We start from the raw sequence: 562,322 nt of genomic DNA on the forward strand, positions 1-562,322 counted from the left end.
GGATTTGTGACATCACAACTAGTTTTGAAGCCAATCCTGGTTCAATATTCAACTTACACAAGTGTGATGTGGAAACTTGAAGCCTTTAGTGCACAAACACTGATAATGGACTTTACACTGAAGTAGGAGAAATCTTGTGTCCCACAGTTAAACTTTTGAAATGAAATATATTTTCATATTTATAGATTCTGGAATTTTGAAATGAGGGAGAAGGATCAGATGTAATTTTAAAGATTTTAACAATTTAACTTTTTGTGGAAATCAATCAAATTAAGTAGATATCTTTCAACATTACAGTCTTTTTGGTGCCAAAGTCCCTCTTTTTGTTACTATTCTTCCACTGCAGCTGAACAGGAAAACACTGTCCATCAAGACACAAAGAGGGAGTTTCTAAAAAGACTAACTGTGGAAGATACTCTCTTTATTTGACTAACTCAGACGGTTGAAGCCTCATATTATCTTCATATAAACATTCAAACAAATTTTTTCTCAAAAGGAATGATTACAGCAAGCAAAACATGTGTCAATGTTCATTTGGATACCTGACTGTTGTTTTAAGACAGACTTGAAAAATAGTGACCCTATCATTTAAGTCTATAAAATGTCACAAAGTCTTCAAACTTGTTTTGTCCAACTTACAGGGAGAGACCCAAAGGCATTCTATTTATAATGATATAGACAGAAAAGCAACTAATTGTCACATTTAAGAGGCTAAAACTAGTGGCCTTTAGCTGGCAGTAATGAGATGACAGGAAATAAGAGAAAGATAGGGAATGACATGCAACTAATCTCAATGTCCAGACTCAAAGCAGGAGCGTTGCAGTTCATAGCCAACTCCTCAACCCTTACACCACCCGAGAACCCCACCACCCCTGGAATTTGTTATTATTATGACAAATCATTCCTAAAGCACACCTGGACACCTGTTTAATGCCATTGACCACAAAACTCTTGAGGGAAATTTACAACAACTTAAGCTTTCAACATGCTGCCTTGACACCCTGCCAACGAGCTTCCTTAAAAATGTTTATAGCTGCTTGGCGACAGACTTACTGCAAATAGTTAAGTCTTATTCGCTCCTATCAGGCATTTTTCCAAAGGCCTTAAAAACTGCAGTTATTAAGCCTCTACTAAAAAAGAGTAGCCTGGATGCTTCTGTAACTAGCAACTACAGACCCATATTAAATCTACCCCTCATGGGTAAAATAATCGAGGAAGTTGTCTACCAACAACTTTATAACCTCAAATAGTATCTTTCCAAATAGTATCAAAATCCAGTCAGGTTTTTCGACCCTGTCACAGCACCGAAACCTGTCTGACATTCACATGAACACTGATTCCAGCAAAATTTCAATTTCACTGGATCTTAGTGCTGCTTTTGATACTGTTGACCATATAATACTACTAGATGGACTTGAAAACTGGGTTGGACTCTCCAGCATGGTCTTAGACTAGTTCAGCTCCTATCTCCAAGATAGGCACTATTTTGTTTCCATTGGCACCTACATATCTAAGTGAACTAGTATGACGTGTGGGGTACCTCAAGGTTCAATTCTGGGACCTCTTTTATTCAACCTCTACATGCTCCCGCTAGGCCTCATTATGGAAAAGAACTAAATCACTTACCATAACTATGCGGACAACGCTCAATTACACAGTACATAGCTCTCTCACCAAGTGACTATATTCCTATAGACTCACTAGGTCTATGCAATGACCAAATCAGTGACTGGATGTGCCAGAATTTCCTACAACTAAAAAAAGAATAATCTGAGATCATTGTCCTTGGTGCAAAAGAAGGAAGGCTGAAAGTTGTGGCTCATCTTGATTCCCTTTCTTTAAAGTCCAAAAATCAAGTCAGAAATCTTGTTGTTATTATTTATTCACATCTAAATTTTAACACCCACATCAAGTCAATAACAAAATCGGCCTATTGTCATCTTTAAAATATAGCAAGAATTAGAGGATACCTGTCCAAACAAGACCTAGAAAAACTAATCCATGCTTTTATTTCTAGTAGGTTAGACTCCTGTAATAGTCTCGTTTCAGGCCTTCCCAAAAAGCACTTGGGCAGTTACAGCTCATTCAGATTGCTGCTGCTAGAGTTCTAACAAAAACTAAGAAACTAAGAGTATATTACACCAGTCCTCAGGTCTCTGCATTGGCTCCCAGTGTGCCATAGAATTGATTTCAAAATACTGTCACTTGTCTATAAATCACTCGGTGGTTTAGGGACAAAATACATCTCTGACTTGCTTTCATCCTATGTACCCAATAGACTTCTTAGGTCATCAGGGACCAGGCTGCTAACTGTTACTAGGATTAAAACAAAACATGGTGAAGCCGCATTCAGCTATTATGCTACACATAGCTGGAATAAACTTAGATCTGCCCCAACTCTAGCTACTTTTAGAAACAGGCCAAAGACATGTGTGTGAATGTTCACCTTTGTCTTTAACTGCTGCTAACAACTGCACTCTGACTCTATGCTCTTTCCTTATTTATCTATTTTATGTAAAGCACTTTGAATTGCCTTTGTGTATGAAATGTACTATACAAATAAACTCGCCTTGCCTCACCTATTATTCAGATGTTTTTATTGAGTTTACAAATATTTACAATTACAAAGCTAGTATCCCAACCACCCCACCCACTGGAGGACTGGCCAACACACAGAAACACACAATCACAAGACATTCAAAACACAAAACGTGACACATGCCTGGAACTTGATTGGCCAACCCAGAAGCCTCCCCAAAATTTCTGGGTGGGTGTTGGCAAGTGGGCTGTCAAGTTGTTCTTACAAACCTCATTATAAAAGTATAGGTAGCAAAATAAAGATGCATTAAAAAAAAAAAAAGAATGCCTTATGCACTCACACCAAAACAGATTGCCACCCTCATTCAACATGAAGCCTCTGTTGGCCTCCTTATTTCAAAAATCCTGCCACAGGTATGTTTTTGACTCAGCAGCTGTCAGATTGATGTCCAGAGCAGCCACACAGTTCATATAGATCAGCGGGAAATGTGAATTGAGCAGATTTGTTTTCTTAGATTAAAATGAAATGCTCATCTTGCAGCAAGGTGTTATTCTGTTCAATTTGTGCAAAAATGCACATTGATGGAAATAATATATTATGGATGAATTTGAATATGAATTGCCTGAATCAGACTTTTTAAGCTTGGCTTGAACTGATTTTTTTTTTTGTCCAATTTCACAAAAAGTCAAACGTGTACATCTTGGACCACTTAAAGACCAGACAGAAAAGACAGCAGGGAAGCAAACCATTTCAACATTATCTCATGAGAAAGAGAAAAAAAACTGAAGCATGAGGAATAACAACATAACATTTTCCAGAAAAAAAGTTTTAATACATGTTTTTGATAAACATAAATTCTAGAAACAATTTTGAGATACACGACATAAATAGCAACATAATTCATATGGTCAGAATGAAACTTTATATTGTAATTTCAAATCCATGTGAAGATCTGCATGTAATATAAATGAAGATGTAAGCATCACATTCAGAGGCTTTGGTCCATTATGAGTCATTTGTGGTGTGTTACTTTGCTCTGTTACACATTGATACACACTATTTTATAAAACGTCTAATTTCAGTCAGTATTAAAATTTGGTGTTTACATTTTCTAAACACAGATGTTTAGCTACCTTAGGTAGAGGGTGTTGTGAGAGAGCAGAGCTAATTTGTTCTTGTAGTTAAGGTGTTGAGTGGCCTGGAGGTTATTTTCTTTACCTGCTTTACCTGAGCAGGTTAGCAAAATGATGATGATGACGATGATGATGATGATGATGATGATGATGGTGGTGGTGGTGGTGGTCTTTGGCCTGCCAGTATGATAAAAAACTGCACTTGGGCTTAAATGTGCTTAACAGTGCATTTTATATTTTTACTAAAATTTTACACGTTATACAGTCATACTTGTGAATGAAATTTTAATGTATTTTTCACATCCTAATAAGTACTGATAGTTTGTGTGTGTAATTTAACAAATGTTATATATAATTGGAGGCTGACTGGAGATAAAATATATTAGTTCATTTTTATATAAAGGTTTTTCATATAAAGGTTTTTTTATGCAAAGGATTAACATGATTGAGAGACAGTATACTGTTCAAATAAGAAGTTCAAAAAATTCTTGCCAAATGTTTTTGCATAAATATATTCGGTGCATTTTGTTGTGTTTATTGAGTGCAAAAATATCAAGTACAAAAGAAGAACAAGAGGCTCTTCAGAAAGCATGATATAATGTAAGAATAACCATATTTAGTTATTATTCTATTGGTAAAAGATATGTATAGCATTTTGGTTGCAGTTTATCCCGGGCTATAAAGCCAGTGTTAGTGCTGGCCAGAAACCAGGGTCAGATGGCAAGATTTGCAAAGCATCCTCCCATCCAAAGGATAGCAGCCGTGGTCATTTGGTTCAGGAGAGAGCTGGATGACGCAGACCTGCAGACAATATGAAAGACTTATTGCATGGAGATGATTAATGTGTATCTTGTGTGTTTGCTTACTTGTCAGTGTGCCTATGTACTGTTTGCATGCTGAACGCCTACCTCACATCTGTAGCAGTTCTCATGGTAGGAGCGTCCCAGGCATTCAACAGTATAGCTGTCAGTACCGTCTTCTTTGGGAATGATTAGCTGGTTGCAGGCGCTACACATTGGAGCATACTTCCTTCATGGACATAGTTTTTGAGGAAATATTAGGCAAAGCAAGGCAACTTTATTAACAACACCTTTCAAACACAGAGGTAATTCAAATTGCTTTACATGAAGCAAAGAAATGCATAAGAGCAACACTTAAAAGCAGGATAAAAAGGAAAATATGGTAAATTCAAACAGGACAGAAAAATGGATAATGCCATCATTTTAAATTTACATACCTGTAGTAGTCCTGGAGGCAGTAAACTTCTCCAACTTCTCCCTGTGCAAAGCTTTGCTCTCCAATTTGCTGTTTACATGTTGCACAGGTGAAACAAGAAAGGTGGTATACTCGCTCAAGTGCGCGGATCACATGATCTTTGATAACCTCACCGCATGCCCAGCAAAGTTCAAGACTGGCCTGAGGGACACAGAAAGAAAACGTGGTCAATACAATAAACTTCTGTATTAACATATGATACCCACATTTTTGACTGTTTAACCCATTTACTACTAACCATTTGTATTTTTTAATTGTGATTTCCCACTTTCCAAGCAGCCATTGACTTCCATTATTTACAGTACAATGTGAAAAACAACTTGAAGAGACTTGAAACTTGGTTAATATGGACAATCCATCACAATTAACATAATTTCTGCATTTATTTTTAGATTACAGTCAAGCTTGTATTCAATCTACAGTTGTAATTGCATCAAAGCACAAAAATAACATACATTTTACTTTAACAGCTGGGATGATGTTAACTATGATGGATGGATTTCAAGCAAGTTTCAAGTCTGTGCAAGGTGATTTTCATAATCTAGTGAAATGAATGGAAATAGCAGCCTGAAGGTAAAAAAAACACACACACACAATTCAAAAATGTAAAACACTACTGTGAAGTTTTGAAAACAGGTAGTAGGTGAAATAAAGTATACACCATTTGAAGATAATAAGTTAAAATATGCAAAAACATTGGTTTGGCCCTTTGAAAAGATTTGCATTTATATTTTCAGTTTTGATAATACCCTATAGTGGAGGCTGTGTTGACGTTGATCTACCTGGTAGCAGTCTTCACAGAGTGGGATTCCCGCCTTGTTGTAGTACTGTTTACCAGCCAGAGGAATGTGACAAGATCTACATTGGAAGCAACCGTCATGGTAATTCCTGTTTAAGGCCTCTATCACAGGTTCAGAAGGAGCCACGGGCTTCCGACAGAAGCCGCACACCTCTGCATTGTACACAAAGATCAAATGTCAAAATAGGTTATAGTAACACATGCATTATCAAAGAAGAACAGTTAAAAGCCGGAGTAGTAAATGTGTCAATAAGAGATCATGTTACCTTTATTCTTCTCACCCATGTCTTGGTCATTTGTGTGGATCCCTCGGGACTGTTCATTTTGTTTTAACCCACTAGATGGTGTGCTTGTTTCCACCTTAAATGTAAAGCACATTGTTGAAAGCTGAACTTTAAACTGAGACAACTGACAATTTCACATTTCAGTTTGGTCTCAAATGGAGGCAAGAGGGCAAAAGGATGAGGAGTGGCTGTGAACGTTACACGCTGGACTCAGGACTGGCATCACTAATTTGTGGACCTCTTAGTATGTGGATCTCCCAGTATGTTGACATTAAAATTTTAAAAATGTTGCCGACTGACAGAGCAGCTATTGTTATTCCAAACATTCCACCATACATACCAACATCCTTCTTTTGCTTTAAATGAAGATCAGGTTTAAAAAGTCATGCAATTTTTTGCTCTAAAACACTCATCATTTGAAGCTCTTCTAAATCTTAGGACTTTTCCAAGGCTGAAGCAGCATCAAATCAGTCTTCAAAGTCTCTGTATTCAACATTTAAATTAAGAATATATATGAAAACGTGACCTAAATCCACCCAGAAGTTGTGACATTTTCTCAAACTGGAAAGAAGTTACAAAATTATTGTAAGCCTGCAATTAATTGTGCAGATAAACATAAGAGGTGCCTCTTAAGGAATTAAATAATTGTAAGATTTAAGGTATACAAGTCATATTTATTAAATCCCTTACATAATATAATGAAAAATACAACAATAAATCTTTAAAACATGGGACGCCTTGTGATAGATGCATAGAAAAAGCTAGGCACATAGACCAAGAAAAGAAAAGTCTGTGCTTTCTACACAGAGATGTGGCTATAATGATGGGAACAAAAGTTTCTTATAAAGATATCAACAGCCTGGAAAGTACTCTGTTTGTGAAGGGAAAATCCATACAGTTCATAAAGTGTTTTTGATCATTTACCAACATCTAAAAGACAGCTGCTTTCCCTTCAATAATGTGTTTTGCAGATGATTCTGCAGATGATCTTTATTACCACTGCACAACACTATACGGTATTTGTAAAAGCTGTGGAAAGTTGTAATCTTTGACTATGGGAAAAAAAATTATATGTCTACTTCAAGAGGAATTTATGCTAAAAATGGGAATCAGCAGTAAAACAGTAAACGACAGTGGTAAAGGTGAGGATATGAGTGATGCTAATGTGTTTTAGCAGCATTGCAAGAAAAGTCTGCATACCTCTCTGTTGTAAACTGGCTGCTGGCCTGGGGTCGGAGGGTGGGAGAGAGGTGTTTGGGCAGAGGGAGGTGGTGGAGGTGCTGAATCTTCAGACAGCAATGGTCCCAGAGATGAAGGCAGTACGACAGGAGGAGGAGGAGGAGGAGGAGGGATGAACTCTGTATGACAGGAAAAGACAGACTTATTTTAAATCACCTTGCAGAAAACATGCTTTTTATAAAAGCTGGGTGGTATAAATCCAATTCAAAATTAATATAAAACACAACCAAAAAAATACAAATAAATAAACATGTACAGTACATATACATACATATGTATGCACATGCATGTTTACACAAATGCACATGCATATACGCATGTATAGAGACCCTCCTCCAAAGACAGAGAAATTATGAAATAGGTAATTTAGGAAAAATAAAGAAATTAAAAAAAAAAAATCATAATAATAAATCAACATATAATAGTAAAATAAGGGGAGAAATTGAAGATGGGGTTATGTCTTTCTGGCTCATGTTTTGCTCTTCATATATAGTCAAACTAAAGTGACAACTGTTCTACTTGTTCCGGAGAAGGAAGACAAATGCGATCAAATTTAGGAAGCAATACAAGAATAACACATTATCTTTTTCAGCCTTACACAGAGAGCATCCTGGGTACATCCTGAATCCAGAGAGCGTTAGAGGAGGGATACAAATTCTTCCAATTATTCAATTCAATACAACTTTATTTATTCTTGTAAGGGCAATTGTATGCAGCAGCTCGCCACCCAGATTAACAGATACACACACAGTTGATAGGAAATAAAGACAAAACAATGTTAAACACAAAGTTAAAAACAATCAATGTTGCAAGCTTAAAAACATATTAAGCTATTGAACAATATTAAACCTCTTGCAAAAAAGTTCAGGAAAGCAACTAAATCTTATTTGTATCTAGGTGGACCCGCTGCCTCAGAGAGGATCCTGAAAGAGCAACAAGTGATTGAGAACACCAGGTTCAAACATATGATAGAGGTCAGCTGGGCCCTGATGGCACTGATACATTTTGGGTCAACTTCTGAATATATTCTTGTAAACTCTAAGTTTATTCCAGTGCACCTTGTGTACTATTTTGCACTGAATCCAAGAAGAAAAGGTTTTTTTATATGCATACCTGCAGCACCCCTGTCGTCTTTGTCCTCTTGCAGCTTTCCTCTGCTGGGTCCAGGTGGGACAGTTTTGGGTCTCTGAGGTTCTGAGGCTCGAGCCGAGTCCCCTGCAAGAGTCCGGCCTTTCTTGTCTACTCTGCTGTAGATCTCAGCAGGCGAGTGGTCCTCTTTTTTTTGTCGGAGGGCGGGGATGCTGTCACTTGGGTTGACTCGTACAGCAGTGTGCTGCTCGTCTCTAGCTGGGGCACTGTGAGCTTGGAGGGTGGGTTGTTGCTGTGTTACAGTGGCTCGGTAGGGAGACGCCAGGGTGATGAAGACCGAGGACACCATCCTTTTTGGTGAAGCTGCTGATGCCATGATTGTCTATAACCCAAATACAGTCTAACAGAAGTACAGAACAATTATTATCTCAACTCAAGAAGGCTTACATTTATTGTTTTATAGTCCTGTTTAAAAGGGTAATCATAAAAACACAGACACACATCACAGACCTCACTTTATCCTTTTAAGCAACAATGAAATATAAGAATAATACATACAAACAGTGAACATGACATTTTATCTCTACCATCTCAATAATGTTTAAGTGTAAACGCCCTCTCAGCCAACTTTGTGGGAGCACTCACTTTCACTTTAGAGAAGTAAATTCACACACTCAACAGCCCTCATTACCCATAATGAAAGGTTTTAGAGGCAGAAAGCACAAATCTGAATCATCTGTTTCCTTTAAAACCCACTCACACTGGCTGTGAGCTGCCATTACACTACATACCTGGGAGAAACAGTGGTTTGAAGTCTTCTCTCCTTTCTCCTTCCCTGCTTTGTATCTTAACACTTCTGGTTTGTTTCTCTGTTTTCCCTCCTGCAAGCTGCCACTGAGAAGAGAGGACTTAAACTCCGGCAAAGAGGGCGACTATCTACAGAAGGCCACTCCTTTTCCTTCTGTACCTCCCTCCCCAACTCTCGTCCGTCGACCCCTCCTCCTGCTCTGGCTGAATGACAATACCACCTCCCTCCCAACCGTAAAAGGTGAACAGTTAATCTCGGGCAAAGTGCAGTAAAAAACATGACACATCCATCCACTATGAAAACTTGGCAGGCACACACACACACACACACACACACACACACACACATACACACACGTACACTGGCATGCATGCACACAGACAGACACACACTCACAAAGAAAAGTCATGCAACAGTTGTGCAATCCAACCAAAAGCACAGTCAGACTTCTTATAAACGCAATATACAGCATCTTAAAGTACCTGATAAGGTTTTCGCCCTTACACAAGACACACAGTCACCTCCCACCTCCTTATCTTTTTGCATGCCAGCAGGATGTGACTGTACCTGCCTTTTCCAGCAAACCTCTATCTCAAACTGTCCTCCTTCTCTCTCCTGTGCAGCTCTGCCTTATTGTTCTGTCAGCTTTATTTTCCCTACCTCCCTCATTGAGTCTGCCTCCTTTTTTCTTCTCCCTCTTTCCTTCTTCCCTTCCCCCACTACATTATATCACTTTAGCCTTGACTCACTATCAGTGTCACATGGCATTGCCTCCGTCTGTGCCTCATTGACATCCAGAGCACCGTTTGGTTATTATTTGTGGTGGACTTCATCAGACCTTCCTGACGAACCTTTTGTGTTGAAAATAAAGGAGCAGCAGCATAACAGTGCAATGAATCAGGGCATTGTGCAAAAGGAGATGTTGGTATATTAGGAGAGGGGGGAACCGTGAGTGATGTCTGTGAGAGCTATGAAAAAGCTGCTTTGTTGTGTTTGCTGCTCTCCACCAGAGTGAGCCTGAGCAATATCAGGTCTGCTGATCAGCAAATATTGTGGTTAGTTTCTGGAGCCAAACCTTGTGAGGTCTACTCCCCTCCAAAGAGTCAAAGGGGAGGAGGATGGAGCGAGAAACCAAATGTTGGATAAAACTTTCCTGCGCAGAGATGAATGTGGGTCAACGTGAAAGAAGAGTGAGGCAGGAATGTGCGAGAGAGAGGGTTAACAGGAGACGGAGATGAGAAAAGTGATGGGGGTCTCTGTTGTTCCAGCTCTGTGGAAAGGAATGCTGCAGTGATGTCACGGCTGCAGGAGGGAGCATGCCTAGTGATGACACAATCCCCAGACCTCTATGCTCCGCCCCCCCAAAAGCCAAAATCCTCATTAAACCCTCTGAACCTCATGCACTGCTTCATGACTTCTCAGTTACGAGTGTCACTATATAGTATAATGTTTACTGAAAATGTCATGGTAATTATTTGGTGGATCTACCAGACGACAATGAAAAGAAAATTAAATGAATGAAGAGAAATTATGGGAAAGGAACAGGAAGAGGAGCAACAATAATTTTGATTCTGACTTCCTAGTTGTAAACATTTTCAGGGTTGGAACAACTACTGGAATGTCCTACTTAAGTAAATACTGTTACTTTACCCAAATATCCCTCAAGTAGCTGAAAATTATGCTAGTAAATGTAAAAGAGAAGCTTTATTTGAAGACTGCTTTGAATAACAGTTAAATACTCCAGCAGTTCAGTATTGCACTGTCATAAAGTTGGAGCAGACAGAATAAAAAGAAAATAGGGAAAAATACCCTGACTTTTTGTCCCTGCTAAGGGTCAAGCTCCAAAAAACACTGGATCCAAATTTCCCATGATGCAACCGAATATTGTCTTTCATTAGATCTCCCCTCTGCCTCCAATATGCCCTCTTCTTTAAAACCACACACTTCCAGTTTGTAACGCAGGCTTTCTGCTAAACATGTGAAGTCTCACACCTAAGCTGATAACCCTGATGACATCACTATGACATCATCAGAGTTCCCTGCAGAGCCACAGAGGACATTGTGTAAAATTGGTGGAGTGCACCTTTAATTAGTGACATACTGTATGGTCACTGTCAGTGGCCCAATGCATGATATTTTATTTTATTTTAAAATGAACAATCCCTCTACAATTCATCGACACCTTTCAAAGTAGCAACTGTTCATACTTCATAAAGAGATCTCAATGAGTAACTAATGAGTTAAATTAAGTTCAAAGTGAATTTGACAGGTATAGTATAATATATAGGTAAAGTATGACTGGACCATAGTAGCAGAATTGTAAGCCACTGTGATTCTCGGCTTTCCAAAAAATATTTGAGTAAAATATCTGATAAAAATTGATTCAAGCCAAAGTAGAATTAATATACAAAGAGTACATCAAAAAGCTTCTCAATTACCGCAATTAGTGCTTGTAATTCATATTTTCTACCTGACCATACGGAAGACTGGTATACATATTTTAAAACATATTTTTGACAAGCCCTCATCCTCTGCTGGTGGAATCTATTTGCACTTTCTAGCTCATCTGTATTCTACTCTATGACGTTTTAAAACTCTTCCAGCTTGAGATGTTGTATTACTAGAGAAAATCAATCATGAATACAAAACATTTAATATGCAGTTTTCCACTCCTTTTTCATTTTTCATGTATTTGTCTTCCATTAAATGAAGCATTACAGTGCACCATTATAAAAAAATAACCTCTCCAATGAATCATAATTGCTGAAGCTCCCAATATTCCAGTTAAAACTGTGAAGAAATCAGCAGTTGCTATATCACATATGAAGAGTTACAAATTTTATTATGTTTAAAACAGCCATGAGACATTAGAAACCATGAGTACAACATTTATACCATCAAGAATAATACTGAATATGAGTATATCTTGGCATTTGAGGTAGTCACTTGTATTGGAGGTAGACTTGAGGTTTACCATCATCTGCCATTAGATGATGTTTTGGTTGTGTGTTCTCTTGTTCTGTGACTGGAGCTTTGTTCACGTTTGCTCAAGGTGGTGTCTTCCTCCTAAAAATGAAGAATGACAATTTGAGTCATGTCATTTTTACATTTGTTAACATGATTGACAAATAAGTTAATAAATACAGCAATAGTTGTGTTGTAGAAGTAACTGCTTGTGCAAAAAAAGGGAAGCATAAAATATGCTGGTAAAATCACAGTTTTTGAGTTTCACACAGACCTTTAACACGACCTGTAGCAGGTCCTGAGAGGGCAGCAGGCAGGCAGCTTCTCCCAGGAAAGTGATGAGGACGTGGAGGACATCAGACCACTGACCCACCGTCAGCATGAGCACCAGCAGGGCTCCCAGCCGCAGCACTACAGTGTGCAACAGTGCCTCTGCACCAGTCCGCCGATGCTGACCCTCTGTGTGAAATATAAAAAAGTTACACTAGAGACAATGGCAAGAGTCCAAAAGGAACTTTTTCATTCCCCCAAAGAGTTGCCCTGATCATCACCTTGAACATAGACTACCAGCATAGTGTAGCACAGTGTGAGTGGAGTCCAAAGCTTGAGAGCATCCTTCTGGGAGAGGAAGTGGTCATAAACCGTAGCGGTGGAGGCCACAGTTGCTAGAGTGAAAGCCAAGACAACCACTCTTTGCAGTGAAGCGAGTATGGTGTGTCCAGAGGTCAGGAGGGTGATGCACTTCCCACAGTAACGCTCTGTGCTATGCAGCGGGTAGAGTCTGGCCACATGGCTCCACAGACTGCTGCAGTAGCCTGCCAGTCCCCAGCTGAGTGCAGCAGCCAGAAACAAGCTGAGGGAACTGTGTGGAGCCCCCTGATGGAGGAAGACCAGAGTACAGGTGAGGCCGCAACCCAGGGAAAACTGGCACTGGATCAGGAGCAGCTCCAGGCCTCTGCCATCAGCATCCTGAATTAAGATAGATTGGGTGGATAAAAGTGGGTCAGTTCAGTATTAGAAAGATCTATACACAATGAACACAAGAACAAACTGAAAGTACGCTCTGATGAAGATGTAAAACAAGCTAAAAGGAACTCACCAGTCCCGCTGATGCCCAGGCAGAAACAGCTCTGAGGGAAAACTCCAGGACTATCAGAGAGGAAACCCGTGAGCCGACCAGAGACAGGAGGACAGTCAGGGACCAGAACTGGACTATGGTTCTCCAGTTCCTTCTCAGTGGACTGCCTGGTGAGGATGACCTCTGTTTGCTTTCAGTTTCATTTTCAGAGTCACTGTTTGGAGAGACATTTAAATAATTTAATAATGCACTCGAAAATGTGTGACATTCTTCCTTTTCTTTTCCAAGAATAAACTCACCTGCATGTTTGACTGAAGTAGTAAACTCTCATCAGATTGCACAGCACTGATACTCCACATGCACCAACAAGACCTTTAAAACATAGATGACAACACAACCAAAAATAAAGTTTGTAAAGAAACTACTTGAATGCAGATGTATTATAAGTGGTCACTCAGTCAGTGGGGACACCAACCAGCTGGGCGGACTTGACATGCTCTAAGAAAGGTTGCCAAATTTTTGCAAATTTTACATTAGTGCCATGAAGGGAGTGTTTAATCTTCTCTAATTTCACAAAGGATAGGGCATCCTTTATCCAATGGATGTGAGAGGGGGGATGACTATTCCAGTGCATCAGAATAACACAACCTGCAAGTAATGTAAGAAAAGCTACAAGTTCAGTGAAGTATGACGGCAGTGGATGGTCAGTGTGTAAAGCACCCAACAGGCCAACTAAGTGTGAGGGGTGGATATTAGCAGATGTGCTGGTAGAGAGTGAGTCAAAGACAGATGGGCAGGTCCAAAACATGTGGGTGAGATTAGCTGGTCCTAGTGACATTTATCACAATTAGGGTCAGTGCCAAGATAAATGCAAGCCAGTTTGCTTTTAGAACAGTGGACTCTATGAACTACTTTACATTGTAAGACTCTATGATGGGCACAAATAGATTACATGTGGACATGTTTCAAAACTGACTGCCAAACCACCCATTTCTTTGGTTTTTTGTAGAATGCTTTTACGATTTTTTTTTTTGTTCCATACAAACTGAGAAATAGAGCTATCAAGTGAATGGAAAGATGTTTTTTGGAATGAAACCAGGCATGCATTGAAAGAGATGCAGAAATTTGGGAAGCACATTCATTTTTACACAATTTATCCTGCTAGCCAGAGATAGAGGTAAAAGATACCAACAGTGAAAGTCTTCAGCCAGTTGGGCAGGCAAAGGCGAGAAATTATATTTAAACAAATCTGAATAGTTCTTGGTTACACAGATGCACAATCTTCCTTCTGTCCAAAAATGTATTTAAACGTTTATCTGAAGCTAATATGAAGCTTTAGCCATCCAATTAGTCAAATCAAATAGATATCTTTCAATGTTACTGTCTTTTCAGTGCCAAAACCCCTCTTTTTTTGCTATACTCCCTGCAGCTCAACAAGGAAACACTGTCTGTCAAGACACAAAGAGGGATTTTGTCACTAAAAAGACTGTACATGTGGAAGATATCTACTTTATTTAACTAACTCAGATGACTGAAGCCTCATATTATCTTCAGATTGACTTTTAAATACATTTTTTGCACAAAATGAGGACCGTAGGTTTATTCCCCCATCACTTACAATGTAAATGCATTTGGATCTTCTAATAGTCAGTATGAACAGGAGGAATGATTATAGCAAGTAAAACCTGTTTCAATGTTCATTTGGGTACCTGACAATTGTTCTAAGACAGGCTTGAAAAATTGTGAACCTATCCTTTAAACTCACCTTGAAAAAAGCAGTCAACTGGATTTGAATCAAATGGCATCCACTCCGAAGTTCCCAGGATCCAGGAGAACGGGAGAAACATTTTTATGTTTTCCTTGTAATATCCCAACAAGGACACTCACAAAAAGAGTGCTATGATCTCTCTCTCATCTGTTTATGTTGAATTCCTGTGAGCCAAAACTAACTTGGTAAAGATTTCAAGTTGCCTTTGTTTCTTCCTGCTGATCAGTTCTGAGTGCGCTACATGGTTAAGTTCCAAAGGTCAAATGTGATTTAACTGTGGTTGTTAGTCTAATCATTTCCTGATGAAAGAGGCTGAAAGTCCTCTAAAAAAAAGATGATTAGCCTTACAATCAGATATCTTTTAACTGGGTCAAAATAAAACCACACTTTGCTTACAATGTCACGTAGATATCACATATTTCAAAAATGAAGCAATACAAAGGATACAAAAGCACATTTATTTATTGCATTTTATACAAAATTGTCTTTATTATTATTATTATTGATTGCTGTCCAAAGGCATGAAATACCCGTAGGATTTCTGTAATACATCAAATGGCCCTGTTCTTGGCATTAGGTACCAGTAGTTCAAATGTCAGTAAATAAAAACATTCCCATCACGTATCTTTCTTCACATATAACAGACAAGGCAACTAGAATTATTAATTTAACTGTGAAACATAACAGCAGCCACACTGGACTATACACATGGAATACAGAGCTTATGTTTTAATAATCTGGACTTGATCTTCATGTCATTAGTACTTCCTTACAAGCCATATACGTTCCACTTCTGTCATTTCACTTCTGCTTCAAGCTGACATACAAAAGCCCAAAAGATTGCTTGTAAATTCATTTGAGGTATTAAGGTAAAACCTGATACTTCTTCAGCAACTTTAATGCATTTGAGAAATTTGATAGGAACTCCTCAAAATATTTCTTGGAGTGTGTGCAATGCATGTTCGTCCTTCATCCATTCATTGGTACATCCTGTCAAGTACTTCAATGTTCATCCATCTTCTGCACTGCAACAAAAATAGTCTGTACTGCTGGAGAGTCTGTCCTTGAGCAAGACTTTCTTCCTGGGATTTGCTTAAAGGAATAGTTCAACATTTTGGGAAATAAGCTTATTTGCTTTCTGGCAGAGTTAGATGAGAAGATCAATGCCACTTTCATCACGGTGAGTGGTATCAATCTTCTCATCTAACTCTTGGCAAGAAAGAAAAAGAGCATTTCCCAAAATGTCAAACCTTAGCATTAAATTCAGTGTTTCATCAATTGATGGACCGCTTAGATAGTTACAACTGAGTCCAGTCAATCCTGTGCAGGCATTTGGAGTGTTTTAGCTCCTTCCCTGGCTCTGGCGGTCCCTCACAGTCTGTTGTCTCATCAGATCCCAGAACAGCATGCTGAGCACTGTGTGTGGGGCCAAGCGCAGAAACACGGGGCCCATGCCTTTATACAACCCCACCAGGCCCTCAGATTGGCACACCTTTAGCATGCAATCTGAAAATCCATGGTACAGGCGTCCCTAAAGGGCAGATAAAGAAAAACAGTAAGTCTCCAGAGCTTTCGTCTTAGCATTGTATGCATTTAGTGGGAAAACTTGATCCCACAACACAATTTTTGTGTCATTATTGAGTGCAAGGACCATTTTATCACTTAAACTCACCCTGCGAAACTCATCCACCGGCTGGTTGTAGAGCCGTGTACTGATGACGTCAAATGGCGTCATGGTGATCGCCACGGCGACTCCGCTGATCATGGCAGCTATCAAAGCCGTGAGCCAGCTGCTTGGAGTAAACCACTGCAAGAACACAAAGACACTGGGGATTAACTCAAGTTTGACGTGTGGCTGATGGCGTGACAGCAGCTGTTCGGTCTCATGTTCTACAAAAATGCAGGCTCTTTATCACATCTACCTGGGAATGTGACACCCAGTCCTTGGCCGAGGTGAAGGTTGCCAGTTGAGCAGCTGATCCTACCATGACTCGAGGCACAGCCCCGTTCACTCCCCTCCAAAGGCCAATTAAACCCTCTCTTCTATAGATGGTAACAAAGGCATCGAACACTCCCTGAAATGGAAGAAAACAATGACATTGGTGTGCTGGAAGTAGCAGATAATAGCATTTAATACTGTTATGTTCCTCTATTATGTGGCAGTAGTAGCATAGAGCAATAGAAATGTGTTTTTCTTATTTCTTAGTAATTTCCTGTTGTATTAAAAGCCTTTTTCATGCATAGAACCACAAGTCATACTAGTGAAAAGTAGTCTGCTTAAAACATAACTTTAATCCTCTTGAATTAATTATAAATGTGTATTGATCAGGCCACATAATCTGCACTTTCTGATTTTGTATTTATCCACTGATTTATTGTGTAAATGAGACACCTACATGGATGATGATGATTGGTCTTACCAGATGGTTGTGCTGGTGGCCTACTGCTATGGCTGCCACAGTTTGAGCCTGCAGATGAGTCTTCACCTATGAAGGAAATGCAGCACAGTTATTGCGCATTCAGTTTTATACACCAGACTTCAGCAGATACACTGTGCCGAAAATTAATCCTATTACAGAGAAAACCAGACTAAATCGGATAATCTCTGAGTCAGATGCCAGGATGAGTTATGTAACAGTTACAGGTAACTCTGTTAATGTTCAACCAGGTATGAATTACTTAACACTTTGTTCTGCCAGAAACTGGTCTGACAAATTCCTCCGCAATTAATTTGCACCATATCTTGACCGTCAAACTGTTGAAACAATTTTATCACGCCTGTCTGCCTGATGTCATGCAGCGTCAATAAAATAACCTTCATACCCTTATTCCTTCATTCACTGACGACAGCACGCAAGGAGGGGCTGCAAGATTCTGTGTATTTTTAGTAGCAGTGGGTAGGTTGAAGCTACGTGCAGGGTATATTTAGTGACCTAGATATAGACAAACATGTCAACACAGAATATTATCTTTCCGTGGTGCAAAAGGTTAGATGGCTTATAAGTATTGGCTGACAGCTGAGGCAGAAAAACAACAACACTACTGTGGTCGTATACGAGGGGACATGCAGAGGACGTTCATAAAAATGTGCAATAAATCAAGGACAGTGGCCCTTGAGGCTAGTGTGGATGTCAAAATGTACAGTACATTGTGAGTGCTTTCAAGGATAGGTTCACAATTTTTCAAGTCTGTCTTAAGACAAGTCAGGTGTCCACATGTATATTGAAACAGCTTTTGCGCGCTGTAATCATTCCTCCTTAATACTGGCCTTTTAAAGATCCTTTCTTAACATGCTTTCAATGTAAGTGATGGGGGACTAAATACACAGCCCTCAGTTTGTGTAAAAAATGTATTTTAAAAAGTTTATCTGAAGCTAATATGAGATTTCAGCAGTGTAAATTATTCAAATCAAGTGGATATTTTTCAAAGTTACTATCTTCTTAGTGCTACTGTTACTGTTCCTCCATAGTAGCTCAACAGGGAACAGCATCCAGGGAAACGAAAAGAGGGAATTTGGCACTAAAAAGACTAACTTTGAAAGATATCCACTTGATTTGATTAACTCAGACTGCTGATGCCTCATATTAGCCTCAGATAAACTTCTGAATACATTTTTTACACAAAAGAGGACTGTGGACTTTGTCCCTCATCACTGACATTTAAACGAGATTAGGAAGTGATCTTTAAACATCCAATATGAACATGATAAATGATCACAGCAAGAAAAACCTCTTTCAGTATTCATATGAGCACCTGACTGTTGTTTTCAGACAGACTTGAAAAATTGTGAACATACCCTTTAAATCTGGCATGGTTTCATGGATGTACATTAAATCTGTATCAATTTTGAAAAACAAAGCAGAATGGGACCTGAATGTGGACAACATTGGGTTCAGGTTCTGACTCAGTTTAAGATCAACACTTCTGTGACTAACCTGAATCTGTCTTCCACACCCTTGAAATGGTACGTTGCCTCGAAAGACCTCACGCTGGATTAAAATAGATTTAGGACATTTAAGACGTCTTTGAAATTGAGCTGATGTGCCTTCATGTCTGTGTTTGTGTCGATTTACAGTACTGCTGTTCAGGACTAATGATGACGGTACTGATCGCTTAATGTTTTGTTAGATTTAAGAGTAACATCTATGCAATGTTAAGTTTGAATTGGAATTTAATTAAAGTGCGACGCTCGTTTATTTCCTTTAGTAGCGCAAAACTTAACTGTTCATGTAGAAATGTCCAACTGTACCACACAAAAGTCCGATAGTGACTAATCTGAATGAACTCTTCTTGCTTTACATTGTTGTACAAACCTTCTGCTGTACTATAACTTTAAGATGCTGTCAGTCACTAATCTGTTTACAAAGGTTGACATCTGTATTATGTTGCTATGCATTACTACTTCAAGGAAGATGACCTAACTGGTTTGTCATCCAGGATAAAGATTAAACAGTGAAAACATCTGTTTCTGGACATACTGTACATGTGTGTACATTATCTATTCAAAAACAGCTCCATTTGCATGAAAATAGTGTTACACTGAAAGCTTTTGCATAATATATCAATGGCTTGCCTCAAAAGACAATTACCCATATCATCTTTCCACAGTAGCTTGTTTTATGTCGATTGTGTGGCTGTCATTATTTGACAGTGTAACCCAATACAGTGTTTTACTCTCAATGGTACATAGGGTTCCAATTACCAATTACATTTACTTTTTGACTTATTGGGCTCACACACAAACACACACACACACACACACACCATCATAACAACATAATGGTTGGCATCTCGTGCAGAATTAGAGGATCATACTCCATTTGACATTATGCCCAAACAGTAACATCTACAGCATATATCCTGGATGCAGTATTAAGTTATGACACAAAACACACAAATCTCATACTTGCGACTGTAATCTTTGAACACAATATGAATAAATGTACCTACATGTGCCTTGCAACACGTACTGATTAAATCAAGAAGACCTATAGAGCAGTGGTTCCCGACCTGCCAGTCAGGAATCCCTCAAAGGACATTTCAAAAAAATGTCAGGAGCCACTGATATAAAGGATGCAATAGCAACTTACTAGGTAGGCAGGAGAGGCAATGAAGGCACCAAGCGCTCCGGCCCCTGCCCCTGACAGAAGACTCCCCCCGTGGAACGAGGTGATACCCAGAGCTTCACAGTAGGAGTAGGAGCCCAGCCTCACACCGTTCATCACACCCTGGTAAATCAGCCCGACTGAGAGCCCCTTCTGCAGGCCCCGAAGCCCGTCTGTGCGGCCCACCACCCACAGGGCCTGGAGGACTCCACGGTAGTGTCTCTGGTAGGAGCCCCGTGCAAGCAGCTCTCCCTGGAGCTGCAGACGGGTCTTCACAACCTCCAAAGGATTGGTGAACACGCAGGCTGCGCAGCAGGCAAGGGCACCCAGGGCGAAGTCCAGAGGAGGCCAGACAGCTGGAGGGGGAGGAGAGGGTCCGAAAACGCTGTGAGGTACAGTGGACACAGTGGACGCCATCCTCTGGGAAGGCTGGGCACCAAATACAGACTCGTTGGGTGAAGTTTTCAGCAGCTGTGTGCTGGTCATCCCTGAGAAGTGATCTTCACAGTTTGTCCCTTTAGTCCTTGTGATAACTTTGTCCCCCTTGTTGTTTGTTAGGGAACAGGAGAGTTTTGTACCTACAGAACGGTTGAGTCAGAGACAAATACTATCAAGTTCTGTGATACGTCATTTAATATCTGCCTTGCATGTGTCTGACAAGACACTGCAGGTCACTGCGTCACTCTGGCGTCCTTCTGTAGTGACTTTCGTTAGCTTCCTTGGCTGTCAGTCTGATCACAAGAGGCACCATCTGTAAGAGAATTTAAGTGAGCACTTTTATCAGGAAGAAAGGTGGTGTGCAGTCCTGTAGAAATGGAAACATTCAGGTTTTATTTCATGACAGGTATATTTTAAAAAACTATCAGAAAACATTTCCTGCTGTTTAACTCTCTAAAGTTGCACCATGTTGACATTCAACAATACTACATCTGAAAATGCAAAAACAGATAAAGAAGGGCTTTTAAAATGACAAACTCATACATTAAGAGATGCTTCTCAATGAGCGATCTCACACACAACATCACCTGATACGGGACAAGTCTCACACACACACACACACACACACACACACACACACACCCCACTCCAGTCAAATTAATTCGAACCAACACACAACTACACAAACAAGAACATTACAGCTACCACAGACAAACACACTCACATAGAGAACTCCCCTCGTGTGTCTTTCACACAGTTGTCTACTTCATTCAGAAACTCACTCACAGTGTTTTGAGATCCTGTTCAGCTCCATTCTTCCTCTCTCCCCCATCATTGTAAACATGTGTCCTCAGCATATTCATTGTCAATGTCTCCTCCCACTGCCTCAGGCCAGAACCAATACAGATCTAGTCCAGTTTGCCACCTCCCCATATCCCTGAGTCTGCGCCAATCAAATGGCTCTGCTCTAAACTGCCCCTGCTTTGGTCCTATAGGATCTCTCTGGGTAAAAGGTTATTGTTGGACAGAGGGGGGTGGAGTGTCTCGGGGAAAAGGGAGGCAAGGATCTGACTGGTATAGGGTCTGAAATCTGCCAAATATAGTATGGATCATCTCACAACCAAAACAAACAAACCTATGCTTTATATCCACTTAGCATTATATATATTAAATAGAAAAAATCTGATAGGAACATTTGTTTCAGAAAACTTTTGAGCATAAAAGTGAATTTTGTTTACAGAAAATAATTAAAATGGTTTATCTTCATCTAAATTCTTAAATGACCAGAAGCATTTGTTCTGAAATGTTTGTGTTATAAATTCAATTTGTAAGTAATTATGTTACTTGCAGTTAAAATGATTCACCTACAATGACGTGTTCATTTCTTCTTGTCATGTGCACAAGAGCCACTAGACGGTGCTCTTCTACAGCAAGTACAACAACTCCAAACACCATCAACTTCAAACGCTCCTGCATGCATAAATTAAATGCCACAAGTTGAGGCTAAAAGTTAATAATGGGACTTGTTCTGTCATCAATCATATTACATGATCTTGTTCTGCCCAGTTATGGAATTGTAGATGTTCATGTGTTTCTTTGTTTCTGAACACTTTAAAGACTTTTGATGGAAGCAAAGGCTTCAACAATTTGAATCTTAAAAGCAACTGTGAAAATTTAATCCTCACTTAAGACTTAATATGTCAATACAACAGTATTTATAGCACTGACATATTTTTTTCTTTGTAAACCAGGCCATTTCTAATTGCAAAATGACTTCTGACTTTGAAACTGATTTTAAGTTTTTGTTTGTTTTCTCAAATTCAGACAGAAAATTTAAGTGTCCAATATTTAAAAATAAATATTCAAGTTGTTGAAGTAGTTTAATTTTTGGATCTCATCATTTAAGTGGAGTAAAAAAAAAAATCAAGGTGCTTAAGTTGGACTGGTTAAATTTAAGACACCGAAATTTGAACATCTACCAATAATAATAAAGCTGTCAGACTTCTTTCCTATTAGTTAATGTTCTGTCAGTCACATGATCCAAGAAGAGTTCAGATGTGTGACTGAAAGTTTTTCACCTTGAATTTTGGTGTCTGAATTTAACTGATCCTACTCGAACTTGGGTTTTTTTTTTTACACTTGTATTTTTAGATGCAAAAAGTTGTAATTTTTTGAGTAATGGACACTTTAATTTTCAACATGAAGTATTGAGTAATGATAAAATACATTTTTTTCAGTGGCTTATAAAATTTAAATTGTTATGGCGCTTCTTTGCTTCCATATCTCTTGTCTACGTTGGCTTACAAGATGGGAAATTTCAATATCTACAATACCATGGCAACTAAGAAAACTCCAATCTGCTGATGAAGATCGTGTGAAACTGCTGAAAGCTCCGGACCTTGTATTGAGATTGTTTTGTGAACAATGTTTGACAGAAAACAAACACGCAAAGCAGAAATTTTAAGACTGTAACAGAGGAGACATGGAGGCCTTTATTGTTTAACTATGTTTATAGTACAGTGCCACATCTCTCACCCACCGTGGCCCCCGACACACATTAGTCAACAACTTTTAACCACCACCGTGCACACACATACACACACACACACACACACACTCACACTGTTTTCACTGCAGGCTTAAAGAGTGATACCAAAAGCAAGTGAAGCATCAACCATTTCTGTGGACAGCATCCGTTGTCAAGAGTTCAGAAGAGGATGACAAAGAAAAACTGAAATGTTACTTTCTGGTTGATCAACTTTTTGGGAACAACAAAACAATGTCCTGTTATCTTGAATCACCGAAGTAAAAAAAAAAAACAAAAAAAACCCACACACACACACACACAGTCAAGACTCTCATTCGACCAAATGCTTTTATCAAAGTGTAGTTAGTGTTTTATTTTGAATTCTTGCAGAAGGGAGAATAGTGAAGTTCTGAAGTGGAACATCAAACAATGATTATGTTCTTTCCCAATAATCCTTCCTATAGGAAAAAGGCCTTGTGTGTCGATTCCCTTGTGTGGTCACAGGGTGGAACGTCTGTCTTCCCTATCCCGCCTAGAGCTGCATTACCTTTTCGCGCGAACAAAGTACAAGGCGTTGGTTTTAGGGTAGTACTTCACATTCTGTTTTTTGTCCATGAGGCCCCCAAAAATGATGAGCTCTCCCCTGCCCTGTACCACGGTGTGAAGGCTGGTCTCCGGTGGCCCCGTGACTGCAGCGGGAGTCCCGTTCCCATAAACTCTCCAGGACACCACGCCAGCGGATTTGGCCCGTGACACATCCAACACGTACATCTGCATGGGCTTGCAGTTGAGCGACTGGTACAGAGGTTTCCCTACGTTCAGGCTCTGAGGGGGGTGATGGCCGAGACGCCGTGCAATAGGAGGGATAGCGTGTCCGTCAGCTCCAACAGCCTGCGGAGGGCTGGAGGACGATGACGGAGGGGTACCAGGAGGACCTACTCCTCCTCCACCACTTCCTCCTCCAGGAGAAGCTCCCTGTGTCTGAAGGGAAGACGATGATGATGAAGACGGTAAAGATGAGGAAGATTTGTTTTTCACTGCCTCCAGACCTCGTCGTAAGGCAGCGGGGGACACTCCTCCTGGGGGAGTGCACGGGGAACCTGCAGGAGGTGTATGCAGGCCATTAGTGCTGGGCACCTCAGGGTGGTGAGCGGCCGTAGAGGGAGACTCCCAGCCATAGTCTGTGGAGGCGGGCGGGTGAGGGCGAGAGGGTGGAGACGCAGCCTGAGCTGGGCTGGTCCGGGGTGAGGGGGAAGATCCATTTAATAACGGGGGCAGTGGAGGAAGAGGAGGGCTGTCAGGGCCTTGTGAAGGAGAGGGCTGTTGGGATGAGGATGGGCTCCCATCTCTGGCACTTCCTCTCGCTGAAGGTCGGGGTCTCAATGTGCCCCATCGACCGTTTACACACGGAGCCTCTTCAACAGCTCCCAGGACAACACCGGCGGCCCCGCTCCGAACAGGAGACTGAGAGCGCAGGGAAGGCGGTTCAGGGCCCAGAGGGGCAGGTGTGGCACTTATTGGGGAGGGACGAGAGTTAAGACTCGGGCTGAGCGGTGCACGGCCAGACGGAGCCTGTGAGAAAACCACCACACACTGGCCCACCTTGAGGGAAAGTTGAACAAGATGATTAATAAAAAAAGACACATTTGTCACTGATTTAATAATTACACACACACACATGTAGATTAAGACCAACAGCTAAGACACAAACTTACTCTACAAGCTGGGTGACACCAAAGCTCTGGAGCTCCATGGTCCTCATTTTCCACCTGCAGCTGCTGCCACCTCCATGGTGGCGCATCCATGTGAAGCAGCCAGGCATCCTTGAGGAGCTTTAAAGGACAAGACAAACAGGATAAATCAAAACTGCAGTCAATTATGGTCACATGACACCTTTGCTACAGGAGGAGATACAGATATATTCTGATACTGGAATAAAGTAAAACAAACTTACTGCATTAGGGCCTCCACAGCCTCCCAAGATGAGCAATGTCTGATCGTCAATCACAATCTATCAGGAAAACATTAAAAGAAAAGGTACCATTTAAAGGTATAACATGTAATTATTCCACATTAAAATGTCTAAAAACAACTAGACCTATGTTATATATTTTGTTGAGTTGTGTACTTAGATTATCCCAAATGTTTCCAACAACTTTCAATAACATGATCTAAGATTGTCAAAAAAAGAGAATGGATTATTCTGTCTAACTTAAATGTTGAAGCATTCTTACTTGTGACTGGCCTCCTCGCGGATGTGGGGATGGTCCAGATATGGGTGGTTTGGACCAGGACCATTGCTCCAGATCCAGAACCCAGACCTCATTACTCCTGATCAGAACCAACAGAGAGAACAACATGATGAGGTGTGAGAGCCAAGCTCATGAATTCACTTAATTAACTGCAGTATGTAGGGCTGGGTGATTAAGTTTTATTTTCAATCATGATTTTGGCTTCCAACGATTATGAAAACAAGATAATCGAAATAAAACTACTATTATTCCGCATTCTGTTTCACAATGATGCTCTTGTTTTGTCTTGTGTTATAAACCCAGTGCAACCCTTTCCTTTAAAGGGGTGCTTTATCACCCCTCCCAGTCCAAATTCACCCTCACTGGGAATCCACATAGTAAGCATGCTCTATCCGTTCAATCCACACCAACTCCAACCTGAGTTCAGTGTTTCTGTCAACAGAAACAGCCGCCTGTTAGCAGCAGCTCCTGGGGAGCTGAGAGGACCCTAGAGGACCCTCTGTCTGTAATGAAACCGGCAGCTCACAGACAGACTGGGAGCCTTGATAAATCAACATAGATAAATTAATAAGTTCAAAACACATATACAGCGGGATATTTGTGTGATTTAAACAGCTGTCTGTGCAGATTACGCTTCACTAAATCCAACAGAAATAGACTGGGAGCTTAAAAAACACCCAAGGGGTCTCTGTGAGATGTGCATTACTCGTGCATCTTGGAGTCTGTGTAGATTGATACATTTCATAAAATTAAAGCGTATCTGTTTTAGTCAATGAGCAATCATGTTAAATAACCTTGATCTCAGTATTGACCAAAAATAATTATGATTTTTGCCATAATCAAGCAACTCTAACAGTATGTAAGACTTACAGCTGAAATCTGTAAGGTTTTTAATTGAATATCATTACATCCATACATTCACATACATTCATTATTGAGAAATGTTGATTGGATTTTGTCAGGTTCCACCTTTCCAGGTGACATGTTGATGTGTTTTAACTTCATCTTCTTAGTAAATGATACACTCGTTATCACCTGACACCTGATAGGTCAATGACATGTTTACTGCCTACTGACGAGGTGAAACACAGCACTATGCTTTGTCATCTTTGCTTCTATAAATGCTGTTCGGTTGTTGTATAACATATAATCAAATACAAGTAAGACATGCATACATTTGACGTGCTCCTAATGATCCCCCAAACACCACCATGGTGTTTCCAATTACAGACGACGAGTGGCCAGCCATAGGTGGAGGTCCATGTGTTGTTACTATACAGTTCCACCTAGGACAACAGAAGAACATATGAATCACACTTAGAGAGAAAAAGCAAATAATAATGAAGAGTTAAACTGTACTAAGTCTCAACTTGTTCATCACTTGTCACTTTAACTCTTGAGGTCTCTCTCACCAGTTCTTTGAAGGAGAGTAGGTGTGGATTTCATCAAAAAACCTTTCTGGTTGGTGCAGTGGATAAGGGCTGGGGCGAGTCCATCCCCCAAACAGCACTAACAGATCTTTGTGCATCACTAGAGTTGCTCCAGCTTTAGGCGATGGATAAGAGCCTGAAAGAGAAGAGAGCAAAGATGTAACTATTTCAAATGCATATATCTATGTTTAAATCTATAACTGAATGTACCCCAAAATATTTTAGTGGAGTAAAATTTTACGAATGATACCAATCAAGACTTTTTTGTCAACTCCTACTTAATTCTTTAAGTGAAAATGGCTAAAAAAGAAATGGAAAACATGACACACATTAATACTAGGCAGTGCTTTTTCAACTTCAGCTCACATATAAGTGATAAAAAATTTTTATTTTAAAAAATGACAGGGACATTAGTTTTATGCCCTAGACCAATCCTATCCCAGTAATGCTCTTTACAGAGGTGACATACAGAGCGTTCTACCACTTAATCCCTGGCGTGCAATTTCATAAAAGGTACAATAAGCTCTAAAGTTTACAGCAATAAAATGCATCAGCCAAATCATTTCACTAAAATCTTGTTTTTTATTGCCACCTCCTTAAATACTGTGTACTGCGCCCTTAAACAGTTCCCCTTACATAATGTGTTGTTACTTTTTTACCCGAGTCACAGATCGTAAAAAGAGCAATGATTCCTCTTTCCCGTTGGCTTTTAAGACTCGTAACATACTCGTACCTGAGGCTAAAGGGCGGATCCACTCCTTGCTGTTGAGGTCAAGTCTCCATAGATCATTGAAGGCAGCATTGCAGCTACTCTGAGTGCAACCCCCAAACACATACATGGACTGGTTTGAGTCATAATAACATGCACCTGAAATCCAAAATAGTAAAATTCAACAATCAATAGGAAGCAAAGACTATTATTACACAGTAGTAGAAACACAGAAACTTGCAGATGTTAAAAATAATAGAGATGAATGAGCTGATGATTATTTATGTATGCAACACAAGGTGCATCAGCTGAAGGGTTCTATTTTTACTTGCTGGCTATGCATCCTTTATTTGAAGACAATAAGCAACTTCATTAGTTTATTGAAGAAAAAGTGGTTTTATTATTGAAGTTATTGAAGTATTGTAAAGCAGCAGCAGATACTGACTGTGTGAAAAGCGCTGAGTGATAGGTGTTCCTGGATATGGGTATGTTCGGCTTTCCCACTGGATATTTCCCTCCTGGACAGCTCTCAAGAAACCGTGGTAGCACTGATAAGCAACACCTAGTTCAGAGAAAATATTCGTAAGCAACAGGAGCACAAAAACTTCAAAGTGAACTACAAGTGCATTTGAATGAATGTGTACTTGTTAAACTTTAATTCTCAGGTATTTTTAAACATTGGTTCACTGCTCTGCTCATGATATAATTCCCACTCACACCCCCGGTTTACCTTATGATTCAGTTTTACGCAAGATTATGCAGATATGAGAGTCATACCTTTAATGAGGCGATACCACTGCTTACATACGAGCGCAGCAGTCTTGTGCTCCTGGTAAGGTGAGAGAAAGGACAGAATGTATTCGAGAACTTCCTCTGGCAACTCCACCATTGTTCTCCCCGCTCCTTTGGCACCGCTGTCCATGTTCCCCTCTTGTCGGCAGGACCCCATTTTTGCCTCCACTTCTTCTGTTATTCCAGCAGGCTCTGCACCATCGTCCTCCGTATCCATGGCAACAAAGCATCCATCGTCATGGTCGGGGGATCGGGACATTATTGTCTGTAAAGACATGGGGAGACATGCTAGTGATGCGTGCACTAATAGTTCATGATGGTCAGCAGTAGGTTTACCATCAGCTACTCTAAATAACTAAAGGTCATACATTCATTATACTAGACTCACACATTTCACACAAACACTTTATGTTCTTTATTGGATTGTTACAACTCAAATTTTAAGAAGGGTGAAGCCTTTTAATAAGACTGTAAGAGATGTGGTCCAACCCAAGAAACCCAATGACACCCACAAAAAAAAAAGCTGTAACCAGCTTAAATTCTGGCGCAGCTTCCTCTGTGGCATTTAGTGCTTTATTGTTACATCCATTGTCTGAAACGGGTGGTGCCCTTTCTTTAGACTGAGCAGCTGGCTCCTCCACACAGCACGTCCCACTCACATCGTTAACTAGCTGTCGTTAGCAATCACATGAAATGAAATATTGGGCTGCTAACGCTCATTATCACCTAAAGCTAAATGTGTAGGGAAAATACCTGAAACCTGAATGTGATATCCTCTTTTTTAAATACAAATCAATATGTCAAGGACTAATTGGCGTTAACAGGTTGATGAATTTAACGTTTGATCCTTAGAAAATATTATGCTAGCACCGGCTAACGCTAGCTAAATTATCATGGGCATCGTAGCTAACGGTAGCTGCAGATTACGCGTTTTCTTTCAAACACACCTGCCTAAATAGACACAGTAAAACACCTACATCTTAACTAGCTTACTGACACGACATTCCTGCGGCAAAACACCCTCAGTTACACCCTTCTAGATAACAAACTAGTTAGCTGATGTCCTCTTCCTTGTCTGATGCTGATAATCTTTGCTAGCGTTAGCAGTAATTAGCTCCTCTGATGTCAAGATACTTTGTCCGTGAAATGTTGTCAATTGCACTCCTTTCACTGTGGCAGCGTTATTAATACCGTTGTTTTAGACGTGGTGTGCAGTAGGCTCTATGTGTGTGGGTCTTTCCTCTCCTCTTCCCCGGTATCAGCTCCGGAGGGTTCTCTGCAGCCGCCAAACAGTCGCCATCTTCCGCTCAGTGAACGGCGTCCTCCGCAGCACAGCGACGCTCCGGCGGCCGCTGCCTGTCTGTGGCAGCAGGGTGGGTCCTCTGCCTCAAACACTGCGCCCCCTGCTGCTGCAGGATGATGCATGTGCGGAGGCTGACAGTTATCAGCTGAAGGGGGGGGCGGGCATGCGCTGCTTGGCATAATTAATTGTGTCTGACGTGTTTTGTCTGCAAATAATGTTCAGTTACCCAGTTAAAAATCCTTAAAATGGCATCTACTGCTTCTCCCTCATTAAAAATACAGAATCAATGAATATGCAAATATGTTTCATTTCAAAAGTTTAACTACTGGACACAAGATGTCTCCTGCTTCACTGGAAAGTTCATTCTCAGTGTTTGTGCACTGGAGGTTTCAAGTTTCCACATCATACTAGTGTAAGTTGTATACAACTATAACTAGTTATGATGTCACAAATCAAGCTTGTACAGACATGCCTTAAACTCAGATTTAAGGTGAGCACAGAGAAACTCTCCTCCTTCAGCAGACGAATGTGAAAACAGTCTTCAAGTGTCAAACTCTGCACAAACATCTTTCTGCATAGGGAAGCTCAAACATCAAACTGAAGGAACAAGAAGAAAAACATATTTTTGAATGGAGGGGGGCTTAAAGATTTCTAGGTACATTCAGGATTTTGAGACATCACAGCTAGTTTGGAGGCCAATCATGGTTCATTCTGCAACTTTAGTGTTTGTGATTGCATCCAGCAGTTAAACATTTGAAATGAAAAATATTTGCATAATCATAGATTGTATTTTTTTAATGAGGGAGAAGAGTCTATTTCCTTCTAGATTGACAACAAAGTCCTGCTACTCACATATAAATCCATCAATGGACATGTGCCTTTCTACCCTTTACCTACAAGAACTGTTCATACCACAAACCTGCACCCCAACCCTCACATCTACCAGTAATTTCCTTCTCAAGGCCCCCAGTACTGAGCTCCACACCATGGGGGATCAGGCCTTCTGCTCCGCTGCACCACACTTGTGGAACAGCTTTCCTAACCATCTAAGGGCAGCACAGACCCTAGACTCCTTTAAAATAGGCCTAAAAACCTTTCTTGTCAAATAAGTTCTTTCATCTTTACTCTTATTGTGTATATTTTCTTTATGTTGTGTGATCTATGTTATTGACACTGCCACGAGGCAATTGAACGTTTTTTGCGGAAAAACCATATCGAGCATACGAGTGATTCTACAAATCACAGTATTTTTTATATATGTTAAGATATGTGGAACTTAAACCACTAGTAAAGCCATAAGATACAACACTTCAACGCCTCCCCTCACCGCAAGGAATCACCCCCCCATTTAGTCACAAACAGAAAAACCCGGCTATATCACTAATGATACACTGGATAACACATTCCTCCATTACATCTCTGCTAAGTTATAACCGTTGTCTGCACATTTTTGGACTTTTTGCAGCACGGATTTTTGCCCCAAAAGACGCTTCAACCAGCCTGAGAACCATAGCAGAAAGGTTTGTCATACAATTTGATTGAAGTCCTAGTTGAGCAAAAGTTGAGTAGAGGTTTGTTGTTCCACTTCATCACTTTCTGCAAAGACAATACTGGTTACCGCAGCTGCACTTCCTGGATGGTATTTCATTGTCTTGTGCCACCACACAGCCCTGGTGCTGTTTTAGCTCTGAATTCAAATGACTCAAGTAAACTCCACTGACAGAAGCAGCTTGATTCAGGCCTACCATAGGTCTATTCATATAATCCAAAAATGACCCATGTATGGTTTGTGCCCTGGTAGCCCAGCGGTTACTGCACAGGCCCCCGGAACGGGAAAGTCGCCGGTTCGATTCCAGCCCGCTGCGTACTCCTGTTGTATGAGATACACAGCTCTCTCCCCTTGTTTCCACCGTCCAGTGGAAGCAAAAGTCTCACTTATTTATTCTCCAAAAACAAATGTTTCAAAAAAGAAACTATTAACGCCACACATGATGACAAGTTTACACACCAGCCATACAATGAATGGAGAAAACCAACAAGGATTTCACCCTGGTGAAAATCAAGCCTCAGAGAATCTGAATGGACATTCAGAAACCACAAACTGCTGTGCCACTTGTTCACCAACCCTAGATTGTTGGTGTAGAGACCCAGTGAAAAGTATCCACTTCTTCAAAGACGGATGGGAACAAACCACAAACTGTCCTGACAAAGTGGAAGTGTATCATCGCATAATGCGACTGAGTCCTCACGGAAGAGAGGAAGATAACGCTGGGTACTCTGACCCAGTATGGGGATCATTCATACAATCCTCAAATACAAAACAACTTGGAAGACACAAGCAATATGCGTTTGCTGTTGTGGTCATGAGAGACAAGAGGAAAATGATACTTCCAGAAGTTTATCCGGATTTTCAAAAGAAGAAGGAGGATCCTGGTGCAGCACACGTCCAGCCAAACCAGACTGGAGTGACGGATAAAAGAGCCATACACAGCGAAGAAAAGTTAATCAAACAACTGGATGACTTGCTACGCTGTGATGGACCAATGGTGCAACATATCAAGATTTACACTTACAATAGCCCGTGTTTGAAAAGGGAAAACAAAACTGAACCTTGTATGTTTCAACTTTTACGCAAAGCCTATGACTGGTATGAAAAATATAAGGTTTTAACTGACGTGGCGTTCACTCAGTTTTGGGGACTAAGCGGTCCGAATTACTGGAAAAATCTCACCTTTTCCACCATCTCATGTCCCAGGAGTGATTTTCATTCACGTATTGAAAAATGCAAGGAGATCCCTTTCAAACTGGACCATAAGTATTTGGGAGACCTGTTTAGGAAGAGTGATATTTACAACACACTATCACAAGTCAAAGGCCCTGATAGAAACACACTCCGGAAGGATATCGCTTCGGCTCGAAAAGCCCTTTCAAGACTGGCAGAAAGTCCGTTTGGTCTGCGGAAGGATCATTTGGACCGTGGAAAACAGAAGATTGATTCTTTCCAATTTCTACCAGAAGTACATGATAAAATTTGTGAAAAATTGCAGAAGGAGTGGAAGGAAATGGTTGACAACAGTTCAATGACACCCATCAGAGAAGATATCACAGAAGAATTCAACAGCGCCGTAGTTCATGTCTTCGGAGAACGGTTCAAGTCATTTCTGGGGAAAAACAGCCCGCTACGGCTTTACCGCCTTCCTCACATGTCATGTGAGAATTTGATGATTTGTGACAATGTAAAATTAGAAAAAAGCATTTGAAAGAAATGTAAGAAATACAGAAAGAAAATGTTTAGTGTTGATACTTTCATTTGAATAAAAAACTTCAATGAGCCAAAAGTAATATTTGTGTCATTGTCTCCTTTGTGTTAGTTTGGACTTTAAAGTGCTACTATTACCCAATAGAAATAAAATACTACATGGATGGGCTCCTTCCCACCTGTTTGATCTCCTACAGCCTTACAGATGCACATATCACATCCATGGCTTTATTCCAGATTAACACAGCAAAGGGTACAGATGGACAATGTGGCCAAAACAACTGACTTTTCTATTGATAGTAATCATTTAGACTCACCGAGTCACATTTTGCCTTCTGTGTTATCAATCCAACAAGTGCACTGAAAATGAAAGGAGCTTTGTCACATAATACTAAATTTCCTTCATTTTTTCTCCACAACCTTTCTATTCATTAAAGCTCTTTCATCTTTACTCTTATTGTGTATATTTTCTTTATGTTGTGTGATCTATGTTATTAACACTGCCACGAGGCAATTGAACGTTTTTTGCGGAAAAACCATATCGAGCATACGAGTGATTCTACAAATCACAGTATTTTTTATATATGTTAAGATATGTGGAACTTAAACCACTAGTAAAGCCATAAGATACAACACTTCAACGCCTCCCCTCACCGCAAGGAATCACCCCCCCATTTAGTCACAAACAGAAAAACCGGCTATATCACTAACGATACACTGGATAACACATTCCTCCATTACATCTCTGCTAAGTTATAACCGTTGTCTGCACATTTTTGGACTTTTTGCAGCACAGATTTTTGCCCCAAAAGACGCTTCAACCAGCCTGAGAACCATAGCAGAAAGGTTTGTCATACAATTTGATTGAAGTCATAGTTGAGCAAAAGTTGAGTAGAGGTTTGTTGTTCCACTTCATCACTTTCTGCAAAGACAATACTGGTTACCGCAGCTGCACTTCCTGGATGGTATTTCATTGTCTTGTGCCACCACACAGCCCTGGTGCTGTTTTAGCTCTGAATTCAAATGACTCAAGTAAACTCCACTGACAGAAGCAGCTTGATTCAGGCCTACCATAGGTCTATTCATATAATCCAAAAATGACCCATGTATGGTTTGTGCCCTGGTAGCCCAGCGGTTACTGCACAGGCCCCCGGAACGGGAAAGTCGCCGGTTCGATTCCAGCCCGCTGCGTACTCCTGTTGTATGAGATACACAGCTCTCTCCCCTTGTTTCCACCGTCCAGTGGAAGCAAAAGTCTCACTTATTTATTCTCCAAAAACAAATGTTTCAAAAAAGAAACTATTAACGCCACACATGATGAGAAGTTTACACACCAGCCATACAATGAATGGAGAAAACCAACAAGGATTTCACCCTGGTGAAAATCAAGCCTCAGAGAATCTGAATGGACATTCAGAAACCACAAACTGCTGTGCCACTTGTTCACCAACCCTAGATTGTTGGTGTAGAGACCCAGTGAAAAGTATCCACTTCTTCAAAGACGGATGGGAACAAACCACAAACTGTCCTGACAAAGTGGAAGTGTATAATCGCATAATGCGACTGAGTCCTCATGGAAGAGAGGAAGATAACGCTGGGTACTCTGACCCAGTATGGGGATCATTCATACAATCCTCAAATACAAAACAACTTGGAAGACACAAGCAATATGCGTTTGCTGTTGTGGTCATGAGAGACAAGAGGAAAATGATACTTCCAGAAGTTTATCCGGATTTTCAAAAGAAGAAGGAGGATCCTGGTGCAGCACACGTCCAGCCAAACCAGACTGGAGTGACGGATAAAAGAGCCATACACAGCGAAGAAAAGTTAATCAAACAACTGGATGACTTGCTACGCTGTGATGGACCAATGGTGCAACATATCAAGATTTACACTTACAATAGCCCGTGTTTGAAAAGGGAAAACAAAACTGAACCTTGTATGTTTCAACTTTTACGCAAAGCCTATGACTGGTATGAAAAATATAAGGTTTTAACTGACGTGGCGTTCACTCAGTTTTGGGGACTAAGCGGTCCGAATTACTGGAAAAATCTCACCTTTTCCACCATCTCATGTCCCAGGAGTGATTTTCATTCACGTATTGAAAAATGCAAGGAGATCCCTTTCAAACTGGACCATAAGTATTTGGGAGACCTGTTTAGGAAGAGTGATATTTACAACACACTATCACAAGTCAAAGGCCCTGATAGAAACACACTCCGGAAGGATATCGCTTCGGCTCGAAAAGCCCTTTCAAGACTGGCAGAAAGTCCGTTTGGTCTGCGGAAGGATCATTTGGACCGTGGAAAACAGAAGATTGATTCTTTCCAATTTCTACCAGAAGTACATGATAAAATTTGTGAAAAATTGCAGAAGGAGTGGAAGGAAATGGTTGACAACAGTTCAATGACACCCATCAGAGAAGATATCACAGAAGAATTCAACAGCGCCGTAGTTCATGTCTTTGGAGAACGGTTCAAGTCATTTCTGGGGAAAAACAGCCCGCTACGGCTTTACCGCCTTCCTCACATGTCATGTGAGAATTTGATGATTTGTGACAATGTAAAATTAGAAAAAAGCATTTGAAAGAAATGTAAGAAATACAGAAAGAAAATGTTTAGTGTTGATACTTTCATTTGAATAAAAAACTTCAATGAGCCAAAAGTAATATTTGTGTCATTGTCTCCTTTGTGTTAGTTTGGACTTTAAAGTGCTACTATTACCCAATAGAAATAAAATACTACATGGATGGGCTCCTTCCCACCTGTTTGATCTCCTACAGCCTTACAGATGCACATATCACATCCATGGCTTTATTCCAGATTAACACAGCAAAGGGTACAGATGGACAATGTGGCCAAAACAACTGACTTTTCTATTGATAGTAATCATTTAGACTCACCGAGTCACATTTTGCCTTCTGTGTTATCAATCCAACAAGTGCACTGAAAATGAAAGGAGCTTTGTCACATAATACTAAATTTCCTTCATTTTTTCTCCACAACCTTTCTATTCATTAAAGCTCTTTCATCTTTACTCTTATTGTGTATATTTTCTTTATGTTGTGTGATCTATGTTATTAACACTGCGACGAGGCAATTGAACGTTTTTTGCGGAAAAACCATATCGAGCATACGAGTGATTCTACAAATCACAGTACTTTTTATATATGTTAAGATGTGTGGAACTTAAACCACTAGTAAAGCCATAAGATACAACACTTCAACGCCTCCCCTCACCGCAAGGAATCACCCCCCCATTTAGTCACAAACAGAAAAACCGGCTATATCACTAACGATACACTGGATAACACATTCCTCCATTACATCTCTGCTAAGTTATAACCGTTGTCTGCACATTTTTGGACTTTTTGCAGCACGGATTTTTGCCCCGAAAGACGCTTCAACCAGCCTGAGAACCATAGCAGAAAGGTTTGTCATACAATTTGATTGAAGTCCTAGTTGAGCAAAAGTTGAGTAGAGGTTTGTTGTTCCACTTCATCAGTTTCTGCAAAGACAATACTGGTTACCGCAGCTGCACTTCCTGGATGGTATTTCATTGTCTTGTGCCACCACACAGCCCTGGTGCTGTTTTAGCTCTGAATTCAAATGACTCAAGTAAACTCCACTGACAGAAGCAGCTTGATTCAGGCCTACCATAAGTCTATTCATATAATCCAAAAATGACCCATGTATGGTTTGTGCCCTGGTAGCCCAGCGGTTACTGCACAGGCCCCCGGAACGGGAAAGTCGCCGGTTCGATTCCAGCCCGCTGCGTACTCCTGTTGTATGAGATACACAGCTCTCTCCCCTTGTTTCCACCGTCCAGTGGAAGCAAAAGTCTCACTCATTTATTCTCCAAAAAGAAACTATTAACACCACACATCATGACAAGTTTACAGACCAGCCATACAATGAATGGAGAAAACCAACAAGGATTTCACCCTGGTGAAAATCAAGCCTCAGAGAATCTGAATGGACATTCAGAAACCACAAACTGCTGTGCCACTTGTTCACCAACCCTAGATTGTTGGTGTAGAGACCCAGTGAAAAGTATCCACTTCTTCAAAGACGGATGGGAACAAACCACAAACTGTCCTGACAAAGTGGAAGTGTATAATCGCATAATGCGACTGAGTCCTCACGGAAGAGAGGAAGATAACGCTGGGTACTCTGACCCAGTATGGGGATCATTCATACAATCCTCAAATACAAAACAACTTGGAAGACACAAGCAATATGCGTTTGCTGTTGTGGTCATGAGAGACAAGAGGAAAATGATACTTCCAGAAGTTTATCCGGATTTTCAAAAGAAGAAGGAGGATCCTGGTGCAGCACACGTCCAGCCAAACCAGACTGGAGTGACGGATAAAAGAGCCATACACAGCGAAGAAAAGTTAATCAAACAACTGGATGACTTGCTACGCTGTGATGGACCAATGGTGCAACATATCAAGATTTACACTTACAATAGCCCGTGTTTGAAAAGGGAAAACAAAACTGAACCTTGTATGTTTCAACTTTTACGCAAAGCCTATGACTGGTATGAAAAATATAAGGTTTTAACTGACGTGGCGTTCACTCAGTTTTGGGGACTAAGCGGTCCGAATTACTGGAAAAATCTCACCTTTTCCACCATCTCATGTCCCAGGAGTGATTTTCATTCACGTATTGAAAAATGCAAGGAGATCCCTTTCAAACTGGACCATAAGTATTTGGGAGACCTGTTTAGGAAGAGTGATATTTACAACACACTATCACAAGTCAAAGGCCCTGATAGAAACACACTCCGGAAGGATATCGCTTGGGCTCGAAAAGCCCTTTCAAGACTGGCAGAAAGTCCGTTTGGTCTGCGGAAGGATCATTTGGACCGTGGAAAACAGAAGATTGATTCTTTCCAATTTCTACCAGAAGTACATGATAAAATTTGTGAAAAATTGCAGAAGGAGTGGAAGGAAATGGTTGACAACAGTTCAATGACACCCATCAGAGAAGATATCACAGAAGAATTCAACAGCGCCGTAGTTCATGTCTTCGGAGAACGGTTCAAGTCATTTCTGGGGAAAAACAGCCCGCTACGGCTTTACCGCCTTCCTCACATGTCATGTGAGAATTTGATGATTTGTGACAATGTAAAATTAGAAAAAAGCATTTGAAAGAAATGTAAGAAATACAGAAAGAAAATGTTTAGTGTTGATACTTTCATTTGAATAAAAAACTTCAATGAGCCAAAAGTAATATTTGTGTCATTGTCTCCTTTGTGTTAGTTTGGACTTTAAAGTGCTACTATTACCCAATAGAAATAAAATACTACATGGATGGGCTCCTTCCCACCTGTTTGATCTCCTACAGCCTTACAGATGCACATATCACATCCATGGCTTTATTCCAGATTAACACAGCAAAGGGTACAGATGGACAACGTGGCCAAAACAACTGACTTTTCTATTGATAGTAATCATTTAGACTCACCGAGTCACATTTTGCCTTCTGTGTTATCAATCCAACAAGTGCATTGAAAATTAAAGGAGCTTTGTCACGTAATACTAAATTTCCTTCATTTTTTCTCCACAACCTTTCTATTCATTAAAGCTCTTTCATCTTTACTCTTATTGTGTATATTTTCTTTATGTTGTGTGATCTATGTTATTAACACTGCCACGAGGCAATTGAACGTTTTTTGCGGAAAAACCATATCGAGCATACGAGTGATTCTACAAATCACAGTATTTTTTATATATGTTAAGATATGTGGAACTTAAACCACTAGTAAAGCCATAAGATACAACACTTCAACGCCTCCCCTCACCGCAAGGAATCACCCCCCCATTTAGTCACAAACAGAAAAACCGGCTATATCACTAACGATACACTGGATAACACATTCCTCCATTACATCTCTGCTAAGTTATAACCGTTGTCTGCACATTTTTGGACTTTTTGCAGCACGGATTTTTGCCCCAAAAGACGCTTCAACCAGCCTGAGAACCATAGCAGAAAGGTTTGTCATACAATTTGATTGAAGTCCTAGTTGAGCAAAAGTTGAGTAGAGGTTTGTTGTTCCAATTCATCAGTTTCTGCAAAGACAATACTGGTTACCGCAGCTGCACTTCCTGGATGGTATTTCATTGTCTTGTGCCACCACACAGCCCTTGTGCTGTTTTAGCTCTGAATTCAAATGACTCAAGTAAACTCCACTGACAGAAGCAGCTTGATTCAGGCCTACCATAGGTCTATTCATATAATCCAAAAATGACCCATGTATGGTTTGTGCCCTGGTAGCCCAGCGGTTACTGCACAGGCCCCCGGAACGGGAAAGTCGCCGGTTCGATTCCAGCCCGCTGCGTACTCCTGTTGTATGAGATACACAGCTCTCTCCCCTTGTTTCCACCGTCCAGTGGAAGCAAAAGTCTCACTTATTTATTCTCCAAAAACAAATGTTTCAAAAAAGAAACTATTAACGCCACACATGATGAGAAGTTTACAGACCAGCCATACAATGAATGGAGAAAACCAACAAGGATTTCACCCTGGTGAAAATCAAGCCTCAGAGAATCTGAATGGACATTCAGAAACCACAAACTGCTGTGCCACTTGTTCACCAACCCTAGATTGTTGGTGTAGAGACCCAGTGAAAAGTATCCACTTCTTCAAAGACGGATGGGAACAAACCACAAACTGTCCTGACAAAGTGGAAGTGTATAATCGCATAATGCGACTGAGTCCTCACGGAAGAGAGGAAGATAACGCTGGGTACTCTGACCCAGTATGGGGATCATTCATACAATCCTCAAATACAAAACAACTTGGAAGACACAAGCAATATGCGTTTGCTGTTGTGGTCATGAGAGACAAGAGGAAAATGATACTTCCAGAAGTTTATCCGGATTTTCAAAAGAAGAAGGAGGATCCTGGTGCAGCACATGTCCAGCCAAACCAGAGTGGAGTGACGGATAAAAGAGCCATACACAGCGAAGAAAAGTTAATCAAACAACTGGATGACTTGCTACGCTGTGATGGACCAATGGTGCAACATATCAAGATTTACACTTACAATAGCCCGTGTTTGAAAAGGGAAAACAAAACTGAACCTTGTATGTTTCAACTTTTACGCAAAGCCTATGACTGGTTTTGGGGACTAAGCGGTCCGAATTACTGGAAAAATCTCACCTTTTCCACCATCTCATGTCCCAGGAGTGATTTTCATTCACGTATTGAAAAATGCAAGGACATCCCTTTCAAACTGGACCATAAGTATTTGGGAGACCTGTTTAGGAAGAGTGATATTTACAACACACTATCACAAGTCAAAGGCCGTGATAGAAACACACTCCGGGAGGATATCGCTTCGGCTCGAAAAGCCCTTTCAAGACTGGCAGAAAGTCCGTTTGGTCTGCGGAAGGATCATTTGGACCGTGGAAAACAGCAGATTGATTCTTTCCAATTTCTACCAGAAGTACATGATAAAATTTGTGAAAAATTGCAGAAGGAGTGGAAGGAAATGGTTGACAACAGTTCAATGACACCTATCAGAGAAGATATCACAGAAGAATTCAACAGCGCCGTAGTTCATGTCTTCGGAGAACGGTTCAAGTCATTTCTGGGGGAAAACAGCCCGCTACGGCTTTACCGCCTTCCTCACATGTCATGTGAGAATTTGATGATTTGTGACAATGTAAAATTAGAAAAAAGCATTTGAAAGAAATGTAAGAAATACAGAAAGAAAATGTTTAGTGTTGATACTTTCATTTGAATAAAAAACTTCAATGAGCTAATAGTAATATTTGTCTCATTGTCTCTTTTGTGTTAGTTTGGATTTTAAAGTGCTACTATTACCCAATAGAAATAAAATACTACATGGATGGGCTCCTTCCCACCTGTTTGATCTCCTACAGCCTTACAGATGCACATATTACATCCATGGCTTTATTCCAGATTAACACAGCAAAGGGTACAGATGGACAATGTGGCCAAAACAACTGACTTTTCTATTGATAGTAATCATTTAGACTCACTGAGTCACATTTTGCCTTCTGTGTTATCAATCCAACAGGTGCACTGAAAATTAAAGGGGACATATTATTCTTTTTGTGATTTTCTGTTATTTATACATTGTTATCTATGTTAAACTATATAAAACTAATCTGTTAAATATATCATGTTCCAAAACCTGAGGTAAAAGGATCTGGATGGCGATTTTTTACATATTTTTCTTATTGTCCACAAATCTCATGTGCAGAGCCAAACTAACAATGAACTCATACTACTTACAAGTAGCCTATTGTGCGTGTATCCAAAGCCTGATATATCATATTCCTCTGTGCCGTAGTGCTCCATTGTCCAAAAATTGTTAAAAACACATCAGTGAGCCACACTGCTGCACTGGGTGACGTGTTCCTTCTTCCCTGAAGAATTTGTTGTTGCTGCTGTAAGTCAAATTCCAGGCTTCAACCTGCTCTGTACACTTTGTTTGTGACAGTTTTTCCTATCTTGCAGACAAGTTGACATCAACTTGTTGCACATGCCCATAAATGGCTGTCTGTTTCACAGCCTTTGTTGCTAAGGTTGTTGCTTAGGTTGTTCCACGTTTGTTTGTGTTGTCCACTTCCATACTCCCGATTGGATTTCGGCTTGAACATGTACAGATTTATTTAAGAAGTTGACATTTTGAGTAAAGAACAAGAAAAAGTAGTGAAATCCTACTCCTATAGTTTTTTTAAATGTTTTTTTGACGTAGTCTCTGGAGCCGGTGGTGTTACATCTGCTCCCGCCATCTCCCCTGACACTCCCTCCACATCTAATTCTGTGTCTTTCTAACTGTCATCTCTCCAGTGGCTCTCTCCCTCTTCTCCCTGCGCATGTGTCTGATTGTCTGAGTGGAGACAGGTATGCCGGAGTCAGAGCAGAGCACCACCAGCGGCACCTCATCCTGCAATCAACCCTGCCTATATATTCTCAGCTCTACCAGATCGTAGCCTCTGCTGGATTCTGTCTGTGCTGCTCTCTGGCCCTTGTCTCCTGGACCTTGCCTCACCTTGTCTGCCCCACTCCCCTAACCTGGACCCACCAGGCTCCATACTTCACCTTTTGGGATCTCCACCTGGCTTTGCTGTGAACCGTTCCCTGGGCCTCATGTGGCTAATTAACAGTGCCGTGCTTAAATAAACACGATTTCATTCCAACCCTGTCTCTGGCCAGTCTGTGTTTGCACCTCAGTGTGTTTGGACCTGCTTAGTTGCCACCTGACAGGTGGATGTCAAGGGACAGTTTCCAAAAACCAATCAATCAGAGCAGAGTGGGCTCACTGGGAGGAGGGCCTTGAAGAGACGGGAGCTAAAACAACCTGTTTCAGACAGAGGCTGAACTGAGGGGCTGCATAAAGGGCCAGTATAAGATAAATAAATATTTTTTTAAATATAAGTAAATTAATATTTAAAAGTATTTTACAGTCATTGTTTTCTTTCTAGGCGGCGTGGTGACGTCACAAGTAGTCGCTTGATTTACCGAGGTGGACGTGACGTCAGATTTAAAGCAACAGGCAGGGGGTTACCCTCAGTGGCGCTTCAAGCTAGCAGGCTAACACGCGGCCAAGGAAAGCTTTGCTAATCTGTTCAATCAGCACTCGCCTGACAAGAAAAAGTCGCAAAATTTAGCTCCCGGCGATCCTGCGTGAACGCTGCCCACCGTCCCATGCCTGTGTCTGCGGGGACGGGAGACAGTTAGCCGGGGGAGCCGAAGAGGAAAGCAGCGAGCAGCGCTGATCAACATGGAGGATGAAGAGGTTGCAGAGAGCTGGGAAGAGGCGGCGGACAGCGGGGTGAGAAACACGAACCTCACATATTGTGTTTACAGAGGCTCTAGTTAACAAGATTTCAGTTTGACAGTCAACCGGTTACTGAGCAAATATCCGTGATAGGTTGGATGTGTCTGGAGCTTGAATATGTGGTTTCGTTTTTGAAATACGGCCAGAGAAACAGTCTGCAGGCCCCGCTGTCCCTCAACGACGTGGGACTGAGCCTGCCGTCATGTTATTTTACTTGTTGAACGAAAATTAGCTTTTTATGTGCGGGGAAAGCCATGTAACATTATGAAATAAATAATTATCCTTAACAAAGTCGAGATTTCCCTATATTATCCTCATTGTGTAGACCCGCCCATTGCGGAAACGACAGGCTGCACTGAAGTAATAACACCACAACAGTGTAGTATGTTCAGGGCTGCTGCGTTTTATTGATCCAGTCTGATGTTACAAAAGCACTGAGAAAGTGCCACAACGGTGACGTTTGTTTCAGTGCATATTATGTCATGTTTTTTGGATTTCAGTGTAATGTAAACTTTTGTATATGATAAATGACATATTGCCAACAAAAGACCAAAGTAGAGGCACACTTGTAAATTTCTGAACAAATGTAATCTGATTAATGTAAGACCCTCTATGTGACTCTACTGAGTGAAGCAAATCTATATTGTCCATTATAGTTACACTATAAGAGCAAATGTATTGATTTATGCATCGAATAGCACCTTTTATGTGATAGCACTACAATCAGCATAATTACCTGTCAAACTTTGATCAGAGATTAAATTGGAATATATTTCTCACCGTAGTGAGAGATTATTGGTTTGTGATAATTGAACTCTGTCGTAATATCTGTCAAAAGTTTGTTTTCTAAAATGCCAGTGACAAATTAGCAACTCAGAAATCCAGATCTTGTGAACATGTTTGCGATACAGGTCAATGAGACATGCGTGAAAGAAGTTGTTGGACAGCAATAAAAATGTATTAAATATTTGTTTCTCCTCAGGAAATAGAGAGAAGACTTGAGGCTAAGCTGAAAATAAATCAGGAGGCAAAGTAAGCAATCAAGAACTTTATTGAAAATGTTTAAAATATGGTAAGAATATATAAATGCAAATAGTTTTATTCCTCTTAACATTTTCTCACCTGTGCAGGAAATCCAGTTTGGGTTCAGGTGGTTCACCTGTGCGAACAGCTATTGTAATCCAGGACGACTCTCTTCCTGCGGCACCGCCACCACAAATTAGAATTTTAAAGCGTCCTTCAAATAACGGTACTGCAGGAAACCTTGCGTCCTCGTCCCGTCCCTCTCAGCAGATGAAGTCTTTGGCGCAGCGGGAGGCGGAGTATGCAGAAGCCCGGAGAAGGATTTTGGGTAGTGCTTCCTCAGATGATACGCCTCAGGACAATCCATGCCAGGACAGGTAAGATTTCTTAAAGCTCTTAAAGCAAAAACAACAAAATACATTTCTACACTTGTTAAAATTGAAAAGAGAATACATGGATGGATAAATTAGAAGTGAAAAAAACAACACTTTTTATGATTCATTCTCATTTCTCCTCATCATCAGGCCAGTTCGTGTGAGTGCGCAGCAACCATCAGAACCAGTTCGTCCTAACAATCACGTGATCCGCCAGCCCACCGGCCCAGACGGCACCTCAGGCTTCCGACTCTGCAGATAAACAGGAGCTGCTGCTGCTGCAAGGGATCAGCTGTCTCCCTGAGAGGGCGTGAAGGGTGGCAGTTACTGGGGTTGTGCGTGGTGTGAAGAGCAGAGTGGTGGGGCAACACAAAATTTGACAGACATTAGAAATATGAAGACGCACCATGGGGATTGAGACGAACTATGCCACCCTCTCTCTACTCTGCTTACTGGCATGGTCTTTGCCTTTCGCCTTGTCTTTTCCCTCTGTGGAACGATGCAAGGGGCTGGCAGAGATCAGCCAAAGATCCGAAACCCCTTCTGTTCCACACTGTGGACAGGCTTTTGCCTCACGTCCCTACACACTGTGATACTTTGATGTACCATGAGGTGCCCTATGATTCTTACTCTCATTGGCCGGCTGAGTGCCAGGGCATCAGGTGTCTGTCCCTTCAGGGAGAGTAAGGAGAGCTCGTCAATCTGCGGGAAGTCCCCGGAGACGTGCAAACGAGTGAGCTGGCCTTTCCACTGAAGGTATCGGTGGGAAGTGGAGTCAGTCATGGCTGTGTGTCCACCGGGAAGCCCGGTTCGGTGGAAATAAAGTGCTTGACAGTGCCGAGAGTTAACTATGGGTTCAGCAGCTTGAGTGTAAGGTGATAGAAAGTCATACTGATATAGATAGATATATTCAGTAAAAGTACACTGTGCTCAGAAGTGTGTTTTAATACTGTAGTTGCATAGCAATGGGAGCAGCCCAGACCAGCATTTTCCACAGTCCAGAGGCCTCTGTTTGGCACTGGTGGCTATAAAAGAAATGTCCGGTGGGCACACAGCCTGTGGCCAAAGATTATAGATCGAAAGGACAGAGTGTCATTAAATCTAAGCTTATTCAAGCAATAATAATGAAATTACTCCCTGGGTTGTTTTGTTTTTTTACATATTGCCTAATTATCTGTGTTGTTTCAAATCTTTTATTTGAAACACTTAACATTGTTTTCTCAAGTTTGTGTTTTTTTTTTCTTTCTTTTTTAGTTTGAGACATGTTTAAGTCAGGAGATCAGTAGTTTATAGGCGACTAGATGATGTAGCCTGCATAGCTAACTTAATTTGGTAGTGTCATATAAAATTTTTATAAAAATAGGAAAAGTCTGACCTATTCATGAATTGAAAATCTGAAGTGCATAGTGATGCATTAATGTCCCTGCTTGTGTTGCCTTGCTTAGCATGGCTAAGTTGGAACTTCTCTTATAGCCAACGACAACGCAGACTGGTTTGTTTTAATATATTGACTGACTGTGTGTTATTGAAATGATGGCTGGTAAATTCTTCAAAAATAACTTTTTGATGGCCAGTGTGGAGGATGACTCCACATGACAACTGCTTCATTTGGAAAACATTCTGTCAGGGGAGTTTGTGCTGAAAACTACAAAAAAAATCATCTTTTAATCGGTGTCCTTAAGTATGAAGCCAAATTCTACTGTCTGGTCTTTCCTGAAGTGTTTTTCACACAACAGGATTTTAGACCATTGTCGCCTCGTTTGCAACTGATTGAAAATAAAAGTTTGCAAACCTTGAAAACCAACAATCTAATCAAATACTGACGAGTTAGCAGTACTGACAGTTACTGACAGGTTCAAAATAAATGATACCTGCAGCAATTTTTGAACTTTTGACCCTTTTTATGCCTTAAGTGATAAATGATACCTGTGGTTACATAAGTATACTGTCCAACAGGAAGAGCTTGTTAATCTAGTGCTGTTTTGTGCACTCGTGATTGGTTCATTATTCCATTGAATAAACTCTACGTAACTGAGGCTCAGTTTATAGCTGAACTAAGCAAGAGTTTTAGGAAGTATAAAACCAGTCAAAGTAAGAGTGCAATAATGCTTTTCTCACAGAAGTGCTCCGTGACTGCTTTCAGCAGAGTTTGTCCAAATAGTTTCAGGTGTCAGTCAAAATCATTGATTGGAAATATTCATAGGACGTGTAGGCTTCACAGAGAGTAATTAATTGAAATGGTAAATTATACACCTTGCGTTTAAACAGTAGTGAGCAAATTCTCCATGACGCAAACTTACAAATAAAGCTGAAAAAAAAAACTGCATTTGTACCACCTGTTTTAACCTCACCAACTGCTAAAAATAAGACATTTAAGTTCGGATTGCATCGTTAACTGATGATTTCTGGGAAATGAAGTTACCTTTACATTGCTCTTCAGTTGTCTATTGCAGTTCCTATATCTCAGTATTTTTATTTTATGAGATAGTATACACTGAGTACTTTTACATGCACATAAGTATCCCAGTTTTGAGTCTTATTCTGGTTTTGATCTTATTTGGGATATGACGTTTAAATGTGTAAATGATAACAGTATTCAGGTTTCTAACAAGTGGGCCTTATCCAGCTCTCTGAAACCAGGATGTGATGTTTACATGTGCAAACAACCTGAATACTCAAAAAAAAAAAACAACCCCAAAACAAATAAACATCATAACCAGCATACTTGTACGCATGTAAACACTCACTGTTAGGAGGAGTGGACCATCTCATCATGAATACATGCCCTTAATACACTGTTCCCAAGGATCAGGTTCAGTTATTGAGATGAAATTGTTCTGTAATCATTTTAAACTGATAATTAAGAGTAAATAACCATCACCGCCACCACCTACAGTAGATAACCATCCTGTACCTGTGTGATCTACCCATGAAGCTTTGTTTCAGTCCTTTACAGCCGCCTGTCTAGTTTGAGGCTGACTTGATGTCATTGTTATTTTGAGACTTGAAAACACAGATGGAAATTGATTACCCTTTAATAAAGACACTTAAAACAAAGAGAACTTGGTATATGTTTGTTTTGTATTATGTGAAACAGCTTAGTCCTTCAGCAGGAGGTTGTTTCAGTATGAGGCATTTATTTTCAATACCACAATGTAAAATTACTTTACATTACCAGTAAAAGTCCTGCATTTAAGATATACTTAAGTAGAAGTACAAAAGTATTATCAGCTAAATTTACATTAAGTATTAAAAGTAAAAGTAGTTTTGCAAAAAATCAGCCGCTGTGACTAATGTCAGCTGGGTATAGGAAAGAAGAAAAAACTTAAGTTCTCTTAAGTTTTCTCTAAACTTTGCTTATTTGTTAAATATTGGGCCTGAACAAGTATTTATTTGGTGAAAGTACAATATTTCCCTCTGAAATGCAGTGGAGTGGAAGTATAAAGTAGCAGAAAATGGAAATACTCAAGTAAAGTACAAAGTACTTAAGAAGGACAGTACTTGATGTACTGAGTTACTTTCCACCACTGTATTGAATTGCAATATTGCACAGATGTTCCTAATAAAATGCTTGGTGAGTGTATATCCACAGAATGTCTCAAAAATGAATGGACATTTGTTGCGAAATATATACAATACAAATGCAACATAACAAAACAAGACTGCACAGATTTTTTTTTCTGAAAACATTCAAAAAACCTTTAAAAAAACATTTAAAGGACCATAGTATAGTTTAAAAGGACATCATTTAAATACCGATTGAAATTGGTATTCAACCAATTTCAAGAGAAGAAAAAAGAAAAATTTAATTTAATTTATTGTCATGCACCTGACTATAATATAGAAATATAATAATGTACGCTGTGAATGTACATCCTCACCGACACATAACTGTCACTGTGGCCGTGGGAGATTTACAGTGTCACATATTTTTGCTCAAACCATCCTCACCGGACGCGGCGCTGTTTGAAGCGAGCACGACGGCTCGTTGTTCAGTTGGTTCAGTTGCTCGGTGTCCATTGAAAACGGTCGTGTCGTAGATGGTAACCCTAGATTTGGAAAAAAAAAAAAAAAAACTCTCGCGAGAGAGTACGCGTTGTTCTTTCATTGTGCGCGTTGTTTGTCATTTCACAAAATAATTATGCTTAATGATGTGACAACGCCGTGGTTAAGGTCTGGTTGGATTTAGTCAGAAAAACAATTGGTTTGGGTTAAGTAAAGATCATGGTTTGGGTTAAAATTAACACTTAATAGAAATCTCGCGAGAGTTATCGCAAATCTAGGGTTACCATCTAGGCACGAACAACGCGTTGAAAGTCGGAAGTTTGCCTTTAGTTAGTGTGACACTTGACAAAATGGCAGAAGATAACAGTTATGAGTCGATGCTCTGTGTGAAGCCCGAGGTTCACGTTTACCGGATCCCACCGCGGGCCACTAACCGTGGATATCGGTAAGATAACCGCAGAAACACGAAACGTTAGCAGCGGTTAACTGACGAGTCTGACTGCCTGCGAGTGTCTGTCAGCTAGCTAATACAATGCACCCATTATCGGACAGTTATTAGGATAGAAGTTTGCTTCTTTGAACTTGTTGTAACTAAATTGTGTCGGATGTTTCCAGCCCAGACAGCCAGATACGACAAACGATGAAGCTAAATGAACAAAACTGGCTAGATGCGCTAAAAAACGCCATTTAGAAACACAATTTTACCGCAGTAGAAGTTAGTTAGCTTAACCTGTGTTTAGATTACGGAACTCGGACCCCGTCATCCAGACTTGATCTTTTTTTTACTTGCGACTTACACCTGTTGTTATAAAAAAAATTGACTTAAGTCGTGGGGGACATTTGAAATGATGACATTAGAGATAACTTCATATCCGGACGTTTTAAAAAAAGATTACTCGACATACATCTGTCCGATAATGGATGCAAGAGCGTAAAGCTAATTCCTAATGCGTTTGTGTGTGTGTGTGTGTGTGTGTGTAGCTGAAAGTGCAAGTATTTACATACAGTTTATGTACATTTTATCGCTGCTCATAAATTGTTTGTCTCTCTACATAAAGAAACTGTCATGCAAAATATTTTGGTCTGAAAAAACAATTTTCAGGATCATGTTCAGTGTTTTACAAACTTCACTGAACAGTAAATCTACATCTTCCCTCCCTCACAGTTTGTTTTTGTGCTTAGGTAACATCATAAACTTACATTCAAACCCAACCAGCAAGGATTTAGGGCCTAATAAGAGCTTTAAAGGATCCACAGATGTCACATATTTTATATTAGTTCATCCTACTGTAAGTCTTGATAAGATGTATTGGAAGGAGCCAATAGATTTGAAGGGATTCACAATTTTAAGACTTGAACAATTTCTAAAGACATGTTGGCTGATCTTTACAGTGTTGCTATTCTTTAGTTGGCAACAAAAGATCACTGTTTCCATGAACATCTCATATTTAGCCTTCTCGAAATTTCTCAATTTCACTTCCTCCTCCTCCTGCTGTGAAAAAGCCACAGCTGCTTGGTGATGAAGTCAGCTGCTTCTGTAAATTAGAATCACAAACTACTTTCATGTTCAGCTTTTGTGTTCATCTGTGTTTCTAGCGCTGCTGACTGGAAGCTGGATGAACCTGCATGGAGCGGCAGGATGAAAATCACAGCTAAAGGCAAGATGGCCTTCATCAAGTTAGAGGACAAAAACACAGGTAGACAATAACATTTCCTTGTGTCAGTGTGCTCATACGTAAATCACCACATTGGATATTTGTGTGTCTTCTTTACAATTCACTGTAACACCTGCCAGCATCTTGTAGTACCCACTGTTTCATCCATCTTTAACACATGACACTTTGGTCACGGTGTGATTAAAGCAGCTGTCAACAAGTTTTGCTACCTTGCGTTGTCCTTTTCAACCACGTTTTTTTTACTTTATTACTCGCAACACAGAAAGTAACAATGAGGCACTGATTGCTGTGTTCTTTGCAGGAGAGCTGTTTGCCCAAGCTCCGGTCGAACAGTATCCAGGCTGTGTAGTTGAAGCAGTAACAGACTCCAGCAGGTACTTTGTGATCCGGATAGAGGACGGCAACGGTAAGCAACTTTCATGTGAACTATATCAATGAAAATATAAAGGTAAACTGGTTTAATTGAGTTATTATACTGGTCCAAATATAAGACGAATCTGATCATAAGACTGAATTAAGTAGAGATTTACTGTACTAAACATCTCTTAAGTGTAATGTCACATTGATGTAGTAGCACTGTATTGATTTAAAAAACAAATCCATTTAAATACAAATGTATAAATTTATTTTAAATTAGACGAAATATGACAAAGCCAACAAGTTCTTATGATTTCCATTTCAAGTGCATCAGCATTCAGATTGGACTATGGACGTGGAATAATCAGCTTTACCCTGAACAATGGAAAGATTTTCTCTTTGTTTTTACATTTTAAAAAGCTTGAAAGCTGTTTGACGGCTCTGCGTTGTTGATCATCATGATCTTTAAAGGTGCCTTCCGAGCTCCTGAAGACTTGGTCAACTTGACTCATCAGTCACTGTAACACTGGAGCTGTCAGTTGATAGTTATTAATTCAAAAAGGATTTTTTTTTACAAACATGCGCTATGTGTTGCTGTTTATGGCATTTACTTAGTCGTTGGATAAATTTCACTTAAATAGTCTTATATTTGGGTTAATATGGTGGAAGCTTGATCCATCGCTAAGTCCCAGTTGTCCTCTGCTCTTCTTTGACTTTTTTTTTATATATATCTTACTGCAGGAATATGTATGTTTTATGTTTTAATGTGTTTTTGTCTTTACAATTGCTTCGAATGCAGGTCGTCATGCTTTTATCGGTCTTGGCTTTGCTGATCGTGGAGACTCATTTGACTTCAACGTAGCTTTACAAGACCATTTTAAGTAAGTTAAACTTCCATTACACTGACTTTTTACCGTCTGGATCCGTATTAACAAAACATCCTAAAAGTTTCTCCTAACAGGCAGAGTTAGGAGAAACTTCTAAAAATAAGCTGTGTGTCATTTCCCAATTTGAGATGCCTACATTTTTGGTGTAAAAGTATTTCACAAAGCATTTTAGCACTAAAACAATCTTATAAGTATGTGAACGAGACCTACTCACAGTCAGTCTGCTGCAACATGCTCATGGTGTATTATGCCAGGATAGAAAAATCCTTGCACTCCTGCATATTGATTTTCTTTCTTAAATTCACACTCAGTGTTACACATTTGTCTTATCATGTAAATGTTTTTGTTAAACTATATCATAACTATTAACTACATATATAGTTGTTAAAGCTATGTCAGCAGTTAACAAAGTGGCCGATACTTTGACGCTCTGTAGAAGCATCATTAAACTGTCTTTCGAAACTAATTTCATTGATAATCATTATGCTTTCATGCTCTTTTTCTAAAGGTGGGTGAAGCAGGAAGGCGAGCTTGCAAAACTGGAAGCCTCTCAGAGCGCTGCACCTAAGCTGGACCTGAGCTTCAAGGAAGGACAGACTATCAAGATCAGCATTGGGGTGAGCATGTAGCCCAGTGAAATAGTCATTTGGAAGTGACTCAGATCTGATTTTTGTTCTCGGAAGTGTGAACAAACCAAATCAGATTTTTTTTTTTTTTTGTAATATCAGATCTGGGCCACTTGCATGTATAGTCCTTGATTTTAGACGACGTTTAGCAAGAAAAGAGTAACTATTTGGAAGATAAAAATGTTTAGAAACTGTCATGATTGTCTGTATCACAGAACATCAAGAAGAAGGAGGCAGGTGGTGCCAAACCGCGGCCCATGGGTGGAGGTCTGCTCCCACCTCCACCAGGAGTGAAGGCTGGAGGTGTCATACCGCCTCCCGGAGGCCAGCAGACGGCCCCAGCTGCACAAACAAACGCTGGTGATCAATGTGCATATATTTTCTTCTTCACATGATGTTTATAAAAAAAAAAAAAAAAAAAGTTCACACTTATCATATTGACACAAGACTATTTTCCCCCTCATCCAGCCACTCTTTTAGACTTCGGGTCCCCCGTCCCTGCAGCTCAGCCCAGCTCTGATATGTGGGGAGATTTCACATCAGCAGGTTCCAAGTAAGTTTCTACAAAGATGGCGTCACATCATCCATCCATCATATGTGTTTTTGTGTTGTTTTTTTTTTTGTGTGTGTGTGTGTGTCCTCACTCCCATCATCACTCTCATGTCCTCATCGCCTCTTCTCCACAGCTCCAGTAAAGATGCTGTCACATCGGGATGGGTGCAGTTTAGTTGAGTGTGGTGAGAAAACGTTTGCACACTCAGGTTCCAAACATTCCACGGACAGGATGATTGTGGCAAAAACAAAAAAAAAGAAACTAAAAGTGGGGAACTGTTAGCAAACTTGACCGTCTCGTTGGCTGCACTCGTGCTGTAAAGAGTTTGTACACGTAAACAGTAGCTCGCCGACCAACAAACTCTGGAGGAACAAACAGTAAAATGTACATATTTTTTTTTTTACAATCATATCCCCTTTTTTCCCCTCATTGCTATGCAGTAGGATTCTTTGATTTTTAGTAGTCAGGTCACCACTACACCTGTCATTGTTGGAGTCTCTGCTCTATTTGAGACAAGCGAGCATATTGAAGGTTGTCGGGTTACACTAAGCAGGTGATAATCTTGCCTTAAATCACACGTTCCCTCATTTTCATTGTTTCTAGTCCTCTCACCGACCTCCTGTCTGCTCATCTGCCCAGAATCAGATCAGATTTGTGTCCCTTTTCTTTACAACATCATGCATTACATTTTCCTGTTTTCCTGTCATACAGTTATCTCATTATGACAGCGTCACTCATCTCAAGGTTGTTTTTGGGAAAGTTGAATAGTTTACCTATTGAAGTATCCATGTTTTGTTTTCACTCTATGCCATGTATGTGTGTTTTGTTTTCGGTTTGTAACTTTGCCATCTTCCTTGGTTTTTTTTGTTTGTTTTTTTTGTTTTAGGCGTTCTTGCAAAGCTGAGATGATTCACGGTGATATTAATATTTGATGATTAGTTTTACATTAAAGCTCTTAAGCCTTCATCAAATATACCAAGATTTGTTTTTAATCAGCGGTGTTGGGAAAAGGATTTGAATGCCGTTTCATGTTTTGTTGTTCACGTTCATCTTGGTATACACCCTTCATTCATCTTTGCCTCATGTGTTTTTGCTTTTTTTTTTTAATTGTGCCTTTTACCAAATTGAAATTTCCTTAATCTTATTGATAATTTGCATCAAGTATTTGATCAAGTGCCTTTCTGGAAAAAAAAGAAACCTAAAATGTAAACCTATGTCTTCTTGTAAATAAACAATATATTTCATTTGCCCTTGTTTTTTATGTTTAATAGGATAATGTAGACGGTCTGTCTGTGTTATTGATATTTTAGCTCTTCACACTTGCATCACATTGTCCTCAATCAGTTTTAAAAGCTTCTGGTTTTACAGGAAGTTGTTGATAACACAGCACATGGAGCCATAGATGAGTACCAGAGTGTCATTAGTAACATAACCTGAGGGATTATAAGTAATATCCAGTCAGTAATTCATTAATTAATGTAAGAAACTTGGCTACAAACTGATTTATTGTTATGAAGTTGAGAATATGTCCATGAACTGAACATGATTTAATGGGCAACTTTTCATCAAAAACAATGAAGAGGAGCAACAAATATTATTTTATGAACAGTCACATTCAAAGATCACTCAGGTTTTATCTTGAGTTATTTGTTGTATTGATCAGTCGGTGCTGTAGGCAATTAGGTTTTTTTCTGATACACTTTGTGACCTATAGTTGCACAATGTTGCTTTTATATTTCAATAATCAAGAGAGAAGGGATTCACTTAAAACACAATTTGTAACATCTAGATGAACATCAAAAATATATTTGATCCCTATTTATTTACCAGAATACAAACTTCTCATGTCAAAAGTAAATTGGTAATAAAAAGAATTTGAAAAACCTACATGTTTCACAATCCTTTTTCCTTTTTTAAAATAAAATGTCCAAATTTCCTGGTTGCAGCTGTGATTTATTTATATCTGGTTCATTGTAATTGGCCATATGTGCTATAAAAGACACTGGACTCTGGGGTATAGCTAGAATTTCCGGACCCCTAAATAATATTGATTGTCCTCTGAGGCTGTTTTCACATTCATCTGCTGAAAGGTTTAAGTTTCTCTGCTACCAACGAGAATGATTTATGACATCACAACTAGTTTTGAGCCAATCACAGTCCAGTATGCATTTTACAGAAGTGTTGTGGGAACTTGGAGCTACCAGTGCACACATACACTAACAATAGACGATTCAATGAAGTAGGAGACATCTTGTGTTTAGTAGTTTAACCTTTAAAACTAGAAATTGCATATTTATAGTCTCTGGATTCTTCAAACAGGGACAAATGGTAGATGTAATTTTAAGAATTTTTGTGGAAAACGCAAAACAGAAACAAATGATGCTGCCAAGCGGATTATTTTATGTTTTAAAACATGTCTGGAGGAGATTATTAACCTTATCGGTTATCAGTAACCTTAATTTAAAATATTCCCTGAGCCTCTTGCTTCACAGAAAATATTTAATATAAGAAAGAAATGACTAATTTACCAAAGATTCGTCATAAAAGTATTAAGATTTGGAGTTTGAGACTTTCTGAGGCGATAGGTTTGAGTACCTTAGAATATATGTTGGGATTATTCTCAGTTATTTGTAGGGAAAACCATATTTACTGATGGATTTCATTAGAAATGTTATGACAGAGATGAGATGCGTGTCGTCGTGTCTGCGGATCTGCGCACAGACTTCAGGCTGCTGAGTGAACTGGAAGTCCCTCCCCGGAAAAAGCGTGGAGGAGATTTCGGAACAAGGCAACACTGCCTGCAAGCAGCTGAGGATATGTTTATAACTTCAGCCGCTGTGGATGAGCTTCATGTTTGGCTATTATCTCAAAAAAAAAAACGCTCAGAGGAATGGAGGGATGGCAGAGTGAAGCTCAACAAACCGAAGACTCGAGGTGAGTATAGAAAAGGGAAGTCACTGCGTACATGCGGCGAGATGTGGATGTTTAAGATGCTTTTCATATTCAGGCTGATTCAACAGCAGCGAGGTTCAGACTTAATTCATCTGCAGTTCAGTTTAGTTACATGCTGCATAGTTTAATAATCAACCACCCCTCTTCTTCCTCCCTCCTCCTCCTCGTCCTCCTCTTGTCACAGACTTTTGAAAACTTGGGCGTGTCTGTTTGGATGAATATCTGTTGTCTCGGGATGTTAGTGATGAATGGAAAACACAGTAGTTCCCTTTTGTGCACCAAAACGACACGTTAAAGGCAAGAACTGGAGAGGAAGCAGTTGAGATCATTGTATGTGTTTATTGTCGTATCACTGGCTGTAAAACATCAAGGCTGTGAAAGTGAAGTTACAGTGAAAAGTCAACAAGTCTGGGTTGTAATCTGGTTCGGTTTGTCTGTGGAGATGAAGGATCAACAGGTGTGTAGTTCAGCAGATACGAGGCTCACATCTCACACACTGAAAACAGTGCCTGACGTTTTTTTTATTGCACCAGTTCGGGGTGCCACAGATGTCTGGCAATTAAAACTGATAAAGTTTGATTGATTTCATGCAGGCGTGTCACTTCACACACACTAACAGCATCAAAGTCCAGTAATCATCATGAAGCAGAAACTTTATTTAGACGTTCAGATACAAAATAAATTAAGAAAAAAAACCCAAAAACACTTAAATGAAAACCCAAGTCAGACAGTAGCTATAAATCATTATTATCAATATGGATTTATATATTATTATTATTATTATATTTACTGACATGTTTAAGTATCTTGAAACCAGATATGTATGGCAGTTTGTATTTAGAGTGATGGTTGTAAGTCACTTTGTGTTACTCTTTAACTTTGTGTGAGCTCTTGTACTTCTATATTTATGGGGACCGTGTGTGTGTTTGTGTGTGTGTGTGTGTGTGTTGTTAAGGCTGTGTTGGGGGTCTTGTACTGACACAATGGTCCTCTTGTTTGTAACTATGACAATCCAAACACCAAGTAGTACAGTGCAGAAATGCTCATGTTTAAATGGTTTTGTCACAGTTTCTTATTCAGACTCTTTTACAGAAACATTATTGTTCTGAGGCTGCAGATACATACGTGTGTTTAACAGAAAACAGACATTTAACCTCAAAAACATTTTATAAAACCAAAGAAGCACGAAGACGTGTCTAAAGATTGACAGATCATCTGTGTAGTTTTTATTATGAGTTTACTATTGTATTGAGAAGTTGAGTAAAGTATCTTATGGTATTAGGTATTAACTTAAGCTGCATTATAAATGTTGCGGTGATGCTTCAGTGGTGGATAACGAGGTCAGCTGTACCACCTTTCCTCCAATCAGACACTTGATGTCACCCTTTACCCCACAACACAATACCGCCACAACACATTTTGTTGATTTTAAAGACATTATTGCATTAAAGGTGCATTTGAGGTGCGATTCAAAATATTTTCATCTCTCTTGTGTTTTGTGCTGCTGCCCACAGATTCAGACACACCAAGTTGTCTGTTTCTCTGTTGACGTTAGCCCCGACCAACCTAAACCAGTAATCTTAAAGTCCTCCTCCACTCAAAAATGTGTTTTTGCTTAATGTTGCTCCAGTTGGACATTTGAGCTTCACTGTGCAGAATGATGTATGTGCAGAGTTTGACACTAGAAGGCTGTCTTCACATGTTTCTACTGAAGGAGGAACCTTTCTCTGAGTTAAAGGTGTGTAGCTGACCTACAAGTGTGATTTGTGACATCACAACTAGTTTTGGAGCCAATCGTGGTCCAATATGCACACAATAAGTGTGATGTGGAAATTTCAAACCGCCAGTGCGCAAACACTGAGAAAGGACTTTTCAGTGAAGCAGGAGACATTTAGCATCTAGCAGTCAAATTGTACAAACAATATTTGTATATTTATAGCTTCTGGATTTTTCAAGAGGGAGACGGAGTCAATGTCATTTTAAGGATTTTAACAAGGTAATTGAACTTTTTTTGAGGAATAACCATATTGCACACAAATTATTATTCAAACAGAGTGTTTTTTTTTAAATATCATGTCTAGAGGAGATCTTTAACCTAAATTAAATGGTCTCTATGCCAACTACAAAGGGCAGCACCACAGGATGGCTGTTGATTCTCAGTGGGATTGGCAGTATAATACTATCACACACAGGCTGGGAGTCATCTGACTCATTGGTGACATCATATTGCTGCTTGCTGTTAAATTTGTGCACATAGAGAAGACCTGCTGTCACGAATAAAAAGTAAATACAAATTGACAAATCAAAAGATAAATATCAGAATTTGATTTTAAAATGAAAAAGTTTCCCTGCAACATTTGTGTTCAAAACACCTTCGGATACATATATTTTTCTTTTATAGAGCGACTGAGGAGGGCTGATAATGTTTTATTTCAATGTATCCATTGTGCAGCTGAATAGCAGAGGTCTGTGGAGGGTTTTAAATGCGAGCAGTGAGAGTGGGGAGGTGGAGGTGGAGGGGAGGGTGTGCATCTTAAAACCTGCTAATCCTGCAGTCTCTGTCTCTAATCTCTGCCTGGCTGCGTGGAGGAGGCGAGCAGGACGGTCACACTCTGCACCTCTCCGACCAATTAACTTTTCTCAGCTCCAACAGAAACTAATAAATAACTCAGCTTCGGGTTTTGATCTTCCTCTTTATTTTTTTTTTTTTATCGCACTCGTTGGAAAGCAAAAGACGATCGTTCATCTTGTGAGGACGTAGATTTATTTATTCGGAGTTAATCCTCTTCGCTGGAGGTGTTTAAATATCTGCGATGAGCACAGCGGAAAACTCGGACACCGACTCCAACAAACTGGAGTCTGTGATACAGGTGAGCTGCGCCTTCATCCATCTCCCATCGCTTATTAATAATACGTGTGAGCGCTGGCAGGTGTGTGATGTGATACATAAAGCTGCTGACTTGTGTTGACTTGTGTTTGTGTTGGAGGATTTTATTGTGTTTTCATTACGCAGCAGTTTTGGACTTGTGTGACTGCTGTGGCCCCACTATTCCTGGTCTTGTGGCACTTTTCAATCACATCACCATACTTTGGTGTATTCATAGTTTTCATTACCTGTAGAGCTGCAACGATTAATCGATTAACAGGTTAATTGCCAACTATTAATTAATTGGCAACTATTTGGATTATCAATTCATCATTTTGAGTCATTTTTTTAACAGGAAAAATTCAAATTCTGAGTTTCCAACTTCTCAAATGTGAATGTTTTATGGTGTTTTTAGTCTTTTATGACAGTAAACTGAATATCTTTGTGTTGTGAACTGTTGGTTGGGACGGTTATCAACATTTTTCACCATTTTCTGACTTTAATAGACTAAAAAAATGAGTCGATTAATCATGAAAATAATCATTAATTGCAGCCTGCATATTGAGTTTTACTCCATATTTGCTGTGATTTTTGTCGGGTGTAAACTGTTTGTCATCGCTGTTTTTCTCTCCATATGTCACAAAATTTAAGTCCAAATGTTTGTGTTTTGCACATCAGAGGTTGGAGGAGAGTGTCTTGTCTGAGGAGAAGAGGCTGACAGTCCGGGGTCCTTCACCAGATGCCCCCCCTACATGTCTACCAGCCCGAGTACGGGAGATTGTCACAAAGAACCTAAACGATAGCCGTAAGTAGCCGGAGTCTGCTCTCAGCCATAGAACACTGTATTTAATGTATATTTTGATCCTTTTTTTTGCCTAATCACTGTCTCTGTCTGCCCTCTTTCTCAGCAGCGGGGGCCATGTCCTCGGTCATGTCCCTCCAGGAGGAGAACCGCGTGCTGCAGGGAGAGCTAGCGAGGCTGGAGGACCTGCTGGCTCACAGCAGAGCGGACCGAGACGAGCTCGCCATCAAGTACGGTGCAATTAGTGAGAGGGTAAGACAAGGCAGCAGGACAACAGCAACAACTGACATTGATGGCAAGATGGGCAGAGCTGCACTAAAACATGAAATAGGAACAGTGAGTTTAGAGGTCTTGTTAGTTTGAAAAAGAAAACTGAGAGAAATGTTAGATATTACTGAGAATAACACGCTGCTCAAGTATCCTGGATTCTTTACGTGATCGACCCACGTCCATCATCTTCACTCTTTGTTTAAAAAGTACGAATGTCAAGGAAACGCTTTGGCACTTTCCCTTTTTCCCATTTCAGTATTTTCTTGGTCTTTGTTTGAGATTTGCTGGTCTCCCAGGTGATGGGGCCTGGAATGAAGTGAAGTGGCATGTTGCCATGGCGTCTGTCACCCTGGGCGACTGTAAACAGGGGCTTCAGTGGAGTGAGATGAGGTCTGGCGGTGGGTGGGCGCCACATTGGGGTTGAACATTACTGAAGGAAGCATGCAGTCTGGGTCCAACAACAAAAGGCAACTCAGATTAAAGAAAATAATCCCCTTACAGAATTATTCAATGAATTTGAACCAACAGTTGAGTTCGGTTGAGGGCTGCTATTCAGACTTGCACCATCTATGACAGATGTCCCAAATCCAACCTGTAGAAGTTTCTCTGCAACCTTTTTCATTAGAAAGTTCTTCAGATCTTGCGACTCTTTTTTTTCTTTTTTCTGATCACCAGATTTATCAGAACATTAACATAAAGCGATTGTCCCAACACTGTGATGCTCCAACTCTTTCTACTGTAGAGACCGATTGAAGCAAAGATTTTCAGAAGTAATCCTTTTTGTTTTAAGGCTCCAGGCTCTCTGACTGCTGTTTATTATACCTGAAGTCATGATCCTAATTAAACTATTTAAATATGCATTGATCTACATGTACGAAACTGTAGTGTTAACATTCATGAACAACAGCATATTTATAAACTGAGTTGACAATCATAAGTTTCAATAGTGATGTTCTTGGACAGCATCTAAACACTTTGTGCCTTTCCACACCACAGTCCATATAGTTTTCTAAGTATTATCACAATAAAGAACCTTTGTTATTAATGCCACCCTATTTGTTATAAGACTTTTTTTTTCATTGGTCCTTATAAACTGGAGAGATTTGATCAGGGGCTTTATGTCCTATAATAAACATAATGTTACATGTATATTCACACATGTTTGGGTATGTGTCAGATATTAGGAAGTTACTGGAGAAACACCTTTTTAAGAAAAATATATTATCATACTGTAAATACTATGTTAGGTAGGTGGAGAGAGAGATGGAAAAAAGGTCCAGGCTACATTTAAACAATGTGGGTCATGGTTGTTGCCCCAAACCCCAAGGCCACCAGGGTGCCCAAATAAAGCATACTTATATTCATAATCTAAAACATAAGTATTTGATTTAATGGAAAACTGCATTAGAGCACCAATTTGCACAGAATAAATGATGAGTTACTACAAGAAAAACCAAAGCTAAGTTGCAAGTTACTCGAAAAACTCGACACTATGTAGGTCTATGATCATCTGTGAAATATCCTTGTATAACATTAAACATCACACCCCCCCAACTCTTACTTTTAATTGAACCCACAGCTGGAGCAGGCGCTACGTTTCGATGCGGGAGATGGGGACCATGATTCACTGGAGTCACGCAGCCTGGCGCAGCAGAACGTGGACTTACGCAGACGGCTGGACGAGGAGCAAGCGTCCTACAAGAGAAAACTCACTGCGTACCAGGAGGGGCAGCAGAGGCAGGCGCAGCTCGTGCAGAAGTTGCAGGCCAAGGTACGAGTATTTTATTCTGTCTTTAGCTGAGATGTAGTTATAGGCAGTAATTATAGGTAGTAATTATTTTCCTGCTACTTCAGGTACTCCAGTACAAAAAGAAGTGTGGAGATCTGGAGCAGATGGTGCAGGAGAAGTCCTCAGAGTTGGAGAAACACAGGAGTGTAAGTGGAGATTCTTGGTATCAGGATTTTTATTCATACCACTACAACGTTCCACAACTAAGACTTTAACTATCAAATCCTCCTATTTAGGGTCACAGTGACACATCAAACGGTCGCCATCAAGACGAATCAGGCAGCAACCTGGAAGATGCTTTGATCCGTCTGGAGGAAGAACAACAGAGGTAATTACACCAAAGATGTAACATGGCATGTTAACTATACACGTCAGAATATCACGTTGTTTTTGTCTGTTTTGCTCTGTCAATATAACATGTTTTTCCTTGTTCTATTTTAAGGAGCAGCAGTTTGTCTGCAGTGAACGCCATGCTGAGAGAGCAGCTGGAGCAGGCGGGTTTGGCCAATGAGGCTCTCAGCCAGGACATTCGCAGGCTCACTGCTGATTGGACCAAAGCCAGAGAGGAACTGGAGCAAAAGGAGTCTGACTGGAGGAGAGAAGAAGAGGTGGGAGAGGGATGCGCACCAAACAGTAAAGCATTTTAAATGTGAAGTCTCAGTTATTTACCTCTTATTTCTGTCTTTCCTTTCAGTCTTTCCACAGTTACTTCAGCAGTGAGCACAGTCGCCTGCTGATGCTGTGGCGGCAAGTGGTCGGATTTCGGAGGCACGTGTGTGAACTGAAGAGCGCCACTGAAAGGTTCAGATAAACAATTTGTAAACTGCGTGTTGATGCTTGAACAGCTTCTGATTTCTGTTCTGTGCTAACATTTTGACACTCCTTTGATCCCTGCCAATCTCTCTCCAATCTCAGGGACTTGTCCGACATGCGTAATGAGCTGGCTCGGGCGTCCCACTCTGCTCAGGTGTCCTGTGCAGGTCTGTCCGCCACACTGCATAGCCGAGAGGGAGGAGCGGCTCTGGCCCTGGAGCGGGAGAAGGCTCTGCGGGATCAGCTGGAGCAGCAGCTGAGAGAACGAGTGGCAGAAATGATGAATCTTCAGACCAGGACGGATGCGGAGAGAAGCGAACTCAACGTCAGGTCAGTCAACACATTGATCTCTCGTACTGTTGTTGTGTATTTAACAACTTTTGTCTAAAAAAAAAAAGGTCTTTTTCATCAGGTTGTCGGATTCAGTGCGAGAGGGGGAGAGACTAAAGGGGCAGATTGAAGAGAAAGACAGAGAAATTGTCTTACTGACGAGGAGGCTTGAGGTGAGAGGCCTTAAAAAGAATTGCCTGAGTATCCAACACCTGATATATCTTACTCCTCTGTTCCATAAACCTCAATAGTTTTTCAAACACAATTAAAAACAATCCAATGAGCCACACTGTGTGCACTGGGTGACAGGTTCTTTCATTGCATGGACACTGTAGTTTATTTTGAGTTGATTACACATATGCTGTCCCCCTGGTCCCATAAATACTCACTTGTGGACCATAAATGTGGCTGAAAATAGTCCCCAACAAATTAACTACTTACTGATGTTTGAGTAACATTTGCTAAAAGCTACAGCACCAAGCTGTGTGAAAAATATGTAGCCTGTTTGAAAAATGAAATTAAAACTATAAAAGTGAACTTTTCATGGGATTTGTAAGAAAAATATAGAAGAATTCCATCTTTATCCTTCAAAGCTGTCACGGTTTCTTAGTGGTCAGTTGAATTAATCTTCCTTCTCCAGATGACTGAGGTGTCTGTGCTTCATATTCCTGTTTTTCCCTTCAGGAGCAGAATGGCAACGATGAGACTGACATGCAGATGATGAGAGCACACAATGAGACACTGTTAGACACACTGCGGGACATCGCTCAGGTAAACAGCTACGTACATTTTCGCATCAGTGAACGCCGCATGAGGATGGGAGGGCATCATCTGCTTCAATCTGCTTTTTTAAAAATTTATTTATTTATTTTTTTAGACGGTTTCGTCAGATGGAGAGTCTTCCTCAGAGGCAGACCAGGACAACTCCGGGGCTCCGCTGCTGGCCTTAATCCGTGGCTCCTCCCCTCACCGTTCCTCCTCTCCCAGGAGGTCGTCCTCTCCCTCTCGGCTCACCTCGCTGTCTCATCTCCCGGAGGCAGCACTGTCAGCTCTACGCTCTGCAGTCACAAACAAGACGCTCCAGCTGCAGGTGACATGCTAATTTTAAAACACTCTGCTCATATAGTTCACCGTTTCGGGTTCACACTGTTTCCATTTATACACACACAGTAAAAGGTTCAAGCAGATAGCAGACTTCATGTGGTCTTGTTTATAGAGATAGCACAGATTAGACCAAGACAAAGGTAGATAAATTAAAATAACATGAAATAATGTTAATTTTCCAAGAACTGTGTGTGAGATCTTTTTGTCATATTAATACTTTCACAATTCATTCTGATAAGCCTCTATTGAATATGAATTGAGCATATTTTTTGAAAGAGATTGACTATGTTTTATTCATTTCCAGCAAAGATTTAATCTTAAATCAGTTTACAGCAGTTCTTAAAGCTTAAAGGATAAGTTCACAATTTTTTAAATCTGTCTTAAAAGTTGAAAGTTTATCTGAAGATAATATGAGGCTTCAACGTCTGAGTTAGTCAAATCAAGTGGATATCTTCCACAGTTACAGTCTTTTTAATAAAGAATTCCCTCCTTGTGTCACGACAGACAGGGTTTTCCTGTTCAGCTGCAGTGGAGGGATAGTAACAAAAAGAGGGAATTTGGCACTAAAAATACATTAAATTCTAAATATATTGACTTGATTTGACTAATACATTTTTTCAAGGATGGAGGGCTGTGGATTTTTTTCCCATTATGAAGGGATCTCTTAATGGCCAGTATGAACAGGAGGAATGATAACAGCAAAAAAAGAAAGTGTCAAAAAATGTGCCATTGTTCATTTGGGCACCTAACTATTGTTTTAAGACAAAATTATGAACCTGTCCTTGAAGGCTCCACAGCCACAGAGTGGAGCTTAAGATACATTTGGAAATGATCTATATTTTTCTTATTGTCAACAAATTCCATGAGAAGAGTCCGTCTCTCAGTACTTCGTGACCTGTCTGTGGTACTGAACCTTGAGTCTGTTGGTTGCTACGAACGACATCAATCTTTAAAAACAGGTCACAAATGTATAGTTTCATGTAAAGCTTCAAAAAGTAAGTAATTAGTCAGTAATTTGCTAAAAGCTAGACTAAAATGTGGATATGTATCGCCAAACTTATCCTTTAAAACTCCTGTTACTCTTACTGTTGCTGTTATTATATACATATGACATGTTTCCTCCTCTACTTTCTTGTCTTTGCAGGATATTCGGGGGCGTCTGCTCTCCTCTCAGTCCTCGTTACAACAGGTACGAAAGCAGCTTGCAGAGAGCGACTCAGCTAAAAGAGAGGCGGAACAGCGAAACCAAGCCCTGCAGAGAGAGAGGGACGCCGCTCAGAGAGAGAGGGAGACCACACAGAGAGAAAAGGACCGCCTGAAGCAGGAGAGAGACACGCTGGCCAGGTTTACTGACAGTTACATCACCTTTCACAATCTGCGTCCAAGCAGTCATTTACTTAATCCTTGAATCCTGTAGTGTATAACTATCTCTACTATACTTTTATGTTCTCCCTATGAACGTTGCAGTGAGAAGGCGAGCTTGGAGAAGACAGCTCAGGCTGTACAGAGCAGCAACCAGATCCTGCAGATGGACTGTGAGAAGCTGCAGTTGGCCGTGACGTCCACGCAGCGAGAGAGAGACCACGAGAGGGAGGAGAAGGAGGCCGTCATTCAGGAGAGAGACCGGGCGAAGGCAGAGACTCAGAGGATGTAAGTAGGCTAATTGATGGTGATTGGGTGAATGCAATGCGGACACTAATCCACAGAGTCTAGTCTAGCCAACGCACAGTGCATATGTTCACAGGAAGCCATTTAATAGATCTGTATTAGATCTTCATTAACAGCTCATGGTAGCTCACTGACCTCCTTCGCCAACAGAAGCCCAAACACGATTCAAACGGTCTTTTCCATTGCCCTGACACATTTACGCCATGAAATTCAAGCCAGTTTACACACTTCCTTTAAGATTTCTGACAAAACTTGTAATTTTTGGACTTTTCAGACACCTGTCGAAGGAGAATTTCAGAGTGAAATACTTAGAAATTGAAATGAAACAGTAAGAAATTAAACATCTGGGTATGTAGATGTCCAACAGCTTCACCGATGCATCAGGTTTCATCTGATAGCACACGCTATATTTCACCCACCCGCTGCACATGTAAATAAGCTTTACACGCTAACAAACACACACACCCTGAGTCAGACTCTCTCAGAAATAGGTCAGCAACTAACGATTATTTACATCATTGATGATTATTATCTCAATTTTGTCACATATGACATAGAAAAGCAGCGAATCCTCACATTTGAGAGACTGAAACCAGAGAATATTTGGCCTTTATGCTTGAAAAATGACAGAAATTATGATTTGTTGATTATCAAAATAATCGCTGATTAATTCGCTGATTAAGTCGACTGTATGTATGTTCTGTTTTTCTACAGACAGATGCAGTGGGATCAGAGTGAGAATCGGGCCTCTGCTCAGCGTGGGGAGCTGTCTGTAGTGAAGGAGACTCACCAGCAGGGGGAGGTTGAGAGGCAGCTGCTGGAGCGAGAGAAGACCCAACTGTCTGAAGCACTGGCTCGGGTAATAAAAAGTCAGAACGTGTGTAAAAATGCTGCTTTGTGTGTTCTCTTGTTGGTTGTGACCTTTATATGACCCTCATCTTCCCTCCAGACTGAGAGCAGTAACGCAGAACTTTCTCTGCTGCTCAACAAGCTCCAGTCTGAGGATGCAGCTCTCAGAGACTCTCTGGCCAAGATGGGCAGCATGAATGAAGGCCTGGCCCAAGATAAAACTGACCTTAATACCTACATCCTCCAGGTAAGGGTGTTTCATGAGTATATCCTGAAATACCCTTATATCACTCATTTTAATGAGTATATTTAATCTCTGAAGGGTCCAAAACACATTTCTTATTCTCCGAGTCTCACTCTGAACTCTGTCTCTTAGCTGGAGGAGGAGAAGGCCCTTCTGCAGGCTCAGAAACGGGAGGCGGAGCAAGAGAAGCTGGCCATCAGAGATGAGCTGGTCCGGTTGGAGCAGGACAGGCTGGAGCTGGACTCGACCCGCATCACGCTGCACCAGTCACTGCAGGACACTGAGCTAAGCCGAGCAGGGATGGAGGCAGAGCTCCAGAGTCTCAGGGTTGAGAGACTTAAGCTGCAGGAGAGAGTCACCCAGGTGCATAACAGATTATATTACATCACCATTTAAAGGATAAGTCCAACCTAAAAACACTTAATTGGTGATGCAACTTGTTTTTATGAGCCCTTGTTAGTTCCCTTATTAGTTGGTGATGTGACCTCATGTAGAGAAACTTCCTTTCCCAGTTACAGAAGATGAATTTGGCTAAAACAACAATGAATTCACTTCTATTTGGCTCTTCCATTGACAGCTTTGTGGCGAGGTGACCTCTCTGGGTTCAGAGTTAAGTCTTGCCAGAGGCGAGAGCCAGCGGAACGAAGTGGCCTTAGAGGAGGCCGGCCGTGGTCGGGCAGAACTGGCCCGAGACAAAGCAGCACTGGTGGTCCAGCTGACGGCGTCTGAGAGAGAGAACACCGTGCTGTCAGAGGAGCTGGCTGCCTTCAGGTGTGTGTTGTTGTTTTGTTTTTTTTTTGTCAGTGACACTGTGTGCAGCACATCCTCACGTGTGTCTGTGTGTTTAACGTGTGTTTGTAATCCCGCAGGTTGGAGCGCGAGTCCCTGGAAACCAGTCTGTTCGAGGTGCAGCAGCAGCTGGTTCAGGTGGAGTCTCGCAGAGAGCAGCTTGAGACGGAGAACCAAAACCTTCGAGTCCGCAGCGAGACTGCAGCAGGTGAGTGGTGAGAAGAGGAGAAGAGGCTGACAGAAATATGTGAGGAAAACATGAAAACAAAGAGAGGAAGATATTTTGATTAGAGGATTGGACGAATAAAGCAGAAGAGATAAACCTTCTTCTTTATGAGCTAAACGGAAGATGTTTGGTACAGTATAATGGGAAAGACAGTTGGTCAGTAATATATCAGAAAAAGAAGCTAATGTTTGAGTTCTGTCTTTGCCTCTCTTGTTTTCCTGGATGGGATTTCCAGCTGAACTGAGGCGTGTTCGCTCAGACGGGGAGAATGCGTTGGCCCAGGCTGAGAGGGAGAAACAGGCTCTGACTCAGACTCTAAATTCTGCACAGCTGGAGGCCCAGCAGGCCTTACGCAAGGCCATCTCTGAACATCAAGAGGAGGTGGAGAGACTCATCTCAGAAAAGGTGAGAAGGTTTGACCATATTTTACTTTTTAGGATTGTGATAAAGAGTAAGTTTGTGACTCTTTAATCTTAATGTTTGTGCTACACAGGAAGTCCTGCGGCACAGCCTGCTGATGGAGCATGAGGGCGCTCTGAGGAAGCTGAGGCAGGAGGTGGAGGATCAGCTGCACAGAGCGCAGAGAGAAAGAGAGGAGCTGCAGGATGAACTGAGGACTCTTCAGCACGACAGAGATCAGAGTCTCCTGCAGGCTGAGACTGAGAAACAACAGGTCTGTTCTGGGTACTGTAGCGAGGAGTTGGGTTCATCATCAGTCAGCATCATTAATTGAATCCTGATATCATGATAAACAATGCAACCCACAATTTTTTATTGAAATGATAACTTACTCTGGTACATCCGCCGTAAGTTCCACCACATTGTTAAACAGATTTTTTTCTTTTCTCTCCAGGCTCTTTCTCTGAAGGAGGCAGAGAAAGCAGTCCTGTCTGACAGGGTGTCCAGCCTGCAGGCTGAGGTGTCAGCTGCAGCCCTGGAGGCCGAGCGGATGGCCAGAGAAGCAGCTCATTGCAAAGAGCAGGAGCAGGTGAAAGAAGAATCCTGACTTCCTGTCTGAATTCTGTTGTTGTTGAATGATCTTTTCTGTCTTATGTTGCATAAACGATTAATTAATCTAACTTTCTGTTTTGTTTTTCAAGATCAGAGTTGGGGCTCTGACCAGCGAGCTGCAGGAGCTTCGCTCTCAGCTGGAGGATGCAGCCTCGCTTCATGAGAGGGAACTTCATAGTCTGCGAGAGACTTGTACGGACCTACAGTCACGCGCTGATGTTGCTCTCAAAGAGGTAGATGATCCTGTACAAGAGAGAACATGAAACTGATAGAGTACAAATCTAGAAAGCTTCCAGAGAGCACATAGTGTACCAACCACCAAAGATGCACAATCCTTTGAATTTGTTATTTTAATATTGTTCAGAATTTTTGTCTGCATCTGTACATTATGAGAAAATAATGCAAACGTAAAAATAGTATCTGGCTGCATGATTAATCAAATAAAATTTCTTGATCGGCACCAAAAAATTATCAATTGTTTCTTGACTAATGGCCTAAATTTCCACCAAACTTAGTTGAAAAATGTTAAAAAATGTTTGAGATAAGCTGCTATCACCTCCTGGGTGGATGTAATTAAATAATTCACCCATTTTCTGTTACATTACATTACACCTTTTAACACACATGACACTTTCGCCCTCCAGCTGGACCAATACAGAGCTTCTCTCTCAGCTAACGAGGAGAGTCGGGATCATCTGAGGCGGGACATGCTGGAGGTGGAGCGTCGTCTCAACCAAACTCAGGACATGGCAGAAAAACACAGGAGAGAAGGGACAGAGCTGCGTCGCAGCCTCGGGGACGTCACCAAGGAGAGAGACACTCTTAGCCAGTCAAACACCCAACTAAGGGAAACTCTGCGAATTGCAGAAACAGAGAGAATCAGGTAAAAACTTGAAAGAAATAAGAGAGATGCAGGTATGTTCAGAGTAAAAAAGTTAAAAATAGTTACTGAGTTTGTGTTTGTTGGGTTTGTCAGTGTGAAACGACAGTGTGAGGAGAAGGAGCAGAGGCTGGCTGTGCTGGAGGAGAATTTGTCATCTACTCAGAAAGAGGTGACGGAGCTGCGTAGCTGCCTGAGGGAAGTTGAGAGGTCACGTCTCGAGGCTCGGCGAGAACTCCAGGAGCTCCGTAGACAGGTCATACATGCTGTCACCTCTCCTTCACACCTGTAAAACATTAAAACAGAAGCTTAGGATCTACTGGCACTCTATAGGCACTTTAAATTAAAAATCCCAAACTTTGGTTTTCAGTCTAGACTAGACTCTGATCTGTGCTTTTTTTCTCCCCAGCTGAAAGTTCTGGATGGAGAAAAGGAGCAGAAAGAGAGGGAGGTGGCAGAGCTGCAGACTCGCCTGTCACTGGAGGAGCAAAGGGAAGAGGAGAAAGGGAAAGAGGCTTTCACTCTCAAACAGAAGTTAACTGAAGCTGAAACTGCTCGAGATTCCCTCAAGAAGGAGGTGAGGATTGAGGACAGTGAAGAGAGATTTCCAGGTTCTTCTCTTAGTTTTGGGCTTAATGGTTTCATGATTTTTCTTCCATTTATTTTTCAATGTAGCTTTCCCTGATTCAAAAGCGCCTGGTGGAGTCGGAGGGGAGCTGGAGGGGCTGCGAGAGAGAACTGACCGCTCAGCTGCAGGAGGCACGAGGCTGTGAGAAGAAGCTGCAGGATGAAGCCAAGAATCTGGCCCTGCGCGCCCAGGCAGCCCAGGACGCCTCTGCCCTGTCCAGCCTGCAGCTGAGCGAGGCTCAAGGCCGTCTAGCTGCCACAGAGGCAGAGCTGTCCCGGGCTGAGGTTGGGAGGAGAGAGCTGGAGTATCGTCTGAGCAGCCTCCAGTCGGCACTGACACGTACACTGGGCATCGGAGCAGGGGGCAGAGGATCCAGGGGGAGGAGCCCGGGGGGGAGCTCCACATCAGCCGGCACCATGTCACGCCACCCCAGCATCTCACCTCTACGCTCCTCACTGTCACCTCCTAAAGGTAATAATTAAATGTGCAGGGATACTTCTACATTTATCATTCAGAGCTTCTTTTTTTAATGTTTTAATGTTATTTGGATCCACAGCTGATTTATCTTTTGGGGAACATGAATGCCTGTACAAAAGTTCACATCAATCCATCAAATAGTTGTTGAGATATTTCAGTTTGGAACAAAGTGGTGGACCAATCAACCAACACTGTCATAGCTAGAGGAGCAAAAGGAAGAATAGATTTATAGCAACTATAATACTATGTACATTATTGGCATCTACCACAAGAAACATTTAAAATATAGGTATTATATACATGATATATACACATTAACAACAGAAATGTATTGAGACACAAATAACATAGTACATAATGTAACATAATAAAACATAACAACATAGTAAATGGATGTATAGGTTGCAATAAATCACAGTGAATGCGGTGTCTACAGACAGCAGCTACAGTTAAATAAATATACAGTTATGCAATCACATCAAAAATATATATGACAGACAAAACATTAAAGGACCAGTGTGTAGGATTTAGTGGCATCCAGTGGTGAGGTTGCAGATTGCAACCAAGTGAATACTCCTCCCCTCATCCACCCCTTCCAAGCATGTAGAAGAATCTACGGTGGCCACGAAACTTGCGAAAAACATGTGAAAGGCCCTCTCTAGAGCCAGTGTTTGGTTTGTCCATTCTGGGCTGCTGTAGAAACATTATGGGGAACATGGTGGCGTCCGTTATAAGAGGACCTGCTCACTGTGTAGATATAAAGGACTCATTCTAAGGTAACAAAAACATGATCCTTATTTTCAGGTGATTATATACTAATTAAAACATACTTATGAATATTAAATTCCATTTCTGCCAATAGATACCCCTAAATCTTACACACTTGTCCTTTAAAGAGAGTAATTGACCAGTAAAACAAACCATAGAAAATCTCATTTGTACTGCAAAAATGGTAAAAAAGTTAAAGAATATTTAAACTATTTATTTGGTGGACTTGTCTCCAAGAGTAACCTGTAGTTGCTTCTTAAAATGTGTAAAGTGTAGTATACTATACCAGCGAGATACTGTATGGTTATGTTACATTTGTCTTTGGTTGGCGTTGCGTAATGTGAGCCCTCCTGCTTGAACATAAAAAACATTTGATTATACACGTTGCTTGCAGCTCTTTTTATTTAATATTTACAGAATTTCGAGTAAGCACCCCTGACAACACTTTAGGCTCAGGAGCTGTGTCTCCTGAGAGAGGGGATACTCCACTGCCTCTCCCTCAGCCAGAGCTGGACCCTGAGACCCTACGAAGTGGTCTGAGAGACTTCCTCCAGGAGCTGCGTGAGGCACAGAAAGAGCGGGTAATAGAGCTGCACGGCATGAAAAAAGCACACAATAAATGTTGTCATAATTTAAGGATATGTTTGTGTTTGCATGGTTCAAGTCTTTGGTTATTGCTGATTTTCAAGGATGATGCCCGATGCCAGCTGGGGGCCCTGCAGCGGGAGGTGGAGGAGCTGAAGGGGGAGCGAGACTTGGCTCAGAGTCGTCTCTCTCAGCTACAAAACACCTTACAGGAATACCAAGAAGGCAAAACATTTTTTTGTTTGAAAGTGAACCAAAAGGCAAAAACAAGCACAAGCATTTCTTGTCAAACTGTGTTTTCACTGTAGGAGATCTTGAATGTGTGTTTAATGTGTGTGATTGTAGCGAAGCGCGGGCTGGACGAGCGTCTGACGGCCACTCAGATTCTGCTGCAGCAGCAGGAGGAGTTAGTGAGGAGAGGAGACAGAGAGAGGAGAGCTCTCACCGACAGGGTGAAGGATTTGGAGCGAGCGCTGCAGGCCTCTGAGACGGATAAGAAACACACGCAGGTACACACACACACACACACACATTTGTGTACTTTGTGTACATGAACACCGTGTGTTTGTATTGTCACTTGCTCAGCAGTGAGCACTGATCTGCCATGATCACCATATGGCTGTACTCAACGGTAGAGGCAATATCTAGAGGCAAAAACTATCAGGGAATGTAATAACAGCAGACGCAGCGCACACACAGTGTTACGCCGCTTGTGGTGTCACATGTCAGCTCTCCTTATGTCTGTTTTTCATGCCAGCACCTTTCAACATAATTCACCTTATGGGCAACAGGAGGAGCAGGGACACAAAGTGAAAGTGAGGCTCTCAGTGGGATTTTGTTTGGGGGAGGGGGGGGGGGGGGGGTGCTACTGAGCTGTGGAGCATCTGTGTGTGCTTTGTGTCTGTCTGGTCTCTTAGAAACCGTGTTTTGGACTAGTCTAAAACTCAAATCTCCATTTCACAACAAAGAAATCTACACCCTAAATGTCCGCCAACTGGTCTTTCATTATGTCTGTGCTCTCTCCATCTCCGCAGGAGCAGTTAAATAAGCAACGTGCGGCTGAAATGCGTCTGGAGGCAGAGAGGAGGCGTCTGCGGGAGGCGCTGGAGGCAGCTGAGGCCCGGGCCACCAGAGTGGAGTTGGGGAGGCGCAGTGTGGAGGGGGAGCTGCAGAGACTCAAACTGAGTCTGGGAGACCGTGAGGCTGAGAGCCAGGCCTCCCATGAACGCCATGACACTCTACTCAAACAGGTACAGCATGGTGGTTTTCATATCTCTGAGTGCTGAATGGGATTATTTTGGCCTTAAATGCACAGTTATGGGCCCTGTTTAATTTGGCAATGCTTTATTTTATGGGAAGTTACTCTAATTTTAGGGAAAATAGAAATATTGTTTAATTGGTACACTTCCAATGAATTCATTCAAATTAATTGTGAGTGTAATCTTTTAGTCAGTGCACAGCAGATCAGCTGAATATGCAACAATGTGAAATTTGTCTACAGGCAAGAATGCAGAATAAAGTTTCCAATAATGAATTAATGATGAGTGAATTTTAACTCTATTCTCTCTACTCTAAACTATTTTCTCTTAAATTAGTACCAAATTTGTTAGTTTTTTGCTGAAAACCTTTTAGAAAATATTTAAGAACATCACAGATCCATAAAATAAAGGGTTGTCTTTAAATCTTACATGACAATAATTTCCCTGATTTGACAAGGAGGCTCTTTGCCGGTTTGCTCACTGACAAGTTCATTTGATGTCCACAAATTGCAGGTAGCAGAAGGAGAAGTCCGTGTGTCGTTGCTTCAGAGAGACGTGGAGAGGCTGAGCCAGGCTCTGCTCAAAGCGCAGGAAGGCGAATCTTTGCTGAAAGAGAGAGTCACTTCCCTCAACCAGAGCCTCCAGGAGGTGGCGGCTGCTCACAGCAGCACAGAGACTCGCCTGGTTGCTCTGCAGAAGTCGCTGAGTGTGGCTGAACAGGACAAAAGGCATCTACAGGTGAGTGAGACAAAGACAAAAACAGGCAGTGGACAATGTAGACAAAAGCTGAATGGTGTTGTGATTATTATTATGTGTCGATCAGGAAAGGATCGATGAATCCCGTGTATCATTAGCCGAATGGAAGAGAAACATGGCCACCCTCACTGAGCGTGTGCAAAGCCTGCAGAGTGAGCTGAACCAGAGCGAGCTGAGACGAGAGGCGCTTGAGTCCGAGCTCACCAACACTCAAGAGGTAACAGAGATATAAATGACTACAATTCAATTTTCAGGGCTGCTGATGTGAAGCTGTATCAGTGCCTCACTCAAGGCAGAAAACTGAAAAAAAAAATGAAATTCCACACAAGGTATCAATAAAGTATAAAACAAAACAGTAACACGCTCAATGTGGCTGCTTTGGCTGGTCATGTCTTTGTGTGAGTGTGTGTGTGATCTCTGTTTTCCCTCTGTTAGGCTCTGCGTCAGCGTTCAGCCAGTCTCGTGGAGGCTCAGCGCAGCGCCCAGGCGGCTCAGACAGAGCGGGCCACTGTAGAGGAGCGGCTGCGTGGGCTGCAGAGAGCGGTCGCCATGCTCGAGACGGAGAAAAAAGATGCTGAGAGACAGGCTGTGAGGCTGGAGAAAGACAAAAACGCACTGAGGAATACACTGGATAAGGTCAGCGCTGTATCTTGTCCATAAATGTGCAGCTTGTTTCCTTCGGTCACTTCTGAACAAAGAGCCTTTTGTGAGTGAAAAAAGTCAGAAGTTCATGGACACATGTAAGGTTTAGTCAGTGGTGTGTAGAGCAAAAACACTGGTAAACCACAGGAGGTACAAAATTTTCATAACTTTCTTAAAACCTTATAAAGTTGATCTGGAAATCTTGTTATTAAACAGCAGCAGACACAAAGGCTTCTGGTTTCAAGTCCAATATTCTCTCCTTCTGGCTTTGTTTTTGTCACTAACTCCTGAGGGAAATATGTGGCTCTTTAGCAGCTAAATCCTCCATTATGTTCACCAGCTGGTCGCTAACTGTGTCTGTCTGCCATTTGGTGCTCGACAGGTAGTGCAAAGCGGGTTCACAATCACAACCACCTACCTATGAATTGGAAGTTTTTTACCTGATGTAAAACTGTGTCCATTTTTGCAAGGGATCTCATGATTTCTACTGGTTATACGCTCATAAATACTGTCATCAGGTTGAACGTCAGAAGCTGAAGACTGAAGAAGGCAGCATGCGTCTGTCTGCAGAGAGAAGCCGCTTGGATCGCTCTCTGAACACCGCTGAACAGGAGCTGCAGGAGGCACAGCAACAGATACTAATGCTGCAGGTGATCCACTGATCCACGTGACACTTACAGATTCATCATAAATCATACTGGCCTTCACTACTTTTATAGTATGTAATAAAAGCAAAAACTCCTCAGAAGTTACACCAAAGTGTTGCTGATCAGCAGACTGACTCTTGGTGACACGACTTCCCACAGAATTTGTTTTCTTAGCTGCTTCACACCTCAGCTTGTGGTCAGGAGGACAACCTCAATTAGCCCATAGTTTGGGCTTTATATGTTTTTGTTTTGTATAAATTATTTTACTTACTATTAAACCACACACCCTCCAGTGAAAAGACATTTACATTGTGTCTTTACTGACTTGAGAAATGAGGCTTTTGTGGTTTCAAGAGAAAAAAAAACATTCTCTCTCATCAGTGTGAGCGCAGGAGGCTTGCTTGTGCCTTGGGAGGTTTGAAAATAGCTCAGAAATCAGTCGGACAAAACATTATTAGTGTATGTATTAATTTTGCAATTTAACCCTCCTAAAGTTTCCGTAGATTACACCTGAAAGTTTGGAGCGTCCCCTAAGTGTGAAGTGAGGTCAGTGTAACCGATGTCTCCAGCTGTGGATACATCTGCTTCCTGTAAGGCATCAAAAATTAGCTGGAAAAATCCTTTTTTATTTTCTCTTCACAACTCATTCTTGTCACTGCTTCACTCCAGAGACTCTTACTGTAACATGAGATTCTTATTGTTACATGAATGACGCCAAAAAACAAAGCAGACCAAAGCATTTAGATGTTTCTGGGTAGGCGTCATTTTTCTGTCATGATCCAAAACAAACATCATAACTTTTGTTTTTTTAAACACAGACATGATATAAACAAGCAAATAAAGAAAGTTACACTGGGTTTTTGAAGAATTTAGAAAGAGTCATTAAAGTTGTTTATCTCAGACCACTGTTCATTTCTCCTCATTTAGTCAAAAATCTTTCCAGGCTGCAGAACTGTTTATCAACTAGAGCAGTGATCCACAACTGCGTTTGCTACCGGGCTGCGAGGAACGCTGCTGTAACTATATAACTTTATAGGCTATTGTTGTAATAAACTTCAATTTTGTACGCTTTGTCTGTGCTGCATCTTTCCTCGTTACTTTATGCCACGCAAAAAAAATACAGATTTTAAACAAAAGTATGTGAAGAAACCAGTCTGTGGTGCAAAAAAAAAGTTGAAAGTAAGTAAAAAAAATAGTTTGAGAATGAACACTTGGTGTCATTTACCTAGAAACAAATCAACATGTTGAAACTCTTTCTGCATGGGGCCATCAACCATTTGTCAGAGGACAAATAAAAACCTCCAGACTAATAAAAATCCCAGCTGTTAATTGTCTCAGAAATGTGAGCGACAGATTTGTGATGTTTGTTTCCTCATCTGTTAATGCTTTGACACAACACCCACAGTAATTACAAAGTGTAAGTGTGGAATGTAATATAGACACTAGCTGTATTCATTTATTCGGACTTTTCCTTTTTAAAATACTTTTTTATTTGATTTTCTGATCTGGAAACAACAAAGTGTGACTGTAGAATAAAACTCAGACATATAGTTAATTTGTTCGGTATCATGTTTCACGTAGATGATCCGCTTTTCCCATTTTCTGCCACAATATTTCTTTTAATTCTCAAAAGACAGATCAACTTTTTCTGTGAATACATTTCCTGAACAATATCTGGAGGATCAGCTTTACACTGAATTCTTGTTTTCTTCTTTTGAGCGCTAAAAGCCAGATTTGTCTTCATCTATATTCCCCTAATGTCTTTTATAGTTGCATTTACATCATCCCAGAAAGGCTTTAATTTACTGCATCTCTAGAAAACATGAGTATGGTTTTCCACTAGGTCACCACAGAGCCTCCAAGAGCCTCGCTGGGTGGTTCGCTGTCTGCTTTTGATCGGTGGTGTTACTAAGAGCCGAGTTAGATTCTTCCAGCTAAACTCTCATCATCGTTTAGACTTTTTCTATATGAGCAGACCGAGCGTTCCTCTCATTCACATCTTGGTCTCTTCCATCTGTGTGTGTGTGTGTGTGTGTGTGTGTGTTTGTGTGTGTGTGTGTTTCACGAGTAGACTCAGCTGGCTGAGATGGAGCAGTCACACAGTCTGTGTGAGAGTATGGTGAGGCAGCGAGACGAGGCCCAGCGGGAGGCGGAGAGACTGAGGAGCAGCTTTAGGGACATAGAGCGAACTCTGGGCACCAGAGAGCGAGCTCATCGGCACAGAGTCAAAGGCCTGGAGGAGCAGGTAGAGACATTGGAGACATTGTGTTGTAATAGGCTACAGGTTATAAAAGTCTTTCTCGGGTTAAACCTTTCATGGTTTTCATTGCCTGCTCCAAACTAGAATACATAATACTATTTGGAAACACCAGTATTAAAGGTACAGGGTAGAGTCACCTGATACATTTTGAGGAGAATACTTAATGTATTTAACACATATGAAGCTAACTTCATGAGGCAGATGGCCTCCACTGCTTTATATACTGGATGGTAGGTTCCAGGATATAAAGATGGATGTTACTTACAACACAGGACTGAATCATAGAGATGTCTGCAACATTTTGAATGAAAATCAGGGAATGGAAGAATTAAAGTGTGGTTTCATAGTGTCTCTCAAGAGAAAAAGACTTGTTCTCACCTCCCTCTGAACAACATTAGTAGGTGTTGTTCAACGATGCACTGGTTAAGCCCTTTGATTATTTTTGCTTTAGCCCATATTAAACAGAATGAAAAATGAACTATGTGAGGCTCCGATGATCCTCTACTCAACACCTAGTGTTATCCTACGTTCAATACACCAAGAAAAAAAGAGTCTCTTCTTTTATGATTGATGTTACTTTGTTTTTTTTTTACTACATCACAACTGTGTCAGTCTGAGTTTATGCAGATGCCAGAAAAGCCAAAATAAGACCACTGAGATCTTTACGTGTCACTGAACTTATTCAAAGTTTTGTTAACAAAGTGTTTACATGTGCACATCCAGAACCAGGCTGAGGATGAGCCAGCTGTCTGGTCTGCTCATCCGTAAACTCTTTGCAGGTGCTGGGTGACAATAATCAGCACAAAAAGATGTACAAACACCTGCACGATGCTGTATTGTCTCCAGTTCTGGTATTCTAAATGTACATGACAGTGTTTCAACCACAAACCTGGCCCTCGTTACTCTGTTATTTGTGGCCAGCTGAGGGAGAGCCTTGTGGCATCAACCTGTAATCTTGTGATTTGTACTACAGATTGAATGTTTATTGCTGTCCTTACTGCAGGTGTCCACCCTGAAGGAGCAGCTGCAGCAGGAGATGAAACGGCGGCAGCCTTCACTTCCATCCTCCTTACTGTCGGCAGGAAACAGAGATGCAGCTTAAAGCACCAGCGCGTCACCATCTAACCCAGGGAAAATCCACTCACCATGAATGTCTGAAAGCAATATTTACCTACAGAAACATTCCTAAAAGTGTTCATACTGTAACTTTAGTGTTTAAAATATGATTAGTTTTACTTCTGACACTGAAATGAACACTACCGTCATTCCAATGGCATTTTGTTGGTATTTTGTACAGTGAAGAACACACTCAGCACGTGAGCACAGGCCAGTGATTTAGCAGCAGCAGCTGTGCTCTAAACGCCAGCAGGCTGCTGATTACTGGCAGCCATCTGTACTTGATCCGTGCTCAACATCTTCCCAAACTTCCTGCTCTTATTCAAGAAGAAGCCCAAAATCACCGCAGGATTCTCCTCCAGACAGAATCTTGATGTAGCGCAGGAACGAAAATCACGCCACTGCCAGGTTCGCAGTTTGGCCTCGATTCCTCTGCATTAATAGTCGAGGACACAAAGAGAAGGAGGGACAGTCTTCACCGTGTGTGTGAGTGCCAGGCAAGCAACGATTTGACTGTAATGAAGGAGCTGCACTGTATTTTCTCTCAGAAACAGGCGCAGATTTTACTGATTATGTGAGTCGGATGAAATATAGACACTGTTTTATAACTGAAAAAGGGATCATAAGCAGCGAAGTGCTGCTGTATGATGATAAACCAACAGTGTGTGTTTTTTATTAGTTATTATGATTAGTTTTATTAGGTATAAGACTTTTTACTTACCGTATAAAGGCTGACAAACTGACATATCAGCTTCAATGATTAATAACTTGTATGGACATTACACATGGATCCCACATGTTTGCAGGAGAATAAACACACTTGTGTGCACCGTAATTCATGTCTATCATAAATACCTTTCAGCACAGTGAGCCACGGCCTCAGATTACGTTACAGCGATGAATCATGTTTGACTCAATCACACACCAAACAGCTGTAGTAAAAAAAAAAAAAAAAAAAAAAAGTTTATTTTTTTTTTCTCAGTCTTTTATAGTGACAGTTTTACAAAGCAGTAGTACCGAGGCCGTTCTCAAAGCACTTGTTGCCACTGGAATATATTTATAAAAGCTTGCTGCTTGGTTGCTAAGCACAGATCCAGGTGGCAGTAGTACAAAAACTGAGGTCACTCACCACCTGCTTGTTCACACGTCTCATGATCTTCAACGATGAGACTGGATATTGATTAGTTTATCTGATGTCAGTGCACGGTGGCCAACATTGATGAGCTGATCATCATGACAATGACTGCTTTTCAACACAAGTACAGTAACATATCAACAAATACAAAGCATGAGATTAATATGGTACAATATGCCAAAAAAAAAACATAGAGAAAAGATGTTTCCGCAGTTATGTGCATCTATAAAAGTTAACTTTTTATAGCACCAGTGTGATGATTTTATAGCACCAGTGATTTTTACAATCATCAATGTTCTTTGGAGTATATTTATCCATACACACAGGATCTACAGGGCAGACATACATGTGAAAAGACAAACGGAAATGGAACGAAAATCAAATGTAGAAGTGCTTTTCGCACAGGTGTAATGTGTCGTACAGGAGGAGTCAGAAGGCAGAAAGTGAGGAGAAACTGAGAGGAAGAAAAAGAACATTGTAAGATGAGTTGGGGATGTGGACAAGTGGTAGAAAAGCGGCAGTATTTGGGCAGGTAGTGTCCCTGATCTCAGTACTCAATCAGCAGCCACCACAGCTCTTTCCGCAGCTTCCTCCTAGTGATGCACACTGACCGCTCAGTGCTGCGACGCCACAGCGGGAGAACTGATCACGGCAGAGGTCCGCTAAACACACACACACACACAGAGGTCAGAGTTAAGGTAACATGTCTCCATATACAAACACATAAACACACACACATAATCACACTGAACTCACCTCTGAGCAGTTCGTCATGTGCACACACAGTCCTCACACACACCTCCTTGTTGATGACGTACACCCGTCGCAAACTGAATGAAAACATATGAGGTGGTCAAGTGAAGCTCAAACAATAAAGGAGTACTTCACCTCAAAATGCAAAGACAGTCAAAACTCTACATAAAGGGTAAGTCTGGTGATATTCTGTATTTGTCTGATAGTCAACAAATCCCACAAATAAAAAACAAAACCAGCAAAGAATTTATCCCACTAACAAATTTTGCCTGATATAGTTTATTGAGCTCTATTAAAAACACATAAATGTTGTTGCGTTGGGTGACGTGTGTGAGTTGACTTCACTTCATGACCATAAACATGAGCACTGCAGTTTATTTTGAATCAATCCCACATTCACCTTCCTGCTGCTGGAAATACTCAAAAGAGCAGCAAATGTATATTAATCCGCATCAGAAAATAGTCCCCAACAAATGCACTTTTTATTTGAGTAGTTGTAATTTTGATTAAAAAAAAAAACAAACAAACTACCCAGCTGTTTTAAGAAATTACCAAGTCTTTCTAGGAAATAAAACTATATATCTGTGACCGAGTTTTAAAGATTTATGTCTTCAGTAGGAGTGAATGTGGCTGCAGTGCCGCAGCCACTGTATACAGACTTACACAACGTTGGTCTTTGTATTTTTATAGGATTTGCTGACAATAAGAAATATCCTTGCTCTTATTTTCTAAGTCCACAAGACGACCAAACAGTGATTTTTAGCCCCTGAACATCCTTGTCAGCCTCCTTTACATCTGCACTGAAGAAACATAAAATCTACATCCAGGTGTAGCCGAGTGTTTCTAGACATATAAACGCACTTTGGTTTCAAAAGTATCAAATTTATATAGAGATTTACCTCAATGATATTTGCCCTAGAATACACCAACATACTTGTATTGTAAGCAACAAATATACCAAAAAGCACTTTAATTAGTGGACTGTTGGGGTCTCTGCTTGCACTCTAACAGATTTGATGGGCAATTTCTGCTGCTTTTGGAGCTGTAAAAGTAGTTTGAATCGTTTTTGGGAGGAGGCTGACATGGAGATACAAACTTCAGATTCAGGTTTTGACTCACAAAAGAGAAAAGAGATGCTGAGATTTGGGGTGACTGGCTCATTTTCGTGTTTTCGGGTGTTTACATACCTGTAGAAGCAGAGGCTGTTCAGGCACTGCTTGCATGGCTTGTGCACAGAGTAGAGTCTGGTGCAGGGATACTGCTCCTCTCTGCAATCTGCAAATCAAACACACAGCGAGATAATTTCTCCACTCAAAAGTAAACAACTGATAATCTGTCCTCTTTTCTCCAGTTTTCTCACCGAGAGGGCCGGGCTCTGTGGGTTCTGTCTCCAACTCTGACTCTTGATATCCACATGAAAGACAGATTTAAAAGTCAGTTGTAGACACAATATAAACATCTTCTAAATATCATAACAGCTTTGTGAGGACACAGAGGAGAGCTCAGCTGATATACCTGATTTTTCTGGACGGACAACCGGCTCGAGTCGAACCTGCTGCTGGTAGGTTCCAGGAAGAGATTCAGGATTTACAGGATCTGGACTCTCTGAACAGAAAGAAGAGAAATCCCTTTTGTCAAATACACTTTTTAATGTTTAAATGTGAAAGTATCGTTTCAACAACGTCAGGGAACTTTTCTATGAACTTAACCATGCTTTACCTGGAAAGTAATCCGGCCCATAGTCCTCTGTGAGGTCATAAAATATGCAGAGAGGGAAAAAAGGTTTCATGAGATCAACATTGTGAAACTAATTACAGTTCGTAACCCTCTCCACACACACATAAAGCACCGCACCATATAAAACAAACCACCTGCACGCCAAAACTGAAGATCAGAGCAGCTTTGTGAGGCGGCAATGCATGACTTCATATGCAAGATGCTTACAAATAATGACATGCAGAGTGGTCAGAGTGCTATTTACACTGTGAAAACAGTTGCTCTCCGGGTGGTAAATAGAAATCGGAGGAGGAGAGAGAACTCCCCGAGGCTAGGTGACACATCAGAGGACAGGAGAAATCAGGAACAGATGTGCAGAGCTCGGATATAAACCGACGCTGAGCTGGAACAATCCGAGCCAATATTCTCTTAATGAACTCACCCAAAAAAGGAAACTGTTCCTGGTACTGGCCCTGAGCGAGCAGCAGAACTGTTGATATTTCAGAAAAACAAAGTCATCACAAAGATGGGCTGATGAGTGAAATGCAGGGGTGGAAAGTATTTACAATCACTCTGAATACTGTAACTAAACAGCTTTATCATGAACTTTTCTAACATCTGTAATCATCCATTCATTTTTCTTTTTTTTTTAAATTTCTAACTTTTTAAGTGTTGAACATTGCTCTCCGCTACTTTTTGTGAGTGCACACTGAGCGAGGAACAGACCACTGTGAGCTTCAGTGCAAGTCCATAAAAATTAAATCACACAGCTCTCCTCCAGTACACTGCGCTCTATTCACCAAATGTTTTCTGCTTTTCTGTCTTAATCAGGGTGGCGTCTGAGGTTGTTTCTGGTTTCCTTATAAACAGTCAAACAATCAGTCATGTGACTAACACATAGACACAAACTATACAACATTATCGTCATCTTTTTACAATAGTTTTCACAAAACTTTGTTTAATGATGCGTTTACTGCATCACTGTTTATAAATTGTTTGTGTTTTGCGCTGTTTTGTATCTATTTTCTTGATGTTAAAGACCCATCTGGGAACGGACATTACAAACTAGCTCAGACTATAAATGCTGTGGTATGTGGCGTTAGTTTATGCTATACTGTATACTTGTCCCTATACAAATAAACATTAAATAATAAATAAATACATAAAACATCTGCTCTTAGCGGATACAGAAACAATTTCGTTCTGCTTTGCATCGCTGATGTTTTGCTGAATGACAATAAAAGGATCTTGATCTTGAGAAAAGAGAAATAAATGATTACATCCTGTCACAGCCAACAGTTGTTGTTTAAGAGACTGTGTAACTGAAGGTGATAATGATAAATGCTAAACGATAATGGAACAGCAGCACATAACAGGTCATAACAGACCAGGTGACGGCTTTAAAGCAGAAAAGTAAATAGATATTCTGTTTGAGTTCGATTTGAATTAGCGCTGAAACGATTAGTCGATCGACCAATGAATTTGCAACTATTTCGATTATCAAAGAATCATTTGAGTAAATTTTTTGTAAAGCAAAAAGTACCAAGAATTTTGCTTCCAGCTTATCAAGTGAGGATTTTGCTGCTTTTTTTTGTTTTATGTGATAGTAAATTAAACATATTTGGGTTTTAGACTTTTAGTCAGACAAAACAAGACACGTGAGGATCTTGGAGTGTAGGAAACTGCGATTCTTTTCCTTTTTTCTTATTGTCAACAACTCCTATGAAAATACATTAGGATTGCTTTATTGTCATTCCTCAGCACTCACATACATTGAAACTGATGCACTGAACCCATCCTACACACTGGGAGCACTGGGCAGCTGCAGTGCAGCGCCCGGGGTCCAAACTCCAGGTCTTTTTGCTAGTGCCAGTGATCAGGAGCACTGACAGGAGTATTAACCCTAACAAACATGTCTTTGATGTATTATAATATTCACCCAATAAAATGTGTCCATTCGTCACAAAAACAATCGGCAGATTAATCAGTAATGAAAATAATAGTTAGTTGCAGCACTAAATTGGATCGTTTAGACCTGTGAGTTTGCAAGTGGGCTAAAAAAATGACCTACATCTTGAAAGAGTCTTTGTGAACTGGAGAGATTAAACAGGTAGGACATGGACATCACATCTCACTTGTATTCACAACAGCTGATTCTTTAAAATTTTGACACAACTACTTGAGAAATATGTAACTTCACAGCAGTTCAATGAGAGTTTTTCATCTTTAGAGGAACATGGTGCAGTTACCTGGCATGCAGATTAGTAGGAGGACTCTCATGGTCACTCTGGGAGGTAGACTGACTTTGACTCTGGTGGGGGGGGAGAAGATGAGGAGAGTATCAACCAACAAAAACAGAGCGACATGAGGGGCATAAAGTGCTTAGTGTTGGATATTCCTTTTGTCTCTTGAAGTCTCCTCTTCCTCCTCCTCCTCCCCCCCGCCCTCTGTCACCTCTCCAGCCCCCCACTGCTCTCCTCTCTCTCTGCCCTCCTTCACCCCTCCTCCCCCCACCCCTCCACTGGCCCCAAACAGCCACAGCAAGAAAAAAAAAGGAGGAGGGGGTGGAGGGGTGGTGGTGGTGGTGGTGGGGGGGGGGGGGGGGGGGGGGGACTCTGACAGCAAGAATGTGGCACGTCTGTCTTCCTAAGAACAATCTCTCTGTTTTCCTACTTTTCCTCGCTGCAGCAGACAGTCTCGAGGCTGCATTCCAGGAAAAGAAACAGAGGACCCCTCAACCCCACCCCTCTCTCTGAGTTTTCTTCATCCCTCCCTCCTTCTCTCCACATCCTTCATTTCCCTTCTGTCGCCCTCACTGGTCATTTCCTCGAACCCTCCTCCCCCCCCCCCCCCCCTTTTTTTTTCTTTCTTCTTCACTCCACCAAGCAAAGAGCCGCTCAGGTTGAGTGAAAATGACATGTGGACATAAAAACACGAACACTGACAGCATCAAGACATCACTGACTAGTAAACCAGATGATTGTTGTTTTTGCTTAAATCGTCCACGAAATTCAGGAAGTCACACTGTAAAAGTGTTACATACAGTAAAATCCATTACCTTCACTTCCTCTGACACTGACTAAACTACTTTTCCACTTTGTGGAAAGTATGAGCACTCCTCCTCCTCCGCTGCAGCTCTGTACTGTAGACGACTTCATTCACACAACATGAAGCAGTTGATTTGTGCTTTGTGACATTTTTAAACGTCATAAAAAGTGGAGTTTTGAACTTTTTCTCTGTGTGTTTTTGCGTGTAGATATTTGTGAGGACACACTGAACAAAAAACCCCCCCAAAAAACATGAGATTGAGACACTGTCTGCACAAAACTCTGCATGTGTATCAATAAATCTGTGTGTGTGTGTGTGTGTATGTATATGTGTGTGTGTGTGTGTGTGTGTGTGTGTTACCAGCATAACACACAGCTCACAAATTCTTTGTGTGCATCACAGTGGCTATCGGAAACCATATGTTTTCACAGCACACATCTGGGAGCGATTAGCCCCCCTCTCCCCATTGAGTCCTTCCCCTCCCATAGACCCCCTCTCCCCCCACCTACACATACACGCGCACACGCACGCACGCGCGCGCGCACACACACACACACACACACACACACACACACACACACACTCATTAGTAAGAGTTTCTGAGGACAGCAGCAGGAGGTGCATTGCTGTCATCTACTTGTGTGTTTTATTTGTAACCCTGACAAATGAATATTTTTTTTTTGAAAAACTCTCTTTTCCTTTGCCCTCATTGACCCCTATTCTCTGAAAGCAACTTTTTTTTTTTTTTTTTGGGGTTTGGTTTTCCCTCTTGGCACCCTCTCTCCATTGTAGTGCCATTGCTGCAGGCTGTGCTGTGAAAGTCCCTCCTCCTCCTCCTTCTTCTCTCCAGTGAAAACACAGGACCACATGTCAGCACCCAACAACCATTAACATACACGCAAATTACACCCGATGGTTCAGTCTAGGCTGCACTAACACAAACGCTTTGGATGCTTTCATGTGCTTGAAACATGGAGTTGGCTGCACGCAATCTGTGCACAATCACCTTCACATCTCCTCATTTCTTCTTTTCTTTTTTTTTTCTGACATGTGGTCCTGTGTTTTCACTGGAGAGAAGAAGGAGGAGGAGGAGGGACTTTCACAGCACAGCCTGCAGCAATGGCACTACAATCCAAGGCAGATGAAATGCAACCTTAAAAAAAAAAAAAAAAAGTTCTTACCTCACTTTGATTCAGTTTGCTCCGACTATCCTCAGCTTTCATGCGTCCTCTGAGTGCAGAGGACCTCGCAGCACTGTACCACCCCGCATCAGTAGTCTCCTCCCCGTCCTGCCTCCACCCCCCCCCCCCCTCCCCGCTCCCCGCACCGACCCGCACCGGCTCCGGTGTTACACCGAGATATGTGACCCGTCAAGTACTGTGACGCTACAGGTGTGAGTGGGAAATGTTTTAATTAATTATTAAATGGTTGTTGATGTTGCGTCACTGGCATCAACACCTATTTTACCAGCTGTGGTAACGACTATTATGTGAATACTGTGTCATCAGATGTAAGAGCTGTCAAAAAAGGGCTATTTCAGGTCAAATATGCAATCAAAATGAAGTTTGTATCCATGGCAACGGCTCCTGATCAGGTGTCAAAGGTCAGTTTTCCTAAGATTTAGGAGTCCTATGGAAAGCTTTCTTCAATTAGGCCTGTAGTTAAAATAACATAGTTTTACACAGCATTTTAAAGAGATTTTAACCTCTTTTAATCTTTTTTTTTATGTCAAACATTTTTGAAAGTGTCAATATAGTTTCACATTACCTCGGCCATGTAGCCCTAGTGTTTATTTCCTCTCTTCCTGCACCTTAATTATCTATTAATTTATGTAATTTTCATTTGATTGATTGGTAAAAGCAGTTCAAATAACTCACAGAATACAGTGACAAACACACCTGATCACACTGCATCCTGTCTGAACCTCGACTTCCTCACATAAGTTAATTCAACGTTATTAACAGGATAAATGTAATCAGATTACAATGGTACCTTTAAATGTCCATATTGGAAATATATCACCAGCTGTTTACCAGTAACTGTATATTGTTTTATGTATGAGGAAACAAAATGTTGAAAATGATGCTACATTTAAATTCAGCTAAACTATAAATGATACAGCCTTAAAAATAAACACATATTCCATCTCAATAAATACTTAATAAGTTCAAATTTAACCCGATACAGCTTTTATATTGGGTGTCAATAGAATATGTATGTGTTGCCTTTATTGTGTCCACCCTCATATAAGCTTCTGATGAGCAGTTATTGACATTTAAGTTCAAGTTAACACACACATAAGGGCCGGTGCAAGAGGACGTAATGCTTTTTACATGAACACCATAAAGCAAAAACCTAAACACACGATGAAAAATGTGTCTCTTAAAGAAATATTAATGCAAATATCTGTGTTTGTCTTCAAGTAAACCCACTGACTCAGTGATGAGGCTGCAGAAGTCATTTGCAGCTCAGGCTCAGCACAACAGTGACATCTAAAGGACGCTCGCCGCTAACCGCTGTGGATGTGTGTTAAAGGAGAGAGCGGATAATCAGGGTGACGCTGTGACAACCGAAACATAATAAACAAAACAGCTGCAGGCATTCTGACTATTTATTTTTCATCAAAACAAAGACTGCATTTGGTATGTTGGAAGATCTGAGGGAACTTATACACTGTATGTATGTGAACCTGTTGCTAACCTAAAAAGCAACAAGCTAAAAAAAAAAAAAAAAAAAAAAGTGTTTAAACAGAAAAGAAAAACGCCTTGTTTTTACTAGAATATGCAGCATCATGTCTCCCGAGTGGACAAACATACAAACAGTTGGGTTGGAGTTAAATACCTCTGTTACGGTACACGCAAGACTCAGACACACACTTTCTCTCCTGCATTCATACTGTACATGTGCGTTTGTGTAACACCGAGTCCTCAAACCACCCCCCCCCACACACACACACACACACACACACACACACACCCACCCGCACCCATTTTCATTACAGTCGACTGCAGTCTTGCAGGGTGTGGTGGTGGTGGTGGTGGTGGTGGTGGTGGTGGCGGAGCTGACAGGTGTACTGGCCCTTCAGACCTCAGTAAGAATCTTTTTTTTTTAAAATCAATATATAATTTAATCGTATAGGGAAAAGCAGTACAGGACAACTGGAGGTTTAAATAGCAGCTGCCTTCTTCTCCTTGTATGTGGCCATCATCTTCTTGATCTCTGCTATCGCTTTTCCCGGGTTCAGGCCCTACGAGGAAGAGGAGACAGATGAGGAGAGAGCATTAAAAATCATTTTGAGGTATATGATGAAGAGGCACGGTGACGCCCTCCTGCAGAACACAAACACAAGTCTGTGTCTGAAGGGCACAAGATAAACAGTATTCCCTGTTCTTTTACTGGATCATACCTCGCTCCCAAACCCTCACCTGATCCAGACTTCATCAAAGTCTCTCATGGACCGACACATCCCTTCATTGAATATTTGTAGTTGATTGGACTCTGCAGCTGATCGCGCTGCTTTGATTTGATTCAGATTTATTATCTCGTTAAAAATTTGTTGGATAATTCACATTTCCTGATCTGTCCTTTCCTTTTTTTAACTTGTATCATAGATAAGATTGTCTTCAGGGGAGGAAGGAGTCTGTTGTATTTGAGCAATAAAAACATTTTAATTGTCTTTCTGTGTCATTTCCATTCAGTCACATGTGATACCTAAAATCTCTTATTACCTGAATAGAAACTATATCTTGATCTTGGATAAATTTACATAATTCCCATTTTCCCTAAAACATTAAGGCTACTTTCTCACTTCTACAAACTATGAGACATTCTAGTCTGAGCCTGGATTATTAAACAATGATTTAACAAACAGAATACCAATAAATGCAGATGCATATGAATACATCAGTGTCTGAGCAGCGAAGCCCATTAAGAAAAATGTGGTTCAACAGATCTGTACACACTGTAAATAAAGAATAAAGTTGTCATGACGTCTGAGAGGGAAGAACGTCTCATTTCATTAAAAACATGTTTCCTCCATTCCTTTTTCTTCACATATTTTCCTTGAATCTTTATTGGGAAATCATGACACACTTTATTTGTCTACCTCAGACTGCTGCCTCACATTATCCTCAGCTGAACTTTTAGTTAGTGTGTTTGCACAGAAAGAAGGCTTTGTATTTTGTCTAGGGCTGCAACTAGCAAATACTTTCATTCCAGATTAATCTACCCATTATTTTCTCAATTGTTCATATGTCATGACAATTCAGATAACAAAGTAAAATGTGAAAAATATCCATTCCAAGATGCCCGTGGTTACTCTTAAAAAATTCCTGTTTCGTCCGTCCTTAGTCCAAAACTCACAGAGAATCTTTTTGTTATCATAGAGGAGTATGAAAACCAGAAAGTAGGCACATTTTGGAAGCTGGAACAAGTGAATTTTAGTCATTTTTTTGCTCAAAAACTTGCTGAAATGATTATCAAAATTGCCAATTATTTATCTGTTGATCAACTAATCGATTAATATCCCCCATCTCTTGCAGTGGAATCATGTCAGGGACTTCAGTATGGACGGGAGGAATCATCACAGCAACCGATAACTCTTTCAACGTACCTATGGGCATGTGAGTACCGTATTACGGATGTGAGCTGACTGGTTACCTTGGGGCAGGTCTTGGTGCAGTTCATGATAGTGTGGCAGCGGTACAGAGAGAAAGGATCCTGCAGCTTGGACAGACGCTCCTCTGTGAAATCATCTCGAGAGTCGATCATCCAACGATACGCCTGAAAAACAACAGTATGCATATTTACTATTTGTTCGCATGTCGTTGCAGAATTTTATCAGTTATCCTTGATGCTTATGTGCTCCTACACACATACCTGCATAAGCACAGCAGGCCCCAGGTATTTGTCTCCGTTCCACCAGTAGCTGGGGCAGCTCGTACTGCAGCAGGCGCACAGGATACACTCGTACAGCCCGTCCTACGCAGGAGAAGAGGAAGAGAGGATATTTAGTGTCATGGGACGTTGAGCGCCTGGAAAACGCATCTGTAAACGTGAAACCAAAATCAAAGCAGTGCTGTACCAGTTTCTGTCTGTCCTCCACAGTCTGCAGGTACTGCTCCTTCCCCTCCTTTGAGTCATCCTTCTTCTTCAGGTAGGGTTCAATCGACTTGTACTGAGCGTAGAAGTTACTCATGTCCTGCAAACACAATGCAATCAGAGATCAAGCCGGCATAAAATTTAAAAAAATGTATCAATAAAACATAAAATACTTCAGATTTGATACTAAAACTGAATAAGGGTCCCAGTACTCCTTACGGATCCCCTCCAGATAAACTTCCTACTGTTCAGGCAGAGTCATAATTCAGGATATTTACTCACAGGCACCAGATCTTTGACCACATACATATGTGGAAGGGGGTAAATTTTGGTTGGTTTGCCAACGTTGGTGTCAATCTTGTTGAGACAGGCCAGTGTGTTTCCTCCATTGATGTTCATTGCGCAGGATCCACAGATACCTGCGTTAACAAGACATTTAAAACAAACAAACAAACAAACAAAAAAACAGCTTTAAATATTATTTCTGAGGCAGAGAAGTCAACAGCTTTTCTATTACATTTCTGGACAGAAGTAGTTATTATTGTGGTGTAAAAGTAATTTAGACTCATATATACACATAGTGCTTTATAGGGAGAAAAGAGTAAAGAGGGAGACTGTGCAGTTTTATTATGTGCACAGCTCTAGTTTTTCATGGTTGAATGACGGGTAGTCGGTATGAATAAATGTTTTAAGAAGTTAAGTGATGTACAGAGCTTCCCACATGCTGATGTATTCCCTGAAATACATGAGCCTGGAGTTTTCTTTAACTTCTCGAGAACAAACAAACACATGACCTTTACTGTATGTTGGCTGCGTCATAACAGAATAATTTGAGACTTTTTTGTGGTTTATTAAACTCTATTAATTGACATGTTCTCAAAATAAGTTATGAAATTGTTGTTTTACATTTTACAAATTCATTTCAGATGATTAGTTTTTCATAATTTAAAGCTGGAATAATTACACAGACCTATTATTTGCCACATTTAATGATTGTTTTATCATTTAGAGGTCAATAATTTGCTGTTGTCTCACTCCAGCCTTCATATCACTGACCTTCTCTGCAGGAGCGGCGGAAAGTCAGAGTGGAGTCCATCTCATTTTTGATCTTGATCAGGGCATCAAGAACCATCGGGCCGCAACTACACAGAGGAGGATTACACACAGTCAGATAAGATAAGACAAGTCAAGAATGTCAAGACTTGAAAGTGTATAACAGGAAATCTTAAGTGTGATTTACTGGACCAAAGAAAACCCTGACAAGTGTCATGGCGGAGTGCATGGTTCTGTTTTGACTGTTTTGGCATGTTGCAGTGTCATGTTCACAGGAGTGAGTAGAGAATGTCCTCAAGCTGATTAAAGGACCAGATGAAGGATGAGGACTAGACAGTGTGCCAAACTGTCAGAGCCATCTGTGTTAAATCCAGCTGAGGGCTGTTCTCAGTTCATTAATAATGCCCTCTGTTTACACGTGCTTGTGTAATGCTTTCAATGCTCTCAGGAACAAGTTTCCATCAGTGCAAGTCAACACAACCAGAACCACATCGCTGTTATTATTAATGATATGAATTCATTGCAGCGCCGTTAACAGTCCAAAGTTAGCAGTATTCAGTCTAACTGATAAGCAGACTTGACAGTTAATACTTAACCTGATAAAGTACTAGTCTTTGCTGCAATAAAAAACAAAAAGGAACCACAGCAAACTGGTCATATAACATATTTCTGACAGGTATTCATAGATTTACAACTAGCCTCTGAGAATTTAACAGATTCACCTCCACCTCAGCCTTTATTTCTGGATATCAGGATCCCTTAATGAAGTATTACAGTAGCTAATGAAAGACAACACAGATTGACACCCTGTAGCACATTCTGGGCTTCTTCAGTCTCCTCACTGCCAAAGTAAAAGCACCTACGTGTTGAGGTCGATCTCGTAGGTCTGCATGCGAGGTTTGTCTCCTGGAGTATCTGGATCCCATCTGTAAATCTGAAACTTCTTTATCCTGGGCTGTGCTGCTGGAGCTGCTGCTGTCTGGGCATACCGCACCGCCTGATAGCAGGGACAAAGGAATTAGAAAAAGATGATGTACTCATTTAAAAATATAACTATTGCACCAGTCTTTATTGAGTTCTTTGGTTCATTGTCTTGTTGACTAGACCAGGCAACAGAATCGTAAGTTTGTCTTACTTTTGTATAATTCTTCTGTTTTTGTTTTGTTTGTTTGAAGGTGTGCCGTGTACGGTCCTGCCTGAATTGGATAAGATAAGACTTTATTGATCGCCAGAGGGCAATTTTGCAATATCTGCCGTCTTACCTCCCTTTACCCCTTAGAGGACTGCAATAGAAAAATGCTTTTAGCTTTACTGTGTTTTTATCCTTGATAATTAATTGTATGTCAGGACTCTGTGACTGCAGTCTTGTATGCACTTTGATTGCTGTCAAATCCATCTATCTATCTATCTATCTATCGATCTATCTATCTATCAGAATGTAAAAGAGTAAAGATACTCCAGTAGAAGACAAAGGCATATTTTCTGTTTCAGGGTTTCATTTTTACCGGCTCATTGGAGAAACTTTACTATTATTCAATCTAAGTATCAGGGATCAGATCTTCAGATTTTGACATCAAATACAGCCTAATATTTAAACTTTTAAACCACTGTCGGCAGCAACATCAATGATTTTTTGTTGGTTAAGCAAACACATATTCCTGATCACAACACATTTATAACATATTGATGTGTATCACGACCCTCAGAAACATTGCAGTGACATGATTTACTCAACATGACTCTACTGTTGCACAGAGTAAAGTTATAAATTCCACAGTTTTGTTTGTTTGGTTTTTTTTTGGACTGAAATTCTTACAGAAAGGTCTCATATTTTTTTTATTATTTATTAACGTTAGCTGAACAATGTTTACATTAACTCGTTTCCTGTCACGTTTATGATTACATAGATTTCTAACGTCTAAGTTATCTTTTAAAGCTAAATAAACACCAACTGATAAACAATAAATTAACAAATTAACAAAGGTTATTGTTAAGTCAGGTGTACGACAGTTGACAGGAGGGCTGGGTAGTTATCTAATAGCTACCTGATGACTGTTCGCTGTACTACGTAACATGCTACTTCAGGGTATAGACGGAGCCCAGCGCTCAGTGTTGTGACGTTATCCTGAGCACAGAAACGGTCCCCGCTGTCAGAAACTGTAACTGACAATACCTGCTGATCAAAACTCCTCTGAACTTTAAATAAATGTTAACATACCACCAGTCCAGCGGGCGAGCGGAAAGCCAAAACACCGCAGCGGCTCAAGGACGTCAGCGCTGCAACCGACATTTTGGAGCTTCTCTGACCTCCACTGCGTGCTGTCCAAGCGTCCGGGATGGCTACGTCATGACGCTGGTGGGAGCGCATGTTTTACGTACCAGCATCTCCCGGTACGGAAGAAATGTAGAGCGTTTTTTTTTCCAGTTTTATTAACAGCACAGTAATATTACAAGACAAACAACAGCACAGGGAGTAATGGGGGTAAAATAAATAAATAAATAAATAAACTGATCACAAAAACACAAGAGGAAATAAAATAAATAAATATATAATATGACTTAAAAAGTGAATAGGAAATATTGCAAACCAACTTAATCATCGGGCTTTCTGAATATGATGTTTGCCCCAAAGACACAGCAATTTTAACTTCACTGTCGATAGACTCTACATTCAAAAATAAGGCCTTACTTTCTGTAATAGGGACCAAGACCTTATGAGATTCTTTCATCTCTTATTTTCTCTCATTCCCAAATTAATAAGGACATTTGAGTCCAAAAGTTACTTGAGTGAGAACAGACATAACTTAAAAGAGAAAAGGGCTCAATCTCCTTTTAACAGATGGGAAAATAAAGGTGGTTGTTTAAATTTTATGGTTCGTTTGATGACATTGTAACTCATTTTTATCAGCATTACGTTATTATCTTGCATATGCTCCTTATCTGGAATGAAGTGGTTCGGCTGTTTTCTGGCTTCGCTCGTTAAGCAAACGCGGGCGGAGCCGAGGAAACGTGTACACCAGATTCCCCGGATTATAAATCAAACAAACCCGTCAGTAGTACAACGGCGTGTGTACAAGTGAACTCTCGTAACAGCTACAACCGAGTCTCATGTGGCGCAGAGTTAAGGTCATATAATCCGGTGTTTTCTCTCTGTTTAAAGGGAGTTTGTGGTGAAGTTGACTGGAGGACAGAAATGGTGTTTCTGACGTTGTCTTGTTGGATCAGAAGTCGTGGACCCGACAGATACTGGAAAGTCCAAGAACTTCTCAAGCATGCACGGGTAAGGTCAAGACTAAATCCTGGAGGAGAGGCTGCTAACCCGGGTTAGAAAGACGCCTCACCATCCTAACCTTATAATATTGAAAGTTAACATCATCCTTCCTGTCGGTTCCTCTAACAGCACTTCAGAGGCAGGAAGAACCGCTGCTACCGCCTGGCTGTGCGGGCGGTCCGGAGGGCTTTCGTCTACGCCACCAAAGCTCGGAGGCTCAAGAAACGCAACATGAGAACGGTGAGACAAAAAATACTGAACCGGCCCCAATTTCTAACACATGACTGATGCACAAGACGGACAAATAGCCTCTAATTGTTGTGTAATTCACACTGCTTGTGGCAGTAAAATAAAAAGTCCTTGAGGATATTTTATCTCATCCAGTAGCGGATACTGTAGATGGGCAGGTGTGACTGTGCACTCTGGGACTATACAGACTGAAATCACACCTGTCTCCACACCCAACAGTGAACTGTGGATTTTTTTTAAATCCCAAAGATGATAGATGATAGTAAAACAATGTGTAGCAGCAGGTACACGAGGAACATTTAACTGTCTTGCTAGATGGTGTCCAACCTGGAGGGGGATACATCTGAAGGTCACAAGATGATTAAAAGGATAGGAAAGAAAAAAAACATGCATTTCTTTCTCCACTTTCTCCCCCTGCACTCAAAAATGTGTTTTTCTTCTTGTTCCTAGAGTTGAATGTTTTAGCTGTGCAGAATGATGTTTGTGCAGAGTTTGACACTAGAAGCCTTTTTCCACATTCACCTGCTGAAAGTGTGAAGTGTCTCCGAGCTCATTGAAAATCTTACTTTAAAGGCCTACGAGCAGGATTTGTGACATCACAACTAGTTTTTGAAGCCAATCCTGGTCCAATATTCAACTTACACAAGTTTGATGTGGAAACTTGAAGCCTCCAGCGCACAAACACTGAGAATGGACTTTACAGTGAAGAAGGAGACGTCTTTTGTCTCGCAGTTAAACTTGTGAAATGGAAAATATTTGCATATTCAAATCAGACACAAATTATTATTCAAAGTAGAGTCTTTTATATAGCTTTTAAAACGTGTCTGGAGGGGATCTTTATGTTTTTTTTCCTGTATAATATAGCCTTTTTTAACTCACACACAATACTTTTACTATACTACTTCTACTACTATACTTTTACCTTTTTCTCGGCCCCAAATCTTTCAAATGAAATAATCAAGAAGGACAAAAGTCATTATTTGGTTGAACTGCTTATCAGTCAGATCCAGACTAAGGCCATAACTTGTGATTAATGATCACAAGTAGAGATTGCTTCATTTTAGGGGGTCCTGAGCCAGAAAAGCTTAGTTTATTAATTGTTAAAGGTAAAATATTATATGATATATATTGAAGTAATGATTTTTGATGTTTTTTCCACAAAAGAAAATCCAATTACCCTCATTAAAAATTCTTAAAATGACATCTACTCCTTCTCCCTAACTGAAAAATCCAGTCTATGAATAAGCGGACTTCAAGTTTCCACATCACACTTGTATACTGGACCATGATTGGCTCCAAACTAGTTGTGAGGTCACAAATGATGCTTGTAGGTACACGTCCTAAACTCAGATTTAACGTGAGCTGAGGGAAACTTTCCTCTTTCAGCAGACGAATGTGAAAACAGCCTTCAAGTGTCAAACTCTGCACATACATCATTCTGCACAGTGAAGCTCAAACATTCAACGGAAGGAACAAGAAGAAAAACATATTTTTGACTGGAAGGGACTTTAACAGCATGGGATTGTTGACTATTTGCACTGAATAATTTTGTATGAATCACATAAACTCATAAATCCTTGTTTGAACCAGGTAATCAGTGTCATATATCATGTTTGTTGTGCTTTTATTTCTTCAGCTCTGGATCACACGCATTGCTGCAGCGTCACGCGAGCACGGCATGAAGTATCCCGTCCTCATGCACAACCTCACAAAGGTTAGTTGTGATGAAAGTTACAGCATCAAACCAGTTCTCTCGGTTCTCTTCATGTGGTTGTTTCATCTTGTCTGTATGTAACACATTTCCTCTCTTCCTCCGTACAGAGCAGCGTTCAGCTCAACCGACGCGTTGTCAGTGACCTGGCCGTCACAGAACCTCGGTCATTCCTCTCCCTCGCGAAGCTGGCGAAGGCTCGGCAACAGGAAGGCTTCTGTGCAGCGTTGGGTGACGGCAAAGAGCCTCCTGGTGTCTTCTCCCGTGTTGTGGTGCTACACTAGCGGACTTGTTACAGTTACAGACTTCCAGTTGCTATGTGGTTTAACGGGGCAGAGCTCTTGGTTTGTGGAGATGTTCATGAAACAACCAGACACACACTCACCTTCTTGCTTTACAGTTTCAAGATTTGTTTTTTAAAGAAAGATTAATGGAGTCAAGTCAGTTTGTGTTTATTTTTGTGATACTCTGTTCTGTAAATGAGACCAGGGTCTAGCCGCCATTGTAATATGGGTCGCTTTGTGGAAAGCTGTCCACTTGGGGAGAGTGATAACTGGCTGACCAGAGTAGACTATTTTTGTGATGCACTGACTGAACTCTGTCTCTTGCCTGCACCATTTATAAATCAGCTGACATGCGTATATTATGGAGTCTCATATGGGTCAGCCCCACTTTAGTCTTTGGTGTAAAAATAAATAAATTTCCTCTGTCACTTGCCCCTTGTCCTTAGGGAGATCTGAAACAGAGTTACTAAAGCTATGTCCCTGAAGTGGATAAGGATATAAAGTCTTGCTCAAGGACACTCCATCAGTAGAGATGATTTTTGTTGCAGTGCCTTGATCCTTGGCCTTGAAGGACAGACGGTTTCTCTACTAATGGTTACCCTGCTGTCAGAAAGCAAAATGCATTTATGAAAAGAGAATTTGACACTGAATTATTCAGACTCTTGATGACAATAGACAACTCTCTAATATTGTTGAAACATCTTTACAGGGGACTAGTGATTGATTCAAGAGTATTTCTGAAATTATGTTTTAAGTCATCATAAGAACATCATCATAATCCAAGACAGAAGCTAACATTAAATAGCATAGCAGCTGTGTGTCCACAGACAGACCTGCTCGATTCACTGATTTTCATCCAACATCTCTATCACGCCTGCCAGAGATTTCCTACCAACAGATGCTCCTCAGCAGCCCTCCTGATTACCTCCAGTATCATGATAGAGAATGTGATTGTCAATAACCACCATCTTCCCCGTGTAAATCATATGCAACCTTTAAGTTATGACTGGATGCGGATGGATTGTGAGTTTTTTTTTGTGAGGAGTGACCTCAGACTTTATCATGTGATGACTTTTGTCTTTGTGTAAATATATATTTTGCCATTTCTTGTGGTATGATTGTCCTCTTAATGTTTAGTTCATTAAACATTTTGATATATACTCGTCATCCTGTCTTCATTCTCTTCAGTGAATGACATTTGCTGAGGCTGATAGCCTTGTAAAGCATGTTTTTGAGAGGTTTTTAGCTTTCGTGTTGGTCACTATATCTACACAAATTGCACTGTATCAAAATATTGGAGAACACAAGGACAAAATTATTTTTATTTGATAAACTGGTGGCATTTGAGCAGCATGAACACCAGATTTGAAGTCCAGTCCAACTTTTATTTCTGGTGATCAAACTCAGTGCTGCTCCTTGTTAGAGAGAGCAGGACACATGACAGCAATGTCACTGACCTGACTTATAAAACCACAATCAGTCTGATGCAACTGGAGAAAACCATGTCCTTACTTCTGATGTGGACACATTTTGACCCTCTGCGGCTGCCGTACCCTTTGGGGGCGGGACTCTATCAATGACCTTTACTGAACACCGCTGCAGGGACAGCCAATGGTAAGAAGACGTACTCGTCACCAGCCAATCGTCGTCGCTGTTATTCACAGAAACCTGCGCTCTCTGCTGCACTTGCGCAAAAGACTGCGGCGTGACACGCGTGTGGAGGAAGTGCAGTGACAGTTGCGGCAGCTGCTACCTCTCGCTCCGCACAGAACCGGCTAAACTCTAATTTATTTATTGCCACCAACATGTCGTGGCTGTTCGGCCTGAACAAGGGGCAGCCTGAAGTGCCTCCCGGCCTCCCGGTGCAGCCTCCGCCGCCTCCGCCACCGGCCGGGGGCTCCGGCGGCGGCGGCGGAGATAAACCCAAGGACAAATGGAGCAACTTCGATCCCACCGGGCTGGAGCGGGCTGCTCAGGCGGCCAAGGAGCTCGACAAGTCCCGTAAGTGTTCGGGAGGTGGCAGGTTAGCTGTGGGTGGGTCACCGGGGTAGAGGTCTTACTTGTCACTGAAAGTCGTGATGCACCAGCATCCAGCTGGGATCTGCTCCTCTCCGGTTCATGCTACTGCAACACCTTCGACAATGAGGCCCAGACTCACAGGCATCATCCGTTTTATTCATTTATACAAATTAAGTTAATGTGAAAATTCATTTGTGCCGTTTTTGCTCGTGAAAATGGCTTTGCTGCACTCACCTTCATTCAAACTAGTGGGGAGGGTTCAAAGGTCATTGCCTTGCAGTTTGGCTTGCAACACACAAATGCCTCTTGTGCCTCACACATGCAAAGGGTCTCCAATTGTTTCTGTCTTTATTTGTATTCATTATTTTACTTTAAGTATAATTAATCGTAGTTTAAATATGAGGAAGATCAGAAAGGTGAAAGAGGGAGAGAGAGAGCGCTGTCAGGATTCAGAGACAGATCCATCATACTGTATATCACTGAGCCACCATCAGGATTTATAATCATACTTTATGAAGCAGTCAGTCAGCTCTGTGTTGTTGTCTGTCCTAAATCCAGGACATGCCAAAGAAGCTCTGGACTTGGCTCGCATGCAGGAGCAGACCACACAGATGGAGCACCAGAGCAAAATGAAGGTACAGCAGACGCTCACATATGTAAAGCGCTGCTTCACTCTTGATTTTCAGCAGGACATCAGTGATTTTTTTTTCCAGAGAATTAAGTTTATTTCTCTAGTTTCAATTTATATCAACTACAGAATATGTTTAAAAAAATCATGTGATATACGGGTGTATAGTGGTGCTGGAAGATGTAGCGACATCATGACACAGTCAGTGGAGAATGAGAGAATAACTATACAGCAGGTTTTACACTGTATATTATGAAAATTAAAAAGTAATTATTGCATATTATTTACTGGGTCTTGATGAAAGCTGCACACATTTTGATTACTTAAGTTAAAGATTACTTGTCATGGCACAGATGAGGAAGTTTGACATTTGGATCAATTGAAGTCTAAATATTAATGTGGATAAGTAGGTTTAAAATCAAGACTCACAGATTTGTTTGCCAAAAATAGAAGTCTTGTTAAACAAAGTGTTAATTTCTATCTCCACTCCAGATCTGTCAAATTGTCTAATACCACTACTTCAAAGCCCCATGAGTTTGTACGTTTGAATATTACTGAGGACTCTAAAGTGACACAACTGAGCTGATGATGGGGTCAAAAACAGATTTAAATATTCACTAGTGTATTGCTTGAGTCTAATAGTTCTGGCATCCTTTTGTAACAGGAGTACGAAGCAGCGGTCGAGCAGCTCAAAGGCGACCAGATGCGAATCCAGGCTGAGGAGAGGAGGAAAACTCTGAATGAAGAGACCAAGCAGCATCAAGCGGTGAGAACAGAACTGCAGGAGGGTCTGCTGATAACAAAATAAGCCAAAATGCTTCAATATGTGTTGAAGCACATTTCCTTTTCTTTTAGTAAATGAAGTAAAGAACAATTAGAAGTATGTTGCAGCAGTGAACCAATTTGAGTTGTATAGTTACACTATGTTGTTTTTTCCCATCAGAGAGCTCAGTACCAAGACAAGCTGGCCAGACAGCGATATGAAGACCAACTAAGGCAACAGGTGAGTTTATCTCCTCCATATTTAGTATAAAGTCCTTATAAACAAGATGAAGTATCAAATTCAAAAATGTCTTTTTTTTTTCTTCTCTTTTCTTCCACCAGCAAGCTCTGAATGAGGAGAACCTTCGCAAACAGGAGGAGTCTGTACAGAAACAGGAGGCCATGAGGAAAGGTATGAACTTCACCACAGTAACACTCATGACAGGATCTTGTGGAAGGTTTTCAAAATGTTGAGCGGAGGTTTATGTACTTTGTGTTGTTGTGGTTTTTATAGCGACGATAGAGCACGAGATGGAACTGAGGCACAAGAACGAGCTTCTGCGTATAGAGGCCGAGACTAAAGCACGAGCCCGCGTTGAAAGAGAGAACGCCGATATCATCCGTGAGCAAATCCGTCTGAAGGCTGCAGAACACAGACAGACGGTCCTGGAGTCCATAAAGTAAGACGTACTGACTTTTCTATGATTTCACGCCATAATATGATCTAATGTTGATGATTAGATGTAGTGTAGTGATGTTCTTGGTGTCCTGAATCATGTAACTACTTGAAACCGAAGATGATAAAGCAAACCAGTTTATAACATACCTGGTCAGTTTTTTTTTTGTATTACAACACACAAAACATTTGCTGACTGTTAATGTCTGTTTGCTTTTAGGACTGCAGGTGCTGTGTTTGGAGAAGGATTCAGGGCTTTTGTGTCAGACTGGGACAAAGTCACAGCCACGGTGAGACGTTTGTTTCCATCCACAATAAGTTTATTGAACGATTGTACAATATTTTAAAAAAAATGGAGTTTAGTTTCACTGATGTGCAACCAAACAAGTTCTCTGAAAGCCTCGACTACAAAAAAATAGATTAGTTTGGTGTAAAATTCCCAACAAATAAATGAGTTTATATACTTTATGTACTAGATGGTTCTAGTTCACATGGTTGGTACTTTTTTGTTTTTAAGAGATGAGGAAAACATACCACACATCTTGATACTCACAAATTTCACACTTAAGAAAAATATAGTTAAATCAGAAGCAGCTGAAGCAATTTGAGTGTTTTCTTTCACTGAATAACTTACATGTGAATAGAAGCATCAGTATTATAATCCTTTTATTACCCATATTTACATTTGCTAGTATCATGCAATTGATGACACAAGAATTTCAGTTTAAATGTTTGGACTGTCGCGGTGGGCGAACCTGAAATGGGGTAGAATTGAGTGACCAATATTTATTATATTATATTTTCCTTCACATCACCAGGTGGCAGGACTGACTCTTTTAGCAGTGGGAGTGTATTCAGCCCGGAACGCAACAGCAGTGGCGGGACGTTACATTGAAGCGAGGCTCGGGAAGCCGTCGCTGGTTCGGGAGACGTCCCGGTTCACTGTGGCAGAGGCCATCAAGCATCCTGTGAAGGTAGCTAATGTGGAAATTGATTCTTGTTCACATTTTGTTAAAATGTGGATTTTTAAAAATATTAATTTTCTTATATTGGACAATCTTTCTGTCCCTTCTTCTTGACTACGTAGACGGTCAAACGTCTGAAGAGCAAACCTCAGGATGCCCTTGAAGGAGTTGTGCTCAGTGTAAGTAGCATTTATATAAAAGCTCTTACACCACATATCGGAAGACTGTAACAAATTTACATTTTAAGTTTTGTAACCACCTGACATTAATGCTTTTTTAAAAAAAAAATTCTTAGCCTACCCTTGAGGAGCGTGTGCGTGATATTGCCATAGCAACAAGAAACACTAGGCAGAACCACGGCCTCTACAGGAACATCCTCATGTACGGGCCACCAGGAACCGGCAAAACTCTCTTTGCCAAGGTACACCTCAGTGACTAAATGATTTAAACTGATGACTGACCGACTTTAAACCATAATATATATGGAAAGTGATACTTTGCCTACATGTGATACATTTCTCTTTCTTTTGAGTAGAAGCTGGCAATGCATTCTGGGATGGACTATGCAATCATGACCGGTGGTGATGTAGCACCCATGGGCCGGGATGGTGTGACTGCCATGCACAAAGTCTTTGACTGGGCTAACACAAATCGACGCGGGTATGCTAAACATATACGCACCTCGATATTATATCAAATGAGGTTAATTTGCATATAAATTATAAACAGCAACACTGTCTACTCCAGATATAATACCAACAGATAAGGTTATCGTGTGTTTTTATGTTACAGACTGCTGCTTTTTGTTGATGAAGCTGATGCGTTCCTTCGCAAGAGATCCACTGTAAGTCTGTGTGCACTTTTTTATTTATTTCCTTGAAACTTTGGACAATAATGTGTTTTTTTTTCTCCCTTTTTATTACCCTTTCCAAAATGACATTTTCCTTGACTTTTAACTAACCTACAATCGTCATTCTTTCTTTTTGCAGGAGAAGATTAGTGAAGACCTGAGAGCCACTTTGAATGCTTTCTTGTATCGCACTGGAGAACAGAGCAACAAGTAAGAATTCATTTTTATTTGGACTGTAACCTAAACCTTCAACCTCCCAGCACATCTCTTAACAGCTTGATTTGTTTATTTTGTCCTGCAGGTTCATGCTGGTTCTGGCCAGTAACCAGCCAGAGCAGTTTGACTGGGCCATAAATGACCGTATAGATGAAATAGTGAATTTTGCTCTGCCAGGCCCTGAGGAGAGGGAGAGGCTGGTGCGGTTGTACTTTGACAGATACGTGCTTGAGCCCGCCACTGGAGGGAGGCAGTGAGTACAATCCCTACACTACAACACAGATGTTACAACAGGCACACTAGGGATGCATACTGAAACAAGTAATTAGATCAGTCTACCATGTCTGCACACTCGCATAGACGTAGATGTATTAATTCTGAGTGATTTTGAGGAGTCTTATTATATTTGTTAAAGTGATATTTGACTAAAAGGGCTGTGCCAGGATAAGATCAGGCTCAGAGACAGCCTGCTGGGTACGTGGAGCCTGGCCAGCCATGTGAGGCTTTAATTACAAAGAGCTCAGATGTGTGATGGAGGCTGATAGATGATGGGGGGGGGCAGCACAGACACAGACCAGCAGGCAATGAACTGAGCTGCAAAAACACAACAAAGTCAGAAAGAAACAGCAGGAAACTCATCATGTTGTTCCCACCTCCCTCAAGATGTCATCCTTGTGTTTCTGTCTCATGTGGTTTTGTGCAGGAGGATGAAGCTGGCACAGTTTGACTACGGTAAAAAGTGCTCTGAGATAGCAAAGAGGACAGAAGGCATGTCCGGCAGAGAGATTTCTAAGCTGGGTGTGGCCTGGCAGGTACGTTCCCTACAGTCTTTTTAAACAATGCTATACATGATAAAAGAAGTAAAAGAATGTGTCAAACGTGTCTTGCTTCATGTGCTCACAGGCAGCAGCATATTCTTCCGAAGACGGCGTCCTGACGGAGGCTATGATTGATGCTCGTGTTGACGACGCTGTCAAGCAGCACCTTCAGAAGATGGACTGGCTGCACGGGGACGAGGAGGCTCAGACCAAGACCCTTACACCTCCACCACTTGGGGCAACAGGCAGTGAAGGAAAAATGGGCTTCACTCTGCCCGTCAGCGAGACACCTCAGGCTCAGGAGGTGATCGCTCCGATCCTAGAGATTAATACGAAGCAAGAAGGTGACAGTATACCACAGGAGATGACACCACCTCTTTCAGACACATCAGCTGAGGGAAAAAGCGCCGTCCCAGCTGGACGGGACTGTGAAGATGCTGTCAAAGCAGAAGCTGCGACAACAGCGGAGAGTTTAGCTCAGCCCGCTGCCCCCGCTGACGGTGAGGGCAAGGCAGAAAAGGAAGACAAGACTGGATCTCCTCCAAAGGATGGAACTCCAGTTTGAGTCTTAGATTTGTTCAGTGGGGCTGCCTGGACTAGAAACATTAGTGTCCTGCCCCTTTAACTAGTCTGTCAGTTTATGTCTAAAAGTCTGCTGGACTGTCTTTATGACAGAAGATGATCAAAACACAAATGACGCCTGAGACTCTTTCATTCTAATATATAATGTAAACATTGTAAAAGTGTACCTGACAGTGTGTCTGTAATATCAGTATATAAATGTCGTGCACAGTTAAGTGTCTCTGTTGAAATGATTAAAATGATCTGTGTTTTTATAAACAGTAAAAGCTCTGAGGTTTCTTACAAATGTTTTGGGATAAAGTTGTTATATGACAATATGCCCTGTAGCTTGGAGTTTTAACACCTCAATGATCGAGAGACAGTGGAGTTAACCTTTCTTTTTGCTACATTTAGAAATCAACAGTCAGAGGTGTGACATCTGTTTTAACCCTGCGAAACCCTCATAAAATGCTGAAGGATGATTTAAAGAGATCAGACCTTGCAGTGACATTGCCAACCATTGTATATGGCTTTGAAAACACATGATAGAGCGACACAATATATAAGAGCAGAGGTGCTAGTAGAGACGAAAGGTTACGATTGGATGAGGCAGTGATCCCGTCCTATAAGAATCCACCTGGGATTTTAATATTTCACAGTAATGGCCCTACCTTCTTATACGAAGCAGTTCAAGGGCATGACGCTGTCCTTGGTTCGGAGCAGACCACATGATAAAACTCCCTGTCAAGACGTTATAGCAGGCCTTCACGCACTATGATGTATGATCACGTCACATAAAGAAACCACAAATCTGGTGATCCTGATTAGGAAAGTGAAAGGTCTCTTATGGTGATGGATGAGCTGTTCAACAGAGAGATAAAACTGAAAAAATATAACCACAAGCACAAAATACTGTGTGGCTTCATTAAAAATACAACAAAAGTTGTGCTAGCATTCACTAGTATTTTCATTCAAAAATAATTGATTGTACAATAGTCCAAAGTTGAAACTGATTTAAAGTGTAAATCTATTTACAATGCAACATTTTTTTTCAATAAAACCAAGTCTCACCTCTTGTGAAAATTATGTTTAGAGTTTATTAGTTAATTTGAGGCTCTTTGCATGGCCTGGCCCCATCTTTCTGATCTCTTAATTGTAATTTGCTGTGGTTTTAATTAATCTTTTTTGATTGTGAAGCACTGGAACTAGTCATTATTCTCCATTAGTTAACATTTTTAGGTAAAGCATCATTTCCATTAAAAACACAACTTCAAGGAATTTACTTATTAGACAGAAAACAGCACACACAGTAATTGTTGGATTTAATTCACATTTTTTATCTTTTCAGTGTCAAATGCTTCCATTAATATTATGTTGCGCATCTCGCCTGACGTGCACCATGTTCCCCCTTGAGTCCTCGAGTTGAGTGTGTTTGGGACGTAGCTGATTGAGCAAGTCCTTTGAGTTACTGAACTTGGGCAGCCGTGACAAGAAACCCACATCTGGAAAGAAAGATAAAACTGGGCTGGTGAACGGCTCTTTTGTTTTTGTTTGTGTGTGTGTGTGTGTGTGTAAGGGGGAGGGAGAAATGACATGAACGTAGTTGAGTCAGATGAGAGAGAGAGGGAAATCAGAGTAGTAAGGAGAGATATTTCATTAAAGAAAGATTGAAATTTTGATGATAATAGGCAGATGAAGCTCAGACTACATATATATATCTGTGTTTGAGGGTTAAATATACATTTACTGTATGTTTGCTAGTGGATGAAAGTGAAAGGAAAGTATCCCATTTAATCTTGAAAAGTTGCAATACTTAAAAAGTTCAACAGGTTGTGAGAGAAATTGCCCTTATTTTGGTAAATTTACCATAAATTTGCATTATGGAAAATACCACCATACCTACTTTCTATTTTCTCTCTGTTTTACATCTGTTATGTTCATTAATTTTAGTGTGGTTAGCTTAAGGTTTTGTTTATGTTTGAGTCTTCTCTGTCCACTCCTTTCCATTCATAGACTCCATTCATAGACTAGATTCAATAGACCAAAAAATATGATCTTTATTTTTGTAGAAACGAGTATGAATTTGCAGTGACATCAGGCTGAAAATCTCTTTACAGCAACACTACAGCTTAAATATATAATGTATAATATATACGTCCATTCAGATCTTTCTTTCTTTTGTATCTTGACCAAAGAGCAGCCCCACTGACTTACTGTTCAGTCGCTTTGCCCTCCAGTATCTGAGCCCCGAGTGCAAAACGCTATCCAGCCAAAGCAAGAACCAGCTGATGCAGAGACCGAGGAGCAGCCCAGCTATCACATCCAATTCTTGCTTGGTCATGATGTCACTGACAAAGTAGTTGATGTTGGAATCCACCACGGACTGAGCCTCATGATATGGAACGATACGATGGATCTGATACCTGCAGAGGACAGAGCAGGAGCCGGTGGGACGTTGGCACACAGAAAAGTCAAGTGACAACAGTGTCAGTGGGGTTATGGGATGATACATTTCATCAGAGTAGAAAGCACTAGAAGATTAAGGAATTTGACAAAAGTTATATTTTGTGAAATATGCACTGTAGATCTTCAAAACATCAATTTATCAGGAACTAAGAAAAACAGTCCTTTGAGTGACAATGCACTTTTATAGGGCTGCAACAAATCTATCATTTATTTTCTTGATTCATTGATAAGTTGTTTGGTCTATAAACAGTCAGAAAAATTCCTCAATTCAGTGAAGAAGCCAGGAAATAATCACAATTGAAAAGCTGGAATCAGAGTATTTGAGAGAAGAGAGAAAAAAAATACCCCAAGCGATTAATCGATTATCAAAATAATTGCTGATTAATCAATTAATCAACTAATAGCTTTACATTTTTTAAAAGCCCAGGGAGTTTAAAATAGGCTTTATGGGCTTCAGAAGTGAGGACATTTTCTGTCTGGCTCTGAAAAGGGAGTAAATACTGAAAACTCATGTTTGGAGCTGAGAGCCAAGAGATGGTTAAATATCCAGGATTCATTCATCAATTTCAATGGAAACGCAGTTGCAGTTTGGAGATTATTGTTGTTTTTGGGGCTTTAAAGCGTCGAGTTGTGTGCAACAGTAAAGCAAAGTGTCTTTCTGTATTTTACCTTCCGCAGGTGCAGGAGCAGACGCGGTCCTCTCCTCTCACTAACGGCAAGACGAAGTTGTGAAAGCGGTCAAGAAACGCGTTCATGTCCTTCAGGGAAAGTCACAGTCTGAAACAAAACAACAGCTGAAGTCAACTCCGCAGCAATGTTATTCCAAAGACATCCAGAAAAAAAACAAGACTTTAGCTAAATTTTGATGGTCCAATCATCTAAATAGCGTTTTGTACCATGACAATATCTTTTACCATCACAACTGAAGATCCTAAAATTAGGAGAACCATGATGCTCTCGTATCCAGACTCGTCAGCAAACGTTGCTTACATGTTTGTGCGGTCCGAGACGAGACAAAAAGGACTCCCGAGTCTCCCGGTAAACTATCCGAGCTTCAACATCCGCACGGTGCCGCTGCCTTCACTCACAGACCTGCTCCTGCTCGGCTAATTATCCACTGACCACCGGAGAACAGTCAGTGATGGACAATTTTACTTTTCCCAGTTACAGATAGTTCAACCAATCACTGTTTTCTGCTTTCAATGAATTACAGAAGTTGCCATGGTTACCTTCATTAATGCAACGTATGTACGTAACTTATTTCTGTTCGAATTCCGTCGAACTTCAGCCGACATTTTGTTTAAGCTAACGGTCGTTTGTCTTTGTCATTTACATTGAACATAATGCAGCCAGTTAGATTGGTTGATTAAAACTAACCTGAGAGCAAAAGTAAGTAACGACATATTGCGGTTATCGATAGGTAGAAAACTATACATAGTCTCTATATTACAAACACATTAAATGTCATCCACCCAGGTTTAAAACTTCATTTAGCACACCTGGATTACTCGACCAGTAATCCAGTGGTTCTCAAAGTTTTTCACATCAAGGATTACACTAAATTGACACAAATTAGACCACAGACCCCCTTTTGATAAGATTTTGTGTCAGGGCCCCCCATCTGATGTGTTGTTACAGAAAGTGTATGATACCCATGACCATAGTCATACAATCTGCCATTGTGTTAGTTATGGATGGAATTATAGTGAAATAAATTATTCCCCTTTTTTGCCTGGGACCATGGACGTATTATAAGAGCTCTTGTAATACATCCATGTCTGGGACCCCCAAGACAACCTCAAAGACCCCAGACCCCACTTTGTGAACCACTGGATTAATCAATTGACAAAAATAAATAAATCAACAGCTATTCTGATAGTAATTTTGAGAAAAAAAAACTAAAAATTAAAATTCTCTTGTTCCAGCTTCTTAAATGTGGATATTAACTGGTTTCTTTAATAATTAAGTGAGTATCTTTGGGTTGTGGACTGTGGGAAGGACAAAGCAAAGACATTTGGGAAATAGTGACAGACATTTTTCACCTCTTTCTTACATTTTACAGACCAAACAACTAAATGATTAATCAAGGAAACAATAAATAGATTATTCGATGATGAAAAGTATCGTTTAGTTGCAGCCCAAAGTTTCTCTGGTTGAACCCCAAGATGGAGGTGAGCAATGACTGTCTAAAGTCAAACTGAGGACATGGTTTAAATCATTTCTGTCTCACCCTCACCTGTTGAAATATTGTAAAATAATCAAACAAGAGGTCTGTACCATGTAAATCAAACATGAAAATAACCTGGCATCTCTATTAGCAGCTTGTGGTGGTAGTAGTTAACATATGAATGCTAAAAGTTTAGCATAACAATTTTACATTAATACTCTTACATGAAACAACCATGAACTAAATGTCACAAAGCAAATAAAGAGTCATGAAATGTTTCTTAGAGATTCTTTTAGTGGATTCATATGTACATACAGAAAAATCAGGCACTCTGAGCTGACAATGCTTCAATTCCTTAACATTTACAAAAGAAAAAAAACAAAACAAAAACTATGCCCTGAAAGATAGCATATCCAAGTTTAAATATGAATCAACACATTATATTGGAAATACATCAGAAGAGAGCCTCAGAGAGGTCTAGGTTTGGTTATTCATTATTAGCCCAGCCACTTTAACTTAATGCTAACTAATCTACAACACATGGTCGCACAAAAGAAACACGCATTCAATTCAACTAATTCTTCTCCCTGTCTGACCCCAATACACACACTTACACTGTCCCAGGTCAGGAATAAAAATCTGACATATATGCTTGAATGAATTACAGTTATATTTCATCTGGAGGAGAAAAAAAATTAAAAAAAAATCAGCATCATAATGCTGTACTCAACAAAATCAGAAGGACTTGGGACAACTGTAGATGTTTGACTGGGGGTTGTGTGTTGTGGGTGTTATGGCTCTCCCTGAGGAGACATGGTTGAGTGATTTCACTGGACTGGGATGGAGGGAGGACCTTGGCCTGACCTTGATCCGGAGGAATAAAGGCAGAGCGAGAGCAGCGAGTCCGTCCTCTGCATAGAGGAAAAACCCATCATCACCAATATGTCCGACAGCAGCCATTTGTTAGGTCCTGACCCAAAGCTGTGTGTGTGTGTATGTCTATGTAGGCACACAATGTGCATGAATTGTGTTGTAGATGAACTGTGTGTGTGTTTGTCTATATACTATTGTTTGATTGCTTGTGATCCGAGTCTGTGTTTATTGCAAATCTCTGTTGAGTATCAGTAGAAGCAGACAGTGTGGAGAAAAGGCCTGTTGCTCTTTTCCTCGAACTCTTGTAGGAGCTCGTCGATTTCATTCTCCATGTCGTCGGTGTGCTGGATCTGCAGGGGCGGAGGAGGAAGCGCGTTAAACACAGCCCGCACACACACACACGCGCACACACACACACACAACTCAGCTGCACCAACAACCTCAAATCAATGTACACCATGCATGAATCTATAGAAATTATACACATCAACAGCATTTCATTAGCCTACCACAGAATCTCTTTTAGAAGCACAATAATTAGCAGATTAAATACACGTACAACTGTTCTAATATTACCCAGATATTTACTGCGTAATGTAATCATTAAACCGCTCAAAGCCTTAAACCTCGCCCTCAGTGTGCCCGTGCAGCAGTGACTCACACATTGACACAGCTCGCAGATAAGGAAGGCGCCCAGCGTGGCTTCCTCGTGGTTATCCTGAATGTCTACGTTGATGACGTGCACGGGCTGCAAAGTCTCCTGCTCTCTTGAATTCAGATCTGGGGAGCAACAACAGATGGGACAGAGAGAGAGAGAGAGAGAGAGAGAGAGAGTGAAAAATTTGGTCTGTATACAAAGTGAGTGTTAGAAAACTTGCCATGAGTCAATGCTGTGATAATGTTCTTGCTGTGAATTAGTAGCTACACCCTTAAACTTTTTTTTTTTTTTTTTTTAAATAAGAAGCCTCACCCTCCAGCACTTGGTCATAGACTCTCTCCTCACAGGTGATGACCAGGTCAAACTTATCCTTGCAGTTCTGAAAGCGCTCCGGCTTCAATTTGATGCGCTTGTTGCGGTCCAGCATGTGCAGGATGCCGTTCTGTGTGTATCTGAAGAGTGGGGAGGTCAAGGAACACAGCAGGAGCGAGAGAAACATTTCAAGGTCACACACAACACACTCAGAAACAATCGGCCGAGCACTGGGAAGTGGCTGCAGTAGCCTGGGACGACTGTGTGGAAACAGGTATTCAGATATGTGATGAGACTGTGTGCTTTGTTTGAATTCGTAGGGTTACGTCTCGGTCATATCACGGGAACAGGTGAATACACACTTCAGTGGTGTCAGTGGTGTTTGCATTAGACGAGCTGCAGCCCCCTCTAGTGGTGTTTGTGAAATCTACACCTATCATTCATTAGTAGTCATTGAGAAAACCCCAGCAGGAGAATAGAAGAATGGCATTTCAGGGCAATAACCGTAAAACTGAAAACTTTTAACTGTGATTAATTCATTATTAATATTCCTTAATATTTCCAAGACACAGCTGAAGTTGTCCATGCGACTCAGTATCACTACATGACCATCTGACCAGGCACTGAGATTAAAAAAAAAAGACCAACCACTATGGTGCATTGTCCACAATAGTGCACTATATTTGAGAACTCCATGCAAGGTCGCAATACTACAAATAGTTGAGTTATATGGGAGGTAGCATGTACATCTTGCATTTATATTACATTACAGTTTCTAACAAGGCACCTTTCATATGCAACAACACAGATTTCACATCTCAACCTACAGTATGATGACAAAACTTACACCTGCAATACAGTAGCATTATTAGCAACAACACTATTGCAAGTAAAAAAAAATAAAATAAATGGTGAGTTTCCCAGAGGAGGGTTAAGCCTTATTGTACAGTGAAGTGGTTTTTTATATCAGGTTAACTAAAACAGGCTTTCTCTCACATGTTTAGATACAGCCCTACATTTAGTAAATAAATCTTACCTATTTTCCGAAGGAAGATTAGTTACTGGAGGACTATAAGAAAGCCTAAATAAACCTGCATTTTAGCTATTTCAATGAAGACCAACAAACAGCAGCAGCCAGATAGGCACTAACCAAGCAGCCTAATAATTTGGATTAAATTATTTTCACAATTTAAGAAAATGCAATAAAGTTAACCATTTCAGTTTTTGCTCCTCTGCCCAATTCCACCAAGTTACAGGCCTTTTAAGGTGCACTCCAGCTTTTTTTGAGCACCTTTGAATCAGTGGCATATGAATATATTTTCATTATTGTTAATTAAGACAAGTGGTTGAAATTAATCTATAATTTTCTCTGGGACACTAATTCTATTAGCACATAATCCAGGTAATATGTGCTTAAGAAAGCACATTCTCAAACCAGGATTAAATAGTCTGCTCCTGGAAACAGAGTTTTTTGCGGTGTTTTTTTTTTTCTGTGAATTTGTCTACTTTTGACCACTGTTCTTCTTTAATGAAGTTCTTCTGTGGTTGCTTTTTTTTGTATGTTCCCCCTTACAAATATTTTACCACTGATGCACAAGCAATTACGAAAGGACACCCGAGTTACATTACAATTAATACTAATTAGCGAAATGTGTCTGCTTTATGAAAGGGTTGACAATTAACATCTTTGTGGGTTATCATAGCAGCATAACCACTCACATAAGACCAAATGTTTTGTAACTGTAGAGCTATGTATAGTAGAGAGGGGAAAGGTACAATATTTTATAAGTGCATTAGCAAGGAAGAATAGTGGTTAATCAAATACTCTCACACTAGATATAAATTACGGTTTTAGACGTGACTTTAGATGTAAATCAAAACCTGTGTCGATGTTCTCAGGAAAAAACTCCATCATGATCTTCACCAAACTGCATTTACGGCTTCACGGCTGTTGTATTGCCAGGTGCCCCCCCACCCCCAATCACCTGTATTTTATAGGTTTAAACAACAAAGCACATTTTAAAATCCCTGCATGACATTTACCCATCGCTGCAGTCCCGTCCGCTGTGCTGCTCCAAGTAATCATACCTTCCTGAACTCCCACAAAGATTAATTTCTAATGAAGACACATGTACATGTGTTTACTTATCTGGCCTCCAGTTCTGTGTTTAAGGTGTGTGTGTGTGTAAAAATGAGTGAGAAGGGGATACAGTTCCTTGTCCTTGCGGACCAAGTCGTTGTACATCTGTTCATATGTCGTTTTGAAGTCATACACATTTGGCTTATCCGGGGCAGGACCGGGTAGCTTCACATGAGACCCTGTCCCGAATGAACGAACATCAAATCCACGTTTACTGCAAAAAGGAAAAAGGACAAGAGAGTAAATAACATTTCTTGCATCAACTTTAGATACAAGAAACCATCACATACAAGCAGAATAAAATAATCGGGGCTTTCAACATCCATAGGAAACCTATGAAATCAGCTTTTCCAATTGTCTCCTCAGAAACAAGATTGAAACTGAGTGTTCAAGTAAGAAAAGTGGCTTTTATGTCACAGGTTGAAATAAGACATCACTGGACACGCCTGTAGGACCATTTACAGCCATAACCTTACTGAATTAAAAAAAAATCATTACCAACTCAGACAAACTGATATAATACAGAAAAGTTCTATAAAAAGATTTTTTTTTTTAAACTTCAGCTGACCACAAGTGACAGTCTACTATTAGGAATCTATTTTAGTCCATAAACATTTTATTCTAGACCGACACACTGGTTTCCAATCCAATCCTGGCACGCAAGTTTCCACTGAGCTCTCCTAGTTGAACATACCCACATCTCTCCAAGAACTACTTAACAATACAAATGTACCAAACGTGTGTGAATGTGGGGACTGATCAGATTTTAAAAGTCATCCAGTGTTGCACAGCTGCAGTTCCTCCCTTCCGGATATTTCTCTACAGGGGGCGCTCTTGTCAGCATATGTATGTGTGAGTGTGTGTGGGGAGGGGGGGAAATAAACTACTAAAACAACTTGGGCCGGTATTTTGACAGCCCTGAATCTGTTTGAAAGCAAAAGCTTTGTGGACCTTTTACTTTAAAAAGGCACCTGTAAACGTGAAACCTAGTTATAAAGCGGCGCTTAAAGTGCGCTGTAGCCCCGGTGTGACACTCAGGGGTGCGGGTCCATTGTTAAACTGCGTTGAGGCCCGACGGACTGCCATCGGGGTCATCATCATTTAGATAACGGCTCGATACCCAACATATTTCGTTCACTTCGCAGTCGTTTCCCGTTTCTTCTCGTCCCGGCGGCTCGTCTTTACCTGAGGATATTGTGCGCTTCCATACTGCGATTCTGGTTGCTCGAGCACACAACCGCTACACGCAGCGGGTGGCTCGGCATCGCGACTCCCGGCTGAAACTAGTCGATACAAGCTGTCGGAAACTAACAGAGAGGTGGTTAGTTTGATCCCTGTAAGAAATAATAACAAGACAGACCCCTATGTTACACTAAATTAGAAAGCGTTTCGAGTACAAATACTGTGCGATGGGCTCGCCCTCTTACCAACCAGGAAGTTAAAATGGCGGAGCTCAGAGAGCAGAATACGGCTTTATGTAGTGATGTCATTGGAGGGCGGGGTTTTCTACGTGTCATGACGTGACGTCAATAGACAAACATGCTGTGGAAAAATAGACTTTCCTTGAAAGTTATACATATATATATATATATATATATATATATATATATATATATATATATATATATATATTGCTACAGTAAAAGTAGCCATGTGAAAACACAGGAGAGTTTCCAAAAATACTAGTGACACAAGTTAATCGTGATACTTCAGTGGTGGAAAGTAACGAAGTACATTTACTCAAACACTGTATTTAGTGACAGTTTTGAGGTTCTTGTACTTTACTTGAGTATTTCCATTTGATGCTACTTTATACTTCCACTCCACTACATTTCAGAGGAAAATATTGTACTTTCTATTCCACTACATTTATTTGACAGCTTTAGTTACTTTGCAGATGGAGATTTGACACAATGGATAATATAACAAACTTTTAAAATACAACACATTATTAAAGATTAAACCATTGGTTTCCAACCTTTTTGGCTTTTGATGTCTTACAAAAAGCAGTGTGCTGTCGGGGTCACATTTCAGATGTCTATGAGTTGTTAACAGCTCCAACAAACAGTGATTTTTCCCTCTAAACTTCTCACATGGTTTCACTTCAATAAATGTTCATATGATTCAATATTTCACTAAAAAACAGATTTGTGTATCAGAACTTTGTTTTTTCTTCTTTCCTCTCCCATTAATCATCTCATGACCCTCAGATTTATCTGGTGACCCTTTGGAGGGGCCCTGTCCCCTAGGTTGGGAACCACTGGACTAAACTAGCTAACTGTATATAAAGTAGTTGAAACTAGCTCCACCTCCAGCAGCTACAACAGTAACATGCTGCTTACACACTGATGCTTCAGTATTAATAATCTAATCATGTCATATATAATAATATAACAAAACGACTACTTTTACTGCAATATTTTAAGTAAATTTTGCTGCTAATACTTTTGGACTTTTACTGAAGTAGGATTTTTCATGCAGGACTTTTACTTGTAATGGAATATTTTTACATTGCTGTATTGGTACTTTTACTTAAGTAAAGGATCTGAGTACTTTGTTCCACCACTGATCAAAACCAACTTGAGTGAAAAACACAAAATACAAAAATTGTCTCAAATTCTTGATTAATATATATAACATACGTAACTTTAGGCCATATTTGATGACATTCTTTTCTCTGTAATTTGTCCTATGAATCCTGCGTTTAATACCAATATTTTGTGTTTACAAAATATGTTATGATCATTTTGCTCTTCCTGTCCATAAATATTACCTCTATATTATTGATAGGATTAGAATAGTATATGTAATATTACCTCTATATTATTGATAGGATTAGAATAGTATATGTAATATTACCTCTATATTATTGATAGGATTAGAATAGTATATGTTTCCCAACATTCATATGGTTGTTACTACATCTTTAAAGTGTATATAATGGCAGTTGCAATATCTTTTGTTTGTTTCTTAAATTATATTGTGCTTCGCAACTAATGGTTATTTTCAATATCAATTAAACTGTTGATTATTTTCTCGATTAATCGATTAGTTGTTTGGTCTATAAAATATCAGAAAATGTTGATTACTGTTTCCCAAATCTAAGATGACATCCTTGAATGTTATCTTCTATCCAAACCAACAGTCCAAAACTCAAAGATATTCAGTTTACCATCATAGAAGACTACAGAAAGAATATTCACATTTGAAAAGCTGGAATCAGAGAATATGGACATTATTTTCTTAAAGAATGACTCCATACGATTAATTGATTATCAAAATAGTGGGTGATTAATTTAAGAGTTGGAAACTAATCAATTAATTGACTAACCATTGCAGCTCTTTTGTGTATTCTCCCCACTGGACTTATCGTTTCATCTGATCATCATCTATATGATGATACTCTTAGACTACATAAATTTGCCAAATTTGACTTTGTCATGCTTTTTATACTGTGGCAGCTCTGCCTTTAATGTCTCTTAGAGTATTTGGCCTGTTTGCTGAACAGGCTTTATGTCATATTTACATATTTATTAAATTTATGTGATGAACTACTTCAAATATTCAGGTAGTTAATTTGCATGATCAGCCAAGAAACAGAAACCCAGCTGGTTACAGATTGCTATAGTGAAATAACATTAGATATATAACATAATGATGAGAACTTTAACCATATCTCCCACTCCTAATTAGATTTTGATACTTTAAGAGTCCTAATTTAAATTTGTTTGCTATTAAAACATCCGAAAACACATAATTTACCTTCAACAACACTAGCTCATCAATAGCATAAAGCTCCATTTTCTCTTTGGTGATTAACAAGCATCACACAGCTTGTGAGCGTTTGTGTTTGTACAATAATTTTAAATTCTTGTCAGTTTTTGATTCTTGTAAAATTGTTTGGGGATGTGAAGGTGAATACATTAACACACTCTCTCTCTCTCTCTCTCTCTCTCACACACACACACACACAGAAAAATAAGGAAAGTTGAAAAGTATTACAAATGACCTCATGGTACTTTATTCACTGACAGCAGGACATAAAGGCATTATAACTCAAGATGTTTGGCACAGTATTTGGAGATTGTACACCAGATTGTATTGCCCTTCACAAAATGGTACAAATACATATGCAGACCTAAAAGCAAAACTAGTCAAGTGGAAAAAAGTAATTCGATAAAGGTTTATTTTCCTGTGCCCCAGCAAGGACACAATCAATATGGACACTTTCACAGGCTGCACATTTAGCAAAAAAAACCCAACTCTGTTTCTGATGTACTTGAAGCATTTCATTAATTGTATTGCTGTATAAATGCTGCCAGCATACAGATTGACAGACTCAATCACAGACAACCCCTAAACAGAAAAATTACACAGTAAACTACTGTTTACTAAATTTAGATTATCAGTACTTTTGGTTCAGTGCATCCTCGCAGAGGTTGACAAGGCATGTTATTTGCGTTTCTTTCACTAGAGCCACACTAGATTGTGCTTCGATTCATATTCACATGACATATTATGTGGCTAATTGAAAAATAATTATTGACAATGACTGACGATGATTGTGAGATTAGATATGGTCATGATGGACGTTAAATGTAGGCCCTTTTATTCATTTAGCAGTGCATCTTTTTTTTTAGTGTAACCTCAGTGGCGGGAGTGAGTGCGGTAGGAGTATGAGTGCTGTGTCGTGGGGCTCATGATGTTTTCTGTGATATATGCCACCAGCAAGCAGATGATGACCAGCATCACGCAAATGGCTCCCCCCACCGTTGTCATGGCGATCACAATGTCCTGCATCCCGGACGGCGGCAGAGTAAACTCTACGCAGTCCTTCTGGTCTGCCCTCTGAGCTGGATCTGAACGGACCAGGGAGCGTAGGCAGATGCGGTACGGGATGTTCTCATGCAGGTCGGTCAGGAGAAAGTCCCTGCAGCCGGATCCGAGATGGACACCGGCACACTCAAACTGAGTATAGCTCCCATTCCACCAGCAGCTCAACTCGTATCCTCCCCGTCTGTGACGGCGACCAACACCGAAAACAGTGTGAGACTTTAGAGTTTCCTCTCTTGTTAAATTTGTCCCAGAGTCCCCGCCGCTCATCTGTCCAACTGCGGTCTTGACGTCCAGCCCTCCGGTCATCGTGGACTCTCCCTCATGGGTCCACTGTAACAGTACACTGCCATTGATAAGAATATTTGCCACAAGGTTCCCCAAAGACACCACAGTTCTGCAGTCTCCCTTGTGACACTTGTACCCAAACAGTGTTTGTCGAAAGCAGAGCTGCCCCCCGATGCCTCCCTCGATCATACGGTAGGCACACAGCGGTGACACCCCTTTCTCTGAGCCCCAGCTTGCTCTGCCAGCCCTTTCAGATATCACAGTAGTAGTGTTGCCTCTGCTGGTGTTGAACGAGAAGCGATTCACATGGCCTGACGCCTCTTTTAGCTTTGGTGATGGCCTACTTTCGTGGCTTTGATTGCCATAGTTGAAACTGATGTTAGTCTGTTTTAGCCAGTTATGGGGCGTCCCCAGATTATCCCTGCCTGTCACCTCTGATGGGGATGTTGCTGATGCTGCTGCTGCTGCTGCTGTTGATGATGATGATGTTGATGATGCTGAGCTGCTCGTGCTGCTGCTGGACACAGCTGCCTGGTGTAACGTGCAGAGCAGGAGCGCAGATAAGGCGAGCAATGATGGTCGTTGTTGGCTTTTCATCTCCCTTCCTCTCGTCGAGTTATTATTTTTCACGCACACTGATTCAGTTTGGTACAAGGCGGGCTGATGATGATGATGATGACTGCCATAAGATCAGCTCTGCTTCAGCAGGATAGCGCGTCCATGGGCGAGAGGAGCGGGTGTGCATCTGCGACAGAAATAACATTTAATCGTGCAGCTCCGAGTGTGACCTTGCATGGGATGAACTGGCTCGCAGAATGAAGGTAATACAACCTAAATGATGATACGAGCAACCAGCGTTCATATTCATTTCTGGAAAAAAAAAATTAAAAATCACCTACTTCTTTCGGTGGGATGCGAGCAACCGGCTATCGTGCCATCAGATTTTTCTTTCCCTCTTCCTGTCTGGCTTGACGTAAAAGGTTTGATGCTTGCTGTGCGAGAGTGCACGTGGACGGAGCGCGCACCGTGAGCGTGCACAAAATAGTAGTCATCAACACTCGGTTCGTGAGTCATCATCCCACACATACACACACACACACACACACACACACACACACACACACACACACACAGTGCTCCAGGTGTCTGTCAATACTGAGCATGGATGGAGGGTTTTAACCAACATCCTGCTGCTCATCTTCACATCTCAGCTTCCAACATCAAATTGCTGTTAATCAAAGCAAGAAACACCGTACCACAGTACACAGTAACACCCATCACAGTCTCCTAAAAAAGAACAGCATCCTTTCTCCTCTATTATTTTAACATTTAAGGTAGAAGAGTATGTTGAATTATTAGTTTCAACTTCTTTTTTTTTTTTTGCATTTTATTCAGCCTGAGGCCTAAAAATCAGTATTAGTGTTGATTCATAAATCATAAATCAACATGTGCAACCTATAAATGATATGTTGGTAACATTTCTGAGTATCAAAAGGTGCTAAAATGTTTGATGTTGGTAGCATTTTATGGTTTAGATTATTCAATAAACTACCTGTAAACTAGATTTGTTTTGGTGCTCCAGAACTCATCATTTAATTCATTTGGTCAGCGGTGAAGTTACACCATGACGCTAAAATAAAACATATATTTATACATTTTCACCTTTCATATCCAATATCTGAATTTTCTGTTTTTTTTGGTTTCTGCACATGTAGAAATATGCAAGAAAAAGGAAAAGAAATACACTTTCACACCCTTTATTCTCACAGCTGGGGCAGTAGCTGCTACTGCAAAACAGAGCTGCTTAAATTTCTTTAGTAAATGTGTTGTTTACATTGAGTCAGAACCTAATTAAAGCAACACCACAATCTGGAGGCAGTCCAATTAAATCAACTGCAACTATACCTCTGTAAGGCTCATAATGTTCACATTTTGTTGAGACCGTGTCAGACTGTGCTCAACTTCATGATAATTTTTAAGACTGTATTTTGTGTTGTTGTGCTGCATGGAAGTGTATTTTAAGACCTTCATGTCACTGTTTCCACCACTTTGATGGTGATGACACAAACTACTAATACGAATCTAGAGTCCAAAGAGTTTGCTCTGAATTATAATAAGACCTCTCTGACACAATCTCAACACTCAAACTCAACATTATAATCTCCACAAATGGAGTCATTGTTGCAGGTGAAAGTCAATCAATCAATCAATCAATTTTTATTTATATAGCGCCATATCACAACAGAAGTCATCTCAAGGCACTTTTCACATAGAGCAGGTCAAGACCATACTCTTTAATTTACAGAGACCCAACAATTCCCCCATGAGCAAGCACTTGGTGACAGCGGTAAGGAAAAACTCCCCTTTAACGGGTAGTAACCTCAAGCAGACCCCGGCTCTTGGTGGGCGGCCATCTGCTTTGACCGGTTGGGTTGAGAGAGAGAGAGAGAGAGGGAAAGGGGGAGGGGGGACAGAAGAAAAACAATCACAACAACAACAACAGGCACAAGCAGCAACAGCCAGGGAAGGATGCCATCAGGACTGTGAAGGACTGCAAAGGTTCGGCCCGGGACCCAGGTTTTCCTGTGAGATGAGAAAGCACAAAAAACTCCGGGGAAGAAGCAAAGTTAGTGACATGCATTGATGTTACATGAATGCATACAGATGGAGAGGAGGAGGAGGAGAGAGGAGCTCAGTGCATCATGGGAAGTCCCCCAGTAGTCTAGGCCTATAGCAGCATAACTAAGGGCTGATCCAAGGCGAGCCTGGTCGGCCCTAACTATAAGCTTTATCAAAAAGGAAAGTTTTAAAAGGAAAGTGCATCCAATTGCATCACACTGTAATGCAGTTGCAAAATGTTGCTTTCATTTTGTCCATCTTCGCTGTACATGCAGCATTTTCACATTTGGCGCATCAGGCGAAAGGGCCCCACCACTAGGAAAACTTTAATGATTGTTGAAATAAGTTACATCATATGTTTTCAATTTAATATCATAATGAAAAAGGAGCAGCTGTCGTGGTCAGTAGGAGTAATACAATTAACCAAGTTTCTGCTGTTTAATATTTTACATTATAGGCTTTTAAATGGATAAAAGCCTCCTGATAATAAATTATCTCAAGCACAATTGAAAAAAATCAAACATTGCCCATCATTGTTCTCTGAGCTTATATCTTCATCATAATTCACAATACATTTAATCAAGTAGTGCTTATATGAGATTATTCTAAGCAATGATTGCCTCATCCCAAGAGAGAAACGTTTCAACCGAGCCGACAATTAGTACCAAGGGGAGTATGAATGGCTGATTAATGAGAGAAAAATGCTGCATCAGTGGGACTGGCTCAGCACCACCTGTCCCTGAAATGTCACATGGGATAACTGGTAAGAAATCGGTGTGATCTGCAGTTTCTGGCATGTCTGATAGTCTGATATCAACCGTTGTTATTTATCTAAGCTGCTGTAGTAACGGGACATTAAGTAGAACTGCTGAAAAAAACTAAGCAGTAAGCAGATCACTGGTCCATCACAAACACGCATTTCCATACCAGAGTCAAGTGATAATTTGTATGCATAATTTAATGGGAACAGGCTGCTGTGAACACAACAAATAACAACGACCCACACCTGCTGATGTGATCGTTCAGGTCAAGAGACAGCGTTGCATTTGCAGTCGGTTGGTGGCGTGGAAATAAAACATGGAAAGTGCTTGCCTCAAAGCATCAACATATTTGACTAAATTGACCCTGAGCCGAGTCAGCGAAGATGAATCCGTGTGATGAATCTGTTTGTTTGTCTGTGTGTGTGTATATAAAACACAAGGAGGAACATTAGCAGCAGTAGTGGAGCATACAAGTACGAAGCCTTGATGTTTCTCTCTGACTCTCATACACATGGATTTCACAAAGAAAAAGCAAACTGTGTTGCCATGCAGCGGATGATGCCATGTCAGAGGTCCTCACTGTCGATGCTATTTTGTTTGGGCTCCTGGTCTTTTCTGGCATCCTAGGAAACATCTTGGTCATCCATGTGGTGAGTTAACATGGAGCATTTTATTCATGAATTGAGCTGAATGCTTCTAGGATGTTTTTAGGATTATTCTCAGTGTTGCTGCCTCTCTCTCCTTCACTCGCAGGTGTTTCAGACAGCCGTTGAGAGTCCGTCTCAGCGACTCCCTCCCTCCGACATTATTTTGGTGCACCTGTCACTGGCAAACCTGCTGACCTCGCTTTTCCGCACGGTGCCCATCTTTGTGTCGGATCTGGGCTTGGATGTGTCTCTGTCTCCGGGCTGGTGTCGTGTCTTCATGCTGCTATGGGTGTGGTGGCGAGCTGTGGGCTGTTGGGTGACTCTGGCGCTTAGCGTCTTCCACTGCACTACCTTAAGGCGGCAGCATGTCACCTTTGGACCTCTCGCACAGCAGCGGGAGAGGCGGCGAGTTTGGATTGTTCTGGGGCTGGTGTGGGGGGCTAATCTGGCCTTCTCTATCCCTGCTCTGGTATATAGCACCCATGTTCACGGTAATGCCACTGTGGAGCTGATGGTGATCAGCTGCACCACCAGGCCTCTGCTAGGCTGTGTCTGGGAGTTCCCCTCCAACGAACAGGGTTCAGCTTTTGCCTCCAGCTCGTTGGCGCTCAATGAGGTGTTGCCACTGGTGCTGATGATTTTCACCAACCTGGCAACCCTGCACGCTCTGGCAAAGCACATCAGAGCTGTTACCTCAGGGGGACACTCTGGAGGAACCCATGGGGAGCTGGACAAACATGTTTCCTCCGAACGTAAAGCAGCTCATGTAATCATGTCGCTGGTGTCACTCTTCGTGGTCTGCTGGGCCCTACAGGTCGCCGCGGTGACATACTACAACCATGATGGAGGACACCATGCTGAGGGGCTGCTGACTGTAGCTCATTTCTCTGCTTCACTGTTTGTAGGATTCAGTCCCATGGTTGTGGCACTTGGACATGGTAAGCTGAGGAAGAAAATCATGGGTATGATACTTAGGTGGTTTAAAATTGTTAAATGTCACAATGCAGACGCTGAAGTGGGGAATGAATCCCCAGAGACTAAAGGAAAGAAGGGAAAACAAACCATTTTTGTTGTTCAAAAAGAGAGGCAGGTCATAAATGTGGAGGAGAAGGTTAAGGCAAACAAATGACAGCACTGATACTCCTTTAAACACTGAAAAATACAAGTTTTCCAAGAATAAGGCTCGGAAAAACAACTTTCCAATAACTCAAACCAAGTCCAATCAGTCTTGAATCTCAAAATAGAAAAACTCAAAAATATAAATAAAACAATCCTCTCTCCACTAAAGTTTGTTACCAGGTCCAAAGCTACAGATTTATCATACGCTGTCCTTTTGTGTTTTACCATCATATTAACCACTTTGGCCCTGTGTTTTATCAATAAACCTACAAACAGATCCAGAGACCCAAACATTTGGAATTCTGGGCCAATATTCTGTCTCACTGTAACATTTGGTTGGTTGGTTTTGCAAAAAGGGAGATAAAAGAATCCATCATGGTAACTAATACCTTTAATAAAACCATGTCTCTCATTAACAACCCTACATGTGATCCAAAGTATCCACTCACACCACTGTGAGAATCACTGTTTCAAACAGTAACAGTAAACCTTTGATTCTGCTTTCAAATCACACCAACTCTACACTTAACCCATAAAGCAAAATGATCAAGACATTGGCAGCATTTGATAATTATTAACTCATGTATCAGTGTAATCTAAATAAATATTTTTGACATTCTTTTTATAAATCCTGATGGAAATGTCCATGATATTTTTGTTCATTTTCTTTTGACCATTTATTTGGACTGTACAAATAAAAATGTGTCACCAACTATCAGCCTTATCTACATAAAGATGCTTTCAGTTGCCTTTCATCCAGTCAATCACGCAGCTCTACAGTCACACACATACATGGAGACTGGCACAGAAAAAGCTCCTTTAAATGTTTTTTTTTTGTTAAAGGATGATGCAGTTTAAGCTTAGCAGTATCATGTGAGTTGCACCTGCAGTGCTTCAGCAGAGTGTACTGTTGCTCGGTCAGTGATCGAGCACAGACTTCATGAAAGAACGCAGCCGCCGGTGGCCAACTGCCAGAACAGCTGGTGACATGGCAATGAAGATAATGTTGGCAAATCGAGCAATGACCAGAAGAAACTCAGCAGACGAGCCGCGGTTGTAGTTGAAATAGTTGACAGAAATAATGCTGGTTCCCCAGGACGCAATGAAGAGCATGATGAGAGCGAGAATCACCTGGAGGAACAAACAATGCAAAGAATTAGGAAATGAAACTCAGACATTGAGACATGATGAAAGATGTTAACCTTAAATCCAAAACAAATGTTGCTAAAACAGTTCAGATGCATGCTCTTTACATTCAAAATGTGTCCAGTCTACTGTGTTATAAACAGTTTAATTTACCCATCTTATCTACATGATGAACATGCCTTCAATGAACTCTTGACAAGCTCTTCCTCCTCACCTTGGCCGCTCGTCTCTCAGCTGGTACTCGCTTTATGACGGGTGCATCTTGTGCTGAGGTGCGCATCCTGCCATGTGTGTAGAGCGTATAAAGGGAGCCCAGGTTGGTAAAGGCCATCAGGATTATGGGAATTGTTTCATGGATCACCATGGATGTGGTGGCATAGGCCAGGCCACTGAAGATGGAGGGAAAGTTCCACACACAACCCAGCAGGGGGCGTGTTGTGCTGCTCACCAGCATCAGGGTCTAGAAAAGAGGAAGGAAGAGAAGGCACAACATGAAGGAAAGAGGGTCACATATACTGAGTTTAGAGAGAAGTACTCTTCTAAATGAGTACTGCAGCCATCATATATAAATATATATAAGTAACAACACCACTGATCGAGGAGGGGATTGATGCTGTTAAAAGCTTGAATCTGCTTGGGATTAACATGAAGCAATCCACCAATCAAACTATTTTTAAACCTACAATTAGTTGAAATTGAGCCCTTAATTTGCAGTGTTGGTGGAACAGCACCAATCCTGTCCTGTGTACTTCACATTTTTGTTGACCATTGTTGAATAAGTGCTATGCAGTTTTAGATTGATGTGTTTTTCGTACCAATCCAGACACCCACTGCTTTTCCATTGATTTTTGTACTAATTGATTAGAAGGCTCCAGAGATGTTCGTCTCTGAAAACATCAAGTCAGCATAATTCTTTGTCAATTTTACATTATCATTGTGTGATAACACAACTGCAGGCAGGATTCTGCTCTGCCAAGTCTGCACTTAATAACCTCATAACGATAATGTGACTTTGACAAACATAGATGTGGATTTGTTGTTCACTGTGATGGGTTACATCACTGTGATGACTGATGGGCAAGCAAGTTTTTAAAGAATGCAAAATGAATGGAAACCAGATTTAAACCTGATTTAAAAACACACAGTAGTATGGTTTACAAAATGTTCTGATGTAAAGTGTACATGAGCAGAAAATGGGCTAAAACAGTAAAAACCACTGGCACTGGCAAGTAAAGCTCCACAGCCACCTGTTGCATCAGGCTCTCTCTCACCTCTGTGCTGTTCATGTTCCCACTAGTGGAAAAGATATGAGCAGGAATGGAGTAAATAAAGTTTAGAAGCCAGATGAGGCCCAGACTGAGCAGTAGGGTCCTGGGAGCGCCCCGAGGCCTTTGAAGGTTCCCAATAGTAGGAGCCACCCGCCTCAAGGTCTGCAGGTGGAAGGCACTGAGAAAGAGCGTTGACCACACATTGACTGATCGCAGCCACACCCAGACACCCATGAGGACCTGACACCACTCTTTGGATGAGTACAGCTGTGGAAAAAAAAGAGAGCGATGGGTGTATATTCACAAATTTGGCACTTTTCCTTATATAATCCTGTACTGACATCCAACTCTTGGAACACTTTGTCAAACACAAACTTCCCAGACAAAAATTTTACAAAGATTCACACTTTGGCATAGTCAGTTGCTATTGTAATTGGTTTTAAAAAAAAAAGTCAAATCTTTTAAACTAACAAAAGTGTGACTGATTGGAAAGCTCCATCCACATATTAGTGATTGCTGTCATCTCTAATTTAATGGCTTACAACCCAAAATATGCTTTCATCTTGCAGACTACATACCTCGAGTCCCATGTCTGAGATGACAAGCAGTGTGTTCCTCATCACAGACACCAGCAGGTTCGACAGTGCCATGTTAATGATAATGATGTCCGAGTTACGTCCACCTCCACGGTCCATGATTACACTCTTACCAATCACCCCAACCACTGTGGCATTACCCAGGATGCCCAGCATCACCAGGATGATGTAAAAGGCAGTTTGTGCAGGGGACACAGAGACACGAAGTCCCATCCCCACAAGCTCTGCATCTCCATTCTCTTCCATGGGCCTGTTCATCGTAGACACTGTTTCAACAACCTTATCGCTGAAGCAGTTTTAACAGCTGATATAAAGCCTTAAAGCATGCTCAATCTTCATTTTTGATGTCTGTCAGGTGAATATCATCCTCCAACCTGCTGCCAACATGGTGGGCACCACAGAAATCACCCTACAGATGTTTTGTGCTTCTGGATGTTTGCAGGTGCAGTCAGTCAACTTCTTTGGGCCAATGGAGGAAGTTGATCCTGTCTGTGTCATCACGCCATCATGTCTTTGTGCTACGTTCCGGTACGATAATCCCTGTTAAGGCTCACAGAAAGCCGTGTTTTATTCTTCAGGGAGCTCAAGCTGCAAGTTAACGAAACACAAGAGATTAATCAGCTTCCCTGAATGAAATGTGCTTCCTTTGCAGCTTGATTCATTACGGCATCATTAGGTGGAAGCCTGTTTGTTCATGTGCATGTATGTACTTGCTTGTGGGTAGGTTTTCAGCAAATGCACAAAAAGTTTGATATAACTCTCTCACTATAATATTGAAACCTAACAAACAAGCTTCTCTCCTTAAAGATGTGAGATTACCTTAATATCACTTTTGTGAAAGTTAATTAAGTGAATATACAATATATTAAACACACAACATGTCTCTCTTCATCCCTACGGTGAGAGGTTTAAGTTTTGTGTGCAGGACAAGAGTACTGAATATGATCAGTGGGTTCATTAAGTGTAAGTTATTGTAACAAATATATTACATCTTCAAACAACCTCCTACTTTTTTGGTTCCATCCATTGCAAATATCAGGGCAGGTTAAACTAGTTAATATCTATTAAACTATTAATATTTTTGATTAGAAGAATGTTTCCTGAATGTTTTTGGGTGTGTTCAAGTAATGAACTATACTATAAAATGACCTCTAATCATCCTAAATAAACAATTTATGTCACATGACAAGATGACATTAAGTTGAATTACTCAGCTTGCAATGTCTGATTACAGCCAACAGTCACTAGATGGCCCCACAAACAACCAAATACCAGAATACCAGAGAGTGCAAAACAATCTTACAGTAATTCATTTTTTATTTAGTTACACTTTTTTAAAAATTCAAATGCACATGGGCACTGTGCAAACACCTTTTTTTAAAAAAAATCCTCTTTCTTCGTATCATTTAATTTGTCCAGAGAAATATTTTACCAGACAAACATGGCCACAGCGTATAAATACAGAACAATGAAATAATAAAACAAAAATATTCACAGTACATATTGACTATCAGATCTGAATGCTTATGAGATGAAATGTACACACATAAAAAGGAAGCTGATCCAGTATGGAATTTATTGCGATCTAAAGAGCCGAGGACAGAACGTACAATAATCATCTTTAAGCTTTACAAGCAACACATCCTCTCTGCTTTTTCATCACTGACGGCGATGCAGAAACACTTCCCTCTATGACTTCAGTGTTTGCTGCCAGCGTATGATACAATGGCTAGATGTCCATCACTGAGTGAAACCAAGAGAAAACGGATAAAACTTGTCTGTCCAGGCAAAAAAAAAACACCCAAAAAACACTTTCTCAATCATGATTGGCTCCACAATCTGAACATTTGAAACTGCTTTGATAAAATGAACGATTCATCCAGTCAACAGCCACTTCAGAGGCCACAGATGAGACATAACAAGCTGAAATTTGGTTGTTAATCAAAATTATTAACTGTTTTTTTTTTGCAGCTCAGTTAGCATCACCATAGTTAGGTTATGTAGGTCGCAACCTCACAATGGATTATTTTGATTGATAAGACTCTGTTTAACACAACTTTGTTATATTCATACACTTTGACAGTTTTCACAAGTTAAAACTGTTTTTATAAGTTTCAAAGGAAAAGGAATGATCAGTATCAGTGAGCGAAAGCGCTTTGCTAATCAAGGAAAAACATTAATTACAGCCATTTGATGAGCATTCAAAGCTTCTTCAGCCATTTATGTTTCCAAATGATTTAACAACATACACGTGAACACAGAAAAAAACATTGTGTATCTTGGATTTTTCTCAGCAATGAAAAATGAACAATGAGGTGGAAACAAATGATAATTCTGTCTGATTATCATGTTGCTGTAGTTCAGTCTCTAATGCCATGATTTATCAGGACACTTGTGTTTTTAACTGTCAAACTTCAGCTCTACCGGGATGTTTCATGGTTTATGGTTCCACACAGATACAAAACATGAAATTTTTATCAAGCTTGTCATGATCCACAGACCTTATTTCAGGTGTTGTAACCAAAACTTCATTCAAACTTTAGTCACTTATCAGCTGAGAAAAGCCTTGTTTCAAAAAAGATATAATTTAACAAGTTTTAGGATTTAAAAGCAGTGACAGACGACGCCAGGGAAACTGACTGGCAGGACAAAATTTTACACTGATAAGAGCAATGAATATACTTTCATGGAGGAGATAACGTTTCCATATAATGTCAAGTAAATACGCCTAGAATTATGTAACAATCCAATTTAAGAGCAGGCTGACAATATAGACTGTCAGTCATAATAATAAATAATTGTTCTGTCTACCTGAATACTCTTTCTTTTTCTTTCTGAAAGACAACAGTTTCTTAAACATTGCTGCTGCATCTCCCTCCTGTCTGTCTGTCTTTGGCAGCAGCTATGTAAGTTGCTGTTCATATGTTTGAATGAATTTGTGGTGCTCTAGCAGACAGTTTTCCCATGAAGTAAAACACCCACTGAAATAAATTATGCTAAGTATTTGCTCAGCCACTGTGAGGACAGAGGCCTGGGGTTATGCGATAAAGCCTGCTGTGTCACTATAATTCATTTCCAGATGAAATTTTCACTTAAGAAATAATATTCAGTCCTGCACATCTTATCTTGTGCATCCAGCACTTGAAATGCTTGATTTCACCTATTTTTTTGCTCCAGCTGCCTGATTGCTGCAGACTCTTGTTGTTAACCCCGCTGGCTGGAATCTATCAGAGAGAGGAGACAGAGAAAGGGGAAATTAAATATCCTCTAATGAACTAAATCTGCTATATATGAACATAAATGCAGGAATTAAGACAAAAAATGAGATAATAATAATCAGCTTGGCCAACCTTTTTGCTTCTCTGTGGTGCAACATATCCCCTCTCCTCTGCCCGAGCTGTAGACAGGAGACACACACACTCGGCTGCTTTGGGCGAGGTGTGTGAGCCGCGTTGAACGAGAGGTAGGGGGCAGGTAGACAGAGGACATGGACGGCTTTGAGGGCTTTGAGGAGCTGTGGGAGTTTTCTCTCTCCCAGCTAAGCCAGTAGCCTTTCAGGCCCTCCTCATTGGCCCGCCATGCTACCTGCACCTCCTGATGCTCCACTGGGGTCAGCTGAAGGTCAGCCAGGACAGGCAGAGCTGCTTCAGGTAATCGTGGAAAATACATAGAAGGAAACAACAGAAAGATGTAAACAGCCTGGTCATGTGAAGCTGATACAACATGGAAAAAAAAGTAGAACTGATTTACAAAGGAAATCTGAACTGGCAGCATCTAAAGGTCAGCTTTCAATAATGTGGAATAAACAGAACAAATGCGACGCTTTCAACCAAAGACAACTGAATTACAAGTGAAGCACAAAGATATAAAAATGTCAAATTGAAAGCGTACCCTTCTGAGTGCATGCTTTCACAGACATGGCTCTTTCCTTTCCATTCACATGCAGAGCGCTGACTGTGACCAGGTACTGAGTGCCTGGCTCCAGGCCAGTCAGTAAGGTGGAATTCTGCTGACTGGATAACGTCACGGTCTTGACCCGACCGCTTGGAATTGCTCCATACTCCACAGTGTATCTCTGGACCCGAGCTGGCTGTAGAGGACTCCAGCTCACACGGATCTGATGAGGGCCGGAGTCTGACACTGAGACCGCTGCCGGTCTTAAAACATCTGAGGGGAGTGCAGGCAGGTGAGATGATGACAAATTTAGGTATTAAGTAGAATCAGAAACCCTATTGTGGCTTTAATTGCAGTACAGTTGTACAAATAAAGAGTTGTATATGTTTGTGCAAACTGTAAATTTGAAGACAGGCAAACTGATGTTGTTGATGGAAAACATGCAGTAAGTGGCTCCCTAATGACATGGTCATCTGCCTAGAAACAAACCTCCTGACATAGACTCAGCCTGTTGAATGACTGGTTCTCCAGTTTTATTATTTATTTCTTTGAAAAAAAAAAACAGAAATTGAAGCATTTGTAGTTTATTGACTCTTGGGCTAAATCCATCTGCTGAGGATGATTGTGAGCAATTATTGAAAACTCTGAATCAGAACAGCTACTGAATGGACCTTGTTATGAGATTGTTTTGCCAACTGTTTCCATCTAGTTCTTCCTTCCGTTTCCCTTTTTGTCATGAATTGTCAGACACAGACATTTAGAGTGAAAATCCAACTTAAATTAAATCCTCTCACCAGGAAGAGTGGTGAAGATAACAGAGAGGGTGTTAAACAGCCTCTCGTTGGACTCCGGGCGGAGGGACGCTGTGTAGGTGGTGTCAGGCTGCAGGTTGGTCAGCTCTATGAAGCTGGAGCCACCTGAGAGATTGTGTCTGGTCTCAGTATTTGTATTCAACATGGAGTTGTACCAGAGTTCATAGAAACCACTGCCTGCGCTTAGAACAGGACGCCACTGCAGCACAGCACTATGGGAAGTCAAGTCAACCACACTCAGCCGTTCTGCACCAATAATTTCTGTAAACAAGACAAGATGGGAGAAAATAGCGAGAGGCAAAGAGAGATCAAGAAAAGTGAGTACATTTGAATGTAAGTGAGCCATTATGTAGTTAAAAAAACACTTCTTCTGTGTAAAAATAATCATTTAACATCTGCTATGAATGGAGTGACAGCTTCTATGCGCTAAACTTCATATTTCAAACACACACATACTGATGATGGCCTCCCTTATGTCCTGTGTGATGATGTCGATGTTATCTATGTCCACAGAGTAGAGGTGGGACTCCAGAGGAGGCGTCACTGCACGTTGTAGCACCCGGTAGTTGCCGTGTACTGTAGACACAGCCAACACAGAAACTCCCTGCGCCTTCAGCTTTGACATCGGCTCATCCACCTCTCCAGGCTGCACACCATCAGTCAGCCACAGCAGAATCTTTGGCACGTCTGTCTTTGTCTCTGTCAGGAGCTGCTCGGCCACCTTGAGTGCCGCCTCAGTGTTGGTGTCTCCCTGCAGCTGCGTGACACTCCACAAAGCTTTCTGTAGACTTTCCTGATTGTTGTGGGCGTCCAGGCCGAACTCCAGGTTAGGCATGGTTCCCACCTGCAGCAGGCTGACTCTCACGTGCCCACGGCCTAGCGAAAAGGGGCGGAACAGCTCGGCAGCGAAGAACAGCAGGCGCGAGAACTCGTAGTTAGCCACGCTTCCTGAGGAGTCCAGCAAAATGACAATATCCCCTTCACAGCAGTTCAACACTGCACAAGAGGAGGAAAAACAGGAAGGTTATTTGAATATGTGGGTGCCTTCTTGTTTTGACTGACAGATTAACTAGTTACCATTTTGCAAATTGATGCCACAATACAACCTTTAAGTCTGCATTAACTGATTTTTTTGGGCACTTGGGGGCAGCGGAAACAACCTGTCGACACTGACATAATATTACTTTGTTAGCAAACAGTTCCCAGCAGATGTGTAAATATGATTATCATTCATTTGGAGGTGTGTTTCTGGCCACCTTAAGAGTGTAAGTGCAGTTTTCAATCTCATTTTAGCTCTGTTTTTGGTCTCCACGAATTCCTGAGAGAAATATCTGGCTCTTTATCTGCTAAATGGTCCACTCGCTAGTTGCTAACTTTGCTTGTCTTCTGTTTGGTACTGGATGAGTAGTGTACAGGGGGTTTCTAGAGCTTTTTTGCTGAAAAAGATGCTGATGAGTGAACCAAAACTGTAACCTTACTAGAACCAAAACGAAAGACGCTGTGACACTCTGCAGAGCTCTAAGTCTACAAAGTCTGTCTCTAAGTCTATAAATAATTCTCAATGTCTAGATGATTCTCCGTGGCTTCATCACAATGAGCCACACCTTTCAAAAAGACATTTGATTCATGCTAATATAAAAAAATCATTATAGCAGTTTTAGAGTAGAGCTTCCCCCCTTTAAGATACTGGATGAGGGCAAAGACAGGCAAGTTTTTAATTAATGGTTAACATGAATTTTTCATCAAATTTGGTGACTTATTAGGTGCCTACACATTCAAAGATACTAGAAAGTGTTGTCAGTGATATATCATCCTATCATAACTACCTAATAATTCAGTCACAGAAAAAAAGGGACACTGATCTGAGGTATCTTAGGCAAGAGGGATCTTATTAATGTCAAAGGCACCATTACCGTCCTTGAGGAAATATTAATATAAAGAATGAGAGACAATAACAGGTATATGAGGTGTCTTGGTTTATGCATGTCACTGAAATCCTCAGAACAATCTGCAGTGTTGCTCACACTGTGTCAAAACATGTCCAGAAATAATTATAACATTGAGAATACTTAAACTGGAGCTGCTGCAGAGGATTTATTATAGCGAGGGAGCAGGGGAATTGGTCACAGGAGTTGATTTATCAAATGAAGCTGAAGTGAGATTTACATTGTAGATAAACCAGTTTAAAAAAAAAAAGGGGGACAACACAGAGAGAAAAAGAGAAAGCACACCACATGCTAGGATCCCTCCCCTTGAATGAACACATACTGGTTTCTCCATCTCACCTCACATCATTTCTCAGAAGCAATTGTGCCCCCGTGTCTTTGTCAAAAAGTCATCTTACTGGAATAATTTTCAATGAAAAGAATCAATTCCGCCTACAAGCACTAGCCTTCACAATCAGATATGTTCCCAATACATGTGAATGACTCACTCGTCTGTTCCTCCTGGAAACCAGCAAGTATTTCCTAATAATCCTGCTCACTGCATGTGTCTGCAATGTGACTTTTGGTACATTTTGTATCTGTATTTCATGAAATATTGGTGAAGTCTCTCATGTAGCTATTACTGTTGTAATAATAATTTGGATTGAGGATCAGATTAAAAGTGTGTGCTACATAAGAACAAACTCAACGCACACACCCCTAATTACTCCTTACACAATGTAAACATCTGCTTATTGCATCACTTCTTCCATATCGTTCACACTTCTCTGTCTTTTCCATTTGTAACTCCTCTGCAGAACACACCCATTATTTTATTGTGGCAATGGTCCATAATCATTAAACTTTAATATGTAGGCAGAAAATAAAGCAGCAGGAAAATAAACAGGCAGAGAGGAAATGAGGGAGAACAGAGCAATCAGACGAAGACGTGTCAGCCAACATCTTTGAAGCACCGATAATTTAAGGAGATTAGAGAGAAAAGAGGAGAGAGGTGCTACGGAGGGGGGAGTGAGACCTCTGTGGAAATATCAGTACATGGCGGCAGAGGGAAGAAGCTGAAGGGGAAAACCAGAGATAGAGAAGACACAAATGAGACAGAGAGATGAGGGCAGATAGTTGGATTAGAGTTGTTGATGGAGATGTAGAGGAACTACTCCGTCTTTACATTCCTCTGAGGAAAAGTGCATGTGTGTGTGTGTGACACAGAGAGAGAGAGGGAGAGGGAGATCGGAGCATGTCGTCTGCCATTTAATTGGTTTCAAGCTGTGCCAAGGCCATATGCCACACTGCAGAGCTGCACAGAAGAAAATATATGAATGTTTCCTATGAAGTTTACTGAGTGCACTATCATCATGTGCCAACATCAGACAGATGGTAGACTGTCCAGTCTTTGTGAGATCAATGCACGTTACTTCTAAACGCTTTGCACATTTACTGTATGTTGCTCTGCTGAATTTTAAACAGATTTCCTGTAGAAAAGCGAAACTACAATTTAATTAAAAATTCCACACATTCCATGCAGGTTTATTGTGGGATCCCTGACTTAGCTAATGAGTCCAAATATTTACTTTTAATAAGCTGTGGCCACCTGTAAGCACCAGACCTTTCTCTGATGTTAAAGTCAGCATGAGGAGCGAAACCATTGTCCCTAAAAAATACAGTAATGCATGAATTAAATATGAGCATAATGTGGAGGATCAAACTTTAACTTTTAAAGCACTGCATGGATCTGCACCAGTTTCATCTCTGATCTCAGCCCCTTTTATACCCTCAGACCTCTCTGATCTGCTAACCAATCCCTATCCTCCATGTCACGCTCCCAGAGTTTGCCCCTCACTCTTAATTGGTTATTAATTGGTTCTCTGTGCAATATGCCTACTGTATTAAGTACTGTAGATGCATTTTTTTGTCCTCTCTACTCAGAAAATCTGTATTTTCTGTTGATTCGACTCATTTATACATCTATACCGTCAAGCCTGTGTAGAAACTTGTTTTCCCACCATTTGTGCACATTGCCCGGTCTAAAATACTGAAAAGATAGGTGCAGATAATGGCACTAGACAGCCTCCCATCAGTAGCATCAAAAGCACAGAGAAGAAAGGAAATGCATCCACTGCTCATTGTCTAAACCCAACAAATTGTTCTGTTTTTAAAGGGGCTCTCCAACAATTTTAAATATAAAGGTCAGTTTACTTGTCACGATGAGGATTCAGCCTTCGAAAAAAAAGAAAAAGTTGCATAATATCTTTCGTGGCTCTGGAAAATAACTCTGATGACATCACAGTGATGCCATCAGAGACATTGTATGTCATTAGATGTCCATGTTTATTTAAACTTGGGCTTTGAGGCTCCAATTTTTACTACAGAAAGCCTGCGTTTCAATCTGAAGACCAGTAGTTTGTAAAATGAGGGCGTTCACCAGACAGGGATTATGGGAAATGTAAGTCAGGACATCTCTTTAAAAAGAGGAAGAGTTCCCCTTTACAAGCCGCTCAGTCACATGCAGCTGAAATGTTTTAGGGCAGACCAGAGCAGTTAGACACACTGTTTACTTGCATATGTTTCTATTAACTGGCTGTGTTTCAGTTTGGCTGTAATTTGTCCAGTTTTGTCATAATTTGGAAGAAATTACTTTTTCCGTAGCTTGTTGCATTTAGTACAGCCTGATATTTTGTTCCATAAGAAGCCACAAAAACAAACTTTTTCCAGTTCAGCCAACTGACTTCTTCTCCAGCTCAAACTTGTGAAAAACATGGATCACCTGAAGTGGTGGAAGAAATATTCAGATCATTTACTTAAGTAAAAGTAGCAACCACAAAATAAAAATACTCCAGTAGAAGTTGAAATCCTGCATTCAAAATCTTATAGTATTAGCGAGTATTAGAGTATTAGAGAAAAATATACCTAAAGTGGTCATAATGCAGAAAAATGCCCCCTGTGAGTGTTGTGTTTCATTATTGGATTATTATTACATTAATGTCGAAGCAGAATCTGAATATTGCAACTAGTTAAGCAATTGTTAACTACTTTATCTACAGCTGAGTAGCTTTATCTATAATACTTGATCATATTTGTTCAGATAAGATGATAAGAGAAATAATAAACTGTAAAGTAGCTTCAGTAATTATAGATAAATGTTAGATAAATGTAGTAAACAATTTTAACTGCTCCTGAAATTTAGTGGATATAGAGCATAAAGTAGCAGAAAATAGAAATGCTCAAGTAAAGAACAAGTACCTCAAAAACTGTAGTGAAGCACAGTACTTGAGTAGATGTACTGTGATCCAATGAAGAGAAATACAATCATCTGTTTGTTGATTTTGACATTTGAATGATTTTTTTCACCCCTTGCAGAGTATTATAATGTTTATATGATTACATCTGTGACCATATAAAATGACATACCTATTACATTTCCTGAATAAAATGTAGTTAAATATTACGTAACACACCAGCACACATTAGCTCACTAGAGCAACACTGTCCGTGTGGTAACTTGTCCAAACCAGACTGCCTGTGGAAATGATCCCGGCCTGCTGCAACATTTCACTTACTGTACTTTTTCTCGTCCTCTCTGTATTTGCATATTAGGATAACGCCCCCCCCCCCCCCCCCCCCCCCCCCCCCAAACTCCCACAACATTTTTCTGAGGAACTCCATTTACAAGAAAAAGTTAAAAAAACAAACAAACAACCCCTAATCTAACACTGGGGACGAATAGGATTACGACGTATAAAGGTCGCATTTGTGTATCAGATCTGATAAGTGTTCATGTTGCATTCGGCTAAATACCTGACTCCCATTTTGTTTCATAAATGTATCATAAAGGTATCACCTCACCTGTGGCAGGTACAGTGATTTGCATGTTGCTCCGCTGCAACATCGCCAAGAGAAAAACGCAGCCGAGTAAAAAGCTCTTCATCCTCTCCGGGCAACATCAAAAACCGTGAATTTGATCAGAAACAGCACAGGCAGGTGGATTAACGACCGTGTCTTCACAGGCTCCCATCGTACGGCTCACTGTCACACAGGAGCAGCTCTGTCGGCTCACAGTTTGGTAACTTTTCAGCAGCAAACACCTGCGTCATGCGTACTATTCACTCACAACTGCGTTTGTTCCGCGGTGTACTCCTTTCCTGTAATATACAGTAGGATTACTTCGTTAAATTGTTTCATGAGTTCACTTTCTAGTACAGATTACTCCTCCTCCTCCTCCTCCTCCTCCTCCTCCTCTTCTTCCTCCACCTCCTCCTCCAACTGCTTCAGCCAGGATATAAAATCAGTTACTTTTTTAATGGACTTTGGTTTTTGATGAGACAGATGCTTTCGAGATGGTTTCTGTTCCCGCTAGTAATAATCTAATGCAGTCCAGAGGTCATCACACTTGTTCATCTAAGCAGGCAGGCATTACACCACAAGTCAACTATTTAATGAGACTGTGTGTCCCAGAGGGGCCAAGAAAATCTCAGCGTTAAGCATTTCTGAATTAAATGTCTGCTGTAGCTGCAAGAGAAATGATCTCATCTGGTATCCCTGTACAATATCTGAGAGTGATCTGAGCTCTGTTTTCTCTGGGGACACCTGAGTGGTGGAAGAAGCATTCAGATCCTTTACTTAAAGGTGCAGTGTGTAGAATTTAGTGGCATCTAGTGGAAAAGACAACAGACTTGGAAGAAATGGAACATAATATTCATAAGTATGTTTTAATTAGTGTGCAATCATCCGAAAATAAGAATTGTGTTTTCGTTTCCTTAGAATGAGCCCTTTGTATTTACATAGGGAGCGAGTCCCATGGATGTATTATAAGAGCTGGATCTGGATAGGGCTCCACCGCTCAGCCTTGCAGACAGTTTTTCCCAGTGGTCACTTGCAGCGAAAAATCCCCCTGCGGCTCAAAAAGCATTTTCCCCATAGATCACTCATCTTGACCTTCAAACAAAGTCAATTATGTCTCTTTCTATTATGAATTTTGATCCATGAAGATTTTATATTCGTAAAACTTTCCTCAAGCCAAGAAAAGCCTGTTGTGATGTCATCGCAATGTAAAGTCTATGGGCCGAGCGGGAACTCGCAGGTGGGGCCAGTGAAGGAAACACGACTGCGCATATTCAGTGGGCCGCACAACACGGAAGCAAACCCTTTTTTTTGGCATATGTGCCAGCTGAGTAATTCTCAGTTAGCTAGTTTAGTCCAGTGGTTTGGACCTAGGGGTCGGGCCCCTCCAAAGGGTCACCAGATAAATCTGAGGGGTCATGAGATGATTAATGGGAGAGGAAAGAAGAAAAAACAAAGTTCTGATACACAAATCTGTTTTTTAGTGAAATATTGAATCATATGAACATTTATTGAAGTGAAACCATGTGAGAAGTTTAGAGAGAAAAATCAGCTGGAGCTGTTAACAACTCATAGACATCTGAAATTTGACCCCAACAACACACTGCTTTTTGTAAGACATCAAAAGCCAAAAAGGTTGGAAACCACTGGTTTAATCTTTAACACTGTGTTGTATTTTAAAAGCTTGTTATATTATCTAATGTGTCAACTCTTCATCTGAAAAGTAACTTAAGCTGTCAGATAAATGTAGTGGAGTAGAAGTATAAAGTTAAAGTGGCATGGAATGGAAATACTCAAGTAAAGTACAAGTACCTCAAAATTGTACTTAATACCGTACATGAGTAAATGTACCACTGGGACACCCTGACAGCCCCTCAGGATGCCCAGAAATTGGACGCGACTTTGGGAACCCCTGAATTGAGACAGAACAGAACAGAACAAGACACCATTTGGATCAAGCAGCAGCAAAGAAAACCATTCAGTCGCTCCATTAGGCAGGATTACAGTAAATACCACAGCTGCCACTTATAAGAAAGATAACTTGGATCAAGTGCAGTCTATTCCCATGCGCTTATTGTAATCGACTACAACAGGACCCAAGTCCACACACTCCTCTATGTGTGTGTTTGCCTGTCACCAGATAAAGATAAAATGGCTTAGTAAGGAGGGCATTGACTGAATGTGCCCTCTTGAGATGAGAGTGCCCCCGCATGTGCCCGCTGCCAAGACTGAGCTTTTCTTACTTGACTGGAAGTAATGCAGATAATCAGAATTTGACTGAATGTGACTGTGTTTTTCATCTTTATTTTTTGACTTTGTGCCAGTGACCCAGCAGACAGGGAGTGGTGCAGGGTGGAGCGGAGGTGGCAGACAGATAATGGAACGATAATGTTTAATGTCTCTTAAAGAGGACATGTTTTGTTGATTCTGCCTTTTGATGCGTGGCAGAAGTTCAGTCTGTTGATGTAGACAAAGAGTCTGTCTGCAGGTTTATTGATCCAGAAGTCTTCCAGAGGTTCATCTAATTTTAGTTGAAGATGAGTTAATCAATATAAAACATCTCCTGATCTCCTAATGGTAACATTTTGTGGTTTACTGTCAAAGCAGGACATGTTGGAATAGATTTTGGGAAATATTATTCACTTTCTTGCCAAGAATTAGATGAAAAGATTGATACTATTGTCATATTTATCTGTTAAACATGAAGCTACAACCAGCAGCTGGAAAGCTTTGCTTAGCACAAAGACTGGAAACAGGGGTAAACAGATAGCCTGGCTCTGTGCAAGGGTTATAAAATCCACATAGTAGCACCTCTAAATTTCACTTATTAAGATGTTATATTTTGTTGTTTAATCCGCACAAAAACCAAAGTGTAAAAATGTGGTTTTACAGAGGGTTGTGTGCCGGAGTATATCTTGGCCTTCATGATGTGTCTGTCCCCGGAAATTGTCCGTAAAACTCTTACATGTAATTTTTACAGACATTTGTACCACCTTTTTTTTTTACAGCTTAAACTAACATAGATATAATGTGTTAATTACTGAGCTTTAGAGGTGCTGGTAGGCAGATTTGTTATCTTTGGACACAGCCAGGCTAGCTGTTTCCTCCTGTTTCCAGTCTTTATGCCAAGCTAAGCTAACTGGACACCAGACATGAGAGTGGTAATCTGACTGTTTTTAAGAAAGCAAGTAAGCATATTTGCCATAAACGTATATTAAGTTCTGTTGTGGCCTTATACAGAACCAGGTAGGGGCCATGGAGAAAAAAATAACCAATTAGTGTTCTTGATTTAATAATTTGTCATGTCATTCTCTCGTCTGACCTCAATATGGATTGCTTGGATTTAATAAGGTTTTATTGTGATCTTGGGCTAAGATATGTGGATATACTTTTTCTCATATGGGATAAAAGACTATTTCACCATAAAAACTTTCATGCTCCAGTGGATGTCATCGAGTTCATAAAAACTCAGCTTCAGGGTTTTGCAGCGCTTCATGGATGTAGCTGGATGCACACGGAACGAGGCGTTTTTGTGAGAAAGGAGGACGTACGGCTAATCATGACAAGAAGTAACTGACTTCTTTATCTCTTTCTTCAAACTTAGAGCTGATTGAATGCCTTTGATGTCCCCTACAAGAACTAGCAAAATAGATAAATGGAGAACTAATTAAGTAATCTGTGTGCACAAATTATTAATTTAAGCACAATTTTTTTTTTCTCCATGGCCCCTCTCAGGCTCTGTAGCTTTGTAATACGTTACTGTTGTTGTTTTTTTAAAATACCTCTGGTTTTCCTCCTCAGACAGTTCCTGATCAATATCTGAGGCCACAGTGTATGAAGCTGTAAATCCAGCCTGACTCACCACTCTTGAACTCACTGGACTCTGTGTAATTAGGCTCAAAAATAACAATAGCACCCACACACACCCACACACACACATAAGTGTGTGTGTGGGTGTGTGTGTAAATCTAATCTAATATGCCATTAGGCACAAATGTTAGAGTTTGATATCCTTGAACAAGTGTGTTGTCATGGATATTTTATATTTAAACATGAGCTTTTCCCTTTGTAAGCATCTTAATGTTGTATATTGGCGAGACTGGTCTTTAGCCTGTGAGTCAGAGAGATAAGCAGGCTTGATTTCAGGTCTTTTCACATTTTTTTCAGCTTTATACTCAGATAAATTAGAAAGACTAAAAAAGTAGAGACAGTCAAGAGGTTTCACCTTTTGCCTCACATTTCGAGTCTCATTAGCGGGAGGCTTGTATGAATGTCAATCTCAGTCCGACAGCTTTGGTCTAGACTGAAATATCTCAACAAGGAGGAATTTTACTTTGGTGATCCCCTGACTTTCCCTCTAGCGCCACCAGCAGGTTGACATTTTGTTCAAAATGATCTCAATTACTGGATGGATTGCTATGAACTTTGGTACATGTTGATGTCCCCTCGGTGTGAATTTAACTTGGTGATCCCTTAACTTTTCATCTATCACCATCATCAAGTCACAATGTCAATTTGTCCAACACGTTGGTTTACGACCAAATACTTAATTGCAAAGCTAATGACATTACTATCAGCCTCAGCTCTTTGTGTTTAGTGCTAATAGCAAACATCAGTTAATATGCTAAACTAAGATGCTGAACATGGTAAAAATTATACCTGCTAAACATCAGAGTGTTAGCATTGTCATTGTGAACATGTTAGCCTGCTGATATTAGCATTTAGCTCAGCCTCACAGAGCTGCTAGCATGGCTGTAGACTCTTCTTGTTATTATAAAGTCTTCAACTAACGACTATCTTCATCAGTTAATCTGTGGATTATTCTCTCGATTGTTTGGTACATAAAATGTCAGAAAATGGTGAAAAATGTCAATCACTGTTTCCCACAGACCAAGGGGACGTCCTTGAGTGTCTTCTTTTGTCTCGACCAACAGTCCACAACCCAAAGACATTCAGTTTACTGTCATAAAAGACTAAATAAACTAGAAAACTTTCACATTTGTAAAGTAGATACAGTCGAGGCCACATTCTGTTTCACATTTTTTCTAAAGTGACGTGTGAATCTTCTTCTCTAACAGCAGCAGCTCGCTGTTGTAACTCTCACTGTGCTACTTTGAAAGCAATGGTTTTTACCTCCAAAACAGATTCATTTTTATTTTAGTATTATACATATATTAAGCAAGACATTAGCTCCTTCTGCAGCACCCCAGTTACATGTGTGTGTCCATGTGTTCAAGCTCAGAACTCAATTAATCTATAAGAAGGCTGTGAGAGCAGTATTATAAATTCCTTCTGTGCATGCACCATGAAGACGTACTTGATTAACAAACTATCAGGGCTTTATTCTCCACAGTGTAAAAAATGCATGGCCTGGTTGTGCACAAAGAAGGAAGATGTGCTATTAAAAAGCCATTTTATTAACACCATGTTTATGAGCTCTGCCACTGCTGAGGAGTCCTGCTGATTAACTTCCAGATGAATGTGCTGTCAGCTCTCCGCTTCTGCTGCACAAATTAACAGGATTTGTTATCACAACAGCACAGTAATACAACAATACTGACCGCACAGGACAGGAATTAAGTGGTAACCTATTTCCCTTTAAGTTTGAAATGCTTTCATTATGAAAAAGCTCTTTAAAAAGTGGAGTGAAGATTTGAGCCGCTGCAGTGTTTTCATGTTGAATGTTGGTGGCAGAGAAAGCCCTCAAGGACAACTTTGAACCAAAAAGTCTCCCTTGTAAAAGCAGGGAAAACACAATATGCACTTACAGATATTGATTAAAGGCATTGACTCAAAGGACAGATTAATAAGGATGGAGCCTGCCCTCCATCACCATACCCATCCGCTGTCTGGTGCTTCTCTGGGCCTGCGGCTTCACAGCCCTCCCTGTAAGATTGAAAACTGGAATTTCCCATGAAGAAGAGTTTGGCAAAAGCAGCTTTCTCTTCCTGTTTGCATGGACAAACATGTACATGAGCACATGTGTTTTTGAGAGTCTGTGCATGTTGGTATGTGTTTTTTTTGACAGTATATACGTTGGTTTGTATATACCTGTAATTCTGTGAGACTTTATGGATTTTCCAAAGTCAGAATGTTTAACAAGCATCCATTTTATGGCATTTCTAATTATAGTTGACAGACACCTTCTTCTTCACCTTCTTGGCATTGTTTTTTTTTTTTTTAAATGGTCTGTAAAGGGAGAAAAGTGACAGTACAATGATGGGACTGTTCAATGCTCGATCCATAGTGAACAAAACATTCATGCGTCAGACCCTACACACAACAGATGGCCTACTCTTGATCTTGTTTATACTCTTAGTTTAAATATTGATCCCATTAATTTTGAGGCTCTTTTTTATTACGGATCATAATTGTGTTTTATTTAATTAGTTTTTCAATCTGGATTCTTTACTTTGTCTTTTTACATTTGCCTACGATTAATTGGGTCTTGCACTCTCTGAACAGTCTTTCTGCTGTAAAGTTTTTTTTTGATGCTTTTCATTTTAGTTCAACTTGTTCCATCTCATGAAGATGTCCTCATTAGCCAACATTTTAGAAAACGTAGCTGCAGTACAGCTCATAGATGCTTAGATGCACATAACGTTCTTGATAAATTTCATTCAGGCTTCAGTAGGCTACACTGGACTTCTCAGAGTCTCAAATGACACACAGTGCTAATACACGATGAAGCAGGAGAATGCTATGTTTTGGCACTGTTGGATCTCGGTGCAGCTTTTGACAACATAGACAACAGTAACCTAAATGAAGCTTTGGTGAAAGTTCAAGAAGGAAGATCTCTTCCCTCATGTTCTGCCTTTATTATACTATGGGTGAATGTCAGCTATTTTACTTTCGCCATACCTGACTAATAATCTTTCTGCCCGCATTCTCAAGCCCCCCAGATGCCGTTCTTGAAATATTGCTGCTATTCTGCCATTCTGTCTTTCAGGTCTAGTATTTCGCAACCCACCTCCTCCCCATCACCACCATGACCTCCATGATATCCAGAGAGACTCGTCCAAAGGTTTTTATCAACCACCTGCCAGCTCTGCTTCACCACCACCAGTGTTTCCTATCTTCATATGGACCTACGCTTTATGAAGATTCTTCACATCGATGGAGTCTAATTGCCAAAAAACAAAAAACAATAAATATAAATATTGTTATACACATCTCCTTATTGAACTGACAGACTAAGGCGGTGTGTGGGTATCTCTGGGTCTATCTCTACCTCTCTGACAGGAGTTTTTCTGTAGCTGTTAGTAACTCTGCCTCCTCATCTGCAACACTTGCGGTGTGCCCCGAGGTTTTGTTCTGGGCCCTATCTTGTTTGCCTTGTTCATGCCTCTCCTTGGGCGCATTAAGAGTTTTGAAGGTATATCTTATTATAATATTCAATTATACATCTCTTTTAACCATCAACATATGACAAAATTGTCTATTTTACATGACTGTCTAAATGCTATTAAAAATTGGATGGCTAATAATTTTCTACAGCTTAATGCTGATAAAAACAGAAGTTGTTATTTGTTCTCGCTCTGGTCTTGGTGCAGGAGAGCCTTGGTTCCTTTTCCTCATCTGTTAAATCCTCAGCTGGAAAACTAGGTGTCACTTCTTACCAGGCACTGACTCTGGACCAGCTCATGAAGAGTTTCATTCATTCTGTTTTTTTCCAGCTGAGTAATATTACTAAACTTAGACCTAATGTGTCTCAGGCTGAGAGGGAGATGATTATTTAAGCTTTTATTTCATCCCATTTTACAACTTCCCTGAATCATTTACAAGTGATCTAGAATTCTGTTGCAAAGAGGTCTCACGTAACTCCAATCCTGATGTCTTAACACTGTCTCCTTATCAAATTCAGAATCCAACTCTTTTGGAGCTCTGCACGCTCAGGCACTTGCCTACATTAAAGATCTACTGCAGCCTTATATTGCCAGTCGGTCTCAAAGATCTTCTGATCAGGGTTTGACGGCTGTTCCTTGCTTCAGTCTCAAAATGAAAGGAGATGTGCCTTTGAAGTCATGGCTCCTAAACTTTGGGACTGTCTCCTGTTGGACTTAAGATCTGTGGAGAGCGTGGGCACCTTTGAAAAGCAGCTCAAGAACAGTTTGCCTTTAATTATTAATATGTGTCTCTATTTAATGTATTATTTGAATATTGTATCTCTATATTCTGTCTTTCTTTTGTCTTTTTTGTGAAGCACTTTTGTGACATCTAGACAGGTTCTATATAAATAATTTTTACTTACTTTTACTCACAAGAGTCGATCATGGAGGGAGAATAAGTGAGGAGGAAGAGACAGAAAAAAAGGAGAGAATGGAAGAATGAATTTTCCCTTTTTTGTTGATTTAAATTGTTTATCAATTTGTGGTTGATATGGACACACAACACTGTACATTGTGAAGGACAAAAGAAAGCCCACATCACACAAACAAAACACTATTTTGCTTCAATTTTAAACGTCCAAAGTGTGAAATAACTTCACTCCTCTGTGTGTGTGTATGGGTATGTGTGTTAGTAGTTGATCTAATCACCAGTTTCAGAGTTCTGTTGTAATAAATAAAACTCTTCAGTGTCATCCTGGAGAGAGCTAACCTTCAGCTGCCTCATAAAACACAGAGACGTAGGTACATGAATGCTGTTTTGTCTGCTTGTGAAGGCTACTGGCATTTTGCCAATTAGTTACCCTGGCAGTGTACTCTGAAAGTATAGTCGAATCTCATTCATCCATTCATCTGGAGGCTGATTTGGTTGACCGGAGTGTAACAGATGATAGCAGGTTTCTGATTCTAACACCATTTAGCTAATGGAGCAGCTGAAGTCGTGTAATTGACTTTAATGTCTGCCAGTCATATTTATAATTCAATAAAAGTGTTCAAACAGTCATTATGAAGAAAGATGCAGAAATTTAAGGAAAGGATGCAGGAAATAGAGGGAGAGCAGGCTTACTGTAACAGAGACAACTGGAGGAGAAAACAGAAACGGAGGTCAAAACTGAAGTGAGGTCAGCACTAAGTAACTCTCCTCTGACGCAAGACCTGGAGAATGAGACTAGGAAAACAAGCAGCAGTGGAGAGCTGCAGAGAGAAATGCATCTGAATGGTGTGTGCGCTACCTGACCTTTGCCATGACCTTTGTTGAAAGCCACAGCGAGAATATGATGATGATAAAATAATGTTAAATATCATTAACAGACTCATTTTGTGGGTGAATCTTGAGGTTTGAAAATCAAGGGCCACATTTTGGTAAATGTCACCCGAACTGTTTTTCATTTGTTTGTTGGAGTAGTGGAAAATGTGCGCTGTGGTTCGGGTGAGAAGAATCGTGTCACCCTGTTATGAAATACTGAAACACACATTCTTTAGTGAAAGGACAAGTGCAGCAATCTGAGCCCAGTTTCCAGCAAAACTCATGTCCACATTTAAATGACACTGACTGTCAGTAGCTGTGAAATTCCAGCTTATAAAGACAAAATGTGATGTTTATTATTTTTTCCAATAAATCTTTTATCTTCACACTTAAAGCCCAGACAAAATAAGCTGCAAATTTATTGGTCCCAATCCATTTCTAAAAATTGACTTATATACAGTGCATAAGGACCTCACTTTCACATACCTTCATGACAAATCGCATATAGTATACTTTATATATATAGTTATTATAACTAAGGTTCAGGAACAAGACCACGCCTCTCTCTCACCCTAATTCAATGATGATGATGAAGCCGAAGCTCATTGAGATGTGCCCCCTCCCTCCGTCTCACTCCCCGGGTTCCACGATGCTTCCAGATGCATCTACGACCCCATTTGACCCCAATCCCTCCCCTCGCCCCTCATCCACCTGTCAAACTAAATAAACTATTTCATGTGTATCGTACAAATGGCCTTTGTTAGGCAATTCAGCATCATGTTTTAGATCAGGGGTGACCAACCTTTGGGTTGGGACCCCAACGAGGGGTTACAAAATTCATTTGTTATTAACATTTTACAACACAAGGTTGTATAACAAAATGTAGTTTGTAGTCCCTTTATGCTACTCACAAAAAACAGAAATTATGTAAATGGATTAATAAATAATAAATCATAAAAATAAAACAATTTTTTATATTGGAGTGCGGAGGATGAATCGAGGAGTCTCACAGCCTGAAGAAAGAAGCTCTTACTTCCGTATCTCTTGCCAGACGGCTGCAGGGTGAACAGGCTGTGGGTGGGTTTTTATCTTTTAGTATCCTTTGGGCCTCACTTCACTGATATCACTGATGATCAGTAGATGGGTACCGATGATGTTCTGGGCGGTTTAAATCACCTGCTGCAGAGCATTCCTGTCTTGCACATCTCCTGCCAATTTGTGATATTTCCAGTCAGGATGCTTTCTATTGCTCCTCCGTAAAAGTTAACAAGAACTTGAGATGGGAATTTTGCCTTCTTAAGTTTCCTTAAGAAATACAGTTGTTTCTGAGCTTTCTTTACAAGGGTGGAGATGTGTAATGTCCATGACAGGAACCTAAAACTGTTCACCTGCTCCACCTCAGCTCCACTGATGTAGACAGAAGTGTGTGTCTTTGCCTCCTTTTCTCTAAAATCAACAATCAGCTCCTTGGTTTTGTTGATGTTGAGCAGCAGGTTATCTGTGCATCATTCTGCAAGATTGTTGATTTCCTCCTGATATGAATTCCCATTGTTGTTTGAAATCCGGCCGATGATGGTGGATTTCTCTCTCCATGTCGGCGGTTGCAGTCATGGGTGTACAGCATGAATAGGAGGGGGCTGAGCACACAACCCTGAGGGGCTCCGGTGTTGAGCACTAGAATGGAGGAGGTATGACCACCAATCTGAAATGTCTGGGGTCTGAGGAAGTCCAATATTCAGTTGCAGAGTGTGGCACTCAAGCTCGGGGTGCCAAGTTTTCCAATCAGTTTCATGGGGGAGATTGTATTAAATGCTGAGCTGAAATCAACAAACAGCATTCTGATGTTGGTGCTGTTATGAAGACTGTGTGGAGGACAGTGGAGATGGCATCCTCTGTGGATCTTTTGGTTCTGTATGCAAACTGGTGAGGGTCCAGGCTGTCTGTGATTGTGTCTTTAATGTGCCTGGGAGCTAGTTTTTCAAAGCACTTCATCAGAATGGGGGCGAGCACCACAGGGCGGTAGTTGTTTAGACTAGACACAGACACAGACTTTTTAGATACAGGGATGATGGTGGCTGTCTTGAAGCAGGTGGGAACATTTTCCTGTCAAAGTAATATATTAAAAATGTCAGTAATAACATCAACTAGCTGGTTGGCACATGTTTTTAGTACACAGCCAGCTGTTATCAGGCCCAGCAGCTTTATTCATATTCACTCTCAGCAGGATTCTTCTCATATCCGCTGTGGATATTGACAGTGGCAGGTCCTCTGGAGGTGGAGTGGACTTTACAGCTGACTCTTTGTTGAGGAAATGAAAGCGAGCATAGAAGGAGTTAAGCTCATCTGGCAACGTGGCCTCACACATTATGGGGGCGCTCTTGCTTTTGTAACCAGTGATGTTCTGGATCACCTGCCACATATCTTTGGTGTTGTTGGTTTTGAGGTCTCTCTCCAGTCTCTGCTGGTGTTTCTGCTTTGCCTCCTTGATGCCAGTTTTAAGTCTTGCTCTGGCTTGTATGTTTCCTTGTCACCTGACCAAAAGGCAGCTTTTTTGGCTCTAGGTATGATTTTATTGTCTTTGTGATCACCACATCAACAACACATTTGCTAATTTATGATGTCAGTGTTGATGTACATTCCTTAAAGATTGATGTGGTTCTCCTGGGTGGCCGCATCTCTGAACATGTGCCAGTCTGGACACTCAAAACAAAACATCAGTAAGCAGCTCGCTTACTGATGTTTTGACCCTTTTTATCAGCTGAGAGTAAATAGGCAGGAGAAGTGGGGAAATATGGTTGGATAGACCAAAATGGGAACGAGGGCTTTGTAGCTGCCAGGAATGTTTGTATAAACATGGTCCAGGGTATTACTTCCCCTTGTGGGAATGTGGACATGCTGGTGGAATTTAGGTAAAACAGTTCTGAGGTCTGTTTGATTAAAATCACCAGACACAATAAAAATACCACCCAGTTGTTTAGTCATGTGAATGCTGATGACCTCATATAATTCCTGTAGTGCATTTCTTGAATTTGCACACACGCACACACACACACACACACACACACACACACACACACACACACACACACACACACCTTATGCTTCTTATTGTTTTAGACTTTCCTCTAATCTTTACTTTTTTTTCTTGTAAATTATTGGCTAATTTTAAGGTTTAAGGTTTTAACTACTGCTTTCCAGGCAGCTGGTTTCCATTAATTTCTGTATTAAATGAAATTCCATTAACAAGGACTGGAAGCTCTCATGAGTTGGACGATCCATCACTGTGAACATCACACTCACTTTTGGCACAGTTGTGATATTGATGGTTGTGTGCACACACAGCTGCACTATCAGGCTGTGAAAATGAGACTTGGACAACAGTAAAAACAGATGATGATAATGACTCAAATCCCTGCCAGTTGATTGTATATTCAGGAAATGAATGTAAACTAAAGGCTGCCTGGATGCTGGAAAAACACATTAAAGGATCAACATTAAAACCCATCTGTATGCTTTTGAAAATGGTGAGCCATAATATAGACTATATATGGTTGGAAATAAGATGAAACCACTATTGATCATTCGTTTAAAAACATATCAACTAAACATCATGGTATCATTAAAGCACTAAATGATGCAATATTTTTCCTTTATGGTATCATAAAGCTTTTAGTCTGCTGAAACTCCACATTTCCCATCAGCTGTTCTGCTGATTGAAGCCCTGCTGCATCAAAAAAAAAGAAGAAGAAAGATTAATGTGCCTTCAGTCGCTTAAAGTGGCCTAAAAGATGGACTGTCTCTTTGCTGGATTTTAGCGTAGGTGTCATTTCATTATGATCTCCAGTAGACTGACCATAGAGGGGAAAACGATCAGCTCCCTGCAGGCGCAGTGCAACAGCACAAATATTTTCATTGCAGTAAGCGTTATAAAAAGCAGCTGCTCACATCAAACAGTTCCACTGGTGACCATATTTGTGTCCTGCGCACATACAGCACATTTCTTCATTGATTTCTGGTGGACTGCAGAGAATGACCACCGATACAACCATGAAAAAGCAGTTAAGTCAATACTGTGGTCACACTGTATATATTACCGTCAGTGCTGAAGCAAACACATGCACTGATTCTTCTTTCTCTGGACGATTGAGCAGGAATTGATGTGAAAGATAGATTTTGTTACAGCTGCAGCATGTGTGACCTGCTTTGACCTGGGACCAATCAATTCTTACTGCCCAGTGCTGATAGCGCTCTCAGGGGTCTCAGGGGTATTCAATCTTGTTTGGTATTTAGCAAGATGTTTCAAAAACTTGACAGATTTGAATGTATTTAGTAGAAAAACAAGCTCCTCACCTATACCAGTTTAACTGACATCTGCCGGCCAATCAGTAACAAGTATGTTCGACGGTATAATAAATGGTAAATAACATGGATTCTCTTGAAGTTCTTCAGCAGTTCTTCAAAGAAAATCACATCCTCCCCTCTCTCTCATTATCCCGCTCTAAAGTAATCTCCTTCCTGCTCAGAACATTTTCAGACCAAACATGTAATTGACGCATATTTTGATCCAACCTACTCATCTCCATCCTGATGTAAACATCAAGGTCCTAAATAGGACAAAAAAAAAGAAGAAAAAGGGACAAAACTGGAAAAAAAAGTGGTTGATAAAATCTAATAATCACTTTGTGGTTGATCATCCTGAGTTAATGTACAGAAATATGATATTTTTACTAAAGGTAGGTATTTTGTTATTATTATTATTAACTTATTTTGTTAAAATAAGTTATACCAGTCACATGAGTCTTGAACAAAAAAGATTCTCTCCAATTTAATAATTAAATGTCAGGCACTGAGAGGAAGAAGGAGACAACTTCAAATACAGTAAAGTTAAGACAACCCTTTTTTTTTTTTAGTGAAAATTCATGTCTTTTTTTTTTTGAAACACCAATATTTGCAGTTTGTAGTTTTTGGGCAAGATGAAACATGACTGAGGTTGTAAAGTGTGCTGTATCGTCTGTCTCATTTGTCATCATTTTATGAGAACATTTTGGACAATTTTGATTGTTCCTTATATGCCCTATAATCTTAAACTCTAGAGAAGAAACAATACTTTCTTATATCTGTGAAATCAAATGTGTCTGAAAAGCTTCATACTGAAAGAAGACATAAAGTCAGGATAGAAATTTAACAGGGAAATTGGGAAATTAAGTGGTAATACAGGGCCTTATTTAAAGAAACCGAAAGAAATGAGCTCGGGATGTATTATACTTACTTATTAAATCAGAAACAATCTTTCATACATCTATATCTACCTTAGAGTAGAATAACTAGAGTCATTTCTCAGTTGCTCTGTGTGTTGACGTGTCTTACAAACGATTTAGACCTGTGACATCATCAGACTAATTGATGCGGCTGAGCACATCTGGTGTTTATTAGCTGTCGATCATTGTCACCTCTACCTGCTCCCGATGGTGGTTTTAAAGTAACTCATAGGCTTGACGCTGCCTCTGTTCTTTTTTTGGAGTAACTCTAATACCTTTTGTCTTTCACATGTTAAATGCAAAAGTGGAGATAGAGTGGAAATAAAAGAAGATGGATCAAATAAAGTGATGAACCCACAGAAAATTATCACCTGACTCTGCAGTTTTAGTGTCTTTCAGCCCATAATTTTATTTTATGGCCCCCAACTTTACTGTTTTGTTTCACTCGCACTGCCCTTGTGGTGTAATTTTTGGCCGCAGCAGGCAGCTGTTTCCAGTAAATAAGCTCTGAAAAACCCCTCGTACGCTACCTGTTCAGCACCAAATGTCAGACAAACAAAGTTAAATATAGATATTTCTTTCAGGAGTTAGTGGAGACGGATAGAAGAGCTAAAAGGAGAGCGAATATTGGACTTACATTCCCCAGGTGGACAGAAACATGACTCCAAATAAATCTTTATTTTGCTCTGTGTCTGCTGGATGTGAAAGTAAGCTACTGTTTACATTCTAGGTATCAGCTTTGGTGAAGTGACAGTATGTCCATGTTGTGCTCACAGCGAGGACAGTGGTGGTGAAACTGATGCCATATTTTAACGGACTAATACTTTAATTACAGTATCAAGGCTGAAACACAGACTGTATATTAAGATGGACGTAGTGAAGTGTGACATCACCTGTTTTTTTGCAGTGGAGCCGGTTTGAAGCCCAGAGTTTCTGCTCCAAAAATCCGACTCAGTGTGAGTCCCGAAATCAGGGAGAGCAGCAGGCGAGCAAATTGTTGATCAGAGCTGTCAATTATCACCCATATGGCAAACATCAAAGCTACTATAAGTCTTCACATCTTATTAATAGAACAATCATTTACAAAATGACCACTAGCACACTTATTAGAGGGCCTGAATTTGGCGATTGAGACCATAATGACTCTGATTTTTCGGAGCCAGCATCTAGCTGCCGTCAGTGTCGTTGCACTTCAAGGTACTTCGACACTGGCCTCAGCCTCGAGCCGTGGTAGTTGCTGCTTCGGCTGAATTGACAGACACTGCTGCATATTATAGCGAAGCAATAACTTCAACTGTAATTTTCCTGTAGATATTTGACATCTTAGCACTTTTCTGTCAGTGTTCTGGCAGGGGTCTATATTAAATACAGCATCGTCTTATTGTTTCAAAATGGCAGCAGACACAGCTCGTTGTCAGTAGTAACAGTAGCTGTGTGTTTGTCAGCAGGTCAGTGAGGATGAGTCATAAAGGTCATCATTCACAGGCTCTTTTACCGCTCTTATCCAGGGTTTCTGTTTCACACAGCTCATCCATTTTTGAAGCTCTGGCGCTGTATTTTAGTCTCAAACATCTGTTCAGTTTGGAATTTATAGCGAGCCTCCAGGGCCCTTCATGCATTCTTCTCATTTACTGTCCTTATTCGAGTGGTGGTTCGGAGGCTTTGCTGACGGGCTCAGTGGGTGGGATCGTTTTCAGGCTGTTCACACAGTCGGCTTGTGTCATTTTATGTTTGTGTTTGTACTGCAGTATTTCCTCCAGATATTGTGTCAGCAACGACCTCAACAACTGGAAAAGAAAATTACATTGATTTATTTTTCAGTTAGTTGTTGTTGGTTGTTTTGATTCACTTTTATTTCACTCTTGGAACCAGATAAAAGAAATGCCTTTCATTAATTACCAGCAATCAGAAAGGTACAGAATAACAGGCTGTGCTCAAGAAAAACCACAGGGTAGTCAAATATGTTTGAAATTAAATGTAGAGGTCTGTGCAGTGTGGTCTTGAGATTTAGGCACTTTTTGTGTCTAAGATGATTCTCAATCATACAGGTCAGAGGTTTTCAAACAGGACTGGATGTTTTTTATCTTTAAGACATTTCTCCAATAATCCAAAAGGCTTCATTACTTCTACTGACTGATGGAGAGTTGCTGGTATTTAAACCTCTGCCTGTCTTTGGTTGGCGTCATACGGCAGTCATGTGAGAGTTGTCAGAGTGATGTGACTCAAGGTGTGAATTGGTGTGAGACCACTTGGGAAGGCAGCTGATTGTTAGTAGATGTCTCCTCCTTCTCTGCTCAGAGATATGTTTGTCACAGAAGCATCCCTCAACCCTTCAAACCGTCACTCTTTTCTATCTAAAATGTGTTTTCTTTCAAGCAAACTGTCTAAACATTAAACTGGGGAGTTGTCCCTTCTGTAGTATGTTGGGTCATCCTCTAATTAAGTAGTTGTTTTGTGTTAATGTTGTGTAGTTTTGCATTTCTTGATGCACTGGACTGCGTATACTACATTGTTCCCTTGCGTCCCAGACTGGTTTGTCTGTGTAAAGTCTTTCTTAAAGGATGATTCCTGTTTATTTCAACCTGGTGTATTTCCCATGAACGTAGTCATTGTGGCTCAATGTGTCATGCTAACTTTGCACCTGCCAGCTCCGTTTTAAAGATTCGGGGGAACAAGGACTTGTTCAAAACAACGTATATCGGGCCAACCTGTGTGAGCCTCCCACAGCTTTCCAAATAAATGTGATTTTTACATGAATAATCTCAAACGCTTGTCTCTGATTCATACCTGTCCGGATCCATCTGTAGCAGCCACATTAAGGCTAACTGACATTGACATTCCTGGCTCGTTCAGGAGGCTGGTTTCTGTGTTTACTTTCGGTCTGACTCAGAGACAAATGATTCCTGTTTATTTGGAAAGCTACAGGATGTACAGTGCTTTGAGTGAGTCCTTGTTTCCACAAATGTGTATAATGGAGCTGGCGAGTGCAAAGTCAGCATGACCCATTGAGTCACAATGGCCACATTTATGGGAAATATGCCAAGTTGAACTCAACAGGAATTAACAATTAACTAACAACTAGATTTGACAAGTTGTACCATTAAAATTTGAAAGAAAAATTTGAAAACTTGAAACTAGAAATGTCTAGTTACACTTTAGTAATGTGTAAATCAGTTGCTAATAAACATCTGTTGCACCGTCCAATAAAATCAACAAAATGTAAACAGGAAGTCACTGTAGTATCACAAACTGTAACTTAACTTCCAAAATTAACAATTTTAGAGGCCAAAAGATCAAATAAACTGAATTGTTCATCCTTTGTGAATGTGGGTAACTTCATTTTATTTCTATCTGCATAACTGGAGACATAGGTGTGTTTTAGAGCTGTTAGTATTCATGCAGTTTACACTGAGAGGGAAATATCTGATAATGCTAAGCCAATCGTCGTTATTTGGTCATTTAGTCCAACATTACTGGCATAAAATTTTGTAATTTGAGGTTTAGTATGTTTTTCCTTTGAAATATTTAGTAACAACTAATCTCTCGGTAAGAACTAGTTTATGTGGTGCAACTGGTTTTAACTCAGTGATGCTTAAATCTCCACCTCTCCCCATACTTCCATTTGCTGCCTGATAATAATTAACATAATGCGTTGTTATCATTCATAAATGAATGAAATAATAACATATCATTTTTAAATTGGAAAAAAAGTTTAGTAATCTGTACAATATAACTGGCTTAACCCCAATCCTGAACCAGCCAATGGGGCCCCGTTCTACGTGAGACAATAGACGTAAGTGTCTGTGTTAGGACATAAGCTAATAGTGAAGCTACCAGTTAGCCTAAATTTAAAAAGCTAGGAAACGGATGCAAACGCTGTCATGGGTATTCAAAAATGGTTAAAAAAACAGAACAGAACAGGCAGAAACTACAAATGTAGACCTGGAGGCTTCCAGTAGACCAGCAACTCCTGCTGGAGTTGCAACAAAAACAGACAGCAGCAGCATATTTTGGGGCTCACTATGTAAATTTAGCAAGTTGCTTCATTAATTTAGATGTTTTGTTTTTGTAAGCTGGTCTCTGCAGACGAGTTGTGTTTAGGAAATCCTATTAAATGCCGAAATGTGCACATAATACTCATTATTGTCTTTTAGGAAAAAAGCTCAAGGACGCCGATACAATTTGAAATTTGGTGAAATGTTACTTAACTCTGCCTTCCTTTTCTTTTTATTACATTTATAGGCCAATATGTCAGATGTTAGGCAACATAGGAGTAGGCCCAGATTTGACACTGCAAATCAAAATACAAGATTTATTGTGCCTGCCCAAATAATCCTGCTGCTGGGTCTGGTTATAACTAGGCTATAAGATTGAACTTACAGCCGGTGGTTTATGGTTACAGGTTATTTATCAGTCAGCTCCTTTGTATCTCAGCGTCTGTTGCTTTTCAATAAATTAATTGTATCTGCCCTGAGGCCGTCTTTTTTAAATCACATAATCCTCTAAAACATAAACCTCATGTGGACCCTTAACTTGAGTTCTTATCCATCTTCAAATTGTCCAAACCTTATTTCTTACTCAGATTTTTTTCACCTTGATGTGATGTATTTCACAGCAGCTTTGGCAAATCATTACACTGTAATAATATATTAGAAACTGTGTACTCATCACATTCCTCATCATTTTGTCTTATTTATTAGGCTTTAAATCAGCTCCTACCTGAATAAATTACTTATGTGTGTGTGTTTGTCTGTCTCTGTCCTACAGTGTGAGAGTAGTCCTCATATGTCTACCTGTCTTATCCTTGTAAACACTCACAAAGACACACACACACACACACACACACACACACACACACACACACACACAGAAGCAGTTGGCACTCTGGTGCTGACTGAAGCAATAAACAGACAGACAGGTGTAGGACTGACGGAGGATGAACAGTGCTTAGCATTATTTCTGCCTCATATTTTTTCCCTGAGGCAGACAACAGAGGAAGTGAAGGAAGTCTACTGTTGGTTTTTGGAGGATTAGAAATAATGTCCAAACTATTAATCCAGACTCCAAATCTGTCATCTTTCAAATCCTGGATGTCATTTACTAGTTAACTGAAATTATGTTTGTGATATTTTCTTGTTCAAACTATTAAAGCCCTTTTCAGTCTTTAAAATACATTAAATACTCAGATCTGCATGTCAGTTTCATAAGTTTGAATGTGTGTAAAAGGAAGTGGCTGTTGTGCCCTGCCGTGTCACGCTTGTACTTGTATACACACATTTTTTTATATAACTTAACTTAAATATATATAACTTAATTTCTAAGGGAACTTTAATGTAAAACATCCTCAGTGATGATAATAAACCTGTGAATAAGGAGGTGAGCATGTTTTAAATGTTTGGTGTACAAACTATTGTGTATGAATAATGATAAACATCAAATATGTTATTGTCTGCTGATAAAGACCATGTGATATAGTTGAAAACTCCCACAAAAGTTAGTAAATGTGGACCTTGAGTTGGGATTGTTCTGTCACACAATTATTTCCAAAGTCAAGAATGAACTTTCACCTCTTAAGACAATCATCAGCTACTGAGCTCACATGTCAACAGATCCGTCTCCATGAAAACTGAGCGAACTCCATCTGTAGATGAAGACCATGTGATATGTTGAGAGCTCTAGAAAAAGCTTTTTTTGTCAAACTATGTATGTTTCTAAAGTGTGAATGAGTCTTACACAAATTCAATAAAAAATGTTCACACAACATAATGTGCATGTTCTGTTTTGTGGCATTTTTAACAACTAAAGGTCACGTTTACACCTGTGTCATGGATTTATAGTCTGGTACTGCAAACCTCGACAATTCCCTGTATTGTTTTTCCCCACATTTCATATATATATTCTGCTGTTTGACCACAATGACTTCCAGAAACATTAGAAGTGAATCTCTGGATTGTTGAGCAGCAAAAGGTTTCTAAAAATCTGAATTTGAAACTCACTATCCTCAGGATTTAGGTTTTCTTGCATCTTCAATTGTAATCTAAAGAGTTTTCTGTCCTTGCGGTAATGTGGACCGATACTGTGGATGATAAGCCTCCTGCTGTAATGTAAGGGTTTCAGTTCTTCTCCTTCATTTAACCTTTCCTCTCGTCTGACCTTTCTCTCCTCTCAGATTCATTCCCAATTTCCACCTCACTGTCCCTGGCGTCCATCAGCTGTTCCGTCTTCATCAGTATTTCTCTTTCATCTGCCCCCTGGGGGCAAACTGAGGAGTCTGGCTCGGCTCTCAGTGCAACACGAGAGGGAAATGGCAGAGAGGGAGCCGTTTTATTTATGAGTGCTCTCTGTCTCGTGCACTGCATTACAGGTTTCTCTGACACTCATATATATCTGTGTGTGTGCACAGCAGTGGAAGGACTCTACAGTCGAGTGTGAGTCGAGTGTAAACTGTGCAGATGAGAATAGATTCAGAATGTTTCTCGATTTTGAAAAGTTCACAGTTTTCAGACATTTTCCACATGGTTTGAAGTGATTGAGTTTTGTGAGGAATTTATGCAATATTTTATATATAATCTACAATTGATTGAAGCTTGGCTTTAGTTATTGGTTAATGTGTTTAAGATTATATTCTATTTTCAGGGCCTTTTTAACATCTGGCCATGAACAACAGATCATAATAAGCCTTTTCCAGATTCTCATTTACATTCTTTTTTCTGTTGATCAATGAGCATCAGATAAACTAATAAAATAAAATAAATACATTAATCTCACTTTAGTTTCATTTGTGTAATTTGGTTACAAAACGTGATTTATAATTAGCCAACAATCCATAATTCCAGATGAGTCCATCACCTTACTTTCTCCAGCAGTTTTTCAACCAAAGAAATTTTAGTTTCTTGTTTTTGTTTTAAGCCTATAAGGTGAATTTCATGTTAAGAGCAAAATCAGATAAGTTAATGCAATAACAGGTTGTATTCAGGTTGCGTGTGGTTGTTCAAAGATGGTATGCTACTGTTACGTTTAATTTTCATTATATAAAAATTGTATATGTGTTAAAAATCTACTTAAAGGGGTACTTGAGCGATTTAATATTGTACTTCCATTAAGTTGGGAGACTTGCAAGACACAAATGTAAAATACACTGGTCAAAATTGATGCAACCAGAGGTCGAGGTATTCTGACTCGATAGCAACTTTCATAGAGTAGTGAAGTGGGCGGGAACGCTATTTCTGGATGGTTGCTGAATTCACTCAAAAGTGACCCAGAAATTAAAACCAAACTGACTCGCTGCAGATTGAAAAATCAGTTTTCTCAACACTGAAATCTTTAGCTTCAGCCTGCTGTTACCGGCGCACATGACCGAATTTTAAACTCTGAGATTGGCTGTTTCTTGCACTGAGTAAAACTGTGGGAGTCGTAGTTCACTTCTACCCAAAATCTTTACGTACTCAGTCTTTAACCTTCGCTTTTTATCAAAGAACCAGATATTTTCTAAGACAGTTGTTGATCTTTTGCAGTGATGGTGTAACCGGGAGAGTTTCATGCCGATCCAGAAGAGCTCAATGATTCACGCAACATTGTCTATGGCAGTGGTGGACTCAGGCTGTCTCGGGGGCAGGAGTGAAAAAATATGGGCACCTGATACATTCAATGGGCCCCCACTTCACAATGTTTTCTCCCATACAGTGTATCCTATAGGGCACCTTTTTTCATTGAGAGGGCACCTAATTCTGCATTTCAGTATGTTAGACTTAGGGGAATCCTAATTTGTACTTTTTTTTTGTTCACTAGAAGGGCAATAACATCATCATGGGGCGCTGTATTACATCCTCTTCATTTTATGAGATGAGATGAGATGAGATGAGATGAGATGAGATGAGATGAGATGAGATGAGATGAGATGAGATGATTAACTTTACTGTCCCAGAGGAAATTTCTTTGAGCAAAAGTGCTATGCACAGCTGCAATCAAGCAATACATGACAATACAATACATGGACAAAAACATACCTCATTGACGAGATTGATAAAATCTTAACAATCGTAAGACACAATACCAAGACTAAAAACTACAGTGTCTCCTACCTTATAGCGCGTCCTTCTGCGCCTCCTTCACTGTGCTTAAAGGGCACATCATGTTTTCTCATTTCTGGGGGTTCATTACAGGGCACTATCACATTTTCTTCCACTGAAAGGGCACTATGAGGGCACTTCATTCCAGATTGTCACATATAGAGGCCCTTTATAGGGCATTTCATCCTGATTTACCCATAACTAGACAGTCATTATAGAACTTTGGTATTTTTTCTCCTTTGTGCTGGCACCTTAGAGGGCATTTTATCACACTGTGGGGGCACCTTAGAGAGCACTTTGGCTGTATTTCTTTGTCCTCAGGGTCCCCTGAGTCCACCAGTGGTCTATGGGACAATCTCATCTTTCACTATGACGCATGTCACGACCAACAGGTTGAGACTCTCTGCACTACGATAAACCTGCTTCCTCCTTCCCTCCTGAACTCCACAGCTTTCAATCTTCCACACGCTGTCTGTCTGTTGAATTCATTGTTATTCTGGTCACAGTGTCCATGAGGAGTACTTGACTACACACAGCGTTCATCGTTCTGCAGCTCTCTTCTGCTACTTAACCCTGAACACGTAAGGCTGTCAGTCCTACAGGAGTCAGAGCTGTGCAGCTTTTCACCGCCACTGCCAGGACTAATGTTACACCTGAGACACCAGCTGACTCTGATCAGCTGTGATTAACTCTGAGTCATTATGGAGCAGCTGACCCACAGTGTTACTCACCAAATTAGGCCAAATGTCAACGGCTTCACTTAAAGATGAATCACGTTTTAATCATCCATTTATAATCAGTTTTTTTACTGTATTTTTACTGACTTTATTTACTAATGTTTCATGTATCAGTTTTGAGCCGTTACGGTTTCTGGGTTGACAAGTTGTGAATATTCTCTTTTTTTATCTGTATCCACTTCCAGCAAGATATTTGCTTATTAATGGTAATAAGTCATTAATAAAGTGTTGTTGTTGTTAATAAATGGTTTTATTAACAACAACAATCTTTCCCTGCAGCTGTTTTCCAGAAGGTACGTACTGGAAATAGCTGGAAAGGTCTTCTAAGCCTGATAATCAGCCTGAAATACTATTTAGTTTTTGTGTGTATTTGAATTCCTGAAAGAAATGGATGTTTGGTCAGCAATTTGGAGTTCAGGGACAAAGGTTTAGGTCTTACTAATGAATTAAAGAGCTAAAAAGACAAAACAGTTGTCTTGTTAAGGGAGGCTAAACACCAGACAAGGATCCTCCACAACCTGGCAACCCAAGCGATCTATAAAGCATCAGTAAATGAATCATTAACCGGTAATAAAGTCATTAAGACTTAGGGTGCCCCGTTAGAAAGTGGTATTACTTTTTAAAATGAGTTTTTAAATTTGCTTCATATCTAAATCTAATTTTGTTAGACTTAATTTCATCCATGCGAGCAGCGTGACTCTGGGGATGTCAGTGTTTACCTGTCGGTCGGTGGGTCGACTTCTTTCATCCAGACTGAAATATCTCAACAACTATTTGATGGATTTAAATGATTTTTTTTTTTAACAGACTTTCATGTCCCTCAGAGGATGACTTACAATAATTTTGGTTATTCCTTAATTTGTCCTCTTATGCCATCATCAGTTCAAAATGTAAATTTTTACTTATATAATTATATTATAACCAAATGAAAGACATTTCCATCAGCCTCAGCTGCCCCTGCATGGCTGCAGGCTATTTACAGACCCATGTTTCTGTAATCTAAGCTTGTATTTACTTTTCTCTTTTCTTCAAATCTCTTCTCTATCTCAGTTTCTTATTGTTTATGTGTGTGTGTTTGTATTGATTTATGGGCGAGTGGGTGTGCACTGATGGCATAGGGGCCATATTTCCCATAAAGGGATGAGCACTTTATGGACACACCCACACACACATTGATGCTACTGACAGAGGCACTGCAGAGGCAAGTAGACTGACGAGAACGATGAAAGATTTTCAGTCATTGGAACTCCTGAAATATCGGCCTGAGGGCGGAAACACACTGAACAGAGCCAAGATGGCTGCTCATGTTTTGTGGTTTTAGCAGAGCTTTTTTCTGTGTGCGTGCCTGTGGGACTACATCAAATCCTTTTTTGGTTCAGGACATGTTTCTGCATGTTAATGTGTTGCTGGTTTTAAATGGATCGTGAAGAGACAGTGATGTGACCTAATTACTTTTAGTTAGGGGCATGGCAAGGAGGCATGTGCCCCCTACCTTCCCCTTATTTTCACATTTTTACAGGTACAGTTTGATTTTCCCCCCAAAATCTCTCTGAACAGTGTTGTCTTACTGTCTAGCTGTTATAATCCAGATGAGAAAAGCTGTGAATTGATTAATATGCTGATATGATCGTCCAGGTTGCCCCCAATTATTACTGTTTACTCATAGAAGAAGCTTTTTTTTGCCCTGGATTTTGCCTCTCAGGGTACATCCACATAAAGACAAGTGAAATCTTAAAAAGTCATCTTTTTCTCTTCATTTCAGGCGTCCATACGCACTAAATCAGCGGTTTTCTCACCCAGAAACAGAGCCAAAATGGTGCGTGGATGAATCTGACAAGGTCCGCTCTGTATTTCAGTGTGTACATATTAATATTTGGACAGCCGTATGTGGTGATTTTATCATCCTGAGGGAGGATAAACAGTTTTATTTGGACAATGTGTGTGTCCCAGACCTCAGAGGACAGCTGACCACACAAAAATGGAAGTCAAAGGATGTTTCATCCACAACCTCCATCAATCTGACGCTGTTCTCCACTTGAAAAAAATGTCTTCCCTCCAAAAAAACAGGGTAGTGGAAATGCTCTGAAAACAGTGTACAACCATGTAATATAAGTTAGGTCCAATTAAATGTGTAAACTATCTACTATGGTCAAATCAAAAGACTTTGTGCTTATGGTCTTGATTACTCTATAATCTATAATTTACTTTAATAATCAAAGGAATGTTTCTTTTTGTAATCAGTTAAGTGCATGTCTGTTACTGTACTCTATTATTCATCATTAGCTCTGCTCGGCTCAGGCTTTAGAGGCTCCAGCCACGAACAGACAGGAAAATGACAAGATCCCCGAGGTACCTAATCTCACAGCAGCAGCTCTGTTCCTCTGTCAGCGCTGGAATGTGCAGACATGTCTCGATGTGAAAATACACAAAGAAACGAGGGCCTCTGAGCCCCGTGATTATCATCCGCTGTCAATCACGGCGTGTCCTGAGAATCTGAATGGAAAAGCTTCACTGACTTGATACGGATGTTTGCTGTTGAACCAGAGATGAAACACTGATGCAGAAGCACCTGCGTGTCTCTCATCATCTTTGAATAAAATGAAAAATCATGTAAATAAATCAGTGAAATCAGTGGAATATTAACGAAGCAGTTTGACAGTTTGGAAAATATACTTCACTGGACTGTTGCGGAGACATAGATGAGAAGATTGATACCACTTTTACATGAGAGTGGTATCAATCTTCTTATCTAAATCTCAGCAAAACAGTAAGATATTAATATTTCTTGTACTGCAATCTGAAGATGAGTAATTACAGTGCTGTTTGAATGTTAGAAAATGAGATGAGACGTCATTAATAGAATTATCAAGCAGGGATCTTCCATCTCATCACAGCAGTTTAGTTGAATTACACCCAAATAGCTCCAGAAGACTCAACAGAGAGTTTCACCATTTTAACATAATTGTCGCTCTGATCAGAACAACTCAATTATAAAACCCATATAAACTGTCTGACTATTCAATCACACAACCTTCTGCACTACTGTCTTACATTATGAGCCACAAATTGTACTCACGGCTACCTGCAGACACAAGACACTTTACCCTCCATCTGATTCCTTTCCCTCAAGTGCATTTTGTTTTTATGTGCAATTTTTGTATTTAATTATTTGTTGCAATTTCCCCATTTGTCACCTATTTTATAATATTATGGGTGTACAATGTTCTTCTGTGCATATAATATTTAGTAACTTTTTTGTCATGTGTCAAATTGAATATAGTAGAGGCTCATGATCTTTATAGTATAGCTTTTTAAGGTTACTTATCTACACTGTGCAAGTGTTCTTGCACTTCCTTTTGCTGCTGTGATACCTCAGTTTCCCTGCAAAGGATCAATAAAATTTATCTTATTTTCTATCTTATTTTAAAAGCAGCAAGTTTACCATTTCTATCTTGAAAATGCAGTTATAGCATGTGTCCAGAATTGTATTCACTATTCTCACTACTTACTATTATAAATGGGGAATTCTATATAGTGTGTTAGACAGCAAAAAGACAAAGACTACTCAGGTCATTAGTCACATTTGAAAGTCGTCTAAATAGACATTTTTTCTGTCTTTGCTTGATTAATGACAATTAATTATACAATTGTTTTTATGTTACATTGTTGGACAATTTCAGTGCACTACATAGGAATAATGTTGTCACTAGACATTCGAACAACACTACAAATTGGCAAACACACCAGCAGAATATGTGGTGAATGGCTCCTTCACGTGTGTTTCGAAGGTTTAACATTTAATCCTAATTAGATGATACAATCATTAAACAAACCATAATCTAATCTTGACACTCTGTACAGCAACACTTGGGTTATTTGTGATATTATTGCGGTTACCTGATCACACCAATAACACAGTATCTCCTCATCGCTGCTGCCATCAATATTAAGGTTCATTAGGTGGGTCTAATTAGAGCAGTTATCTAAATGAACATCATGAGTCTTTACCTCAAGATTGAAAAATCCAGGAAATGACAATTTGCTGGTTCTCCTCACCTCTATCAGTACAAAAAAACATACAAATTGCATTATAAAAGCCTGTCAAAGGGACATTTCTTTGTTTTATTAAAATAATATAAGCTTTTTCTTCTGTTGTTTCACCCTGGTTTATTGCATGCTTGAGGCTCTGATTCAAAATTACTTCACAAATCAAATTGACAGTAAAGCAAATTAGATGTATATCACTGAATTATAATCATCACAAATAATTACTTGTTTATTTCACCAAAGTGAAAATATACTCACTGCAAAGGAGATTATTCACAGCAGCTGTACAATGAATACTCACAAGTCTGCCCATTTTTGGTGACACTGATAGCACAGAGATCATCTCCCACCTCTGTGATGTGTGTGTTATGGTCTGAGTGACCCCAGGAGGTAAAGTGATACCTCCTCCTGACTGCGGCAGGTTTCTTGCAGGGGATGGAATTAGTGTTCATGAAAAGCCTGCGTTGATTCGTCTTTTCATCCCGCAGCCACAGGAGATGGGGAATAAGCTGTAATGAGACAAGAATGTGGCAATGGAAAATGGATTTTAATTTTCTGAAAATAGGAAGGGCGAGAGAGGACAGTGGTGTTCAACAAAGAGCCAAAGTATTAAGCTGTAAACTGAAAGGAGAGTAATGAGAGAAAAGCTGGAGGAGAGGGGAAAGATAATGTGTAATAGTGGGAGCTCTCTTCTTCTCCCAGGTGGGGGGTAATGAGAGACGGAGCGTGGCTGACATGGGGGCAGAGACTATTGTGTTCACGGGTTAATTTGAGGAAAAGAATCAGAGAGATGCACAGTAGCTGTCTGGCAGGCAGCAAACTGAAACCCGAAGGAGTTTAAGTCCAACTGAACATAAATTGCATGTTTTTTTCTGCTGCGGCAAACAATCAGACACCAAAAGGGAGAAATTAATATCATTTGGTTTCATGTTGTGCCTCCTCCTTAATTCATCGGGATTCATGCAGACAGGGGATGGAATTGTATTTTTCCATACAGCCAATCAAACTGCTACATTTTAAACCATATTATATAAAGCAGTGATGTCACTGTTTTGTCATTGGCAGATGATCGCTGACAAACAGCCAGAAGGTGGAAATAACAAATAACGTAGCTGATTTCAATCGCCTTGTTCAGTTCAGTTCAAAGATTCATATTTACTATGTAGTTAATTCACTTTTTTCTAAGCTAAGTAATTGTGTCACCATTCAAACGCACATCAGTATTTACGTCAGTAAGTGAACGTGTCACCACTCATGTCCTGTCGCAATGTTCAGCACTGATTTTGACTGTCTTCGTTTCAGTCTGTCGCTTGCTCAAGCTGTTACGTTCAGTTCAGTACAAAAGTAGATATATACCATAGACTGTATATGAAGATAGACGAGGTGTGACGTCACCTGTTGGTTTGCATTGGAGCCGACTTGAAGCCCAGAGTATGGTCGGTGCCATCTTTTCTGTTTGGAGCCAGGACCTTCTAAAGTGCAAAGTGTTGCCTTTCATGCCCTGGAAATACGCCCCGCTACCTAAAACCAAAGTGAACACTAGCTTACTGGGAACATCGAGCGGTGCACACTTGGGATAACGTTAGCTACTTTAGCTAATTGTGCTAACAGAGCAATTATTGTAATCAAATAACATTTAACTCAGTGAAATATTGTGACAATAGTCCAACTCAGTTCAAGTCCCGGAGCCAGGGAGAGCAGCAGGGGAACCAACTGTCAATCACAGCTGTCAATCATCACCTACATGGCAGACATCAAAGCTACTATATGTCTTCAAAGCTTATTAACAGAGCAATAATTTCCAAAATCACCACCAGCACACTTATTAGAGGACCTGAATTTAGTGATTGAGACCATAATAACTTGTGGAAAAGTGACTAGTTTAAATCAGACACAGACGTTAATACGCCCCTCCAGCCAGCTGGGCAGAAAAGGAGCATTTCTGATATTTCCCAAAAGACTTTTTCCCCTTTCTTTTAATAATACCAAACTATTAACAATACATTTAAAAAAACACACTGACATTATTTTTGTCTGCAAAAAGGGATGACTAAATGTGACTGCAGTTGGACTTAAAAGCAAGAGTCTACAGCCCTGTGAGGTGGTGCTTTGAGCTACAGAGTACAGTCTAGACCTGCTCTATGTGAAAAGTGCCCTGAGATAACTTCTGATGCTCTCAGTATACTAACATTCACAGTGACAATGCAAACATGCAGATGTTTAGCAGATATAATATTTACCATGTTCACCATGCAATCAGAGATGAAAAGTCAGGGAATCACCTGTATCAAATATGGTAATCCATCCAATAGTTTTTGAGATATTTAACTAAAAAACAAAAATGTGAATCTTGTGGTGGTGCAGGAGAAAGGGTCAGGGGATCACCAGAGTCATTAGGGGACCATGAAGCCAAAATATTACAGCAATCCATCCGCTAGTTCTTGAGATATTTCAGCTTGGACCAAAGTGGTGGACCAACCAACAGATCGACATTTGCCATCCCTAGAACATCGCTAACATGGCTAAAAAACCTGCAGATGTTTAAAAAGGAAAGGACAGAGAGGAATTTGGAAAGAGTGAGATTAGTGAGTGAAATAAACAAATCTGCACAGGTGACAACAATCAACATTTCTTCTACTTATGTCCCTTTTCCACAAGTTAACACAGTTTCCTGGGGTCTGAATAAAATGTATCTGACATGCTTTGGTCAAAAGCAACTGCTGTGTCCCCCGGTCCAGCCCCGAGATACGGGCACATTTTTCACCCTTACTTTAGCTTACTATAGCTTAGCCTAGCTTTGCCCCATGTGACGTAAGAAGGGGCATCAAATCTGAATGGCTTGTTGAATCACATGAGTATAGAGCAAGTCAGCCCACACCAAACTGACTGAGTGGTCTTATTTCACAGTTTGTGTGTTAGTAGGCAAATCAGAGACCCAAATACGTACACACAAGCACTGAAAAAGTGGGTTTTTCATAATATGGCCCCTTTAAAGGTACAAGGGGAGATTATGAGGCAGGAAAACACCATATGTGCAGGGCAGGGAGGTATAGGAAGAGATTATAGAAATGGTAGATGGGATGGTAAATACCTGGAGAGCTGTAATTTTCTGTTGCAGGAAAGTGCGAGGAAAGGCTGAGTGTGTGCACTCGTGGATGTGTGTGTGTGTGAGAGAGAGAGAGAGACAGAGATGGGAGGAGTACAAGAGTGGAAAATGGATTGAGAGAGTCTGATGTAAATGGCTCATAGGACAGATTCATTTTTACAAGAGTGCTTCAGAAAGCAGAAAGCAGAGACAAAGAGTGAGAGAGGATAGATGAGAGAAAAATAATCATGTTGGCAGAAAATCACATTTAATTGTGTTTTTTCTGTTATCTTTGATTGTGTTATTCTATGATAGCAGTGATTGAACATGTTAAAGCCTCTGCTGTTTGTAAAAAAAAAAGCTGTCTTTTTGCAGCCAGTTTGAGCTTTACACTGCAGACAGAGCTCCAGAAGGAAACGGCGAGGAATATTACACCAACCGGCGCTGTGAATACTCACTCATGATTGCCTGTGATTGTGAGCACAATTTGTGACAGAGAATACACTGATTTCAAGCACTGAGCATGATTATCTCTGTAACCTAAAAATGGCTCCATCATTATAACCAGCACGAGAAAAACAACTTGTATTCTACTTCTCTCCTCTGAAATCACACAGGATCAGTATCAGACAACCAATCGTCAACAGAAAGTCTGAGAAGATGTAATTGTCTTTGACTTATTCTGTCAGGTTCTGCTGTTATCTGTGGATTTTACTTATCAACCTGCATCACAAGAGTAGTAAACCTACGTCATCACGAATGCAGATCCCAAAAAACAGTAGAAAAAACAACAATAAATGTAAAAGGGGGATATTCTAGAGGGCTATAATTAATACATCTGTTTTGTATACTGGTATAGATCATAGAACAAGACTGCAGCCATACTAGCAGCTCTGTGAGGCCGTACTCGGCACAGTGTGGATGTTTAGCATGTGCGCCATCTTAGTTTAGTGTGTTAACATGCTATCATTTGTAGATAGCATTAAACACAATGTACAGCTGAGTCTGATAGTATATGTCAATAGTTTTGGTTATTTAAAGGATAGATTCACAAAGTTTGTCTTAAAATAACCGTCACTTGTACAAATAAACAGTGAAATAGTTTTTTCTTGCTGTAATCTTTCCTTCTGTTCATCCTGATCATTAGAAAATCTCTTCAAAATGCACTTACAATGTAAGTGATGGGGGACAAAATCCACAGTCCTTGTTTTGAGCAAAAAAAGAGTGTTTATGTGGAGATAATATGAGGCTTCAGCCATCTGAGTTAGTCAAATGAAGTGGATATCTTCCATAGTTACAGTATTTTTGTTAAAAATGTCCCTGTTTGTGTCTCCTCTGACAGTGTTTCCCTGTTGAGTTGCAGTGGACAGATCATAACAGAAAGGGGAAATTTGGAACTAAAGAGACAGTAACTATGAAAAATATTGACTGGATTTGACTCATTTGGACGGCTGAAGCTTCATATTAGCTTCAAATAAACTTTTATTTTGCATGAAAGGAGGCTTGTGGATTTTGTCCTCCATCTCTTACACTGAACTTGCATTATGAAGGGATCCTCTAGTGGTCAGTATGAACAGGAGGAATGATTACAGCAAGAAAAACCTATTTCAATGTTCATTTGAGCATCTAACTCTTGTTTTAGGACATGCTTGAAAATTTGTGAACCTCTCCTTTAAGTCATGAACCAAAGAGCTGGACAAATTGAAATTTAGACGAGATGAGCACAATAACTACAATTCATCCTGAGGGGAGCATGAATGTCTGCACCAAATGTCAAGGTAATCCGTCCAATAATTATTGCAATATTTCACTCAAAACCACAAATGTCACTGGAGGAAAAGTCAGGAGATCTCCAAAGTCATTGGATTTCTCCGCTGGACACCATGGATATCAGTTATAAAACCGTAATATAATTTAATGTAATGTAATATAATTCTGTAATATGATTTATGTGTAGTGAGGTCTGTTTTGTTGTTTCGCTCCGTCTTGGTGTGAGTGTTGTTTGGAACGCGAGTCATGGTTGACAAGAAATATTTTTTATTCAAGCATGTTTGAGGATCTAGAAGTTAGTTTACATGTTAGCTAACATAGTACATACCTTGGTAATCAAAAATTCATTTCTCAAAAAAGAATTTGTACCTCTTGTCCAATTTTGACCTTTTTACATCCCTTTGAAATGTGTCTACAGAACGGACAATATCTGAAATTGTTACTTTTGGCAAGGAAAGTGGTTCACATCCATAGTTGCAGCTAAAGAAGAGCGTAGCGCCGCAACCGGTCCAGAAGTGCCGTTTCCCTACTTCCGGTTCCAGTCACCATATCGTGAAATAGGCCTATTGTTCTGCTTCATTATGTTACATAGCTCACATAGCTGTAACACTGTTGGAAGGACTGCTGCCTGAAACGTCCACACAATGCATGAATAAAGAATTTGAGGGGAGTACTTTCATACATTTTTACCTTTGAAGATTCAGCATCTATCTATACAAACTGGGTTTGAGCGTGTTGTGTCTCTGATCTAAACTAACATCATGGAGGTAACATGATAAAACAAAGTCTGCCTCCTGGCACATTTAAAGCCCACAAGTTAACAGTCTCATATTTGTTTAATCCAAACGAAAAACTTTAGAGGTGCTGGTAGGCAGATTTATTTTTCAAGCTTTGGAGAGTCAGGCTAGCTGTTTCCCTCTGTTTCCAGTCTTTATGCCAAGCTAAGATAACCGTCTCCTGGCTCCAACTTCATATAAGTGGTATCAATCTTTTCATCTCACTCTTGGCTAGAAAGTGAATAAGGATATTTTCCAAAATGTCAAACTATTCCTTTAAACTCCTACATCTAAACACTGAAATACTGCAAAGCTGTGAAAACTAGAACTTGTATTATGTAAATTTCTTTTTACAATTTTTTTTTTTTAAATTGTCTTAATCTTATTATTTGTGTACTAGCAGGAACATACACACCTTGACCCTCTAGGTCCTATTTCTCCTAGAAACCTGGTTATCTACTTGGTGATGCGGCTGGCTGGTCAGTTCAGGTTCGTTGCTGCCGCCTCCAGCTCTTGACACCACCTCCTACTTCTTCTCCAGAGCCTGAGAGGATTTCTATTCCTCCTTCATGGCAACAGCTAATTGGATAAGTTTGTATAAATGAAGCCTATACAGCAAAAGGTTCATTACAATTAAAAGCCTTCACCTCTTCACGCCCCTGCCCCGCCCTGGAAGTGTTGTCTCGTCTGACAGCCTGCTGTAAGTGCCACACCTCGCTGCCTGCCGGTAATTATCCTTCTGTATTCCAGAGCTTTATCACCAGCAGTTGGCCGCCACAGGATGTGCAGAGAAAATGAGGAATCTGAATTTGTTTGCTCGTTTGTGCCGGCGAACATCTGTGTACGAACACAGTGGTTATTGGCTTGGCCACTCGTGCCCATAACAGAGGCACACAGGATGGGTACAGTTCCAACACTTGTAATTGTATTATAGTGCATACACAGCACAAGCACAACAACTTCACACACACACGCACATGCAGCACACTGACACACTCAGCCCGCTATAAACAAGGACACCACTTATTAATTCACATTAAACACAGATACCACAAACACTTGCTGCCATAGAGACAGATTTAATGAAGTGTACAGCTCCAATCTGCACCAACTTGCAATATATTTTAATCTTTAGCCATTTAGTCCAGAAAAAAATTGTTTTTTTATTTTTATTTTAGCCCACTTTAAATAGAGGACATGATAGAATAGAGTCGTGTTTATGCAGAAGGATAATTAAGAAGAAAATTGCAGGACGAGGGGCTGCAAAGAGAAGAGGGTCACAAAGACTTATTCACCCACTGCTGCATTTACCTAAATATATATAATATACTGCTGCTGCCCACACCACCACAGGCAGCCAACCTCATCTTCAGCTAATCCTGTTGCGTGCTGAGTGTTTTTAGGATGAAGCTATAATGTTTAGTCTGTGTGGTTGTTGATGATAAAACAAAATCAGTGTTTAAACTTCCGTAATCCTGCAGATTAATTTGTTGACAGTGTATAATTGCCAGTTTCCCTTTGTTTGTGTTGGACTGAATTCAGAAACCTACTTTTCTTGTTGACATGTTTAGTAATTAAGTGGTCTTGATAAAATGTTCCAAAGGTTTTTCATCTGGTTACGTTAATCTGTGTACTGATACAAAGTGGAGAGTGCAGACAGGATGTATTTGGACAGTGATGTGTTTTTCATTGTTTTCAGTCTGTAATCCAGCACATTGAAATGTAGAAATGATATGTCGCAATCTCTATTAGGGCATAGTCCTGACCCGTAGCATTAAAGAGGAAATATCATACACATTTCCAGGCCTATATTTTTATTTTGGGGCTCTACAGGAATATTTTTGCAAGATTTACACTTCAAAAAACTCCTTATTTATCTTTTACTGGTCCTTTATGTAGCCCCTCAGTTCAGCTTCTGTCTGAAACAGGCCGTTTTTGCTCCTGTCTCTTTAAGGCCCCCCTCTCAATGAGCCCGCTCTGTTCTGATTGGTTAGCTTCCAGAAGCTGCGTCTCAACAGACTTCAGATGGTTCGGGAGGCTACATAAACAGTAGCAGTAAGATTTCACTTCTTTTTCTTGTTCTTTAAACCAAATGGAAACTTCTCAAATACATCCGTACATGTTTGAGCCCAAATCCGATCCGAAATATGAGAGTGGACAACATGAACAACCTAAGCAACAAAGGCTATGGAATGCACAGCCATTTGTGGGTATACGCAAACAACTTGACGTCACCAAGTGGAGGAAGTAGAAGTAACATTACAAATGAAGCGTTCAGAGCAGGTTGAAGCCCTGTTGAATTGCAATGGACAGATCATAACAAAAAGAGGAAATTTGGCACTAAAGAGACATGATTGATGACTAATTTGGACGGCTAAAGCTTCATAGGAGCATTTTTAAATACAATCTTTCCTTAAAGTTTTTCACCATGTTTAACATAAACATCTGACATTATCGTAAGTATAAAAATAATAGAAAATAACAAACTGCATGACATGTCTCTTTTAAAGGAATAGTTCAACATTTTGGGAAATACACTTATTTGCTTTCTTGCCAATAGTTAGATGAGAAGATTGATCACATTTATTTTCACTGTGCAACAAAAAAAGAAAATAATAATAATTAAATCAAACTTCATTTAAGAAACGAAGAAAAACTCAAAAACTAAAGGCATGATCTCATGCTATCCAAATGAACTGTTCATAGAAAGGGGCTAGATTACTGAACTTAAACAATACTTGTTTGTTTTGATTCAACCAGAAAGATGTTGATGTAACTTTAACAAAATATGATGCTAAACACAAACAAACCAGGGATAATATGCGCTGGCAATGCCACAGATAAAGATATCGTACTGGCAAAACAGACAAATGAGCAGCATGGTAGGAAGTGCATGAGGGGCACGTGGGACAAATGCTGTGATACTGTCCAACTGTAATACAAAATGACGTGGGGAACAAAAAGTAACAAATATTAACATTTATATTGTCACATTGTGTTTCAACACATTTATTATGGGCTGAAATTGTTTATAAAAGGTGTTACAGTCTTTCAGCAGGCACTTCACTGCAGCATCTTTATACTAAAAGCCTGCTTCGTCCTGTTAAATAGTTTGACACAAAGAGCACGAACGAGCGCTACACACTCCCAGAGATATAAGTTATAATCAGTATTACCTCTTATATAAATTGGTTGCCATGGAAAAAACCTGAAAAGTCCAAGTCGTCATGGAGACAAATTGTTGCGGATCTGTGTGAAAGTTGCATCAAAATACACATTAAAGTAATAATCATAACCCAGAGGGTGTTACTCACCGTGACTGTGATGACAGCAATAAAATATATTGTGAAAAATGTCCTCACTAGACTTAAAGGTGCTGATGCATGTAGGCTGACTTTCTTCACAGTATAATATTCACTGTGCATTATGGGAGTTATCAGTTTGTAGTCTCTGAGCTCAAATATTCGAGTTACTGTAATATTGATTCCTGATTTTCCAACTAACAGAAAATCATTCCAGTCAGTACTTTACATTCACTCTCCTCACTGACTCGACTGCTTTGAATTATAGTCTGATAGTCTCTCCTCGTACTGTAAAAGTGGCACTCAGGCAGACAGAAACATCCATTACAGAGTCCACTTTAAAACAAAACAGTTAAAAACGCACATATTCAGTGCTCCTGTGAAAATGTGTGGGACTGTTGAGAGCAGTTGGAAGAACCCTCACACTAATGGATTCAACTTTAAAGAGTTGGTGAGTTACTAAAAGAAAACCTTTATGTTTGGAATTTAGACAAGATCAGCTGCTTTTGTTACTCACTTAAAAGTCTCTACACCTCTGGGATGTGATTATATTTAACTATGCTAGTAGTGTGGCTCTAGAGAGGGCAATGTGGGTCGGTTGATCCACCATTTTGGTCCAGACTGTCACTGAAACTATTGGATGGAAGTTTGTACAGACATTAATTTGCTTATCCAGATATTCCATATATATATATATATATATATATATATATATATATATATATTAGATGAATGGCCTTGAAAATTTGGTTTCCTAGAGGATAAACTATGATAAGCTTGGTGATTTTCTGACTTTTCATTTAAACCCATCATCTGGTCATGTTTGTCCAATACGACCAAATATCTGAACTTGTAGTTCAAGTTTTACTTTGTGTTTAGTGCTAATTAGCAAATGTTGGCATGCTAATATACTAAAATGGTGCACATGGTAAACATTATACCTGCTTAACATCAGCATCTTAGCATTTAGCTCAAAAAATGAAACAAGCATGGATGTAAAATATTGTTTATTTGCAAAAATGTTATTTTAGCAGTTCATTTAGTATTACTGGTAGCCGTTATTTTCCTAAATGATAGCAAATCTAGCAATGGCTTGACACACATGGCTTCAATAAGATGCAATATATTTTAAAATTTTGTAGAATCAAATATAATTCAATGATCTTTTTCTTGTTTCAGGCTTTATTTGCTCTTCTCTTTAGACTGAGCTAAGAAAAAACTGCAATGATAACAAATAGAAATATTCCAAGGTTCAAATGCTGAAAATGAGACTTAATGACTAACTGACTTTTTTTGTTTTGTTTTTGTGATGATGATGAACTGGCGACATTAATTAAAAGTGATTTTGGATTTTCAAGTGGTGAAACAGGGATTTTGTGATCTGTAATTATAGTTTAAAGGGGCTTTGTTATAATACAGTTCCAAAGGGCATCCTTATCAATGACCCAGTGCTAACTCTGCCATTGTCTGGTCCACCTATTATAATTTCCTCCCCCATACTCAATATCTACTCTAATTGTCAACCACTTAACAACAGAGAACAGTGCAACAAGTGACTGACCCACATTATAAGACAATTTCCCTTTTTAACTAAAAAATAAAACAGTTTGGTTTTCCTCTCTCTGACTCAGGGGAGCCAAGACAGCCGCTCAGTTCACAGTATACATGCAGAAGATGACTTTAATACATACTTGTATGAGTTACCCAATGAGGAGATACGATAAAGTGATGTTTTGCTGAGCAGTAGCACTTCATGCCTGGATGGTAAAGACTGAGTCGGGTTGGCAGAATTTCTGCTCCAGCTGCTCAGTTTCACTGAGCTGACCTTGTTTGACCTCAGCAGATGTAGTGCTGCTGTGTGTGACGACAAGAGGCTTCAAACCTTGCAGAACTGATGTACATTGTTTCACCTGCGACGTGCCAAAATATCACAAATCATGTTTTCAGGGGATCTCATGTTTATTAAGAGACGCCAAGCTCCCCTTGCCTCCCCCGTAGATTGCATCTTGTTTATAATAACTTTGATGATTGCTTAACTTCTCATCTTGGGCCATTATCAAGTCAAAATTTCAAATTATCCAAACCTTGATTTTAAGACTAACCTGATAAACTAATGGCATTCCCATTAACCTCAACTGTACTTTGTGGTTAATTATCAAATATTAGCATGTTAGCTGATATAAGATGAAGAACATGTTAAACATGTTAGCATGCTGAAATTAGCATTTAGCTCAAAGCACTGCTGTGCCTAATGCCGCATTCATGTCATATGGGATTGATAGTGAAGGAAAGATTTCCATGTTTACAACTTGCAAGTGACGGTTGTATGATCACAGAGTTGGTCGAGTAATGGTTAAAAATACTGTGTGCTGGCAGCATTACACTATATCCCTATTTGCTACACTTTCAACCACTTGTGTATTATGAAACACCAAGTCGGATACATCAGCGACTACAGAAAAGTCTGAATTTCCCAGTTGTAATTATGAGCTGGAAATTGGCGTGAACACGAGGCTATTTACAAGTCAGACAACTCTTACAACTTTTGGTCTTATTTTAACAAACAAAGACAGGCTTCTCACATGTTAAATGTCTAAATACAAGAACTTTGCTTCAATAAAAGTCAAAATTTCAGCACTACAGATCCATTTTTTGTGTGCTCCAAAAGGGCTTAGATTTGATTAAGTTCTAACCTGACGTTTCTGTATATTTGTCAGAGAGACAGATCCACATCCAGTAAGCAGAGCTAACACAGACAACTAAGTAAACACAACCATCCTACTGTGGGCTGATCTGAGGGCTCAGATTTGAAATCGTAATGCACAACACGTGCAGTCACATGTCAACACTGCAGGCTCTCTAAACAGGAGAATGATGATGCAGCTGTCCATTGAACAGTGCTGAATAATTCAAAGGACTACATACATCATCAGGACACACTACATGACCATGTAATCAGTGACAACAATTTCCTTTAATTAGCTAATTTAGTCATTTTTCTACTGCACATGTGTGGATGTATTACTAGTATTGATTATTGTCCAGACTGTAACAGAAGGTAAATGGAGGGTGACAAGGGTGAGGGATTAGGGTTGTGACAGAGACTTTCTCATATTGTTTTGTTCAGACATTGGGGTCATAATGCCCCTTTTAGTGCCCTTTTTCTGTGTGTATTGTGCGTGTGCAAGAGTCAGAATCAATCATTACTCAAAAAACCTTTATAAACAGATCACATCACAAAAGAGACACTCTGGGGGGAAAAGGTTCTCTTTTTATTTATCTGAACATGACAATGTGTGTCTGTTTTGGAAATGAAAAACAAAAATCAGACCTGATTATCCACCGTAATCTTTCCAATAAATTATTCCAGCTGTGATATTTACCAGCACACAACATGGCCAAATAAAAAGATATAGATTTCACCCCTTTTCCTGTACAGTTTGCTACAATACTGGAACCAACAGGGCTTCATTATTGTAAACAAACAATTTACATACAATGGATCAATAACAGCACAGACATGAACAGACACAGACAAGTCACACAAATGAATACGTTTAAATGAAAATCAATATATTTTAATATGATAAGAACCACAAAGGACAAGTAATAACTGCTCCTCATAAAATATGATTCAAGGCTTTCCTCTGAGAAATGAAAGCTCAAATCTGAACACTTAATTAGCGAGCAGGGACACACAGATAAAAAGGATGTGCGGCACATGTGTCACCGATGAATTTAAATGACCAGAAAGCAAAGAGGCAGCAGAACGAGCTCCTATTCTGATGATTCAAACCCCACTTTAACATCTGGATCCCCCTAAACAGCCATTTCTTTGTCGTTCTGTCAACTTCTGTTGTTTTTATAATGGTGTTTTGTTTTTTTTGTTTTTTTTAATGGCACGATGTCATCTAGAAGACCCACTAAAATGAAATATGTTTCCAATACACCCTCGTACAAGACATGACTGCTAATGATGCTACATTTGTCCAAGAAGTACAAACATCATTGTCCTTTTACAGTAATTCCCATCACAGATAATATTAAAGTACTTGTATGCTGCTTTTTTTTACATTTTTCACCCTGTTTTTGAGGGTATTTGAAGGGAATTGAGCCCCAACATACTGGACCAAATTTACTTCTTGCTCAAGTTCTGATGAAACTACAAATAACCTCACAGCAATACATTTCTGAGAAAGTCTCATATGTAACCATGTCAACATAGTTAGCAAACAGGCAATACAAAACCACAAAAATATTCATTTTATACACAAATTAAAACTGAATACTGTCATCATACACCAGTTTGTGATCAAACTACTACCTTGTCAAGATAAAATGAAAGTTCTTTGAGTCGTCGTGAGTTGAAAGTTGTCTGAAAATCCTACATTTCTCCTTTACTCTTCAAAAAGATTAAAATAGTTATGTTCCTCCTGTACGTTCCTCTATGCTGTCCCAAAATGTTTGTTCACTTAAATAAAATGAGTGTAGAATATGTTCTATGTGATCTTTGTATGTGAGGTTAAAGTATAAAGATGCCACTCATTGTATCTCAGAATATCATTAACCTTCTAAAGTGAAGCCGAATAAGACTGAGGTGGAGATTGCTACAATGAAATCAAGCACAATCTTATTTTTTGGACTCAGCAAATCACAAAATGACCTGAAATGTACAAGGGGGGTAGACAAAATAACAGAGACAGCTTCCAATATGCAATCCAATACAAACACATCATAAAACTTGGTCTTGAGTGAAAAGTTTGACATTTTGGGAAATATTTCAATGAGAAGATCAATTGATTGTGGTATCAATCCTCTCAGCTAACTCTCAGCTAGAAAGCAAAGCGTATTTCTCTGTTAAAACCAACCATCTAGTTGAGTCTTGACAAAAACTGATCATAAGCTTCAGAAATAAACGAATTATTGTTGGACTTATTGTATTGAATTGCATATATTACAATGTCCTCCTGATAATGTGTCTACCTCCTGTCTCTCTCTAGTTTAAACTGATTTAACTTTCTGATCCATCCTGACTGTTAACATGTCCGACCCTCAGAGCCTCCCATTTGGTCCTGATCAGACCCAGGCGTGGATGCTGCCCGCCCAGTCCAGCAGCCGCCCTCGGTACCAGGCACGTGTGATGGGCTGAATGAGAAGCAGGAGTCGAAACCTTCGGAGCAGCCCACAGAAGATTGCGGCCGCCACGACCACAAGCGGCGACATCATCACAAAGCCCAGGATGATGAGGGCGGAGCAGCTGTTGTCGTCAAGGTAACGGCAGATGGCAGAACGGGCGTCAAGGACCTATGAGGACAAACACAGGGGGGATCATAACAGTAGACAGAAGGACTCCGGATGACATGATGGACATTTACGAGCAGGAGCTGTTCCTCCTCTGTCACAAAGCACAGAGGTAGGATTTGTCATTCACTAGGTGTGATTAGTGTGTGCACGTGTGTGTTTGCATATGCTCAGGGTGCAGAAGTGAGACCGTGTGGGTAGCGGGGTGTGACAGAGTCTCTCCCAGCCTCCCTCTACAGTTCAGATAAGAACTGGCTCAGAGCTGTCGGTAACCCTCTGAGCTGTCAATCACCTGCGACAGCCAGCGGGAGGGAGAAGATGAAAAAGATGAAAAAGGGCAGAAAGAGGGCAAAAACAATGAACAGATGAGGAGAGAAAAAGCGAGAGGTGAGATCAGGGTGCACATGAGGTCAGCAGCTGAAAGTCACAGCTGCAGAAATGCACACTGGCATCCCTACAAGAGCAAACACCAGGGTTATACACACACACACACACACACACACACACACACACACACACACATACATACATACATACATACATAGAGTACAAGCACATTATCTCCTTTTTTCTGTAAAACTCACAAACACACTCAGACACATACTCAAAATGATTTGATTATGTCTGAAGCCTTTTCGGGTTAAACAATTTCCTATTGTAAGCTTTTTTCAAAAGGAAGTTCGCCTCTTACAGTGTACCCTAGCAACAGTAGTGTTTACCACTCACACACACACACACACACGCACACACACACACACACACACACACATACAAACACACACACACATGTCTGTCAAGTGCACACTGTTTTCACTGAGTGCATTTTCCAAGTGTTGTCAGTGAGTCTGTGCACAGCTGGTGCTGGCATCAAACCAGACAGCCTTGTCTTCTCAGTGGGCCCCTCTCTCCATGTTCAGTCTGTCGTCACAATGAGGAGAATTCTTTGATTGACATTGTCTGTAATTGTTTGCTCTGAACTGACATTTGCTCTGCCCTAATCATGATTATTGTCTCATTGCACGCACACACTTTGCATGTTCTTAATTTGTCTGCTCTGTCATATGCTTCTCTGCCTCCGGAAACCAAATCATTCATAACCGAGACAACCAAGGCCACCGGCAGAAGGACGAATTGTATCAGAGATGGCCTGTCAGAAGGTGGGGTGAGGTGAGCCAAGGAAAGAGCTGTAGATCTTCACAGGATGATTTGGCATGATGCCTCTACTGGTGATCTGTCAGCTCATCGTGTAACACAAAAAATGAGCCGCACCCGTCTCCTCACCTCTTAACCAAAAACACTGTCAGACAGGCTCCAACATCTAAGTTTGGACTTAATGTCCTTTGGATGGACATCTTGTTCACAATAAACAGCAATAAGAACATCATAAAGAATAAGCCTAAATACCTTTGTGGAGAGGATTTTAGGTGTAGGCGTATAACTTATGCTGCCAAGACTTTCCCTTAAGGCTCTGCTTATCTGTTTATTTCCAACAGAGGCTCCAGGCATCCGTGCCACTTTTATTAAGAGATTAACCTGCCATTCTCCACAAATTACATTGCCTAAACTTCCAGTAAAGTTAAAGGAGACGGAGTGGGCAGGAGTAGTGCAATCCCTCCTTGTCAAAGATTGGTAATATACATCATGTTGGAGCAGAGCACTGTCCTCTTAAACCTACATTAGGTCATTTTTTGGCCATTTGGAGGCAACAGAAACAAGTTGTAAACACAACATTGACACAATCATTTTTAAAGCTGATACAGTAAAAATGTTAGCAGATGGTTGCTTATTTCTGGCCACCTTTTGAACGTAAGTCCAATATTCACTCTCCTTTAGCACTGTTTTGTTCTTCCGAAATTCCTGAAGGAAATATGTGGTTCTTTAGCTGCTAAATGCTAGACAATTTTCACCAGCTAATCACTAACTTTGTCTGTCTGCTGTCATGCTTAAAACAGCTTCCTGCTGTGAAGCAAAATGGCGCTGATGAGAGCGGTGAGAGTGAACCATAACAACAAAGTTGAGGGCTGTAAAAGCAAAACAAAGAGCTGAAAAATGAAGCAACACTCCATAGAGCTCAGGGTAACTGCAGAGTTTGGTGATATTCTCTTTGGGTTTGTCACTAAAAGCAACACCTTTCACTTACAAGTAGTTATTTGTTCTACTGTTATTATGAAATATTGATAAAGCTGCTATTGGTATAATTGCTTTAATGGCCCTCAACACAGGCACAAAAGTTTTTCTCGTTTCTTCCATATTCTCATTCCTTAAGACTGACTGTTTTAACTGGATTTCCTCTTTCACTTATTTGTTGCAAATGATGACAACATCTCCAAAACCTTTATATTAACCTGTGGGGTTCCTCAAGGATCAATTTTAGGACCACTTCTTTTTAATCTGTTACCCTTGGGTGAGATGTCACCAGGAGACACAGCATCTCTGTCCATAGTTGTGCCGATGACACACAGCTTTATGTCTCCTGATGACACAGGACTAATTGATTCTTTTTATAGACCTTATTCAGATATGAATGTCTGGATGTCACAAAACTTTTTACAGCTCAACCAGGATAAAACTGAAATTTTAGTCATAGGTTCTAAGGCTCAGAGAGAAAAATTGGTCATAAAATTAAATTCCCTTTGACTTACCCTGAGCAAACAAGCAAGTGACCTTGGTGTGGTCTTTGACTCAGAACTGAATTTTAAGGCTCATGTGGGGTTTGTCACCAAATCTTCTTTTTATCACCTCAAAAATATTGCTAAAGTGCAACCATTTCTCTCTCTGAGTGACACAGAAAGACCAATGGACGCTTTTAAATCGAGTAGGCTGGACTATTGTAATGCTCTCCTATCTGGTCTACACAAAAAAGTTATAAATCAACTACAGCTGATTCAGAACTTTGCAGCCCGAGTGCTGACTGGGACCATAAGAAGACAACACATTACACCTGTTTCAAAGTCCTGACATTGGTTCCCTGTCAGTTTCCATATTGATTTTAATTTTTTTTTAACTTGTTTTTAAAACACATCATGGTCTTGCACCAGCCTGCATGTCTCACATGCTTACAGTGTATGAACCAGTACGGCCCCTCAGGTCCTCGGGCACGAATCTTTTAGTTGTTCCAAAGTGGCTTTTAGCTTTTATACTCCAAGCTGCATGGGGGAATTTACATGGGGGAAGAAAAGTAGGAAAGTTTCCTGCCAGAGACCACTTAGACCACTTTTGATTGGGACGCAGCAGGGACATTGTGTAGCATATGTCTCAGACGACTAGGTCGGGGGGGTGCCCCAATTACATGGTTTTAAGGACACATCCAGCATAGTGATTAGTAGTACAGGGTTGCCATGGGTGACCAAATCAAAATTTGATACTTATAAGGTTATTGGTGGATAAACAGTAGCATTGGTGGAAAGTATTGTGATATTTTGGAGAACAAAATTGTACCGTGATGAGGAAGCCAAGTATCAATATTTTATTATATTTATTTTATTAGCATATTAACATTTTAAAATGCATTGAATCTTGTTCTAAATACATATAGTAGTGTAGTTACCCAAACACTATACTCTGTATGTTTGTTTCCAGTAAATCTGTAATGTTAATAAATGTTTTGTAGTTTGACAAGGTTATTCAATCTTGTCTACTTTTGTTTTTCACATTTGTTACCTTTATTAGACAGTGACAGTAAAGATACATTGAGGAAACATGGGGAGAGAGAGAGGGTTTGACATGCAACTACTTCCTGATCAGAATAAAAGTTTGTGTTTAAATGACATGCCTCTTAACCTCTAGGCCACTGGATGTGCCCACTCCTTTCCATATGACAAACCCATTTGTTGAGAGGCAAGTGAGTGAAAAATCTTTGAGGGCATAATTTGCAGCAAAAAATCTGATAAATTGTAAAACATCACATATCTTTTTGGACAACTCAACTATCAGAAATCATTAAAATCATTTAAAAAAAATCACAATATTTCACAGGTGCTTAATTGAAAGACGCTGTACCATGATTCTTCCCACCAGTAAACAGTATCCTGTAATAGCATAGTCTTGATTCTTTGCTAGTGTCTACATCAGCTCAGTATCTTGCAGCTAAGCATGCAGAGGCAGGATTATCTGAGATGCAGCTATAACTTTACAATCTGCATTTTGGAGACCTATATCCCGTCAACTCTCCTGTCAAGTCTCCTGCTACAAAGACAATAAACAACAGAATAATATCCACAGTATAACCACAGTGCTGCTGACAACTCACCCTGGAGTGGCAGAGGAAACCAACATAGAGCAGCAGCATCGCAGGCAGCAGCACCACGCAGAAGACCACAGCCAGGAGCAGAGCACTGGCTAAGATGACGCATAGGTTCCAGAGAATGAGACCTGCCCCACAGGCCACGCAGCCGCACCTGCCCCTGCGGCTGCCCCATGCGCTGCCTCCGCTGTGGGCCACGGGAGGGGGCAGCATCTTCACTCCTTCCCCGATCCAGAGCTGCTCCTCTTTTTCTTCCTCACCTGAACCCCCGTCATCCAGGTCCACGTCCATACCACACATCTGAGAGACAAAGAGATGCTTTCAGGAAAGGTTTGAAGCTTGAGGGTGACGTCTGGTTACTTAACTGGCACATTCTTGATCTGTAAGCCTCATTACTTTATTGAATGCAAAAGAGATGTGACAACCACAAAATGATAAGATGCTGTGTTGTTTCCTGTGGACTGTGAGCCCATGTTGTTCCCATTTAAGTGGTGTGAGTAGTGAAAAGAACTGATGAAAAACAAGTCTTTAAAATATCTGCATTTGATTTTTCTTAGTTTGTCATCACTCTCATGTTTAATCACACCCCCAAAACACCTTAAGTGTGCCCTTATTCTCCAGACTGGCTGCTGATTGCTTCAGCTGAATCTGATTTTTGCATGCATGTTGAATTTTAAAACCTTAAATAAGAATAGTAACCCCTGTCCGCTCTCTGCCCTCTGATTTTTTCCGATAACTCATTAGACAATGTAAATGAGGAACCTATAGCTTGACTTTACACACACACACACACAGACCCACTTAACTGTCTTCCCATCGCTCCTCTGATCAATCTCATCGATCAGGGCTTTGTCACTAAAGCCCGGACTGTCTGTCAATACGATTGAATCAGTCCAAAACCTGAACAACCTGCTGCTAAGCTGCAGAGACAAACCAGGACAGATGAGCATCATACTGGATTCAAAACATGCTCTGGTCCTCAGTGCAGCTTCAGCAAAGCTTTTTTTTAATCCTTTGCTTTTCGTCAGATACCCAGCTGTTCTTTTATCTTTGATAGTTAGAATAATGTGTATTTTGGGTTCATATTTTATTTTAGACTTTGCTACTCTGCTTTTTCTCTCAAGAAACAGTTAAACCATGAACATTAACTACATGCATATGATGGAGTTGCCCAATGTAAGGATATAACAGAGCGTTAAATCAATAATTATTGCCTACCTTGAAGTGTAAATCCCGTTAATCCCTCGAGCGTTCTTGTTGAAATCGTCTCTCAGAGATCGTCCCGGAGCTCCTAGATTCCGTGCAAAACCAAATAAATACTTATAGTGCCAGGTTCTGTTTTTTGTTTTTGTTTTTTTTTTTGCAGCAGCAGCAGCAGCGGAGAGAAGCACCTGTGAGTTGAACCCTGCGCTGCCGGAGTGATGCTGATGCGAGGACCGAGCGACCCCGGGCCGCGCGCACCACTGCCCCGTGCGCGCTCACGCGGCCGCAGAGCAGTTAAACACACAAAAAAAACAACTATTGTATAAGAAATTAAAATGTATTTTTGTTTTCAGTTTTGTAACAGGACACACGCGGACACATCTCCACACCGCCTCACTGTTGTTGCTCCAATATACCTGCAAAAATTTTAATGACAAAATGATGAGAAAAGATTGAGGAGCACAAAGGGGTGGGGTATCAGACATCCACGTCATTGTTCTACATTTTCTGGCATATATATCTGTTATAGACATGTAGGCCTATATAAATATATAGGCCTACAACTTTGGGTCCCCAGCACCACACTTTTTTGTCCTTTAGATAGATCTTTAATTCATAAATGGGCAGGTGCACCTCTTACCTTCAGGTGATTGGCTGCAGAGAATCAGTTCCAAAATCAGTTTATTAACAACTGTACACTTCATGGAGTGTTGTTAAAAGCATGGTTTATCACAAAATGAGTAACTAAATACCATTTATTAATGGAATACAATACAATAGTATAATAACATTATCATCAAATAGAAATGATAAACAACCAACCAAATGGATTTTCACAGCCTGGCAACCAAAGACTTGTTCTTGTTAATGGCTTTTAGCTGATACATAAACCATTAGCAAATTCCATTAAGTAAGCCATTAGTTACAACTCAAAGGATAGGTTCACAGTTTTTCAAGTCTGTCTTTAAACAACCATCAAGTGCTCATATGAACATTGAAAGTTTAGGCATGAGGCTGCTGCAATCATCCACATGCTTAAACCATCAAGAGCTTTCAATGTAAGTGGTGGGCAACAAAATCCACAAGTCCTCATTTTGAGAAAAAAAAAAATATTTAAAAGTTTATCTAAGGCTAATGTGAGGCTTAAGCCATCCAAATTTCCCTCTTTTTTTGTTACTATCCTTCCACTGCAGCTGAACAGCCCCAAAGAGAGAGCTTGTACCAAACCTGGAAGATATCCAATTGATTTGACTAATTTGGATGGGCCGCAGTTTTACATTAGCTTCATATAAACTTTTAAATACATTTGCATAAAAAGAGAACTGTGGATTTTGTCCCCCATCACTACTACTTTCACTCTTAATTTGGACACCTGCCGACTATTTTAAGACAGATTTGAAAAATTGTGACCATATCCTTTAAAAACCCTTTATAAAGTGTTCCTTATTAGAAAATGGTGCTATTTCTGTAAGCTTAAATATGTATTAAATGGTTGTGAAATTTCATAAAGGGCAAAGTTCTGGATCCAGTGCATACTTTCTAGATAAGCTGGTTGGCAATGGACAGCATGTTAGTTCTTCTAACCTTTAACAGTTCATTCTATAGAGCCAATACAGAACATTTCTTACAACTAAATTAAAATTAAAAGCTGCTCGTAAACTAGACCTGTTCATCTTCTTATCTGTCCGGTCAAGTGATCTCTGGTTTACACAAGTAAATGTACGTCAGTGTTGTCAGATAATCAGATGACAGCCCAAGAAAATGGGATTAAGATGTGCTCATTGCTAGAGGTCACACATTCAGTAAAGAGTAAGCACCGGGTCTCACTCTTTGCACTCTGCTGCACGGAGAGAAATTATGAGTTTATTTTAAACTTGTTGAAAGATGATAATATCCATCGAGGCCGGTCTGTGTGTCTGTAAGTGTTAAAAGGGAAAAAACTACATCAAAGGTTGATAAACAAGTTGATAAATGACAATAAGCCGTGACATGCTCAGAAATGTTCCTCTGAGTTCTCCCCTCTGCAGTCTGCCTCTCACTAACCTCGGAGCATCGTCAGCTGTGTGGCAGTGAGATAAGGAGATGATCGATTTGTTTTGCAGCGCAGACAGACAGTCAACCTTTCGCTGTTCTAATTTAATTACTCAGAACTCAGAAGAGAGAAAAGATGGGAGGATATGTGACACGCAGTTGACGAGAAATGGAAGGAAAGATCTCGTCTGGACGTAGCGAGATGGAGAAGAGTGAATGATTGATGAGGCAGAGGAGGAGGAGAGTCTGGGGGCGGGGTGGTGGCGGTGTTTCCGCTCGATTTACTGTCTGGTTTTTGAGAAGTTGAAAAGTTGGATTGTGTTCAGTAAATATAACCTCTGTGGATTCTACCTGTAACCTCTGCTGACATCTGCTGGACTGTCTGTGAACTTTTTGAACAAAGTGTAGCACACACACACACACGCACACAAACACACACACACAAACACACACACACACACACACACACACACAAACACACACACACAAACACACACACACACACACACACACATTTTTTGGCAGGCACTTGAAACAATGTTCTTCAGTAATGTCCTCCTGCTTTCCATTATTGACTGGTTTTGTTGTGTAAAAGGTTCAGTTGACTTTAACACGACCGCGACCACAAACTGAACATCGTCTTTGTTTCCCTTCAGGACCATCAAGCTCTTTGTGTGAATCTCTGGTTTATCCATTTACTGAACAGCATTCTGCGGGTTGCTATGGTAATTTATTTTACTGCAGTGACTTTTCAGGTCAACAAGTAGCACATAAAAACCAACAGTTTTAGGTGATTATCCATCTATCTATCTATCTATCTATCAGCCTTATCTTTGATACAAACTACTTTTCTCGGTTACAACACTGAGCAATTATGTGATTATATTAATGTTATTTTGTTCACATTATTCTGTGACTTACATCATGTCAGCATCCACAATAACATTATTAGAGCCAATTTTGCAATAATAATGTAATACTAAGACCACGGCGTTTAGCGGTGTGTTAAAAGCAAGATAAACTGGGAATACATGGTAATGCTTCATTTGACGTGTCTGAATCTTTCCAAAATGTTTTCTAGGACATTCAGAATGTTTCTGGAAATGTAATTAGGTACTAATTATAGGGGAAATAGGGGTTTAATTAGGCTATTCACTTATTATTGGAAACATTATTCATATTGTTCAATTGTGCTTGTCTGTGGACAAATTTTCATATTTTTGCATATACAGCTGACCTGCTGTGTTCTGACTAAAAGACTCAAGGTTTGATTAGCTATTAGAAATTAACTAATTATGTACCAATTGAACAGTGTCTCTATGTTCCCTAATATTAGTGGGTCGTAGTAAGAAGGTCAAGAAAACCTTTTAAGTTATTAAGAAATAATTGGACATGAGAGACCAATAAAATAGAGTAAATGTACTGAAATAAGATCATTATTTCATTGTGGGAATTATATTATCGTTGTTTAATAATTTATGTTTAATTCATAACACAAAACTAAAGGAATCTTGCTACTTTTAATGAGTTTTGAAATGACTTCAACTGAAAATTAATATTTTTTATATTATCTTGCTTTAAAAATAACTATACATTGCCCACATTCAACTGAATGTCCATTATTATAAAACAAGGCCCATTTTTGAACCCCAACTAACAGAACTGAATCCCTTAAATTCCTTTGTAGTGTACTTTTTCCTCTCTGACTCTGGGGTTTGACTTCAATTGACAGGTTTACTCTTCTAGCTTAATACTTTTTATGTGTCTATTTTAATACAATGCTCACATGCATCTACTTGTACTTATAAATAATTATTGATTGCTGTAATCACTCTCCCTCTCCACGTTGGCCATGAAGAGAAATCTTCCAAACGTGACTCTAATTTTAGAGTTGGGGGTCAAAATCTAGAGTCCTTGTTGTGTGCAAAAATGCATTCTAGGGACGTGAACCTATCCTTTAAATTCTGTGTTATCTTTAAGTTGACAAATCACAAATAACATTGGTAAACAAGTGAAAGTATTTGGTATAAATTCTCTCTGTGGCATCTCATTACACTTTCTGGCACACCGAGATCAGATTCAGGCCAATAAAGCCCTGAACAACAGGGTCTCTTCACATCATGTAACTCTTCTGTATTCCAGTACGTGACACCAGCATGTATTAAATGTCTGTCCATGACTGGAGTTTTGTTGATCAAAGAAAACACAGACCATTTGACATGACCCAAACTCAAACGGCAGCCACACGATAATACAGCCTCTGCTTCCCTTTTAGAAACACTGAAAGGAAACTGTGAGTACTACGTTGGTTCAACACAAAGAGGCTTTCTCCAACTGTAGTGACAGAAATAGAGAGAGAGGATGTGTATGAATACAACAAAGGGCAGTTATCACAACAATAGAATTTATTGCATTCAAAGCAGATTAAAAGTAACGAGACTACAGCTTATTAACAGACTATAGTCATGTCTGGATACACAAATGCACACATATGCACGTGTTAATCAGCAAACAAAAAGAGTGCATTATAGGCTGGTGTGTTTGTTTACTCTACATACAATAGAGTTTATTTTGATAGCATGACTTTGTGAGTGTGTGTGTGTGTGTGTGTGCCTTTAGAGAAACGTTTAACACAAAGTGAAGTCATATCCTCAAAGTGCCTTTGCAATACTACAGATTGGTACAAAGGATGCAATGTGGAGGAGAGTAAGAGAGGGCGGAAGAGATGAGCAAAGTGACAAAAAAAAAAAAAATAACAAGCAGACAAATGACAGACCTACCCTCCGTCTGATGTGTGTGGTAGTGTGTGATGGTCTGTGTGTGGGTGACCATGCTTAGAGTGTGTATCTGAATGGGGCAGAGGGTGAGACTGAGCCCCGCTGAGGGTGTCAGATAAAGACGGAGCGTCCAGGCCGTTGTCTGCTGGATACAGCTGCATCACCGCCCCCTCCTGGGCACCTTCCTTACTGCAGGACTGGCAGCTGCAGTGGAAGATCCTCTCCACCAGCTTATCCACACGAGGAGACTCTTCATTGCCCGGGCACTCCAGAGTCACCTGTGGGCACACACAGATACATATAAATACATGCGTATATACGCATGAACACATGGGTGAGTGTCTTGGTTTCATATCTAGAAGTTAAACCAGATTGCTGCTGGTTTGTAAAACCACGTGTCCTGTAAGTGGCCTAGCGATGAATCCTAACAGGTGCTTTATTTCCTTCTCAATACAATATAGAAAATAAAACATAAAAAAACAGTAAAGGTGAAAGAACTACATTCTGTCCATGAAAATATTCTGAACAAAAACATATAAAATGAGTGGCTCCGTAACTATGGGGGGACAAGGAAACATCTTGTTTTTGACGGTATCATTTTTACTGTAAATTGTGTGAGAATATAAAATGAGCGCAACTGATACTAAACTACGGTTAACTATATAAGGGGTGTGATTTCTTCCATTATTACTTCTTTTAGCTATTTCTATTTGGTGATTTATATTCTCCTTTACTTACCTTCAGTCAATATCTTATCTTATCTTATCTTAACTGATGTATTGATGTATTTAGTAATTCATTCAATTTTTTTATCTCCTTCCAAAGTTTATGTTTTTGGCTGAATGTGTGTTTTTTTGTCCCACCTGCCTCCAGATTCTTACTCCTTAGTAGTGTGTTTTTGTTTTGTCTGATCACATTATTGTTGTTTGTGCCGTGAATGTATCTGATTGTGTTGACAATTGAATAAAGAAATACTGAGAAAACATAAATATGAAACAAACTGAAAATATACCCAAAAAAACAAAAAAAACCCTGTAAACCACAGCGTTGCACAACCTCAACCGGCTCTCTGGACCTCACACAACTTCCCCTCACTGTTTGCATTATCCACTGAAAATGATCATTCAGCAATTTTATCGAGATCTACCACAAGGGCAGAACCAGCACGGAGAAGTATCCTCTTTCATGGGAGCCAATTTTGGTATTTTTCTAACTATATTTTGTTTAAAGTCCTGCAACAATAACCGTAACCACAGACATAAACATCCATTTCCAGATAATTAAAAGTGAGGTGAGACTGTACATGGACTTTCTTTGGCCTTTCTCACACAACAAAATAGTAAGAAATTTAATTAATCTATCAGGTAACAGCTATACTCTCAAAGTGATACAATATTTTCCACCGAAACATGAGGTGACCTCACCTGTGGTCCCACCCGCCTAGCCTACCTGGCAGCTTTCCAAACTACATACACACCACAAAGCCTTTGTTGTCGCAAGACTGGATTCCTTCTGGCTAAAAGGGACAATGTACTTTAGAGGAATATAAAACACAGTCTAAAGGTTCAGAGTGAACCACAGAAATCTATTGAAAATCCTCCATTTCATTTTTTTCCTCTGCTTTTTGTTCGAGAGTGAACTGAACGGTACATGCTTGCCATCTTTCATGTTGGAAACTTGTGGTTTGTGTGTGAGTTTGACAAGTCCGTGTTGGTGTGTGCTTGCTATGTGAGCTAATGTGCAATAACTCTTACCACTTCCCACTGCGTCTGGGCAGGCATGCAGGAGTCGCAGTGCACCAGAGACTCGGTTGACTGCGGGAATGTGTTGGGGACGCTGTAACTGAAACACTGGCCCAGACAAGCTCTGCGAGGAGGACAGAGTGCGTTATTTCCACGTGCCTACACACACAACGTGCTTCATGGTCAGAGCATTCAGGCCTGTGTAAGCAAGAGCTGCAGGGTAAAAGAAAACAGTCTGAAATCTGAACTGATTCACCAGGTCTGAGGATGCCCCATGCCGATGCCTCTGGCCAAACATATGATTATACATGGAGACTTGTTATTCATAAATGTGAAGTGAATCACCGGTCAGCTTGTGATAATAAATCAAAATAATGATAAGAATTTTGGTTCTTCTAGAAATTGTGTTAGAAATTGGAAGCAATGTGCAGAAGTTGGGCTTCTTGCCACTGTGGGGATTGCAGCTTTCTTTCAACCACATGGTTTATTAATGTTGTAAAACTAAAAAACTGAAGGGAAGAACATACCAATGTTTCCTGAGTGAACTTTACTAGAAAAACAAATGAACTGTAACCCAACTGTACCCTCGCAATTAACTAACTTGAAGGCAGTAAAGAAACTGTTTGCAAGTGCCGCAGTAGTTTATTTGCATGTTTGGTCCATTTACTACAGAACAGGCAAACTTAAATAAGTCTGGTTCTGTTTTATATTTTTCATATTGTCAACAAATCCCATGAAAATACCAAAACAAACAATGAACTGATCCTAATAACAAGTATTGTCTGTGTAGCCAAAGCCTGATATGTCCTACTCCTCTGGTGCCACAGGGCTCCATTGTTGTCCAAAAAAACACATCACTGAGCCACAGCGTTGCACTGAGTGACATGTTTCTTTATTAACATGGACACTGGCACTGTAGTTTGTTTTGATTCAATCCAACAAACACCATCCTGCTGCTGTAAATACTCACTACAGCACCAAATGTGTATTAATCCGTGGTTGAAAATAGTCCCCAACAAACTATTTACTCCTGTTTGAGTAATGTTTGCAAAAAAAAAAACCTACAGTGCCTGGAATTTCTAGGAAATTATTTTGCCTTTTTTAAAAAAAAAAAAAAAATTCAAGTATATATTTATGGCCTGTTTTAAAGATTTACATCTTGAGTTGGAAGCAATGGGCTGAGGGGCTGAGAACAACAGGCAGAGTAGGGAAGTCAGAAGAGATTAACACACTGTTGGTTTTGGTCTTCTTGTGGGATTTGTTGACATTTAGAAAAATATGAACCTCGCTGGCCAAAGAATATCTTTCATTTTGGGATTTTTGAATGTGGTTTTCCAACCATTAATTTCAGGACAGTATGGAAATCAAAACGCAGGGTTGAAATCTGCTCCGCATGTAGGTAATAAGTCATTTATTTATACTTTTTTAAATTTAAGTACACACACATATAGATGTTATAGATGGATTACCTATCTAACACAAGTGTCAAGTCTCAGCAGGTCAATTTTCATATTACATACAACATCCAAAATCACAATACTGTAGTACTTTCTGTCAAGGTTCCTTGATATTTATGCTGCACCAAACACAGCAGTTAGTCAGTGCCAACTCCAGTGTGCCCTACAAGTTGAAAGAGACATGACTCTGAGGATGCAACTTATTGACATCCAGCCTTTTCCGCATTATACACTTTTTTTTTCCTACTGTACTGAGAAACTGTCAGACAGAGGGAGAAAGAGAGACAGAGAGGGCCTTCATCCTGACCTGTTTTGAATAGAGCGAGGCTGACATCCCGTGTGCCCGACTATCTGCGTGATGTTCTTGGCTTCGCACCAGGCGCTCTTGTCAGGGAACAGCGCCAGGCGGTTGATGTGTGCAGGCGGTGCCGCTGAATACAGTGCAAACAGTGCGCAGCAAATCTGAATCCTCTGCCACATGACTGCACCTAAAGGGGCAGAAAACCACAGCATGTTACCGCTCTGTTAACCTTGTTCGGGACAAAAAAAAAAAAAAAAAACCTCAATCAAAAGAGTAGTCACACACTCTCTTGATGTCTTTTGATGTCTACTGGTCAGATAGTTTAACAATTAATATATGAAATGTGAACTTTGCATATCCCTGCTGATGTGGATTGACAACTTCCTGGTGATTAGCAGCTTGGAACCCAGATGTCTCTCTGCTTCGTATCTTGTCCAGTTTGTCCGGGTTTGGATCTTTTTGGATGATTGAAAGAGACAGTCTCCTTAATTGTCAAAATCACCAGCTGCAGAGAGAACATTATACTGGGTTCAAAGGGGGACAAAAAGATGAGAGGGAGAGACAACCGCCTGCCCTATAGGCCCCACCACCTGACTTCAATACCGAGGCTCTCTGCTCTGTTTCACGTTCTTCTTTAAAAATGCCTCAACCAGTCACGTCATTTACAACCTCCAAAATCGTTTTCTCCTGCTGCTTATAAAAAGTGGCTAGTGGTCACCCACGTTGACTACTTTACACACTTTTCTGCACTTTCATGCGCCTCTGACACATGAATGTTTGCTTTATCTACAAGGGGCTGCTGCTGGTGAAGGAGGGGGCTCGGTTTAATAAATATCTATCAGTATTGGAGGTTTTTTTTTTTTTTTTTTTTGGTCTGTTTTAAGTTTTTTGACAGACTTCAAGAGTCCAGGTTTGGATTTTGTCGGTGAACAATTTCATCAGTTAACATTTTTGCTTTACCCTCAGATAACAGACTGAGCACCTCATGGACGTTACTGCTAAAGTGGTAAGTTAACGCGTTACTGTAACGAATAAGTTACTGTTTCAAATACAGTAACGACTACTAAAAGTCGTTATTTCCCCCCAAGGGATAAGAAATATTTAACCAGACTATTAAATCTGAATGTTAGTCGCATTCAACCGCAATCTCTCCATAAACGGATCCAATAACGTAACGTACGTTAACGTCAGTTAGCGCTCAAGTTCCTTTTAACGGCTGATACAAGCTACAGAGTTGTAGCCTAAAAAATATGTTCTTGCTGCCTTTTATTAACCACACTATCCACTCCCATTTATCTAGGGTTATATAATTTAAGCAAAAGTAGTTTCCGTGATTTTTCACCGGCAGGGTCACTCGGTTTTATTCGAGTAACTAAGTTACTTCGGGAAGGTGGAAGAAGCTCCAGTTTTTTAACAATTTGTAGTGTTAGCAAGCTAACAAACGGAGGAAAAGTAACCTCGAGGTTAGTAGGAAAAGTACCAAACATGATGCATAGCAGCTCCTGCTAAAAAAGTTTACTAATGACATTACTTTTCAAACGAGTAATGAAGTACTTTATGAGTAACGAGCTCCAACAGTGGTCGTAGTTGAGACACTTACCACCTCTCGCCGACCTCGGGGGAACACTGCGCAACGTCCCGCTGAGCTCAGCCCCCTCACCGAAACCTACACACGGGCTCCTAAAACCAGGGGATGCGGCTTGCCGTCGGATATTAACCGTGCGCTGATTATTAAAGGAAAATGTGAGCACTTCTTGAGCGGCGAGGATACATCCGAGCTTGGTCTGTCATAAAACAGTTACATCATCCGGAAAGAAAAAGAGCCGTCCGTCCGTCCGCCGGGGAAGGATGGGGAGATGGGGCAGAGCGCTATCTCATCTGAGGATCCATCAGCCCGGACCGTCCCTCCCCTTTGTTCTCTTCCCGTTCAGTCTTAAATTCCCATGTAACTCCGCTGAAAAACACTTTCCAAGTTGTTTGTCTTTTGTTGTAAAACTCTCGAGCAGGGGTGAGGCGCGGTGGAGCCCTCAGACAGGGGTCCTGCTGTGCCGTTTCTGGACGAAAGTAAAACGGGGAGGGAGGGAAAAAACTGCTGGGAAGGTTTTTTAAGTGTTTCCCTAAGTAGGAGCGAGGCGAGACCACAGATCAGATTTACAGGACAAAATATAACAAGATTACACAAATAGGGCTTATTTACAGTCATGAGGCAAATTAGCAGTTACATCTGGGGTTACTTTAGTTTACTGATTACTAACATACGTTTTTAGATTTAAACACTGTAGCCTATTAATACCACTATAGCCTAATAATGCAATACAACTGGAAAACAGATGGACAGACTGTATAGAAATTACATTTAGGAAATTGAAATGATATGAATAGCAGATCACTTCAACTCATGACAACTTGATCTAATTAAGGTCCCTCAGTATGTTTGGATTGAGACCACTGACAGACTCATGAGCACATGTTGCTGAAAGGCATTATGCTCCCTGGGTTTGCTGGCCTGTCAGTCCGCTCCTTTGAAATCCTTTTTTTTTTTTTTTTTTTTTTTTTTAAATGGGAATAGGGGGAATAGGCATGCCAATTGGGATTTGGAATATTATGCCCAAGTCAGTGTGTTTTCTGGTTCAAAACTACTGACATTAGTATTCAGCGCAAACAGAGGACACAACACAGTGCAAAAACTTACTGAAGCCTTCACTTACTGCAAGTAAAAGTCCATAAGTACTAAAGTACATTCAAATAATAGTAAATTGCATTGTTGCAATGTTGTGACTGGTCATTTGAACTACTTTAATGCATGAATTGTTTTTCATATGTTATTGCATGTTTTTCTGCAAAAAAAAAAAAGTAATGACTACAGCTGTAAATGTGCTGTAGTGGAGCAAAGAGTCCTATATTTCCATCTAAAATGTAGTGGATTAGAAGTATGAATTTGCATATAAGGAAAGGGGCACTTCTCGTATCTCAAGTACAGTAGCACAGTATATCAGCTTATCAAACAGCAGCATCAGCAATCACAGCTCCAAGCCAAAGCTATGCACTGGTACACATTGCATGTCTGGTCTAATATTTTAAAGCAGACATTCATTAATACTGACTGAAAATGTTTGAGTCATCAGAAGAACAAATGTGATTAGGTCGCGTTATTAGACTGGTGATTATGATTCATCATGGAGAATGTTTCAGACAGGCACAGACAGATATAGCCTATGGGTACAGGCTACCCTGTTACACCTCAGCTGTGTCACTAGTCCCCCCCCCTCCTCACCCTCACCCTCCCACACATGTTCCTGCACTTCATCCTACCAGTGCACCTTTACTCACAGGTGTCCAGCCTGGCTCGTGTTCATAAGCACCCCTATCTGTTTCACGCTTCACTTGCAAACAAATATTTTAATGGACAGGGGACGAGTGACGCGGCTTAATGTCTGACAGGGTTGCTCTGCGTACACCAGCGTTGGAAGAAACAAGGCCTTTGAACACACTGGAATGAGTTTAATTCTTGTGTGCAGGAATGTATGTGCTTACATTGCTGAGAAAATGTTACTGTGATGGAGAGGGAAAGTCTGTGTGTGTGTGTGTGTGTAATGGAGAGCGTGCATGCGTCAGTGTTTTCTTTGATGTGAAAGTGTACAACACGTGTTATGTTCAGACGTGCAAAGTGCAGAACTCACCTGTTAGTAATAAGACCGAGCTCCAACTCCAGATATGGCATTCCTCTGCATTCCACGGATTCTGCTTCACCAGGGGGCTGGATAAACGTGTGCGCACACTCACACAAATAATCCCTCTTCTCTCCTCGCACGCCCATGCAACCACACACAAGTGATCAATCACACTCAAGACAATCTTGCCCAACAGACACAAAGCCATTGAGTACACGAGACGTTAAGAGATTCCTCCTGATATGGAGACGTGTGCTTTTTCAGCTCCGTACGATGAAAACTATCGCAGGAAACACTCTTGTCGAACTCATGCAACATGCAACAGGACTACAGGCCGTGGCCATTGCTTGGTTTAGTAAGAGTGAACACCAGAATGAGTCACTTTCCCCACTTTGATATCAGAAAGGTTCATGGTATTCAAAGAAACCTAATTCTATAAAAAGGAAAACTGGTTGTTGATAACTTTTATGTGGCAAAGTTCGTCAAAAATGTATGCAAACATAACTTTTTTCAGTCTATTTAAACACAAGCTTCATTCTTCCTCCAACTGCATTCTCTTTATTCCATCATTCTGTGCAACTTTTCATCCTCCCACTCTCTAACAGGGCTGCAGATGCTGAACCTGGCCCTCATTCCAAAACAGCAGGAGTTCGAGTCTCCCAGCTCATTAACACACAGAATTACCTCCCACCCCCAAAACCACATTTCAGTCTTCTCAAAAATGCATGCAGAGAAAAAAGAAGGAGAGGCAGAGAGTTTTCCATAATCTGTTTTATTAAATATACATTGACTGCCCTTCGATAAACACAGCGCGGGCATCGTTGGACATTAGTGCCAGGACAGATATGAGCAGCAAAATAACAAGGATAACACAGAAAACAGATGAGAAACTTCTTTGCAAATCCTCATCATCTTTACTCCTTCACTACTGGTCCTAAAAATAAAACACAGACAAAAAAAAAACTCATGTAGCATAATGTTTAAGTGTGTAATAAACCTCTACATAACACATTTCACCCTCTGTACTCACCTTAACCATGCGGCCATGAATCAGGTATGGTGACCTGAAGTCATGCTGGCAGTTGGCATATCCCATGCCCAGTCCCAAACCTGAACCAAATGAGACGGGCCATGTGCGTCCTGGAGGGGGGGGAAAAAAAACAAAAAAAAAACACCCGTTCATGGCATGATTCCAAAAAAAAAAAAATACTTTTCTCTTTATAATGAGGACTTACGTTTGAAGAAAAGGACGGAGAACACAATGCCAACACCAAGGCCAGTTACTGCAAAGAAGAAGAAAACAAAAAAATATGAGTGACTTCATTCAATTGCACACCCAAATGATTCGACTTGGTAATCGACTTGATCCAGTATAAAAAAAACTGTCTGGCATAGATGTAAATCTGCTGTAATGAGGTCAGCGGGGGGGGGGTCGCTATTAAAGTTTGATGCAAGAGTTGGTAAATAGCACCATTTAGCAAGACATTGCTCATTATGAAAAAAGAGGCAGAGAAAAAGCAGCCAGAGCATAAACTTCCAAGAAAGAAACAAAACACTAAAAGGGGTGCAAGAGAGGGGGAGCTGAGTTAAGAGGAGCGATGACTGTCTGTGAGGACCAAGGCAGGACAGGTTAGAGGTCACGGGGTACACATGCAGATATTTCTTTGTAATAGATGCGGTAGTGTAAGTGTGTGATCAAGAAGAAGGTCGGTCAGTGGCACAGAAGTTGCCGAAGTTGTTAGAAGTACTCCGACCAGAGCGGGGTCTTGAGGAGGAATGTGTTTGTGCGCTTAACTTCACCTCGCTGCAGGCCACACCACACCCAACAGCAGGCCAGCCAGCCAGCACAGAAAACACATAAAAAAACAGCCATTTGGGCCCCTCCGACTCTTAATTGGATTCAGAGAGCTATGCAGCATGACCGATTTGCCTGAACCAGAACCCTCAGACTGTTTTCTATTACACAACTTACAAATGTCAAACAAGACCACAGAAGATCCAGCACATCCTCATTATCAGTGCAAATCAACAATAAATCATTGTCTTCTCTGCATCCATTTCAAGCAAATATTTTGTTCAATTTAAGATTCTCCGTCTGTTACGGCCTCGGTCTTTCTTTGCTCTTCAGCCAGAGCATTTTTTGAAGCCTCTGATTTTCCACTGACAGTAATACAGTAAAAGCATTGGTAAAATATGAGGGCAGAACAACATCTCATTTTGGCTGCCTCTCTCTTTGTCTGGACATCTCAGATGGGGATGGATTATAACGAAAACATTTGTGCTGGAGTGAAATATATAACCCACAGGCCTGAAAAACCTCAGCAGGTTTGTAATGCCAGAAAATCAAGTCCAGAGCTGTTTAATTGTATTGTTATTCATTTGTTTATTATCTCAAGTATTTTCTGCAAATGGCATCAATCAGGGGATTTAGTGAATTTACTTAAAATTACAACTGGAGTCGTATAACTCTGGCAAATGTGTTTTGCTCAATATTGCATTTTTAAATAACTGTGACAAGACTCTCTTTTGTAGAATTAATGATGTTTTCAGTGTGTTTGGATGGAGCTCTATTTAAGATTTACACGGCTTGAATGAAATAAATTATCTTCTGACAGTCATTACTGTGAAGTAATATAATTTGCTTTTTCTACTTACAACTAACTGACTATTCAGGTATACATGGGGATGCAGGACAAGTCAAATCTGTGCAGATCAGATGTGTGTGTGTGTGTGTAGTGTGTGTGTGTGTGTGTGTGTGTGTGTGTCTGTGTGTGTGTGTGTGTAGTGTGTGTCCAACCCTGGACCCTTTAGATGTGATTAATGGTGATGCAATCATGGAAACAGGGTTGCGTAAGGTTAGTGTTTGGTCGGAAAAAAATACCAAGATAGAATTTTTTTCATGATCTTATTTCATAAGAAGGGCTGTAAAAGCAAATAAATGTAAATATGAATGAATATTATTTATAAATCAGCCAAATTCTTAAACTAATTTGCCCTTTTCCAGTTCTTAAAAAGACATGTACACTCTTTCACATGCAGCTATTATAACATCAACAAACCCATGACACCGGTATTAACTGAGATGACTGGCCTGTCTCACCCAGGCATTGTTTACTAGTTCCTCCAATTAAAATACCATGTTTCCAATAAACAGTGTTGTTTCCTATTATGAAGAGGATGTTGCCGACTGTCTCCCTCCCTGGCATCAGTCCACGAGCATTTGGTTTCTCTTTTCTTCTTAGAGAAAAAAAAAAAACCTGTTGGATTTGACTTCTCTCATGATCTTTTATCACTGGCCAGTTGACTAAAAATCTGAGAGCTTTAACTCTTTTCGCAGTATCAGTATAGCCGCCCCCTGCTTGGGTAGTGCAGTGAAGTTCAGTGCATATCCTACATACATTGATAATAACTAAAGTAAAAAGTAGTGTAGATATTTCTCAAAATAAATGATTTAAGTTTAAATATTTAAAGTCATTAAACACACTCACACAATGCGACAAAAAATAGGCTAAACAATATCATCCTGAATGAGCATAATGAGTTCAGACTAACAGAAAAAAGATTTGAAACACCCCCCTCAGCAGAACATATGCTGCAGAGTTTCTCTGGCTACCAGAGACACCTTGGCACAGCTGGCAGTTTGCTACGCTGAGCTCAAAGAGCTGCCACAAATGCAGATGTTTTTCCTCTCAGCAAGAAACACATTTTATTGTGCCAAAGCTGACATCATGTAGTATCTTTTGGGACAGACCAGTCTAAGTATCTGAGTGCTGGACCAACACTGCTCCAAATACCAATGATAAACCCAATCTGAAACAATGCCCTGCAGTAAGACCCCCTGTTGATCTATTCAGCCCTGTAACACAGTTTTTCATCTGGTCTGACTGGTTGAGTCGTGGCCAGAACCACTGGAGGAGACCCAATTTGCATTTCTATTAATTTAAAAACGATGGCCTTAAAGAAAAATTCCCTTTATGTTTTTACTTAAAAGATGGTTTTGGCAGTAAATTCAGATTTCTTTTTTATGAAATGTTCTTTTGCCATCATTCAATATTAAATTGAATTGAAAGTAAATGTTTTTGTCATGTTGCTGTTTTCAGTGTCAGGCAACTGTACAATAAGAAGTGATGTTAAGTAAACAGACTGAAGAGAAACTTGTGAATGGGCCAAATTATATCTATGCAAATTATCTCATATATAATTTTAAATAGACCTAATTTGTTGAACAGGGTTGAAGGGTGATTGTCCACTTCATGCCATTCTAATGTGTCAGCTTACCAGTGACTTAGATTTTTGATTATTTGAGAGTACTGAGAATACATCCACACTAAACTGATGATATAGAATTGATTTATCCCTGGATTAAAGCCCATTAAGGCACTTAAAGTTGCAATACACAACATTCAGCCACTAGATGTCACACTATAGCACCAACATCTCAGACCAAAACAAACGTATGTGCCATTTACTCAATAAAGTTGAAAAAAAAAAAAAAAAAGCCAACCATTCATGAAACTCAGATCAAACTGTCAAACTAGGCAGTGCTGATCAAATATGGATCAAGATTCTGATAGTTCATTGCTTATTTCTCACCTCTAATGCTTTCAGAAACATATTTTAGTGTGCTTTTCAGCTGTAATTTCAGAAAGTTTGTGACATGACCGCCATCTTGGAAACGGACGTGGAGGACACTGAGGGACTCACATGCACTAACATGCACGCGCGGCCGGAGCGGCTACCAAAACAAAGAACAGAGAAGCTCAGATAACAACACACACACAGACAGTGTGACTTCGGTCTCTGCCCAGGTCGCCATTAATCCACTATACCTTTACATAGCAAATAGTTGTTTGCTGACATCCAGTGAGGCTTGATGTCATTTATTGCACCGTTAAGGTTTTATAGGTTGATGTTTTGTTTCCACTTTATAGCTGGTGCCTGAACTGCTGGAGCATCAGTTGCAATGACTGATTTAAAAACTGACAATTCTATGCTACACACAAGATTGCTTTAACCACTGGGAATACTGGTCACAAGTAGACCATCACCAACACTAGCTTAAAGACAACTAACAGTCGCAGGTACAGGTATAGATACAGGTGCTTTACAACACTACAAACTGTGTCAAAAATGACTGAGATTACATCCATATTAAGATGGTGCACAATGCATTTTTCTCTTATTGTTTCAGCCCTTCATCTACACTAAACTGACATTTTTCACACTCAAAAATGGAGCTTTTCAAACACACATACAGTAAAAAATTATATATTAGACTCATTCAGTTAAGAAATACAAAAATATGTAAATGAAATGAAATCGTGACGCAAACTGGCTGTGATGCAAATAACAGTTTTGTTGTTTGCCATCCAAAACAGGACAAAGAGATTTAGTCATTTTAGTAGCTATTAAGTCATTTGAGTGTGGATGTTGGTCTTTGTGACCTGGATGTAGTTTTCACACGTGTTTCCAGATTTAGCTAGTTTGGTGTGTGGATGTAGTCGAAGTTTAATCTGCATCTCTGACAGTGGCAACAAAAATGTAATTTACACACTCCCTTTAGATACATATGCTTACATTTGAAAAGCCCTTTGAGACGGGCTTTATTTTTAAAGATCCCCTCCAGACATCTCTTAAGATGTACATAATTTAAAAAATTTAATTTTAATTTAGAATTACATCTACTCCTTCTTCCTCATTAAAGATTCCAGGGTCTGTAAATATGCAAATATTGTTCATTTAACAAGTTTAACCGTCAGGACACAAGTTGTCTCCTACTTTATCAGTGTATGTGGCCTGCAGGTTTCAAGTTTCCACATCACATATGTGTAAGTTGAATACTGGACCAGGACTGGCTTCAAAACTATTTGTCAAGTCACAAATCATGCTCGTAGGCCCACCACTTAAAATCAGATTTTCAATGAGCACAGAGAAACTTTCCACTTTCAGCAGATGAATGTGAAAAGATCCGTCTAGTGTCAAACTCTGCACATACATCATTCAGCACAGTGAAGCTCAAATATCCAACTATAGGAATAAGAAGAGAAACATTTTGAGTGGACTAGATAAATTATGAAGCTCCCTGTAGTTAATTAAACTGTACACTTAATGATACATAGAGAGAGAGGTTGGGTGGTAAAAAGAGATAAGACTAAGAAACTAAATGATGACTCAGGTTGAAATAAAACAGAATGATCCTTTACTGCTGTGGCACAAATGCTACTCCGCTAATGTCTGTTTATGGTCTGTAAATGAAAACACACACTAACTAACTTGCATCCCAGAGCTATATAGTCTTTGAATTAGACTTTTCCTATCCATTAAACAAAATATATCGTGATATCCACTCCAGTTTCTGTTCATTTGACCTCAGTAAACACTCCCAGCATGGTCACACAAATGTCCCGCAGATAAGGAGCTCGGCTTTAGCCTTGACCTGTGATGCAGCTTCTTTACTTGTTGTACTACACAGCAGAATAAACATATGCAGCGTCTATGTATGAAATGACGAGTATAATATGACAATAACCTGTTTTCACGGCGGTGTCAGCAAGGCAACGATCCCATTTCCGTCCGTGTTCGTCTGCCATGTTTCCAGCTGTCAGGAGGAAGACCCGCCAAATCTCGCGAGAGGAATATAAAGTCACGTGAAAACCTCCCAACCAAGACTATTCTCCTTCATTCACTATTTCCAGAATTAACCTGGTTAATAATTTTGCCCTTAAATTTGTATTTTTGTTTTTTATCAGTCCTGAACATAGTATCTACCTCTAGGAGTGACTGAACATCAGTTTTTAATATCTCATTCACTCAATCAACCAACACGATATGCAACTTAATGTGTTACCAATGGTCTGTACTGCACCTTTCAGCTTTAATCTTGATAGTGATTATTCTTATTGGCACTCCAGTTTATGTTACATCACTTTATTTACTGTGACATATTATATTTAAATTTTGATCCTTTACATATTTAATAACTTTTCTTGCTGACAGTTTAGTAGGCGATTCAATTTATCTGACTGAAGTTCTTTGTATTACAACTTCTCCATAGTTTTCAGTGCTGGTAGATGTGTCCCCTGTCCCACCCACATATATATATATTTATATGCACAGGAAATGATGCATGCATGCACAAAGTGTTGCACAACAGATACAGAATAGGAAAGCTGGAGGTTTCCATGTAATGATACAGACAGTACTAGTAACATCATCTGAGAATATTTTACATTAGAGTAACTCCCTTGCTTAGAGTATGTTTTTAGCTGGAAGATAATCTAGATTTGCCATAATTTGAGTGAGAAAATGACCCTCCCATTCCTTTAATTGAAAATATGTCTAGCTTTTCAAAAACAGTCCATGTATTCCTGGTAACATTGATAGTTTTTGGACTATACACATGAATTTCTCCTTCTGTTATACTTCTCTCTCTTATTTTCCTTCCAGCAGACTAAATGCTGAAAGCCAACATGCTGCTGCCCACGCACAGTCAAAAATGCACAGATGTTTGTGAGGTTATACAAGCAGGTTTCATATTTACAAACATTAGCTACAGGACGCACACTCAGCTTTGGGACAGAATGCACATTTTTACGATGTCACGATAGCTGCGATATAGAGATTTTCAGCATTGGAATGAGAAAAACAATAGATACATCCATTTTTATATGACACATGCTCCTCCCAATAGATAACCCTTGAGAAATGCCAGCTAGTGGCACTAAAAACATTAACCTAGAATACTGGAAGTGGTGAGAAGTTACCATACCCATGCAATATATACACAACAAGAACTTTATTAGGAACACCTGTGCAATCTAATGCAATCCAATACAACAGCTCTGCAATAAATCCAACTTTTATGAAGCTTATACATTTTCAGTTTTTGTTGACATTGTCAGAAAGGTTATACTTCTACTTTACGTTTATTATAGAGGTTGTGGTGGGTAGTGGTGGTGTGTTGGACTACATTATATTGAAAAGTGTTCTTAATATTTTGTCCACCTTAATAACATACATAAGGGGGCAAAATATTAGGAACACTTTTCAATTAACAACTATGACAATTCCACTGATTAAAACTGTCTGCAGGGGAACATTAAAATGTTCTTAACAGTTAAATGTTAAAAACCTTACATCTGGTTGTCATTTTATTCTCTACCAATCAAAAAAGTGATTTTTTTTATCCATTTTTGCAGCTCTAACTTGAATTGTGATTGACACTCAAGTGGAAGATCATCCTGAAGAAGCCTCAGTTGTCAAAACAGGAAATCAAAACAGGAAATCAAAACAGTCAACCGAAGGACAAATGAAAGTTTCAAAACCATTGAGTTGGGTGTTGATTATCACTGTGATCAGCAGTATTAGCACCATTTCACATTACAAGAAGTGTTAACATAAAGCAGTGTTAATTACAAAAAATAGCATTAATGAACCTCCAGTCACCACAGGAATCACCAAATCCACCAAAACACTTTTTACCATGAATGACCATCAATGAACATCAGACTGAAATATCTCAACAGCTATGATATGGATTGCCATGAAATTTGGTACAGATCTCCATTATGCCTAAACACTTTTGGTGGTCCCCACATTTCATGTAGTGCCACCATGAGGTTGACATATATGTATGGTTTTGAGTGTATAATATCTCAACAACTATGATATGGATTGCTATGAAATTTGGTACACATTCATTTCCTCCTCAGGATGAATCATCTCTTTGGTAATCCTCTGACTTTTCCATTACTTTAGTTTATGACTAATTAACACTCAGCGATGGAAGCAGTGATGATAGAAACATTTAATATGACCTGGCATCAGTGGCCTATTTGTGTTTGGGGTGGGGTTTGCAGGGATAGCATGAACCTCAATAGCTATGCGATGGATTGCCATGAGATGTAGTGCAGACATTCATGGTTGTCAGATGATGTATCTTATCAACTTTGGTGATCCCTTGACTTCTCCTCTAGCGCCACCATAAGGTTGACATTTGTGGTTTTGAGTGTGAGTGAAATGTATCAAAAACTATTGGATGGAGGTTATGGTGTTCCCCACAGGAAGAAGTGTAATAACTTTGGCGATCCTTTGACCTTTCATCAAGTGCCATCATCAGGTCAAAGTTTTAACTAGCCTAATACTTTGGTTTAATACCTGCAAAACTAATAACATCAGCCTCATGTGTACTTTGTGTTTTGTGCTAATTGGAAACTTTTTGCTAACACACTAAGCATGGTAACTATTACACCTGCTTACCATTAGCAAATTAGCATTTTCATTTTGAGCATGTTGGCATGATGACATTTGCATTTAGCTCAAAGCACTACATCAGGCACTACAATAGGCTGCTACATGATTAAACCCACTTGTAGTCTTGCATCACTATAATGCAAATATTATAGTATATAATATAGTATATTAAACATTCATATCCCATTCCACTGGACAGACACCAACAAAACTAAATATAACTGATAATAAAGATAAAGCACATGAATTATGGCCATTGCCAGTATTTAAATTAACCATAATAGTGACCTACTGACATTTATTCGAATATACAGTAGCCTATATTACAGCATGACTGACTGAGATTTTCATTTAAACCAAATTGTGATAAAATCATAAACTGTATTAAAGAGTAATAATTGCACTTAAGAAGATATCTATGTATTCAATGTTGTGAACGAAAATAAAGATGGAAAAATAGTAAATACTTAAGATTCAGACAAAAATACAATAAATTATTTAGATTGGCACAATGCCTGATGTGAAAACAGGGGTTATGAAAGCAATAGAAGTCACATTGTGGTCTTGAGGGTGTGTTTCCAGTCATCATTAGAAAAGGAAGAATTTTTTCTAACCCCAGTGGTATAGTTTTTTTGTTTCCTGCCAGGCTTTATTTAACAAGTCATATATTACAAAACAACATACAACTTAAAACAGATCAATAAAAGACAAAAAGAGAAAAGGAGCAAATCAAGAAAACAACATTTCAACACAGATCTTTGAGAAACGTTGTAAATAAAGCACAATTTTCATAGCTTTAACATTTTTTGCAAAACGTAATAGAGTCAGATCAATTTTAAAAACAGGCAGGAGGGACCTAGACTTACTGAAAATACATTTATGTGTGTAAAAGTGATCGAAAAAGAAAATAAGCACCCATTGGCGTATCTGTCTATCTGCTGCCCTCTGTGACTGCATGCTTACTGCACCACTCCTCTCTTTCCATACTTGGCAATGCCTTTCTTGCTCCTCGGCGATTGGCTGCAGCAGAGAAAAGCCCGGAGTGACCCGGACATGCAAAACGGGGCCCTGTTTTCTGACGGCAGCCTCCTTCCTGTAGCCCGGTTTGAGGAAGTACATTTCGCTGACAGGGCTGGGTTCACCGAGGGAGAGGCGAACAAAACATCTTCTGCGGGGGCGACTGAAAAGAACAATAACAAGACAACTAGAGACAAGAGGAGCGCTTAGATAAGCCATACTGAAGCTAAGGTGTACAGTCATCGGTGAAATCGTGCTCCCCTGCCCCGCTGAGACCGCCGCAGACCGCCGCAGACATGGTGAGTGAGGGCCGCGGTGGAGCTGCTGGGAGAGACGGGGACGGAGGAGAGGGTGGTGGGGCTGCTGCTAACTGTGTGCTGCTAAAGCTAGGCTAACGCTAGCTTGGAGGTGTTGGGTGGTAACCCGAGAGGAGCAGCAGGAGCAGGAGCAGCAGCAGCAGGAGGGGATCCAAGTGCCGGCTATAAATCAACGATGCATGTCTAACTTGCGCTGCTAACAGAAACTTCTGCGTACCGGATGAGTTAGCTTCATGGCTAAGCTAGCTGCTGTTTCTTCCCAGCTAGTCGGCTAGCTATTAGCCGAGCTTGATGCCCAGCAGGCATAAAGTTAGCACAGGATGTTTTGGATTTGACACAAGTTTGTGAATAGTGTGAGAGAGGAGTCCTAACACACATACACACACATACACACACACGCGCACATACACACAGGCTAAAATAGTCCAGCGCCGGGTTGCCTGTAGCTAAAATAAGACTGCTTGCTCCTCCTATTCCTAACCATGACAAGCTGTCAACCTCCTTTTTGATAAGTTTTTCCTGCTTTCCGAGTTTGGTCTTGTCTTTGCGAGTTTAATATCAGTTTCTATCTATATTTTTCTGTTGAATATGTGAAGCTTTGACAATCTCTACAAACTATACTAGCAATTATGTTTTACTATTTGCTTGTTTGTGAACTTCTCCTGTGTCATAAGTATATCTGGCAGTGATATCACTGTGACTAGTCATTTATTTATGTTTGACGAAAGCTAATATTTGAGTTGAACTATTCCAGCATAATAGAGCACCACCTTTTGTATTGTTTATAAAAAAAAATGTTCTGCAGCACTTCCAACATGGCCTAAAATGTCTTATGCCTGAAATGGGAAGAGCAGCTGGCTTTTCTCCGTAGTCGCCCACTCTCCTTGCCCTCACCTCATCCATCCTGCTGGCTCAGCTCTCCCCTGACCCCGGGGTTGTTGGTCTGAGCTAGTGTTTACACCGAGACAGGAGCGCTGGTAAACACGGTGTCAAGGAGCGCAGGTGTCTGATGAAGCAGACTGATTCATCAGCTAAGAGAGATTATAAAAGGGGTGAAAAAAGCAACTTGGAGGAGAGGAAATGGCATTGCCTAGAAACATCTGTTAAGTTCAGGGTCACTCTTAAGAAAAATGTTTATGGAAATAGGGCTCTCCTTCTTTATAACATGTCATTGTCCTTTGGCCAGCTAGCAGCTGCATGAGTATACTTTGTTAGGTTTACACACTTAAAAGGAGTTACTTTCTAGATAAACCTTGGTGCAGGGTTTTGTAGACATCTAAAAGATGAGAGAATAAAATAAGTGTAATAAACAAATTATGTGTTAATGCAGAAAACTAAAGCTATTGTGCTGTTGCTGATTTTGATATTGACGCAATTCAAAATGATTTCCAATGCAAATAAGTTCTCTTTTGCTTTGGGATTGGATGAGCAATACTAAACTGCACTTAAGAGGAGTTACTTTCATGGCTGGGCAATATAAAGATATTATATCTATCGTGATATGAGACCAGATATTGTTTTAGATTTTGGGTATTATAATATCATGATATGGCATAAGTGTTGTCTTTTCCTGGTTTTAAAGGCCACATTACAGTGAAGTGATGTCATTTTCTGAACTTACCAGTCATTATATCCATATTATTGATTATTATTTATCAAAAATCTCATTGTGTAAAGATTTTGTGAAAGCATCAGTAGTCATCCCTACAATATTGTTGCAGTATTGATATCGAGGTATTTGGTAAAAATATCATGATATTTGATTTTGTCCAGTTAGTTCATAGATAAGCCTTGGTGCAGGGGTTTGTAAACATCTAAAAGACAAGAGAATAAAACAGGTGTAATAAACAAATAACATGTTAATGCAGAAAACTATTGCTATTGTTCTGTTGCTGATTTCGATATTGACACAATTCAGAATGATTTCCAATGCAAATAAGTCCTCTTTTCCCTTGAGATTTGTTTGAGCAATTCTAAACTGTACGTCAGCCGCCATTCTTCATGAGCACTTTTCAGTATGTTTGTAATGGTAGAAATGAACGCACTTACCATGACAGGGTCATACTAATAGAGTATTTTGTAAGATATATGGTGAAAGTGGTCAGCAAGTTGGTCTAGGTTGGTAACAGCTGTTGTATAACGCTGATGTTAAAGTAAATTCAGGCACTGTAACATTGTGTAATTAAGGCAGTCATGGTGAAATATGTATGACTGGTGTCTAGTAGGACTAGACCAAGGTAAAGTGAATTTGATGGCACTGGCTGATAATGCTTCGATGAAAATGATTGTAGCATAGCCAGTTCCCTGGTAGGGTTAGCTGAAAAACGTGTTTTGTCCCTCTGTTAGTCCTGTTTCACTCTTGCCTTCCTCTCCCCACACATTCCCCAGGGTTTCGTGTCGTGGCTGGTCTGTCCTCCCTTGCTCACTAATATCCTGCTCCTCACTGCATATTTAAGGAAGAGAAACCCCCGGGGGGAAGGCTATGCTATGAGTCCTGTCTGCTCTGTGTCCTCCAAGTTCCTGATGTAGTTTATATTTGACTTGCCTTTTTATTATACATTTTATTATTTTACATTTACATTTTCCTAAAACTGCTGCACAACCAAGAGTCCATCGCAGTGAAAGAGAAAACTTTTACTGTGACTTTTAACTTTTAAGGAATGCTACATGCTAAATACAACAAACAGGAATGTTTATCTACAAGAGTTCAAATACTGCGCCTGCTGCTTCACAAATAGTAGTTTATTGGAAAAGCACGTTATCAGATATGTGTTGAGTGTCCAAGTACATAACAATACAAACTTCAGCAAACAACTCAAACATGTTCCCAAAAAAGGAATTGACTTCACTTAGTCTTAAGTTATATTCAAGTCTTTTAGGGTCATTGGTGTTTTAGACTGATGATGGTGACGTTTTGAATGTTTGTTTTTTGACTATCACAAAAAAAACACATATTTAACAGTATTTCTGACCGTTCTACAAAACCTAAACTCAGTGCCTTCATGGTTTTCATATCTTCCAGGAAGCCGTTTGTTTAGTTCACTTTATTATGCTATGAAAATAAACTTGTGGGTGCCCATAGGTGGTGCAGAGGGCAAACGGCTTGTTCTTGCACTTTAAACACAGTTGACAGTAATTATTGGGTGGGAAGACAGTGAGGGATTGTGTGCTTGTCACCGCAATACTGACACCTGCTGGTTGGTGAGTGTGTGTGTGTGTATGGAAAGGAGGTCGGATCAGAGATTGTAGGGACATCCTCACTGCAGGCGTTATAATGTATTTTACACGTGAAAGTTTCAAACTTGCTACAGTCGTGGCCACACCCCTATCAGTGATGTCACAGCAGGTGTCTGGCCCTTAGGTTTGGGTTTTGGAGCGATGGGTTTCCACACCAATTAAACTGCACACTTTTGCTGACTTGTATTGACAGTTTTGTGCAGCAAGAAAACAAAACAGCGCATGTTCTGAGATTATGGTGAAAAATAATGTCTTGTAAACGTATATCTTTTACAAAGCTTGCCATGGTTTACTCTTACGGAGCTCAGGATGGGCCACAGAGGGAAAACAAGCTAATTAATGCTCTTAATTTATCCATTTTGCCTGTTCTCCTCTTGTAGAGGGCACTGAATGCATTCAGGCAGCTAGAAGTTTGAATAAAGCGACAAAAAAGACATTTTCCCTGTAATGTCAGTTACTTCTTGATGTGCTGACGTGTGGTGAATGAAGGGCGGGTTAAACTTGTTTGATTTACTTCAGGTTTGCTGAAGCTGGGTGTTCATGAACCGGATGATATCCGCAGGGATTAAGGGATCTCATAGATACACAGTGTTGCGCTTACAAGCCAAAACCTGAATTATATCCACATATCTTAGTCCAAGATCGAAATAAAACCTCATTAAATCCAAGCGATCCATAGTGAGAGTGTAGACATGACGACAGAATAGCAAGGGGGTGATTCTGTTAAATTACTAAATCGACAGCACAAATTAATTTTCTTCTCCATCTTCAAAACTTACTGAAGCAATTAAATGTATTAATTGACTAATAGTTTCAGCTCTAACCTACTGCTGTTTGATCATTAGCTGGTATTGATTCAGCATATCTGCTGCCTAACATGCTGTTTGTGCTCATGTCCCCAGATGACACGCGTCTCACAGCCATATACAGTCCATCCTTTAACAGCTGACACACAGTTCTGCACTGACGTCACAGACTTAAGTGTTTTAAAGTTTTCACACACACAGAATAATTCTCTGCACTTTTGTGATTCAAACTTTTGACTATTCGGGGTCCAAATTACAATTTCATCTCTCTAACAGTTGTTTTACTCTGCAAAATGCTCACATGACAAATCATGAGTGCTGTTCAGTCTACTGAGCTGGAAACGTTGCGTCTGTATTCTCACAGTTGCAAGCACAGTTTGCCTGCAAGGTGTGAATATTTCTGCACAGCAACTGGGCTCGCTCCCCTCGTACCCTCATACAGAATGTAGCAGGTCTTTATCATTGCAGAGCTTGATGTAGTCATTTAATACTGAGCATCTGCTAATACTGAGTCCTTATCAAATATCTTAGTATATATTTTCCTACAGCTACACAGTTCACACTTAAAATGGACCTTCTTTAAAACTAGTGGAGTCAATCCACTTTAGTTAACCTGCTGCTCCTAAAACATGTTGAATCTCTATTTTCACTTTTTAAAAATGGATAGTAGAGTCCTGTGAAGTGTGTTGTTGCAGGAAGGTTCAGAGAGGATTTGAACAAACTCTCTTAACCCTCAGCATGAATATAGTAATGAAATACATGTGAACTCTTTCCACCAAAAGTAGAGATGTGGCACATGTAAAAACATGCTAAAGTAAAGATAAAATCAACCAATATTTGTTTTTTTCATCTCAAAGTGGCTCTGCTGGGTTCAGTGAGGATAGCTTCATTTAAACTGTTGGCGAGTTTATCACCGAAAAACAAGACAGAGTTTGATCAGACCAAAAAATACCAATATACCATTAAATTAAAACATGCTCTGATGACAGTCTTACTGCTTGATTTAGGATATTCCTGATTAAATGTTTAATATTGTTGCTACTGAACAGTTTCAATCAAACCCTTAGCCTTGCGTTTCCTCAGGAGTTTCATTCGGTGCAGAAACTTTTCCAGAGCAGTTTGTGTTCTAGTTGTCTGCAAGATGCTGAGTCTGTCCTCACAGAGTTCACTTTTCTTTTTTGTTTTATTTATTTGTAAATCTAAAAATATGTGGATTATCTTCGGTGCTAAAATAACTTTTTTTTTGTTGTTAGAAAAGCATTCTTCAACAATGTTGGCTTTTTTGTTTTTGTCTTTTTGTTTGTTCTGTTTTGGAGACAAAACTGAACATAGCAAATTGAAACATCACACACATTCAGCAGCATAACAGTAAACCTTTCAGATGGTTGCAGCGTCAGGTTTCAGAAACAGTTGTGAGTCCTACAGGACCTTTGCATGCTCATGCGTGTGTCTCAGACAGTTATGGTTTGTTTTGATGAGTGAAACGTGTCAGAATGAGGGAGCAGAAATTGATCTGATGTTGCAAATTTGGTGAAACTGATTCCAGTTCCAAAGTCCCCCAGTTTTGGGAAAGCTGCTGAGTTGTAAAACATTGAAGTGATGTGATAGACAAGTGTGTTAAGTCTTGTCTCTGCTGGTTGTGTGTGTTTCAGAATGACCAGCAGCTGGACTGTGCCCTGGACCTGATGAGGCGTCTGCCTCCTCAGCAGATCGAGAAGAACCTCAGTGACCTCATTGACCTGGTGAGTTACTGTCTCTGGTTATCTTGTCAAACATCCTCATGTGCAACACACACACACACACACACACCCACAAACACAGACTTTGTTCACCTTTAAATACAATGCATATGTGTTGTAGAGACTACATAAGTTAGCAGGCCAGTAGCAACTGGTGAACTTTTGATTTACAACTCAGAGTGAAACTGTTCTGCTCCAAAGTTTTCATTTATTGCTTGAGTCTCAAAATTTACCTAAAAAAACCAAACAACAACACGGTAAAAACAGTAATAACAGTAATGATATTGATGATATTGATGATAATGATTTCACTGTTGAACATTTTTTGGCAACAGACAAATAGTTTGAGTCATTTGTGTGATCAAATTCGGGGTTCATTTTTGCTGCATGCTGGAAAAGATCATAATAAAACCTCCATTCAATTCAGAGCTGCAACAATCAATCGATTAGTCGATCAACAAGAAATTAATCGGCAGCTATTTTGATAATTTATCATTTTTTATAGAAAAAATACTAAAATTCTCTTGTCCCAGCTTCTTAAATGTGAGTATTTTCACATTGTGATAGTGAACTGAATATCTCGGGTTTGTGGACTGCTGTGGGTTTTGGGAAACATTGATCTACATTTTTCACCATTTTCTGACATTTTAAAGACCAAACAACTATTTGATTAATAGAGAAAATAATCATCAGATTAATTGATAATGCAAATTATTGTTAGTTGCAGCACTACTTTAATTGCATATGTGGTAATATATTGTGAAAGCATTTAGTTTGTGTTAAATCACCCTGTAAATAGTTGTGTAAGAGCAGATCTAAAGTATACTAGGTAGCATCAGCAGTAGCTAAAGGATTATTTTAATTGTTGATTAATCTGCAGATTATTTTCTCTGAAAATTGTTTTGCCTATAAAACGTCAGAAAACTTAAAAAAAATACACGTGACAATTTCCTAAAGCCAATGGTGATGTCTTCAAATGTCTTTGAAGTGATGTTAAACAGAGAAAAGCAGCTTTTTTTTCAGCATTTAATATTGTCTTCTTGGTATTTTTTGTTACTTTTTTTATGATTATTATTTTTGGACATAGTGAGGAAGTCACATTTTATTCTAAATTCTCTGTTCTCACCTGGTAACAATTTAAATTCCTGCCTGTAAGATTAATTTTCTCCTTTTTCTTAACAAAAGATTTCATTTGGAAATCATCAGAGCTCAGCAGTGCCGGCTGAGTCCGACAAATGAAGCTCAATCAGACACAAATCAAATCACACTTTTACCAGTGTTTGCATGGCACCTTGTTTTATGGGTATATCCGTTAGTTTCCAGCCAGACCCCCACCTGCTCACCTTCCTCTTCCCTCACCTTTAACCTCTCTCCCCCCAGGCATCGGCTCTCTCCTCAACCCGTTTCACTGTGTCCGGTTGTTAGTGATTATTATCGCAGCTGTCAGTCACTTCCACTGCAAGCCATTTTTTGGCTCAGTCATCTCTGCTCAAACTCTTCACAGCAATTCAGAATCGCCTGAAATCACCTCCTTCTTTCCTGTTTGTATCTTCTCTGTTCTCCATTTTCTCCTCTACCACCCCCCCCCCCCCCCTTTCCTCATCTCACCCGGTCTGCTGCCAGGTGTGTGTGTGTGTGTGAGTGAGTGAGTGTGTGTTGGGGGATGTGGGGGCTTTTTAAGGAAAACAGGGCCTCCTTTGTGTTTATGCTCTGATGCAGAGGACATAAAGGAGGGGTCCGTGTCAGTCTGTGAAAAGTAATTTGTACCCCCTTATCCTCTAGATATTATGTTTCTCACTGATATTTTATTCCGGCTCCACTCAGTAACCTCTGTTTATTGAGTCAAGCTGGAATGTGAAAGAAAGACGGGAACATAAAGTCTCTTTTTTTTGTTGTTTTTACCTGAAATGAGGATATCAAATGCCAGGATTCTCTTGTTTTTCTGTCTAGTCTGTCCAGTTCCTCTACAGTCCTGGAAAAAAATTTTTTTTTTTTTAAAGTTGGCAGCTGTTACAGGAAGTCTGAATTGACAAAAACAGCTTGTTTGTGCATCTCTTGCTTACTCTGAAGACATACAGAATACTTTTAATAAAGTGTCTGAAAAGTTCAGATGTGCTTCAAACTCTTGCAGAAGTTTCTTTGGATGAGCACCAGCTGTTCTGAAGAATGTGTGCAGTAGAACAACATTGCGGTGCTGTGTTAAGCTTTTTCTCCCCGTGTTTGCGTCCAGGTGCCCAGTCTGTGTGAGGACCTCCTCTCCTCTGTGGACCAGCCCCTGAAGATTGCTCGGGACAAGGTGGTGGGGAAAGACTATCTGCTCTGTGATTACAACCGAGACGGCGACTCCTACAGGTCGAGTTTATGTTTGCACTTCTAGTCACAGACAAGGAACGATAACTGCATCATCAATCTGTCGTGGGAAAATGGGCTGCAGACAATGACTCAGACTAAAGTAATAGCTGACTTGCTAATGGATGGTAATTAAATAGGGTAAAATATCCACCTTTTATTGAAATGTAGGAATGCCCAGTTTTATTGTTGTCTTGTATTTAAGTGCTTAACCTTTATTTAACCAGGGATAACCTAAATGGGATTATAAATCTCCTTTTGTAAGAGTGTCCTGGCCAAAATGAAGAGACAAATAGTGTAAAACAAATACAATATAGGTCTCAAAATCCATCACAATTTCAGTGAAACACTGCACTTATAAAGCATGAATAAAATCTCCAATACAATCATATAAAATATTATATTCTAAAGGCAACTTAAGACTCCCCAAAACAACCCAATAACTGGTTAAATTCCCAAATAAGTGAAATACAACAAATCTAAAACATTCAATCAATGAGACACACGTGTAGATTTTAAAATACAGCACATAGGTTGTGCAGCAATGATTTAAATTCACAAAGAGAAACCAGAAGGCTCCAGGCTGAAGCTGCAGCGTGCATGAAAGCTCTGAAAACATAATCCTCAAAGCGAAGAGTTATTTCTGTACCTGGATGAATTTTGTCACTTGTGCACACAGATTTCTTTAAAGATTCCCTCCTGACATGTTTTAAGCCATAAAAATTTGAATAATAATTTCTGTTTGATATGGTTTTTCCACACAAAAGTTAAATTTCCTAGTTAATCATTCTTAAAATTACATCTACTCCTTCTCCCTCATTAAAAATCCAGAATTTATGAATATATAAATATGATTCATTATAAATTGAACCATGTTTGGCTTCCAAACTAGTCGTGATTTCACAAATCATGCTCCAAGGTGCACGCCTTTTAACTGGGACGTAAGTTGAGCAGAGAGAAACTTTCTCCTTCAGCAGGTTAATGTGAAAACAGACTTCAGGTACATCATTCTGCACAGTGAAGCTCAAACATCCGATTGAAGTATGAAGAAGAAAAACACATTTCAAAATAAGGATTTTGGAGCAGACAAACACACTCCAACACACAGTTTGATATAAATTCTTCAATAATGTTTGACTAGTTGGCCCTTCAGACGGCAGAGGAACGAGTGGGAGGGTATGTGTCATGACAGGATGGTTATTCATAAGGACAAAGTCCTGAAACAGACGACAGTATAAAACTGGGGAATTCAAATTTTATGTTACTTATTCACTATATTTAAATAATTTAGCTGCCAAAAAAGTTTAGACTCATTTCATGCTTGGTCAGGGTTGATGTCGGACTGTCAAACATATATTTATCATATTATTATTTACAGCTGATCATTGAATTTGATGCACATTAACACTGAATTCTGTACATCAGATCCCCGTGGAGTAATAAATATGAGCCTCCCATCGAAGACGGTGCCATGCCCTCAGCTCGCCTGAGAAAACTTGAGGTTGAAGCCAATAACGCCTTCGACCAGTACAGAGACCTGTGAGTACCAGCGAAGCAATCACAAGGGGGGGTTTAATAAACTGGCAGTGTCATGATCTTGTGATTTGTAATATCTTTGTTTTATAGGTACTTTGAGGGTGGCGTGTCCTCTGTGTACCTCTGGGACTTGGATCATGGCTTCGCTGGAGTTATTCTCATCAAGAAGGCTGGCGATGGATCCAAGAAGATCAAAGGGTGCTGGGACTCCATCCACGTGGTGGAGGTGCAGGTGAGAATCAGCCGATATGAAATAGGTTGACATCTGAACTTCCTCCTGCCCAATCTTATTGTTCCCTTTATTATCTAAACTTTATAAAGTCTCCCATGCAGTTCCAAAACCTATACATATATATATTCTACAGTTATAAAACAATACATTTTAAACAGTATTTTACTTGATTACGTATTTAACCCGGAGCTCATTTAGATTCATTATCTTTTTTACAAGAGAGACCAAAATGGAAGCGTAGTGAAGTTAACACAGACTACAGAGGACATGACAGGCGTAAAAGAGAGAACGTGACTGTTAAAAACTGTTACGTTCTTCATAAAACCTGTTTTGAATGCGGCGTTTGAATGTATGGTAGGAAAGCAGTGTTTCCAAATGATGTTTGTGCTGTAAATTACTCCAAACTCCTGGTGTGTAAAACGAAAATGCAGTTTTGCCTGAAGATTATCTGTCTCGATGATCTGGTCTGAAACACGAGTTACAGGACACTTATCAAGAATGGCATCAAAGAGAAAAAGTGTTACAACCTCTCCTAAAAACAAAAACCCAAAGAAAGAAAAGATTGATATTTTAAATAAAGTGTTGGAACTATTTATTTAAATCTAATTTGTTTTGCACTATAAGGTGAGAGAGGATTTCTCTAATCCAGCAGTTATGGAGTGAAAAACATCAGGAGTAAATAAACAAATAATTGTTATCAAGACGGACAAAAACACAACTTTTACATGATGTTTGCAGGCGATAACATCGGTGACTTGTTAGAGATGCATCATAAGTCTGAGACAGTGATGCAGTGTCAAACTTTAGACTTTAGTTTAAACAGTTTGGAGTATCGCCTCATTGCTTGTTGTGTCTGGTGTGCGAACAGGAGAAGTCCAGCGGACGCACTGCTCACTACAAACTCACCTCCACCGTCATGCTGTGGCTCCAGACAACCAAGACCGGCTCCGGTACCATGAACCTGGGCGGCAGCCTTACAAGACAGGTACGCTACACAAAACCGCAGCAAGCTGATTTGTCGAGCTGCGCTGTTGTCATCCATTAACCCGATTTCTTTCCTCTTCACAGATGGAAAAAGATGAGACAGTTGGAGAGTCCTCACCCCACATTGCCAACATTGGCCGCCTTGTTGAAGTCAGTTTAACTGCTAATATCCTGCTTTTTTTTAATTTTTTTTTTTACTTTTCTGACCTACCTAAACCTGTGATTCTACTAACTGCAGTCAAAAAATGGAAAGTTGAGGTTACGAATGGTGCTAAAAGTTAAAAAAAATATCTCCTCTTGTTCCAGGATATGGAGAACAAGATTCGCTCCACACTGAATGAAATCTACTTTGGGAAAACCAAGGACATTGTCAACGGACTAAGGTACTGCTACATGAGCTGTTTAGATGACTTGAACCACCTTCTCTCCTTTTACAGGCGTGTTCATCAGCAGCGTCTGCAGCAGCTCTGTTTTCCTAATTGTACCAGTCTTACTGTGTGCTGAGTCAGTTTACTTTTGTGTCTGTTGACTTGTTCAACAGATATTTTCTTACCTCTTTTGTGTCATTTCTCTTATCTTTTATTTAAACCTACCTTTGCTGCTCAACTTTTCAGTTTCCTTTATTTTTCCTCCTCCTCCTGTCCTTCTCTTCAACCTCTCCCACCAACCTTATTTTTTATTGCCTTCTTGCCCACATTTCTGCTGCCATTCTTATCAATGTCTGCCCCCACCCCTCCCTGTCGATCCCTCTGTCACCTCTCCTCCCCTGCTGCCTCTCCTCTGTGCTCCAGATCTATTGAGTCTTTGCCTGATAACCAAAAGTACCGGCAGCTCCAGAAGGAGCTGTCGCAGGTCCTCACCCAGCGTCAGATCTTCATTGACTAGGGTCAGTGGTACAGCCCGGCATGGAAAGTGTGTGTGTGTGTTTATGTGTGTCAGTGTCGGTAAGTAGAAAATGAAAATGGGAAAATGTTGCCCGTCCTTTGCTGTACTGTACCAGGTGTTCCTCTCTGCTGTCTCTCAGACGTCTCACTCTACTTTTCAGAAGAAAACGGCTTAAAGGCAAAATTCAAATAATGAGCTGAAAACATAAAGATGTCTCGAAAAAAAAAAAATTGTTACCTTGAACTGGAAGTTAAGTTAGTTAATTCTAATTTTATGCAACAGCATAAAAACACACTGGCAAGTAGTTTCTACATCAACTCTTTTTAATCTGAGAAATTGGAAAAGAGACACTTAAAACACTTTCCTTAAAATAATGTTTAGTTTAATAAACTATATAAACAAACAATACTAATTAATGTTTAACAAATAATATTACAGTCCTGAAACAATTAGTTAATAATTCGATAAACGAAACGACAGAACATTAATTGGCTTCAATTTTTGATAATCGACTAATCATTTATCAAGCAGACGTACTAAACATTTGCTGTTTCCTGCTTCTCAAGCTGTAAGGATTTGCTGCTTTTCTTGTGTTCTGGGGAATTGTGATGGGCTATTTTTCACTATTTTCCTACAATTTAGAGATTAAACAGTTAACTATAAACGTAATGGACAGGTTAGGTGATGATGAAAAAAAATGATTAGTAGTCGCCCTACAATATACTTCATTTCCAATCTTTATTGTCCCACAAAAGAGAGTTATCTTTGCTGCGAGGTTACAAACAATAACAACACAATAAAGCAATTGAAGACGTTAAAAGCGCTGCTAATATACACACACACAACGCAAAACACAATAAAAGGTTTGTGTGATAAAAGTGAAGAAAACCAGACGCAGAGGAACAGGGATGAGATCATGTGCCACGCAGTGTGGGGAACCAAGAAGTTTATGGTGTATTAAAAATGAAGAGTGTTAATTGCACATGAGATGAATAAAAACTTGAATCTGTTGCTATTGCCAATTTCCCCTCTGAGGATCAATAAAGTCTTATCTTAAATCCATATGTTACAGATGAAGTTAGCCGGCTAAAAATGTGTCAAATAAGGCAGCTGCTCACTAATGATTTTACTCACTTTAACAATGTTGCTCGGGACTGATTCTGTGACGTCAATTTTCTGTCACATTAAAAAAAAAAAAGTACTTTTTTTTTTTTTTTTTTTTTGCCCTTTCCTGCATATACATCAGGGTTCATATCAAAGTTCAAAGCACAGCTAGTACTTGTGCTCTCCACAGTTTCCACTTCTTCATAAAGTCTTGTTCACTGCATATAACAACCTACCGTAAAACACTCCCAACCCTTCACACCACAGCTGGTAAACAGAAGTTTGTGAAGCTAATGATCCACTTTTAATCATAGTTAGATTGATTAAAGCACAAAGAAAGTCAGATAGAAAGTGATACAAGTCAAACATTTAATGGTTTTTAATTTCTTGTCAGAGTTCAATCTCACAGGTTACTCTGTGTGTGTGCGTGTGAGAGTGAGAGAGACTGACTATGCTGTATGAATGTATTTGCATGCTCCTCAGAGTGCTGCAGACTGAGCAGTTGTGTAGGCATGTTGTGCAGGTTTTATTTATCTCTTAGTCTCACAGACGATCTCTGTGAGGGAGCGACACACTAACCATGTCAGAGTATTCAAAGCAGCCACCAGCTCTGATGTTTTGCAGTTTGTTGCCCTAATAAGGTTTTCTAAAACGGTGTGTTTATTCTGCACACGGCTCTATGTCCTATCAAAGGAAAACACATTGCAGAAATGTGTGCAACAGAAAACAGGAACAGAAAAATGTGATTACCAGAAGTATTTACCACCTTATGTTAAATTGTTCCTTATCTCTGTGACCTAAATATGAAATTAAAGCAAAAGCGATGGCGTTTTTTGTTACTTTGATTTTATATTTGCACATAAAACGCTATACATTTGTTCTCAGTTCATTATATATCTTCAAATAACAACAAAGTGCAAAATATAACAGATGGTGAACGTTGCTTCAACACATTTGAGCTGCATGACAACTTAACTAAATACTGGTTGAATTTGCCCGACATTAATGTTTCCTGTGTGCAGCGTGTTTACATTTAATGTGTGATAATGCATATTTTTCACAGACTGTCTCCCTAACTGTCTTCTCCCCACAGAGAAGTAGAATTGGACTGTGATGTCTGCATAACTAACTTTTTTTTTTTTTTTTTTTTTTAAAGAGATTCACGTTTTCTTTTGAACTTACAGACTTTGCGTGTTTTCGTCTCTCTGGAGAAACTTTTCCAGTCTCTCTTTCTCGCTGTTTTTCATATTTGATCTTGCACACTTACTGACTTGCGTCTCCTCTCTCTGTGTTTTCTTCCCCTCACAGGAGTGTTCAGACTCTGGCTGACAAGTCAAAGCAGGAGGCTCTGAAGGTCGACCTGATGGAGGCGCTCAAACGCAAACACCAAAGCTAGAGATGCTACTGTCGTTTTCTTCCGTCTGTTTCTCTCTCTTTTTCTCTCTTTCTCTCTCTCTCTCTCTCCGCCTCATCTCTGCCATCTTTTCTCTGTTTCTCTACGTCTCTCTTCCTCCATGCCTCTTCAGTGCTACACTCTCGTTTATTTGTGGAAAAAACAAAAAAAGGAGAAAATGCTTAGCTTTTATTTGTTTTATTTTATTTTTTTTTTTCTTCCTGTCAAGGTTTTTTGTTTTCATGCATCTCATATGCCATGAAGCCATTCATTCACGCTCTCTCTCTCTCTCTCTCTCTCTTCACCCCTCTCTTCTCTTCCACTTTACGAATATAATGATAGTATTACGACGGTTAATGATAATCTTACAGTGTGAGGGTCATTGTAGTAATAATCCCTGATGTTCTCACAGCTGATGTGTCCTCTTATCAGTTTGAAACGAGCAATTTTTTTAGCCCTGCTCTTCCTCCATGATGAGGAGACGGACACAGACTGCGCTGTAGGTGGTGTAGACTCGGCGGGGCTGTCATTATTCTGTACATCAAATTTTTTTTCTTGCATCTATTTTTGTCAACAGCCCCCCCCCCCCCCCCCCCCCCTCCTTCTCCCCCTCCACCCCTCCCAGATATATTTGTATAAAATTATAACTGTCAATGTAACTGTCATTCTTCTGGGCGATGTAACGGTGCGAACACGAGGGTGGCCTTTGAAAGACGATGGAGCATCGACTTATCAAACACGGGGACGGACTGTTATATCCACTGGGTACACCCACGACGTCAACCCAACCCCCCCCCTCCCCAAACCCCTCTACACTGTGTATAACATGACAGTTTGCCCCCCCACCCCCCCCCCCCACCCCCCCCCCCTGTTCAGCTTCTTCAACTCTTCTCTCTCCTCACCTTCTATGTCTTTGTTGGGGGTCACAGTTTGTCTTTGTGTCTCAGTGGAAACCTTTAACCGTTTCCATTTTGGAGGGGAATCTTTTGTTGTATTTTGTTTTTTGTTTTTATTTTGTAAAGCTTATGATTCATATTGTATTAGAGCCTCCAGCAACAATAAAAACAGTAAAAAGCTTCTCTTGTTCTTATTTTATTCCTCATTTCTTATCGATGTGTGGCTGCTGCAAGTCACCACTGTTACAAAGGTGGCTCGTATTAGACCCATTAGACTACTTCTATCTATGACCAATTATGCATTTTGGAGACTCATAAGAATAATTTTTAAGCAATCAATATTCATATATCAGCTGATAGTAAAAGGCATTTTTGCTAAATATTCCTTAAATAAGGGATTTTTTAAAAGAATTTTACAGTTGAAAAACACCATTTCAGTTCTCCACAATAAACTGTGATAGAGATATCAGCGGCCGATTTATTGATCTAGCTCTAGTATGTGATATCCCTGTAATACGGTTTCAACTTGTGACCACTGTTCCTCTTTGTAGTTTCAGTTTGTTGATTGTTGATTGTTCCTCTTTAAATATTAAATCATTTTGCATCAGTGACAGATGTTTTGGCCTCTGAAGCTCTGTTAGTTGTCTCATGTTGACAGAAAACTGCACATCGAGATGCTGATTGGCCGACCACCTTTAGTTGATAAATGCTGCTTGATATTCAATCTAAAATGACCCGTACTTAAGAGAAGTTGACATGTTTTTTCCCCCCCTGTATTTTCTTTAAAGGTATAGTCATCTAAAATAATAGATTATTACTAAAATCTGCATTTTTCTGACCTTGTACCAAGAACATCTTTAAATTCTGATCGTCTGAAGTAAACTGTACTCAGAAAACCGTCTGGTAAATTATCTCATTCACATTCATTAAATGTGATGATGCACTATAGTAGGACAGAGGGGAGATATCGAAACAAATCAAAGCAGGAAAAGAAAGCAAAATACTTTATTTGCTTTAAACCTCTAAAAAAACCATGCCTTTTAGTCCCACTTTATCGATATGAAATACAGTAATTAGAAGATGGAACTGGTCACATCTCCTGATACTTGATTCAAGTCACAGTATTATGATTTGTTTAAACATTTTCCTTTTTTGACGCCTGGGTTTTTATTTTTATTTTTACAGTCAGGCTGCTGCTTTTTCTACGTCTTTTAGAGATTCTGTCTCCAAGGTCAAGAATGAACTTTGAACCTCAGCTTTTAAAGTCCTTCTCAGTCACTTTGGTACATTTTTCAAATCATACTTAACGTTTGCAAAACAGTAACTGAATTTCTCGAAACAATTCGTACAAACAGCACCACACAATGAATTACCTGCAAAAGCCCGTAACTTGTTCAAAATCCTTAGTTTATCTCTCAAAAGTAAATTATATGAATGAAGATGTCACTGCCATCAGAATGACAAGTCCTTGTGTCATTGTTTACACACAAGTTAGTCAAAATGCCATGTTGTCAATATAACAGTGTATACATATATGTATACATATATATACACCGTATATAAGTATACATATGTATGTGTTACAGTACATGTACAGTATGTATCTGTATAAAGTATATTTACCGTATACTGCAAAATGCAAAATACTGTAATATAAAGCATTACAGTAAGTATACAGTATTACAGTACAGTGCACATTGTTGGATTACAAACCTGTTCTGTCTACGAAACGTTTGACTCATTGAGGAAACTGTTGTTCTTTGGCCTCTTCTACCTCTTCACTGTGTTGTGCTCAGTCTATATAGGTTTGCTAACTGAAGGTTCATGAGATGCACCGCTGAGCTATTTCAGAGAACTGGTTGAACACTTCACACATTCTCCTTCATTAGTAAAAGTCAAGATTCACCGGAGAGATATTCACCAATTCAGGACACATTTACAAAAGAAAGTCTAATAGAAATGTAGATAAAATATGCTTTACAGATGATTACAACTGGTTCAACCATTTTGCATGTAAAGACTTATGCAATGAACTAATACTAATACTAGATGTTTTGGATGTTTTAAGACTGTTCAACAATCAGTATAATACATTTTGATCAACATGATATAAGCAATTGATAATGTAGCCACAAGCATCAAGCATCACAGCAAGAATTTGCATTTTCATGTAGAAATGCAAATGTTTTAACGGAAACAATGTAGTGAAGCACCAGTATGAATAACAACTGAGCTTCCAGCTGTGTGACTGTAGTTTGTCCACTAGGTGTCAGAGACACTCAGCATTTCAGCTGAGCTCCAAGTTTCACAACTGTTTTATAGTTTTTATCAAAGACTGCACAGCTTTGTATCCAGTCCATAAGCATTTATCTGTTTTTTCCATATTTATCCCTCTAACTGAGTAATGCTACTAGTAATTGTAATGTGTTTGGGCTAAAATGCCTCTTATGATCCACTAGTGTACATTTCTAATTAAATTATACTCCAGTTTTGAAACAGGGTCTGGTTGAAATGGACAAAACCATGAATTGATAAAACCAACAGGAAACAGAAGACATCAATTGTTGGATTACCTGAAAACAACAGGTGAACACAAATCCATTTAAACAGGTTTGATTTTATTCTAAAATTGTCCTCCTTTGGCAGAGTTTGGACCACCAATGAAAGAACACCTTCAAGTCTCTCTTTGGGTTAAAACAAGGTCACTAAAAAACCTCAAATTTGAGGAATGTCTGCCAGTTAATGAGTAAACCCCCTTTTTTTTGGAGGTGAGTGGTGGATATATGTAAACATGTAGACCATAGATTAAATATTGGTGGTTTGGGATAATGGGTCATACCACACAATCCTCAAGCTCTTTTGTCATTTGAAGTATTACACCCCACAGACATCTATATATTTTATAAAACGGAAACACATCAGACTTTTAAAGCATATACAGTAAAATGTGACAGTCAGCAATACAACAACAACCAAGAAGTGTTTTGAAAGTTAAAAAAAAATCTAATTAAATGACCTAACCTGGCTGTTTTGTCTAAATGTTTTTGTTTTCTGTTAATGAATGAAGCTTTTTAGGAAGTGACCATTTATCTCCAGTGTCAGGGTTTCTCTGTCAAATCCTCAGACCCCTAACAGAGCTGTTTTCCTCTCTCTCTCTCTCTCTCTCTCTCTCACACACACACACACACACACACACACACACACACACACACACACACACACACGCATATAGGTTTATGATAATGAGGAGCCTCAAGGCGCAGGGGGAGCAGGAGCCATTTTCACCATTCAAGCGGAGTTGCGCGGACGCAGCGGAGGTGTTACTGTTGTTGTTGCCGGCGTGTGTGAGTGTGAGTGTGTGTGTGAGAGAGAGAGAGAGAGAGAGGAGAGAGAGAGCAGCTCCGGACAAGGTTACTGCGGGTTTACCTTTTAAAACCAACCGGAGAGAAGTGCGCCCGCCGAGAGCATGGCTCCTCTGCAACAAAGAGAAACTCACAGACGGAAAGTTTAAAGGAATAAAGGAGCTGCAGAAATTCCCACTCCGACACCCAGCTGAACACAAACTGAGGAGCGATGCACTTCTTTAAATGGGATTTGTTGTTGATTTTCTGGTGGTGTAAACTGGTTTCGCTGGCGCAGTGTTACACCGTTCACATCAGTGAGGATGCGGGTCCAAGGACGGTGGTGGTCGGCGTGGAGCAGGATGCACGGTGTACTTTGGATCAGGTACTCGCTCCGAAATTCACTGAGCGGTTCCTGGAGACCGACGCGGCGGAGGGCATTGTGTTTGTTTCGGACTCGATAAAGTGCTCCGCGCTGCGCTCAAACCCCTTCACTGTGTACACCGTGGCGGACTGCACGGACTCTGCAGGTGCTGGCTCCGGCTACAGGCACCTCATCACCAGCCAGTACGACGTGCATGTTCACGGTAGGAACTGTTCAAACAAGCGTAAAAGAAAACCTGAGTGGGATATGGAGGTCCTCAGTTTGTTTGGCACCCACAGCCACCACCGCTCAGAGTGCCACCAGGCGGGCTCTGCTTTATTCCCAGTGGGGGGTCTGCTACCTGGAGCCCCGACCCGCTGCAGAGTCACCAACAGCCGTGACTTTTACTTCTATAAGGGGGAGTTGTTTGTGTCTGAGACGCTGTGCTGGAGGCAGGACACACTCCTGGAGCTGGACCTGCTGTGTGATGTACTCACAGGAAATGGGTTGAAATCTAAAGTAAACCCCATCTCCATCCACTGGCGTGTGGGGCAGGGCCCCTTTAGGCAGGGCCACATAGAGAAGCTGTTAGAGAAGGCGTCTGAGTCAGATTCAGGGATTATGAGCAGGAGGAGGAGAAGCATCAACAGCAGCCCCCAGTTTCAGCCCCCAATGTACCAAGTGTCTGTGGCAGAGAATAAGCCAGCTGGGACTCCTGTTGTTGTTTTGAAAGCAGTGGATGTGGACGAGGGGGAGGCAGGAAGGCTGGAGTATTTCATAGAAGCTCTTTTTGATAGCCGCTCCAACAGTCTTTTTGCTGTGGACCCGGCCAATGGTGCCGTGTCCACTGTGGAGGTGCTGGACCGGGAGACTAAAGACACACATGTGTTCCGTGTGACCGCAGTCGACCATGGCACGCCCCGACGTACAGCCATGGCCACCCTCACTATCACAGTCCGTGACACTAATGACCATGACCCTGTTTTTGAGCAGCAGGACTATAAGGAAAGCATCAGGGAGAATCTAGAAATAGGCTATGAGGTGTTAACTGTGAGGGCCACTGATGGGGACGCTCCAGTTAATGGTAACATCCTTTACCACATCCTCAACAGCAACGGGTCCAATGATGTATTTGAGATTGATTCGAGGTCTGGTGTAATCCGCACCAAAGGTCTGGTAGACAGAGAGGAAGTGGAAGCATATATGCTGTTAGTTGAGGCAAATGACCAAGGTCGTGACCCCGGGCCCCGCAGCGCCACAGCTACTGTTCACATAGTGGTAGAGGACGACAATGATAACGCCCCCCAGTTCAGTGAGAAGCGCTATGTGGTCCAGGTGCCAGAGGACATGGCGCCTAACACAGAGATCCTGCAGGTGACTGCCACAGATCAGGACAGAGGCAGCAACGCTATGGTTCACTTCAGCATCATGAGTGGAAACACCAGGGGACAGTTTTATATCGACGCTCAGACAGGTAAAATGGACCTGGTGAGTCACTTGGATTACGAGGCGAACAAAGAATACACTCTGAGAATCCGAGCTCAAGACGGAGGACGCCCTCCGCTGTCAAACATCAGCGGCCTGGTTACTGTGCAGGTGTTGGATGTTAATGACAACGCCCCCATTTTCGTCAGCACCCCATTCCAGGCCACAGTGCTGGAGAACGTGCCGCTGGGCTACTCCATCATCCACATCCAAGCGGTGGATGCAGACTCCGGAGACAACTCCAGGCTGGAGTATCGACTCACTGAAACCACGCCACACTTCCCCTTCACCATCAACAACAGCACGGGGTGGATTGTAGTAGCAGCTGAGCTGGACAGGGAGAGTGTAGATTTTTACAACTTTGGAGTTGAGGCCCGAGATCACGGCTACCCTGTCATGTCCTCTTCAGCCAGCATTAGTATGACTATTCTAGACGTCAACGACAACAACCCAGAGTTCACTCAGAAGGTGTATTACATGCGACTGAATGAGGATGCAGCCGTGGGGACCAGCGTGGTGACGGTGTCAGCTGTGGACCAGGACAGCAACAGTGTGGTGACGTATCAGATATCCAGCGGAAACACCCGCAACAGATTCTCCATCACTAGTCAGAGCGGAGGGGGGCTCATTACCTTGGCGCTGCCTTTAGACTACAAACTCGAGCGCCAGTATGTCCTCACTGTCACTGCAAGTGACGGCACACGCTTTGACACTGCCAAGGTGTTTGTTAACGTCACAGATGCCAACACACACCGGCCCGTGTTTCAGAGCTCACATTACACCGTCAACATTAACGAGGACAGGCCGGTGGGCACCACTGTTGTGGTTATAAGCGCCACAGATGAGGATACAGGTGAGAACGCCCGCATCACCTACTTCATGGATGACAGCATCCCTCAGTTTGACATCGACACTGATACAGGCGCCGTCACCACACAGATGGAGCTGGACTACGAGGACCAGGTTTCCTATACGCTCGCCATCACTGCTCGGGATAACGGCATCCCGCAGAAGTCTGACACCACCTATCTGGAGATTCTGGTGAACGACGTGAACGACAACTCCCCCCGCTTCCTCAGAGACCATTATGTGGGGTCTGTGATGGAGGACGTGCCGGTGTTCACCAGCGTGGTCCAGGTTTCCGCCACCGATCGAGACGCTGGGCTCAACGGTCGTGTCTTCTACACCTTCCAGGGCGGGGAGGACGGCGATGGAGACTTCATCATTGAATCCACCTCTGGTATTGTTCGCACGCTGCGCAGACTAGACAGAGAAAATGTGCCTGTTTACAGCCTGCAGGCCTTCGCTGTAGACAAAGGTGTTCCTGCTCTGAAAACACCAATAAACATTCAAGTGACAATCCTGGATGTGAACGACAACCCACCTGTGTTTGAGAAAGATGAGTTTGACATCATGGTGGAAGAAAACAGCCCCATAGGTGTTGTGGTTGCACATATATCAGCCACAGATCCAGATGAAGGCAGTAATGCACAGATTATGTACCAGATAGTGGAGGGAAACATCCCAGAGGTGTTCCAGCTGGACATCTTCTCTGGAGAGCTGACAGCATTAATAGACCTGGACTATGAGATGAGGTCTGAGTATGTTATCGTGGTCCAGGCCACCTCTGCCCCTCTGGTCAGCCGTGCCACAGTCCATCTCAAACTTGTCGACAAGAACGACAACATGCCCGTGCTCAAAAACTTCCAGATCATCTTTAACAACTACGTGACCGACAAATCGAGCAGCTTCCCCACCGGAGTGATCGGCCGCATCCCCGCCCACGACCCCGACGTCTCGGATCAGCTCCACTACAGCTTCGAGATGGGCAACGAGCTGAACTTAGTCCTCCTGAACCAAACAACGGGAGAGATCCAGCTGAGCCAGGCCCTGGATAACAACCGGCCCCTGGAGGCCTCCATGAGGATCTCAGTGTCAGGTGAGACTGTTAGATAACTCTCTGTAATTGAAGACTGAACCCAGTGAGTGAAAAACTGCAGTGAGGGGAGTCCAGATTCACTGAGGTGTACTCCTGCTCCATTTCCATTAACATGTCCTGTCTCTTCATTTACATTTTCACTTCACTTCACCGGATAATGGAAGTGATGATGACTTAAGTATGTCTTTCCTGGCTTCAGTATTCCAGAGTGATTTCCTTGTAATAGAAATATTCATGAAGGAGGATTAACATTCACTGCAGGATATTTTGTAAGCCACTTCCTTTAAAAAAAAAAAAGATGCATTTAGGCATTCACATTCTGCATTGGATTTACATCAGTGAGGTAAATTGTTTCATTTGTTTACTGAAGAAGAGATTCTGTAATTTTTGGACCCTCATTAAGGCGCTCGTTTGTTTGTACCAGGCTGATTTAGATCCGTCTATTGTCGAGATTTAAATAGCTGTTTGTCTGAGCACGTCTGTATCCTGTGGGATCCACACTCCAGTGGGCAGACTGATCCTGCCCCATAATTGCCCATCATACCCCCCCCCTCTGATATACAATGAAAGACCTAATTCAATTATGGACTGTTTCTAGAGCTTGAAAAGTTGATATCGTTTAAGTGTTGTATTGTTTGACTGGCTTGTTTTTCTGGGTTTAATTTGTCAAAGAGGTTGAAATTTAATAGTTGTCAGTGTTCCCAGCTCAAGAGTGTTGCTGGTTTGTTGGTGTTTTTAAAGGTAACAGTTGAGTTGTGGGTCACTGTGGGTAAGAAGGCTGATGTACTGTAGGCCTAAAACAAGCCCGATACCTGTTTATTGCTCATAATTACTGCTGGTGTTGTCTTCCCTAACCTGCATGTCTTAAACTGCCTCTGTTCCCCACACCTCCAATTTTGCATGCCTGCACAAATTACAGTTTTATTTGCTCCAGAAATGTGGCTGAACTTGATTTGCACCCACAGAGAGTGGGAATGTGTTGTTACCCTCTGTAGGAGCTTATTTGACGCAGTGTGATCTGCTGTAAATCTGCCTTTTCTTTGACCTTGGCACAACCTAAGAGAGAGAGAAACAGTACTGGGGACGTCATTAAGAGATTGGACATCAAGGTTAAAGATGAAAGCTGATACTTAACAAGAACAGTGAGAAATTAGGGCTGGTGGGAATCTTGGGATTCTTTGATTTGACTGAATGAGATGATGAAAGTGTAGATTCAGCGATTAAATGGCATTAAGTGCTTTCCTATTTGTTCATGACTTGGTAGTGAATAGCAAATACTGTATGGTTAGCGTGGGTAGTCGTTATAATGGATTGGAACTGTGCTTTGCCTCTCTGGAGAACAATAGTGAGCTGTCGATTGAGGGGCAGGCGCTAGAGCTCATACCAGGCTGTGGTTGGGGGCAACAGCTGTGACTCCACCAAGGACCAATTAGAGACCGTGTCTCCCCGCGCGTCCCGCACCTGCTGGGGTATATGTGTCAGCACCCCTGCAGGAGACAGGGAGAGATAGAGGGAGGCAGAAGGGGCAGAGGAGGGGGGAAGGGTGGAGGGTTAAGTTGTGGTTGTGTAAACTGGGAACATGTTGGATAGTACAGTAGTACTGTAAGAGAGAGGGAAAGTCATTAGACAGCGACTGTTGGAGGAGGAGATGGGGCAGGAAGATGAGCTCCTCCTATAGATGCTGCTGACCCCAATTTTCAAAGGCTTCTCCCTCCAGGGACCTCCCAAGTCTTCCCATTATCTCTCTCTTTATTCTGCCGTTTAAGAGGCCCCTTATGATGGACGATTTTTGATGGGCTCTTTTGTATGTTGTTGGACTGTGATTAACATCATTTTTGAGCACTGCTCTTCACAGTGAAATGGATGTAATGGTTCAAATGTAGCTTCATTTTCCTTTAAATTTTTGAGTGTTTCCTAGACACAATAGCTTTGGGAAGGTAACCTTTAAATAGTAATCCACAGATTATGATGATCTTCTTAAAGTTGAATTCAGTAATATAATCCACTGCATCGTCTCGACTCCCTGATGTACAGTATTTACTTTTCAGTTAAAATTTGATTTCACTTTGGCTTTTAAAATTTTTCTATTATCATCCCATATTTGCACAAGTTAAGTAACTAATTTTAGTGTATTTAAATTGACCATTTTTGTAATCACTTTTCAACAAAACAAAATATGAAATCTGTAATAATCCCCTCAGTAATCCCCATTCACTATAATACTGTATCATCATATTTAACATGTGTTATTGTGCCTGATAGTTTATTAAGGGGACCATGGAGGTGTCTGAAGGGGACATAAAACAAAATATATACAAATACTTAAAACAGAATCAAAATTATGAACATGTACATTTTAAATGCTTCATTATATCTATTTTTAAAGAGATGGCTGTCGGAATATTGACAGTCTGTCAGTGATATGAGTGTCTGTATTAACTGGCATATTTCACTTGAATTTCATGTTATGTGCTTCACATGTAATTCACATCAGTTAAGATCAACACATCCTCATAATTAAATGACAGTATAGGTCTAAAATAAACCTAGAGTATCCATATTATAAAAGTGGTTTATACTTGCTTAAAGTTACACAACCTTTGTCATCATGACAACAGACACCACAATGTTATGGTTTTCAAAGAATGTCCTGACCTGTGGTTGGAAACAGGAAGTGAACAGTGGTCCCCTGCAGCAAAGTTCGCTTTTTGCCATCTAACTATCTAAACATCCACCCAACCCACCACCTCCTAATAATCATCTCATCAAGTCACCTTATATTGACGTCACCTGAGCCACATCACTTCCCCAGGTCATAATTACTACAGCCGTATATTATGTAAATGTAACTATAGGTCGTTTTTGCCTATATCGTCGTTTTCTTGTGAGGATGAGCTGGGTTAAGATTGTAATCTTTTCCTTCAGAATACTTTATAATACTGAACAAAATCCTCCTTGTCTTTAGATTTTTATGCTTGATCTGTTTCTACAACATATACTGTATAATCAGAATCTACAAGATTTAGTATTTCATTGAATACACCATAAAGATAATGGCTAAACATCATGACCTCCCCCCATCCCCCACAGAAAACATACAAAGTAATGTAACCACACAAAAGCATAATAAATTACCTATGAAGAATTCAGAAGATGGAATAAAGGACTTGGAATAACAGTTACTTTTACAGTCAGGATTGAAAATCTACTTACTAAAATGTGGTCAAGTGGGTTTAACAAGCTCTTCGTTTCTTCCTGATTTGGTCACAAAAACCCCCAGAACCTTTGGAAAATCTTTGCAACGTGGCATGTTGACAAATATTAACGTTGTTAGAAGAAGATAATTAGATATAAATACATTTTTGCTTCAAACAAGCTCAATAATTGGACTAATCTTCTCAACACAGAATATTGCTCATTGCGATTCACGCTGGCACTGTAATCATTCAAAACTCTAAGCAGGTACTTAAAAGCACATCTAACAATCACACAACCCAGCGATCCAGCTGCCTTGCTGTGTATTAGCTGTGTGCATTGGCATAAATCAGTAATTATAACTATTAAATTATGTCAGTCAGTTATGGAGTCAGATTTACAGCAGTGATGTGTGGGTGTTGGGCCTACCTTCATGCTAAATGTGAAGAAGGAGACAAATAAACTCACTTTAGGGTGATTCTGAATTAATTGGATTCAGAATTGGTAGGATTTGTTGAGTTCCTCCTTATATTTCTGCCATGTTGAATACAAAACCGATATGTGACGATTGTTCTTGTCATGTGTCACTTCTGTATGATGACAAGAATTCTGCTCACACCGCGAGGTGAGAGGCTGGATGTCGTTTGTGGGATTAGATTTGCTGCATCTGTATCCTGGGATCTGTCAGACCTGTGTTGACACACTGAGGGGCTGATCTACTCTTCCCAGGCAAGCGTGAGCCTGCATAAATAGGTGTTTGCGTTCGATGGCAGATTTTTTTCCCCCCCTGCTTTTCTTTCATCCTTAAGCATGGTTAATTTTCTTATAGAAAGCATAGCCAATCCTTCATTATCCCCTCATTTCTAAACGTGCTATTTCACTGGGTGCTTTGAACGTGAGGTCGATTTGTTGTGTCATTTTTGTAGCTGTGTCAGTCCCATGTACGTTAATTACACTATGAAGTGACTCTGTAGAAGTGACAAAGTTAGTTTAAACCCCCCAGTGTTGCAAATACATGAAGCATACATTATCCTCACTGTGCAATCGGGACACTTTGCCCTTTGTTTTAATCAAATTCTGAGCCTGAGCCAATTTCGTGCCCCCCATGCTCACTTTGAAACTGCCAATGCAGAGATTTAACAGACAAACACGCCTCCGCAACTAATGATGTCAGTTTGATTCAGCTCACATCACACTGCAGGTTGCACAGATGCTTAAATTACATGGTGGACAGCAGATATGCTCTCTCTCTCTGGTCACTGACGGCAGAGAGACCCTTTTAAGTTTCAAGTGTAAGACTGAAGTGGATGTGAATGCTCCAAGGTTAAAGTGCTTTACTGTCGAACTTGTCTGAGCCAAACCTGTTGGCATTCAGCCCGACTAGCTGCAGCGGACAAGTTTTTTTTGTTTCTTATATATCTTATCTATATTTCTTATGTTTTTTAAGGCTCCCTTGCCCTGCTCTTCGCTATCCTTGCATAAGATAAAGCCGCAGGACTGGAATTTTAATGGAGGAGACTCTCTGTGCTGCCACATACTGTTTAAGTAAAAGCCAATGTAATTTCATTATAATCTATTAAAATTGTAAGCTGTCTGTGGAGAGACTTTCTCAGGGGTTTGTCTCATCAAGACTGTAACACTAGCCCATCAAGCTGCTCAAATCTGCTACATTACGTGTGTGTGTGTGTGTGTGTGTGCATGTGGCCTCCAACAGCTGGACCGCTCTGATTACTTTTCTCCTCTCCATCATATAATTATTTCACTCATGTGGAGCGCACCTTGGATTTTCTTCTGTGTTCTTTATGGTTGATGAATTTCTGTTTGCCGTATGGTTGATTCACAGGATTGAAAGCCCGTGTTTTTGCGTGACCGGAGTCATCCGTAATGCGCTCCTTTTCATTCTTCGAGGCCCGCTTGCCTCCCTGGACGGCGTTAGTCACACTCGCAGGCTTGCATGGAATGTTTGTAGCACTGTTTCTCTTCTTTTTTCTTTTCCCTTTAACATCACCTATCACCTTGATCCTGTTTCTCTTTCCCTCTTTTTGTTTGCCTGTCACCATTCCCCATTTTTCTCCTATCTGCCCGGGTCTATGGCTCTCACCCTTGCAACCTCCACTGTTCCCTCCCATCATTTCAAGCTCCTCCACCCTCCCTCTTTACCCCCCCCCTCCCCTTTCTCTCCGTCTCTCCCTCCTTTGACTGTTGTCCCCCCCCCCTCTCTCTCCCCTGTGAAAGGAAGAATGCCTAAGAGAAATGCTTTGTTAAGCACCCAGTTGTCATGGTGAGCCCAGCAATGCCTGAGAAATTCCTTGTGGGTGGGGACGAGGGGTAAGGTCCCTTTTGTGGAGCGAAGATGGGGGGGAGGGGAGGCACATAAAGTTCTAAAGAGCAACTGTCCCCCCTCTCCCTCTTTCCAGTGAAGCATGTAAGGCTTTCTTTGGACCTGTAGTGCTCCGGGACACGGTGACCTGTCCTGGCGGCTGCAAGCATTTTTATAGGACACGCAGCCGACACCTGACAGCAGATATAAACTTTCCATCTGCTGTGTTTTTGTAATGTCTATTCTTGCATGTGACAGACTTCAGGGGCCTCTCTCTCTTCTAAAAGCACCTGAGAGTTTAAAACTCTGGGTGATATGATAGTGTCGTCCTTAAGCTCTTTGATTTGTGACACAGATGCGCTCAGACGGTATCCGGTTTCTTGCTGCCGGCTTGTTTCTCAACAGCAGACCATCCTCTGTGGGCCTCACTTCTCTATGCTTGGGTTGCATTGAAGGTCCGGAGGAGTTGAGGTGGGGTGAGGGTGTGGGTGTGGGTGAAGAAGAGAGAGGTGGGGTGGGGGGGGATGACATCATCTGTGTGTTAGGAGGGGAAATCATGTTTGGGATTAAGGCTGGTGCATCGCTGGGGTCGTGAGGCATATATCTCAGCGTTGTCCTGCATTGTCCTCGCTATCCCAGCAGACAATGGGAGTGGGCTCCGTCTGGAGGCTGCACCCCTCTGTCTTTGTGTCCACTTGTTTGGCCCAGTGCTGCTGTCTTCAGGAAAGCCTCACCGGGCCTGTTATTCATCCATGAATTACCCTGTTTACTGTACGGTCTGATGCTGACACTTTTTGAAAAATGTTCCCTTCAGCGAGTCACTGATTGAGCACTTATAACGAAAGCTGTACAATAAACAAAGTGTGTTTCTCTTCTTATGTGTAGCAATAATACTTCCAAACCTCCACTGGAGAGAAGAAATCATTACAAGTAAATGCTTCTTACATTCTTAACATGACAGATTATGTTTATTTAACAGGCCGTTACCTTTACACTACGTTGCGCTTGTTTGATGTCGAACCAGACTGAGATTTCACAGTGACCTGGTTTTACTCAGATTCAAGATTAACTTTATCGTCACAAAGAGTGGAAATTTGTCTTGGGTTCTTCACCCATGCTGCAGCCATAAAAAGACAACATTTCATTTATCATATCTCATACACAAGGGTAAGAGGTGTGACCGGTAGAGGTAGCGAACCTTGATGTGCAGGAGTTTGAAATGTTTAATAGCTGTCTAATGTATATTAATAGTGACAGGAGGGCGTCAGGCTAACTAAACAGATGGTTTCCTTGCGAGCTCCTACAGCAGTGTGATTGTGCTTTCGCAGTTTGATGGCACTGTGTGATTAAGAGTGATGTAGATTCATTCTTTTTCAGTTTTTAAAAAAAAATGTAACACAGTTTGTTTTCCAGTTTGTAAATTACTTGTTCAAAAACTGAATTAGCAGGAAAAGTTAGACGTAATAGCCCTTTCAGTTGTTGCCTGCTCCGTTTTAAAGCTTCTCAATAAACTTTGTCATTGTGCTGCTGGATGCTCAGGATCCAATATCTATCAAATGACCATTTGTACGTGTGAATAACGGCCTCATGCTTGGTCACGTCCCTGCATGCTAATGTCTCTTTACCATTGCGCTGGCAGCAGTTTTCCTCTGATATGCAAATGTTCTGATTGGAAGAGTTCAGATCCTTTTCTGTGGCTCTAAAGCTGCTTCACCATAGAGGAAGAATCTGTGGAATGCCCTCCTCGTCTTCTTCTTCTTCTGGTTTTCAGATGCAGCAGAAAAGTGTCATCAGGGGATGCTGTGGCAGGGTCCACAAATGAGTACGAATGGCCTTTCTCCGAGATAGCCAGCTTTGTGGGTCAGCTTTCCTCTTGAATGGAGAAATAAGGAGAGGAGGGATTTTGTGGTTTTGCTCTGACTCCTTTTGGATTGAAATCCTTGGGTTGACATTGAGCTGCACAAGCAGTTTTCGGTATTGACTTCACAGGCACCGTAGGAATTAGGTGTTGTGTTACGGTTATCATTACAGCTGATCTCTGTTCTTTTTTTTTTCTTTCTAACTACTTAAGTTTAATTGCTCTGCAGAGGAAAACAGCAGTTACAGTGCTGCATTATTTCAAAAACAAGGTCAGAGACATATGAATAGTGATTTGAACATGTATTTTGTTTTCTGTTCTAAAATTAAAGACCAGAACAGACGTACACGTGTACACAGTAGAAGGTGTTAATGGCACATAATGATGCTGAGTGTAATTTGCGTTGCCTGATTTAACAGCTTTAACATTGCTCAAATACAGATATAGATAACAGCAAATCTGCTGCGTGGGAGTCTGAACATGCTGTCCACTCCCTCCTCTGAGAGTGAGATTTGCAAGTGGGTTTTCTGTTATACACGAGCTGTTGGTGTTCAGATGAACTACTGTAGTTCAGCCTACAACTGAACCAGCAAAACAGAGACCTTTTCTCCTTCTAGTCATCCTGATGGAGGTGAGAAGCTTATTGTATATCCCAAATAAATGACTTCATCTGCTGTTGTCTCCGCACTCTGAAAGATTCCTCCCCAAGCTGCGGTTGTTCAAGAATGTTTTTGGTGATTAGAGAAGCTTTAACGTTGTCCCAGCCCTCACAGCATGTTTAAACCTCCAAGCTACTAATTTCCACCTTGACTTCTAAGCTTGGCAATATAGTGCTCAACCAAACATGTTCAGTTTTTGCTAGCAGAAAAGGTAGATTTTAAACACTCAGTGACATAAAAAAAAATACATATATGAAGTTTAAATCCTGTGTTGCTGTGTTGATTGTTCCTTTATCTCTTGTTTTTGCTAAATATTTGTCCAAAACATCAGTTTTGAGTGTTTTATGCAAAATGCCTCTTTTCTTTTAAACCTTTATAATATTTTGATGACTCATCTTGAGGGACAAATACTTGCATTTATACAATCAACTATGATTTTTGGATAACTTGCTAAACCCTCCCATCATATAAACCCACACTTGACTGTTAGCGTGTGGGAACGATATCATAGCAGGTGTGTGTTTTGATTTAAGAGGGTAAAAATGTAGTTTACATTTATTTATGACCAATCCAGTCATATCTGAAGGATTTGATTTAAATCCCTCACTTTTATACCATTATACCATTTTATATATACAACATTTTTCTGTTTCCCTCTGATATGTGTGACATTACATAAGATAAAGATGCTCAAACTGCAGTTTCACTGTGTCTTTAAGAAGTCAGAGGGCAAACATTGCTGTGGCGATTGATCCCTGCTCCTCATTGTAGAGCTTTTTTTATTACTGACGGCTGCTGTGAGCTGCTGTAGGCTGACGGAGGCCTGGCAGGAGTCATTGGAGTATTTTATTCAGAGCGTGATGGTGGTGGTGGTGGGGTGTCAGCTTCGGCCGTTGCGTGTCTAGTGGGGGGTCAGGAAGAGGGGACAAGGGGGGCTGAGGGTGGGGGGGGGGTTTAGGGGTAATGAGATGAAAAACCTGTCCCTCCCTTTGCACCGCATAGCCTCCACCCCCCAACCAGTCATCAGTCTTCATTCAGGCAGCAGTTGAGTGTCGAGTGTGTTTCACCTCTCAGTCCTGCTTAATTCAAGCAGGCCGCTCCTCAGCCACATTTTACTTGATGCTAAAGAGTGAACCGCGTCCCTCTTGATCGCCAGGACTTGAGATTCCAGCTTTTGAATTAAATTGACACCAAGCAGAGTGCACTTAATGAAGGAGACACCTGATAAGCTTGATCTAACAGATATTATACTACTTAAAACACTGCCAGAGCACCAAGCCACAGAACTGTAGCGTCATGATAAACTTCTGCTCCCTCGGTCATTTAACCCACATCAGCCCTCATTAGTGTCTGCTCAGGACAGCATTTTTCTCTCCTTTACTCGAGTGTTAATTGAACCTCAGCGTGCTGACTGGTATGAAGGTCAGGATTAGGCCTGTCGTCCTGCTGTGTGCTTTGTGTTCTTGTTCGTCCACATGCTGGAAAAAAAACACTCTCAAGTCCATTCCCATGAAGATCTCAAGGCACCAGAAGCTAGAACGGAGAAAAAAAAAGACTCTTAAAAGAATAACTTTGTTCTTTCAGTTTGGCATCTGAGTACATTTGTAATCATATTTTGGCATTTTCTCAGTGATGCTCCATAGCTACACCGCTAGCTAAAAATACACAAGCAGCACCTCTTTTGTCTTTAAGATTTAGTGAGTTGTGGCTCCAGTTGTCTTCTGTACTTTTAAACTAAATAGACAGAAAAGCCTCGTCTGATTTCACTCCTGACCAGGTTGACAGTTCAGTGTTGACAGGTCCCAGCAGCTGTGAGATTTAGTCTCAAACTGGCCATAAACAGGTTGAGGTGGTGACACAACTGAGCTGCTGATCTCTGACTCTGGAGGGCCAAAGCTTCAAAAAAGGACAAGTCAAACATAATAGATTAGTCAGGGTCACACACACATGCAGCAGTAATTAATTTATGTGATTACAGGCTGTTCAAGGACAGAGTATTTAATTCTAATTAAACTGTGTCCTGTTATTGGCCCCACAGGGTCTGTGCTCTCAGGTCAAGGCTCTGTGGTTTGTTTGATGGGTGTGCGGCAGACATGTGTGTCTCTTTGTGACCTTGTGTGGACTCGCCGGTGTCTTTTTTTTATCAGCAATATGCAAACATGACACTTTTGACAGTAATTTCACACTGAAGTAGCTTGTAAACATTGTTTTTAATGTTAATACTGACCACAAAGGCCTGGCTGTTCTTCCAGTTTCATAGCCGGCGTCTTATTTATTTATGCTGCTAAAAAAAAGTGACATTTTGGAGCAAACATATCTTTGCTCCGACTCAGAAACATGAAAATAAAAGCTATTTGTCTCCTAAATTGGTTAAGAGTAAATTAGATGGCTGCAGTACAGAGTCAGAGGTGAGACATGTGATCACTTGCGAGCTGCTTTTAAACACTTTTACATTAATTCTCTTGATGAATGTGTCTTATTCTTCAGACTCAACAAAGATTTTTTGTTGGCTCTTACTGGTCCTCTTGAGTGTAATTTTTAGAAGCTCGATAAATACAGGCCCTGATCTCGCTGTTCCGTTCCAAGTAAACAACCAAACAGAAATAAACATTCAGTGTACTTATTTTCGAACCATAAACTCATTAAAAGCTTGTAAGTTTGTGGAGCGGCTCGCTGGTCGGAGCTGTAAAGGCTGTGAACTGTAAAGACATCCAAAGGCCTTATCCCTCCAAAGAGATTTTTAATTTATGATCCCCCTATTGATCTTGGAAATGGGACCCCAGCTTTGCGCTCTTTGATGTACTGAGTACTCGGTGCGTGCTGCACATACTGTAGAGTACTGATGCTGAACAACTAAGACAGGCTCTGCTCAACCTCATTACCTTCTTACCCGGAGGTTCCCCTCAACATGACACACTTCCAGCTGCCTCTGAGGGAGGATCTGCCGCTCTGGATCACAGAATCAACGCGTTTTTTCTTTGAGTGCGGCTTCTTCTTTGCGTAGCACCGTTAGACGTGTGATGAATGGCTGCTTGAGAGAGCAGTTTGAGTGTGATTATTTATCAGCTCTCCACTGTCATGATGATAAATGGTATTTTTATAATGTCTCTAATGTGTTTCCCCCTCCCTACAATAACTAGAAGCTGCTTTCATTTGCTCAGTGTTTAACCTGTGCATTAGAAAGAGAAGCAGCCAGGTTTATGGCCTGTGAGCAGCCGCCCTGCTGAAGTACCTCTGAGCAAGAGTCGCTAGCAGCTCTGATAATGAAATGATGTGAATATCGTCTGAATTTTAACGCTTGTGTGACACCAAATTAATTTGTTTACATTTGGTAAAGCTGTTAAAAGTTTGGAGTCTGTAGTTTTAGATTGTGGCTTTTCATAAGTTGTTTTTCAGAAGTTTAAAAGTACAGCTTGGAGTTTCTGACCTCTAGTAGCGATATGGAAAGTTTTTTTATAAGTGGGTCCCTGTTTTTTTTGTGTCTCGTGCACGGCGCCACGTGTGATGCAATGCACAAACAAAAAAAGGGATGAAGAAGACTGTACACTAGTAAACATAGATGTAAACAAAACAGGATTGAAAATACTTAAAAAAAACAGCTTTGCAACTGTATTTTATTAACACTTTTGATAGATGTCAAGCACTTTGGTGAGTAACAAACAGTCATATAAACATAACTTTTGTTTTTTCATTACAAAAAAACCCCACAGGGGCCCATTTAAGCAAAGCTAAAACTCCAATCACAGACTTCATTGTGTTATTATTGTCCGCAGGTTTTCTTAAGCTGAGTAATAATATTCAATTCAAGTGTCTTGTTAATGCTCAGTAAACATCAGTAAGGGTTAAATAAAACTGTGGAGGTCAGAGTGTTTCTCTGCGCGTCTGTAGGCTCAGATACTTAACAGCTGTGTTTCAAGTCACAAGCTGCGTCCTAAACAATCTGAATTTCTAGAGCGAATATGACATAATGGGTCAACGATGCCTGCCCCCCTCCTGAATGGGATTATTTATCAGCTTTTTCACAGCACATATAAATAATTTCTATTCAGCCGCTACAATCTCACAGTGGTCACTGGTGAATACATCAAGCCGAGCACCATTCATTCTTCTTGAATGGATGTTTTATTCAAAACATTTGCCGTTACAATCCTTAACACCCGTTATGATTAAGAAAAGTTATATGGATGGATAAATTGTCCATCGTGTGAATTGTCACAACTTACTGAGAATCTACTTTTTTTAATGTTTTTTTCTGTTTGTACAGCTTATAAAACATTTCGAGTGCAGTGTCCTTGTTTTATTTAATGAGGACTGCTTAAATGCTCCATTAGTAATGGTCTTTATGAGGCCGGCAGCAGGAACTTGCACTGATGCTGCAGTGAAACGTCTGTAGATCATCTCATGTTTGGAGGATTTGCAGCTTCAGCTCACTAACCGTCAGTCCTCTGAAGGTGACGCTTTTATACACTTTATCCTTTTCTTTAGAGGAAGTGACACAGTTGACACAGCTCTGTTTCTCTTTCTCAACTTTAAATAGATAAAACCTCAAATATAATATTTAAACGGTGGCTGACGAGCTTAAATAACTGATAATCTGTCATGTCACCAGCGAGGGGGAAGCTCTGAAGAGTGAGTGTCGGGGTTACTGTCGTGCTGCTGTGGGTGATGTCTCTGTCCTCAGTAATTTGGTCACAGAGGCCTTCTGATCTTTATCCACCATGACTTTGTTGACATTTTCTGGGAATCAACTGGGAGATTTGATGGTAACTTTGTGGTCTAATTAGGCCAGTCTCACCGATTTGTCCTCTCTCTCTCTTTGTCTGTCTGTCTCTCAGCAGTCTGAGATCTCTAGTAGGTTTAAACAGAAATCCATACATCCTGGGGCCGGCTGTATGTTTCTTTATAGCAAACACTCCATCCTTTGTGTTCAGATAACGTTCACTTAGTAGAGTTTTTGTCGTTCATAATTCCCCTGACAGTTGAAACTGGGCTTCATTAATATTTCAGAGATAAAAAGCTGTATTTCTCTCCTCCCGGACCTCCTGGCTGATAATTTATGTTCTCTGTCGTCATGCGGAGGCCTCAACCTACAGTCAAACATGCTCTTTGTGTGCTGCTCTGTAAAACATAAAGAGTCAGCTTGTTTACATGCCTCAGTTTATTATCACAAGACTTCTTTGTGCTGATTTTCTGCCTGATTTTCTAGAAGGAAAAAGAGAGATAACATTCAGAATACCTTAAACAATTACACGCTAGATGATTTTCATGTGAAAATCATTGATTTGTACAAATTTGACTTCAGGAGAGCCTTGAAAACGTAAAAACAGCTTGTTTTTGTTGACTTGATGATGCATTTAGGACATTTATTCAGTGTTGGAGAATTTAATTAACCTACAAAACAGCATATCATGTCTTAAGTGAATTAAAAGTGCAAAACTCAATATCAGTGATTCACAGACTCTATTTTAATTATAATGTTGTGAAGCTTTTCTTTCTTCCTCAACCGCTGTGATGACTAAACCTGCACTGCTTCAATATACACTCTGCTCTGCTTGTATTGACGTATGGATCCCTACCACCTACACAAACACACACACACACACACACACACACACACAATGCTGTACACAGCCTTGACAGTGTTCCCTGTAACCACAGTGTGTGTTTAATCTTTTCCCTGGCGCCACTTCCTAGCTGAGAGCATTCCTGGCACCCAGAGGCCCAGAGGGGTTCGAACTCTGGGTTGAAAGCAGTGTCACACTTCAGAGCTGGCACCTTGTCTCAACTAAACATCCCTCTTTTCCTCCTTTTTGGCCCGAAGCGCCTCGCTTACCCTCCGTTCCTGAGCGGAGGATCCTTCCATGGAGAATGACCTCTTTGAAGGATGGTCTGGTTCCTTTCAGGGGAGATTCTCCTCGCGTTGAGTTTCCCAGCGCTGCGTCTCCGTCTGGAGCTCTGCCCGAGCTCCCAACCAAGAATGTGAATTGGCAGAGGGCATAATTAAGGCGATGTCTGTCCTTATACATGGACTAACCTTTAAGAGCCCCCGTTCACTGGGAGCTGTTTTTTCTGGCTACTGTTGCTGCAGAGTATCGGTTATAATGGGCTTGAATGGATGAAGAGAAAACTGGTCATGGTAGAAAATAGATTGTTTTTTGGTTTGTTTCTGTCAGGTTAGAAAGGATCTCAGTGTCTACAGTAAGTAATTTGTCACTCACAACACTGTGACTCTGTAATAACAGCACTGCTTCACTGTACAGCAGCTTAAACACGTCTCTGTCTAAAGCCTGGAATAAATAAAACTGTCAGATTTTTCAGGGACAGATTGTAGCAGCCTGCAGAACTAGTCTTGATTTGAATAAACCTTTTGTTTGTGTATGTGTGTGTGTTTATAGCTGCAGTGTTTTTCTTAAGTGACTGATGATGACTCTGCTAGGATTTTTTTAAATTTGACTATAAACATCTTAAAGGTCACTAAGGTCACCATTTAAGTCTGTGTGGCCATCCACAAATATGAAGCCAAAGAACTACAAACTTGTGTTTTCCACAAACTGTATGTTGCAGCAATAAAAATTGAAGCCCAAAGTAGTAACACTAATACTACTGATAAATCAATTAGCTCATCAGTCAAACATTTTTTGTCTTTTATGATGTTAAAAAGAATATCTTTGAGTTTTGGACTGTTGGTCAGACAAAAGTCACTATTAAAATATGTCAACTTAGGGTGTAAAAAAATGTTATAGGCGTTTTTCACTATCAATAGAAATGTATAGACCAAATGAATAGGAAATAATGAGCAAATCCATAATTCATGATGAAGATAATCATTGGTTGCAGCTCTAAATAAAATAATTTAAATATTTTGAATTTAGGGTTTGCAAAATCACGTTGTTTTTTTTTTTTTTTTACTATTTTATGACATTTCATACCTTAGACCAGTGGTTTGCATTTGTTCTGCCCTATGATCTCTGAAAATGAAGCAAAGTCTTCTTGCACCCCCTCTTCACATGTTCTATATGTCAACAAAATGTCTTATAAAAAGAGTGATTTTTCATTCTCCGGTTGATTAATTTGGATACTTTTTAGAGGCTTAAAGAGGTCAAGAAAACAGTTTTTCTTCTTTCTGAATCTGTTAATCTTCTCGTGACCCCTCAGATTCATCTTGTGGCCCCTTGGAGGGTTTCAGACTCCAACCACTACCGAAAACAATTCATCATTAAAACAATCAGAATATTATTATTGATAATGAAAATAATAATTAGTCGCAGCCCTAGTTGTAAATTTGTACCCTCTTGGAAGTTACAGATCCTTAACTATTCTGCCACTTTCATGGCTCCCTGTTAAGTCCTACTCTTGTATGCAAGTGTTTTCTTGTGTACACAGGTGTGTGTGTGTGTGTGTGTGTGTGTGTGTGTGTGTGTGTGTGTGTGTGTGTGTGTATGTGTGTGTGTGTGTGTGTGTGTTTACAGTAAACTGTGAATTAGAGGAGCGACCCAACTTGTTTCTGTCCTTTGATTTCTCTCCACTTCCTCTGCTAAGGCCCTGTATTATTACATTGCTGGAAGCTCTTGACTGAGAGCAGAAGGATTAAAGCCGTGTCAAACATGCTTCTGTCTCACTTCCTCTATAACACCCCTCCTCCTCCTCCTCCTCCTCTTCCTCCTCCTCCTTTTCCTCCCCCCTCCCTTGGCACTCTGTGTTTAAACTCGCCCAGTGCCAAACAGGGATCTGGTAACTTTGGGCAGTGCTGTTTGTTTGTGTGAGTTCTGCGCACAGGTTCTGCTCTCTGGCCAGCGTCCAGACACCCCAAACAAAGCGTCCCATTGATTATTTTGGAGGGAGAGGCGGAGGCTTGTTTTCATGACACATTTGATTTGATTGAGCCGGTTTTGTGTTTGCTCTCGAGGCGACAGAAACCTGCAGTCCAGCGGCGAGGCAAAATGATGGAGGTCTTTATCTGTGACCCCAAAGTGACTTTGTAACTCCTGAAAGACAAAATGACAAAATCCTCCTCTTAGAAATAAACAGTTGATTCACAGGAAATTAAACACACCATTTCTCAGTTCAGTTCATTGAGTTCAGTTCACTGCTACAACCTTACTTGGTGAGTTTGGGTTTTGAAGCATTAATTACATCACATGCAGTCCAGGTTTTGGTGAGGTGAGTGAGTTCAGGCACACCGAAATCTTGCCGTTCGACTTTTAAAACTGAAAAATGACCATAAACCTGAGATTGTTCTGGTTGAGAAACATGATTTTAGTTTGTTGTGCAACTTTCGTTTTACAGGGTCGACATCATGTCACTGGGCAGAGAGGTAAATGATCCAGGTTAAGTTGTACATTTGTTGCAGCCTCTGTCAGCTGTAACAGACACAGATCCATAGGCTTTGTGCTTGTTATCTATATACAGAACGTCCCTTTGTGTTCTTTGTGATCAAGGCTGTTTTCATTATAATTTTCCTCCTCAGTGAGCCGTGCTCTGGCTGCTCCTATCTGTGACTCTCAGCTGAAATGCAGCTCTCCTTTTACTGCAAATATGGTCAGAGTAGCAAAACAAGCAAAAAAATGAGCTTAATAAAGTCATAAGTCACTGGATTGTTTAACCGCTGGCTGAGATATGTTTGTCATGCAAGGCAGCATGATGATTTTATTCAACAGTTATGTCTACATACAATGTCATGCATTAGTTAATGAAGGCCTAACATAGAAATTAATGTATCGTACAGTCAAGACTAACTGTACAATAACAGACTTGAAAACACTACATATCTACATTCAAAGCAAAGTCTTTAATGTATAGAAGCTGAAGCTAAAAGACAAGAGATTTGCTGAGCAGAGAAATGCTTTGAACTGTTTGAGACTTCGGGCTCTCAGTATGGCATGTATAATGAAGGAGCATCTCTGCTTCCGGACAAAGAAAGGAAAAAAGTGAGCTGTGAATACAGGCGCGAAATTGCTGATTAGAAACTTGGAATGTATTGAAAGGAAACAATACACTTGTTCTCTGCTCGTCTTGGCATACGTCTGTCGTCTGTTTTGGCACATGAGGAAAAACGAGAAAAACACTCGTCCGAGCCAAGAGTATGAGTACCATTTGTCGCTTTTTTGCTTTTAATTCCATCCCTGTGGTTTTACATTTACAGTAACAAACATATTGTTGTCTGTTTACACATGCGGGTCGGCTGATGACGACCTGGTGATCTGCTGTTGCGTAAATCTTCCACTGTGCATCTGCCTGCATCTGTCCTGCATGTAGTGTTGTAGCAGCTGCTGAACACATTGATGCTGCAGTTGCCAGTAATTTTTACTTTTCTTTGGACTTCTCATGAGTTTATAGACTCATCTTTTAAGACAATATTAAATGTTTTGTTAAATGTTATTTACCAGATACTGTAGGTCTACTGCAATTCTATATTTTTTTCTTACTGTCAATAAATCCCACTAAATAAACTGGCAGAAGTGGCCAATGAACATGGCCGCTGTAGTTTATTTTGAGACAATCCCACATTCACCATCCTGGTGGTGTAAACACTCACTAGTGCACCAAATGTACAGTTGAAAGTAGTCCCCAATAAATACACTATTCATGTCCGTTTGGGGAACATTTGCTATAAACTACAGTGCCCAGCTGTTGTAGGAAATTATTTAACCTTTTTTAAAAGTGAATGTATATTTGTGACACGTTTTTAAAGATGTACGTCCCCAGTAGGATGTAATGGGCTTGTTGCTAAGTGCTACAGTAAGTTAGGGAAGTCAAAGTGTTGTGAGATGAGTGAACATGTTGTTGGTTTTAGTCATTTCATGGGATTTGTTGACAGTAACATTTATTTGACAAAGCAAACCCGATTCAACGTCAACTTATCAGCTTTTTCAAGAGCTTTCAGCTATATCACTCAGTCTTCACCAGTGGGTGGAGTTTGCTGAGTTGTCATGGAGATAGATCTGTTGACAGGTGGACAGTGTTGTGGTCGGATGTGAACAGATCTGTTTCAACTAGAGCTGCAACGGTTGGTTGTTTGACAGAAAGTTAATCGCCTATTTTGATAATCAATTAATCGTTTTTTTGTCATTTTTTTTTAACCACTCGTCCTTTTCCTCCTGTCTTTTCAGATGGCCTCCACTCAGTGTCCGCTCAGTGTCTTCTTCAAGTCACCATCATCACCGATGAAATGCTTTCCAACAGTATCACGCTGCGGCTGGCCAACACCTCCCAGGAGCACTTCCTCTCCCTGCTGCTCGCCCAGTTCCTGGACGGCGTGGCCCGTGTCCTCTCCGCCGCCCCCGAAGATGTCGTCATCTTTAACATCCAAGACGACACGGACGTCAGCGCTCGCATCCTCAACGTCAGCCTGTCTGTGGCCGTGCCTGCGATGGGTGAGGGTCACCAGCGGCTCCCAGGACTCGGCCAGGGAGGGGACAGGGCCGGGGGAGAGATCGAAGGTGGCGGCGGAGGTGCGGAGTTTTTCGGCTCGGAGGAACTCCAGGAGAGGCTGTACTTGAACCGTAGCCTTCTTGCTCAGATCTCCTCCCAGGAAGTGCTTCCTTTTGACGACAACATCTGCCTGCGCGAGCCATGTGAGAACTACATGAAGTGTGTGTCCGTGCTTAAGTTTGACAGCCTGGCGCCGTTTGTTGCCTCCGATACCATCCTGTTCAGACCCATCCACCCCATCGCCGGGCTGCGTTGCCGCTGCCCTGCCGGCTTCACGGGAGACTACTGCGAGACTGAGATTGACCTCTGCTACTCGAAACCCTGCGGAGCGCACGGCGTGTGCCGCAGCAGAGAGGGAGGCTACACCTGCGAGTGCTTTGAGGACTACACAGGTGAGAAACCTCATTTCACTTCAGACTTAAGTGTTTTACAGTCAGTTTCATCTCATGGCTTCATTAACCAATTAATAAGATTTGTGTCTTCTAAGATGAAATGGCAGCAGAGGGTGCCGAGCTGTCCACAATGTTAATTTCTTCCTCCTTCACAAAAATCCCCCGGGAGCTTTAATGTCTACATCTGTCCCGTTCACTCCCGTCTTCAGCTCTTTATTGAACCTGCCTCTTTATAGACACAGACTGTCCTGTACACTGGTAGCCCTGCAGACAAAGGCTGAGTGATGAGTTATTGATTAGATTATCCCCTCAGCAGTCAACCGTAGCGGAAGTAAACTCATCTGTTAAGAGCTGCTACACATTTCTAGGATTTTAGTAGATAATTTGAGCTAATCAGATTATTGGTTTTGTTAGTTCTTCTTCTTCTGTATCTCTATTTTCCTGATCAGGAGAAGTTAAAGTTGCTCATGGCTTTAATCATAGTGATCTGCAAGAAAAGAAAACACATAAATCTTGTGTGTTGAATGGCAAAAAGGTTTGTTTACACCTGCATTAGTAGCAAATATCGGTGGTGTCATTTTGCTACAGTTTTGTGCAGCGTTTGTGTGTCCCGTTGCCTTTTAAATAACCTGTATTCCTACATATTTATTGCCACCTACGCTCCAAAGTTCATCCTGAGCTGTAGGAGTGGATTGTGTTTCAAAGCGAACGTCCAAAGAGCCGGAGGAATGATGATATAACAAAGCTGCTTCCTGTCCTGTGATTCCTATTTTGGAGGCTGCATGGGGACTTCTCAGAGAGAGATTTACTCTGAGTTGAGTGTTTTGCAGCAGAGAAAAACAACAGCAGTTTCTCTGTTCAGAGTAATATTGCTGAGTGGAGTAAAGGAAGGAAATTATTAATTATAGATGGCTACAGATGGAGAGTGTCCCCTGGCTGTAAAGTAGCCTGTGGTAAAAATACCAAAAAAATACTGTATATACAGTATATCACAAAGCACACAATATGTTGAGACAAAAGCGATAATGAAGAATAAATTTATTACTGTTGGCAGCAGAATTGCAAACCAGCTGCAGGAATTGTTATTCAGTCTCTAAAATGTATTCACATCCTCAAAGGGTTAAAGATTGTCTGCTCTCTCCTTTTATGGTTAAAGGAAAGAGGGAGAAGTTGAAAAAGAGTTGAAAGAGGAAGGGAATTAAAATATGCTAATTAATACGGTATGAATATTAGGGTAGTTACCCCCAGTTTTCGTTGAGAGGTTAAGTGGGTCAAATCCTGACTTTTTAATGTGATTTAGTTTCATCTTGTCTTTGAAGCATCATGTCGGTTTATTACATATGATTGTGTGTTATATTTATTACATGTTTGTGCCCTGTTTGTTTATTTTTGTTTGAGATGAGGTTACCGATTAATTTTTTGGCGATCAACTAAATATTGCAGCAATGAAGTGTAAATGTAAGGTTTCTACCCCAAAGTGACTGGTTGTTGCTGCAGTATCATCTCAAATGCATACTTATATTATATATTGGCATTTGTGCCTTTGTTTGATAGTTGATAGTGTAAAAACTGACAGGAGATGTGGGGAGAAAGAGGCATGCAACAAAGGTCTCCAGCTGGAAGCAATTGGGCCAATAATAATTCAATATTAAAGTCATTTTTTAAGCAAAAAAGTCACTGGTCACTGGTTTTAGCTTCGCAAATGTGAATATTTTCTCTTTTGATATTAAAATGAAGACATTTGAAAACATCAAACATGCCAATGGGAATTTTCCACAATTTGCTGCCATTTTACAGACGAATGAAAGGGTTAATCTTTAATCAATTTAGAGGACTATGAGACTAACTGATAAAGAAAACAATCATTAGTTGCAGCTCTGCTTTAGGTACAGCTTTCTCCGTCTGGAAAATCTGATTTTCAAAACTACTAAAAAGTTGTTACTTCAACTAAAAACCACAGATAAACAAATTTCTTCTTCTTCAAAAAAAGCTAAACTGAGGAGCAGAAACTGCAGAAATTCACATTGTCTTTGTGCTTCCAGTTAATGGCCTCAGCTCCATTAATCCTCGTCAAATATTAAAAGGTTTTTCACCTATTTATGCCGCTGTTTATGAAGCCTGAAATAGTGTCGGCATCTGAGTGTGTGGGCTCAGTCGCAGGTTGAGTGGCACTTACATATTCTTATGCACAGCTGTGGGTGTCGGAGCTGAACTGTAGGTGCTTTTAACGTGAGAGGGCAGAGAGGGAGAGTGAGTGTGTGAGTGGGTGCAGTGGGCGTATTTTCATTTTGGTTACACTGAAAGCGGCAGAGACCACAGTTAGCCACATTAATCTCCACCAGGTGGGAGTTTGTCCCCAGACGCTGTTATATCCAGTATGCAGGACTCGCAGAGTTACCTGAGAGTGAATATGTGGCTAAAGTTGATGGTTTAAGATGTTTGAATCACGTTGTCAGACTGTCTGATCACACAGGCCGGTTTTATTTGATGTATTTTCCGCTGTGATCTACTGCTCCCACTGTTCTGCTGCTTCAGGGAGTGTTGGGTTCATCAGTCTCTACAATGTGGTGTGTGCGTGTGTGCGTGTGTGTGTGTGTGTGTGTGAGAGCACGCTACATTGCTTGCTCCATGTGCTTCGGGTGGGTAGCTAAGTGCTGAATAGCTGCAATTATGTGTGTAAGAAAGTTGGACGGACAATCTGGGGAATGTTTGTGTTAATGGTACATGGATGTGTGTGTGTGTGTGTGTGTGTGTGTGTGTGTGTGTGTGTGTGTGTGTGGTATGGAACTGTTGGACCGTGGGTGTTGCCAGATGGTAGAAGGGAAGAAAATGAAAAAATATAACAGCCATCATCTTTGCTACTCTTCAAAAGGACAGAGTGAATGATTCGGCTCGGCTGAGTCATTCTGCAGACGCTGAACAACAAGATGTTATCCAGCTTCAGTTCTCTTAAAACACACAGTGTGAGCAACATTTCGTATGAAAATGTCTGAAAAGCAGCATCCTGCATGTGTTTGTGGTGATAATTCACCAGCTGACCTGTCTCCCTGTGATGAGAAAGTCTTTTTTTATCTTTTCTCTGGTAACTCTTTCAGAAATCAAGAATGCATTTGTGGGGTTTTAATGTGCAGACGTGTTTTTTTTTTTTTTTTTTTGGAACAGTAACTGATGGATGTTTACGCTCCCATTTTCATATCATCTCACACCAGTGTTTGAAATTAACACCTGCCAAGCACTGAAAGCCACTAAAATGTGTCTGAGAGATGGCAGGAATAAACAAAGTGATGCCAGACACACAGACTGTTTTAAATTAGAGCATTTGCATGTTGCTGTTATGTTCAGTCTCTCGTCTTTGCATATTTAAATTCATCCATAATATAAAGGAACCTGATTATAACACCAAAGAACATAGAAAGGAAAAGAGAGACATATATTTGTGAAAATGCTGAGACTAAAAGTTCTCTTTGACAAACAGAACAAGATCCATTAGTAGCTGATCTGGAGCTTTCGGTCATGTCACACAATCTCCCTCAACAGATGCTGTCATATGCAGACATTCAAATGTCCATTTTTAAGAAAAGCAACATGTACAGCTCCTTAACAACTGGCCAACTGCATCTGCTGAAGAAGATCATGTGATTGAGTTGAAAGCTCCAATCGAAAGAACCCTCCTTATCAGTGTATCTCTATAAAGTGTTTCAGCGTGAGATGTAATGAGAAGGTTTGATTGCAGATACAGCTCGAGATCATGTTATTGTGTTATTGATCATCAGCGTCATTATAAAATTTCATAATCCTGAGCTACTTCTTGCATCAGCCAAGACTATTTGCATCTCCTTGTCATTGCAGGAAGATTCTGTGTTTGAACAAACTGAGTCTCTGCTGTAGTGAAAGCGGAGCTCAGTGCTTTTAGAGTATCCGGAGGCATCTGCCCACTCAGGTGGAGCGGTGATGCTCCCCTGTAACCTAGCAGCCCAGAAACACCCATTCAGGTACAAACTTCCTCTGCAGGAACAGTTTGATCATATGGGTGTGTTTTATAGTTGCACTACATCCTTTGTAAAATCTCTTTTATCCAGTTATGAAGAACTGAACACTGCTGATTGTTTAGTGGTCTGATAAATAAGAGCTGCTGTGGATTTTCGGTATTTATGTCTGCAGCAATGTGAGGCTTGAATTTCAGAGAGTAACATAATTATTAAGACTATTGATTTTCACGAGTCTGCTTTGTTTATTCTCTCTCCTCTGGGATCAATTTGCGTTATGAACGTGGCTAAAAGATTAATAAAATGCTACTAATCCATTTTGCAGATAAATAATCTACTTTTTTTACTTAATTTGACAAAAACAAGAATAATTTTGCTAATGTGAAGGCAGAGGTGTTAACATCTGAATTTATATTTCATGTGATGAGATTTGCTTTAATGCTTGCAGTCGATTTTTATAATTTGTGGCAAGTGGTGTTTGCTTTTCTTTTAATGTATAAATTAATCTAGTCACACATTATATTTATGAGAAGAAATCAGCTCATCTGCAGTTATATACAGTTTATGTTCAGTATAATGTTTGCATATGATTAGGTTTATTAACTAAAAAACAAAAATTAATTAAAGCTGTAAGCAGCGATGAACAGGTCCTCGAACCTCACACATGTCAGAGGGAGTGGCACCCGGGGTATCGCTACTGGAGGTCTGTTGTAACGGCTCTGAATTTTCAGTATTATTGGACACTTCCTGTTGGCCGTAGACAATACTACATAAGTGAAATATTAACACAGCAACACATTTACCAGAGGGCAACTGACATGGATATACATTTTCATGAATATTGGACATTGCATGTAGGAGATAACGATCACTTCCTGTGTCCACTACGTGGCGCTAGCGAACACCCACTAATTATCATGTGTAGACTACACCATGTAAATTTAATGTAAATAGGATGATGTGTGTCACATAAGGCTGACTTCCTGTTGTCAGTAGGTGGCGCTATGACCATGACTCAATATTGACATATAGTTCTGTTCAGGCTGGACTTTTATCAAACATGAGAAATTTGGAGCAGATTGGACGATGTGAAGTGGAGTTACAACAACTTCCTGTTTCATATTTTCGGAAAAACTGACCGGCATGTCACGCCAAGGACGTTCCATTCAAAACTCAAAAGCTTTGCAATTTAGCATCAAAGAAGGTCTTTAGATGTCACCTACCAAATTTGAAGTTGAATTCAAATAATTTTTTTTTTTAAATTGAATTTGTAAAGTTTCGTGAGTTTTCTAGCACCGCTAGCACCTCAAAAATGCTAAAAGTAATTAGGGGGCACTGTAGAGCCAACATGCCACACCCAGACCCAATTGTGATATCAAATCGAAATACTATATACGAGTTCGAACATGGGTGCAAAGTTTTGTGAGTATTTGCTCATCTTAAAGGCCTCAAACAAGTTCGTAAAATTAAATCCATGCCATACAAAATCTAAAATGGCTGAATTCCGGTATGGCAAAAAAAAAAATCAAAAAATTATGCCCAAAATGATGAGAGCAATGAGTCCACTGAAATTCATGAACATCCAAGAAAGTTTATCCCAACATGGCGCTGCGTTTGGGACCACTGGGCTCTGGCACTGTAGAGCCCTAAAAAGCACAGCGCATCTCCTCCTGTCTAAATAAAAGCAGGATCTCTGAGGTGTTTGTGCAATTTGATGCCTTAATGATTCATGCTGGCAGCAAACAGAGAGTGTGGGCACTGAGAGGGACTTATAGAGGGCCACAAATAGAGCAGAGGAGACGGGTTTGAATTATTGATCAGGATATTCTGTGGATTTGTGACTGTGACCCCCCCCCTCCCCACCCTGCTGCTCCACTCACATGGGCAGATCTCAAAGGGTAAAGGAAGGCAACACCATGTCAGAGCTGCGTTTTACCTCTATTGGTACAACACAGGGCAGTGTGCTGTCACCTTTGCTATATATTTTACACACAGATGTTGTCGCAGTAGATATCCTGGACACCATATAATTAAGTTTGCAGATGATACCTCCTTGTTTAGCCTATTGGAACAGGATGAAGTCAAACATGGTCCAGTTCTTAATGACTGTTGACTGGTGAGAGACCAGATTTTAATCTGAACACATCCAAGACCAAAGAACTGATTTTAGATTTTAGACGTGACGTTCCACCACCCGCTCTATCAGAGGATCAGAGGAGAGGAGAATGAGATGGTGATGGAGTAAAAGTATCTTGGTCTTATTATAGATCACAAACTCCCCTGGGACCGATGTGCTGATGCTATTTTTAAGAAGGGCCAACAGCACATTTACTTTCTTAGAAAGCTGAACTTTTTTAACACTGATAACAAAATAACTCTATTTTACAAATCTTTTATCGAAAATATCCTTTGTTATTGTTTATTGTCCAAAATCACTCACAAGAACAAATTAGGAAAAACTGTGAAGACCTGCAGGAAAATCGTGAGGGAGCAGCAGGCTGACCTGAACCACTGGTACCTGAACAGGCTGACTGAGAAGTCAGACAAGGTCTGCATGGATCCACTTTCAGTATAGTTCCAGCCACTCCCTTCTGGTCTGAGATATAGATACCCCAAGATCAGAACCAACCGAGCAAAAAACTCATTTAGTCCCATGACAATAACTCAATTAAACAAGATGCCGTAGCCATGGAGAGTCTGGGGAAATACACAGACTAGAGGATGTGGAACACATGGATACATAGAGGATGTGCAGTTTACTCACTGTTTACTTTTATTATAACTGTTGGTATACAGTTATTGACTTTGATGATATTTATGATAGCTGCAGTGAATGATCTTGGACTATTGTTTTTGTGATGATTTTCTGATGTGCTTTTAATGTGTTTATATGTTCTGTGCTGTACCACAAATTGCCTCTCGGAGGACATTTAAGTTTTCTAAGTCTAAGTCACCTGGCAACGCAAAGCTGCTGTTCAGGAGCACCTGTGGTGGAGACGCCCCACAGGGAATAACTGAACACTGAGAAGCATTTTATCAGGTATCAGTGAGGTAAATCTATCTAAATTTGCATCAAACTGTACTGTTATATGTGTTTTCTAAGTCCTGTCATCCCAGTATCTCTGTTCATTACATCTGTTTGCTGTTGCAATATTTGACCACCGCGACAGCTTAAAGAAACACAGGTACTTTATTGCCTACAGCGAGTTACTGAATTAATAACGAGGCAGACAGCGCTGTAACAGAAAGGCTTTATTTTCCTCTTCCAGCTGGCTGGCCAGCACTCCCAGTTTGTCATCAGGAGGCATCAGTAAGAACATGACAGCAAATTGTCACAGGCTGTCAGAGCAGAGCAGCTATTCTGCTCCATTTTGTTGCTTTTGAAGCAGAGTTGCAATGAGACACGACACACTGACTTATTACAACTTTTATACCAATTTTGATTTAGGATGCTTATAAAGTTGCCACTAATGCCTTCATCAACGGCCAAAAAACAATTTATTTATGCCTTACAGATCGTTATAATCCATATAAAGCATAGATGAAAAGACCTTTTGTTATGCCTGGGTGTGTCTTCTTCCCTCATAAATAAAACCTACAATAATGACAGGTTGAGGGTTTTTCTACTTAACAATAAACCTTCAAGCCCACAGTTGTAAATGTCTGTAAATCTTTAACAAAACTTTCTGCCCTGATGCTCTGCAGCTTTTCTGCAGGAATTGTGGGGTCAAAAGTTCATGGGAGGAGTGAAACAGACAAAACAAACTATGTTGACAGAGGAAAGGTTTTAATTTAGGCAGTAGTACAGGTCAGTAAACTGCAAAGCATTAATTAATGATTTTTTAACATTAAGTAAAAATCCTTTGTAAGTTATGTATGCTTTGTTGAAAACTGCAGCTGAAAGTTTAATCTCTGTCCTCTGAGTGAAGTTTCTTCTTCTGTGGTCTAAAATAACCACTTCAGATTTAAAAAAAGCATCATAATCAGTTACTTTATCGTCTCAACCGGCATCTTTTGAATGTACTTTGAGTCGACGCACCCCTACAGCAGAACTAAAACTAACTTTCAGCAGAGCGTGAAGGGAGTGATTAATAGTCAGAGTAAATAAAAGGCCTGTGTGTCAGTGGTGCTGGATAAAGATGTGTGTGTGTGTGCCAGTGTTACAGTAGTGCTGCACACAGCGGAAGTCTTCCACGCTGCTGACTGAGTGGCTTTGACACAAATTCCAGCTTACGCATGGGAGCACGCAGTTTCGCCTGAGCAACTGCTGCAGCCTCTCATCCGGACGATCCAGACAAATGGCACATGTGAGCTTGGACCGCGGTGGCCGAGGAGGATGATGAAGGCTCAACAGGGACAAACTCTCACTTTCTGCGGACGTCTCACTCGCTTTCCCTTCATATTGATCACTGTTTGATTGTTGCATTCTTGGCCTGAGGCGACCTGGAACCTGTCTCGCTCTGTCACTCACAGTTTAGCATAATGAGATCGATGCTGCGGGTGTGATGTGTGTTGGTTTAAAGTAAATCTCTCCGTCATAGATCAACTTAATATAAATTTACAGAACTTGTTTGTGATTCAATAATACACAAATGTCTTTGAGTCATAAATGATGAAATTTAACTTGTAATTTAATTTAATGTAATTTGAACGCATTTTGAAATTGTGATTTGAAGGAATCAGATTTTGGACTGTGTGGTGTTTTATTTTAGCTCTGGTAATAAAAACGGTTGTGAGTGTTGGCATAGTGATATCAACAGAAGTACAAACAGACAAATCACTTGTTTGAACAGTTTGAACTTCATGTACCTTTAGCTGATGTTTCTTTGGAGTGGTTCCCTACATGAAGGAGTCGCTTGATAAATCTTAGATGATTTATGTTCTCCTTCCAAAAAATATAAAACTTGAACAATCTTAGAGAGAAAGCTCAGTCTTGGGTTCTACTGCTCAGAGCTCACAGACATATGCAACCTTTTATGGCTGTGAATGAGGGACAAAACATCAAAATAGATTCACTCTGGAAGAGACTTTCTGTAAATCAGTTTTTGATTAATCGCAGTGTCTGATAGGTTGGAGACAACTATTTATTTTTTCTCTCAGGTCAACCGTGTAATGTCCTGGTGGCTTAGACGTATACGGTTTGATTCTGCACCTCATACCCCTCTCTCTTGCTTTCTTGGTCTCAACTGTCCCTATCCAATAAAGGCAAAATGCAAACAAAATAATAATAATGATAATAATATCTTTAAAAAATGAGTCCTTGTAAACGTGAACTTATGAAGTGTCTGTTAAGTGTGATCAAGCTGACAGTAATCAACATGAGTCACCACAGTCGGCAGAAACTGCAGTGATTTTGTTTGACACTGTCTGAATGCATAAACACCTCCAACTGTTTCGAGCCATCATGTTGTCCCTCTGAATATGAATACAGCACAAACTGCAGCCTTATTCCCAGAGGGAGTCATGCTGTGTGTGACACAGAGGAGAAAGAAAGATTGAAACTGCAGTCGAAAAGAGAAACTAGTGCTCGTCATTTTGCCTGTTTGCCAGATTTCCTCTGATACACTTTGTCAACGTTGTCACAATTTATTTTTCTTCTAGTCCTGTATGTTTAAAACAATATAGTTGTGTCTTTCACAGTCACTGATATGAGGTGGATAATGTTACACTTACAGTATAATGACACATATATGACAGCTGCAGTCACAGAGAGAAAAAATATATCAGTATGAGTCCCTGATGACTGTGGTGATGCTGCCTGTCACAAACAATATTAATCCTCATTTCTCTCCTCCTCCACCCATCTCTCTGTTTCCAGGAGAACGCTGCGAACTGTCATCCCGCTCCGGCCGCTGCGCCCCGGGAGTCTGCAAGAACGGCGGCTCATGCGTGAACCTGCTTGTCGGCGGGTTCAAGTGCGAGTGCCCACCGGGCGGCTACGAGAAGCCCTACTGTGAGATGACCACACGCAACTTCCCTCCACACTCCTTCCTGACCTTCAAGGGCCTCCGCCAGCGCTTCCACTTCACCCTCTCTCTCACGTAAGCACCTTCGCCTCCCCGCAACAAGCTGCATCACCTGCGCCTTTCAGTAATCTGTGAGTCACTCCTCATCCACCCCCACAACCCACTTCTGCATTCGCGCTGTCCAGCTCTCACCTCTACTGAAGTATTCTCCCCCTACCTCACATTTATGTAACCGTAATGGTGTTCAATAGCAATAATGGGATCACTGAGCAGATGAACAGCCATCTCCTGTAGAGCCACTTTGGTGTCAGATTATAGAACCTGCGCTATAAATACAGAACCGCTGCTAAAACATATTTTACATTAGAGGTGTGCATGTTGTACTGAGGTGCAGCCTGTGAGGTGTGTGTTGGTGAATGCTAAAAAGAAGGAGACTTGCATAACATGAGGATGAGTGAGCCTGATCTTCTTACAGTCAGTGTCACTGGTCACTTTGAGCTGTGAGTCAGCGCCCTTCACTACAGTCTCCCTCGCCAAGCTAAAGCCTGAGAGACATGATTGGCTCTCTGTGTCAGTCATCATGTACGTGTATGTAACGTTGTTATTGTAGTGTGGGAGTCCTAGTCATTTTTTAATAGTTAACTTCCCTTTTATTGTCAGCGTCAGGTTAGTTTAAGTAGTTTTTTTGGGTAGAATGTCAAGTATTTGTTTAGTTTATTAGCCACTTTAGCAGCGTGGCTCTTGAGATGGTAACATCAGTCTGTCAGTCAGTTCACCACTTTGGTCCAGACTGAAAAATCTCAACATCTAGTGGTTACTGACAACATTTCCTCCAGCGCCACCAGCATTTTGACATTTTTGATTTTTAGTGAAATATCTCACTAAAAATTGTTTGATTGGCATGAAACTTGCTATAGACATGTCATGTTTACCCTCGAGTGAACTGTATATATCTTTTCATCTAGCATCCACAAATTTATTTGTACAATACTTTGGTTTATTTACGTAAATCTCTGCAAAACTAATGACATTCCCGTTGTGTTTAGCGCTAATTAGCAAATGTTAGCGTTGTCAACACACTAAACTAAGATGGTGAACATTATACCTGCTAAACATCAACATGTTAGCATTATCATTGCTAGCAATGCTGTTTAGACTCTTAGGCCTATTTGTTTTCAGTTCTGGTTTTCTTATTTTCTGTGTCCCTGTAGCAAATATAGTCCCTGTATTCTGAGAAGGGATGTTACATTTTAATCTAGCTGTAGAGAAAAGTCAAATCAATTTCATTAAATAGCCCAAAACAACAAATAGGCTTTACAACTTATATCCTTAGACCCTCAAGGAAAAAGTCCCCTAAAAAACAAAACAGCCGCACATGTATTGCGTAAGACAATACATCACAAACTCTTCTTAAATGTATTTGCCTCGTTCTCCTCTTCAATTCATCTTTAACTATTATAAAGGTAGGGGCTTGATTGCATGTTACACTAAAGGAAAACACTTGCAGACTCAAAAGAAATCTCAGTTCAGTCAATTTTCAGACAAGACTTTTCTCTGAAGAATTTATGACATAAGAAGTGCAAACAGCGATGTCAGTGAAAGCGCTGGCAATTTCCCTGAAAGCTGGAGGTGCTATTTCATGCCGTAATTAGCATTTAGTAAAAATAGCAAAGATTTGAGCCCAAGGTTCCTTCTCTTTCATACACAGCACAAAAAGAAAAAGCCAACCTGCCACCATCTCATGTAAATTTCATTACTTTGGTTTTGAAACTAGACAAGATAGTTTTAGTCGAGTCTTTTTCAAGGTTTCATTTCTGTTTTTATTTCACTTTATGCATTTGCCTCTAGTTAGTTTTTCTTGCACCAAATGGTTCCACGGAGTGTCAGAATTTATTATTATTTATACATTTATTATTACTAATTGTGATGCAGGTGAAGCAGGTTGAGGCTGAAATTGAAGCTGAAGGTGGTTGATCATTTGGAGGTGGATTTTGAAATGAGCAGATGAGCTGTGAATGCTGAACACATGCAAAGACAGCAGGAATCCTCCACGTGATGAAATGTAATCAACGATAAAAGCCGTCCGTTCTGTTTGATATCTGTCACAACAAGTGACAACAAGTATCACCTCTCGCATGGTATCACAGGGAATGTGTCCTGCCATTTTGCTGTACTTATTGTGATGTTTGTCACTTTAGACGCGCTTGGCAGGGGTTGACACTCACAATGGCTGCCGGTGGAAATAATATCTCCCTTGTGAGCCTTATGGGCTCGGCCCTTCCTTGAGCGAGGTTCAGATGACAGCCTTTTTTGATGGAGAACTGCTCAGACCAGTTTTGAAAGCGGTCTACATTTCATTGGCAGGTCAAAGAAGCTGTGAAGTAGCTGCTGTGTAAAAGGTGCCGATACTCAGAGCTCGAGGCAGGTGAGGTCAACAAGTAGCTCTGTTACCTGAGCCTGCACTGATCAGGTTTCTCTCAGAAAGAGCTTCTGTTATGATGAGCGGCTCAGGATGTCTATCTTGTTTACTCAAGAGTGACGGCTAATTTTAGGTATCATTCTGTCAGATATTTGGCTGTGGAGCTCTGCAATTAAGGATTAGATTTCACAAAAAAAGTACAGAGTACTATGGGATTAGCACTGCATCAATTTAAACAGATTATGGTGATGGATCTTGAAGTTTCTAATATTCCGTGTGACTGAACTGATGTGTGGGTCAGGTGTGGGTCACGGTTCAACCTATACAAAAGTCTACAGCCATGCTTGCAGCTCAGTATGCTAGCATGCTCGCAATGACAATGCTAACATGAAGATTAACAGGTATAATGTTCACCATGTTCACTGTCTGAATTTAGGGTTAAATGTTTGTTAATTAACACTAAACACAAAGTACAGATGAGGCTGATGGGAATGGAAATTGTATTACATACATTACCTTTATTATATATATATATATATATATATATATATATATATATATATATATATATATATATATATATATATATATATATATATATATATATATATATATATTGTCTATATATTGGTCCTGAGATGAAACAATTAGTCGATTTAATTGATCAGTCAATTTACAGAAAAATAATCTACAGTGATTTTGATAATTGATTAATCATTTAAGTCATTTTTCAAGCAGAAATCAGACTCTCTCTGGTTCTAGCTTCTCACATGTGAGGATTTGCTGCTTTTCTCTTTAATATCATTGTAAACTGAATATCTTGAATTTCTTCAGCAGTTGAATAAACTAAAACCAATATGTCCTTGTAGGGCTTTAGGAAATTGTGATTCTCACAAATGTTTATTTTTCCACAATTTTCTGACATTTTACTAACCAAACAATTGATCAATTAGTTGAAAAAGTAATCGTAAGATTAATCAATAATGAAAATGATTATTAGTTGCAGCCCTAATTTGGTCATAAACCAAAGTATTGCTAGTGGCGCTAGATCATTAAAGAGTAAGAAGTTAAAGAGTAAATCTGGCAATTTTCTATATTTCTCTTATTGTCAACAAATCTCATGTGCAGAGCCAAACCAACAATGAACTCATCCTACTTACAAGTATTGTGTGTGTATCCAAAGCCTGATATATTGTATTCATCTGTGCCATCAAGCTCTGTTGTCCAAAAACTATTAAAAATACAAAAATGAGTCACACTGCTGCTCTGGGTGACATGTTCCATGACCATGAAGAGTTTGGACACATTAGTTTGTTTAGTCCAAAGACTAATAAGAACAATCATGTTTTCAGTCTCCTACATATCACGACCTCTTGGCTCTGTACTAAAGTTATTTACAATGTACAATGTAGCGATGCAGCACCTATGTGTAAGTAGGATGAGTTCGTTGTTGGTTTGGTTCTACACATGAGATTTGTTGACAATAAGAAAAATACAGAAAATCGCCAGTTTTACCCTTTAAGGGATCACCAAAGTCATTATAATTCATCCTTAGGGGAATGTGTACTAAATTTAACAGTAATCCATCCAAGTAGCTGTTGAGATATTTCCCACAAAACCACAAATGTAAACCTAATAGTGACACTAGAAGAAAAGTCAATGGATCACCAAATTCATTAGGATTCATCTTCGTGGAAACATGAACGTCTGCACAAAATTTCACAGCAATCCATCCAGTAAGTTGGTGAGATATAACAGTCTGAACCAAAGTGATGGACGCCAATAAGTGTTTCCTTGAACACATCCTCTTTCTGTAGCCTTACTTCACACTTACATGTTGTAAAATCAATAGAGGTCTAATTTTTTTCCCTCCCTGCTGGACACATCTCATGCTTTTCAGCGTGTTATCATAGCGTGACACGGTTCCCTACATAAGGACAGACTGGTTGTTATTTTTACTGATGGGTGCCTAATGTGACACGCAATGATGCCAGTTGAGTCAGTGTTTAGTTCCAGCTGATTACTCTCATAGCTCAGAGGACTCAGGGGGGCAATGTGGAGGAGCCTTTTAAATCGATACGTCAAAGACGAGAGGGCTGCTGCGGAGTAATAGACTCTGGATTGTAATACTAGTTGACGTTCTGTATTTTGCACTGAATATATAGAAGCCGTCGGACTGCTCTGTCTGTGTTCTGTCTCTACTTTTATCATCAGCTGGAGCATCGGCATCCTCTTTCCTCCGAGGTCATGATTATCCTTTTTCTCAGTAAGCAGGTCAGCGGTGCCGTGCCCCCTGGCTCCTCTTCAGCTCAAGAATACTGCACAAACAGCATCACATACAGTAAAACCTCAGACCCTGAGGACTAAATGAGGGGTTGGGGTGGGGGGGCGGCTGCTCATGTTGTCTGAGAGCATCCATAGAAATCTGGAGTTGTGAATGACATCTCTTCTTTAAAAAAAAAAATAAAAAAAAACAGCTTACATGGAGGCTGGAGCTGAATTCAGGCTGAGAAAAACAGTTAATGCACCAGAAAGTCACACTAATTGATTGTTTCAGAACCAGATTGAGATTGATCTTTTTGAAATAATGATTAATTAGTCCTTTTGAGGAAAATTTAAGCTGCATGTTAATGGAGTAAACAACCAGAAAACACAGACACTAGTAAGTCTCACATGCTTTTCAGTTGGCAGATGTGCACAGGAGACTCATTGTTTGGTCCCCGGTGGGACTGATAATGAATAAATCCAGTGGTTAGTGCTTGTTTTTTTTCATTATAACACACTTTCACACATGCCAGTGACCTATTTCCACAAGATCAGATTTACGACCACAGACCACAGCTGACAGGTAAAATGTGATATTTTTAAACATGTGCTCCACCGCACAGTTTGATGCCAGGTAGAGAGCGAGGCACCGTCGGCGGTCTGGTCCCAGAGTTGAAATATGTGCATTCGGATATATTAAAATGTGCATTAATATGCGAAGATCATTAAACAAGGCACTAGACACTTTGGTTTCACCATCAAGAAGCAAAAAGAAATGTGAAACTGAGGTTGTGGTTACAGCAGTGGCAGCTGTCTGTGTTCTTCCTCTATGAGAAAATATATGTTGAAGCTGTCATTGTCATTACTCTGAACTGTCTTTTCCTACGTGCTTCTTCTTTACTTGCGGTCATGCGTTCCTCCGCGCTGCTGCTTTGACATTGCCCTAGTTTTCTAGTCTCTGTTTTGCAGTGTGTCGTTTAATGTGGCTCAGTGATGTCTATTCACAGCGTGCCGTTTCCGTATGTCTTGGCTGTGTCATTGGTCGTATCTGTGCTGCAAATATGACTCTTTTTTTTTTTTCTTTTTCTTTTCTCCGTCTTGGCCTTGCACTCATGATTAACCTCATTATTTGTTCAGTGATCTTTGCAAAAGCTCAGCATTGTTAAATCTTGATCTCATCCTCACGACTGTAAGTTACATGGCGTTACTGTGTGTGTGTGTGTGTATAAGAGCAGTCCAGTGTGAAAGGAAAGCATGTTGAATGTGAGGGTATAGTTGTTCTTGGGTGTCTTTACAGTATGGATATTTTTAAATAGGTCAAACCCACTGCCCTCTTTCTTTTCTCTGTTAACATGAAATACGGCGAGCGGCATCTGCTTTTGCACAGCACTCATGTCATCTGGTATCCTTATGTTATATGTCCTTATGGCTGATGTTATTCTATATTTTTGTTACTTTCAACAAATTCCATGAAAATACTTTCTCTCAACACTTTATGATTTTTCTACCCTGTTTCTGGCACTTTCTGTTCACTCTTACTGAAGATGCTTTTTAAATATGTAGTTTAATGTTTAGAAAAAGCTCAGTCATTCCCTAAAACAGCGGGGCACTGTCGTTTTTAGGAAATGTTACTTAAACTGGAGTGAACGGGGCATTTTTTTGGTGACTATTTTCTGGGGCGGATGAATACACATTTGGAACTTTTGTGAGTATTTACAACAACAGGACGGTGTATGTGGTGTATCCCAAAATAGAAAGCAGTGCACATGTTCATAGCAATGAAGGAAACTGTCATCTACACTGACGATACTTGTTAGAAGGACAAACCAGTGGTTGTTTTGGCCTTTTTGTGGGATTTGTTGACAGTTTTAAAAAAAGAAATGTCATCAGCCTTCCCTCAAATAAATATGTTATCAGTGATGAGCTTATGCAGTGAATAAAAACTAAATAGAATAGTTTTTTGTCTTTTTTTCAGATTTGCCACCAAAGAGCCCAACGGTTTGTTACTCTACAACGGCCGCTTCAATGAGAAACACGACTTCATCGCCATGGAAATCATCAATGAACAGATACAGCTCACCTTCTCTGCAGGTAGGACAGTTATTGGTTTATTTATCCGTAATCACTATGATCCTCTGTGAAATGTTTTTTCCCCTTCATATCATTTTTGGACAAAGTGCTGTGCAGTAATTCACACCTTTGATTGCTTTCCAGGTGAGACCAAGACTACGGTTTCACCGTTCGTCCTCGGAGGTGTGAGTGACGGCCAGTGGCACATGGTGGAGGTCCACTACTACAACAAGGTACGACTCTGAATATATCATGAGAACATATATATATCTAGAGACTGGTTTATGATCAGCAGCCACTTACTGGTACATGAGTGAAGTTTACCTGTTAATTTCCTTCTTTTAATTATACAATAGCTGACATGCCTTTAAGGTTAGATCTGTCTGCACTCATCAGGTGTGGCAGTGTGATACCAGACATACTGAAGACATGCAGAGTTAAATCAGGTCACAAGTTTCACCCACTATAGACAACAGACAGTGTAGACAACTGACATACTTCCCCATTAAAAAAGCTGTTGTTTAAGACTTCCATAGAGGAATAACTGTAGTGGGTGTAAACCAGAGCGTAGACTGGAAACCCTGAGCTGTGTAAGTTTGCTGTTGTGCCTCTTCAGTGCTGCTGCTCTGTCAGACTAAAGAATCAGTGCTGACAGGCTGATGATCTGGAAGAGAGCCAACGTGCCAACTAGACACTGACGGAGGGAGAGACTCAGACGAGAGAGGGAGGGGAGGGGAGGGGTGGTGATTGACTGAAAGCCACAGAGCGTGTTATTACAGACATGCTCAGATCGGACTAAATATGTTTCGACTAATACATTTCTCTTTACGAGCATCACAACAACTCAATCAGTGAGGAATGTATGGAGCTGTTTGTCTCTGTACTTTCCCACTCCCACCCGGGACACACAACACACAGGATGTCACATTTTAGTCTATTGAGGAAGTCACTTTGCATCATAAAGATGTTGCCAGGCAACATCCCCGCCGGGAACATTTTCTATTCAGTGTCTATGATAACACGGCCCTGTCAGATTTTAGCCAGCAGAAGTGATGAACGGGGAGAATCTTGTCGACTTTTGGGTGTAAACTTGTTGGTTCTTTGCCAGCGAGACATTATAGTCTCATTAATCAAGTCGGGCACAAAATCTGATGAGTCTCTGATTCTCTTATTGTTGCTCTGACCTGGCAGTTTTCTATCTGTAGGTGTTTGAGTATGACTTTGTCCTTTCAGTGTGAGGATTGCGTGTACAGTACCAGCACTAGAGCAGATTTTCTGACAGTTACATGTGTCGTCATCATATTGACTACACAACATAGTTTTTGTACTAAACATCTCCAGTGTGTCAGGCTCCTTCTCCAGTCGTAGCTGAACTAATCCTCGCCGCATCCTGTGAGTCGCTGAGGTAGAAACGTGGCTCCTCCCTCTGGAGGTATCCCACGGTGGCCCGCTCTGACCCGTCCCTGTCCGCAGGGGGTGGGGCAGGGTGAGGCGGGGATGGGGAGGGGGACATTTTAGATTGAAATGTGGCTTTCAGGGAAGTGGGGGACTGTGGAGAATGGCAATGACCGCTGCCTTTGTGTTAGGCCCGGCTTCCTTTGGGACCATGGGCAGTGAATGATGCGGCCCCGGGGAAGGTGCCCCTCTCTCTCTGTTCTCCGACGAGGACAGAAAAGCGGAGCAGGAGAGGAGCGAAAGGAGGGTAAAGAAAAGCAGAGAGAAGTATTGACTCGGGCTTTGAACAGGGACGCCGCGCTTCAGGGCCGACCCCTCTTGTTGCTATGGTTTTTCCAGTCAATCTTAGATCCCATATTTGTGTTGCTCGCTGCCATGCTCCTCCCCGCTCAACTCCTGTCAACCTCTGTGACAGGGAACTCATATTCCCATAATCCCCTGTAGCGTCGGGTGAGAGCGGGTGTTTAATGTGGTCCTGAGCAAATATGTACGTTCCAATCAGCGCTGACAGGACGGGGTTTTGTGCGGCAGAGAGACGTCCTGACAGACAGTCATTAATGGAGAGTCAACAGCCGTGACTGATGACAGCAGAGGTCAGTGAAAGGAGCGTCCAATATGGAGCGTTGCCTGTTTCAGGCCTTTCACAGCGAAGGGAAAACCGTGGAAAAGAGCATGTCGGATGATTTCACCTTTGGCAAATTCACACGGCATGTTTGCTTGTTTCATCATCAACAAATTTGCAACAAATTGGCCTCAAAGAGCATCAACTGGAAAAATAAAAGCCACCTCCTGTGTCTGTTTCCGTCTGCTAAACATTTCAGTGTTGGATATTGAGGACAGGACCTGTTGTACTTGACTGACAACTTGTCAAAAATAATTTAACACTTCAAATATCTTGGTACAGTTGTGGACTGCCAGTTGAGCTCTGAAAATACTAACCGTATCTCTGAGAAAAGCACGTCTTCATCTTCTTAGGTGACTCATCAGCTTTCCAGTGAGTCAGTCAACATCCACTTGACATCATGGTTATGTCACATGATCCACAAATTGAGGAGTAATCTGGCTAGAATGTTTGGAATGGACAACAAAATATTAAAATATATTAAGATGTTAAAATAAAATATTTTTGATGGAATAATTGGACATTTTGGGAAATACACTTATATGGTTTCTTTCCTGGAATTAGATGAGAAGCTCAATATCACTTTAAGGGCTGTACAGTAAATGTACAGCTACAGCTAGCAGCTAATTAGCTTAGCTTAGCACAAAGACTGGATACTATGAGAGTATAGTATCAATCCTCTCATCTAACTCTCTGCAAGAAAGCTAAACAATAAAGTTTTATTCTATCGCTCTTTTCTATGTCGCACATATTTCAGTAATACAACAACAGCACAGTGAGATGTTTCTGTTCCTAACCCTAACCCTTCTGAGGTCCCTAAAACATCCAAAAACATTTTTTCAGTGACAAGATATATACACACATAGACATATAAAACGGATTACTTCTCCCTTAGGTGTTTTATAATCCCCCTATAATTACTTCTTTCTTATTTTACCCTTCTTATATTAATTTCTTTTTCAAAGTCCATAACCAACACTCTCAAGCTAGCTTGAGCAGAAACTTGTTGCTCGTGCATATTTGAGTACTCACACAGTACCGATGGCCCCTAACCGAACCCAAACCCTAACCTCCTGTCTCGAGTTGTGACACAGTTCATGTGAGGTGTTGAGAGAAGGCAGACAGATGAAGGGTTATAATCGGCCTCATCCTATTCATATTACTGACACGCTGATCCCAAGACACAAAGTGAGTGCAGGAATTTAACGAACTGCAGCCTCTCAGTTACAGAGTCACATTATTAAAGGCTCGCAGAGATTTAATCTAATCTGCTCAATGAAAAAATCATCTGAGAGAAATTAAATGGTGGCTGTGCCTTGGACTTAAATTATATTTGTCATGACTGTATTGCTTGACGAAGTGCAGTTTGTATTAATAAAAGTCCTGTGACAGAGCCGCTAAAGACTGTGTGTCTATAGCTGGGCGTCGCTTCTCCGAGCTTTTAAATTAAGGGATCAGACAGCCAGCAGAGACATGAGGAAATTATCATTCCTGAGGTTCAATCTATTTTAGTTTAACCTCACAGAGAACTAAATAGCCAGACAATAAAAACAGACACCTTATGTGTGTATTCAAGCCATCAGTAATGAAGCCCATTCTTCATATCATCTCTGCACATGAGACGAGCTAATTCCTGCTAAATCCCGTCTGACCAGCTGACAGCTCAGCAGCCCGTCCACCCCGCAGGCGGCCGAGTCGGTCAGCTGTGTGAGGGCGGTCACTGCAACACCAGCTCGAACCCACACTTAGGGTTAATATGAGCTCTACATGACCTCAGAGAAGCTGCCCGGTTTGAAAAGAGGTCGTGACCTTTTATTGACAGGATCATTATTCTCTCCCCCGCAGACCCCTCCCCCTTTTGTTGCTCCCCCTCATTGATTTCTCAAACAATGAAGAAGATCCTTTGTCAACAGGCATGATGTCCTGCAGAGAGCAAGCCCTTCTCGTGTGTGTTTGTGTGTGTGTGTGTGTTTGCATGTGCGTGTCTGCCTTTAGCTCTAGCTGTTGTGATATGAATTATTAAAATGCTCAACAACAGTTGAAATGAGCGAGCTGGAGCTGAACGGGAAATGAACCAAGTGTGATGCCATAGGTTATTTGACTGTTGTTTCCCACTTTCAAAGCTCCAGTTTTTAATCTGGCTCATAAAACTACATACAGCTCAGCACTCACTGAGATTCCCAGAAGTTTTTGTGCTGCTTTATGGATTAATCCTTTATTAGAAGCTGCAGAATAATGAGAAATTTTCATAACAGCCTATTTCTGAGTCCTATTTATAAATACTGAGTGACCAAAAATACTTCAGTGTCTTAAAAATAGCAGCGTGGCACTACTGGTTTTTGTTTCTTCTGTGTTTCATGGTCTTTATGCTGACAAATCTTTTGGGAATTCTTTAAATGAATATAATACTATAGGATGAAAAAAACTGTTATTTGTCCATCTAAATGAATCTATTTGTACTGTTTCTACTGCACTCATCCAGATCCTTGTGCATACTGATGAAACCTCTTAAAATAAAACTGTAATATTGGTCGAAGACAGAAGCAGTGTTCTCTCAAAGCACACATCAAAAGCACAAAAATCATAGATTGCATTTGTGAAATCCTCAGTTGGATGGAAACCAAAAAGGTGTCATCCACAAATATTAGAAAGTTTAATAGATTCTCAAATTGTGTACAATACAGGGATTATACATTCTTAATACTCGTTTCATAATTTATCTTGATATTCATGTGTTTGTCTCTCTCTCCACAGCCCATCTTAAACCAGGCCGGCCTGCCGCAGGGCCCCTCGGACCAGAAGGTCGTGGTAGTGACGGTGGACAACTGCGACTCTTCTGTGGCTCTGAGGTTTGGTCACATGATCGGAAACTACACCTGCTCGGCTCAGGGCAGCCAATCAGGATCCAAAAAGTGAGCAGTTCTTTCATTAGGAAATAAAGGATCCTCCCTTGTTAAAGTAAAAGAATTCTATAAATAATTTGCTCTTTGCTTTTCATATTCGCTCATTACTTCTGTATTGACTTCAATAATTTAATTGATTCCTTTGCAGCCGTCTCATTAAGTAAGAGAGTAAACTTGTTATGAAATGAAGTTGCACATCTCCAGGGTGTTAGCTAAGCTTAGCTTTTTTTCTTTATTGAGATGTTTATCCTTCTTTACTGTTTTCATCTCTAGGGGGAAAAATAACACTGCAAAACTATTTCTGTGATGAATTTTTTATGCGTTTTTTTTCCCCCCCGTGTTAGTGTTGATGATGTTTTTTTGGAGAGGCAGGCAGAGCAAAAACTCCACAATGAGTAAATGTTTGTGTGTTTTGTGTCGTCAGATCGCTGGACCTGACTGGCCCTCTGCTCCTCGGGGGGATCCCCAAGCTCCCGGAAGACTTTCCTGTTCTCAACCACCAGTTCGTGGGCTGCATGAAGAACCTGCGTATCGACAACCAGCACATTGACATGGCCAGCTTCATTGCTAACAATGGCACTATGCCAGGTATGCAGATTTTTGACCTGCTGTTTGGCGTCTAAAGCAGTTTATCCTTTACTTTATCTCTTAAAACTGTGACTGTACTGCAGTCAAACAATGTTTACTGTTAGAGCAGCCGAGTGAGAGAGACGGGCACAGCAAAGAAAATAACACTGATTGTAATGAGCACAGCAGGGAAGTAGAGTCAGTGGGAAATGATCACTGTACCTGCTATGAATACTTTATAACCCTCTGACTCGTTACTAATTTGATGAAATAATGAGGTTGGATAGATCAAACGGATAGATAGTCCTCTCATTTTCTCCCTCCTCTAGGATGCTCTGCCAAAAGATATTTCTGCAACAACAACCCATGTCTGAACGGAGGAACCTGTGTGAACCTGTGGGGCTCCTTCAGCTGCGATTGCCCGCTCGGATTTGGAGGTCGAAACTGCGAAAGAGGTGAGTAGAAAAGTCTAGTTCATCAGGCTGGGAGCGCTCAGTCATGAGAGGAGAGCCGACATGGATTTGTCTTCAGTTTTGACCCAAGACTGTCCGTCTTTGTGAATTGAGTATGAAGCTGTCATCCATCAGGTCGATTATAAGCAGAGCAGAAACAGTGACAGAAGCTCATGAATGCAGAAACTGGTGCGTTTTTATTTAAAAATAAAAACCCAAAAGCGTTTTAAAATAGCTGTGTTCAGTGGAGTCATTGCTGCTTTCTGGGAATCCTGAGACTTGATTTTAGACATGGATAGTCTACACTAGAGTAGTTTAAATGTCAAATGTCTGTCAGAATCAGCATCAAGTGTGAGTATCAAACTGGTTGAGGGGGAGTTTTTCTCTGGCTTAGATGATGTTGAACCCATTTAAGACTATTTCTTAAACGAACTCTGAGTTTTGTAGACATACAGTACGTAGCTTCAGTTTCTGTCCCTGTGTTCTCCGGTGTCTGTTTTTGTTCCACCTGATACGCTGCAGCTGTTTTCTGTGCTGATTTATGGTTTACAGCAATTTGAGAAGAGACAGAGGAAGAGAAACGAGCCATGTAAGAGGGTAACCAACAAAAAGAAACATATTTGTTTTTAGTAGTAGAACAAGTGAAGAGGAAGATTTATTTGAGTGAGCTTTACATTTCTTTTCATGCAGATCAGAAATTAAAGGAGGTGTGAGAAGTCGCTTTGCAGTGAAGTAGAGATGGATGTTTGAATAAGGACTGGTTTGTTGCATGGAGCGCCCAAATCTGAAGAAAAAATATGAGGATGGGAGTGTAGAAGTGGGACATAATGCAGTGTGATTACATGTTATCACATTATTTGCATTTTCTCTCCTTTTGCATCTCACTCCTCTCCACAGCCAACGATGACATCCTCAAGTTTATTAGCCGCCACTAATCGATCATTTGGATCCGGGCGACTCAGGTGCTTTTCTTCACTTCCCACAGGGACGGCTTAATGAGAGCGAAACTGATGCACATCAGGGGCAACGTGTCCTTTCATGTCACCTCCTTGATGTGTGAAAGGGCCAGAAAGCTTCTCTTTCAGAGAACATGTGGACCCTGGAGTCAGAACACGGGCGCAGTGACGCTGAAGTGGAAATGAGGCAACTTAACAATCACACCAAAAGATGTGAAAATCAGTGGGAGTTTTAATCATACGCTGTGTTAACTTTTATACCTCGATGTACCAGCATTTGAAACGTGTTTTTTTTAAAAAGCCGCTGCTCAGCGCAGGTGCAGGTTTGTGAAGCCAGAGATAAGAGCTTTCTGGGAACACCTGATTTGATTTCAGACAGCCACAAAAAGCCCACAGAGTGCACTAAAGCAAGGACTCTTTTTATCTCTGATGTCTGTACCCTCATGAGGAGAGAGTTGCTTAGATGTGGTAACTTGGATGTGATCTGAGAACACCTTGGACCTGCTGGTTGACAGTAATGACTCACCGTCTCGTGTCACCCACAGTGAGACTCTCTGTCCTCATTTAGCTGCGTCACTCCTGCCTTCTTCCAACCTCTTACTCTCTCTTTATATTTGTCATTTTTTTCCTTTCTCCCCTTTTTACCGTAGTTATGGCCAGTCCGCAGCGTTTCCTGGGTAACAGCCTGTTGCAGTGGAACAACCTGGCGGCGGTGGCGGCGGCGGCCTCTGTCCCCTGGCATGTGGAACTCATGTTCCGCACACGTCAAGCCAGCGCCACCCTGCTGCACATCTCCTCCGGCCTACAGCACAACCTGACACTGCAGGTGAGAAACACACACACACAAAAACTCAAGACATTCACTTAAATGCTTGAGGCAAAGTTGCATCATACATTATGTTAGTGTCACAGAAATGCTGCAAGACACGACAATGCCAATTTGTCCTTAAAGGTAAAATGAATTATTTATTAGTATCAGGATACTTTAATTAGGAAGAAAAAATGTGATTATTATATTTGTTTTTGGTGGTCCTTGAGTCTGATTAGCAGTATTAGCATGTACACTCTGCAACAGAAAGGTTGCATTTCTTTATGATTGCATGGCAGCAATCCTCACCTGAAGTTTCAAAAAGACTAAACATTGTGGGAACACGGCTCCACCTGTTGGCCGTCTGAGCTGCAGAAACGTCACTGACTATTAGAGGATACAAAGACAAAACATGATGAACTCAACATCTGAGGAGTTGACATTTTCAGGCCTTTGCTCAGCTACTTTTTGAGCACGTCTAGACTGACGCCTCTTTAATGTTGCGTAACTGTCCGATATCTATTTGCAGCTCAGCACACCTGTGATGTGCCACAATGGGAGGTTTGAACTTTGACTATAGAAAAAAAAAAAAGGCTGTCGAAGCTGGATGTTTCTGTTTGTCATGTGCTGCAGTGCTGATTCTTGGTGGTCTCTATTTTTCCTCCTCTGCCCTCCTCTGTTATTGAACACCGGTTTATTCTCCCTCCTGCTGTTTCCTCCCTTTTCTGCGGCTCTCTTCCTTGCCTTCTTAGCTGCGTGGGGGGAGCGTGCTGATGGGGCTGCACAGGGGGGAAGATTCGACTCTCTCCCGTGTGGAGGAGGTGCTGGTGAACGATGGAGACTGGCATCATTTGCAGCTGGATATCAGCAGTATGGGAGGGGCAGCGAGCCACCACAAAGCCGTGTTATCTTTAGACCACGGACTCTACCTGGTGAGTTGTTGTAGCCTGCTGATGCCGCTATAAATCACATGAGAGAAATTCTTGTAGTTTTATAGCTGTAAAACAAATGTCTTGTACCTTCTCAGGCCAGTATGGAGGTGGACGGGAAGCTGCGGGACTCCAAGCTGAAGACTGTGAGCGTTGGTGGTTTAGCAAGGCCCGATGGGAAAATTCAGCATGGCTTCCGTGGCTGCATACAGGTCCGCCCCTTCTGTAAACCCCATTCATATCAGCATTTTTGATAATGTCTAAAAGCAGCATATCTAAATTGTTTTAGTGAGCAACCCACCTAGTATCGGTTTGGTGTTTTGAAAGTTTAAAAGCATCTAGATTTGGCACAATTTGATTGAGAAAGGGGTTTTTAGATGTTTAGGTTACATATACAGCACCAGTCAAAAGTTTGGACACACCTTTCCATTCATTTGAATGAGCAAGTGTGTCCAAACTTTCGACTGGTGCTGTAAATGTATTAAAAAAATCCTCACTCCTATCACTTTTCAACCTAATTTAACCAAGTTTAACCCAGAAATATAAACTTCTTTTGACTTGCAAATCACTGAAATCATGCTCACTGGCCAGTGTTTGAAAAATGTTTTAACATTGTGAGCTTATGATGTAGAGCAGGTTGACTGATCTACTGCATAACGCATAAAATTTATACAGACGACATCACAATGTTTTTAGACACACAGAAAAAAGTAACCGCTGTGTTTGCAGCATATTCCAGCAGCCTGTTTCAGCAAATCAAACCAAAGTTGCATTTTCCAACATGACATAATTTCCTCTTTCAATCTGAACATTTCACAACATGCACTTAAGTAAGTGGATTACACTCTGCTATCTCCACAAAGCAGATATCTTAAATGTCATGTAATGAGAGAGACATATATCAACCGTCCCATGTGAACACATCCTTCATCACATCATCATCATCACATTTACACCCATATCTGTGTTGTACATCCTTGAAGGTATATTGTGTTTGTTTCTCTGCAGGGTCTGCGTGTTGGTGGGGCTCTCAGCATGTCTCAGGCCAGAAAGGTCAACGTGGAGCAGGGCTGCAACGTGCCCGACCCCTGCAGCTCCAGCCCCTGCCCTCTTAACGGCTACTGCAGCGACAACTGGGACAGCTTCTCCTGCACCTGCCTCACTGGTCAGTCTGCAGCAACCATGATCGAACAAAGCTCACACATTGCATCCCATCACAAGAATCATTTTTTCTACTCAGGAATATACTTTGATTTTTTTTTTTTAAATTCATTGTCATTGCCTTAAAAATATTATTTCAACCTTTGCAATTTGTTTTCCTGTCTTCACCTGCTCAGTTAAGATGTTTAGTTTACCATTAAACATAATAATAAAGTAACACCAAGTCATCTATTGTCCCGTGCTTCACCTTTTTACAGGCTACTTTGGCACCAACTGCACTGACGCGTGTGCATTGAACCCCTGTGAGCACGAGTCGACGTGCACCAGGAAGCTGAGCTCCTCTCGCGGTTACACCTGTGACTGTCCCAACAACTATTTTGGCCACTACTGCGAGAAAAAGTACGGTTTTCTCACATTTCTGTTAAACTGCGTGTGTGTAATAGGAACGGTTCCTCCTGTGTTGTATGTTTTATCAATCTGCACTTAAACCGATCACGTGTTTCCCTGCAGGACTGATTTGCCGTGTCCCAGAGGTTGGTGGGGTCACAAGACCTGCGGCCCCTGTAGCTGTCAGACAGATAAGGGCTTCGACTCTGACTGCAACAAGACGAGCGGCGAGTGTCGCTGTAAGGTGAGTGTGCGTTCATCACACTGTAACAAATAGACAAGTGTGCGGGTACCAGGCAACATATTAATAACATACAGTAAGAACTATGTACTATAATTGTCACAGTGTACTGTTTTGACTTCTTAAGAGAGCATGAACATAAAAGACAAAATCAACACCATATGAGTATGATGACCTTTCAAACATGAGGGAAAAGAGACAAAAAAGAGGGAAGGGGAGTATAAATAGATAGAATATTGAATATTGAAATAGAATAAAATGGCATAAATGCAGAGAAGGAGGCTAAAAATGACACTGGAGGGTAACGTTTGTTTGTTACAGCAGCTTTTCTGCCCGGTGTCCACATAAGAATTACGTTCACAATGACATAATTAGATGATAACCATTACAAGTCACACGAAACAAGAAAAACATGACATAGAGTATATGACATGCACACAGTATAACCTCATATACAACATAAACTACGTCTTTTACAGTAGAAGCACACAGATGATCTCTGATACGATAAAAAACTGTGTCTTTATCAAGCACTAAAGCCCAAATCTGTCAATGTTATTATAATAACAAAGACTCTACTGCCAACATTTAATTAATTAATTAATCCAAAGTCTCTGCTCAGTTGATGCTGTTTCAAAAATGGTTTAAAACCAGATGCATGATTATCATTAGGGGTCCGTCTCGGGAGTGAATTCCATTCATTTATTGCTTAATATATGACTGTACGTTGGATTGAGTTTGTGTTTGAGCAGTTGGATCTCAAGGATGAATTGTAAATAAACCAGATCAATACATTCATCCAGTGTTTCTGTCTTAGTGAGGAATTTCTTCTTGTCAGCTTTTTTCCTTCTTCTTTCATTCACAGTTTATTTACTTTCACGTTTGTCAGCAGATTCAGTGTATGTGTATTGACTTTATGGAGTACACCATATTTAGTCACTCGTCAACACCCCAGTCCTGTGAAGGATTAGTTTGTAGTGTGGATTTAAAATAAAAAAATGTAAGGAGGGAAACTGTGACTGAGAAACTCCAGGTGTTTTTGAACAAGCAGCTGGAGCTTGTCGTAGCACTCAGGCAGGAATGTGTGTGTGGAGGTAAATGAAAATGAAGGAGGCTGAAAAATACTTAATCAGCACTTCTTCTCTCCTGCCACGTTTCCAGGACAACCACTACCGCCCCGAAGACAGCGACACCTGCCTGCTGTGTGACTGCTACCCGGTCGGCTCTTTCTCCAGAGCGTGCGACCGAGAGAGCGGCCAGTGTCAGTGTAAACCCGGCGTCATCGGACGCCAGTGTGACCACTGTGACAACCCCTTCGCTGAGGTCTCTGCTAACGGCTGTGAAGGTCAGAATACGTGTGATAACTGTCAAGTTATTGTCATTTAAAATTTAACACCCCTGATTCATTATAGCGACAAACATATTAACAGTTTTTTCCATTTCCATCCTCATCATCTCCTTCCGTTTCTCTCCTTCCTCTCAGTAATCTATGACAGCTGCCCTCAGGCCATCGAGGCTGGAATCTGGTGGCCCAGGACTAAGTTTGGTCTCCCTGCAGCAGTTCCCTGTCCCAAGGGAACTCTGGGTATGATGGCTTTTCAGCAGCTCTTCAAATTACCATATAATAATGGATAATATGAAAGATGCCTCAAGCCCTTTCTCAGCCGCAGTCTATTCCTCGCCCCTCATGTGATTCCTCTCTCTCTCTCTCTCTCTCTCTCCTCCTTCTCAGGCACGGCGGTCCGCCACTGTGATGAGCACAAGGGCTGGCTGCCTCCCAATCTCTTCAACTGCACCTCTGTCACCTTCAGCAAGCTGAAAGCTCTGGTGTGTAGCGTCTCTCTGTGTCAGTTTTAGAAATTACTTTGCAATTCCCACAAGAACATTTTTCACTTACAAGGATGTGGAGGCTGATTTGAAATTGTTTTTACTTAAAGATCTCCTCTAGACATGTTTTAAAATACTTTAAATAATAATGTTTGTTATGTTTTCTCCTCATAAAACATAAATTACCTTGTTAAAAGTTCAATAATTACATCTACAGCTTTTCCCTCGCAGTAAAATCAAGAATTTATGAATATGCAAATATTTTTAATTTCAAAAGTGGACACAAGATGTCTCCTACTTCTCAGAAAAGCCCATTCTCAGTGTTTCTGCGCTGGAGGTTCCAGGTTTAGGTGCATACTGGACCAGGATTGACTTCCAAACTAGTTGTGACACAAAATCATGCTCATATGTACAAGTCTTAAACTCAGATTTAAGGTGAGAAAGACAAACAGCTTGCTAGTGTCAAACTTCATTTAAGCATCACGTCTTTCCTTCTTCCAGTCTGAAAGGTTTTCCCGTAATGCGTCGCTCCTTGACTTCGGACACGTTCAGCAGACAGCAGCCATGTTGGCCAACGCGACCTTGCACACAGAGAAGTACTACGGCAGCGATGTGAAAGTGGCCTACCGGCTCACACAGAGTCTGCTGCAGCATGAAAGCAACCAGCAGGGCTTCAACCTCACGGCCACACAAGACGTCCACTTCACTGAGGTGACCAATCACAAGACTAGAAACACTCAGATACACAAACAGGAAGTCAATGTCTTGTCAGCCTCTCTCGCTGTATCTGCAGGGAATTCGTCACACTTTCATTTCACTCTCCGACGTGGCTGCCTGTCACAACGATCTCTCGCTGTTTTCTGACAGAATCTGGTACGTGTGGGCAGCGCCATCCTGTCTCCAGACACGCAGAAGCACTGGGAGCTGATCCAGCACACGGAGGGCGGCACGGCGGTGCTGCTGCGCCACTACGAGGAATACGCAAACACACTGGCACAGAACATGAGGAAGACTTACCTCAGCCCCTTCACCATCATCACCCCACACATAGGTGAGCGTTTGACAGCCACTAATTGTAACATAACCTTTTCTGAATCACACGTCAGTAGGTTAATTAGTTTGAGTTACGTTATTGAAGTGCAGTTTACAGCTCAGATATTTATAGATGCTCTTCTATAATTCTTTTTTTATTAACTTTCCAAAACATAAACACCAAAATGCAGACAAGACAAGACAACACCATAGACTAACTGAACAAATAAATGAAGAAAAAAACAATTAACACAAAAAAAGAACAAATAAAATACAACATGTATGGGGCAGCACATTTTTCACAGTAAAAATAGACTTTTACTTTTTTATATGAATCGGAAAATTTCAACTTTCAGAGATTCAAAAGAGGAAATTGCCTTGATTAGGTTTAAACATTCAGAAAAATCTGACTTTGTCTGACTGAGAACAATCCTCGAAGTATAGATATTAACAGATGCTCTTCTCCACAACATCAGATGTTACAACATTAATCAAGAAACAAGAAGAGTGTTTTCTCCTTTCAGCACTGAAGTAATGTGCTCATTTTTAAGGGAGATTCAGATTTTTCAGACTTCATATGTTTAAAAGTTGTCTGTTTCTGGTAAAATAAATAAACAAATCAAAAATAAAAATCAATAAACTAAAGAGATTTTGGATTTTAGCCCCGGCAGTGTTGAGAAGCCTTTGAAACAGCTTTTTAGACCACTTGTAAGGAGATAAAATTTACAGAAAGTACTGTGTTCTGGAAATTCAAAACTGAGAAATGAATTGAAAAAAATAAAATAATCTGAAAATACTCTTTTTAGGTGGCTTTTTAAACATTGTGGGTTTAATTTGTGGAGTTTGGATTCATAACCAGTGTTTCTTGGCTAAAGCCTTGGTCAGAGGTCTTGGTGAGCAACATTATGGCACCTGTGGAGCCGGTAGAGCTTCAACAGGGCCAGCGCAGGCCGTCACACAGGCTCCAAGTCTTTGGTCAAGTGATGGCTTCCATTTTCAACACCAGAGCTCTCTGACGCCGTCTGTGTTTGTGTTCTCAGTCATTTCTGTAGATCGTCTGAAAAAGATGAATTTTGCTGGAGCCAAACTGCCTCGGTACCAGTCCCTGAGGGGCCCTCGTCCCGTAGACCTGGAGACAGCCGTCACTCTGCCTGATTCGGTTTTCCAGCCACCTGTGGACACTAAGGGCCACAGGCACCTGGATGTCTTCCCAGAATCCTCTCTGAGGAACCGCTCAGCCAACAGGAAGAGACGCCATCCTGATGACAGCCAGCAGGACGCCGTCGCCAGCGTGATCATCTTCCACAGCCTGGCCTCACTGTTACCAGAGAGCTACGATCCTGACAAGAGAAGTCTGCGGTAAGAAGGACAAATAAAGCTGCAATGTGATGTACTGACACTATAAAATAAGATGTTCAAACTTCTAGATTTTTTTTTTTTTGGGTGTTTTTGCCTTTATTTGACAGTTGGTAATAAAGAGACATATGGGAGAAAACTGGGGGAGAGAGAGAGAGAAAGAGAGAGAGAGAAGTATGTCATGTAACGACAAGTGAAAATTAAACCTAAAATCACAGCAATGACTTTGCAGTTATATGGTTTTCATACCACATATCATAAAACACCTGCAAGGTCCAAGTGGAGAGACTTTTATTTATTGTCTAAAAAAAAATCACTGAATATTCACTTTGATCACGTGAAGTCCAGAATTTTTTGAACCCGTTCAGTTTGGCTGGTGGAGCTTTTGTTTCAACTAATATTTGAGATTGATCAGAAAATCTGCATCTAATGTATTTGCTGACATTGCATCACTGTTCTTAACTGCAGAGTGATTTTGTACTTTTTACAAGTGGTACACATGATCTCTCTCGCTTTGTGTCTTGAATTACAGAATGAGTTTCAAAAGAATTTAATGACTTAATCGTGTGATTTCTTTTTTTTTTTTTTGCCTCAGAGTGCCAAAGCGTCCGGTCATCAACACACCGGTGGTGAGTATCACAGTGCACGACAACGACGAGCTGCTGCAGCACACGCTGGACAAACCCATCACTGTGCAGTTCCGCCTGGTCACCACTGAGGAGCGCTCCAAACCCATCTGTGTCTTCTGGAACCACAGCATACTGTGAGTACGCACACACACACATACACACACTGAGTTGATGATGAAACTTTGAAAACTAGATGAAGTCTTGTCCTCACATCATCTGCTCTTTGTGTTTTATGTCAGTGCCGGTAATGGCGGCTGGTCAGCGAAGGGCTGCGAGGTGGTTTTCAGAAACAGCACCCACATCAGCTGTCAGTGTTATCACATGACCAGCTTCGCAGTGCTCATGGACATCTCCAGGAGAGAGGTGAGAGACGTCAAACCTTTTAACTTCAGTTTTGAGCCCATTTGTACTCCAACTCCGACTTTTCTAATCATGTCGGTTGTGTCAGAACGGAGAGATCCTGCCAATCAAAATCCTGACGTGGAGTACAGTGGGAGTGACGCTGGGCTTCCTCCTCCTCACCACGATCTTCCTCCTCTGTCTGAGAGCCATGCAGTGCAACAAGACGAGTATAATCAACAACGGAGCCACCGCTCTCTTCTTCTCTGAGCTCATCTTCATCCTGGGCATCAACCATGCCGACAACCCAGTAATGAATCTGCTTCTCTTTTCTTTCTGTTTCTTTTCTTCTCTTCCATCTCTTAATGTTTTAATCATCTCTGTTTCTCCTCCTCGCCACTCTGCAGTTTTTGTGCACAGTCATCGCCATCCTGCTGCACTTCTTCTACCTCTGCACTTTCTCCTGGCTCTTCCTGGAGGGGCTGCATGTCTACCGCATGATCAGCGAAGTGCGAGACATCAACTATGGACCCATGAGATTCTACTACCTGATTGGCTGGGGAGTGCCCGCCTTCATCACCGGTGCGAACCCTCATAGTATCACGTAAAAACACATCAGTGTACCTACTGTACAGCGGAAAAAATCCTTCATTCAGTTAATGTTTTGTAGTATTTTAAATCTCTAAAAGCAGCAGTCTTGATTCAATCAACTTGTAGGAACTCAAAATTTAATTGTGATATATTATTGTTGCCTATCAATGCACTCGCAAACCTGGAATCTTTTGTTGTTTTGTTCAGAGACACTCCGACATCCCATTTTCAATTCAAGTAATGACCAAATTCACATTACTCTTTTCATAACATCTTGTTTGTTTATGGTTGGTCTTATGGGCTTAATTTTCTGACATAATAGTTTGTGTCCTCATCTGGTTGGATCTTGCTGATCAGTTGGTATCAAACATGCTGCGGTCCTCTAGTTTGATGTCTTTGTGTTTGAGTCTTGTCACTGTGAGCAATTTTCTGACATTAAGACTGAAATTACACTCAGAAAATACATTTAAAAGAAGTTAATTCAGTAAAACACAATCTTCTCAGCCTCAGGAGCAAAATGTCAAAAGCAGGTCTTAATATTTTATTTTACACCATCTGACTTTGGATAAAAAAATGGTTTCAACAGAGAAAACAACACAAATATACTGTAAATGTGAACTGAGAACAGTTGTCTGATGGAGAATCTGATGCCGCCTCCAGGTCTGGCAGTGGGACTGGACCCTGAAGGCTACGGGAACCCAGACTTCTGTTGGCTGTCGATGTACGACACTCTCATCTGGAGCTTTGCCGGACCCATCGCCATGGTGGTGTCGGTGAGTCCCTGCGTATCCCTGCGTCTGACTGTCATAAATAACACACATCCCATGATGTAAACACAAAAACATTTAATAAAACAAATCCTCGGCACTCATGTGTTATATAGTGTTTCCAACATGCTGACTCATGATGATCTCATCCGAGCAGCACTAGAGACGTTATCACGGTGAACACACCCGTCACTGTTCGGCTGCCGGCACGTGTTTAAGTTCACGTGTTTAAGTTGTTGTTTACTTTCACAAACTCCTGCCATGTTACATGAGTAGTGATGCAGCTTGATCTTGTGTCCACAGATGAACATCTTCCTGTACATCCTGTCGTCCAGAGCCTCCTGCTCGCTGAGACACCACAGCATCGAGAAGAAAGAGACTCGAGTGTGAGTGTCAACGTTTACCCAAATATGAAGACAGACAGTGAGAGAGAGTGGGAGTCGTTTTGCTGAAATGCTGTTATTTAGGTGTTTCCTGGTGTTGAGAATAATATTTGTTTGATTGTAGCCCATATTATCAATTTTATCACCATATTTATCTTCAGATTTGTGTAGAAATTGTAAAAGTTCCCCGCTTGAACTTTATCAATGAATCTGGAACAACACCCATCTAAAAATATGTCAGCGGCAGAATTTCCACCCGCATTTAATGACAAGCACATAACGTTAGATCAAACATTTCCTCAATTATTTCAATAATAATAAAACTTCTCGAAATCTGAGTCATAATAAGTGTGCAGATCAGGATTTGAGACCAGAGCAAAGACAGACTTCTCTAAAAAAAGATGTTTTGAGCACATCAGACATCAGTGTCTCTAGAATCTTTTCTTCATTATATTCTTAGTTTAGCATTTTCAGTTTTGTATTTTTGGGGTTTTTTTTCTATGATTTCTGGTCGCTTATCGTCAACCTCCATCTTCAGGTCAGTGAATGCATAGAAATCGTCCTGACAGCTCCTCACTAACTTCTCTGTGTTTTCGCTCTCATGTGATTCGTATTCTGCAGCTCGGGCCTGAAGACCGCAGGTGGGGTTCTCCTCCTGGTGTCAGTCACGTGCTTTCTGGCGCTCCTCTCCGTCAACAGTGACATGATCATCTTCCACTACCTGTTTGCCGGGTTCAACTGTGTGCAGGTGAGCCCTCCGATTCCCTCTGAAACAGCTTTGATAGGTGGATTTTTGTCCCTTTTGTTCCTGACCTTCTTCTTTCTTCTGTCGTCCAATCCAGGGTCCCTTTGTTTTCTTCTTCCGCATCGTCTTCAATAAGGAAGCGAGGAATGCCATGAAATACTGCTGCAGCCGCAAGCGCCCGGATCATATGATCAAATCCAAAGCCTCTGTGAGTCCCACGCCACCTACTCTGAGAAAATACTCCATTCAGTCTGACACCTCCGGGATGTACAGTAGAGCTCAAATTAGTCACATGTCACTGAGCTTCCCTAAAAAAAATTAAATCGGCTGTTAAATTGAAGTCTGAATATTTGAAGATTGAGACTCAGAAGGTTTGTTTGAACTTTTCACCTTATTTTGACATGATTTTAAAACCACTTGTCTTATCTCTGTATTTTCAGGGCTACAAATGTAACACCAACTATATGGACGGCAGATTGTATCACCTCCCCTTCGGAGACTCCAGTGTGTCTCTGAATGGCACCATGCAGAGTGGCAAGAGCCTGCAGAGCTACGTGCCGTTCGTCCTTCGGTAAGAAAATAATATGAAATTAAAGATTAATACGCAGCATTAGCTGACAGACTGACCGGAGCAGCTGTAAACTGATTTCTTCTATGTTTTCAGGGACGATGGCTTAAGTAACAGTCAGGCGCACATTGCTCTGAACGACCACGCGTCGCTCTTCAATGAAAATAAAGAGCGCTTGGATGGTATTTTCTTCACTCAGTATCTCTATATTTAGTTCACCTGCACTGACGGTTTCACTACATCAACTGATGCTTTCTGTTTCTGTGTGTAGATCACGACAGCGACTCGGACAGCGACTTGTCTCTAGAGGATGACCAGAGCGGCTCCTACGCCTCCACGCACTCCTCTGACAGCGAAGACGAGGAGGGCCCCCTCCCCCCGGAAGAATGCTGGGAAAACCTGGCGTCCAATGTGGGCAAGAGACCACAACCACATGGTAGGAAAAACTCATCTGAACCTCGGCCTCAAGTTTCATGTTTTATCGTTGCATTCAAGTCACAAAGATAAGCATTTTCTGAAGAATAATTACCAGGAAATCTTTGAGAAAACCCAGATGGTTGTTAAATAAAACACACGGCTGTTCTGAAAGTGTTTCCTTCCTTCCTCAAAGACTCTTCTAACCATCTGGAGGAGAAATATTGTTTGGTGCACGATAAAAGGGATTTTTAATCAATCACTGAAGCTGCGGCTCCGATTCTCAATCAAAACAAAGATGGTAGCCAGAAATGACATTTGTCTTTGCTCAATTTGTACAATGTGAACTAGAATTATAATCTTATGTCTAGATATTAATGTTACTTTCCAATATTTTATATTTTCATACAAAATACAAAATAATGTGTTAATATTTTGCCTGTGTTTTATGTGAGGAGCAAGGACGTGTGTCATTTCAGCCACATGGATAGAACACACAGTCACAATTTAAGAAACAAATTACAAATCTTCATTTTTTGTGCAGTCGACAGAATTTTTTTTTTCATACAGACAGTTAAGAGAGTATTTTGGAAATAGAAAAAGAATATTTTGGCTGTAAGTGCTGTTAAACCCCTCTGAGTTTTTCAAAGATCACTAGTTATTTTTGAGATAACTTGAATATAATAATAATAAAGAGGCACATGTGTAAGTGGGACATATGAAATGTCATTTCACCACAAATACACATTCAGAAACTAATGAGAATGAACAATGGCGCATTTGAGAAAAACCTGCCAGCGTTACTGTTAGATGTTTTTAACATATGTTCTTAAACAGTTTCCTTTTGTTTCTGTTTCCCAGACAATAGTTTGAGTAAGATGTACTGGCCTGGAGATTATCCAGCAGCAGTGAGTGACGGCGAGCTCACAGCTGCGGAGACTCTGGCCAATCCTGAGCTGAGCCTCGGCCGCGACTCCCGGACGTTATCGGACGACCGGACGCAGGACTCCATGATGGTGCTGCTGCCCAGTCTGCCGAACTTCAATGCCCACCCTCACAAAGGTGAAGTTCAGCTTAATGCAAACACCTGCTAGAGTTAGAGATTACTTAAATTGCTCAATTTATCCTCTAAATGGGTTTGAAAATGTGTCTTATTGTCATGTAAGAAATCGTCTTAGATAGTTTCACCTGTTCTTAGTGCAGTTCAACCTGTAAAACTAAGTTATTCAACCATATTATTTGATTTCATTGATATTTATAATATTTTAAGAATAAATATGAGTAAATAACATCCTATTTTTATGCCATGCAGGGATCCTAAAGAAGAAGCAGCTTTCTCCAATCGTAGAGAGGAACGGTTTCAACCGAATCCACAATGAACTGTGTGAAAACGCTCCAGGCACGGCGTCCCCACAGGGGTCGTCCTGTAGCGACAGACGAGCCGGCCCGGCTAAACCCAGCCTCCCCGATCAGCTGAACGGTGTCGCCATGAGCATCAAGGCTGGGACGGTGGACGGTGACTCATCAGGATCAGAGTGAGTATCAACACAAGTTAAGATCCACCGAGCCTCATAAAGATAAAAAAAACAAAAAAACAAAAACAACATTTCAGACACTTATAGGAAAAGCATCCATAAACCAATCAACTGTCAGTGTAAACATGTCCAGTGTTGCATTCCTGTATGTCATTGTTGCGTTTAACTGTCTGCGTCAAACTACGCTGCTGTCCTCAGTGATCTTTGTTGTCATAGTCTGTCTCATTTCCACCTAATTATCTTAAATGTTAATGTTCAACCAAATGAAGACAGCACCCATCCTGCCATTAACGTCAGAGTCAATAAACAGTTCTAACGACTCAATGATTTAAATTGACCCAGAATCTAAAGTGACAAAGCAACAGAAATGACTAATGACTAATCTTTATTAAAGGAACAGTTCAGAATTTTTGAAAGGTCTCCATTTTATACTTACTGCTCATATGGTGCATAGAGAAGTATTAGACATGCAACTGCAGCTTTTATGTCCCTTTTTAATACAGTTAAACAAATCCACAATCCCAGTTCAGTGCAAAGACGCAGCCAAAGCAGTTTATTAGAGCAAATATGTGTAGTCATTGTTAGAAAAAAGTTGTCTCATTGGAAGCGAAATATACAGATGAGTATTGTTTGACATTTTTTGATACTATTGCCAATACAGCACCTTGTATTTACCAGTAGATAAACAACACCTCTGCCTTACTTTCAGAAGTATAAACATGTTTTACTACAAAAAAAACATTTTTTTTATGTAACAGAAGAAGACAAAGTTCTCAAACATCAAATGTTGTCTCAGAACAAGAATAAATGAAGAAGATTACAAATCTGATCAGATATTTGATGCCAGTTCTCAGTACTGGACAGTTTTCAATACTAGTAAGTTTCAATATGTAGCCCTAACGATACCGAGGGTTTGGAGAGAGAATACCTGTTTTGTAAATTTAAAAAAATGTTTAAAATATCCACCGTGTCATCCTGCTTTCATCTGTTGCATGAATCATAAAGAGTTAATTAGCGCTGGACGAGAGTGGTGGAGTTTGACCTGCTTTAACTGCACTGATCTGTGGATAAAAAGCTGCAGTTGCGTGTCCAATATAAAGAACCTACTTTGAAATTGTTTAGCTGCTGTAAATGAGCAGAACTTCCCAAACACACAGTCGACAGGAGGCACCTCACGTCTGGTTAAGGCATGAACATATACGTGTGTATTTATGTCTCTCAAAGCCACTCAGCTCTTGAAATACATTAGGATTTATTTACAGTAAAAAATATAAACTGTAGTTTACTAATCAACCTTCTCTGCTCCTTCTCTTTCCAAAAAAATATATCATAGATTTTTATTCTTTAATTTTATCCCATGAAGCACTGATCCTCATTCAAACAAATCAGGATCACTGTCTTCAGATTGGTGCATCATTTTAGCATCTGCCATCCCTCACTGCCTGTATGTGTGTATGTGTGTGTGTGTGTGTGTGTGTGTGTGTGTGTGTGTGTGTGTGTGTGTGTGTGTGTGTGTGTGTGTGTGTGTGTGTGTGTATGTGTGTGTGTGTGTGTAAGTCTGTCATTGCCTCACGTGTTTTTTTTTTTCTTTTTTTTGTGTCCTTTCTTGTGTTGTGCTGCATCTGTTTCCCTCCCCTCCCCACCATCCCATCCTAAACTCACCCTCCTCTTCCTCTTTTCACACACCCACCCTGTTTTCCCAGCAGCCACTGCAACACCTCCATGTGACCGCGCTGACGGAGGGGTGTGTCTTTGCAGGTCATAGAGCCTCATTCCTCAACAACCGACTGCGAACAGGGAGCACCGGACTTCCCCTTGAAAAAAAACAAAACAAAACAAAACAAAACAAAAAAAAAACAAGTGGAAAAAGAAGGAATCCCCCCCTCCTCCCCCTCGTCATCATGATCCTCTGAAGGTGTGTGTATGTGTGTGTGTGTTAGTGAGTATGTGAGAGAGTTCATACACGTGTGCCAAACCTCAGGAGTCGCTGCACTGGCCCCGGCTCAAGCACACTGATGGAACGAGTGTCACTCTCCCTTTAAAGAAATCATTTTGTTTACATACTTGAAGCAATGCACTTTTTTTTTAATTTACCACCCAGATTTTCTGGTGGTTTTTTTTGTTTTTTTTTTTTTTGGTAGTGTTTTTTTTGTTCCAGGATATATATTTTGTTTGATTGTGGAACAATAAAGAGGTCATGCTTTTCGGGTGGGTCATTTAGTCGTAGACTTGCAAAACATTCAGGGAAATTCCTTGTTTTTCATACATAGCTACTTTTTGTGCTTATGTCACTGTTGGAGCTGTTGGTGTTTGTGCCAGTCTGAGGTTTGCTCTGCGTCGAGAGGTCAGACTCAGGTTTTTCAGCTACTTCACACGCCTGAAAATGTCCGAGAGGCACAAAAAACGACGGTTGAGCGAAGGACCGTTTTCCACCCTTGAAGCGAGCCAACCGCAGAAGCGGAGGCTCTTCACGGATACATGAACTGAACTTGAAAACAGGGAGGAAAGAATCGCCGTACCTGCCCGTCACTGGATGCTCTGTTATAAGCTATTTCTCATTAATGAAGGATGTTTCCCCCGAGGCGACAGCTGTGCACAGCTGGAGAGACTTGACGGCCTTCTGCACTGCTCAGCCTTCATTCCCTCACATCAATGAGGGCGCAAACCTGCATGTGCAGATCATGGAGAAAAAAAAGGACTTAAAGAACTTTTCTTTTCTTTTGTAAATCACTGAGAGCATTTTTTTTTTTTTCAAAGACGTTAAAAACGCTCTCATTTTTCATTGTTTCATCTGAGGGATGAACACATTCATTTCAGTTCAGTGACTTAACAGCTGTATTTTATAGATTAGCTATGGAGCTTTTGTCTTTTGTAAAGTAATGAAACACATGAAACGTTGTGCTGTAATACTATTTGAACTGTAACCCATTTTTACTGTACAGAGGAGCCTGTAAATGAAACATATCTCTAAATGAATCATATAAGTAAATATGTACACTTCCTTCACACACTCTTAATACCCTGGAGGAAATTATCTTTTATCTGCTTTCAGTCAGATTGATGTGATGTGTGAATGCCATTTTTACCAGCTGTATGAATTTAATGTATAAATGTCATTGCGATGCCATAAGAATCACTAGCAGGTCAATCATGATGTTTATATCGACTCTGGTATCCCAACAGAGGATTGTCTCTTTTACTCTGCCGCTCCTGTTTTTACTGATTAAACTGTTTTCTACCATTTTCATCTTACCTCAAATTTCTATCAGTGCCAAGTCAAATAACATCACTTTTTAAATATGTGTTGTTTTTTTCCCCCCCTTTATAATGTATTTTACATAAACACACAGCTGTTTGCGGATGTCAAGGTTCTGTTTGTACATACAAGTGGAATAATCAGATATTTGCTATAAAAAGGGACCAGGCTACAAACTCTCACTCATAGAAATGGTAACCTGTTTATTTCCATATAAATAAGTTTAGTGTGAATGACTGTCTTGTCTTAAATGAGTCCAAACAACTGAACCAGGGTTAATCTGTTTCATAAAGACAACTCAGAGCTGCTGAGATCAGAGGAGTCTGTTATATTTCATGACTTTGAAACATAGAAGAAGAATAAGTTTCCATTGTGATGTATTTAAACCACCTTTATGAAACAGATTTTCCTGAAAACAAGTCTGACTTACTGAAGTAAGCCTGGCTTGAATGGAAATCCTGCTTTATGAAACAGTTTCTGTTTCCTGTTTTAATGTTCTCATCTGGTGTGTAAAAACTGCTCATTATGGTGCAACAACAATCACCCGCCTCAGACTAAACCGCTGTTGTACAAGTCAAAGTTGTGGTGATACAGGGTAGTCACTGGAGGACGGCTGGTATTTTTCTATGTGGAATAACTTTGTAAAGGATTTCACCAGAATTCAACAAGTAAAAGAGACGGTTACAGTTTTTAAATGTTGGTATCATTGTGTTTCTGCTCTCACAGATGAATCTGCCAGAGGCACATTTAATGAAGCCAAATAAGACAAAATTAAACTTTAATGATGCCTGCTAGAACCTGAGTTGTTGCAGCAAAAATAAATGAATAAATCACAGCTGCTAGAAGCAAAAAGTGACCAAACTCCTGTCTATAGATAAAGAAAAAGAGAGACAAGAGATGAGAAGAAAGGCTAATGTAAACGTTTTAGGATTTAATTACTGTTAGATAGATTAGTCTGTAATTGGTAAAGTTTTAATATTCAGGTGGTTATGAGCTACCATCAGGAAAATTATTCCCACTATTTGGTCAGTATCACTTTGGATTAGATTGAACTACAGTTTTTTTTAGATACTCGTTCACAGGCTCAAATTTCTGATGAATTTCCAAAGCAAATGAAAGACTTGAGTATTAAGGCCTGAAGATGTTGTGCACCAACTCTGAAATCTGAACAAAGAAAATTTTTAAGTTTCAATTAATTGGACAATTTTTTAATAAAATAAGAATGATAGACTTTTCAGTTTTACAACATTTTACAGTTTATGAAAGAGTCTCCTCAGTTTGGTCTACAGTTGGGAGGAAGTGCTTATTTTTAAAATTTGGAGAGTTGGAGAGGCAAGAGTTGGATTTAAAGATTGATACCAATCTCATATCAGGACAAACAGCTAACCTGGCTCTGCCTGAAGGTAAATCCATTTTCCTGGAGTCCTGCCATCACTGTGAGGTTGACAGACATGATGAAGACTTGGGAACATCACTGCTCCCAGCCAAGACATAGTCCAGCATGTGACCCCCCCTATAAAACTACAGTGTTTCATTTTTATAAATATGGATTAGACAAACAAGATATAACATTTGTAATCTTTAGAGGAGCTGTAAAGCAGATTTTGTAACCTTTGGACAGAATCAGGCTACCTGTTTCCCCTGGTTTCCAGTCATTATGCTAAGCTAAGCTAACGGCTGCTGCTAACGGCTTATTTTTACTGTACATGAGAGTCATAGGTCCTATCGGTCTTCTGATCTAACTCATCTGACTCAACGCATATTTCCCAAAATGTCAAATTCTTCCTCCAAGCAGCTGTAATTGTGCTATAACTTGGGCTGGATGGAACTACCAGGTCTCCAAATGCTACAGGGTCTATTAAACCTTGGTGCTCCACCTGGCTGCTCCTGGATCTGCACACTTTCTTTTGAGCAGTGGTTCTCAAAGTAGGGCCCCGGGTCTAATTTGTGTCAGTTTAGGGGTACCTGACATGAAAAAGTTTGAGAATCACTGCATTAGATAGTAGGTTTACCTGGCTGGGACTAAAAGAGAACTTCTACACAGAGTCATGTAAAACTTTCTGCTCAGGCCTAAAATCAGATTTTAATCACAAGTATTCTTGTAAATAACATGAAACAATCAGAGCCTAAAGAAAAGGATGAAATTCCACCACAGCAAGCTGAGACATGAAACGTGTGTGACCGATTCATTAAGTTCATTTCCAGGCAGCGTGCCAGCAACGTAACGGTTTGATATAAGCAGAATAATTGCAGAATATCTGACCAATGAACTGTCCTGCACATCCTGGAGGTGGAGACACACTTGATATCCGATTCTTTGTAGTTTCAGACGCCGTCTTCAAGTTGTAACATGACTTTGATCAAAGCATTTTTTATCATCATAAATCTGTCATAAGAAACTGATTTGGTACTGTAACAACTGACAGTTATAATCTTATTAAACTAAATATGTGATTTGGTGGACCTCTTCATGAAGTTTTTAAAAAAGTAGTTCTAACAAAAAGGGCAAACTAGTTTTACTAAGTTTTACTAACCAACCAAACTTTCATTCACATCATCATGGATGAGGAGGTTCGTGGGAAAAAAATGTGACTCCTGTATCGTGGGGGTTGCTCTGATGATCTGGATATGGAAGTTTACGGTAGATATGAATGTTTTTAGCACTTAAAACACAAACATTTTAAAGTCTCCAAGTTGTATTTTGTGAAACAGCAAACACTCCTTTAGGTGGCAGTGTTTTATATTGACCCACAGTACTGCAGGATGCAGTGAGGTTGTTTTGCATTCAGGCTCACGAGGCATAAAAGTCACTAGGTGCCGCTGTTGCTACTTACCTGTTTCTTCATCACATTCAGCTCTCATCTTCAGTCAGAAACAGACACTTCACTTCCAGTTATTTATCCGTCCTGTTGACCTCCAGCTGCTTCTGAGCCTGAAATGGAAACAAAAAATCAAGATTTATATTAAACTGCTCTCACAAAACATCAGCAGAGCGCTACTAGATGCAAATAATTACTTTCAGTACTGATTTAACATTTTTGATTAAAGAATTCATTCTTAAATGTAAAAAAAAGACAAGTTTAATTCAACTTATAAATTATAAACAATTAGGAATCGACTCATACTTAAAAGTTAAATAGTAAAACTAGTTATTGACTAAGTAGAAAAACTGCACTTACATTGTAGAAGGAGGCTTCAAATTCTGCGGCTTTGTCACAGCAACTGAATGTGATTCAACAGTGTTCATGCTCACACTTTGTTGTAACTACAACCCTAAAATATGCAGAATTTCTCTCCTCAAAATGTTTCCTGAATATGTGCTACTACTTGAAACTTGTTAAAATGAGTCATCTCCAGGGTTTTTTTTGTTTAGAGCAGTGATTCACAACATGTGAATGGTCGCGAGATAAAATCTGAAAGAATAATTAAGAAGATAAGAAAGCTAAAAAAAAAACTTTTGTTCATTTTTTTGAGCTTTTTTCCGTTGGGAATTTCTGGAAACTGCATCTCTTCAGGCCTCTAAAAATAGTTCAGATAAAACAAGGTGGGAAAAAATCACCTAAAACAGTCACAGCAGACACAAGCAACCGGTGACGAGGGGCTGCAAATGAACACTGCTTCGTTTTAAGGGGTCACGAGTCAGAAAGTGCTGTTAAAACTTTGTTACCTCAGTCAAAATCTGCAATAACCACCTGACAACAGCTTATGACATAATAATTTGTTGTAACAGATCATTTTATTAAAAAAGATGTTTGTATAGATGCAGACATGTTCAGTTTAAATACAATCTAAAATTAATCTTTTATATATTCATTTTTTTCATAATACTGGGAATGGACTACTTTTAAAACAATTTGTATCTAGTATCAATTCTATAACAGTAGCAATTAGCACGGCAGCTATGAGAAAAGCATATTGTGGAGTTTGTATACAAATACACAAAGCACAAACAATAAAACACACATATTGCAAACTTCTGGTCTGTATCAACTCCTCATAAATAACGTAAATCCAACATCTGTGAACAAGGTGGACATAATTCATCTTTCGCCTGTTCACCTCCTTTCTTCATAAATACAACAAAAATACTTTTCTGATCAGAATCCCTATCACACGTGTGTTAGTTTGTCTGGAGTGTTTTCAGTTTGAGTCCTCGAGGCTGCTGCTTTTCTGTTCCGAGCCGCAGTTGCAGAGCCGGACCATGATGCTTTGCAGGCTGGGCTCCACGATACCGAGCAGGGGCCTCTGGGAAGGGTCCCCATTCCAGCAGGCCTCCATCAGCTGCCAGCATTCCTCATCGAAACCGGGCAACCGCTCCGGTCTGGCACCTGGAGACGACACGGACACAAGTGAGCCCCCGGCAGCCGACTGGACAAAAACATATCCAAGACAAACAACAGTGTGTCCTCAGATCGTTTTTCATCTGCATTATACATTACTCACCTTTTTTAACGTTATTCCAGAGTTGGTCCTTGCTGGAGCATTTCTCAAAGGCTTCTGGGAGTTTAACTGAACCAGTGCAGAGGTACCAGAAAAGGATCCCGAAGGCGTAGACGTCAACGGAGTTATCATACTTTCCTGTCAGGAGAAATGTCACAATTCAGAGGTAAACTTAAAAAAAAAGCTATTAGGTTTAATTCTGACGTAAGATATAATGACATAATGTATGTAAAAGGTTACATAACAGGTTTGGCATCTTAAGTGAATATAGAAGGAATGTGACATGAACTTTTGTGAGCTACTGGCAGCTGTGTTTTCAGACACTTCTGACCAATTAAGCTGTTTGAAGATTGACCACAGGAGCTGCTTCATGATGTAATTATCGACAGTGTGACCGTTCAGCGATCGTACCTGTAAACAGCTCTGGAGCCATGTGAATGGGGGTTCCAACGATGCTGCCAGACATCATGGCCTCTGGTTTACAGAAGCCCAGGTCAGTGATCTTTGCACGATTTTGTTTGTCCAACTAGAAGAAGAAGAAGAAGAAGGGACACCAGATATCGAGAGAGTTGAGCGCTTGTTTGGTCAGAAACAAAAGAGAAAAAAAAACAACTGCTTTTGACTGTACGACTGATGACTGACATGTGCTAAAATCTTCCAACAAATCATGGATTTTCTAGGATTTCAGAGGTTTCTTTTCTGAAAAAAAAAAAAACCAAACAGGTGCGGAAACGTCAAACTTCATCTATATAAACCACCAGAATTAATATCAGAACACATTTTTATGTATTCTGAATACACCTGAATCATGCTTCATTCATTTTCTATGGATCTGGATTCAAATTATTCACAGTAGGTGGGATTTTGCAGTGAAAATTGAGCAATGTGAGAAATTCACAATGACTTTGTGAGGCTATTTTTTTTGTAAACAAAACTCTCAATGCTTTGTTTCTACAATGATATAAGAGTGAAGAGCACATGCAGTTTGATTAAGGTAAGATTTGTTTTATGGGTCAATCATGAATGAATAAACCAAGAGAAAAAACAAAAAAAGACTATTTTTAAACATATTTAACACTATGATAGTTTTATTCATCTGCCTGTTTGAATGGTCAAACAACATCAGTGTAAGTAATAATGGACCAATAGTAATATTGATTTTTTTAAAGCTGATACTTGCTGCTGTCAACAGCTTGCTGATAAATCAGCACATCAATACAGTGGATCATATGAAGTGATGTGAGATGCAGAAAACAGGATGTTTGCTGAGCTTGCTCTGCACTCACCAGAACATTTTTTAGCTTTATGTCTCTGTGCAAGAGGCCCTGACTGTGCAGGAAGCGGATTCCCTCCACCACATCCAGAGCGATCTGAAGTCTCTCTCTCAGTGATAAACCAGCCTGACGGAGACGGACGACACAGAACATGAAGAGGAGAAAGAAAAAGAAGTGAGACAGAGGAATACAATGCTTTAAAAATGATACATTTCCTTTACTATCCACTGCATTATCAAGTCACCTTCAAGCCTGTATAGAGGTCTCTGTGCAGCCGCTCCATGATAAGCAGCACAGCAATGCTGGAGCCACCTCCATAAGTGTGATCAATCACGGAGCCATGCAGGTCCACCAGCCGCTCGTGCTTTGGCAGGGTCCTGAAGTAACACACACCAAGAGGAAGAGGGGTGAAAAATAAAATATTTCAGTCATATTTTCCTGTTTCTCTGGGTGATTTCAGCTCTAACAGATTTGACATGCTGTATGGAGTTCCACAAGGGTCCGTTCTTGGACCTCTACTGTTTAATTTGTATATGCTTCTGCTGTTATCATAGTTATGATAACCAACTGTATATCTCACTGTACCCGGATAACATTAACAGATTCACTGTTCAACTGCTTGAACCAAAAAGTTTGACCGTATCACTCCAATTCTTAACCTCTTAACATCCACCGGGTTGCTGGTGACACGCTTAAGCCAGTTGTAAGCAGTAGAATCACACAGTAATGAGTAAATGCAATTAACACAATTTGGCCAATTGGAGAGGTTCGGGAACACCAGTGACACCACAAACTAAAAACTCCCGACCTCCCATAAGGTTAGACCTAGAGGTCTGGAATTTTATAAGGGTCGAAAAGATGTAGAAGGTTTATGGTGTTCTGCATAGTTCTGGCATGAAGCAAGTCCTAGTTATTGTTATTCAAATATGATTTATTATAGACGAGGACCAAAAACACTTTTTTGAGCCTTATTTGAACTGATAATAGTTTTGTTTGTGTTTTAGCCACATGCTAAACAAGCATATTTCATCATGGCCTTACAGTTCTTCTGTTATAAGCTTTTCCATTTCAGTTTGCCAAATAGGCAAAAATTCTATAAAAAGGGTGGATGTTAAAGGATTAAACAGACTCACTGCCTCTCTATTCAGTATAGAACTGACTTTAAAATTTCACTTCTGGTCTATAAAGCACTAAATGGCCTGGCCCCTGAATATGTATCTGAGATGCTTGCATTTAATCAATGAGGCAGAGCTCTCAGGTCCCAGCACAGCCTTCTTCTCCAAATTCCCAGAGTTAATTCCAAATCAGGTGACAGAGCATTTAGTGCTTATGCTCCTAAAGTATGGAGCAGTTGCACCAACACAGTCCTGTTTTAAGAATAAACTTAAGACATTTTTATTTTGTTTAGCTTTTATCTAGGTCTGTGTGCATACATGTGCATGTGTGTACTTGTGCGTGTGTATGTAACATCTGCCTGTATCTATGTCCTAATGAGATTTTTTACTTTAAACTTGATTTGACTTGACATATGATCAGAAAGTGGAGAATTTGTCATGTTGGAGTCATTGTGTATTAATGTGAGTCTTATTGTGCACACTGGGGCAGGTCCAGCTCAGCTTGAAAAGGTCCTGCATTCCTCAGATCTATGACAGCTGAAGCAGACGAGCGTTAATACAACACGGGCGCTTCCAACAACATGTTGATTTGTTCACAGAATAGCCTCGAGGCCTGAACAGTCAAATCACGTTTTTATAAACTGGGTGGAGTTTGGCTTTAATAACAAGGCAACTGTCAAATGAAAAGATCACCGCTCCTGATGATGATTCTCTTGCAACTGCTTGGTGTGAATTTCCCATAAACACCTCTCATCAGTCTAACGTGCTGCCAGCTTTGATGAGTATTGAGTAACTTTTGTTGAGGATGTGCCAAAGCAGCTGTCTTCACGTGTGTGTGTGTGCTATTTTTACTCATGTCTGTCTCACTAACTGACCTTGTGTAGTGAAACTCTAAAGCCAGGTCGTTCCAGTGTTTATCATCAGGCGGGACAACAGACTTTAAGGCACATGGGTAGTGTCCTCCCCAACTGTCGCACAAGTACACAACTCCGTATTGGCCCCGGCCCAACTCTCGTCCGAGCTTAGGCTTGCCTGTCAGAAAAAACAAAAGCAGTTGTTTGTTTTGTTTTTTTTTAACTCAAAGTAAAAGAAAAGTTTGAACACAGGCAGCAGAGTTTATAAAAAAAAAGCTGTGTAACCTCAATGTAGGTGGTTACCGTCTCTCTAAGTTTGATTTTGGCCTTGATTTTGGGATGTTTTTGTAGGAACATGTGAGCAGACCGAGTTTCGTGTGTGGGTGTGTGTGTGTGTGAGCAGTTGGAGGATTTAGTGGTGATGACTCACCATGCAGCAGCACATCCCTTAGAGAGCGGCTCTCCAGAGACAGGCGGGCCAGTCGAGGGGCGTGGTCCTTCCTCACACGCAGCCATAGGTCCTCAGTGCGCTCCAGACGCCCTGTGTGCCCTTCCTCCAGCTAGAAACACCCACACGTGACATAACAACAACTCACGGTTAGCGTTAAGAACTGTGAACAGCTGCTAAATGACTGGTCTCCTTTGTTAATAGTTATTTTATTTGGTAAAATATAATTTTGTCCTATTTTCATGAAAAAACATCACTGAAAAGCCATGAAGGTGCTATCACCATAGAAACTGTTGCCAAGGACGACCACCCTTAGGTTCTCAGAAACTGCTGGCCAGTCGCAGTGACCTCTGACGATGTCGTCATTTGTCGGAGCAGTTAACGTAGAGTTCCTGTCCAGCACACAGTTGCTGCTTGATCTATTTCATTTTTGTGACCAGAGGGTGAAAGTAAATTGATGTCTGTGTAGGCGGCTGTTTTCATACACTCCCTCCTCCGAGTTCATGTGTTCTCATCACTCTTGTTTGATTTGTGCATAGCTGGAGCTTCAAAGTCAACATGAGACCTGATATACTGTAACATTTGCTCACAACACTCTCAACATGTAAACATTGTGTTCAGTTTCCTGGCAAACTGTCTACTGATAGTGTTAATTCCTTACATTATAATCAGATTAGTAAATTACTTATAACCATAATTTAGTAGCTATCATAAGTTTTTCCTTGATGATGAAGTTTATGTTGTTACTTGTAAAATATGCCAAGTTCCTTCATATTTTCAACTTTAATCAACTTTGTGGTTTACAACCATCTAGTTAGGATAATGGATGAAAGTTATGCACCTTCAACTCTACTCTGTCATCTGCAAGTGGGGAAACCCACATTTGTCAAAAACTACACATAAAACCTTTTACCATGCTAAAAAAAAAAATCTGTTGCATCAATGAAAGAGCTTTATACAGTATGAAAAACACCTCTTATCTTCATTTTGCTCTAATTTACTGTTTTTGCCTGTTATGGACTGAATTGCCTGCTACATAAACACTACTACAGAACTCTACTCACACATTTATGAGGGTTTTTTTCTGTTTTACAAATGCCAGTGTTTGTAGCAGATAATAAAAAGAAGATTAACTATGAAATATGACAATTGCAATACACCGAGTGAGGAGTCTCTGACACGCCGTAACAGGCTATTAACATCACGCTGTTGTAAATTGGAGGATAATTAAGTGCTGAGTGTCTTTGTCATGTATTCTTTTCAGCACAGAAAATGGACCTTGCTTTTAATTTCCTGTTTGATCTTGCAAGCTATCTCCGCCTTCACAGCGCAATTTACAGTCGCATTCATTGCAATAGCTCCTCCATATCATACAGCATACCAACATATTATCTCTATTATTCATGGACGCTCTGTAACTCTGTTATTTCTGACAGGAATGTGATGGTAATGTTATTTTATTAGGTTAACTTGCTTGCACTGCACTCGTTCACTCAGGCAACAAAATAACTAAATTAAATTAGGATATTTCTGTCCAACATACATACAAAGCATCTACCAACATCACCTCCTCTGTAAAACTGCCACAATTAATGAGCGCGTTTGTGTAACCGCATTAAGAGTGAAGAATTAGCAAGCATGGAAATGCAGTCAGTGATGTGACCCACACTGTCTGTCATGTGATGATTATCATCAGAGCAATTTGACTGAAACTGATTCGTCAGGGATTTCAAGGAGGGAGTCGCAACTATTTGCATATTGGGGCTTAAAAAGCGTAGCAATTCCAAGTGAAGTGGAGTGAAATGTTAAACCGTGAGCTGTGCAGGGCCTGCTGCTTAAGAGCTCAATGGGAGCAAATAAAAGCTGCAGATTAATATGTACATAGATATTATAGAGCTGTCAGACAATGCAAGTGTTTTAATAAATGTCAGAAAGAAATTAGTCAGTTACCAGCCTTGAGTTTCCCACTAGTCAGTGATACTGAAGGTATAAAAGGCTTTCAAAGTATTCAGGTGAATCAGCAGAGAATAAATGTCACGGTCAAATGAGGTCAATTCTGTGGGGATGTTCTCCGCAGCTCATACAAACTCTGGCTGAGATATTTGTATGAGAAAACAGCGAAGCTATAAAGAACAACCAATGCTAATCAGCCAACGCTTTATGTAAACTAGTCATATAATGTTCTGTCACCCTGATGCAAATTCTCCCAGTGTCTTTTGATCACAGTGTCTTAAAAGTCGTGTTATATCGGGCATGGGTTCTTACCATATTTCAACCTGCCTGCCTCCATCTCATACTGTATATCAGTTTGTCCTCTCTATGTTTTAAAAGCCCTGTTCTTTCCTCCTCCTTCTAAACCTGTAGTATCTCTTACTGGTTATTGCAGTTCCACTCAAAGTTGTGGTGGTGTAGCCATCCAGGTATTAACTCTAATTAAAAAAAAAAGTATAATTTCATAATTATCAGCATGGATAAATCTGTCAGCAGCTCAGGAGGTGAAAATTTAATGTCAGTCTCTCACATTACCACATATTCTGTGCTGAACCAGAATTTTCCTATGAATGTTGGCAAGGCAAAACAATATTTATGTAGCACATTTCATTACCTGTTATGTAAAGAGAGAGTTAAAAGTTACATTTTCAGCCTACTTTTGAATGTGGACATGGTTGCGAAGAATCAACTGGAGTTAAATCCTCACTAAACCTTCAGTAATCTGAACCTGAGTTTACGTCCACTAGTGGTTTGATGACAGTGATAATGTTTTCAATTTTTAAGTATAAGATCAGAAAAAGTCACTATGTTTTACTTCTATACTAGAAGCAAGGTGTGGAAAAAAAAATAGGGAATGAAAGAAGCAAAGAAGAGAGAGTTAACCTGGCGCAGGGATGCTGCAAAGGCCTCGTGGGAGCTGTTGAGGCGGGTCCTGAACTGGGAGCAGATGCTTCGGGCCAGTTTGGCAGCACTGAGACTTTCTATGGCGTCCTGGGCCACTTTCCGCTTCCACTCTGGAGTGATGGCAGGGGGGTTTACAAATGTTATCCTGTGGATTATCTAGGAGAGAGATAAAGTTATTTAATAAACGTTCCTTCAGAGGGAACCATTCACAGAGCCTTTTGAAACTCTTATGGATAAACTCTTATTAGATACTTACCTGTTTGATTTGCTCCCACACAAGTCGTGTGACGGAGGATCCTGAATGAAAGGTGACCTCCACGTGATAGGCAGCATTTAATAACTGGAACAGATCAGAGTAGGAAGCAAATAATTAGGAAACCCTGCAGTGCAAGTAACCACAATATGCTGTCTACAAGTCTAAAGGCCTCTGGTGCTGAAGCCAATCTTTTTCTTTTGGTTCTCCATTTTTCCAGCATGCGTCACTCTGACCCGATTCTGACCCTTTTGCTTCCTTACAAACCCTCTATTAGCTCACGCTAACATTTTGCTTTGTTGTGTAAATGTATACTTATAACAGTCCATGTAACTGAATAGTTGTGGAAGAAGAGTCATGTACCAATATCATCTATAATTTTATCAGTCTCTAGCCTAAATATTAATTAAAATAATTCCCTCTAAACATTTAGATTCCAGTTGCTGACACTGTTTCTATTGGCACTTGACTCACTTAAAGGGACCTATTATGCTTTTCCTTATTTTCAGTCAATGTGCGTCCACTCAAAGTGTTTGTTTTTGCCACTGACAGGTGACATGTGGTTGTCACTTTAAGTGTCTGACAGTATTATAGAAAGGACCACACAGAGAAGTCAAGTGTTTTTCTTTACCTTTCACTTGATCCTGTCTGTTTGTTATTGTGTCTAACCAAGTCCCGCTCAAAGAGAAGTCTTGTTCTTAAATCTCACAAGAGTTGAGTTGCTATCGAAATCAGCTAAATATTCAGCCATGACTTTGAAAATTTAGATAAAACTAAGCTATGCTTTCTTTACTCTAATGCAACAAACTCCTCTCGGCACTCCTCTCTCCATCTCTGTCATGGCTGAATATTTAGTTGACAACAACTCAACTCTCACAAGATTTCAGAATGAGACTTCTCCTTGAGTTAGACTTGGTTAGACAGAATAACAAACAGACTGGATTGAGTGAAAGAAAATGTTTTTATGTTTATTAATCTGAGCCTGAGCCTGTCAGTAGCAAAAACAAGCACCTTTAGTGGACATACATTGACGGGGTGATATTACCCCCTCGGATTACATTGCAGCCTGTTTTGCAGCTGCTGGCTGAAGCGCTCTCTCGATCAATACTGGACCAATTTCAAAAACTGTTGTTCCCATTAGTCACAAAAAGATGGGAAAATAGGGTCCAGGTTGAAAAATACTGAAGTTTCCCTTTAACACGTCTCTGATATGGCTGCCCCTCAGCAGGCTTCCTGAAAGCTGGCCAATCAGAATCAGAGTGGGCTCATCAGGAGGCGGGCCTTAAAGAGACAGGAGCTAAGACTGCCTGTTCGAGACAGAGGCTGAACTGAGCAGCTGCATAAAGGGCCAGTATAAGATAAATAACTAGTTTTTTGAACTGTGAATCATGCAAAGCTACTCTTGTGGAGTCCCAGAATAAAAATATAGAAATGAAAGGAAATGAGCATAATAGGTCACCTATACAGAAATTGATATTTTGCTCACATTCAAGCATATTTACACTAAATAAGACTGCTGTTTGTCAGAAACATAGACTACTGCCCACCTGTTTGAGGTGATTGGAGGTGATATTGTGGACCGAAGAATCGATGTGCGATTTCTCCAGACTGTTGAGACATCGCTCCAGAGTTCCTACGAAGCTCTCCCTCAAATAGTCCACAGAGCTGATCAGCTTATTTGCCACAGCCTGATTCAAACGAACCACTATCAGCTCCTGGATCTGGTGGATGCACGATTTGATCTCCTTTGACGTAACAGGCTCTCCGTTAGTCGTTACGATGATGTCTGCAGTTCAAAGAAAGCAGCTTAGCACTTCCCAGGCATGTGGTAAAATGCACATTTCCTTTTATTATTACTTTTGGCAAGAAAGATTCCAGTGTACAATATATTGATTATAAGTGCAATAAGTCTAAAATCTTCATAACTGCTTAAACAATTCATTTCTGAAACACATTTTAATACAATTCCTATAGAGTTATAGCTGTCAATTAATGTGTTATTGTTAATTTTCAATATTTCTTATTAAAATGCACCGTTTATGATAACATTAATAAAATGTTAAAGGCATCCTGTGGAGGTTTAGTTTTTTGAAATTCAAAGTTTCTCATGAAAATGCACTGCCAATTCACCTAACTATCATTTATGATTTTCTATATCATAAAATGTAAAACCTGCAATTCAACTCACTATACATTCTGGTTCAAAGACTTAATCCTTCACGTCAGAGCTACTCTCATGTTGTCAGGTTTAACTGTTGTGTTAGCACAGTGCCAGAGCAGAAGAAAAATCTGGTTGAAGCCACTTATTCTGGTCGAAGTGAAAAAATGCATATGGCTGGTTTCCTGACTGATTACTGACCAACACACCTAACAACTAATTCTGAAACATGGTCCGATATTAAAAAAACACCTGAAACACCTGTGTTGGGTTTTACTCAGCAAAACTAGCCGTTAGAAAGTGCAAAACTTTGTGGGCAGATTGTGAAACAGAGCTGGCTCAGCCATGTCCCTGCGGGTCTGACTAGAGTCTGAAGACATCAAAAGAAACTGGCTTTGAGTCAGGCTGCAGACTTGAGACTCATGGTCAGTACAGAACAGACAAGCCAGTTGTCCATTTTGTCCCCCTCAGAGACACATCAGCAATATAACAAATCTAAGAAGGATTAAATAAGGATAATCTGAACAGGCTGAAGTCTGAGTACCACAAATCAGCCTTTTTTTGTAATGGGGACATAATTAAGTGGGAGTCATTTCCTATTAACTTGAAAAAATGAGAGCAAAATAAATGAGGCACACGTGTGGTCATAATTGAATGATCAAATGTTAAACCACAGAATCAAAGCTACAGGAGACTGTAACAGCAAATCACGTTTCCCACTTCCTAGAATCTAAAATAAAACATACAACTGAAGAGTATGTTTCTAATTTCATATAGACATTTTTGGCAGAAAGATTCATAGGGTATACTTAAGTTATAATAGCTATAGTTATAGTTATATCAAACAGGGGTATAACTCAAAATTTGTAGTCATAGAGGTTGTTTGTTACAACAAACAAGTAAATTAATACATTTAAAGTTTCACTGCTTCTCAACTTATTTTGAAGTCATAATTTGAAGCATGAGACATGGAAAATCATAAGTGAATAATTATAGTAAGTGTGGTGAGTATTGGGAAAAAAAACTCATTAATATTAATTCAAATCACAAGCTTTTTAATTAATTAGTGTATGGACTGCTGTTTATATACTACAAACAAATAAAAAAAAATTAAATTGGAAGTACTCAGAAAGAGAGATCCTGGTTGGGAGACTGTACAATTAAATAATAATTATGCGCTTTACTGATCTTCATGGTGATACTTGCTTAGTTTTTGTAGCTTTTAGCGAACATCTACCTGGACTTGATTTGATGGCATTAGAGCCACTATTACAAACAAGCTTAATCAGGCTTTAAAATCTGTCTGTCATCACAACTCTGCTGATCTTCTTAACTCTGACATTTTTCTCAAATAAAGCCTGTTACTATCTGACTAAGATTCTGATTTTATCCAATCAAATGTGTCCTAATCAAACAATTTATGCCTTTAGGAGCAAATTTATTAATTCCAATATACGTACACCAGCTGTTTAATGTATTTTTGTGTGTTCCACCATCTGTAAAATAGTGTCTTGATTAATAAACTCTTGAACAACGACAGAAGAGAAACTCTGCCAGCCTTGTGGTATTTAACCAGGGTGCTTACTTACTAACCTGTAAACTCCAGGTTGGCAGCATCCTCCAGCAACTGCTCTTTCATGCTGGTGAGTGTCTCCACAATCATCTCCTTCATCTCTTCCTGTTTGCGGTTAGCGATGGCCATGAGGGAGGTGAACAGTTCGCCCTCTTTCTCACGAGTGTACTCCAGCCTGCGGGGTGTTATCTGGAGGTCCCTCTGCATGTCAAAGGCCTGCAGGGGGATGAAGCAGAAAGGACAAAGGTCTGTTGATGATTTTTTTCAGAGGCATCCTGGGTCACAGCACACTCCGACCAAGCTGTTAGTGCAGCGGTAGTGACAACGGTCAAATGACTATGAAGCAGTAAAACAGTGACCGATATTAACAGTGCCTCGAGGCATCATTCTCTGACCTGATTGATGAAAAGATCTAGACAGCGACAATGGAGCCCATTAAGCAGGTTGGCAGCCTCCACCTGCTGATTTTGAAGCACTTGGCGAGCAAAAGGCACCAGCAACCGATGCAGTCTTTCAAAAGCCTCACCCAGCATGCTCTGGGGCTTGGCGCCCGGGGTGGGCATCTGTGTAGGGGCCCCACAGGAGCAGTTTCCTGTTGGGCTGTTTAGGAAACCAAGGGAGAGCAACTGCTTGTGGAGGGCGCTCTTCTCTCTCTCCTTTTCCTTCTCTGCACGGCGGCCGGGTTCTGGGGAGGATGCTGGCATGGTGTCAGGGATGCGGACAAAACAGATGGGAAAGGAGAGCATCTCTTTGACCTTCCAGAGCTCTGCCACCTGCTCTGTGCTTAGGGAGTCCTGGTTGATGGCATAAAGTATGATAGGAATCACGTTGCGAGTGCAGTCTTCCAGGGCCTCTTCTGTGGGCTGGACACTCGGACAAGGTACCACCATGACCTTCGCTTCCTGATGACGAACCACAAAGAAACCACAAAAATGTTACTTTCATTACAAGTAAAGTTGTTTATATACACAGGAAGTTACTAGGAAACATGGTCCTGTAAAAAAGTGTCTGTTCACCCAAAATAAACAAAAACATATTTTCACATTTACTCCTAGTGGTATCCATTCAATCAGACTCCACTTGGAGGATACCGATGGATTCATTTGCTAATGTTTTGCTGAGATATCTGCCAGCGAACAAAAATAATGGAGGTAAATGGAAATCAATGGTTGCTATACATTTTTCTAATAATAATAATGGATCAAATAACTATGTGTTTTGTTCGCTTTGACGAACAATCAGTGAATTATCACCTGACTCTGCAGTTCCCTTTAGCTCTAACAAGTTTTATAACATTTTGCAGTTCACTGTTTTGGTCTAACGGCCCACAACTTCACTGTTTTGGTTCACTCTCACCAGCATTATTTTTTGCCACAGAAGGCGGCTGTTTTCAGAGAGTTAGCGACTAGCTGGTGAAGAGTCAGATATTTCCATCAGGAGTTGGTGGAGACCAAAAACAGAGCTAAAAAGAGAGTAGGTTTCAGACTTAGATTCACCAGGTGACAAGAAACATGACTCCAAATGAATATGAATGTTGCTCTGTATCTGCTAGATGTGTAAACAGGGAACTGTATGCTAATAACTTTGCTATTTTCGACTTAAAAAGTGAAAGTGTGTCAGTATTGTGTTCACAGTTTATTTCCACTGCCTTTGAGTGCCCAAAAATTCAGTGACTAACCTCACTGTGGACAGGTTTCAATATTTTAGACCAACAGTAGAAAATAAACAGTTTTACTTTTCTAAAGGCCTTTAACCTCCTGACAAAAAAATGCACTCGACCATGTCTTAGCGGTAAACTATAACTTCTGTTATATAAAGTGTTTCCGGGCGATTGGAGCACAGTTTCAAACCAACTGATGTTTGAAGATGTTTAAAGGGATTCCAATGCAAAAGGGAAAAAAAAAAAAAAAACATCCATTCATATCACATGCTCCTTCTATTTCTGAACACATAACGGCACATTAATATTTGTGGTGGTCTTGGGAATGTCTGTGACAGGGCAGAAAAATATCAAGTAAAAAGGTTTGCTTAACCCTTGATAAATAACAACATTAACAAAAATAGACTGGGAGAGAGCTTGAGAGGGAGACCATGACGGGGGGGAAAAGACAGCCAGAGAAAAGAGGCAGAAATGACCCACTGCTACACAAAGGAGACAGTCAGTCCTGTCTCCAAGAAACAAGGGCCGAGCCCATCTGAGCAGTCTCTTTGGAACAAAGATAGCCTGCAAACATTTGTTCACAACCAATCAAAATCAATACAATGTTTGAATTGCCTTAATGCAGTCAGTTTTCAACAACAACCCTTCAAGAGAATGTCTATGGGCGATTTTGAAGTTACTATTTTGTTTTTTTTTACATGTCTTTAAAAAAGGACTACTGTCTGACCCAGTTATACAGAGAAAAAACAAGACAAATGGCTGTTTAAGAAATTAGTATTTTCTTCTATTAGCATATTTTAAGAGTGACTGCCAATATCGCAGCCCTTCGTTAACAAGCAGGCTCCCTTATGTGAATTCATGGAGCACTGGCAATAAACATGACAGAATATGTACCTCCAAAGAATTTTAGAAATGTGGCGATAGGTTAGCACCCTTTATGTCCTCTGAGTCACCGTGTGCTTAAGTTGAGGTTGGTCAAACTCTGGGAGTAAGAAAAGGCTAATTAGCAAGTTAGTTCTCATCTGGTGGCCTCTAAAGCAGGGTGCTGTGATTATGGCAGGAGTGTGTGAATACCACAGTGAGCAGAGAGATTCTGTGCCTTACTTCCACCTAAACATGTTAATCTCTTTTTCATTCAGCAGAAACCTGAAAGCCAAGATGATTCTGTCTCTAATCTATGATAAAGTGTATATTATGACAATGGATAACTTGGCTAGTTAAGCCTCCAGTATCCTCTCAAGTGTGACAAACTTTTTGACCCAAATAAAGGATTGCGGATCCCACGCCTCTCAGTCACACGTGAAAACGATCAAGGGTGTAAAATGACTGCTTCGCTCCCAACACTGACATTTTCCTTTTAGGAGTTCATCTATTATGCTTTTCTTTTTCTTGAAGCAGTGGTTAAAAAAGTTTTTAAAATCTATAGCCATATTCAATCAACTATACCAACATATTATTTTTTATAACACAATGACAAACAGACCATGAAGAGAGTACTGCCATACAATGGATTTTACCACACACACACATTTAAAAATTCAGCAGTGCAATAAAATGTAGTTACACATAAATTCTAATAAAAACTTTTTACATTTAAATTAGAGTAGATTAAGTTATTCCACAACACTCATAAGACCATAGACGGTAAAAAATAACGGACATAGCCACCATGACGTCGCCCATTGGTTTGTGGACTCCTGTTTTGAAGCCTCGAGTTTGGCATTTTGACCGTCGCCATCTTGGATTTTTGGAGTCAAAAGTGACAATATTTGGACGACAGGGTGACAGGCTGACCCCGAACACTAGCTGCTAGCTTGCTTGTTAAGTTGGGCATTTAAACATGAGGGTCTATGGGGATTGACTCACGTTTGGAGCCTCAAAATGGCCATTCGAGGAACTGGGGTTTTTTGCACTTAAACATTGGCTTCATTTTTCAGCCCTGGATGTTGCTACTTGAATGAGATTTGACAGACTGACTGGTGTGCTCTTGTCTCAAACAAATATTTTGAATATGCAATCAATGTTTGTGTATATAATGCGTGTCAACATTAGAGAAATTTGATTTTAAGTAAAACTATTTGATAAAAGTTATGAATGGGTCTTTTCTGTGAACACAGCTCACCCAAAATCATCGTTTTAGGCTTCAAGAAAAACAAAAAACTGAAACTTTTTTGTTTTTTGTGTCCCAGGAATCAGTTGTAACCATGGAAACTTCATCACAGCAAAGGGTTTGGGATTTTTTATACATGACCTAGTCATGTGAATCGCACCAGACCAGTGGCATTACGTAAGGGGGCTGGGCGGGTGGGCTGCCCCAAGGCAGAGCTAGGCCTAGTTTCTGGGGCTGTGTGATGCTCGCTAAGGGGCCTTGGTCTAAAGGATTAGAGACTAATTTCCACGTGTCACACATGATAAGGAATGACTACAATCCTTACACCATGCTAAATCAATTCACTCCCACAAGATATTGTGATTTTCAGGTCGCACTGGCTGAAGACCAGCATGTCTGTAATACTGTGTGCAACAATTCTTCCTTTTTCCAAGTAACTTCGACATTAACTTGTGAACCTATTTTTAAAGGAGTGTCCAAAACCTAAATGAGAAACAAGAATGTATTCCTGAACAGTAGCACAAATCAGGTAAAACACTGAACAGCACAGCAAATAATCAGCTCTGCTCAGTAAGCTGTTTGTGAGCTAAGCTATGTGTGAACGCAAAGGCTGGATCAAGGCAGAAACACTGATGAAAAAAAAAAATCATCTTTCCTTTTGTCAGGGGAAACAGGAGGAAATACCAACACACAGAAATAGAAACACACATTCGGGCTTAAAAGATAGTTTGATGTGCAGTACATCACAACATGGTCTGCATATGCAAAATTAGATGTTTTTATTCACATAAAACTACAAAACAAGCTGTAGTTTAAGCGCACTGTGAATAAAATGACTTATTTCAAGTAGTGCCTCAAACTCTTATCATCATTATTATATCTTTCTCAGACTTCAGATACATTATAATGCCATCACAATATGAATGAATGAATGATAATAATCTGTTCCTGTCAAGGGACATATTCATACAAACTGCACCATGCACAGGCTTTAGATTCACCTGAAGGTCCCTTTCAAAATATACAAATATCCAAACTAATCCTACCTGAAATAACTGAAGCCACTAAATACTACATGCCTGTCTGTAGAGACGTCCTCCGCACTGGCCTAATGCAAGGGGAGTCATGTGCATAAGCAAAAAACTAAAAAATATTTTACAAGGCAGATTCTTTTTTTTTTTTTTCTAACAGTGAATGAATGTTCTTGTTGCAGAATATGATGCCATCGGTGCCTTATACCCTTTATTAGAGCTGGGAAATGAGCTAGAAATGTACTGATACCAATAATGGGTGTTGGGTGGGTTAGTCACCACCGGAATATAGGTTAGGTTTATAAGTGAATACCATCGTAACATGTAAGTAACTTTTTTTGTAGCTGTTTTCCCACTTTTAAATGAAGAAGGGTGTCAGTCGTAGTCAAGTCTAAAATAATAAATCAAATAATAATTATAAAATAGAAAGAAGATAGCTGTCAAACCACACAAAACAATAAAGCGAATAGCAAGTAGCAAGAAAATATACGTCACCAAAAAACAGAACTCAACTCACAACTCAATTCAGTTTCCAATAGGTGTATTAAATCATAAATATCGGTGTGTGTGTGTGTGTGTGTGTGTGTGTGTGTGTGTGTGTGTGTGTGTGTGTGTGTGTGTGTGTGTGAGCGTACATGCGTAACTCGTCCCACAGTCTCAGAGTTCAATCAACTCTGTAAAAAATCAGTTTTGTTTTCTCCACAAACCCAAATCAGTTCAGTTCAATCCAGTTTCACAACCACAAAAGAAAGACAACTCAAAAGTCGGCTCCAGGATTTACTGCTGATCCACACAAAACAAAACAAACCAAGAAAACGTAAGAAAAAAAAAATAATTTTTTTTTTCTTTTATGAATCATATCATTTCCTTGCAGCCCGGTAGCAAATGCCTTGTTGCCCGGTGGTTTGGGACTGCTGCTTTAGTGAGCTGTCCCAAAAAAAAAAACGGGGTGCCTAGTGACCGGGGGCTGTGACCATTGATCGCAAAGTCCCAAGTTTGAGTCTGGCCGAGGAGCTTTGTTGCGTCATGTCACACCTCGTCTTTGTCTCTTTTCTCTACTGTCAACTCTAATAAAGGCATAGTATGCAAAAAACCCCATCAACTTTTCGTCCTCTCACATGCTTCTGCCTCGTGTCATTCTACATCTTTATCAGTTAGTCATATCACTCAGCCCTGCAATATGTATCTAGACACAGAGTGTGTTAAAGTTCAAGGAAACTAATAAATACCAGTAAAGACCAACATCACATAAACAGTTTATTCAAAGCCTACCTGAAGCAGCGGATGATGCAGGGTGATCTCCAGCTCTGCTAGCCTGTGTGCTGGGTCCTCACATTCCTCGTGGATCTCCAGGTCTTCCCGGGGCACTGTATCCCAGCGGCCACAGTTAGCTGCCAACTGGTGCACCAGCTCATACTGGCCGGGCAGCGCCAAACTGAGCCGTGTCTGCCTCCCGTGGGTGAAACACAGCTTCCGCCTTTTGCAGACAGTGCCCTGGACTCCTTCACAAGCCTCTCCGGCCTCGGGGCCCAGTGGCAGCAGTCTCTCGCCCAGGAGACAGTTGAGCAGCTGGTAACGGGCAGCACAGTCCTGGCCCAGCACCACGATGTACGGGGCAGCGCCCACAGTGTTGCGTAGGAACTCTTCCTCATGGCTGGGGAAAGAGATGCAGCTAAACTGGGCTAGAGGAAGAGACAGAAGAAAAGGGGGTATATGTTTAAGTGGTGGATTGGGAACAGAACTTGGTTATCTGAAACCTGATCAATACCCCTAATCAATCCTGTTCACTGCTGGAATCAGTAATCTGTTTTTTTAGGAATTCTTGGTCATCACTGTAGGCAGAGACAGTGACACTCAATGACACATTATACTTTGTACCAGAGCATCATTTTCAGAATATAAAGTAAATCACTGTTCCTTGGTGGCAACTTAAGAAAGACAAAACATTTTTAATCTGTTATCTTTCCTTGGACTGTTATTTCCGGATCAAACCCTGAGATGTGGAGCACACAGAGGAACCAATTCACCCTTATTATTGAAGGTATCAGACATAATCCTCAGTGATGCTGAGTCACAGTCTAAAACAGTTATATAACAAAAAGAGGGGAGAGCGCAGCGATGGCCTACTTTATATTCATATAGCAGGGCGTTTCTTTTCTTACATACATGTGGTTTTACTATAACTGTTACACTAATCTAGCATTCGTCTACTGGTATTCACCACTTGACCTAACATGACGCATTAAAGCCGACCTGTGCTGAGCATTTGACTGCACGACCTGTGTGCAGCAGATGGACTACGCTAAACAACCTCTTTAACTCGTAGCAGGCGTTCAGCTCGGACCTATACATAACAGATCGAGAACTATTGTGTGATCCTGCTGCATCATGTGATGCACATTTTTGTCAAGATAAGTGTAACCAAGACATTTGCAAGGTGAATCTAGTTAGCAGGTGAGGATATGCGTTTGGCTATGCCCATGAAAGGGAGGCATTATCCCATTTTTCTGTTGATTATGGCTAATCTTCTGCTTAACATTGTTCATTCAACACTGGAGAAAATGATTGTGACCTTCTCTGTGCACAGGACACCCACTCTGACAGAGCAAGCCACTCCTGCAGATGTGACGCATTACACTTTATCGGCATACCATCACTCCTGTGCGTTTAATCAATGTTTCATAGAAAGAAGCATCTGGATCATATGGTCAAGCAGCCTAAAATACTGAAAGTTTGAAATGGATGAAATGTTTGGTTATTTGCTTAAGTAAGAAAAAACATTTTTGCCAAACCTTCATTAAACCTGACCAAACACTGACACACATACACAAGACAAAGTTAATGTAAAAGAGAAGAATGAGTGCCTAATGTAACAGGCTAGTGAGTGCAGAAATCTCAGCATATTTGGTGCACTTAGTCTGCTCATGCTTTTGAGAGGGGGGCTTAATCTCTTTAGTTCCAAATCCTAATTAAATGCATTTTTTTTTCAGGTCTACGTATTGGTGGAGAAATCACTTGGCAGCAGCACCTTGTTAGCTGTGGATATTGTTATTTTTTGGTCAACATCCAGGATGTGTTTAACATGTTAAAACCACTGTGACATTGTGGTGCAATCACAGGTATGTCCATGTGTCCAAACCTTACCTGCCTCCAGAGAAGCTGACTCGGAGCTCATGGTTGATGCACAGGCATTGCTGTAGTTCTGTCTTATTTCCCGGAAGAATACATTAGTCTCCTTCAGGTTCTTCTTCAGCTGGATGGTGTGTTTGTTGTAGCTGTTAAATATCCGTGTTAGTTCCCGGGCTAAAGGAGTCGCTTTCTGCTGTACGTTTCCCTCCATGATCAACAGGTTGAGGCTGCTTTCTTCTTCTTGAGATTTACCAGAGCAGGTGCCACACTTAAGAGACCTTAATTATACGTCGCAGTTGACAAAACTCAAATGCAAACCAGTGAAACAAGTGTCCTACTATCACACCTTTCTCGTTGGGTGCTAGTTAACGAGTAAGTTCGTCCACCCACCTGCTGGGCTGTCAAATAATTATAAAAAATGACACTTTTATTCACTTAACATTAGTGTGCCAGTGCTGGACAGACAACAGTGTCCCGTGTCAGTGGATAAAAGTGAGGCATTTGGCTTTTGTTGTTGTGTGGAAGCTGACTAGCACAGCTAGCTAGCTTAACTTCGACAGTGTCAGATAACTTTAGTGTTTCTGAGGTGAGATATTACAGTTTGCTAAAACGTCACCGCTATTTCTGCATGTTGTGTTTGCCGTCGCCAATAGTTAACACTGGCTGGTTAAGAAGTAAGGAAAACAGAAGACACCAAGACCTCAATGGCGACAAATGTGCTGGAATAATGTGTGTTTTGCGACCAAACTGCGCTCCAGATACGGTTAGCGGTGCTAGTCGGATGGCATCCCCGTCCCGTCCTCTCCTCGGCCCGGTACAACAGTCATAGCCTTCAACCGTTTCACAGCCATACAGCTCCGTGTTAAAAGAGAAAAAGAGAAAAAGATGGGGCCCAACTTTGACAGTTGCCTCTCAATGACAACGGCCTGTGCACGACAAAAAAAACGTTGTTTTTCCTCCGAGGGATAAGATCTTCCTAAACTGGCTGTGGCCCGGAGGAGCCAGTGGACATCTTCCAGCCTGGGGGGAGACGGCGACACAAACTCAAGAGAGAAGATTGATGTTTTCTCTCTCGGTGATGATGAAGAGGACAGTCTGTGGTCGTGGCGGTACTGTTGCAGGGCGAGGTTTGTCCGAGTCAAATCAAACAGTTAAGGCCAAGCAATGAAATCACTGCAAAACAGAAAGTCGATCAGACCCAAAGCTAGGGAAAGGAAAGGGCGGGGTGCGGGATGGCGCGCTGCACTCTGGGGAATGTAGGAGTGTTGGTTGTGGTCGCAGCTTCGGTCCAGTACAGCATGTAGATGGCTCACCCTGTGGTCGAAGTGCATGCAAGTGCAATATTTTCTTCTTATTTGAGGTTTAACGCCAGCTGGCATCCATAGTTTTGCATTACTGCCATTTTCTGGAGTTCGTGAACTCCTACAGTTTTTCCATCAGTCCTGATCAAGCATCCTCTGCCCTGTCCTCTAACACCACACTCCTCTTAAATCCTGCCCGTTAGCCCTAATCTTTTCATTTCCTCCATCACGTCCTGTCCCTTTGATCTATATTTATTGCAGCTGATGACTACATGATCCACAGTTTCTGGTATTTAACAATGGTCACAAAGACTTCCCTATAATATTAAGGGTGCTGTATAAATTGCTACGTCTTATTCTTAATCTAATTATTACTACCTCTTTTCTGTTTCCTTCTGTTTCTCACATCACCCACTCTATTTTGAATTGAATATAAGTGTCTCCCTGATAGATAGATAGATAGATAGATAGATAGATAGATAGATAGTAAAGTATTTTGTCCACTCTTTCGTTTCCCAGAATGCCTGTGTGAGCGGGAACCGAAATCAATGTGACCTCAATAAGTGCAATGTCACTGTTTCCAGTGGCAAAACATAGGTCCACTGGCAAAAAAGGAAAGATTTCCTAAATACAAGGAGTCTCTATGGAAGCCCATTTCTGTCAAAACAAAAACATAGATTAAATGTTATACTCATTAGAGGTCAAACTTATTAGACAATATTTTCAAAGTCAACATTTTGACTTATTATCTCACAATTGTAACATCTCATAATCCCGATTTAGAGAGTCAAAATATTTACTTTTGACTTAGAAAGTTAAAGGGGCGCTCCACCAATTTGACAAATGAAGTCTGGTTTACATGTCTTGAAGAGTACCACTCAGCCTATGACAACAGTTGTGTGCGGCTCTCATGGGAGTTTTCTTTAACTATAAGAAAATAACCCTGATGATGTCACCAGGGTAATCTTGAATTTAGCTTGAGACTTCAAATTTATAACATAAAGCCTATGTTATGAACCTGGGGTCGAAGTTTGAGAGAGACGTGGGCATGCACCAGGCAGGGAGGGACTAATGAAAAACGCTATTTAGTGGCATTATGGGAAATATAGGATCCACTGTATTTTGGACCTTGACCCATGCATACTATGGACTAAAGGTCAGGATATCTCAACAAATTTGTTAGCACATATTAGGAAGTGAAAGGAGCAAGGAATTTCTTTATTCATTGTTATATGCACCATCATCAGCATATAAATGTAATTGCTGGTTGCTTGTGGTCCAAAGAAGACTGAGCATGCGCAGTTGAAACAATCTATACCTCTGTTTTTCTGATGGACTCTACAATGCGAGGTTTATTTAGTTAAATTTTCATAAACTACTCATATCTGGTACATTTCAGCACTTCTTGGTTTAATATAAAATACACATTTTTTCTCATATATCAATCTATATGACAAACTTTTGTTAGATAAAGAGGCTATGAAAAAGGTAAAAAAAAAAAAGAGATAACCAGTTTTGGGCATGATGTAAGGACCCCATGCTCCCAGTAAACCACTCTTCTGGCAGGATGACATCAGCAACATCTTGAATGTCCCACTTTTTGATAGTCTAGAAAAGCTTCTAGACTTTGATTTCATAAATATAAAATATTTGACATATAAAACACTATTAGTGACAAATCTTTGTGATTTATAATGTTTATATGTAAATGTGTTTCCTGTGCAGGTACACAGTGATCAGTATTTATTTATGTTCCCTACATTCAACAATTTTTCTTATAATAATCTTTGTTCTTGTCTACATGCTAATCTTTCCTAAGTCTTATTCTTTCAAGATTGTGTGCATTTCCTTCCGATCTCTGATTACAATTACAATTTCCTCTGCATACATGGGTGAAGAAACACTGACACGCTGCTCAGACAGCTGAGAGGCAAATACAAAGGGTTAGGAGGTCAATTAAGACAGAATTTGGCCATGCACCAGTTGGCTTAAGGTGTGAGATCTGAGTGTTCCTGAAATCAGGATGTCAGCTCATCCTGTCCTGACTGTTTTGTTGTTGTTTTCATATTATTAGTATTAAGTACAAAGATGTTTAACAGAGCCACTGTCAAAGATTTACTTCTTAAAGTCAATGGTTCAGATCAGTCAACCTAAATTGTTGCAGCTGGTGACTGCATGCTGATCTCTAGTGGCCAACAGCTGTAACGACACTACCAATCCAATCCATGCTCTTTCCTATAATTCATTCATTTCAGTTCACCACAGACTAAGTCAAGTTGATTGAATAGTTTATTAACCACAAACATGTATTTTATCTCCATGAAGTCAGCTAAGATTTGAAATGTAGTATCTTTGTGGAATCGAGGAAATCAAAGCAGACTGCCTCTTGAAGAGCTGTGTGAGTTAAATATGTGATTTTACAGTCAGTCTTAATCAGCTATGGATGGATATACTGTAGGTTATGTTGGAAATGGAATCACCGGCTCATTCATCAGTATTTGGATTTTTTTTTTCTCAAGTGGATGATTCGGGGGAAACGGCCACAATACTCACGTATCATTAATGTATATAATCAATTAAATTCATGCTTTATTTTAATTAATTCGGAAGTATATATTTGTTTTGTGCAAAATATTTCATGTTAAAGGTACAGCCCATATTGCACGGCTTTATATAGAAGTTCAGAGTTTGTATCACAGTTCACTTGGTGCGTTCGCTCTACTTATCTGCACACACCGGTTGTAGCAGCAGTCGCCCACCAGCTGAGTGATCTGCATTTTGTGTTTTGACATAGCCTTCTACTACTAGTATACTATACAGCTACTAATACAGCTATTTATTTCACTGAATTCCGCTGCTGCAACTACTGTTACACAGTTTATAACAAAAACTTGAAGCACCATTGAACTTAAAGTTACCCTCCATTCAAAAATGTGTTTTGCTTATTGTTACTTCACTTGACTGCACGAGCTCCACTGTGTAGAATGATGTTTGTGAAGAGTTTGACACTAGAGGACATTTATCTGCAGAAAGTGGAAACTTTCCCTGTGCTCACCTTAAATGTGAGTTTAAGATGTGTGGGGGTTTTTTGTTGGGTTTTTTTTTTTTGGAAAACCATATCAGAAAAAAATATTATTCAGTATTTTTATGTCTTAAAATGCGTCAGGAGGGGACCTTTGAACATTGTTTAATCTGTTTCAATTTGTTTTGAGGCTTCAAAAAATGCAAGATTTTTTTTTCAATAAAAAATAGATGCATTTAAACAGTAATAAAAACACCAGGAGAGAACTACACATTTGAACACATAAACTGACCTCAATCTGTGTTTTCACCGGCACCGCCCGGCGTTGACAATCAAAGGCTCCTCTGTGTACCTGAAACGCCCCTCGACTATTTGACGTGTCCGGCGGCTAGCGATATTTTTTTCTAGGATGGCGAAGTCATGACCCGCCCTATTCTGCCTCTGATTGGCTTATCCTGATATTCTTACCCTAGTTCTAACCAATCCAACCAACGTAGGCAACGACTATTAGCCAATCAGTGGCAGAGTAGGGCGGGTCATGACTTCGCCATCCTAGGAAAACAAAAACTTTGCCATCCAGCTACAGGCGGAGCTCCGCTTCTCCCAGCATGCTATGTACCTGCTGCTAGTAGGTGCCAGCACTGCGAGACAGAAAGATAGGCTACTCTCCGCGGTGAGGTCAGATGTTTCGGTCTCTGTCTCCAGCATTTAGTTTTAGTTATCTGCCTCACAATTGGACTTGGGGCAGCTCATTTACATCTTTATCTGATTTTTTACCTGAGTAACTTAAAAGCAACTTTCACCGACAACGAGAGAAGCTCCAGACGGAGGAATGCAGTTTAGCAACAACACCTGCGTCCGTTGATAAACCGAAAGAAATACATCAGCGTTTTTGTCAGGATGGACGGCGTGAGTGTTGCCCGTCTCTCGTCAAACTTTAGGCCGCCTGTCGGGGGAGTTTTACCCGATGAAAATGTCGGGAAAGCTCCGTCCCAGGTGCCCGTGAAAAAACAAGCCGTGAAGAGACACCACCACAAACACAACCTGAAGCACAGGTACGAGTTTCTGGAGACTCTCGGGAAAGGAACATACGGCAAAGTGAAGAAAGCCAAGGAAAGATCCGGTAGACTGGTAGGTTTTTATCTTCACTTATCACCATTTTACCATTTAAACCAACTGTAATGCCTTAATCAACGATGCCCACATCTGCAGCCAGTATTAAGGTCTGTTTGTTCTACTGTCCTGTTGGCCACCTGTTGTTTGTACTATTTTTAGAGGCACCGTCTGCACAAAGGACGTCTACATTTGGATTTTAATTTGGGTAAAACTACTCAACAGTCTGTTAAACGTGTGACCCATATTGCTGAATTGCCAAACACTAAAATGGTCCAGTGTATTTGCTGATGAAGTTTGCCTAAGAGTTCTCTGTTTGCTCTAGAGGGGGGGCTTGCACTCATTTTTCCCAGTGTTTTTTGAACTCTATGTCCAGTCTGTGTATTTCATAAGAGCACAGAATAAGCCTTTAAAAAATCCATCTACAGTATGTATTAATCTAAACATTTCTTGTCACTGAGCACTATGAAATGTGTGGATAATGCTCTGTTGGTTAAAAGGTTTGGCACAACTACACAGTCTTGGTCTGGTGTGTGAAGTAAAATAAAATTGTGCAAGCATTTCCACATCATTATATCAGTTTCTGCATCGCTGAGGCAAACACAATATCTTAAGTGGTAATTTGTGGTGTATTTAAAAAAAAAAGAAAGATGGCTTGCCAACAAAAGCAATGTGTGTGATCGAGATCATCCTATAAAGACTCTGACATAATGAATGATTGAAAATGATCCCTGTAAACCTGTCACTGCACACAAAAGGTTCGTTTATTATCAATATTATCAATTTCAGACATTCATTTAATCACTTCCCTATTTTATTCATCAAGGAAAAGGCGTTTCGTTGGCAATACAGAGTGAATTTGTCCCGTGGGGAGAGTTTAACACGGGAAAGTTGAGTAGCTTTCATTATGTGTTTCTGATGAAGTCAGGGGGGGAAAATGCAACTTGCCTTTCAGGTGGATTCCAGTTCTCCATGACCTAAGGGGAAATAGGAAGTATTTAACGTATAAATACTGTAGACTGGACAGAGATAAGCCAGAGATAAGGGGACATAGAGGAGTTAGCAAGTCTATCCCAGTCAGAACTTGTGATTTAAAAAAAAAACAAAAAAAAAATTAGACATTCAAGCTTTTCTATTTCTAAACAGCTACAAGTGGATTATGGTGCTATTGGTTGACAAAATTGTAGAAAGACATTTCAGTTTAAAGCAATACAATTCAACACCTCCAAAATGACCTTAATTATGAATCAACACTACTCTTAAAAACGATATAAACTTAATGAAGGTAGGATTCATTTCAGGGCTGCTGTACAAACTGTGTTGTACACTTGATAATTTGCATTCTGCTAGAGGACTTTTTTTTCTATATCTTAATGTATCAAACATTTATCCAGGAAATGTAAATTGTAGGAAAATTACCAAAAACAAAAAGCAAGGATGTAAATGCTTTTTCCACTTTGGTGGTTCAGTAGTTTCAGGTTCTGTCACTGCTTAAAAAAAAAAACAAACAAAAGAAAAATACTTGGCCCTAGAAGTGAACTGCCATTGTTGTTAAGTCTGGTTCAGCAGCCAAGTCATGTTTACCAGAAATGCTCTCTGTGAAAAGATTGTGTTTGTTGAGAGTGAAAGCACTCACAAGTCAAGGAAGAAACAGGAATTTCCCTTCAGTACCTGCAGTCAACAGGTAGAGATGCATGTTCAGCCTTGTCTACACACCCGTCTCTGCTCTCGCATCGTCTTGCATGACTTGCTGCCGCTGCTGCCGCCGCCGCCGCTGCTGCGGCGTGCTTTTATAGGATATGAGTTGGTGTCTGGGATTCATCCCTCCAGGCAGCTCCCTGATCCGCGTTCCTCAAACCCCCCGTGTTCAACTGTCAAAATACAGATTAGCACAATTGCAACAAATATGGCTTAAATATCAGTTTGCATAGATATAATATATAGAGTAGACGATTAATTTGCTTTGTTTTTAATCTGCCTACCTTTGTATTGGCAGCGTAAAGGGCAAAGATATGTGATTTGACACAGGGAGTGACACAACATAAAGGGTGGCTTCATCTTGCGTGCGCTGTGCCACTATAGCTGTTCTCATTGTCTGAGTGCATAAGTTTGATTACATAACCCATTTAGGTGGGGGGCGTTCAGTATAGATTGAAGTAGGTTTGCATGACGCCCCAATTAAACACTCTTTTTCACTGATGAATGGTGAGTTTTTTGTGATTTTTGTTTTTTGTAGCGCAAAATTATTCTTTTAGTGTGTTTGTACAAGACCTGAGTGTGAAATATCAAAGATTTCAACCTCTCAGTGCTTATTGCGTGCAAACTGACAGCAACAAAGACCGCACACACACACGCAGATAACCTCACAGGGGTGTTAACTCATCATGAGTGTGACTTCAGCCCTGTCTGACAGCTTTGCAAACAAACGCAGGAAACCTCAGCTCCCAGATTCAGGAAAAAAAGGTCAGTGTGGTTTTGAACACCGAGGAGCACCAAGACCAGACGGTGACTCATGATGCGAGACGGGTCGTGTGTTGAAACTGATATGAGAAGTCGCTGCTTTACTCATTTCCCCCCCCCTCAAGTATATAGCCTTGAAGGTTACGAGCGAGAGGAAACGAGGACACTCCGCTACCAGTGCCCCCCGGTGCCCCATGACACCCCTCCACCTTGGGGTAGACGGCTGACGCACTCAGCGTGCAGAGGAATCTCAGGCATCTGAGCTCCAAATAAACGCAACATACAGACATGTATGTGATAGGTCTACGAACACAGACACGGACAGATACTATTCAGATTTAAATGTCCTTATTCTGTGGCTCTCGCAGACATAACAGCAGACAATAGATTTCTTTACAGCAGACAGTACTTGACCCGGCATTCCCTCTGCCTCGTCTGAAACAACACAGCAGAGTTTTCAGTTCACTGCCCATTGTTCTTCTCACAACAGGACGATCCTTATATGGAAGGCATTTCTTATTAAAGCTGCTGACCACTGTGTTGATGTTTAATTTGTCGTTAAAGTAGAATTCAGCTCTCACTTTTCAAATAATTCTGAAAAATAAAGAAGTCAAATATTCTTCCTTTTTTTTTTTTCCAAGGTTGCCATAAAGTCCATCAGAAAGGAGAAGATCAAGGATGAGCAAGACCTGGTTCATATTCGCAGAGAAATTGAGATCATGTCCTCACTCTGTCACCCGCACATCATCACCATATATGAAGGTACAGTACACACAAACACATTTAGTGATTGTAGGGTGTGTGTGGTTTTTTTTTGTGTGTGTGTATATTCAAGCGTAGCTTTGTTGTTTGACTTTCGGAGTTGAATCTCTGAGCCACATGCAGATTGAAACGTGATCCCTGGAAGAAGGACATCTCTCAATCAGTCTCTGTTTGAATTCAGAGAGTTTGGTCACGCAAGTCTTTGTGGTTACAGGTTACATAAGCACCGATACCAAAGCTGAACCCTGTCAGCGCTGTGGCGTAATGTGCAGGGCCTCGTGGCTTCCAATGCGCCTTCACGCCTGATGAGATGGTCATCGCTCAGTGTTGTCCACCTTTGTTTGTTTGTTTTGCTGTACAATTATCATGGGTCCTTGTTTATCCGAACGAGTGCGATCTAGAGGTTGTACAAGAAGATGGAAAACAGAAATATGCTTTAAATTAACAACATGTTACATATGTGTGTACTGTATCCCATTTAAATGCTTGGAGTCGCATGTTTTAAGACAAAAAAAATTTGGATTTCAAAAACAAGTAAATGCTGTTTGTTTTCTCTTTCAGTATTTGAAAACAAGGACAAAATCGTGATTGTGATGGAGTACGCCAGCCGGGGGGACCTGTATGACTACATCTGTGACAAAAGGAACATCTCTGAACGGGAGGCCAGGCACTTCTTCAGACAGATTGTATCAGCTGTGCACTACTGCCATCAGGTAAGGCAGTTTTTCTCAATCTAATGCGGTCTTACAGAACATATAAAGATGTTTACAGAAAGTATAATCTAGGGGAAATTGATATTATGTCTTAATTCATAAGTAATGCATGAAAACAGAATAGAGTATATAAGACCCTGTCAGATCTTCACCCATGGCTACTACGTCAAACCTAATGACGCAGAGCTCCACTCAGACTGGCTGCTTGGCTCGTTGTTTTTTTCCAGGGCACCGGCACCCCCAAAGTTACATAATGGGCATTATTCAGTGTCAGCCCGCTGATTTGAACAGGGAGGCTGTGAGAACGATGCAGAAGGGAATGAACATTTGGTCTGTAGAGAGCCAGCGTCAGGGCTAAAGGCCAGCCATCCCAACACACACACACACACGCATGGTCTCACACTCTAATGAGTGTGTGATGGGACAGAAGGGCTCTGCAAACACACACAATCAGTTGTTGCTGTAGTTCAGAACTGTAATTACAAACATTTAGAGCACACTATATTTTACTGTAGCTGCACAGCATTTATAAATATTGGCAGGACAGTATTTACAGAGGGAATTGCCCTCTGTTAACCATCTGTCTTTTTTCACTTTTATTGAATCCTGATGTCTAAGTAAATATTGTATTTTCCGTGTCATATGCAATCAGGAAGAGGCCATATAAATTCTTATGTCACAGGTTATATTTTACACGGTGATGAATTTTAAAATATTACAGGCAAAAGTTCCTCCATGGCTGCATCTTTACAATAAATAAATGCTACACAACCTAAAAAGGATGTGTCTGTTGCTACAATAAGTGCCCATATGTAAGAAGCAGTTGACCTGCATTTCTGAAGGCAAACCAAGTTCAAACTCTGCTTGAGTCAAAGGCATGCCCCCCTACAGAGCGGAGGACAATGAAGCATAGCTGACGTACCAGAAAAAAATCTTCACTTGGAAAAGAATGTGTTCTGACCCAGTAATGACTAATCCTTTTATATAATATAGACAACTTCCAGTAAACTGATGTGTAATGGCGTGTTAGCATTGTAAGAAATATTGTTATGCAAATAATTTATTCTTCTTCTTTTCTCTTAGAACGGAATAGTACACCGGGACCTGAAACTGGAGAATATTTTACTAGATGGCAATGGCAATGTTAAGGTATGTATAAGTCCCACACAATCAGAAATGAGCATTTACACAAAGACTTACAGTCATTAGAAATGTTTAAAAAGAGTAATATGTGTTATGAGAAATTGACGAGGGGTAGTGACACACAGAAAAGCAACAAAAGTTCTGACATTGCTCAGCTTGACGTCTACTTCTTGTTCTTGCAGATCGCAGACTTTGGCCTGTCGAACCTTTACCACGGTGACGAGTATCTTCAAACGTTTTGTGGCAGCCCTCTGTATGCCTCCCCAGAGATTGTAAATGGACGGCCGTACCGAGGGCCCGAGGTGGACACGTGGTCCCTCGGGGTGCTGCTCTATACTATGGTTCACGGCACCATGCCTTTTGACGGAAACAACCACAAAATCCTGGTCCAGCAGATTAGCACCGGAAACTACCGGAAACCCAACAACCCTTCTGGTGAGTCTTTCAGCTGAGGTTTTCGTCAAAGGGACTGAAAGATTATTTTGGTGTATATTTTGCACTTTATTTTATGACAATGTATTGTTTTCCCTAGTTGAACACACAAATTAACAGAGTTTTTCTTTTCTGTTGCTCTCTATCAGATGCATGTGGGCTTATTCGTTGGATGCTGATGGTAAATCCTGAGCGCAGAGCTACAATAGAGGAGATTGCGGGACACTGGTGGCTTAACTGGGGCTACCAGCAGCCATTACTGGCTGAGACAAAGAGCAGTCCAGTAGAGCAGACTTCCTCACCAGCCTCTCCATCAACAACTCACCCTGCAGGGCTGGCCAGCGTCGCTAGTTGGCTGCGCCGTACATCAAGGCCTTTACTGGAGAACGGCTCCAAGATGCGCTGCCTGCTCCGCTCGCAGGGTGGTGGCGGGGAAGTAGTGCGGCAGCGCTCTCTGCGAAGATCGCGAAAGGAGAACAATGTCTCCCAGACCGTTCATGAAGGGAGCACGGACACTCGACCTTCCAAGGGTATTCTAAAGAGACGCAACAGCGTGAAACAGAAGGTAATAAGTGAAACCCCAGCTGTAAGTTCAGCGGAACCTCAGAAGGTCTTGGGTTTGTCAACACCAGCCAATGCTGCCCCCTCAGCTGCATTGCTGCCTCGCAAAGGTATCTTAAAGAAGCCCACAGAGCAAGAGTCCGGGTACTACTCCTCCTCTCCTGAGAACAGTGACTCCGGCTGGGTTCCACCAACCAAAGAGTGCCCTTCAGCACCGACCTACAGGAAAGGCATCCTGAAGCGCAACGGGAAGTTCTCCTCAGGTGGGCTACAGGAGTTTGGCTCTCTGGACCAACTGGCGGCTTCTTTGCCCCGCAGTGGCACCAGGTCGAGACCAAGCGGAGCCATCAGCGAGGACAGCATTCTGTCTTCAGAGTCCTTTGACCAACTGGATCTACCAGACCGTGTAGGACCACCAACACAAATGGATAAACCAGCCAAGGCTAGCATGAGAGGATGCGTATCTGCTGACAACCTGCTGGACATCCAAGAAGACAGGATCCTTAGAGATGGGTTGCTGAGACCCTGGAACTGCTACGAGTCTGGAGTGGCTGACAGTGCCTTTTCTATCACAGACTGTGATAATGTAACAGAGGCTTACAAACAGGCCATGATTATACGGGGCTCCGCTGCAAGCTGAAGACCAGTGATTAGTGAAGGACAATGAATATTGAACTGTTTTTCATTGAGTATCTTAAAACGATTGCAATTTTGTCATGATAGCCAAAGTGCATTATGTGACACTACCAGCACAAAGTAGTGATGATTATTTTGGCGAAGTCCGGGAGCTGCACCAAATTGTACCAAAAAGGAGGAGACTTCTTGTAAAACATCGGATTGTACTTCAGAACGCGTTTGATAAATGATACCTACTTCAATTAGTTTATTAAATAGCTTGTAATTTGAGTAAAACAGGCTAATAATTGCCAGATGGCTTTGTATTTTAGAAAAATTATAACGGTATCTGCACTAGAAAATGTCTATTTCAAAGATTCTCAGGAGAAGAGAGCTGCTGTTGGTCGATCAGGAGCTCCAGTTTTCAACACGAGAACTTACTATCAAAAGTGTAGCTGATACAAAAACATAAAACCAAAACACTGGTCTGCAATGTCAAAAATGAACAGTTTGTAGAACATATAGCTTCAGCGATGATAAACTGGGAAACAGACATCTGCTTATATTATAACTGCAAAATATTTTTTAATCCAGTTAGTGTCATTTATTCTCACCAGAGCAGTTTGAGAAGTGTTTATGACTTAATCGCTGTTTTGGATTCTAGCTTTGTGAAAGCTGATCATCTGTCAACATTATGTTTATCTAATTACATCAGTAACATATAGGTTCAGTTTTAGCATCGGTTCTCTTTTACCATGTACTACAGCTTTTACTGCATTTTAGGATGTGGGGGAGGAATTACATTTCATGGATACCAAAGAGCAATTTTGCTAATGTTTCTGGATCTTTTTTTGTTTATCTTTATTTAAGCACAAGCAAAACGTGCCAAGAGGACATTTGTTTGTAACAGGGACTTCAGCTCTCAGAGCATTTTTTTTAAAGTGTTGTTTTTCCTTGAAATGACTTGCTCTAAGTTTGGATAATGACTTGAAATAATAATCATGACACACACTGACTCACAACAAAAGCAACTTGTAGAACCTGCTTTCGCTCCCAAGCCGACACTGGTACACAAACACAGGTGGCAGTTTCACAGGGAAGGTGGGGCACATTATGCCACTTCATGGTTTTTGAAGGTCTCAATTTAAGAAATCAGTGAGTTTTGAAACTAAATTGTGAGCTTCAGCTAACTATGCTGCGTACAATGTGGCACACACGTTCCTGTGAGACCTTTCAACTTTCAACTGAATATTGGAAATTGGTCATGAGGCTCAGGTGTGATACCTGGGCCGATAATTTCCCAAAGCAAGATTAGGTTAGACATATAAAAAAATAAAGTAGAATAAAGATCTTGGTTACTCAACACTGGAAAACAAAACTTGCAAAATAGATTCAAGAATTAAATGTATTAGATTTAATAACATTTGCTTTGTAAATATCTTATTTGCTTATGTGCAAATCTTGCTTTATGAATACCCCCAGTGGTCGAAGAAAAGCACATCAGTATGTTTTTGTGTCTGTATGAAATTTCATGCTGCACACTGCGATTACTGAATTAGATTGTCCTGCTGGCATTGAATCAGAACATCAAGCCGGCGCCTGGAACAGCACTTTATCAGACCATCGAAACCTGAGAGCTGATAAATAAACTGTGCACTCATCATTTTATTGATTTCATGTTACTTCAGTTGCACAAGTCAGTAACCAGAATCTGCTGAAACCATGCTGTTGTTCAGAAACTGGAATGTAAAGAATGTTTTTTTCATTTAATTATGATTTCATTTAATTGTGACTTTTTTTTTTTGGCACACTACTTTATGAGGCTGATCAGGAATTTAAAGCCAGTATTTGTGTGTAAAAGTAAACTAAGAATTCTCTAAATTTCAACTGGAAGTTTTGTCATTTCTGGAGTCTAAGGGATCGTATTAAGGATTGAGCTGTACTCAGTCACTGGTGATAATTGATCATTTATGTGTGACAAACTGGAAAAATGCAGTCAGCCTATGGGAAGACAGGTCTAAAATGGTATTTGTTTTATTTTGGTGTAATTTAATGTGCAATTTGGGCATTTCATCACAGTTTTTGTGTCTCTTGTCCCAGAAGAAGTTGCAGGTGTGCAGGCTCTATGAATATTTTTATTATCTGACTGCAGCTAAAACTATCTGTGCCAAAGTTTACTGGCTTATCCATTAAATGACTTTGTGATCTGCCACGCTGTTGTTAGCGGGATGAGGAAATCAATAAAAACAAAACAAAGTACTCAAGTGCTGCCTCTTGTTGTTAGTGACCTACATGCCAATGTTTTATGTAGTTTAACAGTATTGATATTCTATGTAGTCACAAGGGAATTCACTACCATGTTAAACATGCATGCAAACATCCATTAAAACTTAGAACTGTCCATATGTAAAGCTCATATTACATTTTCAATTCATTCATATACCTGCACAGTATTTGAGTACATGTGAATAGAAGATATTACATTAAAAAATTAGCCAACATTGCTATTAGGATTCAAAGCAAATCAACTGTCAATATCACAAAAAGTTAAGTGTAACAGAATAAGGGAAGCAAGAGCAACAATGTTATATTTCAAAGCTGCATTAGCCATTACAAAATACTTAAAAATGTGCAGCAACAGAGTGATATTTAAGAAAAATTTGCATCATTTCTCAAACTGTAGTAACATTCAGTCAACATGCAAAGAGCCATTAAAATTAAATGGCGTATTTTTGCCTGCTACCTCTTGTTCTCTCCTGGCTGTCAATGTACAATTGATGGCAGGGAGGAGTGTTGAGTATTAGAGCTTCATTTCCTCGGGTGATGTCACCGGTGTCAATACAACATCCTGAATGTCAGCCGGGGTGTAGCTGATCTCTGAGCTGCATTCCCCTGATCTGCAAACGCTAGCCTGGAAACAAGAGGGCAGGCTGAGCTCCAACACAGTCCATAGCTGCTCATAGCAGAGGAGAACACAGTTCTGTTCAGGGTCAGATGAAAAAGAAAAACAATCATAAGGTCATCAGTTGGTCATGGACAGACTTTTTCTGTGGATCTTGACCAATATTACATGTGTTGCTCTTCCAAAAATGGATTTCACAGTTGCTACTTTTCCTCAGACTGATTGTTCGGGGCACTGCTAAAATAGTCACAAACACACCAGTAAATACGCACAACAAGGAAAAGTTAAAAGTGATATTATGGTTTTACTTTGTCTGAAAATGCCACTTATACATTACCCTTACCAGATCAATGGCTAGAAGGTCGGCCAAAAACTTCATCACTGAATCAGAGGAGTCGTCCACTAACTTTAGCCTCTGCGTAGCAATGCTCACACAGGCACATGCAACAGTGGAGGGCAGGAACACTGAAAACTTGCAGTCTGGGAATAAATTAAAAATAGATTACTTACACTAAAAATGAAAAAGAATCACATCTAGTAGTTGCTATTTATCATAAGCACTTTACACATAAGACTACTGCAACAATGAGAAAGTCAGTAAGGGAAAGGTGGTAGGTAATTAGACATATGCTACCATTGTGTACACACCCTGTTAGACAAAGGCAAGTGCTTAACACCAGACATTTCCAAAACATGATCATCTGATATGATATCCTAATAGCTTCAGGCAGGAGAAATGCTGAGACAAAAAGTCAGCCATTCAATTCCGGCTCAGACACCTTTTTGAATGGTGTGAACAACGTCAGGAGCTGGGAATTGTCTTAATTTTATGGGTTTTAATGTCAAATAGCTTGTCTAAAAGGGCCTGACTGACTGTATCCCTGCGACCTGTTGCCTCGGGCAGCATCACAGAGATTCGTGGGAAATCAGCCAGCTGAATAGAGGGACGCAGGTCTTTCACAGCAGACAATACAGGATTACACAAACTCAGCTCTCTGTCTCCAAAATGAACTGCTGACACATCGTAATCAAAGTTATGGCTCTGCTTTGTGCCAATTGTTACGTAGAGAGTCACCAGTAACCAGCTACATTTAATGCTCACTAGCTGTTAAACCAGCAAAAAAAATGTACTTTATTTAACTGCAAAGGATATACGACAGCTGTGTTAATTGCCTTCAAACAATAAAATGGCCTTAACTGACCAAAGAAATCATTTAACACAAGAAAATAGGTGAAAACAAAATATTTTTTTATCCACTCCCAACTGTGTCTTGCTGAATTGTATTTGGAGAAACCCTCCCATCGTTGTGTAACTTACCTATGGCTGCCAGGGCAATGTAGGAGTGAACATGCCTACGCATGTTTTGAAGGTGGTTTGGTCGAACAAAGGGGAGAGCGTGAAGAACTGGCTCCAGGAAATCAGAGGGTACCACAGAGGCCAGACACCAGTCTAACCTGGACACCACTGCTACCTCCCACTGCTACAATACACAAACACATTCCTCTAAACCAATAAACCATCAAAAACTCCACTACAGGAGTAGTGTCACAGAAGTTGTTTTTATTACGTGGATACAGATTTTATCTATTTATAATAGAGAAAAAAAGCTTTTGAACTCTTGATTTCACAATATGTGGTCCCCTATAACATCTTAACACCCATCTAATCTCAGTGAAATGTGTTGTACATCTTTTTATTTGGGGAAACCAGGTCCTGGTGATTGTTAGGCCTGATTCAGGAGCTTCTTGAACACACTTTAAAGCCCTATTTTACAGATCAATAAGTTGTGTGTTGTAGAAGTTGTTTATAGAGAAATAAAGCTGGGTGTGGGAGTTGTTATTAGAGAGGTTGTTGAATATTTTCTGCTAAAGACAATCATGACTCTCTCAATAGACTGATAGTCCACAAACTCCACTTTTTAAATCTTTGCACTTCTGTTATCCCAAATAACATGTGTACGTCATGTACAAGAGATTTACCAGGATGTCAGAGACTGAAATGGAGTGGTCCGTGTAGATGCACAGCTTGCTAGCAGTCAGGGGGACAGTCTCTCTCATTTTGGAGGCTAGGAACATGGAAACAGCCCCCAAGAGTTGAAGGTTGGACTTTTCAATGGTAAAACGGCTCAGGTAAGAGTCCAGGTAACGCACCGCCAATGGAAATACCTCCTCCTCACATTTCTGCTCCTCGCACACCTGTGGAAGAGCCGACTGTCTCTTTTATTTTCAAGTTATCGTTGTAAATTTGGCTTTTTTTCAGTTTGGGACAGGCCTGGCTAATTCTGCCTACCTGGAACATCCACACTGCCAGTATCCTCCTCATGTAAGGCTGGATATCTGTTTGCACCGCATCAAAGGAGGGAGACACTTGGCTGGTGTTTTCCAGTACCGTCAGGTTGCGTAGTGCTCTCAGGTCCCCGGTGACAGCAGGGTCGCGGCCCGCCCGAACAAACACTTCACCCTGCGTTTCAGCCGCATATTGATCTCTGGCTCGATTTTGAACCTTTTCATTCGCATAAAGATCCATTTATTCAACTGCTAAGTTGAATGCAGAAGCAGTCAACCATTTCTACGTCTAAACCGTTCATATACACCGGAGAACACCTTAAAATATCAATGAACCGTTAAGCTAACGTTAGCTCCCAACCGATAACGGTCCTACAACTTCACAAACTGCATTTATAAGATAAGATACAAGATTTATAAGGCGTCATATTTTCATTTAAGCCGAATTTCAATAATTTTCAATATGGCCCAACAGAAAAAAAAATACGCGTTTAAAGTCGTTTTAAACGGCTTTATGAAGCTGTTAGTTGCTACACGGAAGACACGTCGGTGCTCTGAGCTAACTAGCCTTAGATGCTAATCCTAGTAGGAGCCGTTAAAACGTATAACCACTGTAGGCTTTACGGTATAAGATATTTATTTTATTTTATTTTTTTTTTACAACCTTTAGTCCCCCTGGTGTGTTTGTTATTGTGGACTCTAGTCGCATAGCACACATAGTGCTGCAAACTTCTTGTATATAATTACCTGTTTCAATAAAGCTGTTTAACAAACAAAAAAAAACCTAAGCTAGGTGTAATGTTTATCACAGATCATCATATAGTTTCTATATCTATGATGTTTATCATTTTCATCATCTTAATTCAGCATGTTAGCATGCTAAAATTACTAGAATTAAACTAAACACTACGTACAGCTGGGCTGGTGGGAATCAGAGCTACATTAGTTTTGTGGGTATTTAGTCATAAACCAAAGTATTCCAATGTAAACCTGGACTTTTCACTTGTCACCTGATGATGGCACTACATTTAAAGTTTAAGTCCCCCTTCACTCAAAAAAGTGTTTTTCTTCTTGCCTCTTTGGTTGGACATCACAAATAGTTTGGAGCCATTTTATGAGGTAGAAGGACTTGTTTTCATTTTAAACATTTTAATGAGGGAATTGTCCTTTTTCTGTGCAGAAACCATATTTGATGCACAGTATTTATATATGTCTCAAAACATGTCTGGAGTGGAGCTTTAAGGGATAATGTGGACAGGGACATGAATGTACCATATTCCATGGCAATCCATCAAATTGTCGAGACATTCAAAATCATGGTGGCGCAGCGGGGGAGGAGGGGGTTCTTACAGTGTCTGGGAATAATGCCTGTACCAAAGTTCGTGACACTCCATCCATCATCCATGTTGAGATATTTCACCGGAGAAGTGAAAACTTTGACCTGCTTGGTGATGCTACAGATAAATCACCAAAATCAGAATAGGCTTCATCCCCCTGGGGACCGTGAATGTCTGTACATTTCCTGGCCACCGTGTAATAGTTTTTTAGATACAGAAATGGTGGACTGACCAACTGACAGACTGTCAGAAAAGCTTTGTTAAAAACCCTTTCTGGTCTACTTGACAGGTCACAAATGGCCCTAATGGTTCATCATCTGAATTTGTTTCCTTTTCAAAGATACCCAGGCAGGTGAAATTAATATTCTCCATGTATGAAAACCACACTGGCCATTGCTCATTAATGTCATGAACATATTGGAAACTCAAACCAAATAGCCAGCCCCAGTTTTTACCTTCTTGTGTGTCTCTTCAAAAGGTGTGAACATGCAATGAAGAGAAACAACTGATCCCCATCCAACTTTCAAAGATTTAGTTTGTTTTTAATTCAAATTGTTGCTTCAAAACAACAGTTGCTCTTCATCAAATACACACAAATACCAGTTTTATATGGTATTCCCATATAATCACTGCACTGAAACTGCAGGAAAAAGCTCAGAGATTCACAATATGAAATTCGAACTGCCACATCACTACTGATGTGCACGTTTGAATGTGCAAACTAATCCGAGCAGCGAATAAAATTGTGGCTCTGAGACACTGTAATGAGTCACTGTGATCTCGGAAACTGACCTTTCATAGGACAGGTATAATAAAGAAAGAATTAACAAGATTTTCTACATGCTAAAGAAAGCATGAACATTTCCATCAGAGTTGGAGGATGCTCCTGACCACAATGAATCCTCAGTCCATTTCAACTGTAACAGGGAGCCCAATTTCAATATCCCGCGACTCTGAGTTTTGCAGTTCTCTGCGGATCTCTGCAGAGATCTGAGGGTGTGTTTGTATCTTGAGCAGCTCCAGCAGTGCTGCCTTCTGTTCGGATGCCAGGTCAGCCTTGTAGCGCTGAGCCAGGGTGAGTAAACTCTGATGCCACAGCACAGGAAGCACACGTTTTTCATTGCGGAAGGACAGGAAGTGAGCCACCAAGGCATCCAGGACACGGAAAGGCAGGGCGTATTTCTTGTCAAGCAAGAGACGTAGGAAAATGCTGTTGGCGCCGTTATACTCCATCTCTGCCAACTTAAGCATCGCAGCGCTGAAAGACAAGAAAGATTGAGCATGCACGTTACACAACCATCCGCGTTATGCAACCTTCACCATGCCGTACTTTGCCTGTACCACATAAAATAAAGTTTTGAAGGATAACTGGCTTGAATCTTATATCTAACAATAAGATGTTGACATCTGTCCGCTGGTGTGTCTCAGTGAAACGAAACCTTACCTGGAATGGAGCACAGGGATTGAGCACTTTGTGAGTATGCTTCCAATGATGATGGCTTCCCTGAGAGTACACGTTCCAGATTCACAGAGGGGAATCAGTATACCTGTGTGACAGAGAGAGCACAAAATATTAAAAAGAGTACTACGTTTCATTAAAGTTTGGAGACCTACCAGAGACGGGTTAACATAAGAATGGTAAAAAAAAAAAAAAAGAATTAACACAGAGACCGAAATATCCTCATTTTAAATTAGATCCTACAATTCCCATAAAACTTTCACATCATACAGGATGGATGGTAGAGATGAGAAAGATCCTCATGTTTACAACAGTTGTATGATTGCAGTTTGCCAATACAACACTACCCATTAACAACGAATGGATTACTTTTAATGTTGGACTTTATTTGTTTGGCACGTTTGTATTTTAAACTGCTGCGGCAGATATATCAGAGCAGTAAAATCTTAATTACAACTTACAGCTGCTGACATGAATGCTATTTGCAAGCCAGAAAGTGAAAATTATGATCACTTTTATATTACTGAACGCTGCATTCAACCCTCTCTGCTTCCAATTTGTAATGCACACATTCTGTTAAAAGTTTGTAGTCTTCATGCCCAAACTGAGACACCTTAGTGAGGACATGTGAGCAACACTTGACAAAGCTCCTCCTGAGCCACAGAGCGCATTACACAACTGTTTTCACAACTATAAAACTCCCTTTCACCAGTAAATGGATTTTGACATAGCAAGCTATTCTCTGATTTAAAAGCGTACAAATAAGAATCGATATGTACGCAGATGACAGCAGGATGCATTCACTGAACTGGAACAAACTTTCATTTTAGCCTACATTTTAAAAAAGTGTTTGAAGTTTAATACAGTAGTTACTACACTAACCATGATGTAGTTCCAGATGGAACCTTATGTTACACACTGCATATAAAACTGAGTTAATTGTGGGCTGCTAATTAGGTATAATGTTGTACTTTATCATGCCTTCATGTTGGTCAAGTAGATCCTAAATAGATTTTGTTTGGTAAAACCATTATATAATGCTTTATTTCAGAGTCTTCAGTGGATTTATTACATGAAAAACATAAAATCAATTCTAATGCTTCATCAATTTTATTAATCAAATATTTAATTTTCTTCTGTATCCGTAATAATTGATGGAAAAGTAATTTCCCTAATGGTCAGTTAGCTCAACAGTTAATACTGTATGTAGTACACCAAAGGGTCAGCTACTTCATTCAACCGTGGGCCAGTTTTTCATTGTTGTTGAATGGGGGGGGGTGAAAACACAGTCCTGTATTTTTCAAATATTTAGTTTTTTTAAATTTCTATTAATTAATTTAAGAATATAATTGATATATGACACTGTTTCTTTTGGGACTATATCCAACAACAAATGTCATTTTTCACATGAACAAGTGAGGAACAACAACTTATACTAATACAAATTTGGCAAAAATGAAAATGTTTCCTCTGTGTTACACTACCAGACTACAGATGCAATAGAAGATTTGTGGAAAAAATAACAAAAGTTCTGGTGTGAACTATGAAAGTGAAAAGTTCAGCTTTCTTCAGGGGCCAAATGTTTTTGCTGGGAGGGCCAGATTCGGCCCATGGGCCACTATTAGCCTACCACTGTAGTACACAGTATAGTGTATTTGTGAGTAACACTGCCACCTAGTGGTGGTGTCTCATACTGGAAGTTTTCATAATATGGGTCATGGGATGTTTGGGGAGAACAGTTCTGTCAAATGGGGACAATCACACAGGACTGGCAGGATTAAATGGGGAAAAAAAATATCCTTGATAATCATTGGCCATAACAAATTCTACATATATGAAACATTATAAGACCCAATTAAATATGAGTGTGTTAATTACTGCGCTTCCAGAGCCAATGGTGTTATTTACCCTGTGGACACTGGCTAATCCTCTGTCAATGTCCTCAGAATAACGTTTCTAAATTTAGCACTGAAATGAGAAATGTGATGCGTCCCAGAAAGCTTGTGTTTTCTTCTTCTGTCAAATCCTCTCTTTCATTACTTTACCCAGTTTTTTTTCCTAAGGGTCATGTGTGACCACAGCTGTGCCTCGCATTAACTGGACATTTAATGAAACAATAACTGGTAATAGCTAACATGAAGGGCTGCAAGGCATATTAGGTTATGAAATCCAACACAATGTTTCCACAGATAATTTAATTTCACCAACAAAGAGGAAGGTGAGTGGGATATGACTGGTGGTACAATCAGGCTTTCAAGATCAATTTTACTTCACAGAGGTGGTGGGATATTATTTACCATCCAACTGGTGGAATCATTGAGAATATGGTGAAAACAGGACTGGCACTAATGTATTCAGTCCTCAACAATTAAATGATAGGTTCGGGTTTTCTGTCTTAATACAATACTGACATGTCGTTATGTACGTGGAAATGGGTCTTGGTTGCTGTAACAATCCTACTCTCCATACTGACTCTATATCCACTCGCTGAAGCATCATATGAGCGTCAGCTGAACTTTGGAATGCATTGTTTCACAAAACGAGGGCTGTAGATTTTGTCCTCCAGCTTCTTAATGCTAAGCTAAGCTACACACGTCCCAACTCTAGCTTTGTACTCAACACACAGACATGAGATTAATATAAATCTTATACAAAGAAAAAGGAAAGTCTGCACACTGTAGCTCCCCTTTCTTTAGATGCAGTTTAATGGGACATCCACAAGTGACGTTTCGAGCTACATGCTCTTCTTCAGAGCTCGAAACATCACTTGTGGATTTCCCCCTAAACTGCTACAGTGTGCCGACTTTCTTTTCTCTTTTATACATTGTTTCTTCAGTCCAGCACCTGTTTTAAAGTTTTTGGATGTGCGCATCTACCACAAACTTATTAACATAAATCTTCTCAACTTTCAAAAGTAGAGCAAAATTAAACTTTCTTTGAAAAGGTTAACTTTCTGTCTCACCTTTGAACCATGCTCCTGGTTTGAACAAAGCCTTCTTCAGGGCACTGTAGAGATGAAAGTTGAGTCGCTTATACTCTGCAATATCATCCCGTACTCGAGGCAGCAGCACCAGGTTGTAAAATCGCTGAGCCATTCGTTCTTTCAGATTGGATGAGAAGATTCTATAACAAAAAACAAACAAAAAAAGAAACGTGGTGAAATATCTGCAGCAAACACAATTATTCTGTCAGCGTAAAATCGTCAATGAGAACCAATCCAGCTGGGGACTCACCTTGTTGCTTGGTACATAGCAGCTGCAGTCCAGGTCTCCGGATCAGTCAAATATAGCACCTGCTCCCAGTTTGAAAGCGCTGGGATGATTTTGAAAGCCTTTGGCAACTTACCACTGCGATATTTTGACAGAACCTGAATCAAAAGAACAAAAATTACAATTATAATTTAAATGTGCTTCAAAATTACAGTCAGGCCTGACAGTGACGGGCAGAGCGGTGACTGATTTCTGCAGAGCACTACTGATATGAGTGCAATCATCATCTGCTCATGCCCTAGTTAGAAGCATTTAATTTGTCCCCATCTGTATATATGTTGGTGTGTGATGCATGTAAGGGTTTCATTTTAAGACAACTCACCTTATTGACACCTTTGTACACTTCTACTATCCTTGGGTCAAGTTGGGGCATTGGAACCCCCGACACCTCTGACATCACTGTTCCTACCTCAGTCTGCTTCTCAGTTATCTTCTCCATGATAATGTCAGCTAAGGTCCGTCTACAAGAACCACAAAGAGAAAACAGTCAGACGTCTAAAGCAGAAACTGAGCTGATGATTTCTGTCATTTAAGTTCAATCACTACAGCTGGTTTCAAGATAAAGTCAGAATTATTCTGCATCTTGCCTCATTGGCGGGTTCTTATTCATGAACATCTCAATGGCCTTCTCGTCGTCAGGGTCGACGACAACTTCAGTGTCACATTCGACATCGCCATCACCAGCTCCGGCTTCTCCCAGCGCTGGCCACTCCTCGTCGGAGTCTGCGTCCTGAGTTTCAGACCCTGAAATGTCATTACAAGACAAAGACAGTCAAATAAGATGCTTGCATAAATAAACCAAACAGCACCACTGATGTTTGTGAAGCACTCTACTGTTTAAGATATCTACCAAGTAGTTAAACCACGACTGAGTGAATTTTTTAATGTAGCTTTACATAACCAAGCATGTTCAACACATATACTCAGTGAGATGTGTCAAGGTCTTTGATCAACTTCTGTTCTTTGAATATATAGTATACAGTGTAGTTTAGGATATAGTATTCCTGATTTACTACTTTTCTGTCAGTAAACCAAATTTCTGAGAATAAGTATAAGTAAGTTATTAATTTCCAAATCTCAGAAGATACATAGGAATTGATTTGTATTATTGAAATTATGCCACAGTCCATAGAGGGTAAAGGTTATTAAACCTACATATAATAGCCAAATGTATGTATAACGTGAACATTACACTTATGTCAGTGTTGTGCTGGTATTCTGCAAATTAATATGGGGGGATTAATAACAGGGGCCCTTTGAAAAACAGCCCCATACCAAAAGGATAAATAAACACTCATATGTACTATATGATGAATATAAACATTTCCAACTTTGTGGGTGCAGTTTAAGAGTTAAATAATAAGTCGTACCAAGGACAGTGACTGGTGTTTTCTTTTTCTCTGGTGCCAGGCCATACTCGGTCTGAAGCTCCTCTTGTTGAATCCGGGCCTGTTGTAAGATCTTCCGTGACAAACGCTCGTCTACGTACTTGTCCTCGTTTTCTGCCCGGCTGTCTCTGCTCTTCACCCGGCCTCGGGCTCGGACCGTGTCCGCCTGCAGGATCTGGTCGGCCAGCGCCACCGTCGCTCCGCTCTTCTCTCCTCCTCCTTTGGACTTTTTCACTTTCGGCATCACTGCAGTTTGATGAAAGCTGTGGCTACAATCTTGGTATTTGGTGTTGGCATGTGCGAGCTAAAGTCAAGTTGTTAAAACACTGTAAACAGTCCCTTGCTCAACACGTGCAGCTCTTCCGTACGAGGGAAGTGACGTAGCTGAAGTCAGCACGTAACATCCGAACTTTTTTAAGCTAGCAAAAAATTAGCAGCTTTATTGGCATGATAGTGTTTTATTATCAAGGCTATATCAATATACATCATCATTAATTGCCAAGAATGTCTCTTTGAAATGTTTAAAATGTTAAATATATGTTTATATTTTATATTTAACATTACCGGAAGATCCATTTTTCACCCGGATGTATTCAACTGAAAGCCAAGAAAGCAACTGGAGGCAAAACATCAATGGGGGTCACTTGGTGAGATGCTTATGGTTTTATCTATATATATATTTTAAAAAATATAACAATTTTAGCAACATTATATGATTCCCATATAGCCACGTTTTCAGCACCCTTCCTCTAACACCGTACATATGTTTCTCACCGTACATCGCTTTGTTTCATTCACACGATGCTCTGCAGGAGCATTAAACGCCTCTGATAACACCTGACTGCAGATTAGATGTTTTCTAACATGATATGGTGTTTTGTCTGTGTGTCCCGTAGTGTGTGCCAGGTGCCTGTGGCAGAGGGGAAGAGTGTGCAGCAGACAGTGGACATGCTGCACAAGAAACTGGAGCAGCTGGGAGCGGTGAAGCAGGGCAGCTTCTGTGTAGACTGTGAGACATACCATGCAACAGGAAATGTCAGCGGTAATATTTAATTTTTTACTTTTTTTATTTTAGCAGTTTTATCCTAAAAACATAAGAAGGCAGCACATTTTCCTCCACTCAAAAATGTGTTTTTCTTCTTGTTCCTGTAGTTGAATGTTTGAGCTTCACTGGGCAGAACGATGCATGTTCAAAATTTGACACTAGAAGGCTGTTTTCACACAATATTCAACTTAAACAAGTGTGATGTGGAAAAGCCTCCAGTGCACAAACACCGAGAATAGACTTTACAGTGAAGTAGGAGACATCTTGTGTCCTGCAGGTAAACTGCATATTTATAGAATCTGGAAATTTTAATGAGGGAGAAGGAGTAGACGCAATTTTATGGGTTCTAACATGGTAATATACCATATCAGACACATATTATTGTTCCAAGCAGAGTATTTTTGCATGTCTGAATACATGTCTTTAGGGGATCTTTAATACTAGAGTTGGTGCTGAAGCAATTAGTCAATTAAATTAATTGTCAACGGTAATTAATCAAACAAAAAATGCAAAATGATAGCTGTGTCTAGGGCTGCAACTAAAGATAGTTTTCATGATCAATTCACCTGTTGATCATTTTCTCGATTGATCGATAGTTGTTTGGTTCATAAAATGTCAAAAAATGTCGATCACGCAATGTTTTGCCACGACCAACAGTCCACAACCCAAAGATATTCAGTTTAAATTCATAGAAGACTAAGGAAACCAGAAAATATTCATATTTATTGAAATTTTCTTCTCAAAAAATGAATCAACCTGATTAATCAATGGCTGAGTCCAGCTTCTCTCATCTGAGTAATAACTGCCTTTCACTGTTTTATAACAATATAAAGTCAGTATCTTTGGGTTTTTGACAGTTGGACAAACAAAACAAGCATTTTTAAGATGTCATCCAGGGCTCTGAAATTTTAACGGACGTTTTTCAGTATTTTCTAGACTAAATGATTGATTGGAAAAAATAAACAAAAGATGAATCAATAATGACAATAATCATTAGTTCAGGTCAACTTTTATTCATATAATGCAATATCACAAATTTGCCTCAGAGGGCTTTACAATCTGGCAGCCCCTCCCAGACGTCCTGTGTCAGCCGAACAGCGTCAGAGAGACACTGATTTTTTTTTTGATTTTTTTTTTACATGAAACTGCTTTATTGAGTGTTTTTACCGGTTTTAATTCCCATGTACACTTGTTTTGGAGAGGAGGAGACATCTGCGGAGAATTCGGCTCCTGGTAAAAACCTGCTGAATGTCTGGATCTCAAGTTGTCAGAGAAAAAAGCTGAGCAAACGTTAGCAGCAGCTTGGCTTGCAGCCCCTTCAGACTGGTCAACACAACAATATATGGAGAAATTTGGAGCTATTTGTTTAGCAGAACAGTTAGAAGTCACGCAGGGAGGAATAGTACAAGCAGCTGACGTTGGCTTGGGCTGAAAGTAGAAAAAGTTGGAAACCGAAGGTTCAGAACAGTGTGAAGCCAGTGCTTTTTGCTCACAGGGATTATTTCTTTCTAAGGTTACCTCATTATTTGACACTTTGGCCAAGTTTAGTGTGAACATCCGACATTGTAACATTATATATATGACTGAAAATAAGGAAAAGCATAATAGGTCCCCTTTAAAGTTGGATCTACACTGTATTACCTTATTGTTCTAACAAATATCTACATGCTGCTGAACAGTGCTTCATATTTTAAAGATTTTCTTACATTTCTGCGTCTAAATCATTAACTATGAAGGTAACTACTCACAGCTATCAGCCAAACATTAGTGGAATTTAATACCACAATGTTTCCCTTTTAAGAAGCTGTGTTAAAGTAAATTATCTTAAGTGGAAACACTCAGTAAAGCAACAGTACTGTACATAATCACAGTACTTGACTAAATAAACGTAACACCTCTGACTGTCAGTCTTATCTATCCATTACAGGTCAGCCCACCAAGCTCTTATATGTGATGCACAACTCTGAAACTCCCTTGAGCTGCCTGGCTCTGTTCGAAGGCGGACCCTGCCTCATAGCCGATGCAAACTTTGACGTTCTCATGGTGAAGCTGAAAAGTCACTTCCAAAACGCCAAGGGCCACAAGGTGGAGTGTCGTGGTTCAAGATACCGCTACTGTGACTTCTTGATAAAAGTTGGTACTGTGACAATGAGCTCCAGCGCACGAGGGATATCAGTAGAGGTATGTAGATCATACTAGTGAGAGTAGAAACATTAGATTTTACCCACTGTGACTGTATATAAACTGTTGGTGTGTTTCCTCAGGTGGAGTACTGTCCCTGTGTGGTTCCAGGGGACTGCTGGAATCTCGTGAAGGAGTTCATGCAGTCGTTTCTCGGCCCCAGCGTCCCTGAACTGCCGTCTGTGTTTGCTGCAAAGCCTGAAGGGCTTTTCGCACCAGCAGACAGCGTCGACACCATGACTCAGTACCTGGAGATGTTCAACAAACTTCGTAAACAGCAAATCCCAGGAAGTAATGTGCGTTGAATTGTCAGCGGGAATGGAGAGATCTATTTTTTTATGTTTGTTTTGATGTTGCCTTAATTCTGGTCCTGTGGATCAGAAAGGTATCCAGGCATTTTTGAAAGCCCGGGATTTTTTTATGTCCATTTTTTGAGCCTCAAAATTGCATTACACCTTCCTATTTGATGAAAACATCTTGTATTAAAGAGACATAGTGGAGAACAGTAGACAGAATCTGTGTGTTCTGTGATGATCTTTTTATAATCATACTCTCATACTTCAGATGTCCTCTTGGTGGGGTTGTAATCACCCGAAGAGATGTTACAGCAGGTACACTTTTAGCAGCAAGTAAAATGACAGATAATTATAGTTTTGCTATTTGGTTATCTTATTAGATATCTTGTTATGAGGTATTATGCTTATGTGTAATTAGTTTATCAAGAGGTCTAATCAGGCAAAATATGTGAAAACATCTGTAGGGGTGGACCATTGGTGTGCATAATATTTAAAATCATGTCTACCATATAACAATCCACTAATGTAATATGTATAATAATGTAAAACTCCATTCAGCTGAATTAATACCTTTTACTTCTGATACTGTAAATATGTTTATTTTGCTTATTGTACTTCTAAACCTTTACTTAAGGAAGATTTTGAATGGAGGACTTTCACTTCTGATCTTTATAATGTGTTATTGCTACTTTTTCTTAAAGGACAAGTTCACAATTTTTCAAGTTTGTCTTAACACAACAGTCAGGGGCCCATATGAACACTGAAAGAGGTTTTCCCCTGGTTGTAATCATTCCTCCTGTTCACACTGGCTATTAAAAGATCCCCTTCAAATGTGATGGAGGCCAAAATCCACAGTGTTTCCACACAGTCATTTTGTGCAAAAATGCATTTATGCGTTTATCTGAAGCTTATATGAGGCTTCAGTCTGAGTCATCAAGTGGATATCTGCCACATTTACAGTCTTTTTGTGTTTCCTCAGACAGTGTCTCCCTGTTGAGCTGCAGTGGAAGTATAGTAACAAAAATAAGAACTTTGGCACTACTTGATTTGACTAATTTTGACGATGGAAGCCTCATATTAGCTTAAGATAAACTTTTAAATACATTTTTGCATCGAAGGAGGCTTGTAGTTTGTTTTAAGACAGACATGAAAAATTGTGAACTTGTCCTTTAAGCAAAGAATCTGAAAAGGTCAGAGGATCCAAGAGGGGGAAATGTTGAATAAACTGGTAAAATCAACAAAGCTCTGAACTAATGTTAACATTTATGTTTTGTTCTTTTATTTATGACGAATTGTTTCCATTTTCTGAAGCTGTCAGTATGAGGTATGAACATGGGTCACTTAAAAACCATAACAATAAATTTGGACGAGAGGTTTGAAAACTTTCCATCCCGACTGCATGTTTTTCCAACCTGCAGCCCTGCTGGATTAATACATGGCACCAGTTTCACTCAACATTAACTTGAATAACAACGATTTGCAGTGATACATGCCCCAAGTCTAGATTTTGAAACAAGGCTCTTCCACATGACAGAGCTTCCAGATCGGATTTAGTCTCCAGTTACAGTCACAATAGTCCAGTCTGCTAAAAACTAAAGCGTGAATGAGCTTTTCCAGGTCATGTCTGGACAACAGACCTCTGATTCTGGTCCTATATTTGAAGTGATAGAATGCCGATTTCACAATTGACTTGATATGACTGCTAAAACTGAGGTCTCAATCTAGTATAACACACAGATTTCTTACAGTGGATCTGGAGTTATAAAATAAAAGATGCTCAGGTGGTCACTCACAGCCACTTTCCTTTTTTGGGGGGCCAAAAACAATGATTTAATTTAATTTGAGGAAACAATGACTTCATTTAATTTAAGGAAACTTAGGTGCATCCAGATATTGATTTGATTGATATGTTGCAGCAAGGAGCTTAAGTGGTACACATACTCATTTTTTTTTTTAAATCAGATTACCACAAACCAGCTGACACGGGGCGAACACGGGGCTTTCGGGCACACTGGGATCAGGGGCTCGGGGGTACATGTCCTCTTTGCCTCGGTTATTGTTCCATGTGGCCTCGGTGGGTGGACGGACGGACGGACGGACGGACGGTCCATCCTGCTGCCTGTTGTTCCGCCATCCCGCCAATGAGCGCCGGGCTGCCGCTGAGCTGCAGTCCAATGAGAGCAGCAGCGTCTGGGCTCGGATCGAGAGTTGGGTTGTTCAATCTGAGTGAGGAGGACAACAAGCAGCCCTGAGTGAACCGGATGGACGGACTCTGGCGATGGTAACGTTGCCCACAGTTTCCCCCATTATCAGATGTTACAAATGCAGTGACGAGCAGAGATAAGGCCCGGCGTTAATGTACACTTCATCAACCGGCTTTCAGTGATGAATGTCACCGGGGAGTTTTTAAACGGTTAACGGCGCAGTCAGTTAGCGCGCTAAGCTGCTCGGCGTTAGTTAACGTTGGCCACCAACAACAACCGTTACGTTAACTTCGATTGTCCTCAGCAAACGCGTTAGCCTCGTAGCTAACCATAGCTGCGGCTGCAAGCTAATAACATAAACGGTAGCTACTTGGTGCCAACCGTTTTATTTCTGTTTTAACAAAGTGCCTTTTTCGGTAAGACACAGCTAGGCAATGCTAGCCCCGTGCAGAGCTGCTGGAGCTAGCGGTTAGCGGGGCTAGCTAACTTATTGCTCGCCGGGCTGCTTCAGACCAACAAAGTTGTTGGATGTTCCTGGAGAGTGGCTCTCTGACTGCTCTTTGTTCTGGCTCAACATGGGGATGGTTGGATAAGTTAGCTTAGCATGGCGATAAGAGCCACCCAGTCTTGAACGAGACAACAGGCGTGAAAACACGGGACAGAAACAGTCTGGGATAAAACAACGTTTGTGAATATCACCGTCAGTCAGACGCGTTGTTAAATAGACACAGTCGGTTAACATGCACCTTCAATAGCACAACATAACAAACAACGATGTGGGCATGCTGCTGTAAACCAGTTGCACCAGTTTGCAAGTTAACACCGTCTTTTCAATAAAAATGTCAGTTCTGCAAGGAGTGGATAATTTATTTTGAACAAAGATGAAAACAAACAAAAGAATGGCAGCGCTGGTACTGGTGGTGAAGACAATTAATTAACGCTAACCACATCATTTAAATGGACAGACAGCCATTCCCCTTCATGTCAACATTTCTGCTTGTATTTATGGCTGTTTAAATGCTTTTAATATTGTCTGTATAGAAATGAGCATGCTGAGTTAGGTTTCAATCGAGGCTTATTTTTATTGAACACATTTAAACATCACCTGATCATTTCTGAAACTGCTTATTTGGCAATGCATTATAACAGCTACACTGTATTTAATTTTAATTGTGATACTTGCATATCACCAGTATGAACATCATCTGTGTAACTAAAGCATAACTGCTTTTGTGTTATCCAATGTCTAGTCAAGTCTATTTGCATATAACCCAGTGTTACACACAACATCTCAATGGGCTTCAGGGTCCCAAAGTAAGACACAGGGAAACCTCCAGAAAGAAAAACGTAAGCACACAGGGGGTAATAGGCTTTGACTAAAATCATCCTCTTACAATCTTACATGCATCAAGTGGTTTTCCACGCAGTGTACTGTTGCTGTAGCTCTATGCTGATTTGCTCAGTTAAATCTTTTCACCCCATTTTGTTTAGAGTTTTTTGTTTTCAGGCACATTAACATTTTCAGGGTCATTTATAGTTTTTAATAAGTTGTTTTAATTATAAATTGTATGTGAATAGTAGATTTTCAGAGAGCAGAATTTCTAGACAAGTTCACATTAGAGCTACGTCAATTAATTGATTAGTTAAATTAGTTGTTAAATTAATCAGCAACTATTTTGATAATTCTAATTTTGATAAATCCCTTTGAGTAATTTTTTAAGAAAAGAAAAGGTCCAAATTCTCTGATTTCAGCTTTTCAAATGTGAATGTTTTCTTGTTTCTTTAGTCTTCTATGACAGTAAACTAAATATCTTTGGGTTGTGGACTGTTGGTTGAGACAAAACAAGACATTTGAGGACGTCATCTTGGGCTGTGGGAAACAGTGATCAATATTTTTCAGCATTTTCTGACATTTTATGGACCAAACAACTAAGCAATTAATCGAGAAAATAATCGACAGATTAATTGATAATGAAAATAATTGTTAGTTGCAGCCGTAGTTCACATTACAACACAGAATAAATTGGATTGAGCTTCTTTTTTTTAAAAAAAAAAAAAACCTTTGTAAAGGATCTAATATTACACCATCAACCTGTTCTGGAGCAATATCTCAGTAGTGAAAGGTGTAGTTTTGTCATCTCAGCATATGTCTTCTTTGTATTGTTTGTAGACACTTTTCATTTTGTAGTAATGTTAATGGTGACCTGTCTCATCATTTAACTGAAAACCTGTTGAGTATGTAACTGTATAATGTAAGCAGTCTGCTTTTGTTGTAATTAACCAGGATTGTACTACAACTCTGCACTGTTTAATTTAATTTCATCCCTGTTTCTCAGAATGTTCCTGTGAGGGTCGGTGGTGACGGTGGGCATGGATGATAAAGCTGAATGTTGCTGTTGAGTTTTCTGTGATAATGTATTGTCCCAAACCCGAACAAGCCAACTACCTTTACAGTAAGCATATATTTTAATAATTAGTCCAACTGTTCACTTCAGTGGATTCTATTGTCATATTCTAATCTTATTTCATGTTTTCCTATAAATCCCACCTCAGAATGAGTCGCTGTTCGGTTACAGGACGTGTGTCCTATCACTGAGGCCACATGTGTATCTGGAGAGATGGATCGTTGTAAGCACGTGGGACGCCTTCGTCTGGGCCACGACCATTCCATCCTCAACCCACAAAAATGGCACTGTGTGGACTGCAGCACCACAGATTCAGTGTGGGCCTGCCTCAAGTGCTCCCACGTGGCCTGTGGACGTTTCATGGAGGAGCACTCGCTGAAACACTTTCAGGAGTCACACCACCCACTGGCTATGGAGGTGCATGAGCTGGATGTCTTCTGCTTTGCCTGTGGAGACTATGTACTCAATGATAACGCAGAGGGAGACCTCAAACTCCTCAGAGGGGCACTCTCTACTGTTCGGAGCCCAGGTAGTCGCTCACTACGCTCCTCGACTGGGGGGGAGTGCACCCCCTGGTTTGGGGAAGGTGGGCCGCAGCCTGCCATGCAGCTGGCCCTGCGTCACAGGAGGAAAGCTCTCCTTGGGAAGATGTTTCAGAGGTGGATGGGCAAACACGAGGAGCTGCAGGATCAGCGGAAAGAGAAACTTGAGGAAGCTAGAAGACAAAAGAAAGAGGTAAAAAGGAGACTCATGGAAGAGCTTGGCAATGTCCCTCCCAGAAAGAGTGCTAGGCTTCTTACTCAGGCGCCACGTTCAACCATCACACTCATTCCTCGCAAATTTCGCGACCCTCCAGAACGCCTACCTCCTCCTTCCAAGAAGCCTTCCCTTCTAACCCTGTCCCGTAAGGCTCCTCAGAATGGCAGAGCTGCTAAACTGAGGCGATACTACTCCACTCACACGGTAACACGCCGGAGACTCGCTCCAGGTGTCACCGGTCTGCGCAACTTGGGGAACACATGCTACATGAACTCTATATTGCAAGTGCTGAGCCACCTGCAGAAATTCAGGGAGTGTTTTCTCACTTTGGACCTGTGTGAGACTGAGGAGCTGCTGGCCAAGACCAATCACTCCCAGGGAATGAAGGGGGTGGCAGGAGGTGTAGTCAGCAGTGGTAACACAGCACTGTCAGGATGCCCTCTTGGGCGCATGGGGAAGGCAGGCAGTTGGAATTTGCCGGTGGGCAAAAAAGAAAGCGCCCCGCCTACCCCGCAGGCCGCCGAGTTGGTCCAGCCCAAGGAGCCTCGCTGCTCAACCCGCCAGCAGATGTCTCTGTGCCATGAGTTGCATACACTTTTCAGGGTTATGTGGTCAGGCCGGTGGTCTTTGGTATCTCCCTTCGCCATGCTGCACTCTGTGTGGAACCTCATCCCAGCTTTCCGCGGTTATGACCAGCAGGACGCCCAGGAGTTCCTGTGTGAGCTGCTGGACAAGGTGCAGCAGGAGCTGGACACAGAGGGGTCCAAACGCAGGATAGTTATCCCCATCACGAAGAGGAAACTTTCCAAGCAAGTGCTAAAGGTTCTGAACACCATCTTTCATGGGCAGCTACTCAGCCAGGTGAGACCATCAACTTAACTATGCTGATATGAAAACATTATAGTATCTCGGCTTAAATTATCACGGTATGCAATGTTAAACGCGGGGTATTTGCTTCAGAAAATGTTAAAAATTGTATTTCACAAAACAAAACAAGGAATAATTGGTCGTTGCAATGAAAAAGTTTACTGTTATAAGCACAGACTCGCTTTTCTTTATACACTTGTCCACACCAACAAGCCTCTTGTAGTTTGAATATGACACTCTGGACAGTGTAGTGTCGTTCAAAAATCATTTATTTTTAAGAGCAATCTGTAATTCTCAGTCTTGAGGAAAATGCACAAGAGGAATACATAGGGATGCAAATACAAGAAAATCAGGCAGAAGTTGTTGCATGTAATCATTATAATGACACATTAACACTGTCTTATATTATTTTTCCACTGCTACAATGCTTATCAACTGCTTTTTGTCTGTTAAAGACTCAAAATAAACTAGGACATGTATTGTCTTTACAGAACAGAGATCCATTTATGTAATCAATGAGCAACACAACTTTAAACTGGAGCGAATGAGTCCTGACCTGTTCTTCATTGTATGAAAAGTGAGATTTTTTTCTTCTTTTTGTTTACTTTTTAGGTGACCTGTCTGTCCTGTAAGCACAAGTCTAACACAGTGGAGCCATTCTGGGATTTGTCTTTGGAGTTTCCAGAGAGATACCACAGTGTAGACAAAGGCTCTGGCTCTACAGCTTACCAGCGCAGCTGCACCCTCACCGAGATGCTGTCCAAGTTTACAGAGATGGAGGCTCTTGAAGGCAGCATCTATGCCTGCAACCACTGCAACAGTTAGTACAATGTTTAGTGCAATGCAAAGCAAAGCCACCAGGTTTTGATAACATGTTACAACTTCTTCATCTCTCTTTTGTTAAGAGTTGCCTTCTGCAGCTTGGACTGAAAAATTGGAATAAATTAGGAACAAATTCAGGATGTCTTCCAGCCATTCAGAATAATTTAGATTCCCCAGACTCGACTGACTTATTCTGATTAAGCCCTACATTCAATTGTCTGATATACAGCTTTCTCAATAATGTGTGTTGAAAACATTGCACATACTTATGCAAATTAAGTTCCTTCTGAAAAGGAAATTGGACTTTCACTGAGAAAGTCATTAGTGCCAGGAGAAGCTCTATCTGAATAGCATGAATTTAAATTTTTTTGTGATTATGTGAATTTCTTTTGATTGAATTTGTCTTAAAGTCTTTATTTCAATTCCACTTCCACAAGAATTAAAAAATGTTCTAAATTGGGAGGCTGCATTTGGAGACATTAATTCAGTGACTGAGAGGCAGCGCCTCCAGCAGCGGGCCAACACTTCTCTTTATCTCCTCAGCCAATGACGAGCAGGGACTGAGGACAACAGCCGGATCCCTGTGCCCACACTTAGTCTGCAAGGGATTAGGGCTGTTCCACTGTCAAGTCGTCAAGTGCATGAGGGCTCTTTCGCAGACTTTTTGAGTCCTTTATGGACACTTTCTGTAAGTCTGCATTTCTGCAGACTTTGCCTGAGGGAATTACCCACAGTTCATAGCATTGTGACGTTAAATACGGGCTTTCCAGGGGAAGCCTGGAAGCGTTTAAAAAAAAAACATTATATACCATTTCAAGTCCTTGCAGCCTCTTGCACTCAAGCACTTATCAGGTGATGTCAGTTAAGTTCATTAGGGTTCAGGGCTTTGGGCTTAGGGGGGACATGGGGATCAGGCCAGTGACTTGCTGATGAAGTGAGAAGTGTTCGCCCACTGTTGACTGCCTTAGAGGAGGCTATGAGCCTTAATGAAAAGTCATACAAAATGTTTTCTTTAACTGTTCACAAAGTCTGGTATATTGTAAGAAAGAGTGTCACCTCTGCACCAAAGCAAAGCCTCACATCAATAATATGTATTTTAATTAGTCTACAGAATAATTTACCATCTCCATGTTTTGTGTTCTGACAGAAAAAAGACGGAAAACATCCCACAAGCCCTTAGTTCTGTCAGAGGCATGTAAGCAGCTTCTGATCTACCGTTTACCTCAGGTTCTACGGCTGCACCTCAAACGCTTCAGGCAAGTTTCTAGTATTTAAAACATTTTTAACTACAGCTTTGTTTGTTCTCGCTCTTTGTGCCTGAATACAGAGTGTTTTTGTAAAGGAGCATACATATTTATCATGAGGCTTGTGACTAACTAGTCCCTGTTGTACGGCAGGTGGTCGGGGAGGAACCATAGGGAGAAGATCGGCGTCCACGTGGCCTTTGACCAGGTTCTGAACATCAAACCCTACTGCTGCACAGGCTCAGGTCACTCTGTTCACAGAGGAGGCTACACCTACGATCTTTCTGCTGTAGTTATGCATCATGGTAAAGGCTTTGGCTCAGGGCACTACACCGCATACTGCTACAATACAGAAGGAGGTGAGGAAGAGGCCAGATCAACCTATGAAAGCCTGTGATTTAGTGCATGTATTCACTGTCATGTATTTACCTCTTCTTTTTTTTTTTGTCTTTTTGTCCTCAGGTTTCTGGGTCCACTGTAATGACTCTGAGATGAAGGTTTGCAGTGTGGAGGAAGTGTGCAACACTCAGGCCTATATTCTCTTCTATACCCAGAGGTCTGCCTAGGTACCTCTTGCTGTGATGTCGACCTGTACGTGGCAACTTAGGGCTGCATTTATGAAAATGTTCTCTGATGTTTTCCCAGATGTCATTAAACAATCACTTTGAAATGATTTACTAAAAAAAGATGGCAATGAGGGCAGTAGGACAGCCACAATCATGAGTCAAGGTGTAACAAAAAAAATTCTTAGCAGCTTAATCCAAATGAGAAAGATGAAAATTATGGCATAGATAGAGCAATTTTTCCAAGATAAATTGAAAGAATTTGTGAATTTGCATTAAATTTTTGTGGATTCTATTTGATTTTAGGTTAAAAACAAATAGCAAACCTTTTCATAAATGAGGCCACAGGTTTCTCTGCCTGTGGGACCAGCATATTGGTTTATGGCCTGAAGACTGTGGCAGCAGGTCCGACTCTGTCCTGCTGAACACCAAGTTGTGTGTCCATGTTTTTTAAAAACAATCAGGCTCATGTGTGTTGAGTCTGGAAACAACCAGGCGCTCTCCTGAGACAGCATTTTACATTGAAAGGCAACACAGACTCTGGAGTTTGGAGCATTTTATTCTCAGAGACGATCTCAGTAATGTTGTTAATGTGCGTTTTATATGTAACTGTACATTTGATCCAAATAGGGGTGTAACGGTACACAAAATTCACGGTTCAGTATGTACCTCGGATTGGGGGTCATGTTTCAGGACGATTTCAGTACATCAGAAAAAAAAGAAAGGTAGAATTAACATTTTGGTTTTTTCATTTTGAATGAAACAATGGCTCATTGGCCAAAACTATTACTGAAACAGATTAGTTGCTGCAATGGAAAAAGAAAACAAGTTCTCTGTTTCTTGCAAGGGCTGTAGTCAACCAAAGAAAAGCTTGGTCGACTGAAATCGTACATAATCTTCAACTAATCGATTAGTCCACTCACATCCACCATCATTTCTCTGCCTCTCGCTCTTTCCCACTCGCTACGCAAACACACTACACACTATGCCGTATTCCTCAACGGCGTTACGCTACCAATAGTTTCCCAGGCAAAGAGACAGAGTTTGACTCAAGTACTAGAACAGCGCTGCACAGAGACTCCCAAACGCTATTGATTTCCAAATGAATGGAAAATGGCATTATTTTTGGCATTAAAAAATATTTTCTTGGCCTGGCGGGGGGTTTGTTGTGATAATTATAGGAGAAACACTGATTCAGTACGTTCAATAAACGTTCAATACGGTTAGACCCAGCAGTCTCCATTAGGTTGGGCGAGTTCAAAGTGGTGAAAACAACGGGGGTGTTTTGAATACACCCCCATTTTCACGGGTAATTTGTTAGTCTGTCCCTCCCGCCGCAGGAAATAATGGATTAATCCTGGAAAGCTATTGGTGTTGTAGTTTTCTCCTTATGAAAGTAACATGGAGATTGTTCGACCAATGAGAATTTAGTCAGACGAGAACATATCGACCAACTAATCAACCAGTCGACCAGCAGACTACAGCCCTAGAGTAAGGACACCTGCTGACAGCTGTTTTATGCTGATTTATGGTCTAACTGTATAAAAAGTAGTTAAAGCTAGCCCCACCTCCAGAAGCTACAACAGTAACATGCTGCTTTCACACTGGCGCTTCAGCATTAATAATCTAATGATGTCATATATAATAACATATCAGTCAGAGGGACCAAACCACTACTTTTACTGCAATACTTTTTAACTACATTTTTCTCTCTCAGAACTGGTTCTTATGACGTGCCGTCCAACCACGTCATAAATCATATGTGTTTATAGTCATTCCAGGTGCAGTGAAAGCATAACATACAACCATGAGCGTGCAACAGTTAAGTGGGGCGCTGCCAAAACGTTCCAGGTGCAACTCGTGCTCCAGAATTATTGTTCCGCACGTCGGAATAAGTGGATTATTAAAGTAGAAGCTACCACATAACTGTAACGTCTATACCACGATGGTTCGGGAGGAATACACATACCGTTACACCTCTAGATCCCAATGCACTAAATATTATAAGAGCTACATCTTTCAACGCCATTGAATAATTCCACTTTGAATGAAAGGAATCTTGTGAAATAACAGACTGAAGTCCAGACTCTGTGTTGCTTCCTGTTCAGATTTTTTATTATCGTGAAATGTCAGTTAAGGAAACTTTTAATACTCATCCCTGTGTCATTTGTACTTCACCATGTCCTCTCCTCAACTGTACTGCTGTGACTGGATACTGTGTCTTAGGCTCGAGGCCTTGGTGTGCTCCCAGTGAACAGGACTAGTTTGTGTTTTTAGTTTATTTTGTAGTCATTCTATGTTTCACTTCCATGAAAAGAAGCAAAAAGTATGAGTTTCAGACACTTGATTGATTGATGACAAGTGATGGAAGCTGCACTTTTGAGGAGGGGCTAATATCGTTGGTCCTATCTTTGTGATTGTTCATCTTTTAGCTCCTGTAACGTCTTTAAACGGCAGCTCCCCCTGTGGTTTAACGGTTAGACTAGTCTGAGCCCGGGTTGGAGACACTGCACCTGTGTTTTACCTGCAGGAGATCAAAATGACTGAAAAGGGCAGACTGCGATACTGAAGAATGTGTTTTTGGGAGACATGGGGTACCCATTTTGAGTTTAGCACCTGAAAGCAATATATTGTACATCTTGCATCTTGACAGGAAATTAAGATAAAATCAGGAATTATTCTGCTTGTTATACAATGTTTTTTTTCTACTCTGCTGTTTCTATCAAGGTCTTTAGAATTTGCTAGGTAATCAAGAAAAACTGTTGTGTTTGATACGAGTCAAATGCAAAATACACTTGTGAACTCTATGTAAAAGTTGGAACAATCTAATGACGATGAATGTCTTACTTTTTAGTGGTCAGGTGTGGCCATGCCACTGGCTCTGATCCCCTTGAGTTCTGTCTTGTACTGTAAGAATACCTGTCATAAATGTAATGGTCTTATGGGTTTTGCCTGACAGTAATTATTAAAAAGACAAAACAAAATTGAAATGTTTTTTTGTGTGTTGTATTCATTTTTAAGGGATTAACTTCTCGAAAACATGAGTGTTCATTTTATCTCAGATACTTCTCGGTATTTTTACTTAATCAAAATGTGAAAAAAGATGGAGGAGGGTTCATTCAGGTTATGAGCATTTTGTAAATTGCTTCACTGGCAACATCTGTGTCAATAATGTTAAAGATGGTTACATACATCTTCAATCTACATGAATAGAAAAAAATGTGTTGGCAATCATCTTTTCACAAGTTTAGCTTCATAACTGAGGCAGACATTGTAAAGTAGAACTGAAATAATCCACAGGATTAGCAGCTGATCTGAAGCCTCCCATTAATTCTGCTTCTCTGATGCTGTCTTAAAGATTTGAAACCTAGAATAAATGTAATCTGGTTCAGACCAAGATGCTGCTGATGAGAGGGCATTAAATGTAAATAATCTCTGAAGATTATTTCTCCGCACTGCAGTGAACTGGTCCTCCATTCCCATTTTTCATTGATGTACCATGATGAGTTTTTTTTTTTATATATATACTGTAAATCTCTTCGTCTAACAGTCCTGAATGCATTTGATTGAAAACATATAAAGCAACAACAGATGGAGAGTGTGACATAAACCACAAAGTATTGCTTTTAAGATTTTATTAATTACTTCTGTTGGTAAATTATGGGACTGCTATTATCTTTAAAGTGAGACTGTGTAAACACATTCCTCCATTTACAAATTGAAAGTCATCTTCATATGCAGTTAAATGCACCATTGTTCGATTCAATACACTTACTTGGTAGCTTATGGTGGCTAATTAGCAAATGTGAGGTAATTACTGCTGTATAATAAAGTCAGTTGCTGACTTTCTTTGCTACTGTTATAATAGTTTAGCATTTTAGCGATTGGCATTTAGCATGATCCCATATCATCGTTTCTAGCTGCAGTGGCCACTGTTCAGCAAACGTTACATAAGAACAATTAAACTGTATAAGCACAAAAGCAGCATTGTGTTCTCAGCTAAAAGTTCTGTCAAGACTAAAAACTTAAAGATTGGCCTTTTGCCAGCAGAAATCTAAGGCAAAACCAGATGAAACACAATAATAAACTTGTCATTATAAATGTGCTTTTATGTAATTTGCAATTAAATATGATCAATTGCACTTAAAGATTAATGTGTTTCTATTTCAAAGAGCAGCTGTAAAGTCATGCAGATTCATGTTGATGATATTACTTGAACATATTAAACGTGTTCAATTTTCAGTTATTATCATTTTATCGTAAGAAGTGAAGCTGTAAAAAGTTTCAGCTTTTAAACTATTATTATTATTTCAGTACCGCTCTCTAGTAAGGAACTCCTTGTAAAGGGTTTAATCAGGTCTACCATTTGCTTTATTAATACTAATAAATCATTTACTAATATTTTCTAGAGTAATAATAAAACATTAATAAAAGAAAAATTTGGGTCACCAGGTTGTGAAATAAATGTTGGGATTTTGGATCAGATCCCTTATTAATGTCTTATAACTTACCATAGCTTTGGTAAACTATTTATTAACTATTAATACAGCCAGTAATTACAACTTATAGACCCTTTATAAAGGGTGCCTTATTAAAAAAGTGGCGCCATTATTTACAGTTTTAAGTTTTAAGATGCAGTCATCTCAGTCTAAAAACATTTCAATCAGAAAGTTCTGTCTCAGTAAAGAAAGATAAGCATATATTCAAAATCAGCCTAATATAAGAAATCATTTATTTCTTACATTGTTTAATAAAACAGCAATAATTATTTTTTGCAAACTGGATATAAACTTTGATACAATTTGACATGCCAGTTAATTTGACACTGTGGGTAGTAGCAGTTCTACAATAGTGCTTATGAAATAGCATTTATGGACAGAACAGATTTTACATTGTTGAATTATTATGATGAATTTTAACTTTTGAAAAGAGTTCATTCGACTTAAAAAAGAAAAAAACAGAAAGAAAAACGTGTCTAAAACTGTCACAGCTTCAACACCAGAGGAGATTGTGAGACAAACCAGGAATGACACCGAGTTGAGATACAACGAACATATCTGCACTGTGTTTCTGACAACAAAATGGCAGTTATAGAAGATTCAGTTTGTCATTAATGAAATGTTAACTCATGCCAGCTAGATGCATCTCAGTGCACATATGAGGACATGCATGAGCACATAACATTCATGAAAAAAAAAAACTTTTTCCTCTCAAATGTATTATAGCTTCAACATGAAGGTTACAGCGAACATGATCAGCATTTTTACAGTCTTTATAAGTTGCTCTGGTCCTTGTAATTCATGTATCATAAATAATTAGAAAAAGACGATCCGAAAGATTTCTTGCAAGAAAGTTTTTGGTGACAGCAATGCGATCAATGATTGGTCATCAACACCGATGAGATGATGTCATTTGTCACTTGGCAAGCAGAGAAATTTCAGTTCTTTGTCATCTGTAAACGCCTTTCAACGCTCCTGTCCGCTCCTCAAGCAAAAGTGCCGTGTGTAGTCCTCTGCCAGCCTAGAAAAAGTGCAGTGGCTCTCGTTCTATTTCAGTCTGAATCCTTAGTGGTGAATCCAGCTTCTGATTCTCTGCTCTGGTCCCTCTGGAGTCTCTCAGGGAGCTCAGCTGGGCAGCAGCCACGGCTCCACAAAGTCCCACTGCTTCCACAGGATGAACAGCAGCAAGGTCAGCAGGACGGTGGCGGCGACCCGGGCTCGGGTCTTCATCAGCGGGGTGATGAAGTTGGCCAGGGTGGAGACGAAGACCAGCAGCACGGCCATGAGCCCCAGGATGACGTTGATGAGTTTCCCCAGCAGAGCTCGAGCGTTGGCGTTCTCCACCCCCTCCAGCTGGACCACCTGTTGCTGTTGCTGCTGCAGCTCCAGCTTGGTGATGCGGGTCAGGCAAGACTCCACAGCCTCCTGTATTTACACAAACCCAGAGACCCGGACACAAAGAGTGACCACACATGCTGATTTATTTCCACAATAGCTTCAATTAAAGACCCTGAAATTTTATTTTCTTGATCAACCTCTTACTGTGAGTGATGGGGTCCAACATGAATGTGCTATTTTCTTTCAAAGTTAAGACAGTTTTGGTTATTTCACATGAGAGATATTGTGTCTTTGTATTTGTGTTTTTGTCTGTGCTCCTCTCAGTGGTTCGAAGTGGGCGGGGCTCTGTTGGAAAACTGTGATGTCACATACTTCCATGCACCAATCAGGATCAAACCTCATTAAACCACACCTACACAATCCAGCTGAGTTTTTAAGCATTAAACTCTTGACAAATAATACCTAAAGATGTTTTTTTTTTATTTAGTCTGAATATTAAATATCATAGAGAAAACAAATCAGATATGAATTCAAGTTTTCAGGGGCTTTAATGACTCCAGTAATATTGGAGTTTTTTAGGGTTTTTTTACCTGAATGTCTCTTGCCCTCTCATAGGACTGGTACGCCACTTTTTCCTCCATGCTGGCAAGTTCCTGTTTAAGGTTGGTCATCTCATTCTGGTGCAGCTCTGTTAAGTCATTCAGCTGCTCTTCAAGTCGTTCATACCTGAATATACAAAACCAAACACACACAAAGATCCTTAAAATTTTAAAATGCAAAGGATCGCAGAGAAATAAAACTTCAACTTTTACATAATGTCCATAGATGGACTTTTATTATTGTCCAAAAACAATTAAAAACACGTTCCTTCATTACAATGAGCATGAGCATTATTGTGTATTTTGAGTCGTTGGCACATATACCGTCCTGATACCGTAAATACTCACTAGTGCACTAAATTCATGACTAAGGCCCTGTTTACACCTGGCATTAACATGCGTCTCAAGTGATCCGATCACAAGTGAACAGCTCTAAGTACAGGTGTGAATGCACCCAAGACGCATTGGGGACGCATTGAGATCTGATCCTGTTCCAAATAAAATTTTCTTAAAACTGCAGTGCCCAGGTGTTTTAGGAAATTATATTGCTTTTTTAAAAGTATATATTGGTGACTAGTTTTTAAAAATCTTCAGTAGGAGCAAATGAGCTTGGGTCTTAAAGCCATGAATAGGGTCCTGAAGGCGGAAAGTATTGAGAGACAGACTACAGTATTGTCAGTTTTGGATTGGTTTCTTTGGATTTGTTGACAGTAACAAAAACGTCCTTACCCTTTAAGTGAACTACATTGTGAGGATGATACTGTACATAGATGCTTTGAATAGCTTGTAACTGTTTTTTGGGGGGGATCCGTACCTGTATCTTTCCTCTTGCAGGCACTGTGACATGTAGGAGTAGTCGCTCTGCAGCTGACCCTTCATGTCCTCGATAGCGTCCTCCATGTGCGCCTGGCTGGCCTTGATCTCCTGTAGGCCCTCAAGTAGAGAGTCCCAGGAGCTATGCACATGATGGTGGTGGTGGTGGTGCCCGTCCAGTCTGGGACTCCCCATTGTTGGCCCTAACATCCCCCCTCCTCCTCCTACTCCGGCACCACCAGAGTTACTACCTGCTCCGGAGCCGGACGTGGCGCTTGAGCACTCGTCGTCACTGCCGTACTTGGGGCTTGAGACCAGTGTGGCACTTCCACTCAGGGCACGGGGCGTGGGGGTGTCGTCAGAGTGGCCCCCGACTCCGTCCTCGAGCGTGTCCTTTAGGTGAGCGATGTTATCTGCGCTGCCAAACTTGTTCCTGATAAGACTGGCAAACTCTCTCGGCTTGGAGACCACGGCAGTGTGGGTGAGGGCAGACACTCCACCTTTGACCCCTTCAACTACTCCACCTCCAAAACCACTTATCCCAGCACGAACATTCGCCCCTACGTCTTTTAATCCTTGCTGCATGTCCCGCAGGACATCCTTAGGCTGCCGGGCCGGTCCATTCTGTAGAGAGGGAAGAGAAATGAGGAAGCAGAGAAGTGGAGGATCTCAAAGGTAGGAGAGAGGTGATTAGGTTTACGGGAGAGAACTTTAGGAAGATAGATGAGGAAAGCAGGTCCTGTAGAGAGTTAGGTGAGACACGGGATGATGCATTGGTTTAAATAAGTGTCAGGAGATGAGAATCATCAGTCTATATTTGGTCTGTCCTCACAACGATAGAGCACTTCTTTGAGTCAGTCATGAGATAATTATTCAAAACAGTCACAGTACAAAAACAGCTCCACATAAAGGTATCACCAGGGTTATATGGAAACTAACTGCATGTACACACTTACCTGTTCTATCTCCTTTAGCTTCTTGTGATAGTGCTCCAATTTTTTGTGCAAGTGTGCGATGGTCTGCGCTGACTTCTGGTTCTTCTTCTCAAACACCTGCTTGATCCTGGACGCCTGCTGTTTGTCTGCGTTGTGGGCCAACTTCAGGTACTCGGCAACGTTGTCGTCGCGGGCCTCCTGCTCCACGCGAATCTGCTCGGTGACCTTCAGGATCTTCTGCTGCAGGTGCTCCAGAGCAGCACGCGTCCGCTGCGGCTCGCCAGCCACTGAACCCTCAGCACCCCCGGCCATGACCCCAGACACTGTCCCGGCTCCATCCGCACTGATGTTACTGTCAGAACCTCCATGGCTGGTGGTGGAGGGTACGCCTAGAGTTGACACCTCGCTCTTGTCCAGCTGAGGGGACGAGAGGGCAGGAGGAGGTTATCAGGGATGGAAAGAGTACGGCAGCTACTCCAGATGAAGTACTGTTAACATGAATTACTCAAATAGAAGACACACTGCTTGTATTGAAATCTACTCAAGTAAAACTACAAAGGAAGCTCTTTTGAAGATTATTCTGGCACAGTGAAAGGGCCAGTGTGGCGTCCTGAATATAACTGACGGTAATTATTTGGCTTTTCTTCCTAAAACCTCCTTTCCTCACAGATTGGGTTATGTGGGAAAAGAAGTTAATCTCAAATTTAGACAGAATATCCATCTGGTGGCCTGTCTTGCATCTGGCGGCGCCTCTGTAATTTTAGGCTTTTTAAAAATAGTTAGGTGATATGTCAAATATCAGTATTACTTTATTTTAAGAGTCCACATTTTCTTTTAAAAAAATTCAAGAAGTTTCCTTTAAAAAAACTTGATGATTTAGAACTAATTACAGGGAAAATACTGTTGATAAAGAGTTCAGTTGGTACACTTCCAATTATTTTGTTTCATTCACCTGCTAATGTAACCCAGAGAGCCTTTTGATCAGAGCACAGCAGGCCAGGTGAATATGCAAAAATGAGAAATGTGTCCACAGACAAACATACAATTCAATATATATGAAGATTAAAGATTCCAATAATAAATTGACACAGTGTTTTCAAGGAAAATGTTGATAAACTCAACACAAAACCTCCAAAAATTATATTCTCAGAACTCAGAAGAAAGAGGTTTTTTTGGAAGATAACATAAAGTTGACATAAAGAATTAGCCAAATATCCTCTCAAGCTAAAGTAGAATTACTGATTACATTAAGGAAAAAGAGCACATAAAAATAACTTGCAGTTAGTTACTTTCCTCTGCTAGTGGTAATGCCTATAATTGATTTGGTGGAGGAATCAGAGAGTACACAGAAAGGCCATCATGCATTAATTAGATGATACATAATTATGCTGCTTCCTGCTCAGCAGAGCCTCAGACACTCATCTTCACCACAAACTAATTATTTTAAAGCATCTTTATGACAATGTAGATGATGATGATGATGATGATGATGATGATATTTTGTGTAAATGTTCATCATGTAAAGATAGAAATAAATTCTTATATCATCTGGATCAGTTTGTAGCTGTTAGAAAAACACCAGGTTGTAATCCCTTTAAACAATGAGCCCTCTGCTGACATATTGACGCATGAGGGGATCCCCTGGTCAGTACTACATTTTATATGTCTAGCTTGGTTGGCAGATGGCGGGTTTGTTAATGACCCCTCTGCCTGACGTCAAAACACTGTAATCAGACCCTGCAAACATGAGCTCAGGCGGACACATGACACCAAACATCTCATAGCGCTGTTCTAATTTCTCTGGACGGGACGGCGCAGGGATTTATTAGTATTTATTTGCGTGACAGTGTGATAGGATGAGCGCATACTGTAGCTCCCTGTGCCATCATATGAATCAGCCAGAGCGAAGCAAACCAGGCGGTGTTTTTTTTTTTTTTTAATAAAGTAGGTTACAATCGTATCGTAATTGAAAATGAAAAAAAACAGATGACTGTAGTCCCTGGTGGTTAATCGTCCCCTGATATTGTCAGAGATGCTTATGCAGCAGCTACAAGCGATGTCTCGTAAGTGAAGGGATGAAAACACAACAGAGACAACACAGCAATGGCTGATGCTCCAATTTAAAGGATGCCTTTAAAAAACAAAAGCACAGGGTGATGAATAAAGGCTTCTGGACGTCGGAGGAGAAGCAGGGCTGTGATGAAGATGGAGGTGACAGATGTGTATGGCACAGAAACGAGAGGACACACACACACACACACACACACACACACACACGCAGGATATACGTCTGTGCCGCTCACTCGGCGGGAGACACACACACACACACACACACATGAGAGACATGGTCGATGGATGTCAACAAGCGAGGATGCGGACACATGAGGATGAGACACAAGCCAGCACAGCGATAAATTAAATTAGAAACGTTACCATACTGCTTTAATCCAATTTTTGCAGTGCCATTGCAAGTCTGTGTTCGAGGCCCATCCTCCTCCACCTCCTCCTCCTCCCTCCTCCCCCCTGTGCACACCGAGGAGGAGCCCCCCTCCTCAAATATCTTTACCCTCAGCCGTTGTCTGGCTGACTATCACCTCACCGGATCCTAATGCTCCATTGTTAATACCATCGATATCTGCAGCCTCCCACTCCCTCTCTCTCTTTCTCTCTCTCTCTCTCTCCTTTGTGTCATATGCTCCCTCCGCCTCCCTCTCTTTCACTCCCCTACCTCTCTCTCTCTCTCAGTCTAAATGCAAACGCTAGCTGTCCTGCCCTATAATGGATGTGGGAGCTAAGGGACAGATGATGGAGGGAAATGGGCGGGAGGGGGGGGGGAGGGAGGCATGGGAGAGTTTAGCGCAGGCGTGCAGGTGCCTCTGTGCTGTTGAGGCCAGAGCAGAGAGGGAGGGAGGGGGACACAGAAGGGGCCTTTGGCAGCTAGGGCCCCCTCTTCATCCCCCCCTAAACCCCTCAATACAAACACATATACTCAGTGTGCGCTGATGTGGGGCTGCAGTGATGTGCTGCCAAAATACACAGTGTCTTGTCTGAACACTGACTCACTCTCTTCATTTCCCTTCGCTGCTCCTCACAAAGAAAGGATGAGTGTGGTATCACAACAACAGAAGCCTGATTGAGCAAATTAGGGCTATTTGAAAGCTTCAGATCTCAGTTTGAGCTGACTTGTGCATGTTAGTGTGTGTGTGTGTGTGTGGAGGGATACCCACCAGACAGACATGAAAACAAGCTGTCATCATCTAAGTAAAGGCAAACCTCAAATAAACTGAAAAGATGAAAAAATATGGCTTCCATGGGAGGGTGTGGCATAAAAAATCAAATTCCAGTCACTTAAGTGTATCGGTGGAAGTATTGAAATGTTTTACTTAAGTAAAAGTATCAATTCAGCAGTGCAAATTTTGCAATATCATGCTTAAGTGAAAATACAGCAGTATAATCATGAAGAATGTACTTAAAGTAAAGTAATAAAAGTAAAAGTACTTGCTATTTAGACACATTAATTATTATTATTAGTCATATTTCTATTATTATATTTGTTATTGTTGTTATTGTTGTTGCTGTGCATCGCTGTCTCTCTCTTTCTCTCTCAACCCAATCAGTCCAGGCTAATGGCCGCCCATCTAGAGCCTGGTTCTGCTCGAGGTTTCTTTCCGTTAAAGCAGAGTTTTTCCGGTTTCTGTAAATTAAAGAGTACAGTCTAGACCTGCTTTATATGAAAAGTGTCATGAGATGACTTCTGTTGTGATTTGGCACTATATAAATAAAATATACTTGACTTGATATGCTCTATCTATTTCTATATTGTTATACTATGTAACACTTTATTATTAATGATGCAGTTATTCTCTCTCATTGGCACAAATATTATGATAAGCATGTCCGAAATGAGATACTTTTGCTTTGGCTATAAAAAAAAAAGTTACATTTTAAAGTGTCTGATTGTCTGTATTTTGTAATTATTGAACAATGAACATGATTACCATGTTTTCTCCAAAATGTTTATATAGCTTCTAGAAATAAAACTTGTCAGAGTTTATGACTAGTAACTAACTACATAAACAACCTAATAATAAAGATTACTACTTAAAACATAGTCTTGTTGTAGTGTTGTGACTACATATTCACTATACAAGCAAACTTACACAAACTTATTCACTACTAACACCAAGTAGCAAAACTCTCTGCTTGATTACTACTGGAAATATTGTTTTGCTACAGAACTCTACTGGTATATCTTGAGTTATGCATAAACTATACATTCACAGCACAATTCCTACAAGTCACTACATAGCCACTACTACACAAATAGGTTTTATGAAGTGATTCAGTTGTACTTTTTAATGAGGTATGAATGTACAAGAAGCATTTTACTGTTGGAAATGGAGCTCATTTTAACTTCTTCATGTATTGTTGGGTAGTTTAATCTATAACATGGAAGCTGATTGGTTTTGTATGAAAGATCTTAATCAGCAAAGTTGTACTTGTAAATGTAATTGTACTTAGCTACTTTTCACCACAGCTCAAGTGGATGTTTAGGGATAAAAAAGCTTCTAATAATTACTACAAAAATATACCATGCATCGTATCTTTTCATAATATTTTAGCCCATATTTATTAATCCATTTTAACTGTTCACTTGATAACCTGGAATTTCTTTTATGCCACACTCCTGTTTCCCTTCATTTTCTTCAAACAAGCTCTCTGTGGTTTGAACATTTCGGTCGTTCTTCACAGCTAAGCCCAGACAGAAGGAATGTTACACAAAACCACACACTCACACCTGGGTGTTGCCCAGCGAACACACACTTAGTACAAGTATACTTAGTATACAAAGCACAAGTGGTACAGAGTTAATTGATGTTCACACAATGGGCACACATACAGGATTGTCAGGTGGTCAAAGGGTCAAGTCCAGGAAGTATAAAGCTTTCCACTCTCCACTGAACTCTGACACAACATGAAGAAATATTTCATGTGGAGTCCTTCGAGTTTATGACCCACCAGCATCCAGAGTCCAACCAGTCTACTTGTGGGATTTTAGGTGTTACTACTGACCCAATTCCAAGGCCAAAACTACCGATTTGCGTCACGTCATAATCCTCTGTGTCTTGATTACAACTGGTCCTGAATGCAGCTGGCTGAAAATAAGTAGGTGTCACGTTACTCTGGCATCTGTTGACTGGCTGCCGGCCAGGTGTAACCTCACTACTGCCAGTTTACTGAAGTATGTACTTGTATTTTATTTGACTACTTTTATTTTATGCCACTTTGTATTTCTACTCATTTCTTTCATTTCAGAAGCAAATCATGTACTTTTTACTCCACATTTATGCTACAGATACTGTTCAGATTAAGTTTTTCAAAAGGTTTTTACATTTCTTTTAATGAATTTAGAAATGTCATGCCTTTTTATAGATTTGCATCCACATTTTGTCATTTGGCAGGCGCTTTAATCCAAAGGGATTTACAAGTGAGGCAAAACAATCAAGCATTAGAGGACAGTGACTCAAAAGCGCTGTGGAACAAATTCTCCAGTAGTTTCTATTTTTATAAATTAAAGTAGGAAACAACTGGAAGTAGACAAGGGCATAAGATCTAACTACAAGATCAAAATGCTGCTTACATGTTAGTGCATCAGTAACAATACAGTAATATAATAAATAACAATACAACGCTGACAGCGGCCCCATTCAACCTGTATGATGTAGTATATATAGATAGTATATTTTGATGTTGTATAGAATACTTCTTCCAACACTAAACAACTAGTACAGGTTTATATTCTCATATACGAGACCTTCAGCCTGTGAAAAGGTGCTATTGTTTTGTAATGAACAGCAAAATTTACTCTTTATGACTGTTTCACATACTTTTTGTCAGTTCATTCATCATTCTTTCTCTCTCACAAACACACACACGCTCACTTGCATGACAAGAGTGATCAAAAAATGAACCAAAACTTTCACAGGAAACTTTCTTTTAATCTTTTTATTGGAATTCTCATAATAATTAAACAACAAAAACTAAATTAACATAAGGCGTAGTATCTCACAATAAATAAGGATAGATTTTTTCATTTGTAGTTTCTGACATAAAACAACATGACGCACCTGTGCACAAGCATCTATAAACAGAAGTGCATTCATTCATCGTTTGGGGTAATGCTGTCATCATCTTAGCTTCGCATGTCAGATCATAAGGATTAGCATTACAGTGACCTTGTTCGACACCCATGCAGATTACCCATAGCAGCAGGATTTGCCTACATAGACATAAATAAGTGTCATGAAGAAACATATAATTTGCTTTGAGGCAGATAATAACACATTTTCTATTAAATTGCACTAATGCTTTCAAATAGAAAAGAATAAAGCACTTTGCTTTAGCTTAATACATTTACTTTTGAGAACACTTTTGACCGATTGTCTTTTATGGAGCTTCAAAATACCGAAACAAGTGCCGTAAAAGGCTCTTGATACTGGGTGTTCAGAGTACACCACCTATCATTTGTATGTGCAATACTGCAGTGTTTTTATGGTAATGCTACTTAACAGTGCTGTATTAAACTCTATAGATAAATCTCTGATATAAAAATCTAAATATAAGTGTTTTTTTTAAGTGTTTCAAAGACCTTGTGCTACACTCCTAACCTACAATCTGGTGCTGTACACATGTCAGAGTTTGGACAGGGCACTTGTGGAGATCTGCTTTGAAAATCAATCAAAATGCAGTCGATGGGAGGGCTGGAAGAGGACATGATGGCACTTCTGTCTTTTATAATCTAAGCAAAGCAACTGCATGTACAGGATGTCAGAACTCTTCAAGCATTTTCATATGAGCACATGTTGGTAGATAGAACATGATTGTACATCAGGATATATAAAGTAAAATACACTTTGGACAGGAAGTGCTTGTAAAAAAAACCCAAAACACTTAAAGATGACTCCTTGCCCACATGATACACATAAAGAAAAAACGCTGTAAAAAAAAAAAACCACAACAGTGGATTCAACAAAAGGAGCCAAAGGGCTTCATCCATTCTCTACCATTTTCTCTCATTTTCTCACAGGCATTCCTTGATTTCCCTGTAAAACAGAACGATTTTAAACCGACACATCATGTGTTTCAAGTGTATACAGTAATGTGTTTGTCCGTGGTATCTCGGCACTGCAAGAGGCACAGAGTCTCTACAAAGCGGAGATGTCCAGACGCAGGGACGTGACCGCGTTTTCAGCACTGTGGAATGTACAGTAGGAAATGTTAGTCGACACTTTGGCATCCCCTTGATCCAAATGAGTATAAATCCACTGATTCGAGAGATTACCGTTAATCTTCTCTGCTCGGATGTCCCCCTTCTTACCACGTGGGAAAACACCAACCCCCTCAGAGTGAATACAGTACCCTAATTAACCTTATAGTAATGATGCCTGTGTGTAGCTGGAGGTCCCCTTCTGTTTTTGACCTCCTGGTGAGTGACTGTGCAGAGTCTGTGCAGAACGTTGTATTTCCTGAGCGTTGTACTGTTTGCGTGGTTGGCACTTTTTCAGCAAACTGCACCGGAAATCACTCGCCGGATTTGCGTGGCATCCCCACTACTCTTCTTTTAGCCTGATAGAAATCTGTAGGGATACAGAAGAGGATATTTAGCAAGCAGATCCAAGTGAAACCACAGCTCTACTTATTCATAATTAGAACATCTGTATATGTACCTGTAATGTTTGTCTGTTTCCTCTTGAGTCCTGTGTTCTCCCTTTTCTCAGGTGTTTTCTCCAGGTTTTCCAGCTTGAGTACACGTCTTTCTGGGCTGAGTGGGATGTTCTCCTTCTCGTTCTGTGATGGCCCCACTTTTGCTGCTTTAGGGGAAACCTTCACCTCTGCTGCCCTCTGACCTTCCGCCTTTCCCAGACCGAGCATACAGGATCGGTAGAGCAGTGGCACCTTGGTACCCGGGATGCCCTCCCATTGGAAATCGCTGCTCTCCAGAGGCTTATCCGAGACAAAGTCGAAGCCCCAGCGTAGCGAAGCCTCCTCCAGGTCTTTGCGCAGCGCAGCCTGGTACTCCACCTGCAGCTGCTCTCTGTCGACAGGGCCGAACAGGTTTCGCCGTGTGGGGCCATTCCCCATGGTGCTCAGGATCCGCTTGTGAGTAGCCATCGTTCTACACTGTAAAGACACAAATGAAGAGGAAGGAACAGAGGTTATTTGAGGAAAAAGCTGACAAAAAAACATGTTAGTTGCAAAAATATGCACTCCAATCAATGCTACAACTCCTTACCAAACTCAAAACTCGAAACATTTAACATAAATTAATTAACGCCTCAAACTTTTAAAGTAGAAAAAAGCCTTACCATTGTTCTAAGCAGTTAAAGCTCCCTCAGTGAGCATTACAGAGCATCTCAGACTGATGTCACTGGGGAGCTTTTTATAAGACAGAGAGCAGCCAGTGACTCACTGAGCCCTCCTACTGGTACATGCCTGGACATAACTCAGACAGACATGTAAGGACAAGTCCTCGGCACCAGTTGTGACCACTGCCAGTACACAGAGTCGCCAGCAGGTGGCCCCGTCAGACCATCTACAGACAATCATGCAGCTCATACTGTTCGGAGCAGTTCATTGATGAGGATCTGACTGGAGGAGGATTTTTAGTAATTAAATCTTTCACCATGATCACATTAGGATACTGAACTATGTGTGTTAGGGCAAAGCACTTTACTGTAAAAGCTACAGGAAGGAATCAGCTGTCTCTCTGGGGAATAATAAGTCATTATGGTCATCCGGGAAGGGCTGGGCAGGATTCCCATTTCAGGGAACAATCAAGAGAAAGCTGTACCAGCCCTGCCTAATTATCCTGCTAAAGCACTGCAGGACAGGAGAGGTCATTGTAATTAGAGTCGTAATAATATTAGAGACACTAATGAAGTTTGATATTGCTGATTAAATAGATGAATATTCATCTACTGTGAGTACTGAAACTGTTCTGGTTTTAAACTAAAGCTGAGCTGACAGAAAATGCAAAGCAATTCTGTCAGCAAACACTAAAATGTACAAATAACAACAAGCTGTTAATTTATCAGCCGCATTAACAGTCAGACACACAAACCTTTTGACAGTAAAACGTGGTTTTACTGTAATCTCCAAAAGGATCTCTGCCAATTTGTTTTTAAAAATAGAAAAATCTGAATGAGAATCTGGTCCAACAGGTCTTGTTGAATCATGTGACTTGGCCAAAGAGCAGAGCGAAGCCGGCTAGTCTGAGGTCATGTAATGTGGCATTTTTCCAGAATAGTCAGTCCATTCGTTTTCAGCTCAACACACTTAAAATAAATAAACTACCTATAAACTGCAACTTACTGCAACACAGTTCAGCAGTTTTGTCTCGGAAGTGGCAACAAATATGAGATTCTTCTTTCAAAAACATTTTTTCAATGATAAGACTAAATGTGAACAAGTTGTATTATGATTGGAGCAGATATTTTTCTCATTTCAGAATTACACTGATGTCAAAATCAAGCTTTCAGTTCACCAATTCGTCTTTTATCTGTTAATCATTATTTATTGCTGTCTAAAAATGGCACAAGTAGCGTTTTTATATTATTTGTATGCTGTTATTACTATTTATTACAGGAAGGAATACATGGAAGAAGTGTAGTATTTAATATTTGTTCATTTCAAATGACTTTTCACAGTCAAAAATCAAAGTCAAACACTACTCTGACTGAGGTTCTGCCACCAGTTTACTAAATGGGGTCTGGGGAACATCTGGGACCCCTTGAGAAACTTCGGGATATTTTAGGGGGGGGGGGGGGGGGAAGTAATCAATATAATCAGCATAAGAAAATCTTTAATTTTATAGAAGACCATTTCTCTTTTTGCTGAGTTCATCGTCACCTCCCCACCCACTGTTACATAACTGTGAACCTAAGGTCAGGTGAGGCTCCTTCATTTGCGAAGAATCTGATAAAATTGGATCAAAAATTTAATCAATTCTGCTGGATGAAGTGGAGTAGAAAGTTTAAATTTTTGGGGGGGTGTGGGGGTGCGTAGGTGTGGGGGACACTGCTGACTCACAACATGACCCCCTCACACCCTCCCTCCCTTCTCTTTTACTTTCTCCACCTCACGGGATGTGACGGAAGAAAGCCGGGCGGGGCGGGGAGGAGTGATTCAAGGCTGTGGCGGGAGCGGGAGAACATGTGCGGCTGAGGCACCGGCTGAGGCTCGGGCTCCGGGCGGAGAACTGCCAGCGGAGACCCTGCCCAGTTTACTACACTCCACGTGAGCCCAAAGCTCGTGTCGGCTAGTCAAGTGCAAACTAGGCTGTCACTGGAGCTTGGCCGACCCCCCTCTCTGTCACCATACAACACACACACATAAAAATAACTGACATGAAGTCTGTGTGAGTTTGGAAGATAATTTGAATGACAAAGTGAAAACTCGAAAGTTGATACGTATAACCCGCAGTGTTGTATGATTTCGGGTCATTTGGGTGGTTGAAGCTGAAAGTTACTTAAACAAGTCATTTGTAGGCTATAATGGAGAATAAATTAAAGAAAACACATCCTGAATACTAATAATATGATGATATATATTACAAGCTATTAGACATAACTTGAAAAAGCTGTTTATGGTTGTTTACAAACAATAAAAACACTACAATAACTCAGCAAATGCAAACATGTCTTTAAAATATTAGTTTTACTTACATTTTCAGTCAACTGTAGTCCACTCCAATACGAAAGAAAAAATCCTCCTTATTTCAAACTTTTTGAATGAAAGCGGTCTGTTTTTGCCTCCTTGTTGCTCTTTCACTTCAGATTTCACACCAGCTCCAATGTAAAAACAGCCTTCGTCCTTCGAGCCACTGGAATAATGCGACAAACACGACTCACTTGATTATTTCTCCAAGTATTCTCACAGACACTGTCAGGCTAAACTTTTATGAACTCGTGGGCGGGGATCTTCCTCCCGTGCAGAGGCGGGGTCTGCTCGCTCACACACGTGGATTTGACCCAGTAAACACACGAGCGCACGTGAAAAGTTTCCAGCTCGGAATGTATAGCCCACCCCAGTCCGTCTTCGGTTTGACTTATACTTGTATCCCGGATGCCATACTTTTCTAGGACGGCGAAGTCATGACCCACCCTACTCTGTGTCTGATTGGCTGATCCTGATGTTCTTACCATATCACTGACCAATCACACTCCTCGTGACTACCCTTACCAACCCAACCAACGAAGGCAATGAGTACTAGCCAATCAGAGGCAGAGTACGGCAGGTCATGAATTCCCCATCCTAGGAAAAAAAAATTGGCATCCCAATGCATTCTTTTACCCAAGGATGATACTACTCATTTATTTCAGTGGTTCTCAAAGTGGGGTCCGGGGAGACCCAGGGGTCCTTGAGAGGCTTTCAGGGGGTCTCCAGAAAAAAGGAGAAATTTATTTTTACTATAATTCCATCCATAAGTAACACAATGACAGAATGTATGACTATTTTGGTCATAGGTTTCATACACTTTCTGTAATAAAACATCTAAAAGCAAAAATCTTATCAGATGGGGGACCCTGGTCTTATTTGTGTCAGTTTAGGGATCTTTGACATGAAAACGTTTGAGAACCACTGATTTATTTGAACTCTAAAAGAACTTACAATGAGTGGACTTAAATGTATTTAAAAGATTTCTCTGGCTTGCGCAAAGTTTTTATTTTTTACTGTTGTAAAACAACTGTTGTACCTCTTTGTTGTAAATAAATGAAGTTTTAGGTAAAAAGAATGCAAGGTTTATGCAAGGTTTCGAGAACGCAGGCACATTTTTATTTACTCAAGTATTGTACTTAAAGTAAATTTTTTAACTTTACTATAGGATTTTTCATTTTATGCTACTTCACACGTCTACTCCACTGCATTTATCTGACAGCTATAGTTATCAATAGTCACTTTACATGTATATTTCATATACAAAACATAAGATTATCTCATAAAATATGTTGCATTCTTATAGATTAAACTACTCATTGGTAGGCCTATAAAGTAGTTAAAGTAGCTCCAACTACAAAATCAAAATGCTGCTTACATGTAATTCATCTGTAATAATTATTCAATAATAAAATAGTAAGTAAAGTATTATTGGATTATCATTACTGATGCATTCATGTGAAATCAGGGTTTTAATGTTGCAGCAGTTTGAGGTGGAGCTCTTTTTAACTTTATGTATTGATGGTAGGTGAATTTATAACAATGTATTATATCCTGTTTTATTAGATAATATGTTTTGTATGTAAAAATATTAATCTTCAAAGTGACTAAAGCTCTAAATGTAGTGGAGTAAATGGTACATCATTTCTTTCTAGAATGTAGTGGAGTTTAATTATAAATTAACAAAAAATAGAAATACTGATGCAATATCTCATATTTATATTTGTGCACGGGCCGCTCATACAAAAGTCCCTATTCTCTTTTAAAAAGTTTTTTAAAAATGTGTTTAAACTGTTCAGAATTTAGTCAGAGGTAATAAACTGGCCAAATCATTAACTTGTAAAAAATATTAAGTCTTACAAGAAATAATGACAATAAATAAGATTTGGGCTTTTTTGATTTAAACATTTAAGAGCAATTTAGACTAGCCTGCAGTTTGCTCAGTTACCTTTTATAAAGCGGTATTATGACATAACTGTCTGGGTTTTTAATTCAGTTTCTTAACAAGCCTGTACAAGTCTCTCAATGAGTTTCACAAAGGTTACGTACTGTTTAGTACTCAGACGTCTGTTCCACCCACTCAGTTGTCTTGTTGTTGAAGCCAGGTTTGTTTATCTCGGCAACGAGTCAGCCAAGAGACAACTCCTCACGCTTCCCAGCCCTATCACGCTGCCCTTCAACCTAGTTCCTAACTGTAGGATGCAGTGCATAAAGGCCCAACTGATCTGACGTCACAGTGAGTCCTTTGTTGAGTAGGAGGTTGACGGGATACCAGGGAAACTCACTCAGATTTTGAGGCTGTTCACAGTCAGTATACATTGACAGTAGAGCTATATTCAGTGGTGATATGTACTGAAGTTAATGAAGTTTAAACTCACTGGAAATATACAATAAGCGCATGTTGTTTGTGACTGAGCAGCAGCTGTGTGACTGCATTTGTACAGCTGAGTAGGCACTTTATTATTTCTCATTTCTAAGGCAGCTGCACAGTGCAGAGCCATGGAATTGTCTTGTTCATTATGTGGCATCACCATATTCAAGCTTTTGTTCTGCATCCACAGTGAAAAGTTGGATGGCACTAAATAGAGCGCACAGCCATTTAGTTAACTATTTATTTAGTAATGCAAGGTCATCAAGGCTCTTTGCTACTTTTTTACCTGCAAATGTGGTTGTGTAACATGTATGTAACCTTAATACGTGACTTCTTCTGCCTACGGGACAGGTGAGGTTGCCTGATGCCTTTATGAAAAAGTATTGGCAACACTGATGTGTAACTGTGCAGATAAATACAGTATGTGTCATTATCTGTGTTATCGGAGTGAATTATTATGATAACATTGATTCCATTTTAATGATCCCACATCGACTGATAAACCTGTAGTATGAATGTTGCTTCCCGATAGTAATTAATATTACAATCTGTTGGGTGGATAGTCTTCCTTGTTATGTTTGTATTAGCATAGCCCTTGCACTACTGATTTGAATTTATTTATTTTGTATTTTTGTGTGTGTTTTTTTATGCCACTGATGCTACATGTACTGTAAGCAACAAGGAATGTCTCACAATGTCAAATGTTGTACAGTCATGCACCAAAGACAAAAGCAATAAAAATCTGAATTACAAAATGATCCTAGAAACGTATATCATATATATAACATCAGCAAGAACTATGTGATATAGCTGGATATGACTATGTATGGTTTTGTACATAATCTGATGAAAGTTCTGAATATTTATTCATATAAGCCTTGCCATCAGATAACTGAATACATTTTAATGTATAAAAATGTACAAATCCCAGCACAAACAGTATGAATAAAATCACAGAATGATCATTATTCTAGTATATGACAGTACTATGACTTTATATGTACAGCATGAATAATGAGAGACAATATGTTGACAGTTACAGGATATATATATATATATATATGCTGTACCTTTACCAAAAAAGTGCTGATATTACTGTTAACTGCTGCACTTGATCAGCAGTCTACAAGTCTTAACACTGAAATGTCAGATTAACACAGTTGTTTCTGACACTCACCTAATCAATGATGTATATCTGAAATGTCTCAATTTGTAAAATTACTGTTGAAACACCATATTCCTCCTTTGACTTTCCCTCATAGTTCCTACCTAAAAGACAGACACTTCTGCATTGGTATCACTAAGTCTAGGTCAGCTACAAGAGGTTTTCAGTGCAGGGTGCCCCAGGACTCCGTACTAGGTCCATTCCTCTTTTCCATTTACGTGTTCCCTCAAGGCTATCTCATACGCAGACATAATATCAGTTTCCATTTTACTCAGATCTATCTAAACTGTGACCCTGAAAACTACTATCAGAACCATGTCAACCTGCTAAATTGTCTAAATGACATCCACATGTAGATGTCACAAAATTTCCTGCAGCTAAATGCTGATTAGACAGAGATATTAATCATAGGTCAAGACAGATAACCAAATAACCAAATTTCAAACAGTCTTTGTCCCATTCAATAACTCAGCATTGCAGAAACCTTGGTGTCATTTAAATTTTTTTTTTTTATCAAACCCTGTTTAACCCTAGATAAACATGTTCATTCTATGGTTCAATGCTGCTTTTATCATCTCAGAAACATTTCAACGATTAGACCATTTCTCTCTGCCAAAAAGCTGGAAAATGTCATTCACGCTTTCATAACCAGTCGATTGGACTACTGTAATTCCTTGTTCCCTGGCATCAGCAAAAAATCCCTCTCCTGTCTCCAGCTCATCCAAAACTCTGCAGCCAGCATTTTAACTCTGTCTGGAAGCATGATCATATTTCACCGATCCTGGCTTCCCTTCACCAGTTACCTGTTGCTTTTAGGAATAGATTTTAAGATGTTATTTATTACTCAAAAAGCCCTGAGAGGCCTTGCTCCAAGCTATATATCAGCTCTCTTATTACCCTATATGCCCCTTCCCGCTCCCTGAGATCATTGATTGCGTCACTTCTTGTTGCTCCAAGGTCCAGACTGATACATAAAGGGGACAGAGCCTTTGCAGTCAGGGCTCCTACACTTGGGAATGACCTGCCTGAGGAGATCGGAGCTGCAAACTCTGTCTTGTCTTTTAAATCACTGTTCAAAACCCACTTGTTTAAAATTACTCTCAGTGATCTTATTATATTTTATGGCATTTTAGTTCATTTTGTGTTTTTATAATGTGGTTAGTTTTTATGGCTTTCAGTTTGTTTTTGCATTTTAAATGTGTTCTGTTTTTATTCCCGGGAGGCAGCTGGTTGGTTGTTGGATGGGTTGTTATGGGCCAACAGCGTGGACTGCAGGTGTCCTGCCAAAGCACAAAGAAGCTGTAAACAAGCGAGCTGGTGATGCCCCTTTCAGTTTAATTTCAGTTGATATTGACATTGTGTTTTGGGTCTTGGAGAGCTCAGCTCAGCTCAGGTTAGTTTCTCCATTCAATTAATCAGTGGTTTATTTTTTAAGATATTAATTGTTTAGTCAACAAAATGTCAGAAAATGGTGAAAAATATCAGTCAAAGTCGAGATGTTCGAAAGTCAAATGTTTTTGTCTGACCAACAGTCCCAACTCCAAAAATTTTCACTTTACAATAATTTCCATTTACTACATTTGAGCAGGTGGAACAATCAAAACATTTGTCATTTTCTTCTTAAAAAATTTGTCAATTATAATTGATTATTTAAATTAATATTTTTTCTGTTGATATACTGATTGATTAATAATTTCAGTGCTAGTTCTTCTCCCTGACTTACAAACAGATACTGTAGATCAGTGGTTCTTAAAGTGGGGTTCAGGGACCCCCAGGTGTCTTTATGGGAGTTCAATGGGGTCCCCAGCAAAAAGGGAAATTATTTATTTTCACTATAATTCCATTCGCCAGAATGTATGACGACTTTGGTTGAGGGTTTCATACACCATCTGTTATAAAACATCTAAAAAATCTTATCAGATTGGGGTCTGTGGTCTAATTTGTGTCAGTTTAGGGGTCCTTGACATGCAAAAGTTTGAGAATCATGGCTGATAGATAGATAGATAGATAGATAGATAGATAGATAGATACAGTGGTGTTTGAAAGTTTGTGAAACCTTTAGAATTTTTTCTACTTCTGCATAAAAATGACCTAAAAGGTGACCAGATTTTCACAGAAGTCCTAAAACTAGATAAAGGGAACTCAATTGAACAAAGAAGACAAAAACATTAAACTTTCATTCATTTATTTGTTGAGGAAAATTATCCAATCTTACATATCTGTGTGATGCAAAAGTATATGAACCCTTGCTTTCAGTAACTGGTGTAACCCCCTTTTGCAGCAATAACTTTAATTAAATGTTTCCAGTAACTGTTTATCAGCCCTGCACATCAGCTTGAAGGAATTTTAGCCCGATCCTCCTTACAGAACAGTCTCAACTCAAGGATGTTGTTGGGTTTTCTTGCATGACCTGCCCGCTTCAGGTCCTTCCACAGCATTTCTATAGGATTAAGGTCAAGACTTTGACTCGGCCATTCCAAAACATTAACTTTCTTCTGCTTTGATAAAATGACTTGTGTGTTTAGGGCTGTTGTCTTCCTTTATGACCCGCTTTCTGTTTAGCTTCAGTTCACAGACAGATACTTGGACTTCTTCCTGTAGAATTTGCTGGTACAACTGCTGGAATGTGTTTGCTCATTGCCAAACATAACTCATTCAAGCCAAAAAAGTTCAATCTTGGTCTCATCCATCCACAGAACATTTTTCCAATAGCCTTCTGGCTTATCCACGTGGTCTTGAGCAAGCCGTAGACGGCAGCAATGTTCTTTTTGGAGAGTAGTGGGTTTCTCCTTGCAACTCTGCGATGCACACCATTGATGTTCAATGTTCTCCTGATGGTGGACTCACGAACATTAACTGTAGCCACTGCACGAGAGACCTTTAGTTTCCTAGATGTTATCCTGGGGTCCCTTGTGACGTCCCAGACTATTACATGCCTTGCTCTTGGTGTGACCTTTGTTGTTCGATCACTCCTGGGGAGGGTAACAATGGTGTTGGAATTCTTCTATTTGTACATGATCTGCCTGACAGTCCACTGGTGGAGTCCAACCCTTTAGAAATGGTTTTGTAACCCTTTCCAGCCTGGTGAGTATCAGCAACTCTTCTTCTAAGGTCCTCAGAAATCTCCTTTGTTCAAGCCATGACACACTTCCACAATCATGTGTTGTGAAATTCAGAGTTTGATAGAAAAGACCCAGATTTCTCTTCTTTAAATAAGGTAGGACCTCCCAGACTCACATTGGATTATCAACCCATTGACTGAGACAACCGACTCTAATTTCCCCTTCGAATGAATAAATAATCCTAGAGGTTCACATACTTTTTCCACACCCAAATATGTAACATCGGATGACTTTCCTCAATAAATAAATGAACAAATGTAAGATTTTTTTTTTTTCTCATTTGTTTAATTGATGTCTATTTATCTAGTTTGATGACTTGCATTAAAATCTGATCATGTTTTAGATCATATTTATGCAGAAATAGAGCAAATCCTACAGGGCTCACAAACTTTCAAGCACTACTGTAGATAGATAGATACAAAGAAAGATACATAATTAAATAGATAGACTTAAGTTTGATATATTTAACTCAAATGAACTATGTTTGACTGAATCTAAATTTAGCTCCAACATGCAGCAGCACGGTGTCTTTCAGACTCTCATTACTCCTGCTTTCTGCTCCGTGGGCGGCTATACATTTATCTCTGGGGAAACTGTTACGTTACATAACAGTGGGTGGAAATACCACAGGTTTCTGAGTGGATTCCCGCGAGTTCCTTGAGTGTGAGACCCGTCTCCGTGGATACCATGAGTCATCGCTTCTGTGATGTCATTCGGATTCACGTGGAAAAGCGCGCGTAGATTTGAGAGACTTGTGTGTTATGCCGGCTTCACGTGGACTGGATGCGTGAACACGGAGCCGTGGGACTGTCAGGGGTGTGACCGAAAAAAGCAATTGGACAGTGGGAGAAAAGTGGGTGCCATTATAAAAACCGTCTGTGGGAACCAGCAAAAACCCACAGCTGTGGACTTAGAAGTAACACATTTTCTAACCACACTGAGCAATTAAAACTCCAATTAAGTGTCACCAGAAAACCTTAATTGGTCCTAAATACACTCTTTATGGTGTAATATTGGTGAATAACGTGTTACTTTTAGCACACTGAAAATAATTAAAGACTTCTTACAGAAATCAGACACATTTTAATATCCTGCGCACATACATTGACTTTTATCAGCAGCACAAGAACACCATTATTTGGATGGCTTATCTATTCTGGTGAAAGGGTTAAATTCTTAGTCAACCGGATTACATAACAACTTCATATCGGACACCCTGTACGACAGAAATGGAGGGAAATTTCCTGGGACAGACAGGGGTATGAACTTTACAGGTTCTTTTTTTTTTCAATGTCTCCTTCACTTCCTTAAAGTGTGACAAATGGGACAACTTACAATCAACCAATTACAGCTGTACTGTTGAAGTATGTTAAATTTGTCCAAATTCCCAATGCAGTTTTGATATTGAACACAAAATCTTAAAAATGTCATTTTAAACGCCTCCATCTGCTTTACTAAATACTATAGCGAGTCTCACCATTTATTATCTTAATAGGATCTACAATTAATTTAGTCAAAACCTCAGTTTCTCTCATTATGCTTTGACCGCTAAGTTGTGATTCAAATCCTAAATTAAACAAATCTTACTCATGGTGTCTTTTCAGATATGTGAACACATCATAACACACAATTATAGAAATCTACACCAAGATTTCTGACCAGATAAAATTTAAGTAGATTTAATCTTCATTTTTCAATTATGGATTATTTTTCCAATTATTTGAGTAGTTGTTTGGTCCATAAAATGTTGAAAAATGTCAGTTTACCAAAAGACGACTACTCAAATGTATTTTCTATTCACATGAGAGCTCGAATCAGAGAATTTCAGCATTTTTCCTTAAAAAAAAAGTGACTCAAAACAATTAATCAATTATCAAAGTAGTTGGCAGCTAATCAATCGTTGCAACTCTACTTAATACTACTACTATACACTATTAACCACTGACATGAAAAATGAAAACTCCATTTCAGTCGACAACTGCTAAATAAATGCTGAAAAACCAAAAGCACACAAACCAGACAAAGAGGAGCCATTGGCAACAGAGGAAACATATGTAATAAATTCACATTTATATGATCTTGAAGACTGACCAAAGCCAGAGTTCCTACTCAGATCCTTGATTGATGCTGCAAGAGTGCCCTCTGGTGGAAAAGAAACTAGGTGTATGTAATAGTACAGTATGCTGATATTTTAAGAGGAAATAAGTATATAAACAATGTAGGATTTTTTTAACAACCAGTATTTTTTAATTGAGACAATTTCACATAGTATCAAAGAAAAGAAAAATAATGGAAAACTTCATAGACAAAAATTAGACTTGTGTTCATTACACTTTTTTTTCCACTGATGCCAGAGTTTTGCATCTTGAATGAGTTTGTCTTTATTACAAATAACCAACCATTAAACAGATGGAAACCTTCAGTATGAAGAAAGTCAAACGTTGAAAATAGGTCGGCTTTACAGACAATCAAAAGGTGGAAGTTCCTTACACATCATTGCAATGTTTCCTTAAAAAAAAAAAAAAAAAAAAAAAAAGACAACAGACTGGTGCTTACACAATGAAAATGAGGGACTACCACTATGTCAAACTACACAGTACATTCATTGACAAAAACCAAAACTCTTCAGAGATTAACTGGTGAATTGGAATGCTGGGTGGTTCGACTGTTTCAGGACTGACAAGACAGACGTGACTTAGATGAGGTGTCACACCTGTACAAACCCACTCAATGTATTTGAAATTACCAGAACAAGAAAAGGGGAGACTAAAATGCTTGATTGTTTTAAAAAACCCAAAACAAAAATGACCTGACGGTCATGTAGATGTCCATCATATGAAACGGCAAAGCCTGTACAACCGTTTTCTTCAACTCCCTTTACACCTGACAGACATTCTTCTATTTTCTGTCATTAGACCTGGAGCGACTGCAGGGAAGAAGAAGAAAAAAAACATTACTACATCATGAAAGAAATAAACAAGAAAGTCACTTTCAACATTCGCAGTAGTACCACAAACAAACAAGTTTAATTATCTGCAAATACAGGATGTGGTTTAAGTGGTGCAGTGTCCTCTAGAGGAACCCTAAATGGATCAACAGTAGTTTGAATAGATGAGTCATATTACTAAACTTCACTTTGTATTGTCAAACATTTCTAAAGACTTAAGACTGAAAGTAATGTGTGTATGACTCATAAACCGTGACTACACACAATCATTTTTCTTGCTGGTGTACTTGAATATCTGCTCTACCTACTTGTAAAGAATTTGTAATCAAAATCTTGAGAATTATTTTTAAAATCACATGAGGATATCCGTACCTCCTTGATCGAGAGAAAGATCTCGAAGGTTTGTGGTTCCTGTCCCGGGAGAGGGACCTCTCCCTCCTCCTGTCTCTGGAGAAAGACCTGTAAAAGCAAAACCATCTCATTAAGTCAACATAATTTCACTTTGACTTACTTACAGGAAAGTCATGCTGGTTTTACTAGATACTTCTCATGCTGGCTTATGTTTAGAGCTGAAACAGTTAGTTGATTAACTTGTTAGTCCATGAAAAAATGAATGAATTTCGATATTTATATATGCATATATTAGATAATCTAAATCCAATAGTAGACTTAGATGATACATTTGGTAGTTTTGACTATTTGTTGAAAGTACAGAAAGACAGGAAACATGGGGTAACCAGTAGGCTACCAGGGTGCCCTGATATAGTGATTTTAAACATATCCTACATATAGGACATGTCGAGAAAAGTCAAAACAACAACAAAAAAACTCTGACACATTTTGTGATGGTCATGCGTTCAGTACCAGTCAAAAGTTTGGACATACTTTCTCATTCAAGAGAATGGCAAGGTGTGTCCAACAATTAGATGCATTCTTGCGTTGAACTGCTCATTTCTGTCTGTGTGTATAAAGGACAATCTGAAAGCCGACATACCTGCTTCGACTGCGGCTGAAGCTTCTCCTACGTGGGGATCTGCGCGGGGAAAATACAAGAATGTTAAGAACAAAGACTGACGTGTCAATCTCCCGTAGAGCTTTACATTACTTTAATCCTTCTAAAATGTGGGCCTCCTTCAACACAGCCCTTTGTCTATCTCAGTAATTCAAAATTGAAGTCAAAGACTCGAAGAAGAAAAAGGTGTTTGTCCAGGAACACAACTATCCAAATCAGAAACTATAAGTCACTGACAATGGACTAGCGCATAAAGATGCTTGGAAAATAACCTCTCACCTATGCCACAGTACAATGTGCACCAAACATTTGCTTCAAGCCTTCCTCTTTGTTCAACTAATAAAAGCCAGTTTAGTTTGGACAAAGAGGGTATTTTTAGATTAAGTCAGGTTGTAAATTTGAAGTGGTAGACTAAGATGAGCCCTGCAATGAGCATTAGAGAGATTTTTAAAAAGGTGCCTGAGCCTCAAGGCTTTTTACAACACCAAGGTGAGCTAACCAGCAATATTTGTCCCTATCTGAGGATTGAACACTGCACTGTGGACAGGCCGTAGTGTGGGAATAAAAAGACACACAGAGGCGACCATCTGTATGAAACTGGTCCACTGCACTTCAAAGGAGAACATAGGGAAATGGAGGATAAGTCACAAAATCATTATACTGGTCAATGGGAATAAGTTGTGAGACGTAACCAGGCTACGATCTGCTAAAACCAACCATACAGCACAAAAACAAAGACTTTTGATATTCATTGGAGGGGGTTGAGAAGAGTTTTGATTCATGTGACTTCATAATTCTGCTCAGAGCCCCAAGACATACCAGATGATTATCTATAATCGAAATCTCTGGAAATGTGAAGTTCCAGACATTTGATGGTGGACCATTCCCCTTTTAAAAACAAGGATTTACAGTAATGGGTGAGGACAAAATGACAAACTTATGATTCAAATAATAAAAAAAGAACAACCTTTGTAAACCAGCTGTCTCTTCACTTTCAAAACTTTTATCAGCAGTGTACTGAATGAAGCAGGAAAACTTACTAGTATTTTTGGTTTTCAACAAGCTAGATATGACGAAAGGGAGGCAGACTGTCGGCCGGGTAGGTAGAATTGGCTGAATAGGACTGGCCAGATGCTGCAAGGTGATTAGGTGGCAGGCAGATGGGGGTTGGCTGTGGCTTTTTTCCTGCTTTAATTGGTTAGCCGAAGGCTGCTGCTGGTAGGTTGTAGACATTTGGGAACGAAATACGCTGATTGGTCGGGAATGTGAGGTGGGCCGCTGCCGTTTGGGTTAAGGTTGAAGGAGGAGGAGGCTGAGAACGGCATGCTGAGGAACCAATGGGCTGGTGCAACCTGACGACTGGCCATGCCCGGGTCATGTGACAGCACCAGCCAAGCTGATTGGGGCACGATGGTCAGCAGTCACATGATGCTGAAAGAGGACTAGTTGATTGACTCAGAGGGTGGTGAGAAGAGGCATGGTGGTGGCTCTGCAACGGGTTTCATTCTTATTAATATAGATGAAAAATAAAAAGCATCCTCAAACAAAAAGAAAAAATGCATCACATTTGGCACTTTCATCCCCCCCCAAATTTTAAACAGATTATACTTTTTTTTTTGCGACATAGGAATAACCCACTCCTATTTCACATTTCTAATTCGCCACTTTTAAGCATTTACAATTTAGAAACCTTTTGAAAGTGTACATAAAATATGTACACATCAAAAGAAGCATTTGTGCCCAAAGCAGAAGTTAATTCTTGCCGGACAGATTTTAAAATGCATAATGCAATAAAAGAACCTCACCACATAACCTAGTATAACGTCCTATTCCCACGTCATATTTCATTTTTTGATTATGAATACGAATCTGTTTGGCTCCCTACATAAAACGACAAATAATGTCAATGAAGATGATACTGCAAGCCTTACACATAGCAGCAGTCACAAATGCATACTCAGCACAAAAGATTACAAACACTAGGTCTAGACTGGAAAAACAAACAATTACCCATAAATATACTGTGGTTAGGAGAGTGAAATCAGCAAGTCGCAGAACAGGATTAAAGTACAAGATAAACAAAATGTTGGTCTCGACTGGCCACTGTCAAACAACAACATATAGGTCACCTTCGCCTGGGCGGTGGGCTACGCCGCCTGTAGTCATCTCGATCTCGAGGACGCCTGCTCCACGAAGGGGGAGCGCCACGGGTGCGGCTGCGCTTCTCGCCATTGGACAGCTCTACCCGTACCCGGCAACCACACAATGTCCTGTAAAAACAACCAACCATTAGCTATTGCAGCTGTAAGCAAGAAGAGTCCTGCTCTTGTTTTATCTGCTGTATCTCAAGCCTACCTTCCATCGAGCTCACGCACGGCATCAGTTGCATCTCTAGGATCTTCAAATTCTACAAAAGCGAAGCCTGGGGGGTTCCTAGCAACCCAGACACTGCGAAGAGGACCATAGTAGCCAAATGCCCTCTCTAACTCTGTCTTGTTTCCATTGTTGCCCAAGTTTCCAACATAGACTTTGCAGTCAAGAGGACAGTCACGATGCATGACTGGATCTGAAAATTAAAAAATGAGAGAATTTGTTATTATTAAAACAGGTAGATAGGACAGATGTTCAGGAAGTGACCTCGCCTTTAAACAGAGGCTCTAAAATCACAAAAGTGACCCTGAGTGAAACAAATCCACAGCACAGATTAATCTGTTCAAAGTAATCAGTTTACGTCTTTATGAGACGTTTGTTTGAAACTTTACGATGTTCCTGCAGTATGTAAAATACCACACAACCAGTTTTATTATGTGGGAGGTGAACTAAACTAACTGAGCGTGTGCAAATGTGAAAATGAGCGTTAACTTCAGCTCAATCATTTTGTTAAATATTCAAAACTCTTTGATATGCTTTAAGCCGCCAGATCATCCAGAAAACTTACAACGACGTAACGGTACATGTTAACATAAGTGTGTTAAAGCTACATTATCCATCAATGACTTGCGTGAGGGACATACTGCAATTACTCTGTAATATGTTTTGGAGTCAATTCTCAATAATATTTGAATCTTCTTTGAAAGAAGTTAGGCCTGCGGTTGGACTCGCGGTCTATGCTAACTTTAGCCTAGCAAAAAAAAATGTTAATCGCCGTAGATAATGCTGAGCCCTGAATAAGTTCGGGTCTCTATTTTAACTGACATACTAAATTAACACTAATATCATCCGCCTTTAAAATGTGTTATTTCACATTCGACATTCCTTCGACGCTTCGTAGCTAACAATAGCTAACAGCCGGTAAACGGTAGCTAAAATGGCTGTCGGCTTTCCGAGGCCTGGTGTCATGCAGCGGCAAACACAGAAATCAAACAATAGACTAAATGAATGTGACTATCCGATTAATCGACCCAAACAGGACATTAATATACAGTTCCGATACAATGCACTATTAATAATTTGGTTCAAACCCTACCGTGTTTGTTGCAGTTCACAGTTTATATTTTTCCTCTCCGGCCGGTTTGTTCGTCTCGGTCGTCGATGGAAAATGGCGTGACGGATAATGTCAGTAGAGTGACCAGGATGCTGCTCCCGGGAGGGCGGAGTTAGTTTTTATTTGTGTGTGTAAAAATTCTTACAACCCTCCTTCTTATCATACTTACTAAATTTAACAGCTTCTAACACGTTTTTGATGTCACAAAGAACCAATTTAATTTAATCCAGTGGATGAGTTTCTAAAAAATAGTTAATGAGAACTTCCTACGGATGACTATAGCGCCCAACCGGGATTTATTAACGAACGCACACTTGGTGCAAAAAAGCTGCGATACCATATTTGGCCACAGCGTTGGAGTCAATGAAGTGTTGGCGCTGTTTCGATATTTTTGACAGAGGAGCTCAAACCGTGGGTAGTTTTTTAATAAACCTTTATTGAATAGAATTATACACAATGTACAATCGTTAGAACAAATTCAATTAACGACACAGAGTATAAGGATAAGGAAACAGTAAAATACAAGGGTTTACAAAATGAACAATACAATAAATAAATAATTGAATAATATAAATAAAAGTACATTTGAACAAAATATTCATGCATTTAACAGCATTTCGCTGATTTACAATCTTTACAGTGCTGCTCAAAATCCTCATGGAAAACAGAAAAAATGGGATTTTGTTGGTTGCTGATGTAATTGGTATATGCCTAAACTCAACCAACTGGGGTTTTATACTTAAACATTACAATTTTAATCTTACTTGGAAATCAAATCATCTGGTTTGGTAGACCAGTCACAGCAGTTTTGTCCATTACCCTGGTGAGTGAGGACCATCATTTTGCAGAGGTGAGAAATTAAAAGCTGCATTTGTGGAAATAGTGTAGTATGCCATCACATTTTGCCATTCCAGTTTTAATTGTGCTGTTTCCATTTAATCTGAATCTGCTGGATGTATCCTTAACTCTCCCTGTATATTCCTGTAATCTGAAGAGAGCAGGTATGGGAAATAAAGTTATGTGATGTAGCATAATGCAAAGAAGTAACTAACTCTAACTCACTTTCTCTTGAGTTCTTGAGTGTTATATTTGCTTTTGTCAGGTTGCTCTTCCATGTGACATTCCCACAGCACATCTTTACTCATGCACCATAGACCACTGATGTTGTTGCTCACTAACAGCCATGCCTGCAATGATTTCCATTTGCTTTGAGGTTAGTTTACTTCAATTCATCCAAGGCTGGAGCCTACCTCAGCATCCATAACACTCTTTTCAGTCAGGTTTTATGGTCGTGTACCATGCTCTCTACTCCATACAAGTTCTGCAGAGATGCTTTTGAGGCCCAGTGAGAGAGAATAGAGGACTGAGATTGTACTGGGCAGCAACTGTGTGTGAATGTCATTGAAACAAGCTCATTTACTCCTTAATACAGGAAAAAAAAACATTGAAATACAATGTAATTAATAGAAACACACAACTGCAACACAGAAGAATAAAAATAGAACAAGAGTAAGGTAATATTAACAATGAAATAAACAAAGTAGTACTAAATGAAAAAAGGTAAATTTAAAATCTACTTACAGAATGGAATAATAATAGTTTTGAAATGGGATATAAAACTTGAAATGAAATATTGTCTGTACAAAGGAAATATGGACTGCACTACGGACAAAGAAATGAAATGTATGAAATTTATGAAGGTGACGTGCAATAAATCAATAATGTAACAGTGGAGGTTGAAATATGTAGTGAGAACTTTGTCAGACAAGCTTGTGCCCTGTATATTATTTGAATATACGCACACATGCAGAAAAAAAAAAAAAAAAATCAAATTTCACCGCCACAATTTGTTGTGAAGAGAAACTTTAAATCAAGAGATGGTAGTGTTTATTTTGCACTAGCAGTACAAGGGAGCACGCGCACTGAGACAGGATTCCTATGAGTTTAATGCTGCATTTACAACAACTGGGAATCGACTGTTTCTACACAGTAGCTGTGTTCCAGTCCCATACAAAGTCTTACTGAGGTTTTAATAGGCAAATATAAGGACGTTGCACATGTAATGCACAAGCTGGTCAGTGCATTAACAGGACTGGACTACCATCCATGCAGTACCTCTACATCCAGAGAAGCATGAGAAAAGGACCATCAATGACCCCAACCACCCAGCCCAGCTACCACTCTCCTACTATCAGGCAAGTGGTATTAGAAGCATAGCAGACTGCTAAACAATGGGACTTTGTGAACATACATGACACACACACACACACACACACACACACACACACACACACACACACACACACAGTCTCCCTCTCTCTCTCTTAGCAAATTTTAGACATATTAGAAACTGTCTCTCTTTGGATGCAGCCAAGATATTTATGCATGATATGCTATGATTCTTTCCCATATGTGTCCCATATGTCTCATAAAACCTCTTGAGTCCTTATACAAACAAACTCTAAAAACTCTGTACAAAAAGCCAATGCATTTCCATCACTGTAGGGTACTGGAGAAATACAATTTACTTTATTCTCAAATTTGTGCTTAGCCATTTAAAATTTTAAATGGTTTGGCCCCTCCTCCACTATGTGACTTTGTGTACACTCACTCGGTAAGTTCTATTAGATCCTCTATACAAGATTGTACCATACCATTTCGTCGCACTGCATTTAGGCAGTCAGCTATCTCTGTGAAAGCCACAACTCAGTTGAACGCCCTACCTGATGATATGAAGAACTGTAGTTCAATCAATACATTCAAGGCCAAATTAAAAAATCTACCAAAGACCAATCAGCTGTGTGACCACTGAGTCTAAACTTTATCTATGGTCTTCTCTTTAGCACAGGTAGTCTTGCTTTTAATATGACAGGTTTACATTATTAATTTATAATTGACATTGTGGGTGTATGTGACATGCTGTTGTGTGTAGCTTTGTATTTTGTATTTCGTATGGTGTCTTCTGTGTTCTGTGTTTTTTTTGTTGTTGTTGTTTTTTTTGCTTTGTACTGTTTGTTGTTGTGCTGTTGTATGTTTTGATTGCTGAGGACTACGGATACGGACTACAGATTAGCTTCGGGCTAACTCCGATGCAGTGCATCTTTAATGCACACTGTCCCAATCAATAAATCAAATCTACAAATCTATCATGTTGGTTGACACTGTTTTTATTCTTGTTGTCCCATTTGTATTGAACGCATCATAATAAATCCACGCCCCCTCAGCTTCCGTCACCATGGTCACCGCCCACAAAGCTACTCAGCCAGGTGACAGCTGAACCAGCGGCGGAAACAACGCTGCAGGACATAACCCACCTCAACTGAGTGCACACAGATAATTGTCAGCACCAACTTAAAGTCGAGTACACATACTAAGTTACCCTATTGTTGCGTTTAATTTCCGGTTTTACATGTACGCCATTTGAAAGTCTCTCTTCCGTGTCTCTTGTTGCAGAGTAGCCAGCTAGCAGCGCGAGGATCTCGTTAGCCTGTGACGTGACGTTACTACCAGAGCAGGACTCAACGGTTGTATTTCTGACCAGGTAACGTTTGACGTTTGACAGCCACCGTCGAGATGTCAGAACCGGCCGGGGAGGCGAAGTTAGAGGTGAAACAGGCGAGCAAAGAGGTGAAAGAGAGCGAAAACGTAGCGGAAAAATATTCAGCCATGACCGTAAGCAAGAACAGCGAGATGACCATGGGAGAGCTGTCGTCCGCCTTCAGCGCTGTGCCCACTCACAAACCGGTGAAAAAGGTAAGACTTCAGCCAAGTCTCTGTATAACAGCTCCACGGCGGACATTCAGATGTAAAAAACAAACAAACTGTGAGGTTGTAGGTTATAACGCTAATATCTGACAGTTTAGTTTTATCAACATATCGTAGCTTGTAACTTCATTTGTGGCTGCAGTTTGTCTCTCTCTGGCAGGTAGTGATGGGCTCAGTTATAACATGATAAACTAGAACACCTAACCTATATATGAGCTTTCCTTATAAAATAGGTAAACCTGAACTTCTGTCTGTCTCCCAGTTAATTGGTAAATGTTTGTTTTAATCATTTTTTAAGCTGAAGAAATTTTATATCTTGATTCAAACAACATTCATTGTTTTTTTTTTTGGCCAAAGCGCAGCATTGGCATATTAAACTGTGTTAATAGACAGTTGTGTACACATCACATCCAGTCATGTTTCTGGCCTCCTGACGAATGTAAACTCAATATTAACCCTCCTGTTAGCTCTGGTTTTGCCTCCACTAACTCCATATTAACACCAAAGGTGAAACAGAAAATAAAGCCTGGTTTATGTCTCAAGAAACTGAGGAGTCAAGTCAATGGGGAAGCAGGAAGATTGGAATTGAGGAAAGAAGGGTACATTTTATGTGTATGCTACAAATCATGCAATGTGTGTATTTTAAAAATGGTTTAAATCACCCCACTCAAGCCAAATTTTGAAGTAGTAATAAGCGGGTTTTGCAGGTTGTCTTATGCTTAGAAGTATTAGACAGTAATTTGAGAGCATTAATGAAATGCCACGTAAGAAACACACTACCACAGGTTATTTTCCCTCTTCTATTCAATTGCTCTTTTTGGATTTGACAATGTCTGTCACAGAAATGGCAGGAGTTGCTTATGATATCCAAGCCAAGTGCACAATAGGCTGGTTTGTTCCACCTAACACTTAAAAAACATTAGAGCATCAAGGAACAAGGAAGAAGTGCATCTGGAATCCTCAGGGCTCAAGAATGGAAAGTATTTGCACACCTCATTGCAGTCGGAGTGGACAAATGAATACCAGTTTCAGGCAAATACACACTCTATTGTCTTTTTACATTGAGCAAACATGTAGCTCAGTTGTGACCAGGAATCTGAAAACTCTCAGCTCAAGCTTTATTATAGTTAACCAGTTTCACATCCTCATTCTCATCCTCATTCTCTTTTTGAGAGGATGTTTATATTACAGCAGTCATTAGCTTGCATTAAATGGATGCCACATAGAAAAGTATGTACGGTATGACAGTATGATTTTCTTTTGTTTGGTAGAGGAGTATAAAGTTGGAATGAAATCAGTCATGCACATCAGGTAGAAGAGTGCTTTTCATCCCTTAACACCCGGGATGCATATATTATCAACAGATATCTTCCTGTTCCAAATAATAAAGCAGAAATCAGGTCATGATAATACTGTTTACATAATTCAAATGTTATTATGTATGATGGACAGATCTAGACAGATGAGAATATTCAATAGTTCTTTCATAAAACTAGAACCCAGCAAAGCAAAGCTTTAATCTTGGATGTGATGAAAATACTAATATTTAGCTTCTCCACAGCGAACTACAGACAGCTAATGTAAATATAATTTCATTTCTGGTTACATTATGTGAGATACTGCATGGAAGTAATGGATTATGGAAAATGGGTGACACCGACTTTTATCCCTAATGAGTATTTTGTGACTAGAAAGAGGACTTTTTGCTGGGTGCATGTTAGTGGTTTATGCTTTCAGTGATCCAGGGTCAAAGCCCAGTAGAAGACATACATTTTGAAATGATTAGCTTATGTTTAGGTATTACATTATAGTTGTTTAGTTAAGTTTATATCCTGTAGTTAATGTTTAGGTATGGATGGTTATGTTTAGGTGCAAGCCTACAAATGATTATGCATGGGAATTAGGTTGGAAATCATGGATAAATATGGTTTCTAGTGTGATTAAGGTCAGTCATGTCTCTTTCATCAAATTAGTCACAGTAATCTCACTGAAGGGCATTTAAAAAAAATACATTGATTAAATAACAAATACTGTAGGCAAGGAAAGATAAAGTGAAATAGTTTTAGGAAAAAGCACATTAGAAAAAATGTCTTTGTGGTTTCATTTAAACAATAGTTGCACATTCTCACAGATTCCAATACGAGTCTGGGGGCAAATGAGCTAAATGTGGCATCATTTAGACTTTAGTTAACTTCAACTTTAACTTTTTTGTCCCCAAATGGCAAAAACAGATAGTAAAAGTGTGTAAAACAATTGCTAAAACACACCACGTCAGCTCATAATGTGTCATTAACTAGTCCTGGTGTCTATAAGATTCTGTTAAATTCAAAGTATTTTGTAATTCAGTGAATAAAAACAATCTTTCACACAACTCTTTAATGATCAGATGCGAAGGAAATAAAACTTCAGTATCAGTCAGTCTTTGGGACCCTGCAACCCCCACCATCTAGTCCAGGGTAAAATATGTGGTGTCTTGTCACCTTAATCTCAAGAAAACAGCTTCACATTGTTCTTTGTTGTTATGTTATTTTCACTGGCATGTGGAGGGTTTTCAGTACCAGGCTTAAACCTAGAAACCAGAGACCGACCGGATCAGAGTGAAGAGCCTGACTCTCATTCAAACATGAAGTGTATGAGGCGGGGTGACGGGAATGGCATCTCAATCACGCTCGGATGATAGTCTGTAAGCTGATTTATTAAACTGTAATCCAATCTCCTCATGATCTGATTTGAGTTTAAATCTTACACACTTTTTTTTTTGGCTGAGACAAAAGCAACTTTGTTCCTAACTTGCTTGGCAGGTAAAGAAAACGAAACATTACAGAAACTGCTGAGGTTTTCAGATCTTTCCGTTCACTTCTTCATACCTGCACTCAATAGTTGGCACAAGAGAACATAGTGTTACAGCTCCAAGAGGATTTTTCCCACTATCTCAGGTTGCTTTGATGCATGCAAAATCCATGTCAACAAAAAAAATTCTGGTTTTACTGGTTGTGTAAAAAGTTAGCTGACCAGGCATAAAGCTATGCTCACACAACAAAAAACCAGCTCCTTTGTCTTACAGACACACATGCACATGTGTGTGGACACACACCATATTCATGTATATCTAAATATGGATGCATCACTCATTGATATGCAGAAAAATGACATCAGAGATAAAACTGCAGTAAAGTGAAATTATTGCTCAAAACTGGCAGCAGTGGATATTTGACCAGAGGCAACATAGCAAAGCAATGGTAGCACTCACAGAGAGAAAGTCAGTCTAATAGTTGTGTAAGTTAATAGTTACATTTCACATTTCACAGGTTATTATTATTTTTAGTTCTCAATTAAATAAAATTTGTTAGACACAACTTTAGAAACTTATTGAAAATACTGATTTTAAGCTGGAGAGCTTTGTGTGTATTTAATAAGTTATTCTGGACTCACTTTTCTGCCTTGATTGTCCATCAGAGGCTCAAATTTTGTGACTGTGTCTGTGTGGAGGGTTTTCGATAGCAACAAGGCTACGGTGAAGTTTGGGGATGTTCACAATCATGTTGCAACCATGAGTCACATGGATGGAAAACCAGAATTTTTTTTAGACAGCTTAACTTTAGAACATCCATCTTGATGGCGCAATATCGGTTGTGCTGCAGTCAGACGTCTATTTTTAGCAGCACAACAAAATGAGTTTACTAGTTTGAGTAGGATTATCATGTTGTTTTTAGTATGAACTTCATTTTTCTTCATTCCACTCCATTCAAATCCTGTCAAAGCTAAATCTATATAAACAAGATCTCAGCAAGACAAAAATAAAAATGGTCCAACTCCCATTTTTGCCAAAGGGCTTGAAATGTGCTCTGTGAAACTCTAGTCAGTACACATAGTAGTGTAATTGCTTATAGTGTAGCTTTACATTTTATGGCTGAAGTTGTTATGCGTTTGAAATCGCTTCAGTTCAAACCTTCTGTAGAAGCACTGGGTGTTTCCAGAAAGCAGGTTTAGTGAAAACTCTGAGTTTGTTAACCCTGACATGAGGGGAACTCTGGGTTTTCAGTTCCAGAAAGAGAGCTAACTTAAACTCGGGGTCAGTTACCATGGTAACCGACTCTGTGAACCTTTTCTTCAGCCAGCCAACCCTGAGTTTCTCTCCGTCTCCTCCCTCTTTCAGAGCCAGACAGAGGCTCATTTCCTCATTCATTCAGTCTGTATCAAAGCTTATATTGAAGCACATTAATTAGCGGTGGTTTACTGTCTGTCAGAATCAAAATCCTGGTTGGATATTAATTTAGTTAATCAATGACTTTATAAAGTTACCGCTTTTATGTGCATCAGTCATTTCTTTGAACAGCAGGTTTTGCCCTGACATTTAAATATTACACAGCATGAATTCACTCTCAGAATAAATGTCCTTCTGTTATAACACTGTGACTCTCTGCACACACAACACAGCTGTCAGTTTTTTAGAGCAGCTCCTACACTGAAATGTTTATTGCATATAATGTGTAATCTCAGTTCAAATCTGAAAAATCGGTATGAAGCTTCAGACATGAAGGATCAGTGAATAATTATCTCTGTCACTCATGATGTGATTGGTCGCACTGAGGTTACATCATTCCTATAATGTCGGAGATTATATGTTAATATTTCTGAGTGAGCAGGATCGAGCGGCATCACCACATGCTGTTTCATTTAAAATCTACTATTTTAACTTCAACGTCCTTTTCAAGAGCAAATCACCAAACACATTATTACTGGATCAGAATGTGAGCTTACAGTCATGTTTCTATTTCTATGATCTATATTTTTTAAATCTTTAACTATATTTTTCATCTTCAGTTGCTTCCTCCTGTGTTTTGTCCCCCGTTAAATTAAAGCTGAACACATATATTTATAATGTAATGTAGCTACATCCTGATACACAGTCAGATTCCACTTTATCATCATTAAGGAAATGTAAGTCTGGTAAATGATGAATTAATGTACAACACTGAATAAAACTTTGTCTGAACTTCCTGCTCTGACTCAAGCTCTTTTTTTTTTTTTTGCAAAGATAAATGTGCACCGTCCACATACACATGCATGAATATCTCTAATGTCGCTTTTATTTACCTGTTGCCATGGTGACTGGTAGTATCAGAGCTCCATTGATGATGACTTTTTTCATTCATCAACTATGCGCTTAACTCAGAGTGAACATACTCTGAGTTGATTGAACTGACTCTGATCAGCTGTTTGGGAACTGAAAACTCTGAGTTTCCCATCTCGGGTTCATCAGCTCAGAGTTCAGGGTTGGACTGGAGTTTGTTGAACTTGCTTTCTGGAATAGACCCCAGAACTTACAGTGTGTAATATGACTTTTGTTTTTGTTTCAGCAAATCCAGTTTGTGGAGGACAAGCAGGAGTTCAGCAGGTTCCCCACCAAGGCAGGCCGTCGCTCCCTGTCCCGCTCCATCTCTCAGTCGTCCACAGACAGCTACAGCTCCGGTGAGAAGGAGTGACTAACAGCCAGATAGATATGTGCACCAGCGTCTATAGAAATTTCTTCTAGTTGTACAAGACATATATTTTAATTTGTGTTTGCCAATCTCTCATCTAGTCCTCATCCCAATTTAGTCCCCTAAAAAAGATTTACAAGTCTTGAACAGAATGAACACTGATGAACATTTGTCCAAACGCTCATTCAGGCTTTCATTTTCTGTTTAATCCCTACGACTTGCATCTTTAATTGGACGAGTTCTTTCAAAACCTGTGTTTTCTTTACAGCTGCATCCTACACGGATAGCTCTGATGATGAGACATCACCACGGGACAAAACACAGGTCAACTCCAAGGGCAGCAGTGACTTCTGTGTCAAGAACATCAAGCAAGCTGAGTTTGGGAGACGTGAGATTGAGATAGCAGAACAAGGTAAGACTCAGAGGGGTCAGTCACCTCATTTTACTTGAATGGTGTCTAATTAATTACACGGCCGTCATCAGGCTTTGTTACATTTGAACCAAATATGTATTTAACACAGACTTGTACTGACTGCTTTGTGATCAATAAGTCATGACCAACAAATTCTAAGGCACACTGCTTTGCAAAAATTAAAAAGCTTTCAATAAATGGGCTTTGCGCCTACATGTTTCAACTCACAGTCTTCTTCAGAGCATTTAAAAACAAGTGACAGCTCACAGATTTTTTTGGCGGGGTGTCATGATATGTCCTTGGATCCAAAGAGCACTTTTTTTTTGACACCCGCATTCGTGAAGTAGCACTTCTCAGCCAATCTACAGGCATCTATAGATGAATTTAACATGTTTCCCCTGATGCTTTGGGTCAGTCAGCAAGAAGACCCAACTGCACATAACGTACACTAGATTTATAGATAAATCGGAGAAGGAGGGGAAATCAGACAGTAAGGGAGAGAGGGAGATGATGATGATGATGACTTTGATGATGACTACAGAGTTGTTTGTTAATTGCTTACTGCCTTTCTTGCCAGTATCCCTCCAGATTTTGCTGATCTGACAGATATCCTTTGACCCAGTTAAAGCACAAAACCAGAGCACAAATGACACCATACTACCACACTATTTAGAAGACTTTTTTTTTTAAAACATAGCTGTTCTAAAGAAAAGCAAAATACATTAGTGTTTTCACAAAGAGTGGTTTTATCCAGCTATATTTTAGAAAAGGGGGACTGGGTATGTAAAGAATTAGTCATCTTCTTTTATTTTTTGCATCACCTGCATTGCTCTCCTTCCCACTCACCTTTTAATGTTCTGTTGTTTTCAGATATGTCAGCGCTGATCTCACTCAGGAAGAGAGCACAGAGTGAGAAACCATTGGCAGGTGCCAAAATTGTGGGCTGCACTCACATCACTGCACAGACTGCAGTAAGATAACTCTCTGACATTGTGCATCAACGCCCAAGGCTGCAGTGTGATAGTGCCTATTAATCAGGATTTGATTTTAGGTCTATTTTAATCACAGTTTCTGCACTACATACACTCAAGACAGTTGAGCTTTCTTGTAACTTTAAACCAAATCTGAAATAATTTAAGTACTCTAGAGTTGTTTGTTTGTTTGAGTTGTTTCATAAAATACACAATAAGCTGTGTCCTTAAACAGCTCGTAGCACTGACTCAAATAATAGTGTGACGGGTATAAAACAGACCTGGTTCATTGAACCTTCTGTTTTATTGAATCATAAAATAGACATAAAATGATTCATGTGCAGTCTACTTTTTACCTGTGAATAGCTTTGTCTTATTTGACCATTTTCTTGTTTGCCTCTTGCTTTCATCTGTGTTTTCAGGTGCTGATTGAGACTCTGGTGGCTCTCGGGGCTCAGTGCCGCTGGACTGCATGTAACATATACTCTACACAGAACGAGGTGGCTGCTGCCCTGTCAGAGTTAGGTAAGCAGCAGAGAACGTCAAGGTTTGGAGATCAAACACTGTGACTCACTTCACCTGCGATTCCATAAAGGCTGTTGATTAAATACAGGGAATTGTTGTGAGATTGAAGACAGGTTCGTTACATTGTTTTTGCCGCCTTATTAACACTGAGATGTAAAAATCATAAATATTTCCTTGGACCTGATGATATGTTTGTGTCAGACTGTATGATTAGCATAAGGTGTTTTCTTATGAGCAGAGACGTGCTTTTTCATCTGAATTTTTTATCATGTGTGTGTTTTAGAACCAGGGATACTGATGAGAAATCTTGAAAAAACACTAAATCAGCCCTGCAGTGTTAACGGGAACATCTAAGATTTGACCTTTTTAGTGAAGAAACAGCACTACTTGAGACATTTCTCTGTGGTTGCTATGTTATGGTTTAAGTATGTACTATATTTCTACAGTAGGCCTTTCATGATCTGACAAGCTACAAAATACAGATTTAGGAGTCACAGAGTGGAGATAATACATCACTGGGAGGTTGGGGGGGTTTGTCTGCTGTTCAGTGAGTTACTGCTGTAGTGCATAGTCTACTATTATGTTGAGCTGCTTTAAGAAAACATTTTCATTAACCTAGAGGTCACATGGAAAGTGCAAATGTCACTTAAACAGACACGATATTAATACAGTGCTTAGAATTCTTAGTCAGAACAATTTATTGTCCCAGTGCAAATAAATTTACCCTCATTCACTGTCTTAGAAAGCGTTTCTTTAATAGCATCATATAGACTCTGATATTGTCTCTCCAGTCTCTGTTTTTGGAGATTAGAGGTCATGTTTATCTATGTAGACTGATTGAACAAGATGACATTCCTGAAAATATTACCCATGTGTTATATTTCAGGTGTGGCTGTGTTTGCCTGGAAGGGGGAATCTGAGGATGATTTCTGGTGGTGTATTGACCGCTGTGTCAACACTGAGGGTTGGCAGCCTAACATGGTATGTTAAAAAGTTGATCTTTCTACCTTAGTGAGGGGTAGTTCACTCTTGAGTCCCTTGTTTCTGTAGCCATAGACTGTGATATGTGGATGATATAGATAAAGCACTCCTGAAAACACCAGAAAAGCAGTGTTCCTTTCAACTTATTTCAATTAAATTTACACATAAATGTTTGTAATGTAATACATTTCTCTTACACTCATGTTCATTAACAAATATCACAATATTTTCTTTACTTTTACATGTTAGATCCTCGATGATGGAGGAGACTTGACACACTGGATGTACAAGAAATACCCTAATGTATTCAAGAAGATCAGGGGCATTGTAGAGGAGAGTGTCACCGGGGTTCACAGGTGGTTTAGTGTTTCATAGATGTGCACTTCCTGTAAATTATGCAGTCGTACACCCACAGCAAGACACCTTGACAGGAAGTGAAAAGTTTCTTCCTTCTCTCTCTAGGTTGTATCAGCTTTCTAAAGCTGGAAAACTATGTGTGCCAGCTATGAATGTAAATGACTCTGTGACAAAGCAGAAGTTTGACAACCTGTACTGCTGCAGAGAGTCGATCTTGGACGGGTGAGTAAGTTTGAGTTTGAGGTATTTGATAATTGGAAGGCTGAACAACTACAAGTCCAACTCATGTTAAAACACTCATGCAGATTGTTCTTTGGACAGCTTTAAAGTGTTAACTTATGAAGAAATACAGTACAAGATCTAACAAAGGCCCTTGCTCGTATCGTGTCATAAATCTGTTTGAGTTTAATACACTCTAAAACTGTTGAGATCACAGTTAAATTCATGTAATGCCTGCCTACTCCCTCCAACTGGAAAACATTGGCTCAGCTCTGAGCTTGGCTTGGCTGCTCAAATTCTGTCAGTCAGACATGAACTTGTCAGCACATTCAGTTATTCAAGTCATTTGACTGCAGTTACTATTATGTAATTGCAGCAGTATTATTGATTAGTGGGCATGCAGTAGGCACCTGGTGCATTAAGACCAAAGCCAAATATAACCTCATTAGCTTTTAAAAATAGCTTGTATTACTCTTCTACTGTGTATATGCAAACTGTCTGGACTCTGATCAACATTCAGCTACACAGCCTGAGAACAAGAATTACCCTGCTGTTAATTATCACCAAGACAGCATATGAACAGCTTAGTACTCAGCAACAATGTCTGCACAGCTCTGTGTCGGGTCAATGCTTTTACAACCCCCTCCCACCCTAAATTTATTGCTGTTCCGACTGAGTAATTATCTGCAAAGGTACATGGTTGTCTCGTAGCAGGTGTTCCATTATGAATCACAACACTTTAGGTATTGCTCTGGAATATTTATTGAAACCGATAAGCTGCGCCAACAAAACATTTCACTGTTTGTCAGTGTAAAGATGCCAGATTTTGGAGTCACACAGATACAGATCGGCAGTTTTTCACTTCCACTAAATGTGCTAATTTTATGTCTCAAACCTCTCTAGCTTGAAGCGAACCACAGATGTCATGTTTGGAGGCAAACAGGTGGTTGTATGTGGGTACGGTGAGGTGAGATACTTCATTTAACATTAACATCCGACATTTAATATTTTTCTTAAGCATATAGCTGTGAAAATATTAATGATGATACATTGCAATGCTGAATGATTATATAATAACAGCATGAATATTTTAGTAAGGTAAAGGTAATCAGCATGTTTAACTCTGCTAGTCATACAGTGTATTATGTTGTCTCTGCAGGTTGGAAAAGGTTGTTGTGCAGCTCTGAAAGCTCTGGGAGCCATCGTTTATGTTACAGAGATTGATCCCATTTGTGCCCTGCAGGCCTGGTGAGGAAAACAAGAACTGGGATGATCTCCATGCTGAATATGTTAAATGTTACAACTATATGAACAGGGAAAAAAAAGCATCACAGATATCATCATTGTACAGTTGCTCAAGCTTGCCTTAAAACCTGTTTTGTTATTTATTCAACAAAATATTATTAGATAGCTTGAACTTAACCACTCTGCAGCAACACAACAGGGAGCCCTGCCCTTCAGCTGAATTGAGTTGCTTGTCAATAAATGATACATACTTTCCTGTTTGTCATTGTCCTGATGAGGCTGAATGCTGAACCGCTTCTTCCTCTTTTGTGTGAACAGCATGGACGGATTCAGGGTGGTGAAACTAAATGAGGTCATCCGCCAGGTGGATGTCATCATCACATGCACTGGTAACTCCACATGAAGACATGATAGTGGAACTACTCAAAGGGATGCACTGATAAGGGATTAAATATTTTATAGCTGTCCTGGGGGCTTTTTGCTTATTACATCTTGTGCGGATGCAGATTATGTTTGCTGATGGAGGACGATTGTGTCTTTCTGTAGGGAACAAGAATGTGGTGTGCAGAGACCAGCTGGACCGAATGAAAAATGGCTCTATTGTCTGCAACATGGGTCACTCTAATACGGAGATTGATGTGGTAAACTACTTTTTATGATGAGAGAGTTCAAAGTTATATTTGTCCTACAGGCTGAGTTTAAGTTTATTTGAGATGCCTCAGTTCTAACCACTGTGCGATGACTTTAGCGGCAGGTCAATCACAATCCGTTGAACAATCACAAAGAAAGTGTGGATGACTGAAATTCTCATCTCTTCCAGGCAAGTCTTCGGACCCCTGAGCTGACCTGGGAGAGAGTGCGCTCTCAGGTGGATCACGTCATTTGGCCTGATGGCAAGAGAGTTATCCTTCTGGCTGAGGTAACTGGCTACATCTGTACGCCTTGTAATAAATACAGATGACATGCATGTAATCTCAGCTCATAACTTATTATGTTGATATGAAAGGTTTTATTATGTTGGAACAGTATATGTGCTTTCTTTCTTTGTTTTGATAGTGTTGTTTGCTTCCATAGGGACGTCTCCTGAACCTCAGCTGCTCCACTGTTCCTACCTTTGTCCTGTCCATCACAGCCACCACTCAGGTACCATGTTGATACCACCAAACAGCCTGCAATAAGCTGTGCAGCAGCTAATTATGCGCAGTAGAAAGTGCTGCAGTCCACTGCGGATAGCAGAGTTCACCATGTACTTTTCCATTTGCTCTAATTATTTGGCCATCCTGGCAGATAAGCGCATGCTCTGACCTGGAAATGTCATCAGTAATAATAAAACACCGGAAAGACACAGAAGATAGTTGAGCTTGTTTCAATTATATAAAATAGGATCCTGCCAGTGGAGGAAATAATTGTATGTTGCTTCTCTTCATACATGTGTTGTTATTGCTCTGTAATCAGTTCATAGGTACGTTCATTGTTCTTCATGCGATCATAAAGTGCAGCAATTTACAACTGAATTATTGATCCATGTTTTTTAGGCCCTGGCCCTTATAGAGCTGTACAATGCTCCTGAGGGACGATACAAGCAGGATGTTTACCTGCTTCCCAAGAAGATGGGTGAGGATATATAAATACTTTACATGACCCATTGTATTTAAAGTATTCATAGATTACAAGCAGCTTTCTCATGGCAGGGTTGTAGCACTGGAGTGCATCAACTGATTTCTTTCTCAGTCTGTCTTGCATGTGCATTTTGAGAGTACAAGTACAATGTAATTTGAAAATCTCTTCCTCTGAACTTCCTCTGGACTTACTTCTGCCCTCTGGTGTTACTAATGCTGTAACTGATGATCTAAGTCAGACTTCAACTGTTTTGTACAGCTTCAACTAGCAGACACAAGTATTTTCTTTCTCTATTGAACCTCTTCTCTATGTTTTGTCTCTTTTTTACTAAAATATATCTATATTTCAGATGAATATGTTGCCAGTCTGCATCTGGCTACTTTTGATGCCCACCTGACAGAACTCAGCGATGAGCAGGCAAAATACCTGGGCCTAAACAAGAACGGTCCTTTTAAACCCAACTACTACAGGTACTAGTCTAGAAATCATGAATGCAAACTTTTGTATGTAGAATTGTGCTGCAAAGTATGCAACCATTAGCAATTTCTTATCAATTAATTTATGGCTTTCTTGTTGAATAAATAATTAATCATCATCAATCATATCTTATCTTAATAACGCTTATTTTATCAGACCAACACACATAAAATCTGAACAATCTGACATAGAGGAAAGCAACTAAATCCACATATTTAAGTAGCTGTAACTACTGACTGTTCAATGTTTTGTAATTGATAAATAGCTCACACACAGAAAAACACACTTATAAGATAAAAATAGCTATTATTGTTAACATTTTTCTGTTATGGCTTTCCCAACTCAATCTGCTTCTGTTTGCACAGGTATTAGTCTGCAAGGAGCCACACCTCAGCACACCTAAATGTGGACAGTACTCGACATTACCTATCCCCGAGACAAAAGAAAGGTTTATGTATATATTGTATTTTCTACTCTTCACAGGATGCACAGCTTATATTTGGTTGTACACTTATGCACTTATATCTGCTGTCTTCTGAGATTTTTACTTTCTGGTGCATCTATTTCCACACCTGCTGGCTCTTAGGTTGTTTTAGAGTTCAGATAGATACTGAGTAATGTTTCATAATATTGTGCCAAATAACTGTGAGAGGGAAGAGGTTACAGTTGTCAAAAGTTAATGGTTGTGAAATCAGTTAAACCTGCATTAAGAGATATTTTGATATAAACATTGTATCAAATGTTATGTGTAATGTTAAAGGGTCACGTGTAATGCAGAACCCTCAAAACTCTGAAGCTCACTGAGCTTTTTAGCCTCTTTTAGCTCATTGTTTATATACAACTGTTGACAGCCATTGACAGCCAAGTCTAGCCTAGAATAAAACCATCATGAAGCTGATGTAAACCACTGGTTGGTGAAGAAGTCAAGCTGCATGTTTTTCCTTGGAGTAGGTGGACCAAACCAGAGCTAAAAGTCCAGGGAACATTGAACTTAAATTTGTCAGGTGGCCAGAAATATGACTCTTAATTAGATGTTGCTGTGTGTCTGCTGGACGTGTAAGTAGGCAATCGTTTGCTTACAAAAGAGCCATAACATCTTGATAAGCTGACTGTAAATCAATGCTGTGTTTCTATGAGTTTGTTTTTCTGCCCCTCAGTGGCCAAAAAATCACTTGGTGCAGCTTTAAGGTTTTCTTTCTGTTTCGATGTGGCAGCACTCACTCAATACATTCCATCCACTAGATACAGACAACATGTTATCATTCACATTTCTGCTAACTTTCAGCTGATCAGGGCAAAAAAAGGAGCTTCAATGCTTTCTGATCATAGCTAACATGAGAAGAGAGCTTGGCATTTATTTTCTTGAAACAATGTGTCCATTTATGAGGTTATGATGTCCGGTAAGAATAGTATCTGCACCTCAGGGCATTCAAATAACTCATTCAAATCATTTGTAAATATATTTTTCAGCTCTGCAAAGTCTGACCTGAGTGTCCATGTCTTTCTCCTGAGATTACTGTTTTATCTGTCTAGAGTAAACTGACCACTGCAGCTATGTATATTTTGTTTATAGCATACGCCAGTCACATGCTACTATATTTCATACAGTATGTTTATACTGTATACGCAACAGCCTCCAATGAGCCAATTTCATAAACGTATTTTCAAAGAGTTAATTGTTAGATTGGTCTCAGGACTCATCTTTTTAATAACAGAATAATAACTTAATAACAGAAATGTAAACTCATATCCCCAAATGCTCTGGACCTAGACATGGATAAGTTCTGTTGTCAGCACATTTGACAGGACAGTTGTGTTCGCGTTACCTATTGTGTTACCTTCTGCTTTTGCACCATTATTCTAGCTATTCTAATCATCGTGTTTCATTGTAGCTACTTAATCACTGTTTTGTGAGGCTTGTTAAATGCACAAATTTATTACGTCACATTTACTTCTCTTTATGTCACCTCAATATTATTTTGAATTAAGGGCCATATTGAATGACTTAGTTGAGTGATTGTGAGACTTTTTTTTTTTTTTTAATTCAAACTAGATAGTGTGCAGGAAGTTGTGTCTTGCTGAATTCAAAGCTCCTCAACACATTTTTAACATGCTGTATTACCCTCCTGGTGGTCTGTGGGCTGACCTTACTCCACACAGTTGACGGTATCGCCGTCCCCGCTACCACCTTGATATGTTAAAACGTTGCTCCACATGTATTCACATGGTATCCAGCAACATCACCTTTCACAAAACTTAACTTTCATCCCCAGAGTTACAGGTGATTTCTGTATTTAATTTTGTGGAGTATTTTCAGTTTTGTTTGAACATGTTGGTCTTCTGTCACATACTCGTGCTGTTTTATTGAATAGTAGCCTTCAGTGGGCGACTATGACGTGCTTTCATCTTTGCACTTGCAGCTTTAAAGGGCATTAGAGCCAAGGGTATTTGAGTGAGGACATTGGCAGCAAGATGAGCGCTGTAACCATGGTTACAGGTCAGTCGACAGTGCCTTGTGACTCACTTAGTAATTTATATTCACACGTACAACTGGGTTTTTTTTCTCAAAGTGTGGTAATGCCCAACATGGTTGTGATTCTGCAATATACAGTGATAGCTATGCAGCAACACACTCAGTTTTCTTCTTCTGTCAAAAGTATTTGACCTCTGCAATGGTGGAGAGTTGTGAAATCAGTGTTTTGCATTATTCAAATATATATTACTGTAATATGACTAACAGTTTTAGACATTAGTAAGCAACATTTTATATTCTGTTGTACTTATTTACTTTTTACATTGATTCTAATGTATTTTTTCGTCCAAGTTTTTTTCTTTTCTTGTAATCATGCATCAAAATTACTCACAGTGATCTTTTCATAATGGCACCTGAAAATGCCTTTTATAATGGATTCCATTTGCTTTAACTAACAATAACGAACATTTTACCCTTGTTTTAACTCTATCGTAGAGACAAATGAATGTGTTATTACTGGAGCAAACAGCTTGACTCTTGTCAAATTCAAATATTATACCACTGTGATTTGACAGTTGTACACTGTTGCTGGTTTGAAGTTTTTTTTCATGTGGGGACAAAGTTCTGTAAATTCTGTTTTAGCTATAAAGTAGGCCTATATTTTCAACACTGTAACTGTAGTTTAGTTTGAAGAACACAATTACAGCAGTATACACCCTGTTAAAGTTATGTGCACTCTTCCCTTTAATAAACTGCTCTTTCAATTTGAAAATGGCTCTGATACATCATTCATCAAGTGTATAGCTTCTGTGTCACAAGTATAGATCAAGATACAGTCATAAGTTACTATTCTGGGAACTTGGGCAAGTGCCTCAAAGTCCCAGACCCCCAAGGGACCCCCAAGATTCACATTTGACAACTGATTTGTGTATATTTGACTAATTGTAACATTGTTTGGGAATATTGGGATTATTCACTATTAAAGTATAACATAAACGTACATGGTGAGGTCCCGTTTTATTACCTGATACTGATGCCCTGTATTGAAGAGGGTCAAAATCTACTATATAATTGAGCTTACATGGTGCATATTCCTAAATTAATTTGTGTTTACTTAATTATCACACAATAAACTAAGGTTCATGTAAAAGTGCAGGAATAATGTACACAATGAGCAGAGAAGGGGAGGAATTGGGGTTTAAAGGACGGGTTCACAACGGCTGATTTTTCAAGTCTTTCTTAAAACAACAGTCAGGTGCCCAAATGAACAAAGAGAGTTTTCTTGTTGTAATCATTCCTCCTGTTCATACTGACCATCAGAAGATCCCTTCATAATGCAAATTTCAATGTAAGTGAAGGGGGCCAAAATCCACAGTCCTCCTTCTGTGCAAAGATTTATTGAAAAGTTTATCTGAAGCTAATATGAAGATTTAGTCAAATCAAGTAGATTTTAATGTCAAAGTTAATCTTTTTGTTACTATACTTCCATCACAGCTCAACAGGGAAACACTGTCCGAGGAAACACAAAGAGGGAATTTGATGTGAAAAAGACTGTAAATGTGGAAGATATCCATTTGATATGACTAACTCAGACTGCTGAAGCCTCATATAAGCTTCAGATGCTTTTTTGCACAAAATGACTGTGTGAGCACTGGATTTTGTCTTCCATCACTTACATTGAAAACACATTTGAAGGGGATCTTTTAACAGCCAGTATGAACAGGAGGAATGATTACAGCGAGGAAAACCTCTGTCAGTGTTCATATGGACACCTGACCGTTGTTTTAAGATCCACTTGAAAAATAGTGAACCTATCCTTTAAGAAGTAGAGGATGTGACAGCCTACGTCAATAGACTAGATGGACATGTCCGTTCTCGCAGAACAGGTCTCGTCTCGCGAGAAGACACTGCGGCCGAAAACATTATGGACGTCGGTGGAAACGGTGGTGGGCTACCTGTAAACAATAAACAGAGAGCTATGCTGCCTAACAAAAGCAGAGGCGAATTTACCCGCAACCCCAGAAAAGATTCAGAGGTACGTAGACATAAGTGTGTGATTTATTTCAGCGAACCATAAACAGACTAACCTTTTCTGCTGTCAAACAAACCGTTAGCTAGCTCTGTCAGGCTAACGTTAGCTTCACTATTATTTGTGACTCGACAACGTAAACTTAACACCAGAAACTGAGTTTCACTGAATTAACGTGCCCTCCGTTACACAGCGGATCACTTTAAGTCCTGTTTTATCGAACTGTTTCAGAACAGCAGTGTAGCTTAGCATAGGCTAACGTTAGTTAGCTCGTCACAGGCCAGACTGAGCTGTCTGACAGGAATCTGACTTTTCTTTGTAATGTATCGGATTGGTATGTCACTTTATAGAGGTATAACTTTAACTACTGTGGAGCTTGTCGTAGCAGCTGAAAGGTCAGCCTGTCTAGTGAGGTGAGAAAGGTAATTAAATACCAGAGACAGTATTCTGCAGACCAGCTGCCTTTTATTCTTCACACATGCCTGTGGGTCCCCTGAGCTCCGCAGCAAAGAGGTGATCTGAGTTACAAGTACATATTTATACAAGGAGACATTCCCTTAATGGGCAGCTGTGCATCTTCTGCCACAGTTACTTTGAAGGCATGTGGCCAAGTCATGTGCCCATGACCTTAAATACTTAGAACAAACAATCTCCATATATGGTATCACAAGTTTTGTACAACTGACCACTTGTCCAGTTTGCACTCTCTTTGTACAACATGAGCATGTCTTCTTCTCACTCTGTGTTCATGCGCTCAGTGTTATGATACTGTTTAATCAAGGTTATCAGCTCGTGCTGTGTTCATTCACAGTCCATGTCTTAGCTACCCACAGAGAGTCTATCTGTGGCTCTAAAACTCACTTCTTTCTCTCGGGTACATGTTTTTCTCTGTTTTTTATGCACAAACCTAACAGTTGTCCTTCATCTACTGTCACAAATACACAGCTGAAGCACACAGTTATATGATTAATGCAAGAATTTCCATAACAAGCTCCCATGTATCTACAAAGAAAAATGAAGGGAGTTTAGTTTCTGGCATGACAGTGGAGGATTTGTGATGGTTTCTTATGCAAAAATACCTGTTTCTAACCAGTGCAAGAGGAGTTATGACCTGTTGTCATTTTAAAATAGAAAATATGGATATAGAGACACAAAAAGAAAGACATAGAAAAACATATAAACACCAGACTTTAGGGCTGATGTGTATTCCTGCATTCAGAATATTACTTAAAGTCCCCCTTCACTCAAAAATATATTTTTCTTTTTGTTCCTACAGTTGAAAGTTTGAGCTTCACTGTGCGGAATGATATATGTGCAGAGTTTGACACTAGAAATATATTTTCACATTCATGTTTATGGATTATCCCAATTAATGGCCAGATACAAATTGGGGCAAGTGAGAAATATTTTATTAGTTGTTATATGGGTCAACCGACCCTTTAAGCTTAGATAAATATAATTAAATACTCAGCAGATGTTATTTGGTAGCACGTATCTGTCTGTCTAATTAGTGCAGTTTGTAGGTGGACAGTTGAATTATTAATCAAAAATAATGATATTTCTAATCATAATGGCATAAAATGTGTGATATGTTGTGCACAGGGGCTGTCTGAGTCTCCAGACCTCGAGTTTGAATATGCAGATACAGACAAGTGGGCTGCAGAGCTTTCAGGTATGTGGTTAGTTGTCACCTTTTGTCATCATGGACTCCTCTTTGTCCTTCTGAACTTCATGTTTTTAGAGTTTGCAATATATAGTGTGTAGAGTATTTGTTTATATATATATATATATATTCTGTATGTATGTTGCAGAGCTGTACAGTTATACTGAAGGACCAGAGTTTGCTCTTAATAGGAAGTGCTTTGAGGAGGAATTCAGAGCACATGGTATGTAGTTAAACATACAGTCACTCAATCAAATCTTACGAATTAATTGTAAACAATTAATTACATCTCAGTTGAAGAAGGTGAAGTTTATATCCACCTCTACTGTATCTCAGTGTCTGATAAGAAGTGGACAGAGCTCGATGCAGCTCAGCACAGAGCTCACGCCATGCGCCTGTTGGACAATCTGGAGGTGATTGCCCGGGAGAAGAGGCTGAAGGTTGCCAGGGCCATCCTGTACATGGCTCAGGGTCAGTCCACATCACTAAAAACTAGATCAGCATCGATCAAGGAGGTTATTTTTGGCTGATATTTACCAAAATCTGTTTCTCTCCAGGAACCTTTGCCGAGTGCAGTTCTGAGGCTGAGGTGCAGCACTGGATGAGATACAACGTCTTCCTGCTGCTGGATGTGGGGACCTTCTCTGCTCTGGTCGAACTGCTCAACATGGAGATTGAGTACGTCCTTTGTCAGTTTTCTAGACTCACAGATTTCATAAATTTCACATCGCCTAGTTTTTGCTAAAAGATATTAGTCTGGAAAACATGTATTCTAAGTGAACAGTTAACAATTTCTCTGTTGTCAAATTTTAATAATCACAAATATGAATTTTCTCTCCTTCAGTAACAGTGCTGCCTGTAGCAGTGCTGTCAGGAAACCAGCCATCTCCCTCGCTGATAGCACAGATCTCAGGGTCCTGCTTAACATAATGTACCTGATGGTAGAAACGATTCAGCAGGAGGACCCAGCGGACAGGCCTGAATGGAGAGTCATCAGGGAAACCGTCAGAGCAGAACTGGGTAAATTTAATCAGACCATGAAAAGTTGCAGTCATGCCATGCATATGCCAAAAAAAAACCAATCCCTGCCATGTAAACCATTTCCATACCGCTTCTCTAATCCAGGATCTCCACTGTTCAACAACGAGCCCATTTCTGTCATGCTCTTTGGTATGGTTACCAAGTTCTGCAGCGGTCACGCCCCCCATTTTCCAATGAAGAAGGTGTTATTGCTGTTGTGGAAGAGCATACTGGTGAGAGACGGAAAATATTTGCTATGACTGTGGTCACAAATTCTGGTCTCATCACATTAGATTCTCTTACAACAAAGTCACACCTGGAGTTAAGAGAAATTAAAATCCTGCTCGTCTCTGTTTCAGTTCACACTCGGAGGGTTTGAGCAGCTCCAAAGCATAAAGGTTCATAAGCGTGAGGAGCTGGGTCTTCCCCCTCTCCCGGAGGACAGCATCCGAGTTATACGCAGCATGAGAGCCGCTTCTCCTCCTGCGTCTGCATCTGACCTCATAGAGCAGCAACAAAAACGGGCGCGTCGTGAACACAAGGTAGGATTGCTGTTGCTCTCCGACCAAACATATTGTGGGTTAAAGCCAACTACAAGTGTATTGTTGCCATGACTGTGGATCAACCCCTGTATGCAGGTGATTCTCAAGGATGTCTGCAAATATATCATTATTAACCCAATTAGGATAATATACCAGAAACACTAATAATTCTTGTATGTATCCACCTTAATTGTACTGTGACTCACAGAGTTGTTACATGCAGCTTTAAAAGTAAAACATTTCAAAGCCAAGTGTTTTTACTAAATTTGCATGAAGTTCAATGTAGCACGATAGAAACATGATGCAAAGGTGTCACTCTATTCCAGTCTGTACTAGTCTTTGCTTTATAGTATTGAAACAACACTATGAATTCCGTAAGCAACACATTTTTAACTACTTCATTTATATAGAGGACTATTTTTAGTAAAGGCAGTTGTCAGATTACTGCAATCCTAAAATTGTTTCATTTATATGATGATCTTGTACATTTGACACACCTTACCTGAGGCAATAAACCTTCATTCAGGCTGATGTCATCTGATCATATTACTCAGTATTGAATTATCTCTTCTTCTTTGTGGTATTTTTTACCTTCAGGATACAGCGTGGTTTCTTATTTTCAACCTATTACCCCATCATCCATCAAAATGTAATGATATCTTTATGTTTTGTTTTGTTTTTTTCTAATAAAGGCACTGATCAAACAGGATAATCTGGATGCTTTCAATGAAAAGGACCCTTACAAGGCTGATGACTCTCGTGAGGATGAGGATGACAATGACGACAATGACAACTCTATAGAGGCAGAGACTTTCCCACTAGAAAGGGATGAGGTGATGCCTCCCCCTATTCCTCACCCTCCATCAGAGAGGGTGTCCTTCCCCAAAGGCCTGCCGTGGGCTCCTAAAGTCAGGTAGTACTCAGTCTGACTGGCTGGATGAAAACAATGGCTACGTAACATTTTGAAAGCTATCGCAATAATACCTCTCTGGTTTTGACATTACTGTCTTTGCTCCAACAGGGAAAAGGACATTGAAAATTTCTTGGAATCAAGTAGAAGTAAATTTATTGGTTACACACTTGGAAGGTAAGTTTGCTTTTCATTAGCTGTAAACAAATCATACTGTAGCATTCTGTTTTGTACGTGCAGTAACGCCGTACAAGCACACCCCTGAAATAATGAATTAAAACACGGTTATTCTTGTGCATGTTTTGCAGTGATACGGATACTGTTGTTGGCTTGCCAAGGCCAATTCATGAGAGCATCAAGACGTTAAAGCAGGTACCGTGTCACTGTTCACCATAATTCGTTAAATAGGTTTTTTTTATCTATCTAGAGAATATGTTAAGAATCCTAAAAGTAATACAGTAGTTCTGCAGGATTTTCACATATCAAGTTTTCGTTTTCTTTGCAGCATAAGTACGTCTCCATAGCTGAGATTCAGATTTCAAAGGAGGAGGAGTTTCAGAAAACACCTCTGTCTGGGGTAAGTGGAAACGAAAATCATTTACTTTAATAAAAACCTGTTGACCTGGACAGAATTTTATTATCTCTGAATATTATGTCTTTTCCATAGAGATAAGAGAGCAGCCTCATTTGTGAATTCCTTCAGATGGACGGTGTTGACCTGTAGTCGAGCTATCGTGCTCTTACAAGCTTTTTTTTTGTTTTGTTTTGTTGTGAATTTAAATAATTGTTGAAGTAGAAAATGCACTCTACGTTTGCTCTCTAACTTATTGGCACTATGCAGTGTGGGGGTGGACGGGTAGGATGAGCTTTTACTCTACTTCTGGTTAAATGTTGGCAGAAGTTTAAACACCTTGTGTCTGCAAGACCAAACTGTCTTCAAATGTCATGACAACGTTATTTGTGCGTCTTACATTCTGCTTCCTTATCAGGGTGAAGAGGAGGTGGAGATGTGCTCCACTGAGCTGCTCTATCAGGGAATTCTGCCCAGTTTACCTCAATATATGGTTAGTGCTTTTTGGGGTTGGATAGTTTCAAGGAGGGTTTGCATTATGGTACCATTTACTTAACACTGTATTTATTATTTACACTTTCGCAAAGTTTATACAACTAAAAGTTTATGTGAATGGATCCTGAAAGTAGCTATTATAGAATTAAATTTCAATGTGTTTCAGTTCCTTTTATTCAGCTAAATTGAGACTCAGGTAATAACCTGAAAGGCCAACATGTCTGTTTGCTGTGGTCCACTGAAATAAGTCGCAATAGTATGTTCACATTGCACTCTGAAAGTCTTTGTGACATAGGCGGTTCATTTTTTAAATAACCGAGCAATGACCATTGTTTTTCCTCAGCATAGTCATATTAAATTATAAAGCTTACAGACAATGTTACAGTTTTGTTTGTCTTCCCTGATGTGTTTTCTAGAGTGACATTTTCAGCCTTTATGACCCGGCAGTCTCACACAAATCACACAAATTTCCATTGAAATAGCACAAATGATAGAACTCAAATAAAAAATTTGAAGCAATTTAACCATTAGATCTACAGCCCCTCCACACTATCGTTACAAGTATGTAAACAGTCACTGTTGAATACAGAACAAATGTCAGACTGTTTTGTAACTGACATCTCGGTGTGTCTCTCTGGATGTCAGATTGCTCTGCTGAAGATCCTACTCGCAGCAGCTCCGACCTCCAAAGCCAAGACAGATTCCATCAACATCCTGGCTGATGTGTTGCCAGAGGAGATGCCGTAAGTGACGTGCCTCTCAGAGGTTCATCCTCCACTGCAACATTTATGTTCTGAGCGAGGAGAGCATCCTCAGTTTAGTAACAATATTACAGTTGCATTTATTCCTAAAGTGGAAAAGGAGAACTGATATCTGCTTTACTTTTCATAGTGAATGTAACTACACAGATACTGCCACTAGAATTTAGTTAAAATATGATTGTGTGTCAAGAGCTTTGGTTTGTAAGCAGATTATTGTATCTTAAAATGTCTTCTAGCTTGTAAAACACAGCAGGAGAGATGCTATAAGTACATTTTGGCAGTGTAGGCACGTAACAAGTGCCTGGTTAGCAGGGTGTAAAAAGTTTTTAACTCAATGTAAGTGTGAAAGATATATTAAAGAGAAAGAAGAAAAAAACATCAAGGTAAAAGACTTTGTAGAATCTTAAGAGGTGACTGATGGGTTATGTGTCTCTCTGCAGGACAACGGTGTTGCAAAGCATGAAACTCGGCGTCGATGTCAATCGACACAAAGAGATCATCGTGAAGGCAATCTCTGCCATCCTGCTGCTGCTTCTGAAACACTTCAAACTGAACCACATCTACCAAGTACGTACATCACACACTTGTTAACATCGCAACTCAATGTGTTGGATATTTTCTGAAATATTAAGAAAGTAATTCTTCCCCTCATTCTTGTTAGTATTAACCAAATTTGTCTTTGTGTGCTTGTTTTCACAGTTTGAGTACATGGCTCAACATCTAGTGTTTGCCAACTGCATCCCGCTCATTCTGAAGTTCTTCAACCAGAACATCATGTCTTACATCACAGCTAAGAATAGGTAGCATGTCTTTAAAGAAAGAACATGACTCCCATTTACATGAAATGTCATGAACTTTACTTATATTTCCTTTATGTCATTGCTCTCAATTTCTTTTTCCCAATAGCATCTCAGTACTTGACTTTCCTCACTGCGTGGTGCACGAGCTCCCTGAGTTAACTGCAGAAAGTTTGGTACGTTTTCTGATTTCTGTCATTTTATAGTTGTTGGTTTCTCCACAGATATAGAACGTAGAAATGATGTTTTGTGTGTGTATATTTTGTCTGTTAACAGGAAGCAGGAGACAACAATCAGTTTTGCTGGAGGAATCTGTTTTCCTGCATCAACCTGCTGAGGATCCTCAACAAACTGACCAAGTGGAAGCACTCCAGAACTATGGTGAGAGTACGACTCATCAGATAGCATTTACTACATCAGATAAATCAAGGATATCTGTCGAAAATTTCATGGCCTTTCGTCCTATAGTTACGTGATATTTCAGTCTGGACCAAACCGACAGGCTGACATTCCCATCACTGGAAGAAAAAAGATAATATATTGGCTCTCGACATTCATGTTTTCTCGCCCAGATGCTGGTGGTGTTTAAGTCCGCTCCCATCCTGAAGAGGGCGCTGAAGGTCAAGCAGGCCATGATGCAGCTCTACGTCCTCAAGCTGCTCAAAGTGCAAACCAAATACCTGGGACGCCAGTGGAGGAAGAGCAACATGAAGACCATGTCCGCCATCTACCAGAAGGTCCGACATCGGCTCAATGACGACTGGGCCTACGGAAACGGTGAGTGAAAATCAAAGTCAGAATAGTCGGACACCTGCTGAGTTGTATTTATACTGTGAGCAGTTTAAAGTGCACTAAATATGACTGACTTGTTTTGTTTGGCAGATCTGGATGCTCGTCCCTGGGACTTCCAGGCAGAGGAATGCGCTCTGCGGGCCAACATCGAACGCTTCAACAGCCGCCGTTACGACAAGACCCACAGTAATCCGGACTTCCTACCTGTGGACAACTGTCTGCAGAGTGTTCTGGGGCAGCGGGTGGACCTGCCAGAGGACTTCCAAATGAACTATGACCTCTGGCTGGAGCGCGAGGTCTTCTCCAAACCTATTTCCTGGGAGGAACTGCTACAGTGAGAATCAGCAACTCTCAACACGCTCGTTCTTTTAAATGAGTAATAAAACAATCAGGAGTTCAAACCACCAACAGTGCACTCGCTGATCAAACTCTGATCAAGGTATTATGTTACGCGTCCTGTACAGAACGAAGATGACGGATGGATTTCATTTTCAAAGGTCACCCGGGTGTTGGCTCTCAATCATCAGCCTGGATCAGTGTGGTTTTAGAGTTTGATCGAACGCTTTATGTGATGAACTGTTGCCTTGAAGAAATTTAGCATTATTGTGATTTCAATCCACTTGTTTGCAAAAAAAAAAAAAACATCAGCCTTTTGTATTTAGGTTCCTTGAGACTTTTCCCACACTAATGCCACCCACAGTTTTTAATGAAATACCATAATGAACTTTTACCTTACATTTACATTTCCTCTGTGTGCCTCTTACCCGTTAGGTCAGTAACTTTGACCTTGAAGCACTACATGACAGTATGTTCACTCCGAATTTTAAAGAGATTTATTTGGAATAAATTTAAGTGTAACTGTTAAGACTCAGAGGTGTGTGTGAGCACATATAAGATGTTGAAATAAATATAACATTCCTTAGGTTCATCTGATTAGCTGAGATGAGAGGAATGGGTGGGTTTTTTGTAGTTTTTTTCTGTATGTACAAATAGAAACATGTACTACTTTTTGACGGTTATTGCTTGTACGGGGTGATTTATTCTTTCCCCGACTTATTCTTTGTTGCTCCTCTGCATTTGCAAATGATTTAAATTTTATTTGCATTATTCTGAGTACCGCCTACACATATTTGCCCGGGGACCATGGAGGCGATCAGTCAGACTTTCATTGACCACCAGACTGAGTATATTTACAAATACAGCCTTGAATTTTTTTTTTTAGTATCTTAATTTTGCTTTGTTGTGTAGAAAAACTGGTTGCACATGGTTGTGAAAGGAAACAGGATCAGTGAAGCTCTGGTTTGAGACATGCAGGGATAACTTAAGTGGAAAAACTTCTAGTAAAAGAACCATTTTCCTTTTTTTCTACTTTTCATCATCTTTTTGTTTTATTATAAAGGTTAAAGAAATGGAAAAGACTTGTAAATTGTGGAACTTATTTATCATGGCTTTGTCTTTGTTTTACATTGACTTAAATACTATAATAAAATAGATACTGTCGTTCCTGCAGCATTTTTATTTCTTACTATTATCGAGTCAATAAATATTTGAATTTTATTTTACTTTTGGACTCATTTATAAGAACAATTTCTTAGGTATGCATTTTTATGTCCAGAGACCTCAAGAAAACATATATTCAGATATTTGACAGATTTTATGATTCTGATTGTCAGGGAATGCTGTTGATATTAATCTTATTCCTGATTATTTTTACAGATGTGTAATTAAAAAGAAGAAAGTAAGAGGTACAAAGTTAAGATTCTTTAATTTGAATTGGTCTTGACATGACAGCACTTGCAGCTCTATGGTATGATAAATGTGTTTGTTCTGATTTTGACCACAAAGAGAAATAGATATTCAAGGTGAACTGTCACAAAGTACGTACGTCGCCTAAGGGCATGATGTTTATCACAAGGAAGCAACACGTCAAGAGAAATTTGCCTGACAAAGCATTCAGTGCAAACTTCTGGTTTGATGCTGTTGTTATTACTCAAAATATATCATAGTTGATACCAAGATCTACCTGAGAGACGGTGTGAGAAAGTGCTGAGTATTGAAGATGATGTGGAAGATATCTGTGTAAATATGCACTTTCTTTTGGATACTGTAAACTGATAATAATAATAATAATGTTTTAAAACTTGGCAAACAAAAAAAAACTACCAAGGTCATAAAACCCCCCACAACGACACCGTCTTGCCATGACTTCATCTTCTTTGTCCCTCCCTCTTGAAGTTAGATCAAATATTTTAGTCACACCCATCTCCACTCTGAAATCAGGAAACCGAACATGCAAGACTACTGAGTCACTCCAGGAGGAAATGAAACATAACTAGTGAAACACCGCCTTTCTCTGCACAAACATGGCAGATCCCCGTGTCCCCGTGAGGATGAACCACCTCTGCTGTCGAATCTGCTGCAAAGTTCTCAGGAATCCTGCGACGATTCCCTGCGGCCACAACTTCTGCATGCAGTGTATTCAGGACTGCTGGGATCATGAAGAGAGCAGCGACTTTTCCTGCAGCTGTCCTGATTGTGGTTGCTCGTTTTCTTCCAGACCCCAGCTGATCAAGAACACAACTCTGGCTGACTTGGTTAGAGACACAGAAAGGTGTGATGCAGGCGTCGAGAAGAGAAAGCAGCAGCGCTCGGGAGAGTCAGTGAAGAGACCCCGCAGCTGCACAGTGACATCAAGAGGACCTTTGTGCTGGAGGCACAACAAACTCTTGAATGTTTACTGCTGCACTGATGAGAAGATTATATGTGAAGAGTGCGCTTCAGCTGAGCACGGAGGACACACAATTGGGTTGGTGGGAGAGGAACGGAGGAGGAAACAGGTATGTAAAACAAACAGACAAATAAATACTGCCATTTCTGACACATTATCAGCTGTAAACAAATATTGGATATGTGAGTGGAGAAAGCAGTCTTTCATTAGTTTTATTGGTGTTTTTACATGTGCTAGATTTAAACTTGGCACTAGATTACAGATTGCTTTTATTATTTGACGCAGGAGTCAACTTTCACTCTATTATCAATCAGAGGTCTCTGAGTTGGCAGGAGTTAGCATGACTACAATAATTGGTCTGTGATGTCTGAAAAAATTGTGGTTCATTGCATTTGCAGTTCAAGTTCCTGTGCTACAACTGAAAAAAAAACTGCGGAGGAAGCAGATGGGATAAAAAAGATCATTAATGTTTTTAATTCACTTCAAACTTCAAACTTGCTTTCCTTACTGTGGAAACTTGGGAATATTACATTACATTAGATTACATTTTCATTTAGCAGACGCTTTTATCCAAAGCGACGTACATATGAGTCTGATACAACACAAGCAAGGATCTAGTCAGGAGACAACAACATGAGGAAGTGCCATAAAGCTTAAGTTTGGGCTCGATAGGACGTAGATGCCACCAGGCAGTGCAACAAGGCAGTGATTAGAGTGCATAGAAGCATGTGTTTTTGTTTTTTGTTTTTTCTCTCCCTACAGTTCATCAAGTGCAGAGGTGTTCACAAAAGAGCTTGGTCTTTAGTCTTTTCTTAAAGATTGAGAGGGACTCTGCAGATCGAACAGAGTTTGGTAACTCGTTTCACCACCTGGGAACTACAGAGGAGAAGTGAGCTAGTTACTTAGGGCCCTGTTGTCGTGGTGGTACCAGGTGCCTTGTTGGCAGAGCGTAGTGAGCGGGAGGGAGTGTAGACCTGAATGAGGGAGTTCAGGTAGGCAGGAGCTGTTTTAGTTGCTATTTTATAAGTAAGTGTCAGGGTTTTGAATTTGATGCGGGCAGCAACTGGGAGCCTGTGGAGGGATATCAACAGCAGGGTGACATGTGCTGTTTTGGGCTGATTGAAGACCAGACGCGCTGCCGCGTTCTGGATCATCTGCAGAGGTTTAAGTGTACATGCAGGGAGGCCTGCCAGTAAGGAGTTGCAGTAGTCGATTCGTGATATTACGAGAGCCTGTACCAGGGGTTGTGCTGCATGCTCAGACAGGTAGGGTCTGATCTTCCTGATGTTGTACAGAGAATCGACACGATCAAGCGACTGAGGCCACGTGAACCTTAAAGGTTAGTTGGTCATCAATCATGACACCCAAGTTTCGGGCGGACTTTGTAGGCATGAGTTGGGTTGATTTGAGCCAATATGGTGTTAATCAGTTACCACTGAATTTGCAGCAAGTTTGCAGATAAAAACCAAATCAAAAGAAGAAAAGTTTCCAACAATTGTGGTGGAAAACTGCCACAAAATAAGGTTACTTTCAAAACTCAGGACAGAGCCACCAAGTATGATCAAGTCCCACATACATTATGCACATCATCAGGCACAAAAAGGATGTTACGTGTTGTGGAAACTGGAAAATCAGTTCTTGTCCAGTGCAGATGAGTGTTGGTGCTCAAATACCGGATTAATCGATCTTCATTGCTTTGTAAGGGGAGAGTTGCAGGAGCCTGTGTGTGTATTCTGCCCAGGAGAGGTCAAAAGAGCAGAGTGTCAGGGCAGCACTGAGAACAAGGAGGTGTTATTCCTCCAGAAACCCCCGTAAATCAGGATTTAACACACTGTCTGTGAGGATCCGTTTCTGTCTGTTGACTACAGCCAATGTTTCGATCTATTACCTGGTGAACAGTCTCTGACCTTCTTAATGAGGGATGGCCTCACACTATAATACGTTTTATGATCTGTGGACTTTTTGACCAGAGGACAGTATACTTCAATGAACTGAATGGCAAGCGGATCTTTGTTTAACACAGGACATTTGCTTTTTGTATGAACAGCCACTATGTTAAAGATGACCTTTTAACCTTTTTCCACAATAGCTTCTCATGATAGCATCCTTATGTATATCTTTGAATATTATAATATATGCATGTGCCACGAAACCAATGAGATGCTTTTAAACAATATATGTGTGCAGATAGCTGATAGGACAATCTTAGGAAGACCTTCCCTTTAACCTGGAGTATTAAAGGACATGTATCCTTTAAGGAGAGGAGTTAGTAGACAGGTTTCAAGTTTCCAGTGAAGCTCTTTGGTGGATTTTTTTGATATTTTTGCTTGCTTTTTTAGTACTTTGTACTTTGCTTTTGTGCTGAATAAATCCAAGTAGATCATTTTTTCATGTCCTGAAAGACAGAAAACTGAGGCTCTCTGTCAGATATGAACAGACTTTTAGGAGGAGAAAAGACCTCTTTAACACATATTGATTTCACTAATTTACTGTGCTGTTATTATTTTATCCAGTCATTAGAAACACTGGAAGATGGAACTCATTCTCGCTTAACAACCTGGCTGATAGGCAGGTGGAGAAGCAGTCTCTCCTCAGCTGTTATAGTACTTTGAGATAAAACACATTAACTGTAGCCAACAACAGGATACACATGACTTCACTTATTCAACCTTTAATTACATGGTCATGACATTTTCTTGGCTTAAGACATGTTGTTCTTCTCTTATCCTTTGTACTTCACAATATCTCTGCCACTTGCCACCATAGAGGAAGAGGTTTCAACCTTCCTCCAGGCTAAACTCTTTTATAATGAGTTTTCTTATATTTAGTTTCCCAACAAACAGTAAACATTGTAATATCATGTTGGATATATGTGACACATCTATTCATACTTGCAAAAGTAAGATCATATTGGAAATAAACACATGATTATAACAGGATTTTCCCTCACATACTAAACACCTATTTTTAAAGTCACCTTACTGTACTGACAAGCTTAAAACCAGTCTCACAAAACTAAACCAATCCTGTGTATTTCGATCCAACACACTAAAGGAGGAGCTGGAGAATGTAAAGAGGAAATCCAAGCAGATTCTCCAGAAACAAGAAGAGAAATGGAAAAACATGAGGAAGATTCGGGAACAGATTCAGGTAAAGGAGGACTTGTCCATATTGTGTACATTTTTGTTCACACTGTTCATACAGTTAGATACAGGACTCCATTGATCTCAAAGACTTGTGTGTGTAAAACAGGAGGAGGCAAGAGAAACAGATGACTACTGTGAAAGTGTCTTGGCCGGTGTCATTGACTCCGTGCAGAGACATTACCTGTCAGTGAGGCAGCTGATCGGTGCTCAGGAGGAGGCGACAGCAGCTCAGACTCGGATCTCCCTGCAGACCTTGGAGCTAAAAATGGAGGAAATTAAGAAAAGGGAGGCTGAGCTGGATCGCCTGGCACATACAGACAGCGATGTCTACTTCCTGCAGGTATTCTGATCACATCCCCGCCTGTAGGGAGTTTGACCTGTTTCTATATGGTGGATGATGATCAAGTTGTCTCTCCTCACAGGAATGGCCCTCACTCCAGCGTCTCTGTGAAGAAGACCATCACCACGCTTTCCATCAGGTTTCAGAGGATCCACTCCTTCCCTTTGAGTCCATAAAGAAGGCTGTTGAACAGCTTGGGAAGCAACTGGAAGCATTTTGTGACAAAGAATTTGTCTCAATCTCTCAAACTGGTATGTATATTTGTTAAAGAGCGGAAATATTGTCTCAAATCATAGTTTTCTTTCAACGCTTTTCATGGCTTTTTATTCCCTTTTATTCAATACAGCTGACAGTGGAGAACAACAGGAATCAGAAGAAGAGGAGACAGAGGAGGACGAGGTGCAGGAAATAGATGAAGCCAGTATCTCACAGTCTCATGGTGTGTACTTTAAACAATGACATGTATTTTTTAAATTTAAAATTTCAGCCTCCTCTGTGGATTAATATAATTGTTGCATCTTATGAAACCTGAAACACACTGAAACCCTCTGTCATCAAAATTCTTAAGTATTAAAAAAAAAATCACATTAAAAGATAAAACTTAAAATTCCCAAAATGTGCAACAACCTTCATGCAAAAATATTCTTTTATGTCTAAAAACTAAGCTTAATGCATTCAGAATTATATCTTTCTTTAAAGCTTGAATAGTGTAGCTTCAGGTGTGGAGCACTGCTTTAAGAAACCACAACACACCATCATTACTCATCATATAAAACTACATAATTAATCATACAAACCCCAAACCATACACTATTACACTTATTCCAAAGGTTCATTCATTTCATTCATTCATCCATTCAGCCAGTATATGTATATTCATAAGTTACCCATAACATGTGGAATATATGTGATTATTTATTGTATTTAGTTTTGTATGATATATAATATGTGCTGTTGTACAGTGAGTTATTGTATGTGTGAATGTGTTTCTTTGTGTATATTAAGTGTTGCTCTACACCTGCTGCTAATCAGTCAATGATTGATGAAAAGAAGAAGGGTCATTTGCATACACATCTAAAAGATATAATGTATTATTATATGCACAGTACCAGTCAACAGTTTGAACACATTTTCTCATTCAAGTGAATGGGAAAGTGTGTCCAAACTTTTGACTGGTACTCCATATAGATATTATGTGTTTAGTTTGGTTTTTAGCACTAAAGGAGTATTTTGATTTGATTTATGGGATTTTTTTTTTTTTTTTGCCAAGTACCCATATCCTGCCATTTGCTGCCCCATTACATCTGTATACTAATCATTAAATGTTGTGGGAATTTTCCTGTTTATGATAGATGGATTCACAGAGAGCATCTGTCTTTTCTGAGTTTTATTGTAATAAACAAAGTTCACATTTGCAAATGCAGATCTCCCAGTTTTCTAGGCTGAAAGAGATAATGCATGAAGTTCAGTGATAGTAAACATCCAATATCCGTCACCCAACCAGGTATTTTTTCAAGTAATTCACTGTATCTCTAGTGAGTTTCTTTCGGTCATCTGAGAATTATGAGTTGAAGGCCAAATCCTTATCTGCCTTTCCTCCCTTCAGGAATTTCTCTGAAATGAGAAAAAGTTATGGTGAGCGACTCCCACAGCTCACTTCTGTTGATACCTATTGGGAACATTTTCACACAGGAAGCAGAGAGAACAAAGTCTTACAATGTGCTTTTGGCTAAAGGCAGTATAACATAATCTTAAGACAATAACAAAGGTATAAGTGTCCGTTTCAATAAACCTCTAAGTTTAAGTGAGAATAACTTAATTGTGGTTTTGAAGGACCACTTTCAATTACAAAAAAATACACAAATAAAATTTAAAAAAATCTTATCTAGCCATACAGATAGTTTTTATTTTCTTTTTCCAGGTTTTGAGACCTCACTTTGAACAGTTTTTATTGGAACTATTTTCAACTGATAAAATAGTCCCTATGAAAACTATTCTGTCAACAGTGAGTGTAGAGAGAGACTTCTGTTGGATTAAAAGAAAAAATCAATGTCAATGAAATCCCGAAATATCTAATAATAATAAAACCTGGATAAAGGAAACCAAACCTATGGGCAGATTTTTGTCGTTGTTTCTTTTGATTTGTGTGGATTAATCCTTTGATATGATATAGACTGATATAGACTCCTTTTTTGGCAGATATGTCATGGAAGAAAAAGAAGAGGTGTAATAAATAAAATTAAGTTTTAAGTGAGCCAGTTTCAGGGTCCTGGTATTGTCTGTGTTGGCTCACTGGAATGACTTACTGGGACACTTAAAGGAACACTCCACCTGTGTCCCTTTCCGGGTTTTTCAAGTGGAGACGCCCCCTCAGCCATTAGGGTTAAGTGCCACCTTCCCCTCAAACACACACACACACGCAGGTAGTTTGCTGGCAGTGTCTTCCTAACATACTTGCTCACTGTAAGTTAGAGCATGAAAAATAGTCTATATATACTATGAACGCTGAGTCCGAGTGTTGGAAATGTTTATAAATGCACCAGACAGAGCCGCTGCTGAGTGCTTGCAGCTCTAGAGGAGAGAGCTGGGAGAAAACCCGGATCGGAGGGACAAATAACACCCGTGAGTCACACTGGATTCTGCTCTGATCCGGAGCTGTTTACTGGTGAAAGGAGAGCTCAGAGTTTATTTTTTAAACTTTGAGCAGAAGCAACAGTGAGTGCTCCATCTGTGTGTCTGTTAACACGTTTACCAGAGCAGCAACAGTGAGTGCTCTGTCTGTGTGTCTGTTAGCATGTTTAGTAGAGCAGCAGCAACAGCAAGTGCTCCGTCTATGTGTCTGTGTGTGTCTGTTAGCACGTTTACCAGAGCAGCAGCAACAGTGAGTGCTCCGTCTGTGTGTCTGTTAGCATGTTTAGTAGAGCAGCAGCAACAGTGAGTGCTCCATCTGTGTGTCTGTTAGCATGTTTAGTAGAGCAGCAGCAACAGTAAGTGCTCCATCCATCTCTGTGGCTACTGGCTGGGCGGGCTCGGAGGTTTATATCAGTTTATCTGTAGCAACATCATCATACAGAAACCTATGTCAGGACACATGGGAAAAGGGTTTTAGAAGGGCTTGGGAAAATAGCATTTTGATGTTAAAACATATGTACTTCGACCAAAATTTGAATTTTCGGATTTGAATCCATATGGAACACTAATGTGAAGCTACAGAATGATATAAAAAATTCAAAAAACAACGTACTTGCCCTTTAATGGAGTGGACTGATTGTTAATAGTGGTAGTAATTACACTTGTGCTCTTCCTGCCATGACAAGTCAAAATACTAATTTTTCAGTAGAGACACTTAATGATGCTCTGAAATTGTCTCATAGATCTTTCTGAAGTTAACAACACTGTAACTGGACAGACTGTGGAGCCTACAACCAGAGCAGAGTTTCTTCAGTGTGAGTTCATCTTTTACAAGAAGACTAACAGTCCTCTTCTCTACCATAGCTTTAACTCATAGCCTATGGCCTATTTACAGAGTGATAATTTTCACTTCTTCCTCAATACTTCAGATGCATGTGAATTAACCCTGGACCCCACTACAGCTCATGAGGACCTGCTCCTTTCCAAAGAGGGCAAAGAGGTGAGGTTGTGCCCTCAGAAATGTAAGAGCCCAACTATTCGTTGCCAGGAGCGGTTTGTCCACCGGCGACAGGTGCTGTGCAAGGAGGGACTGCAGGCCGAGCGCTGCTATTATGAGATAGAGGTAGAAGGAGACAAGACAGAGATTGCCCTCGCCTACAAAGGAATAGACAGAAAATCTCGCACAAGACTGTCAGCATTGGGGGGCAGTGCAAACTCCTGGAGTCTTGATCGGTCCACAAACTATTCTGTAAGCCACAAAGCTGACAGCGTCCAACTCACAACATCTCCCAGTAGTCACAGGATTGGTGTTTATCTGAAGTTCAGAGAGGGAACTCTGTCATTCTACGAGGTCTCAGAGAGTATGAAGTTTCTTTACAAGGTTGAAGCAGAGTTCACAGAACCGCTGTATCCGGGCTTCTGGCTAGGAGAGAAAAGTTGCATCAGGATCTCTGATCTGAGACAAGAAACTGTGAACTATAGTTCTCATTAGACAAGCACAGATTTTTATCGTTAGATATATGAAATACAGCTAAATTACATATTTTTATATACAAAACTCTGTTAGAGAGTGAAACCACTGAACAGCATTACCATCTTTATAAATAATCTCATTGTGCTGAACTCAAGGAAGTGAAACAACTCTGAGGTTAAACTATATCTCAGTTTTATATGGGGGCCCTATGGATTCCTTCAAGGACCCCCGTTGGTGCCTGGGCCACACTTTGGGAACCTCTGCCTTACAGAATATAACTGAGGAACAGTTTCTTGTCAACAAATGTAACTCAGCTGAAAAGATGATTCAACATACCACAGCATTTCAATCATGTATAATAATTGTGATAACCTTTCTATATAGATTGTGATTTCTGTTACACAGAATATAAATTGGATTTTTTTTGTAACTAAATTCATTCTGTGAATGTATAATTTACCTAATGTTATCAGCATATGATTGGTCACAAATAAGTGGTCATGAAATGAAGATTCATAATATAGTGAAAAACATTCTTAGCTGCAACTCAACACCAAACCTTTTTGTTGAGTTTATTTTATACTTCAGCCAGAGGGAGGCAGAGTAATGTCTGTCACAGACATTTTGTACATATTTACTAATAGTAACTAGTATATGTATATGTGTATGTATATAAACCCTTAATTGTATTTGGTATTTTGTATTTGTAATGTAATGTCCAAATCTTTTCCCATTTTAAAGTGATTTGTTTTGTTCAGATGGATTGACAGGGTGCAGTAGTGTCATTATTTTGAATATATAGTTAGTACGTTAATATGCTCACAATAAATGGTGCACAGATAACAACCTACTGCCCAATGTCAACTAAACCAAGGAGGTGATTGTTGATTTTAGAAAAAAGGAGGCAAAGACACACATCCCTGTCTACATCAGTGGAGCTGAGGTGGAGCAGGTGAACAGTTTTAGGTTCCTGTCATGGACATTACACATCTCCACCCCAGTAAAAAAAAAAAAAAGCTCAGAAATGACTGAACTTCTTGAGGAAACTTAAGAAGACAAAATTCTCATCTCAAGTTCTTGTTAACTTTTACAGAGGAGCAATAGAAAGCATCCTGGCTGGAAACATCACAGATTGGCATGAGATATGCATGGCCCAAGACAGGAATGCTCTGCAGCAGGTGATTAAAACTGCCCAGAATATCACTGGTACCCATCTACTGAGCATTAGTGATATCAGTGAGATGAGGAGCCTGCACACAGCCCAAAGGATACTAAAAGACAAAACCCACCCCAACCACAGCCTGTTCACCCTGCTGCCATCTGGCAAGAGAAGTATCTGCTGAAGCAGGCTGTGAGACTCCTCAATTCACCCTCTGCACTACAATATAAAAAATAGTTTTATTTTTATGACTTATTATTTATTAACCCATTTATATCATTTCTGTCTTTGTGAGTAACATTAAAGGACTACAAACTACACTTTGTTATACAATCTTGTGTTGTAAAATGATAATACATGAATCTTGAATCTTGAATGACAATGTTAAGCAGATGAAATGTTTACCTTCTTAGTTTAGCATGTTAGCATGTGAACATATGCTAATTAGTAGTCAAAACAATGTACAGGTGAGGCTGAAGGGAATGTCAATAGCTTTGTAGGTATTCATAAACATATTCATAAAACTTCACATATTCATATTCATTAACGAAGTACTGGACACATTAAAATTCAGGGGATCACTAAAGTGATAATTAATCTCTGAGTTAGCCATATCAAGTGGATATCAACCACATTTACAGTCTTTTTAGCATAAAATTCCCTCTTTGTGTTTCCCTGTTGAGCTGCGGTGAAGTATAGTAACAAAAAGAGAGACTTTTGCACTAAAAATACTTTAATGTTGAAAGACATCTACTTGATTTGATTCACTTGGACGGCTGAAGCTTCATATTAGTTTCAGACTAACTTTTTAATGCATTTTCACACAGAAGGAGGCTTCTGGATTTTGTCCCCCATCACTTACATTGTAAATGCATTATGAAGGGATCTTCTAATGGTCAGTACAGGAGGAAAGATTAAAGCAATAAAAACATGTTTCAATGTTCAATTTGGCACCTGAATATTGTTTTAAGACAGACTTGTGAAAAAATTGTGATTCCGTCCTTTAAAGAGGTTGAGAATAAAGATAATACTCTTGTGTGGAGGTCGAGTCCAGTTCGACTCACAATTGAAAGGCTGAAAAACAATGACAGAGTTATGACTCACTTTTGAACAAGAACAAAATCCAAAATCAAACGGCAGCTTGTCCACTCTTTATTATTAATATTTTTTGGTGATTTCACAATTTTTACAATAATTGTCAGTATCATACAATCATGATGACCGAGGAGAAAGACAGAGAGAAGCTGTAAAGGGACATTTCTAAATGTGTCTCCTGTACAGACAGTGCTTGAAACGTGTGCTCAATAAGGCCCTGCACCCACAGCTAATAAGAAGGAGTCTACACCAATATATAGAGCACACACATACACACACACCCACACACCCATACACACCCACACACACACACACGTACACACACATTTATATTATCCATATGCTCACACACTCGAGCACATGTAAGGAAGAGTCATAATATCCCTTTGGCTTTAATGGGCAGTTCCTAATCATTGCTATGAACTTACACTAATGTGTCATTTTTTCTTTAAGCCACAATCATTCTGTAATTTAAATAACTTGGTTTTACTTTTAAACAGACCTTGAATTTACTGCTATGAGGACAACAAAACAAAGCAATTTTTTTTTGCAGTCCTAGTGAAAAAAGTGCATTTATCACATTCATTATTACTTTATGTTACGTTTACTGCTAAAACAGTTACTTTTTAAGACATTGATATACTTCACATGGATAAAATCTAGTTTTAGAACAGTTTGATTACACAAGATTATTTACAGATGTGAACAACAGAGAGATCTCTACATGATGCACTCCCAGCAGGACGTGTCTGGCTCTCACAGATCAGTTTATAGCCACACTAGTGTCCTGTGAGACTGTATTGCTAAGTACACACCAGAAAACAACATTGGTAGATGGGTGAAATATTACTTCGCTATTATATCTTTATTATTGGGAGGAAAAAATGAAGTTTGCCCTAAGGATGGCGCCAGAAGAGAGGTCATGTTGTCATCTAAGCCCCTAAACACTCAGCTCATCAGGCTCAGCTTTACATTGTAAAGGTTCAGACTGAACGTAAAGTGAATTTTAGAGGTATTATACAAAAAGTGACACAAAGTTGACAGAAAGATGCGAGTACAAGCAAATGGAACGAGTTAAACGCGAGCTGATGGCTTTTTACACAAATGTAGGTAAAGACGCGTTCACACAACTTGAAAATATTTGAACCTGAGTGAAAAATTTATCCTGAAGATATATTACTCCACTTCATGAACATACATTGACAAAAGGAAAAAGGAGAAGGATCTAGAGGAAACAACTGGAGTTGAGTTAGTGGGACTCAGTTAAAACTTGGGTACTCAGACTCAGTCGGAGCCTAAGCTGTAAAATCACTCCAGCATTTAAATTTGTGCAAGTAAATCAAGAAAACATTTGCGTTGTGTTCTGTCTTAATGTGCACCTTCAGATTTGGCTCAGTTTTCATCAGCTTCAGCTGTGCTTAGGCTCAGCTGGGCTATGAGCTGAATGCCAGTTAGCATGTTAACATGTGCTTGCAAATGTTGTCTGATATTTCATGTAACATGTTAGCTTGTTAGTATACTTACAGCATGCTTAGCTTGTAATTGTCACTACGTTAGTGTGTTTTTGTGTACAGCTAGAATGTTTGCATTCATCTGAAAGTGAAGCTCAAGCTTACAGGAATTATTTTTTTAGAAGAGTTGGACAAGACCTGCTTGACCTCTTTGACCTGCTGGTGGTACTAGATGAAAAGTCAAAGGATTCATGGTAAACTGCTAGTGTGGCTAAAAACAAGTAGACCAGTGAACCTAAAGTGGAGACAGGCGAGTGGATGTCACCTAACACGAGGTGCAGCCAGAGGGACACACAGCTCCCATAAACAACAACAGAGAACCAGCAGCTTCTCGACTACACTGAGACACACGTTACCTCCAGCATCAAGCAGCGTTTCACATCCCACAGCATAAATGAGCTACACAAACTACAAAATAGATCTTAGTAAGTCTTTGAGTTTAAATAACCATCACACAAGATTAAAATATACAGTATAGATACTGGCCACTTTTAAAAGATATATCTTTGTTATTTCCATCACATCTACATACACCGTAAATATACAGGAATATATAAATATAGTCCATTTAATCCTTAACACCATGGCTTTGATATATTGTGATTAAAAAAATAAATAAAGGTATTTTCTTCCATGTAACAGCAACTTAAATGTGCTCCATTTGAACTTGTAGACAATTTTGCACAACTATTTACTATCAGTGTGTACAAAAATGAAGCATGTCCATCCTAACTTTATCCATTCAGGCTGTCTGCTGGGTTAACCTACTCTTATGGGCTGCTTCAATGACATTTTAGGAGGTTAATTATTCCACAAATACTTAGAGATAATGTGTACATGTGTGTTTGAGCATGTATGTACATGTGCTTTTTGTTTGTGTGTGTGAGGACGCCGAGACTTACAGTATTTCCTGCTATTAAGTGAGCTGATGAGTTTAATATTCCATAATAATGTCCTCAATCAAAATTTTTTCTGTTTTGGTCCTTAAGCTCCTAAACCTTTTGGTACATTGTTGATTTTTCCATTGTTCATAATACTGTGAGCAGAGTTTCTGCATTTGGGTTTGTACTACAATTGCTTACTTTTTGTGTGCCTGAACATTGTGCTCAAAATAATAGCACTTATAATAACACTTAGGGTCAGGAATTGGCTTGTGCATAATAATTGTATAGAATTTCTTTTGTGCTTTTGTAGCATTGTTGTTATCGTAGGAAGAAAGTCAAAACTGTGTCAAGAAATCAGGCTGTGCATTTGCTTTTTAAGGACCAGTGTGTAGGATTCAGTGCCATCTAGTGGTGAGGTTGCAGATTGCAACCAACTGAATAACCTCCCCATCCCCTCATCCTTCAAGTCCGTTCCTCTAGATGCCACTAAATTCTACACACTGCACCGTTAAATTCTCATGAACAAGCTGTACTTTCTGACTGCATTGTGTAACAAGCTCTTTGTAGTTCACAATTCAGCATACCCTCTTATTCTATAATATAAACATGTAGATTTCAAGTTTTTTGTGATGTACTTCTTACTCTTTGGCGGAGAAACTGAAATGAGTGATTTCCTATATCACGAGTTATAAAGTGTGTGATGGATGATGAGACTGTGGCTTTAGATCTCCTCTAGGTAACACAAACTGTATATTATCCTATATCATACTACAGCACATCACTCTTTACAGAATGAACAAGAACATTGAATACTGGCTACACACGAAATACAGCAGGAGGTTGATTCTGGGTGAGGATGGATCGCAAATGGGTGTCTTTAGAGCAGCCTTAAGCATAGTTTATAATACAGAGAGCCCTGTGAAAACAAATCAACACAATGAGAAGTGTTTTCTAGTACAGAGCCGTGGAACAGAGGTGCATATCAGTGCTCAGTGTTGATGTACTATTTGTACACACTGACATCGCTGCGTAACTTCTAATAGAAAATAATCTTTTCTGTGTTTGACTGTATGGCTTTGACACACAGTACTGCTACAGACAATAGCAACAAAACTTTCAAATAATTTAACTCACATTCATATTGGCTCTGTGCCACTGTACTGAGTCAAAACCTGTTATGGCTCCAGACCATATTCATCCAGCAGGACCACACCGGCTCCACTACATTCATTCTTTCAGATCCCCGGCACTGTGCAGACTGGGATGTGCATCATAGTTTGATGGGGGAGGGGGGGGGGGTCTGCTGAGGATCCTTATACTAAGGCAAAGAAAAGCAGATCACAGAACTTCATTTTAAGCACATAGACCTGATGGTTTTAAATACAGAATACATACAGATATACAGCGTGTCACTGTCAATCTCACCCTGATTCCAGTGTTTCATCAGCTGTAAAGAGTGAACTTTGTCTCTCTTTTTCTACGAGTTAACATACATCTCCAAACCGACTACTTGTCCAGATGCTGGGAAACATAAAACATTTAGGACATCCTCTCAGGTGGTTCCTCTGTGTCATTTTGGGACGTGTGTGCTCAGATAAATTGGGCAGCTACTTATAGTTTTGTGGTTAGTGGGGCAGTGTAGTGGGGGTTCTTGGCGCTGAAGTGACCCCCTGTGGAGACATGGTGGCTGAAAGGTAAACTGTGCTACGGGAATGGGTGTCAGAGGGGTGTTTGGATGGGGTCAGACAGGAGTCAAGAGTCAGACTCTGGTGTGACAGGTGTGGTCGGTGTGGTCGGCGTCGTGGGGCTGATGGCAGCATTCTGGTAGCTTGTACCGTAGCAGCTGTTTGGAGACAGGGAGTTGGGGTCCAGGGCTTTGTTCCCTCCAGGAGCCAGGTAGGCTCTGCGTGCCGGCACCGATGACGGTGCCTCCCCGGGCTTGGTGCCGAGGATGAACCTGGCCTCGTCCTGCTCCTCCAGGTTGGAAATGTCCTTCATCATGGTTTTACGGTAGGAGACAGACAGCTTGTTGGAGCCGTCGGACATCAAGTTGAAGTGACGGGCGATGAAGACGATTGGGAGAGGAAGCATGGCTACTACGATGAGAGAAAAGCACATGGCCAGCGCCCAGGGAGGGTAGCTCTGGAAGCGTTCCTGAGCCTGCAGATGCACATGAGGGTTTAGTGAGTATGTGTAACTAAAAAAAGAAAAAATGTTTCTCCAAATGGTGAGGAGAATAAGAATTAAAATCTTTGCCTTTAAGTACAAGCTGTGAGAGTTGAGCAGTTTGTTTGTTCTGCAATAGTGGAGAACTCTAATGTGTTTTTTAATCAAACATACATGCAGAGAGACACACACTGTAAAAAAACCCCCCAAAAAACACAAGTGCTCTTTTTAGGAACAAATATTTGTCTATGAGCCTTTTTGACAAAACCCTTATGACAAAAATGAGGCGTAAAAACAGTGTGGTGGTTGAGGGTATAGAAGATGAAAGATGTCAAAAAAACCCAACACAAAACACAAAATTTATTTTCAATTATATATTGTTCAGATTTATTTATATCTGAACAATATATGACACCCTCTATCCTTAGACACTCAATTCAGATATAAAAAAACACCAAAAAAGTCTTTAATGGGAAAATACAAAAATTGTTGAGGTAAGAAAACTAAATCTACAAGAAAATTGAAGATTGCTGTCAACATACACACACACACACACACACACACACACACACATTGACTGACCAGCTCTTGGACCCAGGCGTTGTATCCTGGTGGGCTGATGGCCATTTCTATGACTGTAGCTGAGATGAGCACGATGAGACAGATAGGGGACACGTACTTCCACAGGTAGAAATAGATCATACTCGGTCGGAAACCCAACATGTCCTCCAGATCCTGCATGAATCTGACAGAACAGTCAGAACAGCAAAGACATTACAGTAATGATCATGTCCCTTTGTGCAATTTTACACTCACTCACACACACACATCTACAGCTGCTTGTACCTTTTAGTGCCATATATCCAAGCGACAGAAACATTTTCCAGGATGACCACTACGGTGAGAGGCAGCCCGGCAGAATAATCATCGAACATGGTGACAAAGTAATTCCCTGAGCGCTGAACAAACAACAGTCCACACAAGAAGGCCACAATGCAGCAACACACTGAGGAAGAGGAGAAAAAAGTACATTCAAAGTCAAACATTTAGGTCTAATAGAGGAGAAAATGGAAAATAAGATGGTTTTATTGCCAGTAAGCTGTTTTGTTTCGTGTGAGCATTTTGCATTCAGTACACTCGGAGCAATAAATCAGAGCTTAATGCAGCCCATTCCCAAATGTGCTTTAATCCTTTTTAAGTGCCGAGTAAGGGGTTTCAATCGCTAATACCCTATAGTGGGCCGACGGCCGCATGCAGAGGAGATTTACCTGTGAAAAGCTCCTTCTGGACCTTGTAGGTGTCGAGGACGGGTGTGGTGATGCCAGTCATGGTGCCGATCATGCTGCCCAGACCGAGATTGATGAGCATGAAGAAGAACATGACCGACCAGAACGGAGACGCTGGGAAATGTGTCATGGCTTCCGTAAAGGCGATGAAGGCCAGGCCGGTGCCCTGGACAGCCTGCAGAGACACAGTCAGAGGAGTTAAATAAGGAAACGTATGGACAGGTGTGAAAAGAGTCAAATACAGAACATGCTTTGGATGTGACTGTAGAAAACTGGCGAAGACTCACCTTGTTGAGCTCATCCTCCAGAACACAAGGATCCAGACCCAGCTGGGAGAAGCTGCCCTCTTTCACTGTCTTGATGACCCCATAAATCTCAGCATAGTCTGACGTGCTGAGGTGGGAGAAATTCACATGTGGAGGGATAAGATCGTGACTCAGGACGTTTGAGTTGAGGTATCCCAGGATCTTCTCAGCATTACTATGGAAATAAAAAGACAAAATCACAATCACAATCAGCTTTAGTAAAGTAGCAAAGTAAGTTGACACATAGTGCAGAGAACAAATTTACATGATGATATGGATACAGACATACAGCTAAAAAAGATATCCAGCTAAACATGTAGTTATTATGTACAGCAAAGAACTGGACCACGAACTATATGGTCAAATTGTTTGTACTGGAATAACACGATGAATAAGAAGTTAATCTAAATACAGAGGTAGTTTTATGTCCTCATACTGAAGGGATATGTACACTATATATACAGTCTTGGATTTGGATTTGATGATGAAAAGATATTATGTACATGTTATTGCACAGTGTTTATATTACAGGGTAATATGCATGATAACCACTTAAACCACTGGAGCTACAATTTCTTTAACAAACGGTAATAATCATTGACACAAAACAATCTGATTGTATGTATATAGTAAGTATGTAGTATGTATAAAGCCCAGTTATATATGTATAGTATGGTGGTGCAAAAATGCTCATACTTTTAACCAACCAACCAAAATAAGAAAAAAATCTCCCTTGGTGTCTTGCCATGTGGTTGCAGTTTTGGTTTTACTGCTGTTGTTTGAAAATGTCACAGACTAACACACCTTTGGTGTATCCATTTCCCAGAGTAACAGATTAACTTTGAATTTTTTAGCCACGCTAGCTAAAAGTGTGGCTCTAAGGATGGCAATGTCTGTCTGTCAGTATGTCGGTCCCCCACTGTGGTTAAGACTCAAATATCTCAACATAATTGAAAGGATTACATTGGAATTTGGTACAGACATTCATGGTCGCCAGCGGATGAAGCCTACTGACTTTGGTGATCCCCTGACCTGTGTTTTGTGTTTTGTGCTGATTAGTAAATGTTACCACACTAACACATCATATTAAGCATGGTTAACAACCTGCTAAACATCAGCATGTTAGCATACTGATTTTAGCATTTAGCACAGCCTTAGACTGTAAACTCTCAGTCTGGTTTGTATTAAAAATTTAAATGCTTTGAGGAGCACAAACAAAATTCCATTTGCTTCCATTGTGTTGAGAAGGAGGCAGACATTGCAGAGATGTGAAGTAAATCCATCCCCAGACCTTAGCTGGTAAAACTGCATGGCTAGATACCACTAGAGGTAAGTGAGACGACTTTAAAACAACTTACAACATGAAGTGAAGAATGATATGATTCAAACTGTCACATTTTTCATCATGAGCAACTGCAGCAACTGATGTGAACCGACATGATTAACCATTTCAGTTGGACAAACAAGTGGCTGCTTTTCTTGTCACGCTTTTATATACCTGCTAATTTTGATTTTGTGTTTTCACTTTTGGATTAAGGTTTGACAACATGCGAGTATGCCCCTTGTGGAGAAAAAGCGTTCGCAGGTGTCGAACTTACTCTACGACACACTTTTCATTCATGATATTGGCCTTGAAGCCGAGCACGGCGAATACCACCAGCGTGGCCAGGATGGAGGTGAGGAAGTTGATGAAAGAGACGAGCACGGCATCAAAGTGACAGTTGTTGTCTATCTTATTGTAACTGGAGAAGGCTATGACTCCTCCGAACCCCAGACCCAGGGCAAAAAAGACCTGAGTGGCGGCCTCTCTCCACACCTGGGGCTCCAACATCTTCTCCAGCTGTGAGACACAAAGGAGAGAGACTCATCAGTTTGTGGTTGACTCAAAATATCAAGAGGGAGAAAGAGCGGAAAAATTAAGTAGTCTTACCTTGGGAGTGAACATGTGAGCAATGCCATCCACCGATCCCTTCAGCATTAAACCCCTGACCAGGAAACAGAACAGCACCACGTACGGGAAAAGAGAGCTGAAGTACATCACCTTTGAATGCAGAGAGCAAAAACATAGATTAAGGAAAGGTTGGTCTCCTTCAGATTTTTCTCTCTCATTGTATGATTAATTTCTGTCTCATCCTCTTCGCTACCTTCCCCGAGGAGGCGATTCCTCTAATGACGGCGAGGCAGACGATGATCCAGGCCACCAGCAGAGACAGGGTCATTTTGATGTTCAGGCCACCACTCTCCGCGATGGTGCTGGTGGTGTTCAGAGTCTGACGGTACCAGAAATAGGTTGTAGCGGAGCTTTTGTCACACTCTGGCTCCACAACTGGAGAAATGGAGATGTTAAGTTTAGGTTAGGTGATAATGAGTATGAAGGAAAAGAAAGAGGTGTGAAGATGAACACGCAGCAGGAAGTGAAATATAATGAGATTGAGAATGTTTACTCAGGGTCAATATCTCAATTCTCTGCTGGCTCACACCTCTTAGATGTTAGCGAGCTAAACAAGGTCATGTGTGTATTTATTATGCAAAGCATGAACCTCCAATTCATCACACCTGAGATTTTTCTTCAGTGCACACATACAGTGGTATATTCTTGTGTTACCTTGGGAAAATGATATATACTGTGTATGGCTGAGTTTAGAGGCAGCAGTGTTATGATTCTCAGCGTAATAATGCAGGTTGGTGCAGATTTATCTATGTGTGTTCAAACACACAACCCACACAGACGCATAGACACCTATAGATGCAGGGAAAGATCTGTAAATTAAACTATAATGTAATAAGATATGATAAACTTCAGCTACTGTCTGGTCACATGTATATAGATACTGTAGATCTATAGATCTAGGATATAGATCTATGACAAACAGACATTCATTGTTTCTGTCCTTCAGCATGAGCATCCTTCAGTCTGAGCGGCTGAATCTCTACTCCCCGTCTATCTGCCAGCCGGCTCAGCCTCGCTGAGTCATACACATGCTGAGCGTTTCTTGGCCGCCACGGGGTTATGCTATTATCACTTCTAATCGAATAAACTCCAGAGGGTTTTAATCTGGATTATGTCCATGTAGTCGTGACAGAACCTTGTAAGGAAGTTAACGTAATTTGTTTGATCTGCTTAGGTGTGTCAATGTGTGGACTGAGGCCGAACACAGAATCTAAACCTTGCAACACGGTGGCCCTTTGAGGTATTATTGTAAGAGCTGTATACATGCTGCTGCAAAGATTGACCAGAACAATACAATGGCACAAATGGATATTGTTCCAAACACCAAATAATCCTGAAAACGTACACACTCTTGATATTAGATGAAAGCATTCATATTGTAATGGAAGGTGATTTAACAGATTGAATTAAAATGAAACAAAAACACACACTGGTCTGTATTATAAACCTCTTAATGTCCTATAACATATTAAATATATTTCTGATTTGCTTGAAGAAATAAACCCAGTCAGTCATTTAGATTGAGTTTGCATTGAGCTACTAAGCTACACACATATGGGCCCAACTTCCCGATGATAAAATACATCCCAACTTTGAAATTTAAATTACTGTAAAAAAAATCCTTTTTGATTGTGTCTTTGCTTGATGAATTCTTTTACTGCACTTTTATTTCTTTTGTTAAATTAGGGCAACTTATTACTGCACAAAAACTGTATTATTGTCAACATTTTTGTCTGTTTGTATCTTTTAAGTTCTACTTGACTTTATTCTAGTTTTTCTCAATAGCTCAAGCACTTTTTTCTGAAACACTGGCTGTCAGTCACCCAAAAGATTTGACTTAATGTGTTATAAATTAGTCAATCAGTGTATCACTGCTACCAAAATGACACGTCCCTTAATCATTGTTTAAGCCAAACATCTGCTTCATATTTACAAGCTGCCATACCTTCATAAAACATGTGATTATTTGCGCAAACAACTGAGGATGAGCTAATTGTGTCTAATTGAATTTTTATGCAAGATTAATCTTTGTATGATGATGCCAGATAATTAAAATCTATGAAAGGTTGTGACAGTTGGCTTTAAATTTTTGCAAGGGAGGATTTATACCATGAGCATGTTGATGAGTAACGCAGTTCAAAAGAAAAGCAGAGTGACTCAGTCCATCACTGGGTCGTTTGAAGATATTTGTACTTGGACATTTTGATTCTGTGTGGCAGCAACTGAAAATACACATACTGTTGTGAGAAAATGCAGTGTGGATTTGAGAATCATGATTTCCATTTGACGTTGTGCCAAAGCAACTGGGAAAGAACTGTAACTGTGGTTTTAAATGTTGTTCCAATGCATTTATTTGCTTCATGAAAAGTACTTCATAGTAAATTTATTCTGTATTAGTTAGTATTTAATGTCACTCACTGGCAAGTGTCCCATTCTTTCTGATAGGGCAGTCGCTCCACGGCAGAGGATACTGGAAGGACTGGAAGAAGTAGAAGATACTCCAGCCGATAATCACATTATAGTAGAGCCCCACAAAGCCACACACCTGAATAGATAGATAGATAGATAGATAGATAGATAGATAGATAGACATACAGTTACCAAAGAAAATGTATTACAGTAACTGACATTTTACAGTATGCCTTCTGCTATATGACGTAAATAACAGGCATACTGTACATTAACAGGAATCACAAATATAAGGTGCTATGTCTTTTATACCAGTGTAATAAGATATAGAGTACAGAGTGAGAGAAATATGAATATGAAAGCAGCAACATGCTTTGTGCACGTCCCATGTTGCTGTCAGTCTTTCTGAGCAGTCTTGCCAGCCAGGACATTCAGCAGCTAAATAAGGTTGAGGAAAGCATGAATAATTAAAGTGCTCTCTTTTCAACAGTGATCCTCTAAGAGATATTTATAGCTGCTTCTGCACCAGCCGAGCAACTCTAAAGAAAGGCTACGTTTCACTCTCAAACATGTCAGTACCTCCCATAAACCCACGAGAGGCTGAGGCAGGATGTTGTGGTGACTCTAGATGTTCCTGTAATGTCATCCTGCTCTTTGCTATATCAGGTTCATGGTTGTTTAGCCTTTACATTATACTTACATACATACATAAGGGATCCAAAAACCTACCAAATTCATAGATAGATAGATAGATGGAGGACAGAGGAGAGTTTACAAAGTGTTTGCCTAGGCAGAAAAGAAAGCACCATCATAAATCACATAGATGGAGTAGCTTGTTTTTTTTGTTTTATCCCTTAGCTGGTGCACATTCAGCAGATGTGCTTCTGTTTAACTGCAGGGTTTGACAGCTGTTCCCCCATAACAACCTCGCTGATTTTTATCAGCGGACCCGCACCTTTTTCTCTCCACCATGCTGCTGTCAAATTGTTTTTCTGAGACGCCATTATAGCCTTTAACAGTTACAGTGCAGTCTGAGTTACGCCCCTTGAAGAAAAAATGAAATAAAAGAAATACCATCAGACTAGACATCCCTATCCCGCCCAGATGGGGACAGACGTAGTTCCACACCCCGATGCTACCACGCCGGATCTTCTGACCCACCGCCAGCTCCAGGAAGAAGAGCGGGATACCAATGATGAGGAGGAGGATGAAGTAGGGAACCAGATAGGCACCTGAAAAACAGAGACCAGGGAAAATGCTATGTTTGGTTGGTAAACCAGCAAAGAAAAACAACAGATTCCACTGTTGCTGAATTAAAAAATATGTTTTTCTCCAGATTATGTAAGAGTGGACTTCTCCTTATAACTTTTAGCCTGTTTACCTGGTTGGTTAGTCGAATCACCATTTTGGTCGAGATTGAAATATCTACAACTTTTTGATGGATTGCCATGAAATTTGTATAGATATCAATGGTGTCCAAACGGTCAATCCGACTGACTTTGATGATCCTCTAACTCTTCCTTTACCTCCAATGTCTCAAGAAATATCGGATGGATTGCCATTGGACATTCATGGTCCCTTCAGGATGAATTTTAATAACTTTGATGATCTCTGGACTTTTCATTCAACACCATCATCAGGTTAAAATTTTTATATTATATTTTGGTTTATGACCAAATAGCTGCAAACCTAAAGACATTCCCATCAGCCTCAGCTGGTGTTCGTGGTTTGTGCTAATTATTCAACATTAGCATGTTAAACTAAGATGTGTATAGCTCTGAGCATCGCTGTGCCTAGTACAACTTCACAGAGCCACTAGTATGGCTTTCAATATGTTGCCATCCAATACAACAACAGCATCATCACAAATGGCCTAAGAAATGACCCAAGACTCGAATCAAGACCTTTTTGACACAGGCTTCCCCTGCACTTTGTATGTTTCCGTTATTCTGGTGATTAAGTGTGTACATGATTTCTAGTAAATGGGCTAAAACATGCTAACATATTGATGCGGTCCTTTAACAGTGTGATGAGTATAAACAATATTTCCGACTGTATTAATTTGTGTTTTAAAATCAGCAACATTTACGCAGTAGTTCAACAGTTTTGCATCAGTGCATCTTGCAAAAATGTGATACTGTGATTGAGTGATTAACCCAGCCACCCCCACTCCTCTCACAGCTCCTCACCAGGGTCCCCGGCTCCATTGACTAATAGTCTTTGAATTTCATTTCACTTTTGATGGAAGTCTAAATTTGGCCCTGAGCGGTGTAATCCAGGGAGGCATAATCAGGATGCAACTGTGTTTTATGTGCAGGGTGAGTCATCATCCCGGATATATAAAGACTTATAGCAGGCAAATGTGTATTATTAATACATCAGAAGTAGTGATTACATACAGTGGCACACACATCTCGTAGCGGGTGGAGTAATGAGGTGGAGAGGAGGTGAAATGCTGGAGCAAGAAGTAGTGAGGATAGTGAGGTTAAATGTAGTGAGGCGTTTTGGGCCTTTGCCAGGATCCTCACATTGCTGACAAACTGCAAATTCTAAGCACCTTCAAGCAAATCCACTTCATAACGGGTTATTTAAACCGGAGCCATATATAGTCGTGAGCATAAAGATGTGACAGCAGAGCGAGATTGATAGAGGATGTTAAAAGAGGAAAGGCATGTCAAAGGAGAAGAATAGAGGAAAAGTGAGAGGAGCCCACACAGTGATAACTCCTAAACAACACAGACCTTTAATGTGTCTGTAATTGGCTGTCTGGCAGCCATTTACAGAGTGAAAAATGGCTGCTCAGCTTGTCTGGGAGTGAGTCTACTGTCAGCATATCTTGCCTATATGAAATAAATCAGACACGGGCAGTGAGGCAGCGAACACAAAAACATCAGCGGCTAAAGCGATGTCTGTCGATCCACGGTGACAAGGTATTCTTCACACAGGTTTACACTGTTTACACCTCCGGTTACATGCATCCCAGACCAAAATAATTCCTCAGCACTGTACTATACAGTTACATTCCTCTTTTATTGAGCTCTCTTCTGTTTACCAGAGTATCAGTTGAGCTCGGCCGGCTCTGCCAGCAGTAGTAATCAATAGTGCAGCTATATTTAGACATGACTGTTTTTATGTACAATACAGCCGCTCTCCTGGCAGTTCTGTGGTGAATAGAAATGCCATGAAGTTTGTGATGGTCGAGGTCACTGAGATACGAAAAACATGACTGATTAGCTTGAAGTAACAAACAGGAAACTGGGAAGATGTTGACCTCAAAAAAATCATCAAATCAGCCTGCTTGGCAAATAATTCAACAACAAATCACTTGTGTCAAATAAGGCATTAAGGTTAAATATCATCATGTTCATGAGAATATTTTTTCGATATCTATATGTATCACTATCACTGTATGGTGAAAATATGCAAATTCACATAATCAACTTGATGTTCAATGCAGTGACCTGTGTTTTACTGTTATGCATTGCAAAAGACACAACTTTTCATGCACATAAAACAAAAACTACAGTAACTCATTTTATTTGTTTTTAATTACATTTTGCATAATTTGATGAATTAATTGGGCAGCTTCTTTCAAATATTCAGAAGGAAAATGTTTTGTTTGTTATAAAAATATACAAAAATATAAGAAATATAACAATCATGGTGAAAATTGATTCAGCCCTTCTCTCTAACTGTGTCATTATCTTTTCATCATTTCTGACAATGACAGTATGCTTCCTCTATGGGCTTTAAGTTAAAATGAAATTACTGGTTTTAAAAACAACTGAAAAAGTGAAGGAACTGTTCAGTAAAAATCTACTAAAAATCAGTAAATGTTACTGTAAATGAAATCAGTCACTTGTCCGACTGTGTGCAGCCTTGCAGCTTAACTAACCTCCTCCGTTCTTTTGGCACAGGTAAGGGAAGCGCCACACGTTCCCCAGGCCCACAGAGAAGCCCACCTGGGCCAGGATGTACTGCAGTTTGCTGTTCCAGGCAGGTCGTCCATCGTTTTCGGGCACCTCTATCTGCGGGCCTTTCTTCCCAGCAGCCCCTCCGACGTTCAGGGAGCTGTTCTTGTAGTCGAGCGGCTCCTCGTTTGCGAGCAGGTCAGCCACCGACTCTGTGACGTGCTCATGGCTTTGCTCGCGCTGCGTCACCTTGCTGTTCTTAGGCATCAGGGAGGCTGAGGGTTCGGGAAGGGGGCGGGGGTGGAGAGAGTAAGAGAGAGCGAGACCGAGACTGGTAGGAACAGAGAGAAGTGATAGAGGAAGAGATTGAGATGAATGGATGTAGCTATGAGGGAGATGCTGAAGAGAGGCAGCTGGATTGCAGGTCTGGGCCTCAGTCCTGCATCAGAGAAACAGAAAGGTCAAATAAGAAAAAAATGTATTTCAAGGACATCTTCAAAATTAAAATGCAATAACGTTCTATTATTGGACAAAAATCACATAAATAGTCATCATTTCAAGGCCCATTTGATGCACAGTAATCTAAAGCTTCTGTTTCCTGGCTGTGATCCTTAAATAACACCTCACACAGTCACTGACACAATTATTCCTCCATTTAGTGCTTGGCTAAGCTTGTGATAAAACACTGGATTGTAGCACATGGTTATTCCTCTCCAGAGTCATGGAGGATGTCCACATGTAGACAAGAGAACATTTGTCACACCTGGGTGTAAACCTAACCTGGTTCTTTCAGCAAAAACTCAGCAGAGGGGCGGACTTTACCATGAGGCAAGGTAGGCAACTGCCTGGGGCCCCCAACTAAAAGGGCCCCAAACAGCTATAGATTTATTATGATGTTTAGAAATGAAAAATATTGACTTGTGTTACTATTTTAACTCATTGTGCCCTGAAATAACTTGAAAAAGGCCCCCAAAACCCTTAAAATATATGCAACTGTATACTTCTACTTCAGAGGAAAACTTTGTACCACTATATTTACCTGAGAGATAAATGTTACTGGTATAATAAAATATATAACATATGATGCATCAGCATTCATTAAACTATCCAGCGTTATATAAGACTTAAACACAAGTTAAGTACATTTAAGTACATTGTGCTAATAATACTTCTCTTTCACTCTTTACTTTTAAGTGAAATTTTGAATGCAGGACTTTTACTGCGCAGTATTAATAGTTTTAGTTAAGAACAAATTTTGAGTACTTCTTCTATCATTGCAAATACAAACATTCCCAGATAGAGAAAGGGTGAAAATAAAACAAGACAGAGTTTGTCTGGGGCCCCCAAATCATTAAATCTGTCCGTGGCAGAGACTTGAACAGACAAACAACACAAAACAACACCACAGCTCTTTGCCTCACACACAATGTTTTAGGTTCCGAAAAAATTCCCAATCCTGCAAATTGTTCTATTTAATTTCCCTGTTCTGCAAGCTTAACTTTAGTGAAGCTTTTTTTTCCTGTAAATCCACTAATCCCCTGAAGCCTTGCAGCAACATCCATCCTCACCCCTCTGTCAGGGAGCGGTTGGTTCAACCCAAACGCAGTGGAGGAAGTGAACATGATGCTTTGGATGAACTGCCCTCATGTGTTCTCCTGATCTACATCACCAGCCTCCGTGTAGGCTCATTACTTATTGAGTGAATCGTTTCTCCGTTATGAAAAGCCTGCTATCCACTGAAATGCAAAACCGCACAACTTGTGGGATTAGAGAAGACTTTGTCACAGGAAAAGAAGAAGAAAATAAGAGGCTATCTCATAATAATTGATTATCTGTGGTTGTAGCAACTGATTTACAAAGTCCTGTTACAGCAGAAGGTCAATTTTGGGAACCAGTAGAGAACCGGAGCTGAATGAAGATGCCGCACCTCGCGTGTGATGTAATAGTGATGCACATGAGCCGCGTCACAACACTCACTGCTTACATCAGCCTAAAACAAACTTACAAACACGCACAAATTCCTCGATTTAACTCACGATACACGCTCAGGATGTGCATTTGCTTTCTTTCACTCTTTCAATTTATCTTTTCATCACCACAACAGATTTCCTCCTTTGTGCATGTCAAGATGAGCCTATGATGCAATAATAATCCATTCGGCCATTCACAAGTCTTCATAATCCTGTGTGCATTAACTGTAAAGCTGCTTTCTGTCTTGTCATTCAATCCTGCACTATAGTATACAAGACACGTAATATCAATCATCCAGCCAACGCTGAGAAATGAAAACACATCAACTCACCCAACCAATAATCCAGCTGGGAGGGGGGGGGGGGGGGGGGGGGGGGGCACAGTTCAGATGACCCCAGTGGATGCTAAGAGTCAGACTGTGTGGAGTCATTTTATACAACATTAAAGGCGTGTTTTCTCATGGCAGGAAAAAGCCTTCTGGTGGGCTTGAAATGCTATCTTTCTCTGAGGTCGGTTACAGATTTGTCGTTGGGAGAGTTTCATTATTGGTGCACAGTTAAAAACTGAAGAATTGTATTTAGCCGTGTGTATACATTAAAACCTGTGTATATATCTGCCTGATATTTGTATATTTATTCTCTTTCTTTGCCTATTTAGAGATTCTTATTAACTTGTATGTGCAGGACTCATCTTCACTATATTACTTCTGCTTATTCAGAACAAATATCATATCAACAGCAGAGGGTGCAATAAGAGTAATTTTCTATATTAGGACAATAATAATAATGTAGTTTCATAGTGTCTGCTGTAATATGCAGGAAAGCGGTTTATCTAGAGCTGCAATGATTTATCTATTAGACAATTGACAGTAAATAGTCAGGAACTCTTGATAATCCATTAATTGCTTAGGTCTTTCTGTGAACAACAACAAAAAAAGATGGTTTCAGGTTCTTAAATTTGAGGATTTTCTGCTTTGACTTGTCTTACGTTACAGGGAATTGAACATATTTGGGCTTTAGACTGTTGTTGACATTTGATGATGTCACTGTGGACTCCAGGAAATTGTGATGGACATTTTTCACTGTTAATAGCATGTTGCTACACATGATAGTCTATGAATGTTTGTAGTCAAGACAAACTGTTCGAAATGTGCAATCAACACATCATTGTGCATCACCAGCAACATATCTAAATGACTATAAATTAAAAGTAAATAATACTGAGGTAACTTTAAAATTTGAGTGCAGATTTTACAAAATAATGCATTTTAAGAAATCAGTCTTTACACGGGTAAATTTCCACCAACAACAACAGGGTCACACGTTCATTATCATTCACTTTTAACCACAAATACACTCTTACACATCACTGTTCTCACAAAATTATCCGAGCTAAAGTAACTGTCTCATGCAAACTAAGGCAACAAACAAACACAACCAAAACAGTTTCTATGAGTTATATTTCAATAGATAGAGGTCTCTGAAACAGTTTCAGTAACACACAATGCAATTACAGTAGTTAAAATAAAATCAGCTGACTCTGCAGCTATCAGCTCCAGTGATCAGTCTTGTTTAACTGTCCACACTTGTTCATTAATCGATTACTGATCCTATGATTACCAGCCTGCTTAATCAGTCTGAAACAACACCACAGTTAGCCAAAACATTTACAAACACTTTTTTTCCAATGGAAATATCTAGTTGCTGCAGGTTGTGAAAAGCTCCTGAGCTCCCTCAGTAATCAACACCACAGCACAGATCATTCACTGTGAACACCTGGTGACACATCTGGCGCTGCTTCTGATAGCACAATATTTTGTCTCTGATTTTCCTGCTCAATCATGAGTAACGCGATGACTTTTAAACACACGCACAATCAAGGTCAAAAGCGATTATTTTCCTGACCTCTGCGCAAACTCGAACACTTGCTTCATAATTAAATTTCAAGGCATAAAATAAAGCAATTACAACTCTTTCCCAGCTGCCTGTGAACTTCACTCTAAACCTCTGTACATCCAGGTGATAACACCTATCCTCTCAGAAAGAGATGCTCAAGGATGTTAGAATTAAAAAACCAAACATTTTTTTCTCACCGTGAGTCTTTTGCAGCGATCAACACAATCCAGGGTTTAATAGGAACGCAGTGTTGAGAGAATATCTGGAGAGATGCATGAATACATCCGCTGGGCAGCACTTGTGTGTCGGTGTGGTACTGACTGAGCGCTCGCAGGACACTGGAGGACGGAGGATCACATGCTGCTCTGCCTACCATTAACATGCAGGGTGGAGAGTCCAGGGCGCACCGTGACGCACAAAGTGCCGTTCATTGTCATCAATGACAAATTATCACCTGCCACTCATTTGTTGTTGGAGACTCCCGCCCATCACAACAGCGTCTCTGAGCGGGGAGGTGGGATGCTGAGGAGAGGGGGGGAGAAAGGGGGGCAAAACTATGCGCGGATCCGTCAAGGTTATCCACTCCTACCTGAGGAAGCTGCTGTCTGACGCAGCTTTCGTCATACTTGATAAAGGTTGGGCCAGAGCGCGTTTTCCAATTGATAAAAAATTTAAGCCATTCAACACTTCTATATCAGGATGCCCAGAGGGCTGAGTTTAAAGGTAAACTCAGTACACTCAGTGAACCTGCAGGTTTTCATAGCCTCACCCCAATAACAAAAAAATCAGTGGAGAAAAGATTGTTTCTCTCCACACTGAGAAACAAATTTGCAACCTCTTTTCTCTATGAATTAATCATAATAAATAAATAAATGCACAATATTTCATAATACATGAATAATATAGTGAAATGTAGAAAAGAAGGACATTGTCAACTTCAATGATAGAGATACTTTTATTAAAATCCACTTAAAAACATATTTCTGAACACTTACTCTGCACTAATCTCTGATTGAACAGCTTCATCTTTGGACTTGAAATGGGTGGTCATTTTTCTACTGAGACTATTGGATGTGCAACAAGACTGCAGCAGACACAAACACCCAGGGGACCATAAATCAGGCACCGTCCGCCAGAATATTCCTTAATACCACCGAGATAGAGGAGGACGATATCATCGAGGGGCCATTTTTCATCCTGACCTTATGGATTTATTTTGTCCCATGTTCCCACATCTCTGCCTCCTTGGATGTCTTAATCAGAGACAGTTTCCTCACCTGCTTCTGGTTAATCCTCCTCATTTGCATCATTGTAAAATGTGATGATACATAAAACAGGGGAGTAAACATGTGGAATTAACTAGTTTTAAACAAAATCCTGTTTAACAAACATTAATACAGTTTGAAGTGGCCACAAAAAGCAACATATGACCTCTATAGTAGCTACATTTAAATCACATTTCATACCTGTATCTGTTGTTCAGACTGTTTTTAGGTTAAACTAAAACGTTCCCAGAATGCAGCATTCAAGACAAGCTCTGCAGGGTCTTATCTGTTTCTCCTATTTCTACAGCTTTGGGGAGGCTTTTGACACACCTTCTTCGAGCTGGCTACTGGGGACAGTTGCCACAGCAACCTCAGGATCAAATGACAGACTTTGTCTCATCTCTGCACTCTCAGCTCTGCATTCATCCCTCCATAAATTGCTTTATCCTAGTTGGAGAAAAAAAAAAAGCATTTCAAACATCTGCACACATGTGTGACCTGCTGGGTTTCCTTTCCTGCTTGGTTGACTAAACTTTGGCTTCTTCAGTTTTTATGGCATCTTATTGGTGACAATCCAAATCATAAGTCATTTAAGTAGCTGTACTTTACTCATAGAGTGACCCCGTTTGCCCTCCTTCCATTTTTCTCTTGTTTTAGAAGCATACAGTCGGTTAAAGATAATCATCTGCAGTGTTTTCTCACCCCTCTTTGGCTTCCACAACCTTTTGTCACCTCGTCTTTTGGGAGAGAATGTCTGACAAGAAATCTCTGAGATGAAAATGGAAAACACTGAACAACAGCTGAAACAAGTCTACGGAGGATAATAACATCTGATAATCCAAGGAGAAAGGGTTGAAAACATGCTGGGAGAGAGGTGATTGTGAAGTAATGCAGTAATACAGTGCAGCCTCACCAGCTGCAGGGCACCTGCTAACTGGACAGCAGTGTGTCACTCAGTGAACCACTTGGATAATTTTTCAGGGTGTTTTAATAAGCCTGCATCAGCAGCCTTGCAGGCTTGTGGGACTGTTGGCACAGCGGTGCTGCTGCCCTCTCTGGTTAGCAAATGACCGAGCAGTCCCATCTGAGTTGGAGGAGCTGCAGCTTTGTTCTGCCTGCATTTAACCCGTCTTATTGTACATACTATAAAACCCCTTTTTCAGCCTCACTTCCACAATGATGATCTGCAGAGTTTATAGTTAAATAAAATCCTGGATATTAGTTGCCATTCATAGAGCATATATATCTAAATTTAACCCTTGAAAAGCTTAAAGATCCCCTCCAGATATGTTTTAAGATGTATATAAAATACTATACTTTGAATAATAATTTGAGTCTGATATGGTTTTTCCACATAAAAAATTCAATTATCTTGTTAAAATCTTTAAAATGACATCTCCTCCTACTCTGTCATTAAAAAAAATCCAGAATCTATGACTATGCAAATATATTTGATTTCAAAAGTTTAACTGCTGGACACAAGATGTCACTTTAAAGTCCATTCTGAGTGTTTGTGCACTGGAGGCTTCAAGTTTCCACATCACACTTGTGTAAGTTGAATATTGGACCAGGATTGGCTTCCAAAGTATTCGTGATGTCACAAATCATGCTCATTGGCCCGCCCCTTAAAATCAGATTTTCAGTGAGCACTGAGAGACTTTCCACTTTCAGCAGATAAATGTGAAAACATCCTTCTAGTGTCAAACTCATACATCATTCTGCACAGTGAAGCTCAAACATCCAACAACAAGAAAGACACATTTTTGAGTGGAGCAGGACTCTAAGATTCTTTCAGTGTGGGTGTTACCACAGTCTTGTGGATTTCTTGATGTATGTTTTTCTTGATCACACCACATTTTTTTCATCAGCATTCTTTTCTTTTCTCTCATCACAATCCTTTCTCACATCATGAAGAATAACTCCGTGCAATCTTGACTTCAGACCTTTTCTGGTTTTTACTGTTTTTCAGGGTCCTTGGTGGCTGACGTCAGCACCCACCCTTTCATAGCACATTTCTACTCCTCTCTGCTGTTCACCTTCAGTCGCCTCCAACTTCACATTATCTCTCCTCGCTGCTTTGCAGCCCCCGTTTCCCTGAGTGCCTGCTTTCTTTTGTGCTCCCCCACGCCCACTTCCCACTCACGTGCGCTCATGCATTCTGCATCTGCAACACCACATCCGCCCAGTACTTTTCCTTCTCTCCAGTCTCATTTATATTCCTCTCTCCCTCTCTCTTTCTCCCCCCTCCCTCCCTCCCTCCTGTTTCTCCCCTTGTGTTTCGCGCTGTCTGGGTCACATCTCAGCTCCTAAAAAAAGCTTCAGCCTGCACTGGGCTCTGTGGTATCACTTATCTAGTCCATTATTCTTAGTACAAGCACTTGAACAAACATAATTAAATCGATAACTGTCATTTCTACTGAAAGCATGTGGATGTGAACACCTTTGACAGATGTGAATGGATAAGTTAAAGAGATTGGTGTCTACTTTTTTTTCAGCCCACATGCACGACATTGCTCTTTGTGATGAATGCGCTGATAATTTGATGTCTCTGTTAGACAAGAGGGTTAATGATAATTGATGTTGCCAGGAAGGTTTGTTCTCTTGCTACATGATTTCAGCATCATGCAAAATCAGTTCAGTACTGTGTGAAACAAAACACAACAAATATATTTTAAAAAAGGGACAAAAAACAAGACCTCTTCATGTATTTAAAACCTTTACCTATAATGTGGGAAAGTGAACAAAGGGTTTAATTCATGCTTGTTTTATTTCACATGTGCTAAAAAACACATAACATTCTTGGCGATTTACGTTGTCTGTTCTCATAGTAGTATAATATCAACTTGTGCTTTCCCAGAGTGCATCAGTGCGCAGGGATATGCTGGTGTTGTGCAGGTGTTCAGACAGTGGAGTAAGTGGGTCATGCTGGGCTCTCGCAGGCACACTGCAGTGCTCCGCCGTACGCCACCACATGAAGACGATGTGTATCTTTCATCACAGAACTGTTGTATGAGGAGTTTGTCCTGGCATCATTATAAAATCAGCATCATGATAGTTGTAGTGATGAGACATACAGTATGTTGTTGGCTCTCAGTTTGATTATCCATTTTCCTTTGACACGATGGGACTTGCATAATGGTTTGGGTTACGCAGGTGAGGGATTGGTTGTCTTGTGGTCCGTTGATGACAGAAATGTACAAACAGATCTGTTACTGAGCATCTATGTCACATGAAAGCCAGCTGGGTGCAGTGGGTCAGGTCACGCTGTTCACCTTAAAGTGACGCACAAAAATAGAAACTCATTAAAAGCATTTTTTCCCCCTCACTAATCCTTTGCAGATTTCCCCCTTTTGACAGCTCATTAACCGAAACCCCTGCATGTCATTCTGTTTTTGACGGTTATTAACAGATGAAACGCCTGTCTGCTGTAGTCTGTTCAAAGTTGGTGAATTTAAGATTAACCTGGAAATGAATCATATCTTCTTAATATTTTAAAATTAGCAGTTAGCAGTCAATAACAGTGTGTACATCCGTTCCTGTTCTGTACCTGCAAGTCAATAATTCCTGTTTATAAGTTAATCACCATTTCATCTGTTTTTGAATGTTACTGTCAGCACACCTCACCGCTGATGGATGAATGTCTGGTTGCTCCATTTGAGGAGGACAAACCGCTGACCTGGATATTGGGTGGAGATTTAAAGCGGGAACAAATTTACCCTCTCATACTATCTTTATAGACACACTTAAACCCATTTAATACTGGGTGGCAGATTGCCCTGCTGGTTCTGCGCAGGAGCATGTGACAGTCTATAGAAGAACTTCACCAGATGGTCTCTCAAAGAGGGGCCATGCTGTCCAGCTCACAGGGTTGAGGACAAAGGTCCTGTCCCCGTTTTTTTTGGGAAGAATAATCCTTTTAAAATACCCCTGCAGCACAGCGTAATGCTTTTTTTTTTTTAAGTAAGTATTGTTGGTGCAACAAGGTTGATGCAACAATAATAGAGTCAGACTCACTCGACAGTGACACAAAAATACAGAGATACAGAGAGAATTATAATGAATATGACAAAATTTGATACCAGGAGAATGATTAAGTCCTTTTGTTAAAATAATGTAAAAAAGAAAAAGATGTGATTCTCTGTCATTTACACACTTTGGCTCGTAAAAGTGAACTTTGTTGCCATTAATAGGAGTATGTGGTGATAGCCTGGGCAGAAAAAACATCCTATCATCATGAAGAAGATTTTAGTTTATAAGGACATCATCCAGCTCAGATAAAGAAATGCAAAACAGAAATCAATTTGCAGAAATGTACAACTCTGTTTGTGTCTGTGGCTGTGTGTATCTGTGTATCAAAGTGGTCTGGTGGAGAGTGAATAGACAGTTTTTTGTGCCATAAAGCAACACAGTTTAATAACAGGACGACCACCTCTCCCCCTGTTGTGGTGCAGGCTGTAATCCTGTGCGTGGGAGCGCCCTAAATACATGCCTCAGCACCTTTATTTCTATTTATTATCAATATTAATAATGAAACCTACACATTGACAAATAGCCCACAGACAACACAGATTGGTATTGTGTGGATGGCGGCTCAGCTAGTGTTGGCACAGTGTAATTAAGAAAATCAAGAGTAAACGGGATGATTAAAATGGAAATAAACACATGGTCGCCTCTGAAACTAATTTAATTCAAAATAATCTGAAGGTCAGATCATCATGTGACCAGATAGGGAGGCTTTAGGAGGAACACTATATGTTCTTGAACTGATGCTGGCAGGAAATGTAACAGCAAATCAGGATATTACAGAGGGTAAGCTAATGAATTGGATTTCAGTATTATATGATATAGCTTGCTATGGCAAGTAAGACTGTTAGGATTTGTTTACCATACTGTATGTAGCAATGTATACTGTATATTCAGGGTGTGTTGGTCTATTTTGTTTTGTTGTGTTTAAAAAAATCTGTTTCTATTATATTTTTGAAATTGTTATTAAAGTCAGAAAGAAGAAATTGAAACACAGAAAATAAACCAAATGAAAATGTGAGTGTAAAGTGTGCTGATAATAAAATGCCGTCAATCTTGATCACAAATCCCTTTTTCAAACAGAATAAAGTTAAACTGGGTTTGAGTATTTTTTGTTTTGAACAGCATAGTATCACAGAGACTGTTTTACATTCAGAGTTCTGCAATGTTAAAGCAGAGTGACGTTACAATAACCAAGAAAATCATCTGAGGTCTGGACTTTGAGACACACTGGCTGAGGTTTTCTGAGTGAACAGTTTCAGACTGCTGACCGCGATGGAGGAGGCTGCCTACTTCCAGTCAATGCTCATTGATAATTCAATGAGTATTTTATAATTCGAGTGTTTGTCAGTGTGGACAGTTGGTACTTTACCTTGTTGTCTTGTGATTAACTATAACTGTAGTAGTTGTTAGGAGGAAGGAACCTCTCTGCCCTCTAGTGGTAAAACATGTTAGTGAACATGTTTTTCAGTGTCCTCAGGCTGACAGGTGTAAAAGCAGCTGGTAAAGACACATGTATCTGTACAATGAATGGATCTTCTGTTTAAGTTATTAGCTTCTGCTTAAAAGCTCTCAGGACATCAGTTGGCCAGATAAGTGATCAAGAATATACAGCTTTATTTTGTGACCTAGTTCCTCACCCTCAATGATTTCTCTTGCATTATTGCACCAAAAAATTATATCATATTAAAGAGTATGTTTACTGAAACTGGAAATAAATAGAAAAATAAATAAAAAGTGAAATTTGAAAGCCTTTTATCTGCAGTAATTATCCATCCCATTTAAAATAATACTAACTGGCAGAAGAGATATTTTGCTTAGAAACACCTCAATGTAAAAATGATCTATTAGGAGCAAAAGTCCTGCATTCAAGTTTTAAGTAAAACTACAGTATTATCAGCAAAATAATACTTAAGTATAAAAGTGTTAAAAGTACTCATTTGTCAACAGAATGACCCTCATCAGAGTGTAACAGAATTATTATTAAAGGAGTTTTATGACATTGAACATTGTTGATATTGTATGATAGATGTATCATATATGACATTGTTTGTTAAGCTGTCCTGTCTTAATGACTGTATGTTCTGTCATGTCCACTGTTGTTTAACAGTCTTGTCTTATGTCTTTTGTTTTGTTATATTGCACCAATAAAGAAAAAAAAAGTAGTAACTATTGATAATAACATAAAAGATAGTAATTTGAGGCAATGAGTTGTTTATTTAGTATTTGCACCTTTAAAAAGAGTTTGATAAGTTTTATGAGTAAAAGCCTACCTGCAAAATAACTAATCGAATAAATGAAGTGTAGTAGAAAATATTATATTTCCCTCTGAAATGTAGAGAATTGGAGATATAAAGTAGGTTTTGATGGAAATACTTATAGTGCTTGAATTTGTTACTTTCCACCTCTGTGATATACTGAGCCCTCATTGATATGTTACAGTATTTGTTCAGAATAAATATTGTCTTATTAAAGCTAACAGCACTGTAATAAATTCTGGAAAAATATCCAACCTTCAAATCCCTGCTCAACAACAACTCATCCTGAGCATATCTGTCCCTCTTACCATCCATTACATTGCGATTTACTATGACCTTTGGTTGATTTGTCTGCATTACTCTGTGCAAATGTGCTCTGTATCGCAATTGTGTTTCTTCTAAGTTCCACAAAACTTTCATGCATGTTATTCTATCCATCATAGTGAAGACTATACTTATAGCATCATATATTCTATATACTTTATTATACTTTATTATTCAAAGCTGATTACTGACTATGTCCTGACCTGCTGGACCTCTTTTCAAATGCACTACTGCACAACTGCAAACAGCTTGCGCCACATAGTCAAATAGTGGGTTATATACTTCTCCACTGTGAAGTGCTGTTTCCGTGCCACGTATTGCTCAACACACTCTCAAAGTCCTTACTTCAAGGGCATAGGGTACATACTCTGTGGGTTTTATATTATTTCAACTCTATTATGTCATTCTTGCATGTAAATCGACTTATACTACATATGTTTTTATATTTTGTTAATAATAACTTTATTCAGGACGAAGATAAGACTTGTGTTAAGAGCTGGCTTCCGTTTTCTTGCGGTTCAAGTCTGTCTCAATCATTATCTTTCTATCACTTTCAACTTCTGCCTTCTGTTACTTTGACCCCAAAGCAGAGCCGCACCCTTATTTATGATAGGCGAGCGGCCTTCCTTCTTTACATGACTGACACTCCGTCCAGCCAATCAGCTTCTTCTACAGGCGAGTAGGCGGGACTTCCCGTACAGTAGTACTCGCTTGAGAGTGCAGTGGAAACCGCGTTAAAGTTGAGACAGTTTAGGCGGAATCCGGTGTCAAAGTGTACATTTACACGGATTTGTTTCTCCAGACTGCTGATATCGACTTGTGGAGATGAAGGGGAAAGAGCGATCGCCGGTGAAGAAACGCTCTCGGGTGCTCGATGATAGCAGAGACCGAGGAGGAAGCAGCAAGAAGACCGGAGTGCTGACGGTTGGCAGCAACAACGGCAACGGCTCAGTTTCCAGCGGCGCTTCGTCCAGGAGAAGTTTACACGGTGACAAAAGAGATATGAGGGATTCAGACGGACATACTTCATCCAGTCGGACAAGTAGCGGTTACGACTACGGAGCTGTGTCGGGGAGCAAGCCGCACGGTGGCGCTGACGTCGCCGCGGAAACATCCAGGTCCGGTTCACGCAGTGACCCGCGGCCTCCGGCGAGCCATGAAAGTGAGTACAAGACTCTCAAAATAAGTGAACTGGGCTCCCAGCTCAACGACGAGGATATAGAGGACGGACTGTTTCACGAGTTCAAGAAGTTTGGTGACGTCAGTGTTAAAATAAGTCGAGAAAACGACATGCGGGTGGCGTATGTGAACTTCAGGAGGCCCGACGACGCCCGGGCGGCCAAACACGCCCGCGGAAAGCTGGTGCTGTACGACCGGCCTCTGAAAATCGAGACAGTTTACATGAACAGACGTAGAAGTCGCTCCCCTGTTTCAAAAGACAATTTCTCCTCAGGACACAGGCATCTCCACTCTCAGAGACCTCTCTCTCCCACTGGTTTGGGCTACAGAGACTACCGGCTACAGCAGCTGGCGCTGGGCCGTCTCCCCCCTCCTCCACCGCCTCACCTCAGAGACCTGGAAGGAGACAGAGATTTTTCTATGTACGATGCCAGGAATCGGCCCCCGTTCATCCCTGAATGTGCTGTTTTCCGTGATGAGGAACTGATGACCCCTGAGGACGACCAGAGGGCAAACAGGACTTTGTTTCTTGGCAATCTGGACGTCAGTGTGACAGAGAGTGACCTGCGGCGGGCGTTTGACAGGTTTGGGGTGATAACGGAGGTGGACATAAAGCGAGCAGTACGTGGCCAGAGCAACACCTATGGATTCATCAAGTTTGAAAATCTTGACATGGCTCACCGTGCCAAAGTGGCGATGTCAGGGAAAGTAGTTGGACACAACCCGATTAAAATCGGCTATGGTAAACCTACACCCACAACCAGGCTGTGGGTGGGGGGCCTTGGACCCTGGGTGCCACTTGCTGCGCTGGCCAAAGAGTTTGACCGCTTCGGCACCATCAGGAATATAGACTACAGGAAAGGTGAGGCGTGGGCTTACATTCAGTATGAAAGCCTGGATGCTGCTCAGGCTGCGTGTACTCACATGCGAGGCTTCCCTCTCGGTGGCCCTGACAGGAGACTCAGAGTGGACTTTGCGGACACAGAGCACCGCTACCAGCAGCAGCAGCAGTACATGCAGCTCCCTCTCCCTCTGCCGCACTATGACTTAGTCCCTGAGCCCTTTTCTCACCGCCTTAATGACTCTGTGAGAGTGAGAGAGAGGTCCCCGCCACTTCGCTACAGAGAACGGGATCTGTACTCCAGCGCTGAATGGTCTGGCCTGGGTGTCCACGACAGGATGCGAGGAGCTGGATTTGAACCCATAGATCGCCTGGAGAGGCATTCCCGTGAGACCTGGTCAATAGAACGTGAGCGGGAGCTGCAAAGCAGAGATCTAAGCCGCAAAAGGAGACATTATTTGGATGACGGGTGGCGGCTGGATCGCTCACCTGACAGCAGTGACTATGGTCTGCGCCGCCATGGCAGCTCATTAGAGCGCAGCCCTGGAGGGAGCAGCCGAGATGGGGGACGTTATAGTGACCCTGAACGCTTGCCTCGCTCTGGCAGAACCTCTCCTGCCAGAGAGCGCCAGAACAGCCACGACACTGGCTTTGGAGACAAGAGAAGAAGAACACTTAGCCCAACTGTGCCAGGCTCCTGCTCCGAGAAGGACCGCAAACGCAAAACCAGTGACTCAAGTAAGAGCCCAGCAAGGAGGGAGGATCGCTCAGAGCATCCCTCCTCAAACTCCTCTTCCTCCAAGTCCGGCCAGCAGTCTAAGCAGGGCGCTGGAGGACAGAGACTGAGTCAGGCCTGGCAGGGCGTCCTCCTGCTAAAGAATAGCAGCTTCCCCACATCACTGCACCTGCTGGAGGGGGACATGGCGGTGGCCACCAGTCTGCTGGTGGAGGGCTCCAAAGGAGGCCAAGTGTCCCAGCTGAAGATCAGCCAGCGCCTGCGCCTGGACCAGCCCAAGCTGGAAGAAGTTTCTCGTCGCATCAAGGCCGCTGGCTCCAGTGGATACTGCATCCTCCTGGCCGTGCCGGGAAAATCTGAGGACGGAGGGGCTCAGGACGCCAGTAACTCCACCGAGAGACCGCTGAAGAACCTGGTGTCCTACCTGAAGCAGAAGGAGGCGGCGGGCATCATCAGCCTCCCTGTGGGGGGCAGCCGTGACAAGGACCACGGAGGAGTCCTTCATGCTTTCCCCCCATGTGAGTTCTCTCAGCAGTTCGTGGATGCCTCTGCCAAAGCCTTTGCCAAATCAGAGGACGATTACATGGTGATGGTCATTATCAGAGGAGCATCATGAAAAAAAAAAATTATAAATGTCTCTTTTCACACATGTGAACTGTTGTACTGTGAGTTGTAAAATCAGAGAAGTAATGGTAACAAAGCAGAATAAGAAGCAGTGACAGGGTTCTGATTTTAAGTTCCCTCTCGTGCCTAGTGGCTCGTATTTCATCCTGTTGAAGGTGTATTGAAATTAAAGTCAGATTGAATGAGATACATTTTGATAAGTTTGATTCTGCCCTCTGCTATTCAGTTATCAGATAAATGTACATTACTTGAAGGGTACTTTGCTGAAAGCTACAGTTCTGTGAATCAATACTATATGTTGCCTTATCTCATTTACAAAAGAAACACAATTCATTTATACCCTTTCATTCATTTCCTGCCTTTAAAACAGAGAATTTAAGGTCCACAACAGCCTTCATTTAACCTGTTCAGGTCAGTCTCATTGACTTTGTAGTACTGTTGCAATGTTTGTACAGCTGGGCTACAAAAGACATCCAACTCATGTACATAGAAATTCTGTCTTGATTTAAGGAAATATATCTATTTGCTATAAAGCTTTACCCATTGCTCATACATAGACATATTCCAGATGTGCATCTGTATTACTTTGTGCTGACCAAGTAAAGATCTTGAACACTTCTTTATTCAGACTTTCAGTATGACAGCTTTCCTATTTTTGGCCAATCCTGCTTAAAGCTACACAAAATTGTAAAAAAAAAAAATCATTTCTGTAGACATCAATCTTTTTGGTATCTCCACAGACTATTTTTTCACGATTTATTCTTAAGATATGTTAAAATACACTCAGAAGAGCATTAAGGGTTATAGTATAATGACTTACATTAATGTCAATGCTCCTTTTTTAGCCACATCTGCAGGTTATGTGACATTGTAAGGTGAAATGAATGCAGTTTTCCTGTTTGTTTTCTCTAAGCACTGGTATCCATATGTAGTGGGTGGACACAAGCAGGAAGCACCTGTACATTACGATGTAGTTCAATACAATAACCTTATAAAAAATACTACCGCTGTACGTTCTTACAGACAGGTTTTTCATTTCTAAGCCATGGTTTGAGTGTGTTGTCTTGGACCACCTTATATAGGGCTACAGCTTATTTTCATCTTCCTTTTTTTTTTTTCTTCAGAAAATCATCATATTTTTTCCAAGAGGACATTTTCAAGCCAAAGTTGACATCTTTAAATTGCATTTTTTGTCCTACCAGCAATCCAAAACCCAGAAATATTTAGTTTACTATGATGTAAGACAAGGAAACACAGAAAATCTTCACATTTGAGAACCTGGAACTATCAAAATGTGAAGCGGTTTTGCTCAAAAATTCACAGAAATGATTGATGGACTATCAAAATCGTTGCAGGATAATGCTCTCTTGGTCGACTAATCAACTAATTGACTACTTGTTTCAGCTGGGATATTGAATTAACTCCTCTTGTTCTCAACAAGACTAAAATATTACCACCTTCAAAAATATAGTATGTATTGAACTGCATTATATTATACAGGGTTGCTTTTATTGTATCCACCCCTCTGCATCACATACAATTTGGTTGATTGAACTTTTTTTTTTTTCATTTTTTCTGTGTTATAATCCACTAATTACAAGTTCTACCCCAGACAAAGCATGTACTGTTTTTTTAAAAAAAAGATGATGTAACCTATAAATTAAGAGCTATCTGTATGCCATGCACATCTTTTATAACTTATCAGGAGTCTATTATTAGAAAATGTTGCTATACCATCAGTGGACTTGTGTGATGAAAACCTCTGAGAGGAGCAGCTCTGCACTGGCCTAACACGCCTTCCTCTGAAAGGACTGTTAATGATTGTTTTTCATGCTTTTGATTTGAGTACTGTGTTTCAAATGGAGAAAAAAAAAAGATTTGTGCTGTATACTCAGGATATCTGGAGAGAGAAATGGAGAACATCAATGGGCCTAAGAAGTATACCTAACTGTGCGACATGCACTTCATAGATTTTGTCTCAATAAATTTACTCTTTCGTGGGAAACACGAGTGCCTCGGAAGACAACTTTTGTGACCTTTTCTGTTCTTGGAATTGTCTATCAAACTCTAAAGGCTTTGTCGCTTTGACAGTGGGAGCCTTCCCAGCAGAGAGGAGAGCAAAGTGTGAGATCAAGGGAAGAAAAGCCGCTCACTCAGTTCTGTGTTTCCATGTTGTTGATCATCATTTGTTGAATGACCTCTTTGTGAAGAGCTTTTCATGTGACCTTCATTCAGATTGATATTTGGCCGTACTATAATACTTTTTTCAGTCCGCCTGCAAAAGGCAAAATCTAGAGTCACGGTGTCTCTTCAGATATGTGGCTTTATTCCTCAGTCGCCTCTGGCCTGTGTGTCCGGAGGTGTGGTCTGGTTCGTCATCTCGCCACATCAAGCTCTGCCAAAAGATCACCGGGGGGTCGTCGGATGGAGACGACGCTCTCGGCGGAGGCTCAGCAGTGTTTCGAAGGCCCCGGTCTTCTTTCTCATCTGTCGCGAAAGGTGTTGGCTCAGCGCCTGCGCCAGCTTGAGAAGGAGCAGTGTTCATTTGTGTAGTTGCTTATTGTTCTTGCTTTGGAGTTTTGAAGAAGAAGCTCTGTGTCTAGGGCCAGACTTCATACACTTCTCATCCTGTGTCGGAGGAGAGGTTGAAACAGCATCTTCTTTTATTTTGCCGTAAATTGGAAAGGAAGTACAACAGAGGAGAGAAAAGATTGCCAGAGTCTAATCTTTAGTTGATACCATGATCTGATTTACATGCTTTTGTAAAGATTCTGTGCCAAACTGAGAGCAAAGTGAAGAGTGTCCTGCTGTCATTGAGTCAGAATCTGCTGCAGGATGTATATCATCAGGACAGTGCTGCTCCTGCTCATCACTGCTTCTGGGTTCATCTCCGAGCAAAGAGGGACCTGAGTAGCTTCACAGCAGCCTCCAGGTGTTCACATGGTGCCACGGCTGGGACTCGAGGTTTCCTGGGGCTGTGAGGTGTAACAGGTTTTAGTCTCACTCTGGCCGCAGCAGCTCCTGTTCCACAGGTAACGTATGGAGATGGCCTAAACAGCTGACTTGGGTACGTATTAATATGTTGAACATACTAGGTCCAACTCAAAAACTGGTAAAACTCAATAGTGCTGGAGTAAACACCAAACTGATGCACAGAACGCAGTTTATGTGGAGAAGTTTTGAGGTTGTAGTTTGTTTAAAAAAAAAAATCCTGTTGCATTTCTGTCATTACTGGAGAAGATCTACTTAAAAGTACTGTTGCTTTTTGTTGATACGACTTCCCTCTGGTATATTTTGGTGAGATTTTTGGGACTTTTCTCACCAAATTACAAACATTTTTGCAGTCTTGGTCACAAATGTTCCAGTAATTCAGTCAGAAACTACTAATCAAAACAGCTGCAAGACTGAGTCATAGTCAGTGGTCAAAGAAGTATGAAGATCCTTTACTGATGTGAAACAACACCAGAGTGTAAAAGTGCTCTGTTACAAGTAAAACTCCTGTATTCAAACTTTTATGTAACTAAAATTGTAGAAATATTAGCAGCAAAATTTATTTAAAGCTTCAAATATTTTATACACATATATATAGATATATATTAGATATATAACTGATTATTTTTTATAGATGCATGAACACAAGCAGCATTTTATGTCATAGCTGGTTGAGGTGGAGCAGATTTTGGTGTATTAACTTACTTAATATACTGGTGAGTATTTGAATAGCAATATTTTATAAACTGATGTTAATTTTTAAAATCTCCGTCTGCAAAGGAACTTGTAACTATAGCTGTCACGTAACTGTGGAGGAAAAAATAAAACAATTATATTTCCTTCTGAAATGTAGTGACTTAAAAGTATAAAGTAGCATAAAATAGTTAAAGTACCTCAACATTGTATTTAGTTATCTTCCACCTCTAGTGACAGCTGGATGTCAGTCAGCAGTATATATAAATATAATGTGGTTAATTATAAAATATGATGACATTATAAGCCAAACATGGGAAAACTCTATTAATAAACAGGTTCAAGTAGAAGAAGCTAAATATCATATTTCTTGCAGTTGCAGAGCATCTGTACCCAGTATATATATAATCCAACTTCCCTAAATGTACGACAATTATATAATAGTGAATACAATATGCTAATTTATTAATATAACAAACTAACATAAGTCAAAACTTTTTTTTACCTTTTGAAAGTTTTTTCTGAATCTTCTGGACTTAAAAGTGCCTGAACATGTTTTGAATATGAGTTGGTCATAATTAAAAATGTTGAGTATTTCAGGTGATCCCTTCAACATGGAGACAAAGAAGAAAGAAAACTCTTCTCCTGTTTGTCTTCTTAGAAAAGACTCACATGTTCAGTTCCTGCAGTTTGTCTGATTGACCTCTTTAGAGCTTTAATGAACTCTGAAGTTATGAGTTCACATTAAATAACTGTTTGAAGGCATTCTTCAGATGAGGGAAACCATGCTCTGGTGAGTATACAATTTAAATTTGCTTTTAAAGTATTTGCACTTTTGATACCTACAGTATCTCATATTAATTAATGTCACTTGTGTTTGATCTAGTCTTGAATAAAAGCAGTTCTTCTTGAAATACCTGCTGATTTCATGTCTTTCTTCATGACATACATCCTCTTTCAATGACTGTGTGAAAGTGCTTATAGATTTTGGAAGGAAGGATGCATTTGAGTGGTCTGTTCTGGGTTTTCAGTCCTCTAGAGGGCAGAGTTGGATCCAGCAATATCAAACTGCAGGAGAACATGAACAGAACACGTGTTGGACGTGTTAGGAAATGATATAGTATCAGTGTTCTTCAGGTCAAGTAATGTGATAAGCTTATCCAGTTGGTCAGTTGGTCATCTGTCAACAATGTTTATCCAGCATGGTTGACAGGTGAGAAATTAATGAGACATTAAACCTCTCAAACACTGATGTCAGTATGATTAAGTCTACAGTATCTGCTTTTTAACTTTTAAAGGCCATTAACATTTTACTTGAGAAGCCTCTTAATGTAAAGTTGAGTTTGGGAATCATGCAGGAAGAACTCAAATTAATAAGTGAAATATGTTTATTACAAGAAACAGCACACGAGTTCATCACAGAGGGACTTTTCTTGCTGCTGTATTCACTAATACTTCATATTTTTCTGTAAGTGCCTACAGTGGATGAGAAAAGTCAACAGAAGAAATTCTGGGAAAGGTCAGAGGTCACCTGGCTTTCACCACTTATAAACGATCATACATATTTGTGGACTGTGGGAGCGGCTGCTGAAATGAAAATGTAGCTGATCATATCAGATAAAGAGCTGATGTTTCAACGTGTAATTATCTGTGGTGAAATAAACTTGATCTTTCATAACCTCAAAGACTTAAAACACACTGAGAAGCATTTTTTTCAGTTGGTTGTGTTTGCACTGCTTGACATAAGATTACTGAATCCATCTTTTAATACACAAAAAAACATCAAGACAACTAAATCAAAGAGTTTAATGTTGTTCAAAGCCAAAGGAGGTTTGTAAAACAAGCAAGAGAATGAAACATTTTCTTTGTTTATGTATATAAATGCTGTATATCTTAAATCTACATGGTCAAAAATAACATATGAGATCTTTAATGTGTCTATCAAAAAGCATTTGAGGCATTTATCACCTGTAGTTGTGAAAAGTATTAATGTAATTCTTAGAGGCTTCACACAAATTCAACATCTTTTTATCATTCAGTGGTTCATCTGGATAAATTACTGATAAAAGTAGTCAGAAAAGTTGCCAGTTGTTGCGTTATATTCTTAACACTGAAATTGATTGACATTAGATTAGAGGGCATCCGGAGAAACATACTTGGCTCCTTTTGTTTCACTCATTCACTCATTAGAGGCTTTTTAAAGTGGTTTCTTATTAGTTGTTATAAGTGTTACTTTAAAAAGGAGGTGCTGAGACCAGTTTTGACCTCCATATAAAAACACCTGACCTGCTCCTGTGTGAGATGTTCGTAGGGTCACTTTGGAGATGATGAAGTCTGCCTTTGTATTGCTGGCATTTCTGGCTGTCTCCGAGTAAGATGTGCAGTGACTGTAGAGCACAAATTCATATTTTTCTATGCTTAGTTTTGAACTGTGGGATGTAAATGTTTTTCACAGTGTCAGCAGCTGTACTAACAAAGCTTTCTAGATCAGAACGGTGATTTCTATCATTCATTCTTAATTTAAAAATGATTAAATCCTGATAGGTTAAAAGTCAGGAATTTGAAGCCTTTGAGACAACTTAGTGGTGAAATTGCACTGCAAAACAATTGTGAGATACAGTAATTACACTTTATAGTGCAGTTTCCCTTGTGCCATCATCTTGATCTCAATTTCATGCCATTAGTAGACTTGTTCCCTTCTTTGAAGAAAAGATTTTTGGGCTCAATAATAAACAAAATAACCTGTAAAAACTTAGATGTTTTGTAGCGTAAGGAGAACTTTTATGAGGTTTAAAATTCTCTATTGGAGGAAGAAAATTCATCCTGAAACCCAGAAAACCCCAAAATGTCAGTATGTGTTTTGATCAATACTTCCTAAGAGACCAGCTGTTCTGTCACACTTCTTCAATCTTGAACGATCAATACCAATTTTTGAAGAACACAACATGATCAAACCCGTTGTCCCACCGAGACAAGGCTGGTTCTTGACCTTTTTCTGGCTCAGATCACTGTAGTTTATTTTCTACACCACTAAATCCCTCCCAGTCTGAAACTCCTTTTTAGGATTAGTTATGAGGTCTGAAGTATTCTCGAAATGTTTGCGAGAAGGCCTCCAGATGTTTGCTAAACTCTGTTAAAATAATTAATGTGAGTCCATGTGTTGTTAATGAGACCGCGTCCGTGCAGGATTCCCTCGATGAGAGGAAAGTCGGCCAGGCTGCTGCTGCAGGAGAGAGGCCTCTTTAAAGAGTACAGGAGGAAGTTTCCATACAACTCTTCTGCAAAGTTTCTGCCAAGGAATGAGCAGAATGTGGTAACCGTGACCTTTGACCCTGATGTAAGTTGCATGTGACCACTGTTTAATCTGCACTGTGCAATGACAGACATGAACTAACTGAATAATCTTATTCTGGGCAAAAATAACATTCTTAGTTCTTCAAAGTGCTCTTTGACAACGGCTCCTCTGACCTTTGGGTTCCCTCCTCAAGTTGCAGCAGCTCTGCGTCTGGTAAGAACTCTGTTATAATCAATTTGTTGAATTTAACAATGAAGATGTTTAGTTTTTGTTATTTCCCCCAATGAGAGCATGTGCATATTTGGCAACCCTTTATTTTACAGGTCCCTTCATTTTATACTAATTTCCTGAGTAATTTTCAGGTATTTGACAGTTTATTTTTAGGACATTTTACAGAAAGGGTGGTGCGATTTGGTACAAATAATAATAAGTTTTTGCACTGTGTGTTTTCTGTTTTTATGTCTGTGAAGCACTCTGTAAACTTGTTTGAAAAGTGTTATATAAATAAAAGTTATTGTTATTAGTTGGTAAGAACCCACTCTTAACAGACGGACAATACTCACTATTCAGTGTGTAGTTTTGTGTGTCAAACACTTTATTAGGTTTTTTCAATAATTTCCTAAAAGTAGCTGCTGTGTGACTGTTAATTCTTAGGACATTTATTTGAAAGGCTTATGTAATTTGGTAGTATACAAGAAATAAGCTCATTATAGAGTTTTTAAGAAACTAATATGCTAAGATATAGTTTTACACACAACACCACAAACTGAAAACTGCAGTGAAGTTTAGTGTAACTCAGGTTCAGGATCACTTATGTCCATTCTTTTTGGTTGTAAAATTTAAAGAGTTGCCTTTCAAATGAGACCACGGTCATGAACAGCAACCTCTTTATTTTGGGTACATTATGTTGGGGCAGGTGCACAAAAATAGGGGTGCCTGGTAAGAAGTGAAGGTTTTTTTGAAACATTTTTCTCTCCTCTGTTGCTTCACCTCACTCTCTCTGTGTCACTAGACAGTCATGTGAATTTCAACAGCTCAGGATCGTCCACTCTTCAGGCCGGCACAAAGCCAACATTAGATCCTTGACAAACATCTGATGTACCATGCAGCACATAATCCATAAAATGGACAGTTTGCTGTCAGATAAGTGACCACAACGTGGAGCACCAGGTTTATGGCCTCACTGAAACAGAGACAGTTTTTCTGGGGTCTGGATGGGATTCTTGGACTGGCCTTGCATGTTACTTGATGGAGGCACATCTACTGTAAATCTGACAACATGTGGAACCAGAGCAGAATCCCCCAGCACATGTTCTCTGTATACCTGAGCAGGTGACAACTTGTTTGAGTCAAGAACATGAAAATACCGCTGACTCAAAGGTAATATTTACTATCTCATGTACAACATAGTGTTTTATATGAATAATTCAGTTTAAAAAAAAAATCTCTGTGCCTCCAGTTCTGTAGAGGGCAGTGTGTTAATTCTGGGGGGAACAGATCCCTCATATTACAGTGGAAGCATTAACTGGACCGCTCTGTATCGTGCCATTAACTTTTGGAAACATCCAAATTCAGAGGTAAGAACCTTTTTTTCCCTATAAATCTGTATAATTTCCCCCCACTTTAAACACATTATTTGAAGGTCCGATAATTCCATTTGATGCTAATGATTTATGTAATATATTCATTTTTTAATGATACTTCCTTTATGCTGCAGCAGCACCATCAATGGGAACACTGTTGCTCTGGGAGTTGTGAAGCAGTGGGCGACTCAGCACTTCTCTAATCATTGATCCGAGCAAAAACATTACCAACATTAATGGTTGGATAATCATTCACAGACCAGTATGGTGATGTGAGTGTTTCGGATGTTTTTCCTCTTAGTAAACATAATATTAAACATATTTAGTGCCGTGTTCTGGGTTTTAAAACAGTAACATGTTTCATCTTTATCTCAGGCTGCTGTGAGCTGCCGCAACACAAATCTCTGTCGGATATTGTCTTCAACCTCAATGGCAACAGCTTCTTTCTTCCTCCATCAGCCTCCGTTATAAAGGTTTGTATTTCAAGCACAGAAACTTAATAATAAGGGAAACTTTATAAAGGTTAATAGTTAATAATTAATAGCTTTATCAATCCATAAATATTTAAGACATTGTTAGAGCAATGTTTACTTTATAGAACAGTCATAATCCATTAATACGAGCAATTTGCAGTTTATCCAAATGAAAATCCACTTAACATTTACAAATGCAGACTTCATAATGATAAATCCATAATCCTTTATTGACATACATGATCACTATGGATCATAGTATGCGTGCTCAGCAGCTCTTTTCCAGAAATAAGTGGCTGGTTTAAGAGTCTTATTGATGAATTAAAGAGTTAGCAAAAAGACAAAGCTGGAGGAGGAAATACATTAACCAGGGATTTTTTTTTTTAACAAACTGGCAAACCAAAAGTCTTGAAATAGCTTAAATGATTAATAGCTTAATAAAGGATTTATTAACTATTAGAAAGACTAGTAGTTGTAACCAGTGTTGGAAAGTAACTAAGCGCATTTACTCATGTACTATTCTTAAGTACAAATTTGAGGTATTTGTACTTCACTGGAGTATTTCCATTTTATGCTACTTTATACTTCCACTTCACTACATTTCAGAGGAAATATTGTACTTTCTACTCCAGTGTATTTATTTATTTGACAGATTTAGTTACTTTTCATATGAATATTTGACATGATGGATAATATAACAAGCTTTTAAAATACAACACATTGTTAAAGATTAAACCAGTGGTTTCCAAACTTTTTTGGCTTTTGACATCTTACAAAAAGCAGTGTGAAGTCGGGGTCACATTTCAGATGTCTATGAGTTGTTAACAGCTCCACAAAATAGTGATTTTTCCCTCTAAACTCACATGGTTTCATTTCAATAAATGTTGAAATGATCCAATATTTTACCAAAAATCAAAGATTAGAAAAAAGCCCAAAAACTGAAAACAGATTTGTGTATCAGAACTTTGTTTTTTCTTCTTTTCTCTCCCATTAATCATCTCACAACCCCTCAGCTTTAACTGGTGACTCTTTGGAGGGGCCCAACCCCTAGGTTGGGAACCACTGGACTAAACTAGTTAACTGTATATAAAGTAGTTGAAACTAGCTCCACCTCCAGCAGCTACAACAGTAACATGCTGCTCTAACACTGATGCTTCAGTATTAATAATCTAATCATGTCATATATAATAATATATCAGTCAGAGGGACCAAACCACTACTTTTACTGCAATACTTTAACTACATCAGGCTGATAATATTTATATACTTTTACTTAGGTGGGATTTTCAATGCAGGACTTTTACTTATAATGGAGAATTTTTACATTGCTGTATTGGTACTTTAATGAAGTAAAGGATCCGAATACTTCTTCCACTGCTGGTTGTAACATATAAGCTCTTTGTAAGGTAAAAGTGGTAGCAGATTGTGGCCTAGCTCACTCTCACTCTGATCCCAGTCTGTGTCTGGGTGCAGGACAGGGTTTGCACCAGGCACCTGGATCCATGTGAAGAGCTTGGCAGTTTAAAATGATTGTAGTAACTTGTCAGAAGCTGTTCTGGTCTTTGTCAACCTGGAAGAGTCTGAGACATTTAGAAATTAACAGATTTTATTTTTATATTCACTACAAAACAAATAATCTTGCATGAATGTTTGGAAGTGAAACTAATAAAATGCTGCCTTTAAGACATTTCAGTCATGTCTTTGTTGTCAAGAATCAATCCGAATGTTTTACTCCAGCATGGATCTGGGTTTTGGCAGCCACTAGATGGCAGAGGACTCACTAAACAGCACACAGCAGTCACTTCACCGTTCATGTGAGGCTCCTGGGAGGGGCATGAGGAAAGGATGAGTCATCTTACTTAGAATTCAGACTTTAAACCACAGAACCAAATGCCACTCGTTCATTGTCAGCAGGCGCCGGCTTACATTATAATGCCATCTGCATCTGTGATGTTCAGTGATCTGAGATTTTCTTTAGGCTGCTGCATTGTTCTAATTATAATCTGTGATTTGATACTCAAACAGGGTGCGTCACTCAGCTCTTTTCCATGAAAGCGCGTGCATTGACACTGATCATTAACCCTCTCATGCCTCTTTTATTTCTATTTCATGAAACACTTTTCACCTCTGAATTCAATACTGCATTGTTCTGCTGCACTTTCCAAATGGTTAAATACACACACCTGGCTCATGTTGCCTGTATTGTGGGTAAACATGGTAACGTGACACAGTAGCTACTGAAACAGGGAACATGGACTTCCCTGCAGACCTCTTCAATCATTCATCCAGTGGAGGAGTTGCAGGGCTGCAGGTGAGGTTTCCCACTGCAACATCTTTTAGAGAGATGGACCAACCTCTATACAAAAAGATCACTTTTAATAATAATGCTGCACAAATTTGCTACACTGTCCTATGAAAAAAAGAGATGTAGCATGTTCTGTATAATGTTAAGTTTATGCTTATTGAAACAACTACTACAACTAACGTTTTTAATACAGACTCGAGGTTTACTGCTGTAAATTTGACATTAAATATTAGGTTGTCTGAGGTCAACATTAAACTCATCCAGCTGACTGTTCTGTCCTGGACAGTAAAGTAAATACAGACTAGACTGTGCACTCTGCAGAGGGAGACCCAGCGGTCAACAATCCAAATAAGGGTGAAAAGCCAGCAACACCGAATGTTGCCAAAAGAAAATAAGTCTGAGGGACAGGTGCAATAAATATGACTCCCCGGGTGAGCAGTTTCCTCTCCAGCGATCTGTGCGGTCTCGCATTTCACCTTCAAATGAACGAGACCACGTCATTAGTGTCACACAGAAACAGAGGCTGGCGGAGTTTAATACTCAGCGAACTAAAGCCTGATCTTTGCCTAAACAGGCATCAAGATTAGGTCATCATCACATTCAGTAAGTACATTCACCTCACAGGATGTTGTGGACACTTTGTGTTGCCATATTTTTGTAGTTTATGTAATAGAAGTACAGGAACAAAACAATAAAAGACACAAGTTAATACAGCAAATAATAAAATACAGTAAGTCCTTATACAGGATTGCATATATTGAAATAGAAATACAGAAGGTAACCTCAACATACTTCTGACAATATGACTGTAAACACTGAACATGTAGACTATTAGCTCTCAGCATGTAACTCAGTCTTTGGTTATAGGTTAATTCCAGAGGAAAAAAAGAGACATTAGCATACAGTGGATATGTGCCCCTTTGAGAGATATAACATAATGAAGATGCTACATTATAATACTATTAGACCATGCTCACAACGTCTGGACAAATCTCAGTGCTTAAATTCATGTAGAGACATTAAGTTAAGGTGTTTATTTATCAAAATTCTTTTGAAAAAGCACCATGAGAAGTGAAAGGTGGTATTAATTGTTCTTAAAAAAAAAAAAAAAGAACTGTACATGGCTACATCTATCATCTGGGATTGGTGTGACTGTGTGACGTGTGTATGGACTGTAATGAGCAGCCTGAATTTAACAGCAATTTGTAAGCTAAAGCTAATTCTATTTCTATTATTATTAGTTATTATTTGATTACTACTACTAATTATTCTATATTAGCAGTGGTAATATTACTAGAAACTGTGCTCTTTGATCAAAGCCAGAGTGAATTTAAGATCGTGACAACATTATTTGTACGTGACTTTTGTTGTGACACCATATGATATTCAAATTGAAATATGAGAACCTAAAATGAAATGAAAAATCAAGGTATTCTAGCAATGAAACTAATATTAGGACATCTGCTACTGAAACTGCTGAAAACTGCTACTCTTATATTTACATTTCAGCTGTATCAGGCAGCCAGAGGGGCCTGCATGTTGGCTGAACTCCAAACTGCTATTTCTGACCGTGTTTATGAGACTGCTGGCTGGCTGGCTGGCATTTGTTGATTTGCTCAGGGTTGGGCACTAATGTCCAGAAGCATTCAGTAGATGGTACTCGCTCTCAGTTGTTTCCTCTGGGAGATGCTTCCTGGCTGCTATTAACTTCTCAATATGGCAGGATGCACATTTATGTCGCCAGTCTACTGGACATATAAATTTAACTGCATCATAACAATAGATTTATTATTGGAATTTGAACTCACTGTCATGAAAAATTTACTCTAAAGAGGAATTCATTCAATTGGCATTATAATATATGTTTTTTTGTTTTTTTTTTACATTATAAACCAGAACATTTCAAGCTAGAGAACTGAGGCTGAATTCTGTACTCAGGAGACAAAACCTGCAGCAGCTGCACCGACTGTGGGCAGCTGGGTAACTTTGTTTACTTGTTGTGGAATGTATTTTTTTTATTATTAAATGAGTTTTAGCTTGTTAGTGTTTATTTTTCTGAACCAGAAACTGTGATATTGGAGTCAATTATTCTACGTTGAACCTCATCCATGTGGTTTCTTGCAGTATCGTTTGGAAAATTGTTAAATGATGGGTTAAATTACAGTCATATCTTAATCAATATTTCACATATATTTGTGCTAATAGTCAGTAGTTATGTTTATATTGATGTTAATAACTAGAATTCAGTTTCAGTAATACCTACAGTGTGTATGTGAGCAATATGAATAACTGCCACATCGTCTGGTTTATCTGGAAACTTTTTCTTTTTCTTGTTATGGAGAAAAAAAACTCATCTAAATTAATATAAATTCTGATTCTTTGGAGTCAGAATAAATTGAATTGCGGCAGAAGTAGCAACATTATATCACAAAAAAAACTGTGTTAATGATTGTAATTATGAAAAATCCAAAATGACTTTAAAATAAACCTGCATACAACATTAAATTAAAAAAAAGAGTCAAAGCAGTATTTAAAAACACTTCAACAGAAGTTCAGTTACCACCGCACATTATCTCTTGAGCATTAAATCACACTCAAATCTCAAATAATATAAATTGATAAAATTGCATAAGAGTAATCCTCAGGAAGAGTAGGATGTCCTGTAAAACAAATCAGGAATGTAAAATATAGCATAAAGACTGAACACTTTGCAGTAATAACTGAGCTCTGCATAAAAATGAGCTTCTCTTTCAAGCGGCCGCTTCAGTCTAACATCTTCATAACTCTTCATCTTTGTAGTGCATAGAAGAAAAAGTGCAGCATGGGATATTCAGAGGGAATAACATCAGAAATTGTTTCATGCTGTTTGCCGTCTCTGCTGAAAGATAGTATTTTTTAAAATTTTCTAAAACATTTTTTTTTTTGCATTTTCTTTTAGGTCCAGTCAATAATTTGCAGTAAAAGTGACATTACAGTAATTATGGCATGAACTGCATTTTTGAAGGGCAATTTGCAATGTCCACTGAGAACAAAAGGTAATTTTTTTGTGTCTTACAAATGCCACTTTCTGTGTGGTTAAGTAATAAACAAACAAACAAACAAACAAACAAAAAATTACAATTTCAATCCTATATGAGATAAATACATTTAAATATTGTAGGCAACTGTTTTAACCACATTTTGGGGCATTAACAGAATGTTTTGGGTGTATTTTTAAAACTGCTGTCATCAAGATATTGCACTGGTAATTTATTTCTTATAAATAGCACATGCAGCTACATCAGTGCCTCCAGCTGTGACAGCTGGCTAAAGCTTTTGGAAGATGCTAACTTTTGAATCTTGCACACATTCAAAGCATACAAAGTGAGCCATCACTACCTTACCCACGCAGGCTCCGCCACTGTCTTTTACACCACCATGGGGGTATCAGAGCACACAGAGCTGACAGACTCTGCGTCAGACCTCCTTCTCTCTCTGTTGTCCTCCTGCCACTCCTCGTCCTCCTCACCTATTGGGTTCAGCCTCCCGTTCTGCTCCAGCTGGTCCTTGGCTTCTGGGAAGCCCACATGTCTGTAAGAGAAGTCCTTGCCTGCGCCTTCCCCCCTTTCTTGCCCCATCTCCTCTTGTGCTTGAGAGATGCTTACAGTTGAAGAGTGAAGGCTGTCTGTGGGGTCGTTTTTCTCCAGACCTTGTCCTGGACAACAAGCGCAGCGGCAGGGTGTGAGATAGAGGTAGACAAGAACCATAACTATACTGACCAGACATGCTACGAGGGTGGTGTAGGCCGTCTTCAGGTTCTCCAGCCCGCCACTCATGGTGGAGTTAAACACCACTACAGTGACATACAGGGTCTCATTGAAGGAGTTGCTGGTGGCGTAGCAGGTGTAGACCCCCGAGTCTTCTGCTTGCAGGGGCCCAATCTGGAGGTTGCCATCTTTGAGCATCACAGCAGTCTTGTTAGCCTGAGACACAGGGATGTTTCCTGGCAGCGCCCAGCTCTTCATAATATCCTTCTGCCTTGTGTCACAGTCCAGGACCAGGAATTGCTCCAGAAAGGCTTCTTTATCCATGATTCTGACCTCGCTGCAGTTCAAATAGATCTTGTTCAGATCCAGTGTGGCCACTTTTTCTTTCTTGCCTGGCAACACACAGGTGTGGTTGTCCCTGAAGTCGGTGACAGAGCTGAGGTCCTTCAGGTTCCAGCGTGCCAACATGTCGTACAGCTCACAGCTGCAGGGCAGAGGGTTTTTATGGAGGTACAGGCCATTTTTGATCCAGGCAGGCAGAGCTTGAAGCTCATTGAGGGGCAGAGTTTTGATTCGGTTGGAGGAGGCATCCAGCAGTCTAAGAGATTCAATCCGACTTCGCTCCTTCACCAGCTCCAAGGGAAAGCGTGAGATCTGGTTCTGGCTCAAGTAGAGCCTCTGCAGGTTGCTGAGGCCAGAGAAGGCGGAACGATCTATCTGGGAGATGCGGTTGTTATAAAGCAGCAGCACCTCCAGGTCCTCCAGTGGCTCAAAGATGTACTCGTCCAGCTGGCGGAGGCCGTTGGAGGACAGGTCCAGGTAACGAAGCTTTATCACATTAACAAATGCCTCAGAGGAGAGGAAAGTGAGGCCGTTGTGGCTGAGCAGCAGACTGTGTAGCCTGCTTAGTTTGACTGGGGTCCACTCAGCTCGTAGCCTGCTGATGGAGTTGAAGCTGAGGTCCAACACAGCTGTATATGGTTGAAGCTCTGTGGGAACGTTGGTTAGATTCATCCTGGAGCAGCTGATGATGTTGCTGGCGCACACACAAGTCTTGTGGCAGTCCAGGGAGCTTCCCAGTAACTGCCCGCTGACTCTCACTGTTGGCAGTAACAGAGCCAGAGGTAGAACTGTGATGAAGCTGCGTCTTCTGAACACCGCTTCAGTAGCACGGCGGGAAAGGCAGAGCGACCGCCCCATCTTGACTGCTTATAAACTGTAAAAGTCTGAATATGTTGATCTAGTCTTCACAGTGGAGACTCATGGAACTGTAAGGACAAATTGTGCAACGAGATGAATCAATTAGCATTGTTTTACTGAAGATCAAAATTAAAACTGTGATGCAATTCCTTTAAATGCAGAATGTAATCACATTAATGCTTGCAGCACCTCATGCTCCAATGCACCCGGAGGTGCATTGCAGCAGCCAGGTCCCTGTCAAAAAGTTCTGGCTGCTCAGCAAAAAATGTCACCACAACGCCATCAGTGAATTTTAGGGATTAAAATCAGCATCAATTTAATTATAAGATAAATATAATAATTAAACGAGTATTAACATGCTGTTGTTTGTTTCCTCCTCCCATCCCATTATCAAATCTCCTCACCCAGTCAGAAACATTGTCCCATCAGGCAGAAGTGTCTCGTCCGTCGGTGCTTTATACCTTTTAGCGGTTTCTTAAGACGCGGAGAGAAGAAAAAAGGGGGAAGTCTTCAGCAGTCCAGCCTCGGAGGTGATCCGCTACAGGACAGCACCATCCTCTTCATCACAGCAGCAGCAGCAGCGGCGGCGATCAGCGGTCCCTCCTGTCCATCACCGGGACGAACAGGCGAACATACTGTACAACACAAAATGCCCGGAAAAGCCTCTCTGCGGTCTTCACTGATGAGAAAACGCAAGAATGTGATAGTTGATCTGAGGGGCGCAAACAGCAGAGCAGGAGGTGTGTCACATTTCCTCTCTCTCTCTCTCTCTCTCTCTCTCTCTCTCTCTCTCTCTCTCTCTCTCATTTACATCACCTCTCAAAAAAAAGATACATGACTACAATATTATAAACAATAAAGAATAAAAATAGAAGTGTGCAAATAAGCAAAAAAAAATGGACTTTGCACTGTATGGATCCAATATTATTAGTAGGATGTTCTCATACTGAGCTGGTCAAGTACAATGTTATTTAGCTGGCCACCATAGCAACATGAAATTATGTGTCTGAAATCAGCTGCTGTATTTAAATGTTTTAACATATTTATTAAACATGTTGGATTTTGATTGCTATGTACATCTGAGCAATGAGTTGTCTTTGAGATGACGAGGAGGAGGTTTCCTGAAGGTTGCTTGTGCCTTTTGTCCCTTCATTTCCTCATTAGATTATTAATTTGGTCTTTATCATGATGCAGTTTTCCCTGAAACAAAGGAGGGAGGTCCTTTGGGATGGTTTAATTTTTCTTCCCTTTAAGGCGGCATTGTCTTGCTCATTCAGTGCAACCGTGTCTTTAATGATGCAGCCCTTCCTTCTGGTTCATCTTATTACTCTGGTGAAGGACAGGGCAAATGCTCATTGTGTGTGTGTGTGTGTGTGTGTGTGTGTGTGTGTGTGTGTGTGTGTGTGTGTGTGTGTGTGTGTGTGTGTGTGTATGAGCTGCAGCAGTCTTTAGCACAGGATGTGATGTGCATGCAGCAGTGTGTGTGAGGGATCAATATGGAGAGTTCAGAGCAGCATGCGTGGTTAACATAACCAGCCGAGCTTTGTCCTGTGAACTGTTATATTACATCAGTGAGATATAAACATGGAGCACAGTACCTTGTTGCGTTCATTTTAGTTTCTGTGTAATAGAGACTCTTTGTAGGTTATTCCATCTTGGCTTGACCAGCCTGTCTTTGTGGAGTCTGATGAGTTTGACAGCTTTTGCTTTTTTAGCTTTGGAATCACAACTATATTAATCTGCTAATAAGCTGCTAGTAAGCCCCTTTTTAACCACTCGTACCTCCCACTGTGTTTGTGTGTGTGTGTGTGTGTGTGTGTGTGTGTGATGTGTTCAGTTTCTCTTGGCTGAAATACTACATGCCCCAAGTTTCCTGTGTAGTTATTTGGTAAAAATGTGCAACATGTAAGCACAAAACTGCTAAAATGAAGATATCAAAACTAGATTTTGACACAGGGACAAGCAGGACCTACTGTACATGAGGGCCCTTATCACATCAGTGGATACTTCGCCTTAGTGGTGCTTATCTGCAAATAAATTTTCAATTAAATTAGTCTAAAACCAGGTGACACAAAGTCAGTCTAGAGCTTTCAAAGCCATTGAGTCCTGTCCCAAGCCACTTTTCTTGGTTCGTATTCCAACCTCGTTATGGATGCATTGTGACACACATCAGCAGCCTTGAGATGTAGTTGTAAATGCACATACACAGTATGAAACTACACTGGCCTCTGACATGGACTACACTCATTGTATGGTGAGCTGTGACAGCTGGGATATCTGACAAGCAGTAAGGACTTATATACCAACACAGTTTACTTGGTATGATGTTCATGCTTACATCTGGCATCGGGGAGATATGTAGATATAGAAAATGATCAGGCTGGATGTAAACAACAAGGGAACTGGTAATGTTCAAAGAACACTGTACAACTGCAACAGCAAGGAAACAGAGAATCTGACAAACTGGTACTGAAAACTGGCCTTAATACAGAGGAATGAGGAACAGGTGAGCAGACAGGTGATCTTACTCACTGAGAATATCTTTATAGCAATGTAACAGGGTGGAAAATGGCAGAGTACACATGCTGGGTCTATGATGGGAGTCCAAAGCAAAAGAGGGGGCAGAGGGTGACGATGCAGACATCACCATGACAGATGAAGCTCAAGTACAGGAGTAAATTAAATCCCTTGTCATCAATCTTCTGGCCACAAAGTCATCTCACACAAAAACCCTGACATAAAAAGTGATGTGAAGATGAAATGGTGCACAGGTCTGGTTGCTATGGTGCCAAGGTTAGTAGGTGAGGGTGGTGGAGTGATGTAAATGAAAGCAAACAGTGAGAGCTCCGTTTGCAGGATAAAACGATTGTCATGTGGAGACATTTGGAAAGAAGAGTGAACAAAACAATAATAAAATGATTCACAAACAAAAAAACTTGAAAAAAAATGTGTCCGTATGCGAGCACATATGGCTCATTGAGATTTATCCAACCGTGTATTAGAAACAGTGCCAAATAGCAGGGAGGTAAACACAGAAGTGACGCCAAGTGGGAGCAAAGGGTTGACTAGATTAAAAGGTTGAAACTGTGACAATAAATCAGGGCCAAGATTTCAATGGATCGAGTCACACAGTGAGGTCTCACTTCCCAGACAGTGTTACATTGTGCAGATACTGCTTACATCCAGCTGTCCACAGAAATCCTGAATGTATTGAAATGTAAACCATTTTTGTTTTAAGTGGCAGAAACGTTTTTGTTTATGCAAAGGAAATAAAAGATATGTAATTTCATCTGTGGATTTGAACCTGTAAATGTTTCGTACAGGTGATCTCTGTAATTTGAGGAATTGTTTGTCTCATTTTCCTCTTCTTTTAAACAAATGGAGCCAATGACTGCATTAAACAGAAGGATTTTTCCATTATCAAAGCCTTTCTGTGATCACACTGTCAGCTCACATTACAAGTGAATAGTAATTGTGTGAGGAGTTTTAATTGTTTCCTTCCTTATACCAGGAGACGACTTAAAGTGAAACAAAACATCTGCAGTATTGCAGAAGAATGTGACTGTATTTGTTAAAGAGTGTTTTAACAAACATGAAAGACAATACCTTCAATTCAACTAAAAAATATAGGTCTCAAGAATCATGTTTATTAAAATACAGGGTTGCTATCATGTAAACTTTTTCAATGTCTTTACTAAATTATTCATGATTGGAACAATAAATGATACATAAAGATTTAACAAATAAAAAGTAAATGCTAGAGAATAAATGTAAACCTCCTCCTGACACTTCCAGAAAATAACTCACTACATGCATGTGTCAAAACAAAGAGACAACACACAGAGAGGATAACATGGTGTATATGAATGAGCTCATCTATAGTGCTGTAACTTGAGGCCAATTATCTGATATTATCATTATTAATCTTTTCGCTGGATGTCTGTAGGGATCCATGCTTACATCCTCTCCCAAATGCATCAGTATAACTGTACATTGTGGACTTGAGGAGTGGAATTATACGATGGAGAGAGCACATTTTCATTTTGACATTTTTTAATATCCGATCTACACACTGCTACAGTCTGTGTTTGCATTATAGATACCTATTAAACAGCAAATGTTAGCTTGAAACATTGTACTTTTGTAAAGAAAAATATTTTCTAGAGTGTTGGGAATCCTTGGGAGGCAGAAATCAGAAAAAAAAAATTGGACTCATGGGCACCTGGACAAGAAAGACGTGTGTACTGTTACCATGTGTTGTCCTACTTTCTCGGTCAGAATCTTCTTATACTGAAGTTGCACTAACATGTGTTAAGCATGGTACATTGTGTTACTAATTAAAATGTTTGTAACATTCAGCCCTCTCTACTCTCTACAGAACCGCATACTGTATGCAAACTGCGTTGCTTGGACTGAACTGTGCAGACCCAATACATCTGCAGCCTCCACTGTATAATAATGAGACATGGATCTCAGTAGCAGTAATTACCCATCATTACCAGTGAGTGTTTTTGGCATTAGGACATCGATTGTTCTTCTAATGTGCAGCATTGCTGCCACAATACGGTATACCAATGTGACCTAGAGGCCTTTTTCATGAGGTGGAATTCATAAGTGAGCTAGACCAAGGCTCTAAAATCCATAAACCTTCTTAACAAACGACATAACTGATGCAGCTTTGCAAAGCCATAATTATTAATTCAACACTGACACACTCTCAGTGATGAATGTAGTAGTATTTTCACTTGCATTGTTGTCATTACACTGTTTTCTTGTCTCCTGACAGTTGTGATTTTAGCTACAGAGCGAGTCATGTAAACTCACTCCTTGCTGTCACAACAGCCTGTTCACAAAGCTGATTCAACCTGATGTGTATTCGGCTGGGAAGCAGGCTATCACATGGCAGGGTTGATTTAGGCAGTGGCCTTGTGGACGGGCGTTCTGCTCTCAGAAGATTAACGGTTCCCTTCTGAATTATAAATGAGGTGCAGCACTGGGGCAGTGGCAGCAGGTTAGAGTAATATCAAACCCAGCTCACATCAGATAAATGAGATCAGCATCTTCTCTGGTGAAGAGCTGCGTAAATGTAAATGGATTTAAGTGTTTTGTAAGAACTGACACTGGACGTGATTGATTGTTGTTGGTGATCATCCACATTACAGGTCATTGTGATGATTGGATATAAAATTACAAATGTGCCATCATGATTTCCTGTGTATCATGTGGATAGTGTTGTCAAATGGCAGATAATAGTTGCTTTTACATAATCTTTATATAACGACACAACAGATCTTCCTTTCGGTTCTTTTGGACTTTAGTGTTGAATTACAAGAAAATAACAGATTCAGTGGTTAACAACAGAGTCTCAGGCTTTTCATATAACTCACAGACTAATTCTGAGTGACTACACTATAGAATGGCAATATATTGTATATATGAACACGATGTGAGAAAAAGTGTGAGTGTACTGGTGCTTTTTTGTGTTTTACATGTATATTTTACTGTGTCATCGGCCTAGAGGTAAAAGGTAAAACTATTTCTTGATTTTGGAATTTATTTGGCACATACAAGCAGATTTATAGTTACTTTTACACTGAACTGAATTAAAAAGATATTGGATGCATGCATATTTTTGTGTTTGTGTTGGAGTTTCAGCATCAAACACCTAATGACATCTTCTCTCAAAGTCACTGCAAAGATTGAGCCTCATTATTTCCTCACTGAAGGATTTATTGTAATTCTATTAACGTGTTAGTCAGATGTATCAGACAATGATACAGTATTCCTTAAAAGCCACAGAGAGATTAGACAAACAAATCTCAGAGCTTAAGCTCTCTGTTTGAAGAACAAACCAAGAACAAGAACATTTTAATGGTTTCTTTGGGTTAGAGAAGAACAATTAGGCACCGGATGATCCTGCACACACATAAAAAAAAGTTCATACTACAAGCTGAACTGGACTAAGATTCACATCTCCATCTAACACAGAACAGAAAATCTCATTCAAAACCAATAACTTGTTAAAAATACAACTCTTGTTTGCATTTTGCCACTCACTGCTTGGTATTGGTGTATTGCATTTATGCTTATGTGCATGGATATTTTATATTTATTTATATTTAAAAATTTAAAAAAAAATTATATTTATATCTGATATTTATGTATAACTTTGTGCGGCCATGAGATGATGCAATACCAAAATAATTCTTGGGGAAATGACTGTAATCTCTGTTACACTGACTGGGTGAAGCAGGCAGCTTTACTGTAATTCATGCACAATACAGTGGACACACTGCCACCATCTGGCTCGACCGGCATGTTCAAGGACGTGTTCAAGATGCAAGTTTGTGGAGTTATCTGCAAAACTTTGCTGAGTAAAAGCCTCAGGCCAGCCATGACTGTCAGAAACAAAAGTGTTTAATGAGATTCATATGAAACTAAAAAAAACAAACATTTAACAGGCTTTATTTGGATGTTTTCTCTTCTCATACATTCAGTTTCCACTTTCCAGTTTCCACAGAGACACCGCTGCCATGAGATATGACCTCAACTTTTATCTCACAGAATCACTGTAGCTGTTGATGGTAAACTTTTTGATCTCTAAGAGCTCCTCCAAATTTACAGAGTTCACCTCATCATTAAAAGCATATTGTGAATTTACTGTATTTTACAAGCTACATACATTTGCATCAAAGCAGCTACATGCCTGAAAGTAATTCAATATTTATAGATTCCAGTGGAAACTTTTACTGTTTAGCTTTGTCATGGGTGCTTTCAGAGGTACAGTGACTCAGGAAGAAATTCTATAACTCATTGTGTCTGATATGATTCAATATACACACACATGATATTATCTGACATTGTGTATAATTCCCACTTCCAAACAAGACACGAATCTCAGGAATGATAACGCTGCAGACTGGAGAACATTCACTGGTAGCATAAATAGAATAAACCAGCAGATACTACTCACAGTCACTTTGTTTTAGTTGTGCCTCCATCCTCTGTTTGACAGTCTCCGGAGATATAAACCTTCCTCCCCAAGTGTCTCCAAGGCAACATTCATCACTTTACCCTTTATCACCAGTAACATCACTCCAACACATTTCTACTTTTACAAGACATCTAAAAAATGTGATATGACACCTACTTGTGTACATTTCATTAATGTCAGACGCTCACAAGACGTTTGTTAAAGAATCTGTGCACCAGTCATGTCAGGTACTGTGGGGCTTCAGTGAACAATCTCTTTATGCTTTTTTTTCTTTGATGTTATTAAACACAACGCTGGTTAATGTTCTCCCATGCCTCAGTACACCCGTTCTAAATGTGCATTTGAATTTGAGTTGATTGTTTGTGTAGGTTGCAATAATTATGTTTTGGTAAATGTAATGGCATGATTTTATTTCTGAGTGCAGCTGATATTTGTGCGTCTGTATCTATGGGTAGTTATTATTGGCAGTAGGGGCTCTCTGGGGTTAGTGCAGCGTCCTTTGCTATTTCTGAGTGCGAATGTGGAGTCTATTTTCAAGGTTGCCATGGAAACCATTGTATTTGTGGTGGCAGTGATTGGCGCTGCCGGCCGAGCAAGACTCTGCTATTTTTGTCATGAGTCAACACCTGATACACACATTCGTACACACACACACACACACATGCACACATGCTCAGGTGTACATGCCTGAATGCAGATGCGAGCAGACGGTCACACAGTTACACAATGCACAAAACCACATCACATACTTGCATTGTCGTTTCACTCATATAGACTGTTTGAGGTGTTACACAAGCATGTGTATGTGTTTCCCATCTTTCCCCAGTGTTACCAGACATCTTGATACATCTTCACCATAACAACAGTAGTAATCACTGTCCATTAAATGTCTCCACCCAACTGCAGTGTGTTTTCTTATGTTCTGATGTCCAGGCATGTGTCATGTTTGAAGAATTGACAAGGAGAGACAGATGCTGTTGATATGTAATCAGTCAGGTTTAGAAAAGTTTAGAAGATAGTCGGTCATTAAAGGCTTACATAGAAGTTAAAGTGAGGAATCTGATTACAAAAAGTGGTCATGGTTGTCTGCTACTGAGATGTATAATATTTGAAGGTATTTCAATTAAACTGTGGACAAAATAGTATTTACATGATTCTGAAATATTGGTTTACAATGGTGAAAGATGGCAAAATGATACGTCGGCTGCACCAGTGGTTACTTTTCTCATTGATTAATCTGGCAATTATTTTCTCAATTAATTAGTTAATCATTTTGTCAGTCAAATGTCAAAGAGAAGTGAACAATTTTCCCAAGATGAAGGTTAAAAATTACTTTTTTTTGTCCGACTAACCATCCAAAATCCTAGAGTATTCAGTTTACTATAAATACATGTCAAAGAAAAGCAGAAAACCAGATAATTTTGCTTAAAAAAATTACTTAAATGATTAATTGATTATCAAAATAGTTCATTCATTTTTTGTCAATCGACCAATCATTGTAGCTCTAGTATTTAATGGTATATGTAAAGCAACCAGTTCATTCATAACTGACTCTATTGTTCCTGGTGCTTTAACTACACTGATATGTGGGCTGAAAGAAACAAACAGTATAATATTTCAACCAGAAGACCCCCATTCTCACATTGACTTGACCAGCGATATTATTCTAATAAGCCTATTAGTGAACTAGATTAATCAATCAATCATGAGATGTGCTGCGGAATCAAACATGCTTTTTAATGGCGAAAGAGGTGCAAGATGCGATCTCCATGAAATGCAAATGTTACGTGTGTTATCATTGGGAACCTTACAAATGCAAATGAAAAACACCTAGGACTCAGCAGCTCCATGCCTGCTTCTTCAGTAGAGTAGCCTTACCCATAATAGCCCAGATTTCATTGTCCTCCACAGACAGAGCAATGAGATGGACTGTATATGAAAAAGATCACCGTGGCAACAGGAGCCCCAGTTTGAGAAGCTGGGATGGTGGAGGCTGAGGCCTGGCCTAATCAATGCCTCACTGTCTCAGTAAATCTTGTACTGGAGGACACTCTAATCCCTGAAATTACTACCCAAATCATTACTGAATGACAAAAATAAATAAAGATGAGAGAAGGGTGGAAATAAAGGATTAGATATGAGGGTGAGGTGTCATGCATCGTGTGTGCGTGTGCGTGCAAGGATTTAACACCAAAAGGTCACTTGGAGGTCATATATCAAGAATAGAAAAGTGTTTACACTCAAGTGTGTGAAAAACAAGATTAAAAGTCCATATTTGGAGGGTGGAGAAAGAGGAAAGGTCATATAAGTAACGCCATCATTAACCCCCCATAGAGTGGCAGCTTTAGGACTCAGCTCAGTTCTGCATCGTCAGATTTGGCTCAGAAGTGAATTTAGGCTAAATCGTGCTTTAATCTGAATATTAAAATTAGCAAGCCAACATTCCTGCAGTCCTGTTATATCCCTGTTAGAGTCCCACCTGCTTGCTAACTTGCTAATGTTAGCATACAGTCTGCATGCCTACAGTTAGCGTGCATATTAATAGTCTCTATGTTGACACTGCATGGTGTTTAGTAACGTTTAGCATGTAAAATTTTTACAGTTAGCATGGTAACATTCTAACCATGGATATAGCATGTTTTTTTAAAATCAGGTCAGCATTTTACATGTTAGCACGATAAAAGATTAGCATTATCTCAAAGTACTAGCTGAAGCTGTCAGGCATTTGGTACTTTTAAAGGTATCCTCTTATAATCTGAACTGTTCAGCAGCTAAAAATGTTTGACCTGATGGTGGCGCAAGAGGAAACATCAGAGGATCATCAAAGTAATTTGATTCATCCTCTGAAGATCATTATCTGTACATGACAGTTAAATAGTTTTTGAGATATCGAGACATGTTGGACTAACAGACAGATAGTCATCCCTAGAGCCATCATGAAAGAACAGCTAAAAAATCTATTCACAAAGCTAATACATCCCTAGTATTTCCATCACACTGTATATAAATTCCTAATTTCTGAGGGTAAGAACTGACATGAGTGTAAGGACACTAGGACCCTGTGGAGACAGCAGCTTTGGTCCTGTTTCTAGTTGCCTCCTGCTCCATCTCTGCAGTCACTGTGTGTGAGTGGAGGGGGAAACCAGAGTGAGCTGGTGCCTTTGCAAGCATTTACATCAGCATCGCTGCTCAGAAAAACCTCTGCTGCCACAGCTGTAGTCATCCGGGGAGAGGATGCAAAAGGCAGATCAAGGGACGGGAGGAGAAACAGGCTCTTACAGTGGGAAGTACCTCAGCAGCATTCACAAGGCACAGTGATTGATGTCCACTGTGTGCCTCAGCAGTGGAAAACCAGGTTTTCATCCTCAGAGACCAAAGCAGCAGACAGCTGCATCAGGAAATATTCTGATTCAGGTACATAATGCTCTCTGCCTTGTTCTCTCTCTTTCTGTTTCTTCCCCTCACGCTCCCTGATTCTCACCACATTTTCTCGCTTGTTCTCATCCTCTTCATCTAATCTGATGATTATATACTGCTGAGTGCAATGAATAAATCTAATTCAATTGTAATATGATATACAGAACGTTGGCCTTGCTTTATACAGTGGGTGTAATGCATTAATGATTAATATATCAATGAGTAGGCGGTAAGACATGACTAAACCAGGCAGTGGGGTTAAACTGAATTGGGAGTACCCCTGTGTGTGATTTAGAGACATAGCTTACTGAGCTCATTCATAGGTGATGAGGGAGGTTAGAGCTCAGTTTTTGCCCTGATTCCTTCTGTTATCACTGAATGTGAGGCAGAGCACCCTGGGCTTTTGTTACATCTGTGGCAGAAGGCATATATTGTAGTAAGCAACTGGATTTTCTTCATCTGACACATGCATATACCAGCAGCCACCATGTCTGTTGGTTGTCTGTAAAGGCTAGGCACAGCTGATATGCAGACAGCTTCTGCTACCTGCAAATACCCTCAGGTTTTCTATCTGAAACAGTAAAGTCACCAGTAGTCATGCCAAGTGATCAGGGCTTTCATGGTGGCAGATATGCTATTGCGGTACATGTACGCAAGTAAAAGCACACACACACAAAAAATCACACCCAGGGGTTTGGGTCAATATAGCACCAACACATTACTGGGTTAATGTTACATAGAAAGCCACTCAAGACAAGGGGCGGTTTTGACCCAGTTTAGTGTTATTTTATATTTTACTGTTGGGATATTTACCCAAACTTGGTTTGTTATTGATTGTTAATAACGTGTTTATCTTTTGAATGTCATATGCGCATCATTTTGTACAAGAAACAATACATTTGTGACCATTTTTAGCTAAAACTTGTTGTGTGTAACACTGGGTCAAAATAACAAATTGCTACTGGGTAATGAGTGTAGTGTTTTCTTAGTGTGTATGTATATAATCTTAGACCTGTGGTGTACACATTGACAAGACCTTCCAGAAATCAGCAATTGTATTTTTGTCAGAAAACATACTCATACACAGTCAGTTTACACCCTGTGTACGCATATAGATTTATATCATAGATTTCACAGCAGGTGTAGATATGATGGAGAAGGGCGATTACCTATTTAGTGATAGGATTGGTTTTGGGGAATTATCTTGCATTCATGCATTGACAGGATGTGTGCTTGAAACACATTTATCACCTGCAGCTTCTCAGCAAGAACCAGACTAGATTTATCTTTGACATTTTTTGATGTTAATGAAAGTGTAAAGAAGGTGATCTGAAACCCTTTATTTTTCTAGAGGATGACTGTTATGATACACATGTGCTTTGGACATTTTGATTTGGTTGCAGAATCAGGAACCATGACCTGTTCAAGTGGCTCAACCGTGAATGAATTCTAATTGTTCAATTCATTTTACTCACTCAGTTCTATCAGCTAGCTGCTAAAAAGGTGGCAAATGTCCCCGCCTTGAATAATGCATACTTACATGAGTTAATTGGTTTGAGGGTTGGCTTTGGATTACCTTATCAGTAAGATTGCCTTAACAGAGATTTGAGAAGCTGAGGAGGATTTTATAAAACTTCATCAGAGTGAATTAATCTTAATAATAGCTGGGGCAAAAGTGAGACTTAGCATGAGCAACTGATTGGTAGGATTTGTTCAAATAAACCAGAAGTGCAAAAAAAAGAGGTTGTGTTAGGAATACAGATGAAAACAGGTACACAGACTTATCATACTCTGTCTATCTTTTTTCTTAGGGTGGGTTGTGACTGATGGCAGACATGAAGATTTAGTACATTTGTAAAATTTGAACCTCCTGACGATCACATCATCCTTCGGACTACAAGGCAGCTTTTGACCTCATTTTCAAGCCGCTGTTCTCTGGCCGTACTTCCTGGCTGTGAAGGATGGGTGATGGGCCTGTGACTGATTCTGCCTGCCTGCCTCATCCCACCCTTCAATGGAGCCAACGTGGAACTCCTCCCACCCACCCCCACAGCTCATGTCCAACGTGTCTGCCTCCTCTCTGCCTGAGGGCTGGGCTCTGTCCCAGTCGCTAGCCCTGCTGGCCATGCTGCTCATGGATCTGCTAGCTGTGGTGGGTAATGTGGCTGTCATGGCGGTCATTGCCAAGGCCCCACAGCTCCACAAGTTTGCCTTTGTCTTCCACCTGTGCTTGGTGGACCTGTTGGCAGCCCTGGTGCTGATGCCCCTTGGCATGCTCTCAAGCCGAGCCTTCTTCGGGGAGGCCCTGTGCAGGAGCTACCTCTTCCTCAGTGTGTGCCTCGTCAGCGCTGCAATCCTCTCTATCTCCGTCATCAATGTGGAGCGTTATTACTACATCATACACCCCATGCGCTATGAAGTAAAGATGACTGTTGGCCTAGTAGCTTCGGTGCTGGTGGGGATATGGGTCAAAGCCCTGGCCATGTCTGCTCTGCCGCTGCTCGCTTGGTTCCTGCAAGGTGGAAGAACTCCTCTTCTAGAGAGTAGTGGGGTTGGCGGAGGAGGAGGTGGGGCTGTCCCATCTCCCCCTGCTCAGGGTCACAGGCGCTGTTCACTGCATTGGACAGGGGGAGGGTCAAACCGCTTGGCCTTCATGGTCCTCTTTACTCTGGTGTATTTCCTGTGTCCACTGCTGGTCATTCTTGTTGTGTACTGCAATATGTTTAAAGTGGCTCGAGTAGCAGCCATGCACCACGGGCCTCTGCCTACCTGGATGGACACACCTCGGCGCCAGCGGTCGGAATCACTTAGCAGCCGCTCCACGATGGTTACTAGCTCTGGTACAGGGACTGGGACAGGAAGAGCAACTCCGCAGCGCCCCTTTGGGGGAGGAAAGGCTGCAGCAGTGTTGGCAGCAGTAGGTGGACAATTCCTTTGTTGCTGGCTGCCCTACTTTACTTTCCACCTGTATTCAGCACTTGCTGCCAGCCCTCCGGCCATGCTGGCCTCTCTGGAGGAGGTGGTCACCTGGATTGGCTACTTCTGCTTCACCTCCAATCCCTTCTTCTATGGCTGTCTTAACAGACAGATCCGAGAGGAGCTGGGTAAGCATCTGCCTTGCCTGTTTCGTCGAGCAGGGTTTGAGGTGGAGGATAGACTTCCCAGCCGTGAAGGATCCATAGAGGAGAATTTCCTTCAGTTTCTTCAGGGCACTGGCTGCAACTTGGATCCTCAAAACTCTCACAGCACCTCCAGCCCTAAGGGGGAGGCCTGCTGCCCCGTGGCTCAGTCCCAACCACCTGAGCCAGCACAGCCCATACCCATTGATTTCCGTATCCCTGGACAAATTGCAGAGGAGACTTCAGAGTTTATTGAGACTGAACAGGCGAAAAACAACCATATATATACAGACAATTAAGTTTTTAACATCTTTATTTTCTGAAAATAAGCCTAGTTTTGATCATTCAAGTGTTTAAGGAGTCATTTCAGTGAAAAAATGTTGAAAGCTGGCCAACAGATAACTCAGTTCATTTAAATGACTTTAAATTGTATATTTGAATCATTGCACTTTGCCTCATTGGTTTTCATCCTAGTTTTTGAAAACAGTCACGATGACACAGTTAAATGCAGTTGTTTGAGATGCATTTCAAACTGTTGTTTGAAATTACTGCTAGAATTAAAAAATGGCTGTATTTTGGCCTTCCACACAACCGCTCAGCTCTGTACAGTAAATGACTCAGTGAATTATTATTGATGTAACTTGTTAAAGCCTTTTTTAATTTAAAAAAAACACATTAATTATTGTTTGATTATATGAAGGTAACTGAATAGTTTTCAGAGTTAAATGTTCAGAATATTCCTTTTGATCTCAAATTAGGAAACACTTGAAATACACAGGCCCCCTCTCATTTAATGACTTTATTATTGTGCAGCGATGTTCTGCTATTTCAACGAATTGCCTTCGGTATTCATAAATGAAGATTAAATGGTTCCACACACCAACAGAGTGTATATGTTAATGCCAAATAATTAATTTCTTGAGACTCTGGACAGTTGATTATTTTTGAAAATGATTTTGTAAATGATTTGGTAAACTGTAAGTAAAGTAATGTCACAGAAGACAGCAATAAAATACACAAAATTATGACCATAAAGCAGGATCCATTGAAGGAAAAGCACTTCTGTCACTTTTGATTGGTAGTTGGGCTTTCATCAGTGATAATGCCATTTATAACCCTTAAACTAATCTGATCATATTGGATTAGGAGGTATACATATTGTGGCCTAACGGTCATGGAAATGCTACAAGTTGTTTACAGATAAATCTCTGAATTTTGTCCTCCTTTCTTTGGTGCTTGTCTAAACACATCCTTTCCTAAAAGCAAGCCAGATCTATTGCGACACAGTTTAGGATTTAAGTTGAGTTTATAACTCATTTTAAGGGTCACCCAGCTTTCTATTTATCAGTGTATTTGGACATAGATCTTAAAAAAACAGTGTTCTCTTGATGCACATGATTCTTTTCCTTACATCGTTTGATGTACTAAACTGTATGTTATGTTTAGTAAAACTGTATAAGTGTTGGTTGTGTATATCACTCTGCACAACCATTTTTCTTTTTATTGGTGAGTACTTGTTATGAATTTCATTGCAAGGAGGCTGATGTATTTTGACCCGTATGCAGTAACTGCCTTCTTTGTGTGTTTTTCAGCTGTGGAGATTATTATCCTGGAAGAAGAATACATTTAGATTTTTTGACAGGGTTTTTTAAAGTACCTCAGATGCAGGGAAAAAAAAAAATTATCCAGTCCTGTGCAGTTCCATGTCAAGTATGATTCCTGCACACTATTTTAATGTTATGACAACATTTCCTTGTTGAGGTTTTATTTGAAATGAGGGTGCAGACTTTGATATTGTTTTTCAACTTGAGCTTGATGATGAGTTGAAGTAATATTTTATAGCAAACTGTTAGGGATAATACTATATGTGGAAATGTTTTATTGAAACACTTCCTTTCTTAATGTGGATACAGGGTTTTTAAGATATTTTTTCCAAAGGTTGTTTTTGAGTGACAATGCCAATCCAAAATCAAACTTGAGCTTGATAATGTTCTTTTCATCACGTCTAAAATATCCCAAAACTGTGAATGATGTTGAATGTTTGTGTTAGGGTTTTCACTTGTTCAGAGATAGTTTTTTCTAAAATAAAAGAATGACCACTGTACTGCAATGATATGAATGTGTTCGGAAAATATATGGCTAAAATTTGAGCGAGAGATACTGTTGTAATAAAGAGTTTCTATGTTTGTAAAACATTTCCGATGCATTTTCATAATTCTCCCTAAAATATGGGGTTTCTGTCACAAATAGTGATACCAAATATCTGCTTTACATTTAGGGTCTTTAAAGCGTCTTTTACTCAACATCTCAGTGTTCTGTATTCGTACTATGTAATTCAGCGTGTGTGGCATAATCTCCCTGCTTTGCTTTGATATCCCACTGCAAAGAGGAGGGTAGGAGGATGCAGTTCAAACACTTTGACCTTAAGGTAACATTTAAACTTCAAAGGCCAAAGCCACTGGTATGACCTTCATCAGAAAGAAAAGACTGATAGATAGAAAAATAGATTTGTAAAAATGTAATGAATTACATTTGCACAACTCCCAACACTCTGTTTTCTCCCACTGCTCAGATATGGACCTAATCTAACCTTCTTGAGAGCAGAATAAAATGTAGAGATACTCAATCTAAACAAATCCATCCTGCTACTGTTTGATGCTATGTTTCAGTTGGAAGATGCTGGTGTGCGACAGGCCTCACACCTCAACGATGGACCTCAGTCAAACCGCCCCCAGCTTCACCAGGCTCTGCTATCCCCATGGAAATTATTACCTAGTGACATTTCTCAGTGCTGTAGTGGGCGGTAGGAGGAGCCTGCTCTATTCAGAATCCAACAAGACACCCTTATCTGTGACTTCTTAAAATATATTCCAGGCTAATTCAGAGCTGACGTTTGTTTTTGTTATTTTATCACAATCTGGGATTGCTTTTGTGAGTATTTCATACTGTAAACTCTGATATTTTGGCTTTCCACATTCTGCTGTACTCTGTGTTTAGTTATTACCTTTCATTGCTTCCTGGAAATGCTGGAGTTATTTACTTTCATAACTACAGAATATACAGTGCCAGTTGAAAGTTTGGATACACTTTCCCATTCACTTGAATGAGAAAGTGTATCCAAACTTTTGACTGGTACTATATATGTAAACATAAAAGATATATTCTGATACAGAAGGTTTTAGTATCATAATCCAGATTCAGAATTATTATTTCATATTGTGTGAAATGTTTGTATACATAAATGTGCTCTGTATAAGTATACTTTTAGCCTTGCATTTACGTTGGTTCTTTTTTTCAAAAGTAACAATTATTTTACCACTGTGCTATTTTAAAGTAATATGCTTAAATAGTGCTGCTGATAACACCAGTTATTAGGAATGAAATCAATCTAACATGATGGCGAGAGATGAAAGAAATGCAAAACAAAATCTGAAAACTGTTTTTGAAAATATACTACACATGTATATGTGTTAAGATAAAAGCTAACTGCAACACATAAAAAAAGAATTCCCTAATACAAGAAAAACAGAAGCAATGAACAAAAGATGATGGCAAATAAGGGACACGACATGTTCCTGTGACAGATTTCAGAAAGCCAGTGACACAGTGGAGAATAGGTATGCCTGTACAGTACGACACTGTGGCTACATCAGCATAAGGTAAAGAGTGTAAAGCATTTGTCAGTATGTACTGAGTGCTTGCAGAAGGGCAAAGGGCGTTTGGCTGGAATGAAATGATGAATAACAACCTGAAGAGTGTGGGGGTGCACAGGGAGCCAAAAGAAGAAGTGAAAGAGGGAAGTGAGAGGGGCATATATACATGTGGATATACTGAAGAAAAGGCAAAATACAAAAGTAGGTAGTGCTTCAGTTTGTTATGGAACAAAGATTTGACAAATTAAAAAGACCAAAGTGGAATCTATACAAGCTTAAAACCGCTTTAATTTACATTTTTAAGTTACTTGGGTGCAGTGGAACCAGCTGTAAACACTCACATACTGCCACCTATAAAGTAGGTGTACATGTTAGCAAGTACTGTACTGTGCTGTAACAGTGGAAATCATTTGGAGTTGTGTTTGTATCTACATATTTACCCTCCTTTTAGCTCTGTTTTGGTCTCCACCAACTCCTGCGAAACATATCTGACCCTTTAGCTGCTTAATGCTCCATTATGTTCATTAGCTAGTTGCTAACTTATTCTGTGATGCTAAACTTCTCCATAGAGCTCAGGGGAACTGCCAAGTTGGGTGCTACTATGACCAAGTGACACCTTTCACACTACACTTAGTCATTTGATCCGTTGTTAATATAAAAATATGTATCACGGCAGCTTCAATAAATCATTTTTCAAATTAGTTTTACAAAATAAAATCAACATACATCATGTGTAGAGATAGATATTTATGGAGTAGGCCAACTCCAAGAGGGCACATGATTATGCAGTATAATGCTGTTAGCCATATGGGATACAGCAGCCAAGGTAAGATTTGGTTTCAAATGAACATTTTGGGGAGATTCTGAGCTGCAGTCCTCAATGTATTCTGCTGCCACTGTAAAGATGGAGAGACCAGCTGTTCCCTCAAAATCTTATTTCAGTTGTAATTGTTATTGACCTTGTCTTGTGAGGCCAATATTGTCACTGAACAAACCCAAAAAGTTGACTCCAGATGGAGGTTGGTCCTTTGCGTCACATGTATCACGCCGCTGTTTATCAAGAAGAGGTGGAAGCAGATGGACAAGAGGGTTGCAGGCAGATTCTGTGGCAGGAACAAACCCAGACGAACATGTAGAAAGGGAGGACAAGACAGTATCTGTTAGAGAGTAACAGAGAGAAATGATAAAGTAAGGAAAACACAGATAACTTTGTGAAGTGAGTGTGTGCTTCTAAAATGTCTTGTGTGTATGAATATAATAAGGTACAATAGCTTTGTAAGAAGGGTTTAATCACCACCTCTGAGGAAAATCATCAGCTATTGCTCTAATTACGGACCAGTTCACAAAACACCACACTACTAGCACGACAAGCTACATGCGGCATCACAGCCATGCATCTACACCTTCAAATCTTATTGATCCCTACTGATCAAATGCTGGTAGTTTACCATTAAAAATGGAAACTTGTACAGTACAAGTGAGCATCATATCAATATCATGTTAAGATAGGATCTGCTTAATTGTTATACATCTTATCTGTTGATTTTAATGCTGTATTACTCCACCACATCATTTTACAGATTTAGTTATTTACAGGTTAAGATTTGTTGTTTAAAAGTCAGTAATATGCATATAAAATGTGATCCTTTGCAATGTACTGCAATGAAACTATCCAAAAGCAGAGCAGCAATGATTATTCAATTCATTGATTGGTTGCAGAAAATTAATCGCCAACTATTTTTATAATCGATTAATCATTTTGAGTCATTTTTTAAAGAAAAAATGCTAAACTTCTGTGCTTCAAGCTTCATAAATGCGAATATTTTCTAGTTTCTTTAGTCTTCTGTGATAGTAAACTGGATATATTTGGGTTGTGGACTGTTGGTCAGGACAAAACAAGAAATCTTAAGTTTGTATTTTGGGCTTTGGGAAATGGTGATAAACATTTTTCACCATTTTCTGACATTTTTTAAACCAAACAACTAAATCGATTAATTGAGAAAAGAATTGACAAATTAATCGATAATGAAATTAAGTGTAGTTGCAGCATTATCCAAAAGTATGTAAAATTGTCAAAACAACCTCCACCTTGACCAGCTACAACACTGAAATTATACTTACATGTAGTCGCACCTAATAATAATTCCATTATATAATTTACAATAATACAACACTGAAAGGGGCCATTCTGTCTGCATAATGATTAATTTTACTATTACAGATATTATAAGTATGTATTTGCTGATAATACTTCTTTACTGTTACCTCTGTGTAATTTTGAATGCAAGACTTTACTTGTAATTTAGTATCCTTACATTGTGGTAACTTGAGTATACTTCTTCAACTCCACTTTGAGGAATTGTCCTCAGTGATTGTTAACAGCAAAATGAGAACCAAGTTATAGTTAAATTTCCCCATACCTGGTAATGTAAGAATGACAGTTAAATTCAACAAAACTGACATGGATAAATGGGAGGCTATATTAATATTGTTAGATGCATCTGAAAATTCTGTTTACTCTGATTTGAGGTATAGTGAAGAATTTCAGCCACAGCAAGTGTAATTTTCAAGACAGAAAGGTCATCTTGGGCTCAAATAGAAGTGTATGAACTTTGGTGAGTTTTCCATATACAAGTGAGGCTTTGACATTGACCATAAAGTGCTGGAAAATGATCATTTTTGATGAGAATTGGTCAAGCAGTCAGTCTTTTTTTTTGTCTTTTTTGAGGATGTTGTGGGTAATATTTTAAAATAGAATGTCAGCAAGCTACTGCCCCCTTTGTTTCAGGATACTTCCTGCCCAACTTCATACTTGTATAACTATTTATGCAATTGTAGTACCTTAACAATTTGCATTTACATCACTTCGCCAGAAACATGTTAGAAGGGAGTTTTGGGGCTCCTTGAGACCAAACAGCCTCGCGTTGGAGGTGGTTGATGGTCCAAAGTACATGCTAACAGGAAATATAATGGAAAAAAAGGTAGTAAAATGCATCCTGAGGGCTGGACCTGGCTCTCCGGCCTACCCTTTCCCTCTGTGTGTGTGTGTGTGTGTCTAACCCCCGACAGGACATCTGGCTGTAATGTATCTGCTCTATTTTAACATTAGTAACCTCTAAACCTTGGAACACAGCGGGCGGCTCCTTTAAAACTTCTTGTTGTTTTTGAGGAAACTGCCTTAAAAAAAACAAACCCACGTGGTCAAGTCAAGGTGAAATTTATCGACAGTTACGCTAACGGCTACTGACGAGAAGTTACGTCAGGTAATAAACGTTAACAGATAGTTTAACTAACTTAACGTCACTCAGGTTTGTAGTGAACAGCTAACGCACTAGCCTATGTGAAACGTTACTATGTAGTAAACTAACGCTAATTTACTAGATAGTTTCCAACTTTACAGTAACAGTAACGTTAATAATAGCTAACAGGTCTCAGTATAATAGGTAACTCATCAGCCCGCTAGCTACGTTATCTCTCGCCAGTTTTACATACCGTGCTGTGTGTTTTCCGCAGGACATTTCCGGTCTTCTTGTGCCACTACAGTCTACATCTGCTGCCAGCTAAGTCTTCAGCTATGTCAGGTGGTAAGTCAACAAGCAGTGACACAGTGCAGACATCTGTCAAGAGCAATTCAACACAAACACTTAACCTAGTTATTGTCGAGGTTGCATAACCCATAATGTTATTAAGATAACTGCTTACCTCAAGCAGCTTAAAACTCCTTCAGAGGTCTCTGTTGGGCACTTTACATTCTTTAGTGGCCTTGCAATAACCAAAGAGGCTTGTACACCCAGTGATACAGGTTTTCTCTATTTTATTAGAGTACCAGAATGCTGTAGTCAATTTCTTTTATGTTGCCCAAATATATAAATTTACCTCAATGCTTTACAAGCTTTACATCATACAACACTGTCCTTAGACCCTCCATTCAGATAAGGAAAAACAAGCATTACTTATTATTATTGAGGTGTGAGGTTTACAGTAAAAGTAGTGATATTTTCAGATGAAGTCTACAAGTGTTGGAAACTGCCCAAGTAAAATGCAAAAGTAGAGCTTTTGGAAACCACTCAGCAGCATAGTTATATGATCAATAGTCTTATCAGTCTCTCTCCTCAATACTGTAATGTTTCCCAAAGTTGACTTTTCTTCCTAACAAATCTCTCTCAAAGACAAGTGGTTCCATGCTAACCTCTCTTAAATATCCTGGTTTTGTTGTCCTAATTCTTGCATTAAAAAAAAAAGAAATACAGATGAGTACGGTTTATCATCAAAAATCTAGTGAAAGTGTAAAACAAATAAACCCCACCGTGCTCAGTTTAAGTTAAATTTTAGCAAATAGTTACTCTCCAGTGCTGTGATCAGTGGAATCGGTGCTATTAATAGTCTAATGCCATGACTGTGTTTGTGAAATGCTAAAATAATCCTGGATTTGCTTTTGTCATTCACAAGTTCATCAATGTCAGCCTTTGAATGTGATGTGCATGTAATCTAATTAGAGAAAAGCACGCTTTGCTCAATTGAGCTTGACGGCATTTTGCAGGTCACATTACTTATAAACAGGCTATACATGGAAAAAGAGAACACTGTGGGGTTTTTTTTCTCTTTTTTTTTTGGCGTATGGCCTCTGCAAACAAAATGCTGAATTCCATGAGCTTTGCTCTGAAGGAGTGAAAAAAAAAAATCCCCAAGCAGCCATTGATATGCACAGTGGTCTCATTTTTAGCAAAGGGGTGTGCAGACAGAAAGCTTGACCAAGCAGCAGAGGCAAAGAGAAAACCAAAGAGGGAATAACAAGATCTATCAGGGCAACATAATTGCCCTCTGTTTGCAGGTAAGGCCTTGAGAATATAAGTGATTTGGTTTTAGTTAAATGTGACATATTCATGCATTTCATTTTTCTTTTAAACAAAAAGTAGGCCTCTGTTTTTTAGCCTTTGCTGCTGCTGCCGCTGCACCAGATGGTGAGCGTCAGCTCACTCAAAAACTGGGTCAGATTTCAGAAAAGGCTGGAGAAACCCTGAAACAAGATTTTTTTTTTTAACTTGGCAAAGATAAACCTTGACTTCTTACACTTTTGTCAGCCACTCACCAGATTCATCTTTGCAGGGTTTTGTTGTGACACTCATTTAATTTGATTGTTTTATGTTGTGGTCTGTTCAAAATCTGCAGGGTGTAGTTTGGGACCGGAGTTTAATAGTTTTCAATCGCTTTGGCCTAATTTCACAGTAATCCTAACAAAAAATATTGCATAGATTGTGCTTTAGTTTTAGACATTAGCATCATAGGTTTAAATGTTTTTAGGTTTGAGTGTCTCAGATAATAAGCCACAGTTGTATGACTAAATATCTGATCCACATATCATGTTTTAATTTGTTCTAAATAAACATTGAGAATTCTGATAAGACTTGATCATGTTCAGCCTGCACAGTAACTCCAGATGTCAGTTTATATACAACATTTTTTGGAATAATCCTACAGTCTGAAGCGTTTAAGTGTAGTTAGAGGACAATGGTACAGTATATCTTAAAGTGGCTTTTTACCAAGTGCCAGCTCTCTGTACAAATTATCACAGTTCATGGCAACATCAGTTTGCCACATTCAAAGCACTTAATGCTGAGCTTCTGTTAGTGTACAAGTAAAAGGTTTGCCTTCTTGTTTCTGCACAGTTTCAGATTTGGTAAACTGAAGCTGCCTGAACAACGACTGTTTACTCTGAAGGGACACATATGTTTTTGTGCAACTGCATAAAATTTTCTTACCACTAGATGGGGATCTTTACTCTTTTATGTCTCTTGCTCTGACGACTAAGGCAAGTGATGTTTAAAATACACTGTAAGGCCAATGTCACTGTAGACAGTCACCAGTCAGTGTCTTTCAGCATTTTTGAATCTATATTTATTGATCTGTGACATGAAAACCTCTTAATTGGAACTGACTTTACTGAGCCTAAATTAGAGAATTATCTCAGGCAGTAAAAATGGACTTTTGCGTTGTCTTTAAAGTTATGCACCATTAGAATAACAAAACCACATGAGCTTTGTTTCTGTTGCTTGCTTGGGCTCTGCTGACGTTTGGAAGCTTGTGTGGTTACTACACTTTTAATAAACGTGTGAAATAATTCATTCATAATTCATGCTCCTAAATTACAGCAACCAGTTGAGCGAAAGTTGTGCACGCACTTGACATGGCTTGGATTACTGGCCTAACTGGGCATTGGTTGTCACTGTTTATAATAGTTCATGGCAGGCGGGCCTGTGCTGTGTGTGTTAAGGCTGTCTGTCTCCCCTCTGAATTTTCCAGCAAAGACGATTGGAAGTTCACTAGTCAGCTTACACACTAAGCTGGTTTCTGTGCTTATCCACACTCACCATTCTAAGTTCTTTGTTTTCTTTTGCAACTTGCCGTTCATCTGGATCCTCTGCCTTTTTCGTGGTTGAACACACATTCTCATGTCTAGTGTATCTAAATGCTATTTTTAGATGAGTGGAAAAACTTTTGTCCTTCGCTCACCTTGGCGCTCAGCTGGTGGGGTGTAGTCGGTCTCCAGGCTTGCTGGCTGTCATGCTAACTACAGACTTTGATCTGCAATGCCCTCCTCTGTGAATGTTTTCCCCTGCATCGGCTACAGGAAGCTCATTCCCTGGTTGCTAGGGCAACCAAGGAGGATGGCTCCCAGCAGGAGCTGGGGAAGCCTTGGGCTGCCTTTCAGCTCGTTGCTGTGGAGCATGCCTGCTGACCTGCTGCTGGGTGGGAGGAGGAGCCAACTCTGCAGAGGAGCTTCTACCGGCTCAGTATGGGTCCTGCCGCCCCGCTGCCCCACCGTGAGACAGAGCTCCAGCATTAGAGCTAGTGCTCCTCTCTCCCTCTGCTGGCCACTGCGCAGCTCTGCCTTGCTCTGCTCCAGTAGTAGCAGGAGCACAGGCGGCAAGATGTCATCCTCTTCTTCCAGCTCCTCATCCACCAGCGATGGACAAGGGAAGCCTAAATCTAAATCCTCGTTTCACAAGAGGGGGGGCCTCAAGAGCACCACCAGCCCTGGTGAGTGTGGGTGAGAGGGGGTCCCATAAAAAGAGTGTGAAAACTCTCAGCTTTAATATGACTGTAGAGTCATAAAATTACACAGATGCATGTGCAGTAGCACTGAAGAATTCATGCATGCTCACCAGGAATAATAAGAAATGGAACTGAGTTTACAGAGATGAGGACTGCTGTAACTCTAGTTAGTAGCTGAGTTTTGTTTTCTACTGGATTTTGAGAGATTGGTTAAATTTCACAGTTTGAAGTTCATTCCTCATGCATGCTGCTCTGTCTGGGACTGTAATGCACTTCATTGCAAAGAATATTTTAACTGAACTAAAAAAAATATGGACAAATGCACATTACATGTTCTTGTACACCCTGTATTTAGAAACATGAATCTAAAAATGGCTGATGTTTTTATTTGATGAATTGTCTAAAATGATCAGTCAGTTACTTAAATTTTTGTTGATTAGTTTTCCGTCAGTCAGTTAGTCAACTAATCGTGTTAGCGCTAAAGTAAATAATAATCTTGACTGGTAGGCTTGTAACTCTAGTAACTAGTAACTCAGTAACTGACATCCTGAGCAAAAAGTTTGTAATTTAGTAACACCATAGTTAGTAAGTTAATAAATACATTAATACAATAAATACATTATAAGGCAGCCAAACTAAAACATGGATCAGATTCTGCTTTTATGGATTTTACACATATTGCTGATGAAACAATGCAGTGTACAGTAGAGTGTGTTTCCCATATATAGCTGTTATGTAGGTAGCCCAAAAAAATAGACATACATCCATTTTTGTATTAGTTCTTCTTCCTTTAAAAAGTCTTGGAAATGCAGTTCATTTGCAGATTAATTGAAACATTTGGCCTAATGGTGCACTGATGCACAACTGTTAATTAACTTGTAAATTTTAATGCTGTTTTGTGGCAGAGACTTAACACTTAGTGCTGCCCTGGGGTTGATTATCATCAAGTTGTAAACGGATGCTCAGCCCTTAGCGGGCCCCGCTGGCCTCCCCTTGTAGCAATGACAGTTTATCATGGGTGTCCTGACTATGGCCTCTTCTTATCTCATTAGTTTGGGTTCAACAGAGCAGTGGGATCATTTTATCTTGCAGCTTCGCCTGTGTCAATATGACAAAAATACCTTCGTCAACTGTAGGCACAGAAGCTCATTACTTATATTAATATACCATGTGGAGAAAAATAAACTATCGTCATATCAGTAACTGGCATACGATGAAAGTTGGACACTATTTTTGGTCTTCTAATCTTGAAGGTTTTCTTTGTTGTAGCAGCTAAAGATGGCTGTATTTCATCTTCCCTTCAAGTTTCAGTTAGATTCCACTGTCAGCATCACAGATGTGATAACTATGTTAAACTTTGATTCAATCTTGTTGAGTGTATTTTAGATTGATGATCTCTGAGAAAATTGCAACAGAGTCCATGTCACTGCAGCTGCTTTTTGAATGGATGGGTTTAACAGACTTTAGCTACTTTACTTGACTTCAATGTATAAATTCTTGTAAGTTACAGGATGAATATGACACTCTCAGATAATAGTCTATAAAGAAGATATTTGTTATTGACATTTGCATGCTGGTGAGAACAATAAAATATATATTTTAACACGGTAAACACATACTTTCATATTTTAATTAGGCTTTGTCACAACAGGCCTTTATCTCACTGGCATATGGTGGTGTTTTGCAATTAGTATGTTACTCAGTAGTGTCAGTTCACAAGGTATGCGTAGGAGTTTGATTAACATTTTAGTGTGATGGGAGACAGGCCAAACGATTGTAGTTCTTTCATTACCTTTGATGTTGATGCTGACTGGTCTCTGTGGGGACAAACTAGAAAGTTAAACCAGCAATTTATCTGTGAAGCAATTAAATGTTAATATTGACTTAATTATAAGCTACATCCTCAGTGTGCCATAGCACAGCACAAATGCTGGATATTTTTGGAGGGATGCGGCAGCAGATCTCAGGCAGTAACTCACATTGACACACACTATACTGTATTTGCTGAGGAAGCCTGTCTTTGCTGCAGTAATAAATAACTTAGAGGTCTCTCCATCCATGCAGTCATTTAAGTCCTCTCAATTAGCCGCTTGGCTGAGCCCTCTGCACTCCCAGTCTGTCATAGGAGCCACATGTAGGCTACCCATTACAGTGCTTTGCTCTGACCACACCGGCCTGTTAGCGTTCTCGATGTCAATTTTTTGCTGTAGAAAAATCTACTGTAGCTGCATCTTGAGCAGTTGGTGTTATATTCAAGTCATGAACTGGAGGCTTCAACATTTCCTGTGTTCTTTCTCGCTGCAATACAAGAAACAGCTCTGCTCTACTGCATCTATCCTTTCAAGAATCTAGGAAGGAAGTTTCGTTTTTTTTTCCAAATATATTTTTATCTCCAGCACTCGTGCACAGTTGAAACAGTTCTCTTATGTAAGTGTCGGTGTTGATTTGTTGGTAGAAGCATTGATTACCCAGTCAGGAATCTGTCTCTGTCTGCAGGCTGCTCTCTCCCACTGGACCCTCATTGCATCATATGAAGCAGAATATGTAATGTCCTAGCTTTGCAGCCGAAGCTATATGACGTGATATATAGAGGCTATTTAAGTATCTGCCGGAGAGGTGGAGGGAATTCCTCTCTCCAGCATGATTCACTGCTGCACTCTCTGTTGTGATCTGATACAGAGGCTTCTCGCTTGATTTCCACAAACTTGCTGGCCTCTAACTTGACACTACGGTGGTGTGTACCTTTAATTTGTGGGCTGTCTGGTAGTCTAGTTTGTCAAATGACTTTGTTGCAGCAGATTTTCCTTTCAAGTATGTTGTCAACTCATTTCACTGTTGATCCTGTCATGACTTGTTTCTTGAAATTGTGTGTATTCCTTATCACATGACATGCAAAGTCATGCGGGCTCTGTTCTGTTACGCCTGGGGGGCTTTGTTACACTGCTGACTGAATCATTAGCACATCTACATGTTGTTGCCCTATGGACCTGCACAACCGGCATCCCCTGTGCCTCCTCAACTCGTTCTTCCCAACCCCCACCAGCTGGTCCTGCAGTAGACTGAAACATGTGACAAGCAAACACAGGGAGTCCCTCCTCAGTGCTCCATAGCTTCACAGCTGTGGTTGTGGGTGTTACAGCATATTGTAGGGATTACTAGCTTGTGTTTTTTTTCTTCACTACTGAGAGACAAAGTAGCACCTCAGTGTCACTGCACAATTGAGCCTATTTTTCATATTGTTAAACTGTAAAATCTAGAGAATTGAGGGAACTGACTAAATGTTACCATAAAGGTATGGAAGTATTCACTGTATAGTGTGGACTGTATATGGGGGGTTCATTTTGGAAAAAATTGCAAAAAAAATTAAAAAAATATTTAGAACATTTTCTGATGAACTGCTTTTTTTCTTCAGTACATTTTAATAGCACATTTCATAAGTACAGTTCTGTACTTGTCTATATCACCACTAGAGGGAGTCTCTGGTTCATAAGTGTTTTGTAAAGTCAGACCATCAGTTTTAACTTCTTACCAGGCACCTGTATTTTTTTGCACCAGCCCGAAAATAACTTATCCAAAATAAAATTTTACTGTTCATAACCGTTATTTCATTTGAAAGGCAACTCTTTAAATTCTACAACCACAAGGTCAGAATGAGTATAGTTGATCCTGTACCAAAGTTAGAGAGGCTAAAGTGTCCCACAGGTGGGTCGTTTAACAGGTTAAACAAGTGGCTGGTTGTCAGTGTCTCAGGTCTTTGCCTATCCTGCAGTCAGACATGACTGAGGACCAGTTTGCTCCGTGTTTGAGTGGAAAATTCCTGGCTTTTCTTCTGCTATGAATAGCTCAGCTGTTTCCCATGTAACAGAGGAAGTCAGTCAGTGGTGGAAAAGGGATTTTGGAGAACCAGAAATGACGACCTCTTAAGCTATCACAGGTGGGCCTGTTGTTGCAGGGTTGACTAGATAGTCACCAGAGCCGCAATATCTGTCCTTTTAATCATCACCACACCGTAAACAAACACACACTCACATGCTCAGAGGAGCTTGACTCAACATCATGCCATCACACACAACGTATCTATCTCACTGGTCTCACTGGGGCGATTTGCAGGCTGACAGACAGTGCATAACACATGGTTATGAAGGGGTTGTATTTCATCACTGAGGTACAGTTAAGCATCCCTGCTCATGCCATGGCTTGTAATGAAGATCCATTTTCATTTAATCCATCTCATTTGATCACAGATGAGCAGGCGTCAGCTGAAGTTTGGTCCCTGCCCGGTTTTTATTGGCCTGTAACCCCAATGAGTCAAGGAAGCACTCACCCACCATTCCCCAACTCGTTGACATAATTATCTCGCAGCTCATATTTTCCCTTTGTTTGGAAACACATGCAAAAACAGTCAGACTGTTAATAGGACCAAGACATCTGAAGATGTTCTAGAGAAATTGCAATGGACAATTTTTCAATTTCTTTTTAAGTCTCCATAGAGTAAAAGATTAATCAATTAATTTATTAAGCAAGTAAATATTTGCTGGTTAATAATAATCATTAGTTGCATGGTGAATATGCAACTTCAGTAAGTTCCAATAAGTTCAATTTGTATGCTAAAGTTTGATTTAACCATAAAAGACTTTCTAGCCTTTCTAGCATTCTTTCATGGCTGTTTTACAGTAATCAAAGTAAAGACAGCAGTAACAAGGTGTGTTCATGTACATGTGGACACATGTACATACTCTATTGAAGTTCCTAGAGACAGGACGTGTGTTATCAGAAGCCTCCTCACTTTTAGTTGTCTCCATGAAGCAACAATCTTTTTATTGCCTTCAGCTTTGTTCCCTGGCTCACCTTTGGTCTCAGGAATGGGATATTACAGTAACCTCTTGATGTCAAAGCAGTGCTAAGTACTGTGTTACGGTACATGTTGACAGTGTCAAGTGACACAGTGCTCCTCTTTGCTATATTCAGATATGGTGAGAGCAGCACTGACAGAACTGTAGTCTGGATAATCACACAGGATTGGAGAGTGGGGGGGGGGTTGAATGCATGTGTCTGTATCTGTTTCTTCTGGAATGTGAGACTGTTGGTGTGCATCTCATATCTGTGTATAATGATATACAGTTTGTGTGTATTTGTGTGTGATGGGCTGCTGGGAAGATTCATTGTTTTGAGACCATTCCTGAGATACACAGTGCCAGTGTGAATGCTGAGAGTATTTTTGTTTAAATGTTTGCTCTGTTTTATTCACATGGGAATGTTTGGGCAGAGTTAGAGATTAGGCTTGCTTGACAACAGCTCTAATAATAATGCCAGCTCCTGTGTTCCTCTGGGAGAAAAGGAGCGAAAAGTGGTGCACAGCTCCTCCCGTATGCTGTTGATTAGTCCCATGGGAAAATGATGAGTTGAGCACAACAGAGGCCCAAGCTGGTATTGAAAAAGAAACCAAACCTCAGACTATTTGGGTAAGGAAAACAGGTCTAAATTAAAATTCACACCACCATTCGGTAGCATACTTCTCAGAGTTTATTGTAGTAAGTAAGTGAAGCCATCAGTGGCATAACACATACTTACATGCATCATTTACCCTTTACAAAGCATGCCATTTCAGTTTCATAACAGAAAGTCACAGAAAACATTTACCTCAAGGTAGTAGTGGAAATTCACAGAAATATCATGCATAAGAAACCCCCACAAGCACTGAAGGACAGGTTGCCAGTCACATCAATCTTCTACACTTCAGGTCGCTGAGAATCACTGGATAGAAATTACATTTATCTGTAGATATGAATACTTTCATCTAAAGCCTCTCAAGTACCTTTCTGTTGACACAATCTCCTTTACATTGTCCTGCATGTAAATGCTCACAAGTGAATGAACTTGAGATGGCAACTCCATTAAATTGGGCCCTAGTCTCAATTTCTGCCGTTGGTAAAAGTCATTTTCATATGCTAATAAACTGAATGTACTTTGCAGTTGTAAACTTTGCACCATCAGTCTTCTAGTTTTAAGTAATCTGTGAAAGTGCAAGATTATATCCAGAGATATTCTATGTTTCTTGATTGTGTTTTCATGAAAAGGAATTTTATGGTTACAATTCTGCACAGACAACATCATTACTATTATTATTTTAGGTATTGAGTAACTCAGGTCACATTGCTTATTGATGCTGGAGCTGGCTTTGGGTTGCAGCAACAGCCTTTTTTGATTGACTTACTGGCTGGAAAACTGCACCCCCTGCACTATGATGAAAACATAAAAATCGACACATCAGTTTGTAAATGGACCGCATTTATATAACACCTCTCTGGTGTTCACCACTCAAAGCCACCGCGAGCCACATTCACACACACACACCGATGGTGGCAAGCTACCACGCAGGGAGCTGGCACAGCCATCAGCAGCAATTTGGGGTTCAGTATCTTGCTCAAAGACACTTTGACATGCGGACTGGAGGAGCCGGGAATCAAACCGTCGATCTTCCGACTATTGGTCCCAACCCGCTCTACCTCCTGAGCCACAGCTGCCCCAATTCTCATCTTTTGTGTACGAAACTGTTCCAGGTTAATTATTCTTCTTTTCCACTGTGTCATACTCTCCAAACTATTTTAAAGATCTGTAATCAAGCTGTACGCCACCACCACAAGCCTCAGTGGAATGAGGACACATTTCTTGCGTTCTTGTATAAGTGAATATCATGAGCAATGTGCTTTCAAACTTCTTATTTCTGTGTTCTTATTAATCATTCAGTGTTTTTTGTCTTTCATGAATTATACTTGCCCAGATAATTTGCTGTATGAAATTGAACCACTGATATTTGTAGCATTTGAGATTAATTTTAGAATTTAGCGCTTTTTAACTTTTTAAAAGCCACATGTTGACTCCATTTATTAAAGACTCTTCTTAAACTTCTTGTGTTTGCTAGCATGATATTCTAAGTGGTTTAAAGCAAAAGCTCTAAATAGGTTGTTTATTTGTCATGGTGTAGTTAGAACTCAGCTTGTCTGTTAAAGTCCTGCCTACTTAGTACACAGCAGACAGGAAGTGGAGTCATCACTGACCACCACATTTTAAGCACGTCACAAATGGCAGTCAAAGCAATGAGTGTGCTGTGTATCTAAGTCCACACTCAGTGGGTTGATGTTGATGTTTTGGTTCATAGCTACGAAAGTTTCTTCCTCTGTTAACGTCACATACGTCTATATTTGCTCTCTATTATAAACAACCAGACTTCACTAGTATCGCAGGGTTCCTGAGTTATTATGACTTCTGAGGACACTGAGGATTTAGGAATGTTTATATCTCTCTGCCTTTTAAACTGGGTTGGAGCACAATATTAAGTTTGGATATGGTAGCATGAAAGATGAAAAAACACTAAATTATGCGTCAGACGAGTAGAGCAATATTGTCATCATATTTTCCCCTGAGTCTTGTTGATAATATTAGCTTGACTTTTGTTGCAGTTGGCTCGTTTGTATTCGATGGTATTGTACAAAAATGAGGATCTGTCCAGAATTCGGTCCCTGCTGTGGTTTGTGTCTGCCTTTTGTGTGTTTTTCATGCTGATGTGTGTGTATATGTGTGTGCCTCTGGTTTAACCCTTCATCTGGAAAATTCCTTGATGATCTTTGCTTTGAAAATTCACTAAAAATGGAACTTTAATAGAGGTTTAGCAGAGTACTTAAGCACACAGGCCTTCCTTGTGCCATACAGCAGTCATGTGAGAGAAGAGGGAAATAGCCTCCCCTTGCATCATGTGATCGGCGGAGAAAATAACATTGCGTGTTGTATGTAAATGAGCTCTAATGCATGTATCCACACACCTGTATTTAACAAGACAAGTCTTCACATTTTAGACAAACATCTGACAATCACACAAAAATGATTTAAAACATAAAAAAGAGTTCAATCTTGATTGTCTCGCTTGGCAAAAACAAACAAATCAGAACAGACTCATCAAACAGCAAGCATACAAATGAAAAAAGAAAGTAGCACATAATAACAATAAGTCAGAGCAATAAGCAAATTAAAACAGATAAAACCAACAAGTTAGAAAGAATAACAATGATGTTACTGCAGCGCTACAGTGCTGGTAACTACAAAGGAAGCAAATAAAGGGATTTTATTGGAAATACTAAAAGGAACATTTATATGCAAACAAAACCTTTCTTTAACAGACATGTTTTGTCAAACATTCATAACATGGTTTACGGTCATGAGATGACTGAAGCAGTGTGTTTCATGAAGAGGTGGGAGGTGTAGATTAATTGGGAGTGGCCAGAGATGCAGGGCCTCCTCCATTTTACAGCACAATAGAGCATAAAGTGGTTCACCCCAGTCCCTCCCCTTTTTTGCCACGTGGTATGTTCCAACCCAGTATTTAAATCCGGGAGCTTGAAGACTGTGCTGTTCATGCACTGAAAACCGGTGTAATCCAGGAAGCAGCTGAGAGACAGAGGCAGAGAGAGAATCAGGGGAAAGGGGGGAAAAAAAACTGCTTCACCAGCAAACTGGAGGTTGCGACAGTTACAAAAGGAGAAGCAAAGAAAAGAGAAAATTGTCTGATTCTGGTGTTAGAGCAGCTTATGTTTAGGAGAGAGCACATCCCGTCTCTGTCTTCTCTCTCTTTGCTGTCATTTCTCTCTCTTCCACTGTGCCAGCGGGGGAGGGTGCATCGGCCGTCCCAGGCCTAGTTACATGTCCCAGCATCCCGCAAGAGCTCAGACAAGGCCACTGCGACCGTAACGGATACTGTGAGAACAGGACAAGACAGTGAGATAGAGGTACTGTAACCTAATGCCGATTAATGATAAACAGTACCAGTCTGTTAATGTGAATACTGTTATACTAGAAGTTTCATCAGCTCTGTGTTAGGCATGGTACTTATCACCCTAAAAATAATGCACGAGCAAGCTCATAGTGACAGATGAGGTGCCGGTAAACACAGTTGTTGTGTACTGTAATAGCCTGACAGCATGCAGAAGACAGTAGGTCAGTGTTTTCTTGAAGGATGAACATATGGAAGAGAACACTACATCATGTGTTTGTTAGGTTGGTCTGTTGCTGTGATGCTGATCTTAGTAAAAGCTCGATGTGTTCCATAGTTTATTGCAGTGTCTGACTGTTGCAGTGAGTGAATATTCGGGGCATCTACTCCTCCTGCTGCTGCTGTTTGCTACAGTCCAGTAATGGTGCAGTAGTATTTCCCTGCGGATTAATCACAGAGATTCTTATGAGTTTGCTGACGAAAACAAAATATAAACCGTGCAGTATACAGCACACATTCTAAAAGAGTGTTCGGTGAAGCAAAAACGCAGCAAGCAGAGTGTCAACTGCAGCCACTGAAGGTGGAAGAAAATAAATATGTCATTTAGAATCGCAGTTGAATAGCATCATTATTGACACTGTGTTGTTCATCTTAGTCAAATGATCACCTCTAGTGGATGCACTCAGACAGTAGGTGTGAGCAGAGACATGCTGTATAATGCTGGGGTCTCAGTTTTAAGCGTTCACCTGACCATGTCGACCTTCCCGATGTTTATAATGGCATTGTTGTTGTGAGAACAGCTGACATCTGTTTTTGTGTTGGTGTATGTGACGGCAGTGACTAGTGTGACCTGTGGTCTTCTGTTTCCTCTTAAAGGCTGTTGAATAGCACTTGAAGTAAATGTTTCTTACCACAGTACCAAGAGGGATCTTTTTTAAATGTATGCTATTAAATCTTTTTTTGTCTATCCAGCAGACGTTCGTTAAGGGTTTTTGTTTTGAGGAAAATGATACCCCAACAGTTTACAAAGTGAATGTGCAAGCATAGTTTTAGCTGTCAAATTTCTTCACCCACGTTTGTGCGCTTGCAAGGTACTGATCATATATTTTTGAGACGAAGACCCAAAGCCGAGGTTTATTCTCATCTGTGGTTGCTAAGGAGCGTCTGAGGTGTGTGTCATCACTCTGTCTCTCAGGGAATTAAGTGAAATCTATATAGAGAAGCAAACATTTCTAAACACTGGATGCACAGTCAAAAAAACCACCTAAACCACGTTGCTATGGGACACTATACACACAGACACGTAGGTCACCTTTGACGACATCATAGACTTACTTTCATTTCCTGGAGACTTACCATAACAGCTACACACACAGACACACACACACATTGTCATTATACATAAGCAGTTTCTCACATACTAAGATGCGTCATGCATTGCTGCTGCATGACATTAAGCTTTGTAACAACAGACAACAGAATTTCTTGTGTTTGTATTAGTGCAATTCCAAATGACTGCAAATAATAAAGGAGATAACCTTCATTTAATTACTGTCTCAATGATTATTAAAACATGAATGTAAATAGTGTACTTGTAAGTAAAATGCATAAAAAATGTATATACCACAGCCAGCTGCACTTACTTTGTAGAACATTTAACTATCTTTCTTGTGGTTGGATAATGGAAGCTCACAGTGTTGGTGTTTTCATGTGTGAATAATATATGTACAAACATATGGTGAGCTGTGTAACAATAGTGCCTTCCGAGTAGGACTGGGCAATATTTCAGTATCACTGTTTATCAACTTTCAGCAGAATTATATGATGATACGATCATTACATTATCATTCTACATGGTTCTGTTGTGTAAATTAGTGATTTAGAGAAAGTTGTGTTAAAAAACTACAAAAAAAAATGTCATTGATCTTGTTTTGACACCAGTTTGGAGTTTGGTGTCATCATGTAATGTGTAAAATTGGAACACAAACATCAGCATGATTATTTTATATGTGATTTTGCATTTGGAAAACAAATATATAGTGTATTTTTTTCTATATTGGCTCTGGGTCAGCTTGGACCATTGGAGAACAGAGTCTCTGAATTCATGGAATCATGTCAAGATGTGTCTAATTTAAAAATAGGTCAAACAAGAAAGGAGAGCAGAAACAAAGAATGTTTGCTCAGCACAGTAGTTGATTCCTCTCTGCAGCTATAGTTAACTTAACTTAAGGAAACAAAAGTACAACTGCCAAACAGTTCCTGCCAAATAAAATGACTCCTGTCTATGTGAGAACTCTCCCCCAAACAGTTGTAGTCTTTTTAGATTCAGGAAAGATTCATGTTGATATCTGAGTGAAAAGCAGAACCATCAATTATCTGGTGTAAACTCATGTAAATGTATATTTGAGCTTTGCCGAACCACAATGACAATTGTAGCCTGATATTGTGAGATTATACAAATCCTCAATAAAACCAAAAATATAACTAAAGTGAAAATAAGTAAATCAGTCAATCTGACATTTATGTTCTCAATTGTTAAAAGTTTTGTTTTGTCCGAGTCTAAAACCCAAAGATAGTCAACTTACTTCAATAATAAGACAAGAAAATACAGTAAAATCCCACATTAAATGATAGAACATGAAATGTTTGGAACTTTTGCTTGAAAATGGACTTAAATGATCAATTACTTATCATAATAGTTGCCTATTCATTTCCTGTCAGTCGACTAATTGTTGCAGCTCTACTCATTATTTCTCTGACACATGAACTGGTTAAATAGGTCATAAAATGCTATTGGCTCTAGAGTCGTGGTGGGGCACTCTGCCTGTTCCTTTGGTATTTGCGTTTCCAGTGCTGCGTACTTTGAGTGAAGGTTGGAGGAGACAAGTTGAGATCCACGTAGATGAGACAGTGCAAGGCCAGATGTTTGGTGTAAAACAACAGTTACTTTGGGTGTTGTTATTGTGGTGAAAACTGGCTCTTTGAATATGCACTGGGAATAGATGTCTGTTTTTCAGCAAAATGTCACACAGCTGACGATTTGAAAATTTAATTAGTAAGCATAAACTAATTACTTGACAGAAATGTACATCAATTACGGAGAAGGACAGAGATGTACTGTATGTAGAGATTAAACTGGGAGATAACTGACTCTTCAAGTAGGGGAAGCACTGTTCTTCTCTGCAGTGGCATCCAAATCTCATTAATTCTCTGCAAATCATAGTTTATCATCATAGTAAATGGCTCAGACAGTAGGGCTGAAGGGGAGGTTTTGGTAACAATGTGGCGCTTATGGGATCTGAAGTTTGTTGCATGCAGAGTTTTAATCTAACTGTGTACCGAGATGATTTATAGCAACTCCTGTATTAAATATGACCCTTAAACAAATGATTGATAAGGCCTCACAATCATACATAATTTTTTTTGCTCATTTTCAGACGTGAGAGTGTGTGTGTGTGTGTGTGTGTGTGTGTGTGTGTGTGTGTGTGTGTGTGTGTGTGTGTGTGTGTGTTTTAACCAACTTTTTTAAAGGAAGTTTTGGCTGATTCTGTCTTGACTTGTTTGAATAGGAAATGTGGGGGAAAAATGTAAAATGCAAAAGAGGAAAAAAGATTTACCAAAGATAGTATAATTTGTAATAAGTCATTTGGTTGCATCTTCTACATTATGTAGGAAAATGTAATAAATAATAAATAAATAATTTATTTTACTTTACAGCTTATTAGAAGAAATAAAGTTTGCAAATTAGATATAGATTGTTGTGGTCATTGGAATAATTTTCATGGACACACTGTACAATGTTATGTTTGACTACTTGAAATACTGTTTTCTCTGTGTATCTTCCAGTAAGATGCAACTGAATCGGGTGCTTTCCAGTTCGAGGATGGCAGGCTTCCAGAGAACATAAAGGACTGGAGCAAGCTGATTAATTCACAGCCTTTAATTGTGCAAACAGACTAATGTTTCGACACTTATGTGTCTTCATCAGAGTCAAAGTCTTATGTTTGACTACTTCAGTATGAACCATACATTAGTTTACCCAGTCACTGCTTGAGTGAACAAGAAAGAGTGGGGCTGCCAAGCTGCATCGCTGCTGCTTTTGGCCTGAGAGACGGGGAGGATGAGACACGCTGGAAGGATTGTATTGATCCTAATAGAGCAGAGGCAGCTCCACAGATACTAGATGTCTGTCTCTCTGGCAGGGTTTAAATAAAACAGGTGGGTAGTTCATGTGGGTGGTGTGCAGACTCAGGTCCCGGGGATGTGAGAGAAAGCTGAGACGGAGACCTTTGTCAATATTACATAGTGGTTTAAGAAATTAACTTGTACAATGGCTGCATGAACATGGGCAGGTTGAGGCATTTCATCCAAAAATAGACACACACAGTAGACAGCAGGTTTGAGGTGAGGCTGCAGGCTGGGTTTTTTGGCCTCCCTGTGTGCCAAAACACATTCTCATGCAATCTTAATCTGCACAGTGGTTTGAAACCAAGACCAAAAGTGCTTATGTCAAGGCTTCACAGACAGGTATCGTTCCAAATAGAGGAAATGAGGATACGCGATATTAGGTACTGTGTCCCCATATTGATCCACAGTCTCTTTCATAAACGAGTCACACAGATAGTCTCAAGGTTAAGCTTACAATCAAGTACCATCTATGGCTGATGTCCATCATGGCTTCTTTGTCTTAACACAGGGGTGTCAAAATAAATTAACAGCTCAGTTTTATTTACATACTCTTTATTGGACAGATTTTCATAAGTAACTATTTACAGAAACTGCATGTTAGTTTTTAGATGAGTTTTTTTAATTTTCCAGTAAACACAGACAAGGGCCCCTGTTGTTGTTTTGTTGGTTGGCTCTTGGCTGTGTTTTTGTTGTGTTTTCCGTGTCGGTTGGATGGTTTTTGAAAGAGGTATCAGTGTGGAGAACAGAAGATCAGCCAACACTCACCAGAGATAATTGGACATAGTTTGGCAAAGTTTGCTTTTCTTTGTTTTTAATTCTGTTGTCGGCTGAGGCTCTCTCTGTTTTCATGTAGAGAGGTTTGTGCTTCCCACTACAATGATGTCACTGAGATAAATAGAGTCGGGGGTGCTGGATTAAGAGTCATCTGTGGTGGAAAGGCCGGAGGATTACATGGATACTATACTGGGGATGACTCTGTTTGTGTGTGTGTCTCTATACTTGAAGTCATCTGTTAGTCCATGTGAACATGCACATGCGTTTACATCCACACACACGTGCACTCAACATACACACATGTATATTGATAAATTGGCTGGACCAATATATCAATGGATATTAGCTAATGGCAGATATTGGCATATATTTCAGCTAGGGCTGCAACTAACAATTATTCTCATTATTGATTGATCTGTCGATTATTAATCAATTAGTCATTTGGTCTATAAAATGTCAGAAAATGGTGAAAAATGCTGATTTCTCATGTCTTCAAATGTCTTGTCAGCAGTCCACAACACAAAGATATTCAGTTTACTACCATAGAAGACTGAAGAAACTTTAAAAGCTGGAGAACCAGAGAATTTTTGTATTTTTTTGATTAACTGATTATCAAGATAGTTTGCGATTAATTTTCTGTCGATTGATCAATTAGTCAGTTGACAGAAAATTAATTGCAAACTATCTTGATAATCAGTTAAATCATTGCAGCTCTGATGATTAAATTAACTCAAAAATTTGAGTTAATTTAAAAAAGAGTTACATAGTTTATCCACTAACGAGCACTCGTAAGTTTATTTTTCAACTGTAAAATGTCCTGCTCAATACATATCTTACAGTCATGGTTCTGTAATAACCAAACTTAAGGGATCCCTGCAAAAAATGTTTTTTTATGTTATGTTTATGGAAAAAAAAAATCAGCCGATCATTAGATTTTTTAAATTTTGAAATATCGGTATTGGCCTCAAAAATGCAGTATAGGTTGGGCTATAGTGTATATGTATGTCAAGCACAACTTTTACATCCTTAAGCATATGATTGGATTGTGGCATAACTGTAACGCACATCCTTGGAGACTTCTAACTGCAGTATTGAGACGTTCAGTGTATAATGCCAGTATTAGTTTACTGTGGAGAGTTACCCTCTGTTCATTCTGAATCCATGCAGACAGCAGATGGCAGAGACTAATTGTCACAGGCCAGACACAGCACCAATAATTGCACCAATTATAGAGACGAGTGAACACACCACTTCCAAAGCCAAAGACTTATTATGAGTGAATTACTGTGTGTGCACATAACTATGGTACTCTTTAAATTATCATTCTTTTTGACTTGCATTTAGGGTTGTCTTTAAACAGAACATGGGAATCTGTTGATTTGATGTTTCTCAGTGTACCTCAGACTTCGGAGACAAATATATTTTGTCTTTCTGTAGCTCTCTTCTACTGTGTTTGGTTTAATCTTGAGTGGCTGGCGTCATCTGTTTCCAGCAAGTCTAGAGTGGGGAAGGCCCCTGTGTGTCAACCTCAGGTGTGTGTATGCACGTATGAATGTGCACATGTGAGATAGGGTAATTCTTTTTCAAGTGTGTGCATGTCCATGTGTGATTGAAGTGACACAACATCTGCTGGTACAGCTGTCTTCTTTTAAGCCGGATCTATTCTTTGACATTTTACAAGAATTTTCATGCTCAGATTGCAGCCACAGCCACCGTCACCAGAGCTTCATAGGTAATTGTGGTTATGCCCTATTTGGATTTGTTAAACTTCTGAATGTTTAGTTTTTGGAGCTGATGTCTTTGATGTCTTCAGTGTAGACTTAATCAAAAAAAGGCTTTCAGTTGTCTTAATATTCTAGTTATTCATAACATGGAGTGATAAGAGCTGTGGTAAAGACCTTTTGTTTGTGTTATTCTCAAGTTTTAAACTAAATATGTGTCCATTTGTTTGAAAGTTCACTTGAGTCTCGCCTACAGTGTAAAAAATACAGTATGAGCTAAATTTGTGTTTGCTAAAATCATAGTTTTCCCCACTCAAACCACCACACGCTGGAATCTTTGGTAAACCAAATGTAAATTACTTTCTATTTTTGTCTGTGAAGGTACTATAGTTAGCTTTTGTCTGCTTTTACATATTTGTCTTTCTGTTTTTAACAGACTGTGAAATGATTTAAGAATTGCTAACTTTGTAAAGTGACATCATCATTACTGAATCACCTTCAGTCTGCAAAACACCCTGATGGTCTATGTGTATCTGTACCACATGCGTTCTGTCAGATACTACACATGGCGCTTGATGTTGCCAGCAGTTGGCTGTACACTGTGACTTATTGGACACTGCGAAGACGCCTCACATTATATATGTTTTACTGTGTTTGAGATAAGACTTCTTACAAAGTAAAAGAAAAATATAGCTCAGTATAAGTTACTTTTCAGAAAAGATAAAACATTGTTGGATGTGATCTTTCAACACTAAAAGGACAAGAGGTAGCGTTCAACTCATATTCGTTAATTTCACCGGATGCAAAAAACATATAGCAATCTCTGTCCAAGTTGAACCCACTCAAAATATAAACAGTTCAGTAGAAACATCAGGCAAACATCACAATGACATTATGTGTTGCTGTCACACACTGTAACTCTGTCTGTGTCTGTCTTACAGACCTGTGTGGTGCATCTGGGCCCAAACCCCTCAAGCCCCAGCGATCTCTTCCAGGGACACCTCTCTCTCACTACCCAATCGACCTGCGAACATCCATGGAAGAGAAGTACAAAGAGATTGCAGAGGTAATCTTAAACTAAGTGAAAAATTGATCTGTTTAAAAATCAAGATATTTAGTCATCGAGGTATTTTAATCAGCTGTTACTGCTATTTATTTGAATATGCTACTTACGAAAATAGAAGTTGGCAAGTTTGAAAATCACTTGCACAAAAAAATTTGTTATGATATCAGTTCAGTGTCTTGTATGGCATTTCATGGCTTTATTTCAAGGTAAATGTAGCAGGTGGGTTTATGTGAGCCTCAGGGTACTATTTTCCTGACCGTCACCATCAGCGTTGCAAACCAAAAAAAACAACTGAAAAACTCACTGTAATAATGAAAGAAAAAATATTTTGATTCTCTAAATTGAGTCTGAACCTTTATTGAACAAAAATGTCCAGATGGATTTGATAGAGCTCAGGACTCATCCTGAGGACAATCGCGTTACTTTTATTGTTAAATGTTGGTGAAAGCACGCTCATTTGGTGCCAGGAAATTACTAAATAGGTGCAGACACAAAAAAATACACTAGGTAAATTGCACACAGACTGTGTTTGCCCCAGTGCTTTGGCAGGAAAATAGGACCCTCAGTGTCGTTCGTATGTCTATGGATGCATTGAAATTGATGATTTATGATTCCATAAATGGTATAACTTGTGTTTACACCAGGAGCTGTTCACACGCAGCATGGCAGAGAGCGAGATGCGCAGTGCTCCATATGAGTTCCCGGAAGACAGTCCCATCGAACAGCTGGAAGAGCGCCGGCACCGCCTGGAGAGGCAAATCAGCCAGGACATTAAGTGAGGAAATGCAAACACACCACACACACACACACACACACACACACACACACACACACACACACACACACACACACACACACAAAGCCAGTAAAATATACTCTTTACAGTACCTCAGACAGACATAACTGCCTCCACCTAGCCTTGCTTTCACTCGTGCACACATGCTTATCAGCTTCCAAAATGCCAGTTTGGGGGCTAACTAACCCCAGCAAACAGCTAACTGGGCTAGCCAGCACTTGGTGCCTGTCCTGGTGTTCCATCTTCTTTTACACAAACTTTTATAGGGAGGTAGGCTGTGTCTTGGTTTCCAGGGTTAATGCTCTCTGCACCACTAAGCTGATCGTGTGGGTGGTTACGTGACATGCCCCCTGCAAGCCCCTGTTTACTGATCAGGGTGTACCACTACTAACTTATGATATTTCTCTGTCTGTATCAATCACCTTGATCACTTAATGCCTAAAATGCTTTGTGTATGTGTGTATCTGTGTGTGTGTGTGTGTGTGTGTGTGTGTGTGTGTGTGTGAGAGAGAGAGACTGCTTGAGTGAAGTGTGTGTTCATGTGTGTGCTTGTGCATATACCCGTATTTGGTCTCTCTCCCCCTTGTGTGCTTAATTTCTTCTCACTACCTCTGATGCCCATCTGCCCCCTTCCTTGCCCACACTATCCTGCGCCGCTGCATATCACCCCAAGGCTTGAGCCAGAGATCTTGCTCCGCGCCAAACAGGACTTCATGAAAATCGACAGTGCTGCAGACCTAGAGTGAGTGAGCTCTGCTTCAGTATGTATGTTTTGTCAGGCTCTTCGGTTATTTATATTCTTTCAGTTCATCTATATTTTGCTTGCTTGTACTCTTAGTACACATCTGACATTTTAGTATTAACCTCTATACTTGTCTGCAGTATTTGGGAACTCTGAACTGTTGTAAGAACTTTACTCCAGAGCCACTGAGAGAGATTATCAGCATGTTGAGATGGACCACATCTTCCCTCTACTGGTGACTTGATAGACATACAGTAACTTTATAAATGGGTACACTGTCCTTTTACTTTTTAACTCTCTAAAAAGGAGAAGTCTGCAACTGGATTTCCATACTTTGTTGATCTCGATTTGATCTCTTCATAACTGAGATTCCTGTGTTCCAGTGGCAATAAAACTTGTACCATCTGTGAACCCTGAGAAAGTCTTACAGCTCTGTAGTTTAACTATTGAAGGTTTTTCATATAGATTTATTTATAGATCTTAGCTCTTAGTGTCACTTGTACTTATTCACATTTTGTTGATTTAATTAATTACTCAGTTTTACACAGTTAAGTGAGAACATTTTTGAGGTGATAGCAAATATATTAAAATTACAATTTTCAGTCTGCTTTTGAAGAGTGTTAATATTTAAACACATCTAATTCATGTCAGGGTGTATAAAACTAACAACATCTGGATACTCTTCTCCTTCATTCACTTTTTACTTTTTTTTTTTTTACTTTTTCTGCGTACCTCCACATGTTTTCCATCAATGTGTCCTCATTCCTCCGGGCCTCTATTTACCTTTATCTTGTTTTAAACTCTCCTTTCCTGTGTCTGTATCTGTTAAGGTTAATGAAGGAGGCGAGTGTGGACACTGTTGATGATGGCTTTAAGGAGAAGGAAATGCCAATGGAGAGAGAGTACCAGCGGGTCTCAATATCTGGAGAGGAAAAGTGCGGGGTGAGGAGCTTTTTATTAAACTTGTCTCATATGATTTCTGAATGATTTCACCAGCATTTTAACTACTTTCAGTGAGGTTTTTTCCATTAACACCCATTCTCATAATTTATATCTTCCCAGGTGCCCTTCACTGACCTGGTAGATGCTGCCAAGTGTGTGGTGAAGGCATTATTCATCCGGGAGAAGTACATACACCGATCCATGCAGAGCTTTTGTAAGACCACAGCTCATGCCTTGCAGGACCTTGGGATGACGCCTCTGGAACAGGGAATCTATGATGATATACCAGAGACCCCTGTAGATGCTGGTATTACATGCATACACAAAAACATATTCTGTTACAATTTGGAAGAAATAGCAATTAGAAAGGATTGAACTACATGCTGGAGGCATCACATTCTTGGTTTTGTTGAAATTCGCATGTATCCCAATGAAGACAGTAATTGCTGAGCCACATACTTTGAGAACTTTGTTTTATCTGTGGCCAAGACAAGGTGATTTTTGCTAACTCATGCAGTGACATCAGAAAAGCCTTTAATTAGACTTCGTCCTCTTTTGGCTGTCTTTTTGTTCTGTGAAAACCTGTTGATAGAGAGACTGTAAGTGTTTCAAGCATACCTGGCCCTGTTCTGCAAGGGAAGCTTGCTTATTATACCTCAGAATACCAAGAATAATTGCATCAGCTCTACATGAGGTGTGGAGTGTGTTTCCATTGGACTATAGTCTTTTCACTCTCCGCAGTTTTCCACTAAAATAACAATAGCTTTATTTCTTATTGACTTGACTATGAGTCAGCCAATTTCAAGGTAGGGTCCACTTCCCTTACTGCATTAGCAAGGTGTTTCAGCTCTCTGCAAGCTCATGTGGTGATATAATTACTGTAGGCTCAAGGCAGCATCACAATTTTCTCTACAAAGGGGCTTTATAGGACCAAAACTCATGCACATGTTCAAGCCTGAGAGTGCTTGGCAGTCTTTAACATGAGCCTTTTCAAGAAAATGGGTATATTTACTGATATTGAGACAGCAAGGAATTGCTGGATTTAAAGAGGACATGTGCGCACACTGAACTAGTTGACAAAAAATTGACAATAAAGTAAAGGAGAAACACTCCTCAACTGTGTTTTTTGTAGGTTTTTTATTTTTCTTACCAAATCCAAAAGTAGATAAAATGAGAACTCTTTTACCTGAGCAGTTACTGTGTCATTGTTAATCATTGTCATCATTCATTCATCATCGGTTCATCATTGTAATCAAGATATTTTTGTAGCATGTAACTTAATTATTGTCTATCTCTTGTTTTCCCAGATGCCCCCGTCCACCCACCTGTTTCAGAGACACACCCTTACGACAATCAGGACCCCATGAATATGCCGGCAGACACAGGATATGGTTGCAAGATGGTGGATGGAGTAGTCCATGTCTACACCAAGAAAACCAACATGGACAAGTATGTGTCTAGTAATGTGTTTATTAATGTTTGCATAATCATACTTTTAGGTTTTAACAACTCCTCAACATCCTCCTTTTCAGAAGTTCAGAACTGGACCTGCCGTATCCTGACCTGAAAGAGTATATTGCAGATATGAATGTTATGATGGCCCTTATTATCAACGGGCCAGTGTGAGTGTTTGTTTTTTTACACTATCAGTCTGCAAATGTGCTTTTATCTCAGTTTTTAGCTTAATTTTTGTTTTGTTTTTAGCTTTATTTCAAATGTTGTATGTCCCTGTGTGTGGTGTCTACAGCAAGTCTTTCTGCTACCGTCGCCTACAGTACCTAAGCTCTAAATTCCAGATGCACATCCTCCTGAATGAGATGAAAGAGCTGGCAGCTCAGAAGAAAGTTCCTCACAGAGACTTCTACAACATACGAAAGGCAAGAGCCAACAAATAGCTGCTACTGCTGGCTTAACTTGTTTATCCGTCCCTATGATTATGGGCTGTGCATAGTTTACAGAGTCCCCTCAGTACAAAAACAATGTAGTAGCAGAATAAATGTCAGCCAAATAACTGAACTGCAGTGCAACTGTTTACATATTATGATGTAAATATTTTAATCAGACTTTGTGAAGTGAAAACAGTGATAAGTGGTACTGATCCTGGTATGGGCCCAGGAGTGAAGTCATATTTGCCACTCACATCGACAAAAATCTAAACCTTCAGTCAAATAAGAGGTATCTTTTGTGCCGTTGCTCCACTCTGTTCTGACTCCAGGTAGACACACACATACATGCATCTTCTTGCATGAACCAGAAGCACCTGCTGCGATTCATCAAGAGAGCCATGAAGAAATACCCGGAGGAGATTGTCCACATAGAGAACGGGCGGGGCCAGACCCTCAAGGAGGTGTTTGAGTCTATGAACCTGACAGCCTTCGACCTGAGTGTGGACACTCTGGACATGCACGCGGTGAGGAATGGCAGCAACAGTACAAATATCTAACTATTTAAAAAGAAGCATATTTTGTATAGATAAAAAAATTCGATTTGACTGGATTTTTTTTCTCAACAGGACCGTAACACCTTCCATCGGTTCGACAAGTTCAATGCCAAATACAACCCGATTGGAGAATCCATCCTCAGAGAGATCTTCATCAAGACTGACAACCACATTGAAGGAAAATACTTTGCACACATAGTCAAGGTATGGAAAAAGTCATATACAATTGTTTTAACACCAAATAATTACAATATATACACAAACTGATACATCAATATCCTTTGTCATTATTTATCCAGGAAGTGATGTATGACTTGGAGGAGAGCAAGTACCAGAACTCTGAGCTACGTCTGTCCATCTATGGCCGCTCCAGAGACGAATGGGACAAGCTGGCCCAGTGGGCTGTCAAACATCGAGTGTACTCTCATAATGTGCGCTGGCTTATCCAGGTGCCTCGGCTTTTGTAAGTAACACCCCAACTTGCTTTACTTTGAAGCTGAGATGTGCAGCATTTAACCTCTAGGTGTGATATTGATGAGAGTAATTCAAGAAGAAATTGTCAGAGCATGTTGTAGGTGTTTTTGTAGAATCTGAGGACACAAATCTGTTCCAGAAATATATGAACATAACATAAAATGGCAGTTTTGCAAGATAAAAGGTTCTGTACTGAGTGAACCAAAACAAAAAATGAAATTGTTTGTGAGTGATATGATTCAGTCTGTGTTTTGTGTTATGTTCCTGTCTCGGGTGATACGAACACATCATAAGAAAAGCTAGCTCTTGTTCGTGGTCCCAGCCCACGTTAGAGGAAACAAACTAAAAAACAAGCAATAAAAAAAAAACATTTAAGTAATATAAATGTGCATTATCCCCTTACAGTGAAATCTACATACAGTATGAAATAGATTCTCATAAGTTTTACAAAAACAAATGATCTTTGTAGTAACAAAAAGTGTCACTGTTCTGCTATATATAGCTGTTTGTATCTTATTATAACAATCTCCATCTTTCCAGTGACGTGTACCACACAAAGAAGCAGCTGGCTAATTTCCAAGAGATGCTGGAGAACATCTTCATGCCTCTGTTTGAAGTCACGATCAACCCGCGCAGTCATCCTGAGCTGCATCTCTTCCTGCAGCATGTGAGTCACTCCACAAGAAATCCAAGCCATCATGATTATTCACACTTAAAGAGACTGATTGTTTTTTTGTTGTTATTATTTGTTTGTCAATAGGTGGTAGGCTTTGACAGCGTAGATGATGAGTCCAAACCCGAGCACCACATTTTCAATCTTGACAGTCCGCTGCCAGTGAACTGGACAGAAGAGGACAACCCACCTTACTCCTACTACCTCTACTACACCTATGCCAACATGACTGTGCTCAACCACCTGCGAAGGTACAGTATGGGGCAGCTGTACGCTTTTATAACACATGCGAATCTTTGATCCTTCATTTCAACAAAACAAACACAAAATAAACAAGATTTTAATTCATTTTTAAAAAAACATTTGTCTAAAACAGGAGGCGAGGCTTCCATACGTTTGTGCTGCGACCTCACTGTGGGGAGGCGGGGCCGATCCACCACCTGGTGTCAGGTTTCATCTTATCAGAGAACATCTCCCACGGCCTGCTGCTCAGAAAGGTCAGGACAACTTACGGGATTGTTTCCAGACGACTGTTGTGGAAATGTTTGGCTTTTACATGTTGAAATACTGTTGAATGTTGTTCTTATAATTGCTTTTCTGTGTAACATTCAAAAAGTGTATCTGGGAAAAATCAGGAGGCTTTATCAGGCTTAAAATAGCTTAAAAAGGGTTAACACAATATCATGCACACCTGGACACATACAGTGCAATCTAATATAATATCAGTGCAGTGAATGCAACCTTTCAGGTTCTTAATTTTAAATTTTTGTTGAGACTTTGTCAGAGAGGAATTAATTCATTCAATTCATGGCAATTTTTGGTGACAATGTTGTATTGGATTGGACTGCATTATCTCTTGGGAAGCGGCAAGTGAGGCACAAATTATTGGGTCCACCTTGGCTTTCACTGATAGGTGTAAATTGACTTGATGCAGCAGGGCTGAGCAAAACAAGGCTGCCAGTCTACTGCTGAAGTCTGAGGCAAAGTACTCGCATCACAAAGTGGCTGTAGCTTGCAGCTGTATTTACTTATTTGTGTCTCTTTCATTGTCCCTCCCTCTCTCTCTTTGATATCCTTCAGGCCCCGGTGCTGCAGTATCTTTATTACCTGGCTCAAATTGGCATTGCCATGTCACCACTGAGTAACAACAGCCTGTTCCTCAGTTACCACCGCAACCCGCTGCCAGAGTACCTGTCAAGAGGCCTCATGGTCTCTCTGTCCACTGATGATCCCCTTCAGTTCCACTTCACCAAGGTCAGTACGACCATTTATTCACGTCTGCCAAATGAATAAATGTACGTTTGTCTGGATCTACACATGGCTTACATTGAAGGTACAAAGTGCAAAAAGATCATTGGACGTGACGAGGATGAAATGACATTTTTCTTGGTTTGTGTGTGTGTGTGTAATGTGTGTGTTTGTTTGGGCCCAGGAGCCTCTGATGGAGGAGTACAGCATTGCCACTCAAGTCTGGAAGCTGAGTTCCTGTGACATGTGTGAGCTGGCAAGAAACAGTGTTCTCATGAGCGGGTTTTCACACAAGGTAAAGTAGTATAGAGATTATTTTGTGTATTTAATCTGTTGACATAGTTAATCCCTGTATGTGACACAGTCTTTGCATTGTTTTCTGTTGAACCCTTCAATGTGTCCCCATTGAATCAAGCTAAAATAATTATTGCTCAAAATTTACCAACAATTCTCTGTTGCAAACATGTCCAATAGTTCTGTCAGATTTTATATTTTCCTCCTGTTTTTTACTTGTATCTCTGAGGTTCCCACTCATATATCTTCTCCTGACTTCAGGCCAAAAGCTACTGGTTGGGCCCCAACTATTCCAAGGAGGGTCCTGTGAGTAATGACATCCGTCGTACCAACGTCCCTGACATCCGTGTGGCATACCGCAGTGAGACGCTCTCCGAGGAGCTTCAGCTCATCACTCAAGCTGTACGCACAGAAGAGCTGGACACCATTGATGAGGAGGACACTCTGTCCATGGGCCCTCTCCCAGGACGCCACTGAAATCACAATCAATTAGTCCTCGTCCAGTGAATCCCCAATCCTGTGGTCCACCCAGCATGACACTGAAGAGCCGTGGTGTGGGAGCAAATCTGCTGTCTGTTCATCCTACTTACAGTATTAACACCCCTAATCATCACTATATAAGTTATGCCGCATACTGACAGCCACACCACTACCAAAAAGCCAAGGATATGGTGCTGCCAGTGTTCTTCTATTTCTTGTGAGTCATTTTAATGTTGTAGGAGAGGATTCTTACTCCATTTATGGTTTAATTTTGATTAGAGGTTTTCCCCAACTCTTTTCCTATAATGAGTTGGAAAAGAGTTTCTATTGTTCTCTGTGACATGTCCGCTGTCAGTCAGCACGATGCAGGTTAGAGGGGATGACCTGACAAGAAAACAACAGCAGGGAAACACTAGAAGTCAGTGCTAAAGCCATTAAATGATCCTTGTGATGTTATTCAGTGATATGTTTCACCAGATATATTACACAGCATATAGTATCTCTGCAGTATCTGTGTACTACAGGCACTAACAACCAGCACATTTCAACTTTCTTAACTGCAAACCTGCTCTGAACGTTGCTTCCACTATAGTCATGCTGCTTAACCAATGCATCTATCATCTTCATTATACAAACGTATAATGAAGGAACAGAGATGCAGTTTTATTAGAATAACACAGTGGTGTTGTTGGTGAAGGTTGAACGTACCTACACAACAAACGTTGACACGTTTAATCTTTTAAGCCACTTCAGGGTGACTTAAAGCGTATATATGATATGACCGAATCAGTGAGTCCTAAAAATAAGAGGGAAATAGCTTCTTTCTGAATGCTGCAGTACTGACGATCAACCATGAATGGAGCTTGGTGTGGTTTCAGATCATTTATTTGCCAAATTGCACACACAGCATTATTCCTCCCTGATTTAAATGAGCTCAGAAATGAACAGAGAAGAGAGAAACAGAGAGAAGCAGACTTTCTGTGGTTGACTGCAAACATTCCATGATGCAAATGATACTTTTTAGCTGAAAATGAAATGAGTTCCAGTAAATATAGGAATGTATTGTGGTTTGATGGTATATTTCTGAGGTAGAGGAGATAATAGGAGGGAAAATGTGCATTGTGGATTTTAACCACAGCTTTTTTTTTGGGCACATGGATCTATTCACCATCATCCAAGGAAAACACCCGTGTACCTTTACCTCACTGTGGCCATGAAGATGTGGACCCTCTGTACCTGCTTAGGGCCCTGACCACACTCGTTCTTTCCCTGGTGGACAAACTAGAAAGTCGTGGCGTTTTTTTCCCTTTGCATGCAGTGCACTGTACATATGCACCAAGACTTCACAGTGCCTTTTCATTCTTAGCTTTTGGGCACTGCATGCCTGTCTCTATTCAAGCCGTTTTCATGTATAAACTTTATGTTTTTATCACCTGCAACAAGTATTGCATCTTTTTTCCTCAGTGGTAAAGGCCTCTGTGCTGTTTTATCCACACCAATGGAACTGAGACCACCTGGCTGCATGCTTGGTGTAAAATAGCTTTTACCTTGGCCTTCATTTGAGGAGGAACCTTGATTTTTTTTCTGATTCTCTGCTTATAAGTGCTTTTTTGCATGCATGCATGAATAATGAATGGCAGGAGAGAATGGGTTGTTTACAGCAAGCTGTGATGTAAAGCATCTAAACAAATTTAGGGCTGCCGACCAGCTTTTGAGTCAGAAATCTGTTTGAGAATATATCTTCAGCAAACATATTCAAACTCAGCATTGTTCACCATGTAGAAATGAGCAAACCATGCTGGGAAATGGTTAAGATTGTTGCATGGTTCTTGTAGCATTTTTTAAAAACGCACCCCAAATCTGATCAAAGCTGGGATCTCATGCCTCCAATTTTTGTATTTGTACACTCATCATGTTATTACACCACTCTAATTTCCCATCAAACTGTGAGCATTCTTCTTAAACCTAAATATCACATAATTTTTGATTCCAAAACTAGGACTTCCAGTTTGTTAGGGGCAGGAAACGAGAATGCATCAGAAAATGTTGGCCTCTATCTGTAACTGTAACGTATAAGGACATACACGTTTGCTATAAACAGTAGATGATTAGAATAAAATTTCAGTTCAGCAAGAATACAGTAGCTTCTAGGTCTTTAAAGGGATACTGGAGTTGTGCGCTGAACATGGTGGAATCTGTGTGATTGTTGGATTTCATGTACAAAGTGTATTTTTTTAAAGGCGAGATATAGAGATAAGAAATTTTATATTCACAATATTTTGATGTCAAGGGTTGACACTTAGTTTTGTTGCTGTTGATTATTGTGGATTAGTATTATGTCATGAAAATAGAAGTTTTCTCAATATGATTTTATTGTTAGCCTAAGTATAGACTTAGCCTAGCCTAAGTCTGCTCTGCCTGTTTAATATCACAGCAGCCATTTTCCCTCACATTGTGAACTAGGCACATGGTTGATACCTCTTACTTAAAAGCCAAAAGTTGGCTCTACAGTAGCACGTCAGACACCAACCTCCCAACACACATACATACATAACAAAGAGTCTACAGCCTTGTTAGGTTATATTGAGGCACAATGATGCTGGGAGCTAAACGCTAACACATTTTAGTTCAGCGTGATAGCATGTTAGCATTTGCTAATTAGCAGTAAACACAAGCTACGGCTGAGGCTGATGGGAATGTCATTAGTTTTCCAGGTATTTGGTCACCAAAGTATTGGACCAATTTAAACTTTGACCTGCCAGTGGCGCTAGAGGAAAGTTAAGTGATCACTTAGTAATACAAATCATCTTGAGAGGGACATTCATGTCTGTACAAAGTTTTATGGCAATCCATCCAATAGTTGTCGAGACATTTCACTTCAAAAAACAAACTCATAGTGGCGCTAGATTAAAAGGTGAAGGATTATCAAAGTCAGTGGGATTCATCTTTTAGGGACCATGAATGTCTGTTCAGAATTTCATTTTGATCCGTCCGTTAGTTACTGAGATATTTCAGTGTAGACCAAAGTGATGGACCGACAGGCCGACATTGCCATCCCTGGAACCATGCTGCCAGCATGGCTAAAAAAAAATGGACATTTATTGTATAGAGTTGGCTTTTCCTGGTTTTATTGGATGCAAAGACTCATTTCAACCCACCTTCCGTTAAAACAAGAAATATTGCACCTTTTACTTTACACCTTTTACAAAGCACAAAGTGTAGTCTTTATACTGTAATTACTGCAGCTTCATTTCTCTGTTGGCCTTTCCCAGTTTTAATGTTTAACAACTATCTTGTTGACTACTTTCTAAGACTTAGTGAGGGCATTATGGGATAAGTTCTTGATGCAGAAGTTAGGAGGTTGAGCGATGCCTCTGTTCAGTCTGGTGTGGTGTGTTATCACTGTTTTCATTGTCCACTTCATGGTTTCATATTGTCTGTGCACTCGTGACATAGCAGTGCACCCTACCTCACAAATACTCTGTTAGTCATTTTGCTGTTGCAGCTCTGTGTTGTCCTCAGCAACAACTGACACATACAAAGTTATCCACAAGTTAAAGAAAAGCAAAGAAAAGTCAAGATCAAATTTCTTGGATGACAACACAAAAAAAAACATGTTACTCAAATATATACGGTACTATACTCACAAATCACTGTCTGCACTGTCAGCTTGATTTACGTCTTTCTGTGTACTAACTTCACAAAGCATTAGTTACAAATACTCTGATATTCACACTCAAGATATTTTTGTGTTCAACTGATATTTTATCTTTGTTTTTACACAGTCTTGTTAGTTTTTGACATTTAATTTTGCCTAATTTTGTGTCCATTGATCTGTAGCCATATTAATGCCTGAAATGGATTGCCAGTGTTTTACAGATTCAGATGCCTCCGTTAAAGTTCATGTGTAATGTCTGAACAGTTAAATAAAGCATGTTTATTCACTAAACCTTTGTATTGTGTCCAGTATAACTTTTATTTACAGGTTACATAACAATCAAATAGATTAGGCTTTGTGCCCGCCCCATTTATTGTTACAGAATTCAGACAATTTGTTCTATAATATATAATGACTATAATGACTTTAAACCATTCTGAATGTATTAATTTACTAATATACATTTGCAAATGTGTCTGATTTGATATAATGAGTAGCATATTTCTTGTTAATGTGACAAAATGTAAAGATTTCAGACACTGTAAAGCTGATCTTTTACTTCATTGCTTTATATTGGTTCAAAGCTTATATTTTCTGACCACTCGTGACCTCTTTTGGTCCATGATGATTTCTTCTTCTCCATCCTCTTTGATGTCCTCTTACTGTATTGTTGGTCCCATTTAATAGGCAGCCTGTAGTGTTGAAACACAAAACAGGAAGAGGAGTGTCTGTGTTTACACCAGCATTTATCAGTGGTATCATAATAAATCTCCAGACAGACAATGGAGACAAATGAAGCTGCACTGAGATCTGTCACTTACGGCCATAGCGGACTTGACCGCTTGTAACTGGAAGAAGACTCGGCCTCCTTCCTCTGGACACACTGTTTTCAGTTCCTCTCTGGTCATCCCCAGGAGCATAGAGCCGCTCAGCACGCCCAGACAGCGAACAGTGCTGCAAGAGAAAGAGTCTTCCTCAATATCAGGGGCCATCTTTAGCAGGAAAAGTGTCATTTTGACTTTAACGTGTTGATTTTGTGGTGGCGATTTCCCAAAGTAACTGCTGAAGCGCATTTAAAGCAACCACAATGCTGCACAAGTATTAAAAAGTTACAACAATACAACTGATAGTAAGGAGTAATGCACAGTGTACGGTGTGTTGTGCAGATTCAAACACTAAAACATTTTTTAAAATTAGATGAAAGAAGCACATGTTCAACAGTGTCAGTGTTGCAAAAACAAAACACTCGATTGAAGTTAAGATTTAGAGCATAGAAGAGATAAAAGGTCCCCATTAGATGAACTAAAGAGTATTGTGTTACAGTAGGGATGTGTGATCAGGAGCCAGTCCATTTAATGCATTTTATTCTTTGATTGTCTAAAGCTGAAAAAAAAGACTTTCAGCACTGACTTGATTTGGTTGTCGAATTTTAGGAATCAAAGATCAGATCCAGGTTTGTAGTTGATCATTTACAGTATAAAGCAAAAATGTACTGTATGTTTTAATAAATGGCAAGGGCAAATTTAGTTAGAAAGAAATGACGTGTGACCCTGCTCTTCATAACAGTCATGCAATTGATAATCTGTTGAAAGTATTAGAGTTTAAGAACATCATTCATGTATAGTTTTGTATCATCAGTGGTAAGAAACTATTACAAGAGAAGCATATTCAAGGAGAATAAAACTGGACCGAGGATTGAGCCCTGTGCAAGAGGTTTATATTTCAGAGATAATATAGTGAATGTTTGTTATTTTTCCAATTCTTAGTGAACTTGAATATTAAGTTTGTCATGTAGTAGCAATGTTATCTTATGTCATTAAAGTAACTGCTCACATTTGTAAGCTCAGTTCCAAATTTTATGCATTACATAAAATGAAAAATTATTACACAAGTTTACTGGGTTGATTTTAATAATCTATTCAGGTTTAATAGTGTTGTAATATCTGTGTGTACTTACATTTTACTGAAGCCCTTGTCTTCGAGCCAGGCTTTCACATCTGCAGGCTTGGACTTCCTGGTCAGGACAGGAGAACCTCCAGTTTGCTACGAAAGTAGAGCGATAATGCACTTTCATTTGACTTAAATGTTATAAGAATGAAAATTAGACAGCATATTATACCAATGACACCATCAGCCTTAAAATAAAATGTCACAGAGTTGTCATTCAGTTTGAAAATGATGAAGTTTAAATAAAACATTCAAACAAATGAGTCACATTTCACATTTTGCAATCATTCTATATTATATTCTAATTATCTTTTAATTGTTTATTTTCTGCAGAAGTGGCAACATTTCTGCTCTGACCTACTCTGGTGAATGTCAGCCAAAAGGCCAAAATCTCTGAGGAGTGACATATAATTACACAAAAGCATCATTTGTGTATGAAGTAAATGCTAAATTTAGTGAAGTGCAGCTTGAAACAGTAATTGCATCCCCTCCATTTCCCTCAATGCTTGAGAAAACGTGTAATCTAAGACTGTCAACTCTTTCCTTCTTTGTGCGGACACTGCTTTCTGACTATTTCAGTTTTCAAGGCTTTCTGTAGTTTGCTGTGTGGTAACCACCTTGACAGGTTGTTCATCATCAGTCTCCAGGACATTATTGGGTACAAAGCCTTCCTCTCCCCTGCTGTTCCTCACTCTCCACCACTGCTTCGATGAGTCCAGCAGCTGTGGATAGACAAAGCACAGACTAGATGTAGTATTCAAGAATTGTGGAGCTTTCTGTTTGAGTTGCAATGATTGCAAAATAGTTGATACAAAGGAGGAAAGAAGAGGAGGAGTAGTTGGTTCATGTCACTCATACTCACCTCAACTACCTCTCCTTTTCTGACGGTGAGCTCTCTGTGGTTTCTTGAGATGAAGTCAAGCATGACACGCATTTGACGCAGGTTCGACTCACCTGAGCTGAAAAACACAACAAAGGGCAAGAGAAAACTTTGAAAAGTTGGAGTTTTAAAATGTTCAGATTTTCTCTGAATTGTACTTATCTGGTTGTGCGTACCGTGCTGTTGGAGGTGGAGGCGGTGTTACCCAAGCAGAAGTCTACACAGAGAAAGTAAATGGTCTCATTATGTTTATTTGTTTCTTCTTTTTCTTAACTTAAACTAGAATTAAAGGCCTGTGGGCAGTCATTATACTGACACACAACCTGTCCGTCTGCACTGGTCTCCTACTGAATGTTTTTATATGAAAGTTTACCTGGCTGGTTGCAGGTTTCTGACCTGCCTGTCTGCTCACAGGTTCCCTGGATTCAGGTGCTGCAGTCACCTTAGGAGGCTGCCAGCCATCGGAGAACTCCAGAGTGTAGGTTGGGATGTCCTCATCATCCTCTGGCCATTTGGTACTGGTCAAAAGCAATGTCAAAATCATTACTGGGATTGGACAGGGATATAGTTTGAGTGCATGTTTGGAAGAAGAACCCAAATCCTATATACAGTATATTATATATACAGTATATTCATATGAAATGTTGGTATATGGCTTACTTTACTCTCAGAAAAAAACATATTGCATAGGCACAGTATGACACATTTTTCCAAACCAAAGAAACATGCAAAAATGTTTAAAGTACTGTGATGCAACGTGGGTGTAAAAGTCAAACAGAAGTGTAATGAGATGAGGCTTAGATTTTGTTATCGTGCAGATGCTAAAAACAGCAGCAAATTTGGTCCAACACTGCCCAGTGTCCCACCTGGGGATGTTCCAGGCATCTCCCAGAGACTGCCACAGCTGGTCCTCTTCTGCAGAGGCCTCTTCACTCATGAGGCGGATACACTGAGGCGTCAGCAGGGGTGCCACAATTGTTGGTGGCAGATCCTCAGGGCAGTGAGGTACCACCTGGTTAACAAAAATATGATTAGAAAAAACAAGGGCAGTAGGGTGTTTGTGTGCAAATCTAATCCTGTTTTTAGGTCTGGTGCAGGGCTGCAGATTTACTAAAATAAGAACCAATTAGTTGATGAGACAATGCAGATGTCATAGTCAACCAAGTAAGCAAACAATTTGGATAACATGATCCAAAATTTACTCATTTTACAACATATATATCACAGAAAATCCATTAATTCTGAAGTGAAGATTCCTGAACAAAATTTTAAAAATGTAATAATTAAGCAACACGAAAAAAATCAACAAGTAGAAAATAGTGTCAAAAATACTGTATGCTGATACAACTGAACTAAATCACACATGAAACCCTCTTAATAGGAATTACAATTTGTGATTTTGAACCAATTAAAATCTACAAGTTATTATCAATTCAAAAAATACATATAACACATGTTCAAGTTTCTAAAAAATATATAACTATTAAGAATGAGTCAAATGTAAGAGATGTAATGACTTACAAATGATAATGCTGAGAAAAAGGAGTGGACAAATCCAGGGGCACTGGGATTACTAATCTTTCCATTGAGTTCCCCCTGTCAGAACAAAGACATTTTCATGTATCATACGTAGCAACAAAGCTGTTATGTGTACTGCACATCACAATGTGAAGAGGAACAACACTAATCATGATAGTTTGTGAATAATATTAAGGACACATACCAGAAGGTTGAAACCACTTTTGATCTTGTGGAGACACCCTGCAAATTCTCCTACAGGCGGCATGCCGTCCATAACTAGAAAATCATAATGCACACATGACAAACACGCTTGGTACTTTTGTTAAAACAATTCTATATCTGTCCTCATTGTCTGCATGTAATTACCTTTTCCTTTCTTCTTTTTCTTCTTTTTCTTCGCATTTTTTGCTACTACCGCAGCTACTTGCCCCATGAAGACTTCAATGTCACTTAAAATATGATTCAAGATTTCCTGTAAAAAAAGACAGAAAATAAGTTCCATATTTACACATAAATATTTACCCACTGCATTTATTAAATGTTATAAAACAGACACTAACCACATTCCTGTCCAGCTCTGTGTATGTGCGTGGAGGAGGAAGAGGGTTCTCTTTAGTGGTGGAGGGCAGCGGTGTTGGTACCCGCCCTCTGGATGGTAAGGGCTCTTCCTCCTCCTCCTCCTCCTCCTCCTCGTCTTCCTCTTCCTCTGGATGTACAAGCAGTTCAGGTTCAGGGACATCATCCTCTTCTACAAGTGCAACCAAAACCAGATTGATAAGAGGCTAACATGATTTATATTCAATGCAGGAGTTGTATATGACCTGTCACAGTCTCACCATAGTCAGGTGAAGTCCACCGGGGCACTGGATCAACTGCAGGCTTTTGCTCTTTGGGTTCAGTTGTTGCAGTGTTACGAAGGTTTTTCATTCCTTCATGTCCTGCTATTGGTCCTGCAGTGTTGCTTCAAAAAGAAGTGTAGATTGTCAAAATCAGCAAAGCTTCAAAGTGTGCTCAGTGACTTAACTGTAGGTTCTTACCTGATGCTTGAATCCTGTTGCCTTTGTGACAACACTCGTGAGAGATCCTTCTGAACATAGTCAGCCTGTACATAACAAGACATTCACTCATTTTGCTCGCCTCTCAGTCATAATAAATGCTGCTTCCAAGTTTTTGTTCTCACCCTGACTTCCTCACACTGGAACATGAAGACACTGGTGGTCTGTTTTCTCCCGGACTGGACTGACACTGTGAGCAGGGAGTTAAACACTGCAGCATTCAGCACAGCCTTTAGCTCCAGGATGTCACTGAGAGCAATGGACTCCAGCTCTTCCTGAAAGAAACACAGAGGTAAGATGTTGAGATATCGACCTCTGCAGATATATGGATGGGTGACAAAATTCATGGAAAAACCAACAAAAAGTGTCCCAAGAAGCTCCAAGAACAGCTTTAGTGCCCCTTGGCATAAATCCTAGAAGTCTATGAACTCTACTGAAGAAGTGAATCCAGTTGTTCCAAAAGATATTCCCTCATTATTAACAACAATAATAATAATAATGGTGATAAAACTATTTATATATGTATAAATATATATGTATATATATTTAACACATGCAATACAGTGTGATTCCAAAAAGCAAAATGGTGTGGCCTTGAGAATGTCCTTAGTAAAAGGCCACTTTATTGTGTCCTTCAAAACTGATATTGCCGTCAAAGATTACCTGCAGATTCATAGCCACAGATATAGTATTGAGAGAATGTGCAACGAAATGTGAAATGAGATAACCCATGTTTTGTCCTGATTTTACTGGAAAAATAATGAGCTATTTACTAATTCCTGAAATGCAATTTACAAGATTGTCCACAGGGGTCATATCATCAGATGAAGTACAGGTATAGAGTCATCAGAAAAGAATGGGGCCAAGGATTGAACCTTGGGGCACACCACAAGCAATATTTACTCTTTCTGAATAGAATTCCCCAAGATAGACAAAGTAGTCTTGATCTGTTAGGTAAGACTTAGTCTGTGCCAGAAAGCCCAATCCACCTTACTATAAGGAGATTATGACTGACTGTATTAAAAATAGTGGTTTGATGATGGTGGTGATGGAAAGCACTGTCTAACACGTCAAATGAGTTGAGATCTGGTGACAGTGAAGGCCACAGCATGTAATTCTCATTATTTTGATACTCATGATGATTCAGTGACCCTTCATGTCCTGTACACAGGGGAGAGACCATTCTCATCAGATTTTTCCCTTTAATTTGTCATCAGGGTCTCATGTGGTGTTTACCTTGGTTTCAATGTCTGTGAGCAGCAGGTTGGCGCCGCGCACCTCCATCAGCATGTTCTGACCCCACACACGACCCATCCCATCCAGCAGCTTCAGCCGCTCCACACAGTCAGCGATGCTTCTCATCTCCTTCCCATCCAGTTCACAAGTGAATAAGTGCTGTAGCAGAGAGGCAATCACACAACATTAAACACGGCATGATTCAGAATGGGTCACATTTGTACGGATTATGTTATGATACCTCCACTCTGTACCGAAGTTTGTTCAGCATCTTGTTCATCGACACTGCATACTCCTTCCTTTGCACTGTTGACACATGAACCAGAGCTCTGTGTTAATCATAAAATTAAACAGAACAGATGTAACCACTTGTTAAGCACAGCAGAGTTAACTTACAGTATATTGACTTTGCACTGGGCGTCGACATACATGACAACTGTGATGACACCTCATCCATCGTGGAATAACCACTGGCACAACAAATGTAAGCAATTCACAACATTGATAATCTGCTGATGAATAAATCCGTGAATGAATCAATGAATGAATCAATCGACCACTTAAAAGTGTTAAATACATACTTAGACTGAATTGATCCTGCGTAGCTGCCAGTGTCATTGCCAAACGGACTGTTGCTCCTGAGCATCCTCAGAAATGAACTGATACACCTGCAATATCATGTATGAAACGATTTATGAGTTATTTAAGTGAGCTGACTCAGCAGCCTGCATTAGAAAATAAATCATCATCATGAATCATAAATCATTCATTTTGAGAGGTCTGTCGTGGTGTCAGTCTTCAAAAAACTTCATGTTGAATTTTAGTTGAGAAACACAACTTCTCTATGTGCTGGAAGTGAAATGAGTCTTTGCATACCACACTTTTGTTATTAGCAATAAATTCATAAATATAAATAAATATAATCAACAGCCTATTATAGTCACCTAGAAACACAACACTGGGATCAACCTAACAATGGTATCTTTGTGGTGCTGTTGAAGTATTTCAAGAGTTAACATATTTTAAAGAGACGTTTGACTTATGTTACAAATGCATATGAAATGTGACAAATGATCTGGGCAAATACGATAAAACAAACTAAACTGATTAATACATATACAGTATACACATTTGATATTGTAAATCCAACACATCTTCTCTCTGAATTATAATTGTTGTAAAGATATGTTTACTTTAAAGAGTATAAGCAAGCTTATGGTCACGTAGACTTCATTATAATTGTCTTGAATGAGATCCATTCTCTCAGCAACTCTTCCCTATAGATTATTTCAAATGCAACAACAAAGACACATCCAGTTTATGTGGAGATTCACAATCACTTACCTTTGATGTTTGGCAGGTGAATGTTGCTGTTACTCCCTTATGTGTTATTTACCCTTCAGTAGCTACAAGTTCTACTCATATTTTTAATCTTGTAGCTCGGCAAAGAACACCCAAGACTTCCTCATAAAGGAGAAGGACAAAGTCCACTGTCAGTAGCAAAGTGATCTGTGAAATACTGAGCCAACTCAGTTGAGGGTGTGAGAGATCCCAAAGGTTAACAGATATGGATGGAATGACCTTTTCCAGGACTATAAATGAGAACTTGTGTGCCCTCTCAGCATTTTGACATCACATTCCAGTTTACAATGTGGTGGGATTAGTAGCCACAACGTCCCAACTCTTATATTTTTCTTCCTCTTAGAAAACAACAAGACAGTTAATGAATTAAAAACAGATCAGCAATCTTTATATTGTTACACACTTGCTTTAGCATGGGTCATATCTTTGTAAAGCTACCTTTTCATTGTGCTTTAGTGATATTTTTTTTTTTTAAATCAGTTTAATCTCTATCCAGCATTCAGTTTTTAAATGCTTTGAAGTGTCTCTCTTGATGTCTCCTTCTTAATATGTATAATCTGGTCACCACTGAAGAAGAGCAATTAGAGAAGTTAAACAGGAATGACACAAATTCCATCAATATTTTCTAAAGCTAAAGCAGTTAGAATCTCAGTATTTCTTCTTCTACTGAAACCACAGGCACAGTGTTATTCCATCACGGGCAACTGGTTCCACAATAAAACCTGCAGCCCTTTGGTTTTTATGTCAACTGAGGAGGAATCGCACTGTCAAACATTAACCTAAAGAATTCTTTAGTGATGTAATGAACACACAATAGTGAACATGGCCATATTTAGCACAGAGGATCTCACCAGGCAGTTGTAATATGTGCGAATCTGAAAAACTAAAGTGGGTCATCTATTTTTAGTCCAATTTAAATGCAATGTCAAGATGAGAGTTTGTTGCAGATTCATATCATCCATCCAGAAACTCAGAAGAACCAGTGGCTGAATAACAAGCTGCATAAATCACAGCAATCATGCCTGTTAAGTAACTAAGTAGATCAAGAACTGAATTTACAGTAATTACTATTTTGAGGTACTTGTACTTTTAATGAGTATTTCAATTTTGTCCTTAACTTTATACCGCCACTACATTTCAGAGGGAAATATTGTCCTTTCAAGTCATTACATATATTTGACAAATTTTAAACCCTTAATCTACAAGAACATATATAAGATATTATAATAATAAAGTTGTGTGTTATACATTAAATGACGTTATAAATGAAATTGAACTACCAAACAGTATGTAAAATAGTTCAACTTTGCTCTTCCTTGACCAGCAACAACATTAAAATTCTAATCATGTTAATAGATACAAGAATCCAATTTTAATTTTTTGTTTTTGAGCCAGATGTTTGAGTTTTGTAGGACAACCTGCTGTCTAACCAAAGTCATAAGTATTAATAATGCTGAACTGTGTCAATTAGTTCTAAATTTAGAGCATAGATAGGTGTTGGAACATCAATGGTTTGTGCACTTGTGAAATGCACACATTTAGTCTTTTTTGAGTTTAGAACAAGCTTTAAATCAAACAGAGGTCTGGAGGTTGTCAAAAGCAGACTGTTAACTGGAGGCCTGGTCTGGAGGCATACAAGATGTTATCATCCACATAAAAATGGACAACGTTATTAGATAAAGTCAAAGAGCTGCTGCTGGCAGAGGAGCTGGCGCAGATGACGTGCTGAGGGGCAACAACTCATATATTGATCAGGCTACTGATATATTTGGTATTTATTGTCAGAAGGCTTGCAGTCACATTAATTTAATTGACCAATAAACTTATATGGAGTTTTAGACACTGGACCAAAAGACATTACTCATCACTATGCTGATCTCAGGCTTGCTGCTGTTCAACTAAACCACTAGAGGTCAGCAATGTCACGTAAGCACATTCATAAGGTGCCGGCTGCAATCACCACACAAACCTTCATCCTGCAGCGTCACCAGTCAGTCAGCCGGAGCACAAATGTAAACACACACTGTTTGGACATGGAACAGTCAACATCGAACAGCTATTTGAGAAGGGACCAGGCACCGAGAGTAAATCAGGAAATAAGGCTACAGACATATTACTCTTTGCCAAGAAAGAAAGTTTACTGTATTTGCAGTCAAAAGTAATTCATAAAATTCAACATTAATTTGGTATTTTATTGATAAAATAAACATAAAATCACAGATAAATGCACTCACAGTCAACAAGCCATAAAAACACAATTCAGCACCCAAAGTGCAGTGGCATCCATTTCAGAACAGATCCATATAGCTGAATGTTGTTTAGTTAAATGACTGCCTGGACACAATAGATGGCTTAAAATCAAATGGTATGTATAAAAAAATATCCTATAATAGAAATGGAAAAATAAAACAGCTTAAGACAAAACTGCAGGCTGAATTACTAGAAAGTAGACACTTCTGTCAATCATTTGCTTTAAAAAAAAAAAATGATACTCCCAACTGCATGTGTGTGCATGTGCATGAGTACAACTGGCCACTATAGTTAACCATGAATCACAGAAGAAACTTTTATCCTTCCACAATATAATTCAAATTAGCCTATATTTTCCAAAATATACAAATCCCATGCTAGATGTGTTGCTTCAAAATTCATGAGGTCAAAAGATGAAAGGCGCTCTGGACTGGTTTCTTGAATGAACAGACTCAAAGGGAGCTTGGTAATCACGGACCTGTTTTGGGTAAAAGTGGCACAGGACAATTTCTGTAACTCATTAACTATGTTGAATGTTAAATGTTGCCTTGCAGCAAGCAGGACTTTGGCCCATGCAGTCGTCACATACAATGCAGATGCAGACGGTTCAAGGCACTATTTCTATACAGGAAACACAGCACCCTCATACTAGAGTAAAGCTGAAAAACTTATGAATCCTACAGTAAAGTGTGCATACTTCTAAATATGATTACACATAAGTACATCTTTGCTAACAGTAGGTAACTCTCAGTAGCAGTGTGAAACACTGTTGTTTTTGCCCGACAGACCACTGTGCGGTTTCCTCACTGAGCCTGCAGAGCCTGGACGATGTTCAGGCCTGAGCCAGGAGGCAGCGCCCAGCCATCTTGGCCCTGGTGGGTCTGCAGCAGGCAGTACAGCTGCTTGAGATGGGTCACTATGTTGTCTTTGATATCTGGGATTGAAATCTGCAGGCGAACGCTGCCGCTGTCAAAGGATCGCGTGTTGTCTCCCGAGAACATCTCGCTTATCATACGGGCCACCACTGGAATGACCTGCAGGGCAGAGGAGGGACAGAGGACCAGTGAGTCACAGAAAGACTCACAACACAAAAAACTTTCATATCTACAGTCCTGTGGTTCACATGTGACAAGGATGTAGTTATTCTGCAGTATGAGAAGAGAGAAGTTGGAGGTGTGTAAAAAAACAAACAAACAAAAAGGTGTAAATGAATTTTAGCTGAAGTTGAATTATACCTTTAATATCCTTCAGATAATAGGAAATATTACTGCTTTTTTCCTCAATTAAAAATGTTTTTTTTTTCATGCAGTATAATATTTATATACAGTTTAGAGTTGAAACAAGTTGATTAATCATGATAATCATGATAATTAACTAATCTGCAACTATTTTGATAATTGATTGATCATTTTTAAATTTTGGGGAAAAAAATTAATTTTCAAAAAGTTTTTTCTTAGTTGTTATATAATTGAAAACTAAATATCTTTGGGTTTTGGACTGTTGGTCGAAAAAAACAAGACAATTTAAGAAATCACCTGACATTTTATAGATGAAATTATCAATTTATTAAGTCAATAAAATAATTGGAAGATTAATCTATAATGAAAACTATTTTTGAGTAGTAAATAACTCTCTTAACTGTTGTAAGAGATCAAGTTTGATGACGCAGCAGTAAAAGTTCTCGCCTGTCCCTTGATGACCAAAAAGATTCATCACTTAACTCTTGTTACAAAAAACATCTACATTTCTCACCTGAACCATGATAAGTTTCCTCTCTCTGGGCCTCCCATCAGGCCACTCCTCTCCAAAACACAGGCTGATTTCAAACTGAGGGGGGTTTGGTGTCTGGCCACGCTGGTGGGCTATCACACCTGCACACCGTACAAATTTAACAAAATTATTACCCACAGCAAATTGCATTTTCCAGAAAATAAAAGGGCTGGAAAGACTATAATCCAACAAAAAAGCTATAAAATAATTCTACTTACCACCAAGAAAAGACTCCAGACAAAAGAGTTTGACCTTCCTCTGTCGCTCTATAAGGTTTGGTGCGGCTGAATTTGGAGCACAGGGGCCAGACCAGTACACCTTGCACTGGCAGAGACGGACCGCGTAGATATCGTGGCCACTGACCTCCAGGATTAGACCTCTGTCCATCACATCCAGCAGGCGGTTAGTGAAGACTCTCTGCTTGTCGTTGGTAATGTGCTCTGTGGTTGGAAAGCGTAACTGTTCCAGGTTCACCGGCCCGAACAGCTCTTCCTGGTTGACCATGGGGCCGAGGTCTCCGTAGAAAAGCCTGCAGCCCTGTGGGTTACTGATGGTCATTGTGGGACACATCTCCTTCCCTCTGTACAGGAACTGCACCTCCAGGTCGGTCACTGAGTCACAGACATATGTAGACACGTGTTAAAGTGATGAACAACTGAAGCTTAAAAATCCTCTTATTAAGGCCTTGAAGGTTTGGAGATAGCAGGTGTGGGTCATCCCAAAATGCTCAATAATGCAGCATAATGCACATAACAATACATAAAAATATGCATTGGTTCTTTTCTGTGAACTTTCCCTTTAAATTATGTGTGGTGATCACTAGAATAAGTGCACACTCACTCGGGAGGGAGCTGATCCAACTCTCCGGAGAGGCAAAAAAGACATCTGGTAGAGAGGGCGGATGCATTGAGGGATCAGGCAGAGGAGCGGGGGGCATGTCACTCAGCGCTGTGGGCTGCATCTCCACATCCACAGGCTCCTCTTTAGGCCAGATTTTAACTGGTTCCTCTTTGGGCCAGACCTCATTTGAGGGGGGACAACTGGGAGGCTGCATGGAGGATTCTGAGCCCATAGGAGACCACAAAATAAGAGGAGAGGGGCTAGTGCCTAATTGAGGAAAGAGAGAAGGATCAATTAGATATTACAGCACTCTTCACTTAATGAAAAAAATCTTCAAATTTGAATTGTTTTTTCCCCCTTTTTAATTTATGCCAAAGAGTGATAAATGAGGGCAAGTCATTCACCATTGGATGGGTATGGAGGGAGAGATTCTGGTGTATCTGGAACATCTTCCTCACCAACATCGTCCTCGTATGGAGTCCAAGAACCAGCATCTGAAGAGCCTGTTGTTTGAAAAGGGTGAATTGAGACAAGAGAAAGGGAGGCACAATTGATTAACTGTTAATCCATATTCAACCATATCGTCTTGTTTAAGGCTCACAGAGAAGGCAAATAATACAGCTGCAGGAAGACAGAGATAACTGCTTTTCACCTTGGTTACTGAGGGGTTGGGGGATGTCGCAGACATCATATATCTTCAGCGGATTCATGGGGACCTCTTTGGTTCCATCATAGACAAGGTTGAATTCTCGGCTTTTGTTCAGGGCACATCGAAGCTGCGCTTTCCACTTTGCAGGATCAGGTTCATCAACTCCCTCTTGGAACTTCCCCGTCTCCACAGCCCATGCCTGCAGGAACATTTAAAAATACCAGTATCACAGTCCTGTTTTAACATGTTTATATGTATGCACAAGAGTCACACGTTGGCATTTTGTTGTTACTTTTTACATGTTGTTGACGTATAGCATGATGTGGGATATCCAAGATGACAAAGATGTTGGCTGTCATGTACATTAATAAACATGAGACATTGCTGTAGATTATGAAATGTATTCACAACTATGCCAGCAGAAGTAAAAACATTTAAGGAGGGTGTCACCCCTAAAGACGTTTTTCATGAAGCAAATGCACAGTGTCATATGAAGAGTTAAAAAAAAGTTTGGTCCCAAGATGGTTTTTGAATTTATAATCTTGCATCAACCATCCCTTTATTCCAGTGTGGCAGGGGCACGGGGACATAACACAAAGGAGACTGAAAGAACTCATACAAGAACGCACACTCTCACTGATTAAATTCTTGTCTACAAAACTGAGTTCATCGTTCAAAAACTGAGACAAGATGTCCCAACAGTGGCAAAGTAGCAACACAAAGACAAACCCAATGCCAGTCCTCCCCTACTCATATGTCCTATACCCCACTCTTTCCTGATGTTAGACTTTATGTAACAGTGTTAAAAAAAAAACAGATGTTGAGGTTTGACTACAAAATCAGGCATGATTTCCAGCAGATTTAACAGGTGTGAAGCAGCATAATTCTTGCTTAAACTAGGAGTGATAAAATATGGTTACTGGACCTGTGAAACATTAACAAGTCCTCACTGTCAGGCCAAACAAAACACTTTACATACAATCCTCTTTCAGCTGAAGTTATCATTACTATCTGTTATGAGTTAAAGTCTAAACCTTAAATATGGTGTCCTCGTCCTCGTGCTGGGGTGTGTGTCGTGTTGCGTGTTTCCATGGTATCTTGAAGCGCATGGCCTCGCGGTCCATCCACTCCAGACCCGGGTATCGGCCGCTGTCCACCTGAGCCACCAACCAGGGCTTCAGACGCACACGTCGAGGGGTCACTGACATCCTGACTGGCAAGAAAACACAGACCAGTCAGCCGACAGTGGAAAAGAAATCTGAAATGTTTTTCCTCAACATTCAGGGAAGGCTGCAGCAACAACAACAGCAGCAGCAGCAGCAGCAGCAGCTGTGCACAAGTGCACCGAAATCCTGCTCATCCGGATTTTCCAAACATTTTTAAGCACCATAGCTTCGCTTTGACAGACTGAACACTTTTTTTTTTTTTTAAATCCTAAAACTGCATTTTCTTGCAGGTTGGACTTAACGTGATAGGCAAGATATCTTTAAATGTGAAAATAACAATCGAATCAGTCAAAAACTCAAATAAACAAAACAACCAAACACGATACTGGAGAACGATACATACCTGTGGCGAACCAGGAAGTTAGAGAAGTCTTTCCTGGTCGGCCTGCAAACCAACAGCTTGGAGTAAAAAGTCTGTTTCCTTCGCAAATCCCTCAAAAATTTGCAAACTCCTTCTGATGAAAGTTCACTTTCACTCCTACGAAGCTGGTTGATAATAAATACAAGAGGAAAATTTATCTCGGAGAACGGAGAAGGGCTGATGTTTTTCAGTCGGCTTGGCCCTTCCCCTTGCCTCACCGAAACTCAGGTACACGCGTGACGTCACGTCGGTGACACACCTTTTCTGAGTAACCGGGGAGGGGGCGGGGGGAAGAAGGTGTCTAGTTTCTTAAGCATTTTGAAGCCAACCGACCTGGGGGAGAATAAAGGAGTTATAATGAGGCCAAAATTAGCCTCATGATAATCTGATCTCGACATGAATAGCTTTTGTAGTGCACAGTTTTATTTTGGCTGTTTCCACTCAAGACAATTAAGCCAGATTTTGCGATAGTTATCAGAATTATATTTATAGACAAGTATGATACAAGGAATTTAACTCTAGTTTAGTGGCTCATAATGCATTCACACACACAACACAACAATCTTCAGAAATGTACACAAGGAATGTCTATAAACAGGTGAAACCGTTTCTGTGAACTGAGTAGGATAAAGGATACAATAGTGCAAAGAGTGCTGAGATAAATATTAAATGGTAAAAAAAGTGACATGTTACATTGTATACATATAGTAGGTATATAGACCTATTGACAGCATTTACATGGTTGTTTTTCTCTGATAATAACTTAATTTTACTGAGCAATGATCATGTACAGAGATTATTTATTAAAGAAAGAAAGAGAAAAATAAATACAGTATATTTTACATTTAAATATAGTTTCAGAGGCTATGAGAGGCTTATCTAGATGGAATATCCCTACATTGGCCCCAGCCAATAAAATCCTAATTGCACACTGGCTGACAATATTTATTTTTTTATGATTGACTTGACTTGACTCAGCTGGCAGGAGCAGAGCGGGAGTTTCCACAGAAGAGAACAAACACATTCATTGTGAAGTGGCACAAGTTGAGTGGACAGTTTGTGATGATCCCGTCACTAATAGTAGCCAAAACATCCCAACAATAACAAGCCACTCCCTGAAACTACTCATGGCTTTTCTATGCGTGTGTCCTCCATCCTGGTGCATGTCTTTCCCTTTGGTTTACCTGGTTTCGGCACGTTTTGCATAATGTGCCATGTTGCCATGTGTGTGTAATGCTAATAATATTATTTTGCATTTTGGTGTGTTGGATTGTTTTGAGGACAATTAAGCTAATTTGGTACCAGCTGCCTGTAGCATCACAAAAGATGTGCTTGTTGCGGTGCAACGATGTGCAAGCAGTGATTCCAACCTCAGGGTCAGGATCGTCCAAGGGGGTCCAAGGTAAATCTGAGGGGTCACCAGATCATACAAGGGATTAAAAAAAAGAGAGAGACACACAGTTTTTTGAATTTTCTGAATCGAGTCTAATTTTTGCCTTCTCTTGTGTAATACTACATACTGTCACTTCTTCAGGCCACTGAAAAAAGACAAACTTTAGCCAAACTGTCCACAATAAAGTCATGGCCTGTGAAGAGGCATTACAAAGTACACATTACTTCATTTTAAGGGGTCACATGCCAAAAAGACTGGGGACCACTGATATACAGTGCACCATCTGAGCAACAAAATCATCAAACACTGTGAAAAATTCTGACTTCATTGAGACTTCATGTCCTTTTCATGAATTTTGCCTGTTCTTCTGTGTGAGTCAGACAAAGTTAGTTGATGGATAACATTTTTTGGCACATTCAAGAGCCTGTTCAGCCAAGCACACACCAACACCGATAACAACCATAATACATTTACGCGCCAACAGCGTTCCTGTTCCACAGACTTTGTTTTTCATTTCAAGTGTTAGAAGGAATGAAAACAAAGAAGTGATCAAACTGAACTCACTTACTCAGCTATTACATGAATGTTGGATACCTGTGACTTTACAACACTTTACAACTACAATTGATTATACAAAGATACATTCTGCTCCATCTCTCACTTACCTTTAGGAATGTGTGCATATCTAAATTAATTACATGACATTATTATTATATTTCTCACTATCGTTTACAAACTCCTTATCCAACAGACTTGACAGTGTCAGGAACTTTTTTGTAGGATTTTTTTGTCTGACATTGGTCTGCAATTTACAAATCAAGGACAAAAATATTTTAAAAGCCTTGCCATAACGTTGCTAAATATATTAGCCTGAATAATAAACCAGCTTGATTGTGTTTTCCCTGAGCAGGCAGCATGCCTTCAGATGAAGAGTAAAGAAGGAAAGTCCCTGTGAGTTGAATACAGTTTATCATTTATTTTAAAATATACAGTACAGCTACTGTATCTGTGTTTCACATCAAACTCAGAGTATGAAACAGTTTTACTGTAAATGCTTTACAAAAATTCCAACAGTGACATTTCTATAATGGCTCATCAGAGGGGGGATGCTACAGTGTATAAAATACTGCATTTATATAAGTTAAGTGTCTCCAAATTCTACTGATACCTAAAAATGTAAAGTTCAACAGACCACATGCAATGGCTATCAGGTTCTTGGCAATATTGGCACTTCATTGGACATTGGACAGAAATCATCAGCCTTTCAGCTGGGATTCATCAGACGATGCACTTGAACCCTGATACAGTTGGACAATATAGATAAACTTGTCTTCATAATGTAGGCCTACATGCGTATATAGCTCATAAATATGAAAACTTGGATCACCAAGGAGTGTTTAATGGCCCTTTTGAAAGCATTAGAAGTTATGATGTAGAATAATTTTCACGAGGAAAGTCTTTGCTGGTCCATGAATGTGTGGGGATAAAAACAGTACAACTGGAGCTGCACTTAAACAATGATCCAAAGATCAGTCCCCATCCTTTTGTCCTGGTGATGCTGTTATTCATGGGTTATCCTGAACCCACATCTTCATTCAATCAGCCGTGGCACAGTCACACATAAGTGTATATTTCAGGGTCCATAAAGTTGGAAAATTAGGTTTTGGACATCAGCTCCCCTTGAATTTTGTTAACAATGTGCGAGAGGTCCAAACTTTCTGTTAGCGTCTTCAGCAGCAATTCGTCATTCTGAACTCCCTCCATGAACTCGTCATAGGACAGTTCACCTGGAAAATAGATAAACACACACACTGAAACCAAAGTATCTGATGTTTGTGGTGATAGATTAAATATTCAGTGCATAATTTGCTATGGTTAACATGTATAGTTATAGACTTGCCATGCATCAAAACTGTGGTTTATGCCAAATGAAACAACTCTGGTTTCACATTAGTGTCCAGTTAGGAAAATCATACATTTAAACAATTATTATGCAGTTATATTCTTCTATATGCTAATGTTACAAGCTCTGATGCTGTCAGTGTGATGGTGATGGTGTGACAGGGATCTTACCATCTCCATTGATGTCAATCTTGTCAAACACCATGTTGGCAAAATCCTCAGCTGACATCTCACAAGGAACTCCATTGATGGCACGGATGGACTAGCATGACACAAAGAGACAAGCTCATGTTAAAACTGTATGTCATTTCCTAACCAGTAGATGTCAGCTAAATGTCAGCTATCTGTCTCGGCACCTTGCATCACCACAGTATGAGCCACACCCCTCTAAGCTTGAGATTGGATTTCCACTACCTCATGTCTGCTACCTTGCATCTCATTGAGATCCTTTGCAGGTTGTGTCGGGACAGTGCTTGGGATTTTCTTAGGTCTGTTACTAAGCCATTCATCAAGCTTTAACATGACGCACCTTAATTATCAGAAGCAGCTCCTCACGGTCTATGCAGCCACTCCCGTCGATATCATACAGTTTAAAGTACCAGCGAAGTTTCTTCTGCACTCCTCCCTTCAGCACCAGACTCAGAGCAGCTACATACTCCATGAAATCAATGTAGCCATCCTAAAAAAAGGAGCAGGACACCATTTGATATTGTCATCAGCCAATTACATAAATTTCTTGTGAACTAACCTCCATAAAACATCTAATACAACATTCATAATTACTAAAACAAACACGTTTCTGTTTGAAACCACATAACAATGAATTAGATAAATTCACATATGACAAGAATATCACTCCTAATTAATGAGCATGTACATGCTGGTAGTTAACATGTATCTATATACAGGTTGCACCTGTCTCATTTAAGGCTGTGGGTCACTTGGGTAAGTAGCGTGGGATAAGCCCCCTCTCTAATACGCTAAGTTCCTCTCCAACAGATTTCTATTAGTAGAGATAACACAATCAACTTTGCTCCAATGAAAACACAAGTTGACACTGGAGCAAAATAAGCTCACTGTTTAAAAAAAACATAAGCCAGTTTCTCCACTCATACAGTTCAGTTTGCCACAGCCTATTAATAAACATGAAATAGATATAATTGGTAGAAAGCGAAAGCCCTTAAACAAATAAACATACATGTTTGTTTAAGATCTTTGATGATGATTGATTCTTTGATGAGAATGACGATGATAATAATTTTCATTTTTGGTAGTAGTAGTAGTGGTATTATCAGTATTGGTACATTATGAGTATGGTTTGGATTTTTCATATTAGCAGCATAACCATAAGTTATCTACCTAAAAACACATACATATTTTTTAACCAGATCTTTTGTTTTATATCTAAAGAATACAATTAGAAAATTTTTTACTGTCAATGTTATTCAGTAAAAATGAAAAACAAATAATGATGAGTACACTTAAATATTCCACTTTCTTGACATAGTGACATTTGAATAAATACATCACCCTGGCAGAAGATTATGAGATATCTTACGTTATTCATGTCAAACGTTGTAAACATAGTCTCAACATAGGCGTTTGACGTCTCCGATAGATTCTTCAGGCCAAAGAATTTCTTGAACTCGTAGAAAGTGAGAAGTCCAGATGGGCACTCAGTCATGAATTTTCTGTACCACTGATGACTCTCACAAGCTTGTAGTTCCTCCACTGTTGACCCGTTGCTGTTTCCCATGTCTGTTATTTAAAATAAAGATGTAAAAAATTCTGTAAAAACCATAGCCAGAATTCCACCAAGCATCCAGGCATGGCACGTATGCAGACTAAAAACTGTTTGTAAGCAGCAGTGTGTTCGTTAGCCAATCATCTCTCTGTGCGTCTGTGGGAAAGGCTCAGAAGTTGTAATCCACTTTACTTGTGAGCGACTTAAATAATTAAGAGCAGAAATAAATCTGTACAGGACACCGGCTGACAAAAATTGATATTTAAGATTTGATGCCTTCTTTTAGTTGACTATCAACTGCCACTGAGTGTTACTTAGACACATTGCATGCAGTTTCTATGTACTATTGTGCTTAATGAAATCTGCAACACAACTTGTGCCTCCCAAAGGCAGAGCTGAAATAATTTTTTAAAACTGTATAAACCATAAATCATGAACTGTGTTTAAGGACGCTTAGTTGCTTAGTTGCAGTATAGTATGTATGTTTGGACTGGAGGTCAAAAAACTCATTTTTAAAATACAGTATTGCAGCCTTTTGCAGCAAAGATCAGTTTCAAAATATTTGACCATATTCATAAATCTCCTTTCCTTAAGTCTGCTCATTATAGTCCCACATGATCTCTCAACTTACCCTAGTTTCATTGGAGGGAAGGCCGTCACTGGGTTACTTAAAAGCTCCTCTTAAAGCTCCTCCATCTGCTGGCAGATGCACTGCAGTGGGCTGCTGATGCAGGACAGCAATATGCCTCCAGAGCGACTGTCCCCTGCTACTCAAAAGATTTTGGTGTAAGGAAAATTAGATATAAGACTGAGAGGTTTTGTTACAGCAAGTTAAAGAGTCAGTTCAGCCAAATTACAAAAGTTATGCCCTCAGCCCCTTACAATAGAGGTGAATGGAATTTTGTTTTATTAGTTATTTATTTATTTAACAGGGACAGTGCACTGAAATGAGGTGAGTTAGCCAAAGATTTAACCAAAAGTCTACAGTATCTTTCAACTATTGTCCCTGGACAGATGTTACACAGTCACCTTAAAAAAGAATATAAAACTAAAAAAAAGGGAAGATTAATGTTAGTAAAAATACATCACATAGACATGATTATGGTGCATTGTCAGACAGCAGACAGCAACTCAAGTGTACAACATAAACAGACTGGAGACACCAAGGTGTTGTCACTTTCCAGAAACAGTGACCTCATTACTCCAGACAACGCACACAGATGACTGCAAATTGTTTTTGTTGGAACTACTTCCTACTGAAGAAATACTACTATAACTGCTTTTTTCATCATAGAAACTGCACACGTTTCCACATGTTTCAGGTATCTTCTGTAGTTTCATTTCCTTTAACAACCGTTTCAAACCTCGTCATGATATTGATGGTCTTTCGGTCTTCATCGCCTTTTACTTTAGTGTCTGTCAGTGCAGCATGTCAGCTGTAATTGTGCTCATTTATGATTTTGCTAATATATAGGTCAGGGCCTATAAGATTTGTGACTAAAGTTAAATGTGATCAAAGGGTGCCTGCATTGGCAATGTCTGCCATCAGGACCCTGATGTTTCAATAACACATGAAGAAACTTTTATTATAATTTATTAATTACCTACCTGGCGTCCTTATGGGGTGAGCTGAGGGTGGGCAGGGGGCCTGGGGACAGGGTCAACTAGAAGTATTAGTTTTTTTAATAACTTGCACACTTAAAGGAAGTTTATTTTATACTTTTTTCTCATTTAGTTTTTTTTTTTCATTTGCCATTGCCACGTATTGCATGTATACTATATGTTTGAATGTATTGATTTGCACTCTTGCTTCTCCTCTTCACAAGTGGTGAACAAACACTGCAAGTGGACATTATGTAATGGAGGAGGCATCATTGGTGAGACAATAGCAGACCAAAAGAACACTTACTATTGACCTATTTGTTCTGTTCTGTTTTAAGATATAAAACAATGAAAAATTATCACAAAAAAACTATTTTATTTACTGTACAAAGTTTCTTTTTATTAGTTCATATGCAATTAAAAGATATAAGTTTTATTCATCACTCAAAAAACTGCCATCATTGTTGTTCTCCTCACTGAATCAACATATGTAGCAATAAGAAAAGAAATGAAACAACTGAATAATAAAAATGAATGAATGAACCAAGGAGCTCATGATGTACATAACTATCACCGCTTGTGTTTCTTGTGATATGCTGAGTAGAGCAGAGCTGTACGTTCAGCACTGTGAAACAGGTAGAGGCTCTTGCCAGCACATTCTTTACATTTCACCTCGCATCAGTCGGCATGAAAACCAGGGACAGAGGAACTGGATGGACCAGTCCGGTGTGTCGCCAGGACAGCGGAGGTTTGGGTGCGACAGACAGATTTGACAGCAACACTGTGACTGTAGCCATGAGGGGGGAAAAAATGATTGACTGGCTTTCTGGAGAGTCTGAATATTTTAAATATCCATGTAATTACGTAAAGGCATGGCGACAAAACAGGTCCTCCTCCAGTTACAATTTACATTCAAATGTGATTTTTGTCACACATGTAACATAAATCTGATCAATGGTGACTTATCCTACTTGGATTATTATCAAACTTGGAAAGATACAATAGTGAGGTAATGATGGAAGACCGCATACTTAACTTAACCCCGTAACACTAATCCAAAGTTCTGCCTCCAAAAATTTAATGTATAACTGAAAATACTGACATACATTAAAAGTACCGAATAATTGTACTAAATACAGTACTTGAGTAAATGTACTTAATTACTTGCCACTGGTATTGACTTAATTACTTGGTGTGAACAACCATATCAACTCCTGTTAACCTCCATGGCTCTGAGACCAAGAAGACACAAAGGCCTTCCCAGGTGGATGCTGCTGTGCGATCGCTGTCAGATATTAGCTCACTCGCAGCTTTAGAGGATTCTTGATCCTCTTTAGCCAAGACTCTTCAGCATCATCCTTGCAGTTATCCAGCTTAACCCTAAGTCACATGCTTCACCATCCTTACATAAATAATGCTGTGGGATTCAGGTAAGACCTAAGTGATGCTGAAGATTTATAATAAAGATTAAAACATAAGGTTTCAACCATATTTAATAACTAACTGGGCAAACACCCAGAAGAATAAATGTTATGACACTTAATGTCTCTCCAGTCCAGGCTGCATGACTCAGTTTATTCATTTTAGTATCCAGTTTAAGATTGTTTGGGTTACTTTTAACGCCCTCTGTGGTTTGGCTTTATTATACTGTATATTTCTGATATTTCTAACCAAATGTTTCACAAAAAGTTTCAGGTCCAGCCTCAAGACAAAGGGGGAACCAACACTGTAGAAGAAACTCCACCTGTGTAATTTGAAATAATAGATTTATGTTCTTTCCTATTTTGTCCTATTTCTCAATATTTAACATTTAATATTTATTAAATATTATTTAATATTTTTAATTTAATATTTATTTAATTTTATTTATAATATTTATTTCCTGGATGTCTTATTATGTCATATTTTATGTACACCTGTTAATCAGTCACCTGGTTTTAAAAGGTGCAATAAAAATGAACTGAACTTATTTATGATCATAATGACACTTTTATTACATATTAACATTAACAACCATAAGAGCAGCTGATTTGCCAATAACATATTATATCCTTTTGAAATCCAACACAAAGGCCCTTTGTGATCCACATAAAATAAAAGCTTAATCAATGGTTATTAATCAAATCGTCGTTCAGTCTTTTCGTCGTTAAGTCTTCTTTCCAGATCCCAAAAAAACCACGAAGTGAAACCTCTGTCGCAGTCAAATAGATCGACCACAATGCTTTGAGGTGCAGATGTTGATGACTGGCTCATTTGACGGCGATCAAAGCTGAGCAGCGATTAAACCGAGCAAATTAAAGACGGGAGCTTTGTGTGATTTGTGCTGGAATGTCGGTGTAAAGGAGAGCTGAGACCTCACCTGTTGGGAGTGTAAAAACAGGGAGGCACAGTGAAAGGAGAGGAGGCGGGGTTAGCTCCATTTTCTCTCTGTCCCGAAAACTTTACACCAAATCACAGGAGCCAGGTGTTCAGTGGTGCACCTGTCGCGTAACAAGGGAGTGTGTGCCCACCTGCTTTACCTCGGAGTTTACCGTATTGATCAACATGTGTCAATAAGCCCTTCTGAGTCGAACATCTGCACAGTAACCAATCAAAAATCATGAAGAGGGGGACGCTGAACTTCTTGGGTCGAAAGAACCAGTCTCTTTTCGACACCAATATCAAAATCAAGGACATGGGTGAGTAACACTACTTACAAGGCCTATAGGCTATAATGTAGAATAAGTGTTTACATAAACGAGTTACTGAAGAATAAGGCGACCTTTGTACGTGTCGATGACATAGAGAAAAGTCTACTTGTCTCAATGAAACGCCCATATGGACTTTAAAACTGATAATATAAATGGATTATACAGGAAATCTCAACAGTATTTAGTGTTATAGTATGATGTGTCCTGATAAATGAGATATTCATGCATGTAAAACCTGTTCTCAAATGTTAATGTCCCTTCTTGGTAAATCAGGTTTACTTTACACATCTTGATTGTGACCTGACCTCTGTCCTGTGTTGCCTGAACAATGCTCAAGGAAATAAAGGATTGTGTTTTAGGTGCAGCAGACACACATCTCTAGAAACTCCAGCCAAAACATTTGTAAAACTGAATATCTCTAATATCTAATAATATGCAAGTTAAATCATGTCTAAACCAGAGGTTTCAAGCGTTCTGGTTTAGTGTTGATTCAGACCTGTGAAGACACAGTTTCGGTGAATGTGAGTCAGCTTTTAATGTTGGATACACAACAAAATTATATGAAGTTGTGTTTGTGGTAGCATCAAGACTGAAATATCCAGAAAAACATGTGATAACCTGAAAGTAGGGTTAGATAATCCTGATGACATGAAAAAAACATATTACTCTTGTTTAAATACATTGATATTAATACAACATATTTCGGATCCAAACTATTTATTGGTGCTGTAAGAACACAGTATAACAACATAATATACATACTATAACAACTGAATGGCTTATGTGGTTGAAAGTTCTGGAAAAGAATAGTAAGTGAACCTTTAAATGAAGATTTTTTGTGAGATTATGAGAACATATTTGCACAAGCCATTTTTGAGAAGAGCTCATTATTAATGTACATACTGTTCATGTCAAATCAGTTAAATTTAAAGCAGCCCTCACAACCAGGAAAAGACAACTTAAAAGCTCTACCGCAATGTTACGGTAACACAAATCCCAGACAACATCCACTCTCTCTCTCTCTCTCTTCGTGACATTGGTTCCATTCGATTGGCGAGAGCAGGAAACAAGTGCAATTGCTATGCAAAGCTGCAACATGAGAAAGAACATTTGAACATATTTAAATCAGGAAGGCGCACAATAGGGAAACTAACCATTTGGTTAGACTGGTTTAACACCATGGCCAATCCCCTCTGCTGTCATTCGAGGTGACATAATCACATTTTTGGTCTAAACTGCATGACCATCATAGGGGACAACATGATTTTTTTTTTCTTCCTTTTTAATGTCATGCTCCTTCCTTGCTCTTTGGTTCTTCTTTCTCCTGCTGTGATGTGAAAAGTGTTACTATAGAAGGCTGACAGAACATAGACACTAAGTGCCTCTCAGTGACAAGTCTCTTTCATCAGTCACTTATTGGACAAACAAAACGACTGACACTGAAATGAACAGCAAAGGAATGTACGACTTCTAAATGTCTCTTCTCTAACAACCCCCCTGACCTCTGATATTATCTGTTATTGTAAGGTTTAGCAAAATGTTTTTTCAGCTGCTCTGTCATTGTGTGTACCTCTACATCTAAAGTCCGGTGGGGGAATCAGGATAAGTTTAGTTTTTGGGTCTTTGCCTCAGTGCCATTGCTCTTTTGACTCAACTTTGCCCTTTGCCTATGTGTAAGTGAGATAAAGACCATTTTCTGACCCTTTCCACTAATAGTGAATAATAAGAAAAGCAATAATAAATAATCTCTTTAGAGTTTGACTTCAAAACTTATTATCCTTGTGCTCCTGTGTTTGCAGTTAAAAAATACAAAAAGAACTTTAAATGCATTAAAAACACAAATGTTTAGTTGTCAACTGATACCAGGTCTTTTAGTAAGAGCAGAAATACATACAATGCAATGAATTTAACTTAAATATATCACAAAAAACCCTCCTGAAATCAATTATACATTGCTTCTTAAGTGATAACACATTTCTATTTGGAAATGTGATTAACATTATTTTTGAAGCTTTCACTTCAACACAATAGTAAATAAGATTACCATCAGCAGCGCATATCTATTTTGTTGTCAACAACAAAATGACACGCGACCACACAGCAGATAATTAGGCTGACAACCACTAAGAGACCAATTCAGGGCATAAAGTATCTCATTACCTGCACAATGACAAGGACAATAACTCACAGAGCTTTGAGCAGAAATTGAAGGGCAAAAATAATAAGTAGAAACTTGCTTTGCTACCAGAAGCTTGCCAGAGGCTAATGATGCTTTCCTTTTTTTTTTCCTCAGATAATGTGGAGTTGGTGCTGGGGTCATCAGCGATCCCAGAGTCGGGTACTGCCAGTGTGCGGGCCAGACCCACAGTCAAGCATCATGTGAGTATCTCAGGAAATCTTCATTTTGCACATAGATTTTTATTTTATTTTACATTTATCACTCACTTTATGATGGTAGAGTAACAGGTAGGCGTGTTGATAGTCTCCACTGTGTCTTTTACCTGCAAGTTAAGGATTACTGAATCTTAAAGTCTGTATATGAAGAGCTGCACAGATGCAAATGAACTGATAAAGGTCAGTTTAGTGTTTGACTGGCAGAGTGCCTTTGAATCTGGCTTAAATAAGCCCAGTGCCATGACACGTATGAACCTGGAAAAACAAGGCCTGTGTGTTGTTAAGTAACTGGTTGTAATTTAGTATGTTTAATGCTGGAGTCAGTAGAGTTTGGAGCTGTTGTCTGTCCGATGAAAGTCAAGCAGAGCTGCAAAGTCACTTTCTTATCTAAAAACTTAAATATACTTTCATGTGGGAGTGATAAAACTTGACATTTTTCTTGGAATGATATTCAATACAGCTGTTGACGATGACGTAACTCTCAATGAGATATCACAGCATGCTGTCCACAATAAAGATTATATCACAGGGAAAAAGCAAAGCTCAATTGAACAGTACAGTGTTATGTTCAATCATTGCTTTGACATTGCTTTCAGCTTCATTTCTTAGGTGGTTTAGAAAGATTCACTTTTACTTGCCCCACTACATGAGCAGTTTGTTTGCTCTCACGCCTCCCATTAAATCGTCATGGTGCAGATATGCACACAGAGCTCATCTCTGCTCTGGTTCACGCCTCAGTGTTTGGGAGTGTTCTGTGCATGTGTCTGTGGCATTTGTTGGACGCGGCACGCCTAGCAGCACATGGGCAGGACAGCTCAGCACTGCTGTGACAGATGAAAGTGAGTCATGGCGCAGGGACCAAACAGATGAAATCAAATGGATCATACGTCATTTTTAATGACACGCCCTTGGTCTGTGGTGCAGTGTTCAGAAGTTACATCTGGTCCTGTGATTATTAGCAAAGAAAGTGGCTATCTAAGATTGCAGCTGCCTGAACCTGAGATCTGTTTGATTTTTTGGAACGTCGATAGTTGGCTGAATTTGCACATAAAGTACTTGAGAACAGTTTTATTATATGTATAAGAATGTTACATATCTGTCTAGAATTTGAACAGTTTGTAACATGTATGCAAACACAGTAAATACAGAAAAACAGTATCTGAGCAACTTCAGGATCATAATTCATTAATAACCTAATTAGACTGTTTTTCTGAAACAAGTGAAACTGTCATTAGCTTGTTGCTTTGTTGAACTAGCAGATTACTCAAAGGACCTGCAGCACAGCAATAAGAGGTAGAACAGTAAAATATGCTATGTGTTGCTGGAAAGGTTTCCTGCCCTTTGGAAGGGCATATACCATGTTAAATCTCATGGACTTGTATTGTGTCAACACAGTCTGTGTTTATTTTTAGCATTGTTTGAGCTCTGATGAGAACAGCAAATCTTTCACTCTCTCTGGCTTTTTCTCCGTCTCTCTCACACAGACACAAACACACAGGTATCTAAGTGACAGCCTGCAATTTTCTCTGCCGGGCCCACCTTAACGCGAGTCAATGTGATGAATAATAGGTGTATCCTCTGATTCACCAAGTGTTCCTCATGAGTGAAGTATGTGTGGTGTATAAAAAAGGATACCTCAGAAACATGTCACCTCCATTTTCATTGTGGAAAACCTTCATATCTAAGAATAACCTAAAAATATGCTCTACTTGGTGACAAAGATAACAAATTAATGCATTTTAGTACAGAACAGTAAGTTGTAGTAAAAAAGAAGGTCTGTCATTCATGGCAATGCTTTTCATAGATTAAACTTAAAATGATTATATACTATAATAAGGCATTTGTGAATTGTCATACCCTAGCTTCCTCATAATACTAAAACCTGAGAGGAAATTACATATTTTGGCAGCAAGGTTTGCTCTGTTAATCATCTAACAAGTATTGGACATGCTAACCTGTTTTCAAGGTACACTGAGCGTTGCAATTGTTGAAAACTGGTTTGATCACTCCACAAGTGAAGGAATACAAGGGGAGAAAAAAAAAAGATCTTTTCGGCGCCTCTACAACACAATGTAGAGTTTATTTCATCTTTAGCGCTGTTCCTGAACCGTGCTTTCTTTCTTATGTCTCAGTTGTTGAAATGTCAACAGGTTGATGGTGTTTGTTTTCTCCTCACAGTCCACATCTGAGAGTTTTCAAGGGTTTGCTGTTCCAACACCAAAAGTCCCTCTCCTCCCCCATGTCAATGGTCCAAAGACCAATGGTTCAGGTGAGCGTCTATCGCTTAACTACCTCAAATATGTACTCTAAGTTTAACATGGCAAAGCCTAGAATTCTATTATTTACACTCCTGATCATTTGTGGTAACCTAACTTTGACTTGGTTGATGGATCACAGTAATCAGAATGTGTTGAAAATTCAGGGCAGGTAAATGTTTGTCCAGGCAATTGCTCAATAGCCTCTCTGAAAGGGTCCAAACAGCCATACCAGATGGCAAGCATATTTACAGAATGGGAGTGTTTGCATTTATGGAAAGAAGTAGATATAATCCCATTTAAAAATAAAATAATAATAATAAATATTTGTGAACAATTCTACATCTATGGATCTATTGATCCATTTAATAATAATTTGCAATAAAACTGTTCCTTGCATGCCGTAATTGCATAGTTTTTCATTTGCTCTGAAATGCTCTTATCTTACTTGTTTTTCAGGCTTTAGACTTTACTTGAGCTTTAAATGGATTCTTTATGATGTATGTACTGTAGTTATTATGCTTCTATTGCCATTTCTACACACAAGTGAATGTGACATTTGAAAGTACCTAATCATATCCAGAATACTCCAGGAATTATTGGCATGGTTGCCCTTCATAGAATTTCATTGTATTTTTATAATCCTGTTGACACACAGTATGTCTCTGATAGTGTTATTTCTACATTGTGTAAAAGCTTCAAACATAAGACAGCAGCACATGTTAAACAGTGTAAATGCTCATGCTCCATAGTGCACAACAGCACTGATCTTTTCTCAAATATACTCTGTCTTCTTTCCTTTCGTAGTCGGTGGAGATCGGTTATCCAACGGATCAGTTATCTCTGTGCCTGACCTGGTGGAGGGGGAAATATTTGTTCCTCCTCCTCCCTCTGTGGCCCCTCCACCCCCTCCAGGGACTTTTATCCCTCCTCCACTAGACTTCATAGGTGATCTAGATGGTCCAGACCTGGCAACCCTTCAGCCTCCTTCCATGCCTGCTCCAAAACTCATGTCACTAGCACCCTCCATGGAGGAGGATCTAAGCCTCTTAAAACCCCCACCAATGGCTCCGCCAAAGCCTCCATCTACTTGCTCTAGCAGCTCTACGTCATCCATACCCATTTCTATCCCACCACCAGCCAAAGTTCCTGAACATCCAAAATTTGCCCCACCACAGCCCCCTATTGAAAGGCAACAGAAGACTTCTAAGACGCCACCTCCAAAGCCCATTAGACTGTCCTCTATCTCCAACCTTGACTCCCCACCACAAACCCCTGCTCCACCTCCACCTGGGCAAACACCCACACAGTCCACCTTCAATCCCCAAAACACAGCAAAGCTTTACAATGTTCCTCGGCCTTCTGTTCTCAGTGGGTATGAGGATCGTGACACCAGACCCAAGCAGATCTTACTCCTGGAGGATTCTGGGTCTGGTATGTCCGCCCCAGTGCTTGTCAAGGTAGATGGAAAAGCCCCTAAGGTGGCACCACCATCTAAACCAATTTCCAAAGATGTATTGGATGTTAAGGAGAACTTACAAATTACCCCGCCCTCTCAGTCACCCCTACCTGGACCAAAAAAGGAGGCTAATACAGGGACAGTTTCAGCACAGCAAGAAACAGAGAAACCTCTTCAGACTCCACATCAAACATCACCACAGCTTCAGAAAGTGAACAGTACTGAGGTGAATTCAGAAACTAGCCAAGGCAAACATCAATCTCCAAGTCAAAGTCGCAAATTCAGTCCATTATTAGATTGTAAACTACGCCACCTGAAGAGTAGTGAAACCAATGGGGCACGCGAGGGACCTGCAGCTTCCCCGCTGGCTCTCTTAATGGCGGCAAAGCAAAGAGAAAAGCAGAGATCGACTCTGTCACGGGAAAACAGTGCCAAGAAGACTGAGCAGCCTAGTACGAGCATTCACCAGAGTGACTCAAGTCGCAATTCCTTTATTGTCATTCCAAGATCCAGCTCACCCTCCTCTGTACCATCTCAAGAGAGAACGCAGGAGAGACCAAAGTCTCTCATTCCTATGGAGAATATGCAAACAATTCAGACTCTAGAAAAATCGGACAGCACCACACTGATCAAGAATCAGATACCATCTACCAGTCCAGCTCTCAGTAGGACAGCAGAAGCTGCATCCCCAAGTGTGAGCAACCAAGTTGTGCAGAAACTAGATCCAGAGCAAAGCCTGCCAAAGTCTCAATCTTCACAGTGTGAGGATAATAAAGAGGTGTTAAGTATGCCATTACTTCCCCCGCCGCCAGAGTTTGACGATTTTGATGAGATTATGGAGCCCCCTCCTTCCATCCGTCCACCTGATCCTCCCATGAAAAAGACACCAACGCCAACTGTAAACCCTCTCCCTCCAGCTCATGTTCCACCACCTCCACCAAAACCTAACCCTCCAAACCCTCCAGCAGCTCCAAAGCTCCCGCCTCCTGACACTGATGTCAAACCAAAGCAGCAAGTTCAGACAAAACCGCAAGTGGCCCCTACTCAGCTACCATCTACTCTTTCGCCCAGTCAGGCTACACTCCTGAGCATCTTACAGAAGAAGATGTTGGAAATGGACCACAAACTAACTCCCATGAAAGATGTAGACTCCAGTTCTGATGACTGGGGTGCCCCCCTGTCTAATGAGGACACTAAGATCCCTGTTGTCCCCAAAGCCACACCACAGAGCACGAATTACCCTGTGGCCAAGAAAGCAGCAACCCTGGACATGCGGGAATTGGAGGGTAAAGTGGTCAGAAAGTATCAGGAGACGTCCTCAAAAAAAGCTACCACCAGGTAAGACCTCCTGTGCTCAAATATGACACCATCATTATTAGCCAGTAAGACCAATGTTTGGGTAAAGTATCCACTCATAATCGTGATTGTGTTCTTCTTTTCAGCAATGGACCACAGTCAAAACATCAGTATGGTATGACATTCACAGTTCGGCCTGGAACTAAACAGCCTATTACTCTTGTCAGTAAAGGGGATTCTCCATGAGAGGAGTAAATAAGATAGGTGTTCTTCAATATATAGCCCATAATGCTTTTGATTGTAAAATGTACTTTTACATCAGAAGGAATTTGTACAATGGGGGAAAAAGCACTTTGAACAAATGAGTTACACAAATGCGGTTGTCAGATATGTTGAAAATGTCTCCTAACAATGGTTCGCTCTACTATGAATAGTGTAGTCTTAATGTATTGCCTAATCTCCAGAAAACACACTGTCAAATAGTGTTTTCTTTTCTGTTTTTATATTTTATTTTTGTTGAAGTATAAAGAGAGAGTAGACCATGCACCAAGTTTTTTTTGCTGCTGCCGTTTATTCAGTGTAGAGGTATGTATTGCCTTTTTAACCACAGCTTTTAATCTATCTCAGTGCCATGTGGATAAAACTCATATGAGCAAATTCTATTAATAAAATTCTTTACACTTCATTGCTGTAAACTATATGCTGAGTGAAATGACTGTACATTATACAGTCATTTGTAGAACATGAAAAGTCTTCAGTAGATTTAATAATCTATTGAATCTATTGTAATCTTGATTGTAAAATAGAAAAATAATATAAAATGTAATTATTGCGGTTCATGCTGTAATTACATGTCCCATAACTGAAATGTTTCTTCACTGTTACATTTACATTTTGTAGGTCCATGGAAAGAAGCCAACTTTAAATTCAGACGAGTGCTAGTAGGATTGTTTCTCATATTTATTGATCTAGGAAATGTTTTGCCATCTGTATAACATTTATTCTGCATATATCAATGTAGCTACATTTCTGTTGCTATGCTGTAAATATTGGTTTGTATAAGATTAAAATAGAACATACATACTGTAAGATGTAGTTGTATGTACATGTTAAGGTTGTGTAATCAAAATATTTAAAATATTGGTTATAAAGTCTTTAAGCAGAGTTGTGTATCTACACCCAATGTTGTCCAACAACTCCCTAACTGGAAAATAAATACTAACAGTAATTTAAATGTTGTTGAGTTTTTTGTGTACGGTTTTAATGTGTTGTGTTAGTGTCAAGACATCTTAGTCAGTAAAATGTTACGGAGACATTACGTTGTTGGTCATTAGTTAAGTGAAAGTCGACTTGGAGACAAACTCTACATCAGAAGCAGTTCACATGGCTAACAAAACTTGTTGAAAAGTGAAAAAATTAAAAGCAACATAAAGGCCCATGAGAGGAACCCTGTAGACAGAAGCACGGCCAACATTGTGCTTTTTGGTGTGCATATGAGCAAGATTTTAACAAAATGGCATCATAGTTCCATTATCAACATAAAGACTTTCATCAGCAATGTTGAAAATGTAACATTTTTCCTGACATGGTGAGGCTAGATTCAGGAGCTTAGCAGATCTCAGTATTAAAATTAATTTCTCAAATCAATCACATATAGTAAAACATTATCTAATTACTCAGTATACAGAAATTCCACTGTTAATTACCTCTGACATCTCTTCAGTCACAACAGTACAGTATGAACCCTAACAACAGTTGGTCAGAGTCAAAGATCAGCTTGGCTAGTTATGTATGGTGGTATGTATACATACATACATACATACATACACACACACACACACACACACACACACATATATATATATATATATATATATATGCATTGTATGTGTATGCATGTACTGTATATATATTGTATATTATGTATATGTTCTATATATATAAATACTAAGGGCTGAAAGAGAGCTAGAAAAGATGTGGGGTGTAAAGGCAACAGTGGTGCCAGTGGTTATCGGGCTGTGACCCACAAACTGGGAGAGTGGCTCCAGCAGATTCCAGGTACAACATCTGAGGTCTCTGTCCAGAAGAGCAGTCCTACGAACAGCTAAGATACTGCGTTGACCCCTCAAACTTTCAGGCCTCTGGTAGAGGACCCAAGCTTGAGGAAGACACACCACCACCCCCCCATGGGAGGGGGGTGAGAGAAGGATTTGATTTATTTTATGTATATATATATATATATATATATATATATATATATATGTACTCTTTGATGATATGGGTAATTTACCAAATTCCTTTTAAGGACATGCTACTTGTCAAACACAATACTGTGAAACAATACTTCAACTTCACATGCTGGCAGTTCTGAGATTGCATGTTGGGACAGCTGTGCTTTGAGCTAAATGCTCATGCTAATAATATTTATGTTATAGTTTAGTGAGATGGCAAAAGTTACTAAATGTAATGGCAATCCATTCATTAGTTGTTGATATTTCTCTGTCTGGACTGACTCACATTGCCATCCCTTGAGCCACGCCCCTAGCATGGCTAAAAATAACAGCTTTCTACCATGGTGGGCCACATTGCTGTTGTTCACCACAACTATAGAGAATGGCATCTGAGGACATTATTGTTATTATTATTATTATGGTAAAGTTTATATTATTAGCCATTTCACATTGTGCTGGCGACATGTGAAAATATTTATGGCATACACAGATGAGCAATGACACCTTACCTGCCACTGACGGCAGATCACACATGTAATCTTGTTAACTTCTGAGCTAACCGCCCACACTTGTCACACATAGACATACTACCCTCGTCTGACTCGGCAGTGGGTCAATAGGGTCTGCCTCAGCCACACTGTTTTATAAGTATACAGTATATGGGAAATATCTGCAGCATGAACCCAGATAAGGTACACATAACATATATCGAACACCAGAAAACACAAATAAATAACAAAATGGTATTGCTATTACAACATTAAGTTACCTTTAATGTAAAACTTTGAATACAAATGGGTGGCTTCATATGTCATTACAGCTGGATGGAAATGCTATACAGTATGAAAGACGTGAAGAGAGACTGTATTGTACAGTAGAGTTTTAATGCATCAAGGCAAGGACTGGAAGAGCAAAAGCCAAAGTATTGTGCATATATTTTGGGGGACTGAATGACAACGAGCGACTTTAATCCATATCTCCTGACTGACATGTTAGATTTAATTTTTTAGATACACCCCTCAAAAATAGAGAGGAGGTTAAGTGATTTAAACGTCGCTCTTCCAAGGTGTGTGATCATCTGTTGGATCTAAGAGGAGGAGTTGGGAGCTTCAGCAGCTGGATCCACTGTGTGGTGAAGCACAAGGTGATCCCAGCCTACAGTCGTGAGGGTGTTGGAGTTGCCATGGAGCCAGCACACACCTTTGACAAAGTCCTGGTGTCGCCGATCTCTAAATCTATGGAAGCAGAATACATGATTAGTATTTTGAATGGTGCAGGAGACTGGTCAGGGGTTTTTAGTGTGAAGTGCAAAGACTCACATTTCTCGGAGTTCAGAGTTCATAACAGTGAGGGAGCAGTCATCGCTAATGGAGGCTAGCAAGGAGGCACTGGGATAAAAAGAGAAAGGAGTTAAAATTCAGAGAGGAGCAAGATAAAAGACTATGAAGACTGACAGAATTTATGTTTACCTATGTGTAGAGAAGGCTAGCCCGTTAACTCTGCGGCTGTGGACATTTTCCACTCGAGCCGGCTCTGTTCCCAGGAAATCCTTCACTGTCACTCTGCCCATCTCATCACCTGAGGCACAATAAGTATGATCAAAAACACAGGGACTACTAATTCAGAGCCTCTGTCACTCAAACAATCTGTACTGCTGGTCCTTACCAAAAGCAATGGTGCTTCTGTGGTGGGGGTGCCAAGCTACAGTTGTAGGCGAACAGCTGGGAGCCTCTAAATCTAAAACAAAACCACAGAGAGAAATGGAAGATGCATAATAATTAAAAAAAGCATCTTGACAGGATCCAACACCAAGAAATGAACTAGACAGACTATTAATAGATACTAGGTGGCTGGTGACACTTAATCTGTAATGAACAGTTGGCCTTGTTTAGCAAAATGAATTCCAGTACTGTCAATAACCTGGAAAAAATGTTAAAACCTAGTTGTCCAAGCTGGGAAAGGTTGCTCACCTATTCTTGAGGCTGGTTTATTTGGCTTCCTTCTGTCCCACATCAACACACGGCCGTCCTAAAAGATTACAACAGGTTAAGTTTGGATGTATTTTTACAGTCCTCTTTTCTCTCACAAATTAATCATCTTAATTACTGCTGGATTATCTTTGTTACACAGTATTTTAGAAATTCTACTTGCATCAGGTTCTGTTATTTATTGTTTGTTTGTTGTTGTGTTCACAACACTACATGGAAACTGATGATGACGACTGGTATCTTACTTGACCGCAGGAGATGAAGAGAGAATCGTCTGCAGGGCTGCAGGCAACACAACTGATTGGCTGTGTGTGTGCTGAGGGAGGAATAAAGAGATATATTCAGTTATGGTTTTACTAACATATTATGAGTGAGCCCTTTAGTTTTTCAAAAGACAGCTAAAATTGTATTTTAATATTAGAAAATGTCTGGATCTGTACCAAAATACACATAATGATAGACAATACATGTGACATAGTTTTTTAGGTTGAAGAGAAATATACACTTAGTGGCAAATGTAAAAACCTACAAAAATAGAAACTTGAACTAAATGTGTCCTCAAGATAAATTTACATGGTCCATTCCTACCATCTAGCTATTCTGACAAGAGTTTGGAGATGTTCTCTTACCACTGTATGTAGTGACAACCATCTCCTGACTGAGATCCCAGACTTTAATTCTGTAGTGAAGAGAGGGAAATGGATGAATTGTGATGAAAGGAGTGATAAATTAAACCAATAAATAATAAATAAATAATACCAAAGTTAAAAGTATGCCTCTGTTCTGCAGTGACACTTTATGCAACGGTGTGTTTATCCATGTAAAACAGAGTCTAACCTGCAGTCCATGCTGCCAGTCACAGCACTGCTTGCTCCAGTAACGGGGCTCACTGTGGTAACAATATGGTCATGCTCCTGTTTGGTGAAGCGATTCACCAGCAGGCGCTCATCCTCTGCAAGTTCCCACAGCTCCAAGGCACCTGCACAGTCAAACACATCCAGTTTATCAATCATATCTAAATCCTACTCCTTGATTTATGACTTAGATAAGTCTGAATCTTACCAGAGTCTGATGCAACAACGACACCCTTTTCTGACACCCATTTGACATCTATGACACCAGCCTCAGTCTGCACACCGGCTTTGCAGAATCCCTCATTGGGGGCCTGTTCAGGGTCACTGTAGATCCACACAGAGCCCTGCCAGCTCCTGCCAGTGAGGCTGGAGGCACCAAGCAGCAGGGTGCCATCTGAGAAAAGAGATAATAATAATAATAAAAAAAACATTAACAAAACACCTGTATTTTTAATGCTGCAGTGACAGCTGTCATTTAGAGCAAAATTCTTCAATTCAGCTGGCATCCAATTGTCAAAGCATCTCATCTTTAAGCTGTGAAATGCAGTTTAATCAACGTGGTTGCTCATTCTCACAGCCACTTGTACCTATTTTAAAGCCTTATGATAAACAAATGTGCTATTTATTTAAAGATCCCCCAACATATGTATTAACACATACAGAAATAATCTGCTTGGAACATGAATGTGTGTCTGATATGGTTTTTCCAGAAAAAAGTATAATTATCACGTTAAAATCTGCATCTCCTCCTTTTCCCTCATTAAAAATTCAGAATCTATGAACCTGTAAATATATTTCATATCAGAAGTTTAACTGCAGGACACAAAATTTATCCTACATCACTGTAAAGTCTATTCTCAGTGTTTGTGCACTGGGGGCTTCAAGTTTCCACATCACACTTGTGTAAATTGGATACTGGACCAGGATTGGCTTCAAAACTGGTTGTGATGTCACAAATCCTGCTCGTAGGCCCACCCTTAAAGTAAGATTTTCAATGAGCACAGAGAATCTTTCTACTTTCAGCAAATAGATGTGAAAACAGCTTTCTATTGTCAAATTGCACATGCATCATTCTGCACAGTGGACCTCAAACATTCAACTGTAGCAACAAGAGGAAAAACACATTTTTGAGTGGAGAGAGACTTCAACATTTTGCTGGACTGTATATACACCAAACTTAACCAGAAGATCATTGCACATCAGTCCAGATGTGGGCAGACTAATAACAAACCAACTAGCGGCACCACGTGTTTACCTGAGTAACCAACACTAACTTGCCTTATTACCTACCTGCTCTGTATTGCGCCGAGCACAGATGCTTCTCCATGCATGCCGGAGCATTGGGGGGTATGTTCCAGCGGTTTTCCTTGATCATGCTAGTATCCACAGCACTTTTCATCCAGACAACGCACTTGCAATCTTCACTCGAGACAGATATGCTTTTCCAAACAACTTTCGCGCTATCTTAGCCTTAGCTAGCTAGCGTTAATGACACCACAGTTTTTTTTGGTCTAGTTTATTTGCAGTTTATCGTATCCTAAAAACACGATGGTGTCTATGTTGCGTAAAAACACAACAATGGGTGATGTTGCTAAAGTTGCCGTTTCAAGAATGAATGAACAAGTGAACAGCAACACATGGGAACACCGAGGAATATACACTTCCTGCTCCGGGTCTCTTCTTCTTCTTATTGAGGTTAATCGGCGGTTGGCAAACAATGAATTGGCGCATTACCGCCACCAATTGGTATGGAGGGTGGATCAGAAAGTCTAGTATTTACTATATTCATAAAAAACTCATATCTTCTCAATCAAATTAGGTAGTCTAAGATACTGAAAACACTCATTTATTGAGTTCTTTTGTAGGTCAAAGTGCACCTTCATCTTTCTTAGGTTTTGAATCAGATGCCTTCTTTCTGCCTCATATTTCTGATGCTTGACTGTTTCTTCTCCCCCACAGTGTTCACATCTGCCTGGATTATGTTTACCTATTTTGAATAGTGTACTGTTTAGTCTGTCCAAATCTAAGTCTTGGTATTATTGTCTAATCTCCTCTGTTACTTCCTGCACAACTCATTTCTCCCACTTTCTTTTGAACTCTCTGAATTAAAACTATCGTCCTTTCCTCTCTTCCTCCCATTGCTTTTACCACCTTCCCTTCAATCCTCTGCTTAATAATGCTTTTGATTTCTGTCTTGCTGAAGCTAACTGCCACATCAATGTGATCAAATCATCTGCCATTTAATTTCCTCTGATAATAATATGTGGTGGTACAAATCAAAATATTTCTGTAAGACCCATCATTTGTCTGAACAAGCTGACAAGCAAACAAGCTCTCTTCTTCTTCTTCTTCTTCTTCTTCTTCTTCTTCTTCTGGCAGACTAGATGCTATTGTTTTTTATTGGTTGCTCCTTTTTGACAGTTCTTTATATTTTGTTGTATAATCCAACACTCCAATTCCAGCATTTTCTCCATCTTACTCCAGTTATCCAGGTTGAGTATAGTGTGCAGAGTAAAAACAGTTCCTCCAAATGCTCCCAGGTCTTTGAACAGCTTCCTCCTTTGATAGGAGTAATTCTTGCACTGGATGAAAATGTGTTTTACTGTCTCTGCTCCTCCACACTCACATTTTCCATCCAGGTGTTTTCCAATCAGAGCCAGCTCATTCCTAAGCCCACAATGCCAAAGCCTCAGTCTGGTTATTACAACTGAATCTTTTCTTTTGCAGGCAAAATTGTTTTTTTTTTTTTTTTTTTGCTCTTTCCACAGTTTTCTGTATTGCAAACTAAGACATCCCCTTCTTTTATTTTTCCCATGTCTTTTGCCACAATTTTTAAACTGACTTGTTTATGGTTGAACAATATTGTGACAGACCGTATTGTAGAGCTATTTCTACTCTATCCTCATGAGCAGCATTCTTTGCCATGTTATCTGCTTCCTTGTTGCCTTCCTCTACAGCCATGTGAGCTGGTACCCAAACAAAACCCACCTCACCTCACCTGTGTGAATTCTGTACAATGTTTGACAAATCTCTGTCAGTATATGAGGTCTAGACTTGGATTTGGTTTTTCTTATTGTAGTTAAAGCTGCTGCTGAAGCTTCAGGTTTCTTCTCTGTTGATATTTCTTCTTCTCCTTTGAGGATTTATGGTAGATAGATAGAGAGTACTTGATTCATCTCAAAGGGAAATATATAAATATTAGCCAGTGACATAACTACTTGTCCTGTCAATTTAGTGCATTATATGCTACTTCCTGTTAAACACATTGAATGACCCTGAACATTATTTCATTATTTGAAATACAGTTCATTTGTTCAGTCGTTTTCATTGGCTTGACTTCATACTTTTCCCTGATGTTAGACATTAATACTGATTATTATTGTCTTGCCTGTTTTATTATCATACTGTGGCACTTGTTGCAAACTACATTCTAGGCAATATTTTTGTTTTCATGGATACACTTGCTCACATCTCAAAAATGTGGTATAAACCTGCCCAAACTGGAGGAGTGGTAATCATGAATCCTCTTTAAGGGTGCATGAAATATTGAAAGGAAAATTCCATGATATTTTACAGCAGCTGGTTTAAATTACAACCGTCTTCTGGAGTCAATTATTTCATTGTTCATTTATCTCCCAGTAACTCAGGGATAACAGGGTTTTACCAGTAACCCTGTTATCCCTCCAAACAAACCACCCTCTGCTTGTCCACAAAACCAACATCAGCATTTTGATGCTTTCCTATCATGTATTGTGTTTCTACTTAATTATTCTTAATTAATTCTCTCTGCTTGATACTTAAATTCTTCATGTTCACAATGGCAGTGCAATTGCATGTGACCCTCTAGCGAGCTGCCCAGCAAATAAAACTAGTGGACTGATTAGCCCATTATCACATGTACTTACTTGCTCCTGGCACTGTGCTAACATATTGTCCGATAGGGTCAGTCAATGAAGATTAACATGCAAGGGCACAGACATGTATAATAGGCCTTGACTCTCATTGAGTTTGGGGCCTCGGGGGTGTGAGGCTGGGGCAGTTTTTCTTGGTTGGCAACCCTTTAGACTGTTGAGCAAATGACAGACCACTGTGATACTGCCATTTGACCACCTAGTCTGAACTGCCTGCAAAATGTCTCAGTAGAGATGGATTGAAGACAATTTAGAGCTTTTTCATAAACAAGTGACAAATGAACAGTTTCTCTTTCTTACCCATTACTTATCCATATAGTTATTTTCTCTTCTATAAGCTATTGACATGAGCAAACATGACTATTTTGTAATGTCTAGTAGTTACATTAGTCTGGTTAATGAATTACAACAAAAGATAGCAAACCATCATCATTCACTTTTAAGTTATGAAAAAATGATCTGAAAATATAGCAGTAAACAATAAAATCAAGTCACTAGTAGGGTTTACCTCACTTTGTATTTAAAAACTGTTACTTCCAAGTGCACACCTTACATGTGGCACCATATTGTCATTTGGGATTCAGGATGAGTTTGGTAACATAGCAACAGCAAATTACAACTAGAAGAAATAAAGAAATAACTGAACCTGTAACTCAAAAACAGTCAGATGTATGATGGCACAACATAACATGAAATCAGGAAGGACTTGAAACTAATCGTCTATGTGTAAAAACTGTAGGCCTAAACTGTTCACATCATACATGGAAACAAGTGTGACATCTTTTGATGATGGTGAAGGTGGCAAAAATGAGCTTTTGGGGATTAGGGCTGAGCAATTGGGAATTTTATTGAAATTGCAATATGGTCTCCTCTCTTTGTTTGGTACAGATCCCTGCAAAAATCACACCATAATGATTTTATTATGTTTTTCAATGAAAATGAGAATAATAATGTAAAAATGATCATTCACTCTAATATTGCAAAACCATATCGCAATTACAATGTCAGTCAAAATAATCGTAATTAGATATTTTTTCAAAATCGTTCAGCCCTAGTGGGAATATATATTACAGGATAGCTAATGGTGTAGCTTTATGTAGAGAGAGCTGAATTGCTTTTGTTCATTTGACAAAGAAAGGTTTCATGGTGAGCAAATCTGTAAATTGTAATTCAACTAACAGGAAATCAGTGACGTCGTAGTTTACACATTGTATTTTTTGATTGCACCATTTACCATCAGTGGTGGAGGAACTATTCAGATCCTTTACTTAGTAAAAGTACCAATACAGCAATGTAAAAATACTCCATCACAAGTAAAAGTCCTGCGTGAAAATCCTACTTAAGTAAAAGTAGATAAGTATTATCAGCTTGATGTAGTTAAAGTATTGCAGTAAAAGTAGTGGTTTGGTCCCTCTGACTGATAAATTATTATATATGACATCATTAGATTATTAACAATTGAAGCATCAGTGTGTAAGCAGCATGTTACTGTTGTAGCTGTTGGATGTGGAGCTAGTTTCAACTACTTTATATACAGTTAGTTTAGTTCTGTGGTTCCCAACCTAGGGGTCGGGCCCCCCCAAAGGGTCACCAGATAAATCTGAGGGGTCGTGAGATGATTAATGGGAGAGGAAAGAAGAAAAAACAAAGTTCTGATACACAAATCTGTTTTCAGTCTTTGGACTTTTTCTCTAATCTTTGATTTTTGGTGAAATATTGGATCATTTGAACATTTATTGAAATGAACCATGTCAGAAGTTTAGAGGGAAAAATCACTATTTTGTGGAGCTGTTAACAACTTGTAGACATCTGAAATGTGACCCTGACTACACATCTTAAACAATGTGTTGTATTTTAAAAGCTTGTTACATTTTCCATTGTGTCAAATTTTCATGTGAAAAGTAACTAAAGCTGTCAGATAAATGTAGTGGAGTAGAAGGTACAGTATTTCCCTCTGAAATGTAGTGGAATGAAAGTATAAAGTGGCATGAAATGGAAATACTATTAAAGTACAAACACCTCAAAATTGCACTTTAGCCCAGTGCTTGAGTAAGCGTGATTAGTTACTTTCCACCACTGTCTACCATACATGGTTTCTGTATACTAAAGGGGT

The 562,322-nt window shown here is 40.0% G+C and overlaps 43 protein-coding genes, 2 long non-coding RNA genes and 2 pseudogenes across 73 annotated transcripts; 20 read left to right on the top strand and 27 right to left on the bottom strand.

The window, feature by feature from the left end:
- Window positions 1-3,669: 3,669 nt before the first annotated feature.
- On the bottom strand, window positions 3,670-9,809 carry fblim1 (filamin binding LIM protein 1). 2 transcript variants are annotated; one of them, XM_067587293.1, is made up of 9 exons: window positions 9,649-9,809; window positions 9,150-9,386; window positions 8,383-8,758; window positions 7,231-7,388; window positions 6,013-6,106; window positions 5,730-5,899; window positions 4,910-5,088; window positions 4,581-4,701; window positions 3,670-4,473 (listed from the first exon to the last, which is right to left on the bottom strand). In XM_067587293.1, exons 3-9 carry the CDS (start codon window positions 8,732-8,734, stop codon window positions 4,363-4,365), a joined length of 1,185 nt encoding a protein of 394 aa, XP_067443394.1. In that variant the 5' UTR covers window positions 8,735-8,758; window positions 9,150-9,386; window positions 9,649-9,809; the 3' UTR covers window positions 3,670-4,362. The 2 variants fall into 2 exon arrangements, with proteins under 2 accessions (XP_067443394.1, XP_067443393.1); XM_067587292.1 differs by having other exon boundaries at window positions 9,150-9,390.
- A 2,180-nt stretch (window positions 9,810-11,989) lies between these two features.
- LOC137182265 (transmembrane protein 82-like) lies at window positions 11,990-15,187 on the bottom strand. Its single transcript, XM_067588590.1, has 6 exons — window positions 14,974-15,187; window positions 13,508-13,580; window positions 13,230-13,422; window positions 12,682-13,099; window positions 12,405-12,589; window positions 11,990-12,232 (listed from the first exon to the last, which is right to left on the bottom strand). Exons 1-6 carry the CDS (start codon window positions 15,053-15,055, stop codon window positions 12,143-12,145), a joined length of 1,041 nt encoding a protein of 346 aa, XP_067444691.1. The 5' UTR covers window positions 15,056-15,187; the 3' UTR covers window positions 11,990-12,142.
- Window positions 15,188-15,415: 228 nt separating this feature from the next.
- Window positions 15,416-21,427, bottom strand: slc25a34 (solute carrier family 25 member 34). Of its 3 annotated transcripts, none has more exons than XM_067587296.1 (6): window positions 21,306-21,427; window positions 20,067-20,832; window positions 17,397-17,462; window positions 16,899-17,051; window positions 16,649-16,783; window positions 15,416-16,507 (listed from the first exon to the last, which is right to left on the bottom strand). In XM_067587296.1, the coding sequence occupies exons 2-6, from the start codon at window positions 20,565-20,567 to the stop codon at window positions 16,319-16,321; spliced, it is 1,044 nt and encodes a 347-aa protein (XP_067443397.1). In that variant the 5' UTR covers window positions 20,568-20,832; window positions 21,306-21,427; the 3' UTR covers window positions 15,416-16,318. The 3 variants fall into 3 exon arrangements, with proteins under 3 accessions (XP_067443397.1, XP_067443398.1, XP_067443399.1); XM_067587297.1 differs by having other exon boundaries at window positions 21,244-21,348; XM_067587298.1 differs by having other exon boundaries at window positions 21,302-21,319.
- A 1,550-nt stretch (window positions 21,428-22,977) lies between these two features.
- Window positions 22,978-29,648, bottom strand: fbxo42 (F-box protein 42). Its single transcript, XM_067587294.1, has 10 exons — window positions 29,421-29,648; window positions 28,215-28,494; window positions 27,883-27,999; window positions 27,462-27,596; window positions 26,711-26,864; window positions 26,474-26,584; window positions 25,281-25,377; window positions 25,001-25,057; window positions 24,762-24,878; window positions 22,978-24,648 (listed from the first exon to the last, which is right to left on the bottom strand). The coding sequence occupies exons 2-10, from the start codon at window positions 28,486-28,488 to the stop codon at window positions 23,590-23,592; spliced, it is 2,121 nt and encodes a 706-aa protein (XP_067443395.1). The 5' UTR covers window positions 28,489-28,494; window positions 29,421-29,648; the 3' UTR covers window positions 22,978-23,589.
- Window positions 29,649-42,303: 12,655 nt separating this feature from the next.
- LOC137181527 (SUZ RNA-binding domain-containing-like) lies at window positions 42,304-47,072 on the top strand. The gene is made up of 4 exons (XM_067587301.1): window positions 42,304-42,607; window positions 43,596-43,645; window positions 43,744-44,013; window positions 44,161-47,072. The coding sequence occupies exons 1-4, from the start codon at window positions 42,557-42,559 to the stop codon at window positions 44,270-44,272; spliced, it is 483 nt and encodes a 160-aa protein (XP_067443402.1). The 5' UTR covers window positions 42,304-42,556; the 3' UTR covers window positions 44,273-47,072.
- A 1,099-nt stretch (window positions 47,073-48,171) lies between these two features.
- necap2 (NECAP endocytosis associated 2) lies at window positions 48,172-53,358 on the top strand. Of its 2 annotated transcripts, none has more exons than XM_067587299.1 (8): window positions 48,172-48,460; window positions 49,612-49,712; window positions 49,993-50,097; window positions 50,848-50,929; window positions 51,444-51,552; window positions 51,777-51,930; window positions 52,030-52,114; window positions 52,248-53,358. In XM_067587299.1, the coding sequence occupies exons 1-8, from the start codon at window positions 48,366-48,368 to the stop codon at window positions 52,291-52,293; spliced, it is 777 nt and encodes a 258-aa protein (XP_067443400.1). In that variant the 5' UTR covers window positions 48,172-48,365; the 3' UTR covers window positions 52,294-53,358. The 2 variants fall into 2 exon arrangements, with proteins under 2 accessions (XP_067443400.1, XP_067443401.1); XM_067587300.1 differs by having other exon boundaries at window positions 48,179-48,460; window positions 51,777-51,921.
- A 1,506-nt stretch (window positions 53,359-54,864) lies between these two features.
- LOC137181528 (rootletin-like) lies at window positions 54,865-78,000 on the top strand. 4 transcript variants are annotated; one of them, XM_067587304.1, is made up of 37 exons: window positions 54,865-55,048; window positions 58,611-58,737; window positions 58,841-58,986; window positions 60,584-60,775; window positions 60,859-60,939; window positions 61,030-61,121; window positions 61,236-61,401; window positions 61,488-61,594; window positions 61,709-61,936; window positions 62,019-62,109; window positions 62,621-62,707; window positions 62,814-63,026; window positions 64,185-64,384; window positions 64,508-64,690; window positions 65,423-65,567; window positions 65,658-65,804; window positions 65,934-66,164; window positions 66,379-66,572; window positions 66,671-66,798; window positions 67,052-67,221; window positions 67,310-67,489; window positions 67,670-67,804; window positions 67,917-68,060; window positions 68,472-68,710; window positions 68,804-68,963; window positions 69,117-69,284; window positions 69,383-69,806; window positions 70,998-71,161; window positions 71,270-71,390; window positions 71,511-71,674; window positions 72,200-72,415; window positions 72,938-73,162; window positions 73,248-73,397; window positions 73,616-73,816; window positions 74,341-74,472; window positions 76,541-76,714; window positions 77,733-78,000. In XM_067587304.1, the coding sequence occupies exons 3-37, from the start codon at window positions 58,852-58,854 to the stop codon at window positions 77,829-77,831; spliced, it is 5,886 nt and encodes a 1,961-aa protein (XP_067443405.1). In that variant the 5' UTR covers window positions 54,865-55,048; window positions 58,611-58,737; window positions 58,841-58,851; the 3' UTR covers window positions 77,832-78,000. The 4 variants fall into 4 exon arrangements, with proteins under 4 accessions (XP_067443405.1, XP_067443406.1, XP_067443403.1 ...); XM_067587305.1 differs by having other exon boundaries at window positions 58,844-58,986; XM_067587302.1 differs by lacking the exon at window positions 54,865-55,048 and adding an exon at window positions 57,650-57,936.
- Window positions 78,001-78,782: 782 nt separating this feature from the next.
- mfap2 (microfibril associated protein 2) lies at window positions 78,783-85,788 on the bottom strand. Its single transcript, XM_067587310.1, has 9 exons — window positions 85,679-85,788; window positions 83,699-83,760; window positions 81,892-81,939; window positions 81,453-81,479; window positions 81,249-81,338; window positions 81,094-81,135; window positions 80,921-81,008; window positions 79,737-79,810; window positions 78,783-79,642 (listed from the first exon to the last, which is right to left on the bottom strand). The coding sequence occupies exons 2-9, from the start codon at window positions 83,727-83,729 to the stop codon at window positions 79,539-79,541; spliced, it is 504 nt and encodes a 167-aa protein (XP_067443411.1). The 5' UTR covers window positions 83,730-83,760; window positions 85,679-85,788; the 3' UTR covers window positions 78,783-79,538.
- A 1,306-nt stretch (window positions 85,789-87,094) lies between these two features.
- sdhb (succinate dehydrogenase complex, subunit B, iron sulfur (Ip)) lies at window positions 87,095-93,033 on the bottom strand. Its single transcript, XM_067587307.1, has 8 exons — window positions 92,869-93,033; window positions 91,514-91,647; window positions 90,654-90,739; window positions 89,880-90,016; window positions 89,581-89,697; window positions 89,376-89,477; window positions 89,157-89,279; window positions 87,095-87,744 (listed from the first exon to the last, which is right to left on the bottom strand). Exons 1-8 carry the CDS (start codon window positions 93,016-93,018, stop codon window positions 87,664-87,666), a joined length of 930 nt encoding a protein of 309 aa, XP_067443408.1. The 5' UTR covers window positions 93,019-93,033; the 3' UTR covers window positions 87,095-87,663.
- Window positions 93,034-93,690: 657 nt separating this feature from the next.
- On the top strand, window positions 93,691-97,325 carry mrpl20 (mitochondrial ribosomal protein L20). Its single transcript, XM_067587311.1, has 4 exons — window positions 93,691-93,930; window positions 94,051-94,161; window positions 95,807-95,884; window positions 95,992-97,325. The coding sequence occupies exons 1-4, from the start codon at window positions 93,844-93,846 to the stop codon at window positions 96,163-96,165; spliced, it is 450 nt and encodes a 149-aa protein (XP_067443412.1). The 5' UTR covers window positions 93,691-93,843; the 3' UTR covers window positions 96,166-97,325.
- A 517-nt stretch (window positions 97,326-97,842) lies between these two features.
- On the top strand, window positions 97,843-103,947 carry atad3 (ATPase family AAA domain containing 3). Its single transcript, XM_067587306.1, has 16 exons — window positions 97,843-98,166; window positions 98,743-98,819; window positions 99,477-99,578; window positions 99,756-99,815; window positions 99,917-99,986; window positions 100,089-100,254; window positions 100,471-100,540; window positions 101,069-101,224; window positions 101,338-101,394; window positions 101,511-101,636; window positions 101,751-101,875; window positions 102,008-102,059; window positions 102,205-102,275; window positions 102,367-102,534; window positions 102,985-103,093; window positions 103,185-103,947. Exons 1-16 carry the CDS (start codon window positions 97,971-97,973, stop codon window positions 103,662-103,664), a joined length of 2,085 nt encoding a protein of 694 aa, XP_067443407.1. The 5' UTR covers window positions 97,843-97,970; the 3' UTR covers window positions 103,665-103,947.
- A 1,018-nt stretch (window positions 103,948-104,965) lies between these two features.
- On the bottom strand, window positions 104,966-107,373 carry LOC137181535 (transmembrane protein 240-like). Of its 2 annotated transcripts, none has more exons than XM_067587312.1 (4): window positions 107,117-107,373; window positions 106,796-106,903; window positions 105,875-106,083; window positions 104,966-105,162 (listed from the first exon to the last, which is right to left on the bottom strand). In XM_067587312.1, exons 2-4 carry the CDS (start codon window positions 106,879-106,881, stop codon window positions 105,011-105,013), a joined length of 447 nt encoding a protein of 148 aa, XP_067443413.1. In that variant the 5' UTR covers window positions 106,882-106,903; window positions 107,117-107,373; the 3' UTR covers window positions 104,966-105,010. The 2 variants fall into 2 exon arrangements, with proteins under 2 accessions (XP_067443413.1, XP_067443414.1); XM_067587313.1 differs by having other exon boundaries at window positions 107,041-107,130.
- A 1,194-nt stretch (window positions 107,374-108,567) lies between these two features.
- On the bottom strand, window positions 108,568-113,723 carry ssu72 (SSU72 homolog, RNA polymerase II CTD phosphatase). Its single transcript, XM_067587309.1, has 5 exons — window positions 113,462-113,723; window positions 112,347-112,490; window positions 110,137-110,276; window positions 109,828-109,946; window positions 108,568-109,516 (listed from the first exon to the last, which is right to left on the bottom strand). The coding sequence occupies exons 1-5, from the start codon at window positions 113,539-113,541 to the stop codon at window positions 109,415-109,417; spliced, it is 585 nt and encodes a 194-aa protein (XP_067443410.1). The 5' UTR covers window positions 113,542-113,723; the 3' UTR covers window positions 108,568-109,414.
- Window positions 113,724-116,274: 2,551 nt separating this feature from the next.
- Window positions 116,275-119,585, bottom strand: fndc10 (fibronectin type III domain containing 10). Its single transcript, XM_067587314.1, has 2 exons — window positions 118,297-119,585; window positions 116,275-118,142 (listed from the first exon to the last, which is right to left on the bottom strand). The coding sequence occupies exon 2, from the start codon at window positions 117,992-117,994 to the stop codon at window positions 116,924-116,926; it is 1,071 nt and encodes a 356-aa protein (XP_067443415.1). The 5' UTR covers window positions 117,995-118,142; window positions 118,297-119,585; the 3' UTR covers window positions 116,275-116,923.
- Window positions 119,586-120,216: 631 nt separating this feature from the next.
- ora4 (olfactory receptor class A related 4) lies at window positions 120,217-122,816 on the top strand. The gene is made up of 2 exons (XM_067587315.1): window positions 120,217-121,427; window positions 121,531-122,816. Exons 1-2 carry the CDS (start codon window positions 121,341-121,343, stop codon window positions 122,551-122,553), a joined length of 1,110 nt encoding a protein of 369 aa, XP_067443416.1. The 5' UTR covers window positions 120,217-121,340; the 3' UTR covers window positions 122,554-122,816.
- Window positions 122,817-123,055: 239 nt separating this feature from the next.
- LOC137181539 (olfactory receptor class A-like protein 4) lies at window positions 123,056-126,356 on the bottom strand. The gene is made up of 4 exons (XM_067587316.1): window positions 125,536-126,356; window positions 124,961-125,224; window positions 123,904-124,149; window positions 123,056-123,674 (listed from the first exon to the last, which is right to left on the bottom strand). The coding sequence occupies exons 1-4, from the start codon at window positions 125,809-125,811 to the stop codon at window positions 123,462-123,464; spliced, it is 999 nt and encodes a 332-aa protein (XP_067443417.1). The 5' UTR covers window positions 125,812-126,356; the 3' UTR covers window positions 123,056-123,461.
- Window positions 126,357-126,852: 496 nt separating this feature from the next.
- Window positions 126,853-136,392, bottom strand: LOC137181555 (von Willebrand factor A domain-containing protein 1-like). 2 transcript variants are annotated; one of them, XM_067587348.1, is made up of 6 exons: window positions 136,046-136,392; window positions 130,716-131,255; window positions 130,242-130,520; window positions 129,445-129,720; window positions 128,904-129,194; window positions 126,853-128,777 (listed from the first exon to the last, which is right to left on the bottom strand). In XM_067587348.1, the coding sequence occupies exons 1-6, from the start codon at window positions 136,125-136,127 to the stop codon at window positions 128,758-128,760; spliced, it is 1,488 nt and encodes a 495-aa protein (XP_067443449.1). In that variant the 5' UTR covers window positions 136,128-136,392; the 3' UTR covers window positions 126,853-128,757. The 2 variants fall into 2 exon arrangements, with proteins under 2 accessions (XP_067443449.1, XP_067443448.1); XM_067587347.1 differs by having other exon boundaries at window positions 128,904-129,197.
- Window positions 135,848-144,642, top strand: LOC137181562 (uncharacterized). The gene is made up of 2 exons (XR_010928159.1): window positions 135,848-135,972; window positions 142,995-144,642. It is a non-coding gene; the product is annotated as an uncharacterized lncRNA (long non-coding RNA).
- A 30,807-nt stretch (window positions 144,643-175,449) lies between these two features.
- Window positions 175,450-183,380, bottom strand: LOC137181540 (transmembrane protein 88). The gene is made up of 3 exons (XM_067587317.1): window positions 182,978-183,380; window positions 181,766-182,059; window positions 175,450-177,519 (listed from the first exon to the last, which is right to left on the bottom strand). The coding sequence occupies exons 2-3, from the start codon at window positions 182,057-182,059 to the stop codon at window positions 177,292-177,294; spliced, it is 522 nt and encodes a 173-aa protein (XP_067443418.1). The 5' UTR covers window positions 182,978-183,380; the 3' UTR covers window positions 175,450-177,291.
- Window positions 183,381-187,375: 3,995 nt separating this feature from the next.
- Window positions 187,376-193,346, bottom strand: nbl1 (NBL1, DAN family BMP antagonist). Its single transcript, XM_067587318.1, has 4 exons — window positions 192,871-193,346; window positions 191,277-191,457; window positions 189,525-189,636; window positions 187,376-188,048 (listed from the first exon to the last, which is right to left on the bottom strand). The coding sequence occupies exons 2-4, from the start codon at window positions 191,447-191,449 to the stop codon at window positions 187,770-187,772; spliced, it is 564 nt and encodes a 187-aa protein (XP_067443419.1). The 5' UTR covers window positions 191,450-191,457; window positions 192,871-193,346; the 3' UTR covers window positions 187,376-187,769.
- Window positions 193,347-195,694: 2,348 nt separating this feature from the next.
- On the bottom strand, window positions 195,695-201,583 carry LOC137181542 (MICOS complex subunit Mic10-like). The gene is made up of 4 exons (XM_067587320.1): window positions 201,471-201,583; window positions 196,177-196,224; window positions 195,972-196,081; window positions 195,695-195,875 (listed from the first exon to the last, which is right to left on the bottom strand). Exons 1-4 carry the CDS (start codon window positions 201,529-201,531, stop codon window positions 195,867-195,869), a joined length of 228 nt encoding a protein of 75 aa, XP_067443421.1. The 5' UTR covers window positions 201,532-201,583; the 3' UTR covers window positions 195,695-195,866.
- A 3,671-nt stretch (window positions 201,584-205,254) lies between these two features.
- capzb (capping actin protein of muscle Z-line subunit beta) lies at window positions 205,255-220,869 on the top strand. 2 transcript variants are annotated; one of them, XM_067587321.1, is made up of 10 exons: window positions 205,256-205,509; window positions 211,223-211,312; window positions 213,540-213,661; window positions 215,084-215,197; window positions 215,285-215,426; window positions 216,295-216,411; window positions 216,495-216,560; window positions 216,717-216,793; window positions 217,202-217,296; window positions 219,708-220,869. In XM_067587321.1, exons 1-9 carry the CDS (start codon window positions 205,507-205,509, stop codon window positions 217,293-217,295), a joined length of 825 nt encoding a protein of 274 aa, XP_067443422.1. In that variant the 5' UTR covers window positions 205,256-205,506; the 3' UTR covers window position 217,296; window positions 219,708-220,869. The 2 variants fall into 2 exon arrangements, with proteins under 2 accessions (XP_067443423.1, XP_067443422.1); XM_067587322.1 differs by lacking the exon at window positions 217,202-217,296 and having other exon boundaries at window positions 205,255-205,509.
- A 2,969-nt stretch (window positions 220,870-223,838) lies between these two features.
- Window positions 223,839-288,142, top strand: celsr2 (cadherin, EGF LAG seven-pass G-type receptor 2). 2 transcript variants are annotated; one of them, XM_067587323.1, is made up of 34 exons: window positions 223,839-227,817; window positions 245,959-246,672; window positions 256,477-256,699; window positions 263,284-263,399; window positions 263,523-263,611; window positions 268,210-268,367; window positions 268,783-268,946; window positions 269,255-269,380; window positions 270,984-271,159; window positions 271,894-272,073; window positions 272,169-272,282; window positions 273,079-273,235; window positions 273,489-273,630; window positions 273,742-273,862; window positions 275,021-275,204; window positions 275,343-275,444; window positions 275,592-275,686; window positions 276,188-276,397; window positions 276,554-276,737; window positions 277,759-278,077; window positions 278,670-278,837; window positions 278,943-279,066; window positions 279,152-279,352; window positions 279,450-279,624; window positions 280,294-280,406; window positions 280,704-280,786; window positions 281,405-281,531; window positions 281,626-281,736; window positions 281,969-282,099; window positions 282,193-282,278; window positions 282,368-282,532; window positions 283,372-283,572; window positions 283,823-284,045; window positions 285,749-288,142. In XM_067587323.1, the coding sequence occupies exons 1-34, from the start codon at window positions 224,262-224,264 to the stop codon at window positions 285,771-285,773; spliced, it is 9,063 nt and encodes a 3,020-aa protein (XP_067443424.1). In that variant the 5' UTR covers window positions 223,839-224,261; the 3' UTR covers window positions 285,774-288,142. The 2 variants fall into 2 exon arrangements, with proteins under 2 accessions (XP_067443424.1, XP_067443425.1); XM_067587324.1 differs by having other exon boundaries at window positions 285,752-288,141.
- A 2,873-nt stretch (window positions 288,143-291,015) lies between these two features.
- On the bottom strand, window positions 291,016-311,486 carry dstyk (dual serine/threonine and tyrosine protein kinase). Its single transcript, XM_067587325.1, has 14 exons — window positions 310,257-311,486; window positions 308,385-308,794; window positions 302,707-303,213; window positions 302,332-302,527; window positions 300,128-300,366; window positions 298,584-298,667; window positions 298,307-298,483; window positions 295,415-295,544; window positions 295,006-295,162; window positions 293,260-293,392; window positions 293,028-293,141; window positions 292,153-292,267; window positions 291,745-291,879; window positions 291,016-291,629 (listed from the first exon to the last, which is right to left on the bottom strand). Exons 1-14 carry the CDS (start codon window positions 310,450-310,452, stop codon window positions 291,442-291,444), a joined length of 2,781 nt encoding a protein of 926 aa, XP_067443426.1. The 5' UTR covers window positions 310,453-311,486; the 3' UTR covers window positions 291,016-291,441.
- Window positions 311,487-315,139: 3,653 nt separating this feature from the next.
- nuak2 (NUAK family, SNF1-like kinase, 2) lies at window positions 315,140-324,627 on the top strand. The gene is made up of 6 exons (XM_067587328.1): window positions 315,140-315,695; window positions 318,779-318,899; window positions 319,461-319,612; window positions 320,696-320,761; window positions 320,938-321,190; window positions 321,337-324,627. Exons 1-6 carry the CDS (start codon window positions 315,465-315,467, stop codon window positions 322,386-322,388), a joined length of 1,875 nt encoding a protein of 624 aa, XP_067443429.1. The 5' UTR covers window positions 315,140-315,464; the 3' UTR covers window positions 322,389-324,627.
- ccnd3 (cyclin D3) lies at window positions 316,488-328,433 on the bottom strand. Of its 3 annotated transcripts, none has more exons than XR_010928158.1 (7): window positions 327,556-328,433; window positions 327,246-327,476; window positions 326,584-326,746; window positions 325,609-325,745; window positions 325,107-325,343; window positions 317,314-317,548; window positions 316,488-316,654 (listed from the first exon to the last, which is right to left on the bottom strand). XR_010928158.1 is itself a non-coding variant. In XM_067587330.1 (5 exons), the coding sequence occupies exons 1-5, from the start codon at window positions 327,790-327,792 to the stop codon at window positions 325,164-325,166; spliced, it is 948 nt and encodes a 315-aa protein (XP_067443431.1). In that variant the 5' UTR covers window positions 327,793-328,432; the 3' UTR covers window positions 324,638-325,163. The 3 variants fall into 3 exon arrangements, 1 of the variants encoding a protein (XP_067443431.1); XR_010928157.1 differs by having other exon boundaries at window positions 316,489-316,654; window positions 317,349-317,548; XM_067587330.1 differs by lacking the exons at window positions 316,488-316,654; window positions 317,314-317,548 and having other exon boundaries at window positions 324,638-325,343; window positions 327,556-328,432.
- med20 (mediator complex subunit 20) lies at window positions 327,306-338,745 on the top strand. 2 transcript variants are annotated; one of them, XM_067587332.1, is made up of 4 exons: window positions 327,306-327,395; window positions 335,901-336,046; window positions 337,977-338,230; window positions 338,314-338,745. In XM_067587332.1, exons 1-4 carry the CDS (start codon window positions 327,379-327,381, stop codon window positions 338,533-338,535), a joined length of 639 nt encoding a protein of 212 aa, XP_067443433.1. In that variant the 5' UTR covers window positions 327,306-327,378; the 3' UTR covers window positions 338,536-338,745. The 2 variants fall into 2 exon arrangements, with proteins under 2 accessions (XP_067443433.1, XP_067443434.1); XM_067587333.1 differs by lacking the exon at window positions 327,306-327,395 and adding an exon at window positions 335,487-335,651.
- Window positions 329,406-335,378, bottom strand: bysl (bystin-like). Its single transcript, XM_067587329.1, has 7 exons — window positions 334,987-335,378; window positions 334,204-334,360; window positions 333,939-334,077; window positions 333,581-333,714; window positions 333,310-333,470; window positions 330,333-330,435; window positions 329,406-330,146 (listed from the first exon to the last, which is right to left on the bottom strand). Exons 1-7 carry the CDS (start codon window positions 335,246-335,248, stop codon window positions 329,792-329,794), a joined length of 1,311 nt encoding a protein of 436 aa, XP_067443430.1. The 5' UTR covers window positions 335,249-335,378; the 3' UTR covers window positions 329,406-329,791.
- Window positions 338,746-338,885: 140 nt separating the features above from the next.
- Window positions 338,886-350,380, top strand: usp49 (ubiquitin specific peptidase 49). 2 transcript variants are annotated; one of them, XM_067587326.1, is made up of 7 exons: window positions 338,886-340,807; window positions 343,067-343,183; window positions 343,284-344,755; window positions 345,374-345,581; window positions 346,731-346,839; window positions 346,981-347,186; window positions 347,290-350,380. In XM_067587326.1, the coding sequence occupies exons 3-7, from the start codon at window positions 343,349-343,351 to the stop codon at window positions 347,391-347,393; spliced, it is 2,034 nt and encodes a 677-aa protein (XP_067443427.1). In that variant the 5' UTR covers window positions 338,886-340,807; window positions 343,067-343,183; window positions 343,284-343,348; the 3' UTR covers window positions 347,394-350,380. The 2 variants fall into 2 exon arrangements, with proteins under 2 accessions (XP_067443427.1, XP_067443428.1); XM_067587327.1 differs by lacking the exon at window positions 338,886-340,807 and adding an exon at window positions 340,825-342,077.
- A 663-nt stretch (window positions 350,381-351,043) lies between these two features.
- On the bottom strand, window positions 351,044-358,331 carry tmcc2 (transmembrane and coiled-coil domain family 2). The gene is made up of 5 exons (XM_067587349.1): window positions 358,008-358,331; window positions 355,596-355,991; window positions 354,641-355,263; window positions 353,818-353,953; window positions 351,044-353,314 (listed from the first exon to the last, which is right to left on the bottom strand). Exons 1-5 carry the CDS (start codon window positions 358,008-358,010, stop codon window positions 353,015-353,017), a joined length of 1,458 nt encoding a protein of 485 aa, XP_067443450.1. The 5' UTR covers window positions 358,011-358,331; the 3' UTR covers window positions 351,044-353,014.
- Window positions 358,332-361,565: 3,234 nt separating this feature from the next.
- On the bottom strand, window positions 361,566-366,661 carry cdkn1a (cyclin dependent kinase inhibitor 1A). 2 transcript variants are annotated; one of them, XM_067587359.1, is made up of 3 exons: window positions 366,299-366,661; window positions 363,302-363,755; window positions 361,566-363,211 (listed from the first exon to the last, which is right to left on the bottom strand). In XM_067587359.1, the coding sequence occupies exons 2-3, from the start codon at window positions 363,744-363,746 to the stop codon at window positions 363,156-363,158; spliced, it is 501 nt and encodes a 166-aa protein (XP_067443460.1). In that variant the 5' UTR covers window positions 363,747-363,755; window positions 366,299-366,661; the 3' UTR covers window positions 361,566-363,155. The 2 variants fall into 2 exon arrangements, with proteins under 2 accessions (XP_067443460.1, XP_067443459.1); XM_067587358.1 differs by lacking the exon at window positions 366,299-366,661 and adding an exon at window positions 363,941-364,445.
- An 8,799-nt stretch (window positions 366,662-375,460) lies between these two features.
- On the bottom strand, window positions 375,461-380,600 carry srsf3b (serine and arginine rich splicing factor 3b). Its single transcript, XM_067587360.1, has 6 exons — window positions 380,374-380,600; window positions 379,263-379,473; window positions 379,037-379,177; window positions 376,890-376,928; window positions 376,268-376,354; window positions 375,461-375,874 (listed from the first exon to the last, which is right to left on the bottom strand). The coding sequence occupies exons 2-6, from the start codon at window positions 379,463-379,465 to the stop codon at window positions 375,847-375,849; spliced, it is 498 nt and encodes a 165-aa protein (XP_067443461.1). The 5' UTR covers window positions 379,466-379,473; window positions 380,374-380,600; the 3' UTR covers window positions 375,461-375,846.
- Window positions 380,601-383,611: 3,011 nt separating this feature from the next.
- On the top strand, window positions 383,612-399,691 carry LOC137181565 (S-adenosylhomocysteine hydrolase-like protein 1). Of its 3 annotated transcripts, none has more exons than XM_067587361.1 (18): window positions 383,612-383,730; window positions 383,845-384,144; window positions 389,517-389,628; window positions 389,908-390,051; window positions 390,922-391,022; window positions 391,445-391,547; window positions 392,434-392,528; window positions 392,778-392,884; window positions 392,991-393,107; window positions 394,008-394,071; window positions 394,264-394,352; window positions 394,668-394,738; window positions 394,896-394,990; window positions 395,170-395,268; window positions 395,424-395,492; window positions 395,885-395,963; window positions 396,319-396,439; window positions 396,812-399,691. In XM_067587361.1, exons 2-18 carry the CDS (start codon window positions 383,965-383,967, stop codon window positions 396,816-396,818), a joined length of 1,653 nt encoding a protein of 550 aa, XP_067443462.1. In that variant the 5' UTR covers window positions 383,612-383,730; window positions 383,845-383,964; the 3' UTR covers window positions 396,819-399,691. The 3 variants fall into 3 exon arrangements, with proteins under 3 accessions (XP_067443462.1, XP_067443465.1, XP_067443464.1); XM_067587363.1 differs by having other exon boundaries at window positions 383,643-383,752; XM_067587364.1 differs by lacking the exon at window positions 396,812-399,691 and having other exon boundaries at window positions 383,636-384,144; window positions 396,319-396,446.
- A 1,106-nt stretch (window positions 399,692-400,797) lies between these two features.
- Window positions 400,798-410,056, top strand: strip1 (striatin interacting protein 1). Its single transcript, XM_067587365.1, has 20 exons — window positions 400,798-400,954; window positions 402,551-402,620; window positions 402,760-402,834; window positions 402,948-403,082; window positions 403,169-403,289; window positions 403,456-403,631; window positions 403,737-403,864; window positions 403,991-404,173; window positions 404,866-405,086; window positions 405,195-405,260; window positions 405,392-405,455; window positions 405,589-405,660; window positions 406,073-406,147; window positions 406,795-406,892; window positions 407,351-407,477; window positions 407,610-407,710; window positions 407,817-407,883; window positions 407,984-408,088; window positions 408,280-408,484; window positions 408,590-410,056. The coding sequence occupies exons 1-20, from the start codon at window positions 400,844-400,846 to the stop codon at window positions 408,835-408,837; spliced, it is 2,448 nt and encodes an 815-aa protein (XP_067443466.1). The 5' UTR covers window positions 400,798-400,843; the 3' UTR covers window positions 408,838-410,056.
- A 656-nt stretch (window positions 410,057-410,712) lies between these two features.
- LOC137181567 (tripartite motif-containing protein 16-like protein) lies at window positions 410,713-420,297 on the top strand. The gene is made up of 7 exons (XM_067587366.1): window positions 410,713-411,336; window positions 414,282-414,377; window positions 414,480-414,713; window positions 414,796-414,964; window positions 415,060-415,152; window positions 418,088-418,159; window positions 418,274-420,297. Exons 1-7 carry the CDS (start codon window positions 410,863-410,865, stop codon window positions 418,834-418,836), a joined length of 1,701 nt encoding a protein of 566 aa, XP_067443467.1. The 5' UTR covers window positions 410,713-410,862; the 3' UTR covers window positions 418,837-420,297.
- An 825-nt stretch (window positions 420,298-421,122) lies between these two features.
- LOC137181568 (sodium-dependent neutral amino acid transporter SLC6A17-like) lies at window positions 421,123-439,874 on the bottom strand. Its single transcript, XM_067587367.1, has 12 exons — window positions 439,559-439,874; window positions 435,480-435,934; window positions 432,659-432,816; window positions 431,594-431,720; window positions 429,369-429,550; window positions 429,155-429,265; window positions 428,823-429,064; window positions 427,207-427,399; window positions 426,902-427,094; window positions 426,480-426,639; window positions 426,216-426,378; window positions 421,123-425,627 (listed from the first exon to the last, which is right to left on the bottom strand). Exons 1-12 carry the CDS (start codon window positions 439,741-439,743, stop codon window positions 425,220-425,222), a joined length of 2,577 nt encoding a protein of 858 aa, XP_067443468.1. The 5' UTR covers window positions 439,744-439,874; the 3' UTR covers window positions 421,123-425,219.
- An 8,012-nt stretch (window positions 439,875-447,886) lies between these two features.
- LOC137181569 (RNA-binding protein 15 pseudogene) lies at window positions 447,887-452,820 on the top strand (annotated as a pseudogene).
- Window positions 452,821-457,491: 4,671 nt separating this feature from the next.
- LOC137180810 (pepsin A-like) lies at window positions 457,492-459,673 on the top strand (annotated as a pseudogene).
- Window positions 459,674-462,605: 2,932 nt separating this feature from the next.
- On the bottom strand, window positions 462,606-467,474 carry LOC137181570 (amphoterin-induced protein 1-like). 2 transcript variants are annotated; one of them, XM_067587369.1, is made up of 2 exons: window positions 467,359-467,474; window positions 462,606-466,965 (listed from the first exon to the last, which is right to left on the bottom strand). In XM_067587369.1, the coding sequence occupies exon 2, from the start codon at window positions 466,895-466,897 to the stop codon at window positions 465,359-465,361; it is 1,539 nt and encodes a 512-aa protein (XP_067443470.1). In that variant the 5' UTR covers window positions 466,898-466,965; window positions 467,359-467,474; the 3' UTR covers window positions 462,606-465,358. The 2 variants fall into 2 exon arrangements, with proteins under 2 accessions (XP_067443470.1, XP_067443469.1); XM_067587368.1 differs by having other exon boundaries at window positions 467,302-467,424.
- Window positions 467,475-478,494: 11,020 nt separating this feature from the next.
- LOC137181574 (G-protein coupled receptor 61-like) lies at window positions 478,495-481,038 on the top strand. Its single transcript, XM_067587381.1, has one exon. It carries the CDS (start codon window positions 479,323-479,325, stop codon window positions 480,724-480,726), a length of 1,404 nt encoding a protein of 467 aa, XP_067443482.1. The 5' UTR covers window positions 478,495-479,322; the 3' UTR covers window positions 480,727-481,038.
- A 3,312-nt stretch (window positions 481,039-484,350) lies between these two features.
- LOC137181575 (uncharacterized) lies at window positions 484,351-490,712 on the bottom strand. The gene is made up of 3 exons (XR_010928160.1): window positions 490,591-490,712; window positions 487,573-487,697; window positions 484,351-485,183 (listed from the first exon to the last, which is right to left on the bottom strand). It is a non-coding gene; the product is annotated as an uncharacterized lncRNA (long non-coding RNA).
- Window positions 487,060-519,684, top strand: LOC137181571 (AMP deaminase 2-like). Of its 9 annotated transcripts, none has more exons than XM_067587374.1 (20): window positions 487,060-487,343; window positions 487,594-487,664; window positions 490,709-491,118; window positions 507,522-507,646; window positions 508,291-508,421; window positions 509,116-509,184; window positions 510,015-510,126; window positions 510,247-510,433; window positions 511,434-511,575; window positions 511,659-511,748; window positions 511,874-512,003; window positions 512,342-512,536; window positions 512,639-512,770; window positions 512,866-513,029; window positions 513,581-513,707; window positions 513,801-513,964; window positions 514,090-514,210; window positions 514,794-514,967; window positions 515,146-515,256; window positions 515,517-519,684. In XM_067587374.1, the coding sequence occupies exons 3-20, from the start codon at window positions 490,746-490,748 to the stop codon at window positions 515,730-515,732; spliced, it is 2,763 nt and encodes a 920-aa protein (XP_067443475.1). In that variant the 5' UTR covers window positions 487,060-487,343; window positions 487,594-487,664; window positions 490,709-490,745; the 3' UTR covers window positions 515,733-519,684. The 9 variants fall into 9 exon arrangements, with proteins under 9 accessions (XP_067443475.1, XP_067443477.1, XP_067443476.1 ...); XM_067587376.1 differs by lacking the exon at window positions 490,709-491,118 and adding an exon at window positions 499,791-499,913 and having other exon boundaries at window positions 487,068-487,343; XM_067587375.1 differs by lacking the exon at window positions 490,709-491,118 and having other exon boundaries at window positions 487,068-487,343.
- A 127-nt stretch (window positions 519,685-519,811) lies between these two features.
- Window positions 519,812-527,504, bottom strand: eps8l3a (EPS8 signaling adaptor L3a). The gene is made up of 20 exons (XM_067587380.1): window positions 527,377-527,504; window positions 526,614-526,700; window positions 526,429-526,502; window positions 526,274-526,338; window positions 526,033-526,191; window positions 524,922-525,071; window positions 524,779-524,843; window positions 524,578-524,702; window positions 524,302-524,489; window positions 524,108-524,213; window positions 523,944-524,017; window positions 523,742-523,816; window positions 523,087-523,232; window positions 522,594-522,738; window positions 522,397-522,437; window positions 522,203-522,299; window positions 521,958-522,062; window positions 521,351-521,436; window positions 520,215-520,347; window positions 519,812-520,085 (listed from the first exon to the last, which is right to left on the bottom strand). The coding sequence occupies exons 2-20, from the start codon at window positions 526,676-526,678 to the stop codon at window positions 520,074-520,076; spliced, it is 1,911 nt and encodes a 636-aa protein (XP_067443481.1). The 5' UTR covers window positions 526,679-526,700; window positions 527,377-527,504; the 3' UTR covers window positions 519,812-520,073.
- A 2,003-nt stretch (window positions 527,505-529,507) lies between these two features.
- irf6 (interferon regulatory factor 6) lies at window positions 529,508-534,732 on the bottom strand. 2 transcript variants are annotated; one of them, XM_067587384.1, is made up of 8 exons: window positions 534,473-534,732; window positions 533,938-534,112; window positions 532,907-533,102; window positions 532,659-532,757; window positions 532,255-532,521; window positions 531,633-532,025; window positions 531,397-531,515; window positions 529,508-530,678 (listed from the first exon to the last, which is right to left on the bottom strand). In XM_067587384.1, the coding sequence occupies exons 2-8, from the start codon at window positions 534,109-534,111 to the stop codon at window positions 530,448-530,450; spliced, it is 1,479 nt and encodes a 492-aa protein (XP_067443485.1). In that variant the 5' UTR covers window position 534,112; window positions 534,473-534,732; the 3' UTR covers window positions 529,508-530,447. The 2 variants fall into 2 exon arrangements, with proteins under 2 accessions (XP_067443485.1, XP_067443483.1); XM_067587382.1 differs by having other exon boundaries at window positions 533,938-534,116.
- A 2,138-nt stretch (window positions 534,733-536,870) lies between these two features.
- On the bottom strand, window positions 536,871-539,615 carry guca1ab.2 (guanylate cyclase activator 1Ab.2). Its single transcript, XM_067588591.1, has 4 exons — window positions 539,344-539,615; window positions 538,315-538,464; window positions 537,957-538,047; window positions 536,871-537,670 (listed from the first exon to the last, which is right to left on the bottom strand). Exons 1-4 carry the CDS (start codon window positions 539,539-539,541, stop codon window positions 537,540-537,542), a joined length of 570 nt encoding a protein of 189 aa, XP_067444692.1. The 5' UTR covers window positions 539,542-539,615; the 3' UTR covers window positions 536,871-537,539.
- A 3,531-nt stretch (window positions 539,616-543,146) lies between these two features.
- LOC137181577 (uncharacterized protein C6orf132 homolog) lies at window positions 543,147-552,459 on the top strand. The gene is made up of 5 exons (XM_067587385.1): window positions 543,147-543,809; window positions 546,115-546,200; window positions 548,394-548,484; window positions 549,278-551,267; window positions 551,372-552,459. Exons 1-5 carry the CDS (start codon window positions 543,731-543,733, stop codon window positions 551,469-551,471), a joined length of 2,346 nt encoding a protein of 781 aa, XP_067443486.1. The 5' UTR covers window positions 543,147-543,730; the 3' UTR covers window positions 551,472-552,459.
- Window positions 552,460-554,200: 1,741 nt separating this feature from the next.
- wdr77 (WD repeat domain 77) lies at window positions 554,201-557,984 on the bottom strand. The gene is made up of 10 exons (XM_067587386.1): window positions 557,589-557,984; window positions 556,507-556,692; window positions 556,282-556,423; window positions 556,074-556,123; window positions 555,690-555,760; window positions 555,427-555,484; window positions 555,122-555,193; window positions 554,926-555,034; window positions 554,776-554,844; window positions 554,201-554,691 (listed from the first exon to the last, which is right to left on the bottom strand). Exons 1-10 carry the CDS (start codon window positions 557,695-557,697, stop codon window positions 554,544-554,546), a joined length of 1,014 nt encoding a protein of 337 aa, XP_067443487.1. The 5' UTR covers window positions 557,698-557,984; the 3' UTR covers window positions 554,201-554,543.
- Window positions 557,985-562,322: the final 4,338 nt, after the last annotated feature.

This window comes from Thunnus thynnus, chromosome 4 (assembly GCF_963924715.1).
Source record: "Thunnus thynnus chromosome 4, fThuThy2.1, whole genome shotgun sequence".
Classification (NCBI taxonomy): Eukaryota; Metazoa; Chordata; class Actinopteri; order Scombriformes; family Scombridae; genus Thunnus; species Thunnus thynnus.

Excerpts from the sequence above, each read along its gene's own strand:
- ccnd3 (XM_067587330.1), bottom strand. The coding sequence starts at position 327,792 with ATGGATCTTTATGCGAATGAAAAGGTTCAAAATCGAGCCAGAGATCAA. Across the intron at positions 327,477-327,555 it reads TGGCAGTGTGGATGTTCCAG|TCGGCTCTTCCACAGGTGTG; the intron begins GTAGGCAGAATT and ends TAAAAGAGACAG. Across the intron at positions 326,747-327,245 it reads TTTCAGTCTCTGACATCCTG|CAGTGGGAGGTAGCAGTGGT; the intron begins GTAAATCTCTTG and ends TGTGTATTGTAG.
- irf6 (XM_067587384.1), bottom strand. The coding sequence starts at position 534,111 with ATGTCAGTGACCCCTCGACGTGTGCGTCTGAAGCCCTGGTTGGTGGCT. Across the intron at positions 532,758-532,906 it reads CCAACCCCTCAGTAACCAAG|GCTCTTCAGATGCTGGTTCT; the intron begins GTGAAAAGCAGT and ends TTCAAACAACAG. Across the intron at positions 532,522-532,658 it reads CCCTCCATACCCATCCAATG|GCACTAGCCCCTCTCCTCTT; the intron begins GTGAATGACTTG and ends TTCCTCAATTAG.
- srsf3b (XM_067587360.1), bottom strand. The coding sequence starts at position 379,465 with ATGCATCGTGACTGTCCTCTTGACTGCAAAGTCTATGTTGGAAACTTG. Across the intron at positions 376,355-376,889 it reads TTCAGCCGCAGTCGAAGCAG|GTCTTTCTCCAGAGACAGGA; the intron begins GTATGTCGGCTT and ends TTGCTTTTACAG. Across the intron at positions 375,875-376,267 it reads TCTTTCTCTCGATCAAGGAG|TCGCTCCAGGTCTAATGACA; the intron begins GTACGGATATCC and ends TCTTCCCTGCAG.
- wdr77 (XM_067587386.1), bottom strand. The coding sequence starts at position 557,697 with ATGAAAAGTGCTGTGGATACTAGCATGATCAAGGAAAACCGCTGGAAC. Across the intron at positions 556,693-557,588 it reads CTCGGCGCAATACAGAGCAG|ATGGCACCCTGCTGCTTGGT; the intron begins GTAGGTAATAAG and ends CTCTTTTCTCAG. Across the intron at positions 556,124-556,281 it reads ACTGGCAGCATGGACTGCAG|AATTAAAGTCTGGGATCTCA; the intron begins GTTAGACTCTGT and ends TCTTCACTACAG.
- usp49 (XM_067587326.1), top strand. The coding sequence starts at position 343,349 with ATGGATCGTTGTAAGCACGTGGGACGCCTTCGTCTGGGCCACGACCAT. Across the intron at positions 345,582-346,730 it reads TGCCTGCAACCACTGCAACA|AAAAAAGACGGAAAACATCC; the intron begins GTTAGTACAATG and ends GTGTTCTGACAG. Across the intron at positions 347,187-347,289 it reads CTGCTACAATACAGAAGGAG|GTTTCTGGGTCCACTGTAAT; the intron begins GTGAGGAAGAGG and ends TTTTGTCCTCAG.
- bysl (XM_067587329.1), bottom strand. The coding sequence starts at position 335,248 with ATGCCGAAAGTGAAAAAGTCCAAAGGAGGAGGAGAGAAGAGCGGAGCG. Across the intron at positions 334,361-334,986 it reads AACACCAGTCACTGTCCTTG|GGTCTGAAACTCAGGACGCA; the intron begins GTACGACTTATT and ends ATGACATTTCAG. Across the intron at positions 330,436-333,309 it reads ACCAGGAGCATGGTTCAAAG|GTATACTGATTCCCCTCTGT; the intron begins GTGAGACAGAAA and ends TCTGTCACACAG.
- LOC137181571 (XM_067587371.1), top strand. The coding sequence starts at position 490,668 with ATGCCCTCCTCTGTGAATGTTTTCCCCTGCATCGGCTACAGGAAGCTC. Across the intron at positions 491,119-507,521 it reads CAAGAGCACCACCAGCCCTG|ACCTGTGTGGTGCATCTGGG; the intron begins GTGAGTGTGGGT and ends TCTGTCTTACAG. Across the intron at positions 507,647-508,290 it reads AGTACAAAGAGATTGCAGAG|GAGCTGTTCACACGCAGCAT; the intron begins GTAATCTTAAAC and ends TGTTTACACCAG.
- eps8l3a (XM_067587380.1), bottom strand. The coding sequence starts at position 526,678 with ATGCTCAGGAGCAACAGTCCGTTTGGCAATGACACTGGCAGCTACGCA. Across the intron at positions 525,072-526,032 it reads TCACAGACATTGAAACCAAG|GAAGAGCTGGAGTCCATTGC; the intron begins GTAAACACCACA and ends TGTTTCTTTCAG. Across the intron at positions 522,739-523,086 it reads GATGCCTGGAACATCCCCAG|TACCAAATGGCCAGAGGATG; the intron begins GTGGGACACTGG and ends GCTTTTGACCAG.
- LOC137181565 (XM_067587361.1), top strand. The coding sequence starts at position 383,965 with ATGTCAGAACCGGCCGGGGAGGCGAAGTTAGAGGTGAAACAGGCGAGC. Across the intron at positions 394,991-395,169 it reads CTAATACGGAGATTGATGTG|GCAAGTCTTCGGACCCCTGA; the intron begins GTAAACTACTTT and ends CATCTCTTCCAG. Across the intron at positions 395,269-395,423 it reads GAGTTATCCTTCTGGCTGAG|GGACGTCTCCTGAACCTCAG; the intron begins GTAACTGGCTAC and ends TTGCTTCCATAG.
- fblim1 (XM_067587293.1), bottom strand. The coding sequence starts at position 8,734 with ATGGCATCAGCAGCTTCACCAAAAAGGATGGTGTCCTCGGTCTTCATC. Across the intron at positions 5,900-6,012 it reads CATGGGTGAGAAGAATAAAG|AGGTGTGCGGCTTCTGTCGG; the intron begins GTAACATGATCT and ends TGTACAATGCAG. Across the intron at positions 5,089-5,729 it reads TCTGTGAAGACTGCTACCAG|GCCAGTCTTGAACTTTGCTG; the intron begins GTAGATCAACGT and ends TGTGTCCCTCAG.
- ora4 (XM_067587315.1), top strand. The coding sequence starts at position 121,341 with ATGTCAGAGGTCCTCACTGTCGATGCTATTTTGTTTGGGCTCCTGGTC. Across the intron at positions 121,428-121,530 it reads ACATCTTGGTCATCCATGTG|GTGTTTCAGACAGCCGTTGA; the intron begins GTGAGTTAACAT and ends CTTCACTCGCAG.
- ssu72 (XM_067587309.1), bottom strand. The coding sequence starts at position 113,541 with ATGCCGAGCCACCCGCTGCGTGTAGCGGTTGTGTGCTCGAGCAACCAG. Across the intron at positions 110,277-112,346 it reads GTCCGCAAGGACAAGGAACT|ATACACACAGAACGGCATCC; the intron begins GTATCCCCTTCT and ends CCCACTCTTCAG. Across the intron at positions 109,517-109,827 it reads TCTGCGAGCTGTGTCAATGT|ATCCAGCACACCGACGACAT; the intron begins GTGAGTCACTGC and ends CCGCCCCTGCAG.
- LOC137181555 (XM_067587347.1), bottom strand. The coding sequence starts at position 136,127 with ATGAAGAGCTTTTTACTCGGCTGCGTTTTTCTCTTGGCGATGTTGCAG. Across the intron at positions 131,256-136,045 it reads AATCACTGTACCTGCCACAG|TGTTGAACTGCTGTGAAGGG; the intron begins GTGAGGTGATAC and ends CCTCTTGTGCAG. Across the intron at positions 129,721-130,241 it reads TATCTTCACCACTCTTCCTG|ATGTTTTAAGACCGGCAGCG; the intron begins GTGAGAGGATTT and ends CACTCCCCTCAG.
- atad3 (XM_067587306.1), top strand. The coding sequence starts at position 97,971 with ATGTCGTGGCTGTTCGGCCTGAACAAGGGGCAGCCTGAAGTGCCTCCC. Across the intron at positions 99,987-100,088 it reads ACAGGAGGCCATGAGGAAAG|CGACGATAGAGCACGAGATG; the intron begins GTATGAACTTCA and ends TGGTTTTTATAG. Across the intron at positions 102,060-102,204 it reads TCCTTCGCAAGAGATCCACT|GAGAAGATTAGTGAAGACCT; the intron begins GTAAGTCTGTGT and ends TTCTTTTTGCAG.
- sdhb (XM_067587307.1), bottom strand. The coding sequence starts at position 93,018 with ATGCGCTCCCACCAGCGTCATGACGTAGCCATCCCGGACGCTTGGACA. Across the intron at positions 90,017-90,653 it reads CCGCCGCTCCTGCAGAGAAG|GTATCTGTGGATCCTGCGCA; the intron begins GTCAGTGATATG and ends TTGTTAACGCAG. Across the intron at positions 87,745-89,156 it reads GCACCAAGACCTGCCCCAAG|GGCCTGAACCCGGGAAAAGC; the intron begins GTAACCAGTCAG and ends TCTTCCTCGTAG.
- LOC137181568 (XM_067587367.1), bottom strand. The coding sequence starts at position 439,743 with ATGTTAATGGTAGGCAGAGCAGCATGTGATCCTCCGTCCTCCAGTGTC. Across the intron at positions 435,935-439,558 it reads ATCGCTGCAAAAGACTCACG|GACTGAGGCCCAGACCTGCA; the intron begins GTGAGAAAAAAA and ends TCTCTGATGCAG. Across the intron at positions 426,640-426,901 it reads CCAGAAGGAGCTTTTCACAG|TGTGTTGCTGCATTGTGGCC; the intron begins GTAAATCTCCTC and ends CCTCTTCCTCAG.
- LOC137181577 (XM_067587385.1), top strand. The coding sequence starts at position 543,731 with ATGAAGAGGGGGACGCTGAACTTCTTGGGTCGAAAGAACCAGTCTCTT. Across the intron at positions 543,810-546,114 it reads TATCAAAATCAAGGACATGG|ATAATGTGGAGTTGGTGCTG; the intron begins GTGAGTAACACT and ends TTTTTTCCTCAG. Across the intron at positions 546,201-548,393 it reads GACCCACAGTCAAGCATCAT|TCCACATCTGAGAGTTTTCA; the intron begins GTGAGTATCTCA and ends TTCTCCTCACAG.
- LOC137181535 (XM_067587312.1), bottom strand. The coding sequence starts at position 106,881 with ATGAACGCGTTTCTTGACCGCTTTCACAACTTCGTCTTGCCGTTAGTG. Across the intron at positions 106,084-106,795 it reads TGCTCCTGCACCTGCGGAAG|GTATCAGATCCATCGTATCG; the intron begins GTAAAATACAGA and ends TGTCCTCTGCAG. Across the intron at positions 105,163-105,874 it reads GAGGGCAAAGCGACTGAACA|ATGTGGGTTTCTTGTCACGG; the intron begins GTAAGTCAGTGG and ends CTTTCTTTCCAG.
- mfap2 (XM_067587310.1), bottom strand. The coding sequence starts at position 83,729 with ATGAGAGTCCTCCTACTAATCTGCATGCCAG. Across the intron at positions 81,940-83,698 it reads CCTACTAATCTGCATGCCAG|TTCTGCTGCTCGCTCAGGGC; the intron begins GTAACTGCACCA and ends AAATATCAACAG. Across the intron at positions 79,643-79,736 it reads ACATGACGAACTGCTCAGAG|CGGACCTCTGCCGTGATCAG; the intron begins GTGAGTTCAGTG and ends GTGTGTGTTTAG.
- LOC137181528 (XM_067587302.1), top strand. The coding sequence starts at position 57,880 with ATGAGCACAGCGGAAAACTCGGACACCGACTCCAACAAACTGGAGTCT. Across the intron at positions 61,595-61,708 it reads CTGAAGAGCGCCACTGAAAG|GGACTTGTCCGACATGCGTA; the intron begins GTTCAGATAAAC and ends CTCCAATCTCAG. Across the intron at positions 74,473-76,540 it reads AACAGATACTAATGCTGCAG|ACTCAGCTGGCTGAGATGGA; the intron begins GTGATCCACTGA and ends TTTCACGAGTAG.
- necap2 (XM_067587299.1), top strand. The coding sequence starts at position 48,366 with ATGGCAGAAGATAACAGTTATGAGTCGATGCTCTGTGTGAAGCCCGAG. Across the intron at positions 48,461-49,611 it reads GCCACTAACCGTGGATATCG|CGCTGCTGACTGGAAGCTGG; the intron begins GTAAGATAACCG and ends CTGTGTTTCTAG. Across the intron at positions 51,931-52,029 it reads AACAAACGCTGGTGATCAAT|CCACTCTTTTAGACTTCGGG; the intron begins GTGCATATATTT and ends CCCCTCATCCAG.
- dstyk (XM_067587325.1), bottom strand. The coding sequence starts at position 310,452 with ATGGAGGGAAACGTACAGCAGAAAGCGACTCCTTTAGCCCGGGAACTA. Across the intron at positions 300,367-302,331 it reads TGCCAACCTGGAGTTTACAG|ACATCATCGTAACGACTAAC; the intron begins GTTAGTAAGTAA and ends TTTGAACTGCAG. Across the intron at positions 298,668-300,127 it reads CCTCCAATCACCTCAAACAG|TTATTAAATGCTGCCTATCA; the intron begins GTGGGCAGTAGT and ends GATCTGTTCCAG.
- fndc10 (XM_067587314.1), bottom strand. The coding sequence starts at position 117,994 with ATGAAAAGCCAACAACGACCATCATTGCTCGCCTTATCTGCGCTCCTG.
- med20 (XM_067587332.1), top strand. Across the intron at positions 336,047-337,976 it reads TGCAACAGGAAATGTCAGCG|GTCAGCCCACCAAGCTCTTA; the intron begins GTAATATTTAAT and ends TATCCATTACAG. Across the intron at positions 338,231-338,313 it reads CACGAGGGATATCAGTAGAG|GTGGAGTACTGTCCCTGTGT; the intron begins GTATGTAGATCA and ends GTGTTTCCTCAG.
- celsr2 (XM_067587323.1), top strand. The coding sequence starts at position 224,262 with ATGCACTTCTTTAAATGGGATTTGTTGTTGATTTTCTGGTGGTGTAAA. Across the intron at positions 273,631-273,741 it reads GGCCACTACTGCGAGAAAAA|GACTGATTTGCCGTGTCCCA; the intron begins GTACGGTTTTCT and ends GTTTCCCTGCAG. Across the intron at positions 278,838-278,942 it reads TTCTGGAACCACAGCATACT|TGCCGGTAATGGCGGCTGGT; the intron begins GTGAGTACGCAC and ends GTTTTATGTCAG.
- nbl1 (XM_067587318.1), bottom strand. The coding sequence starts at position 191,449 with ATGTGGCAGAGGATTCAGATTTGCTGCGCACTGTTTGCACTGTATTCA. Across the intron at positions 189,637-191,276 it reads CCTCGCTCTATTCAAAACAG|AGCTTGTCTGGGCCAGTGTT; the intron begins GTCAGGATGAAG and ends TCCTCCTCGCAG. Across the intron at positions 188,049-189,524 it reads CCCAGACGCAGTGGGAAGTG|GTGACTCTGGAGTGCCCGGG; the intron begins GTAAGAGTTATT and ends GTGTGCCCACAG.
- LOC137181574 (XM_067587381.1), top strand. The coding sequence starts at position 479,323 with ATGGAGCCAACGTGGAACTCCTCCCACCCACCCCCACAGCTCATGTCC.
- LOC137181540 (XM_067587317.1), bottom strand. The coding sequence starts at position 182,059 with ATGTGTGGTATGGACGTGGACCTGGATGACGGGGGTTCAGGTGAGGAA. Across the intron at positions 177,520-181,765 it reads GTTTCCTCTGCCACTCCAGG|GTCCTTGACGCCCGTTCTGC; the intron begins GTGAGTTGTCAG and ends TTGTCCTCATAG.
- strip1 (XM_067587365.1), top strand. The coding sequence starts at position 400,844 with ATGGACGTCGGTGGAAACGGTGGTGGGCTACCTGTAAACAATAAACAG. Across the intron at positions 405,261-405,391 it reads ATTGGTTACACACTTGGAAG|TGATACGGATACTGTTGTTG; the intron begins GTAAGTTTGCTT and ends CATGTTTTGCAG. Across the intron at positions 405,456-405,588 it reads GCATCAAGACGTTAAAGCAG|CATAAGTACGTCTCCATAGC; the intron begins GTACCGTGTCAC and ends TTTTCTTTGCAG.
- LOC137181542 (XM_067587320.1), bottom strand. The coding sequence starts at position 201,531 with ATGGCAGACGAACACGGACGGAAATGGGATCGTTGCCTTGCTGACACC. Across the intron at positions 196,225-201,470 it reads TGACACCGCCGTGAAAACAG|TAACTGGCCTTGGTGTTGGC; the intron begins GTTATTGTCATA and ends TCTTCTTTGCAG. Across the intron at positions 196,082-196,176 it reads CTCCGTCCTTTTCTTCAAAC|GACGCACATGGCCCGTCTCA; the intron begins GTAAGTCCTCAT and ends CCCCCCCTCCAG.
- LOC137181527 (XM_067587301.1), top strand. The coding sequence starts at position 42,557 with ATGGAGGATGAAGAGGTTGCAGAGAGCTGGGAAGAGGCGGCGGACAGC. Across the intron at positions 42,608-43,595 it reads AAGAGGCGGCGGACAGCGGG|GAAATAGAGAGAAGACTTGA; the intron begins GTGAGAAACACG and ends GTTTCTCCTCAG. Across the intron at positions 43,646-43,743 it reads AAAATAAATCAGGAGGCAAA|GAAATCCAGTTTGGGTTCAG; the intron begins GTAAGCAATCAA and ends TCACCTGTGCAG.
- tmcc2 (XM_067587349.1), bottom strand. Across the intron at positions 355,264-355,595 it reads AGCTAAAGGAGATAGAACAG|AATGGACCGGCCCGGCAGCC; the intron begins GTAAGTGTGTAC and ends CCCTCTCTACAG. Across the intron at positions 353,954-354,640 it reads CTGCAAGAGGAAAGATACAG|GTATGAACGACTTGAAGAGC; the intron begins GTACGGATCCCC and ends TTGTATATTCAG.
- LOC137182265 (XM_067588590.1), bottom strand. The coding sequence starts at position 15,055 with ATGTTTCTCCCGTTCTCCTGGATCCTGGGAACTTCGGAGTGGATGCCA. Across the intron at positions 13,100-13,229 it reads CCTGGGCATCAGCGGGACTG|GATGCTGATGGCAGAGGCCT; the intron begins GTGAGTTCCTTT and ends ATCTTAATTCAG. Across the intron at positions 12,590-12,681 it reads GCTGGTAGTCTATGTTCAAG|AGGGTCAGCATCGGCGGACT; the intron begins GTGATGATCAGG and ends TATTTCACACAG.
- capzb (XM_067587321.1), top strand. Across the intron at positions 213,662-215,083 it reads CGAGACGGCGACTCCTACAG|ATCCCCGTGGAGTAATAAAT; the intron begins GTCGAGTTTATG and ends TCTGTACATCAG. Across the intron at positions 216,412-216,494 it reads GCGGCAGCCTTACAAGACAG|ATGGAAAAAGATGAGACAGT; the intron begins GTACGCTACACA and ends TCCTCTTCACAG.
- mrpl20 (XM_067587311.1), top strand. The coding sequence starts at position 93,844 with ATGGTGTTTCTGACGTTGTCTTGTTGGATCAGAAGTCGTGGACCCGAC. Across the intron at positions 93,931-94,050 it reads AACTTCTCAAGCATGCACGG|CACTTCAGAGGCAGGAAGAA; the intron begins GTAAGGTCAAGA and ends TTCCTCTAACAG. Across the intron at positions 94,162-95,806 it reads AGAAACGCAACATGAGAACG|CTCTGGATCACACGCATTGC; the intron begins GTGAGACAAAAA and ends TTATTTCTTCAG.
- nuak2 (XM_067587328.1), top strand. The coding sequence starts at position 315,465 with ATGGACGGCGTGAGTGTTGCCCGTCTCTCGTCAAACTTTAGGCCGCCT. Across the intron at positions 318,900-319,460 it reads CATCATCACCATATATGAAG|TATTTGAAAACAAGGACAAA; the intron begins GTACAGTACACA and ends TTTCTCTTTCAG. Across the intron at positions 319,613-320,695 it reads CTGTGCACTACTGCCATCAG|AACGGAATAGTACACCGGGA; the intron begins GTAAGGCAGTTT and ends CTTTTCTCTTAG.
- LOC137181539 (XM_067587316.1), bottom strand. The coding sequence starts at position 125,811 with ATGAACAGGCCCATGGAAGAGAATGGAGATGCAGAGCTTGTGGGGATG. Across the intron at positions 125,225-125,535 it reads TCTCAGACATGGGACTCGAG|CTGTACTCATCCAAAGAGTG; the intron begins GTATGTAGTCTG and ends TTTTTTCCACAG. Across the intron at positions 124,150-124,960 it reads GGAACATGAACAGCACAGAG|ACCCTGATGCTGGTGAGCAG; the intron begins GTGAGAGAGAGC and ends CCTCTTTTCTAG.
- LOC137181570 (XM_067587369.1), bottom strand. The coding sequence starts at position 466,897 with ATGGGGCGGTCGCTCTGCCTTTCCCGCCGTGCTACTGAAGCGGTGTTC.
- guca1ab.2 (XM_067588591.1), bottom strand. The coding sequence starts at position 539,541 with ATGGGAAACAGCAACGGGTCAACAGTGGAGGAACTACAAGCTTGTGAG. Across the intron at positions 538,048-538,314 it reads AGCTGCTTCTGATAATTAAG|TCCATCCGTGCCATCAATGG; the intron begins GTGCGTCATGTT and ends GTGTCATGCTAG. Across the intron at positions 537,671-537,956 it reads GATTGACATCAATGGAGATG|GTGAACTGTCCTATGACGAG; the intron begins GTAAGATCCCTG and ends TCTATTTTCCAG.
- LOC137181567 (XM_067587366.1), top strand. The coding sequence starts at position 410,863 with ATGGCAGATCCCCGTGTCCCCGTGAGGATGAACCACCTCTGCTGTCGA. Across the intron at positions 411,337-414,281 it reads AGGAACGGAGGAGGAAACAG|GAGGAGCTGGAGAATGTAAA; the intron begins GTATGTAAAACA and ends AACACACTAAAG. Across the intron at positions 414,378-414,479 it reads AGATTCGGGAACAGATTCAG|GAGGAGGCAAGAGAAACAGA; the intron begins GTAAAGGAGGAC and ends TGTGTAAAACAG.
- slc25a34 (XM_067587296.1), bottom strand. The coding sequence starts at position 20,567 with ATGACCAGCACACAGCTGCTGAAAACTTCACCCAACGAGTCTGTATTT. Across the intron at positions 16,784-16,898 it reads ACTGGGTGTCACATTCCCAG|TGGTTTACTCCAAGCAGCTG; the intron begins GTAGATGTGATA and ends GTGTTCTTGCAG. Across the intron at positions 16,508-16,648 it reads CGGTGGATGAGTTTCGCAGG|GGACGCCTGTACCATGGATT; the intron begins GTGAGTTTAAGT and ends TCTGCCCTTTAG.
- fbxo42 (XM_067587294.1), bottom strand. The coding sequence starts at position 28,488 with ATGTCCCGATCCCCCGACCATGACGATGGATGCTTTGTTGCCATGGAT. Across the intron at positions 27,597-27,882 it reads CACTCAGCGCTTTTCACACA|GTGCATGTTATTATGACTCA; the intron begins GTCAGTATCTGC and ends TTTGGATTTCAG. Across the intron at positions 25,058-25,280 it reads CGCGAGGAGGCCAGTCACAA|ATTGTGATTGACGATCAGAC; the intron begins GTAAGAATGCTT and ends TTTTCCTGATAG.
- cdkn1a (XM_067587358.1), bottom strand. Across the intron at positions 363,212-363,301 it reads GAAACAGACAAACATTACAG|ATTTCTATCAGGCTAAAAGA; the intron begins GTACATATACAG and ends GTATCCCTACAG.